The following is a 421,661-nucleotide window of genomic DNA, read 5'->3' as shown; positions in this document are numbered from 1 at the left end:
GACTCGGTGATCATTGCTCACATGGCAATTGGTGACAGAGCATTCGGCACAGGAAGATTGCTCACGTGGATTTTTATTCACACGAATATTGGTCACAAAGCAGCTTGCTCTTACAAAAATTAGTCACAAATCGATCGCTCATATCAGAGAATAAAATTTTCTTTGCAAAATCAGCATCAATTTTCTGCTGCTCTAACACGTAAATTCTTCCCTGTCCATTGTTTCTGGGTTTCAGTTCCTCTGTTATCTGAATTTTATATACGCTATATGTACAATTCCAGATGCAAAATGTGCCAAAGGGAGCTATAATAAAACCCAAAAACTGCGAATATCGACGAATCGATAAAAGCGATTTCTATAAACTTAGAGACCATTCAAGTGGTTCCGAGAAACGTCGTTATACACTTTGGGGTGACAAAACGGTCGCGACAATCAATATATGTATCTATTTAACATAATTAAATGAATTAATAGTTTTTTGATTAATTGGTTGAGATTATAACTTTGATAAATATAATACTTAGATTACTAAGAAGCTTAAAATACGCAGTTAGAGAATTTGGCGAAAACGCTGGCTCTGACGCAATCTGTTTTGATAGTCGTCGGATTAAGAACGCGAAAAATGTTCCTAAGAAATATTCTTATTTGCTAATTTTAAATAGGGATGCAGTGCAATCAATAATATTTAATAAAAAATAAAAAAATAAATTATATTATATTGTTAAAATTATTCAACTACATTTTGTAATTTTAAACTTGAATTTCAGTCGTAGAAACTCGTTTCAAACACCAAATACGTGCGGTTTGCCTATATGTGGTTTTAATTACCAACTGTTCAAAATTTTAACACCCTTCCTAATCTGGGACAGGGTAATCACTTTAAATGTATAATTTGCTATATAGGAAATTATATAAATGCAATTTATTTCATTATATGTATGAATATATTCAAAACGATTTAAATAATATTTTTTACTTTATAAAATTTAATATTTTTATCATATATATATATATATATATATCATAAATAAATAATATTTTACATGAAATGTGTTTCAGGCTTTTGCACAGCACACAAGATGAAACAATTTGTTTAAGAAACCACGCGAATGGCCTTAAGAAATTCAGACTAGACCAGAAACAGATGCTGTGGTTTACGTATGGTAGACATACCCATTTACTAAGTACAATATTGTCATTGTTCACAAACTGCATAATACAGATATATCTCACATGTCTCCGTCTGAAAACCTTTGTATATTTTGTAATATATTGTAATTTATAATTGTAGTATTAACAAATTCGACTTGTACTTATAATTAATCGGTTTTTACAGTGATTAATTTTATAAATTTTATCCACCAGAATGAATAATGTGAAAGGAAATGGGCATCATGTGGAGAATATATATTTCACCCTCGTCCCTTATCTAATCACTCTAGTTTACTACACAAGTACATATGTATATGTATGGTATATAATAGGCGTGTGTCAGATTTAGCACGCTTTTGGTAACGCAGCACCGATTCGTAATAAGTATTAATCAATAACTAATAAATCTCTTTTTATATATAATCACGATCGTATTTGATTGCACAATATTACAACTCCGAACTAACAAACAATCTACTAATGATTCTATCAATATAAAAAAAATATTCAGATATTTTTATATATCTTATAAAAAATACTAATTCTAAAATAGCTCTGTAATATTAAATTATATTTGAAATAGTTACCTTATTAGGTTTAAGAAGATTTTTACCGTAACTACAATTTATTTGTGTGTTCAGAATTGAGTTGATCTGATGAGATTATATGCGGGCCTCGGCGGACTTTGTGGAATTATCTCAGCATTCCCTTTCGACAACAAAGGGAATGGGTAAAATGTTATTAAGATACAACCAACAATCGATATGCCCTCTTTATAAAAAGAAAAATGATTATAAACTAATTAATCAATCAAGTATTTTATGTTAATCAGAATTTCACTTACAAAATGATAAATAACGCTAAATAAAAACAATAGACTTAAATGCCGTTATTTTGTGTAGGACCGTCCCCCAAGTATACCGTGTGTATTCAAAGCAAATAGCACAATTTTTTTTATTTGTTAAAGGGAAAATGTTTGAGGATGCCGAAACGAAATGTGTCATAATACTTACATTGTGAAACACTATTTTCGGACTGTTATATAAGGAGTTCCAGTCTCTTTTCGATACACCGTAATTTTGCATCTTAAAAATTGTGTGAGATATATATGTATTTCATATTGAGAAATCAAGTATTATCTTGAAATTAAAATAACCGGGTCAAAAATAACAAGGTACTTACTCGGTTTTTTGAAAACGTGCGGGTACCTGGGTATCCAGTTCCGGTTATTCCCGGGTCGGAAGCCCTACGTCTAACCAACGAAGTGTTTGTAAACTTATGTGCGAGAACATTTTTTTGATCAACCGTGAAGTTCAGTTTTGAAAGCCCACACTCGATTCAGAACATTTCCACGTGAGAGCTATATACTTCTGAATGAGAAAATAGGTCTGTATATTCAGCCTCATCATCTGCATATAATTCACGAAATAGTCGCGTGTTTAATGCATGTCCTTTGATAACATTGACAGCCTTGATAACATCATGCATGACGACTTCCTGTGAAGGTTCCAAATGATTCACAAGCAATGCATTGCCATGAATCGTACATTGATTACTTTCAATTTTCGGATTAGTCTGTGGCGACAGGTAACAATAAATTATTAATATTCCCGTTCGGTATATAAATAGATGGGACAGAAGCTCCACGGGGACAGTCGCCCGATTACATTACGAGACTCGACTACTGGCTCCGCTCACGCCCTCGCCGCTTCCGCCGACTACTTGCCGCAGCCCCGACCATGTGCCGCCATCGTCAGCCACCATCGCCGCTGACAGTCGCCGCCGCCGACCACGCGGCCCAGGAAGCATCCGGCGCCGTCACGCACCCGTAGGGCTACGCCACTGCGACACCGAGCCCCATCACGACGACCCCCAAACTGGTGACAACCCGACGTCAGCACGAGCTCCAGCACCAGACGACACGACCCCCACACTGGTGACCCCGACGTGATATGAACACGCAACCTTCTGATGCTGCGGCAAGTAGTCGGCGGAAGCGGCGAGGGCGTGAGCGGAGCCAGTAGTCGAGTATCGTAATGTAATCGGGCGACTGTCTCTGTGGAGCTTCTGTCCCGTCTATTTATATACCGAACGGGAATATTAATAATTTATTGTTACCTGTCGCCACAGTACTCCCCCTGGAGTAATTTGAATAACAATTTTGCGTTCTGATGTCTCAGACGGAAGACTATCGCAAAAATTCTGGACGGGGCCGGTACGAGCACGGACGCCGACCACGCTATCCACCTGCCGCAGACATGACCATCGCCTTCTTCGCCATCCTCTTGCCGCAGTCACGACCATCGCCTTCTTCGCCATCCTCCTGCCGCAGCCACGACCATCGCCTTCTTCGCTGACCACGCTATTCTCCTGCCGCAGCCACGATCATCGCCTTCTTCACCGACCACGCTATCCACCTGCCGCAGCCATAATCATCGCCTTCTTCACCGACCACGCCATCCTCCTGCCGCAGCCACAACCATCGCCTTCTTCGCCAACCACGCTGCATCGCAACTCAGCTGCGCAGAGCTTCCTGTAGACGCGGCCCTGGAATTAGAAATCAGTTCCTCGGCCGACCGGACATCCGGGTGCTACACAGCTCCGCAGTCACATGGAGACTCTTCTCCATCGCCACAACAACACATCTTCGCCAACCACGCTGCATCGCAACTCAGCTGCGCAGAGCTTCCTGTAGACGCGGCCCTGGAATAAGAAATCAGTTCCTCGGCCGACCGGACATCCGGGTGCTACACAGCTCCGCAGTCACATGGAGACTCTTCTCCATCGCCACAACAACACATCTTCGCCGACCGCGCTATCCTCCTGCCGCTGTCACGACCATCGCCTTCTTCGCCACAACAACACATACGAAAACATATCGTTATTTTATCCAAATTACTCCAGGGGGAGTACTGTGGCGACAGGTAACAATAAATTAATAATATTCCCGTTCGGTATATAAATAGACGGGACAGAAGCTCCACGGGGACAGTCGCCCGATTACATTACGAGACTCGACTACTGGCTCCGCTCACGCCCTCGCCGCTTCCACCGATTACTTGCCGCAACCCCGACCATGTGCCGCCATCGTCAGCCACCATCGCCGCTGACAGTCGCCGCCGCCGACCACGCGGCCCAGGAAGCACCCGGCGCCGTCACGCACCCGTAGGGCTACGCCACTGCGACACCGAGCCCCATCACGACGACCCCCAAACTGGTGACAACCCGACGTGAGCACGAGCTCCAGCACCAGACGACAAGACCCCCACAAGTCTCTCTCGCCAAAGCCGAAAATCCACTAGCTGACCCAACATAGCTGGAGCTTCATCGACAGATACAGCAATGCAGTCTATCTACTTTAAATTAACTTTATTAAAAATTCATTAACTTTATTGCGGACATCAACTCCTTGAGATCGCAACTCGAGAGGAGAACAAAACAATAACCCCTCTTCAATTGCATGTAAAGCTTTGTAGCGAACAAATACCATTAGCTGGTAATTACTACTAACGTCTTTAGTTTCATCAAGCTGAATAGCAAAATATATATTTTCTTTTATTAAAGAAATAACTTGTTCTCTCACATTTTATGCTAAAATAAAAATTCTTTTTATCACAACGTTTGCACACAAGAGCTTTGAATTTAGTTTTATAGCCTCGTTCTGACCACACATTAACTTTACCATTTTCAATGCTGCTGATTTAACTAAATCGTCACCAATAGTATATGGTTGCTTGTTTCGGGCAATCAACCAAGCTACTTCAAAGCTAGTTTTTGACGCTGAACGTTGATCAAATGTACCTCTCACGCTGTTGTCCAGTCTTTATCTTTTGACAGAAATCAGTGGCGGAACTTCAAATTTTGCCCTCCTCCCGCAACAATAATTATCAGGCCCCTTACCCATAAAAAAATATTTTTTCTGATTAGTTTTTTTTAATTATACATAAAAAATATTAAACAAATATCAAAAACATTAAAAAACCTTTCCAACGTAATATTATGTACATCCATAAACAAAATATTATATACAAACATTAGTAACACTATAATTATGGTATCTATATTTTATTTTTGGTAAATACCATATATTTATTTACTAAAACAGCAAGATAAAATTTATTTAAATGAACACATAGTGTAATATCCTATTCTTTTTTTAAAGTTTGCCTCTATATTGCACACCACGGCGAACAATTCGTAGAGTATCTTGTATATAAAGCTTATTCTTATCATGTGATTTTACTTCACAAGGATCCTGAGGCAATACAAATTTCTGGGGGCCTCTATATATAATACATATATTGTATAATATATACAAATATTCAGTAACATTACGTAATAATAATTTTAAAAAAATCCAACTGAGAGTTTATTCTTAATAAATGTGTTTAAATTATAATAAATAATTCAATATCATAGAAGACAAAGGAAATATGACAGTTATTAAAAAAAAACATTAGAGAAAATAAACAAATTATTCCACCATTTTCATATTAAAGCCGGTTTCACACGTGCCGGATGGATTCACCCGGCACCGGGCCGGCGTCGTGTATGGGGATGGTGTTGTATAGGCTAGTACCTACCATTTCAGACGTGCCAGACGAATCCATCCGGCGCCGGCCCGACGCTGCCCATACAACACCACCCCCACTACACGCCGCCGGCCCAGTGCCGGGCAAATCCATCTGGCACGTGTAAAACCGGTCTTACAGTGGTACTTTAAAAATTTAATTGCTGTGTGAGATCATTATCTATCAAAAAGATTTTATAAATTATATTGTTCAAGACTGTTTTATAAATGATTTTTAATACGCTTAAGATCGTCCACCAGTTGTATTACATATTGGTAATGTTAAAAAATTACAAAGAACAATGAATGGTACTAAGACTTACCATGGGACGTTCACTGTTCTGACCAACGTTCACTCGCTGCCGCTCCTTCGCACCTTTTTATGTAGCAAAACGTTGTTGGCCGTTTTTGTAGCCGTTAGGGCCAAACTGGCAATGAGACGCAGCGAAGGGTTCATAATCATTCATAGTTCATTTTTTGAAACGAAGCTACGATTTTTTGAATAGTCATTATTTCTTAACAGGATGATAAATCGAACTAGTTAACGAAATTATCGAGATATTCTTAAAATATTTTTTTCAAGACAGTTTTATAGTAATTATATTAAAACTACTGTTGTTACGTGGTCACTAAATATTGTTATGTCCCACAAACACATGTACGTACATACAGTAAACATAGTATTATCAAAAAAAAAGCCGAACTCAAAAACCACTGTCAATTATTTTTGTATTCATACAGAAAAAAAACAGTAGTGTCAATTATTTTTGTAATAGCATTGGTGCCACTGTTTGAATACTTTTAACATGTATGTACATTTATGTATCAGATTTTTATTTTTAAATCGAAGTTAAAGTTATTTACTATATAAACCATTATTAAATTGTGCAGCAACTTTCATGTTACTGGTGTAATTATTGATGGAAGCTACTAACGGAAGTGAATGGCGCTGAGTATACGCTTATATACGCTTGGTCGTGGTGGAGTAGTTTTTGCTCTGGATACTCTTGACGCGTGCATCAATTATGATAATTTGAGTAGCAGAAAGAGATTTGCTTATTTTTGATATGTTTTTTAGAATAATAGTTGCACAACCATTGGAGTTTAAATAAGTAGAGATTTAGTAACACTGCACTTGACCGCATTCTTCTGCTGGCAATACAATATAATTTATAAAGGCCGTTATTTATGCATTGTGGATTGCTAATTTCTATGAATCCCTGGTGGTAACCTACAAATGCATTTGTCGGCATAGCAATGCACTAGTCGTAAAAATTAATAGAATTTTTGTTTATGGCGCTTTTAACGCGTGCATGCAACAAGTGATTTCTCGCGGTCAGTAGATATATTTATCTTGCAATATTTTTAATTTTAATTTTAAACACATGCTTATGGATGGTTTAGAGATATGAGTTTTAAAGGGTGTATGTGAATTAAGAAATAAAACAGGTTAAAAACGTTCATGGCATATATTTACAGGCAGTACAACAAATCAAGTATCACAGTTACAATAAAATTATCTTCACAAGTTAATTCAACATACGTAATAAGTATTTGGTCAATTTGAATTTTCTTATATTCACTGAACATAGTTTATAAGCTACCAATTGTAATTTTACAATTGTGACAACTTAACGTTATATGTGGAAGATTTTTTTAAGAATAATTAAAAGTTAATTTACCAAACAAATGATATTCTTGTTAGATTCATTGCACAAATATAAAAATTATATTCACATACACATTTCCGTTCGTTACATTAACAAATAACTATTATTATATAATGTCAAATAAGAAGATGAACAAACACATCTTCGGATAAAAATCTTCTTTTTTATTTATTCAATAATCACTCTTCAATAAAAATCGAAAAAGTACAGTAATAACATTATTTTAATTATGACCACACGAGACTACAATATTTGATACATTATATCATTAGTTGTATTGTCAAGAGTGTTTGATTTATATTCATTGAAAATGATTTGACGATTCTTATTGATAAGAAATGGTGAGTGTGCGCAAAAGAATAATTTTACAATCTAAAAAGTATTGAGAATAAACCTTTTTAAATACCAGGTTTAGTTTTACAGTTATGCGTAAAAACATGGACGTTGTATTACTTTAGCAACAAACATTGTTTCGTTTTTCTTTAAAAAAAAATAATAACTCATAAAAATAACATTTATTGCTATATTTATTTAATGTTATTTAAATTTAGTTTTTTATATGCATGATAAATTCAGATGCAGCTTTGGTCACGCTGTATGAATGGGTTGCATAATTAGTTTAAAAAAATAATAATGAATTTTAAATCACCAAAATATAGACCGGTGATCATCTAATTTATATAAAAATCTCCATTTAGGCATTGGTCCTCACTAAGAAATGCTCTCTAATGATACGCTAGCAGCTTGATATGACCCAGTTTTACAGAATGCCTTTAAATTTTATTATTTTGCATTGTGATATTATTATATTATATATACGAAAGGTACACATATAATCATAACATTATTGCAATTCAAAGTTGCTGTAAAACAATTTTTCTGCAGTCATACATGACCATTCAAAGTATGTTGAAAATGAATTCTAATGTATTGTGTAGTTGATGTAACATAATCTTGAACTTTGGCTTGTATTTTAAGTATATTTAATTTTGATGTATATTTATTATCTATGATATTGGCTCTTTTTCATTTTTTGATGATATAAAACTTAATTCAAGGGAAATATTTAGGTAAAAATAATACTTTCAATTAAATTGTGAGCAATGTTATGTTTAAAATGAAAAATAAATTGTTAAACATATCAATAAATATCACAGAACAAATATACTTCAAATATTACAATTCAATCTGTCATTAATAAAGCATTAGTCTTAAGCATATAAATATATGCTTAATAATAATAATAAAAAATTATAAATCTAAAGTAAATCAAAATTAAATCTAATTTGCAAAGTTTCACACTACTGGATATGATTATCAATTCGTTCACTATATACCTATGTCCCGTGAAGTAAAAATATTCACACCACATTCTTAGATATCCCACAAATAGATGGAGTGCATAAATGATGTTTTATTTAGTATTTTATACGTTTTACTTTTAGTTACTTGATTTAAAAACGAAAGAATGCCTGCTTCACACATTTCAGTGGGCGATACAATACTATATTTATTCTTGTAAAAAATATGAAAATATTTATGTAACAAATAACAAAAATCTTAATCATATAATATAATTAGTACGATTTTCGTCATGCATAAATGGGATAATTTATTGTAACGCAAATACATATTATTTACAATGAACGATAATGCAATCATGCATAAATTAGATGCAGTTATAAAACGCAACCATATATCAAAATAACAATCTTATCCTCAATTTTAGGTGTGTATATATATTTATTATATATAGTCTGAGTAGATTTATTGACTATAAATATTACAAGTAAGGTTTTACAAAAAGCTAGTTATTACAAAAATGTACAATGATATATGTATAATGTAGTTTTAACCGCTACTGGATTAATCCCATTTCACTAACGACGATACTAACTAACTTTCTCTCTTTATTAACAATGTTTCAAAGGCGATATGATTCCATTTTGATGAAAATACATTGTGTCTCAAGAAGATATTGTTAGATTGTACACAAAATTAGTGTGTTAACATTGATTTAAATGAAATTGTATGTATTCATATTACAATAATTTATGACTTAATAAAAAGCATGTATGTTGGCTTGAAGTTTTGCACACTTACATTTATAGAACACATGAGCACAATGCAACATTGCGGCTGCATTCGTTTATATATTTTTTACATAAAATTTTATAGATAAATGGTATACATAAACGTTTTTATGGCAAATTTATATATGTATATGTATATGTCCATATGTGCATGTTTTACTTTCCATATCCTTAGGATAAGTATATCTATACAAATATTTAATCAATATAATATTTATGTATGTACTTAAATGCTGCTTTTTATAATAATATTTATATGTTATTATTAACTTCAGGAAAACTTTAGAAATTGATAAAGTTAATATTATTTAAAAATAAATATATTATCAAATGACTTAATTTTATTAGAAATTTATGGGTATATATATAATATATATTTAAAATGAGAATATTTTTCGCAGTTATATTATATATATAAACTTTTTTACTGTACATTCATATAATTTATGTATTATAATTAATTATATATTTATGAATTTATTTTTTAATTAATTTTCAATAATATATCAACAGTTCACATGCATGCAATCTGCATTGAAAATTGTTTAAACTATGTTGTGATTTTGTTAGTAACAGACTATTTATGATATTTTCATACTGTACAGTAGATTTCTTATAAAAACATTTTAACATATGTGTATATTTATTGAATACATCAACGAGAACAATTTTATTAAATATTTAATTTATATATTTAGATGCTGCATAACCGTTCTTTATGAAAAGAATATATGATTTTTTATAAGACATTTTTTGGCAAAATCGTTTGAATAAACAGCTTATACATCAAATTGACGGAGTCACAATACGAGCAAAGGTAAACATGCAGAAGATTAAGAGTTTAAACATAATAAGACATATTTAAATATCTGTTTTCAGTTTTTTTTGATACTATTATCATATATGCTTTAACAACCCTTATATATTTGATATACTTATTAATTAAAAATCTATGAAAAAAGTAATACCACATTTTTGTGTGAAAATTCTACATTGGTTTTTATTTCATAATTAATAAAATAAGATTATAAAAGATAAAATCACGATTACAATAATTATAGATATCGTTTTTGATAATTGCCTGTTCGGTCAATTTAAATTGCTTATAAAAAATTATTATGTAACAATATTTTATAACCTATCTAAGTATTATTTTGTTAAGTTAGCCCATATATGAATGCATATCGCATAGCATAACATTGATTCCCAATCTAAGAAATGTTAATGCGATGATAGTTGAATATTTTATAGTTGAAAGCGACGACGAAAGGGATATGATTTTTTTTTTTAATATTTCATAAACAACAGTAGAGAACAATTAACATTATTGATTATTCTGTTATAACAAAATATTAGAGAGTTTTTAATAGATAGCCTTCATTAACCATACATATTTTTTGCTTTTAATGCAATTTTTTTTTTGTTAAAAAAAAATTTGTGCATTGATGAACAAATATTTTTTTATAAAATTAGGATTAAATAACAAAATACAAATTCACTGAAGGCCCAAAAATTTTTTTTACACATTGAATATTAAATAAATAAACATTAAAATAAATTAAATATTATGCATTGTTATAAAATATTATTAAGAAACAACCTTTTATTTTGATAGATATTTGTGCTCAATATATTCTTAATATATTGATATTCATAAAAAATTAAAACTAAGTATTGTATAATTAATTAAAAATATGAAAAGATCAGAGTTATAGATATCATATTTCTTAAAAAGTATAAGAACGATATATTATAAAAATAATTCATTAAATATAAAAAAAATGAGTAAGTCAAATATTTGGTTTTAAAAATGTGTTTTGAGAAGTATGAATATGCACCATCACCATATAATATAATATATCTACATTTTTAATTTTTAAAAGGCATAGGCTGTATAATACAGAAATAAATTTGCTTAAGATTTCATCCGAAGTCAGTTCAGTGCACAGTGAAGAATCACTTTTTGTGCTAAGAAATTTTGTCTTTGGAAACATTTTTTTTTTAAATTTCTACATCGAGAAAGAGACGTAATCGATACATGTACCATTTACAATGATCATTATCCCATGTTAAGTCATCCGAATCATATGCAGCCAAGAGAAGAGTAGTCACTCAGATAAAGTAGAAACCTTTCCAATTACAAGTATAGTTATGCGTTTAAGGGTTTGGTGGTGGATTTTCTGTGCGAATATCAGATTTGAGCTTGACAAATTCTTTAGCGACTTCATCGTTGTTTCTTTGTGAAAGAATGCGTAGAATTGTCCACCCTGTTTCATCCATTTGAATACGGCTTCCAAGCGACAACCAACACGCACAAGAACCCTATAAACGTTACAAAATAAACATTATAAACCATGTGTTAAAAATAATATACTATACAATAATATTACCTGATCAACTATATCTTTTAGCTGCATGACGGCCACGCCAACTAATCTGTCTTCACGAGCGAAGCAATAATCTTTAACACAAATGTGTAACTCGAAAGGGTCCAGTTGTTCCTCTCCACCAATCATACTAAAGGAAAAATTTAAAAAGTTTATAAAAATAATGATATGGGTGGCTGAAAATATCAAAAGTAATATATAAAAAGAGCAAAAATTATGTTGACCAAAGATGACACTTGGCATAAATTTATATCATATATGGACATTAGAGTTTAGAATGACATCAAGTAACTGGCATAGATGTAGGTTTACTATTTGTGACATCCTTTCTAGTTCCTAGATTGTCCATTGGGATCGACGTGTAAATACGCCCTTGCGTAGCTATAAGATCTTACTTCGAGGTTGATGAACGGGGAATATTAGTATGCAGCGTGCTGTCGCAGGTCAATATCGGACATCAGCTGAAGGGTCAGAGCGACTACTTTTGGCATCCATTACAAGAACTACTGGCGTTACCAGTACGAGTACAACCCAATGGGCGGCATCGAACTTTTAAGGATTGGATGAGCGGGATCTACATTAATTGTAAGAGTCTCAGTAGTTTTTCTCCCGAGCGTTTTGGGAAACGCTCTCCTGACCACCTGCAAATCTGTTGCATCGCTTTTGCATAGCATAGCTTTGTATGCAATTGCATTTCTGCGCTTCATCCTTGTACATCACTATATGTGATGCCCCAGTTCCAACTTTAGCCCTCGGTCCCTAAGGGCCGAGCCCTTTTGGTCATCTAGCGTTAAAATGCATTGGTAGTCCAAAAGACGCTACCTCGGTTGGGTGTTCACAGAGTTTTGCTTCATCTTAGAAGCTTGAGAATTCAAGCTTAAAAGAGGTCCATCACTCTCCCACACTGTTAACGGTGAACTCCAGCGTGTGGTCGACTGGCGCCGAGCTGAAGGGTCAGATGATATCCGATATTGACCACTCGCCGATCACCCAGTTATAGATCCTTGTGTTTCAGAAATGCAAGAATAGACGTACTGTTTCCCAACATAATAGCTCTGCCTGCAGATGTTTTATTTGCGATCCCGAAATTTTAATATACTAAATGGTGTAATTGTGATTTATTTATAGTAAGATTCAATTTGAGTTTTGACGTGAGAATCTCGGCTCGATTTGTTTTTGTCAATAGCAAATCTGTTTTGATTAAATTTTACTTTAGAAAACATAATTATTTGATTAATCTGTTCCCATTGAACTTTGCTAATTCTGGCACAGTGTCACATTTATTAGAAGGCTTAGAACAATTATATATAAGATGGGTTGACATAGAAAGTAGAAAGCAAAATTTTTCAATGTACCCTTTTTTATCCAGTATACTAAACTAGATAGTTTTAAATTAACAGATACATACTACTTCATGTAAATAAAAATGTAGTAACTTACAAATGGAACGTTTCATTCAATTTCGGACTCCAGTTGTTCGATTTAGATTTGGTGGCAAACTTTCTCTTTTTATCAGCAAGATGTGGTCCAATTAGATTGACCTCAACAAACGGTCTGAACATTCCAGAAGCTATCTGCCATTTAAGATCATTAGCGGCGATAACTGAAATGAACAAATAAATTGCATTAAAGTAATGTTAACATTATGACTGTTTTACTATCTGTACAAAAATATAATAAAATTGTACCTTTAACTGTGACTTTATGTTCTCCAGTTGATGGATGAGTAAACAGATCAACTTGCAGGGATACTTCTCCAAAACTACCTTCTTCAGAAGTCGCAGTATCTAAAAATGTTTACAAACATGTTAGTTATTTAATAAATAAAGAATAATATTAATATAACACAATAGCTTCATTTATCACTTCATAATACCTAGCACTAAATAAAATGGATGTCTTTTGATAAATGAAAAATGATTAGAAATACTCAGATTCGAAGAAGCAATAATTGAAACAACGTGTTAAAGTATTACTATATGCCTATTTCAATAAAAAAGCAATTTTCCTAATACCTAAAAAGTAAATATACCTATGTACAATTTATATAATACGTACATTTTTTATAATAAAATAATATTTATAGGATCTATTAGCGTAATTGAAAACTACTTAAAGCTAGTATACATGAGTCGAGTAAATAAGTATTTAATGGCAAGTTATTTAGCTTTTAGTGGTTTGGACCAAAACACGCATGAACCATTAAGTACTAAATTTGTTGCAGTATAATATATGTAGATAATATTTATGAAACATATCACAAAAATTCTTAGGGTATAACAAATATTTTTTACAGTAAGTAGAAGCATAAGTTTATATGTATATGAAAAATGTACACTACAGATATCTTTTCTTTTACCATTATTATAAATAAAGTCAACCCCTAACTAATTTACTAATTGTATTTAATTAACATATTCATTCTACAGTAATATTTATATCACTTAAAAATATTATTTTACTAAACCTATAGTATAAAATGGTATTCTATATAACTAAACTATACAACAATTTTATAGTTTTGCTACAAAGATAAAATAAAATAGATTTATATGCATATTAGCGCTGACTTCAGCTAAATCATTACTTTTAAAAAAAAAATTCATTGTAAAAATGTAATGATTCATATGAAATTAGCTTAAAATTATACATATAACTCAAGTCATCCTATTTTAGTGACAAAATTTTTGTTGTACTGTGTTATTAAAAACTAGAAAAAATAATATTTAAAGGTGTAATGTTTATATAGATAATATATAAACATAAGCCAGAGCAAGATAAAGTTGTATAAAATAAATGAAGTGTAAATTAAAAACATAAAAATAAAATAAAAGTGATATTAAGTATAATTAAATAGCTCAGCATAAGTAATATAATAATTTATGAAGCATATTTTTTGAAAAAAATTGTCATTGTTCTTGCATATAAAAAAAGTAAATATCTAAAAATGAATGAACGTGATAATGTGGATTATTTAAAATATTCATTAGTCATTTATATATCATATTAAAAGCTGCAAATTGGTGTAACTGCAAATATGGTGAAAATGTTCAATATTGTTGTACGTTTTGCAAAATTGTCAAAGCGATTTCTTTGCGAGTTGTTATCGTGATTTGCATTCAACAGTTCAATGTTTGTATAAAATTACAAGTTTTATTCTATGTAAAACACTACACTATTCAATATTTTTCGCTATTTATTTATTCACAGTAAAATATTTTATATATGGTATTAAAATGATTTGATTATCTTGGATAAATGTACAATTTTAATAAAAAATATCTTACTGTGATGATAAAAGCTAAATAAAATTATCTATAAAAAAGTGTTTTTAAGATTTCATCTATGTTTTCAACCGTAACCTTGTCTACTTGGTTTTCTTTTAACAGCTCTAAGGGGTTCTTCGAGTCCTTCAAGGCCTTCTTCACCTTCGTCTCGTTCACTGACCACTGATCGTTGTCTCATTAAAGTATCTTTGTTATTTAGAGGCACTGTGTTTTTTCACAACATATGTGTTTATTTGATTTGTTTAAGAATTGGATTTTAATAAGCATTCATACAAGAGAAGTTTATAGAATGATATATAAAAAAATGTATATTTACCTTCGTTGAGTTGACTAGTAACAAACGTTTTGATTAGAGTGTCCGTCGTTTGGGTGTACAGGGATAGAGCGTAACGCAGCGATTGCAACTCTGGACTTCTTTCCAAGAATGCCTTCTTTAAGCCATTACCGCCAGCGTGGAAGTAAGTTTTAATAGTATCCAAAGCGGATTCCAGAACGGCACATTGCTTCGGAGAAAGATTGCGCTCCACGGTAGTTAAATGCTACAAAAAAAAATATTTTATACAAATATTACAGAGATAAATCTCAAGCTTGTTCAATTAATTGATATTCTTACCTCCTTAGAGATATCCATTACTCCAGACAGTGCATGTTTCACATCTTGTTTACCAGCCATATGATTCTTGAACAATCGTGACATATCTTCGATTTTAGCATTAGCAGCTATATTCTTTGCATTATCAGTCAAGTTCTTGAACATCATCTATTAAAAGGAAACAGGTTATATAGTCCGATTATATAAATTATCTGAGATACTTATAGCATTATTTAAGTTCAACTCTAATTATTAAATATTTACTTACAGTTTTGTCAGTCATTGGAGGTAAAACAACCGTCTTTTCTAATATCTTCATAACAATCTTCCACAGTTCTTTCAAGAGCCGTTTTAATACAGTCTTCTCGCATGATTCAGCGTACATTGTTAACGAACCATCCTGTTTTATAACATCAATATTAGTTTGAGTATTTGTATAATAAATCTATGATACTCCTTGATCTTTAATATACCAAGATATCCATAAGCGGTCTCAGTACTTCATCCGCTTCTGATTGAGGCGCTCTCGGAGGATTCGTACCAGTTCCACTTCCACCCTTGACCGTTTGCAATAAATCGGCTACTTCTTTAACAGCTCCGGTAATTCTAGTTTCCAAACTGAAAAGAATTTAAAGTGTAATTTTAGTTTATGAATATATAACTATTTATTTTATAGCTTCCATCAACAGATGTCTCTAGTAAAAAAATAATTATTTTTTAATTAATATCGTATTTTTAAGACGAAGGTCCATTTTGGTATTGAATATCACATTAGTATCCTAAATAAATAAGGTAGAGCATTTTATTTAATATCTGATTATATTAAAAATAGGTCAGGTACAACAGAACAAATATCAAACATGTCAAAATTAACAAATTTTGAGAAAATGTCATTTATTATTTTTTTATAAATATAGATTATATAAAAATCATGAAATAATTTTTATTTTTTATTTTTTGACACTTTATTTAAATATATTTTTTTCGAGATTTAAAATATTTTTTTAGGACTTTTCTTATTTTGGCAAAATCATAATAGATAACAATTTGAATAACTAGTAGCGTCATATAAGCAAAATACACCAATAAAAATAGGTCATCTATCAGCTGCACCATACTTTTTATCCTCAAATAATTAGAAAGATCAGCTTTGTAGACAATGTGATGTGTGTTCTTAAAAAAATATGTAGTAATAATTTTTTTAAATCATTTTTCAATACCAGTAAAATTTTCGGTTAAACTGCAGTTGGAGTAGATAAATATAATTTTCTTATGATATGTAGTCTAATTAAATAATGGTCAGGTATTCTACATTTCAGCATATATATATAAGCCATTGGTTCTTGAATATTAATAAAAATTGACTATACCTGCAAGCAAAAAGAACTGCGAGATGATCTAACGATGCATTTAGACTCAATTGTAGATCGTGGAGAATTTCAGCAGCGTCTGCTTCTAGTTTATCTCCTCCCATTTGACCGAACATCTTCTCTAATTGAACTCTTAGTTGTTGAATGTTGTTCATCAATATGCAAGCCTAAACAAATATTATAATGTATAAAATAATTCCAAATATTTACACAAATAACAATAAAAATAGTCCTACAATTCTCTCCTCTTTGAGATGTTCAGGAAATTCTTTCGTAACGATATCTGAGTACGCTACCAACACTTTCACAATAGTTTTGGCAAAGCGTTTCATGTATCTCTTCCAAATCTCAGGATCAGGACATTCAAGTTTGGATACAACATCGAAGCATTGCGATAATTGCGTGAAAACGTCCACAACAGAGTTAGAGAACAATGAATGCTCACTAGATTTTTGGAACTGTAATGAATGTTCAATAATATTAATAGATAGTCCATAGATTATATTTAAATATATATGTATATATATTTATAATATCTAACCATATCTTTTTTATCTCTGTTAAAGGCTCCGTTGAGATATTCCAGTGACACATCGTCATTCTCGTTGAGCCACTGCATCACAAATGGTTCGAACCAAGCTGGATACTCGGGTACAGCTCCACAATACGGTGGAACATCTTTTACATAATTTGTATGCAGCCATTTGACCTATTAATCACGTTTTATAATTATTTATTATAATAATCACTGTATACTGATTGTTTAATGATAATACCTTGAAATGGAGATTCATGTAAGCTGATGATTTGCATAAACGATGCTGCTCGTGTTCTTCGAGAGCATATTTCATGTCTACAGCAAATAGAGACCACATGGTAGCAGCTGACAGCTAAAAATAAAAATTATAATTAAAAACTCTAATGATGGTTTATAAAAGTATTGCTAATATATAGTTATATATAGTATAGTATTACCTGGCCAATATTCAATTCCTGAGGGAATTGGTTTAATACAGGAGCATAACTATTTCTATCTTCTTCTATCACAGATACAATCAGTGCGATAAGCTTATGCCAAAAGTCCACTGTATCCAATTGTGGTCCATGATCTGTAGGTTTAGCTTCGTTAGGATCGACCTGTGAATTTTTATTTTTATTAAAGATAGGAATTCAATATTTATAGCAAATTATAAAAATACATTATATGAGTTTATTATATATACATATATAATATAATGAATAAGTTGCAAATATTGTCATAAAAATATTTGAGAACTTATTTATATTTCCAATGTTAAACACAAAAATGTTTTCGATCTCCTTGTTCCTTAATGTAGGTTCAGCATCTTACCAAAACATGGTTCATTACTGTTTGCTGTTAGATAACCAATATTATTTTTTGAGCGTTCATTTATGCTTCACTTTTATAAACAAACATTCTAAATTTATAACGTATTTCATATCAAACAAGTTTAGTCAAGTTAACGAAGTTCCTTTTTAGTGTAGTATCAAAATTAAATTTTCGTATATATGATTATTTATTTTTGGTTTGGCAAATAGCAATTATTTCAAAAACAAGTATTAGTTTATATTTTTACTGATATACAGTACCTGAAACTCTCTGCTATACAGTTCGTAGCAATTTTCAAAGAGAAACTGGTATGTTGAACGTAGACAAGCTTTAACGCAATCCTTCACTACCGTCGAAGCTCTTGGTGGACTACTCAACTCTTGTACCTAATAAAAATGAACAAATCAGTAAATTGTATCATAAATTATTATTAAAAAAAATAAAAATCTTACTTTCATCCTAAAGAATGTAATACTAGTGAGCAAATCCACAGTGCTCTTGAGATCCATGAGTTTTTCCTGGCTAGATGCCGGGAAGTTGTTACGATACATTGAAAGATCTATTCTCAATGAGTTATGTAGTTGATCCAAAAGCTTGACAAACTTTTCTTTCTGCAATTTTAATAGATTTATGTTTAAATAAAGAATGTAAATTTTAATAATGGTAATGATGCTCATTTTAGGTTTACAATAGTAAGGTAAAAATATTATGTGACGATTATCATAATACATCAAAGGTTATAAGTTATTAATGAATACTTTATACATTTATGCAAAGTTACACAATAAGAATTAGCCCAAACACGAAATCATCAAATTTAATGAATATTTTTCCTCTATGTGCATCATAAAGTGTCAGTTTCTGAACAAGCTGCCGAAGGTTATAAAACTTACTAATTTTCTTGTCAAGCAAATTGTAATAATTTTGTATCCACGCAAGTGTTCACCCAAATATTTTTTGGAAAAAGTGCCTTAGAGGCTATCCGACGCAACAGCTAAAGAACTCCGCCGAAGGCTGAGAACAGCGCAACATTGAAGTTAAAGATTTTTCATTACCACCTAAAGGCTGATTTACATGGTGACAGTCGGCGTGCCAGTCGATGTTTTCAGTCACTGGATGCCAGCGACTGAAAACATCGTGTAAGCCCTTAACGTCAGTCACTGAAGAAGCCAATGCGTCACTGACACGCCAGCAGAACAAATTTGGGCTAATTTACACGATTCCAGTTGCTGGCATGCCAGCTGGAAGTTGACTGGCAGGTCACTGGCACGCGACGACTGGCATTCCAGTCGACTGGCACCTTACCATTTACACAGTGCCACCGACTGAAATAATTATCGATGCGAAAAAGCGCTACTCACCTTGCGCCAGTACGGTAGTGGAAGGGGGAGCTGGCGTGCCAGTAAAACAAAAATATTTGTTCTGCTGGCGCTGCTAGCTTCTGGCGTGCCAGTGACGCACTGGCTTCTTCAGTGACTGGCGTTAAGCGTTTACACTGTGCTAGTCGCTGGCATCCAGTGACTGGCAACCTTGACTGGCATCGTTAAAATCACCCTTATTTTTGTTTTACTGGCGTGCCAGCTCCTCCTTCTACTGCACTACCGTACTGGCGCAAGGTGAGTGGCACTTTTTCACAACAATAATTCTTATAGTCGCTGACACTGTGTAAACGGTAAGGTGCCAGTGGACTGGAATGCCAGTCGTCGCGTGCCAGTGACCTGCCAGTCAACTTCCAGCTGGCATGCCAGCAACTGGAAACGTGTAAATCAGCCCAAATTTGTTCTGCTGGCGTGCCAGTGACTTGCCAGTCAATTTTCAGCTGACATGCCAGCAACTGGCAGCGTGTAAATTAGCCCTTAGTCAGCTGCGATTGGTCTTAAGAAAACCGTTTCCATAACTGCTCCCTATGGTCGAGTACAGATCCTTACATACGGGCTCATTAGCAACCAGTAGTTTCAACATCACGTAGGCTTCGCATTTTAGATTGTGCGTTAACGAAGTGCTCCACCTCCATTCTCGACCTAAGCTATCACCATCGACGATTGCAGCCAGGTTCCCGGTCATTATTAGTATTGATGTTCTTCTGGTATCACTATCTATGTTGGAGGCGGAATGCAATTGGTCCTTATGAAATGAATAATATGACGGACAGAATTTCTAAATCTTTAACCCGCTAAGATAATGAAATTATTCAGAATGTCGCCATAGAGCAGTCACCATTCCTATTTCCGGCTTTGAAAAACGTTTCAATTTCATAAACTTCAAGCTCATTATCAGTGGAGCTTACATAAAATCGACATTAATGATTAATTATGACCCCAGCCCGAATTCATAAAGCAAAACTTGGGCAGCCAGGCAGCTTTATTCGTCAGACTTTGTTCAAGCCCAACTGTCACCATCAAAACGCAAGGAATTAACTATGTTTTAAGTTAATCTAGATATTCTTACGCAGAGTCACGGTACAAACGTATTATACATGTAGCTTTGCAAGGCAGGAACAATAACTTTAATAACAATTTACAATTTAAACTTCAATAAACTACGCATTTGTATCAATTGACCACCGTTGCATCCAACGCGATCGGACGCGCAATTTAAGAACAAAGACGAACATCCATACCGTCCACGGATCACTGATGATAAGCGCAAAAGCGACACATACCGCGCGCCGCGTCTAAAAGCGTTCGAATAAGCAGTGAAAGAACAAAGACAAACGTCGATACTATTTTTTTTTAAGTGTACAGACATATTGCCGGGGTTCTCGAAACGCGTTACCACGAAAAATCGGATGAAGATGAATATGACCGTCGACCTCATGGAAGGAATCCGTTGTCTAATCAAGATCGAAATAAAGGCGGAGGGGGAGGGGTAGACTCTTTGTTGACATCGGATCAGACGTAAGCGTCTACCCAGGACAGACAAATCAGAAGAAACAGTGCAAATATAGTTATACGAGTAGCGAATGCTATAAAACTGTATTTGCTAATAACGAGCACCGAACTCAAAATATCTTACATGTGTAGGTTTACGACACATTATTGAAGCTTATATTCTCGCACACTATAAAAAAATCGTCAGTGTGTGAGAAGCTACAGTCCATAAGGTCGCATATAGGCTGCTGACCCGGTCGATATCCAGGAGAGATATGCAACCTCCCTCTCCCCCCGAATGCACCCGACGCAGTTCGACTCGTCACCTCCTCCTGCCTGGGCACACGCTCCTGCGCAGAAAACTAAACGCGCACCAGTACGTCGATACAGCCCACATACCCCGATAAGCCACTACCCCGCAAAAGCAAAAGTTATTTAAAAAATAAATCATCTGGTATTCACCGATCCATTTCAAGAAAAAACGGAAAACATCGACCGTTCTAAGATCATCCTGCAATCAACGCCTAAGTATTTTCTATTTAAGAAAGGAGAAAATTCACTTCACGTTTTGGTAATAATTTTGCGACAGAAGCTGGTGTTTTGATGAGATAGTAAAATGTTTGCTAGAAGGCGCAAAAATTCGAAAGCGACACATATTGTGCGCTGCAACCCTAGCGATTGAACGACACAAAAGAACAAAGATGAAGGTCGACACTGTTTTTTACTAAACGTATGGACCGGTGACTAAAAGTGTTTAGGCTTCCTGCAGCGCAAGGCCATTGATAATCGAAAGAGGAAGATAAAAATTCCCGTCAACCTCTTGGAGAGAACGCGCCGTCTTATTGCGACCGAAATAAAAACCGAGGTGGGGGGAGAGTAAAAGAGACTCTTTGTCGACATCGGGTCCGACGTAAGCGTCTACCCAAAGCGAGAAATCGGCAAAAACGGCGCGCACCCTACATGTTTACGAATAGCGAAAGGATCGCATATCGACACATACGGATACCGAACAATGGCTTAAAACTGGATTAAAAATATCTTACAAATGTTGGTTTGCGACCCATGATTGCGCCTGATATTCTAGCACACTATAGAAAATCGACAATGTGCGAGAGACTCCGGTCCACAAGGCTCCAACGAAGTGCACCGCTGACCCGGCCGGAAATCAGTAGAGATATGCGAAACACCGCGAATGCGCCCGGTGCAGTTCGATTGAGCACCCGCTCCTGCGCAGAAAACAAAACGCGGGACAGTACGTCGATACTATCCACGGACCCTTGATAACCTCGCTCCTGCGCAGAAAACAAGACGCGCAGTAGTACGTCGATATGGTTCACGGACACCCGATAAGCCCACTACCCACTGAAATCAAAAGCCGCCTTTGATGAGATGACGCGATGTACAGTATTGCCGTTTAAGAGAAATTTTCAGTTGCTGACCCATTTCACAAAAAAAAACAGAAAATATTAACTGTGTTAAGATAATCGCGTAACTAACGTCCAAACAGTCGCATTTTTACTTTAGGGAAAATAAAAAGTGCTTATAATTATCATTATTAATTTTTCGACAAAAGATTCCCAAGACTACACACGCGGTGCTGCTCAAATTCTTTGAAAATATACTTAAACGCGCAAAAGACTTGAAAGCGAAACATACCGCGCGATGTACCAAGCAAACGAATGCACACAAAAGAACGAAGAAACGTCGACACTACTTTTTTTTTTACTTAACATATGGACAGATAACTAAAAATTTTTGCACTTTTTGCGACGCTAGGTCACGGGAAATAAGAAAAGAACGACGGAAATACATTTCAATCTTATGGATAGAACGCGCTGCTTAATCTTAAAGGACCGAGAGGAAGGACACTCTTCGCTGACATTGGGTCAGACGCAAGCGTCTACGTAAGGCGGGAAATTGTCAAAAACAGTGTGCAGGGTACAAACTTACGATTGGCGAAAGGATCAAATATTGATACATACGGATATCGAATACAGACTTATGACTATAGCTTAAAAATAACTTACAAATGTTGGTTTGCGACACATGGTTGAGCCTGATATTCTAGCACACTACAAAAAATAGCCAACGTGTTGACAAGGTTCTAATGAAATGCACTGCTGACCTCACCGAAATCTGGAAGAAATTACAAAAACTCCCGAATACGTTAGACGCAGTTAGATTGGTCACATGCTCCTGCGCAGAAAAAAACTGCGCGGCAGTCAACACGTTCCACGGATTTCCATTAACCCCGCTTCTGCGCAAAATCAAAAGCCGCACAGAGCAGAGATTCAATACGATGAACATTAATGAGACTGTCTAAGAGCGATTGGCATTTACGACTCAATTTAAAAAAAGGAAAACGTTGACCATGCTAAGATCATCGCGTAATCAACGTTTGAACAGTAGCACTTTTTACTTTGGGGAAGAAAAAATGTGCCCCCAATCATTATTATTAATTTTGTGACAGAAGATGTCCAAGGGCACCCATGCCATTACGCTGCCCTACATTTCCGCCAACGTATTGAAACGCGCGGAAAACTTTAAAGCAACACATACCGCGCAATGAACCAAGCGATCAAATGCGCACAAAATAATATAGACGAACGTCGATACTATTTTTTTACTTGGAAGACAAAAATGACCGTTGACCTCTCTGTATGAATGCGACACCTAATCGCGCCTGAAATAAGCTTCAACCCAAGCGTCAGATGTAAGCGTCAACCCAAGATGGAATATCGGCAAAAACAGCATGATACAGACGTACGAGTGGCAAACAGATCGCATATCGACACATACGAGTACCGAACACTGGCATTTGATTATGGTTAAAAAATATCCTACAAATGAAGATTTGCGACACATGGTAGAGCCTGAAATTCTAGCACATAATAGAAAATCAACAATGTATCCACAGGGCTCCAACGAAATCGCTGCCAACCCAGCTGAAATCCAGAAAAAATATGCGAAACTCCCTCGAATGCACCTAACGCAGTTTGATTAGTCAGCCACTCCTGCGCAGAAAATTGTACGCGCAGCAGTACGTCGGTATTGTAAGTGTACTTTGAGAAAAATGTCGTGAGAATGGCGAACGGATTGTAACAGATTAAACAGATTGTGTGACTCTGCACCTAAAGGCCTAAAACCTGATCGGTTATCCCCTGGCCAAAACCCATGAGTCAACCGCCAGTCGACTACACGCTGGAGTTTGCCTTGTCAAATCCTTGAGGGGAAGTAAACTCTCGGACTGGCCACCTGAGGTAGCGCGAAACGCGCTACCTATGACGAACAAAGCATAGCATATCGACGCAAGCAGGCCAAAGGGCTCGGCCCTTAGGGAACCGAGGGCCAATGCTGCGACTGCAGCAACATAGACATCCCTCGAAGATAACGGAGGGTGGTGTTGTAACAAGGATGAAACGAAACGAAGTGCTAACGCACGCAATGCAAAGCAATTCAGGCAGTCAACGAGAGAACGTCTCCTTGTGCGCTCGAAAGAAATACTAATGAAACTCTAATAAATAACGTAGAACTACGGGAAATGGATTCCGCTCATCCGGCTGTCAAAAGCTTGGTATCCGCTCATTGGGTTGGACTCGTAGGGTCCAAGTACTGGTAATGGCAGTGGTCCAAGCACAGATGTCAAAGTAGTACACTCTCTGTATATGAGAGTTTTAGGGAACATTCAATAAGCACTATGGCAAAAGCTGAACTTGTCGCCAAAAGCCTTAGGAAAATTATTCCTAACATGGGAGGAGTAAAGCCTAACCAGAAGAAGCTTCTAAACAGCGAAGTGCATTCTGTACTATTGTATGGAGCTTCGATATAGGCAGAGAGCATGAATATGGATCGCACGAGGAAATTCCTAGCCTTGGTACAACGTAGAAGTGTGCTACAAATAATATTGGGTTTCTCGACTGTGTTAGAATGCGTCATGTTGGTGATTGCCGGTGTCCCACTAGTGGATTTGCTTGTTGTTGCACTAAACATTTAGTAAGTGGAAAAAATAGTTCGCAGGGAGTTGCTGGAGAAGTGGCAAGAAAAATAGGACAGAGAGGACAAAGGAAGGCGCACACACTGATTGATAATTGCAATTTTAGCATAGCTTAAGAAAAACACCTTTTTGGAATATCATACAACATAGCTAATGACCGGACATTGATGCTTTGCTGCTTATTTACATAGGATAAGCAAATAAGCCTTGGCAAAATGCAATTGTTGCAATGGCAAATTAGATGATGCAGAGTACTCATTACTGTGGTGCCCGACGTAAAGCCGGAAGCCTGAAGCTCTCTGATTAAACCTGACATCGAGTGGCTGGGTGCAGAAATCGTTGCAGACGGACCTATATGAAAATCGCTCGTGGTGTTTGCACGGCACGGGTAGTCGTGAAGCAAGAGGAAAGGTTGTGACAACTGGAAACGGCATCTTTAAATCTAGCAGTATCGTGTACTTAAAATGCAGTAATATCCTTATCCTCTATGTTTTAAGGTAGGAGGCACATATCGGCTAAAAATGTCGCGGACAAGCGACAAATTGTCCCGAACCCCCAATATTTCATAATGAAGAATGAGTAGTGTAGGAAAATACCGTTTACGTTGAGAAAATTCAATCAGGATAATACCGGATACTTTTAAAGAAATGCACTAGCAGTATCAGAAGCAAGCTAAGAGATTCATAGAGGTTACTTTGTACAGTTTGCTGTACAAATGTTGCAAAAAAAGATACAGGCAAAGTGCACATTATGCACGCAAGATTACGAAACTACTCTAGCAGAACACTTTTCCTATCTGCCGATACATGTTGCACATTAGGACCATCCTGCACACTTACTTGCGCTGATACGCTGGGCATTAAGACCTCACTAAAAATTCTGCGAAAATTCACAGTCTATCTTTCTAGTTTAATTCCACAAATTGGATTGCTAGATAGGGAGTACTGTGGATACCATTAATTAAGAACCGCTGACTGCCCGCAAAGCCATTAAAAATCATTGCAATACACCTGAAATAAATTCACCGGTAGTGTTCCCGAAACAAGTGAATGAACGATTATTATGCTAATCAAGATTTGCGAGAAGAAACACATTACAACATCGCAATCGATGAACATAAGATAAATGAGGTACAAATTGGATTCAGCATATTTGTTGTACGACAAATAATATGCAAATCAAAGATTGGGGACTTTGAAACTTTCATCTTTGGTCAGTCGAAATAAAGATGTGTAACCAGAGAATAATAAACACCAGAAGTCAAGATACAAGCAAAATAATATGATATATAAAGCTCATCAAAAACATTTCATGTTCATTCAGTGGCGGTGCACGCCATTACATTCCGTGATCGACATTCAACTGTCCTTTCACGTACACTTGGTCGGCCAGCGAGATAATCATTACCTGTCAGCTGTTCTTCATTAGCTTTTATAGAATGTTTTATGAAATAAATATTGAAGGACTACTTTCTAGAACATACATATTTATTAAATACACTTCAAATTTATCTTTGATTATATTTTTAAAACATATAGATATAAAATTTATATTACAGGCCAATGCTATTATTTTTCATATTTTTATTATATTTAAAGAGATTTCAAATTAATGTTTATTTTGGTATCAAAAGGGATTATTATACGTACTAGTATTATAATTTAAGAGACATTAGTGCTTAATTCATTATCGGGCTTCGTTGGTAATTCTAAAATACAAATTGTTTGCTAAGACCCTGATACCGAGTAGTTAAAGCAAACTCCTAAGTGTATAGTTAAACAGTGTACAGTCAACGCGTTTTAGCAAGCAATTCATTATACAGAGCGGTTATTAAATTTGCTCTGCACACACATGGGATTTAGTATGTTGTAGCTTTAATTATATTACTTACACCAAAATTGGAAGCCGCAAAACGATCACTGGCTGAAACTGCTGATGATGCCGTAGTGTGGGCGTAATACGCGTTTATGTTAGCCAGTAATGTACTCATAACCGCCGGCACTCCAGCGCAAAGATACTTGGTGGACAGGCAGTGGAAATGCCTGAAACATAAATGATAATTATTATTATTACAATACACAACAGCATGCGGGATGTTCATGGTTACGTTCCCCCTTTCCAAATCTGAGGTTTACAAATTTATGACTCGAAACTCAAGCGTCGGTTGGAATAATTTTATAACTTAATTAAGTTAAAGTAAAAATGCTAAAAAAACATAAGTACTGCAAGTGAACGAAAACGTTTTTAATACTACAATTTACAACAACTAAAAGTGGTAAATATTATTAAATCGTTTATTTTATACATTTTTTATTTACAGAAAAATAAATATCCTAAAGAATAACATAAGAAATATTATTTTAATATTTTCAAAACATTGTTTAATGTGAAAATACATCTTTAAAATAACAACTGTTCTAGCGCTAGCACTTCTTAAAATGACCAAGTAAATCTTGAAAAATGAGTCTACGCATATTGCGTGAAATCCTTTCTGTCCGGAATTATTCTATAGTTCAAGAATAGGCAACAATTTTAACCTCGCGGGCTACATTCGACTTATTATTAAGCGGGACAAACGCATGATTAGTTAATTTAATCAAATACTGATTTTTTCAAATATTATCTGTAAACTTGTTATTATAATATCCAGGTTTAACTGTTGATTTATTTAATTAAAAATATTAAGCTGCGCAGCGGGAAGTTTTCAAAAATACGCTATTTTATATTATGATTTTTTTACGGGCATCTTTTGGCAACAATAAGCAGAGCCGATATGATATGTATCTTTAAGATAATTTTAGACTGTAGGCTACCCAGATGTTATAATGAACACTACAGTTCACTAGATGACAGAGACTCGTTTTAAGAAGTAATATTTAAAAAAAATTAAAAAAGCAATTTAAATAAAATTTTTGTTAGAAAACTCAAGGATCACTCCATTTTAATCTATATAAATAAAAGGAAATGTTCGTATGTATGTACTCTACAGACTCAAAAAGTATTTTGACTGATTTTGCTGAAAACTTCACAGTTTGTTTTTATTAGTGCCGGGAGTGTTTAGAGAGAAATTTAAATAAAATCCGACAGGTAACACTGTTGTTTTAATAGTGTTGTCGGGCTCAAACGCGATCGCGATATGACGACATTTCATGATGTCACATCGCCGTCGTTGTATTTTGCTTTATAAGGTATAAATTAACTTTTATATGCTCGCCGCCGTTCTCTATAACCTACGGTTGCCACATCAAACTCGTAAATTAAGTTTTAGATGTCACTGTCGTGTAAAATTATTAATAAAATGTATCTCAAACTCCTGGTATAATGACATCATACACATGAAATAATACATTTTTTTATATTCTGATATTGATCAAGATGAAGCAGTAAATTGTACAACTGAATTCTTGAATTTACTTGATTTAGTTGGATTGCCATTACACATCATAAATTTGAAGATTGGTGATCCTTCTCATTGTTCTAATTAACGTTAATCCGTTCCGTCTTTGCCATGGTCAATAAATTGTTAAAAAATGGATTCGAAGCAGCAATTTTAACTGGAAAATTCAAAGGAGAAGATGTGCTGCTACCAAGCACACCAATGATACTGATATACCATTCCTATTCAAATGATTGCAATTTTCAATTAAACAACTTTTTCAATAATGATAAAAAAATCACAAAGACAATCGTTGCAAATATGTGGATTAAATTTAGAGAATTCATGTTTTTCTTATGGGCATTTATATGTTGCATGTTTCCGTGTAAGAACACTAAGAGATTTTTTTTGTATATGATCACCAAAAACATCCTTTATCCTAGAACATTGAAATGATCTTGAAGGTTAATACTTCATTCATTTCAAATAAAATTAGGATTAAATTGATATTGTATATTTTACTGTTTTCGTAAAATACCTAGATATCACTAAAGAATAAAAACACTATCAATAAAAAAACAGAATTGAAACAAAAAAAAAATGAATTATTTTACACAATTCTATTCATGTCATTCTAATTCAATAATAAATAGTAATAAAAATAAATTATTAATGGGTTATACCATAGACAAAAAATGTTGACAAAAACGTGGCGCAGGGGTTGTGTCACCAAACAGCAACTGTTGGCGGAAACATGGCACACATGCTATACCATCGGCCGTGAACAATTGTTCAGATCATTGCACACATATTGTCATCAGCCTGTATAGTGTTAAAGTACACTTTATTTTTGTGATAAATATATTTACAAAAAATATATTCTGGATCTTTGCTTTCTCCACAGACGCTCTTCACATTGGCTATTTACCTCCAATCTTCAGCTAGTCCTATACTGTTTCAATATTTTAATGCTCATCGTTTTCGATTCAATACTTTATTATTTAATCATTTGATTTTATTGTCTTTATCCATTATTTAAAAGAGTTTATGTACTCTACAGAACCTGGCAATTCTATTTTTTATGCGTTAAAATATTTTTTTTCTAGAATCGTTACCCTTTTTTTTTGCGCCAAAGACAGTATAGCTGCATTATCCTTCTTTCTTCTGTTGAAGCGACTGACCACTACCCTCCGGCTCTTTAACTCTTGATATCCCTTTTCAGTGTCCTTGAATTGATCAGCAATACTGGAGACCATCAATAGTTTTGCGCTGGTTTACCTAACTACGGCTATCACTTGCGACAGCTTAAGTAGAAGGTCAGGCCAAGCCTCTGTCTTTAGAGTGCACTGAAGCAAAGCACGCTTGTTTCTATTTGGCGTAAGCTCCACTGGATGCGAGTTCGGAGTTTACCTCTCATGTATTTCAAGTAGAAGCATAGTGTGAAATTTAAGTGTTACTTAGGAAATGGTTGTTCTATAGCAGCGTTACGTCTTATACGATTGAGAAAATAGCAAAAATCATCGATACTTTTTTCCCGACTTGGACTAATCCTGTGTGATTTGGAGTGTAACTAATATCTTAGTTTTTCTTTAACAATATATTTTAGAATATTTTTCTTGTTGCTTTCGATTTGGAGTAAAACTAGAATCTCTGTTTTTTATGATAATGTATTTTAATATAATATTCTTGTTGCCTGACAGTTGCTTTCATCTTGGGTTGTATGAATCCAGCAACAATTGGACTTAAAGATTATCTACCTGCTATCGGCTTGCATAACATTAATTTTGAGAGTTTTTGTGTCTGAGTAATGGTCAGTAATTTTTAAAAGCGTGCAGATTTTTTAGTTATTTGTGTTTTTTACAATAAATCCATCTTAGCTTTTTTTAATGGATATTGACAAATTTATTATAGTTGGTATCCAAAATTGTTAAGCCATTTAATGCTAAATGTTTTCCAATATCTAGTAACACAAAAAATAATCTGGACTTCATAAATAACGTCTCACTATAGATTTTTTTTATTGTAATCATGTCTTTCGCACTGAATGTGTAAAACACAGCAGCATATAGCTTAAACCTGTGCTAGTGTAATTATTTTGCAATCATTATGAAAGTACGTGATATGATACTTGGTAAAATCATGTATTCTAGATTAATTGAAATCCTGTTAAAACCGATGCCAAACAAAATCATCTGGATATGTGAAAAAAGTTGATATCTTGTAAAAATCTACTAAATCTAGTTCAAACATATCTGATTATATGTATTATATATAGTCATAAAAAAAATAGATTTATTACGACTAAATTTTTGTGGCAGATCTCAACAAGGTGTACTATATTACAACAAATTAAATTAAGCCTGTCAATTTTTCTCCACGCTGTATGTAATGACAATTTTATATTGTTTTTTAAAAAAATATTTCGAAGAGCGACATGGCTCGAATTTTACATACATATTTTTTAACTGAAGGTTAACATATTATTTATAAATACTTATCAGCGAACCCTACATAAGCAATCATATTTTAAATATAAGAGAAAATAAATATAAAAGTAATATAATCTAAGTGACAATTTATGTGAATTATAATCATTCTTATTCTGTCATTTAAGTCATAATAGATTAAATAATCTCATATTACTAAATATAGTGTTGATAAAGCAGTACGAACACGTAATTCAATTGAAAGATCAATTATATTAAATTAAATAAAAATATATTAATTAATTAGTACATCCAATCTCTTATGAACATGAATATTTGTATTATAATTATATTCAGGGTTCACTGTGAGCAACAAGCTCTAAATAAATATTTTTTGTTGTAGATTTACTTATAATTTGATAAATAGTGAAACAGGATAAATCTTTGTCATTCGCACGTTTCACGCCATAATCTCAAATATCCGACTGCGGATTATCTGGATTTTGACGTATGACAAGCGCGACCTGCTAACCTGTCACTCCCCATTAGTCCGGATAATCGCGAGCTTCCAATAGTTCGTTAGCTAACGTGACACGTAAAAAATAAAAATCTATATGCCACGCAGCTTATTGGTATAATTTCGCAAATCACGTGATAAAAATAAATATAAATTGACTTATGTATTTATATTATAATATTATATGAACGATAATTAGCTAATTCATAATTATCCCTCGTTCGTTTCCCAGATTAAATGTAAGACTTACGTCATAGCTTGGTATATGGATTCGATGCCATATCGCATTGCGAACTCGTCAACAATTTCCTCAGGGGCCTCATCAAAATAGACCTTCCAGGCTTCGTCTCCTTTGGCTTTGGGCAGATTTACAGCACCGCTGGCTTCCTCGCAAAGATAATGAAACTGGTTCTCGTGCAAGCACGTGTACTGAAAAAGATATAAATCGAGTTAATGTGACGTTACCAATACACAATATATATTATAGACAAAGAATAGATTAGCACGTGAAAGCTGCGTGATCATGTGAAAAAAATATAAAAGCTCAGACGATGTGAGTTTTTATAGTTTTCGCGACGGGAGTGATATTATACCCTACTGGGTGTTTGATCGATTTAATTTATTTTTAAATTTATTTCTTGTGCGTCAAGAGCTTTTTTTATGTCTTATATATGAGGGTGAGTCAAACTGAAACTAATGATGTTATCTAATTTATAATTAAAGATATTCATGGTTACATGTAAACGGAATGTTTTATTTAAGGTTTAAAACTTGTTGTTTAAATATTGTATTTCAAATGCTTCGCTAACTAAATATGTATCATACCTAATAAAAAAATAAATAAGAATAATTGCTTAAATTAAAAAGAGTCAAATTCTTACTGATTGTAATATAAGGAAGTTGGCAAGAAACGTTCCTAGACTACTAATTTACAGTATAATGTCCTATCAAAGATATAAATTGATTATTTCCATCTGAGTAACCCTCATGTTTAATTGAAATTTAGAAATTAAATAGTATGTATATAAATTCATTAATTTAAATTATTTGTCAATTTTTTTACCGGCTCGCAAAATAAAAAGGAACGACGAAAGCTCTTTTGTATATGAATGGAATAACAGTTATGATATGCATATGAAAAGCTCGTTTCACCTTTCCCAGCCAGAAAACACACCTTTGCGCATTGGCCGGATGCAGCGCTCGGTTTATATCAATTTATGAATGCGAAAACGCGAATGTAAATTTTATTATTATGACTTTAATGGACGCTTCGTTATTCGTATAATTAAAATATAAAAGTGTTGTATTTTCATATAACTAAAATGTTAAACCATAATTTTAACACATATATGGTCTTTAACACATACCGAAACAAACTGGGATTATATTTAATTATTTATAAATAATATAATTTTATTCTTGGTATACCACATTAGTCATTTGAGACTGAAATATAGAGTTTTAGGAGATGGAGATAGTGGATTTAAGTATTTGATAGCCCGGCAGCGAATAAATGTGACGATTATAGGAATATATGTATATTGTATATATAAGTTTTATATCTATGTTACAATAATAGTTGCTCTATAGATTAAGTACTATAATATGGTAGCTTATGATTTATCAGTTTATCAATTATGTAATAGATAAACAATTAAGTTTAATCTTAATCTGATATTAACGCTGTATGTCACAAATGATTCAGTGCAATTCTATTAAATATTTTAAATCAAACATAGCTATATGTGTTGCAACATCCTAATTGATAATATTATATTTATAAAAATAAAATATGTTAATAAAAAGCCAAATATTTATTAACGTGAAGATATAAGTACATGTATACACATATTTATATTACACTCTGCATCTTGATTCTTTTTAATTTGAACTAAAGTTCTTTGGTGCAAGCTACGAAGAAGTATCGCGACCTAAATCAAATCACGTCTTTTTGCATTGAGCTTTCCTCCGTTACGAGATGCGCAGAAACTTTAAGCCGCACCTTAGTATTTTTATTGTCTTTTGAGTGAATATATTTATAAGGTTCTGAGCACACTGGTGTGTCTACAGGACATACACACAGTGGTGCTTATTATTTCTCAAAATTAAAAAAAATCGTTGATCTCGGTTTGGATTTTTAGAAGTTCTTAGCGCTCATTTAGGGATATGTCCATATTGTTTTAAAAAAATTGTGGCTAAAATATAATGCCAAATCATCCACAATTTAGTTTGTGTAAAAATCAATAAAGTTGTGTATTCGTGAATATGGTTATCGACAAGATAAATTTTACAGTCTGTCGGTTAAAACCAATTATCAGCTTAAAGATTTTTTAAATATCGAAATAGGCGCAATAAATCAAGTTAATTGTATAAATAATCATAAAATTGTGCAATCGACCAAAAATATTGACTGTTTTAGATTAAGAAAGAGTGATATTCTATCATGAGTGTAAAATAAATTGATTTATGTTAGTGAACTACATTCGTTGTCAACGTGGCGAAAGATACAATAAAAAAAAATTTTTGGTAACTGTGCGAAATTCAAATATGGGGGTGCTTATTTTATTCCGGAATGGAAGGCATTCGCTTCATCGATGAAACAGTGAATGCATTGGGCAAAAATCAGATGGGCTCTAATTCGGATTGCATTCATCGGGTAACAAGTCAGTAATGTTATTAATACAACCCTTACTTTAAATATTTTATAACTAATGTAGATAAAAGTTTTCAACTGGCCCTGGTTCTGCATCCAAGTTGCATGCCGCACTGGTTTCTTCCAACGATCGTCAAGATAATGTTTATAAATTTCACACGACAAATTCTCATTGATGAAAATGCGCATAATTAACTTTGATAAGTGTTGAAAGCGCCTTTATTATAATTTCCTTGTAAATTTCCGTTACCGTTTGCGCGAAGCAAAAGCAAACAATTTGAAATAAAAATCGGGAGGAGAGAGAATATTTGTGTAACAAAATTGAGAGAAAAAAATATAACGTTTAAAAAACGATACGGCATATTCGCGAAACAACGTTTTAATGTTTGCATCGCAGTTAGTACAAAGCGAATTTTATAGTTTGCACTTTACGGCGTAAATACATAAATAATTTTCATATAAAATTTAATGTTTTATGCAAGTTGGTCGGTTGCAAAAGCATTTTTCAATAATTTTATGCATTTAATGCTAAAAAAATATTTTATTGACATTTATATTTTACAATACTTATTTTTGATTATATCTATTAGAGGTGGATGCAATAATTGTTGTGTTATATTAGATCAGGGTTTCCCAAACTTTTTCAGCGACGGAACACTTGGCAAATCCGAAAATTTTGGCGGAACACTTAGCTTATTTTTTAGGCTGGGTAATTCATAATAAAATAAAACATGTTATTAAAAAAATGTTATTAAATTTATTTAATAAACATAAAAATACAAATAAATAAAACTCCTAATGACTGATGATTTTGGGTTTTTAAATAACAATTTTTTTATATCAGGCACAATTTTGGTTAGTTGTATTTTCATATCTGCCGTGGCGTGGAGTCTATTTCTGTATTTTGTTTTTGTTGCAATATACTTAAAAAATCCCACTTCGCATAAATACGTCGTGAAAAACGGAAGTAAACAAACCAGAACTTGTTTTTACACCTTGGGGAACTCTCAGACTCGCCCAGAAATTATTTAATGGCTGATATTTTTGTTTCAAATCAGAGTCATTAACTAAATTCTCATAATCCCTTAAGTCCACTGGTTTTACTGTTCCGGAAAATGGATTCCGAACCCAGGAATCATCCTTACTAGTTTTCGGAAAATATTCCGAAAGAATTATTTTCAAGTAATATAGGTGTTCTAAAAATACTTGTGAAACTTTTTTATCTACTTGAAAATTCAATTCATTTAAACATTCATATCCATGACAGGAAAACAATCAGAATTATTAGATTCAACTGATAAAATCTGAAATTGTAATTTTTTATCAAAAGATTCAATTTTATCTCTCATATTAAAAATTGTAATACTTTTTTCTTCTAATTATAAGTTAACATCATTTCACTTTGTAAAAATATCCGCCAGATATGCAGATGTATCAACCAGGAAGGATTTGTTAAAAATTTTATAAAATGATGTTGCAAATTATTTTGTGCTTTCAAGAAGACTAATAATTCATTTCGAAGTTCATAAAGTCTTAATAGTACTTTTCCTCTGGATAGCCATCTCCCTTCAGTATGTAATAAAAGTGCTTCATGTTCACTACCCATTTCATCGCACAAAATTTTAAATAATCTGGATTGAAGTGGTCTAGATTTTACATAGTTTATGCAAAATACAGTGACTGCTAGTAGCATATGTAGTCACATAAATAAAATTCGTATAACAAGCACTAATATCGTGTGATTAATTAACAAAAAAAATATTGTTTAAATAGGATCAAATTGTAAAGTTAAAAAAAACAACACCGACTTATGAAACTTTTCCCTCCAGATTTTATACACATCAATGTTGTTAACACATATTTTCAAGCTTTTTTATCAGATTTATGAACAATTTTTATGTATTAGCAAGACTAACAATTTTTTTAATCTACTCTAAATTTTTGTGAAATATGTATTTAGGCTTCGCGGAACACCTATTTTGGATCCGCGGAACATAGTTTGGGAAACCATGTATTAGATAATTTATTATAAATTTAAGAAATTAAAAGTGGAATTTCTAATTTAAAAATTATAGTTTTGGTTATTAAATTTTGTAGATAGTTTTTTGCCAGGAGGCATAAGTTATTAATTATATTTATTTGTATTTAACAACTACTTGTGACACTATAAATATTAAATATTTTGTACTATAAAATTTAAATTTAAGTAATGTGCTGATTTTTTGGCACATTTATTACTAAAGATTTTATAAACAAAACAAAAACCAATAAAAGTAGCAAAAAACTGTAATCGAGTTTAGTATCAGCGGAAAACGTAAAAAATTGACATAAAAACATAAAAATTACAATTTTATGTTACTAGAGATTAATTTTAGCAATATGTTATATTGTACATAACTACAATTTAAAAATAATAAATTTTGTTAGAAAAGTACAATACAGATCAATACTAGCACGATATACTAATGATTAATACTTAAAAGACACGAGTTCGATTCTTATATGAACCTTTTTTTTATACTAGTATTCTGTCTGAGAGATCATAATTAGGTATTCTCATATAATTATAATTCTGATCAATCATCACAGATTAGGTTTTCTTAGATTTTTCTAATCTCACGGATAAATAACTGAAATAAAATCTATCTAGAACATACATTATAGATTGTAATAATAATGTATAATTAATATAATTTATGTCACTGATTCACAGATAGTGTCTCACTACATACTTTGTAGTTTTTATATATATATATATATATATATATATATATATATATATATATATATATATATATATATATATATATATATATATATATATATATATATATATATATATATATATATATATATATATATATATATATATATATATATATATATATAAGCTTATTGTTTTTGAAAACAACTTAAATTCACTCGATATATCTATATATAATATGATCAATTAAAAAAACATTATATATTTATATAATTCCAACGTTTATATAAACTAGATTTTGATGCTGATATCGAATTATTTTTTTCATATTTTTTTCAAACACGATATAGTTATTATCTATATTTTAAGCATATACACTTTTAGAAAAAAAAATTGGACTTTTGTCACTTTCAAAAGAAATATTTTCTATGAGTTTAAATTGAAACCATCTCGTCTCTACTCAGTGATGAATAGTCAACGGCTAGTTTTAAGTGGTGAGTTGTACAGAAAAAGACCCTTCAAAGGAAAAGGTAGTGTCCAGTCAAATTACTGCGTGACAAAGTCAGGTTGCTGCGTTGACAAAGGGCACATTGTTGCGAAGGTGTTATCCCTATCCCGCGCTTTCACCGGATATGGCTCTTTCAGATTATTTCCTGTCTGACTTAATTCCGCAAAGGCGAAGAAATTATAAAATGTCAGGTAGACATCAATATTAAACTTTATTTATAAAAATATATATCACCTATACATTTATTAATACCATAAAATATAGAGGAGAATCTGTAGCAATTAATGCCTTCGGAAAAGGCGCTCCGCGTTGTATTGTTCTGCTCAATTTTCCACAGCCGATGTGTAAATAATAGTACATTGTCGGTAGAGTATTGCTGCGGATGAAACAAAAGCTTTTGCAACATCAATAAAGACCATTCATCCAAAGCTCCATTGTCATTGAAACCAGTAAAGTGATAAGTGCAGACGGCACAAAAAAATTAATTATATCGTCGGAGTTAAAACGCAAAAAACTTTTAGGCCTAGTTAGTGTATCAAATACACAAAGCAAATTGATCAGATTATCGCTGAATTAACTATGCAAATAAAGCTCGCAAGCGCATACAGAGCTTTGTTTTGCTGTTTAGATAACGTTTCCGGTATTGAAATTTGATTCATTTAAGCTCCAGTATGCGATAGCAGATAACGATTGTTCTGGTTCAGCGTGTACATTATACAGTACATAAACAAGATAACTAAATAACTTTAGATTTATGATTTGAGCATGATTATAAATTAATTTCAAAGTCTTACTTGAACGTGATAAGGAGCGACTTTTTCTTCTCCTTTTATTTCAACGTTGATGTGGAGTCTGATGGCACCAGATACGGCAGATTTGTCAGTTCTTTTCTCCAAATTGTACCAAACGTCCATTTCGCCCGAAAGAGTTCTCACCTATAAAAAACACGATAAGAAGTTTAATAAAGTTGATAGCACATTAAAAAGTATTAATTTTTCATTTTACAAAGGAACATTGTAGTATTAAATGGAAAGATTATGTAATAATAACTCACTTCAATTATGGTCTGACCGAGAAAATCGTCAGATTCTCTCGTCAGTTTCTGTCTAAGCTTTGATTTGAGGTCGTTATCTTCGTCCCACACTCTCACTTTGATGCGGTCTGAAGAATTGTGACATTCACTAAAAAATAGAATAATTTTTATTATTACAAAATACATTTATTTTATTCATTTTTATGTAGCGGTAGATTATTATTAATATAATATTTTAAATTATCTATAGCATATAGATTGGTTAACTTTGCTTCCACCTGATACTTTTCCATCTTATAAAATCAGGTAATCATAGAAAAACTTCGCAAAATATTTATCAACTCTTGAAAATATTTTCATTTGTATATATTTTAGATATTTAATTAAAAAAGTTGATCATATATTATCTACATATGTTTTTAAAGCTTAATGAAGAGTGACAGAAAAAGTTCGCTTTTTTATCACTTTTTATAAAGCTTAAAAGGTTTCGACTATAAAATAACAAAAAAACTACCTACTACAAACATTATATATTTTGGAACACACTTCAACAAAAAATAATTTAAATAACAGCGATGAAAACACATTCAGGGTCAGTTTAAATTTAACCCCCAGCGTGAGGCGTTTTACTTTATTAAATTAAACGTCCTTGATAACGTTTTTTTATTACATAAAAATGTAAAAAACGTATTTCACGACACATTGTGTTTTACTGAGAAAATCGAATAAATTAAAACACGTTTCGCTGTATTGCTATCTAGGTTTGTTTTCAAATAGATTTATGTGTAGTAAAAAATCGGGATCAGTAAAAGTGGACAAAGTAAAAAAGTAGGTCTCGGTAGAATTTAATTAATGTGTCGCCACAAAAAAATAGACGCACATGTGTATTGCAGATATTGATTAATTGAACTGAGCTTGGATTGCTTTGCGAAAAGTTATACAAACTCACATTGTTATATATACATACATATATAAAAATGCTTGAGGCAGTCTTGAGGGTGTTTATATTTTGACGGATGCGATTAATCTTCGCAGTAATTTCAGATTTGTGAGAAAATCTGTTTCGTTTCTGTTCCGTCACGGTGACAAGAAAAAGTTCGAATATGTGTTTATCTTTATATTTAAGGTGAACTATAACTAGCAAAATAACAAGGAATATATTTATATTATTTTTGTAGCAAAATTCATGCCTTGCTTTTTATGTAGTAGATATATTGTCTGATAATAATACTCACAAGTAGAATTTTTCGTTCCAGACCGGATTAAGCTCTTGAGGCATAGTCCTTGTTCGCTTCTTGATTTTGGAAACTTGAACCGTCACGTACGGATCGGATGTTCCGCTTTTATCCTTAGCTATTAGACCTTGCGCGCAAATTACTGAAAAAGAAGAGTCAACAGTGAAAATAAAGCATTGTGTTAAATAAAATAAACATCCAACGAACTAATACGTTCGTAGGCGTTAATACACTGAGATGGCTACTGTAGATTTTTTTTAATTCGGATCAAACGAAAGCTTTATAGAGAGAGGCCATATAGCAGTTGATTGGCGTTTTGAGCAAAATCGCCCCTATCGGAAATTAGGTCACTATTTTCGTTCATGAGAAAAAAAAGACAGGCGAATTAACGAACAGTCCTTGATAGATGAATGAAGTTAAAGGATGCTTCTATTCCCGTATAAAATAAATTTAACGACATTAGTTAAACGTTAAAATTAAATGTTCAGGATTTGAACATTATTTTTATAATGAAAAAAAATATTTATTAATTTCAAAGCCTATGAAATGATAAATGTGTTTTTTTTATAGAATAACAAATATATTGGTATTATATATTTGGCCTGTTTAGTTTTTTTAAGTACCTTTAAATTCACATGTATAATTACGAACTGATTTCAAATCAATTATAAATTATTTCTTAGCATATACAGTTTTATATTATTTGCTTTGAACAGATTGCAATACTTAAAGTACATAATTTGCATAAACACACTACGATACCAAACTTAAATGAAAATATAGGCACATTATGCTTTAACCCTTTAAACGCCAGCGGTTTTTTAGTGAGTTGCCTGTTATTTCTGTTCTTTATAAAAATAAATATAAAATACTTGATTTAATGATAAATGAAGCAAAAACAAAAATCATTATTAATTAAAAAAAATATAAATAATTCGTTAGCTTGTTTAAAAAAATTAATTTGTTTAAAAAAATAAACTACAAGTGACTCACCGGTGAGCCGCTGGCGTTTAAGTGGATAAAGATAGAATTACATATTTCAATGGTTCTTGGACTCTAGGTCTTTAGCCAAATATATCACAACTAGTATTTTATACTTTATATATTTTTTAATTTAATTTTTTTGTAATATATATAAATGCAAAATTTAAATATTAATTTACGATTGATAAGGAAACTTGATAAGGTGTGTATTGTAAAACTAAAAATGTTATAATTCAATGAAAATATATTGTGCTATTCTATAAAATACTTCAATAAGTTTAAAAAAAAAAAAAAAACTCTTTTATGTAATATAACAATATCTTACATTTCATAGGCTGTAAACTATCAATTCTTTAAAGCTCTTATTATTTTTTATAAATAAGAATATTGAAAAAAATCTTTTTTATTTATTTTTCTGACCCTTTTACAATCACAAAAGGAGAATCAACAAACGCGTAGGATCGTAATAGACGAATTATCTGGATGCAAGAAATACGTCAAAGCAAATACAACAAAGAGATAAATATAACAACCCTTATGTAAAAGAATCAAACGAAAGTCGGTTTATTACTGTCGTACCATTAGGCGTCGAAGGGAGAATTTTTAATGGCTTGATCAGAAATAATTACAATATTATGCATATAACGTTTGACATTATGAAGATACATTTTGCATTTTTAAATTACGTTCTGGCAGCAATTATGATTTAAAACATAATTTATAGTCATTAAAACAAATTGCATTTGATTTTCATAACCACACAAACGCTATAGCTTACACAATTTAATTCAAGTAATATGATTTCAAATAAATACTCTATCATCTACGTCAAAAGCGTTTTGGATGCATGCATTTCACAAAGCAGGTTAGTTTTGCGTTATCAATTTTGCAAAGCTACATTGCACCACAAATACAATAATACACAAAGCTATATACAACACTATACAAACCCATATCGCATCTCGTCATATAGATTTTATGAATATGGTCGTAATCGGATCATCATACATATTGTAATAGACATTAGCTACACATCTGTCGCTCATCAGTTCGAAGTAAAATAATTTTAAAATTTACTCACCAAATACAGAGTTCAAACATATAACTTGAAAAAATGCCAAACGTACGAAGTAACCGCAAAGTTTTGTCAAATTACTATGGTTTATAGATTGAAGGCCGACTATCGAGAAGAGTTTAGATTATAGTTCAAAAAACGCAGAAAAGACAGAATTGAAGATTTAGAATTTCAGTCCAAACATTTTATGTAAAAAGGATAGTCAAGAATAAGAATTTCAACAGATTATTAATTTCAATTTCAGTAATAAATCAACTAGTGTTTTGTGAATATGTGCGTGAAGTATGTGATCATTGAAGATAATAGATATTTTAAATGTGCATTTTAATTAACAAAATTTCGATTCAATATAAGGGATGTGTTGTAAATATGTGTTTTTGTTATATATTAATGAGTGATTAAATAATGTGCATATTACATATTATATAAATTTGCAAATAAATCTATTGTTATTTGAAGACTAGTGAGAAAAATACGCTATAAGTCAAATTACTAAATATAGCTATTTTTTCATTAAAAAAATATATTTTATCAATGGTTGATATGTGTTTTTTTTTATAACACAAATCAACTTCTAAGTCAAAATTTGTTTGCGTTAATGTGACTAATATATATATGTTCATATATATATATTCACGAAATATTCTTAAGAAATTTCGTATCTTTGAAAATAAAATAATAAATAATCTACGTATGAATTGAATATATTTTTAAAATCAACGTTAAACAATTAAAATAGGTATTTAAATGTAATAAAGGATGAATAATGCTACTTTTTAATGAATAGATAGAAAAGTAAGCTTTTCAAAGATCTATAAAAAGAAAATATTCAAATGATCTAAAAGTTCAACGTTCTATGAATTACAAAAGATTTTTATACTATCGTCTATAAATACGAATGTCTGATGTAATAATAAATATAAACGTAATAGGTTAGAAAGATACCGTTTTTAAGGTGTTCATTTAAAATTGTGAAATATGAGTTGTGAGAATACATAGCTTCAAAATTTATTATATTTTATTTTTATTAGATAAATTTGAAAATGTTAAAGATCTCTAATAAAATTTTGAAGCTGTATATAGTTATATTGGTTAGTTTACGAGTGAGAAGGATGAATAAGGGTAAAAAGCCTTCAACCCTGAATTAACAACTGCCTGTTTTCCCAAACTGCTCCTGCCAATCATCACCCACCTGTAATGGCAATCTTGCAAGACCACCTGGACGTGCCTTCAATATTCAATTCCTTGGCTTGCTCGAGAGAGTCTATATGAGTGTCCGGGTCCACTGTAAATGTTTTCCTAGCGAAAAATAAATACCAAAAGGCTTAAATGCCGTACATATGCGGTGTCGGTGCGAATCCACCATAATAGACTTATCATAACATATAAATTAAGAAATATATACTAAAAATATGTACGAGAATACGTAACGCCACTTTGCTCCTTAACGGCCATTTTGACCGACCCCGCATTTGCAGTGCAATCTGCCTAAGAAATAAAAACTTAACCTAAGTCACATAAAGGCGGAAAATATTAACCCCAGGCCGGCATCTAACCGAAATATATACACAGTTTCAACGATCCCAAGGAAAACCTGCACAACACTCAGAGGCTCGCTCGATTTTCGCAAACCACGTGAAATAAGGATGTGTTATCTTGTTTGTGTTTTTTCTTTCTTTCTTCTCCTTTTAAAAAATAACATATTACCTGAGACCGCAACTAGAGCGATTGCTATCTTTTCTCAGCCGAAGAGCGATGAGAATAAGTGTCAAACGAGCTTTGGAGAGAGTGACAAGATTCGAATTGGATTCAGGACGAAAAAATATAATAAATAAAGCTGAACCAAAAATTTTAACATACGTTTTGTATCCATTTAAAAACAATATTTTTTAGAATCTAGGTCTATGTAATAAAGATACATATACAAACGACCGATTCGACTAGAGGAAAGAGCTAAAGGTTAGGCCACGTCAGTTGTGTTCTTGAAGATAAATAGACATATTTTTCGTGGCATTACGCAAAGGGTCAATTCAGATAAAAATATCATATTACTGTTTAAGATGCTTGTAAAATAGAAAATGAATTCGTTCAAGATGGTACTGGTATTGATTTAGTCAATTGAAGATATTACGTAGCAAATGCATTTGGAAAACTTATTACTGAATCTCTGCATTTGGACTCGTGGGTATAAGAGAGTTCGCTAAGGTTGCATAATAGATAAGAAAGTGAAGAGGAGACCGAAATTTATGCTTCGCATTTGAGAGCAATAAATTTACGGTTTATAATGTCAAATTTGGTTGTACAAAAGAACCGACGTTTTAATAACAAGCTTATTTTAAACCATAAACACATATGCTCTTAGATTTTATGATCAAAATGGATACAAAACATTTCAATTCAATTACATTCAAGATATTAAATATAACAAAAAATACAACATTGTGAGATATGAACAGCAATGAAATTGTGCATGTTATATTATAATAGTATATACACCAATAAGCGAGTTCTATAGATGAAAGCTTAGTTTATAATAATACACACGGACAATGCGTAAATTAAAATAAAAAAAATATTTGCACACACACATCGGCTTCTTATATATTTTTTATTAGATTATCTTTAATTATGGACTTTGTAATTCTCTTTGACTGAAGCTGTGACACTAAGCTTGTGTCGCTTCAAAGAAGTTCCTTTTTTTACCTCGATCCGAATGCGATGCAAATTTTAAATTTAGAATTAATGGTAGCGGTAAAACGAAAGCACTGAAACATGCGACACCTCTCTCAGTAATAAATTTTACACGGAGGAATAAAACATTTTACATTATAAAGACAGGTGCTTCTGTAAAAATCAAAAATTCAAGGGAATAAATTATATGTTGTATACTTTTAATACGAATCGATTTGTTCTCGACAAGGTAATAAAAATGCTTGATTTTATTTTATCGTTATTAATACTATACAACAATTTTGCCACAAAAATACAATACCTAGTTTTATATTATATATAAATTTACACGTTGATTTCAAACCATAGTTTTTTTAATTTGAAATATAATTTAAATGCTAGGCGCTAGTAAAATGATATTCTGATTTAAAATTAATATATAATTTAATATGACAGTTACAAAACGTATAATTGCGTTAAAACCCAAACCTAACTTAAAACAAATTAACATAATAAAAGTTCAAAAACTTATAACTTTTATGAAGTAAAGTTAGGTTTGGGGTTAAACAACAAATGAACGCTTTGCAACTGTTACAGTGAAAGTGTATTTTTCAGTGAGATTATATTTTCACTAGTATATATATAATTTCACCAACTAAGCCAGTTAAAATGTATTAAACAATTGATTGAAAATTTCACCTGTCAATAATAGTGAAACTGAATTTATTCACTGCGCAGATGATAAAATACTTCATGTAATGTGTTGCTTTGCAAATATTTTTTTAGAACAAGAGTTGCTGGTGGCGTACATGATTTAACAAATGTCAATAACTTTCAGTTATAAACTAACACTAACGTTTCTTTTTGTACATTAGTTTAGGGCAGCTTATAACATCACTTGTATCAATCAAATAAATTATAAATTCACTAGTAGAAATATAATGTATCTACCGATAAAAATGTATTTCGATATGATTTCACCAAAATGCAGGCAAAATATATTTTTTATAGTCAATTTTATTAGATATAAAATATCAATAAATTGTAATTCCTAAAATATTTTGATATTTTTTTAATAAATAAATGTATCATTTTAAATAAATAATGCAGAAAGCTAATTTTCGAGTTGTTTAATATACATAATAAACGATAAAATTGACTCTAACATGAAACCAAATATATAAATAGATTATTTTAATCTTTTTTAATTCAATTTTTTTTCATAACATAGATCTAAATGAATTCTATATTCAATTTCTAGAAAATTATATCTTAATCAATTATAAAAATGCATGAGTATTTTTTCTAAGGCAGTGGTGGAAAACGAGGAATTCTTAAAAAAAAAAGTTGAAATAAATGAACGATATCTAAAAACAATACCTGATAAGAATAACATAAAAAAAATTGAATTCAACGTGTTCATATACGTATAAATCTAGTAAAATTATTATTTTTATGGCAAAAATCTTGCTACTGTACTGTTTATTCTTATCATGAATTATATATGTATACCGGCGCGCGTTATGCGAAACCTTACACACTGTCATTCAAAAGCCAAATAAACGATAAAAAACATAAAGATGCGATATATTGAACCTATTGTTCGTATTTACACATATTTTGTCACGACACCGAGCATTCTCCACCATTTTTAAACATACAACGAATAAAATTTAATCGATCTGAAAAAACCGTATGTGTAATAATAATAACAATATATACACGCGTTATAAACAACGTATAAAGAGACACGTAGATGTAATAATATAGTCATACAAACAAAAAACACTTAAGACAGACATAAAATGGGATATAGCGAGGCTATTCGGGCAATGGTTTTGGGCACCATGCCACAAACCTGTGATGGCGATCTTAGCACTCCATTTGGAAGTACCGTCCAGTACTGACTGCTTAACCGCTTTCATGTGACCGGCGTGACTCTTCTCCTCCACGGAAAACACCGCCCTAATGTTTTATAACATAATTTATATGATCAAAAAATATAAGGATGCAGAAAAAAATATGACATGAATTTTTTAATTTTACGCTGAAATTAAGGCGTTGAATTACGGACGTTTTCCGTTACAGCAATTTGTCTGAAAGTTAACGGTTAATTATAATAACACAGAATAATACAGTTTGAAATTATAATTTGGAGTGGCGCATACATAAATTATGGTTAAGTTAATGTGAAATTTAATTAATTTATTTAAAATGTTACGGTTTTGTATAAAATAAAATTATCATCCAAATCGTATAAGGGTGTTTGTATTGTGTGTGTCAGCAGTAAATGGAATTGGATTTTCTTTATACGATAGAAAACCCAATGTCTGGCGATGCATAAGAGAGAAGTGCATCAGATGTTATTGTTTTGCGTCAGCAATTTTCCACAACATAAAAGCTTATATTAGATTAATATTATTTCAACGTAAATTAAGTTTAACCGGTTTCTTTTATTACAGTAAATATTAAATTTGTTGGATTAAAGAAAGATTTGTTCTATTAATACACATTATATCATATTAGCTAATCCCGGAACGAATATAATTATTTTTTAATTTTAGTGCTAATAGTCAGTTATTTCTTACCCGTTGATACCTAAGCACGTGTTTTATTATATATGTATTAGTACACATCTCCACATTTCAATGCTTAAACATAATTTAGCTCCAAAATTTACGGTTGCAAAATTTTCACTAAGTCAATAATTTATACAATTTTTCATGTTAAATATTTTTTTTAAATCGGCAACTACGATCACTAAAAACATTTGTAAAATAGTAGGTAACTCATTAAATATCTGTTTATATCAAAGATGGTGTAATATAATTCAAACGTGAATTAACAATATTATGAAAAGTCCTGGATGTGGGAGTACTGCAGAAATACGTGCATAAATGGAAGCAAATCATTCGTAAACTATTCATAAGCTGGCAGAGAAACTAAATCAGTTCAAAAAAAATCTGAACCAAAAATGATTTATGTGCGTCAATGACCATTAGGAAAAATAGCTGCAACACATCAACAGGTTAGCTGCCAGATGTTCACATCGGAGGCAACATCTGTTGGCATAGTACCAAAAAATCATTTTGCACCCGTACGAATATTACGAGGTTTGGCAATGAGCCTTATTGTGAAATGCAATTTCGTTACGAGTCGTAACAGAAAGGGAAAACTTTTCAATTGCACGCTGGTCGAAATTATTGCCCGGCTAGCTAAAGAGACTTTTCCGTTAATTTCCAGACAGGAGTTTTCACACGCCATATTTGTCCGCTTCTAAAGCGGTGTAATAAAAAGAAAACTTATTAAATTCTCGACGGATCGCGGAAGAAAAAAATAATGCTCCTGCGTTGAACAGCTTAAAAACTTTGAGCGCTTCCAAATTTATCGACACTCATAAAAGACTACGATTTTTTCTGGACGCACTTTGAAAAAAGTTTCAAGTTTTTAAAAATTCATAAAAACGTATTATTTATGCTTGGCTACTAATTTTTAAATTGTCAAGCACTTTCAGGGAACTTTCAGCGCTTTCGCGTAACGACGTTGGTAAGCAGACGATTTGATGAATATTATATGCCTATATAATTTTTAATACCTAAATAAAATTAAATAACTAATAATTTAGCTATTGCTTTCTAAGATTATTTTATTAATATATTTTATTAAACTTGATTGTGCATTAATATAATATACTCTATAAGTCACTTTTATGTTATTTAATCACATTTTCATTAGTATAAATTCATTTTCATTAGTCTCTTATTGTATTATATATTCCTGAATTTCAACATCAAAGTAATTTACTTGAAAGTGCAATTAATGAACTTTTAAATGACTTTCCAGCTTTGCTCGCTATATGTGTCATTAAATAATAAACTCGAGGAAGAATATAATCTGTAAAACTAACCAAACCGTATTTTTAAACTATAAATTGAATAAAATATGTATTAAAAGTAACTGGTTTGATTTTTCATACTATAAATTGAAATCTTACACGAATAATATTAATTTTTAAACCATAGGTAACCCCAAAAAATGCAGTTTTTTAATGAAAAAAATCGTGTTTAAATTGTTATTATTATTTATTGCTGTTCCGACAATTTTACATATATTTATGCATGGCCGAATAAAAGTGTGTTATGGCCGTGCGTGGTTTTTTGTGTATAAATAACCTGAAGGCGCTTCGGCTGTCACGGCGTATGGTCGTGCGTCAGCAAGGATTCTGAGGATGTAAACTCTGATAATAAAGCATTTCTATGGTTAGAGGCGTTTAATTCCGTCGAGAGACGGTGGTCCTTCGAGAAGAAAAGACGGCCATCTCCAAAGGGGAGAGGTCGCAACATTTGGTCCTACGAGCCGGATGGACCACCAGAGCTTCGCTGAGGAAGCATTCGGAGCAACAGCAGCTGAGCAACTGCGGGGCATCACAGGGAAGCCGCCGAGTCGAGAAGCTGCGCAGGAGGACATTTAGGTTAGTGGTTAGCCGTTCCCCTCTTGTTATTTCCTATTCTCAAACTTTTCCCTTGAGTCAATATGTCGAAACGCGACATACTGAAGCGTTCTAGGCTGCAGTCGCAGCTTAAGCGATTTGCCGACGCTGTTGAAGGCTGCGTGTCGAAAGGAGACGCGTCGGGTCTTCAAGTACATCTTGATGACGTTGTGGATGTCTTAAGGACCTTCAGGCAGGTCCAGGAAGACATCGAATGCACCATAGGTGAGGTGGACGATGAAGCTACCTCGGCGTTCGAAAGGGATTATTACAAAGCCATTTACGCCGCGAAAGAGTTAATAGTGCGATATGCACGGGGGCAACCCCCCCTCCCAACAGTCGCACCGCCTACTAATGTCTCATTACCTGCCCTTCGGTTGCCTTCATTTGAAGGTAACTACAAAGATTGGCCGCATTTCTCTAGCCTTTTTCTAAATATTGTTTGCCGAAAGGCAAACATATCAGATGAAGAGAAAGTCCACTATTTGTTGACTTCGGTCAAAGGAGAAGCCGCTGAAGTCCTTCGCTGTATAGAGTCCGCAGGTCAGTCATTTGACATCGCATGGGAGTTGTTGCGATCACGGTTCGACAACCCGAAAATTTTGGCCACTGAGCACTGGAGAGCACTGCTCAGTATTTCGACGGTTAGCGCCAGCTCCCATGTGGGGTTAAGGAAGCTGATCGATGCGGCTACGTTGCACGTAAGAGCACTGGAAGGTCTTGGGCTGCCAGTGCAGCATTGGGATTTTGTCCTAGTGCAGGTCATCGTGTCAAAATTGGCAGTGGTGCTGGCCCGCGAATGGGAAGCGACAGCACTAACAATCAAATTGACAACGTTCGAAGCGTTGTTAACATTCCTAAAAACGAAGCATCAAGTGTTAGAAAACACAATTATCCCGACTCAGGTTCCTATTAAGGAGCCTAAAGTTGTTCACCAAGTGAGCCATCAGCCGTTGCGCGAGTTATGTCCTCAGTGCAAGGGGACTCACAAGTTGGGTGAGTGCCCCAGTTTCAAACAATTGCATGTCCATAAAAGGTGGGTCATCGTGAAACGAAACGCACTATGTTTTAATTGCCTGCGGAAAGGTCATAGTGCTGGTAATTGCAGGGGCAGTTGCTGCTCAGTGTGTGCAAAAAGGCATCACTTTTTGCTCCATGAAGATAGGGATCGAGCAGAAGCTCCAAAAGCGACAATGTCCGCTGTAATGGCCTGCCGGCCAGGTCAAACCGGTAAGGTAGTATCGCAAATAGCTTTACTTTCGACGGTAAAATTATCCATCCGGGGTCGAAATGATTCCACGCAAGTCTGCCGTGCCCTTCTTGACACTGGCGCTGAGACGAACCTTGTATCATGTGCACTGGTTGACAGGCTGGGTTTGAACATCCGCAAATCTAGCGCCAACATAGTGGGTGTAGCGGAGTCTGTGGCTGCTAGTCAAGGCTCTGTAAAGCTAAAAATAGCGTCGAGGAAGGAAACGCAGTGGTCGGTAATTGACGCTATGGTCATGCCGAAATTGACTGCAAAAATTCCAAGCATGGCCAACAGCAATGTACGTAGGGCCATCCCTAGATATATTCAACTGGCAGACAATGAATTTGACTTGCCGGGAGAGGTGGATGTCATCCTTAACGCAAGTTGGTTCTTTGAATCAATGCGCAATGGGCGCAAAAGAATCAAACTTGAGGATGGGTCAGTAGTAATTCTGGCAAATTCCACATTTGGGTGGATAGTGTCAGGTAGCATCTTAACACCGGCCGCTAAAGATCCTGCCTGCAATCTTAGCTTGGTGCAGATGGACAGGCAGTTAAAAAAGTTCTGGGAGCTCGAAGAGGTCAGTAATGACCTAAGAGCTAGTCACAGCGACAAGTGCGAGGAAGAATTCAAGGGTTCAACAAGTCGTACAACGGAAGGTAGATTTGTTGTACGCCTTCCATTCAAAACTGATGACCGCACTTTGGGTGTATCATACGAGCCAGCGCTTAAGCGGTTCTTTGCTTTAGAGAGAAAGCTGGCGAAGTCTGTAAAGATTCGGGATGAGTATACTGACTTTCTTAAAGAGTATATCTCTCTTGGTCACATGTCTGAGCTTCCCACCGATCCGTCTATAAGGGACGAGGGTTACTACATTCCACACCATGCTGTGATAAAGGAAAGTAGCATCACAACCAAGCTCCAAGTCCAGCAACGGTGCCTCGCTAAATGATCTACTGATGGTTGGTCCAAAACTACAGCGGGATATTTTTGTCGTGTTGGTTCGTTTTCGTCGGTTCACGTATGTCATTACGGCTGACATAGAGAAAATGTACCGGCAGGTTCAGGTTCACGCCTCCCATAGGAGATTTCAAAAAATCTTATGGCGATCTGACCCACGGGACGACGTGAAATCGTTCCAGCTGAACACAGTAACGTACGGGACAGCTCCAGCTTCATTTTTGTCGGTGCGTTGCCTGCATCAACTTGCAGCCGAGGCAGAGGTTGATTTTCCTGCAGCCTCTGCAGTCATAAAAAAATATTTTTATGTTGATGACCTGCTCACCGGAGCAGAATCCATTGTGGCCCTTAAGGCATTACGGTCTCAAATTGACGTCATATTGAGAAAGGGTTGTTTCACCCTGAGAAAATGGCTGTCAAACGAGCCGAGGGTGATAAGCGATCTCAAGAAGGACGCAAAGGGACAGATCTCTCACCATATCATTGAGACGAATGAGTCAACGACACTGGGAATGGGCTGGGAAACGAGAACAGATAGGTTCTTTTTTATGGCAGCGTTCCCGGAGACACTCCCAGTGACCAAAAGGGAGATCCTCAAGTCGATCGCACAAATTTTTGATCCACTGGGTCTCGTCGGTCTCGTTGTTGTAATATTAAAAATATACATGCAGCAGTTGTGGAAGGAGAAGCTTGGCTGGGATGATAAAATCCCCAGCTCTTTATTCAGCTCCTGGCAATTGTTGTACGGGGTTTTAAATGGCCTAAAGGCAATAGTTGCCCCGCGCCATAGGTTTGCGCAGTGTCAGTCTACCATCAAATTGGTCGGATTCTGCGATGCGTCCATCAAGGCATATCGGAACCGATCAATGGTGAAGGGCTATGTGTGCGTCTTTGTGTGCTTTGCGACAAAGGCAGTGCACCTGGAGGTTGTCACGGGACTCACTACAAATGAGTTCATGAACACCTTGAGACGATTTATCGCGAGGAGGGGCAAACCTGCCGAGTTGCACTCCGATAATGCCACGAACTTTGTGGGAGCCTCTCGTCAGCTAGGAAGGCTTCTAAGATCTGCCGACTTCAAGGAAGTTCCGGCTTCGTTAGCTGAACAAGGGATTAAATGGAGATTCATACCACCACGGTCACCGCATTTTGGTGGTCTGTGGGAAGCGGCTGTCAAATCAGCCAAGCGACATCTGGTAAGGGTAGTGGGAAACGCGTCCTTAACATACGAGGCCTTCAGTACCGTCGTTGCGCAGTTCGAGTCAGTATTAAATTCGCGTCCGCTCACTCCAAGTTCCAATGATCCAAATGACCTCGTTCCATTGACTCCTGGTCATTTCCTTATCGGCGAGCCACTAACTGCTTGTCCCCAGGAAAACGTGCACGACGTGCCGGAGTCACGGCTGTCTCAGTACAGACGTTTACAGCAGCTGGTGCAGCACTTCTGGGCCAGGTGGTCCAAGGAGTATGTGACATTGATGCAGCAGCGCAGCTTCAGATCGGGTTCCTCCAATCCTGACATTGGCGACATGGTGTTGTTGAGGGAGGACAATCTGCCTCCTCTTCAATGGCAACTTGGACGGGTGATCGGGTTGCAGCCAGGAGAAGATGGAGTTGTACGCGTTGTCTCGGTAAAAACGCCTAGCGGCATCACCAAACGTGCAGTCAGCAGGCTAGCACTTTTACCAGTGGAGCAGCAACAGGACACAGTGTAATAAAACAAATGTGCGTAAACATCGCTCAGGCGATGAAATTAGAAATAGTGAGTAAACAAGTATCTTTTCAAAATAAGATACAAAGCTACTTGAAGTGTAGGGAGGAAAAAGTATTCCAAACATAAGTTTTTGCAATGTTCATATGTTACGATGTTTGTACGTGTTATCTTTTCTGTATACTTATGTATTATAATTTTTGTTGTGTATACTTTGATATTGTTTTTCGGTTGGGAATACTCATGTGTTATAATTTCTGCGCCTATGTGGCAGAGTTTGTATTTAGTTGAGTGGCGAACCTTTTTTAATAGTTAATATAATTGCGTTCAGCCAACTGTTTTTCGATAAGTTTGTTCAACTAGTGTTTTGAAAGAACAATACTTCTCCCTTGTTCAAAGTATGTACGTTCCTTCAAGGGGGGAGAATGTTCCGACAATTTTACATATATTTATGCATGGCCGAATAAAAGTGTGTTATGGCCGTGCGTGGTTTTTTGTGTATAAATAACCTGAAGGCGCTTCGGCTGTCACGGCGTATGGTCGTGCGTCAGCAAGGATTCTGAGGATGTAAACTCTGATAATAAAGCATTTCTATGGTTAGAGGCGTTTAATTCCGTCGAGAGACGGTGGTCCTTCGAGAAGAAAAGACGGCCATCTCCAAAGGGGAGAGGTCGCAACAATTGCCATAATTTCTCCCTCCCTGTCAATTATTTAAATTATATTAACATAAAACTTTTATGCAAAATTTTCGATAGCCCCCTTTACACATCGTCTGCATTATGATTCTTTTCTGTTTAGGAAGTATTGCATCGATCGAAATAAATGGTGGTAGATAATAAGTTTAATGTTATTAAATCTTCCAGGCAAGTTCCTTGATTTTATCAAGAGTCAATTTCATCACATTATGACACGCATTGTCGTGCTGTAGAACTATTAGACTTTTGTTGACAAGTACAGGCTTGTTTAGTAATGAACAATCTCTTTGCAATCCAATCATATACACATAGTATATTTTTACAGTGAGCACAAAGTTCGATGTAGGTTCTGCTACTTAATCTTCGGATGTTCAGTATCTTTTACGACGATTGTTATGCAACACATTTCTCATCTTCGGCTATCAAATGATCGAGAAATGGCGACTCAGCATGAAACCCATAAACCTTGTTTCTAAGCTTTTCTGATCTTCCTAATGTGTCTATACACTTTCGGATAGCTTAAGTAGGATTTGTTTTCATTTATGTAGCCAGGACATCATCGCCTATCTTTGCTTTCTCCCACATCCAGGACTATTCATGATATCGTAATTTCTCGTTCAAATTTTTTTACACCATCTTTGACATTTACGGATATATAATGAATCACCTACCACTTCACAAATGTTTTTAGTGTCTGTTGTTATAATTCCGTATAAATCATTTACTTGGTAAAAAATATGTAATCGTCAATTTTATTGCCCATTTTTTTAAATAATGTAATGTAGAGTGCAGTTGTGCACCAATACAGATATATAAACGACAAACTTAAGGTTAAGGCACGATTAACTATTATAACTTAAATTATAAAAAACTACATTTATTTCGGAATCACCATTTACAATTTTATATTATGTATTATGAATAATATCCTATTAACTTGGGACAAATAATAATACACTAAAAATAATAAAAAAATATAAATCTCATCTCAACGATTTATTCAAATTGTACTTATAAAGATCCCGTATTTTTTTTTATCTGAATATAAAATTTTAGCTCTCCATACGTCGCTACGTAATCTATTCAATACACATCGTAAACTATGGGATATACGCGCTGGGTTAATATTTATTTAGGTTTATACATCATTGGACCGGAACAAAGGCCAGTTTTACTAGTAAGCTGTTCATTTAGTGGAATTCTACTTCAGTATTTGATAAAACTGACTATGTAAACAATATATATTATATGAAATGTGATTTTTTAACAAGCTAAAATAGTTTTTGTGCGAACCCAAACCCGATTATTATTCCAAACTCGCAAAGTTTAATATTCGGTTATTATTAAATTGAGGGTAAGATTTTGAAATTTGAGCAGTAATTTATTGCTGCGACTTTAGTCTCTCTTGGGCAACGCAAGATAACGAGTTTCCTGCGACTCATCCGATTGATTAACCTCCTTTGTGTGTGTGGGTGTACGTATTATATATATGTATATATATATAGCACAAAAGAGAGGCGAATAATTGAATTCAGGTAACGTAGCGAGTGCGAGTTCGGCCCTGTGTTTCCGCGATTTCGCTCCGAGCGTTTCCGGCAAAATATTTCATCTCGACATATTAAACACAGAGTCGGTTCGCGATATAATATTAACGACACGACATGTTATAAAAAATAAAAATAATTATATGTGTGTATATAAAAATAGATGTCCCTTTGGTTCACGAACGACCGACAAGACGCAGCCAGCGTACAGCTGAAAGGCAAAATTTGGTTACAAAACAAAATTAATTACCACCGCCGGCTCTGTGTATTTTTTAAATATTGTTTTTTATCTGAAAAATATGAGATTTTTTCAAAGAAAAAAACATAAAAAGTAACGAAACATTTTTTATATTAAAAATATTAATTATTCAAAGTCGTATATATAAAGAGAGTACTTGTTATTATATCTATTTAGTTTGGGTCTTTTGAAATTATTAAATATATAAATACTTTATAATGTATATAATGTATAAGCAGTAATAATCATATGATTTTTAATATATAGGATGGTTTGAAAGTTGCAGTATAATTAAATATATATAAATGAATTTTTGATTTATAATTAAATAGCAACGAAATAAAAGCTGCACTATTTTTTATAAAACCTATTCTTTTCTTAAAAATCGCTATAGAAATCTTGAGTTATAAATTATGAATTTACTTACGTCTTTAATAAGTAGAAGTTAAGTTTCTATAACTATAAAGAAATATTTAAAAAATATATATTGTCATTTTTGCTATGGCTTACCAGGCTTTCCAAATTGTGTTTTTAAAAAGAAGAATCAACAGGACAAACATGGCAAAATTTCGTGAATAAAGACAATAAGAAAACATTTCTTAACAGGCGTTTAACTGATAAAATCGAAAGCTCTGTATAAGTAAGGTGCCGAAAAAGAGAGCAGTCGCAAGAAGTAATAAGCTGATTCATAGGCTCATAAAATGCATTGAGGTCCTTGAAAATATGTGAAAAAGTTTTAAAAAGGTAGTAAGTAAATTATAAAACAGTTTATGGAATTTACGAATATCCCTGATACATTACGGATATCATAATTTAAATGCACTTTACATTAATATCAATTACTAATTAAAATCCCTTATGAAATTAATACATTTTTGATATACATTTAATAGTTTCAGATACACCGTTAACAACTACAAGATATCAAATGCATCCTGTACATATTTTTAAGTATTTTTATATAACCAAATTTACCTGATGAGCTCAAAGATTTCAGGCTTATCTCTCTCGCGTTGCTTCATTCGCTCCTTCATGGCTGTGATGATGGAATTAGCTTTATCCTCTGCTCCATGCTTGGAAGACTTCTCGGCAGCCCCTGCAAAGCACACTAAATGTCAGGGAGTAGTGAAGGTCCTAAATTATGCATGAGGGGGTGGGGTGTGGACGAGGACCTATTTGTCTAGCGCCACTATAGTGTGTTTAGAAAATCTCGATGGTGCTATATTTTTTTGTGTGTATTTTCCTAAAGTCTCACCTCGTATACTACATATGGTATATTTTATTTTAATAAATCATTCATCGCTCACGCACCAGAGAGACTTTACGAAAAATTAACCGCTTTATCAAACAATTTTATAAGCTTATTTTTTGTATATAAAAATTAAACAAAAGCGCCCATCGAGATTCCCTTTGATAAATCAACGAACGAAGTGTTCGCCGTGAAGCTGAAAAGCTCGTTTTATTTTATATTGTATTATTTTTTCAACAAGCCGCGACAAAATCATTAAATGTTCAACACATATTTGGACATTAATAATTCAATACTTACTCGATTTTTTTAAGATAATTAACCGTTAAAAGCTCATTAACCACATGGGAAGATTTACTTTTAGTTTATTTTTCATCAATCTTGTATTAATTTATATTTTAAAGATCATCTATAAGAGTTACTATTTCAAGTATTAATAATTTATAGCATGCAGCTTGCGGGCTAAAAGATGATCGATGGTTAATATAACATCTAAATTTTGTTTCATCATTTACATATATATAAATATAAATATAATACAATGCATTAAGGTTTTACTTAAACCAAAGATCATCTTGTTGCAGGCAATTTGGGCATCTAAGTGATCTGGACATGACGGACGACAGAAGAGACAAGATTTTAATATTAATGAGAAGCTTTCTATTGGTAGAAGGTTAAGTAGATAGTTAAATAATATCGATGGTAAAAATAAACATAAGCAAAGATAAAAGCGCTATTATTATAATAAACGACACATATTGTCGTGGTATTTTCAAGACAGTGTAATAATGAGAAGAATATAGGTTTTTTCTTAATAGTTAATAGACTTAATCATTTACAGAAACCAATAGAAAGCTTAAAATGAGCATGCAATTCATAATGATATATGCGACTTATAATTAGTTTATAATATATAAATAGAGCTATGAAAAATAGAAATGTAATAATAATTATAGAATACGGTCACATTCAAAGGCAAAATTGTTGCTGGAATTTAACATAGAACAGCATCAGGGTTTAGGTTTAGACAGTGAAAGTATACATACATATATACATATATAGAAGGACATTCCACACTAAAAAAACAACGGATCTTGGATGGACTTGACACATATAATATATAAGCTACATCGAAATATTTCATATTTAACGGCAAACAATTAGGGTTATTTAAAGTTTTTTTAATCAATCATCGTTAACTTTACATCGATTCAATTCCATTAACGTTTACATGCATTTATTCACATTATTTTAATATATAGTGTGGGCAAATCGATAGAAGTCTTCCCAGTGACAACATTTATTTTGCTTTGAACGATTTCCATGTTATATTTTTGGATACATTTACCTGTGTATGAGAGAGCCCCCATACACGCATGTAACAATGCACAGCGTGTATGAGTTTAAATACCATTCGCCCTACCTTTGTTACCAATTAAAGTAATTGTGTGTAATGTATAATATATTTTATTAATAGTATATATGAGAAGCTTGTGTGTAAATAGCGTTAATGTGACGGATTAAATTTTGATGTTAAATCTGTTAATTGTATTGGTTTTGATGTTATTGTTAAGATTTAACATCATTTTGTGAAGCGTTAATAATTTAATGTTTTACTTCGTGATACTGATTTAGGTATAGTGTTTCGCAATGAATCGTTGGATGTTAATGGTGTGATATTGTATTGTTGTTTATTTTTTTTTAACAAGAACATCACCTAAACCATATCAAGATTTTATATAAGAAAAATGTGTGTAATAAAGCAAACGAGCAATCGAATAGTGTGTTCAAAATAAATTGTATATTGGAGAATTACTGTTTTAAGCAGAATAAGTTAATTTGTCAAAGATAACTTAATTTAGTGTATATACTGTATAAAGTTGTATATCTACTCTAAAGTACTAATTAAAAGTTTTTTTACGAGTAAATGTTGTTCTATTCCATTAGTTGTATTACAAGACTATCTACTTTTTAAACTAACTAAATGATGTATCGTATAATATAAGTATATAAATGTTTGTATTATATATATGATCATTGTAAGTCATGTTTAACACTTAAAAGCTTAATGAATAAATGGATAGATTTAAACAATAAAAATTAAACGTTTAAGCGTTAAATGTATTACTCTGTCGATGTGTTTAAAATGTATGAAATGAACGAGTTTATATCTACGTCTATGTAAGTTCTAGTCATTTACTGTAAGTAAACCTAATAATACGGATTTTTAATTTGCTTTTTTTTTTATTGAACGTTAATCGGTTAAAGCTTTTAACTATGTAAATATATATACTGCGCCGATTGTGTGATTCGAATTTATTTTTATTACTGCATGAGTATAATATCTTTAGGCGATTCTTGAGTCGTAATTAAATACTTGCATATCCTACGCAATTTACGCTTTATACTCATTTATACTACCTACGAATAAAAATTATTTTCTTTACTCGTAATACTGAAGCTTACAAACTACGTAATGTAGCCGTGGCCGTTATACTCTGTAGCCTGCTTTATTCTATAATACTTGTAGAACTTTAGTAGAGAGCGGGTGGTGAGATGGTACGTACTCTGTCCTTGGTCTGGAGCGTGCGGAAAACATGAAAAGTGTGGAGATGGATATAGTCGACGAGAAAACACATCAGCCGAAATGGCGGAAAATATTTGAAGGTGTACGCTTAAAGATTAGAGTCGATAGTGAGGTAAGTCAAGGTATACACATACATTTTTAAAGATATATAAAAGGGATCAACGCAATGGTAACGGTGGAGAGAAGAAAAAATACGCGAGCGGAAATTTGGTTTAAAGCTATTTGGTATATATAGGGTTATATTAACATATACGTCTTACCGGGGAAGTGATTTGCTCTATAAACTACGTGGCAGTTAAATTGAAAAAGGTGAGACCATTAAGGATTTTCCCCTTCAGGACTGATTTATCGGATAGCTTAGAGATCAAAGTTCTTCTCCAGTAATCGTTTATTATTTAATATATAATATGGTATTGTAAATAAAATAAATTACATTGCTTTAATTTAAAATGTTAGATTTATAATAACACTTAGACTCGACAAAGATGAATTCATCACAATGGAAGTAAACTTTTCTTGTTTGTGAGAAAAGCTCGCGGTTGGACTGCACATTATTCATAACCGCATCCTATATAATGTTTATTATTTTATATTTCCTTTAAAATATAAACATATAGTCTTCATTTTATTTTTTTATAATTTCATTTAATTAAAATTACTTATTAAAAATTATAAACAATTAAAAATAAAGATATGGTACTTGAAACGACGTTTAGGACGAGAATTTTCATGGAAATTTAAGAAAACTTTTTATTGAATATTGCAATGTCTTTATAAAAGTTTAACTGGCAAAAATGATACGTTATCTAAAAAAATATGTTTTTGTATAGTATCAACATTTTAATTCTTAAAAATATTTTTTTTCTGTGAAGAAAGATGTGAAAGTGTTTCTCAATATACTTAGATTAAAATTCACGCTTGACAAGTTGAAAGTAACGACGTATTGAAAATAATATCAAGAAATCGAAAATTGTATTTAAAAACAATTACACATGTGTATAAATTTGCTTATCTCAAACATATGTTGAAAATATGAAAAAATATATATTTATATGTATAGAAAATCACATATGTGTGTTCATTAGTATATGGTTATTTAACGTGCGATCCACAAGTTTGTGTTAATGAATTAAATTTTTACATTTTTACTTCCTTTAAACACCGAATTGTACATTTTTTATATATTACTAAAAAATATTATGATATGTTCTATCATAAAAAAATTACCATTTTGAATCTAGAAAACATGTAACATTATTATTTCAAACCCGATATTCAAAGATTAATATTGTTCACAAACATTGTTTTTACCAAAAAACAGATCATGTAATCGTAATTTTTCATTAAATATCTTATTTTTATTTTTTTTAATAAAACTTTAAATTGTGTTTCTGACACACTATAATTGAAAAATAATCTATTATAATCACCCAATGTCTTTAAAAGATCCGGCGTGCCAATCAAATACAGTTTATATTAAACACTCAAAAATAGAAAAACTAAAGCTTTTACAGCGAGAAATGAGAACATTTAAAATCCCACCATAGAAATATTACGTAATAGTATATTTTCCGTACATAACGGCACATCTGTACAAGTATTTGCGGCTATATGTTAAAATGATTTAACTGAACATAAACTCAGCGAACAGGGGCAAAAAAAGCTCTTTGGTACACACACACATAAAGCTTCAAGATATATAACGGCAATAAAGGTATTATCGCGTAGTTTGATAAGAATATCAATAAAATAATTTAAAAAAGCATTTATTTGAAGGCAAAATTATTCAACAAGTCTGTAGACGCAAAATGTCGACACATTATACATTATTTCCTATGGGATTCATATGATGAACGGTTTGATACGTGGCTTCTAACGCACGTGAATATTAAATTATTTCAGCTCATAAAGTATCTGAAAATCGATTTTCTCATACGATGCGACGCACAGTGTGCAATTTATTTAAAAATAAACTTAAAATATAAGCCAGAAATTAATATTGATTTTCTACCACGAATTCCCCGTGCGAACGAGAACCACAATAAAATTCACGATAAATCAAATCCGCAAACGGATTTTTTTATAACCGTACTAAAAGTCACCGTGTACGAATATTGCATACAACATATACAAACATAATTCATATTGTATTGAATAACATAAAAAAAGACACATATTTCTCTTTATACGACTCTGTAGAATTGTAGATAGTAAAAAAACGGAATATTTAAAGCTCTCTTCTTTCAGATATGTATCTTACATATTTTTATACAAATAGCTGAATTTTACCACTGAACAATATACAACTTTTAATATGCTTAAAATTACTTTGAACTAGTGTTGTAATTATGTTAAGGCAGTATAAATGTAGTGGAAATGCGGGTGTTCTTAGAACTTGTTTTTACGGTCAGACATAAAATGTGATGAATATTATTACACAATTACGTCTCAAATATTAAATATACGTGATAGTTTATTTTAATTAAGTTTCATATAAACTACATTAAAATAATATTTCGTTAAAGAGAATTGGCAATCAAATATTTAGTATCAGAGGGAATTATATATTCACAATAATTAATACCGCAATTGAAATTGGTTGTAGGAAATAGTACTTCTGAGAGAAATATATTTATAATCGATTAAATTTGAATATATGTATATTTTTTGTATTATCTAATCTGACAAGCTTTATAACATAAAAAGTACCGTATTGTATTTATTCAGTATAACCGTATTGTAATATTGTGTAATGTATGTATACATCATAAAGACAAAATCACAATATAAATTAATGTATCGTTAATAGTCACTATTATACATTAATTTTAAATTAAAAAAAAGTATTCGATAAAATAAAATATTTTTTTAATGTTAAACAACAGCTGAACTATTTTATACTGCATAAGAAATATTTAGTACTTCAAGATGTTTGATATTATGCAAGCTTTTTCAGAAGCTATAAATAAAGGGAGGAAGTATTTAAATATCAATAACTACTATAATCTTTACTTTGGTAATCTAAAAACTACATTAATAATCAGATAAAAAGAAACCGCTCTGCGTGAAAATCGTCAGATTGCAAAAAATAATGGGGACTTTCCACAATGTTACGCCATAAAATTCGCCTTTTTTATTTTTATCTTATTTGAAATATTAAAAATGTGAAGGAGCCACAATTTTCTTTACAATTTAAATATTAATACAAAAGCCAGAAATTCTTTCGTAAATTGACAGCAATCAAAGTGGATCGATCCGTCCTTATAACAAATCGTCCCCTTTGAAGTCTGTCCTCTTTAACGATCATCCAGTTTTCGATTCATAAATAATATAAATATATCTTTAATAATTTATCGTAATAATATAATCATAAAATATGTATTAAATATATATTTTATTTATTAAAATTTTTCGAAAATCTTCGAGAAAATCGTGAAAATAAAATTCTCATTTTTGAAAAATAAAAAATATCGAGTAACCAGAATGCCTACGTACAATGTTTAAGGAAAGTGAAATTTGTTTGATTAAAGAGTATTAGTCTTTTAGTCAGACTAATAAAAATTATTACTACTCAAAGCTAATGAAACAAGTATATTAGCTGTACTCTCGTTTTTTAAAATATATATAAAAGCGGCATTAAGTAACGGTGCCCTTTTAGAATATGCAGGTAATGTTAAATTTCTCTAGGGATTCATCTTCTCATGTGTAATTACAACTCTCAGCATCAGATTAAATTTTATTATTTTTTATGTATACGCGTTTATGCAACACTAAAGATTCAAATCATAGAATTTAAAAAATGCATTATTTTTATACTCTATTTAGATAATTTGAATGAAGTGCATTATTCGACAACTAAATAAAGTAGTATATCTGAGGGTTCGAGATAAGCGATCATCATATTTTTGAAGCTCCATAATAAATAAAATGGCACGAACAAACCAAGAATTGTAGTTGCTAATATTTAAAAAAAATAAAACATCCAATTTTTTTTATAAATTTTGTTTTGAGATTTCCCGAGCGAAAATAATTCAGACTTTATATTTTAATAAATATATTAGAATATAACTTAAAATTGCATTTGATTGCAGTGTCAATTGATGTCTGTAAAAGTAATTATTAACTTATTATTAATAAAAAAAAACATTTAAAATATCTTGTATAAATTCAAATGATAAGATATATATGTTGTAAAAGAGCTATATAATAGAATTTTAAGGCTAGTGGAAACTATGCTGAAAAAAGAAAATTGTAGGACAAGGAAATATTTAATTTAATGATTAGGCCAACATCTACAAAAAGTAAATTTGTATTTAAAAAAAGCTTACTGCTGCACAAATACTAAAATTGAATCTTAAAAATTTACTTTATCAAAACCATATTACTATAAAATTGTATTGTAAATAAGATATAAAAATCCCAATATAAATGTACAACCAACAACATTGAACAAAAAAACAGATTTTTTCACTTTTATATAGGTGCAAAAAAATCTACGAAAAGAATTTGTTATAATGAATATGTATTAGCCGCATAAGTTATAATGAATATGTTTTAGCCGCAAATGTGTTTTAACTTTTGATGCTCTAGATTCGCGTATATTTTTATTAACCTAAAATAACTTCAGAAAAAAACTGTTATGTTTTGCAAATGTAAATTAAAATACATTAACATCTCAATCATAAGAACCATCATAAAATTATACAGGTCTATTTGCTACTGTATAAAAATCTCGGACCAATGCTTGTTTCAGTGAACAAGTTACTCTGTAAACAATATTGAAATCAGGCGTTTTTACATTACACTAACCTCGAGCTCTGGGAATTTTCTAAATTAAAGCGGGGTCATGTTTTTCTAAACTTAAATATGTACAAAGAATCAGACTTTTGCTGATGATCTGGTATATGTTATAAAAATGAATGATTATTATTTTTCTAGAAAATATACGCACTGCCATAGGAGAAAAATCAATTTTCTTCAAACGACCGTGTCGCTAGCTTTTCAGTACGTTTATAAGTGTGCTTGATTAATTTGTGTCACGGGCATCGAGCATTAGCACTAATGCACGTATAGTGTGACGAGTCATACATTTTTAATTAAATATTTCATATTCATTCGAGCGGCAGCGCATTAGCATAAAGTGTAAAACGGAACTCGGATAATAGCCGTGTACGTAGAGTGCTTTCTGGCTGTTTCTTCCTCTTTGTGAAAACAACACAACGAAGCCACTCGTTTGTCGTTGCACTCTAAGGAAGAATACGCCCTCGTAGGTACGGTGTTCGTGTCTCAATCTCAACTAAACTACGGAGAACGAACCAACTTCCACTCGGAGGGTCACATTACGAAGTATATATCTATGTTTAAATATACAAATACACAAAAGAATCGAGTTTCGCTAATCGAGGCGCAGAAAATTCGGCCGAAATCAAGCCGATGCCTAGTGAAGAAAATCGAGACGAAAAATTTCTAATTTGATTACGCTCAGAAAGCTATAGCGTAAAAGCGATATTAATTGAACATAAAAAGCCCTTTATTAGATTTGAACATGGACAAAAGGGTCGATGTTACTACTCTTGTATTTTAAATTGAATAACATTTATTCGAGGGTGTGTCAAATAAAAATTGTAAACACTGTGCTAATGTTCCGTAACTTTGCAATATTGTTACATTGTTTTTAAAAAAGTGTGCCGCTAGAAAAGATATTTAAAAAAAAATATTTTAAATTTTCGCAATATGCGTCTAACTGGGCGTCGAGTTTGTATCAAGTAAGGCGTCAGTTCATAAAAAAAATAGTAAAAAAGTATTAGTTCTGGGATTTCACCGGTTATATGGTATCCATAAAATTTAACCATGTTTTTTTTCTGGCACTACTCTATACACATGGGTGTTTTGGATGTTTTGCGTATGATATTGCAACACAAAATTGCTTCAAAAATAATTTATCTATCAAAGGTAACTCCTATTTCATTGTAAGATTTATTAGCATTGCGTATGAAAAAATAATTTAGAATTAAAGCAGGTAGTAATAAATACAATTCTAGTGAGGACTCAATCGCATTTTTATTGGGTGCAAATTTCACTACAAGATAATCGGTCTTGCAAAATATTAGATCACATGGAGATTTCCATCACCTGCACAATTTGTCACAAGTAAAAGGTCATTACAACGACCATTTCGAACAAAATAATAAGGAATATAACGATTTTCATCATTATTAATGTGAAGATAGAGACGAAATATAATCATAAATTAATCAATATTTATGTAATCCCAAGCATAATTTAATTTAATAAAAATCATAAGGGTTCATATAAAATATTTTTGTTCTGCGTTAAAACATTCTGAATAAAATATATTTATAAATTTCACGCCATACAACAAAATATACTTCTAATTTATTATCATATGTTAAAACCAAATAAACCTAGAATATTATTCAAGGGAAATAAATAATTTATATAAAATAATGCAGCAGCATACTATGGTCGGTTATTTAGGTAGTTTTTGATCAGTAAATAAGTTCTGTAACAGACTCTTTTGAAAAGGTTTTAAAACATCACTTTCGATATTTGATAAAATGAAAATCTTACTTAAATGGAATAGATTTTTTTTAAATAATCGTTTTCGTATTTAATTCTTAAACTCAATATGTATACAATAATGTATAAGTTAACTGTGTAATCACTGAAAGACCGTTAACCTTGAATTTATTTGTTAACTTAACAGTAATAGAAACACGAATGTTTTAAGATTACCAATCAGATAGATAGCCACGTTTTAGTGGAAGTAAGTTTAAACTTTTCTAAAAAAATTAACATTTTAAATATATATATCCTTTTAAAGTTAAATGTTAATTTATTCTGTACATCACCAACCCTTGCAGAAAGGTTAAACCCTCATCCATGCACGTATCCATTAACACTTTATCTTTATGTGTTCTATTTATATTGAAGTGTATATGTATATAATATTTATTGTGATATTCCGTGGTAACATATGGCATCGATTCAGCGTTCGAGCGCAACACCATAGGTGCTAACGTCAAATGGAAAAGTTTAATGGAGTTCAGCAAAATATAGTGTGTGATATAGCGGTTCTTTGGTGCAAATATTTAAACCGATCAAAGGCACGAACACAGCAATGCATCTAAACCATATAAATTTCGACCGCTTGACAATTTTCAAAGCACACTGTTGTATTCTTTTGGCATTGAAGATATGGTAAACACGAGAGGGAAGCAACCATGCGTTTATTACAAGCTTAGAAATTCCAAAGATTCTTGACGGCAAAGGGTTTGAAAGCTCGAGTATTGCGGAAGCTTTCGAAGTGTTGGTGCTCTGGTATTCCTCTGACTAATTTATCACAATTATGGTTTCGTAGCGCTATTATTACGGCAGTATAATCAGTGAATAGTTATTTATACAGGTGTTTTGATATATACACAATACACGATGAACATATTTACATATATGATATAATATTATACAAACACTTTGTTTAAAATGTTCAGTCATGGTGCTGGTAACAACAAAGCTTTTCAGGATTAGTTGTTGGAGAGAATATCTAAATTATACGAAACTTTACCGTAAAAATTGCAAAAATTTAAATTGGTAAGGGGAAAAAACTATTTTCGCTCTGTGCCTCGGAGCATCATATACGGGTTAATGGAAGCTATAGAGAGCGCAGATGTGCTCGAAGTTTAATTCACAAAATACTCATCTGCCAGATGATAAAAATATACATAGGTATACATATATAGTATGCAAGAGAAATTAAATTTGTTTCATCTTGTTAAATTTCTTTATTTCCTTCTTTCCGATTGACTAACTTCTCCCGTTCGTTGTAATCAAATAATGAAAGTTTATATGTATTCTCTTCCGGATACAAATTCAATATACGAAAACGAATTTTCATAGCTTATTGCTTTTAAATGTAATTTTAAATAAATATTTTCGTGTGCTTTACAGTTCCGAGGCTTGATTCATTATTCAAGCATTAATATTCTTTCTGTAAAAGTTCATTATAATGGTTCACTACTTTTTCAGTTGTTTGATGTTAAAATGTAAGCTGTTGAATAATAATGTTATGTCTTCGTATACTTTGTAAGCACTTTTAGTTGTTTTATTGCAAACATCGAATGTTAGATAAAATAACCAATAATGTTTACAAAGTATACGTTTATTTTGTATTACTTAAGATATTCATTATAAATTTTTTATATTTTAGCTATTCTTTTATATTGCTTAAAACATTGAACTTGTTAATGAATATGTTTAAAATATACAACGAAATGTAAATATAAAAAAATGTATTAAAATGAAAGTCATTTAACGCTTGATCAATTGTCTCGTGAAAAATGTAAATTTATTCAGATTTATAAGCGATTTATTTTTGTGCGTATTTTAAATTACAGATTCAGTACAAAAACGGATTAAAAATTTGTTAAAAAATATATAACAAAGTTGTCGACACATGTAACGAAATATTTAATTAATTGGTACTGTGGTTTTAATTTTTAGCTTTTGTGATAGCAATCGTCAAATTGTACTCTTTAATTGATAGCTATCGATTATAATTTTAATGGTTGACATTTCATTTAACAAATTGTGGAAAAACAAACGTTAAAATAATTTATTATACGTTTACGTACAAAATAATAACAAAAGTTTACGATCGACTTTGAAAATGTCTTCTCCTTACAATTTGAGAGAGGATCCTTATCAATATACTGAACTAATTGTTTGTGAATTTTGACTCGATCAATGTTATTCAAAATTTCTGATACATTTAAGGAAAATATATTTAATTGTGTATGTGTTTAAAGTCATGTTATATATATAACCTTACTCATACATTAAATAAAATTAGGTGCAATGTAAACTATTTTTTATTATCTATCTTTAAAATGTCTTAAGCTGTTTACGTTATATGTTAGAATTTTAACATTAAATCAATTACTTGAAATATTAAATTTAATTTGTGGAGATATAGAATACGATTAATTTATTTAAAACGTTTTCATTACCTAATTAACTTTTACTAACAATTTAAAACCCATGTTTCGGAAGTGAATGAGTCCTTTTTTTAGTTAACTTTTCAAATGTCCCGCAATACATTATTCAAGCGCTACGCTGTCGTAGCCCAAGAGGGGTTAGTATCGTCAATATTGTCTGTCCGTAATTAAATGGTCGTTGGGTGGTTAAAACCGGAGACCTCGTTAATTCACTCCGATTGTTAATTTCCATCAGTCATTCAACGAAAGTCCCCGTCGGACCTTAATTGAATTCAACGCTCAAAGTTTGTTTTACGACGCAACTGCGTAGTATTGCTACGACACACGGTGCTACACACCTGCCATTATGCCAGAAAGGTGAATTGTCGCCGTAGAAATTAACAAAAGTCCGACAAATGTACACGCACTAGCGCACAGAAACACACCGACAGAGTGGCTCGTAAAAACGGACACAAACTTTTGATAGTGATAGCCGTGACGTTATCAAAGTTGAAACGAAATGTAATTTTGTCGACCTAGTTCCACCAGCCGCACGTGGCTCATTTTTTTTAAATTTGTGTTATAAAGATACTTCAGAGAACTCATTTCTATGCAACTCGATTTCCATAGGTAGCTGTAAAATATTATATTAATAATACATATTAAAATATTAAATATTTTTTTTATAAGATGACAGCTAAATTAAAAATATGCCTAAAAGAAGGAGAGTTGACAACAAAAATTAAGAGTCCAGTATATCATATAATATATTTACAAAAGATAAATCTATAAATATTAAAGTGTACAAATCAATAATAATAATTATACAGACAAAAATTCAAAGCACTGATTAAATCCGTGGTAATAAAAAATTGGTTCTGATTCTAAACTTATTTAAAAAGTAAAATAATATGACATAGTTAAACGACATTTTAATATATTAAATTTATCTTTAATATCTGTATTTAAAAATTTCCTAAATTTTGCTACAATACATAACTTCATTTTTTGACTACTATTATATAAAACATTTTTGTTAAAAATAAACCTACATTACCTACAAAACGTATTTTAGAGTAAAGATTAAATATTTTTACTTATCTTAATATCATTGATTTTTTTATTAACACTTTGATTTACTAAAATATTATTAAATATACCTTAAAAAGTTTTTGGCAGTAAATAATAAAATATATAGGTAGTTTTTGGTATAAAAACGCATTAAAAATGCATATTTTTTAGAAATATTTTTTATTATATTGGTGTTGTAAATATTTCATAACTGTAGTTACTTTTACTATTTTTTTATTATATATAATCGTAGTAATATTTCTTTACAACCATGTATAAAGCGCTGTGTAATATTTTGCTAAGAATAAACCTGACTTCAATTTTCATACATTATCTTACTGTTTTAAAACCTTATACAGATATTCTATAATTAAAAGTTTTTAATAATTATATATTCACACATTTATCATAATAATAATTTCGATCTGTAGATTATAACTGGAGTTTTTCAATATACATAAAAATAAATTTCTCCAAAAAAGTATTTAAGTTACTAGAGTAAATTGTTTTATTTGATTAAATTGTTTAACTACAAAGATTTACCCTTTAAATCTTATTATTAAAAAACATGAGCAATTTTTACCGGTAAAGTTTTATGCATAAATGTGTGGCAAATCGAGATTTCTCATTAGAACATTTTTTTATTTAAAATTAAATTTACACGAATATTTTATAATGTTTTACAACCACCGATTTTTTTATACTGCTACATAAGAATCTGCCAGATATTTGAAAATATGCAAATTTTCTTGAGAGTTTTGAGAGCTCGGAAGAATTTGAATGGCAAAATATTGTTGACGATTTTCGGAACTACTCTAATCGGCCTTATTTTTGCTTTGATAATCTAGGAACTACATTGATAACCAGCTAAGAAAAAGTGGGAATCGGCAGAATACAAAATAGTATTGGGACGTTGCACAAAGTTAGGCCTTGAAATTTGTCTGTCTGTAAAGTTAAATCTTTAAAGGTTTTTTTATTTTTATCTTGTTCGATATATAAAAAATATAAAAGAACAACAACTGTAATTTACAGTTTTCTCAACGTTTTAAAGATAAAAACAGGAGCTGGAAATTATTTTGTAACTTGACCCTTTGTAATTAATCGTAGTAGTAGATTGATCCGTTATGGTGCTTGGATTATTCGCGTCAAAACAAATCATCATCCTATTTAAGGTTATTTCTCTACAACGATCATTCAGTTCTCTGTTAATTTATAGTATAAATATATATACTGTATTATTATAAGCACATACTATATATTATGTATATTATTTTATTTAGAAAAAAAATCTTGAGAAAATCGTGAAAATGAGACTTTTTAATTTTCGAAAAATGAAAATCATCTAGAAACCAGAATACCTATTTTTAATATTGGCTTCAGCGTGAATTTGATAATATATTATGTTGTTAAATCACTAAATAATGTCACAATAAAATAATATAAAGCATTTCAAAGAAAATTAGAGTTAAATTGTCACTAAAAGCAACACTGAAAACATATCTAAATATAACTTCATTAAGGAAAAGTGTGTGACAATTTATATGAAACAAACATATTGACAATCATGGAGTTAGCCGATTTGTATGATATATGTATTTACATTATTTTATTTATATAACATTTAAAAATTTTATTCTATTAATTGAATTTTAATAATAATAATTTATTTATTATGAAATTCATAGAAAACTGTTCGTAATAAGCATAAATTGATGGTGCGTGTTCATAACAAGCAAATCACTAAAATTTTGATTCTATATCGGTCATGAGATTAAACAGCTATTTCCCAAATTGTACCGCTACAACACGCATTATCTATTGCATTTCACTTTAATAATATCCATTAATAACCTATTAAGTTGTGTACATTTTTATGCGACAGTCCGTATAATATGTCGTGTACAGCACCTAGGTATCGATTTTGATACGTGCGTGACGAGCGAACAACACTCCTGCGGTTATTGTTATAATTTCACGGGGAAACGGCCTCGGGCACGTGAACTTTCTTGCTGTCCTACGTACGTTCCGTACGTAATAAATCTCTGAGCACGTGTGAAGGGAATGTATATTTCAGACATTAGATAAGTGCTTGTGGAATTTCCAAGTTGCGAGCATTAGGCCACTTATCCGCCTTTTATTATCCGCAGATAAAAAACATTTCAGTCATTTAGGATCGGTTACGTGCGAGATTTCGACCGCTGATAAGCAATCAAAGGATTTTGGATTAGTGATTTGAGCCATTATACTAATCAGTGCATATCCTTATCTAATTTACTGCACAAAAAAATCAGGCAAAAATATTAATAATTTAAAATAAACACTTTATAAAAAAGGTGCTTCCCGCGTTTTCCTCATAGAATCTTAATTAAAGAAGAATATTTGGAAAGGAAAGATTCAACTTAAATGTTTTGGAAAAATCTGTTGTTGACGTTATTCATTAACTTCGATCTAACACAAAACGCATAATAAAACGATTTTTAAATTAATTGATTTCTGTATCACGAACGTCACTTTTAATGCTTATAATTTCCAACACTACAAACGCATTTTGTCAACTTTTTGATTTATATAAAGTAGCTAATTTTTACTTTTAAACAAGACGTTTGTAGTCAAAAACCATATGTTTTTTTATCTATTTATTACAATGCAACGAAAAATATAAATTTTGAAATTGGCTATGATACTATTAGTCAGAGACCTGTTAAGAGTTGTTTCGAAAAATTTCATACTGGCGATATTAACTTTGAAAATGATCCGTGAAAAATCTCGATGATAAAGAAATATTGAGTAACATTGATAAAGCTAATCCACAGACAATTAGAGCAGAAATGGTCAATTGGAACTAGTTCACAATATCTGGATGTCATCAAAAATGCGAAAAATGGATTTAATGGGTACCGCAAGAACTGAAAAATTGATTCTATTGACGTGCAAGTCATTAATTAACAGTATGGCACAAAGGGTTTGAGTTATAATAAAAGCCAATAGTAGGCCTATACTAAATAATAAAAATAAGCCTAAAATAAACACTTTAAACAACATTGATCAGTATTTTATTCATATTTTTACTATTTTTTAAGATATAACATATTTATTGGGGTGCCCCATTATGATGGCCTAGCCTGTATATGTATAGCGAAAATAATGTAGTATATTGATTACTTTAACTGTAAATAGACTAACTCCACTTTTGGGTTAGAAATAACTGAATAACGCCACTTTGATCACACGGTTCTGTTACATACATAGGCTATTAGGATGCAGTGCAAAACCTGTCAGAATATAAATATATATTAACTTTTCATATCTCTAAAATCGCAAATAATCACATAAAAATACATTTATACTGAAAAATATTAACTTGATCATTATAAATTAAACAATTGCACATTAAAGACGATAGATATTAACTTTAACAAATCATCTGGTATTTAGTAGCCTTATTTTAAAACTAGTGTATAAATATGTTAATATATTTAATACATTTTATTTTGTTATGCATTTCAAGATATACTCGTGGATTATTAATTTTAAATTATTTTTGTTACAGCAATACAGCTATTTCAATTTCAATTGATTGAGATAATTGAAGGTTAAAAATTTAATTTCTTTAGCAAAGTAAATGCATTTCAATTAAGATATGCAGCAAGGCGTTATATTATAAACTTAAATAATTAAAATATTTTAATCGTTAGTTGAAATATTCATATTTTTATGTATGTATACATAGCTAATAAACAACTGTTTATAATAAGTGTTAATATTATAATCAAGCTGTTAAAGCGTAGGATTATTTAAATTATAATGCTCAGCATCACTGTTCGTTGTTGAATTAAAATTCGCAGAGGAAGAAGATTATACCAAAATAAAATTACTCAGAACCGGGGCGAAACAATACAGCAGAGCTTTTTTATATTTTTTCACAGAGGATTGCGGCTGCGAATGTCATACTAAAAAATAATACATTTAGTCTTATTTTTAATTTGTGAAATGTAATATAAGCACGATAACGATATTATCTTAAATAATTTATATAAATTGCATTACAATTATATTGTTTTACAACAAATAATATCTTTGATTCACTTTGATTATATATTCATTATTATTATAGATTGCAGTGTAATTAGTATCGAAGTAGATAAGGTGTAGTAAATTGGAGTTGAATTGGCGTGCCAATGATGAAGTGACGCGTACATGTCCGACATGGCGGAATTAATGGGGTTACATAACGCGAATTTGTGTCGCGACAGAAGAACGGAAGCGGGAAATGCAACGCATCACTGACCATTGCAATTCGGGGAAAGAGCAGATGAAATTAACTTGATATTGGGATGTGGTTAAAGTATAGTTTTGTTAATTACTAATAGTGAACATTATATTTTTTACAAAAACCTATTGTTTTATGATAATATTTAACTAGCATCATTGGTACCTCACAACATTGAATATTTAATTGGATTTAAAATTATACTATAATTTTTCCAGGTTTTTTTTTATTAATAAAACCACATTTAAAACAAATCGTAAAATCATTTTAAATTCAACTACACCATTCAGAATATTGCCACGATCGATGCTATTATGTTCGGTAAGCAAAAATAGGCAGTTAGCAAACGCAGTAATATCCACCGATTTACGGAACTACCAATTATATGGCGGGGCGTTCATAAACAACCTCGAAAGGGTCCTACAGAATAGGGTCTGGGAATGTAAATGGATTGCATAACTTGTCGGGAATTTGCACAGGTTAGATTGAAATCCCATTGAAGGCCGACAATGCTAATCGAAAGTTTTCTGAGAGGTGTCTGAGTATTTCCGCAACTTTTTCAATACGCATGCCTAAAACGGAAATAGATATTGAAAGTTACACACGTCACGATTTTATATAATCCGATGTTGGATCTAATCAATGTTGGCTTGCCAAACGAAATATGGAAATGACATTCATATTATACAAAGCTAGTGAATTTTCGAGTAAAAGCCCTAATCTATTCTGCGTTGCTCTTTTATTGCTTGAGGAAAAAATGAAATAGTCACCAATATATTATCCAATATAAAATATACGATTAGCTAACATATTATTTTTTATGCTTGATAAAACTGTGTTTTCAAGACTATAAAAAGAACAGTGATAGTAAATTAACCGAAAAAACTCTCTAAGTAATTTATATTACATATCTGACCATCATGACTTGACAGCTTTCCCCAATGCTTCATGATGGCCATTATACAAAAAATAGTAAACATTGAAAGAAATATTAAAAATAGTTATGGTGTAAATACATTTAAAATAGATAAGCACTATCCCACTTTAAATGAGTAAGCCTATTAGATTCTTTGACTCACTTTAAATGAGTAACAGAATCAAACAGGCTACAGAAATTGTTGCAATAGCTACATACTAGCTGTCCGTAGCGAAGCTAGCGAGTGTGCGATTACGGGACCCTTAACTTTTTGGTTTTTAAATATTATTTTTGCTTCGTTATGATTTTTTAAAAACTATTTTTAAATTTAATGGTTCAAATTAAGACATTTATATTTAGGATTTTTAATGATAGTCAAAATAGTTTAATCTATAAAAAACTACTTAACATTTTAAATTTATTTGAAAATAGGTTTACAACTTAACTAAATATTTACAGAAGAAAACATTTTATATCATTTAACGTTAGATTTGAAACTAAGATATTTTAACATAAAACTAAATATTGTATATCATTTATGATTAGGTTCAAAACTTAGCTAAATAATATTTAAATTAAACATGGTACAGTAAAATCTCAACAAAGCGAAGCTCACGAAACAAATGAATAAATTTCGGTATACTGAAAATTCGTTATATTGAATGTAAGGAAGATAATATATTTTTATTTTATTTTTAATTAAGCATCAAAATAATCTCTTATAAGATTGAACAATCGTTTTTTGTTCATTTTTAAGGATACTGTAATAAACACAATAAAATTTGTTGAAAAAATGTTTTCCAAAAAAAGTTTTAAGGGTCGGCGAAGCACCTTGAATGTCACTTGTGAACACATTCGGCACACGCCAAGTCATGGACGAACTAAACTAGGAAAAATATCAAGTTGTAATGCCATTCTCAAATTCGGATCAAAATATTTCGTTATACTAAGATTAGTCTTCGTTACAATGAAAACATTTTGTATGAAAGCTTATCAGGGACAACTTGAAGATTTGTTATACTAGGAATTTCGATATATCAGTATTTTCTACAAAGAGATTTCACTGTATTACGTTTTAAAATAGGTTTGCAACTTAACTAAATATTATTAAAACAAAAAAAAAAAAATGTTTTCAACATGAAAAATAATAATAAAACGTAACATTTTGTATCATTTAAAAGTAGGATTACAGTTAAATAAATTATAATAATAAATAGCATCGGTTGTACATCCGCTTAAAAATATGACTGATAATAAAAAATATTTTGTTACACCTTATTGACGCTACAACACAATCGATCGCCTGTAGTTGGTGCAATGTGAGTGATTATAGGTCATTGATTGTGTTTACGCGTATTTTAGTTGTTTGAGATCCCGTTTAAACGCTGCATATAACACAATTTCATCCTAATTTTAGTTACACCATAAGATACTTTATAATTAAAAAAAGTTGTTTATGTTTTTTATGTGAAAATATAAAAGCCAGTTTTTAATTACATATACTAATTAGAAAGAAACAATAAACTGAAAATATCAAGCACCTAATCTGTTCCTTTGGACCAAAAGTGGACAGTAAGCACATTTTGCGCTTTAAAAATAATAATAATTTTGAGACTTTTGTCTATTTTTATTAAAAAATATTTTGATTGACTATTTTTTAAAGTAAATGTTTTTTCTGCGTAGCATTATATATTTTATTAATTAAAGATCTTTTTAATAAAAACATACTACATAAGTTTAATGTAACTGAATATCTTAAATTTGGCTGTTCTAAAAGAGAAATGTTTGCATAGAGGAAAAATTGATAAAAAACTATGACGTAGATACAAATTTTGCTACATCGGAATTAAAAATACCCTACTCAGATATTTTGGCTATCGATTATTCCAGGTATGCAATTACATATTTATAATCATTGTAAAATGTCGTCTATTAGATAACATCCAAGAAACTACACATTTATAAGCGATCCATTGGCTGATATATATAGGGTTCCCAAAATGTACCTGGTTTATTTGCAATTCGAGTAATTATATTCGGTCAAATCTAACGAATATGCGCATTAAATCAGAAACAATGATAATTTTTATGTATTGTAAAAGGAAAAACTCACTTTTCGGCCTCGGAGCCCGTCGACGCGAATCCAAAATTTGAAGTCTTCATTACGAAGATTGTTTTATGATTGTGTATCTAGTTTAATCAATGTATTTTTATAATCCTTACACACATTATGTATATATTTAAATTTTATAGTTATAACATACCTAGTTAATTTGCAATCCGATTAATTATATTCAGTCAAATCGAACAACGAAAATGACAAATGAATGAATATTATGGTCACGTAGCAAAATTTTGTTTTAAATAATTATTATTTAAAACTGTTGTCACGTTGATGTCATCTATCTTGTTTTATATTTGAATGCTTATTTTTTATTGGTCGAAACAACAAAATGCATTACCGGTGGCTCAAAAATCGACGGAGCAAATTAAATTTTTATTTTTATTACTATAAACAAATATATTTCTTCTATTTACGTGTATTATTATATATACACCATTCATTCAAAGCGATACGATTTACATAGTAGAATATTGAGCATATAATGTTTCATTTTAACGACTTAGATCAATTATATATAAGATAGCATTATTGTCTCGGATCAGCACATAAGCTCTATAATGTTATTACTACATAATTGTGCTGAGAATAGAAAGGTGAAGTGCGTTAAAACATGTGGTGTCATGTGAAGTTTAAAGAATATTTTTTTAAGGCAAGGTTTTGTATTAGCTTATTCAAATTTACCAGATAGTTCAGATATTTGTGTGTGTCTAAAGATATATAAATAAACGAACTTGTGAATGGTGATATTTTGTTATATTTAAAGAGATACCGAATATAATATAATTTTCGACAGATAAAATACAGAATCCGATTTATTATTTGGTTCTAATATATAAATTGGGATGTTATATTTTATAATACATAAAACGACTAACGATTTATTATTATACAATCATAAAGATAGCGTTGTGTGATGTTAATTGCAACATAAAATTTAACGGCAACCCTCATAAATGGGTTACAATCTCAGTCAAACAAAAAATAGAATTAACATTGATCCTTCAAATTCAGGGAGTAAAATGTTTTAAACGATTCGTCAGAGCATTCAGGTTAAAGTATCTTAATTTATCAGCGCTAGTTACATTGAATTTAATCAAGCAATCTATATAAATCACACCATATCGTCAGCATATTGAGATTTCGCCCAAGCCACGAAAACTAATTTCAAGTTAGTGTCACTCGTTGAGGTCTTCCGTGATTTATTTTCAAATAACACTACCTTGAACAAGACATGAAGGATACGCATACAGATTGATACTGTTCTATAAAAATCACTTTTTACAAGAACGCGTGGTAAACAATCCGTAAGAAAATGTATTCCCCGAAACTCTTCCTCTAAACAATATTATTTAAGTGAGCTTCAAGCTTCTGAGAAAAACAAATCTGAATGACATTTTCTTTTATTTTCATAGGATTTAGTATTAAAATTATACCAGTAATGCTGAAGACGTGAGGTAATGTCTTTTGCAATCTGCTATGGTATGCCGGAATTTTAATTAAATACACTCGAGTATATCAGGGGTACTTTATATAATAAATTTCATCCAAAAACACTCTACCCGTTACGCTAATCTGTATATATTTAATATATTGTTATCTCTAAGCGTTAATTGCGGTTTCATTGATTTATATACGAGTTTCAATTTAAAACTTTTAACCCATCATATCCTTATCAAATCGCTCTTTGTGTCGCGCGAAAATGTTTTCAACAAATGTTTTGATATCGGCTCAGAAATCCAACTCAAGAATAGAATGTCGGAACAAAGTTAGATGGGGGTCGAAGGTCTCTGGGTTTAATTTCAAGATCCTAATTCAATATTTATTCTGATCGGCAAAAACTTTGTGAAGAGTATTTTTTTAAATTAATTCCGGGAAAATTGCCACATAAACACGTAGTCACCAGAGCAGTTTTGCGGCCCCGAATGGCAACAGCTTGGATAGCCTGGTAACCCGTTGACCCCACTCGAAGGGGTTAAGACAGTCAAAACCCCAACATAAAAATTAACGAGTTTGTACCGTTACAACGGTTCGCCTCCGATCCTCGTTAAAACTGGGAAGCATTATTCAACAGATCATTCTGGAATATGTTTAAAATATCGATTGTCATATAAAAGTATAAAATAAATTCCAATAAAATATTTTTTTAAATATATATCAGGTATTTATAAGTAAAAATACTATTTGTGCAATATTAATTGTGAACTGATTAAACATTTTGTTTCGGTTTTACTTTTCACGATGTACGAAAAGCTTATAGTAAAAAATATGACAGATTTATGATTCTACTAGTTACATATAGATATTTGAAGCAATTCTATAAAGTTGTGTTTATTGATGAGTTTTACAAAGTAATTTAATATATCATTTTTAAGAGATAAATTCTGAGCATCCATTATTAGAATGTTTATTTAAAAAATAAATACCTTTTATCTTTTTCACAGAAACTATTTTCAATTCATGATTAAATAATCAATAAGAAAATGCCGATAATATTAAAATAATTATAAAGAAAAAATGCGGATATCCACTTACAAAAACGGTATTTAAGTATGATAAAAGCTGCAACTTCCTGTCCTAGTCATTCTGCATCAATCATATCGTTCTGAAGTACATTCAAGTTGTTGTCGGTTCATAAATGCTTAATTATATAAGGCAAATCAATACAGACTGGAAATTGAACCTACACGGGAAATATATGAAAAAACTTTTATTTATTTGGCATAATATAAGAGCTTTCAATTATTTAATTAAAAATAAAGATATAATTAGCTATGAATTTTTTCTGTATAACGAACATAAAATATTTGCTCGAATTAAAATAAATTTTAAATATAAAGCTGCACATTTTATAGCTGCAACAATATTTTTCATCGTCTATCCGCATTTCTCATTCGTGGTCAATCTAGTGCAGTTGAGAATTTATCATGATAAAAGACCGAGATTGTGCTCAACGAATTGCTGGAAAAAAACAAAAGGATTCCAGCGGCATTTAAGAGAAGCACGGCACTGAAAACGGTGGCCGATTCTCATTTTCTTTCCTGAGTCAAAATTGTTCCGGACCACTTGCCACGGATGAAGGAAAAAATGGCAATTTACTCGGGCTCATCTTAAGACAAGAACACGACTTTTATTCGTCTAGTAGAAGTGATGTTTGATGGAGGGAAAAAAGCTTGTACACATCCATCTTGGTTAACCGTAAACGTTTACATTGGTAATAAATTCAGTTAGCAATAACCGCTGACGGCCAAAAACCCCTTCGGCGGAATAATGGAGACAAAAAATAAACAACATGGGACAATTTTAGCTTATGCGCACTTTATCTGCAAAAACAAGATTTAAATATAAATTTATGGGTTGGAGCTTAAAAACTCTCTATTAATCACAATCAGATCGGATGCAAATGTTTTAGTTATGAATTATGGCCGTGAAACTTTAAATCTATTTAGAACTATCGAAAAGTTAGAGTTACGAAGCGACAAAAAGGGAGTTTCGATTGTATGTATTATGTAATAGACAACTAAATATAAATTAGCACAAGTTTTAAATAATACCCACAATCGCAAGATGCGTTAATTAGAAGACGCTAAAAAGACATTAGTGATCGCAAACTTCAAACTTTGGTCCCGCATCCAGAATCTACATTTAATTAATCCCGAAAACGAAACACATGTGCGTAGGTTGGCGGAAGTTTAAAACATTAACTTTTGTAATAAATTAAAATAGCTAAAAATACAATTGTTTATTGCGTGGTTAAAATTTAACCGCATCACATATGGATGAACGTAATATATTCTTATAAAATAAATCACAGGAGTTTCAGGCACTATTAAAAACGAATTAGCTATCGAAGCAAACTGAACATCGTATGGCTTATCGACAGTTCGGAAAACACCCTCCAAGTCACATGTGAACGTATGAGTAAAAATAGAAAATTGCCCGAGGGTAAAAATATTTGATCTGAGGTAAAAATTTTCACTGGAAAGGATGAGATTTTGACGTTAGGTAGAGCTAGTAAAGTATTGCTTTTTCTATTTCTTTTTAATGTTTGTTCATAAATACACTACATATCAAAGGATGCTCTACTGAACGCTCCGTGACACGAACTTGAGTAAGTATTTAATTCGTTTCGGTCTCATACAACCAGGAACATTTTAATAAATACGTGTATATATGCGCATAATAAACATGTGAATTTAATAAAATATACTAATATAAAATATTAAATAATAAAAATATTATTTGGCTTAAATATTATTTATGAGATTAATTATTTTTTGGATACAGTAGATAATTATTTAGTAACTTATATACTATACATACGCAGTTTTGTAAGTGTTCTTAAAACCATTATACTTAATTAATTTTGGCAAAAAATTATTTTATTAGACAATCTATACAATTAAGTCAATATTTTAAATGAAAACCAGTACAATTGTTTTGATAAAGTTTAAATATAGTTAATTATTTTCTAATGTTACATGAGATCATACTATGAATCTCTAATTTGATAATTTAATTCTAAAAATATGATCATTACCAAGAGATAGTATTTACTGCAACAATACTTTGCATACGCAGTTTCGTAAGTGTTATTATAAACACTATACCTAATTAGTTTTAGCAAAAACCCATAAAACTAGACAATCTATAAAATCGAGTGAATGCTTGTGATTTAGACCAGTACAATTATTTTAGATTAGTTAAGGTTAAAGTAAATATTTTTTTATTATACATTAGATTATAGTAATTTATGGCTAAATAATTAAATTCTAAAAATATGATCGCTACCATGAAAATTTTTTACTGCAACAATTATTTCTTAATAAAATTCATACGAACGATACACAGCTAAGTGTAAAAATATCTAAAACCACTTTACCTGATTTGTTTTTGCGAAAAACCCACATTGCTAGAAAATCTATAAAATCGTATTCAACAAAAGGGTTCATTTTTTTAGATTAGGTCGGGTTAAATATAATCAGAAAATGGGCATAGTTACCTAGTTTTACTATTTATATTATATTACTACACATCTTTTTATTAAATTCGGCAATTAAAGTACTTGTCAAAGTTTATAAAAACAATGTAATCTTAAGAAAGTATATAAATTATTCTTTATTAAAATAACATTAAATTCGGCAATTATATTATTACAAAAAGTCCATAAAAACAATGTCATTTTAAGAAACTATTTAATTTATTATTTATTATTCGTATTTTTATAAAAGTATGTACTTACAATATAGCTTTAAATTAAGAACGATTTTTTTTTACTAATAGCGTAATTTAAATGGACAAATCGATTCTGTAGGTGGGAATCAGACATGATCCCTTGGGTAGCCTGGTACATTTTTGCTATTCTAGCCACAAATAAATTCCGTAGTAATGAGTTTATCGAGTACCCAAATTGTTGTTCTTTATTTATATTTAAGTAGCTTTTGTACCGAATTTCGCCTACGTTTTATTTCCATTTATATATCGTATCCTTTAGCCTTTGACAATAGTTGATATTTTAATTTGAAAGCATTCTCATAAATATTTTATTGATGCTTTATCGTGGCAATGTTACCAATAGGGATCTTATGGCGAATTTATTTTCAAAACATCACTAGTGTTATGTTCGCGAATTTTTATTGGAATAGCAACAAGTAAGAATTTTATTATATATTCTTAAAAAATACTCTTGTATAGAGATATAGAATAGTGAGCTTACATTTAATAAACACATTGCATAATTTTATATAAAAGACACGCCAACATGAACAAATATTTACAGGTGAAGAACATTAATTATAATAAATATTACCATATAGACAGTGTGACGTTATACGTTTTTTTTATAGAGCTTAAGTTACTTAAAATAAACTTTAAATACTGAGTTGAAAATAAATACTTTATTAAGACTTCGAATGAACTAATGTGAAACTCGAATGTAATTTTCATACATTTTTTGTTACTTTCTTGAATATTGTACGCATGTACAATGTGTATAGTTTAATATTTTGTAATACAGTATGTTAGTATATATATTTATTTTAAATATTAAAACTTACAGTACACCAAAGAAGCGTTCCCACAGAACACTTTTCATTGCCGTTAATTATTTCGCCCCAATGATGACACCACACGGCGCGATAGGTAAAAAAAATCAGTCGACAACAAACACGGAATGTGTCGGTAAATCTTTCCAAATTGATTTTCTGTGTGTCGTTTATTTCGCCAACATTTCCCACTCTGGAAAAACCGGGCAACGGGCTTCCCAATCTCCGGCGAGAACGAGCACTCGCCATAACGATTTTCGTACGTAGGTATATCTACCTAAAACGCCGTATACCCTGTGACGGGTATGAGGGGTGTGCACACCCCAACCTACGGGGTTGATACCCCTCGAAGCACACCCCCCGACACACACGACCCCGTACGAGCAGGTAGCGCTTACACGCGAGATAACGTATTTATCACGGGCGAACTGGTAACTGTAATATCTTCTAAGTTTTAGAAAAATCTAAGCGCCATCTGAATTTCAGCTATCTAAGATAATATCAGCATAAATAGCATTTTATTAAATTTATTTGATATAAGGAACGAAACTTGTTCTTAGTAAATTTTACTATTTCATGCCATGATCATCATGAGAGCGTTGAACTATTTAGATTGGAACCTGACTGATTAAATATTCAACCTTTTTTCCATTATGCTTATTAATTTAAAAGTTGTGGGGCAAGATCTGACGTAAACCCAAGATATTTTATAATGGCTATCGTATGGGAAAGTTCGGAATTTTGTTATTTTGTTAATTACGATTTCGATCGATCACTTCATATTAGAATATTCTAATTTTTCTTATCTAATGCAAAAAAATTAAGTCATTAAGAGTGATGGAATATTAATTATAAATATTGGTAAATAAAAATAGCATACACTACAATTTCATTGTGGTAAATATAGCATATAGTATAATTTCATTGACACAATAATTTTTTTTTGTAGAAAGCAATAAAGAAATTAAAAGTTTGTGATTTATGTTTTAGTAAGTTGCCTACAACCCAAAAAGATGACTGAACATTTTCTTAAATTCTTAACCCAATTAAAATTGTACCCAATTTGACTACCAGCACTTGATTAAATAATCAAATTTACTTTCGTACCATTGGAAATATCAGTATTAATTAAAAAATAAAACATTTTCCAATAATTTAGAAATTGTATCCATAAACACAAATAGGTCAATTGTTTTGCTTACTTTTCAATAAATATTTTTTTCCTAAACTGTAATGAATGCAGAGAACAATGCAGCTATATTTTTGATTATCTTAAAGTAGCACATTATCGATCTTTACATATATTATATATAGTATATTTTGAAAAATACAACATAAATACAGTTTGGTTAACCCTTTTATCGCGACTGGCTTCTATAGAAGTCATCAAGAAAATCGCAATTATTCACTGGGCACCTAAAGGTGCCATAAACATTTGAGCCCAATAATATGAATATTTAGAATAATTTAAGGCTGTAAATCACTTGAATTTATTGAACCATAATATTGAAAAAAATATGGTATAAATAAGTGCCCACCCACATATTAGCAAATTTCGAAATGGGGCGCAAAAATATCAGCCCGGGGGAAAGGGTTAATAAGAAAATATATCGCCCGAGATAAACTTGTTTTTGCGCCTATTAATTATATCATAACAGTTAAGTTGTACATTACCAAATAACGGGTAATTCACTCCTAGGAATTCTGATTTTCCGATGTTTTTTATTTCTCGAAATATACGAATTCTCTTTTTTATTTTTCTCACGAATTATCGAGAAATTTTAATAAACAAAAAATGTGATTTCAATAATACAGACTAATATTGTTGATATAGTTATATATTTATATAAAATATCTTCACTGTTTTTAATTTTTCAATATTTTTTGCGAATATTTTAACATTTTAATTAAATTATTTGTAGCTGTTTGTATTTATTTAAACATATTAGTGGGTACATTGCTCTCAAAATTTATTTATGAAAAACCATATAAGTTGTGAATCAATTTTTTGTTATTTTTTATAAGTAGAATAAAAACTCTATTGAAAGCTCCCATACAATTTTGCAATATGCCGATTCCTACATGAAGAAGTATTTTCTTATTTGATGAAAATTGTAGTTTTGAGATTAACAACGTAAAGATACGGCTAATTAGACTTCTTGCGAAAATCATATACAATTTTTTCTATTCAAATAATTTCGACCTCTATTTAAAGTTTCCAAAAAAGCATTCATATTTTCAAACATCTAGCACAAACCTACCCTTTCTTATGCAGCAGTTGTAAACATTTATAAATATTTGTCAAAATATAGTTTTTAACAAAATAGGCTGATTGAACTTTTTTGAGATATTAACAAATTTCTCGAGAAATAAATATTTCTTAATTTGGCATTTTTATCGAAAAATTCTCGAGTAGATACACTACTTGCTTTATATAATCGGGCCAGAGTAAACAAAAATATTTTGTTATAGTAATAATACCAAAGGATATGTAAAATATTTGAGTTTTTATTTTGCGCATCCATAGTAATATCATAGTATAATAAAAAAAAACGTTGAGATATGAAAAGTATTGTTAAATAGTGTACGAAAATAATTATAAAATCCTGAAATAATTTAAATATTTTTGTTGATAATTATGTAAGTATTTTATAAATACATTAAATTATCTGAAGATTTGTTTATCTAAGAAATTATGCTAAATATTGTTTTTAAAGCTTTAATCATAAAAGAGTGCGGTATTGAAAAGTATATGAAAAGTCACTAACATCTGAAAATGGGCATAGTAAACGTATTAGAAGAATCACATACAAAAATCAGTTTTCTTAGATTTCTTAGAAATGTTGTAATGCAGCAATATAGTCATTGCTTAATAAAAAATACGATTGCAATCAAACATTTCTAATTAAAGATTCTTATTTTTTAATCTCACCGATAACTCACAATCTTTTACTATAATACAAATAATAAATCAAAGACAATATTCTATGTTTTAAAATTATTTTAATGTTACTGATGTTATTCCAAAATCCATGAACTTTCTGCTACTGTTACATATTAAATGGCCTATCATTTATTAAAAAATAAAATCAATTAACCAATTGACGAATAACAAATGTCTACAATATTTTTTTTATATAAATCATAATCTGTAATTTTTTAATGGCAAAATAAGAATCGACTGTAAAGATTAAAATTTAATGTTGTTGTAAATTTTTATTTATTACGTGTTACAGTTGAAAAAATTCGTTAGAAGTTCAATAATAAATAACGCTCCACTTAAAATTATAAATATATATTATTTATAAATAAATAATTATAGCTCTTTAATAAGATGCTTGTTGAAATATGTTATATACGTTTTTAATTAATTAATTACAAATTATGATAATCTGAGGTGAAGAAGAACAATACAATATGGGAGTATACGCCGAGATGTCTCAAACAATCGTTCAAGAGTTGCGCGCTTTAGATAATCTCAGAATTATAATGCTCGAGTTGATTTAAATTAGTTTAGTTTTGAACAACGTATCTCATGACGAAATAAAGAATTAGAGGTTCCGCTGGCGTAGTTTATGTTTTTTCGTAGTCGCTGTTTAATTACAAAAAATATTTTCAGAAAAGTTCTTTATGGTACCGCTTTGGAAACTTTTTTAACGCCTACAAAGTTTTTCTACCGCAGAGCTTATTAATATTTCAAGTTTGCGAGCCGAGATTATACGTATCAAAGAAAATACGAAACGAAACATCTATTTAGAATAAACATTTACCGTTTACGTTTCATCGAAAAAGAGTATAATTTCGTATAGTATTTGAAAACGTGCATTCTCATGAAAAAAAATATTTCAGTAGGCGGATGGAATCACGCCATATATCGATCACAACGTAAAAACAAACCATATCAATCTTCATTATCTTCTGAACATAACAAAGGGTTGTTTTACGAATAATTTGAATAAAAAAATAAGTAAAGCATATTATGCAAAGAAAAAACACAGGATATGAATAAAATCCGTACATTAACTTTTAAAACATCCTATAAAAAACACAGGTAAAATATAATTAGATTGAGAAGATAACGATAAAAAGATCTGTTGTGCCTACTCTGCTCATTTGTTATTATATCATATATATATAAAAATACTTTAAATATTTATGTATATTTTTTCGCTTACGTGGTTCTTTACCCAAGTTGTCGACAAAGATTACGTCTTTCAACTTATGAAACCTTTGAGAAAGAATGTGAGTTGTATAAATAAAATTTATATAAACACATATTATAACGTGAATCATGCCAAAGAAGAGTTTTATATAAAGGACGTCATACAAAATGTTTGTTCGTAAACAATTTTCTTTTTAAATACTCATGTTTTATGTTTCAACGAACGCTGTTTAATGAGAACTCGTTAGACGAAAAGATAAATTACAACGATTTATATGCAACATGTTATAGTAGCATTTCCTTCCGCAAATTGCATGAGAGGCAATATTGCAACTTCTGAAATTAAGGCCAAGGATGCTAGGTTTTTGCGTTTTATACATAACCACCAAAAAAATCGTAAATAGTGTAAATATAATTTCATTTTACAGTATGTAATGAATTTTATTAATCATTAAAGTGGTTTCTAAATATGTTTTTGGTATAATTACGCAAAACCAATTAGGTTTATCGCATTTGAAATAATAGTTTTGCTTAAGAAAAGGCAATACAAGATGACATGTGAGTCGTTATAAGAACAAGTCAGTTGTATTGCATAATTTTTAAATATAATAAACATCAATTACTATAGTGTAAAAAAGAAGGAGCAACTCTAGTTATTTATTGAAATATATATATACCAACATTAATAATATTCATAGTTCAATTAAACCATTGTTTAACTACTAGATAAATAATACACAATAAGAGTTTAAAGCTACGTAATCAAAATATACAATTACGATCTCAAATAGTATAGAATTATTAATTTATGTTAATTTTCCGTATGTATGTGTATACATACATAAATACATGTAGCTATATAATTTGAATCGCGATATATAATTTCCTATAAATGCTCACGTATATCGAGCATTGTAAGATTGTAAACAGATATAGTAATATGTGATAGTTATCAGTATTCGTGATCATAGATACATGTTGTGACATTGTTTAGATATGTAAACAGATCTGCAAGAAAGTTTATTATTCATGCAATTGATCGTACAATTGATTAAATTGTATTATCAATTGTTAAAACATATATTAAATTTAATTCATTCATGATTTAATTCACAGTCTTTCTTTCACTTTCATAGTACCTTTTGCGCATAATAAATTTAGCTATAGGATGGTTCAAAGTATACTCACTTTGCAGGCAGTCGGCGTTAAGCAGATCCTTGCATTTCTCGTGACACTTGACCCCACACTCTGTACACCTGACCCCTTGCCTTGCAATACCCCACAGAAGACCTTCACACTCGTAACAGTATGTCGGTGAAGTTGCCGTCCATAAGACGAAGTTGTGTGGCGTCGTCGACGATATTGGATATATTAAAGCTTGGAGCGTTTTCTTGTACACGTGCATTTTCTATATAAATCATGACAATATTAATATCGAATTTTTAAGTTGGTTTATTAAATTAAATACACCTTAGTATAGATTTACACATTCTTACATCGCACATTTTACTAAGTTTGTAACGTAGAGTTGATATTCTCTTTTAAATGATTATTTCAAGTCCAATAAAAACATTATTAAAAACGTTGATATTAATGTTACATGAAAATAATTTATATTAATGAATCAGTATTGTTTTAAAAATTAAAGCTAATATCATGTAACGATTTTTGTTTTAATTTGTGGTACAATTTTAACTGAATCTAGCACTCCTCAAAAACCATGTAATTTATTAAAAACATTAATGAAATAACTAAAAATAAAAATGAGTTTTATGATTGTCATATTTTTCATATTCTCTTTCTAAGCTTAGGCCTTGGCTGCCTCCGGAAGGATTCTCCACTCAGCTTGTCAGGTGCCCTTCTTTTCCAAAGTCTTCACATTCACCTTTTCTTTATCCATCCACCTAAGCCGTAGTCTACCTACTCTTCGCCGACCATCTGTTTAGGTAAATGTCAGACGCTTCTGCGGTATTGAATCTTCCATGCAGATTACGTCTCCTACCTAACTCGACGATGTCTGGTTCACCATAGAGTGCTAGAAGCTCATGGCTATCCCGTCTTTTTTATAAAAAAATCATATGCAATAATTATATTCGCGTTTTTAATAGGGCGCAACGGACTTACTTCACTTTCAAAAGCAATGATTTTATGAAAATATTGCTTTCCTGTTTTCAAGAGTTTAATTGTAATAAGAAAAAATAGAATAATTTATTTCTTTGCTTATCTATTTTATTTCAACATACTTTTTTCGAATAGGTGCATCAAATTAAAGCTCAATATTATTTTATAGAAAAGTGGTAAACCACAAAAAGGAAAAACATAATAATTTTATACATAACACACAACGACAAAAATACAACATAACAAAATACCTAAAGGAATAGTAATATTTCTTAAGATATACTAAATGTGTGTAAAAAAATCTTTTGCATACTAACATTTTTGGTATCTAAATAATATTTAAAACTGCAAGTCCTTTGCGTTTCCCTTTAATTTCTTAATATTAACCTGTCTAATTTTCAATATCAACAAATAATTAATATTATCGAGCAAAATCATTTACTAGTAAAAAAATTACATTGTTTTATATTGATTATGAATTGACGAAAAACAGAAATTTTAAGATAACTTTTAATGAAAGTAATGTATTTTTTTTAACAAAATGGATTTGCCCCACTTTCAAAATCATCGGCTCATATATTAACAAAAATTATTTTTCTTTGGATTTCATTACTGACATTCTTCTGGAAATTCACTTTCTCTATGGTTTGATCATCGACTTGCAGGTCATCTTGGAGTATTTTTGTTATTGTGATGAGCATCTTCAGCATACTGACATTTAGTCATATTCGCTCAACCACCTTTTAGAGTTCATAAAATGCCTTTAGTGCGGCTTGTTTTGAGCGTCTAATTATATACAGATTATCGTCGTAAGTCAAAAGCGAAATGGATTTATTGTATATAGTCCCATCATATCAAATAAAATAAATGTGAGTGAATCGCCCTGCTTGAGGCGTTGGACAATATGAAAGAGCTCAGAGAGCTCATCCTGTATGTGAACATTACATTCGACCTTTCTCATTGCAAATTTGGCGAAGTTTATGAGTCTGATTAATACTGCCACTATCATATTCTGCTTTGAAGTCCAAAAAGACATGATAAGTGGCAATATTGTATCCTTAGGACTTTTTTAACACATATGTCGTAGTGAACGAATCTCGTCGGTTATTAGGCGGTATTTTTCGGCGTAAGGTAGGAGTCTGTCGAAAACTATATATGATTAATACAGTATTTTGTATCTTATGCTTAGGGATGTATTTATTTGGTAGTTCTCGGACATATGTATGTGAATCTCTCTTTTTTTAATATAGGGCATAAAATCAATTTGTTTCACTCTTTAGCGATCTCTTCCTTTTTCCATATTTGTATTCGTATATCATGGGTAGTGTTCAGGAAGTTATCTCTGTTATTCTCCGACACTTCTTGATGATTTATAATTCTTCAGTCTTTTTATTAAATGTTGTTTCATTAATAGCTTCTTGGGTATGACACGAGACTATTAGGGCTCTCACCTCCGCTTAACAAAAACCAAAACATCTGTAGTGTATATCCTTTTTTAATTCAAAATGTCACCGTTACTCTTGCATAAATATATTCTTGGCTTGAAGTTGCTGTGAGATTTATTTTTTTTTATTATCAAAAGCTCTACTTTGATAATAAAATTTTAATTGCTGCAACTCATTAAGCTCAAGAATATTAAATATTATTTTTTTTATATGGTGTATTCGTTTTCTTGCTAAAAAAATGTGCTGAAATAAAAATTCAAAAAACCTTGGCGTACAGAAAAATGCAAACGTAGTACCCAAGAGAAACCGAAATAAACGCAGGAAAGAAAAACGATTGTTATATTAACATGTAATAAATAAAATACATCAATGCTTTTTATCCATAACTTAATCCGATAGCTTTAGATTAAATTAGATTTAATTAATTTTAAAATATGGTAACATATTAAGCGTTATCTTTTTTTCTAGGACTTGCGCATATTGAATTTTTATCAAAAGTTTTTCTTGAGCGTCAATATTTTTTATAGCATCAATGACTCGCGAGATATCTCAAAGTCTAATTTTTCAAAAGACTGATGTGTTTATTATGATAGTTTCGCAAAAAATAACATATTTAGAAAAAAAGGGTTTGAATATATACATACGTAAGATATCAACATTTAAAATATACTACAAAATAGACGTATGAATGATTTATAAAACTTGAATTTTCACACGCTCGAACACGCCAATCAATCATATATTCTGATAAACGTTCATAAATCAAATCATGCATATTTGAAGCGTACGACATTTTTTACCCCGGTAAAAAATAAAAAAAAACTCAAATACCTACACCGTAACGCCCCATATGAATATTTATATCATGGCACGCTTTGTTTGCAAACCTGCGAAATTTATAGATATTATCTGCTGGATTTTTCATTTCAATTACAAAAAAAACACATTGAGTTATTATTGCGTATTGAACGATCGATATCGCGGTGAGTCTAAGGTTTGTTTTGATTTCCCCGTTCGAAGCTTTGAAAAGCTCCGAAAGTGAAAGGGGTTAATGCTAGAATATGAACGCCAGGTCGATTGCTTTTGAAAATAACACGAACGAATAGAAACGAAAACAATGCAGTACCATGGCCATATACTTTTATAAATCTAAAAATAGAATATTAGCATAAGAGATTATTTAGTGTATATCTGTCTATACACACCCACGGCACATCGTATATATCACCCTTATTGACATTTCGGCCATTAGCTTCGGAATAAATACCCAGGGGTGCAGTAAAACTTGATACCTCCCATGGGCGTACATATAAACACTCCAACAGGTCACAAGCACACCATAATAACACACTTTACATTCCATATTATATTTTATTAATTCGTATAGATTTTCTTACCAATTCTTCGTCGTTCAAGGTAGCACGAGGAACAGCCGATGTTAATCCAGCATTCCTTTTCGTAGCAGCCATAGTCTATACGCAAATTAAATATATATTATTTTAAAATATATTAAATAAATAAAATACTGTTTAACCAAGCAGATAAAATCGATTATTATGTAATATTATACATTGATTATTTATTTTAGGTTATTAAAAATTCATAAATCATAATAACTGCATTTTTACAATCGCTTATAAAACGTGAAATATATTGAATTAATTTTAAAATAAAGTGAACTTTTTTTTTATATTAAAATCAAGATATGTATTTATAAATTGTTATTTTGGTTTTGATTGATTAAGTATATAATTTACTGTTGCTAATATCCAAATATTTTGTATTTTTTAAAATCGTTGATGACAAAAAATATTATTGTAGGATAAGTCTTTGTAGCGAAACAATTAAGAAGGACTTTGTATAAAGTTACTATCACTTGTAGCTCTAAGTTGTGATTCTACAATACATAATTAATAATTTTCTGTATTACTAACTCTATATGTATTAGTTAAAATAAGTTTCTCTATTTTTTATTTCATGAAAAAAATATACTTTGTTTGATACTAATAATTATAAATAAAAGCTCAAAATAAGCAATAAATAATTCAATATATATTATGAAATTGAAACCTAGAATAAAAATGCAAATAAAAATTATTTTAAAGTATTTTAATATTGCAAAATAATTGACTACTAAAATCAGTGTGAAAGTATAGGTATAAATCGACAATCATATCTTTGTGACAAAAAATGCAAAAATGCTATACCGCATTTTCGTAAATAATAAAAAAAAAATCTTCAAATATAGCATTGAAAACTTAAAATTTTTCCTTTAACTGATATCGACTTTACTTCCATATTTATGAATATAACTTTTGATATTTCCCTAGTGTATAATAAATATTAAGAAAGTGTTTTTTTAACGTCATAATGAAGATAAAATTTTATGTATTATATTATAGTAAAAAAGTCAACAAGTAGCACAATGTATGTTTAGTGTCAAATTAATAATAAAACACCTGTAATGAGTGAAATATCATGTATGTAGGAAAACATTTCGTGCAACATACTGCTAATAGATTAAAAACAGGTACAAAATCAATATAACGTTGTTGTTTTCAAAACATAATATGTTAATGATAGGCTCCCGTAGAAAAAGCTATTACTTTAAAATAAAAATCATACATAAATAATATACTTTTTTAAAGCGTATTTTCAATAAAATTAATAAGTTTTAGATTTTGTACCTTGAGCACCTGTAGATCCATCCAGGACGAACATGAATAGAAGATATCGAATTAGTATGACACATAATATATAAATAGTATGATTAAAGCTGCTGATCAATGCTTGTTTTTTTAGGCTCCTTTAACCGTACTTAGTTTTAATACTATGCATGCTCCATTTACTAGATAGAGTTAGACATTAAACGGATCGTAATATTTAATTGGGGATAAAGTTTTTTTTTTGAGTAATGATACAGACAATATAACGTCAAAGCTCTAGAGCTTCCTACCTTTTTGATTTACACGTGGGCTTATAATTATAAAAAGTATCAAATGCCCCTAAGAATATAGGTAACAAGACAAAGTGGTTGTTAAAACCCCCGCATCGTGAAGTAAATAGCTAGTTTTCAGACATAAAGGAGAATTACAAGCAACTATATTTTAATTGTATTGACATTTAGAAAATAAGGGATTTAAACACACAATCAATGGGAAACATAACATATTTGTGTATATAGTATATATTGTGTATATCGCTGTGTCTTTTAATTGTATTAAATTTATTAAAACATAATCATGTATCTTACCAGCTCTGAGACCAATGGTATGGATTTTCTTCTAGGTCTGATATCAGGCATGCTGTCAATGTTACTATAGAATGGATTGTGTTCGGGATGTCTGAAAAAAAAAACAATAATATATTACAACAAAAAATAATAATGGTAATTATGAAAGTTCATTACAGCAGTTGGAAAATTTTAATGAGTTAATATTCTCGAGTTCTGGATCTCGTTCCGCCTCTATATAAAATAATTTGAAGGGTGGACGATTTAATTGATAACGTCAAAAAGGGAGGATGAAAACACGAAAATTGGGGTTAAGAGGCCGAATCGTTTAGGAATTTAATTGCTCGGTTTATTTATTACAAAGGAGCACTAACTCGTTTTTTTAAACATATATTTTTGGTACAGCTTAATCTGCGGTTTAATCGCCACCGCATCGGTAGTTCAATGTTGCCGCATAAAGGATTAACCAACAATGGATAGCCACATAGATCAGTTAATGAAGTGGAATTTAGTAGAATGTGACCGACGACCCTTTGTTGTTACAAAGTCATCCTTGAGTCCGTCTCCGTTAGACTAAATAGGCTCACAGCGTTATTCGACCGCAGGACCGATTTGAGAGACGGGAAGTTCAGAAGGAGCTTTGGATTGAGCAAAAAAAAGGGGGATGTTAGATTCAAATCTACTTAACGTCGAATATATCGGATAAATTGGATACATGGATCTTAAAAGGAGCTTTTGTCAAAATATATTTTTAGTTAAAATAATATATGTTTGTTGTCGACCAGACAACAAACAAATATTATTTCACAATAACTTTATCATTTTTGTAATAACCCATATAATATAAATTGCATGATATTTCCTTTAGATTAGTCATTTGCTTGTAAGAAATGTGCACTTTGCAAAAAAATGTGATAAATAACATTTGGCTTCGTAGATTCGTATGTGATTTTTATTATTGAAAAACACATCAACTGAAAAAAACAAATTATTGCCTTATGAATTTATTTAGATTTAATCTTAATTAAACTTACATTTGAAATTACGTCATACATGAGTTAAATAAAAATATCATTAGCTGTTAATAATAATAATGCAGTTTATCTAATTTATTTTTATCTATCACTTACACAAAAGAGATTTTTATGTTATTGATTTTAACAATTTGTTATTGAAAAAATAAATGAATAATAATAAATAATTACTAGCACTTATTTTTTTTTTGTTATAAATTTTAAGAGATTGAAAATTCGTGCATGCATATTTAAATATCAATAATCAATGAAAATCGGTAAAGTAAAAATAATAATATTAATAACAAATATTTTTTCTTATTCCTAGACGTCACAATTATATATTTTCAACGCATGGCTATTATACAATTTAAGAGAAATATGCAAGAAGAACAGTATTATTTGGGCCATTATTTATTGGGTTTGTAATTTAGCTAAGCATAGTTTTATATTTATATTTTGACTGAGATTCTATATTGATATTTAAACAGAGAGCAAAAATATACTTTATTAGACCGTTAAATTGTTTCTGAAATATTTTATTTCTTAGTAAATGTGTTGAGTCAAATAAGTTAGTTTTGCCATTGTATATATGAACAGCAAATATCAATGTCATGTTTATTAATTAAAACACTGTTAAATTTACAATTGAAAATAAAGTGCTTTATACATCCAATAAAAATTGGGTTACTTTGTTAAAATGGAACACCACCGTGAGAATACTTTTATAAGCTTAAGTCACAAACTATACAATATAACTCAGGAAAAAATTATATCTTTAGTCCTAAGAAAAAATAACGCGGTACAATGCTTTATCGGCCAATGAAAAAAAAAGATCGCCACCATTATTTAATTGGCTTCTTTACTAAAAGAAAGATAGATAACGTTTTATACCATGTATATAAATACTAGAACACGGGAAACCAAGAATTATTTTCCTGAAAGTCTTCTCAGACACTTTTACTAGCATCTAGCTCTCTAGCTTGAACTTGAACCATGAAGAGGCCAATTCAATTTTAGACTAGCGAGGCCAAAAGCCGCCGTGTCTCTCGTATCAACTGGTCCAGCTAAACGTTCGGAATCCATAGTTTGACCCGTACCGAAGGACAGCCGCAATAAAAGCTGTACTGATTATTTAATAAAATGTTACCGACAGTTTTTAACGAAGTTATTAAACATTATAATAATGAGCTAGTCGTAAGATTATTAATATTACTGATCGTTTTATTTAAAATTTTAAAAAGCTGGCTATTAAATTCTTAGCTTTTTAGCAGACTTTAGGCACTTCAGATATACCATGTTGCAAGAACAACAAATTAATCTATTATACATATAAGAAACTCAAATAAAATATAAATAATCGTGTTTAAGTTTGTTTAGCATAACTATTTAGAAAAAAAAAGTTCTTGGTAAAATCACGCATGAAACTATTTTTAAATAAAATTATTGTTTTTTATAAAAATAAAGCTGCTTTTAAAATTTTTTTAAATGTGTATTTTAAAATAAATTAGTTTCTTATAATTTTTAATCATTTTTTCTCTTCGTATCCAATTGTTTTGTGCGGATTTATATACTTTTTTATTATAGTTAAACGAATTTAAGCGTTGAACTAAACCTCGAATAGAGTTGTTTCGTAATTCTAAGGCTTCCGAAACCGTAAAGGATATTTATCGGGCCGATAAGGAGGAGTCCCGACTCTAGCTACAATTTGTTAAGATTTGTGCAGTCAAGAGTAGTACATAACTACAAACTTCGACCCTCGCACACATATTTATCTTTTAAATATTAATTCGAACGACTTTTGTGTACATATAAAGCAAACTTCTGAAGCTGGAACCACTTGAAATGAGTATTTGCATCCGCCTCGGATTATTACAAAACTTTCAGCGCGATAGGAAAATTTTTCACTAACGGAAAACTTTCATCCGGGCTCCGCAATTTTATTTCAACTTTCTAAACAACATTGATGTTTTAACATGGTGAGATATTGTTATCTATTTTGGGTTAAGACAACAATTTATGAAGCACACAATATATTGTATTTCATTTGGAAAATGCACGCTCAAAGCACGTGAAATGACGCTTTGAAAGCTGCAGCTGAGTTTATGAACATATTGGAGGATTAGTAATTAAAACGCTATGTGCACCTGGAGCTTCAAATGCAGCATTGCGACGAAGATAGATTTTGAAAAATGAATTGCTCTACATAATGACTGGCAATTAATATCTCAGTAGATTTAAATATAATATTGAATAATTAATATAATGCTCACCCTGCTGCGCGTCCACCAGCATCTCCAGCTCCAGCGGCTCCATTCTAAAAAATAAAATAAAAATAAAAATTAATAGGCTTTAAAACAATAAAAAAATAAAAAAACAAACGTGCAATAAATCTTTCACGATTCCTTTACTTGAAGCGCAAAAAAATTGACTTAAAAATTTTAACAATATAAATACAATTATTTTGATTCGTGAAAAATTTATTCGTTAAAATCATAAATGTTAAAAATTAATTAAAATAATAATCGATTTATTGTACAAAGATTGCTTACAATTGACATCGTATCACATCGAAAGCGCTAAGGATACAACCACAAATTGTGGCACAATAAAAATACGTATAGGTAATAAAATTGCCATATAAAAAGTAACAATCTCAAAAGCTGTGTTAATAATACCTAATAATTGTATATAATGATTACATAATAATAATAATAGACACACCACATTACTCATGTGTTTTATCGCTATATAATTTAACTTAATAACAATATAATAACATTAACATGGTAACATTTTCGTTAACATTACACATTATGGAGACGCAGCCGTTATGAATAATAGTTAACAATAAACCAAGTTGTATTTGCACGAGCATAAATCTCAATTTGGTTATTTACGCATATGTATAATTTATAGGAATAATTGAATCGTTGTTTATTTATTTTTATATGCTTGATTTCATTTTACGAAAAGGCTTTCAAAGCTTATATTTTTATTAAAAAAAAATAATGGAAATTATGAGATCGTACATTTATGAATCAGAATATTGTTTCAATTCCGTTACTATGTATGTACATAGTATGTATTATATTGAGCATTATAAAATGTATACATTCTAAAAGTACTTTATACAAATGTATAAAAAATTATTTAATTACTATTTCAGTATGTATATAATAGGAAAAAGTTTATTTTTTAAATGTATATATATATATATTATATTTTTTTTGAATGAAGTGATGTTTTTCAGTACTGTATGTATATATTTATATGAACATGATTATTATAAAGCTCCGTTCGGGGTCCTTAAACTTTCGTATACTTAAAGCTAATAATTAAATTAAAACGAAAACAAATTCGTCAAGATTATTGCTATACGATAATACTTCAAAGCGAAATTCGTGACTTGATTTTTTTTTTCTACGTTTCGTTAAGTTTAATAGTGCATCTTCACTAAGAACTAGTATATTTTTTATATAAAAATTTGCTACTACTTTACATATACGTTTTGAACACTTATTCATTACAATGGATAACGATGTATATTTTAGACGTAAAAAATCATAATAAATTTATTTATTATTAATAATTAAAGATTTACGCGATACTCTGTGATCAGATTGTCGTTTTACATTTTAACGTAAAGATTTTTAAAACCGCGCTGACGAGGGTAATACAAAGTCTCTAAATCCTTGCGACGTTTTAAGCTATAACTTTGTAAATACGAATGTAATACGACCGCTCTGGTGCCGAAATAAATATTTTTTACAAGGTAACATTACGGCGCGAAAATGCTGTGTAACCGTGGCAGTTAACGCAAAAGCGTTTTCGATCCCATATCTAAATTGTTCGATAAAAGCAATATCAGGAATTAAATGACCCAAAAACATTTGTCGGTTTCGTATGAAAAACGTATGAAAAGTGAGTTGTAATATCGGCGGTTCTTTGACGTATTTCCCATTGGAGCTATTTCAGTAATTCTACATGTGCAAAGCTTTAGTACTATCATATAACTAGAATTGCCTTAGGTAGCTTTGGTTACATATATGTGTTAATACTGATGGTTGATCATTTTATTGAACTAGCAACTATGTATTTTTGTAGCCATTTATTATTTTATTTTGATTTATGATTTTTTTATGTATTTGTAATGTTCGATACATAGTTACAATAAAATACAAATAAAGCAAGTCTTCGTTGAAGAAAAATCCATCTAAATGTTATATAAAACACAAAATTATTGTCTAATATATCATAAAATAACGCACTAGTATAATACACATCAAATGTAAGAAAGGAAGTCTTGGTTTATCATATTAGTCTCAAAAGCAGGCCCTTATTGTATCTATTATAGTATATTTCAAAAGAGGTAATAATTTATCTTGTTTCTTCTTTGCTTATTCAATCGGAAAATAACAAAGTCTCAATCGTTAATCTTACGAGAATGCCTTCAGTATTATTATTCCTGCAATATAATTACATCTCTTACGCAGTCTAATATTGACTAAATCAATAAGACAATAAAAAGCACCTTCTAATGTTACTAAAATCTACACAGCTTCATAAGATTTACTACGCTATCGTCTTTACATCAAAATATTTTAAATTAACATAAATAACACAATTTAACAAATTTCATCCATCTGGATATAAATAATTAATTAATATACAAGAAATACTTTTCATCTATATTTTTTAAGTTAAAGTAAAATATTGATCTGTTTAAATAATTCCACATTAGTGCTTTAGCATGATATGTCATATGGAAGTTAAATGTCAGGAAGATTTGATGGATGGAATTGATGAACGTAGAATTCGACACAAAAGTATCGCTATGGTGTATATTTTAATTTCTCTATAAATTAATAAATAGTTTCTTTTTATATATTTTTTTGTTGATTATTGATATGGGTCGTTAGTGAATTCGAACGTGATAGCAAAGTTTCGATAGTTCATAATTAACGTAAATAATTAAGATTAATTACACTTGTAAATATATAATAATATAATAACATAAATTCGTGCCATTTATTAATGTGGTGGTCTCCTCGACAATTACAATTATAAAAGCTTACAATGTTCACGTTTCGTAATTTAAAATTAACTCTTAACTTTAATTTCATATAGCTTCTGCATAATGTAGCTAACACCTGTACTAACTTTGTCTTTTTCTGCAGCAGCTTGAGCGGCCGTCTCTTGGTTGTTCTTCTCCTCGGCTTTCCGTTCCTTGAGCGTCTTCAGCAGCTTCCATTTACTTGATAACGGCCCATCCTTCGCCGGAGGTGGCGAAACAGACTCTGGAGGAGGTGGTTCTGGAACAGCAGGAACAGGATCTTCTTCCAATTCTTCGGCACTTTGCTCTCCAGGACTGTCGGGGCCTGAAGTTTCACCAGAAGATTGGTCATCGTCGTCGTCAACTTTATCATCGTCTTCTTCTATATCGCTTTCTGCTTTTGGAGGAGGAATCGGTTCGATTTCTTCATCTTCTCTCCACCCTTGATACTCAGTCACTCTAGCAAACTCCGCATATGCAGACTTGGGAGCGGTCAAAGGACTTTGATTTCTATCATGTCGGCGCTTAGGAGGCTCTCTTCTGACTTCTTCTCTCACAATCGGCTCGACTGGTTTAGCTTTCATTTTTAATTCTCTCAAAACAAACGACATCTTTTCTTTTAGATCTTCATCAGGTTCAAATAAAGGACTTTCTTCAATCTCATATTCAGGCTCTTCAGGAAGTGGTTCGCTTCTTTCAGTTTCTAAAAGAGATTGTCGCTCCATTTCTTCCAATTTTCTCAATTCATAGCAATACCATTCGTCTTCTGAATCGATGCTATCTTCAGTGCTCTGCCTTCTTGATGATACTCTCGATCCACTTCTCCACGAATGAGTGCTTCGATTATCATCGTCGTCGTGTCTAGAATATGGAACGTCTAAACTTTGTTGATGCCTAGGCATAAATCTATTCGAATGACTTCGAACACTTTGCGTAGAAGGACTACCTTCTGGAATCGGACTAGGTTGTTCAACGGATACTGATCTTATGATTTCAGGGGGGCTAATTTTTTTCTCAGTCTTTTTTTGCACCTCAACTGGAGGAGGCTCTTTAATTGTCTCCTCTCTTTCGTCAAAAGTAGATAAATCTTCAGATTTAATTGGCGGCTGCGGCGGCAGTTCTTCAAGACAGATTTGCTCATCAGAAACGGACGATGATTGTCTTAACCTATATTTACCCAAAGCTCTTGATACTGCAAATTCCATTGAACCACCGCTCATCCCGTAAGATTTTCCTTCACCACCAGATTCATCTGAACCACCGCTTCTTTTCACATCTCCTATAGTAGCAAATATTGAAGATGATCCACTTTGACTTCCGGAACTTTTGTTTCCTTCTTCTTCTCCAGGAGCATTATCGGATAAATCTGTCTCTGGTTCTGTTTTATGACCATCTGAAAGTTGGTCTTTATCTTTTGAGTGTCTCTTTTTTACTTGGGCGAATAAGGGATGAGAAGGGGGAGATGTTTCTAAAGAGCTTCGAGGCGGTGAATCACTTTTTTGCGAATGATCTGATGATTGTAATTGCTGCTGTTGTTGTGGATGTTGCTGTTGTTGTTGTTGTTGTTGTTGTTGCTGATAATGTTGTTGTTGTTGCAGTTGATGCTGTTGCTGTTGGTATATTATATCCTGCTGCTGCTGCTGATGATTATTCAAATGCTGGTTTTGATTTTGACTTGAAACCATTTCGAATTGTGCGTGTGTATTTGTTTGTGGTTGAGCTTTCGGATAATGGTGATTTTGTTGTTGTAGTTGAAGCTGCTGAACTTTTTGCTGCTGATCCATTTTTTCCTGTTGACTCAACCGTCTTTGCTTTTTATTCGTAGCTATTCGTGCGAACATTGTGTTATCTAAAGGCGTATCAGAGAAAACACCGTCGCTGTCTTCGTACTGCGCACTGGAGCGTCCGCTGGACCATTCATTTTCAGATGTTTCCGGATCGGATAATGATTGATGACTAGTGCTCGTTTTCCTTTTAGCTTTTTGTAAAATACCCGACATGGTAGCAACTAACGGATACTTTTTCTTCTTTCTGGGCAATGGACCGCTTCCGCGCCCTCTGGCAGCTTTCAATTCTCGCTGACTATCTGCTTCGTCTCTGTCGACTCCAGACGGTAAAGAGTTCGATCTATTTCGTTTAGGTAAGTGTAAATCTGGCAGCCAACTGCTCACAGAGCTCATGGCCTGTTTTAGTGACCCTCTTTTTGGCTTTTTAACTATTTTTTCTTGCGCTTTAGTAGTTTTTAAATCAGACGAAATCGATAGATACCCTGAGTGCGAAACTAATAAACCACTTGTATTGTAGTACTGATCACCTGATTGTTGACGCATTGGCGCTTGTTGCTCTCGCATGTTTCTATTTCTCATATCTTGCTCGTTAGCTTGTGGATAATCTTTTTGAGGCCAAGGTCTGTGATTCTGTTGCTCTTCTCTTCTTCTCATATCGTTATCTGAAAACATCTGCGCATTTTGATAAATCGGCTGATTGTTATTGTGATGTACATGTTGATGCTGTTGGTGTTGTTGATGTTGTTGGTGTTGTTGATGTTCCTTCTGTTGTTGATGTTGCTGATGTTGTTGTTGCTGTTGCTGCTCATATTCTCTTTGCTGCTGCCTAAAATATTCTTGTTGAAGTTGATTTTGATATTTTCTAGCTTCCATATTATTAGCATACGTTTGTGAGGTCATACTAGCAGTCGTGTCCATGGAACTGGACGTCGAGTCGTGAGGTATATGCGATGCTTCAGGCGCTAGCCACGCCGCAGGGTCGTTATAATCTGCTTTTGGCAAATGAAAAGTAGACGTATCGTACCTGGCTGATGTCGGGTAATATGATAACGCGTCTGTTATATTACCTGACGGAAACATTGTTCGATACATAGCGTTTCGGTATCCTTCATGATTTGATAACCCTTCGTTCGGCATCGATCCAACTGATACGCCTCTAGTTAAAGCTTTTCTTCCCGAAGATCCGTGTATAACCGTCTGCGCTTTATAATTCGGCTCAGGGGGATATCTGTGAGGCGATTTTTGAGGAGCGTTCACCGGATCGTTATATGATTCTACAACATCTGGATGGTTTTGAGTTAAGTTGGAACTTCCCGAAGTGTATACCGACGTATAGTTTTGCTCTCGGTTGCTACCGGCAACTGAATATATAGCCGGCTGCTCGTTGCTATAAAGAAAATCACCATAGAGATCGGGATTTAATTGTTGATCCGGTAATCCAACCGAATTTAAGTCGATTTCAGCATTATTACGTAAATTCGCCATGTATTGGCCATAAGCGTCGAATCCGACTTGAGAGGGCTGCGGAGATCTAACGGTCGTGAATGCAGATTGATGAGTCGTTGGCGCCGAAACTGGGACGGATGCCGCTCGTTTTGGGGTCACATAAGAATCAGTTTCACTCTCGATGTATTTTTTCGGTTCTGCGTATGTGACTTGTTGGACGTTTGGCGGTCGTTGTGGCGGTGTTTTGTTGATTCTCGGCGACCCCGGACTCTTCTCCATACTTGACCACCCGCTCATGGACGATAGCCCTGAATCTGATTTGTTTGCGACGATGTTGACCGGTTCTTTTTTGACGTGTCTCGGTGACGTGCGCGGTGATTTTGGAGAGCGTGGACTTAATCTACCATGATCGTGTTGTTGAGTAGTTAGAGCCGACGGTTGACTAACCGCCGCCAGGAAGACGGGCGACGGACCTCTTTGCGGTCCTGGAACTAAAGTGCTTTCAGGCATAAGGAATGTTTCGCCGCCGTCGTGAGGAGCTGGTGGCGGCGGACTAGGCGATGGAGAAGAATTCGCTCTACCCTCGGGCATCTGAACGTTTACTCTACTACCCGAGTCCACATAGCCGTCTTGTCGAGTCCTGATGCTATGCGTCGAAGGTGTTGGCGATTTAAGCTGAGATCTAGTCATTTCTTCGCCAGCTAAATTATTGGACGACGAGTAAACAAATATTTTATTATAGTTAGATGCGTCACTGTAAGCATACGACGTATCGAATCTATCTCTAGACAATGCTCCGGGAGATTTAGGAGTTTTGATGTTTGATTCTGCATTAGCTACAGCCGTACTATAAGCCAGTCTTCCAGTTACCGTTGTATAAGGTTCCGTAGCAGTCGACTTTTCTATATGGAATTTATGTCTAGGCGACGTTACGCTTGGCGATCTAAAACCGCTTGCCATCGCGTCGGCAACTTCCTTATCTGTGCTCACTGTACTATCAGCTATAGATACTCTCGATCCGGACCGATTAGTGGCAGTAGCTTGAACCGTTGTAGGTATGTTACTCGCCGCTAATAACATTAATTCTTCTAATCCTCTAGGCCCGCTACTAAAAGTCCAATTGTCTGAATCCGCATAAATTTGCCTTAATTGCTCGTCGATTATGTTACTATCTTCGGCTAGCGTTCGAGAATCTATTTCGCTCTCGACGACTTGGTCGTGTTTAGCGTGTTGCGGGCTTATCAGTCTACTTTGTAATTCTTTTAGATCTTTAGAATCTTTTTGTAATTTTGTAGTCAGCCTATCTAATTCGTGTAATTTTTCTATAGCTATTTGGTCTATTGAGCTAAGCCTAGAGAGTTGCGCTAGATCTTGTTCGCTAACGCACGGCGAGTTCCCCCTGTAATCTTTATAGTCCATGGCGCTGAAAACTTCCTGCCGTTCGTCTTCTAAAGCTTGCTCCATAAGCTCTCTGACTTCGTCTTTTACCGCGTGCGGATCCTCCGTATCTTCCGGGTCTTCCCATATCATGTCGAGCTGTGAAGGCGGACGCGAAGGATCGTTGCATACTAAATCTTCGCGGTACGCTCGATTGAGACTTTGGTAAAAAGCCTCATCGGAATCAGGTACGGGAAGTTGCAGATCAGCCGGGTCCACGTCCAGATCGACGATCATGCGCGAAGAAGTGGTCGGTTCGACGCCCTCTTCCAAGCCATCTTCGACTGTACCGTTGCCCAAAATCTCTCTGATGACCTCAAGTTGTCCCAGTCGACCGGAAGGAGCACTTCTGTCAGCGGAATAAAAATCTAATAGGTGAGCGATGACGCCTTGTTGCTCACAGAGCAACCCCTCCAATCGCTCTAGTCGCTCCCACATCTTGATGTACTCCTGGGAGAGAAGATCCAACGCCCGCCACGCGTATTTAAGCTCCGTCTCCAAAATGTTGAGCCTCGTGCCCAACCTCTCCATGTAATCGCTGATGATGTAATCAGTCTGGCCTTCGTAGCCCCCCGCGAGGGCCACGATTCCGGAACCCTCTCCATCGAGTTGCCCCGGCCCCTCCATCACATACCACAAAGGGATTTTACATAAAGTAAAAATATTTACGTACTGACCACCAGTACTTCACTACGATATATTTTATTATTTGGATTAATTCACAGAATTAAACGCAATTTTTATTTTTCACAAGTTGAAATTTAAAAAGAAAAAAACGTTATGATATGAAGCGAGCGCATTGATTATTATTTAACCACATAGTTTGATATGATTTTCGTTGCATTTTTACCAGTCACCATTTTGTCGCCAAAATGGCGCATCGCGTTTTGCAACGATGCGCCATATTTGGCATGACGCTTCAAAACGACACTACATTTTTTTATTAATCACTGATATAGTTTGTGTTATTGTTATTATTCTTGTTTAACTATTTAACATAACTGTTCGAGTCCTGTCCGTTTACCACTACGTTCGATAAAATGCCATCGACACACACATATGATTAGACAAAGATTAAATAACACATATGACGATCTGTAACAAAAAACACAACATTGTTATATAACTGTAGAATAATGTTAAATATTTCAAATTCTCTCATGCGAAACATCATCGTTCAAATATTTCAACTCAGTCGGGAGCTAAATGAAACAATTTCACTTTATAAACTTTATTAAAATATTTAAATACATACATATTTTATTTAATACCGTACATGTATACGTTTCGCGTAAAAATAATAAATGTCAGCAAAATCGTAAATAAATAACGTTAAAAATCAACATATTGAGTAAATTTCATTCACCGCTATGGAAAACACGAAAAAACGGAAAATGAAAGGATCATATAGCTTTTCAAAGTAATGTCATTCAATACGACAGTGAGGAAGATAAGTGACGGGGAAGACCACGTTCAAATATTTACGCGATCTGTAAGGATCTTCGAGGGGGAGAACGTTGCTTACACGAGAGCTCCTTCAAAATAACAGAGAAACGTTTAGAAGAATAGGATTTTGCTTTAAATTAATTATATTAAATAAATATTTACCAGTTTTTAAAATAGCAATACATTTTAATGACACAAAAAAATAATAACTATAATTATATGTAAAATTACCCAATATGGCTAGTTTCTATCTTTTATTTTATTTTTGATTATTTTGTAAATGACAAACTTATGTTTTAACCCTTTTAACGCGAAGCCCATCATATAATGGATCACCAGATATATGTTTTTTTTACCAAAACTAAAGGAAGATAATTATCAAAAATCATTAGATATAAAAAAACAGCTTTATACCGTTTGATTCCATCATAAAAATAATACTATTTAAGTAAAACAAATTTATAAAAAAATTAACTTAGACCTACGCATTTTGATGCGTGCTTGTGTGAGTTTAAATTCACAGGTGTGTTTATGCCGCTATTGTTTACACTAAGCGATTCGAAACTAGTACTTTTATTCGTGTCATATTATATTTAATATGATAAAAATATTTTGTTGGTTGAATTATTTCGATAATATAAACACTAATTATTTTTAAACAGTAAAATTGTGTATTTTACTTTAAGTGAGCATTGAAAAATCTAGTCCGATTAAATATCAACCGCGCTGGGGGAACACTCGTTAAAGAAGCATTGCGGCAAAAGAGTTTAAAAAAATTGATTCAAATTATTATAGAATTTATTATAAAGTATATATTAAATTATTTTGGTTTGATTTTTCAAAAATAAAAAGTAAAATTTTTAGCTTAAGAATAATCTCAAAGTTTTCAAAATTTTGTTTAAGATTATTAGTGTATAAAAACTATAGTTAAATAATTATTTTTTGCTTAGTTAGCCGTAAAAAATATTTAAGCGTCTTAGAAATAAACTATATATTATCTCTGCAATATATACATAGATATTAATAATAACAATAAGTGTATTGGTAATGCACAAGTTAAATAGCAATGAATTCTGTCAAATATTTAATTTAAAAAACGAGACCTAATATGGAATAACTAATTAATTAGATTCGACATGTAATTTTATCTTTGTAGAGAACATCCTGTGGTACATTGTAATTATATATTTATGTATATAGATTAGGCGTAACTTAATAACATGTATTATTTAAGCTAATTACTGATACGTGAGATTAGTTAGTTAATATCATGTTGGTGTAATAAATCAGCGAAACTTTTGGAATTTGTGCATGACAGTATTACCTAAACCTATTAAAGATATAATATAATGTTAAATTATAATATTTAAAGTTAAATATGTTTTTAAATAAATTTTCACATCAAAGTTTCTCCTGTAAAGTTAATTAAATGTAAAAAACTTTTACTCTTTCATATTTAATAAATTAAGCGTAATTTTTAATTTCGTAACGTGCTTATAACTTAACTCTTCATTAAACTTAGTGCACTAAACTGTTGAAAGATTGTTCGGGCATTACGTTTCAAAGTTCAGTGAGGTAATATATATTTTCAGTCCTAACTATGACTTCCATCCCGTATTCCGAAGCAAAGGAAGTTTTTCTTTATGAACACTATTCAATTGTAAATTTAATTCCAGCTTAGCATCTTTGCCGTTTAATCGAATAGTTTACTGAGTCAGCTTCTCCGCTTTGATGCAGATGAAAATCACATTACAATATTTATTATTTTAAATTCATTAAAAAGAAATGGCATACATGATTGAATGTATATATTGACATTATACCACGTTTTTCGTGTGCCATACAATATTTACTTGCGGTAGTGAATTTTTAAAACCTATCCGGCCGGAAAACCGCGGTTCTTTATGAGGTCCCGTCGGATGGAGCCCACGCTTCGGTACACATGTACCCCAAGACACATTCATATCAAAATGATAGTCCGTGGAAAAGGCCCTCCTCCCGCAAATAACTCACCGGCCAATTCATATATCGTCAAAAAGGGTCAAGATCCGCTTCTCTTATCGAAATAATAATTTTCATATACGCATTTCGATTCTTGTTATTTACGTTTATTTGCAAGGACCATTAGAGTTATGGTTTATTATAATTTCTGTGGCGATTCGGATAACATAGTATCATTATCTTGATTCTATTGACGTTACGATGCCCCGAATAAATTTTAAAAAGGTTAGTGATTTATTAGGTATTTGATTCAGATGATATAAATAAATTAATTTAATACCTACATCATGTTTTTTCATTTTTCTGTTTCTAAGACAAAACGCACCACAATTGTATTAATATGATATAACATTTAGAATATGTCTCACTGTGAATTTGACGTATTACACGTTTAGCTGAATTTTCAAAACGAAAAATAAATATAAATATTTTACGTGACTCGTACAATAGAAAAATTTTATTCAATACGAACGTCTAAGTTGCAGATCTATCTATTAATGTAAATATATATACATATTAAATACAAAAGTAGGATTAAATGCAATATAATATCAGTATATTGCTATACTACAGAAAGACAATGTCTTAATTAACACTATCTGTTTAATCCATGGCTGTCTAGAGTAGCAGTACTTCGTAACAATTAAGATTAAGTATATTGTATAAATCAAGTTACAGAGATAGAATTATGACTAAGCCATAGTGGCGTTTAATCATAACTATACATCATTATTGGCTTTAATAGCCCTTACATTAAATATTACAGCAAGATACTTTCCAAAAATATATATAAAACTAAATATGCTTATTTTAAACTGTTTGCCATTTGCGAAAACTGTTATTTTATGCGATAATATTGCGTTTTTATGTGTTACCCGGCATTCTTCCATTCGCCGCTTCCATATTACATAATATCGCCGTGATATAAAATCTCTTACAGCTTTGTTGATGCAACTCTCGTCTACTTTTTGTCATCTCTCATGCCCAAAGTATTTGTCATGGAGAAAAATGAAGCCCGCTATACTCGTATTTGCCTCTTGGGCGAGCATGGGTGAGATGGAAGCCTCCGTCGCCTCGGGGAGCCGAAATGAAAACGCCAGCAAAATTTCCCCACACACTTTTTCTTCCAACCCAACCGGCATTCTAGTAATTTTCTTTTCAGGGGATTTTATTTTAATTTTGCCGCCGTCTCCATTCGTCAATTTGAGTTTTTTTTTTCTAGCCAAAAAATATTATTTTCGAGGCGAAGGACGAAGAAAAATGTGTTGCTATTAAATAATACTATTTTTTCAGATGTAATATGATTAAAGTGTTAAAAACCCGATACAACTTGATTAACTTTTTGTAATAATTTAGTATTATTTTAACTAAATAAAACATATATTTTTTAGAAAATGAAATAGTTACCGTAATATTATACATATTATTAACATATATTCTAATTGTAAAACATTCGAGTTTTTTTATCGATATCATTATATCTTTATGTGTATATAAACTTTATACATTATACTAACTTGTAATGAAAGACACGACGAAATTACATGGTATCAAAAAGGCGTTCTAAGTCTAATTCAAGAGTCTTTCTGACGACCCATTTCCTTGTGGTTGTTTTATCGTTACTAAAAATCTCACCCTTAACCGCGTATCCCTATTTGTGTATACATACAAAAACGTTTCCAGTCAATGAGGCCATATTTACATTTAGCGTTTTTGGCACGCGATATTATGCGTGTACAACTTGTAAAGCGAATACGTAGAAAATAAGAGAGCTATAATGTAAAATTCCATCAAAAGGCATGTTTGTGTTATTATATGGCATATTATGGTCTTGTGATAATAATCCGCATTAAATATAAATCTGAAGTGAAAGCCGAGAAGATATGATTATTTCTATTATACTTTTTTGTTGCGTATGATAAAAGAAGGCGAGGAACGTTGGCAACAAAGGAATACAAGAAGGCGAATTGCTTGAAGAAATATAAAAATACATACTTTTTAGAGATGGAATACAATGCAAAAGAGGAAATCGATTCAATACCAACAGTGACCTATTTTTTTACCTTCTCTTTACCTGCAGAATAAAGACGATTGTCAGTACAGAATGTACCGGTTGGTATATAAATATCCGATATTCCAACATCTATAAAAAACCATGAATAACATTTCCTTTCAAAGCCTAATTAATAAGCTACGCCAAAAAACATTTTATTAAAAATAGACGTGTCAGTGGTATTTAAAAAAATATGAGTTATCTTATTAAAGTATATATAAAGTATCACCTTCATCTTTAAAATTAAAATAATTTCCTGAAGGGTAAATTCTACTAAGATCTCAACATTTTGCTTAATGATAAATTACATTTTAACTCTCAGGCATTATAAATACTGAGACCTTTGCTGCGAAATACGAGAAACCTCAAAATGTAGTTATATTTTGAATTTTAAAATATGGAACACATTCATTTTGAGTATCTAAAATATTTTAGTATTTTATTCTTATTAATTTTTCTATTACGAATCTAACCACATTAACCTGATATGATTTTTCAATGCAATAATAAGCATTAAAAAAAATCAAAATAAAAAAAAAACAGTTATGAGGCATCTCAAACACATTTTTCCAGCTCCTCATAGCTATCTCAGAAATCATCCTTGTGTTTAGCAAGATCGTTAGAAAGCTAAATAATTCGAGCAAGAGGTGCTTTCGCAAGTGTTGACGTCTTGGCCGCAACGGACAAGAATAAGGGACGCGTAGGTGTATTGAAAAATGGCGAAGAATTCCAATTAACATCATGAAAATATTAACTACATATATAACCCCACGAATAACGATAAACTAATGACAAAAAATAAAATGCAAGAATTTATTTGCTTAAATATAACGAGACTTAAACATTTCATATAAATCTATACTATAAAACAAGGACTCCTCCCAAACAGTGAACAGTAGATACGTGACATTTGCACAGGTCATTCTGGCTGCCATTTTTAGATCTACTGAGCTATTTTTAACTTGTAAATTTTATTTATACAAAACTACTAAGGCACTAAAAATATGAACAGCAGCGTGCTATTAAAATAAATTAGTGTTATAAAAATTATACAAAAAGATATTATATTTTTATACAAAATACGTGAGATAATATCAGGTGGTAGAAAGTAATTAGACACGAAATAAATAATTCAGTCATAACTATTTGTTCAAAAGGGATTTAGGTATTATTATATTGTTTAACGCTTCAACTTTTAACTTTTCTGTTGATTTTGATTGAAGAAAAACATGACTTATTTTATTTTTGATATTTTGGGTAAAGTTATTGCTGAATTTCTGGTATGCATTATTATAAGTTACATTTGTATTTGAAACCAGTTAAAAATTCATTTAGAAAATGTACAGATATTTAAAAAAATTCATTTCCCTGATAATAGAAATCATGAAAAAATTAAAAAATAGTCGTAAATATTTTATTTGATATTGTATAATTGTTAATGTATAGAATTGAACATTTATCTAATTAAGTGCTTGGAGAGGAAAACTGCATAATGATATAATTTATTATGCATTCTCATACTTAATTATTACTTTTAGATCTACCCGTATTTTAATAGTTATGACATTGACGCTCATTTAACTTATTTAACCTATTTAAAACAAAATTATTGATAGGAGGTAATATAAATTATAAAATGATGCGAACCGACACGAACTAAATGGTTTACAAGATAATTGAGGCCATAAATCGTTGTCAATGGAGACAGAGCTGACACGACGAAATTTGGAATTATAGCCCAAGGAAAAGTGTATCCATTATCACGCGGTCATCATTTGTCAGTTTTATGACAGTTAAATGTTGATTTTATGCTGCGGGAGGAGCAATTTTATGTGACGATTAAATTTGATTAAAGTATTTGTATTATAATGAGGTTAATTCCAACCGTAAAGCTCTGGGCGATTCACTGGATTTTCTCGGGTTAAAAATGAACGGAAGAGTGCAATTATTATGTGCAGTTAAGCATCCGGAAGATTTCGTTCCGTAACGGTGGATTATCTCGTATAAAATGTATACGTTAGAATTTTATTCATTTTATATTATTATTTGGTCACATATTTTTTAGTTAATCCGATTCATGTCTATTAGGAATTTTGATTAGATAACACATATCACGGTGACATCTCGCGATGCCATCTAATTGAAAACGTTTCTTCTTTTCGCTTTGGTTGGGAGTATAAAAAAATATGAACGATGGAATAAAATCTGAATGTTATCAGCGCTGAGAATGTTTCCTCGTTGTAGTAGGCGTCGGGATAGGTCTGATACAAAATGTGCCTTTCGAGTGCCTTGAGGGGGAAAGGAAAATGTGAAAAGCTGAGGAAAGGCACCGACGGAAGTGGAAATGGCTCGTCCGGTCGAAAGCGTCCCCGACACTCGAATATAGATTGGAGAGCTTTCGACGACAAAAAAATATAAACTCATTCGACGTACCCAGAAGGGGATACTGCAAATATTATTACCGTATTCGGGCAGTACGCTTAGGAATTCACAAACGGATATCCATCTTATAAGACGTACGAAGAAAATATAATATATTCTGCCAAAAAGTTCAAGTTTGAATTGGTTCCAAGAGTTATTATTAGAATAAGTAAATAGTGAGTATTAAGTTATTGTAAATATGTGCGCATCTTAATATTTGCATGAAATGTACTTTAATTGTGCGTATTCTGGTATTCCCAAGTTTATTATGTTAATATTTCAGAGCTATCTAAAGTTACTAAAAGTCAAGCTGTTAAGGTACAGTTTTATAAAATAAATTGAGTATAATTAAGCAAGTTTTGTTTGACATTTGAAAAAGTGAAAGCACTGATACTATATATTTTTTTTAGGAAAAGAAATTACCAAAATATAAATTTTTGTATGAAACTAAATTTGATCTATTTTTTTATTTGAAGTTAAATTTTCAACATTAAGTAACTTAGCTTCTGGTAAGATGAAACTATAACCAAAAAATACTTACTGATTATAAATATTCAACCAGACATATTGGGTTTGGTGACCAATGATCAAACTTCAAATTACATTTTTGCAAGACTATGATATCAGTTTATTATGTAAAAATCTAACGAGCTTGTTTTTTATTTAATAAAAGAACGACAAAGAAATAATATCTTTAAAATCGCCAGGAAAACAATTAAGCCTAAGATATGAACTCTTAAAAATATATGTAGATTAATATAAATCAATAAGATATAAATCCTAAAAAATATGGATATTATAATAAATACAAAAAAAATTAAGGCAGTAATTACTTTTTGGGAAAGCTGCAAAATCGATATAAAATAATCAAGTGTTTAAAATGGTGGACTATAATTAGAAACATAATCAATAAAATATCCAGATCAGTTGTCGTTCTCCTTGTTTATCTCATTTGGTCAATATTTAAATAATATTTTAAGACTAAAATTTTATTATGAGAAATTTTAATATGCGTGTTTTTAATTCAACTAATAAAATATATAATTTTCATATTACACCTATTCATAGAATATACAAAATGACCAAAATCTTAAGGTACGAATGCAGCATAAAGCAAATGAGGATTTAGCGCCGTAGAGAAATTTTTATTTCACAGCCGGTTATGTCTAGGATTACCATATTTTCTGGTAAAATCCACGAGAAATGCAAGAAAACTTTGCTTAAATTGAGAAAAAAATCTCGGTTTCGTAATATATTATTTTGTAGCAAAATTTTTAGCTTAACTTTACAAGAACTTATGCGCTTTGTTACTATTGTATATATTATACTTTACGTCACCAAGCAGCGTAAGTCATAAAGAACGTTTATTTCCTTAAATATTCACATACTAGGTATAAAAATAAATATATATATTTTAGCATTATTATTAAAATTTTAAATGTAATAAAGTTGGTGTTCTTTATATGAAAATATTCATTAGAGCGTGAGCGTTTAACGCCCAAGGGAAATTTCAACTCTGCATTTAACTTAAAAGTGAAGAAGTGTAACATTAATGACTGTCAAAAGGCGAAACTATGCGACAGTTCCGTTTTCACTATTATATAGTTTGACTAATTATTAAGCTTGATTTTTATACTATTTATATAATTAATTTAATTGCGTATTTAACTTGATAAAAATGGTATGATTTATGAACTTTTTATTAGAGCTTTAATTAAAAATAAAGCCATAAATTATATACTCCAGAGAATAGTTTTAATTACTTTGATTCTCACATAAATAATATTTAAAAAATACTAGACTTTTCTCTGGGATTCGGTTTGGTGAAAGTTTTAATTAGCTTTAAGATCCTTCTAATTGATATTGTGTTTGGTATTAAAACTTTCACTATATTATAGCTCTCATTCAACTGTAGACTAACTATAAGCCTTATTTTTTTAATAAGAAACACGATTTTAATATGTATATATACATTTTATTATTTAATTAAAATAAGTCTTAGAATTAACTATTAATTTTCAGATCTAAACAACCTACGTTTATTAACTAACGAAGAGAACGTGACATTTTAGCCACATTTATTACTCTTTTTAAGCAAAAAAAATGGTATAATGAATAATGTTCTCTAGAAATAAGAGCTCGGGACTTACAACGTCGACCCTCACAATGAAGGATATATTAATTGCGCAAAAAACAGTTTCAAGGACCTCTTCTTCAGGGGAATAACCTGCTATGTTAATTCAAGGATATTCTTGACTTAAGCTCAAGCTAAAAAAACTGCGATAATATTATTGGTAACTTACTAATCAGCAACTAATTAATTAAAAAATAAACCACTACCTTTATAATAACTTAGTACTCGAAGAGTATTACGGTTCACGTGAAATTTGAATATGCCCGCATCGAACATATTGCTCGAAAATGCAAATTAGTTATTAATCGAATATTAATTAATAACTCGATATCAAAGTCTCGTTCGATGTGTTCAAAGCTAGTTTACAAGTTGCACAACGCACCAATTAACCATTGCAGTACCGTTGTCGAATTCCAATAATAATTTAAATTGATCTGTTCGACCTCCTTTCACTCGGGATTAAAGCTACACAAGGCTCGTAATGAAATAGTTTACGGTCTCGTTTTATTGCGATTGTTGTTAGAATTTATGCGCGACCTACGACCTGTCTAAAAGAGTTTGCGTTTTTTGATCGCAAAACTTTTTAAGGCTTTCACGCCACAAAAACGTGATCCAAGAGGTGGGGGCGTCGGAAAAATGTTGTCAACTTTTTAAAGTTGGATAACCGGTTTTTATATTCTTTTAGACGATTTTAGTTCAGAATAATTTTATAAAACCAATAATAAAATATATATTGTCTTAAAATTTTCTTCTTTTTATACTAAGTTTGTCATTCTGTTTGTCAATCTCAGTGATACGATTAAGTGTCACATATTAAGCAATCAGCCATTGGTGGGCCCCATTCTCCTCTGTCCCTGTCAACTGTCCTTCAGTTGGGAACTCCGATTGTTCTCGCGTCCCTGTCTATGCCATCGTCATATAATATGTACATATGTAAAATATATGTAAAACGCTGAAAACTCGAGGCAAGACATTAAGATTTTTCAAAATATGAACATGTAATGGTTTTAACCATCTACACAATACACTAACTAAGATAAATTAATACTACCACGTTTGTAAAGTAGGGTCTAAGAATGAAACAGATATAAGGAATAAGCAATTGTTATTATTTACCATCCGCCCCAAGAAATTAATCATTCATAAGTACCGGAAAAACCACTCTTTGTTTGAATAGACCATGCGTCTTACTTGGCGCAAAATATAGTAATTTCTATCCCTTTGTTAACAAATTTCATGGATGTATCCAAGAAGCGATACGATTGACCCACCAACGTCCTTATCTGCAATTCACTAGAGTTGTGTCGAACCAGAAATATAAAATATGTGACTTTTGCTCACAGAGAGGCAGACGGACAGATGGAAGAAGCACTAGAGCACTAGACACATTAGCAGATCAACCGACAATAATGCTATTCGACACTCCAGCGAAGTCTCTACGACTTTCAAGACCAGTTATTTCAACTTTAACAGCCGATGGTGGCATATAAATTATAAATGATAAAATAGTAAATGATAAATGCTTATAAAATAAACTGACCAGCTTTTCTGACGTCTATTTTAGCTGCATCCACACACTTTCGGCTTTATGATTTTAAAACCGAAATTGTAGACTTGTAAATTTACCATTATTTTTTTTTAATTTTGAGCAAACGTAGTTTTTAAACCTAAAATACCTAATTTTATTAAAAGAAGCTAACGATATCAAAGATCGGTGGACGAGGCGCCGCCAGTCGTCGTCTTCCCCTCGAGTTAGACCAAATAATGCGTTACCCTATGCCGACGTCACGCCAAAAAAATTAATTTTACATAGTTCACAATAATTTCAGCTAAATTTTAAAGAAAACATACGAATAAGCACCCATAGTACTAGTATAGATGCGATAAATATAGAAGCTATACTAAAATATAGCCTAATTTCTCCTTTAAAATCATGTAACAATTTAGGCATTATCTAAAAAAAATATACAAACTAAGAAATCATTACCGCAATTATACAAATAAATGAGTATAGATTCACATTCGTAACATACTCTTAAATAAGCTAAACGAACTTAGAAATACTATTGTATATACTATATACATATATATATATTGTATCAAGGAAAACCAATAGCTTTAAAATGACTCTTAATTGCATTGCTAGCATAAATCAAAGCACCTGCTAGACAACAAAGCTGACGGGTAAAGATCGCTGGGTTGACCAAAGCTTCTTAAGCTGAATAATGTAATAAGGGATGCCAGTGAATTCAAAGTTTTCAAATAGATGAGTCTGGCCCAAGTCTTGCGCTTAAATTTTATTTTGCGATCAACCGGTTAGAATGCATAGAGGATGGGATGAAAGTTTTATCCCCATCATTCTCCGCCCCTGCATCTTCTTCCGACGGATGCTCAGGCACTTCCTATATTGACGGCAATCGGGGCTCGGTTATTGCGGCGACGTCAAGCGTGATGTATATGGAGATTGAGGGTAATTAAATGCTGATGTATGGACGCGGCCGAGACCGTAAAATATTTCATGCGGAGGGTTAACGCAGATTAAAAGCATACGTAATTTTGAACAAACCCTGCGCATGTGTGTGCGCGCGTATTTGTATGCGCGCGAGTAAAATTTATGCGCGTGTGTGTTTATTAATATACATGGATGCGTTAAAACGTATGATTTTAATTATGAATGTGTGTTTTTGATGATTAAGCATTTACATAATGCGTAGAAGGTTAACGACGATTCAAAAGGATCAAGTATGGTGAAAAGCTTTATGCGATAAAACAACTATTTCAGCAGAATATTCGTACTCGTGAAACATGATGTGTAGATATCTGTATTATAATATCTAAAACGTTTGCTGCATTGTAATAATTGTATCAGCTGTGGTGCCTCACGATAGTGAGGGACCGACCGACCGTTTGTGTGGTTTTAAAATATATAAAATAAAACATCATGCTGTAATGTTTTTTGCAAAGTAATTTTTAACAATACATATAGTATATATTATGTGTCGGAAAAAAGTATATTTTTACATGTAGGTAACTATAATAAATGGGTAGTACAATTTATTTTAATAAAATGTGAAAAATGCTACATTGTAGGCATATTCTTGATATATTCTTTAACATTATATATCTAAACTTAATAATAAATAAATTAAGTATATATTTATAAGCACTGCGAGCTATTTTTAAGAGCATACAGTTAATTTTATTCGCTGATTTATGATTAATTAATTAGTTTGATTTTATCAATAAAATACCTAAGTGATGTATTGTGATATTTGTATCAATCATATTTTTTTTAAATTTCCAAAATGGGAATGGGTTATTCAAAGAAAAAAATCAAAACATTGCTGGTCCTAATTAAAATGATATTTTTATCTAAATAATAGTCGAATTTTTGTAAGATACCCATTCATTTTAACTAAATATGTTTGGTCTGACTTTATTATATTTATTTTCTATTAGAAATCCCTTGTCAAAAATTATTTAAAAAAATAAAAATGCATGTTATAACAGGATCACGTCTTATTAACTGTTTTGTAGGTGTCTAATATATATTTAAGTATGGTTGCCGAGCTAAACAAATTTTCACAAATTTGTTCTAATATAATAAATTTAGTCACGATTAAGGAAAACACTTTAAAACAATAATTGTTTCATTCAAAATTATACCTATCGGTAACATAAGTAAATCGCTTGAGGTTTAAATCTAGTACTCGCAATTAAAAATTATATTATTTTTAGAGAGGTTAAAAATACGTTTTACGTTTAAATAATTTAATACGCATACCGGGCTAGTAAATATATTTACACAAACAGCATTGCGTACGTTTCACGTCACGTACATACGCCGCGTATTCGTTTATTCGTAAAATTTAGTGCGAAAGCTCAACCCAGATAAAGTCGTTGTTTTCTGTAATAATTGAAATTCATATATCGTCCCAATGCGAAATATCGAGAACGCATATTAAACGAGAAAGCACATAATAAACGGGGTCGAGCTTTAAGCTCAGCCTTCGGCGTCAAATGCATAGTGCGTGCATTGCATGCATTACTGAGAGTAAAATATATTTTATGACACATAAAAAAGGTTTAAAGATTTAATGGGGGGTAAGAACTTCTTGTAGTTTAATCGCCTGTGAATAAAAGCATATTTCAAGCAACCCATGATACAATGTGTACCAACTACTTAGTCATATTTTAAACAATTTAACATGTAAATTGTCTAACTTATTATTTACTAACCTTACATAAATAATAAAAAAACTGTGTGCCTCTGTATTAGATTGATTGAATTTTTTTAATAGTAGGATCTTATATATTTAACAGATTCTCCACAGTGGTGAAATTTTTATTAATTCATTTACATAAAGTGGTAACTTATTTTTAGAAAGTTTAAATTGTAATATATGTATTAAAATGGTGAGAGATAAGTGGAACTACTATTTTTTTCCTAAGAAATAACCAATTTACATTTAAAGCTGTTAAAAAAAAAATGTTCAGTGTAGATGATAATCAAAAGCTCACATTTGAAAAATAAATTTTAAACTGTGACATGTCTTGCTATAACTATAAAATAGGGATGAATTTATGAAATAATAGATACAAAGGATCTTAATAACAGAAGCAATTAAAAATAATTGCTGTATAAAATAAAATTATTATATACTTTTTCGTTCACATTATTACAAAGTGTAGTAGAATGTTCGCAAAGCTCAAAAATCAAGATATTTATAAAAGTATATTATCATAACCCAGCAATTTTATCTTCCACATTATAACCCTCATCTGACACATATTAAGTTATTTAATCCGCTATCTTGAGAAGGATCTTCGTGGAAATTTTTTATTAAGATTCAGCTTCATCCCACGAATTTTTTCCTTCCTTTTATATGTACATAAACATATCATACTTCTTTGTGCTCGAATCGAGCGAGCTTTCGCTTTAATTTTTAATGCGCCGATAAACTGTAAATAAAACATAATACGACCCGACATATGTAAATTTTGATTTTATTTGGGTTAATAGGGCGAAAGGGTCCGACGTTGAATCTTGCTTTATACAGCCGTTAAAAAAGTCATTAGCCCTTATAATTTCCACTGTATTTTTCGATAAAATTTAAGAAGCCTTTAAACTATATTTTTTAAATGGGCGTTGGGCGTGGCGATTGTGCCATTTAATTCAGGAAAATATTAATTAAAGTAATAAATTGTATAGATAAGAGTTTAATTAAACAATAGAGTTTATAAATCTTAAGCATTACCCTGCATATTGTTACAAATGGCTATTAAACTGATTTCATGTAAAACGAACATAAAATCATATCACGAGAAGCTAGAATGACCACCTACGTTCCCCACGTCCTTTCAAAGTAACTCAGTTAACCCTTATCATATTAACACTAACTTGTCGTATCCAATATGAGAGAGAGCTTTTATCCACTTTATTATTCATTCTATATTAAATATTTATGTTTACATTAATAATGAAACAAATATTCAAGATGTAATAAATTTAATATGATACCGTTATTTATTCTTAATATTAATTATTAGTCAATCAAATTTGATATATGTATATAAGTTTTAGAGATTTTTTATTTACACTAATATTTATTTTAAGAGCATAATTCCACACGACTCATTATTACTTTTAATTATCATTTCAATCAATTAGGGTTTCATAGCTTTTCTTACCTTTATAAAATAATTTAGCGATGTTATTGAATAAAGGCAATCTGGGTATGGATTTAATATGTTAATGCAAAAGTTTGGACGTAATTTTGCAATGCCAATAAAAAGTGCATTAATACATTGCTTTACTTTGTAAACCCTTAAAAGCAATCAAAACGTATATAATGTTTACGGTAGAGATAAACATAAACTTCGACAGACTTAATGGTGTATTTAAAATTCATTGACTGATAAACCAAGAAACAGGCAGCCTATGAAAGCAGACTTCATTGTAATAAATAATGCTGACCCACGTTAAAACATCATTTAAATCACGAGGGAATGTGGTTTTAAGTATGATGTTTGGATTTATCATCAATGAAATATACAGGTAACAAAAAAAATACTTAAAAGATAAGAAGTCTGACTAAATAATTTGATTTAATGTTAATTATAAATAATAGCCATCATTTAGAATTGCTTTCCAAAAGACCATTTTAATTTAAAGGGTTTGACTATTAAAACAATAAGTAACAACTCTCAACAAAATTTAAGATAAATGATTGATTTGCTGTCAAACACTCTTAGCTCATTTTAGTTATCGTTTATTCAGGTATTTACGATTCTACTTTCAATATAAAAGTATACGAATAAGAATTTAATTAACAGATAACATTACTAACATATTAATTGACTGAAATAGTTGTTTAAATCAACTATTCAATTTAAGTAATATATTTGTGTTTGATATTCTAAAATTTATTAAACTTGATATTCTTACTATAGACTAATGACTTTTGAATTAAATTAGCATATACTAAATATTGAAAATCACTATATTACACTACTATTATTTAAATCATAGAGATGTCAAATTTGAACCATTAATTTAAATTCTAAATCTTACCTAGAATCGAACATGCAACTATGGCGTGTCGTACGCTCTACTTTTCAACAATAATCACCATTATTCATACGCAAAAAATCGTAATATAATTTTACGATAGTTTCATGAAGTTGATTTTCGCATTTTTGCACAATTTTCGTCGCATTCTTATTCATAAGGGTTTTCAAAAAACAATTTGCGACATCTGTCTCGGTGGCCGCTCCCGCAATTACATAGAGGACGTCTTGCGTTTCAAAACATTCAGTCCATTTTACGCTTTCATCCACCTGCCATGTCCGAAACATACTCATAAAGCGATTTATATACAAAAGGGAAGTCCTTAGGGTCAACCGAACGCGACCTTTGCTCGGCCCTAAAAAAATACGTAAATTTGTATATAATACGCGGGACACTTCGTTTATACGTATACATATTTTAATCCTTTCATCCCTTTGCGCCAGCAGTGCATTAAGTTTAGATTTATTTTATTAGGTAGTGATATTAGCTAATGCTTTGTACACACAATGGAATTGCTCTGACCCTCAAAAATATATTGACATATATAAAAATTTTATATGTCAGATTTTTTTGAGCGCAAAGTACATTCAACAAAAGAGCCCTTTTATGCTTTGAAAAAAAAATGCAACATTGTCCTTTCGTTATTTTGCTTATACGTAACTAATGGATCTTTTATTCTGTATTTTTTCCCCGAAAAAGTGACGCTACATAGAAGAGAGAACGACAAGCGTTCTCTGACAGAATGGTACACTCGTTTTAAAAAAAGTACTGGATGCTATTGCTTTTGCTTTATATAAAATCCAGCTTTAAATAAAAGCGTTTATTATATTTTTTTTAGTATTATCATGAACTGACTATTTTGTTTAAATAAACTAACGAAGAACATATTATATTTTTTCTTTAAATACTTACGATTGTATTAGACCAAAAACTACCGAGAAGATGATTGATAAATTACCTTAGGTTAGAGGATTTTTAAAAAATAATGTCTAATAAATCTAAAAATACAATAAATAAATACTTATTTTATAGAATAGAACACTACATAATCTCAAAATAACGCACTGCGCAGACTCATTATTTTGTTCAAAGAAAATAGCAAAACATCTCTAAATTTCACGCGACAAAATGGACCTTAATGTAATTAAAATTTAATTATTCTTGCCACCCATTAGTCTAAAAAATTACCGACTTACATTCTAATACTAATATTTATATTTAAATTACTTTTGTATAATTTTATTTATATTAAATAGACCGCAGTATTTAAAAGTTAAGTCATCTATTCTATAACATGGATTAACCCAATAGCTATGTGTAATTTTCTCGATTCTACGATTTCGATTTGTTATCAAAGTAAATAGTTATGTTTACATGTACGTACGTACATATATTGGGGATTAAACGAAAATAATATGACAAACTTTGCCATTCAACTCGCATGATCAACATTACCCATCTACATAGCGACGTTTATTGAGCACACAAGCCGAGTTTGCAGCTGTGGGATTTAGAAGCAATTTCTGCGAGATTCAAAGTTAAACAGTCAGGAATATAAAAGGAAACAGGAGCGAGCTATTACAGTGTGACACGAAGTCGGGCACTGTGCAAAATATGAAATAAATCCCCCCAAGAATATTTATTATACGATATTTTGCGAGAAAAACTCTCCGCGTAATGTAAACAGTTTTTTATACATATGATATTTTGTAATATAATACATTATACACATGGCAGATATATGTGTTGCTCGACAGGAGCGTTTACGAAAATATTTATGATGATGTGTGACGTGATTAAAAACTGATAATAATATTCAAAACCAGTGATTCGGGACCTCTGTTATAATATTAAATATCTATAAAAATATTAATAATATTTATTACAATAAAAAAGCATTTTATACAACTACTATAGATAGCTATCATTTTATAATAGTTTCCATTATAAGTGCCATATTTCACATAAAACTATCCTCTAGAAACTTTTTTGGACATTACTAGATTTATTATGTTTCCGCCTCTCAGGTTATAGATTTTTTGAAAATAGAACGTATCTAATACCTTTCTTTACACTTTATGCGAAAGTTTTAAATAAGTATTATACATATACACATATAAGTATATATGTATGTTCTTTAAGTCCAGTAAATAATATATTATCTATAAACTATACTATTGAGGTGATTAAACGCAAATATTTTTTTAACCCATTGATAACACTATTATTTTTATTATATACCATAACAAGTAATACATATATATTTAATTTTTGATTTGATAATTTATTTATGTAGCAACTAACTATTTTCCAAACAATTAGATTATAGTTATTTGTCTACTAAGTACACAGTTATATATGAAATAAACTTTTATAATACTTCTATGAGCTTGTAAAAATATTATTTTGCTCTATTTAATCAACATTATAAATCCAGATTTTTAGATTTTTTTCTAAGGCACTTTTTTTTCAGATTGACTGATAATGTAATTAAAACATATTATTTATTTATTTCAATGTATTTAATGAGCCTAAGAACGAGTTTCTAGATTTCAACATTTTTTTAACCATTTCAACATTTCAGTAACGTTTTAACCACTTGTGCTTGGCAAGCTCGTTGAGAAGCTGGACAGTTCGTGCAAGAGAAAAGTACGCGCTGACATTTTGGACGCAACGGTAAGAATAAGGGAAGCGATCGCGACTATCAAGCCTAAAGCCGCCATACATGGACAAGTTGTCAACAACGAATTTAACATTTCGCACTGTAAAAACAGATTAATAAACAATCTTCATACTTGTCTGGTTAAGAATTAAGACAGCTATTTTAAACACACATTTTGTTAACACAAACTTGCTACAGTTAACTTGACATGTATCGAATATGTTTTTTATGCTGCTTATTTGTATTAATTATTTTAATTTTATATTTGTTTATAGCAACATTCTTTAAATTAAATATATATACTATTTATAAAGCATTTTCTTACAATATAGTACTTTAAAGTATGTTTATAATTTATCGGTTTAATAGTTGATACGGAAACATACGCTTCTGTTCATTGGCCGTTGGTTTTCGCTTTAAACAACTACAATGTGGCGATGACAGGTGAAAATATATTGTTTCCGTAACCTCCATTTTATATTTATACAACATATATATAAACATTCACACACAATTGGAAACAGGCGGTCCGTGGCGAAAAATCCGAAACGAGAAAAAAGTATACTCGCTGGATTGAATCAACGATGAAAATTAAACGCGTAAAGCAACTTTGTAAATTAATAATATAAAGTTTTATATAATAGTAAGCGATGCGAAATGCGCTAAATAAACTGTAGACGAAGTTTCACGGCATCTCTTGAGCAAAGATTAATCGAAGCTTTAATTACAGCCATTCATATTGTGGACGAAAGTTAAATTTTAATATTGTTATATTATAAAACTTATTAATGTTTTGTTTGGACGAACAAGATGATATTAAGCTGTGATACTTAAAGTTTTAAGGTCGTTACACGAATAAAGAAAATTTGATGACCTCTAGAAAATAATGAAAAGCAGTATAGGTCCTTTTCATATATTTAATTTCTGTTCAAAGTATTAAACAACATGCGCTTTCATAATGTCAGCTTTAAGCTTGGCAATATAGCCTCGCGGTCCAGTAATGTCTGAACATTTGCACGGTGGCCATTAAGTTCCATTTATCGCCACCTCAAAAGCTTATAAAGACAGTATCGGTTCAGTAATGTGACAGTATCTAAAGTATTGTAAATTATATACAGCAATACTTTTAAAAAAATATATAGCTTTTATTAGTATATTTCCTATTTATATATTATATAATATAATATTATACATTTTTTAGTAAAAATAAAAATCATATATAGAAGAATATTATAAAAATAACATTTTTCATATATCACGTCGTAGACGCCCCGAATGCATAAGATATTCACGATGCCTTATATATTCATATAGCTTTTTATATAGACACAATATAAATACATTACGTATACGTATACACGTAAATACGTAAGGTCTGTTGGTCTGGAAACGAGAAAATCCAAAATTTACGGTCATAGAATGTGTGGGGTCTAATAGAAAATATACGTAAGGGTTTCGCGATAGACATTGTCCCACCAGTTTTAGTGCATACTTTACCATCTAAACACACAAGTATGCTCGTACGTATGCGGGCGTGATAAAAGTGCATTTTAAGCTGGCAATTTTGGGCCGTAATGTACCACACTATATAGACTTCTAAGCCGATTTATCTTCGTGCCGAGCGGGAAATTTCAAAGACGTGTCTATATACTGTTAGAACTAAATATATCCTGTCTAAGTATGATAGCAATATGCTAAACTATTTATATCAATAAAAAATAAGTTTTCAGTCTGCATTACATACTTTAGCTGTATCCGTTAATACTCGCAACATTTTTTTTATTTTATTTGAAAAAGCACATTATAATGCCAAAATTGTTGCTGTTTTTAATAGATATCACAGTTTATGTAAAAAGTAGATCATTATCTGAATTATTTTCATTGGTTTATCATATATTTAGAGTCTTATAAGATTGATACAATATTTCTTAGCTAAACTCACTAAGATAAGACTTGCTTTTATAAATGGCGCTTCACCAAGACAATGCCATTTAACTGATACTATTTTAAACAGAATATTATATTATAATAATTAGAGGATAATTTAAATGCGCAATATACAAAATAATTGTTCCGTAAAACGAATCGTTTGTGCATTACTTTTGGACGATCAGGTGCGAGCGAGCATTGGTCAACACAGTGAACTACTTATAAATAATAATTATAATATAAAGCAACGTATCTTTTTACTTTTACATAAATGAACAAACAATTTGTTTTATGGAACAAAGTATTTATTTAAATGCACAAATCGCACCCTTATACAATACTTACAGTTCACACATTAGCTGTTTTACAATCGTACGTAATTATACGTAAAACAATAAATTATTTCTGTGCGATAAATAAATTCGCCCATTATAAGTAAAATAAATTTTTGCATTAGGATATTTTTACACCAGCTTTATAAATTTATATTGTAAGAACTATTTTTATATATCGATCATAAGGTGTAAAACTATATTTGTAAATCGATTAGTTCTCTAATCTAAGAACGTTGATTACACAACACTTATTCATATTTACACAAAGACGTTTAAATAAGGAGTAATTGGACCTTCATGTTTTTCGTTAAAATAAATTCGCTATTATATTAATATTTAATTGCATATTTCATCGTTATAAGAATTGAGAGAGTTGCTATAAACACTATTTAATCGTTATATGACTATCGTAGTTCTAAATTAGGGTTTTATGAAACAATATGGTTCTGAAATAAAAAAAAATTGTGGGGGTTCCAAGTACTTGAACAATTAACTAGGAGGTCAATTTAACTACTATTTTTAGCAAATAAAAATAAATACTAACTCGTCTCGAAAGTAGGGCTTTAACAATGAAAAAGAATTTGGAACGTTAACAATGAAAAATAACTTATTAACTATAAACATTTTACGAACCATATATTATTACATCCGTCTTGAGACATTACTTACTCCTAATCACTCAAACGTACCAAAAAACGTTTTTGTGTGAAAATAATGCGCGATAGACAATACGTTACGTAAACAAATTTCGTGGGTGTTTTCAAAAAGCGATGCAATTGGCCAACGAACATCCCCATCTGCGAATCGCAAAGCTGTCTCATACAAGAAATATAAATAAATGACCCTTGGTCACAGAGGGACAGATGAGCAGGCAAAGAGAGAGAGAGAAATGTAGGTGGGGTAAGATGACCGAGACTCAACCCAAGGAGTCCTGGCACGAGGCACATTAGCGGATAGTTCAGCATCATCACGAGATCATGACAGATATATCGCCAACACTTCAGCGAAGACTCTCCGATTTTCAAGACTAGCTACAATAAATATTCCGAGTTATTAATTGCCGCATGTATATCGTTAATAAAGATCAAAAGAGCAGAGGACTCAGATTGGATCTGTGTGGTACTCCAGAATGAGCGAAATATCCATCGTGTCTCACATATTGGTGGCGGTGACTTAAGTATCTCGAAATAAAGATCACAAGACCATTCGAAAAACTATATATCATAGGTATAGACTACATCGACCTGGATTTTAGAATCAAGGGATTTTGCCACCGTCTTCGAAATGCACAAGAGGTTAGTGACTGAACGTGGAACGACGCGGATGAAATCCGTGTTATTGGTCTACTAGCGCTTCCGACTTTTATTGTGGAGATATATTTGTTAAGAATAATATCAAACAAATCATCATGACACACATTTAATTTAATGACTGACTTGAAAAAATATTTAAATTACCTTTAGACCTTTTCACCATTTTAATGAAAAAATGTTTAATAGTTATGTTAGTTATCTTAAAAATCTTCTGTTTTTTTTTCTCTGCAAGGAAAAAAATTAAAATAATATTTTACAATATTTATTGCGAGAAAAACAATATTAGATTATAGCTGTTAAAATAATTATGTGCATACCTTTCAAAACTAAAATAATTTTCTATAGGTTAATATTTTTATCGTACTGTAAATTTTAAGGAAATTCAAAACTTCCTTAAATTTCTCATTACCAATTAATAAATATGGTAACACATTAACTATTTTATTGTCTTAGTGATACATTTTTTTGTATTTAATTTAAATTCCTGATATGAAAATTGTATTCTGGATAACGAGTCTACATGTGACGAATAATAGGGTAATATATTCGACGTTGTATTTAATAGACATTATTTGATGAATTAGAGAGATTTACCAATATGCAGGAGATCGTTACTAATATAATACAAAAAATTATGTAATCGTGTTAGTCAGCAATATTATGTAAATGTTGGCTAATAAGGATTTTTAAAGCGAAAAAATGTTTTTTTCATTCAGTAATAGGTTAAGTCATTAGCGCTTTGAGCGTTTTTAAAACGCCTCTCTGGGTGCGTATACTTAAAAAAGGGAAAATATGAGAGGGAAGTATATAAAGAGAAAAATCGACCGTCAACATTTTTGCGGTAAACCAGTATACTGAATAAATTGCATTAAACAGTCAGCATGTGAACCCACAGACCAGTTTCCACTAACTTGGAATAGTAAAACTCAAGCGGCCTATTTAAATTTCCTGCATGTCAACTATCATAATTGATTTCGGTGTAAATTGGCTGAGTGATTCACGCAAATATATTTGTCGATGTAGTATAGGGTATAATTGATAATGCACAGAGAGAAACGTTGTTTATTTATTCAACCTTTGCTTTCGGTATTACACGCAAACTATTTTGCTTATACCACAACAAATTATAATGATTTAAATAAATATAAGGTCGACAAACATAGCAGAAAGAAATAAGACATGCTAATAAATTAGTTAAGTTATTATATAATTAAGTTTTACTAATCCTCTATTTAAGACTGTCTTCGTTTCTGTAAGTATTCATTGTTTCTTTTGCGCCTTGTGAATTATTATACTTGTTTGCAGTTTCACAGAAAATTTATTTGTCTCTCACAAAACAAGAAAGCACAATTCATATCGCACATATAATGAAACACAAAAGCTCCTAACTAGATCGAGTCTATTATTTTCCGTCGAATGTTTAAAAGTTTACAACTTCAATTTAAGCTAATTAAGGGGTTTAAACTCTACTTTAGAAATTAAATCTAATCAATAAAGCTTTCCTGTATTACACAAAATTAATAAACAGAGGGATATTCAGTAATCGAACGAGCGTGTGAAGTGGTTTTGGCATTTTAAGATTCGCAGGAAATTGGATTTGATTGCCTCGTCTTGGGATTTAATCAGAGCAAAATTGATTAGGCATGATATACACGAAGGGCGCAATGATAAATTTCCGGGAGCTGGTGATCTATTTTAGGATATACTAAATTAAATTTGGGAAAAATACCGAGATATGTGGATTAAGACAATGAGAACATAACATATCCATAGTAAACTTTTAATTGGGATTTTGTGAAAATTATTAATTATATCATACCTGTTTAAACAGGTAATAAATAATTATTTAAAATTAACCGAAAATTTTTCATTTGTGTTACACAAGCAAAATGTAATTTATTTATATTACATAATTAAAATAAATAACTTCTTTAGGATATAAAACGTTAAAATAATGTTAGTATGTACAATAAAATTTAATTACTTAAAAAAAGACTATCATGAAAAACAATGATAAGCTTTAATCGAACTTTTTTTTCAGATGTTTGGTTAATCGAATTTAAATATTATGCTACTTAAATGTGTACGCTATACGACATTTTATGTTAGGTTATCATTTTTAGATATTGTACGAAAAGCAATTTTCTTCGATTTGCTTTGGACTCGATTCAGTGACAGGAATTTAACAAACCAATTGTATGTAAGTCTCACCCGAAGTCCGACCATTTTTAACAGGGTAATAAAAGAAGGCAGGGTTTTATTTCCCTGTTAAGCTGTTAAGCAAGGTTGTAAATGTTTTCGTCGTGTAATGAGGGTTGCGACTCAAACGCCTCAGCATATAAGTTTTCTTGTAAAATTATTTACGTGTAGTGGTTTCCAGTTGACAGTATTTGTTAAAAAAATAAAAAATAAGTTTTACTTAATTATTGTTAGAATTAATATAAATAATCTTTATGACAAGAGCTGGATTAACCCTAAAATTATCACAGTGAAATTTCTTAAAATCAATGCCAACGCACGCAAGTGGTTACGTTTTAAAAAAATAACCAGTTTAAAATTAGAATCTACAAATATTATTGACGTAGTTTAGAAAACTGTAATATTATGATGTATATAATATATAAACGCTAATCTGTTTGGTATGCATGAAATGTAGTTAAGTGAGTTTATCTATGAGACAGCTAAGAAGCCATTTATCAGATTTATATCATGTTTTCATATAAGATATATCTAGTGATAATTTATTTCATTATTATCTTAACGGCCTGAGAATATAATGAAAATTCTAATTAGAGTGGCTTCAGACAACCATAGAGTCATTCCGAGACACATTAATTGTTCTTTCTCACACCATTTGAAGTGTAAGCGATACATTTCCGTCGCTGTGAAAAAGCGTCATTTCCGGTTCCGGTCTATATAAGCGACAACGCCAACTACACATAAAGAACGTACATAAAGGCTTTCAACGTAGAAACAACATAAAGACGCGCACAAAAGATAAAGGTGGAGATATTTTCGTTATACTGTTTTTTCGCACGATCCATTACGGCAAAGTTACACTTTAAATTATTATTATACGCTATCGAAACTTTGGGTCGTTTGGCATCGTAAAGGCGAATCTTCCGCCTCATGTGTGTGTAATGGTTTTCGAATACGAGCACCTGTGTTTCGGTAGACCGAGGAAAATTTTGGATTTACCAAGACCTTTAAAAGACCAATCAGCTTTGCTTTGGAGACATTAAGGATTAGACCTGGCGTCTAATGATGGAGGCTAAATCGTATCCTTGGGAGCTTTGACTCCCAGAGCTTTTACGGTGACATCGAGACACGCCACAGGTAACGCCAGCCGCTACGCGTTATTTTCGTTGAACGAGTGTCGTGACACCTACAAGGGCGTGCGTTTAGAGCACCAACGACGTAGACATTATTGAACAAATGGAACCATACACACAGGCAAATAAGGCAACTTTGTCCGCTTCATCCTTTGTTTGTACGTGCTGGAAATAACAAAAGTACACATGGGCATTGAATGGGCCTCGATACCACGATTATTTGCCGTTTTCGTGAAAAAATAAAGCTTTATTTGAAACACAATAGGGAAAAACGTAATTGGAAATTAATCGATTACGTAAAGGTGAGCCAGCTATTATGATAATTTGCCAAAATAATTAATTTTGACGCAAAACATTAATTAAATATAATGTCAACGTACGTTATCTATATAAATAAGTTTTACTTAAAATAAAAAAAACTGTAGTAAGATTTAAATTCAAATAAAATTTAACGTTGAATAAACACACTGGTAACTCCATTCCAAACTTTTTATAGTAGAAACATGATTTGGTCTTTCGGGACATACAAAGTTTATTGTATCCAAAGTGTTAAAAACTACTTTTATCTATAGCAGTGCTTTTGAATGGTATGCCGTGAACGATCAAGATTGTATGGCTATTATAAAAGTGCCCCTTCTATACGCAGATGACAAAGATATTGTAGCAAAGTCAAAACAGACACCTTCAAAAAAATTAAAAATTAACGAGCAGAAAGCAAAATTCATGCTAGTTATGATTCAACGGATACAGTATCATGCAAATGTACGAATAAGCAAGTAGTCAATTGTTTAAAATACATTGAAAGCTTAGTATTAGCTAACAAGTACATCAACGAGGAGATCAAAAAAGAAATAGTGTCAGAAAATAAATTTTATTTTGCTCTAATAAATCAGATCGAATCGCGGACGCTATCTCGTCGCACGAAGATACTCATGTTAAAAACATTAATTTGACCTGTGCTGACATATGGCTCGGAGTTTGACATTTACTAGAGCCGACAAACGACTGCTGTCAACATTATTTAGAAAAGTGTTTTGAAGATTATACGGTGTGGTGAGAGAGGGCAATGAGTGGCGCATCATGACCAACAACGAATTCTAGTATGTTTCAATCTGTCTTTACTTTTTGGACAGGCCGCATTACACAAATGGACTTTACCTAATCGCCGAGAAAATTACTGAATAACAAGGGCAAAAAAAATCAGTCAGCAGAGCAATGAATCGATGGTTGGACAATGTGACAAAATATGACAATATAGTCAAAGTCTGGCTGCTCTGGCCAGGTTCTTTCAACTGAAGGAAGACTCTGTGACTTCCACGACCTACCATTTTTCCATCTTTATTTATAAATATATGTTAATAAAATAAACTAGAACCATATTTTCCGGCGTCTTTTTTTGCTGTAAAGTCATACTTTCAGCCTCAAAACCCGAAAGTAAAATATTCGGTTAAACGAAAACCCGCATTATATAATTAATTAGAGTCGCTGAATTACAAAAATTAAGTAAACCTTTAAAACGCTTATTCATATGCCCTCAGAAAAGACCTTTAAAATAGTTAAAGGCATAAAAAAGATAGGTGTCTGATTAGTTGAAGATAAAAGTAAATGTGTAGTAGAGCGTCATTTGGCAGAGCAAGCCTTATAACAAAAACAACTGAGCTGTGTGTATAATGATGTACTTATAAATATGTTTTTATACGCAGTATGATTTCGCAAAAAAGTTACGATTATAAAAAAGTAAGACAAGCTCGGGTGCTTTAGAAAAAGTTTTTTCAAACACTCGTCGAATGACGGGGGTCTGAAAAGCTTGCGAAAGATTCTCAAATAAAAAATATTTGCAATAACGATATTTCTTGTTCCCTGTGTTTGTTCTGAATTTAGCATTTCTCGAGGCGGAGCCATAAAGGGAAAGACGAGTTACGAAGTTTCTTGGAAAACTCGGACGACAACAATTAATTAATGCATAAAGAGATTATTACAGAGCGACAAAGAGTAATTTGCTTTTATATTCCTGTAATTCTAGCACACGTAGACACGTTTCTGTGCTTAGCTTATATACAGTACACAATATAATTGTGAACATTATCCCACGTGAGCAAATAGTGGAAATGTGTGGAAAAGCGATGTAACGAGTACACTCGTTGCATGACCCCTTGAATGGCAACTCGTTAACGAGAAACGTCGTTATTTCGGCATTGCACAGGATTCATTAAGTTTTGTGACAGTGGAGTTCAAATTGCAAGTTATGAAACTGATCCTGTGCAGTTTAATTGAGTGCACGCACTGACAAAAGGTGTCTAGTTGTCCAGGAGAAATGAAGCATTTGATAAATAGTAAAATATTCACTCATTTATGCTATGATGGTATTAAAAGAAATACAGAAAAAATAGGCTTTGAAACATGAGATATAGTAAACTTATTATTAAAACCTCAAACCTATAAAATAAAACAAACAGGGTTATTTCATTGTTGAATGGAATACAATTCTTAAATTTTTGGATAGTGTTAAAATAAATAAACGGTAGGATGCCCTTTATTTAGAAAAAAACGACATTAGATTAGTTTTTTTTTAAGGTAACGCTCTTTTAGAGCTACGGTCATTTGATGATAAAAAGTTTCATCAATTAGGAATTAGTAACAATACCTTAATGCAAAGTTAAATTACTAAAATTAAATTTAAGCTTCAAATTTTGTTATGAAAATACCTAAAAGTCAATATAGTGTTTTGGTTATAAAAATTTTAATTATATAAAAAGTATACTGAGATTATTTTTTTAGAATGATAATGAAATACAATATTTTCATGATATTAACTAGCGTGAAATTAATTTACCTGGATGCCACTCGAGAATTATATTCACATTTTTCTATTTCTATTTACGAAGACTGAATATTTGGCAACAACAAATTAAATTGTACAGGCATTGTAATTTGCCACATGATATTTTTTTTGGAACGTAATAAAAGTAATGATATAAATACATACAAAGAATGGTCGTAAAAGCAATGCTAATTAATGTAAAAGTCTATGAAAAAAATATTTAATGTGATAAAGCCATAAATATCAACATAATTCTGAGATTAAATATCAGAATCATATTAATTTTTAGCAATTTTAGCACTACAAATATTTTCTTTAACACTAAATCTAGTGGTGTCAAAACATTACTTAATTAAAAGTAAGTATTTCATTATTTTTTTGCTTTTTATATAAAAAAGTTTATTTCAGTACAATAATTAATTATAAAAAGATTAGAAACATATATTAATATTAGTACAATACATCTAACTTGTTTTGTTGGTTACAATATAAAGGTGACAAATAAAAATCATTTTGTTTTTAAGAGCATCTTTGAAACGTGTTCTTTATTCTCTTAACTTTAGAGTCTAAAGCAATATGTGCTTCAGCATTTGTGCTTTTATCTAAATATCTGTTTATTTTTATCGTTGTCTCCTAAACAATAATAGTAAGCTAGTTTGGATACGCAAAGTATTTTATAGTATGTAAATAACAATGTTCTTTATTATTGGTATATGTTGGATATTATAAAAATGTGCATTATGCATTATTTTATAGCTTTACTTTGGATGACCTGCAATTTAGAAAAAATAATGTTACTACTGTTACTCCACACCAAGCAAGCATGTATACAAATAGATTTGATCAATTGTTGCAATATTAAGATTGAACTTTTTGTAGTAAGCGTGCTCCTTCTATACAATATTAATATGAGAGACGCAATGGCAGTAAGCCGGTAAGAGGAAAGTTCAGAAACGTTTTAATACATTTGAGCTTAGAATTAAGATGTAAGCCCATGCATTTACTTTTAAGAAGCGGTGGAAAATTTTGCCCAAGTTTCGTTAATTTATTTGCTTATGTTTAATTTTAGTTAATTTAATTTTTTACTTATAAACGTATTTAATTAAGTTTTAAAAATATTTTTGTAAATTATTTGCGATTGATGACCATTAACAGCTGTATTTTTAGCGTTTATAAATAATTAAATATTTTTGTGAACCAGAAAAACTTTCCTTAACTTATAATTGATTGATTGCTTAATATACTGATATATTTATCTAATATTAATTGTAATTAACTAACTCTAAAGTTTTGGTTTAAAATAATATCGATGATATATGAAACCAAGCTTTTACATTTTATATGTGATTTTTATTTGTTTATTAAAGTGTCACAAAAAACACGATTGTAGCAAATATATCCCATTAAAATGTTCTAACGTCATAACTGAATTTTGCATTTACATTCACAAAACATTCCCAATGGCGCAATTTATAAATAGGAACCGACATAAGCATACAATTTAAATAGTCACCGACAATATTTGCAATAATATCGCACTGTTTGTGAATAATGGCGCGTCATAAATTCTGTTGTTGCCACTATACACAAACACACTGCGGAAGACAAACAAAGCCGACAAATTCGTGACGAATCACGCACACATAGGCTGTCCTAAAATATGAATATGGTATGCTGCGCGGGGTAATCAGGTGAGCGCGAGATAAAGCGGATTTGGGCTGGGATGAGAAGGGACCTGGGAAAAGTCTCAACCAACTCCCTCAGGTAGGGGACGTTAACGACCCCTTTTACGAACAATGCCCCCTTATTGTACAATGTCGTGACTCGGAATGACAGATTGTAATGTCGTAGTTGTACTACCCTGCTTATTTGTTTAATAAAATTGCTAGGGTCGGACAAATCTTCAAAGTCTTATTTTAAGACAGTGTGGCAAATGCGCGATGAAATTTTCATTATGACTATATATAATTACAAAATTACAGTATACGTTTGCGTGAAAGTTAGGAAATATTGTGAGTAATTCTTCTTAGATTTTTTATTCCAAGCCAGATTCACAACTATAGATTACGAATAAGTGCAAGTTTCAACATTTTTTTATGATTTGTTAAGCTCCCCTGTGGAATCGACCAGATTCTATATATTTTTAAAGTGAATAGGAAATATTATTCTATATGCTTCAGTAGATTATCTGGATTAAAACTATACAATTCATTGCTTAAAATAAAAAAAGCGAAGATTAAAAACTATATCATGTAAATGTAATATGTAAAACATTTATGTAAGCCTGTGGCAAGAACATGATATCGGTATTAATAATTATGAATTTGTTCCTTTAACTACAATCTTCAAATATTGAACAAGGAATATTGCTTAGTAAGAGCATACATTTTATAATATTATTATTGCGATAAAACACGTACAATAGTAAAAAGAGCTTCTTATAAAATCACTATACCGTTGTTACTAAAATGAACATGTACAATGTAAAATGTAAAGTGATATTTAAGACGTTAACTAATTTATAATGAAAGTCAATAATGTATATATTATGTTATGTTGTATTTTACACACGAAAGTATAATGTATAATTTATATTAAAAAACGTATTTAATAACAATTTATTAATTGAAATTAAGTAGTTAATATTTAATTCTAACCCATTTAAAAAAAATAATTAAAAACCATAAACTAATATATTTTAATAGCGACAATATAATCAACTTTATTTTATCGATAATGTTCATATGATAATGTGTTTTGCGGTTAATGAATTATAAATTACGAACTCGTAGAAAAAAAATGTTAATTTATAAAACTAGAAATAGATTCTCTTAAATAACATACTGAGTACTCTTATTAAATAGTAAACAATATAATTTCACACACACGAAAAAACTGTAATACCGTAGAAATATTACACAGCTTATTTGTTAAAATGAAATATCACTAGGTTTAGTAGAAAGTCGTATTTTGGGGCAATGTGGAAAACGCACGATGACATTTACAATTTATTCATAAAGAAATAGACATATGTGTGTGTGCTATACCATTAATATGCACGAGTAATGTATACAGTTATATAAAATTAAAATTAGTTCTGCAAAAACATATGTACATTAAGCACTATCATATAATTGTAATGAGTTCTGTTATAAATTATAAGTGATAAAGCTACAAAAAGTACTTCTAAAAGTATGTACTATTTATATTTTAGGCTTTTTATTAAAGCTATAATTAATCATATTTTTTGTTGTTGATTATATTTAATATTACAATAGTAATTAAAAGACTAGATTTTAGGGCATACAAAAATAACATTTCTAATGATATAATCATACTCATCATCTCTCTAGATATTATAGTTGTATAAGTAATTAAAATAAATATATTTAGATTAAAATGGAATATGTATAATTGAGTTCTTTTAACACATTTAAATAAATAAATTAATGATATTACTCAAATGGGTGAGGCTTGATTAGAAAAGCATCAGAATATTACCTCAGTATAATAATTTGTTTTAATACTAAATAAGCAAATGTAAAGTACGCCTCAAGGTCCACTATATTACTAATTAATAAATTCAAAGGTAAATTGTTGGTATGTGTAAAAATTATATTTTTCACACATACGAACAGCTTGGTTTAACAAATTCATTAAATTAGTAATATAAACGAACTAAAATATTAATTTATTTTCTTTTCATTGCCTTGGTTTTATTTATTAAATATTATTTTTTTGAATAAAATATATAAATGTAGTTTATGAAAAGAAGTAGAAACTATATTATATAATATTATATTCTTCATACACAAGTGGGTGGAACGAAAAGTAATCAATCTTTATCAAATGTCACGTTAGGAGTTGATAAGTCATAGTTCATAAATGGATGGAATATAAACACGCCAATTTTTAATTTCAGTAAAGCTATGTATTGCTTACAATATTAAAAAATTTTATATGGCCTTGAAATAATAATAAAATATAAGCGGCAAAGACTTTTAATCTGTTAAATGTCTTACTTAGGATTCCTCTATAAATGTACTGAATTCTAAAGCTGCAGTTTTGCTCTACGAATTACAATCGTGAGACTCGAGGCCTTTAAATTATGGCGTTAAGCCAAGTGTCTAAATACATGTGTTAATAAATAGACAGATTAAGCTTTAGATATTTTAAACATAATAAAAGCAAAATCAGATTAAAAATCATCATTATGTTAATTAATTAAATAAATATATATTATTTAAGATTCAGTTGGAAACAACTGCAACCATTGCTCATTCATCGACCGCCCAAGAGCTGGAAAGTAATCACCCGAAGTCAGCTCTCAGCTATTTGCTTCCGGGCGGACAATTGCACAATTACTTCTGTTTGAACAGCGATGGCCAACTATTTGTCGATCGACAAAGTTCAATTGACCAGGGCTCCGGGGCGGACGACCAAAATTTTCCGAAACCGAATTCCGATAGGAGAAAAAATGAAAATATTTTCTTTTTTTCTAGAGACTTAGGTATTTCGGGACGAAATCCGATACGAGATAGCTCGTGAATACGTGCGAAGATATCCGCATAGGACAAGTTGACAAATTACGCGTGCATGACTATCATTTTGGATTTGAGACACACGTGTCTCTGTGTTTATCGACACAAACGATGAATGATTTAAGAGAGGGGTGGATTTTTTTGGGGCGGGAGAGTGGGTGTAAACCTCGGCCGGTCAGCGAGTTTTTTTTTTAGAATTTCTTCCATTCCCGTTGTGCAAGTCACGTAATGGAAGTTCTTAATAAATTCATCGCCACGTTCGGATCGATTCATGGCTAAAAATAAAATTAGACATTAGAAGTTTTGATTTCTTTATGGTAAAAAAAATCGTTGACCGCTTTGAGGCAGCTTTACGATTCTGGTTCGTGGATTCCACATGGACACGAATGGCCAGAGGTGGAAGGGCAGTATACCTCATCGTTTCGCTGGAAAAAAGGTATTAAGGGATTAGAAAAATCATACAAGGATGTATATTATTATTAGATATTGCTTAATCACAGAATTTAAAAAAAAGTACCAAATGTGAGTTAATAGTAGACTCATATTAAAATATTATTTTACTTAAATACGAATTTATTTACCATTTTCAAACTACTTTATTATAAAAATATTTGTAGTAAAATATTATAAATAAATATTTCGCTCACAAATGGTTTCAATTTATTCTGGTTTCAAGATGTTTTTCATTTCTTAAGAAATGAGAATTTTCACTTTCACTACTTAATTTTCTCGGAAATTTATGTGATTATAATAATACAGTATTTAATTGTAGATATTTTTATGTCTGTAAAATATCTTCACTGTTTTTATTTTTGCAATGATAATTTTTTTAAAAAACTTGAAAGATAGTAAAACAATAATCATTTAATATAACATATAAATAAGTACATTATAACACAATATACTTAAAATAAAGTTTTTAAAAACACATTTTATCTAAATTAAAATCAGTCATTCTTGCTTTTCTTAATGTTAGGAAATTTTTGGTAGTAAAAACCCTACTAGAAAGTCCTCAAACATTTGTGCATTCTGTCGATTTACTCGCGAAGGGATTTTTTATCAGATTAAAATTATAGTTTTCAGATTACCAAAGAAAAAATAAGGCCGATAAGAGTAGTCAATCAAATATAAAACTCATAAACATTTTTTGCATTAAAATATTTCCGACCTCTTTATGCAGCGATGTAAAAACTACATCGGTTGTAAAAGATCTAGAAATATTCGTACAAATATAATTTTCAAGAAAAAAAGCCACAAATTCGATGAAAACAGCAAGTTTTTCGATAAATCAGAAATCCCAATTTTCCGTTTTTCGTGATATTAATAATTAAGAAAATAAAATTAAAACAGGTAAAGATAATGTTATTATTGTAAGGACGATAACTTTTATTTGTAAAATAAACGTTATCACTAAATCAGTAATATTTGTACCATAAAAATATGTATCATAAGTAAAAAAATTATGATAAAATATATAATGCATTATTAATTATTTAAAATTCAATAATTTCTGCAAAAATGTATGTACATATAAACACTATAATAAAAATGAGTTAAATTGTGCTGAAGGATAGGGTTTTTACAATAAATATGTACGTTATTTAAAACAGTGACAATCTAAATTTTCAGGCTTCTTTTGAAAGTTAAACTAAAATTCCATTTTTCTATTGAGTTGCCATTGTAAAACTATTGTTAATGAAAAATAGTAAAGTAAAAAAAAGTATATTGTAAATTCTGTTAAAATATTATTTAAAAAAATATTTTATTATTATAATTACATTAATTACAATCGAATTAAATTATTTTTAAGTTAAATTTTGCTTTTTAGTTTATAAGATACCATCACATGAGCCACCCTGTAGTATTTAACTTATCAAAAATAGTATTATAATATTCCCATTGTCACATGGGCAAAGCTCGCGTATTACCACGCAAGGCGCATAATTGAAATTACTTTCAATTAAAATTTCCAATATGCCCCTAAGGAAATTGGGCCAATTTTCACGCCCCACGTTTACTTTCGAATTTGAATTGCACACGAATTTGTTGCTAATTAACAAAATGAGTTGGAAATTTTCGTTATTTTGCACAAGAAACTCGGCCACTCAATGTGTTCGTTTAAAGTTCGTCCAATTTGGAGCTTGTACAAGTTACTTCTATTGACATTGCGAAAACGTGTCTGCTTTCGCCAAACCCACCCTCTTCTTTTACGTACCCGTTTTTTTCATTCGAATTATTGTTTTTCCCCTTCGCGCTCATTAAGAAAATGCAAATAAAACTTTTATTATTTGTACGAAAATAAAAACGATATAATTAAACAAATAAACACTAGCAAAAACGGACGTTTCATAATGAAACGGGACCGTTGTGTATTATTATAATATACATGGCTAATGTAATCCGTAAACAATGTGCAAATTTACGGAATGCTTAATTGGGATGTGTTAAAATATGAATTTGCAAACTGTTATAGCGCACAATTTTCTGTTATTTATATGTTTGTTAAGTAAATGAACATGATAATATATGTAATATTATTTATTGCAGTTGCTAATTTAGTATGGTATATGTATCAGTTATTATTTATACAATTATGAATATAATAAAGTAAAGCGAATGATGTATTTTGATTGAGAACTACTTCATAGCAAAACCACAAACGTTTGAAACTCCATTCGTATATTTTGCGTAAAATATTTGTTACTGTGAGTACAATGTAGTTCATAAACATATAACATTACTAATTTTAATAAAATATTTCCTGGTAATAAATTGAATGAGAAGATTCCTAATATTTAAATATATATAAAATATTTTTAAATAGTCTTACTTAAAGTAAAAATATACTATTTACATTTCGAAATTAAATTATCTCTATTATTTATTTTTGCACAAATGTAGACATATTTTTAATAGTTATTTATTATAATATATTATATATAACAAATTGTGAAAAAATATTTTTTAGTTTTATTTATAAAAAAAAATATATTTTGCCTTAACAGATAATTACAAAAAAAAATTGCATTATATTTGTTTATAACAATACTTAATTTATATCGTTAAGAGTATTTTAATACTTCAAGATATTTAAATTCTTACTTAGCACATCGCCTAATGAATTTAAAAGGTAAATATAGTTAGGAAGCAAGTAAAAAGATAGGGCCTATCTTTTTACTTGGTTCCTGAAAAGTTTGCAAAATAAAAAAAATTACCCGAGGCCGCAGATAAGTTGGATAGCGCTGCTATATACATACGTACAATCCTATACTTGTTATCTACCAATACAATTTTTGCGAAGCTACTCTATATGACCTTGATAATGTGGAGTTGAAATAATTTTTGTATCGCAAATTATGTATTTTTTATTATATAAACAAATATAACACATAATCGTGGACATAGTGCAAATTAATTTCATTAATCCATTGATTATCTTGTTTTACGTTATTTGCGAAAGAGGGTCGTTGAGAGCTTTTGTTGCGCCGTAAAAGCCCATTAACTCAAAGCTTTATTCGGTACCACAAAAAACTGTAAAAAGCTAAAGCTCAATTGTAGTAAAATGTATATATGTATATTAAAGCAAAAATATTATGTTGTGTGAATAAAGTCGAAATGCGAAGCCATACGACGTGCATAAAAGTAACACGAGCAGATAAGGTCACACACAGCAGGTTCAAAAAGCACTTTGCCGAGCGAATGCATTATACGACGTTGTTGTATGATAATCCGTGGAAATGTCTAGCAGTGGCACTCGAAAGAAAGAAACCAACAAAAGGGACAGGATTCGAGAGCGTACTAAAGTTTTTAAAAGTTTTGCCCAAAGCGACATTTTGTCATAATCTAGACACGGTTCATGCGAAACGTTACGCTTTTACAGCTGTGTCTAGGGACGATAGCGTTCCTACTATATGCTGTTGCTAGACATTAATATTAAAATTATCGTGTAATTTTCCGCTCGCATAGTCAGAAAATTTTTCATGGCTGTGTGTGCAAAGGGGGTAAACTTCAAAGGCAAAAACGAGGACACAAGAGGAACAAAGCGGGAAAATTAAAAATTCACTCTCGTTTGATGTCGTTGTCGTCGTGTTCCCTATACGTATGTAATTGCTCGAGAACAGTTAATTATACATCTCGGTAAAGGTTGAAGATTACAGATGTTTTATTTACCGCGGCTTCTGAACCAAACAACTTTTTGTATAAGAGCGCATCCTTTAGTTTAAGCCTTATTAATAAGTATAATAGTTATATTCTTTGTTAAATTGTATATTACCGCTTTAAATTTAGATAAATATATAATTAATAAAAGGATCATACATAGATGAAGTAAATCCGACATTTCAAATATCTAAAAGCATATGTATATGCATACATCAAAGTGTAACTTGCGAATCAAATATGAAATGGCCTGAAGCGAATTTATCTAGATCAAAAATACACTATGTTGCATCTCTCGCTTCTTTTCCAATACATAACGTTGCACTTTTTAGTATAATCAGTATTGCTATACATATGTGAGACCTGAACTATATATATAGTTAGCACAAGCTACCTATAAAATGTATTTAATAACAGGCCTTTAGATAAGAGACAAATACATATAAAATTATATATATATAAATTACATTACCTAAACATTGAAGGCAAATCATACAAGAACACTACTTATTAGGCGAAGTATATATCATTATTTATGTTTTTAAATATTGCAACTTAAAAAATTTCAAAACGTGACATTTACTTTTTTGAGTTATTATATTAAAATATAATACAAGATTTTTATTATTTCGAATCAGAATAGTTATTATTGTTTATTTTATTTATTTTATTAATTTATTTAGCTTAATAGCTAATCTTTGCATCTAACAAATTTAGTAAAAATATATTAAAATATATAAAAAATACATAACAGAAAGAAAGAATAAAAATATACAATAATAAAGTCTTAATATTATAATTTATTTCTATATGTACGAAGGTGTTTTTTATTCCATTTATGAAACCCGTTATATTTTTGCTGTTTCGGATTTCTCTTGGAAGACTATTATATAAATCAAAACCTCTGTACATAATTCCCCTAGCCGTACTCGTTTTCTTATACTTAATTATCTTTAAATTTTCTTTATTTCTAGTATTATATTTATGTACATCTTTATTTCTTATTAAATACTTATTAAAATATTTTGGTACCATATTATTTTCTAACTTATATATAAATACTAAAACATTCATACTCAATATTTCTTGAACATTCAACCATTCTAATCTATCAATCATACTTTTACAATTAGTTAATCTATTTTTATTTAAGATTACTCTCATTGCCCTATTTTGTAATTTTTGCAACATTTGTTTGTCTAATTTATTTAACATATTTAATAGTGTTGCACAATAATTAAAATGGGGCAATATTATACTATTGTAAATTATCTTTTTTGTATTTATACTTAATATATTTCTTAATCTAGATAATAAACCTATTTTTCTACTAATTTTTTTTAATATGTAATTACAATGTTCTTTAAAATTTAATTTTGTATCAACAATTACTCGTAAATATTTTATATTATCCACTATTTCTATACTAGAGTTATTTATTACTATTTTGGTACTATTATCTAACACATTTTTATAATTAATAAACATACATTTAGTTTTATTCTCATTTAATTTAAGTACATTATTCTTTAACCATATTTCTAATATACTTAATTCATTATTTAAATTATTTACAATTTCTTTAATGTTATCACCTATGCAATACATTAATGTGTCATCCGCAAATAGATGAATTTTACATTTTTTCACGTTATTAACTATATCATGAAGAAACTAATCTATTAAATTATCCTAAAACACATAAACACATATTTTTAGACCACCTTGAAGCAAGTCATCTACACTTAGTATTTTGTTTTACGTAATTTATTAAAGTTATTAAATTTGATTGATGCAGAAATGGCAAGAAAGTTGCAATTGATATTTTTGTGAAAAATGTGTTTCCTATGCTCTTTCAGATAATCAAATTTTTATTGCTTAAAATCGGCAAGACTATGTAATAAACCCGGAAAGTTTTACTACATCCATATATTATTTTTATATATCTCAAAAAAATAGGTCAAATTTAAAATGTTTAAGTGAATCAGTTACTATTTAGTCTTCATACGTATTTGTCACGAATTAATGTTTTTAAAAAGACTTGATTTGAATGTTCCACACTGGTATCTATCTCAGAAATTTATCAACAGTTGAGAGTGCGCTTGGGGTCAATTTTTCATGTTTTTCATTTGCAGCATAGAACGTTGGCAATATCTGAAGGCTCCACGTGTTTATCGCGGCAATAAAGAGCGCGCCCGAGAACAAAGGGCTCGGATATTGCTGTAAAATCGGGCATTTCTTTGTGCAAGTAAAAACAGCAGAGATAGCTGGAAATATGGTATCTTCTGGCCGACGGAGATCGTAAACTTCAACCTTGGTGAATTGAGATTGCCGTCCTCAAAAGGAGACTTCTGAGGATCGCGGATAAAATGCGTCTTTATATTTATGTCCTGGCCGTAAATGCAAATCGGCACCTTCAAAGATCGTTTAGGCGACAAGGTTTATTGATGCATTTTATATACATTAGGGGTGATATAAAATAAGAATGGATAATAATTAAATTAGATAAAAAATATTTTTTTTAATAGCAAATGAAAAAATTATAAATTATTATATCAAAAAATCGAATGTGTTACTGACTATGACTAGAGACATTTTATTGTACTTTATACAAAGGAAAAAAAATGTGTGGTTACTTGTAGATTTATCCGGATTTTTTCTAGTTGCGTTTAGTGACAATATATTTTAATTAATAACCAGCACGATATACGAGTGGTATATGTCGCTAACTATTGATCTAAAAGACCTGAGCTCGAATCCTATATGGACCGTAGTGTTTTTCAATTTATATTGTGTCTGGGGGATCGAAATCTGCCGATTCCCAAGCGAAGCGGTTTTTTTTATCTGATTATTAATGTAGTGTTCGTATTACTAAACAAAGTTTATGTTAGTTAGAGAAGTTAAGCAAATCGTACCTATTTTTTTGAAATATAAATATTTTTATTCTAATTCCGATCGATCATCGCAAATTAAGTTAACTTAGATTTTTCTGATATCACGAAGATTAAAGAAAATCGTAAATATTAGGTACTAAAAATTTTCTTTTAATCAGCTCATATGCATAAAAAAATTGAGACGCTTTTTTACGATCTAATTCAAATTGCTTGCACCAAAATACATATGTATAAGAAAATAAAGAGAAAAATACAATATTGTTACTCAATGTTAAATAAAAGCTTTTAAATAAATCTAGGTATAGATTGTGTAGTATATAAATATATTTAATTAATTTTGTTTTCAATAAATCTTTCTCAAGTTTGTGTTGTATAAAAATATTTATAGATATATTAAATCTTTATATGATAATTAATTTTGTTAGATACGAGTGAAAATCTTTTCATTACACTAATTGTTAATTCAAGAGAAATACTATTGAAACGATTTTCATGTAATTCATGCCGTAACGATAATAAATTAAATAAAATTCGCAAGCTAACCAATCTTGGAACCCTTTTATTGGCGAAGACTTATAATTAAAACAAAATTACTTTTTATAATTAAAAGAGGATTGTAATATAATTATGTAGCAGCTTATATTTGTATATCATCAAAATGTAAATCTACAAACGCATAATTAAGAAGTATTTGGCGAATTACATTATTTACCTCAAAGACCAAACATTATATAACAATAAAAAAATATATGAATTAACATTAATTTTCTTATAAACTTGAAAGTAATTTACCTATTTTAAATATCTATATAAACAGTTTGATATTCTGGATTATCGATATTTTTCATTTCTCGATTAATGCATATTTTCATACCAAAGTTTTGATAAATAAAAATTACATGTAATATATAATATGTGATTATAATAATAGTGTATTATTGTAGATATCTTTGTATTATTGCTGAACAAAAATGATGATCGTTTAAAAGAACAAACTTCAAAAGGATGAATATTTGTTATAATAGACGCGAATAATCGAAGGACGAGAACAGATTGATTTCTTCATATTTTATATAAGAAAAGATAAAAAAACTCTTTGGATTATTAAAACACGAGATTAAAGTTTGCCAATAGGAAAGTTTTATGTAAATTTTTCATCACCAAAGTAAAGATTTAGCCGATTAGAGTAGCTAAGAAAATCATTAACAATTTTCGCCATTCAAATACGACTTCTATTAAAAGCTTCCAAAAACATCTGTCATGGACCCACTCTTTCTTAAGCAGCGAAAAAATTGCGATTGTAAAACATTTAAAAATATTAAAATAAATTTATTTTTTAGCAGAAAAAGCTCAATAAAAATTCTTGAAAAATCAGGAAATTTCTCGAAAAATGGCAATTTTCGATTTAACATTTTTTTGAGAAGAAATAATGGTGTATATTATATTAATAAGTTTGTAACTATTTTTTATTCCAAACACTTATAAATAGTTTAAAATACAACTACAGCATCTATTGATTTTGGCCATTGCGACCAAAGAACCTTATTACCACTGTATTACTAAATGATTTACAACACTGGCAAGGCTTAGCTTTGAAACGTACTATCTCCTTTACTACTTTCATTGTAGTTAGGGGAGCAATAGATATGCTCTTGTCTCGCATGTCTCGCAAAACTTTTTGAAAGAATGGAAGTGCTCCTTGGTATCGATTAAAAGTTTTTGTGGGCGCATGAGTTATTTTTATAAAATGTATGTCATCCATCTTATCCCAACCTCTAAAATCAACTAAACCTAATACTGAAGAGTATGCTCTATATATTTAAATCGATCCCAAGTGAACTTAGCGAACGCTCCTCGACGCCACGCACACGCATACACTCGACTTTCACGGCGTCTAACTCGATTAATGCCGGCGGGGGCCCACACACGTTCGACACGCATTTTCTTACTATGTGTGCGTCGAACGTGTCACCCCAAACAAGACGAACGTCGTCTAATAGCCATAGCGTAGTCTACACGGACTACAAACCGAGGTCGGCGTGCAGAGCACGTTGCGCGGTTGTAATTGTCAAAATATTTCCGTCGGGTCAGAGGGGGTGTGTATCGATCGAAGGGCGGAGTTGCTCTCCCTCAACCCTCACCGTCACCCGGAAAGCCTTAAAAGCTCCCGGGTCCCACGAACACTGAACCTCTCCCGAAAAGCTCCCTGGCATGTACGTACGGAGCGAGCTTCGTATACCAGTATCTATGGAGCTTTTCTCGGTTATCCGAAGAGGACACGTGACGTGCACCGAAATAAACACCAACTCTTTAATGAGTATCTACGGTTAACCTAAGGTTTTGTGTCGAGTTGGAAGTGGAGAGAACCGGAAACGATCGGAGTGCTAATTGGACGAAATTCACTAAAGGAGCGTTTCTTAAAGTATGGTTCGGAAAACATAAATATTGGTCCTTATGTTATATAGTTAATAAGGTTTGTCGCTGATAAGAATTCAACATTCAATAAATGTCTATATTAATTTAATTAAGATGTTAGCTCAGTTATTCTATAAATGTTTAAATTCATAGATCAGACGCTAATTTATAAATTATGCGGTAACTTAAAGCCATTAACTTGAATAAAAACAGTATAAATATTAAATGATATTCTTGCGTTTTACCGAAAATATTTTTTTATTAATATTGAATTATTTTTCATAATGGTTTCAGATATACAAATATAAGTTAATATTTTTTTTTTATTAAAATGCATTTTAAAAAATATTAGAGAATACATTTTATTAGCAAAGTAAGCTGCATATAATAAAAATCAAATGTTTACTATAAAACCATATGTTTACAATTATATTGACTCAATTCAGATAAAGTTAAATACGTTAAATAATTTTAGTTTATTACTAAAAAAAAAATTTATAAACACTATAAAATATTAGGAATTGGGATTTTTTAAAAAGTATATGTATATCTTAAGTAAATATTAGGCAAGAACTGATTCTGGGCGCCATGTTTATCAGGGAGAGGATAATCTGATAATTTTGTTTATTTAGGATGCCTCTCTTTAATCATACAAACATATAATAAAAACCAATCAATCTCACAGACAGGACTAATCAATAATTTATAATAAAATAAATTTTCCGCATATTAAGACATTAAATATTCGCTTAGAGTTTAGAGCATTGTTTGCTGGAAAATTATACCAGTTTTGTGTCACGCGATACGTATAAATTCACTAACTGAATCGAACTATCGATGGTAAACGTTCACGCTCGACTCTTTTTACAGCGTTTTTTTAAATGGTCGTGTAGTGTAACTCAACTGCTAGTTAAAATCGATTTCAAAGTTAACTCTACAATACAAAGAGAAATGCTTTTGTGTGTGTTTGTGTAATACAGTAGTAACGAGAAACGGGGAACAAAGTTTAGAGCAGTTATAAGCGCGCGTCGGGTTCAAACAGTGATAATCTACAAAGATTTGTCTCGCAACTTGGTGTTTCTGGAAAATCGGGGAAGATGACAAGCTAAGATAAATTTATAATTGTTCCCGTTTGGTATAAAAGTCGGCTGCGGCGAAAATATTACTCCCACAAAAAAATAAAAGAAGCAAATAAGAAAACCGTATCGCTCCAATTTATTTAACGAAAAAATATCCTGCCTACTATGTATAACCTTTATCTAGTTCAAATGTACATTTTTAAAAGCAGAATTCTTAAGTTGGAAAAAAGAGAAATAAAAGCAAACGCTGGGTTTTAAGTTAAAACATGTCCTGGCTTAAGAATATTTGCAATTTGATTAATCAAAAGGCAAAGGTATTTCTCAAGTTTGTTTTTTATTAAATAAGCAAAGTAATAAAATATATTTTGCGTATTCTATGCCCCTTTCAGTTATTAGATGACTAATATTATACTTTGATAATAAATACTGGTAATACAACTAATAAACAGACATAATTAAAAAAAATCAATCAGCTTTAATTTAAATTTTGATTAAAATGAACTTCCTCGTAAGATAACAATGAAGCTCACTTTCTCAATTAACACCGCTTTCAGAATTCCATTTGTACCGAAACAATAGACAAATTCTAAAGGATCTACATTTCTTAGTGTAATTGCTTTACAATACTACTTAAAAATCAGTCACATAAAAACATATACAGGATAATCGATCATAATTTTATCGATGTAGTGTGAGCTTTTAATAAATTTGCAAATATTAAGACATGTCAAAATCCTTTGATATGAATCAATAATTCTTTGAATTATTTAAATATACGTAAAATAATAAATAAGAATATATTTATCTTATCTCTTCAAAAATATATATCACTATGAACACATATTTAATAAAAAGTAGTTATCAAAGCTAGTTTAAAGCTCAACATAATGGATAACATGACAATGTTATATGCTAAATATTTTACATAGACAGATAGTTCACATTCCAGTGCTTGTAGTGCGACATGAAATGAGAATTGAAAAGTGTAGGAATCTATGTGAATGTTGGGGGAGTTACGTTTCATGTCTTGAGGGGGTGGAAAATCTCTTCTGAGGCTGACGTTTTAGATATATACGGCAATAAGCTCTCCGTGGTATATATGTACATATACGTAGAGACATTTTCTGTCTAATGTGCAAGAGGTGTAGCGTCATCATTGTGGAAATTCTAAAGGAGCGACAGATTGGATTATAATTATTACAAATTAAGTCTAACATTTGCTATCTATGATATTTACGCCATTTGAGCATAATTCGTTTAGGGGTTCAAGCGACAGTTGGTATGCTACTTGTCTATCCAGCACGTGTATATTGTGTAGTTACCTGTGAGGTATCTGGCTAAATGTTAAAGTTATACATTACGCACGGGTCTTGCATTGAAAGCGGTGCACTCAAGAGTTTCTCTTGAAATATTATCACTACGTGTGACATACAGGGTGCGACTGGTGTCGAATATGTAATTAACGTGTCATTTTCACAAAGCGTCACTTTAATTAAGACTTACATTTACGCTCGTCAAAACTAGAGCTCGTTAAAGAAATATTTGTTTCATTAATTTTTTTTATACATTTATACTCTGGCCTTTAAGGGGAGACTGAGGCACTAACTAAAAGTAGACCCACGAATTCATTATCGTTTTTAAATTAATTTTTTTTTAGCATTAAATCTCGTCTAGGAACAAATTAATATTAAACCATTTAATCTTCATTAATATAACAGGTTAAACGACGGTTTTTCATTCACATCGAAGCAGAGCATCGATAATGGATGAAAATGGTTCCATTTTCGCTTTTTATTATTGTTCTCGACTCCCGTTTTAATACAATGGGCGTTTCCATTAGGGATGTTCATAAAAACGAGGAGAAAGAGAGAAGAAAATTATATTAAAAAGCAATATCGAATATCTTGCAAATGTACATTGAATATATGAAGAGTTATTATTATATAGTTAAATATTTCAAGCTTTCTAAATTGATGGAAATAATATATCTATTTAAATAATAAATAGTTCAGTAACACGTCAAATAAATCTATAAAAAGCTATAAAAGGATCCTAACGTCATATGAATTTTTAATTATTTTAATAAACTACTTATACTGCTTTTTTAAAAAAAATCGTATACTACGTCACATTAAAATTATTTATTTTATGATTTTAATAAAATATATTATTATCCTATTACATATATACTACACTATATATATCATAAACACTGTTTAAGTGCTTATTTTGAACATAAAATATGAAGTTTAACGATGATTAAAAGTACATAGATGCTTTTCTAAAATCAGTAAGCATTGATACATATCTTAAATACATAAAATATATTTTTATGATGCACATTGACCTGCATATAGTAGATCAAACTTCACTGTTTAATTTATAGAGTAATAACTAATGTCTTTAAAAAGGATTTTTAATATAAAATACCGTTAAGTATATAAACACATATTAAATCTAACGCCAAAACAAATATTTACTTGGAATATATTATCAAATATGTGATATATTAAACCAAATAACGACTTTATAATAAATACACCTTACAGTCAATCAAGCTAATTTACTTACACTTGAGCATATTAAATCACTTAAAGCGCAAATTAATACTTTTACAAGTTATTTAAGTATATATAAATTTAAATAAGGGTTTTAAATTATAGAAATACTATCAAAAATCAATAAGTAATAACCATTTTATATATTAAATTTATTACTAATTCTAAACATTTAATAAACACATTCTTATACATTGCGTTTTTCACAAATAATGAATAAAATCAATATGTTCAAAACAGTTACATGTTCATGATGCTGATAATCAGAATATTGATAATATTTGTCAATAAAAATATGTTCCAAATAAATGTTCAAAATCAACAATTTTATTTTGATCCAAGATTGCGTATTATTAGATTAATAATATATTTTTTACTGGAAAATAAACGAAAAGCACATATTTGTTAAACCTCGACTCGTAATTCTAAAAAAAATTGGGCCTCAAAATTTACGATGCCGATGTGAACAATTTATACAAAATTACTTATTAAAGTAATTCATTTATTAAAAAACGGCAACCACGTCCACTAATAACATTATTAATGTTATAGTAGGAAAATTACGATATCAATAACGGTCCTGGATGTGAGAGATCAGAAAAAATATGCAGAAATGAAAGCAAATCCTACTCAAACTATTTATCAGCCGACATAAAAACTAAGCCAGTCCGATTCAACAGTGTATCAAAATTGATGATTATCATATAAATATATTTTCGATCGAACATCACGTTTTTAACAGCTTATGCTGAAACAATATAATTATTGATAACTGTTGCATATAACAATTTAAAGTTTTTTTATATAAGTATAATAATCATTGGTTTTTATTGATTATTATTATAATCTCTTATTCTAAAGTGCATATATTCTCCTTTATAGTTCAAACTGTGTCACACGAGATTCAGCTAATATATTATTTCCAACCTAGTAGAGTGAAGGAACTCTGTAGGGATGAAAATAAGAATATCATTGCTCATGGCACTTTAAAAAAATAGACAATTTTTTTATATTCGTTATAAGATAAAACATCCCTAGAGTATTTTTTATACAGGCCGATTTCCAAATGATAACGTCTATCCCGCAGACGAGCTGTGCGTGAGCATACTTGTGGCGTTCCATATATCCACAGGTTTTGAAATGCACGAATGCCTCTTGACTCACGCTCTACTGGACCATTATTAAACGCGCTTGGCAACATCTGCCGCACTTTTGTCTCTTTCCGCGCTTTTACCCCTCTCTTTCGTTCCACTCTCACGCCTGCGACGAAATTTGTCCAATTTCAGTACCACCAGAGCCTTCTTCCCCTTTCCCTAGGCGCTGCTGCCCGGGCGCTTGCCAACTTTTTTCATCGTTTCAATTTGCAAAACCGAGACGAAACTTTTGTTCGCGCTTTCGAATGCATAAATAAATTTGTTTAATTTTACACATTGCAACCGGGGATGCTTTGCGCGTCTGCGAAATTTTGCACTTTCCTCTCGTTGTGTATTGTGCGTTATCGCGTTATGGCGTAATTCAATTTTGTCAAGCGTAAAGTCATTAATATATTTGAAAACGCAAAAAGCGAAAGGAAACCTATACATACAAAACAAACTAGATTACGCAATATTACAATTTACGAGGCAATTTAAAAAATCAACATAAAAAAATCTGCTTTCAAAATAAAATCTGAAGTGTGCTTGGGGCAATTTTATATTTGATAAACAAAAAAACTGTCCTATAATGAATATAATTATAATTACGACGTTTACTAATGGCACCGTTAAAATCCAACTGTAAGTTTTTTTTAATAACATAGCAATTCTACAAGCAGATAGTTTAAATTATAGGTTGCACAGCGATAGAATATTAAAAAAGATACATATATAAAATAAAAAGGTATTGGTGTGATTTTGCAACCAAATAGACGACAGAAAAGCTAGTAACAGTGTATTTTTTAAACATATGTAAATTATCGCATATATGTAAACAGGCATCATGCTTTTAAGTAATGTTAGCATGTAAAATATTGTGGCGACCACACATATAGGCACATATAAAAGGGCGATTGTCTCATTGTTAATGACAGTGACCAAAAACGTTCATTCAAACATCATGGCACAAGTGGAATTTCTTTTGACCACACACAACACGGGTCAGTAAGAGAATCCTTTTTGTGACAAAACGGTACGGACGCAATCAATCACTACAATTCAAACCCTTTCTGAAGAATTCGAATGTCTGGAGCCAAGCAAAAAACTAGCTTTCGAAAACGCAACATCCGATTTCTCGAATTCTAAGAAGCCACTGCAGCGATTAGTTAGGAGATCGATGCACAATCGCGATTGGTCAGCTAGCGTGCATCCCCTTAAAGATATAAGCCCGGAATCCGACGAGGAGAGGACAGACGGTCCGAGATACAAGACGGCTGAGGCACGAGACAAGTGACGGCCCAGACAGCAGAGCCAGTGATGTAGACGACCAAAGAGCCAAGATCTACCAGCAGCCAATCGGAGGAACCAGCCACGCGCCCTCACCGACAGACCTGAAGATCACACCTGACACTCGCCGCACGCACCCTAAGAAACCGGCCATCACTACCTGCGCCACCTACACCTTCGTCGCGAGAAACGTCACGCTGTAATCGTCCATAATCAAAATTGTAATTTAACCTAAAAAATAGGATTCACCGAAGAGTTTCATTGGCCGCTAGGTCAACCACCCCTAGGGCTCTGCTCCTTAAAATATTTTTTTAAATTTTATGACTAGTTTAATTTAACAATATTTATACAGAGACTGTATGAACTGCATATTGTGAGTCGCAGGTTGAACACAAAAAGTTATTCATTATTCTTTAAGAGAAATTATCATAATGAAAGAATTAGATATAAAACAAATCTGTAGGCTTAAAAATAATGGTTTATGATACATAGTAAATAAAAATATACAAAAGGGATATTAAAGACGTAAAGACACACCCGCTAAACCTCTTAAGAATAAAACACAGACTAGGCGTCCAAACGTAATAAATAGTGGCTAAGCAATTCCATCCCATTGTCAAGCTAAAACGATTATTTATACCCACTAAGTCATTATGGCGGACCACCCTCAAGGATACCAAGCAATGCGCGCACTGGGAACATAAAAATGTGGATTCCTCCTTCGGCCTAATTAATCAATATAAACATGAGCTGTAGGGAATTATTTATATATAAAAAAAATCCTTTGCGTACACGACATATGTATAAGTCTACTTCACGATTTCAGACTACCCATTTTGACTTCAAGCGGCATATAGAACATTATCAGTGTATTCGCCATTCAAATAGTTTTATGGAGTTGCTTTGATAGACTATATTCATTAACGTGGTGATAATGACATATCATTTGCACCTTTTACTTCGCATATGACACGCTACTTTTTTTCATTCAAATTGTGATCGATAATGATAGTATGCAGGTCACATACTAAATATTATTGTTTATTTTGATAATACAGAAAATTGTCTAATTATAATATATATTTTTTTTAAATGTGTCTATAATGAAAAAAATACCGACTGACCTTTAAAATATAAGCAGATTAATTAAATGTCAATAAAATGAAAATAAATTCTCATGAAACATAAAGATCAACACCCACCACATTCACCTGACTGACACTAGCAGATATTTTCTCCTCTTTAAAGTGAAAACTGTTTTCAAAGAGAAACGACTTTGGGATGTAAGTATATTAAGAAAAATGTAACCACTGAATTGAAAGTAGTTTCTTTAGACGCTTTTGCCGACTGTTTTTCAAAGCTTTCAGAACTTTGCGATAAGTGTATCTACTTTCAATAAATATTTTTGTAATACATAAATTATGATGTTTTGTATCGAAAATATATTTGCCAGACGTTATGTATATTAGTAACTATATATAATAATTAAATTTCACAACGTTGTCTATCAATTGTAAATTATATTTACAAAGTAAATGCGCCGTATTTCCCACACAATTACCTAGAGCTGTTATTGACATCGATATTATATTAACAACAGTGTAAGCTATTAGATTCCTCATCATACCGCGCTTGTTTGTGTTTGATAGTTGTAATTGTAGAGCATTTCAAATAAACGATATTAATAACTGCTGTTGTGATTGTGTTCGTGTCATATGTCATATTATAAACATGTAGCTGTAAGTAGCGCAAACATTTAACGACACGCATTGCGTTATATGCCTATAGATTTCAAGATTACGTGCACACGTAAATTATGAACAATTACCGAATGCATAAACCATATGCGTGCTTGAGCTTTTCCCATTTATTCACTATCAGTTGCTGGCGAACACGCAAAACCAATAGGTTCAAACGCATTCTCGTGCAATTCGCATTGTTGGATGAAATACGGTCTATGCCATAATACACTACTTGACTGTCAATACTGTTGAAGGCTAGGCAAACAGTGCAGTGCTATTGATAAACACATACACAGAATCGTCCTCTTGCATTCTCTGCAATATTCGCCTTCCATGCAAATGTTCCCATCGGACCCGGTCGAAAGCAATCAGTTTTCCAATGGAAAAGGGCGTGTGAAATTTTCCACTTGGCTACGTTAACATCGGCCTCAATTACGATGACGTGTTCATATTGTGGTGTTTTATGTCATTTTATATATTGGCTGTGATGGGAGAAAGGGTTGGTGTTTCGATGGTATCGCCCGTTTTAACGTTGTATAAATACAAATATGCATACGACTTTTATGAGGATTAATATAAATGTAACTGATAAATGCATATTTAAAAAAATATACATATGCAAATTCACGTTAAAAGGCTTACAATGAATCTAGTTAAAAAAATATCTATCGTTCAAAGCTGTATTCATATTTTTTACGAATATATTTCAACAACTTTTATTTAAAGATTTTGGCCTACATACGATTGTTTTATATATGCTGTGAAATTCAAAGAAAATTAGTTTGTAACACTGAATCAATATATACTTTAAAATTACATTTTAATGATTGCATATAATTGATTATATTACTATGTAGAGTTAAAAACATTTAATGCTAAATTGTGCTATTTATTTGTTATTAAAATCATATTTTCACAAAAGGGTAATTATTTATCTGTATTATTTAATATATAAATTATCATTTTACATATATTTTTAATTTTTGATTTTCTGTTTAAACCTAACCTAACCTAACATAACGTAAATAAAATAACCAAACATAACTTGACCTAAAGAAAGTTTAAGAACTATGGTTTGTATTGTAAGTTACATATGGTCGTGGTCAATAGTTAGTTTTAAAGCGCATTAGGAGAATTCTATGGTCTATATTTTGATTAAGTAAAATATAAAACATTTTCTTTTATCAAAAATATTCGTATTTATTAACTTGAACTAAATAATGTTTTTATATGTTAATCGGTGTAAATAATTATTTAAAAAAAAATACGCAAATGGATGTTCTCAAATTTTAAACGATAGAGCGGCAAATGGTTAGTAAAAATATATTTTTACTAGTGAAAATATATATCTACCAGTGAAAATGAATTTTAGTATAATTTCATTGAAATGTCAGTAAAAATATATTTTCACTGGTAATACACATTCAATGTAACATATGTATTTATATATAATATAACAGGCAGCTGTGAAATTTATATGTTTATATATTTAACTTTAATAAATGAAAATATACTATTAAATCAAAAGTCTAAACTCGATAAAATCAATTATTTATGTATTATGAACCGCAATTAATATCATTTGGCAAAAATGGATTTACCAGATTTTAAAAAAAACAATAATTAACTTATGTAAAGCGATTAATATATTTAACACAAAAGGTTTTTCGCTTACAGCATGAATCCATAACGATGACACAACTTAATTTTAAATATAAATTTAATATGAATCAAAGTTGAATATAAGCATAAAATTCCGAACCATACAAATTAATGTTACCATAGCATGGATTTAGATACATAAATGACAAAAACATCAATGCCAATTATTGTATACATCTGCTAGCTACTAATAAAACTATTATAATGGCAATTTAGATTATATTCAATAATTGTATTTTTATTGTTTCCTGCACAGAGCCCTAGCGTGACTTTAGTTAATCAACCTCGACATTTATTAGGAGATTACGAAAATATAGGACAATATAATTTGAGATAAACGATTGGAACCGTAATTATACTGCTTTTTAAATTGAATGATCGATATACCTTTACGTGTAATGATAATCAAAAAGTATCCGATTCTACTTTGTTGTGGCAATCAGATATCAGAATACAACATTAGACTGTGTGATTTTTTTCTAGAACGTGGGGATCTTCGATCGTTGCCAAACAGTCTCTATGGTATATCATGTTTCATTCCATAATGATCAAAAGCATAACATTGTGCCAAAAGCTTTGTGAGATGCAATTAGAAACTCTAAACAAAAATGTTTTCAGATGAAACGTAAATAAAAATAAGATATTTTTATTTTAAAAATGCGCGAACATTAGAGTGATGTATTATTTAAGTTTATTTTGAGTCCAGCAAACTTCACGACATAATATCAGTTTTCGTTCCTAATAAATTTCGAAACACATTAAATTATTAACCATATCCTACCGAACTAAATGATAATATTGATTTGTTTTTTCAAAAGAATCGACACGCTAATCGTGAATAATTTATTATATAACCATAATCGAAAGCTGATTGGTATCGGTGCTTGCGTGGTCGGCACTTTGTTATACTTCGTGATTGCAACTTTGTGTTATACACTAGGTATGCATACACACATCCACACTCTTTGGCTCTCAGAGTCGAGGGAATCAGAAGAGACAGACACGGCAAAATCAGATTCTGGGAATCTGAAAAATTGAAACTCAGCTGAAACGTGACACTGTATGCGAATCTTATCTTATCGTATACCTGTTTTATATAGGTACTTTTAAATATTATATTACTTAATTTCAGTGTTTTACGTGAATGTAAAGCAATTTTAATAATAAAATTCAAGTAATGAAACCATTTAGCAAATTGTAGACATAATATTGAATTAGTATTCAAAGTAGCTTCTAGCATTACAGGCGCTTTCGCACTTTAAATAATAAAGTTTTAGCTTGGAAATATAGCTTCATGGTCCGGTAATGCTGGAACATTTTTACGGTGGCCGTTTACCTTAACTATCTCGGCGCTTAAAAACCGTATTAACTAACTGAATAGAAAATAACGACGAAGTGGCTCATCGCTTTTGACACGACATAACACAAGCTCGATTGAACAATTGTGTTTTCATATAAAAAATCTCTGTGCTAAGATATATTATTTTATAAATAATACAATTAAAAGTCTCTTTTTATTTAAACCCATTTTAATATGGCTTTAATATAGTCATGTATCATTATACAGTAATCAAAATCTACACCGTCTAAAGGTTATTTACAGCCTGCTCTAAATTACAATTTCAATAAAATATTCAACGTTTGCGACATACAATAATGGAGTCTGTAATAGACTGGAAAATAAACGTTGTTTAGATGCATTATATTAGTTTAAGAATATTAAAAATATTTTTTTTTAATTTTTTTTATACTAGACCACCTCCTAAATATGTACACAAATTTACACGATGCTGTTTTCGTATTCAAGAAATAATTTAAGATCCCAATTTGTGCTAGATAGTTATATTAAGTTCTTCGTGTAAGTTATTGAAAAATATTGCTTATTATGAAATATAAAATATAGTTGATCTATTACATAAACGTTGATTACTAACATTTACGTTATTCTTAAGACTATTATATCCGCGTAAAAAGTCGATATAAGAAATTGGGGCAATTATTAATACTTAATAAATATTTTTTCACTAATAACAAGTTAAATCAGGTGTTATAAAAAAATAAAAAAAGTTATTTATTGTTTGTAGAATATTTTTTGTTGTATTAGTCTAAAGGCCGCAATCGTAGTAAGCCCGTAAAAGTCAAGTTACAAAATGTGTTTATTTAATTTAAGCTTTGAGCACAGGTGTAATTTCCTGTATTTAACATTAAATTTCCATTCTATATTACTGCTCTGTTTACTTAAGATAGGCGGTGGAAAAGTTTGTTTACGTTTCGTAAATATAATTGAATCTGTTTTATTTTTGTTTATTAAATTTTTACAACTCTCTAAATAATATTAAAATTTATAAAAAAAATATTGTAATTTTCTCAGTGTTTTTTTTTATTCTAAATAGAAAGTAATACTTAAAATACAATATAAATATTTTATATTTATACTACTTGAAACACAATATTAATATTTTTGTTGATTTGAAATTTATAATTTTTTATAACGCATATTTTATTTAATAATATATTTTATTCACATTTCCTTTTTTTTCTAATGGTTTTTAAATGGTACTTTTGTATCATCATTTTGATGATTTGAATTTAATATTTTATTCAGTAATAGTGAAAAAATTTTGCCACCATAACGAACACTTGAACAACGAAAATATAAATCTCCTACACCACATATACCCGTCTTGAAAGTTTAGACCATACATCACACATAAGGTGAATGATTTTATTACTATAAAATAAGAGTGAATAATTGAAAATATTGCACAGACCACCTAATAGCATAATCCGTCATGTCAATCACCGCCAAGAAAAAATACAATTTGTCTCAAACTATTAATTTAAGACACATCAGGGTAGACTGCAGCGACACATGCAAGCACAGGCAGAAAGCTAATCGATACGAGAGATATTAATGAATCGTCCAGAGAATATTACGACGACAATTCCTAGTACTCTACTAGCAATCTAAATATAGCCAACACACCAGCAAAGATACAAAACTATTTTTGATACCACGATTAATTGTGCCGAATAAATAACATGTTTTTGTGGCGTATATTTGAATGCGAAATATATTTATCTATATTTACCTATTTAAATCATTATGTTTATTTCATTTGTTTTTAAGCGATAACGACTTTTTATTTTAAAAAAAAAGTTTTTTTGGCTAATTCTCCATATTGAGTAGCGACCATTTATATTTTTGCTGACGCAATTTATTGGTCCAGATATGACGTAAACACTAAAAATAAGAGAAAAAAAAAATTTACTAAATGTATCATTTATTATATAAAAAATGGTTATTTTATGCTTAAACTTGAAAGTCAGGCTGAATAATAGTTTTGAGCCTACTCATATATAACGGAGAAAAAGCGATAACATGAAAAGTTCAATAAAAACATCTATTAAATAAAAGAGAAAACATTTGAGAAGAATCATCAAGAAATCTATCCAAGCGGTGTGTGGTTAACGATACTCACTAATGAAGCAACGATAAAAAATATCCGACGTTTCATATGCGCCAACCATTCATAATCATTTGCGTGATTCCCAAAAGTGTACATATGATGTATGGATTGAGCCAAACCCCAAAACAATCTGTTCGAATATGCCAGGGCCGTATCCCGCCCTATTAGTTTATATCCGCACACGTCAACCCCGCACGGGATACGTATTTTTCGAGCGTCAATAAAAAAAGAATAGGCCTATATATATATACATAAGCACAGTGTCGGCCTTTGTGTATCGGCATAATACAACTCTCAATATTCTGGTCACACCAATCATCAATTTCTCCGTGTGCGGTATCAACAAGGTGTAAAGCGGATCCGACACGACAAAATTCATCGGTCGAGTCGCGTGTCTAGAATCGTAGCGATTCACAAAGCCTTTATATTATGCAAATTTTACTTGTGCGTGCGTGTATAATATGTACGTACAGGGTGACGCAAAGTCGGCGTGTATACACGTTTGTGCATGCGATATTTATATTTTTTTACAACGGCGACAGAAAGATGAAGTGAATGAAAATTTACTACCACAAACAGCTACTTTATGGTAAACATAACAAAAAAAGTGAATTGTGCTTCAAATTTACTAAATTATATAATAAAAATAAATTGTTTAAATTAAAAGATTAGATAAATTGATATTTTAAGAGAAAAAGCTATTAAAAAAATATATGTATATATAGTTAATACAGATTAGATTAATTATAAATTTATTAACAAAGGTGGAAAGATGTCTAAAATCTCATACATTATCGTTAGTGGCAAATTTGCCTTCTTTCCATAGAAAATTCTCTATACCAAGGTAGAGTAACAAAGACGTAAGGATTAACTAGAAACGTATAACTTTTGAAAATGACTATATACATTTTGGCATAAAAGGGATAAATAGTATTGTTTAAGTTGTGGCTTATGGCATTATACTTCTGTAATATACTTATAAATAAATACGTTTCAAGGTAATGCATATATTATATTACAAATTAAAACAGGGTTTCACATACAGGGTATTAATGTAATAATCTGAAAAGTTATACCGTTATAAATTTTAATTTTGTAATACGAGAAAATTGATATTTTTCTATTTTAAGGCAGAGAATTTTTTTACGGATTTATGCAAAAATAAAAAATTAACTATATCACGAGAACCTAAAAGTAAATTATTTTGCACAAAAATATGTTTATCAAATGCTAAGATAATCCGATTTAAATGCATAATTAAGGGATGATTATAAATCATTTTTTTAAATACATGATAAAATAAATGCATTTTTAGGATTAATTATGATTAAATAAGATACCCAGTTTCACTAAATGCATTTAAAAATCAATTTTAGCCTTAAGATTTATTAAAAAAAATATATATATGAGTAAAGATCTGATTTTCTTTATATAATATAAAAATGTGCTAAATAGTGAATCATGTAAAATATAATCTGATTTATATAAAAAAATATGCACTTACAATTTTGTTATTACACAAAAAGACGAAAAATCACCAGATTTATTAAGAAATAAAAATTTTCGATTTAGCATTTTTGTTGAGAAATTCTCAAAAAAAAAACTAAGATTGAAACAACTAAATCAGATGTTTTAACTATTTGCACCTGCTTTCTGATCTTTGTAGTTAAGAGGCATGATTTATTGTTCGATGATTTATTTATTTAATAAATAAAATTTTAAGACTTATCTCAAATACCATTGATTTAGCTAGACTGTTTTTAATTTACAGAACGTAAAGTCTGATATAATTCAAGACATAGTTGTATCTGAGAATTTTGTCATTTTAAATAACAAAAATAATATAAATAGAGTTGCTAATTTTGTAATAAATAATACTTTACTTAAAACGCAATATTTTAAAATAGAAACTTGAGATAAAACAGTGATATGATTATTTCTGTAACATATTTCAGAAACAAATACATAAATAAGAATAATAATTACGGGTAATTATTACTAAGCTATTAATCAGTACTGCTTTAAACCATCTGTATAATTCACAAGATTTAAGGAGAAACAGTAAAATAATATGTTTATAAAAATGGTAATTATCTAAGCAGATAAATAAGATAATAATTTTACACAAATTATGTACGCGTTATGTACAAGTTTTAGTAATTAAAAACATCAAAATTTTATTTAATTTTAATTTTATTTGATAAAGTATATCAAATATAAAACAGAAGCTTAATTTTATATTTTTAATAAATATCGTCGTAAATCTAGCGCAATTTCAAAAAAGTATTTTTATTACTTTTTATGCTTTATCCAACCCTTTATTAATAATATACCGGATTTAATTTAACATTTGTATTGTTTGAAGTAAATGCATAAATATTTCGTAGAATTTACCAAAAACCTCCGGGCATCCATTAAAAATTAATTAAAACATCGTCCCTTGTTTGTACCATACGTATATCATAAATAAATTAAAGCTTTATTAATGTGAAGCTCCCAAATATATATGTATATATTATTTTTATTACAGCTTAAAAACATCGTTGCAACCAAATATTTTAAAATCTGGGTAACCCCTTTAAATATATTTTTTATTTAAATATTATTATTATATTATATTTTTCCACGTATGTGCATACGCTCTTGCCCTCGGTCGTGTCTAATGGGCGTTAAGGACGTTAAGTGTGTTAAACGTGTCCGGGCCAGGGGTTATTATGACTCACGTAAAAGCTGTACATATACGTGCACACATGCGTAAATTAAATATTCAATTCGACACGAAAGAGCGTCCTCAGAAAACAACATCTAATAACGTCTTCTCGAAATAAGGACCCTTGTCGGGTCACGTGGCTTGGGTCATATTTCGTAGCAGTGGATGTCACGAGAGGGTGGGATCAGGGGTGGTGCGGTTTGGGGATCTTGGTGGTGAGATATCGAGATGATCTTGGGATTAAGCGCTATATTAAATTATATTAATAAAAGCCAATAATTGTCGTTCCGTCGAGGCGAGGGTTTGTTTGTCTAGTTGGTTTATAAGGTGTAACGCGAGGGTTTTGTTAAGGGTTATTTGAGGTTACTTTTGATTAAGACAATGATTTGAATACATTGTTAGGAATAATTCGAAACCCAAAGACTGAAATGTCCTGATTAATTCACTATATATTGAGCGTTAAATCCTACTATTTACGGCCTTATTAATGAAGCAAATGTCTTGATGGATAATATTGCGTGCGCTTTATTCATGCCATTTCTGGAAGAATTAAATAATGTGTTTAACTAAAGGATGATACAGAAAAAAATAGGTAGTGCAAATAAAAGCAAGCGATGATTTTAGAACTGTTTTGTGGATTACAGCATTGTTCCTTAAGATTAAATAAGACGTATATCTAATATATTATTTAGAAGAATTCGATCGTAAACTTAAGATAACCCACTGCATCATTCATTGTTACCTAAATAATATTACGTGGGGAATGGAGGACAATAGATGCCACTCAAAATATTTTTCATCAGGATAACGACTATGTAAAGTTGATATAAAATAAGCTAAAAGAGTTTATTTTATAAATTTGTTGATATCTTTGAAATTCTTTACACATTGCCCCATCAGATTACTATTGGAAACTCATATAGTCGAAAAGTAGAAAGCATTGAAAAGATTGGTCCGCTTAAAGCCATAAGAGTTTTTCAAGAAGGGAATTGAAAGTTTCAAACAAAGATGGAAAGTGAAGTTAAATATATTCTTGGATGAAATATCTTTAACTTTAGTTTTTATGGTAAAATACTCAAGGGGTTGAATTTATAATACATATATATGTATGTTTTTTTTTTAAATATTATAACATTTATTTAAAAAATGCTTAATGAGTAGTAACACTTTTAGAAACATAGATTGAATGTTTATTTCGGTGTATTAATTAATGCCTAAAATACAAAATCTTATCTGGACATAATATGATTTCATTAAAATCTGATTTCTTATCAAATTTTCTAATAATATTTTAAAAACTACTGCTAGCAAAGTAACCTTATAACAATCAACAAATTCTAAACCTCAATACACAATAGGGTTGCCTAGCAGCTTCCAGGATTGACCGAGATTTTCCCGTGCAATCTGGGAAGGACAGGAAGTCCCTTAACATGATCTTGGATGGATCATTTCCGGAGTACATTATGTCCCGGATTTTGGGAAAATACTACATATATGCATGGAAAACCTTTTTTGCCCCAAAGCCAACATAAACATATATATTAAAAATACTACTTTATCTTTCTATTTTTTTAACTATTAGTCTTATTTTAACCTTTAAATTAAAAACAGTAATTTTGTATGTATTATCTGTATTTTAAATCTTGATTAAAAAATAACCTTTTTAATTTTCGTAGATATTTATACTATTGTAATTCACTAATATCTATATAATATTTTGACTTGCTATCTTGCAACACGCTATCTGCAATAAGGTCTAAAATTTAATATCGCTCACTGAACAGTTCGGTAATATCGTTTCATAAAATATGAAACGTTCAGTTAGCTAATTGCCTCTTAAATTAACAGTTATGATTCTCTTGACTTATTTATTCACTAGTATATAAAATATATAATTTATTGATTACTATGAAATCAAATATTTGGCGAATAATTTGTACGCAAAGATTTGTTTTGGGCTTTCAATATTGTAATATCGGTATAAAAACCATTAATACATCAGTATTTTAAAGAAAAATAATATATATTTTTTGTTAAATGTTTTACAACCGTTTTATACCGCTGCATAATATAAAGTGGGTCCGTGCTAGCTATTAAAAAATATGAATGCTTTCTTGGAAGCTATTTAAATAACATAAAAGTGTTAACGATTTTATGAACTAGTTTAATCAACCTTATCTTTGATCTGATAATCTAAGAACTACATTAATAATAAAAGAGAAAAATACTGTCCGCGTGGGAATCCGCAAATTGCAAAAATATATGGGAGCTTTCTATTGAGTGACGCCATAAAATTTTACTGTCGGCGAACATAAATCTCGTTTTCTATTAATCCAAAGAGGTGTTTTATCTTTATCTTGTTTAAAATATAAAAAATTATAGTAGCAAGAGCTATGATTCAAAATTTTGTTTACGATTCGTGCATAAATATGCGACTCTTTAACCATTATATCAAATTTTGTGGTTATTTTAAAAATAATGGGTGATAATGTTTTAATTACTATGAATAATATGATTTACATGGTTAAATATTTATAATTTTTTTTACAAATATAAAGATAACTACAATAATATACTGTATATTATATACAAATACGAACATATTTTTATTTATAATTTTTTTAAGAAAATCGAGTAGCGAAAATGAGAATTATCATTTTTCGAGAAATGAAAAAAAGAAAGAAGGCAGAATGCCTAGTTGTGAATATATGAACTGTACTTTTAGCATATCTTATACAATACAATATAAAAAAGTATCGAGAAGTATACTATATATATACAAAATAAAGAGGTATTGTTTTATGATATTTTTTTTACTAGTACATAATGAGCAATATTTTATTTCGTTTTTTTAATTATATGTATACGTTATATATTTATTATTTCTGTTCAGATAAACATATACTAACATCAGCCGCGTACGGTGAGATACGTTCTCTTTTGCTCGCCCGCGTGTTAAGTGACGAGAGTGAGAGATAAGGGCGTGCATTACATGCGTTCCGCACGCCCACTTCTTCTCACTCACTCCCGTCACTTAACACGCGAGCGAGCGAAAGGGAATGTATCCACTGCACGCGCCTGACTAACATACAAGTATAGATCAGCATTAGTGGCTAAAGGTTCTTAAGTATTTATTTGAATTGTAAACATATTAAGGCAAATATATAATACGCGCAAAAATAATAGCGAACATTTATTTATGTATATCTGCGTTTTATTTTAAATAGCTAGCAGTTTTGGAAAATAATCGTTTCTAGAGAAGTATAAATATTATTTTTTTTATTCGCAAACAAGTAATGAAAATATTTACCTAGGTATTATTATGAAGATACGCATCTATGTACATAAATGATACGATGTTCAACGCGTGATTATCACGTGCTTGTAATTTATTGCTCGATGCTTTGTGATTGGTTGCTCTATGAAAGGGATACAAATACGCAGTGAATCATTACTTTGTTTGATGTTATTTGCGTGTATTTGTAAATGTTCAATGGTTAGTATTATGTTAAATGCAATTGAACTTATTTATGACTTTGAAATCCAGTCCTAATTCTTATTGATCATAGATCTTATTATAAAAATGTAAAAAACGGCAAACCGCTACACCTAACAATTTATTTTTTAATAAAGCTAATATGTCTAAGCATTGCAAATATTTCAAGAATTACTTATACTATAATATAAATAATATTTAGGTAATAAATAACGAGTAGTAATACAAATCATACGATAAAACGCGTCCACTAAACACTTCTTACTTATATAATAAATCATATAAAAATACTCCTTCACTTTATAGAAAAAATATATATAAAATATTGCCTGGGTTAACGCTACATTGCGATAAGCAAGGAAAACATGTCGGAGCAAATAAATTGATAACCTTTGGCAAAAGCCATACCCTTATTGATCACGTTTGAAATATACTATTATATACCTTTCATTCTATGTGTTCTATACATACGAACTAACTTCATTATCATTTAATAACATTTAGTAATTTAAATTTCACGTGTTTTCCACTCTTCGTCGAAAAACAAAACCACCCCCGTCAAAAGCTGTAATCCTTGATGTTTTCATTACATCGTCGCCCACCGACCACCCCCGCTTCAAATTTCGGGGTCAAGTGTATTCCGCTCATCATTAATAGATGAGATTCGCATGCCTGGGCCCGCAAATAGGCCATATTTTATGTATCCGGTGTATCCGTGGGGTTGCCTTCCTGACACCTACATCCACCCACCCCGACCTTACGACCAACCCTTCAGCGAGATTCTCTCACAACTATTTATTTGCGGAATCGTCGCTCTAGTGATGGTTTCGTGTCGGAATAATAAATTGGCGTTTACTTTGGTTTGTAATTTGCCTAACAAGTATACACGAGCAAATTAATTAAGGGTGTGTTGCGATAAGCAAACAAATACTAGTAAATCAAGTTAAAAACGTACTTTGCGCAGTAGATATATACAAAATAAATTAATGGCAATTATTATTACCATCACTTACATATTATCTTAATTCTCAAAGTACTTTTTCTCAATTAATACTGATATGATTTTTGACAGTCTTTAGCGACTTTTAGAGCAATAAGGTGTAGGTAGGTCCTTACAAATTTTTAAATTCAAGAAGCGATACTAGCTGCAGCAAATTGATTTTATTCAATACCCTAGGTAATTGACAAAGTAGAAGCTAATAGTAAAATTTCTGGAATTCAAATGGATACGAAATCACACATATGTGATTGAGCTAAAGGCGAGAATGTGTTTATTCTCAGAATCCCATTGATATATCGATTTGCCTTTGCGATTGAAGCGACTTCAATTCCCAATGCACCTTCCTTCGACATGACGAGTAATAAGTCACAAATACAGTCACTCAATGTGATTGAAATTTACTCTAGGGTCTAGAGGTGCTTTCCCCATAATAAATTTTATGTTCCAGAGTTACTAGCCGAGCATTCAAAATTATTCAATAAAAAACAATATTACATGAGTAAATACAGGCATAAAAGCTTGTATGATATAATTTTAAACCAGACAATATTTTTGTATGAAAATGCGAATATTTTACATATCAGCAAATAAAAGTCTTTTCATATATTGTTTTAATCGAGATTGTAAATATTAACAATATAAACTGCAACATAAAAATGATCATCTATTTATGTCAATTGTTCGATACATTTTAACTGGCCTATTAAGTAAAATAATATTTATACTAGTGAAAATACTGTTACAGTTGCGAAACGCCTATTTGTAATTTAAAATGTATATAAAAAATATATTGCTAAAATGTAACAAGCAAAACCCAACATTAAGGTAATTAACATAAAATTAACAACTTTTAAAACTAACTATAGTTTTCAAAATTGTATTTAGTCAAGTTGGGTTTGCTTAATTCGCTTAGGTTAGGTTTGAATATGTATTTTTTTTAAGCGCTTATAAGCTCAGTTATATTTTCGTTATTAGAAAAATATATCTACCGGTGAAAATATGTTCGGGAATGACTTTACTGTAATAAAAGAATTATATTTATACTAGTGAAAATTGATCATTTGTAGAAAATACACATTCACTGTAACATACATACGTAAAGCTTGCAATATATATATTTAAAGTATAGTACTTAAAAATTTTAATTGGACAATTGATTATTTTAGATATATTATTTTTTATTTATAGACTGTTTCGCTGTTTAATAAATTACATCAAAAGCATGTAAACGGATATCGTAGTCCAAAATAATTTATTTGTGCTCTTTTAAATTAAAGAACGTAAATGCTACTTTTTTTATAAAAAAAAACTTTAAGAAAATAAATGAAAATGAAAGATTTGATATATTATCAAAAAATATTTTTATTTCTTAAAGTTCTTTATAAAAATATATATGTACATAAGAGTACAAATTCCTTTTATAAAACACAATTATTCAGCTTTATTATTTGCTTAAATAAAAACATATGTTTTATAAGAAAATACTTAAATCTTTCTATTCCTAACATTTCATAAATAATAAAAATACCAAGAAATTCGAAATGATCATATGCTCTTTCTTTGAGACATGTTAGTGTGTTCTTTTTTTGATTTAATATTAATATTTAACATTAATAAGCAATCTAGTGGTTTCGAATTGTATTATAAAAGTTCACATAATAGAGAAACCTATATAATATATAGATACATGTTGCTGTTTAAATAGACAAGCGTATTATATAACAACTCGGAATTATAGTATTTGAACAAGTGGTACTTATTCAATTTGGATATTATATCAAATAACTAAACAATAGCTAATCCATTGACAATGGCTTCCTAAGCATGTTTTTTTATAATAAATCCAATATACATACATATGTATATACCATATGTCTGCGCCTATGAAAACTATGTTAATTGGAATTTAATAAGAAAGTTCATATTTTATTAAGTAAAATATTGTATAGCCTAAGTTAATAGTTTTTTTTTGACGAACCCAAATTGTTACAACATTAAGCACATTTTTCTATTGTAAATGTATAAATTAATCTTGAACAATTAATTAGGATTATTTTCAATATTGATGTGGATAATAAAACACTTCTATTGTATGTCTATTGTTTCTGATTATTATATTCTATGACAATATTGATTTTCATTTACATTATACTGATATGTATTATATTACTATAATATTTTATTTATATTATACACAGTGCGTTAAAATAATATTTTTTTATGATATTTGTAGTAATCAAAAGATGATAATGAAAATCCTCTTTTATTAACGAAAATCTCGTATAATTTACATATCCCAAGTTCAAATATAAAACCGGTCTTGGGGGATGTAACAAAAACTTGCAACTTCATAAAACATTACAGCGTCTAATATCCCGGTTTTACGATTGCGGGACTGCAAACTCGGGGCTTTAAAGATTTAGGATTGAATCAGTGAAAATGGAATGGAATGCAAGAGAATACCATTATATTCATACATAGTGTGCAAAATACGTTTTTCGATCGATATTCAAACAATTTTAACCGAGTTTATAGAGCTACTTGAACGGAAGGCGGGCTTCTATTACAAATTATAGGAAGTGTTGTGTAATTTATTTTATTATAATAATCAAGTAAAACGCTTCGCTTGAATTACTGTAATTTGAGGCAAGCAATAGTATAACAATTTCATCAGAGACGATGGCGTGCAACGCAAACGGTGATTTGTTCGAGCAATTGCAATTTGTATGTAAATTGCATATGTAACGTGGCGTACACGTATGCAAAAGAACGATTCGGGTCATGCCACAAATTTAGATAATAAACACGGTGTCACTTGTGATGGCACTTTACGAGCAATACGTGCAAACAATTTACAGGCACCCTGTGTTGCAAAGTTAAACGCGTCTAAAATAATTAGAGAGCGATGCTGGATCAGAACGGTCATACAAAATTTGAATACATTTAAATTTTATAACCCTAAAAACAGACTTCATGGACTCTATATGTGAACGTAAAATAAATATAATAATTGCTATGGCGAATAATCCTATTTTCTCGACACTTTAAAAAAGTGCTTATGCTACAAAAATAAATAAATAGATTCATATGCAAATTTACACGCTTACTTATTTAAATAGTGTTTTACAAAAGAATTTTTGTTGACTAAAATTAAATTTTAAGCTGTAAGTATTATTATTTTTTAAATTATTTTTTATGAACTACTATTCTTATATTTCAATAGTTTTATCTGGGTTTAGTTAATTATATGTTAGAATTAGAGTAAAATGTAAACACAATATAGTCGATAAGAAGGTAGTAATGATAATAAATATTAAATTTATATTTGAGAAGAAGCTTTAAAACAATTAAAAATATCAAAAAATGTCAACATCATATATAATGAATTTTAATCCAGAGAAAGAGTATTCAAGAAAATAAATGCGACGAGTTATGCAAATTTCAAGCGACAGTAAAGATAATAATCACCCTGATTCAACTATAACTTTATTTCATTTCCCCACTATGGGTAGATGTAATAAAGAATGACAATTATCAACATACTTTAATTTTTTAAACTGTCACACTGTCATAGACCAATTATTTTCACAGTAGCGCTGTTAAAAAATCTGAGGAACACATTTGTAGGCATGAAAAAGCTCGAAAACTTTTATCATACATATAAATTTTTAACTATTATATTTGGCATACATGCATTTTTAGTAAAATATTTTATTCTCAGTAAAGCTTTTGAGTACTTAACTTGGAATAGATATTCAATAATAGATCCCAATCAGAATTTAAGGTGAACCACAAAATCCACGGAGAAAGATCAGAAGCGACGTATTATTGCGAAACTTTTTTCTAGGGAATTGTTTCAAAAAGTATCATACTTGACTTGAATATAAATTTCCAATGTACACATTGAAGAGTCATCCTAATTCAAAACCCCTTCTTTTTAAAAAACAAACTTTATTTTTACTTTGTATTACTTAAAACATTTTTATTGGCTGGGAGTTTTTGGAATACTTTTGAAAAAAGCTTTGGAGCGCGAAGGGTTCTTATATTTGTGTTAAAAATTAAAAACACGAATGTTTAAAATAATTTATGTTTTAATTCAAAATTTTATGTAACACATACTAATTATATTTTGCTTATTATTCATGATTAATTTTTAATCAATCTATTACATATTTTAATTTTTTTAAGTAGCGGGAAAAATAGTTTTATTTTTCATTTTTGCAAAAAAATATAGAGTAATTAAAACTTCTTTAATACAAACAGTTTTCTTAATTAATATTTTAAATAGATATACAAATCCTGGGAAATTATATTAATGTAAAAGTAATGTAATATAAATTGAGCATTATTTTAATTTTATATTAATATTAAATGACTACATAATAAAACCGTAATGTTTCATTAATTAATTATTATCCTAGTAATAATTCTGAAATAAAAATTTGTCCGCATAATTTAGATATTCTTTGTAACATTCTGTTTCATTTCAAAACTTAATGTTCATGAATAATAAACGAATTAAGTTTGAAGCTTGAAATAGCGAAAAAGTATAATTACATAATTGATGTAAAGTTAATTGTCACATAAATTATTTTAAGCTACTGCTACGCGCAAATACATAACAATGGCAAGGTAATAATTACCATGTAAAAAACTTAAATTCGATGTCATGCATAATATGAATTTTTATTAATTAGAACAATTTTTCACCTCGCGAAACACGACGCGACATAAATAAAATCGAATATATTAATTATCAGGTAAGAAGTTTAAATTAAAATTTACATATCTGACATATGATTGTGAAAAAACGATATTAATATTCCTCGGGGGGTTTCACGCAAATAATTTCGGTCTCGGGTCCATATCGTTCGAACAAAAAAGATATAAATTTCCCAATGTTCAGAGTAAGCTTTTACTAAGCTCCGATCCAAATTTTGCGATTTTAATCAGCAATTTTGCCCGATAATATCCGCCCCAGTAAATTTTTGGTAATTACTAAAAGCGCTTTTTATCGCCATTTAACATTGTCATATATAGGGTACGTATTATGCGATATTTTGTCAAATATGGGTTGAAACAAGTTCTTGACGCCCCAACAATAACGATGTTGATCCTCCAACGCTAAAGAGGGTCGAGTGTACTCAATTAAAAGCCCTTATCTTGGAATATCTGAGATATGGCGTGTTTCACCTTGCCTTTGACATGATTTTATTTTATTTTTTAATATATCAGAGCAACGTACCAAGGAATAAAAATATGTTAAAGTCACTGTCGAAACTGACAGACACGATAACGTTTTGAGGTCTGACAATATCGGGAAGGAAATGTGAAAATATTATTTTAATATCTTCCAGCGCTTGAGTGCCGGTGACTCGAGATTGTCAGATGCAGTTCGTTCCTATCTTTAACAATGACTCTTAACGTTCAAGTTTCTGTTTGTGAAGCGTCTTAGAGACGTTCCAAATGAGTTTTATTTGTGAATCGTAAAAGTATGAGAGTCAGGCTTTAAAAATGATGTAATAGCGTTACATTTATGTTTGAAAATGAACATTCAATGCTAAAATATCAAGTATATATGTGGCAGTTTAATCCAATTTGGCTTTCAATTCATGAATTCGACGCACACGTACTGTAATTTTCGATTACAATTTAAAGCTCCTAAAGAGCGCAATCGATCCTCCGCAACGAGCTGCATTTTAAGGAGACTTAAAAATGCAAATTAGTCAATTCGACAAGAACGAAAATTTGTTTTGTCGGAGCTTAGTAAAATTGTGGGGTGGCAAAGTGTGTTGTTGTTGCCGCGCAGATGGGAAGTGGGTCAATGTAAGTAAATTGCTTTATTGAACGGAATTAGTGAGAATTATTGTCACACTATGTAGTCAATACTGGCGTCGTTCGTCTTGCTCTACATTTCTAACTTTGTAATGAAAAATGGGAAAATAAATAGAGAAGCAACGAGTAAAGTTTCGCGGTTGAGCCTGAGGAGTATCCATTAAGAGAAATAGACTCGGAAAGACTGTTCCTAGTAGTTGCTAAGTGATTCGATTCACATTTCTCTTGTTCTTTTGTCTTTGATGTGTTACATTTGAAGACTTTTAAAAAGAGAATTTTTATCCATTAAAAGACACTTGATGACGATGGCATATATTGCTAATGTAATAATTTAACGTCATTGTATAGAAGAATATTATTCAAATTTTAAAAGGGAATTTTCATACTATAAATTTTATCAAAGTCACTGTTTTAATAAAAATGTAATGAGTAGAACAGCTTTAAATAATCCTCATTGCTTAAAATATTGTATAGCTTTTATGCCATCAAAGAGTTGAGGACTAATTTATTTGTACTATATTTATTTGTTTGATTTAAATAGGAAGCTTTTATGTATTAGCATAAAATACAGACATGTTTATAAATCCATATACTAAAATCCTCCACATGCACTATATGCTAATAATTGCCACCGAATTTTCCGGCTTAGAGTGATTAGCACGCACGTGCTTTTCGAGTAATAATTTTTAAAATCGGATAAGATGGTAATTTATCACTTTTAGTGGTTGTAAAAACTTCCTGTTCCAATACATCAAGTTGATCACGTGTTGCTTTAATGCGATTTCACAAAGCCCACGATAAGCTCTTTGTCCCAATGCCACGTATTTAAACTGTGTTGATTTTCTGAAAATATTTTTAATTAAGGTACGAACATTTTAACTGACATTTTTTGTCTAAACTCAGATATAATAAATATAAGCTAGAAGTGATATTTTAAATTAACACATTTATGTTAAAAATATGTAAGGCAGACAAGTATAGCTGGCAAATGGATTCTGGTCCCAAATTATTAATATACAATAAAATCTAGATTTGCACTAACACAAATATAACAAAATATGTACTTAGGTTTCAATGGCCAAGGCACGACTATCTGTTAAATATAAATAGACGACATTGATTTTGGAATACTCTAATATTTTTTTAAAAACTGTTTTGCTATAAATATGTATTTTTTTCTGTTTTTAAAAAAAATAATTTAAAGTAAAAATGTTACTTCTTTATCGAATAAACCAAAGAATTAGATAAGACTCAAATTTATTAATATTACATCTTAATTTATCAAAAAAATATTTATGGTAATATTGTATCTTTGATGCCATTCCTAAGCTATTTTTATAAAATATTTTGTCTCAATTTAAGAAAATATTTTAATGCTTTCACGTAAAATTAAACGTAGATCGTTACCAAATAATTCTAAATATAGTTTTCACGTGTATTAAAAAATAAATTTCCACGTGATTTTTAACATTATTCTCATGACAATACTTTGTATTTTTGTCATAAATTAGGAAAATATGTTAATTTGTAAATATTGTTTTCGAATCTTTATTTTTCATTAACAATTTTTTTACTGTGAAAAACTATTTTAAAATTGATGTGTTAAATGTATATTTAATTGCGAGACACTATGCTTCAACTGAATTTAAAGATCACGCAAGTGCTTAGACTACAAATAGTAGCAAAAAGTAAATCACAGTATCTTAAAATAATTAGCATTTAATTTTATATATGCCAATGAAACCAAAAATCTACATTTACATTATTAACATATATTTGTAGTACATACAAAATATTTTTATATAATGCAACGACGCAATAAAGCTTTCAAAATATCATAGATATTGAACTCGCAATATATGTATCGTTATATTAGCTGCAATTTTTTCAATCCACAGTGCCACCAAGGAGTTGAAAATCCAATTATGGACGAATAGAATTTTCCATTCCGCGTGTGTCATAAAGCAGTCGCTTTTGTAAAAAATGGGAATGAAACTCAACCACCATCTTTGCTCTTTGCCGTGATCTTTCAGTATAATAAAATTGTATGATAGTGTGTGTGTGTGAAACGGATGCCCCCTTTTCTACGGTAACGAAATAAATTTTCCGTAGCATAAATAAAACCCTATTTTTTTAACTAAAATATATGGGTATACTATATATTAAAGAAGTCTATTTGATATTTTATTAAATTATGTAAGTGAAACTAGTTTAAAATGTACAAATTTTACTTGCCATGCTATACATATTTATTCATATTGATTACAAATTTAAAAATATCTAGGTTATATTTCTATATGTATGTTCCTTTTAGAACCATATGATTTATTTCAAGAGTAGGTCCAAAAAATCTAAGTAAAATGATCAAAAATTTATTTGCGTATATGGTTCAATTTTATATTGTATAGTTAAAAAACAGCATTGTCTTTGGTTCACTTGCTTATTTAAATATATAGATTTTCATAGCATATGTGTTATATATTAATTTCTAAAGAAATTAATATATAACACACACTTAAGATTGTAGTAATGTATAATTATAAATAAATATTTCTTAAATAAATTTAAATTAATAAGTAATGACACATTGCTGATCCATTTAAGGTTAGTTTTATTTCTTAACGGTAAATCGTATAATAATTAAAACTTATTTTATATTGCTTTTACTTTTTTATTAATAATTTAAATTCTCACTAACTCGAAAAAGAACCGTAAAAAGATTCCCAATCTCGCCGGGCTCATAAAGATTTACGCCTCCATTACTGCGAAACACTTAAACGCTGTTTCGTCATAAATTAACTTATATCGTAACGCTACCATCTACTTCAAAATTTCTCTTAATTCAGCAATTCTAAAAATAAATCTAAATTTATACCCCGCGTATTACATATTACATTTGTATCGCGTATCCCTCGGCAATTGGATACAACTCTCTCGCAGCTTTCCAACAACATTTATGAACGTATTCGGTTAACAATCTTAGTTTAATCTTCAAACGGACATTGAAGGGAGCATAACGGAGCAAATTGAAACTCGGGCTAACGTTGAATTTTAGTGCTACACAAATGAAACGACAACTTAAAGGGGCGGTCTACGTTATTTGTTATATTACATATATGAAGAGCATGCGTTTATTGTCGGGGCTTTGCCCTCGAGCCGAGGGTGGATTGTTCCGACAGTTTATACCTACCGATGCAGGGTGTTAAAATAATAAAGGCACTGAGTTTCCGGTACTGCCTTTACGGCTTGGTAGTTATTAAATATGCCACTTGAACAAGTATGACTAGAGACCTTTGCACTACGATACCTATGCTGTAATACTTACATATGATATATACACTTTCATATACTGTGTAAATCAGTGTCCATATATTATTATACATGGATACTGATTTACACAGTATATGAAGGTGTATATATCATATGTATGCATTACAGTATAGGTATCGTAGTGCAAGATAACCCAACTAATCCTTACATTAATTATTCTGCTAATTTTTCAGTCAAATAAATATAAAATTCAGTCGAATTAAATTTTTCACCTTTCACTAAATTAGACATGAAACTAAAATATATTTTTTTTAATATAAATTTAAAATAATATTCCGATAAACAATTTAAAGATTCAGTTTCAATATTGATACGCGAAAGATATTCGAAAAGTACAGATAATAGGAATAGTGAAACACTAAATTTTCGTATGACGTTTAAAAAATTTAAGTTTCAATTGCAGATTTATGTTTAAAATTGCAATGGCAATTTTTAATTCCATCGAGAAAGAGGTGAAAAAAGTAAAAACTTTTACTGAAATTTTTCCAGTTTATTTCTGATTAAGAATAAAAAAATATGTAAAAATTGTTACATAAATTTAAGCAGAAAAAAATCCGTTGACACTGATAAACCCTTATGAAAATGACCGATGAACTTTATAAGTATGTCGTGAATTAGCTTTAAATGTTTTTAATAATAAAATAAATATTAAACTGTTAGGCTATTGAAAAATCTACACATGTTGGGTGTCAATAAAAAAGGATTGTATAAACGTATTTTCAGATCTAAAGAAAATTTTATATGGACTAAATATAACGTTTCTCATTATAAATTGTATATCCTTAATCTGTTTAATATAATCATCAATATTTATTGCTATATATGCATCACCTTGAGACGTATTATTGTATATTATAAATATAAATGAAGCATTCTGCCGCAACACAAACAATATTATGTATTCGCTTTAAGTCCTCATAAAGACAAGATTAATACAGGCAATTATAATATCGTATTATGGATGGCAAATGTAGCCTGACTTTATAAAGGCCTATTTGAAATTTGACGAAGTTAAGGAGTTAAAATCATTAATTAATTGTGTAAATATATTCAAGATGTTGAAAATTAACATTTCTAATGGTCTCTTAAAGGGCTAACCCTCCATTTCGCTCTAACGAACCACGACTCATGTTAACAAAATGAATTATTGTATATTTTTCTCATAAAATACTTTTGGTGAGTTGAGTTTTTTATGAAAAATAAATTAAAAAGGGAACTCTTATCTCATTCTGAGCGTCTGAAGGACAAATACGTGACGAAGCATAAAATGTCTTCATCTCCAAAGTTCCATAGCTTCAGATATTTTCAACGTCTTTCGGATAATGTATTATTGAAGCAACCCAAAATATAGTGCAAACACGTATAACATTTTATATTGAATTACAAAAATATTAGTTCGTGATAAGCATGCACGAATCTTTTGGATTTCAAAAAATGATTTTATGAGGTGAAAAGGGGATAGATTTTTTTTTGTGCAAATGGCTACTACTTCGAGTGCTACAGCTGAGTTACACATGCCCGAAAAAGGTAATAAGTATCTATACATTCAAAAGCAAGGGTTGAGCTTTTGCGTCACAAGCTTGAGTTGAACTATACGTCGAAGTGCTACGATATAATATAAAAATTGAAACCGTCGTGTTACGTAAAAACACGTTAAGGGATTATACGGAAAAGCGCTTACTACTATTCGCAAATTTTCTGTTTGAGCTTCGTTTCAATTTCACAAAACTATGGAAACTCGTTATTTCGAGATTTATGACTGTCATTTAATGGATTACATTTTTTTATATAAAATAATTTTTCAATGCGATCAAATATATAAATCATAACCTACGCAATGAAACACTGATGATAGTCATTGCTTATAAATTTGAAAAGTGGGTTTGAATCTTACGCAAATCCATATTATATTAATTTTTTATGTGTATGAAAAATCAGAGCTAATTTTTTATAATTAAATAGAAATCTAATTGATCTCTTTAATCAGGTTTTGATAGCTTTTCCTAATCTTATAGATACTGAAATGAATAATTGAAATCGAAATTGATCATAACTTATTTATTATAAATTAATAATAGCTTATATAATATTATATAAATCTTGCACATAATATTATACAAACATATTTGATATAAAAATACGCCATTTTGTGTATCATATATACCATATCTCTATCTAACACTTTCCGCAACCATTTGTTACGTTCCATGCTAATCTAAAGTTTCCATCATTCATTCGCTCTTTATTTTGCGTATATTTTTGTTGTTTACCTTACATAAAGTTATTTTATAATATGAAATATATATTATCAAGTTATATATGAAGCCAATATTATTTTCTAAAGTGCCCATAAATATATAAAAATATTTTTTTTGTTAAAAATAACAAAAGGCAATGGATAAAGTGCTAATTCAAGTACGTTTATAATAAGATCTGGAATTAGTGATTGTGTTTCAGTCTCTAAACCAAGATGTGCTTGTATTTCAATTTAATCTGTTTTTTATCGTACGTGATATTAATGTGTTATTTTTGATTTTTTGGCATAAAACAAAAATATTCTTTGATTAATGGTGTTTCAGGCTATTGTGATTTTTTTAAAGAATAGTATGAACAGTTGTTTTGTATATTATTGTAAAATTTTAATTTTTAATTTCTTGAAATTCAGAAAAAAATAGTATAACTTGTGAATATAGGTCTGATTAATCCTTTAAGCGGTATTGCCGTACATGTACGGCGGTCGATATCTCATTGTTTTGAGATTGTATATACATCACAAGATTAATTAATTTTATAAAAAAATATTAAGTGCCTCTAAATTGATATAAAAAAAATCCACATAAGCCGAAAAATATATAAAAAATATGAAAAATAAATTATTAAGACACACTAATACAAAAAAAGTAATTCAATCAAAGCAATTTTTTCAATAATTGACTAAAAATGAAATATAAACAATAATAAATCAATTATAAAAATATAATTACGAAAAAATACGTAAAATTAGGTTACTCCCAGATCTATACTAACAAATTAACGAATGTGTTTAAATTAATTCTATACTCAAATAGTTAATTGTTTGTGTAGTAAAATTTTTGTGGTAAGCGCGTTTTTTCTATTAAATATCAATCTAAGGGCCGCAATAGCGGCAAGTCTATAAGAGCGATATTCTAAAATGTGTTTTTAAAATTTAAATTTAGTGTTTAGGTGTAAGGCTAGGTAATTAACGCTAAATTTACATTTTACTGCCATGTTACTTTGGAGAGACAGTGACAAAATTTATCTACGTTTCATAAATATATTTGATTCTGATTTATTTTTGTAGATTTGAATTTTACACCTCACGAAATACTAATTTTAGACTACAAAAGATGTTTGTGTTTATTAAATATAGCTGTATCTTCGTACATAGATAAACGTTTGTTCTTAATATTTAGAATTTTGATCTATACAAAAGAAAAAGAAACTGCCTAAGCAAACTTCCCTGAGAAACTCCGGCTAGAATTTTACGCGGTATCAAATGTGCGGTATCTTAGTGAAACAACATAGATTGTTCTTCCTATGTATAAGTGTATCAAGCATAACAGATTATTGTTTGTGAAGCAAACCATCGTGAAATATCATGTCGAAAGCTTTTTCAATACCTTACATTAAAATACCGTCAAACTATTGAGTTAATATGTTGTCGAGTGACTGTTCGTAAATAATATAATTCCCAACGGTTTTTTTAAAGCATAAGGATTTTTTCATTTTAGTAAATGTCGGCAATAAGCTAATGAGGCGAAAACTAATAGGAATTGTAGGATTCTTATCGGATGAATTTTAGCAGTTTTACAAATGGTTGGGAAAACTCAAAAGATAAACAAGTGTTAAAGATGTTTGTAAGCAATTATTGCTAATTCCAGGAAGGTGTTTAATCTATGTGTTAATTAATTGCTCTGTCAATTCCAGGAAGTTTTCAATAAAATTGAATATTTACCCCAAGTATGCAAATTAAATAGTTATTTACCGCAGATATTTTTATATTAACTACATGCTAAGTTATAAGCCTAATTGTAGGAAGAAAGGATTATGTATAGGTAAATTAAGAAATTTGTAATCCACGGGACTACAATATTACCACAGTAGAATCTAAATTTAGCAATAGAAAAATAATCAACTTAACTTAAAAAATTTCTCTTTTCAGATTTTGATAATTTGCTTGGAGTAATATTATACAGCGCTAGATTAGCGGAAATTAATAAGAAAAGTATACATTTTACTTAAAAAATGTTTTACTATATTTACTGAATATTTCATTTCATATATTTCTTTTCTTGTCGTGCCTTATCCGTTAACGGATATTGGCGTTTATGTCGACTATTAATATTTTATTCACTGCTGCCTTGAATGAGGATTCAAAGGGTTGTCCGATTCAATGTCATCGGCTTTTGAGTTACGGGATCTTCTTTTGCCAGGAACTCTTTCTCAACAATTTTGTCCCAAATAATAATAAATATAATATCACGTTATATAGTTGAAATATGTGAACTTTATTTTATTTAGGAATCCAAAATGCTTTTACAATCATATAATCTAAAAATAATTAATAATTATGATGTATAGCTTTTAGTTTTAAAAGAAAGCCGCAGTACATTTCTGCAAAGATTGATTGCAAAATGTATATCGCTTGACGAGAGTCATTGAATATTATAATTCAACGTCGTCTTTAATCAAAACATAAAAGCGAAGCTCGAAAACGAAGGTCGCTTTGATAAAATGGCGTCTGGCTTCCTGACAAAGGTCAAACGTTTCCAACAAACACAAAGCAACACCTAACCACATCTGACGAACGGATTATAAATAACAAAAAAAAAATACCAAGCGGTGGTTTTCAAAATTTGTGAAAATTTTCCCAAGCCGCATTCGGCATTTGCATTAATTTGCAAATCTCGACCAAGTTGCCAGCTGCAGATGCCGTTCGTTTCTAACTCTGCGACGCTTACAATTTAGAATTGAATTACGCTAACGTGGTGAGTAGAGATGTTCACTTCACCTGCTATTCTCCCAGTATCTAAGTTTTCCACCTTCTCTAGCTATTTTATTTTATGAACATAGCACGTAGAGGCACGTAGCACTGTGTGGTTACGTCCGATGTTTGGCAATTATTCGCTACCTGTATATGGATATGTATGTACAATGTACGTGTATGGATATACATTATGTTACATTGATGTAAATACGCTTTTCGGGCGTGTCTTCAATACACGTGATCGGCAACAAACACATATACATAGCTTGTGAAGTATTTTCACGTCAACGTGACTCGGTTTTAAAAGTGTGAATAAAATTGGATGTACAAATGTACATGAAGGGAAAAAACCGTTAATGATGATGGATTGTATAGTTATGTATATTTCAATGTAAAAAAGTAATAATTTTAATATATTCGTAACTCGCAAAACTTTTATTTATCAATGAGGCCATCAAAGTAAAACGTAGATAGTAAATTAATAAGTACGTTAAAAAAACACATAAAAATATTTTGAAGCAAGCGGCTGATAAGATACTTTGGCAATAAAAACCCACGTATTAATTAGTATTCCGTAATTCTTTAGGAAATATATAAAAAAATAAAACCAATAAAAACACATCTAAGTAAAAAATATTCAACATTAAAAAAACGCCCCTGATTTGACGTCATGCGCTTCACGTTGACAATATGATTGACTTATAATTAAAATATAATAAGTTAGTAAAATTCTTAAGCTTTTCTTGATATATTTAAATTTAAAGTTTTTCGTTAATTTCTAATCTATATATTTTGCTAAAAGTATATATACTACAACATAATTCAAAGATACTCTCAATATGTTATTTATTTTAAAAATTATATACCTATTTATTTCATCTAGTATTTTTTCGCCACCGTGTATATTACAGCTCAATTATGAATATTATTTAGCGTTAAAAAATTTCTGACATATTCGTATATAACAAAAATGACACTCCATCAATCCGCTTAGCGCGAATCGTTAATCTTCCAGCAGTGCTGACCTTACACTCGACATGAAAAAAATCGAGTGAAAAAAAAGCGCGACGTCTTTACAAAAATCCACAACACAAAAGAGCATCCCTCTTTTCGGGTGCAAACTTTTCGAAGCTTTCTTTCGGGGATACAACAGCAAAAAGGGATAGAAAGGGCCGCGAAGGGCGGCGTAGAATAATCGTAAATTTCGACTCGTTTACATTTCGCGTTCGGTTCCGGTTCGGTCACAACACAAATGAACGGCCATTAATGTGGTCTCTGGTAAATAGGCTGTCGAGGAGGATTTACTGCGACCGCGTAAGGATTCTGAACCGACCCCGACGGCCGGCCGTTGTAATCCTCGACATGGATGTTGGGGTTAAGCCCGAGTCCTAGGACTGGAAAACTATCATAATCCCCCCCTTAGCGCGACACTCTATTCGAAGATGTTTTATCTGTGTTTTGCGGATGTTCGCGTATTTCTTTTCGTTCAATGGCTGGTGATAAAAGGATAGGGGCTGATCGGAGGATGTGTGGATTGTTTACAGAAACAAATTGTCGGATTACAGTTGTCTATGTCATCTTTGATAATAAACTATAATAAAAAGGGTACATTTAACTTTATAACATACTTAATTTAACAATGTTTTTTAATTGGATACACACAATACATAGATTTAACTTGAAGGGTGTGTGTGTCTCAAGACCAATCATACCAGGATGCTAGCGGCACAACAAAGATCGAGCTTAAAATAATGAACTCCATAGAACTAAAGTATGAATATGATATAATATATACTATTACAATAGGAAAAATTATCCGTTAAAATTAATTTATCAGACAATGCTTCCAAATATATTATTCAAAAAATAATAGCAATACGAAAACTAATTATTAATAAATAAAAAAATATATAATTACCACTAGATATTTTAATTATACAATTAAATATTTTGATTAAACATAACAGACGTAAGCCAAATGCGTTACAACAGGGTAATCATTCAATACATTTAAGTAAGTACAGACACCAGACTGAAATCTGAGAATCAGTCTATTTTATTAAGTTGCAATCAATTTATGTTACCTGCAGTTAAAGCAGTTGTTACATTATAACATATGTTTATAATTAAAAAAATAAGTTTCCTGCGGTACTCAACCCCTAAGCCTCTGGATTATTTGTCTAGCGTTTTATGGACTACGCCATTCCGGCCTTGATTATATATCATCTATAAGAGTAACAGTGTAATATTTTTAAAATATCACTCGGATTTGTTAAAACACGGATGGTAGAGGTGGATAGGGACATCTCTAACTAACGTTGCCATTAAATAACTTTAAATAATGCATTTAAAATAAATGTTTTACCACAAAAATTCACTGGTACACACCGATTATAGAATCCAGAACGATCAAAAATAACCTTTTTTAAAAGTTTGGGTTTGAATAGCAAATAGACGTTTTGCAACTTTTAAATTGATTTTTCGCGACAATTAAGAGCAGTTTATAATTAATCAGCACATATCATAAAATTATATTCTTGAAAATAAAAAATAAATATGTACAAGTAAAAACTTATTTAAGCGAAAATATAACAATATTAAAGAGTCGTTTTTTGGTGAAAAAAAATTGTAAGATTATTTTAAAATGTTTTAGAACCGCTGATTTTTTTTATACCGCTGCGTAAGAAAGAATGAATCCGTGCCAAATGCTTTAAAATATGTATTTAAATGGCAATTTTTTACGATTTTTGAATTACTCAAATGAGCCTCATCTTTGCTTTGGTAATCTAAGAACTACATTAACCGTTTGAGGAATATATCGCCGTTCATTCGTTTTAAGGTACCCCAGATAATACCCTATATATAATTGATAATAAATAAAAAACATTAAATTTATTCTATAACATTTTTTAGAATTTAATTTAGTTTATATTATTTATATAGGAAATAATAACAATAAATTAAAGAGTACGAAATAAATTAAAACATCAAAAATATTTTGTATGGATTTTATTTTAAGTCTTTTTGTTGATATTAATAAAAACATAAAAGCCAAATAATATGGAATAAATAACGTTATTTAGTATTAGAAAAGTGTGAGAACAAAGCATTAAAAATTACTAATACAAAAAAGTAGTAAAATAAATCAAAGTTGAGAATCAGTGATTTTTTTATAATTTACTATAAATCCAATATAAAATATTATAATAATAAATAAATAACAACAAAATAGATTCTGAAAAAAACGTAAAATTAACTCACTACTTAAAGGGTAAATATATAGATAAAAATAAATGCTCGGCGTGGGAATCAGCAGATTGCAAAAATTTATGAACACCATAAAATTTGCCTGTAAGCGAACTTAAATTTAATATTTAAATTAGGTTTTTTATCTTTATATTGTTCACAATATAGAGAAACAGCTGTAATTGACAATTTTTGCTACGACTCAGATATAAATAAGATGCCATGAATTTTTTTCGTAATATAATAAATTATTAAAATCATATACTATATATTACAGTTTTTTACTTATTAAAATTTTTAGAAAATTCTTATGAATATCATGAAAATGAGAATTTTTTTTTATCAAGAAATAAAAAAACTATAAGATAAACAACAAATATAGGATATTGTAAAATTTATTAATAACTTTTTTCAGCTATTACTAAAAACTTTGACCCTAAAACAAATAATAATTACTACAACCCTCAAAATAATGCCCTCTTCCGTAGAGTTAAGGCTTTGGCCATATGGGAATAGAGTAATTTTGGCATAGTAATTTTGTAAACATTGTGAAATATCTTTGAATATAGATTAATCGATGCTTAAAAGGTAATATATATGTTTTTAAATGTGTATATCCCTTTTTTGTAAAAATCACCTCATATCCATAATTATTTTTTTTTAATTATTTTAACAAAATCCACATCTAATATATTTAAAACAGGTGTTTTTTTGTAAATAAATAATATTAGATAAATCGAATTTCTTTATCAACCTATAAATAATATATAAATATACACATTAAATTGTGAATTAGGGATAGGGACACTTTTTTTCAAACATAATATTAAACAGTCATCGCGTACAAAAAACACCTACACTTTTTCAATCTGCTTTCTGTCCAAATCATTCTATAGCGCAGGGTTTCCCAAACTTTTTCAGCGACGGAACACTTGGCAAATCCGAAAATTTTGGCGGAACACTTAGCTTATTTTTAGGCTGGGTAATTCATAATAAAATAAAACATGTTATTAAAGAAATGTTATTAAATTTATTTAATAAACATAAAAATACAAATAAATAAAACTCCTAATGACTGATGATTTTGGGTTCTTAAATAACATTTTTTTTATATCAGGCACAATTTTGGTTAGTTGTATTTTCATATCTGCCGTGGCGTGGAGTCTATTTCTGTATTTTGTTTTTGTTGCAATCCCACTTCGCATAAATACGTCGTGGAAAACGGCAGTAAACAAACCAGAGCTTGTTTTGACACCTTGGGAAACTCTTCAGTCAGACTCGCCCAGAAATCATTTAATGGCTGATATTTTTGTTTCAAATCAGAGTCATTAACTAAATTTTCATAATCCCTTAAGCCCACTGGTTTTACTGTCACGGAAAATGGATTCCGAACCCAGGAATCGTCCTTACTAGTTTTCGAAAAATATTCCGAAAGAGTTATTTTCAAGTAATATAGGTGTTCTAAAAATACTTGTGAAACTTTTTTATCTACTTGAAAATTCAATTCATTTAAACATTCATATCCATGACAGGAATACAATCAAAGTTATTAGATTCAACCGATAAAATCTGAAATTGTAATTTTTTATCAAAAGATTCAATTTTATCTCTCATATTAAAAATTGTAATACTTTTTTCTTGTAATTATAAGTTAACATCATTTCACTTTGTAAAAATATCCGCCAGATATGCAGATGTATCAACCAGGAAGGATTTGTTAAAAAAAGTATAAAATGATGTTGTAAATTATTTTGTGCTTTCAAGAAGACTAATAATTCATTTCGAAGTTCATAAAGTCTTAATAGTACTTTTCCTCTGGATAGCCATCTCACTTCAGTATGTAATAAAAGTGCTTCATGTTCACTACCCATTTCATCGCACAAAATTTTAAATAATCTGGATTGAAGTGGTCTAGATTTTACATAGTTTATCATTTTCACGGCTACTTCATAACATTTTTTAAATTTGTGGAAATTTTTTTAGTCAACAGTGCATGCCTATGCAAAATACAGTGACTGCTAGTAGCATATCTAGTCACATAAATAAAATTCGTATAACAAGCACTAATATCGTGTGATTAATTAACAAAAAAAATATTGTTTAAATAGGATCAAATTTTAAAGCTAAAAAAAACAACACCGACTTATAAAACTTTTCCCTCCAGATTTTATACACATCAATGTTGAATATTTAACACATATTTTCAAGCTTTTTTATCAGATTCATGAACAATTTTTATGTATTAGCAAGACTAACAATTTTTTTAATCTACTCTAAATTTTTGTGAAATATCTATTTAGGCTCCGCGGAACACCTATTTTGGATCCGCGGAACACCAGTGTTCCGCGGAACATAGTTTGGGAAACCATGCTATAGCGAATCAAATTGTCACTTCGTGCCTATAATTGATTAAGACAATGCAATTTGGAATTAAAACCCACCATATGTTTGTTTATTTTAAGCAGCATATTATATTAGAAAAGCCATGAAAAATATCGAAGAATATCCCAATAAAAACATTAGCACAATACCTATAGATAAGAGATAAAATTTCTGTGATTGTTTCGATGTAAATAAGCTTTCAAAACATGTCCTTATATATTTTGATATTGCGACAAAAATCACCATAATCCAAAGCTTAAGGTGCTCAGATCATGAAGTTCCAAAGCTTTTTAAAGATTAGGATAGCAGCAAACCAGATAAACTACAGTTTAGACTTTACACTGGTATGAAGACTGGAATTTACATCTTATAGTATGTTATTCAAAATAGCAAGCATAATCCAAAATATAACATTATAGCACCCTAATGATTGGAATGTTGGACCATAACTAAAATAAACGAAAATATATTACTGCGACTTGAAAAGTAAATTATTTGACACGGTATAAAGATAATTCAACATCTAGACTTTATCACCCGTTTAAGAGTTCATATATCATTCATAATATAAAAATTAGTCGATAAAATAGCTAGTTATGTGAAAAGTATGAAAATGGATAAAGTAGTCTGAAAAATTTTCATAGATAAGTTCACATGAGTCTCAAAAGAAAGCTTTATTGCCAATGATAATGCTGTAATCTAAATATTGGTATCAATAAGTTATTTTTAAAATGATCCAATTTTTTAATATCTCTGTCTTTGAGCCAATTGAACTTTTTTCAATTTTTCATTATTTTCTTTGAAGCGAAAGCTCGTTTTCGCGCAGCAGTGCGTTGACTTCGTCGTAATAAAAAGCTGGGAACTTTCGTGTAAGTGCTCCTGCTATAAAAATGGCGAGAAACCTAAGCTCCTTACGTCCTGGTGCTGGAATCACCGTTTACCTCTCGACCCAACCCCCAGTCCCAGCCCTAAACCCCTTCGGATGTCGTCCGAGCTTAAGGGTACGAATATACCGTCATGTTGCTTGCTCTCGACTCGTAAACTCCACCGAGATATTTTTCCAAAAAGCGAAACGCTTTTTGCCGACATTTATCTTTTATAAGCCGATTCGATGTATTTTTCAAAATCGTAAACATCACTAGATAGATTTCCTTTGAAATCTTCTCGCACCGATAAATCAAAACGAAAGAAAAAAACGCAAGCTCTCCCGGCGACGTTTTCGAAAATATGACCCTGCCGATAAACGGTATAGATATAAAATGTATTTTTTTATTGGACCGACTCGGAACGACTAATATATGGGTTGGGATGTTTTTATTTAATTCTACGATATTTTATGGCTTGTCAAATTTCCTACCGTTTAACATCACTACTTTACAATGACTTGACAATCGAATAGAAAAATGTCAAGTAAGATGGAAATAAAAATTGAACACTACAATACATTTCTGTCCATGTATAATATCAGAGCGACATTACAACTAATATATAAAAAGTTTTATATATCGTTATCTTATGCACATTATATTTTACATTAATAGAAGGATTAGAATTTAGTAAGAAGTACACTCGACTGAATGGAACTTAACGATCAATGGTTCCACTTTCCTTTCAATTATACATTCGTTAATGGCAGGAGATTTTTTTGAAAACCTAAAATAACTCGCTTCCCCTTTATGCATCTCGAAAAATAAAATAAAATCCATACTCCCCTCTAACGATTTTCTGCATGAAATAGCGATTTATTCGGTCCGTTGAAACGCATTACGAAATCGATACTTTTCTATATAAATATGTATATTTATAGATTAGGTCAAAGTTTATACCGCTTAAAATAACAAGCGATTTATTGGATGAAAATATATATATGTATATGTATCTACTATATCTGCTTAAGAATTGTGAAAAAATAAGATGATTCATCAGTTTTTTAGGTAGATAGGTAAACTTGATTTATTTTTATAATTTATTTAGTACTCCTAACTTTTAACATATAGCAAGATAGCACGATATACCAGTTGTATAGTTAGTGAGTAATACATAAAATACATGAGTTTGAAACTAATGTGAACCCTAGTGATATTAAATTTCTATTGGGTCTGTGAAATCATAAATAGTTATTTTTATTTAATTTAAATTCTAATTGATTATAACTACACAAACTAATGGCCTTAAGCGTAGATTGTCTAACTTTTAAATTGTCAAGTTTATAAAAAAAAATAAGTAATGTTAAGATCTAGGTTTATCTGGCTTTTTTCTATCTCCGTCCTTTTCACATGCAAAATTTTCCCCATTCTTATCTGACACATCCGCGAACAAAATTGTGAAGTTATTTTTTGACATTTTTCAGTGTTGCTTTCAGTGACAATGGAATTGTAAAACTTGAAAGACGCTTTTTATGATTAATTGCTATTTTTGGATGTGAGATATTCATAGCATATGTATCAAGATCGTTTAAGCAAAGCGGCTTTATTAAGTAACTTTTATTCAAAAGCCATCGATTAAGGAATAAAAAATATCGTTATTTTATAACATCAACTTTAAACATTACGCCACTTATTTAAAGTATCAAATAAACTAAGTAGATTACGGGTCAACGCTTTTGAAAACCACTGTTTGATAACAAATCTATTTTATCTATATTATACCTACTAAATTTGCCCTTTACTTTGAGATCTTCGCTTCCGAATCACGATCTACGTCGAAAGAAATAGACGCGGGAAAAAAATTCTCCAATTTCCTCACAAACACACACAAAAATATATTTTTTTTCACCCTCACAAATGACACATGGGCCACATTTGTAACCGTCCATCCCGTTAAAATAGCGTCCCGCGAGGTTCCACTATTGATCCGTGACATCGCCGCGACGGTTTTCTCTTTTCAAAATATAAATATTGTGAAACTCCCCAAAGGCGAAACCTGGGCCTGCCCTATGGGGCCCACCCCTAATGGATTATATCACCGGCTAGGGGAAAAATTCCATTTAAAAGTTTAATTATGTCTAGGACGCGTATAATTTATTCGACCGGTGCGACACGACGTGCACCTGATGCCAGATTTAATGTTGAAAAAAATGCATATTATGCAATTAACACAGTTTAATAGAAAAAGTTTTAGAACCGACAATCAGCAGCGTTAGTCGCAGAACGAGGTGGTGTGTTTATTATAAGGATGAGTGGATGGGGCATTAATAGTTTCGTATTCGGCGAAACTTCGCTGAGTATATTATATACAATATTGTTTAAGAGGGATTGATGGGATAATTCGGGGTCCCTAAACTACTGTACTTTGCGAAATTGTCACGGCATATGGTTTATTAGGTAGTCAAGAAAACTAAGATATTATATTATGGCTTATCAAGTACTGTCATATTATTAGATGGTATATTTTTATATGTAATAAATAATCTAATACTCATACTCGAGTGTCGTCACACACCATAGGGTGATAAAACTTTTTAGGACAGTTTATATAATAACTTAATATAATAGAGCTATTGTATACATGTGTATGAGATCATGCAATAATATTTAATACAAGAATATTCTCATGACTAATTCAATGGGTGCTTAAATTATAAATAACAGTCATCAATATAGCTTTGATGATGTAATACATATGACTGTAATATCGCAATATATATTTATTATAACCAATCTCTGCTAATTTACGGGAAAATCCAAAAATTATTTCGCGATTTCAAACTCGATAGAGTAATTGAATTTTAATATGGAATAGTGTGCGTTATTAAATTTCAGTCTCTATCAAAGAGAAATTATATACATGATTGTTAAACATTTTTCAGTAATTATAAATGTGATAAAATCGGTTTCACATGGAGACCATGTTGTAAAAAAATCCTACCAATAATTTTGGATAATACAACTTGCAACATTAATTATAATAAGCCTAACACATCCTTATTAATAATAACCAGCACTGTAGAACAGTGGTATAAGTCAATAGCAAAGACCGGGTTCAAATATTATTCTAACCCTTGTCATAGTTTTGGTTTTGAACAAATACTTTAAATTATTGAACTGCTTTTGCTTGTCGCTTTTTGCAATAATACCTGCGAGTCGATAGGTACATTACTTTCAAGTATCGCAATATCTTGCACAATAAACCAGTGATATAGTCGGAGACTAATATCTGAAACACTTGAATCTGAATCCCATATATACTTTTGTGTTTTATTTGTATTGCGTCTGGAAGATGGGAATAAGTGCTTATTTTAAAATTATAAATCTAATGAATCAACAAATAATTATAATGAAATCGATCTGGTTCGTGCACAGTGACTTATAAATATTCAATAATTAGTCAAATATATATCACTGATTTAAGTCTAAAGTGTTACTACCTACTTAGTAATTATTAATTATGATTACTTTGTTGTAAAAAGTGTATTTTCTCAAAAATAGATTTTTTAGTAAGTCTAAAAAATTGATAAATTTAGAATTTTTATTTCTCTAAAAATTTGTTAAATTCTCGAGAATTTTCATAGAACCATTTTCATGTTCAAAATAAGATTTGTACGATTATTATGTTGTAAAATCGCTGCATTTTTTATACCACTGCATAAGAAAAAAAAAGGGTGAGTCCGTGCCAGATGCTTGAAATTATGCATGCTTTCTTGAAAGCTTTTTATAGAGGTCAGAAATATTTTAATGACAACAATTGTTAAACTACTCTAATAGGGCCTAAGCTCTGCTCTGGTAATCCAAGAAATACAATATTATTCGAATAAGACTTGACTCACTAACATTCACATCTGTGAATCGCCTGAGCTGTTCAAAAGATGTGATATTTTGTCACATTGGTAGATAGATAAAATTTCTTATTTCTCAAGAAATGAAAAACATAAAAAAATCAGAATGCTTTCGGCGGAAGATTTTAAATAAATAAATAAATTAAATTTTATCTTGACATGTTTTTTATTTGCTAGTTTTACAAGCTAGCCGTTTTAGATGTAAACAAAAATGTTCATTTGAAAGTGTAAATAAAACTTATTTCTAAAAAAATCTCAGATAACTTGTTATTTTATTGTTTTTTTTCTACAACGTATGCAAACTAACTTTATAAAACAATGTTTGTTTAATTAGGAATGTTTCGCTTTCTTACATGTTTGCTAAGATTTTAGCAACTTCAGCGAAGCAGTTAAATTAACAATTAAAAAACCACATCGTCTGGCAAAAAGCAAAACTTGACCCCTGCAGCTAATTAAATTAAGCATCTGCACCGACTAATTAAACCAATGTCCCAGTTTTTTTAGGAACTGTGCTAAATTAAATTAAGAAACGCCCGCGCGTGTAAATTCACGTAGAGCTCGTGAAAATGCATCCTCTGTAGGCTAATTTTGTTTAAATTTATTTTTCGCCGTACGTAAATTATGTGGAAAAAAACGTATAGGACACGTAATGAATATAAAGCGGAAATAGTAAACGAGGCGGTATGGTAATATAACGTACTGTTTGCGCAAGCGAAAAAAGAGTGTGCAGAGCGAAAAAGGGCGCCGATATTTTGTTGTGTCTGCCCTAACACGTAGTGGCCGTAAAGCCTTCTGAAAGTTCGCAGCTACCTATTAAGTTAATTTCCGGACCTACCGTAGCGAGATGACGTTACTGAGTCCCTTTGTTTCAGATTTGAAACGAATAAGGGCGATATTCGCTTACTAACCGGAGATTGTAAAATTTAAAGTAAAAAAATGCGTTAAAGTATATAGTAGGAACATACTTTGTCAAAAAATTTAAATGCTTCAAAATAGCTATTGAACAAATATTAAAACGCAAAAATATCATTCATTATGAAAAAGCTATATTTTTTTAAATATTAAGCTTTTACCATATATAAACTACTTATTTGTAGCATATATTTATTAAGTAATCGCAAAACAAATAACTTTTTTTTATAAATTTTGTTATATCTGTGTTGGTGTACATCTGGACTCCATATTTAATATTTAAAAATAAATTGGGTGTCAAAATTTACGATGGCAGAATTTTTGTAAGTGAGCAATTTATACGAAATTGCATGTTTTATGAATTTCTTTAAAAAAAAATGGCAGCAACAACCACTAAAAATAATTGGGAAGTAGTTAGTGATTCATTACATATAAATGAATGTCAAAGATGGTTTAAAAAATATAGAACAGGAAATCACAATACCAAGAATAATCCTAGATGTGGAAGGCCAGCTATTGAACACTTATTGATTAAAAGTATTCGCAATTAATAAAACGCAAAAATATCATTCTTAATATAAAAAGTAAATTTTTAAATAAAAAAGCTTTTACCACATGTTACTAGTATACTTTTATATAGTAGTAGTAAGGTTTTAATGAAAGTAACTGATAAGTTACTTCCATTTTTTTTAATAATATGTTAAAACACAATTAAATATTTACATTAAAATATTATTAGTAATGAATTTTTAATTAATTATTATCTGTTGCTGTACACAACTCACTAATCATGAATAGTGCTTAAAAGTTTGCAAAGGTAATTTAGTAACTCAAATACGTTTCTAAAGGTGTATAAACACTGACAAACAAGTTGCTGCTGCTTTAAAGCGAATTGTTTCCACAAAGGGCTAACTGCGATGTACCATAATTAAATTAAACATATGCAACAATAGCACCAACTGAGTTGAAATAAATCATACATCCACACACATATAATTTTATAATAAAAAGAACAGTCTGACCTGATATCCAAGCTCTTCATTTATATATAATTATAAAATACACACAAAAATATTTCACTTTTTTGCATAAATACACTTTTTTTATTTTTGTCGCACTTACACTGTTATATAAATTTTTGATATAATGATCTTCACACACGTATATATTATAGATATTTTCACTCTTATATTATATAATAATTTATTTTTGGAACATCGAAACGATTATTATACATTTATTTTATTTTTAATTTGACACATAAGAATCACTTTCACATATCGAGTCAAGAAATATTTGTTCGAAGCCTCTTCGGTCAAGCCGAAACTGTTTATTTAAACGAGTCTGTTGAAAAAAATATAGAGTTATGTATATGTTGTTTTGTCGCAGGCTCAGTGCTTTTATTTCTCGGACAAAATTGGCGCTAACGTTACTGTTTAAATATTTATTCGATTTTCGATCGTCCTATGGCATGAAAATGTACATATATAATACATATGAATGAGTATTATATTTGACAGAGAAGAATGAAAAATTTGTGCAGAAAACGCGCGCCCAAGTTTGTCATATTAAATTTAATGTTTAATGACTGAGCTTTGCGCGAGCTTAAAGCTCCGTGCCGAAATGCGACGTTACGTGCGATCGTTCGGGAAAATTTGGAGTCGTTGCCTGGTGGATATTTTATATAAATAATTGCGTAATAACGATCAAAATTGCTTCTTTTTGTTATTAAAAAATATATATATATCTTATACATATGCGCTACAAAATAAATTCGAAGCACATTTTATGAATTTTCACCACAATATTTAAAATTACGTATTTAAACATATAACTATAGAGCTATACAATAATTGCCACAAATATGTTATAAAACTATGTATCAGTTTCATGTTCAATATAAAATAAATTTTAGTCGACTCATATTTTATACGGTTAGTGTGAGATGATATAAATTTTACAATAATATTTATATTTACCTATTAATATGGGGTAATAAATTCGTGTGCTAAACATTGTACATATATTTATTCTAAAAAGCACACACAAATTGTCAGTTCAGCGTTTATTACACTGTACAAAAAGATTTTTGCAACAAAGATAATAATAAGCAATTTATATATTATATAAATAAAATCAAGTGTTTTATTATTTATTTTTTTCTTTGTAGAATATTTATATTTAATAATTCATACAGAAAATAATGATAAATTGATATTTATAGCAATTCTTAATGAATGTACTAATATATTAAAATTCATAATGATAATCTAGAATCGAAACACGATACTAAAAATTTATATGAATAGACCACATCTTCACAATACAATAATAAAAATATAAATTTTTATGTATGTTAATTGATTAATCATATTTGCATTAATAAATCTTTAATAGTGAAAAATATGTAAATGTGTTTCGTAATATCGTATAAAGAAGAAATTAATGTTGGGAGATCAGGACTTAGCCACGAACTCTTCAAATTATTAGTTAGACTCTAGACCTTAATAATTAGCCGATTAAAGTGAGCTTAACGCAATAAATAGTCCAAATAAGACCAAAATAGCTTTTTAGTCGAGATAAATGGATGAAGAAAAGTAAGTAGAAACAAATTTAAGTGAAAGTACTACTAAACAGAATTGTATTAAGAACTTTGCTTTAAAAAGTATATATAGTAAACAAAACATTTTTTATATGTTAAAATTCGGTGTGTGTATTACACAATTAAAATTTAATAGATTTAGTATCTAATGTGATTTAAATTTTCTAGTAATGTTTGTACTGACAAAAATCACCTTTGCCCTAACCTAAATATAAAATAAACAGTAAGAGAACAATTATGTCTATTTACCAATGACGATGCTTAATAACATTATATCTAATAATTCAGAACTTTTCAGAAAATATAGTATGTTAACAGCATTAAATACCCTATTATATAAACTAATAAACTTTATTATTTACTTACAATTATATGCCTCTATAAATATTATAGTGGTGTAAATATTTAAGTAACAATCTGAAAACAATTTTAATTTGCGTCTGTACACTCATCTCTCACTAGAGTATATTCCCTTATAAATTCCAAAGTTATAATGTGGTTAGCGTCAACAAAAAGTTACCGACCTCTAGTCTAGCGCAGACATTCTATAACTCGCATTCTCATCTATTTTATACAGCGCATTTTATTAATTATGCAGATATGTCTCAATTTTTAAAATTGAAAATTTTACACTTAAATTAGAACGCCTATCACCATTGTGCAGAAGAGTTAGTTAGTAGAAATTTACATATATTCAAATTTAACTCATTCGCAGTTATGCAAACCACAGAATTAAAGAGCATTGTTAAATGTGATATTTTTATTTAATATATATTGAAATAATTCGAGCGCCAATCTTGGCACGTTTGTATAAAAATAAAGCTTTCAAAAATATATATCACGTAGTGTACTTTTTTTAAAAAGCTCTCTAGAGAAAAATATGTAGTAAACATTCTCATAACACAATGTAGCTTTTGTGTGTTTGTTTTGAAAACGTACGTGCTCGTATTAATAACTATTCGAATCTTATACTAGATTTAAATTAATCAAATTACGATTTTCAGTTTCCGCCCTGAATGTCTGCCTTGAAATTAAACACAGAGGGTGGTCGGTTTCCATCCCCTGAAACCCGGCAGCTTTCTACCGAAATGAATGATTAGCAACAGCGAAATTTACTCTGGGAATTAATGAGTTAAATGGGTTGAAAAATTAAAAAAATAGTAAAAAGGAAAATGTTTAATTCTACAATAAAAGAATTACCTCGGCTTGCATATTTTAAGCGGATAAGTTTGGTTTGTGGTAAAGTTGGTGGATTCTTCTCAAACACGATAGGAAATTGTTAGAGAAAATGGTACTAAGCGAACAGTTTAGATATTAAGGCACGTTCCTTGCATACGAACGGTGATAATATTAAAATTCCACATAATATTGTACATTAAGATAAGCATCTCATATGTGTACAGCGTTTTAAACGATAACGCCAAGTTTAAATTAAAAATTGACCTTAAGGGAGTACGATTTTGCCGTCGCGAGAAAAAGCTTCGAAAGCTCCCAAATGTCAAACTTTTCTCTTTTGTTAACTTGATAAGTCAGTTATCAAACTATTACCGCTTTTTTCGTTGAAATTATTTTTCGTTTATTTTGGGAATTCGTTTATATCGGTAAATTCAATATCACTAATGTGCGAAAGGAAAACTTTTATGAAAACATGAATTGATTGAAGTAAAAAATATATTTTTAATCTAATTGATATTGTTTTTTTAATAGCATAAGTAATTAGACATATCATTATTATTTCAAACGTTTTTATCTAAAAAGGGCTGTACTTATAGTACTGATGATTATGTAAGAAAAACAAATAACGACTACAGGAATTACAGCAAGATATTATATATTTTTAAATTTAGTTCCAGTCATACTTATAATGACGTTTATATAAATTAGGTCATTTTAAAACAAGAGCAAAACTTTTTCCTTAAATGAAAAACCAGGAACGTAAAAAATTGCTTAATTAGTTCTTAAAACTATCGTCAAGATAAGACAGTTCTATAATATAAACTTACGTTTAAAGGATATTTTTTCTATAAATGAGAAGATCGACAATACGTTATTCTTACTAAATTGTTTGATAATTATTCACACGATGCCATTTATTTGCAGCACAAGAATCACGAAGTGTATTTTTAGCAGAGGCTTCTTGAAAATATATAAATAATTTACTTTGGGGGGGAAGCTCTATTTTAATTTAAATATATTACATTTTTATCATGCCCACGTTTTCATAAAAAAATATCTTAATAAATATATAAAAAATGTGCGCATCTAAAACGTCCCTCGCGCCGTTGCCTTCAACTCCGATTCATAACATCCCACAAGCCATTGACTCGACGTCTTTCCTTCAGAAATTTCTTGCCGAAGGCAAAAACAAGACGGTGATTTTTCTCTGACAAGAAAAAAACGCAGGAAAAATAAACCATGAAACGAGCAAATAAGTAAACGATACGTGTGCTCAGTCGGCACAACGTTATACATTTAAAAATTTTCTTTGTTTCCTATCGGTCGAATGAAGCGTGCGCTCGGAATGCAAATTGTAACTATAAAAAAAACTTGACCCGACGACCACTCTATATATGTACGAACAAGCTAAAATGCAATAAAAACGTCGACCGGTCCCTAATCGCGGTTAACCCTGATAAACCATTTTGTACCGGTGCGTGTTCCGAATCAACGAAAATTTACCTCATAAAACTGTTGTCGGTTCTGTGTATATATCAGAGGTGATTTAGCATATAATTGAAATGTTCACAATAAGCAAATGGGACTAATGGATATTGTACGGAAACTATCAATGTTAACCACAATATAAATATTTTTGTGCTTGGATTTCGTATAAGTAATATGCTGCAAGGCATAGTATTACATGTACATCGCTAAGCACAAAATAGGTAGTAAAATTCCAAAGGGGAAAATCCACGACACTGCCAAGACATCGTGAGAAATGCTTAAATAAAATATGGTACAGTGTTACGTGATTCACGTTACTATTATAAATGACAGATGTTCTGGGACTGCATTATTCTATTTTAGAAATATTATAAAGCAGAAATTTACTTAATTTAAATGATCATAAAAACAACCAAACGGTATTATATATTTTTCTATACATATTAATTTATTATTTTGTAAATTTTAAATATATTTCCTCAATAGAGTCTGGGAATCGGTGATATCTATTTTATTAAATTTTATTTTACTATGTTTAATTTTGCGCGAATGTTTTGAATTACATATCAGAAAGAGCATTTAATGCCATGATTTTCAAGTATTATTTTATATAGCCCTGTTTTATAGATGCACATGTTTGAAAAAAAGTAAAGTGCTATTAAAAAATTGGGTTTAAGAATTTGGTTTTATGAGAGTCTAGTGTGCTCTCATTAAAAAAACATATGTAAGTAACTGTAGTTTAAAGATTTTAAAATTGCTGCTTGTAAAATATGATGTTAATTAAATGTTACAATCTTGAGGGTGACAGAATTATTGGGCAAACGAAATTTGCGGACACGAAAATTCCGCACAGCGAAAATTTTTAATATAGATGATTGTTTGATTGTCAAACATATTTTACTTTTAATTTCAATTGCCTAATACTTTTCGATATTTTTAAGTAAAAAATTGTATAATTATAAGAAGTGTATTTTAACTAAATATAACTTTAAAATATTTTAAAAACATGATATTCTGAAATTAATATCATATTAACATATGATATACGTACAGACATTTTTTTATATATATTTACGTATGTATGTGATCAGAATATGATTCGTTGTGCTCAATTTTTGTTTGCGCAATAATCACCGAACCAAGTAGTAAAATTTTTTTCCACAGTTTAAAAATTAGAAGCATAAAAACTATACACTAACACATAATTTTAATAAAATACAGAGATATTAATTTATGAAAAGTGTAGTATATACTAAACGCCTTTTTTTAATACATCTAACAACACACTTGTTCTATAATTCTTGTCTAAACATTAATATGACGTTTATTCATACACTATAAAATAGTATAAATACTGATATAAAACATGTTTATGTTTTTTGAATAATATTTTTTTTTCAGTAAGACGCTTTTGTTTAATGCTGAAAGTTAAGAATCTGTAACGAGGAGTTTAAAATTCAGAATTGTAGAGATAAAGCTTAACCAGCTTATCTCATTCATTTAAGTGCACAAAGACTTTGATTAAAGAACTTTTGTATGGGTAAGACTTTGCTTTGAAACTTAGTAAGTACTTATTCATAACAGTCGAAATTGAATGTGAAAGTATTACCAATTTTTCTATCAATATTTTATTTTGGAACATTTTTTATAGTTATCTTTAAAAATATAAATAAAAACATTTTTTTCAATCGTTTTAAAAGTTTAAAGATATGGCAATGTTAATTTAATTAAAAAATACGTAATTTCATAACGTGAGTTATAACATATGCAGTTTAATGAAGGCAACTCACTTTAGAAAGATTTTTTCGATAGGTTAAAAGCCCTTGAAAACGGTGCCGATAGGGGAAAATAATCAATGTTTTTTTTTGTTGTCATTACTAGAACCCTTTCGAGCCCATTCAATGTAGAGCAACCCTCGTACATTGTTATTAGTTTTCGACCCTGTACTGTTTTCATCCTATATTTTCGCCTAATGTTGCTGCACAGTCAATCGGATATTCTCGCCAGATTGAAGTGTGTTGTTTATAAATTCCGTTTTATTCGTTTGACCGCCATTCTCGTGCTCGGAAAGCTTGTGCCGGGATTCGCCTCTCGCAGGTCGACTCGGGAATAAACACGGCGTGACTGGCGGCCGCGACGTAGATCAATATCAAGGCTATAAAAGCGCCTTACGTGTGTATACGGAAGTTACGTGGTACGTTCCGGTATATTTACGCACAGGTGGGGAGAGAGAAAATGCAGGAGACGCTCGTTTCCGGCCGCCTGAGAGCCGGAAGCAAACACTACCTGCGCCACGGCTGGGAAAACAATGGATGCTGAGAACCGAGAATGTCCTTATGACTCTCCCGGAGGGATTTGAGCACGGGTTTGTTTCTCGAGAGGCGTGGCAGGTCAAATTTCAGTGAAGCTATTTTGCAGAGGCAACAGGCGTTAAAAAGTTTGTTTAGATTTTTCGGGGATTTCTGAAAATCAATACGGGCGAGAAGCTGCGTGCTTTGAGCTCTAGTGCCACGTAATACGCTTGGAAATTTAGAAAATCTATTGCTGTACGTGATGCCATTTATTATTGAAATAGGACACTATTGTATTTTATTCACTATTTTGTACTTTTTTGTACAACTCTTTCGTACAACCCCAAACACATTTATGGAATGATTACTTGATTTTTATGATATTAAATACGAAAGAATATAATTCATTATTCAGGTAAAAACCACTTTCAAAGTGTAATTAGGAATATTAATTATAGTCGCTATTTTATTTTCTGATCAATAAATACATTCAGAGTTGAAAACATGTTTCTTAGTATTTTAAAAAAAACGTATAAATACTGATTGGACAATATACATAAAAATCTAGCAAACAGCCAGAGACTTTTATGTTTACTTTCTAATCAATATTTTATTACTCACATCGTAAAAAACTTTAATTTCATTTGACTTAGTAACTAAAATGGTACAAGAACATGCTATTATCCACAAATCACAACATAGATAACGCATGAAAAGGTATTAAAAGTCAGCATTTTTGTTAACATTCACTAAAATAAGATGTCAGCATCGCTGAGAAGGGTTAGCTTTAGTATTCAATATAGAAGGAGGGGATATTTCCAATATCTATGTATTGTTAATATCAATTCGTTTTATTTTATAGAGGCAATGTTACACACGCTTTAATGGCATGAAAAGACAATTTTATTAACACAATAAGCTGTTGGTCAATCGAGAAATTATTAAATTACGATATCATCAGATAAATGCTGATATCATTTCATCGCCCATCAAAAGTCGAATAGTTTGATATCACACGACGACCAATAATGTCATAAAATCAAACGACTTTTAATGGAGCAATTTTTCTATAATACGTATTTGATCATATGTTCATATTGTTTGTGTTAATATGTGAAGTATCATATAAAAAGTTTGTTAATTGAATAAGTTTAATAAAGAAACAGTTTAGAGCGAAAAAAAGCAAATTATTCCTTAACTCGAGAAAGAAAAATGTATTGTTAATTTACTTTTAAAAATATTTTTTACTAAGAATTCCTTTGAAAAGAAAAACTTTTATTAAATAAAAAAGTTTAAAATGAAGTAATAAAAATCAGTTCCTGAATTAAAATATAAAATTAATGATACACAAAATTAATTAGATACTTTACATTTATTTAAGGATATCTAAAATGGTATTTTAACTAAATATGTTATACAAAAAAACATGTCTATAATTACTGTCATGTAAATATCAAATATATATAACAGCGAGTAAAATTATACGTTTCACGAGTATACGAAGAAAATGGAAATAACATAATGTTTGCAAGCGGTCGGTTGCAAGAATCCCGGGACGTCCCTATTAATTTAATGACAGGGATGAATATAAATTACAGTCTTTTTTATTATTGACATTTTCATTACACAACCCGGTCGCAACGTTTGCACGACCCTTGCTAACAATATATAATAACGTTAATTAAAACCAGCGTGTGATGAGCGTTTAACGAGTGGATCGATATTGACGGTAATTACGTAACGCGTGTTTGGCATGATCAAATGAGTTTCAACATTTTAATATCACGGTCAGTTAAATGCATTGTTCAAGTTAGGAGTGAAATGAATAGTTAATTTTTAACTATATAGAACTTGTTTCATTACACGAAGAATAGCTGTTTTTTTTTAAAATAAGTAATCACGCTATTTTTAATTTTTGTCATCATAGAAATCTATGCGCAAAGTTTCCGTTAGCCTAATATATCTAAAACTGTTTCATAAAGAAAAGTTCTAGACACTTATTTATATTATGTATAAAGTTCACTAGTAGTTAAGGACTTTTTTGACTTACTAGCGTCACAATTTGTAACATTTTCCTGTCCCTAAAGCCATTGCTATAAATTGGTAATGAATTTCAGCAGCACTCTCTTTTTGTATAGATAAAACAGATCACTGTATGTACCTCGGACTAAAGGATTTAAGAGTAGACATTTTGCTTCGGTTAAGACTTGATTACTCTGCAGACACTACAAAATGTGTTTCCAACCGAGTATAAAATAATATTTTCAGTGATTTAAAAAAAATATTATATTTTTTTATTTATACCAAAGATTTTTAAACTCTGCTTAAATGACATTAATGAGTAATGAGATAGCCAAAAGTACATTATTTATATAAAAAGCTTTACATATACTCTATGGGTGCGAGATTTGTTCTTTATTAAGCTCTAAACCTCAAAAGTTTATAGTTTATAATTATGCTAAAAAAATACATAATTTAAAATATCCCTATAATTTAATAAGAGCGACAAAGAAAGACAAATTCTAGTATTACAAGACCTTTAAAACTGCAGCGACGAGGTTTATTGGTCGCAATGACTAGCGAATTGCCAGCAGAGGTGAGTGTGACGTCACAGTGTGTATGAAAAATACATTCTAAGAAGTACTAATAAAGTTTATGGCTACCCAGTCCTAATATACATACTTCCAAATATTAGCGTTTCCCGTTTTATTTGTTAAAAGTTTATAAACAGTAGTTTTATTACTCGTTTATAAGATTTTAACAGCGACTGTATTTACAAATAAAAATAGGTCATGTTTTTACTATTAAGCAAACCGTCTTTGGCATTTACCGATAAATTTCGCCGTTGAGCTTTTGCCAACTTGTCAAATTAGCGTGACCTTTCGTCTATGATGTAAACGGAAATGTTTGATCAAATAACCATAAAAACTTTATAGAGTTTGATGAAAAGTAGGAAAACATTTGTAATTATATAATAAAACAAGAGTTGTATTTCTCCAATAAAATATACTGATATATGTTATGTTAATAAGTATCAATATACTTATACTACATAGTAAATATAAAAGTTAATGTTTTACAAGTTTACTTGAAAAAATATTTAAAATGAATTAACCTAGAATTTTTCGAAAAAATGTCAAATCTTAGATTCTAATTTCACGATAAATTCGCTGATTTCTCAAGAATTTTCAGAGCCTGCTTTGGATAAAAAATTAATTTGTTCGAACAATTTTAAATGTTTTACAACCACTGTATATGAAATGATATATCCATGCTAGGCTTTCAAAATTATGTATGCTTTCTTGAAAAATTTGAATTAAGATAAAAAGTATTAGAATGGAAGAAATATATGTACGATTTTCTCAACTACTCGAATTGGCTTTGTCTTTGCTTTGATAATCTTAAAACTACATAAATAATCACACTGGGAAAAACTGATCTGCGTGGGAATCGGCAGATTTCAAAAATGTTTGGGGGCTTTTCATAGTTTTATGTCATAAAATTTGTCCGTCGGCGAGCTCAAATCTTACTTTTTAATAATCAAAAAAAATGTATCTTCATCTATATATTCAAAATATGAAAAATTTTAAGTGACAACAACTGTTATTGACAACTGTCGCTACGATTCGAGTATAAATATGGTAGCCAAAAATTCCTTTGTAACTTAACGCTCTATACTCAGTCAAAATAAATCTATCGGATTTGATTATATTAATACAATAATACATTATTAATACAATAATACATTGTATTAATATTATATTAATACAATAATACATTGTATTAATATAATTAAATGTGATATATTACATACACGTTTTTATTTAACAAGATTTCTCGAAAATTCTTGAAAAAATTCATTGTAACTTGATGACATTTGGTTGGAAGTCTTATTGTTTCAAATATCGCTACACTAAATAAGTAGTCGTAAGAAATATTCAGGGACTTGAATATGAAATAAAGTAAAGGATAGCAATGTAATTAAAAAAAAACATTAACTTTTTCTTTAATAAAACCCTGCAATAATACTTGGTTTAAAAAAAATAGAACAACGTTTTACACATAAACTAAAAGATTTCTTAAGAAATCTGTAAACGGTGTCTAGAACCTATCTTAAAAATATAATTCTTGAGATTTACGTGTTTTTTAAATTATATATCATGGTAAAAAATGTGCTTATATTTAACGTTTATTATTATTAGTAAAAAATCATTAAATGGGTCATCCTATAAAAAAAAGTTTAAGCAATAAACTATTTCCATTACTCTCGCAAATCCCATCTTAGAGCTTTAAGCTCTCGCCAGCGTCTTGGACGAATTTACGTCTCTAAATTATACAATGCTCAACCTAGCAGTCATCGTGGCGTAATTTAACACCGTTGCGTCACAAAACCGTTAATTATTCTTCGGCGTATTGTTTACCCCCGAGGGATTAAACGAATCCGTTATAGGCGATCGCTTTCACGGAAGCCTTAGATGGCGATCTCTGTTGGCCTTAGGGGTGCCTCTTTTTTATTCAGCTTTTTTTATTTATTTCGCCATCCCGCCGCCAACTTGTTGACATATCGGAACGGTTTATCGTCTATATAAGAATCGACAGTAGCACATTTCGTGGGATTTTACTATATAGTTACGTCAAAAACACCCTGAGTGTTACGCTTTGATCAGAGAGTGAAATAATTATATTTAGTGTGTTATATTCTAACTTAGTCTTTAACCGAAAGGTTAGCGACTGGAATAGGCGTTTACGAGAGGATAAAGCGCCGTCAGGGGAGTCTTTAATAGCGATTCATTGCGGCGATACATCTTGTTGAAATATTTGCGCGATAATTATTTTAATTAATTATTTCAAGGGCTACTTTCGAATGAGCCACATTTTATCGACATGCGCACTTGCCGGCGTTAAGCGTTAAAACACGTAATTGCACAACGACAAGGATATTGTATTACATTCGCGATGGAATGATGCACGCCAGTTAAAATATGAGGTTAAATTTAACAATAAAAAAGGTTCATTGAAATTTATGAATGTCTATAAAATGTAAATGGATGATGCACTAAAAATAGCCTGGGAGATTATATAACACTTAAAATATGACATATAAATTATATAAAAAGATATAATCATTTTGAAAAATGTAATTTTCAAGTAGCAAACCATTTATATTCAAAGTTCCCCTTATGAAAATCAATTATTTATTAATTATTAGGCGCTAAGGCTTGACTTGGTAGCAATTTTTTTTATGAAACAATAAAATTTACTGCGCTTTCATACATTTTCTACTGATTAAATAATAGTAGTTAAAACATATTAAGAGTGTGAGTTGTTTTGGCTATTAATGCATTTTTAATAACAGTATATATATTATAAACGAGTATTTGAAAACCTTGTTCTATAAAATTGTTTTTAATATTTGAGTTTATAGAATATCGATTTCTTGGCAAATATTGTTTTCACGCTCTCTTCAAATCCGTGTCTTGTTAACATAGATATTTTCCGGCAATAGTCGTAATACTAAGGCATATTTAACTTTTGTGTGAAAATAGAGAAAACTCTTTTATATATTTTACAAAAAATGTTTTCTATTAAAAAAAACATACTTAGAATTTAAACACACAATTTTTAAATATTTTACGGTTTTTTTACGACCTCCTAATTTTTTAATTATCACCAAACCAAAACGAGTCAGAGTGGCTAACAAACATAGCTGAGATATTTATGCCATTTTAGTATTTTGTTGAAAAAATAGTAGATAAACTATTTAACTGGTGGTACTTTTGCGGTCTTTTTTACCTATGTAGTATTTTTATCAATATTTATCAAGAATATATAGTTTTAATTTAAGAAAAGTTAAAACTTTATATTTGATCAACATGAGATTAAAACAATCTAAATAATATTTTCACCTCATGTTTTAAATAAAATTTCTCTTCCTATTTTTTTTATTTAAAATTATTATATAATTACATAAGATCTCCTGTCGCAATTTGATCTAAATGTAACGGATTTCTAGAGCTAATAATTCTAGCAGATCAAAAATATTTGAAATAATAATCTTTTAAGTATCGCGGGGTACCTTGGCTCGTTAGCCAGCCTAATTCGTTAGATTCGTCAATTATATAAGTAAACTATCAAAAAATCACAATTATTGCTCCCAAAAATATGTAAAGATATACATATAAATTATAGTACTAATCATTTTTTTAACATAGCAGATTATTGTAGTCAGTGACGAAAGGTTTTTTTTTACGTTTTTGAAGTATTAAATAAAAAAAATATTTTATAAATTAGAATAACATGACAATCAATGTGGCGTTATTGAAAGTTGCCATAAAAGTTTTTTTAAAGCATTTTTAAATATTACGTGAAAATTCATGTAGCTAAATATATATATTTTTTATTCACTATTTTTATAAGAGCACGCGTATGGGTATGAAAAATGACTCGTAACGTAAATTTGAAAGCGCTCCATTGAACCGTTCACGTTCACGTTTGGCGACCGACACATCATACGTTAATCGGCCGACACACCTGTTATACTATAGCGCGCGACGCGCGCGTACGTAACTACGTATACCGCACGTATGGATAATTGAAATGATATTACGCCGCGTTTATTTATTTATCAACCGAGCAATCGATCAAACGTCGCCGCTCCCGTTCCGGCGGGATTCGAACCCTGGAGCAAAGTGTGAGAAGTCGCGTCTGCGGCGATGGTCACCGTGTCCGGGTGTGTTTGACACTGGCGCGTCGCGGTGCGGTGTTTGTTGTGTGCGCGGTGGCCGCGCCGGCATGGGGGGTTGCATGTGCGGGGGCGCAGCCGCGGGCGCTCCGGCCGACACGGACGCTCGGCGGCGACTGGCCGCGCGCGCACCCCGCCGCCATGTTGCCCCGTGCGCCCCCGCGAGCCCCGCACCGCCCGCCGACGCCCCGCGAAAGTCAGGCGAGGGAGATTGTGCGTCGGCGTCGGCGTCGCCGAAGTGCGTGCTGTCACATTGACGGCGAATGGTGCGTAAACATGCATGAGAGACTTGTTGTTTTGACGACTACATTATTCATAAACATCAAAAACTAGTTTGCATTTATTAAAACTTCCTTGAATGATTTAATTTAAGACATCGCTCGGCCGGTGCACAAAGTAATTATCCGCCGGCCGACAGGATGACCTGCTGACATTTTTAATGAAACAGTAACGCCGATGCTGATTGACACTTTTAGGCACAAAGCAATCCCATATACATAAATTAGGGGAATTTAAATTTATTTATTTTGTAAAAAGAAAATTCATATTTTTTTAAATTATTTTTAATAACAAAATAACATCTACTTTTTATGAAGTTTTATTAAAAAATATGTCTAAGTTGATTTTTAAAGTGCAATTATATTTATTATAAAAAAATATATATATTGTTATTAAGATCACATACATCGTCTAAGAGAGCGATACTCAACCTGTGCCAAGCTTTTATGTACGGCTCAACACTATAACATTTTCGCTACCAAATATTTTTAAACATCTGGAATTGTTTTCAAAACTTTGCGTTGCACTAGAACAATTAATTAGCACAACAACGCCGAGTAGGGTAGTGGCTTTGCTTTTATTTGCAGCAAGTGAACACGTCAAATATGTATTGCGTATTGTTTCAAAGACATTTTTAAACTATAAATTAAATACACACAATGGCAGGATTTTCTTGATAACACATACGAAAATAGTGATTCAAGACAATTGGAAAAAACAATAGTTTGTTGTGTCAACTTGCTTGATTTGCGTGGAAAATATTATTTTAAAAAAATATACCATTTTTCGTCACCGTACCACGAAACACAAATCATTTAATGGCACTTTTAAGATGTGAAAAGTTAACTTTCTTTAAGAAGTAAAGCAACTACAAAAAAAGTATTATGTATAGGTTTTACTAATTCATAATGAATAACACTGGCAATTTTCAATGTTAGAAAGTAGAGAGTTGTCATCAAGCCATTTCCACAAGCAATCGTTTAGCTTTTCACGAGTCAAGTGAAACTGCAAAGACGAATCAGAAACCGAACACTATCGAGTAATCGGCTTACAATAATAAGTTTTTGGCGCTTAATAAATATTTTTACAATTGCAAAGACATTAGATTTTCTAAATATAAAAGATAAAAATCACTGACTCCATACCAGAAACCAAATGAATTGGATTATAGGACGCTTTATCGTTTAATAATTAAATTACTTTATCAAAGCTAAATATTTTCTTTTAGATTCTAAAAATAAAAGTATGAGAAACAAATAACAAAACAACAAGTAAAACTTATTGAATTTTATTTTGTACATCAGCCCTTCATTATTCTTACCCAGAAACCATACATGCGTTATTTCATCAAATAAGTTTGCGAACGATATTGGCATTGGTTCGACGTTTCTGGGAACGAGGGTGAATACATGATTTTTTTACGAACTTAACGACCCTGTTTAAGTCATATTTAGAATAATATTTAAACAGTAGAGCATATCGTAAATAGATAATCAGAGACATCCATATTTTATGCTTTTTGCCGTCATCATTTAGCCATAAAGGCAAATTTTTGAAGAATGAAAGCTACAGAAATATTTTTGGGAAGAGTTTTGTCAAGAAGCGATAATTTTATGCTCTAATGAACATTATTTGTGAAAAAGTCTGAGAAAGATATCATTGAAAGAACTGGAATTTATAAAGATTAAAGAATATTCATTTCTAAAATATTATTTTAAGTAACCATAGATATTGAACTTCAATGATAAATAAAAATGCAAAATAGTATTTAATTTTAAATAGTGAAGTGACTTTTGATCCACTCTACCTAAATTAAAGGCGAACTAACATGAGCAACACACTTTATTATTGATAGTAACATAAAAAAAAACAAAATTGTATATTAGAAGACATTCAGGACCTTGGATGATAAATAAAACTGGATGAGACATTAAATTTAAACACTAAACAAGTATGAATTCAACCACAAGAAATAAAGAAAATCTGCAGTAGAAAACAACACGTGCAACTAAAAAAACGCATGATAGTTTTGTAGAAATTATGTTTATAAAAAAATTCACGGTACTTATATGCATATTATATGTATAAAATACTAATTACAGAGTACCAAAGTCATATGAAATTATATACAACTCTTCGCTATACGCGAGCTTCAACCGCCTGGAGGATTCTGAAAATATATCCTCCATCAAACAATATTGTCATACTCAAACACAAAACTAATACAAAGCAATACCTCGCACCCACCACATCAAACGAATATCAAGTATAAGAGATTACAATAAAACAACACTAAAATACAAATACAAAGACAGTATAGCAAAATATATCAATCAAATCAAGTTTTATTTTATCCTAGCAAAGTTAAACTTTTTTGCGGCTTATTTTTCCAATTTTAAATTACCAAGAAATATATATTGTTAGAAAAGCCTTGTTACAGCTTTTAGAAGCCAAGTATATTTAAGCAATTTGTATGGAAATATATTATTTATATTCGAGCAATTTGTATGGAAAATGTTATCTTGAGCTCCCTTTCTGTTTATTTTATATATGTATTTAACTTCAGATAATTATGTCGCATATGTATTTTCTTGAAAAAATATAATTAATAAAATAAATAGACATAAATAAAACACAATATTTAGAGATAAAGAGTATTAAAAGTAAGCTTGCAGTAGAAGACCAGCAAGTGCAACTAAGGAAAATATCGATTTAATTCAAAGCAAAGCACATTGACAGATCTGCGAAGACACTTGAGCCAATTAGACACGTAAAAAATAAATTAACATATTTTTCATGCAATATGTTGTAAAAATACAGCTACGAAACACTGTACTATAATCCAAGGTGAATGGACGTAGAACGATGAATGAAAAGTCGAAGTTTAACACATGTAATATCAAGATTGTACACCGAACAACTTGATAGAATTGTCTTAGGATCCGCTATAGAGAATACGGTAAACAAGAACGTATTAATTAAAAGATAAGCTGGTGTGGATACTATAGTTTAATAGTAGTAGATAATCAAATGTTTTACATCTAAATTAAGATTACAATTCAACGGTTTAATTCAATCACTAAATTTGATATTGCTGTCTTTATTATGAAATATATAATTAAACTCTTTTCGCTTAAAACTTTGTGAATAAACGAAATATATATTCATGCAAAAATGGTAAAACAAACTGAAAATGTGGGTCTGAAGCTCTTTTCCCGCGGGTCCGATGTTAAGTATTGCTGTAAAATTTACCGCGAAAATATCCAGTCTGCTGTGAATGAACGAAAAAGGAAAACATCTGAAAATCCTCTATTTATACACTTTGTATACATATTGGAATGCTGTATACCTATAGGAATAGTACCAACGAGAGACTTGAATGTTTGTTGTTTATTATATGCAGATGATGCGGTTGCGGCACCTCTGGGCTTAATTAAATTACACATTATGATTGATACGTAAAACGAGAGTTGTAAATAAAACTATAGAGATATACTCTGTAGTAAATGGTAAAATATTTAATTAACAACTGCACTCTTATAGTGTTATAAAACTACTTGATGGTATAATCTACTGGTCCTTTAATTAATATAAATAATCTAATAGCTTTCTATTCATTAGTTCTTTAAAACATTGTGTATGTTTACAAATAAAGACAGGCATGAATGAATAAAACCTTACTTCCATTTGACCTATATTGTCATTTCAGAATAGAGAGTGCGGACAAAAATATACACAGTAGATCGATATATCAAAGTAAATTTATGTCAAAGCGCTGTATTTATAAAAAAATACATAGTTATTATGTGTGCACAAATATAAAATACACAGTTTATCAGGAAAAAAATTATAAATTGCGAATGAATTGTGTGTCAACTAAACTGCGGTTAAGGAAATGGAGTATGTTCTTATATTAAAATCGTTTTGAGGATATGAAGTACGTGTGCTGAATACATCTATGATTTTGAGACCACTTTGAAATTATTGGTGTGACCTAATGTTAAATAAAGATATTTAATATATTGTATATAATATTGCCTATATAAATTATTTTAATAGCAATAGCACATTATATTTTTAAAAACACATTAAGATTTTATATTATTTTTTTTTAAGTATATTTAAAAAAATATTTTTTTGAATTAAATTGAGACCATTGTGACATAACATACCACCCCAATGCGTCACGATGGTCATACACTAATATATAAAAAATATACAATACAGGGAAGATAAAAAATAATAAATCAATCGTATTAAAGAGGTGAGTGGTGACAGCCATAGGCGAGTCCTGACTCTAAAAGGCATCAAAGAAGGACGTGATCATGATTCTTGGAGATGTTCTGTGACCCAAAACTAAAATTTCTTGATAATAGTATGATTGTTGACATTACCCTACAGTAGTAGAATCCCCGAATCGAAATCCTAATTTTAATAACTTGAGAATTACCGAGCTAAATAATGCGAGCAACCGAGGTCCGGTATTTTTTTTTTAAATATCCCATGACAAACTTTGTAGAAGGCCTTCCCAAATTTAGTAGAGATTTTTTATCTGTGGTGAAAAACTGAAGCATGCTGGACGAGATCCATGCTCTTGGTCGTATAAAATTTATCGAAAGCAATTGAAGACGCTAATTATTTCAAACAATTTACCAGGAGCTTTTATGCAACATCGATTACTTTTTCTTGAATAGGTGTGACTTTTGTGCATTTCCAAAAATCAGTAATGATGACGTAATGAAAATCAAGTTAAAAATACGTTTTTGAAAAGCAGCTAGATTAACTTCGCAACGCTTCCAAATTAAATCAGGCTCTTTAATAACTCCTAAAAGCTGCATTTAAATTTACTTTTATTGATAAAATACAAGAAGAAAGCGACTGTGCGAAAGGTGAAAAAGATTTTTAGAAAAAATTACGGAAATATTGCTCAAAACCATCAGCAATATTTTGTGAACCATCGAAGGTTATCACTATGGCACAAGATAATACAAACAACTTCATACAATACAAACATTAATAGGCATACTACTCCAAACCGCTATTGTTTTAAGTAATCTAATTTGCTAACATCTTCCGTGTAATTTGTATAATTTAATCATCGTTTAATTTTAAAAGAAATACATCTCGAATAAAACATAATTTGGCGTAACATCAAACGTAAATCTCATTCACATACACATATATACTTTTCCGTATCAAGAGCAAACTCGACGTGCTCAGATTGCTTTTTGGTCAATTAATATACGCGAATGATGAAATTGGTCACGAGTTGCCACAGACAGATATCCTACTAAAGGCAATACGTAAAAAAACATACACGTGAATTTTATTCGTCGAAGCAACTATAGCATTTTATTGATACGCGAATTTGATAGATTGAATAATAATAGAACGAACACGTATAATACGTACAATGTATCTATCAATCAGTACAAAAATATATTCATACTAATCTGCCGCTGAATAATGAAATCCAGTTAAGCCGATAAAGCCCTACAAATTTGTGGAATTAATATTAATTCATTTACCCCTAAATGCGACGCAAACAAAGCGCAAATAAATTATTCATTTCGTATGAAATTATATTGATATCATTATGTGTTAAAATTATAAAAAAAAATACAAGGAATTAGGTCACATATATTTGTATTGACAATAAACACATTTATTCGATAAATCAATTGACGATGCAATACTCTCAGTAGTTTAATAATTCAATTCCCAATACCAAATATTTGTCACAAGGAAAATTTATTATCTTTACATGACGTTTTAGGGTTAATGTAGTAAACAATTTGCGATAGTATAATATTTCACATTTAAATATCAAGTGTATAAGCAATCTAATAGATCTAATCCAAGGTCAAGTATATATTATTCAAACCCTTTGTTTTCCTGATTGCGCACAACAAAAGCTGAAATTATCTCACGAAGTCTTTCGAACCTCATAAATAACTCCATCCCGAAAAAGGTTACGCAACAACCTGAAAAGACGCTAATGATAAATTAATCATTCAAGGTGTTAAACTAGTTAGTAATAGGGGTTGTATCAAAACACCATTAGTAAACATTAAAAGTGTGAAGTTTACAAGAGCGATAGATTAAGCGAAGCGATACAGTGACTTCAGTCCTTATCCCTCCTTGTTTTGGGAAATAATTAGTGTACAGGTTTACTGCCAAGGCTTCACAGTTAATACTTTCTGCTTACAACGCCTTGGTTACTTCCTTTTTGGTTGACGGCTCGACACCGTTAAACGGCACGGCACGAATGCAATATAATTAATGAGGAAAGGGAGGTTTTATCAGAATACGATACGAAATTTAATAATAGTAAAATATAAATTTATATCATATATTTAATTATTTAAAAAAATATTAAATGCCACCAATAAGAGTTACTTCATTGCCTTCTCATAATTTCCTTTAATAATAAATTTTATTTTCATAATACATAATAAATTGAAGATAGCGCTAGATTAAAATTGTTACTGTTGATAATAAAAGGGCGCTATTTCAAAAAGCTCGCTCTGAGATAATCGCATTCAAAGTTTGCAGAAGATTACATCTTGATTAATACTTGCGTAAAATGATTAAAAACAATTACGAAATAAATATAATATATCTATAATTACAATTATTTTAAACATGGATAATAAAACAAGTTTACTTCCCCTTTTTCCATCTAACGATCAAAATTTAAATACAAATTTAAAAGTCCAGTATTTTTTTTTACTAATCTTCAAGTTTCTGTTAACGTTAAAAATATCATTAAACTGTTTTTTTTGTGACAAAAATAATAAAAAATATGTACTGTTCTAAATGTTAAAAAGATTCACCTTCTTAGCTACAAAATATTAAAAAATCTAAACATGTTTAAAAAAATCTAAACGTCTATTAAATATATTGTTGGTGTAATTATCGTTGTATTTATTTACATATATCTATGTGCTTCTAAATAAATTGGTTACCATAAATTATAAAATTAATGAAGGAAACGTTACGCTTAACTTTATTGTTTGATACTTTTATTTTTTCGAGGCATAGTATATAAATTTAATTACAGTACATAAATCGCCCGACAATTAAAACCTCATCACGCTATTACAATTCGTTTATAAGAGTCTTTAATGACGACGAAAAAAAAATTGGCACTCACCCAAATCGTTACGTACCACTAGTTGAACACTGCTCTATTGTGCGAGCCGAAAAAATAATTATTTATTTAACCATCCAATATCGCTCCGTACTATGGCCTTAATAATATAATAAAGCGTGGGAGAAAATATGCGTATAAAGAGGAGATCCAAGACACAAAAGCTTCGCATAAAATGCGTATAAATATTTACGATTTTTAATATGGCGTCTTAATGAAACGATAATCAGGATTTAATACGCGCGGCGTCCCGGATAGCACAAAGGATAGCTATTAAAGAGGCTCGCTTGTTATGGACGAGCGAGAAAATAGTGGGGTTTTGTCATTTCTCAGACCGTTTCTGACAATTACTGTCAGGAATGTTTTTCCTTTTCGAACTCGAGCCGGAACAGAAGATATTATAGTCACGCGTGCGTGAATAGAGGATTGCGTCTGAATATCAACTAAAAGGACCGTGAATTGGGTGATATTTTTTTTTCAATGAAAAAATCGATTTTATTTTATGTCTTAAACATTCTAATAAATATGATTGTATTTTTGAGTCTGTATCATTATTGGGTTGTGTTAGGTTCCATTTTCATCAGACGTGACACTGATTTTAAAGAGCGACACTTATTTATATTATCTGATTGTTGATAGTAAAAATTTCACATGTTATAATAAATTAATAAAATGCTAAGGACATTCGAAAAGTAAAATATAATATAAAAGAGATGTGCTCTGATAATTTATATCACTTCAATTATGGGATCATATTTTTTTTCTCAAAATATTCAGTAAGTATAGATTCAAGATTAGTAAAACAGGATGCAATTTTTTTTATTGGGTTGACAACACTGTCATTTCTATTCAATTCACTTAATGTGACAAAGTTTAGCAGCGACGCTTTGCCTAAAATTTGTGTTAAAAATGCCTGTATGAATTATTATTTACGTAAAGTCATTCAGTGATCCGCCAAATTTTGCGAAAAAGAAGAAACTGCTGCTAAAATTGTGTACATTTTATAACAGAAAGAAGTTGTGTTTATGACTAAAAATAAAATTCTATGTCATCCCTGCTCTATATATTTTTTAATGTTGTTCAGAACTGTGAAAAATTATTTTTAATTATAACCATAAAATTAAGATATAGAAAACTTCGCGCGTTGGGTGTCGTAAAATATACTTTTATAAAGTTAAAACCAAAAAAACTTATTTTTATAATTTGTGCGGTTAATGATGACTGTATTTGAAAATTAATAAAGTGGTTTGTTTTAAGTATAAATCAATCAAAAAATATTATTTTTTAATGCATCAGTATTTTTTACTATTAAGCCAGTTGTTCTCAACCCGAGGTCCAATAATCTGTGAATAATTTTAGGTGGTTTGCGATTAGTAATTTAAAAAACTTACTGTCTTGATTTCGACTAACTAATATGAAAGAAAGTATTTGACAAAGATAGAGTTTTGTTTTAAAGAGGTTTTCGATGCTTTCATCTGCCTAACAAAGGATTCCATATAGCAAAAAAGGATCGAAAACTTTGCTTTAAGCAAATGATTTCTTGAAATACACTTTGATTTATGAAGTTTCTTACTTATTATTGTGTGATACTCACAAAAGCGGGTATATGATAATAAATCAAACAGATTTTGTTATCTCAAGGTTAATTTTCAGAATAAATAATATGCTTGGATGCCAATTATTTTAAGAAGCGGGACTTTTGGGGCGAAACTGGCAGGTGTACAAGGAAGTCATATACTTTTATTCAAATTTAAATTTACTTATATAATTATTATTGTGAATATAAAAATATTACTAAGAATATCTGATTTGTTTTGCTTTTTTATTCTAATATATAAAAACAATTTCATTAATAAAAAGCGTTTGAAGGCTCAAAATATTTTTATTGACTAATGTTTTTAAAAAACGTATATGAAATATCTTGATTTAATCATTTATTTAAAAATAAATATACGATTTTATAAATAATACGTAGCGTACAATAAAAATATGTAATAAAATATTTCCCATATGGGTACTTTATATTTTTTTTACTAAATAATGCCATCAATTGTATTTAGGCATTTATATATAATATAAAATAAGGACCTCATGCGGCGTAAATTTTATTATCTTTATACGAGAATTCATTACGCCACTATTTATGTGATGTAGGATATAAATTAGGTTTATAAAATACCTAATGAAAATATCTTGAATTACTGCCAATAATAATAATGAAAATATAGTATTGACATTTTTTTATAATAAAACTTCACCATAAAACTTTTAAAATATAAAAATTTTAACGAGTTTATAAAGCATGTAAAAAATCATAGCATATTATGATTTTATTTAGGTATACCCGAAATTATTAAAATTGCACACGATATTATTTTTAGATATGTAGTAACTTTATTTATAACATAAACGAATCGTTTCCGCTATGATGTGAAATATTATACCAGTTTTTAATCGTAGAAATATTGTGCTTACAGTGTTTTTTTGCGAAAAGAGAAACTACCGCAAAAATTCATTGCCAAATTGTGGCCAAATAAATAAAAGTGCGGATGTGTTATATAAAATAGTGTTTTATTTTGCTATGATTGATTAAGTATCAAGATATGTTATTTATTAGAAATAGTTTTCAATCTGTTTTTAAGCTCATTTTATAATAAAATTTTAAAACAAATAATGAATATTTTAAAGATAGTATAAATTTAATGCCTTAGAAATATTTCCTAAAATTATTTTTTGCTTTCTGTGATACAAAGTTATGCAACTAAAGTATTCTAAAGCTATTACATTTGAGTACATTGATCAAATGCCTTTAAAATATTTCTAAAATTCGTTTCTTTGCTTTCTAAATCCTTTATGCATGAAAAAACTGTTAAGCTAAATGTAATACATAATTTCAAACACAAATTTATTTGCCATTACAAACAAAGGGAAATGCCCGTATGCGGCATACAATCAACACACAATAGTAGCATAAAAGGTCCCTGCAAATAAATAATAAACGACGAACGTTTGAAAAGGTAAAGTATTCTAAAAATAATCCACGTAATGTAATATTTAAATACATATATATAAAAAAAATCGTTAATACAAATTCAACGACAGTACGTGCAAGTGATATCGGGTTTAACGATCTCATCAATTAGGCGTTACAGGTGACGGTTTTACATAAATTACGCGTACATAGTGTCTATATAATATAATTATATTACATTAAATATAGAGAATGGGGGTGAGTTAACTGTAATATGAATTTAATGCGTGGCATAATCAATGGAGCGACTTCGTTCTTAGGCAAATAGAACCTTTTGGCGGTTGCCCAAAGAAAAACTCTATAATATTAAATATCAACAGGTTCAAGGTCGACGAGGCGTAACAACATTCAGAAGGGAACTTTTTATAACCAATTTAACAATGGTATTTTTTTTAATAATGTTTATTAAAACAATGAGATAAACTTGTGATAACACAGCACACGACAAAGCGATTTTAATTTCTAAATTAGTAATATGCATAAAGACAAAAAGACAAACTATTTTTAATAGTGGTTATCTGATAATGCTTGTTTATTTATATATTTGGTCAGCTTATTCAAATAATATTATGAAGATATTTTTAGTCATCTACTATCTAAAAATATCATTCTAAATAAAAAACTCAATGCGTAGCTTCTATCCAAGATATATACGTTCTTCGCATACTCTCGCGTGTGTATATTTTATTACATTGATAATGTTAGCCGCCCTGTAACTGAGCATACAGTAAATATAACTGGGACTCCCTTCGCATCCCTTGGACGCTCGGCGCCGGGAGAGCAGCGCGAGAGAAGCTACGGCTACGGCCGTAGACTCCACGGCGTAGACCCTTTTTGTGTCCCCTACGAGGCCACGAGGGTTTATTGATTTTCAAAACGCCTCTTGCCCCACTACCCTCGTATTGTGTACGGCTCTGGCCTCATCCCCGCGCATAGCTTCATCCCTATCGCGGGGCGGTTCGCTCACTTACGCCAGATGCTGCCAAGCATCCGGACGCGGTCCTCGTCCGGGGAATTATTTAAAAGTGGACCGCAAGGGCCCCGAGACTCGGGCTGTAGCGCGCGATACGTCTTTGTTAAGAACACAATAAATCTTTTGGGTCGTTCAAAAAAAATACATATAACGAGAAGGGAACTTAATTATACCCTAGAAAAAGACACAGTGTTTATATTGAATTACAATTTAACGCTGGTTTATCAAAGCATTAAAGAGAAAAATTATATACAAATGTTTTATTTTGATATTTATCGTTGATGAATATTGTATATAAAGAAAAATTAATAACTTACTTAAAGACCAGTTTCGGTCTATCAAATCCTATTATCAACTTTGAATAATGGGATGCGATAGCTTTGAAATCAATACTTTCAATGGGCTAACAATTTGTCTTCAAAGCAAATACAAAGTTTTGTGCTTCATATCGAATATCTATATTGAAAATAAAAACATAATAGTTTTATTCAATTTATTGATGATAAAGCATGAATTTTCTATTGCTATATTAGCGGTTTGGTATCCATTTATTATTTGTATATTTTTAACAAAATGTTTCTAATTAAGATTTTAACAGTTAAACCTGTTTTGTCCGTTGACACATGAGTACGTCTTTTATAATAAGCGTATTTGTGCCCATCTAATATTTAAAAAAAATAAGCATGGCAGAATTTGTACCAAGTAAACAATTTATAGAAAGTTACCTACTACGGCCACTAAAAAAATTTTAAGTAATAAGTGATTCATTAGAGATCCATTTATGTCAAAAAAGGCTTTAAAAATTTTCAACGAAAATTTGGATATAAAGAATAGTCCTGGATGTGAAGAACTGCGTAAATGCAGGGTGCAGAAATAAAAGCAAGTCCCACTCAAACGATACTTTAGCTGGCTGAAATACCTAATCTGTCCGATTCAAAAGTGCATAGATACATCAAGAAGATTGGAAGGCTTGGAGACAAGGCGAATGGGTTCCATACGAATTTCGTGAAGAAAAACAAGGAGGCGCGTATTCGCATATCGCAAGAACTTCGTTTTAAAGCTGGTCTTGTATGACAACAATTGTAGAATAAAATGGTTATCCAAAAGTCAAGCTAATTTAAGTTACTTGTTCTATTCTCATATTTACAATTTGTTATTAGCTACAATTTTATGAAAAATAATGATATAAAATACTACTTTGGTCGCTACAATTTAGGGAAAAAACTTAAAAAACATATTACAATTTAATAAAAAAAAAAATATAGGAAAATATAATTATAAATTAGGTGATAATTTGGGTACATTTCACTAAAGGTCTGAAACCATTGATATGTTGTCTTTAGTCTCTAAAGCAAAATGTGCTTTTTTTTAAATTTAAGATTGTATTTATCGTGATCACCGATACACATGATTAATGGGTTAGTGTGACAAACAAACTCCTGGATTACTCCAGATTAGAGTCTCCAATTCGAGTAATTGAGTACTCGATACTCGAGTATTTTTGTCTATTTTTCAAGTACTTGATAATCGAGTATTTTGAAAATTACTCGATTAATACTCGAAATTAAAAAATTTTGAAATATTTCAGAAACAAAAATAACTTTAACTCGGTCCGGTAAAGGTTAACGTCTTGCTTTTATTTGGCGTTTATGCCCGAAGTCCCGAGCTAGAGCGGTTACTATCAGGTATAATTTTTTCATAGTTCCATAGTTGCATAGTTGGTCGTCGGCTATGTTAGTGGGTACGACGGAGAAATTTCTTTTGTGTTTTCTGTTCGACAGTCCCGACTTATCTAATTTATGGCAATGAACAATATGAAATATCAACAAAAATTTTTTTTAGGTTTTATGACTATGCAGTTGTAGCGTAAAGTGTTGTAAATTGTTTATACTGATCCCTCAGATTAAAATATAAATCAAAACAATTGTGTGTTTTAAAGGCATTTAAAGTAAAGTCAGTTCTTTGCGAACCGTTTAGCTCTAGAGTGAAAGGGATTCACCCAAATACATCTTCGAAGGATATAGATTTAAATTTTTCGCATTAATCAGAAGGAGTAGAATATTGTATATTGTTAAGAAAAAAAATCTATTCAAGAAGAATTACAAAATGTTATTTTGTCAATAGTCGAAGGAAATAAGAGAAAAGCAGAGAAGGGAATGAAAGAAGAGAACATAAAAAGAGAGTTCAAAAAATCTTATATCTATAAAAAGCGAACAGATATAAATTAGAAGCCTTATCCAACGCGTAAATGACAATAAGACCAACATCAACAGCAACGGAAAGGGTTTTTTCCATAACGGGAATAATAAAACCAAAGGTTAGCAGTAATATTAAATTCGAGACACTTTTTGCATTATTGTTTTTAAAAAGTATGTTCGTGAAGTTAAAATAATTGTAAAAAGTAACATACTAAGTATTTTATTTATTTATTTATATGTGCACGAATTTGAATAATAGCTATTTTGGTACATTTGGTAAATACTCGAAAGTACTCGAGTACTCGAGTATTTTAAAATTTTAATATTCGATACTCGAGTAGTTGATGGTTCGAGTAATTGGAGACTCTACTCCAGATGGAATTTTACGCGGTATCGAGTGTTCATTATTTAGTGAAACAACATAGCAGTTATATGCGTATTAGTAAATAGTAAGGGGTTTTGTATTTGTATATTTTATGAATCAAACCATTAATCCATACTTTTTCTATAAAAAATTTTAAATGACCCTCTTTTTCATAATAAAATCAGCGCCTACATGCTCTGACAACTGATTTTTGTGGAATCCAAACTGTGTGTTAATAATTTTATGCACCAAAGATTTTTTAAATGGATACTATTTTTTTAAATATTTTTTTTAATAAACTGATGGGGGAATAATTAATCGGAATTATAGGATCCTTATCGGGGTTTTTTATCAGATGAATTTTAGTGGTTTTCCAAATACTTGGGAAATACTCAAAAGATAAACAAACGTTATAGATTGTTAAGTAATAAATGTAAATTCCAGGAACGTGTTTAGGTAACGCGTTAATAATCTGTCAGTTCCATGACGCTGTTTATTTTTCAAGTTTATATTTAAAATTGACAGTGAGCTTATTTTGTGAATTGAATATTTTTTATCAAGGTTGCTAATATTTTTCTTATCGATTTAAAATTTGTAGTAAGTTTGTTCAATACGGAAAAGACTCACACATATACCTTGCCTTGATTCGTATCAGTTATGAAATTATTTTGAAGCGATTTAGATACTTTCATTGCAAAAATTTAACTTTTTGTCACATTTTTTTTTAATTTTTAATTAATTTATTAATTAAAATTAAAATGTTTAGCTTGTTCAATTACAATTAAGTAACACAACCTATTTCGAAGCCCAAGTTATTTTGTGTGCATGGTAGGACTGCTAAAGGATTATGCATTATGAAACTTTTAAACCTGGCCAATGACAAAAAGCTTATTTTGTGATCAGCTGGACGGTTGTGCATAATGAAGTAAAAAAGACCTGCATTTATCAAGAGAAGTCTAATAGTTATACAGCACGACAATATGCGTCCCAAATTGACTCTTAAAATATCGAGCAACTAGGCTGGAAGGTTTTATCTTATCTAGACCTTGCTCCTTCCGGCTACCATTTTTTTGACCGAATCAACACAAAATGCAGACAATATAAAAAAAAGGCTATAGGAATATTTATGATATCAAAATTAAAAAAATAATGTAATTTTTTGCTTCAATAAAAAAAGACATTCATTTCAGGATGACTTAATACTTATATAATTCAACCTAATATATATTTCGCCTAAATATAATAAAATCTAACAAACATGTTTTTCGCCATTTTTACAAGACAATACCATTGATTATTGTCATATTATGAATATGTATGAAAGCACAATTGTTTATTCATACAGATTGAACGTGATTTGAATTCAAGAAATATATTAGGTCTAGTTTTGTAACCGTTACATCAAATATTTATCACCACCATAGCAAAGGATCCAAATGCGTGAGCATTAATGTATTATATAATATCATAAAGTTCTGAATTTCGCATTGAATACTAATCGGTTTATATATAATAAAATATACCTTTATAAAGTCGATAGCGTTCTGTAATAAATTTCAAAGCCTCGGTTAACAAACGCTTCTTTAACTTGCATTAATATATCAAAGACACTTTTCATCGTATAATAGCTAATTTATTTATTAACTTTTTTTAATAAATCAACGCTGTAAATATAAATGCGCTCGCTATAATTTTTCGCCCCTTTATGGTACATAAAGTAATTTTTGTATACGCGGGGTAAAATTTCATGTTTCGTATAAGTACGAATGTAAAAATACGCGAGGGGTCATTGTGTCATATTTTAATTTTCGCCAAAAAAATATACGATACACATACGAATTAGTGGGTCGACATATTCAGATAGTCATTTTAAAATGACTACACAGTCAAACATAATTTATCTGCAAACGTGAATAATTAAATTACTGAAGGTTAAATAAAATATCAGTTTAAATTATTGACTATGCATTATTTTTTATGTACATTCATATAAAAAAATATCTATTTAATATCATAAGCTTAAGTTTTTAATACTCGTGTAACATTTACAACAAAATGTAATGAAGTAAACTACAGATAGTTGAAATAAATTTCAACAAGATTTACATTATTATTAGTCAAGATTTTAATAAGGCACACGATTTTACAAATATAACTTTTAAAGACACTTTTTCTATAATAACATCTACTTTATAAGTTAAAACTATATGTGTAGTTAATATAACATGGGGTGTGCCTAAGGGCGATACGCATGGTTAAGCTTATTGCTTCATATATAGAGCACACTTTTAATGGCGTTTCTTAAAATTAAATAATAGCTGTATATCTAAAAAATTATGAAATTTATTCATATAACATTTACCATGAAAAATATTTTGTTCTAAATTATCGTTAGATTTACAAATATATAAATATAGAAAGCACATATGGACTAAACGCAAATAGATTGCCTAGTAGGTAAAAAAAAAACAGTTTATCAATAACCAATTAAGTGCTCGTATATGAATCCATATTAAATCTGAAATTAATTCGATAAGCATGTATATAGAGACTTTAGGATAAAATCATAAAAACTACAATATAAAAACCCACATGAAATATGAAATAATAATACACAACTATAGATAAAAAGAACCCAAATATATTGGCAAACAAATTATCTAAGATCCAAAGCACAAAACGCCTCGAGATATAGGTTATACTTATAAAATATAGATAGCAAATCGCTGAGAAGCGATTGACCCATACAAAAAAGAGAAAAAATCAAAGTTAAATAAATATATATTTAGCAATGTATATTTATATATTTATTTTTTGTAGCAATATTTGTACAAAATATTATATAATAGCCGCTTATTAAATTAGAAACTAATTCGCCATTCGATTGTAATCGAATAACACAAAGTTTTCACCATTGGCAAAGCATGTGAAACACCTGTTGCCTTCTGGCAAGAATGCCAAGAAGTGGCAAATCACCATAAAAAGCGCACTAACATTCAATCTTCGAGTCAAATTAGCCATCGTTGGCGCGGCCCCTGTAGTAAATTAAATTTTCTCTAGGCCCAATAAATTTTCATAATGTCTTAATCTGTGCGATCGATTTTTGGCTAAAACCTCAAGCTCGTTTAGACGAGGAGATTAGATATGAACGTACACAGGGGAGCCACGCTTCAAATATTGATCAGAGCAAATTGGCGCGGACAGAACAATCCCTAACGTTCAATTTGCAATATACCTGATCCTCGAATTTAGAGTAATCCATTAAATCACCGTACGTTGTATATTACTAAAATTAATACACGACCCTTACATTGTTAATATAAATATCGCGATGTGATACGATTGTACAATATAAATCAATAAACAAAAACATTAACGTAAAACTTACGAAAAGAAGATCAATTCAACTCATCGATATAAAATATGTAGAAGTCTGACTCACCTGCAAGAAAAAAATACAAAATATTAATATTATATAATCTGTAAACTTTAAGTTTTAAGACGTGTGTTATAAGGCTTAGTAAATGCTAAATTAACGCGGGCTAAATTTCGCATATAAAAATGTTTTTAGCGTGTCACGTAACGGTGTTAATTACTTTTTACAAAGAGCGTTTCAAAGTAAAGCCTCCGACGAGTAAGCGGCGCGCAACCATCGGTCTCGCTAATTGGATAAAATTTATATAATTAAAGTATCATGGGATGTTTTAAGAATATGTTTGAGTGAAAAAACTATGTATCAAGTGACGTACTGAATTGAAAATTGCATAAAAACATACATGTTTAAAAAGTACCTACTTTATTTAAAAAATATGTTTATGTTTTTTCAGCACGATATGGCAATTATGTAAATGATATTGCTTGGCAATTCAAAAACCATGAGTTTAAATCTCACATAAAGCATGGTTTTTTATTTATTTCTGTCGTATCTTGGAGAATAGTAGTCAATATTTAAATCTGGTCCATGTATATTGCATACATTTTTATACTAATTAGGTGTCAAATCACATGTCGCTATTTACAGACAGACAGACACATGTTACCTATCCCTATCTACTATGGCGACTGAAGAGTATGTAGGAACATACCACTTGTCCTATCTATTGATAGATAGGATTTTTTATTTTAATAACACTACAAGAGTTTTTTAAATTAAAATAGTACGATATATATGTAGTATTAAACAATGATTTAAAATATATGATTAGTGTTTTTAATCTCGTTTTGATTCCACAAAACTAATAGTATTTTAATATTGATAGATTACATATAATGTATATAGAAACAAAGTATATATTTATATAATTCTTTAGACATTTTTACTAGCACAACCAATTAGTGGTATAAGTCAATGACTAATTCCCGGTAGACCTGGGTTTTAATCCAAAAGGAACCCTAGTGATTTTCAATTTATATTGTGTCTAGATGTTTGGAATTCCTGATTTTTATATAATTATATTTCACATAGTAGGTTTCCTTGAATTTTTCTTATCTTACGGTTAAATATATCAATGAATAATTAACACATAATCAAACAATTATAAATCGTACATAGTGACTTTTATTATAGTTTAAAAATATATGTCACTAATTTACAGACTTTGATTTCAGTCATTTGTCTCACTATGTTCCACTGTAACGCATTGGGTTAAAGTCAAATGTGTTACAAAGAAAGATTTGCAATTTTCGCTATTAAAAAATATTTTTAATTAAACTTTCCTCAAAAATACATATGAAATCGATTATTTTCAATCAACATTTTGTTGGGAAAATACTGAAAACTATCCTAATCAATATACAAGATGGTCCATTAATAATTGTTGATAATGAGATATTTAAATGTTTGGTACTTGGTTTTCAAACGATTACCTTGCCATTTAATGTGCTGCTATCTATGCCCTTTCTTACATTAATTTACCATACATCGACAAACGGTGATATGGTCTTATACATATTAAGCCCTCAATAAAGCTTTGTACATAGCATAAATATTAGAGCTTATAGTATATCAGCATTTAAAAAACATTCTATGTATAAATAATAATAAATGTATTATTTAACTTTATCAGTTAAAAAATTGTTTTCAATGTTTGACAAAATAAATCTAATCTTGTTATATATTCTCTTTAACTATTTAATGACATACATATACATACTATATGTATGTATATGTATCAAAATGTTCAAAATTGTGGTTAAAAGTCAGTTCCTTATAAATATATACATATTATAGCTTAACTCTGAGGTACACGCCAGTTAATCCTTTAAGAGTTTTACCTTTCCGCGTTTCGGGTCTAAGAACAAAGTAGCGCAAGTTAAAACACTTTGATCTTAATGACCCCATGGAAAGCATTAGGGGTTGATGCGAAGGTTGAGAGGGGACGAGGGATGCAACAAATATTTTCCTACAAAACGCACACTCATACACAAAAAATAAATACATACATTAATATCTACACAGCTTAGAGTTTTATAAACTCGCACGGACAATATTTACACAAATACTTAAACGCGGAAGAAATTTTCAAGAGGTTTTTTGATGTTCCCGGCGAAAATTCTGACGAGAAAGCTCATTAGATTTTATCTCGTTTGCGGCTGAGAAAATTGCGAATTTTGATCCGTATATCAAATTAATATTTCCATAGAAGTGGCTTCTTGTTTCTTTGCTCGGATACAATCTAATTACAAAGATAAAAATATTTACGTACTATTCCAATTATTATAAGAGTAACATTTTACGATTAGTGATCAATGCTTGAGCTAATTTTCCTGATGGGTCTCTCGCAACAACGAATTAATCTTTAGTAGACCATCTGTTTTTTGTATGGACTTGTTTCGCTTTGGAATAAAAATTTATTTCCGTATCGGAGGGGAAAAAGAATCGCTCTCTTAAGTAAGATTTATGCGCCCTTCCTTAAAAAAATATGTAAAATTCATCAAACAATAAATTAAGTCAAACAATATGCGATAAAAAGTACTTTATTTAAATGGATACCATTGAGCGGATATAAAATATAATTTAACACCATATTTTATATTATATTGTATTATTTAACAATCTTTTGTATATATATTATAGACACCGAGAAAATTTTTATCATAGTAACCTAATTTTCGCCCTTACTCCTTTGAAAAGATTTTGCATCTTCCAAGAACGTCGGTGGGTATACTTTGAATAGGATGTTATAAAATATATAAAATTTAGTATACGCGCTTAATTCTATCGCTGAGAAAATTGCCTCGTATAAATAACAAACGCAAAGTAACAGTTTTCCCTTTAAGGAAATATTGTTAAGAATAACCCAAGCTATAATGCATCAAAAATATTTATTAAGTAGATTTAATTTTCCAATTAATACCATGAAATTTTTATTCAACGTTTATAATAATCTATACGCTTATTTTAAAATAAGGGCATGATTTCATCACATTAAAATAACAGAATCGATAAATTTAATCATTTAATCCGGTAAATTTAGATGAGTTTGCAACTCCCTCAGAAAATCTCCATCGATGAAGGTGAACTAACTCGATTAACACACGAGACTACAGAGTTGACTCTAATTTATTCGCTTGATTATCCATTGATTAATCTATCCCATAAACTTCTGCCGAGCTTAACTAAATCGATTATAACATACTCTATTTACCACAATAAGATACCAATTTAAAATATATGTATTATATAAATACATTCCTGTATATACTTTGCTGAAAACTCAGATTATTTTAGCTAAATGTGTATGTATCACTTTAAATGACTATTCATACAAAAATCAAGCAAATAAGCATTATTTGTAACAAATAGAATAACAATTATTTATACCCTTAGGATTTTTTATAAAAATGTTCTTTTGAAGATACTTTATTCGGAAATAAGATTAATTTGGATCACTCTAGTTTTGAATTTTCGACGATTTTCTAAACAATATTTGTAAGTTCATCAGAAAACTCGAGATCGATCAATTTTTAGCTTAGGATTAAATGGTTAGCTCAATAAAAAATTCCCTCAAAATTAACAGCTATTTGAGAATTTAGTTCTAGAATTTTTATCATCTTTTTCATCAAAATTCATAATCAGTGTGTCATTAATAATATGTACAAATATGTAAAATAATTTATCTGATGCTGATAATAAAATATGTATGTGTTTAGAATATTATATTTTCTCTTGTGCATTTCCAAAAATCTAGTAATATATAAATTGGCGAAAAAATAATATGCGCAAAAGGTTTAATAAAAAAAATAAAAATGGGTTTATCAGCTTTTGAATTACTTAACCCATAATTAATATTTTTTCTAATGCACTATGGTGAATTGATAGTAAATATTTAATACAAATTTATTTAATAAATATTTAAAAACATATTTTTTATACACCACACTTGAACCATAAAAAATAAGCAATCTTTGATGATAAAAAAATTTTAGTTAAAGTATAGTTTTAAAAAATAATTAAACGTGATTATATATTATACAAATCAAGGAGATAAGCAACTTTTTCTGTCAAAAATGAAATTGCAAAAAATAGGAATTTGAGTTTGTTTTATGTTTAATGACATAAACAAGCCACCTGAATCCAAAAGCCACATATATTTGATTTATATTATGTGGTAAGAAATCTAAGCCAATCATTCATTAGAGTCGTTTCTAAAACAATACAATACAATGATAAAAATGGCAATGATCGACGTTTTGCACGAATTTTCCATTAGTGCCTCAATAAAAGGATAAAGTACAATTCGGCCCTTCGTATCATATTTTTACTAAACATAAGGCTGTGTAATATATTTTATTTTTATTAAAGCATATTTCTTGTAATTTACAGGTTTAACCTAACCAAGCGTTTTTATCTGTATAAGCCATCGTTGTGGCGAATAATGAGGTTCACGGGGCTGAATTGATGGGGCTCGTTACGCATTCAAAGAAGACTGCCTCATGGCCATTTCATTTCATTTCAAGAACCAATTTGGCTGACATTCCTTTATCATTGTCACTTGACGTTCCAAGGATCAAATTGTTCCGTAAAGTCATGGCTCAAATTTTCCAATGTCCGAACAAAAACGCATACCAAAGCGAACGAGGCCGCAATAAAACTCGAGCAAAAATTAATCACTATAAAGTACTGTTTGTATTAATTTTCGAATTGATTTGTTTCTGCCAAATTTATGTGCGTACCCGACCCTCCGATCCTTAATTACCCAATTCATGTAATCTTTGAAACAATCTGCTAATCTATTTGCCAATATCGTTTTGGATGTATTTAATGTAAGTGACACGAGACATTAACCGCTTCATAAACAAAATAAATTGCCAACATTTCTACGGTCCTATACAAAATGGTTTACAATAATTGAAGCAATCGGAAATAGTTTATTACACAAAACATTTAATTATTTGTTAATTAATAAACAAAATTTTGTAAATATATTTTATAAAGGCGGAAAAATTATGCCAAACATTCATAACATAATTCGACCTAATTGGAATATAAATTTAATCAAAGTTAAGACAACCGCTCTTCGGGGAAATTTATTAAGGATTTGATCGTATTTATCGTCTAATATTACGATAATATTAAATAAATGTGATTTAAAAGTACTTTGAAGAGATTTTTATAATATATAATAAATACTGCATGAGACACCTAATTATATAAATAATATTATTTATTATTTTTTATATATAATAGTAATACCGATAAAATAACTTCGTGTCTATATTAATTTATTTTCATTTTTATTAAATTTAACCATACTTTAAAAATTCATAATAATATGAAAAACTTGAAAAAGTATTTAATTAAATTATTTTACAAATATTATTTTTTCAAGTAGAAAACTATTTGTAATTTACAATTTAATAAAACAGGATTTAAATGAAATACAATGTAAGTCTGTGATTCTGAATACGGTTGATTTAAATCTCACTTGAGGCTTTTTTATTTATTTTGTGACTGGGAGATTAGATTTTTTAAAGATATACAATCAAATGGATGAATATTGCAGCCTCCAGTTAATTTTGCACTATGTCAGAATTTACGTTTATGTTTTACAACAAGCTTTTATATTATATATTAGTACCACATATGTATAATATTAAAGTATGAACAAAAAATATTACGTAAAATATAACACAATATTTTAGGATTATCCGGCAATAAGATTAATGCTGAATAATTGCATATTGTATCCTTCAGGTGACTTTTTTCGGTTCCATTTAGCATTAAATAAATTCAATCGTGTTTACAGAGAGATTCGAAAAAACTTTTATAACAGTATCAATTTAACTCCCAAGGCATATCCTATGGTATGTATCATTCGAAAGCTTTTCAACAGAATTCAGAAGCCGAATATCGCCTACTTCAATTCCGAAGCGTTTTATCGTGCAAGCGAAATGCTTTCGCTAACAATTTCGGTAGTCCGGAATTATTGTCTTTGAAGGGCGGACCTCCGAAAAGGCAAACTGTTGCTCGCGCATTTGGGCTCTTGACTCACGAAACGCTGAAAATTCGCCTTAGGGATACGACAAACAAACCTTTGCCTGAATACATTAAAGAGAGACGAACAAAAAAATACAAGGAAAACACACAGCCAAGGCAGCGAAAGGAGGCGGAGCAACGATGTAAAGTCGGGAAATCAATATTTCTCCCGGGCCACATAAATATTGAGTGACTTTTTGTCCCTTTTCGGGAATACATGCAGTGATACCTTGAATTTGAGATTGATAAGGATATCGTGTCGCGCACCATGGTAATTTGTATAGTGAACGTGTAAGACGCACGTGTTTTCATTTACGGAACCCTTTTTTATAAAATATTGTTTAGTGGTACAGTTCATTAACATTTTGTATTTCAATCATTATTCTATGTTTATTATTTGTAATCCTCATTTAAATTAAAATATAAGCAGCAAAGCATTTAAAATAATGGACATAAAATAGCCAAACTTTTGATATTAATAATAATCGATAAGTTCTTCAAGCGTTTAATAATATTAAGGGCAAACTAATATTAAACCATAACCAGCTAGGCATCTATACATTTTTAACTTTTCTTAAGATTATCTGCACCATCATTGTCAAGTTTGTTCTTAGTGGTAAGTTTGTCAAATATAATGCAATGCAAGTTTAATTCGTTTTTAACACTTAACCGACGGATCAGCTAGTTTCTACGCGTTACATTCGATGACGGTAATCCACGAGACGGGTAGAATCTACCTTTAGTTGCCATTGATGTTTAACGACGGGTATACACCTAGACACCCAAGAATGCCGATTGCATTAGTACTAGTGTATCTGTGAATCTGTCAACTTATTGGTTCCTGTAAAAGAATTAGTAAATGCATTGAGCTCTGATTGGTCAGCTCTAGCACAGGATTGGTTAAAATGACATCATCGGGGATAAATGGGCAAAGTCAGTAGTTGATTTGGTAAGGAGCGGAACGGTTGTTTGTTTAGTTTGTGAAATACACGGTGTTCACCAACTAACGAGATGTCGGAGTATAGTAAATTAGGAAGAGGAAGACCATTATCGGGGCAAACAAAAGAAGTTGTTTTAAATGTGTATACATATTTAAAAAAGCTGTATGAAAGCAACGATTCGGTAATTATTTTTAAAATAATACTCTAGTCAAAATATTTGTAAATAAAGCAATATGTGTATTTTTAGGTTGTACCTATTATGGACCAGGTAGCCGAAGCGACAAAGTTGTCGGTCAGAAGGATACAAGCAATTGTTCGGGAATTTAAAAATAACGGAACACGTGCGTCTTTAGGTTCTCCGAAAAAAACTAGGATTTGTAAAAAAATACTAAAAAATTTGTAAATAATAATACTAAAAAAACAAACACAAAATTAATTAAAAACAAAAAATGTAAACATTTTGTAATCACCCGGTGACGCACACTAATGCAATCGGCATTCTTGGGTGTCTAGCACTATACTGTAGTATTAATATATTATACTAAAAATACTAGTAAAAATTATCTGTTTTCACATGCAACAGCCAGCATAAAAACGACTCGTTGGTTTAGTGTTAATATAACCAACAGAATAGATTAGTCGATGACTAATAGAATCCCAAATGAACCATAGTGTTTCTTTACTTATATTGTGTCTATGAGACCGGAATTATTATATAATAATAATTTTTGATTGATCACAAATTATGTTTTCTTAGATTTATATAATCTCACGGATTTATTCGTTAATAAAAATTAAAAATCATGCTAGGTTGTACAAAATGATCTTAAATGTAAGCTATATAAGATTAAAATTAATAAAAGTTACTGAATTCCATTTTTTATTTTTCTATTTAATCAGTGTTATATGTGCTTATACCGTTAAAATGCATTGGACTAATGCCTATCATTATTAAACAAATTATTTTGAATGGTCCATAAACATGAACTAATATATAAAAAACTTACAATTAGTATTTAAACATAAAAATATTTCCCTTAACTATATTTTCAATTCGAGATTTTTTATACTTATCGGGAAGCGACTACAATAGTTTCGTTTATTATGGGCCACCCAGAATACTCATACACATTATATTTGAGATTTGACAAAATGGCTTATTAGTGTGAGAGTACTTATTATGCGGTTTGTTTTTTCTCACAGATCAGCGAGATCACTAGAGAACCTGCGACAACATTTTTTCACAACCTGGATACTGACATCTTTATTTAAATTTAAAAACCAATAAACATATATATCAGAGAGCCACATAGGTCACAACACTTGGCATCAAAACTCAAAAATGATGTAAAGAAAATGTCATTTAAAAACAAGCTGATTAAGACCGGATATTTTAGTAACAATCAGCTCAAAACATCAGTCGAAAACCTTTTTAAACTCAACAAAGACTGCAATTTTAGATAAACTAACATAAAATAACAGATTTATTTTTTCATGCATTGCAATTTTTTAATCTTATATTTGCTCTGATGTTTATGTAGCAATGTATAATAGTTAGAAAATTTGATTTGTTTAACAATAAATACTAACTTTGTTAGAAAAAATACAGTGATTTATTTTACAAAAAGTTTTTTTCGTATGAATATTTTTTTTATTGTTGAAACTTGCTTTAAAAAATGACATGGTACTAATAAAGTAATTGTTAACTTGTTTATACATTGTAAAATTGATAAGTATCTCACTCATAAACATTTTTTTAATAATAATAAAAAACTTGAGTCATATAGCTGCAGAGCTATAAAAAAATAATGACAAATTTATATATAGGAGGACCGAAAAGTAATCAAATTTTTTTAAAACATTTTTTTCAAATCTGTTTATTTCAATACGCGGTCTAGTAATCACATAAGTTTTTATCATTATGTTTAATTAAAAACCGTAAATTTATGGTTTCTTTGAAAAAAAAAAAATTTACCCTTAGGTAAAGGGATGTCGAGGTCAACAATTGATGAGATGCATTTTCGCCATTATATGCTGTTTTTGTTCGATCAATGAAAGAAAGATAACGAAGCAACAGAAGTTAACAAAAATACTTATGGCGATGTTTTAAAACTTCACAAGTGTCATCATTATTAAAAAAAAATGGAAATAAGGACCTCAAAGACATTGCTCGATGATGTCCTGAAATCAATGGTGGAGTCAGATCCTCGTCAGACCATAAAAAAGTTATCAACAATGAATGGTTGTTCATGGTCTACAGCCCAGGATCATCTACGCCGTTTGAGAAAGGACCATAAACAAGGAATTTGGGTCCCGCATGAATTATCGGCAACAGCGCGCGACCAGCGCCGTACCATCTGTGCATTCCTTATCCCGTTTTGAAGTTGACCCATTTTTACTACGTATTTGTAACTGGAGATGAGAAGTGGGTGCTATACAATAATCCTGTATGAAAAAAAAATGGCTCGACCACCTCTATCAATAAAGAAGGTCTTTTTTTGTGTATGATATGCTTTGGATTTTTTTTGTACTTCTCGAAAAGTTAATACGGTATTATCGTATTTATATTTTAAAATCTGGATAAAGTAAAATGCAGACCATTATTTAAGAACTGTGACCATTCAACTAAATAACTTTTAATTAATACTAATTAGTCACTGTTTATCCAGACGGCATTAACGTTGACTAATGTATACCAACTGACTATTAGACGTTGGACGTGGAGTAAACATCGATACTTGAGCTCTGCTCTTCAGACTATTGAAAAGTAATTACTCCATAGTAATGATCAAATTAATAAAAGCCTATGTTAATTTATATCATTGTAATAGCTTTTGTAAGTTAACAAATATGTTATCAAGAATAACTAATACGATTATAAAAGTTTGTATCTTAAACTTTATTTTATCGAAACAGATTATTTAGTTACGGATAAAAGCTTTGTTAAATATTGATACGTTTCATATATGTTTTATAGTATAATGAAAACAAAAGTTGTTTTCAATATTCAAGTAGATCATAAATTAACAATGTAAGCCTACATAATTAACTAGTATAACACAGAACCAATTAACCACTTAACATTTTGCTACATACTTTCATTAACAAAGTCTACCTTAGTCAAGTCTGATCGTGTCTGGCCATTTTGTCAGAGATTATTAAATTTTTAGTTGGTTGGAAGCGTGCCAATATAAAATATACTACCTTACATTATGTAATTTTATTCATATTAACATGACGCTTTTTAAAGCATACTGAGAATATCCCATACATTTATATTATATAATAATACAATATTTAATCTAGTGAATAAATAATCTTACCATGAACAAAAGTATATTGCTATATTAAATTTTCTTAGAATCGCGCTTACAATCGGCTCCGAAGCCAATCAAAGACTTCTCACAAAATCTATATTTAATTATCGATCGGCCAATTATACGCCCTCGAACATATTGTAATCACTTTAACGCACAGCCCTCTTGTTCTGAATAGTTAAGATATTAAAGTGGTAGGCTTGAAGTTAAAATGCTTCGGCGCAACCGCATAATTATAATATTTTATTAACGATAAGCAGAGTGGCGAGGGAATGAAGAGAGAGGGAGAAAGAGAGAGAGACAACCGAAGAGATATGTGTATAATTTATAAGCTATTATGCCCAAAAAGCTTAAAGCGGAAGAAATCGATTCGCAAGAACGCTCGTCGGATTTAAACACGAGGTTCAAATGAAAAATTCACGGACCCCCTTCGTTTTCTGACCCCGGTGCCGTTTGTCCCGGAATTTCAATATCCTTCTATTTTCCAGACGTTGCCAGCCCGTATAAGAATGTGGCTCCGATGGCCCGCAGAACAACTCTCGCTACTTAATATTGCCATGGGCTTATAATGTGATCCTGAACCCTGACCCAAAAGTAGTATTGTAAATAAATCACCGAGAATTTTTTTCCCAAGAAAAATCAATTAAATGACAAGATGCTATGAAAAAATACTTAATTTATTATTACATATTAAACGACAAGGTTATGATTTGAGTTTTGTAAGCGTAACAGGGCCTTAACCCGAGTACTCGAAATATGAATGGTTTTGTAATTAAATCTTAATCTCTGATCAATATTCATTTTTTATGTATAAAGTTTCATCACAATATAATTTTCTCAAGTTAAGGTTTCCGTTTATTTTTTACCTAACAAGAATTTAAGCATTTTGATTTTCATTCTGTCTTGTCGATTTTTTTATAATTGTAGAAAAAATTAACTATAATATATGTCATATATAGTATGTGATTATTATAATAAAGTATATTATTGTAGATATATTTATATTATTGATTAACAGAGAACTGGATGATTGTTAAAAACAACAAACTTCAATAGGATGACGATTTATTATAATGGACGCAAACGAATCGATCTACTTAGAACTATGGAAAAGAACTAACATAGCACACTTTGCAATTTTTATTAAAATTATTTTATTTTGAGTGCACTTGCCTCACTTTCAAAATCAACAAACAATTATTATCGTTGACCAAAATAAATTACTAGTATAAAAATCACAATGTTAAATATACATATGATTATGAATTAATTAAAAACAGAAATTTTAAGTTTTTTTAATAAAACTCTTTTTTTAACAAAATGGACTTGCCCCACTAAGTGTAAATAGTGAATACCACAATAATTTAAATATTTTAAGATCAGTTGTACGAATTCTTTACATATAGTTTTAAAACGGTATCTAATTTAATTTATTACATAAGTTAAAGATCGATGATATAATTGTATTTAACTTAGTTAAATAAATCTTGTTTAAAAAGATTTAAGTTTAAGAAGTCTTTGTAAATTAGGAAAAATATTTTATAAAAAAGTTGTCAAAGTATTTAAAAACTCACAGAGCTACAAAATTTTTCGGCTACTAATGATTTTATCGAATGTTTTAAAGTAAAAGTTTAATGCAAGTAAATACCTATTTTTTTAAATTAAGTCATCGTACTACATTATTTTACATGTTTTTTAAAATAAATTAGTATTTAAAGAAGATTAAATTAGCAATATTGACTATTTGAAAAATATTCGTAAAAGCAGCTTTAAGTTTATACAAATAAAAACATCCAAAGCTCAGTGTTTGAACAAGTAATCGATTATTATGTTTTTAAGCTACAATTGACTTTTAATTTTTTTTATTGAAATTAATCAAATTGGGATTTTTCTTTTAAATGTATAAATAAAACTAATCAAAAATGCCATTTTATATTTTAAAAAATTCATCTAATAAAAAACGTTAATCTGAATCAGAGGTCGACAAACTACGGTCCGCTTCCTATTTTAATCCGGCCCATGAGCGAAGGTTTATTTTTACATTTTCAAACTCAGTGTTTATATATAAAACTTACGCTGCGATTTTAAATTATTTACCCCTTACAAAAAAAGTTAGCCTTACCCTGATCTAGATTAATAATACATGACTAAAAGCGAATATTTGTGATTTTACTTTTACTCAAAAGTAATAATCTATTTAACGTTTTATTTACTAGTAAGAATAATTCTTGTATTTTTATAAACTTAAAGCAAATATAAGTATTTAAAGATAAGTAATTTTAATACAACCATGGACCTACAAATAATGCAAACAAGTCATATAAAGACTATTGAAATTTAACCAATATATGACACCAGAAATATTTTCTTAATTTTAAGAATATGACATTCGAGTAAATATCGGTAGAAGAAATTATATGAAAATATATTTTTCGTTGAAATTATTTGATTTACCGAAAATTTAATTACATATGTACATTCTTTAATTATACTCGAAATAATTAAAAAGTTTGTATCATAACGTATTAATAAATAAAATAAAGCACGTCCATTTAAATTAAATTAATTTATAAATATAGTTTGAGTTTATTCTGATCTCAGATATCAAAATTAGTTTACCCCAAATATCAAAATTCACGTAATGTAAATATTTTAAGCTTTAAATATTATAATAATAATTAATGTTGAGCATTTTACGAAAAATTGAGACACAAAGTCGTCTAATTTGAGTTAATTGTTACTTTATTCACTTTGATAAATAAATTTTGCTTGATAAAAGAGAATTAATTAACCTTTATAAACAACAGGCAACAGGTCTGCATAACATATTAGGGAGACCGAAGTCAATTGTGCCAATTTGACGAATGCTTTTTTGTGCTACTTAGTATAACAAGTTTTTGTATACATAAATTTATTTCTATATGCACTATGCAAATTTTGCTTATTTTTTTACACAAGAAATGTATGTCAATATTAAATTGCACTTTATTGACATCCTATTTATTCATTATATTATAGCATAATAATTATTATCTTTAACAATATTAAATTAAATATATATATTTGTTATTGAATTGAACTAAATAGATAATGCCTTTTTCATACGAGAAGAATCATAAATATTCGAAGAACAACATCGATATTCAGATATGACTCAAGTAATCCAAAGTCATGAAAAACCTATAGAATATCAAACAGACTTTTAATGTTTTGTATTAGCGTTGAAGCTTTAAACTTTAGACTTTGATTTTCATATTTAAGCTCATACATATTGTATTTTTACCTATATTTTTTATTAAAATGCAATCTACTTAAACAGTGAGTAACTCTTAAAATATTATATTTCCTCATTTTTTTTTCTAAGCAATCAGGAACTTGGCAAGAAAAAATAAAAATGCCATGTAGGAAGCTAACTACTTGAGACTTTTTTTTAATAATTAACATAAACTTATAGTGTGTATAATTAAATTTAATTATAGCCATATCTCAATCTTAATATAGGTTAATTTATAGTACTTTTGTTAATGATGATAATATTGCTAATGGTAATTAATTCTATTGGTTGGTTGTAACTTATTAACATATTTAAAGCCCTACAAGTTATAAAATTGTCGTTTAGCAGTTTAGTGATTGTTCACTTATCCTTTAATTGTTTATTTTACACTGATAAAATTGTTAGGCACAAAGCCGAGGAATTTATTCTGGAATCTCTCAAGAACATTACTATAACATATATAGGTCACACACTCAATCTAGAGTTCCATAAGACCACGCCGGTTTTATGATAGAGATATATGCTATCATTTTGTATTCCAATGATAAGCCTGAATTTGGTCCTGTAAGCCAATACAGCTTGCAAAGTTGAAGTTTAAGAAGTTTCCTTCTGTTCCAAATATGAGTTTTCTGTCGAGATGAATTTCAAGACAAGTATCTTTGTTCAGCGTAAATTTAACAAGGATTGATTTAGTTTTATCAATCAGAGAGCCAAGTTTGGACTAATTTTAATATATGATCTTGCAAGCTCATCGATTTGACTTTTGGGTCAGTATCATGAGCTATTATTGTAGTGTCGTTGGCAAATGTAGCGATTATTTTTGAGTTAGTCTGAGAAAAATCTATCGTGTATAATAAATACAGCTTTGAAACAGTATTGTGTTTACTTATGCGATCTTAATTTATGACTGGGTTATTAAAAAGATATTGTATGCAAATAGTCCCTTAATTATATATTATAGTCTAGGGTGCCACACTTTGGCAAAAGCTCGGATTATATTTAAGAATACGGCTGAGATATATTTTATATTTTTAAAGTCTTTATAAATATATTTTTCTCTATTATAGAATTTTATTTTTTAAACCCATATTAATAATTGGGTAAGAGATAAAGTTATTTTATTACCGGTTTAAAAAATCATAGTATTTTTTAATATTATTTTGCATAACTAATGCACGAGGAAATATCGTTTGGTTATTTTCCTGGTTTCAGTAAAATTACACTTTGCGAAAATTTTCATTGGGTTGGAAAGTAGCTTATCCTTATAACTGAGTTGAATATAATGGTTAAATATCTGATTTATTTTAAATATTTTATTTTTATTAATTTACTTCGATCTATAGCTAATTTTTAATAACTAAATATTTTAATTTAGTTCCTAGTATTTCCCAAATTTATTTAACTACATTCACGTCTAATTCATCTATACCGGTTAATTTTTTTAATTAAAATATTTTGTTATGAGTTTATTCTAATGATACTGAATAAAATTTACTAAATTTTATATTTAATGCTTCATTATTATATTGTAATAAATTATTAAACTTAGATATTGAAATCACAATCTCTTCTATACTTTCAATGTAATATGTATTCATTTTTTCTGCTATTATATGAAGATCTTTATATATATTTCCATCAATCTCTATATTTATTATGTTTCTCTGAGTTGGGTTAATTATTTTTTTTATCATTTTCCACGTCTTATTTGGATCATCTTTTATTTCATATATCGACTTTTCATACCATTTATTTTTAGCTATTCTTAATGCTTTGACTGCCATATTTCTATATTGTTGGCATGTTTTTTATTTTTCATTTAATACTTTATATTCTACTCTTTTTGCTTTTATTATTAAAAATCTCTTTTCTTTAAAGCATTTTTTACATCATCATTAAACCATGGTTTTGGGTTATAACGATATTCCGCTTTAAAATTAAATACTTTTTATTTTACAATATTAACATTTATGTTATCTACATTCTAATAACATTTTTGTAATTCTAGTCTTGATTTGTTAAAAAAAAATTTCAATTATATCAATATTATTTTTTTAACCCTTATATTATATTTTTCTATATAAATATATACAATAAAATAATCAGTTATTCTTAGAGTTGATTTTACATTACAATAAATTCTTTTGCAATTGGTGAACACTAAATCTATTAATGTGCTCGATCTATTATTTGTCCTTGTATTTTCTTTGACACATTGTCTTAAACCAAATATATTTGTTCATTTTTCTATTTTTAATAAATCCTCACATTAGTTTCAATTAAAGTTCCAATCTCCAATTAAAACAGTATCCAAAATTTGATCAGAACTCCATTCTGTAATATTATTTATGAATTCTATGAATAAGTTTGGATCACTGTTTGGAGATCTATATGCTATACATAATAATATGTTTTTTTTTCAAAGAATATTTTTACTGTGCTGGAACAGTATGTCTTATCTATATTATTTTTAAATATTGTATTATAATTTATATATTTTCTAATATACAATACAACACCTTCTGTATGTCTGGAATTAGAATCATATTTAATCATATTATAATTGTCAATTTATGATTCGTATTCCTTAATATCATTTGTGATATGTGTTTCTGTTAATCTTAAAAAAAGCGGATATTTCTTTTCAACAAGTAATTTTATCTCTTCTTTATGTGTTAAATATCTTTGTGTATTAATCATTATCCCAGATACAGATTCGCGTTTCTCATGTGAAATTAATTTATTTGGTTGCTTTGTATTGTATTGTATTTTTTTATATTAATTTTGCACATATCTCTTATATAAAGAACAAATTCGATCTATTGAATTATGTTCAACATTTAAATTTAAGTTTTTATTTGCTCTGCAACAATTTACACAATTATCTTTTTAATCGCATTGTACTACCTACTAAATGCTCTTCTGATCCACATTAAATACATTTTTTTCTGTTTTTACATTCACTAGCTTTATGATTATATCCATAGCAATTATAACAACGTTTTAAAACAATGTCTTTTTGGCATTTATGTATATTACTTATTTTATTGATAATTTAAAAAAATTGCTTATCTAATGAGGTGCATTAAAATAATCATCAATTTTATTGTTACTATTCTGATTATTTTCTATGTAAGTGCCTTCCTTGCAAAATGATTTAAATGTATTAAGCAAGTCATCGGCAGAAGCTTTTTCTTTTTTGTCTCTGATCCATTTTTTGTAATAAGTCTGAACGAAGGAAAGAATTGTTAAAGGCTTCTTATTGTCTTTGTTACCTTTCAAAGCGATTATTATGTGAACTCTATAACAGTAAAGCTTTTAAGATATTAGTGGCTTTCCATGTTCCTTTTTTTCTGATAAGTTATTTCAGTTATTTTGCAACATTTATATGCTTAATAACTAGTATTCAACTTAATGTTCATATGCTTCAAATATGTGTAACAGAAAATTGTAAAAGTTCTTTTTATCTTGAGTATTGGGCCTACGCAGTTGTTGCACAGTTGTCTAGTTGCAACACTATTCATATCGAGCCCTGAATCTAAAATATATTAATCATTAATCAAAAATTTTCAGATACAACTATCACTATTAACGATGCTGTTCTATCGTACAATTGCTCGTTTTTTAACTGATTTTACTTTTTGACTTACGTATGCACGCTTACGCAGCAAACATATATAATCCTTATCATATTCGTCACAGATAATTCGCGAGCCGTACGTTGGCCGCATTTGTAAATTCCACGTTAACAATAAAACATTAATATAACGATTAACGTAAACACGACCGAGGATTACCGCTGATCCAAGCGACCTTCGTCAAAAATTGTATCCTACTGCTAGTCAGCTTCGTAAATTATTTGGTCTATATAAACATTCAAACATAATATAAACATATACGGATGTATGTATGTATACACATACATACACCCACGTCGCTGTTTGTTTCATAACGGATAATCCTCGAGCCGTTAAATTCACGGTTCGGGTAAACGATTTTCCTTCAGAAACGCCTTTGAAGTTGTTTATAATGTATATATTTTTCGTCGAAAAAAGACGCCGATGGGCAATTTTTAACGCAATCTAAATCGTGGGTAGACATCCGGAAAAATCATAAAAAGAATGGAAGTACTAATTATTTTACTAATTACTTAATTTACGGTTAATTGGTAATTAAAGTAACATGAACACATAATTTCACATTCAATAAATTATAATTGAATATCAAGAAATTATTGAAATCGAGTTTTATTTGTTTAATAAATTTCTGAAGAGACTACAGTTTTGTTAAATAAATTTAATTATCCCTGGTAATCAAGATTCTCACTGATTTAAGTTATTCAGCTTTATTCATTAAAAAATAAACTATTGTGATTGTATGTTATATATACATATATATAATATTAGTAAATAAATTTATTTGTAATGCATATTTTTTTAACACATGCAAAATTTATTATGTAGTTATTTCATCCTCGTATTCTTTCAAGTTATATCATAAATCATTCCAACAATAAAGAATGATTTATGACATAAAATATAAAAATAATACTCCCAGACTTAACACCATATTACAATTTTTTACCTACACTGCATATAACACAAAGTTTGTCGCGAGAATAATATTAAATATTTTATTAGTGGTTTTGACCTCTGTCTAATTTATACGCCATTCAATTATATATTCGTCATCTCATAATTAGTTTGATTAGAAATAAAGCCAAAATAATTCATACTTTTGTAAGATAGGTAAGAGTTTATGTAACACAGTAAATTGAGTTGTTCCCTAAGTATCATAGTACAGTTTAAACTATTTAAATGTCAATATATTAAAATATGTAAGTTTCGGCATAAAACTAATGAAAATTCTACTAATATATTGTGCAAGATTTATGATTTTGGCGTTAAGAGAGAGAGAGAGAGTAAGTTACACATATGCTTTCAACGTTTTCCGTATTAGGGATGAGATAAAGTCAACGTATTGGCTATGAAAAAAAATATTCGTTAAGTGTCTAAACTGAATCAAAGAATTTTCGAAGACCAATTAAGTTTTTAGATCGAATTGTTACCGGTGATGGAAAATGGATTCTGTACAATATTATTAACGGTGGCAAAAGTGGCTTACACATCTCATGAGCCGTAAAGATAACTACATTTTGTAAAATATGAAAGCTACTTCATTGTAATGCTTCCTCCACACTCTCTGGAAGTAGGCCATGGTTGGGCAAGGACGGAAAATATAATGTGTTAATTCGGGGCTACTTCGGTCGAGCTCGGGTCTGCCCGCTCTAATGTCTCGGCAACCTCGACCATATTCGGTAGACCTTTGGTTCGGTAACTTCCAGAGAGTGTAGAGGAAGCATAATATTTATTAAGAGCTTCTTCCAATCAACCAAACCATCACGTTTAAAATATGTTGTTCTTTGTTGCAATTTAAATGACAGATCATGACACATTCATTGCTAGATTTCCGTCGGAATTTCATTTAAGTTTGAGTGCCAGTTTTTTAAATAAAAATACTTTCACCGAGGACTTCACACGGATATAGATTTATTATCCACGTGGCCAAGACTAGCAATGAGGCGTCGATGATGCTCAATTTCGTACATTTTTAATTTTATATAATAATAAACGCTTTATAAAATTTCTTAAGAAATGAGAATTCTCGATTTAGATTATTTCTCGAGAAATTCTTGAGAAGACACATTTATCTTTAATTCGTCGTTATTCGAATTCGCAGTGAAATGTAGCAAGAACGAAAATACAACAAGTTTGACCATGCGAATAAAAGGCTTAGGAATTCCTTTTAGGGCATTGAACCCGACGACATGTCATCAATAAAAACCAAAAATCTCCAACTTCGACTCGTTGAGTTTGTACAAGGTCGAGACCAAGAAAAGTCGCCGATCATCTACAAACAGAAAAGATTATAGAAGCAACCGCTTCTCTCATCACGGTAAACTCTGGTCCAGATTGACGTCCGGAATCCAGATTTAACCTTCTTTGAAGACAACTGGATCTTTCCTTTTTTTGGAAAGAATATAATAATTAAATTTGCCGCACAATAATTATTTATTAATAAATCTAATTCACTTAAATAAAAAAATAATCAACCCTAACACAAAAAACTTCATTATAAGTCAGATTTATAATGAATAAATATTCGTCTGATCTAACACCATCAGATTATCATAATTTTTAGCGTTTTTCAAAATCACGTTAATTAAAAGCGATTTAATATATACATGATAGTAAAAAGTTCGAAGAGAGCTTGATTTATTAATTAGTTTAAAACCGAATGAATTCTATCGCCATGAAATCTAAAATTTAAATACAAGATTGAAAAAACTTATTTTTTTGTTTTATTTTAAATATATATATTTTAAATTATACATTATACATGAATTGACTTAATTTAATATTATGCACTCTGGTATTATAAAACACAACAATATTTCTATGCGTCATCATTAATTTAGTATAGATTTGAACATTGCGTTATGCATCGTAAATAAATTATATTTTTAATCAATAATCTTATAAAATAATATAGTACTTAGAATCACGAAATTTTGATATTATTTTTTTTTTATAATTTCCCAGGAAATCTTAAAATGTTAACGAAATTTTTCACTTGAATTTATAACGATTTTTTATTATTTAGTTAATATCTTGAATCATTTTTATTAACCAATATTTTACTTTTATCTAATTTTTCAGAGACACCTATGTTCAAGTTTGTAAACTAAAATTATTTTTCTTTGTTTGAATTTCAGCTGAAAATGGTTTGAAACATAGCTAAATTATTTTATTATTATAAAATACCTTTCTCTTTGGAGGTGTAGGTGGTGGCCTTACAGCTTTTAGCAAATGAGACAACCTTTGTGTTCTTTGAGCTGCTGTCATCCCAGAAGTGTTGATCATGGGTCTCGGTTTTAATATTATAGGTGGCGTTGGTGGCGATGGTGGCGGAGTAGGACTCCCTGGCGATACTCTATGTGTGACTGTCGATAATGGAACAGTTTTAGCGACCAAAGTCTCGCTGCGTACAGACCAGGAGGAGCCTCCGAACTTTTTCAGATTCATCAAGTCTCCGATGCTGTCTTGGGTGCTGGAAGTTCTCCCGATTAAGTTTCTGTTCAATGCAGGACTATGTGGGACCGATCCGTATCCTTTCAACTGTAACGTTGATTGTGCACTGCCTAGATGACTTTGGTTAGTAGTAGATCGTACTAAATCGAGCGCTGCTTTGTTGTTCGCTTGAAATTTATCCAATTCTGACATACTCGACCCTCTTCTCATTCTTGCTCTCTGTCCGGTGGGAGGCTCAGGTTCCACTTCTTCGGACTTTTTTCTTGCCACCTTTTTATGAACAAGGCCTGACAGGTGATGTCGAGCCTTTCGGGACTCGCAACGTGTCATCGAAGAGGATTTCACAGCAAATAAACCAGCTTTTAGTGGGAACAATAGAGCCCATTCCGTCGTTTTGTCTTGGTCTTCCATCTCGCACTATATCTAAATTATTCAATGTCACTTTCGAGAGCACACTGATTTATTATTCTTATTAACACTCTGAATATTTCAATAAAATACTGCAAAAACGGTTTGTAACATAATTGAGATTCTGATACAGCGAAAATCGAATTAAATCAAACAATAACTAGAAGAGCTTATGCAAATATGTAGGATTAACAAGAACACAATTTCGCGATATCGCACTATTGATAATAATCACTGTTAATGTTTCAATCTCATTGATATGCTTTTGGACATGTGCAATTATATTATTTTATCAAATCGTTATTGCAACATTAAACCGATCGTATCAATAGATATTCGCGAATAAACTTAGAACGCATGCGTTTACGGGCTCATTTAACTGGATCCGTATTGAAGTGACTTAAACGCTTTCGTTTAATGTTTCATCACCACTAAAATAATATGAAAAATATTTAATTACTGTTTCAAGGCAAAAACACTAAACCGACATTTTACAGATATAAGCTACATAATACTACACATTTTTAATTAAAAAGCATTGCTTGAAAACGATTAAAATTAAAGAACTTAATTAATGATACATAGTTTAAAACAAATATGTTTTTAAGATCATTAGGTTTTTATTATCAGAAATGTTGTTTTTATTGATAAATATAATTAGAATATTTTAAGTATACCTTTGTATTTTTATTAAAGTACTTTGACTTTTATTTAGAGACATAACAACAGTTTGTAATTTAAGGATGAAAATACATACAACATTCATACACAGGCCAATTTGAAAATCTCTAAATATCTAGCTTGAATCTTAGTTAATTGCAGATAACATATTTGGTAATTAATATGTAAAATCTCCTTATTTAATATTGAGTGAAATTCGTTTAAGTCGTAAATATTTTTTTTAATTTGCGCAATTATTAGTCATTAAATATTTAGATTACTTTTAATTTCAAAGTTCCATATAATTTTAATGAATCACAAAATTGTTTTCATCAGTAAATATGCTTCATATTTAATTGGGATTTAATCATTTGGGTTTGACAAATATTTCTGCGAAATATATTATTTTATATTTAATTAACATAAAAGTCACTGTAAATAGGAAATAGTAATAATGTGCTTTTGAATTGCGTATTTGTTAAGTATATTGAAAACTGATCATTGATACGTAATATTGTGATATTTATAAAAAAAAATTAAGCACCAAAGTTTACGATGGCAGATTTTATACCACGTTAACAATTCATACAAAATAAAATGCCATACAAATCACTAAAGCTTGAAGCAGTATGTGATTTATTAGATATCGGTATATGTCAAAAATAGTTTAAATAATCGAACGGGAGATTACGATATCAGGAATAGCCTGGTTGTGGAAGACCAGCAAAGATAGACGATGATGTCTTGGCTAAAGAAATATAAGCAAATCCTACTCAAACTTTCCACAGGCTAGACGAGAAACTAAACCATTCTGATTCAACAGTGCATAAATATATTAAAAAGATTCCAAAATTAAAATATGTTCCACATGAATTAAACTAAAAAAAAAGCTTCCACACGTATCCATTTATCCCAAGAACTTCTTGATCTTATAACTGGTCGCATTTTGTCGATAATTTTATAACCAAAGATTGAATAACAATAATCGTCGTAGAAGACGGTGGTTTTCCAGAAGCCCAGGTTTATTGTAAAAAATGTTATTTTGTGTGTGATGGAATTGCAAAAGAATTGTGCATTAAGAAACTCCTAAGCCTGGACAAACAATAACAGCAAGCTCATATTGTGAACAACTGAATCGTTCATACAAAGAAGTAAAAAAAACCTGCAGTTGTCAACATAAATCGAAAAGTTTTACAAGGCGACAATGCACGTGCCCATATTGCAAAATTGAGTTTTTTTATCTCATCCACATTATTCTCCAAACCTTGCTTCTTTTGAATTTTATTTATTTTGATCAATGCATAAAAAATGCAGACGATGTGAAAAGAAGGCTATCGAAATATCTTGCACCAAAACCTCCACTATATAATGTTATTGTAATTACAAATTTGAGTGAAAGGTTAAAAAAGCTTATATCTTTAAAATTAAATTATATTTTGAATCATTAAAATAAAAATAAATGTTTCAAGGTGTTTTTTTTTGTTTCATGATTACCTATATAATATTTTATGTATGTATGTTTTCATATTTTTAGTATTTAGTGAGCAATGTTTATACTTGCTCACTAAATACTAGAAATATGAAAACAACTTTACATTTTCAACCACTTGATAAACATATTTTTTACAATCCTGTAATCCGTAAATAGCACTTTATATTGCTACAATAATATTTTTTTCTGTCTGAACTTCTTATATAAAATATATATGCGAAAACAAATATTTTTCATTATAAAATATCCTTTCATAAACGTTCAGTCAACAAGTGCTACGTGAGCGTAAATGCCTTATTTTTCACCTTTGATGTACTAAATTATAAAGGACTTGTTTAAACATTAAAATCCTAATTTTTGATCTACTAATTATCACACGAACAACCAGTCACCAACAAGAGATAACGAACGTTGATTAAAAAATAACAAAAACAATACTGAGAACATCATCATAAATTATGAAAACACTTTTTATGTTAAGGTCAATCTTTGGAGTCAAGGTCTAAGCCATTTGACCCTAAGTGTAATATCCTTTACCATGGCAACTGTATCACAATCCGAGTTAATGAAAGCTATAAAACGATACCGGCCAGAGAGGCTCCAGCAAAAGCTCAGTATGCCACTGTGCATTATTTTTATATATAATATTTTATATTTACTCAGAGCATTGAACTGAAAACCTATCCGATCTAGATTATTGATTTAGTTTTAATGTAAAATGTCTACGGGAAACTTAACAACCAAAAAGCTTTCAGATGCCCGCCGAGCACAGCTTGAAACCTTAGTCCACTGATCTTATAGGTTTAATGGTATATTTATATTATATTAGGAAAACAAGCATTAAACGTGTAATGTATTATTATTTATTGCAATTTAAATACTAAAACAATAGTTGCAGTATATTTATAAGATGTCGTAAAATATATTAATAATTTATATTAATTACTGTAAAATTATCAGTACGTTCATTAATCAATTAAACGCAGCGATAATCAAATGACTCTGTTTAATAAACACATTTAATAAGTTTGCGGTAAGAATTTTTATTAAACAAGAAATGTAAAGTATTTTTTTTATAAATTAATCTAATTACATTTCCATATAAAATATATCACGATAATTACAATATCGTTGAAATATCCTGTTTAAATTGTTAATTTTACTCTAATATTTATTAAATTAAATTTTTTAAAGTATATTGTTACTTAATGAAATTACAATATCTTTTATATATTATTTGAGATGTTTTTATTTTTATAATTTAAGAAACCTTCAATTTTATTAATATTAAATTACAAATTCGTCGTAAGAAAATATCACAAAAAATCCTGTTTTTTATTTAATAATGTGGTTTTTCAAGGTTTATAGATAAGCGACATATCAAAGTATTCATAGTTAACATTTTTTGCGTTATGGTTTCGTGGTTAAAAAATATTTATAAGAATGTCAGACATTATAAACATTCGTCTTATTATTTATAGATTTGCTTTAAATAATATTTGCTACTGAGATTTGAATTACATGGGAAATATAAATGCTTATTTTTAAAAAATAATTGCAATTTTTTCATTGCAATGCAATGAGTTACAACAGAGTAAACTACTATATAAGTAGTGAGACACGAGACTAAAATCAAAGTCTGTAAATCAGTGACATCAATTTAATTAGTTATGAGCTATTATTACAACTTAAAATTACTATGCATGACCTCGCTCAATTTTATTTTAATTATTAATTCGTCACATTAGAAAAATCTAGGCAAATCTAATCAGTAATGGTAGGTCAAAATAATAATTAAAAATGTCGATCTTCTAGACACGATAGAAATGTAAAAAAACACTATGGTCTATATGTAATTTGTGCCGGAGTTTTTAAGAATTAGTCAGCAGCTCACCCTGATAATATTAAATATTAATACCTTATTAACGAGTATTTTTTATATTATGTTAAGCTTTTTGTTTATATTAATTTCAATAGTTTTATCGTGGTAGTCTTTAACTAATTTATTCATTATATCATGCATAGTTAATTTCATTAATTACTAGATATTTAATTGTCCAGTTAAATCATTGATATAAAATAAAAACTACACGTAATAGACTTTGAAATCAAATACATTGAAGTAAAAAATATATGTATAACTTGAAAAAAATATTTACATTGTAGAAATTAATGTATTTTTTAGCAATCTTTATATCAATTTTTATTTTATTAATTTTAAAACAGTATGATTTTTCTAATAATTGGGAAAAAATAATAAATATATCAAAATAACAAGACTATAGGGAAATATTACTGCTTTTACTATAAAAACTAACAAATTTAAATCAGTAGTTTTAGGTATTTGTATATATTATTTTAATAATTATATTTAAGTAAGTCAAGCAGGTATATTTTAATAAAAAGGCGGTTAAATGCACCGAACCACGAAATTAAAAGCTTGGTTAAAACATAATCTATGACAATATCAAAAATTTATACTACAAAATAAAATATTAATTTTAATTTATTAATAAAATTGGTTTCAACTCAATAACAAACATTTTTAAAATATTTTTATTATTACCTTTTATTATTGCAAAATAAATATTTATTTTTCTTTTACAAATCTGATCATCATGACAGATTTCCCTAATGTGTCATAATTGACGTAATACAAAATAGTTCAAACATACATACATACACACATACACAAACATAAAATATAAGTCAGTTTTTGAGGAATTTGTCTGAACTTTTACACACGACTTCACCTAGGACAGTTCGTCTGAGGACCACTCAGAATTTTTTTCTAACACTACTGAAATATACACTTACACATCTACATCGGAGTTTAAAGCATTAGATCTACGAGAGTCATATATATTGAACTCAATCCGATAGAAGGCTGAACATCCATTGGTACAATTTAACGTGCGGAATCCAGAGCGACCCACTTCGGAGACGCCTGCAGTCTACGGATGCACCCACGGACAATACGTCTCAACCGTTGCGCAACAAAAAATCTTTGTCTTAAAAAGCACAATCGAGATTTCTATTGAAAAAGAGCAAAATTCCAGTGGTACTAGCATAATGACAGCGGCTACTTGAGTAACTTGATAAAATCTAAGAAGACCATTTTAGAATGCAAATGCTGTTTAAAAGTCGGTATAAATTACATAGATCTGAATTTTTAAATAAAAGTGTTTTGTCACCGATTTCGAGATGCATAAAATGCGAAAACCATGTCGCTGGTTCACTAACGCCTGTCGACAGTAATTTTAAAAATATAATTTATAAATTATATTAAACAACATAGCAGATGCCGAAGGAACGGCAATTAATCAAAAAATTATTTTATATCTTTTATACACATTTTTTATATAAAAAATAAACGGTTATTTAGGAGCTGTAATAATGATTAATAATATCATTTGATGATTGGCAATCTGTTGGTCACGTCAATAAAAGCAATGTCTGATTTAAATAGTTAATCATCTGGAAAAGTTCAAATCGCCAAGATACCATAAAACGCTGAGAGAATGAAATAACAAGCTGCATCATCAAATAAATATGAAAATACTTTTGCACGTCAAAATAGTTAAAGAAAAATAATGATTGAACATAGTTATTGTTCATAATTGAGATAGTTTTAATTTCAATTAAAGATGTACAGCCTAATAAATATTAATAAAATTAAAAGCACTCGGTTTGATAAATAAATAAACATCGTTAAAATTATTATTAATAAATAAATTTGCAATTTTTGAATAAAACTATCAAAATATTTCTTATCTACTCAAAAAAATATATTATAGTTTGAGTTATGCCCTGCTTTGTAAAAATAAAAATATATAATACTGCTTGATAATAAATAAATATTTAGAGAAATAATTTAGGATAAATTGTAAAGCTAGGTATTTAATAATAAAAACGGAACAAAGCACATTATTTGTGATAAAAATTCGCCCCGACTTTAATATTCGTGATAAAAAATCAAAATATCCCCTATATACCCTTCAAAAGGCACGGAAAATATAACTACACACATGAAAGATAACAACTTCAACTCATTTTGCCGTGATGCTGTTTGGAATTACCAAACTTCTCTAATATCTGATTGCCTAACTTCGTTGTTATAAACCCACAATGCAGTTATTTTATGCGGGCTTATCGAACTTATAAGCAGAAAGGCTTGTTCCGAAACGAAATTATCACGCACATAAAAACAAAAATTCACTCCTAAAAGCCTTCATATCAAAACGTGTCTGCATTGACAAAATTAGCAGATCTTCAATGAAACATTTTCCGATTGAGTTATGCCCGTCGGACGAATATATCTTTTCATAGAATTTCGATTTTGGCTCCTCGTTGGAGCACCTGAGTGTAAAGGATAACCTAACGTACGATTAGGTTCAGTTTACACTTCATTAATTATTAACTTGGCTATAAAAAAAATTGTCCTTCACCTGCGCTCGCTTGTCGCGTTAATGAGTTATCAGCTCTAATTATTCCATCGAATTTGCTATATATATAAACCATGGTAAAATGTTTATGAGCATATCCAAAACTATTTTAATATGTAGATTAAAGGGGATATTTGTATTATTAATATATAAGGATCTGGTAACTTGTTTATTACAAAATATATTTATTATAACTTTTTCTATAACAACTTAAAGGATATTAAGATCGATCTATCAAACATCAACTTGAAGTTAGGGGAAATATTATTTTTGTGTATTTTTAGGTATATGTATCCAGTGTTTATTTTTCTTTTGGTATAGAAAACGTAATCAATGCGTAAACACGATAATATAACCAATACATTTAGGTTTCTCAGAATTGCTACTTTAGTAAATAAAAATTGAATAACCTATCAAGCAAAAATATCATCGTCAATAAATATAAATACACATCTTATTAAATTCGATTCGTGCGGATGGTTATATTAAAGCAATTAACAAAAGTATTTTTGTAAGCATTGTACAAAATGGTCCATTAGGCTGTGTGGCGTATTTAATCTACTTCAAATAACAAGAAATAAAATTCTACAAAGCTGGATCAATGCGTGATCAAAGGGTTTTGTATTATTCTGTTAATATAAATCATTTCAACTGAATTAATAAAGTTATACATTCGAATATATTATTTTATGCAAAGCTTGTTAATTGTCCAATACGTATTGTAATATAATACAAAATGAAACACGAGTCCTTATTAATGTGTATTTAATTCGAGACATGATATGCAATAAATTTATTTCAATTAAATAAATCATTGAAAGCAATTTATTAATGGTAATGAACATATTTGCTTTATAAGCCAAATTAACTTTCTAAATCATGTAATAATAAATCCATTCAATATAAAAAGGTTAAATAACTTTGTATATAGCATTTTTTTTATTTTCATTTAAGTGTAAATAAATTAGCTTTTATTATATTCAACACAAATTAAATAATATGTTAACACAAAAACATATATAATATTTCATAAGTTAATGTCATAGCAAAACAATTTATAATTAAAATAAAATTTTAAAAACCAGACTTAAATATATTAAAATTTAACACGCAATTAAAAAAATCTATAACTCATTAACTAGTTTTTATTTAATTAATTAAAAATTAAAATAAGACATATTTTTAAATTACAAAAATATATTTTTGATCGTGAAAACTCACAAGAAAATCAATTAAATTATGTATTGAAATTAATAGCAAATGAGATTTGACTGAACCCCGAAGTGAATAATAATTACGAACTCTTTTTCTCACGCAATAATGGCAGCAAAAACCAAATAAAATATTTCCTCTTGCAAATAATAATTAAAGAATGTTGGTTTTTATTTTTTAATTAAAAATTTAATATTGTGCAGTAATTCTGACAATGTAGCTTGATCTCGATTTGTTTTATTAAATAATGGCGGGGGAGATTAGACCACACACAAAGAGAAACATTTTCGCTTGCACTGCATTTTTGAGGTACTTGACTAAATATATTCAAGGGGTTCAGTTATGTTGTTAGAAATAAAAAAGTGTTCCGTGACCAAATTTAATTGGGAAACGCTACTTTAGGGCGTACTGGAGAAGAAATATCGAGCACAATATTTTGAAGGTAGTAACGCACGCGATAGGGTAAAGAAGGGGAAGGTGTAAATTCTGAATTCCATGTCAGAAGCTAAACTTTAATATAACAAAGAAAAAAATCGGTTAATTAATTACAAGGAATAAGTATTCGTTGAATGGGCTAGACTCTTTAACGAACTTAATAATTCATTCGAATAACAACAATAAGCAAATCACAGAAACTGTAGCCTATGATCCAGTGATACGTATTATGGACCAATAAAAAAATATATACTCAACTCTTTAAAATAAACACATTACATTGCGCACAAAAGATGTTCTGTGCGAATGTCTTGAGCCACGTGATTCTTAAACGTTATTTTCACGGATAAAATAAGCTGAAACGTATGCTACAAAAAGAATGTATAATGCTTGGTTACAGACTAACGGTTTTTATTGGATTTACGAATAAAAAAAATAAAAAAATTTAAAAAAAAATTAGGATTGGTTGCCAGAAGATTGTAAGCAGTAAACAATTAAATTTGATAGTGGGCTCAATTATAGTTTAGATTTATTAATCGGCATTTAACTTAAATGAAATGTATTTAATTTATTTTAAATATTACATAAACCAATCTAAAAAAAAATTAGGACGATAATTTATGTTCTAAACAATATAAAGCCCTGTTCTGTATGTGTCATTAAAATAAATTCAGCTAGATACCAAACGAAAAAAATATATTGCTCATCATAAAGCGTGAGCTCTGTAAAATTAAGACAAACGTCGCCAAAGAGAATAATGTTATAAATACACGGTACAAACTATTGATAGAAAAAATTCTAAAAATACGATTGCTACATATCCAAAAACTATTTATAAATGAGTTTCAAGTAATACGTGCAATGTGGACATTGCGATTTTAAAGTTTATTTTCAAAATACATAAATGCGTTTGTTGAATTTTAAAGTATATGGAAAGTTTAACAAACGCATATAGGATTTACACAGCAAATACGTGTTAACTACGCTTTTCATTTTAAGCAGAACATTATTTACAGTAAAAATGTGTTGAAATTCCTATTGTAGTTAACATATACAGTGAGCCGGATTATCCGTGCTTGAAAAAAACTCAATTTTTTTTAATTAATTACACTTTTTAATGTAATTATGTATGCACGTCTATTGTGACATGAAACAAACGGTGTGGTAAGGTAAGAGGACTCAAAACATATGTTGATTAATATAACCAAAAAATATTGTGAATGAATAGAAAAATTTTCAAAAATTGGTTCAAACAAAATGGGTTCATAAAGTGAGAGATTTTGTAAAAAGTACAGATTTGTCACAGAAATCAGTTTGTTAATAGATATTGCTGCTTCTCATCTGAATGACAGCATATTAAAAACGAGCAAGGGTCTTATGATTGCAAAATTTGTAGTGTCTATTGTTACAAGTTTAATTCAACTCATGGACCAACGTGTTAAATTATTAATTAAATGACTTTATCATGCGGGTCTTATTAATACTGAGAAAAATGATAGGTTATTAAAATTCTAAAAAATAATGACAAAATTGGATGCAATACATGGAATACACAATTTTGATCAAAAGTAGAGCCAGTAACACTGTCTAATGTGAAAATATGTGTCTAAAGAAACTGCGGAGATTATATATGCAGATTATTGTAGAATTCAAAATGTGTTGAAAATGTCGATCGGGAAAACTTCAAAGAGTGGTTTTCTCGCGGTTTAAATGTACTGGGTTTTCAATGTTTTTTGATTTAAATATCATTTGTATTGTCACTTATACAGAAGAGAAAAGAAGTGATACTAACAATTAAGCTATAATGATCAAAGGAATATAACCATATAAAGAGATTCTCAAAAGAAAACAAGAATCACATATTTTCTTTAACACCAGTAATACTATATTTTTTTAATTACAAGTCAATCAAAATATAGCTATAAAAATATAATATAATACACATTTTCATACTAAGCCTTCAAACAGCAGTAATTAGAAAACGCTGTCATTTTCAGACCAGAAAACATAATAAAAATATTTTTCAAGACCAAACTAACCCACTAATCTCGTAGTTAGGCGACTACAATATAAACAACCTTAAAAGCAGTGTCTGCCAAACTGTGTGCCTCAGAGAAATTCCAGGTGTGCTAATATGAACAATATCATGTCGTAAATAATTGTATTAAAAAAAAATAAAGAATAGAAAGTACACCTAAATAAAAATTCCACATCATCAAAGCAAAAATATGACGAAAAAATCTATGAATATGGTTTTATATTAACATACAAAAAGATAACTCAGTTACTTTTTGTATCACTCAAATAAAGCGATGGTTCCCAGTAAACTTCAACGTAATTTAATAACAAATCATCTGCAACATAAAGACAAACCAAAAGAATACTTTGAGATGTTAAATTATAATTTAAAAATTTAATCAAAAAGACTGAAAAGAAATTTCACATGACTTCCGAGAAAGCTTAAATCGCTAGTTAAATGATTGCCCAGCTTTTGACAAAGTATAAAAAAATACATTCCCATGCCAAAAATATTATTTTACTAGCATTAAAGATGCGTAAAATATATTAACATATCCGACTGTTTATTGAACATGTCATGCCTATATTATTTTTTTATCCCTACAAGCTACCAGATTACAGTTTAAATATCTTCAAACTACGCATATGTCAGTATAAATGTTTTTGCCTTGAAGTCTTTAATTATAAACCGTATTATTTTTAATCAACAACGATATTTTATTTAAAATTAAAATAATTCTGCATAAATAAAAACCCATAGCTATGGATTGACATATCAATTAAACTACTTTCGCAAAAAATAATACTTTTTGCTAAGCACTGATTTTATTTATTTAAACGCACTATTTTCATTGTTTTTCACCGTATTAAATTAAGCTCGAATGCTCTTCTATTTATTAAATTCATATGGTACTTTACATATTGATTTTAAAGCATTAAGCATTAATCCTATAAACCTTATTTATACATTCACGCACCAATTCATAAGGTTCGTTTCGAAAATCGCGCACTCGAGCGATATCAAATATTTGCAAACGCGATGTATTAAATTTTCACGCATATCACACCTCGAGATCAAGCCTTAACCGAGCCGCTAACAATAAATCGCAAAACGTAATCGCAATGAGTTGGTGATAAGGCTTTGTTTTGGGGCAGCGATCGCTCGCCACGACCACCTGTGGCACGCTGCGCGGGCAAACTGAAGTGACTAGACCTAGGTGGCGGTCACCGGAAGTCTGGCACGTGTGCTGATAAAGTGCCACATTATGTCGACAGTACTGTGGTATAGTGCTATACTCATGCATGCTGAGCAATCTCGGTGCGTATTAATCCAGATAGAGTATAAATGGCTTTAAGCTATGTTCCAACCATACTGATAATATATATTTTTTTAATATAATCGAGATATTTTGACAGTTGGAAAATATGGTAACAATGTTGTTGACAGCACAGTAGCTTTTGCTAAAGATGAGTTTATCATGTCACAGTGATTAAGGCCTTCAAAAGATCAGAACATTAGCTTCAAGAAGCAGTCAATCCAATAATTTATACGCAGGGCCACCGAGAGCGAATCTAAGCCATAGGAAAACTATAATTCCGGGCCTCATGACAGAAACAGCATTTTATATATGTTTTAACATAATAATATATTTACAAAATAAATAATAATAAAAACGATTTAGCACTTTATATGCTACAAATAAATATAAAAACTAGTTACCGTTGCGACATATTTTAATTTGGCGGTAAAAATTAATAAACACACAATAATAACTTGATAATTAGTCGTGTTTTTTTATTGCTGCTTAGTGTTGCCATATAGTGAATTAACAATCTAGGTTAAAAACAATAAAATCGTACCATCGCAGCGAAAACGCTCGATTATCAATTATTTTTATAACAATATTAAAAGTGAGAATCGAATAAAGTACAACTAAACCAAATTTTGCCCAATAGAAGAGCGCAAAAAACAATTATCCCTTCTCAGAAGTCAAAAATCCACGTCAAAAGCAATAAAATCGTGCCGTCGCCGTCGCAGTGGGAACGCTCGTTACCGAGCGTTCCCACTGCGACGGCGCCGACACGATTTTATTGCTTTTGACGTGAATTTTTGCCTTCTGAGAAGTGATAATTGTTTTTGCGCTCTCCTATTGACCAAAATTCGGTTTAAATATACTTTAATCAGCCCTCTTATATTGAAGTCCAATACTAAACAATAAAAATAAGGTTCATATTTTTAAAAACAAAATTCAGACCATCGTAATCTAATAGGTTACCCCAAAGAGTCACGATGGTCAAAAACAATTCATTGTATTATTTCAATACACAAAAATATATAATTTAAATGATACATAGAAGCCTACAAAAATAATATTATTATATGACACAAACCGGACCAGCTCCTAATAGCTGACATTAAACAGATCAATGTGCAATTCCAGCGTATTAAGTAATCGGAAAGTGCGAACGTCTTAGCCACAACGGCCATCAAAAGAGGACGCGATCGTGATTCTCAAAGACGTTTTAGAACCCAAAATTGAATAGTTGTATTTTTTGACAGCATCCTTCAGTAGTTTAAAGAAGCTCTGGGATATAATAAATATGGATTAAGATCCAAGTATCACCATATCTGGAAGTAATATACCCATCGATTCGCAGGTATCATTGCGAGACGAAGCGACTAACAATAATAGTTCATAATCATGTAAAACTATTATTTTAGTATTAATTTTAAGTCAAATTAGTAAGCACAAGCATCACACGTATACACAAAAATAATGATGAAAAAAAGTAAAAATTAATGAAACATAATAAATAAATATGTTCAGAAGTAATTCTTGCTTTTTTATTAAAAAAAATATTTTCGCATATTTTTATAGAAAACTTGATTATTAATAATGATTCTATTAAGCAAAGCAAAACATATTTTGCGGTGACTTTGTAAGATCTTAAAAACACCGCAGGATCTTTTTGCCTGCAAACTTTGAAAACTTATACCTTAAAGCCGAAATTAAGTATAGCTTTTAAAGTATACATTTCTATTTGTATTATTGTTTGTTAATTCCTTTGAATTCATTCGTGGGTTGAAATGTCGCAATGCATAGTGCATTAGGTTTAATTTACATTTTTCAAGGTTTTTAAAGTTGAATATTTTTTGTACTTTTAGCGTATTAGTATAAAATACAGAGCTGTACAATTTAAAAAATCAGCAGAAATATATCAATAGTTTATTAATAAATTAATGATTCCAGAATATCCTTTTTTTCGTTAGGTCATAAATAAATATTAAAAACTATATAACTCTTTTGCATGAATAATTTTTAAAGATATATAATATATTTTAATATATAATAACAATGGTTAAAACAACTTTTTAAACTTAAAATAACGGCATTTTTAATATTTTATTTTTTCATTAACCATTTATCCAAACATATAATAACTAACGGTAATCATTATTTTAAGCAGTCTCAGACTACACCAAAAGTACTAGTAAATTCTCCTCTGACTCGGACCAATTAGCTAACAGACTCAAAAATACAATATTCAACTAATATAGTTCATATAAGATTAAACCTATATTTTTAAGTGTATATATAAATTGTATGGATGGACTTGAATCGTTTAGCGTTTTGTATTTTAGAACACTAGAAAAACCCTAAGAACTATTTTTTAAAAGGCAACATTTTTTAGAGGCATATTACGTTATATTTATTAAAAATTAAAATTGGATTTAAAAGCATAGGAATTAATAATATAGTTTGATTTTGTATGCTATATAGTATAATACAATATACAATAAATAATATTAATTTACATTACGATTTAATATGTATTAAGAAAAATGCGAAAATATTTCCAAATATTTGTATCTGAAGATAAATGGATATTTGCATCTGAAGAAATATTCAGGTTAGTATATCTTAAAATCACTTGGTATATGTAATAAAAAAACAAATATACAAACTTCTTAAATGCATCACGCATTTTATGTTTTGCACACTGTTTCAATTTATCTAACTTAAAATAATTCTTAAAATATCCTTGAGCAAAAGACATCCAACTGAAATATTCTACTTATTATAAAATATATCGAAGTCGGAGCATAGATAGAAAGAGGGTTGAAAAAAATTATAAAAGAATGTCGATTTGCAATTAAAAATGTAATTAAAATAGATTTTTTTTATTTCTAGTTTTATAATAATTTTATTACAATTAAACGGAAATTAAAATTAAATAGTCGTATTATAAGTATATAACTTATTAACATATCTATTTTACTGCAACTTGTTAATTTACTTATTAAAAGTAATATTTAGATGAATGTAACAACATACATATAATATTCACGATGTTAGACGGCTGCGAAAATTCGGTATTCGAAAACTTGATATCTCTCGGGAATAAAGCGGAGACCTTATAAATTTGGATATAACGGCTAATAATAATATATTACAAATTTGATCCATGCCATCGAGTGTTTTATCAAAATTATGGGTTCAAATTTACAACATTTTAGGGATATGACTATTAAAAAACTGCTGGCTCTATTTCAAAGGTGCAAACATGAAACTATATATTTTTAAAATAAAAATGATCTATAAGAACCTATATATATTTTAGTGTATAATTCATTATATAAGTGTATATATAAATGTATATGTATGTATATGATATTTAAGATTTTTTTTAATAATTCAAAATAAATTTGTTAAAATATATTTATTTTATTTTGATAATTAAAAAAATAATTCTAACCTTTTATTATTACTATATGAGAAATAAAAAATTCAATTCTAATTCCTATTTTAAATATTCATGATCCTTAAATATTTTTGTGAAAGGATTTTAATAACGTTTGCTTTTTTAAATTATACTACAATTTAGTAAAAGTATTACGAATCAATATTTCGTTAGTAGTATAATTGTTTGACATAAATGCTTATTATTATTTTTTTTGTATTTACGCCTACATTCTTTATTCACAATTAGATCTTACTTAAATAAGAGTATAATGTGAATTAGCAAGTACCTTTTTGCTATATTATTTAAGTATATACTTGATAAAATACAAAATATTTAGTAGCACAAATGCTTAGCAAAAAATATTTTTTCAATTAAAAATACATCCTTATAATTTTATATGTATTTAGAATTCTACAAAAAAAAACGTTTTCCAGACTTTCACTATTTTTTTAAAAATACTTTTATATTGAACTTTAATGTTTTTTACTACTTTTTAATTGTGAAAAATAAACCTATGATCCTTCACGAGTTATAAAAAATATAAACGTACACTCAATTCAAAGCAAATTAAATAATCGCGTGTGATAACCATCTTTGCCGCTTTCATAAAAATATACATATTATTATGGTTCCTATTATGACATATGATATATAAAGCGTATATTTTTATCGTCCCTTTTATGTTTCGTTCCACACGTTTTTGCATAAATAGAACGAGTTTTTTTTTTTTAATAAAATAACAACATTTCAAAGTATCGAAACCATAAACAGATCGTTCGGTTTTTCTAAATACTGTATGATTTTTGTCAAGTGCGTGATTCATCAACGAGCAGTGTTGAGCACTGTGTAAAAATTTTACTTATGCGGGTTAAATTAATTGCTTACATTTTAAAACCTTGTAACAGCTAAAAGTCAAACACCTTGTAATTGGGCCAATGTCGAGCGAATGGTTGAGGTGAGATAATACTATATGCAAAATAATCAGCATGAACGCTTATCAAGTTGAAAATATGGCACATTAATTAGACTCAATTATTATGGGGAGATTATATGGCAATTAGAATTCACGTGAATTTTTTTTACATATAAAATATAAATTGAAGTACTTTTATAATTTATATTATATAAACACAAAAGTAAAGAACAAAAATTTACAATAACAATCCTTTGATTATTAATAAATATATATAATCAGTGTAAGAGCTTTTTAATAAAATATTAATAACATTGCCATATGATTTGCAGACGTCAGAAACAATATCTTGTATTGACTGCGTGACAGTGATAATGGTGATAAAACAGTTAATTGTTTACAGTTTATTTTGTATACAAATTTAACATGAAATGCCCTTCAATTATTTTTTTTATTAAACCATGAAAAATGCGTGCAAGTGCGATTGCACGTATCCATATTTTCATTGTTTATCATATTGTTAAAGTTCTAGGTTAAAATTGACTGAGGTCAGTTAAAACTAACTTCCTATGATGCCGGTTTGACATTCGACTCTCGCGCGTTGTTAACATTGATGAGTTCATGAACAAATCGGTTCATCAATAAGGTCACTTTAGTTCTGTTTTTTTTTTAATACATAAACACGTAATTTCGTCACGTTGAACTCAATTAAACTTTGGCTTTATCTTTGTAACAATTTGAAACCGGCCAACCTTCGCACGGTTAGTAACGTTTTTATCGCGATATTTATTTCCAGTCGGTCCTGTTTGAACGCGTTCCACTTTTTAGTGAAAATTTCGAAATATGTAATAATAAAAAAGTAACTCACGTTTATCTTTCTGAAGGCCCATAACCAGCGCTCTCTAGGATTCACAGGACATCGGTCGGCTTCTTCGTCTTCGAAGGATACACTCTTCGCCTTTCCCTCAGAACCTGAACCCATAATACTTCCAGTTTCATGTTCACCTATTAGATAACACATATTCACATATATCTGATGATTTATTGGCTTTTGTTCTACGTTTTATACCGCAATCTACAACAACATCTAACTGTTCGGAAAATAATAACTGTTTTATTTTTTTATTTAAAATCTAGTCTACTCCTATATTCCATAGTTTTAATAAAAAAATGTGTCCCTAAGTTGAGCGAAATACACAAGTAGATTCTAGCTTGAAAGATAAATAGAGTCGATCGACTTGTGGAACCTTTGATATTGAGCAATTAAATGTATAAATAAAACACACTTGATTAAAGAAATAGTATAAGAATTAATTATAAAAGTAATGCACGAATTGTTTGATAGTGTATTGCTTAATTGAAAGGTCTGGTTTAATATAGGTGAATATCTAATATCTTAAATAAACTGCTAAGATATTTTTATAACGATAAAATCACGATTTTAATATTATATGCTTTAGTTTTATAGATATTTTTCTGCAATTAAATATATTTTAATACTTTATTATATAATATATAGATCATTTTGATTGCATTAAAAAACCGTTTCAAGTTTTACAATATAAATATGATTTTTTAATAAAAAAAGTAGAATATTCGGAATTAAATTGGTTTGAAATTTTTGATATTGTAATGATGTGTTAAATCTACTTTTGCAGTTCATTTTTTTACTAACACGTGAATTTTTTTCTTATGGTCTCTTTACGTTTATATGTAACAAGCAGCATTTTTAAGCTTGCTTGTTATTTCTTTACAAATATTAAATTACAAACAAATAATTTAAGCTGTGTGGCACTGATTAAAGTAAAATTGATTGTATCAAAATCAGCTATAAACAAAAATTTGTGCATAATAGCAAAAGACCTAATATAGCAGTATATTTAATTCACTATTACAATACCAAAGCTAATAATATTTGTGAAAAAAACTAAGCACATTTTCATGTAGCGATTTTACCACAAAGGAAATATAATCACAATCAAGAACCTAAATCTTTAGTATGAACCTGTATATGTTAAAATCAAGCATTAAACAATATATTAGTATATTTTTATAAGTCAATGCAGATAAATTAAATTAAATTTAAATATATAATATATGATTATATAAAAAACTAATGATGCAGCTAAAATTTTCACTCAATTTTACATTATAATAACCTAGTTATTTAATTATTTTAGAAAAATAAATGATATATTTCAGGTTAATATTAACTTTCAATACAATATTCGTGCATCACCTTTATAGATTTTAATAAAATAGTAAATTAGCATGTTTTATAAAATAAAATAAAATCTCTACATAAATATGTTCGCATAAAGTAATAATTTTATCACATAGGTTCAATCTCACTTCATAAGCTTCCGATACAAGTTTCGAATTTGCACTTCAAAAGCTCAACGAATTAGGTAGTGAAACTTTAAACCCGTCTATACACCCGCCTGCCCCAATGCTAAATGATTACCATCTTGTGGTAAGTCTGATTAGTTTTTAACCCTCCTAAACTTGAAAATGACGTAAGATCCGAGATACTATATGGCTTTAAAGTTTTTATTAGATTGACCCATATTCAACTAGCTTTATTTTAATTAATACGATCGTTATTTTCCAAACTGTCTACATTCTAAAACAAGCACTAATAATATCATCACATTATGTACTTCTTCTTCAAATTTTTACCTCTGTGATCTTGCGGAGCTCTCGTGTCTGGCGGTGGACTTCCAGTCGGCTCTGGTAAGAGGTCTTGTAAGCTCGTTTGTGCTGCCGCTCGAGCATCGCCTTCTATGGAATCTCTGTATGGGACGTCCATAGAGGTTTTCCTAGATCCAGGTGGCGATGGCTTTGGTCTGTACGGTTCGACTAGCGAATTTTCCAAACCTCTGCCTCTGCCTCGCGGTTCTTCTTCGTCGATAGAGCCAGGCATCGGTTCTAGCCTATCGACGTGAATCACTGACACTGGTGAATCTTGACTGTGCCCTTTACTATAGTCTGAACTGACACCGTTAAGTTGATCTAGATCGTCTGGTGCGTAACTATCTAACGAATTTTGATTTTGTAAATAACCCCTATCATTAACCGATTCTTGATCTCTAAGGTAGTCCCTACCGGACGGGTCCTCCTCTGGTATACTATAATCTAACGAGTCTTGCTTAACTAGGTCTCTGTCCATGGAGACATTTTGATTATTATACATATAGTCATCGTTCGCTTCACTCACTGAAACTTCTTGTTTATGCACATAGTTGTTCATCGTAGGCACTGAGTCAACTGTCGTTTGAGGATAATGGTAAGTATCACTTTCTGTCACTGACGTCTGTCGCAACACTTGTCTGGTGATGGATGTCTGAGTGGTGAAGGGTGACTGGGAAGATGTTGTCATCGGAGTTGGCGCTGGTTGTTGAGCCGGAAGTGGCTGTGGTTGAGTTGGTTGTACTTTTGGCGCTGCTCCGGACAGAAAACTACCTAGTTTTGCAGCACCGCTTTTGAGCAGGCCAAAAGTTTGGGCTGCCGCCGCCGCCGCTACTATCGGAGCGCTGCCAATGCCTGAAAGTCAACATTTGATGTATAAGAGAAGCTTTGCAAATATATCAAAATTAATACCCAAATTGGTTGTTGTTGTTGATGATGCTGGTTGTGATGTTGGAATACTTTTTGGTACATCATATGCGTACGGGCTTGATGTTACAGGAACATGTTGAGAAGAAGCTTCGGGAGGTATCCATTGTGCTGTACTATACGGAATATAACTACAAAAATACATTTAATTAAAATCATGCCATTGATTAAAATATATAAATTTAATTAAAAATAATGGCATATTCATAAAAATTGATATTTATAAAATAAAGTAAATCTTATTGAGTAGATATTGCATTATTTATTATATTTATTAAATCTTTCGTTGTAAGCCCAATGCGTTATAACAGGCAAATCTGTACCAACTAAGTAAGTCAATCAGACATAATGAATACCTACAAAATAAGTGAAAGTCTGGGAATCGATGAAATAAATATTAATAATTATAAATTACTATTTTTGGAATAATAACGCATTTTTATAAATTACAATTTAAATATTTTATCACAAAATAATGTATTTTGCTACTAAGTTTAAAAATAAAGATTAATTTGCAAATGTCTAAAAATCATGAAACATTAATAAAAAAAAAATATAGTTTTACGAAATATATTGCTTATATATAGTTTTACTTTCAACAATCTAGTGTTTTTATTTAATTCTAGCCATAATTTAATAAATAAAAAAATAAGTCTTATTTTTTTTTTAAATATATAAATCTTACTTAATAATTTTAACGAAATTAGGCCGTTATTTTCTGGTTATCCAAAATTAAAATACTAACTTAGAATCCTGGTAACTTGTCGTAACTGGAGTTTGTTTGATTTGATTATATTGTTGTGCGTCTTGCTGATATGATTGATCTTGTTGATATGGAGGTAAGTCTTTGTGATAAGGCTCTTGGTCATCGTAATAAGGCTGAGTTTCATCATAGTAAGGCGTCTCCTCGTGATTGTACGAAACGTCGTTCTGGTATACAGTCGTCTTGTTGTATTCGTACAACGTTTCGTCTTGCTGCTGTTGTTGCTGCTGTTGATACGATGGCTGTTCTTCCTGGGTGTAATTCTGATTATCTAAATACGTTTGATCTTGATCCATGTATGTCTTGTCCTCCGCTACGTACGTTTGAGCGTCTTCGTAAAAGCTATCGTTCATATATTGCTGATCGTCTATACTGTAGGGTTGCTGCTCATCTAAATACGGCTGTGACTTATCTGCCGCGAACAAGTCATCTTGAGTACTCGTATAAGTCGTCAGGGTTGTGTCTAAGTATGACTGGTCTTCTATGTAAGGGGTTTTATCTAATGAATACGATTGCTGCGTGTCTGCGGTGTATGATTGCAGATTTTGATTATACGATTGCTTATCAATTAAAAACGAGTCTTGGTCCTGTGCACTTGACGTTTGGTCCTGGATTATGTCTGAACGAAATATGTGATTGCTTTGGACTTTTGGCGGGGCCGGTAACTTTCGAGGAGTTTCCGTAACAGAAGGTAGCCTGAAATGCATATTAAAAATATTTATTAGCTCTTTTATTATTCATGTTTAAAAATAAAACATTGTTTAACTACCTTTTTCTTGGCCAAGCGTAATCTGTTGTTTCAGCACCATCATAATTTATTATTTGATTATCTTCTAAGCTATCATATCCATAATTGTAATCTTCATTGTACGTTTTGGGATAATATTTTGAGCTATCTGTAATTCATAATTTAAATATTAGTGATTATTATTACCTAGACATTAACATAAAAGCGATACACGAATATTACTACAATTATAATTAATATAAATAATTATTATCATTTCAAATAATTTTCCCACTGAGTTCTTTAAAATACATAAATACAAAGTCTTAACATTTAAATATTTTCTAAGCCTAGAAATAACTTTGTTAACTTCAACTTCATAAAAGTCTGACGCCTGCACACTTTTTCTGCACCCAACGTACGCAAAGCTTCCGAGTGTAATTTATTTCAGATAAAACTTTCTTTATTTCGGTAAAAATATATCATATTATAACAGATATATTTTAATATTAGTGTCAGATTGTTTATTTTTATAAAGGATAAATTATTTATTTGTTATAAATAAGTATGGTGAGTTACGTTCACATACAGTTTATGTTATATTATAGTGGTAAAAAGCAAGTTTTCGAAGCATTGTTCCGGTCTAAAAAATCTCTTAAAATTGGGTTGAACTTAAGATTTTGAACGTCATATCTGGACTTAAGTCGACGTCGTGAAGAGAGAAGCAACCGGATATCAGGTAGAAAACCTCAATTAAATGTCGTCTATGCGCTATGCATCAGCTTTTTTTTCGTTAAATCAGCCTGGGAAAAGTTTTGTTCTAGTCCACTTTTTAAATTTTAAACAGGTTGTCAATTTGTCAATTTAGCAACGTGGCATTTCGCATTCCAATGTGCTGCAATGTTCTTAAGGGATGCTTCAGGTAGATCTCTCGGAATTTATGAGCGAAACGTATAAGATGCACAAGATTTCAGCGGGTCGTTAAGACTAATGGCTTTTGTTTTTTTAGCGCTTTTAACGTGTAAGATGCGACAATTTTTTTTCTCACAGTTTTTGCTTTGGACCTGCTTAGTACTTGCCGGTGATTGTTTGCTGGTTTCCACAGTTCTTAAAATATATTTTTCGTAAACAAAGTAGCGTCTATCAAAATGTTTTTTTCTTAAATGCCGGTATTTTTGAGGCAGTAATAGTATTACATACTCTCTCATGTTTGTTTTTGTTTGTTCTCGGTCTCGGTCTGGTTGTCTACCGTCTCGAATCGTATGATAGTCTGCTCTCGATGCATGTGACTGTCTCTGATTTTCTCGTCTTGAGTCGCTTTATCTTCCGATGTGACAAAGTGTCAGATATTTTGTACTCTTGAGAATCAGAGATCAAATATTGGTCGACCAATTGCATCGCTTGCATATTTGAGCAACAATTTTTTTTACGCCTTGAATAAATGAAGCTGCAATATAAACACATTTGTTAATTTAAAGGATAGATTACAATAGCAGTTTTACGCCGAATAGACGCATTGCCTATTGCATTCTTTACGCACAAAAGGCTTGTTTTTATGGTCATTATGAGCGGTTAACGGGCGTGTAAAAAGGGTCTGTTTATTTACACAATTGTTGTATTGAATATTATCTTATTGTTATTTATCCTTTTGTTAAAACGCGTTGCTATTTTCTTTTCATAAGTTCGAAGTTATTTGAATGACCTTAGCGTTAGCTGCACAGCTGGAAGGACTTCCCACACCTTCTACACATAATTTATTTTTAATATTCTTTGTTGTAAAATGTTTAAAATTTTTCTTAATACAAGTAATTAAATAAATTTCAATTTTGGATTTAAATTACGTGTGAGTAGAATTTTATATTTTTTAAAATTAGTTTTTTAAAAAAAAAATTAATTAGACTGAAAGTTGTTTAATTAGGAAGGGGTTTTTGTTGTTCATACAATTGAATCTATTATTCATTATTTGTTTTTTTTTAATTCCTAATCAGACAAATTTAGAGACTGGATTGCTAAAATTATTATATACTAAATTTGTGTTAAAATCCAAAAAACCATTAAAAAATATATTATTGTAAATAAATTAATCTATTTAAATTTTTTTGTAGCAACACTCGTGATCACTCTTAACTTCACCAAATTTACCGTAGATTTGTGACGTTGCAGTCGGTGGTCTTGGCAGCATTCGGGGAGTGGTAGGAGCAGGAGGTAAACTTGAAGGAGCCGGAGGTCTTGGTAGTTGTCGGTGTATCTTGGGTGTTCCAGGAGGTGTAGCTGAAAATTTAAAATAGAATAAAAATATAGTTTATTTCATAACACTTATATTAAATTAAATAAAATCATACCTGGTAAGCTAGCACCTCTTGACGTAACATCCGGAGTATACCTCCCATGAGCCCTACTTAATGTTCTTCTTAAAGGTTTTCTTGAAACGCCATACGGATCAGATATCACAGATTGAGGACGCACCTGAAAAATGAAATTAAAATATACATTTCACTAGTTTTAACTTGATAATTTTATTTGTATATATTATAAATTACTTTTGTAGGAATTTGCGGTAGTTGTATCACAGATGATCTTCTTTTATTAACCGTGTTCTCATACTCCACCGTTGTTGTCACCGATGACCTGTCAGCGTTTGGATAGTCTTGACCAAAATAATACCCCCCGCCAGCCCACTGTCTATCTTCTTCGTTGGTTGTAAAATCCTCTTCAGTTTGAAGAGGATAACTGGACGTGTCGAAGTATTCTTCATAGCTAGGCTGCTGAGAAAACTGAGATGCATCTCTGAAAAGCAAAAATATTTTCATATAGTTTAAAATAATACGCTTATTGTGTTTTTAAATAACAACAAAAACCTTGGTTTATTAAACGTTGGTGTTGCATCACAAGGATCGTCATACAACGTACTCTGCCTTTCCAAACTAGGCCTTCTAGAGGAAGTGCCTAAAAAATATGATTTTGGTTGTATTTATACTGTAATGTTTTACTAATTGTATGATATATATATTTATTAATATTGTATAAACCTCTAGCTCTCCTTGAAGGAGGACCGATGGCGGAATGATAAGAAGCATCTGATTCCATGCTAAGTTGACCACACAGTTGATTTTGTCGCCACGTATCCAACCTAAAATTCAGTTATTTTATTATATTTTTATAGAATACAATATAAACTTATTCATTAAATACAAAAAATCGATTTGCAGCCAGAAATTGTGATTTGTATATTCTTTAATTAAACCAGAACTGTCGAGTGTTGTTATAATGATGTAGCGAAAAATACTATAAATATATCTCATGCATCTAATCAAAACCATGCCTTTTTATAAATACGCTTTTTTCAAATTTATAAAAAAAGTTTTTCCTTTTTCGTGTACTATTTTCAATCTCAAAAGCGTATGATGAAAGCAGCGTAAGCATTAGCATTTACCCAATGCTTTTTTATCAACGAACTGATTCTTATAAAATGTAAGTTATGCAGTGTGGCTCATGTATTTTTTTTCTTATATATAAAAATGTATTTATGTCGGTACGAATGTGTACATAATAATGTAATTTAATGCAAATGAGTTTTGCGAATATCAAAAAGTGATCATGTTTCTTTTTAGAAAATTCACCTGTCGTCATCATCCCAATCATGTTTCCGCCGTCTGCAATTTGATAATTTTCATCATAAATAATACAATAAAAAATAAAATAAATAATAAAACGCAAACTATATAATTTTCATTAAATCAACAAACCAATATAAAATTCAAATTATAATACAGACATGCTACAGTCAATGTATACAAATACAAAAATATTTTTGTGGTGTCATGTTGATTGTGTAATAATTTAAATTCATTGATTCAATAAAATTTTGATCAGATATTTGATTTAATGTTTGAAAACATGTTTTTTTATATACCTTCCATGCTCTTGGTGGTATCTAGGTCTACTATTATAATATAAAGGTTCGGGATCGTGATCCCAGCGTTGTCCGCCGACTCCTCCAACTCCTCCTCCTCCATACCCATCGTCGTGGTTTACTCTAGATCCTCCAGCACCTACTCCTCCGTACATTACTTCATCTCGCTCGTACGAATTTTCTCGCGAAGTTTCCAGCGATCGCTGAAAAGTTAAATTAAATTGTTCAAATGGTTTGAAACTTTGCTAAATGGTTTAGTTTGTGGAAATTTAAAAATATTAAAATCGCTCACCTGAGGTGTGTGAAGCTGATGTGCCGCAGCCCTGAATTGGGAAGCACTAGAATTTGCGTGTTGACCAACAGGATAGTTAAGATCCGACGTATAATCAGAGTCTTCTGAATAACCCGCTGAAATATTTATATTATCATTAGGATAGTTACAAATATAATAAGAATAAGCTAATAATAAATCGACCCTCTTTTTTTTCAGAAGTTTCGCTGAAGGGTCACTTATTCTTTTCTGTTGCCTATAAAATTACTTTCATTGTGCTTCAAGAGGATAAACAACTTTTATTGTTTTCTCTGAAAAAGTTTATATAATTTTGAGATAATAAAATATATGTTATATACTCCATAATTATATAAAAAATACAAAAAAATATTAATTTCTTCAAATTAGTAGCATTTACTAATCAAATTACTCTTAATAAAATACCAGAATTAATAAAATTTAAATTACAGTGATGCTAATATATTTTTAATTAAATTTATAATAACGAAAGAATTTTCATTAAAAGGTAAAGTGAAGACTATATTTAAAGGATATTTAATTTACTAAATACACGTATATATGGTATTATTTATACCTTTCTCGTAATGATCTTAATTAAAAATTTATTTGTAAATATGTAAATTAAACAATCATGAAAATAGCATATTCTAAAATATATGTAAAAAATTACATTAAATCAAGTCGTATTTTTTTTTGTAATGTTATAAATTTGTGATCAGTTCTTAATTTTTTTTGAGAAATAATAGTAAAGCTTAGAGCTATTTCACATATCAACTTTACAGTTTAATGACGAGTCTGATTCAATATAGATTAATTTTATAAAATGTGAAATATTTTTTTTTTACTAAATGTTCATTAGCTTGGCAAAAAAATATTTATTGTGATCTTGTGATTTACAAACATAATAATTTAAAAAGAGCTCCCAAAAATATTGAATATTAATCTAACTATAAATGTTGCAAACTATTATAGACCTGATTTGTATTTAAATGCAATAGGTTAATAAGTACATTACTATTAGAAAGATTATATTTTTAATAATACGTACATATAAGATATTCTCTATGAGCTAAAGTAGATTATTATTAGATCATTTTAAATATCTCATATGTACGTCCTAGCTTGATTTTAATTATTCAGTACGATATTTATTCGTGAGATTCGAAAAATCTAAGTAAGCCCTATATAATGATTGATCGAAATAATAAATATTAATAATAACCTTTCAAACACAATAGAAATATATAAAAATACATGAGATTTGTTAATTAATAGTCAACATCTTATACTACTTTTTTATATTATGTTTAGCGATGCATATTTATGTTTTCTGTTAAAATATAATATAAACAACAATTTATTTTAAAAAAACATATCAATTATTGATAAAAAAAGCAAATCGTTAAATAGTTACTATCGATTTATTAAAACTTAATTACTAACTTTCAAACAAATTAAAAACATATAAAATCATATTAAAACGATTTATATATAAGACTCATAATACAATATGACAAAAAAACGAACTTAGTTTAAACGCTGATATCTCGCAAAATATTTTAATAGACAGCAAGCAGTTTAACTTTTAAATTAACCCTAAAAATTATTAAGTGGCGCATGACCACATTATTATTTTAGTCTAATATATAGCAACTCGAAATTGTACTCTGTTGATTCTAGAGGTATCAGAATCAGTTTTTTAGTATAAAATAAGTTGTTTAATTATTTTTATAATTATTTAAAAGACTTAAATTTTTTTAAATATAAGTCTATCTTAGTTATTTGTTAATAATTTTATGTTTTATTATTATTATACTCTTTGCGGACCAATACTAAGCCGCGAAACGTTTGAAAAGCTTCGCTTTACTTACAGTGTGCCGTATATTGCAATTGTCTTCTGGCTTGATCAGCTCTCTCTTGACCCGCGAGACAATTCAGAAGATCCAGCTTCCGTTGGAGTTCGGCTGCTTCCGTACCCTCAGCGTCTGGAAACAACATGAGTAAGCTTCAATATAAACGCACAACAAAATTACAGCTGCTCCTAAACGAAAAACTCATTTAATCCAACGTACGAAAGCTCTATATCACATTACAGTATATAATAACAATAAAAATGGCACACTGTTCTAGATATTCAACATCGCTAGATGCAATTTCATTACCACTTTAACACAATGCATTAGGCGCTGATGCTTTCTTGATGTTTTCCATCGTTTAGTATCCAGCAAAATTTCATACATTACGTGTGTGTGATTAAACATAAGCGTGTCGTGAACGTGATGACGTCAGTGAGTTACTCGACCTATCAGTAGTGAGCCAATAAGTAAGAGTTAACCTCAATAATTACCGTGCCTAGCTTCAAAATTGAGTTCAGTGGGTGAAAAGTGAAGAAAATGAGCTAAGCTAGTATAAGAAACCGTAGAGGGTGTTTCAAATTGAAGAATATCCATTTTTAACGTAAGACGTATGGATTATTTTATATATTACGGTTATAAAACAAACGTTGCTACAAAACAAATGAATAAATTTTATAAGCATTCAAAATGAATCATAGCAACGTAAATATTATTATTTAATTTATATATGATTTTTATTTTATATAAAAAAAAGCTGCATTTTAAATAATTGAAATTAAATTTTATCCCAGTCCTAATTATTTTTTTACATTAAATAATTTATGTAATAATTAATATTACATCAATATGATTTAACAAATCTAAATGTTTCGACGCATTTACTTAATTTTTTCTCAGTTTCGTTCCAGCAACAAAGAAAAATGCGTGTTGAATTAATTGAGTTTTGTCGAGCAAAAAAGTGCCCGAAGAAAAATTTCTCTTTGAAAAATTAGTTGAGCAATTTATATTAAAAATAAATTTTCATATGAAACCCGAAGGCATGCGTTCACGTGTATTGAGCATACACGTAATGTGTTATGTTTACTACTACGTCTAAAAAAACCAACAAGCTTTTGTGCTTAGAACGACTATTGTGATTTTATTAAGACACTTAAAGATGCATTTAATTTTATTAATATAAACTAATTTTACGAGACTCCAATTCTGCAGCATCGATCTGGGTATTAAATATATACATATATGTATATACATATATATTTGAAACCTTCATACATAATCTCTTTTCACTATTAAATGAGCGAAATTTATGCATAAACGCGTCGATAAACAATAAATGTCAATCATATCAATTGTTGCTAAATTGGATTATTAATAGGACAAAACATAATTTACTGTTATGTTTATGGCTAGCTATATGCGTTCTACATTATCTAGTATTTTTAATGTTTTGCTATTATATTGATAATGTTTACTGACATTTATAGCTTAATTCATATTTTTTATTAAAGCTATAAACTTGTTATTTAACTGGTAAATAAAATAAAACGTTTTTTTCTATAGTAAAGATTACCTTGTTAATTACTTTTTGACTGCATATAATCTGTTTTATTTGCGTCTTAATCAAGAATCGATGTTCACACTTTTGTAAATATTTTTTTTTAAAAACAAGGAGTTGATAAATCTATTTACTTCCAGCTCAATGATTAGATAAGCATATTCGGTTTGTCTGATTTATTGATGGAATATTTTAGATGTTGTTGTTTTCAGAACTTTTTCTATTACTGCATGATTTATGTATTGGTTTCACAAATAATTTTCATTTTATATGGTAAAATATTAGTAGACAATATAAAAAAATCAATATTAAGATTTTTTCAGTTGCAAGAATAGTAAAACATTTATTTCAAATGCTTTGTAAAATCGATCTCAAAATAAATCTAGCTAATCACAATAGGAGCTTGGTATTGTGTTTGTTCACCATACGAACAAAATATATTTTTTTCAGAGAGTCTAGGCCCTGAGGAAGGTTTTGCTCTTGCCCTTCTGATAACGATTGTTGTCGTACAGCATAAATTTATTATCTCTGGCTATCAAATGTTCGAGAAAAGGTAACTCAGCTTCAAGATCCAAAAGTTTTTGAGATACACGGATATGCACCTAATTGTTTTCTTTGCTTAATTGTCTCCAAGCATTTCCAACCTTTTTAATTGTGCCCATAGTTGCCGATTTATTTTAATAAATTCATGTATCAAGGAATTTCATATAAATTTTTCACTTCGTAAATTTTCGGGTCCATTTTTTTTAAATATCGAAACGTGGAGTCTAGATGTGTTAACTAGCAAAGCACGACTGTTGAAACATATTTTCAAAATGTGTCATTAGTTATTACATCAAATCATAGTTTTAACTTAGACATAACATACCGAGTAAATTAGTTAAATATTCAACACATTAAAATGAAATAAAAATACGAAAGTGCTAAAAAGTTTATCTGCGGCCCGTAAACAGAAAACATATTCGCTGTGTCGAACAAAAAAAACAGTTAAGCTCGGACAACGTTAGCCGCAAATAACCGCGCCATTTAACTGCTCGTTTAAACCTTTGACACGCGCGATTAATGCTCTGAATTATTGATTTTTTCGTAACGCGCTGTTTTTTCGACTTTAATATTTTTGTTTACTCACAAACGGACAATATTTATACGCTCTTTCTGGTATTTTTATTGTTTGCTTTATTGCTATTAAGGGCGGCAGTTGGTACGATGTAAACACAAATCGTTCCACGGCAATATTTTTATATAATCGATAACAAAAAGTATTTCTTTTGAATTAAAAGTTGTAGAATTTTTCCCGCATAACAATATTTCACTTTAAAACTGTATTGTATAAATCTGAAAGTTTTATACGAATGCATCGGATCGTGCTTTGAATCCACTATAAAGCGTAACAAAATGGTTATATAATGTTTTAAAACAAGTTGCGTTATAAATTTATATGTATTGAAATGCTTTACAATCCAATTATTTAATCCTGTCAAAGTTGACAACTTTACCAGCTGATTTAGAAAGCTTAATGCAAATGACCGTTCCGCCTTTACGGTGTCGACACGCACAGACAAACGAGCATTGTCGAATTTCTTGTTACCTCTGTGAAACATTGTGACAAAGTTTACCTAATCATAGTACCGATAAATAGAAAAAAAGGACTGTGACATATGGTTTTTCAATTTTTAACTAATATAATAATATTTAGCTAGCAATATCTTAGACGATAATATCAATGTAAGATATTTTTGTGTTACAATTTTTAAGCAATGATAAAATAGTTTACTTGTTTTAATATTAATTAAATTCTTCTGTATGTTACTAGCCTTAGAATCCAATATGGATCTTCACCTCATCCAAGAATGTTCTCCTGCTGTACTGCCATATTTCGTCACATCGTCCAACCAGCGAAACTATGATATTCGGCCATCATGCTTGTTATCCAGCAATTTCTTCGACGGTTGGGAAGAGTCCATTCGTGCAAAGTGGCCTGTCCACCGAAGTCCTCTTATTTAAATAAAGGTACAGCCTCTCCTTGAAAATTACTGTAGGTCCTGATGCATCACAAATTGCTTCTTTTACAGCGCCATATATCCTTCATAGCAATTTTCTCTTGAAGTTGGCAAACAATCATTCGTTTTTTTTATCTAATTCATTAGATCGAAATAACGTTTATTTGCTGACACTATTCGTTTTTTATCTCTACGCTCATGTCGTTTTTGTCGACTTTCTAGGTAAATATTAATATATTCATACATATATGTGCAGGATGCTGTGCCTGTTAAGACATAACCGGGATTTATTTTGTTATCTTCTCGTTAATTCTTATGCCTATTTTCTTAGCTGATGACTCAATTGCGCTGAAGACTTTGATATAATATGTCATATGAATAGGTAAAGATTTATACAGATTTATTATAATTTCTGCTTATTATGTTGATCTCTGGTTTCGTTTTCCAGTGCAATGTTAAACAGAGTGCATGCCAATGCATTACTCTATCGCAGATCATTAATTACGTGCATTTGACACTTTTCATTGCGAGTTTTTCTATAGATATAACCTTCCTTGGGACGCCCATTTCCTCCATGGCTGCATATAATCTATCTCTATTTATCAAGTTAAATGCAACTTTAAAATAAAAATAAATAGACAATACATCTCTTTCCTAGTCTTTTATAGAATTTTTAAAATTGAGAAAATTTATTCTCTACATTAGTATTTCACTATTTTTTATCCATAGATTTGCATGCTGCTCGCAATTATATTTTATAAGCTGTATTTAGTAATAACCTCTGTAGTTCGAACATTTCAATGTATTGGACATTTAATTTATTTATTCCGTTCAGGTGGTATGTTTTCAGATTGCCAAATATTTTATGTGTTGTAGAAGATTTAGCATCCATGCTGAAAGATTGTCTATACCAGGTGCTTTTTATTTTAAGACGCATTAACGCTTTGTTTACTTTCTCTAAAGATGGTTTATCACCAACAGGGATTGCAATATCAGTAGTATCGATACCGGTAATACCGGTATTGGGACAAAATTGACTTTCAGTACTACCAGTATTTAAAATTTTAGTACTGGTTGTATCAAAAATATATATATTTATTTATAGCCGATATTTTGGCGCAAAATTTAATTTAACATGTACGATATTTTTGTATATGCGCGACGTGGCAACTACATAAAACGAATACATTAGCTTTATTTTAGGCAAATCTAATGGTACCAAGTAGTTTCCAGTAATTTTGTTAAGTTACAGAAAAATAACCGCAACCTGTTTATAATAAGGATGGCTGGCGAAGAGAAAATAAAAACATATATTGCACACGCGAAATTCTTTCTACTATTTGTATTTTTTTATCATAATGCTGACATATTTTTTTTACCTAAATAGTCCACGGAATATGCTTCATTAAACATATTAGCAATAATAATAATATTTAAATAAATAACGTACTTAAAAAAATTGCGCTAAATGTTTGTTTTATTTTAAATGTTGAAATGCTATTTTTTCCGTTTCCAACTAAAGATAAATTTTTAGACGGGTGTTTTTTAAGTTAAATAAATATTAAAAATACATTTTTTTTATTATTTTTGTAACAACTAAATATAATTGCTTTTTATTACCTTACATAATTGAGAGTACAAAAAAAGTTTCAAATTTTTAAAAAACTTGAAAATGAAAAAATGTTATTTTATTGATCTTTCAATGATAAAAAAGCCCTAAGATTTTTTTATTGTTATAATTTTTTTATTAGAATGACACCTACAAGTATTTATTACAATAGCCTAATAACGCTATTAAAGATTCAAATTAGCTTCGCATGTTAACTATAAGCCTTAACGTTATTACAAGTTTTTCATATGCAAATGTAATATAATCATCTGATATTTTAACCTCAATTTTTCTCCATATTAAGATGATACTGTGTAAATAAATTACGCGGTTGAATTTTCACAAAATGTATACAGCGCTCTCGAAATTAACAAATTCTAATTTTAGCGCATAAATATGTATGCAAAAACAGGTCGGATTTTCCGATGTTTTCCTCTGCTTGACATTAAAATTTTCCATTCCAATGGCTCATACTAAGATTATGTATAGTGTTAATAAATAATAGCCATAATATACTCACGGTACTTGTGTACAAATATTCCGCTTAAATACATGGCTCTAGTCGCTTAGATAAATAACAGCGTTCCGTTTATGTGCCCAGGTCAACGCTCAGATTCCGGCCGAGAATCTCTCGAGAAAATGGACCATTTTCAGTTGGGGACATAAAGTTATTTATTAACGACGCTGCACGTGGTTTAAGTCGATAAGCTTTTGTGAAAATATTTATAAACAGAGCGGAATATTTTTTTTTGTTTACTCTAAAGCAACTATAATACATTTCACTGGGAGGTTGATGATTTTTTTAAATATATATTAAATAGATTTGTGTAATATTTAATTATTATTAAATATAAATGAATATCTACATTTAAAATAAATGTGAATATTTTTATTATAAACTTTCGCCTAGCAAGAGCAATATATTTGATTGAATATACATTTTTTGCAAATAGCTCAATATAAAGTAACTCATAAAAATATTTTAACTACTAAAAAAAATCATAAATATATTATATACATTTTTTAGTAGTTAATATTAGTTATGTATTATACAAATACACTTAATATCTAAATAATTACATAATCTAATTGAAAATAATCGTTTTTGAAATATAAAATAATAACTGGACTAATATGGCAGTCTCTTGTGATTACATGGTACAATTATTAAATGATCGATGAAATATAATTTATAAAGGAAAACATATTAAATTAAATTATTATAGAAAAATAAAAAAATACTTATAACCTGTATTTTACAGATAAAATTATGCAATATAAATATATTATAATAAAATATTTTATAATTTCTACGTATTATGCTATATTACACATCTTGAATAGTTCTTTATTAATTGCAGAATCATTAGAAGGTTAAGTTAAATCGTAAGAAGGTTATTAAAATACATTTTAGTTATATTTCTCAGATTTTGAAAACGGTGGTTGAATATCTGATTACACGACCTGATATATGTCTAAAAAAAAAACATAAAAAATGCTAAAATGCTTTTTATAGAAAGCTGTCTTAGTACGTTCTTAATATAGATAAAAGTGCACATCGTGCTCTAGCGAAGTTTGTTTTAAAAGTCTAACGCCAACGGGAATTTTTAACGAAAAGTTATAGTTATTGGGTGAAAGTTCACCTTTATTTAAAAAAACTTAAAATTTAAACTTGAAATTTAAATGTGACTGTACAAGCTTGAAATGTAGCCCCAAAATTACCTAGATACAAGAAATCATTAATAATATGCACAATATTATTTTAAAGCTTTTCATATATAAGATAAAAAAAACCCTAAACAAATAATAAAATATGAGTAGCTGTCGGATAAATAACACTTCATTACAAACGCTATTTAATTTTATTTTTTAAATATATTTAAACCGTTTTAAATAAAATGCTTTTAATATATAAAACGAAAATGGCTAGAAACCCAAGTAAAATTTTATTAGTTTAATTTTCTAAGATGCAAACTTGCTATTTTTCATATTGTTTTGAACCACTTAAATCAGACATCGTGAAAAATATTCAGATTTAAATAAAACATCATCATGATTATAGATATACTTATAGTAAGCATTTTATTGTAAAAAAAATATCCAATTGAAGCATTACTTAATACTTAATCGGTTTAATTTAGCTGATTTAAGTATGATTGACCATCTGTCGCAAAACTTAAAAAATCTTTAATTGTATAATAAACGGTTTTCATATAATTATAAACTAAAAGTAGATGTTACCATATAAGCGTATCAGAGGGAACATAATAAAAATAATTATAATTTCATTAATTATTAATATTTTTTTATAATTTATATTATGAAATATTTTTAATTTATTTCATTATAGGTTCATATTTTTGTTTAATATATATTTATATAAGGTAGAAGCAATTATTTTTTAATGTTATACTTTTAATGAAAGGTCACTAAAAGTGAATTTATCAAGACAAAAAACTCAAATAAACATACCGCCTCCACGCTTAGACAATTTCTAAAGGTTAATTATATATCAAGTCAAATTATATCATAAAATATTTATAAAGAGTTTAAGAAAGTATATGTACATATTAGTCTACTTGTTAAGCTTATTGAATTAGTAAATATATGTAATAAAAATCCTAGCATCGTACAATATATAAATACCCTCACGTAGAAGCTAAATTTAAATGTGAAAGCAATTAAATTTCCGAGAGCCCAGATGTGATTAGGAAACTCGACGGTGTAGGATTTGTTTCACATCACAAACGATAGCAAATTTGAATAATTTTATAACAACTAACCCTTTCGGTATTATAGGTATATACATATATATGTACATATATTATAATATAATATCATTATTGCTAAGTGTTGTTTTGTTCGCAATTTATCGACCTAATATTTTTTAGTTCTCTATATTCAGGTCAACACCGCTATATTTATAATTCAATGACACGTCTCTTATGAAAATTATCGCACACGCATATATTAAACTGTTATATATAAACATTTTTTTGCGTGAAAGCTACATGAAAATGGGTTGTTCATAAAGTGAAGTATGAAGTTGTCGCGTGACTCGAATACTCACACTCTCACTCCTCACCTGATGTTATTTGCCCAAAAATTCACTAAAACTAACGAAAACCAAATTTGATATTGACTGATATATCAAAAGTAGACCTTGGTTCGATCATAATTGTTGTATCGAATGATTTATTGAAGTACATCGATGGCGTCGCGTGATTCATACTGTTTACCACACTTTTGCACGGAATAGGTCATATGGGTAAACCTCACTCAAAAAATAACAAAGTCATTTTTTAAAGTGTCACAATATGTGCGTTTAAGTATACAATGTTTTGTACATACATATAAACTCGACGATACCGCTTTCGGACACATTGTTACGTAAGAGAGTTCTTATGTAACGCCCAAAGTTTCCGCGACGAGATGGTTAAAATAGACAGTTAGATCTGAACCGAAAAAATACCGTCATATAGAATGTTAATAATAAATAAAAATCAGCCATTTGTTTAACGTAAATGCTTTGTACACACGTGACCTGTACGTAAAACATGAGCTACTCGTAAAAATAAATATGATAGATTACAAAGGAGCAATAGCCTGTGCTCATGAAACCTTGACGTCTCGAGTTCAATCTTATTTCGTGTAGATTTTACTACCCGAACTAATCGCTAAGTATTTTGACTAGGTTAGCGCGCATACATTTCAAGTTTCAACCCGTTGACATGCGATAGTTTATGTATGGTAAAATTACTGTATTTTTGTATTATTAATATTAGAGTTGTATGTGTTGTGATACATATTAAATTAGTATATTATGCTAAGGTAATAACACGATTATTATATTATTAATAAATAATATTTTTTAATTAACATTTAAAAATAAAGTTAAGTTATCATTGATACATATAAAAATAAAATAAGTTTTTTTAATTATTTTACTCAATAAAAATGATACAAAAATAAATTTTATTTAGGTTTCAGTTTTGAAATAAAAATCCAACCGAAAGTTTTTTATATGATTTTACCAATATTGTTTGATTATTAAAAAAAAGTCAGACATTAATCAATAGCCAAATTATCTGTAAAATTCCGATCAGCTTAAGCAAGGCTTTGTCTTGTGAAAAGCTTTTATGAGTGTCACCATTCGCAAAAAAATCATCTCTCTCAAATCTTAACATAATTCAATATAAAGCAGAGAAGTTTGTAAGATTGATATAATCTTTAAGATTCGCCTAACAATCGAAGACAAAGATGCTAACATGAATAAAACAACCAACATAAGTAAAAACTTCACGGTGGCACATATTCTATAGCTAGCGATACGTAATTTTATTCAAGAAAATTACATGTTGATAATAAAAAAGTGGTGATAAATTATATTTATATACGTTCCTATATATCTACACTTTATTAAGCCATTTTCTAATGGTAAAAATAAGTAGGATTTAACAGATTTATTTAAAAACATTAAATGTTTTGATTAAGCAATATAAAGTTGAAATAGGTAAAAATTAATTGTAAATGCCAGCAACTGCAACTTTACATCTTGTATCAACATTAATTTCAGTCTTTAATCACTGTTTATGATGCCCAATTGTCAGCCATATTAGACACGAAAAATATAATTCGCATTATCTTAAATGCTTAAAATGGATAAAAGTATAATAAAAAAAGAGTTTTAAATGTTACTGTGGCAACCGTATGCCACCCTTTTTGCCAGGGACGATGTTTCTCAGAAGCACAAAATATGTTATATACCTTTCTAAAAATATATTATATACATACATATATAAAGCGTATGTTTAATAATTTTAATTTTAATTGATAAGTCTAGAATAGCTCCCAAGATTCTTATAATAGAAACGTGAAGAATTTAAAAATTATAAAAGAAATGTGTGACCTAGTACACTACCCACTGATAAAAATCTGAGAAACATCAGCGACATTGTTCTCTAATATTATAGAGATTTATAAAAAAGTTTTTATCTTTTAAGATAGATGCAAACCAATTTCGTTTAAAATGTTGAGCAGAAAACAGGAAGCAGACAAATTTTTTCAACTAAATTGCAGAGCAATTGTAAAATAAATTCGCTGCCGACCATATTTGATCCAACGCGTCCTAAAAAGTGACAAATAGTGGATGTTTAAATCACGTCGGAATTCACCGCTTTTCGGTTTTGAAACAAAATCAAATTTGCAGCCAAACACGTACAAAAAAAATTAAATGTCACAAATGTTAAAATGTCAGACGGTGGAGTTGAATTGCTGGCATGTTGAATTGTATTATTGTCGACTGTGATCTGTCATGATGTGTTTCGTGACGTATTTTGTGTCCATGGCTCATCTCTGCTCCATCTGCTGATGTGACTCCGTGGTGTCTCTCACCATGACCCAGCCGCGTTTCTCCTCTGTGACCAAATCACATATTTTAAAATGCTGGTTCAAGACAGCTTGTTCAAGCAAAGAGTAGTTTTTAGCAAAAATGATGTGTGATTAAGGTCTCAGTACGGATTATTATTATTGGTCAATGAAATATTTTTAATTATTCACATTGCAGTGAAAAATTATGTATGTGGCCTAAATTTTGAGTTAACATATATTCGAAATTCTTACAAATTTTTACTACTATGTCGTAAGGAATATTTATTGAAAAAAAATTATTTCAAAAAATTAAAAATAAAATGTTTTTTTGACCAACGCAAAAACAGACTAAATAGTGAATTACTCAAATGTTTTGCAAATTCAAGGAAACGCTAGCATAAATATGTATTATTAATAATCATATATCTGACATAGGACTATTTTGGATAAGGTTATATTATTATTAATATTTAATACAAATTAAACCTGTAGAAAGTTAACAATTCGTATATGTGACATTTAAGTGACATTTATTAAGCTCAGCTGAACAAATCTTTGCAGACAGGCGATGAAAACTGTCCATAGAGAATGCGGATAACTTTTAAAAAACTATTTATTATCAAGTATTTATTTGATATTAAAAGTTAAATGAAAGAATAATTACAATTTTAAACTCATCTCAAAAAGAAACACATTATTTGATTCAGTTTTGGCCTTGTCTAAAAACATAAGGCGACAATCTTTATTTTATATGTATATAAAAACTATCAATTCAGGTAGTTTCGTTACTTTTCCAAGGGGCGTAATTACAGAATAAAAACTGGCTTTCTACAGCGGCAAACATAAATTCTAATTTCACCGTCGTTCCGCAACATTTCCGGTGAATTTCAAAGCGGCAATAGCCTGTCGGCTTTATCTACATGGCCATTTAGAAGTATTAATCTTTGGCAATAATCGCGGACCCGCCAAACGTTTGCATGAGTGATTCACCGTCAGATATAATACAAGCGAAAATGTCGTTACGCGGACTTGTAATGGCTTATAGTGTTTGACAGCAACGAAAAGTTGTGGAAAAACAACGTGTGTACATGTTATAGAGCAAACAAAGCGCGCGGGAGCTTCCAAAGCTCGCGAATGCTCTGTCGAAGCGCGAACAATACGTGTGATTGCGATTTAACAAACAACCGCGAGCTTTCAAACACACACACATACAAGAGCACACATTATGTTATTATATCGTATACACAGTTGATGTCAAACATGTTTATGCCACCGTAACTCCGTATAAAATTACGGCAAGTTAACGTATACGTGAATATATTATAGGGTTATAAATAAAACTTATTTGTTTACCCTCTTCCGATTCACTATTATGCTGTTAACTTACAGCGACGTTTAATCAACAACATTTTTCAGTCACTCATGAATGATCAGATATTAAATCTTAAAATTATGGCGTTTTGATAATTAATTATTTAAATAAGAAAATGTCAGATTCCTGAGAAATGTGCTTATTGATATTTTCATAAATTTAACTCGATGTAAATTTACAATTTATATATAAATAAACTCATGATTGTGATGTAAAATATCACACTTAAAATAGATGAGCACCATCTTACATATTTTTTTTAGCTCCTCGTAACTATCGCCGAAAATATCATTGTGTTTGGCGATAGTTACGGTGAGCTGAAAAAAAATATGTGAGATGGTAAATAACACAATCATGAGTTAACACACCTAAAATAGATGAGCACCATCTCACATTTTTTTTTCTGCTCCACATAAATATCGCCGAAAACATCATTGTGTTTGGCAAACTTATTCAGAAGCTGTATATGCAAGAGGAGCGTTCTTAAGCGCTGACGTCCTAGTCACCACGGGTAAGATCGTAACTTTAAAAAGTGCGCAAATCAAAAAGGGACAAGAATACGAATACGAGCTGTACTCTTTCTTGTTGAAATATCTAATAAATTTTCTTTGAATTCCCTTCAACAGCAAGGAGTAATTTGCTTCTCTCAAATTCAACACATTGGAGCCATATTATCGACGTCTTATTGCTTACTTTGGTCATGTGCATTGAAAATGTTTATACCTGCTCGAATGTTACTTTCAAGTCATCGAAATAAGAATTTTTGCCTTAAATACCAACGCTCAAATTGTAAAAGAATTCAGCCAGGCAAAGAGATCTGGAATAAGTGACAACGTGACACTTGGCGTAACACTACACCAGAAGGTAGACAATTGTCAAATGAGTGAATCCGAATTTATTCAAATACCCTCTAATATTTTCAAGTCATCAGCAAATAATAAATATTCTGAATTACATATTGCCGCATATATATCATTAATAAAGAGCAGAAAAAGTATAAGACCCATATTGGATCACTGTGGTACTCCAGAATGAGCTAAATACTCATCGGAGCGACGGCAATAGCGGCAAATTAAGTAGCCCGTAAAAAATATAACAAGACCGAAAAACCGCAGTTTTAGATCATAACAAACTTTGTCAAAAGTCGGTATAGACTACATCAATCTGGATTTTAGAATTTGCCATCAAAAGGCACAAGAGTTTATAAACCCAAGTTGTTGGTATACTAGTGCTTTAAAAATGCGATAAAATAAATAGTAATATCATATCACAAACGTTGTTATACAAATATATTTATTTTAGTTTCTTTTTATGTATAAAAAAAAATTGACAGTATAGTTTAGATAAAATTATTAAAAAACAAACTGAAAAGTTATTTGTAAATATGGTAAATGAAATTGTAATTTAAAAACCACATAACAGCGAAGTTAATAAGTTATTTAATGTAAATTAAAAAGTAGAATATATGTCGGTAAAATGTTTTCTTATTTTTTTTTATTTTTTATTTTATAGATTTAATTAAGACCATTGTGGCCTAACAGGTTACTCCAATGCGCCACGATGGTCGAAAACAAATTTTAAATTTATAAAACATAAAAAAACGTATATATACATAAATATAACAATACTTAAACATAACAAAAAATTATAAAATATTAAAATAAAATGATATAAACTGGATCAGATCCTCGTAGCTGACATTAAATAAGTCAATATGTAATGCCAGCGTATTAAGAAGCCGGATGGCCACAGCTATAGGCGAGTCGGCAAGTGCGGATGTCCTAGCCCTAACGGCCATCAAAAGAGGTCTCGATCGTGATTCTCGAAAATGTTCAGGAACCCAAAGAGAATAGCTGGATTGTCGACAATCCTCGAGAATAGCTGGATTGTCGACAGCATCTTTTAGTAATTTAAAAAAAATGCTTAGCGACATACAGCTTTCTGCGAGAACTCAGCGAATCATATCCCAACGCTCCTAAAAGAAAGGCGCTGGGATATAAGTACGGATAATAACCAAATGTTCTTTTGTAAAGGTATCTTAAATACCTTTTTTGAATTTTTTCCACTAAAAGGGAATATTTGGCTATTCGGGGATTCCAAATTATAGATCCCGATTCAAGAATGCTACGAACTAAGGTGTCATAGAGGATGCGAATAACTGACGGATCGTCAAAGTGAAAGGCATTCCTCATAACAAAGCCGAGTATCTTGGAAGATTTATCACAGACGTCGTGTATGTGTAGAGAGAACCTCCATTCGCTCTCGAAAGGGATTCCGAGATCTTTAGTGGAAGTTTCTCTAGTAAAAATGTTACCACCGAGATGGTAGAAATAAGCTGATGGCGAACGGGATCGAGAAAATGACACAGTATGGCACTTTTCGACACTAAAGGGCAAACGGGTAATGGAAGCCCATCTCCACAGAGAGTCTAAATCACTTTGTAGAGAGAAGGAGTCCACAACAGATCGAATGCATTTATATAATTTTAAATCATCTGCGTACAGAATAAAACTTGAATTTTTAATTGCTGTATTTATGTCATTAATAAATAACACAAAAAGCAGAGGTCTCAGATTGGATCCTTGAGGAACCCTCGAAGGGGTAAAATATTCTTTTGACAATTGTCCACCATAGGTTACAAACTGTCTACGATTGCTTAAATAACTCGAGAATAACTGAGTTAAATTATCTGAGCAACCGAGGTTCGACAATTTATTTAATAATAACCTATGACAAACTTTGTCAAAGGCTTTCTCAAAATCTGTATACACGACGTCTACTTGAATTCTCGCATCGAGAGAAGTTGTCACCGTTTTGGTGAACGACAGAAGGTTAGTAACAGTGGAACGGGCAGGACGTTTTATATATGTTTTTAATTAAACACAACTTATGCTGTACCTTTGCAATTGCTAGACCAGAAATAGAAAATTGTTTAACAATTTACTAAAAATCTAATTATAATAAAATAATCAAGAAAGCTTTGTATTAACTAAAAAAAATACATATGTTGATAAAATTACTTCAAAGAATAATTATGTAACTAACATTTACTTTAAGTTAAACTTTTTTTTAATATAGCTAATATGTCTGATCTGATCGATTATTGCACAAAGTCTAAAAATAAAAATTGAATATATACTGTTATTATTTTGCCTACACGTGTATAAACATATTAACGTGACGATACACATTCATTTTGTTAAGTATATTATTACTTAAAACGCTTCTCTAAACGAATATATAAATAATTAGTTGTTGGAAATATATACATATTACATATGTATGTGTCTGTTTCTATTAAATATATATACATACTTTCAATATGTTTATATTAAAATTTGTATAAATATATGTATGCATTTTTTTATATGCCTAAAATATTTCAAGGTTTAGAAAACAGATTTTTTTTTTCTGGAAATTACTATTAAAATATATGCACAAGTTTCTTTAGCTTAACACGTCTTTATAATTATATAATCCGTTCTTATTTTCAAACTATTTTTTTCAACACTACTAATACTTTAATATATTAAATTAAAACATCACAATTTTGTCACTATCATTGTATGTTTTATTTATTCATCAAATATGCTTTATATTTCAGACAAGTTGTGATTTGATTTTTTTATTATAACACCTTGATGACACAAGTATATCTTGAATATAGATTGAACTTCGTCACATTAAAGGCAGACTGTCCATTAGCTTATTAATGTTCCTTAACATGCCCACTTGTTTGTACTTAATTTAATTAAGTAATTTGCCTGAAGTGCTTATTCGACATCAAATAATAATTAAAAGAATTATTTCAACGCGATTCTTGGTTTGGTGGCGTTCGCGTAAGATTAAAACAACAACTAGCAACAACTAAGTAACTTGAAGAAGAGATGCTGGACTAAATTAATTATCTTAGTTGTGTATTCAGAGGTTAAACGATGCACTGGGGAGAACAATCGAATTTACAACAAGGAAATTGTAATTTCTCCGAGGTGTTTCTAATTCCTTGCTATTGTAGCGTATATTTCGTAAAATTAAAATAATTTTGATTAATTTAAATGCTTAATTATTAGAAAATTAATAAAAATAAAAAATAAAGATTAAATCTTAATTGTTATAATTTTATATTGACCATTTTTAAATAAGTTTATCACTGACATCTAATAAATTTATATTTCTTTCTTCATAATTAAGATTATATTTATCCTGTCTATTACGCCATTGCTTACATTTAATTTATTAGACTAACATTTCTGTATATCTCTCGTAAATTTTAAATTGTATTATCATCGAAAAATGTTTGTTTTCTAAATTAAAATATAAATGAAATAAAATAAGTAACTTTTTTAAGCGTGATAAATTTTATTTGCTTATTTTATATAAAATATTTATTATATTCTCAATATAACAATATGATAATATAAAACAATCAAAAGGTTTAATTATTCGGTTACAGTGACGTCTCTATTACAATAATAGCTTTCAATAAGTAACCTTGAAAGCTCCTACATTAAGACGAATGGTAACGCTCCGGAAATCCTTGAATAACTTATCCGATTTTCCGGATCGAAAATCTTTTTTCCCGTCCTAACATCGTTAACTTGAAAGCCAAATCGCTAAAGCGTCCACTCTAAATGTCATTCAAACTGACAGATCGGCAATTTTATACCATCAACTTAATTTATCTGCACTAACGACTATCCTGTTCGCAATAACATTTTTTGGAACTGTTGATTTGGCCGAATATACGAGAGGCTTTTACGCCACGAATGCATTTTATGCACTCCCGTTACACAATTTCCAGGCTATAAAGTATTAAATAGATCACAGTTAAAATATAAAGAGACACAAACACACAGAAAGACAACGAAACAACATAAAAATATTTTAAAACGATAATAATAGAAAAAAACACCCATCATGCAAAATCAACACAGGATATATATTCGATTTTATAAAACTTATCATAAAAATGTCACACCTAAAGCAAATTTTGCCATAAATTTCGACATGCATAACACAAATGAGTCGTCTATATGTGCATGCAAAATGATGTACTCTAATAATATATAAGAATGATTAACGGTTATTGAGTGTAAGGACAAAATCAGACAGGCTTATCTTCGCAGGAAAGATTGATAGTGTAATTACTCTTGAAGGGTCTTATCATTGATATATGAATATAACCATTAGATAATTACAATTTAATTTATCCAACTTCTATATGATGTTTTAATTAACCTAAAATAACAATTCGAGTAATTATTTTTAAAAGTCTGCCCTTGGAATTATGGGATAATAACCATATGATTTATACCATATTGTTAAATTAAGCCAAAGTCCACAATAAACGCTTAATATTGTGATATTTTGAACATAAATATCTTCGAAAACCCTCTTGCTATAGAAAAAATAAAAACGTAAATTGTCCATTACAAGCTTTTATTTTTTTTATAGAATTAAACATTTAAAATTATTTCCATCTTTGCTACCTTTCACATGTATATTATTACCAGATATTTTTAACAACACAATCTAAAAACAATAAATCTATTGAAATATCACACCTAAAGTCTGAGATTTCCTCTTAAAATATATAATTTTCTTCGATGTACTGTAATACTTCAGTCAATCAAAGATCATGTTTAATATCCTAATATAATATACGCATGTGTGTGTGTTACGCTGTTTTGCATGCTACACACGAGATATTAAATACACCTATCTCTATCACTATCGTGATTGACGTGACGTAATGATGGTAATTATGATTGTGGCATGTGTGTCTTATGGCGTTCAATCGAGCATACTAATGATTCGTGTTTTGTGATGTTGCTCATTCAGCAGTTTGACATACACAGTTCCGATGTCTGCGCTATGTGAAACCGAAACGTCCTATGCGACAGTGTTCAAGACTTGATCGACGGCATGAAGGCTAAAAGCACATCGTGCACCGTGGACAATATAGAGACAAATAATTTTGGAAAAATACTGAAACATTCGTGCGGCGGTGTTACGAGCTTTGGGCTTTGTGGCTGGTGGGCGTTTTGGGTGGCAGTGGATTTTTTTAAGGAAGGCTTTGGGAATACAGGCGGTGTGAGGTTACCGTGGATTGCCAGGGCTCGCAGACCACCCGTCCTGTAGGGCTCGTAGGGCTTGTAGGGCCTGTAGGACTCGTAGGGCTCGAAGGGCCTGTAGGGCTCGTATGGCGATAAGCTGGAGAGGCGCAGGGAGGACGCAAGGGACCAGCTCCTCCAGACACCATAGCGCCCATCTCCTGCACCATTTTATACAACACTAAATTCCAATCGGTTCGCCTTTTTTAGAAAAACAATTTGTTGAATTCGTGTTGTTGAATGGTGATGACTTTCCTGACGGTTTTTTTATATCAATCACAACATAATCCTTGGTATTCCACCCACGACTATTCGAGAAATTGCGCTTGATGTATAGATAATAGGTGTGTTTATAAGTTAGGGCAAAAATATGTTTCGAAAAATGTTTTCGCTTATGAATCTAAGAAGAAGTATTAAGTTTAAGAATAATAAACTTGACGGCTTTTGAGAAGCAATCTAATATTAATGCTTTGCATAATTAAACGTTTTCTTTGAAAATTTATTAATTCAAGTTACAAATTTAATCTTTAAATTACATTAATGCAGTAATAAACAAGTTATAAGATAGACCTGCGATATTATTACTTTCAACAATTATAATTTTTTATAGTGATTTCCAGATGATTGAGGTAATGATTTTTTTTTACTTAAAACCAATTGATAATATTTTAATTAATTAAAAAATATTATTAGTTCGATCTGTATTATATAGGCAATTCGATTTTTTTTTTTACCACAAAGATAAGATTTATAAGTAAAAATATATGCTGATTTAAAATTTGATATGAGTTTTTAGATATCCTCTTTTTTATTTTCGTCGAATATTTTTTTTATCTTTTTCTTCAATAAATATATAAAAAAATATTATGATACATATATCAAAATTTAATCCATAGTTCATATTAAATTTATTTATTATTGTTTTTTGGATTTTCAATATATTGACAGCAGCTATATGCATTATAGTGCTTAAATTTGACTTTTTTACATTTTATTTTGCCATTTGTTATACCTAATATGTACGACCTATCTCGATTTTAATTAATCAACATAATATTTATCCGTGAGATTAGAAAAATCTAGGCAAATATAATTTGCGATTATCAATCGAAATTAAAAACAACTAAAGTCCATTTGTAATTATAACCTAAGCTATTTTTAAATAGTCAGTGACTTATACCACTCGTTTAGAGTGCTGGTTAAAAATTGTAGATTTTCAACAGTGTGTGGTATATATTTTTTTGTTATAGGCATTAAAATAAAATCATCAATATATTTAATATGTAATATGGATCATCATTTATCATAATAAAAATATCTTAGCATTTATATTAAATGGTCAGAAACTATTATATTTAAGGTTTTTTTTATTCGAATAAATATTTTAAATTAAAGTTATTCAAATCGACTTTTGTTATTTCAAAAGAGAACAATAATATGCGTTACTATATATAAAACTAAATTGCTACGTAAAAATTAAATACAAAATATTTTTATACTGCAAATTGTAAATATATATTGTAGTTAAATGTAGTTAAAAGCTTTAATCACCGTTGGGCGAAACGTTACCTACATTTATAAGACTTAACTAGCCATATATAAAATACTTTTTTAAAGTTATTGACCATTTAATTTCTTGCCTTAATATATTATGTAATACCGAAATGAATGTCGTTTTTTACAAATAATAATTTAAACAATCAATAACGCTTTATCCGTTGATACCTGACTACTTTATAATTTTACCTTTACATTATAAGATTTAAAAAAAAAATATTTACAAAATTTACTATGGCAGAATTTTTATCATAATTACAAAACTTAATTTTTTATGAATTTATTACAAAAAAAAACACAGCTACTAAAAACATTTTTGTATGTTATTTTTCATATACCCGTCAATGTCAAAGAAAGTTAAAAAAATCTAACAAAAAACCAGAAAAGGAAATTCTACTCGAACTTTCCATCAGTAGTCTGATTCAACAGTGCATAGACACATTCAAAAGATTGGGAAGGATTGGAGACAATAAAGCGAAGAAAACAAGTCGGCGCATATCTGCATATAGCAAGAGCTTGTTACCTATTATTGATATTTAAATATTTTGTGATAAAAAAATCGTGAGCTTAACGTGAGTTATACAAAAATAAGGTAGCAGAACTCCGTAGCTCGGGCTCACTGTAAAAATGTTATTTTGTGTATATGATAGAATTGAATAGGAACTGTGCATTACAAAATCGTTTGTAATGCACAATAGCAGCAAGCTGGTTTTCAAGAGTGAGTATAAAAAGACCTACACTTGGCAACATATGTCAAATAGTTCAACAGCTCGACAATGTGCATCCTCAAGTGGCAAAATAAACTTGATAATATCAAATAACTTGGCTAGAAAGTTTTATCTCATCCACCAATATTATTCACACCTTGTTCCTTCCGACAACCGCATATTTTGATACATGCAACATTTCCTAGATGGAAAAAAATCAAAATGCAGAGCATGTAAAATATTATGAATTAAAGCCTCCAACATTTTATGCTAATGAAATTTGGAATATAATTTTTTGTTCTTGAATACATATAAAATATTCTCTATACGCTGAAGTAGCTCATTATTAGAAAATTCTCAATACCTACAATGTTCAACTTAGCTATAGTTTAATTAATCATCACGATATTCAACCGTGAGATCAGGAAAACCTAGGTAAACCAAAAAAAGTTCGATCATTCAGATACGACAGAAATTAAGAATCCATATGGGATTTGGGAAACACTTTTAAAACTGATTTTTATCTTCACTTAAAAATGACATTCATTTCAATATTACATAACTACATAATTTTTAATATTATTTTTGTATATTGCCAAGACAAATATTTTAATAAAAAATATATTTAAAAAAACAATACCTTATGAAACAACCCAGTCAGCAACAAGTTTTACAAATAAATTTTTATATGTATAAAAATAATTAAATTAAATATGTTAAGACAACTGGAAACTATTTTTTGAAAATATAAATTCGCAGATCTATGTATTTTAAAGTAAAATTTGTCACAAAGATATTAATATCTTTTTTTAAATTAAAACACACGTAATAATGTGTTAATAATTAAATAATATTTAGGAACTAAATAGTATTATTTAATTTAAAAAAATATAGATATTAAAAATAAATACATAAAAAGTTTAATTAGGTAACCATTTTTTACAAATAGCTAAGAGTTTTAAAAAAAATATCAAAATACATATAGGTTAATTAATAAACATTAAGATCCTATGTAAAATTAAATTATCCATATATGCATTTATAATTGTATCAGAAAACTTTCGTTTTTATTTTAATTAATATTTTCTATAATTAGTGTTTAAAATAAAGTGAACCTTTCATACATATATAACTGATAAAAAGCGTCTAAATGTTGGCAATCAACATTTGACATGACGTCCTTTATTTTTAACTATGACATACATTCTGTTCCCCTTGAATTTTATTAAATTTCCATATTTTTAGTCAGATTTGTGTACATGTTGTTAATATATACGTGTGTGTATATAATGCGAATATGATTTATTACCTTAACCAACTTTCACAATAAATGTTCACCTAATGAACGAACTCAAAAGCAATCTAATTCATCCGATGTCGAACATGCTTGATGAAATGTATATTTTTTAATTAATTTATCATATATCGATAGTTTCAATCGATGATGGCAACATATGCATGGATGATCAAAAAAATTATTTTGCGGACATAACTAGCATTCGCAAGTCGGACAGACCTTTCAGACGTTTCCATGCATACGCCATGTAAGGTCACTAAAGCGGCTTCTGACATCCGGTAGTCCTGGTGGAAATACACGCAATGATCAACAGTACCAAAACAGTGTACAGTATAATTAAATTTCAAATCATTTTCAAAACAGTCCTATTATGATTAACAATATTTTTTTCATATATTCATAGCGAATGGAGGAATGGTACGCGATGATTGCGAAAACTCACCAAACGGTAATTCGAAACGGCAGTCTAGTAGTAAAGCGTGTCCTGTTGCTCCGGCTGTTCCTACGACTTCTGAACCTCTGACGACCAACTCACCAGCCAGGGGTACCCAGCGACCACAACCTTCCTGCGAATTAAAAATAAATAATGTTTTAAGAAAGCATATGATTTTCGGGGGCTTTTTTAAGCTCTGCGCGCGTTTGTCTTCGTTAAATTAATTAAAAGCGGAAACAACCTCGTCGTGTGTAATGTTGAAATATAACCGTAAAATTAATTACTGAAGTAAGCAATTATGAGCTGAATAGTTTTATTAAATTTCCTAAAAATAATTAAATAAAATTTTAATTAATTTAATATATGTTACTTACAACCCCTATGGAATTTAATCTACTTATACCATTCAAAACGCAATAAAAGCACACGCAACGATATTTTATTAGCATCAATATTTAAATAAAACATATTTCTAACTCAACATCGGTAAACTTTTTGATCAAATTAAACTTTCGGCGAAACGGTTATATTATTGCGACAATTGTCGAGCAAATCTTCAAGCCTTCCCCCAAGCGATATGGATGATCCGTCTCGAGTCGTAAAAGTCACGTTTATGTTTCCTAATTTAAGTTATGTATTTTTTATTATTATTGTCTTCACATACTTTACGTAAAATAATATAAAGGAATTCGTGCAAAACTATACTCCACCAATTTCAATATCATTTTTTATTCCTTCTTAGAGAAAATGTAAGAACATGAGCTTTCTAGCAATTTTCATTACATACACAAATAAAATTTAAAACAAACAATTATTATACCTCAAAAATTTAATAAAATATACCGAATTCCTGATAATATGACTACTGGGAAGTTCACCAATTGAGCTTTAACAAAATATTTTATTAAACCATGTATGTATATAGTATATATACGTCACAATGAATGGCTTAAGCATAAAAACATTGTAGACTTAAATCCTGTATTGTTTAAAATACACAATAAAAATAATTATAATTATACATCCATTCGATAGCTTTTCCTGGATTTGCTTACAATAAAGGAATATCCTTTAATAATCCTATGCTTCAATAAAAACAATGTTTTCAATCCGGTATATACATATTTTCTGGAATAAAACTATACGTTTTTATATATTTTTTAAAACACTGTAATGTTATTTTTAAAAAGTAAATCAGCTATTGCCTTAAAAAAAAGCAAATCATTTAAAAAACTTTTTATGCTAATTAAGCGAGAGGTATAAAACGAATATATTCTTAGAATAAAAATAAACTTTTTAAAATGGTTTTTTTGCTTCATTAAAAAACGTTTTTTTTCTCGAAATTACCTAGTATTTAATATTATATTTATTAAAAATATCTAATTAAATATATTTGCAATGTATCATTATATTTACTACCAGATTTTTTATCGAACTTTGATGGAGATTGATTTAAAGGTATTATTTATTCATTACTATAAGTTCATTTAAATACTTTACTTTATACAATATTCTATGTCTATTATCTTCGTGTATTTCAATAGCATGTAATCGTAACTTTCAACTTTAAAATTAAAAACGTGAAAGTTTAAGATAGCACTTTGTCATAGAAATGGCAGTCAGAATGACATGTGCAAATGTCACTTCGCTACTGTTTATCTTTTGAAAAGAGTTTTTGTGACTGCACATGTGAGGCATATGTATCTGTTTATAGTATAGATTTGTATTTAACTTAAAATATAATAACTACTAGATTAAAGTAAACTGATATTCCAAATCAAGCGAAATTGACATGGATCCAATGATGCTGACCTAAATTAATTTTTGCCTTGTTAAATATTGGATTAGTGAAATGATCTATATACTATGTAGGTTTTTTTTTAAATAATATACAAATATTTAAGCACTCACATATGAACTCTTCTATGGGTGTGACTCAATAAAAAAACACATTAATCGTCCTTTCAAGAAAATATTGCCATTATATTATAGTATTTTGTAGATATGGAAATATTATATATCATGCCCCAATCTACCCTTAAAAATATACAATTACGTATTTTTATATGCCTGATGTATTAGTATATATTGTATCTATATAAATATGTGCAACTATGGGGAAAAGATTTTACAGATAAATAAGGATACATCACTTGCTTCTATTTGTACCGATATATAAATACAATATTATGAGCTTTAGGAACAAATATCGCTGCAACTAAAAACGTTTCAAGCTTAAGCTTTGTAAATCTAGTAACTAAGATTGAAAAAAATTCGTTAATGTAACTCCTCACCTGTTTGTTAAAAAATAAATGATAATGACAAATAAATTTCAGGAAAGATAAATAGTCGATATAAAATACATTTAGCTATGAATGGTATTGAAATAAAATATTTTTTTAATAAAATTTAAATTAAATATATACTTTTTTGGGCCTTTACTAATTAAGTCAATAATTTAATTAATAGGTTAGAGATTATTAAAAATCGTTCGTAACTAATACATATATCGTAATGCTTTTCTATTAAGTTGGTAATTATATCATAACATAAAATGAAATTTCATGAATATCATGAATATCAAATTATATTTATTTTTATGAACAATATACAATTCTTTGAAATACATATATTTATTATTAAATAAGTTAGGTTTAGCAGTGTTGCTATAACAGGTAGATAATATAAACTTTATTATTGATATGTCAAAAATCTGATTATTTTTCCCTGAAAAACTGACCATTTAATGTATTATCGTTTATATACATACATACAGAATAGGCCATAATAATGTGGCACCCCAATAAATAAATCGTGAAAATTTAAATAAAAAACTAAAAAAAGTGTTTATTTTACGCTTATTTTTAATATTTAAAAGGTCCACCCTTAGCTTTAATTACAGTTGTAACCCTTTTTTTGCATACTATCAACTAATGACTTGCAAGAGAACGGAGACAATTTTCTCAAATCCATCGGCAATTTGGATTTACAATTGTGTCGAGCAACCTTTCTTTTTAATTTTGCCCGTAAATCCCTAATAAAATTTGGTTCTGGTGTCTGGCAATTCTAAAAGCATCAAACTCTTTGACGCAAACCAACCCCTGCTTTTAGCGAAGTATGGCACGGAGCGTTGTCTTGCTGGAATCGAATGGTATATGGAATTTTAGGAATTCATTAGAGTGGATTCTAACATTAAAATATAAATATCACTATTCACACTGCCCTCGCAAGTGTATAGGTTTCCTAACTCTGCTGCTGTCATGAAACTCCAGACAATTCCGCTTCCGCCAAAATGTTTGACTTTGGGTACTTCGCTATTAGCTAGATATTTTTCTTCCCAACGGGTCCCAAAAATTCAAAAAAATGATTTTTTAACAAAAAATTTTAGACAGTGTGTCGTAAACAATTAACGTGTTTACTAATTTCCGATTTATTGCGAATGCAATAAAATTATGTTCTAGCTTCACTTAAACCGCGGTTTCTTGACATTTTTTTATGTTTATTGAATATTCAAAATAAATTATTATACCAGCATCGACGCGCCACGTTCAGTCATAAGAACTACAAATCCAGAACTGAAACAGTTTTCATCCGAAGATGGCTTGTGTGATTCAGCCGAAATATCACGATAAAAAATCGACACGCGAGACATCTGATAACGCCACAATAACAATAACAGAACCAACACCAGAACATGTATATACATATATATGTGAATATTGAATATATTCTATTTAAATAAGTCAAAGTTAAAATAACTTTTTTTCACACTTTAAAGCCGTATTTCAATTAATTCTATTCAAACGCAAAGGCAGACTGAAACAACGATTGAATTCACATTTTAAAAACTTTTAAAAAAAATGACAGTTTTAAAAATTACTTTATCAAACTAATTCTGAATTTAAAAGTATTATTTTCAAAACTTAAATTGATATTAAATATCTCGCAAAAAGTTGTCTTCATGCAAAACTTTGTACTTTTTAAATATAAGTTTACAACTTTTTAATATTACTAAAATTGCAATATTTGTTTTAATACATATTGCAAAAAAAGTAACGATCCGATAAATGATAGCGATTAATCGTTTGGCAAAGTTTACGCCTTTGACTGTAATATATGTTTCTTCAGAGAAAGCCCAATAATTTGTGCGACTGCGTGACAAACTGTGAACGAGCGACCGTTTAATTCATACAGAACACTTAAGCAGACACGGAAATTTAAATTGTCCTTTGTTTAGGAATGCCTATCATGATTACGCCATAAATCACGCAAATCCTGGCGAAAATTTACGCACAAACACACAATACTTGTTATATCCGGTACAGAACAAAGAGAATACACGGTGATCGATTTTACGCGAGCCTCTGCGTGCAAAATGAGTTTGTTTATTTTTTTATTCTTTTATATATGGCATTAATAAAACAATGAGTATAATGGGAAAATCCTGTCAGATCGACTGGATTGCCTAATATCAATAAGTCGTCCCCTAGGGCAAAATCGACACGCCTCACGTCCAAATCCCATCAAACGCTCTCACCTAGTATCCTTGCCTTTATCCTTCTATATAAGCAAGGAGATTTATAAGCAAAAGATAAAAGAGCAAAAATATTACTATTAAGACTATCATTTACCGATATACCTTGTATTATCCAATCATAACAAAATTAGGTTCTTTATAAAATTTTAAAAAATTATACAGAAAAATATATTTTCTATTTATTATAACGTCAAATAAAGAGAATTAAAATTGATAATTAATTTTAATTCTCTTTACTCTAAATATTTTTTTAGAATTTTAATCTTAAATGTTAATAGATCATGTATTATTTTAGGCTCAAAGATCAATTTTAGCAAACGAATATTTATGGCTCAATTAGCTTTAATGTTGTTTAACCAATTTATATTCCATTTAATTATTATTAATCGATTCCGTTCTGATGTTATCCTGAATTTTGTTACTTAATATAAAACATTTTAATGGAAGGGCCGATTTTAATTAGGGTTTGCTAGTTTATCCATAACTATTAGCATATGTTTTATAAAACACGTTGATTTAGAATTTGATTTGTAAAATATATATGTATATGTACAATATGTATATCAAATTATATTTATTCGCATTTTTTTGTAAGTTCATTGAAAATTTGCTATAACAATGACTGTTAGTTAATGACTTTAAAAATGTAATAATTAAACATACCGTATGCATAATAGTTACTTTAATATAGTATGTGTAATAAAAAAACATATTATATTTTTCAGATAATTGTAGCGATTAAATTCCATAAATTGTATTCCATTTGATAATATTTATTAAATAAATTAATTTTAATATATATTATTCAAATTAGGTTAAAAAATATATTTAAATTATGGCAAAGAATATTGTTAAAATTATTTATAACAAATAATTGATTTATCTATACATTAACATAATATAATATATCAAAAAAATAGTATTATATAATATATGCATATAAATATTGCTAAAATATTAGGTTGTTCCAAAATAATTGTTTTGTAAATTAAATAAAAATTTACTTTTAAATGTTAATATTGATTTTATTGATTTAAAGTATAGTTTTATTCTAAAAAATATAGCATTTCACTACCTTTCAGTCATTTTTTTAAGTTCGTTGGCTTAAAACGTTTAAAGCTTTTACTTAAAATATTCTGATAGCCCACTTTACACATTACTTGTATTTTGTTTATTTTTTTGCTAGTAGCATCGATCGTAATAAATGGTAGTTGTGAGGAGCAAGGTCTGTAGAATATAGTGGATGAGATAAAACCTTCTAGTCAAGTTCCTTGATTTTATCGAGAGCCAATTTCGTCACATGGGAACGTATCGTGTTGTAAATTTATTTAACTTCAATTGATAAATCCAGGCTTTTTTTACTTTTTTGTGCAAACTACCAGCTGACCACAATCGAATTTTCATAAGTAATTATATCATGTAATTTGATAAAAATTTTGCAAGACATTTTTTTTAAATCTTGGAATGTATAATCCAGACTTAACAAAAAACGTACTCATGTATCAACGGTTAAAGAATGACTGACTAACTTGAATTTAAAAAAATGACATTTATTTTGAGATTATCTAATACAAGATTATAGTAGCATATTTTGATAATAAAATTCAGTACTTATGTATTTCTCTATTTTACTGTCACAGAAAGAATTATAGGCTTATCAACTGCACTATTAGGGCATCCAAAGAAATAATTAAAAAAAGCGATTAATTTAATTATATTTTTAAAAAAACAGTTTTTGCCCTAATTATGAACATGAATAAAACAGTTTAATTGAATATACAGAATGGGTTATTATTTAGTTCACCACATTTGATATATTTTCATATAAATAGTTTCTATACGTGAGTGAAAATATAAATATTGCTACTTATCAGTATAAAAAATGTAGTATATCTACGTATACCATATATGTTTACGTATTACGTGAATATGTGCATGTTGTCACGTTGCCAATACGTTGTCGTGTGAAACAATATCTGGGAGAAAATGTTGGTTCCGTATACGTAAACGTAGAATTGAAAAAGTTTTTCAGCACAGAAAATCTAAGATGCATCTGATGCCATAAAATTATATTTTTGTTTCAGATTTAATAAAAATTTCCCAAAATAATAAGCAGGTGTTTTGGATAAATGAAATATAAAAAAGTCTGTGATTAAGCCGTTTCCAAAACGTGAAAAATTTACATCACATACGTGTACCGCGTATAATCGTATGAAGAACACGCTTCAAGCGTAAAGTTTAACCGAGCTATAAGTTAGCATTAGTGCCTAATTATAATTTTCCGTAACGCAACGTAGAAGGTTTAAATTAATTCTTGGTTTGGCGCTCAGTTTATCGTGAAATTCTACAGAGAAAACTTTCAGCATGTACCGTGCTATCAGCGTTTGATTGTTTCACGTGAATTGACTGGTTGATTGTCGTCGGTTCACACAAATGGTTTAAAAATTGAGACAAATCACCGCCAGTCGTAAACGGGTTACCAGCCCGCGGCTCACATTTATTTCGATGGTCTTTTTTACGACAAGTCCATGGGAAGTGAAACAATATGGTACGCCCTTAATGTAACAACAACGTCTCGTCTGTTTTATTTAACTTTGCCAATATTGGTTGGGAATCGTTGCCATGGGGGAAAATGCGAGCTTTGAAAGCTCGACGTTGAGAGAAAAAGTTTTCTGCGGATATTCATAGCGATATGCGTTGGAGTAATGTGCTCTATATTTTTATGTATTATATTAATCCAGAATCACAATACTTATATTTAGATAATTTGTAAATCAATTCTTCACCGTTATGATTTAAATGATATAATTATAAGTTGAATAATAAAATAACAATTAAATTTAACTGATTATAAAATAATAAAATAAGATTAAAAATATTGCTACGGTCAATTTAAACATAGTAATAAATAAAATAGGTGTGTGAATTTATAAAAGAAAAAAATACAAATTAAGAAGTAAATAAATTACTACTTAATAAAAATTCTAGTATCCTAAAGATTGCTATTAAAATACTTATACCGTTTATATACAACATTAAAAAAAAGTATATATAAAAATAAAATAGTCAAGTATTTAATTAATAATTAAAAATATTAGGTCATAATATTACTCTTAATAAATATTATTTATATTATATAGAATAAGATTGTACATGGTTATTAATCAATAATATTTGTTGGATATAAACTGTCTAGTGGTTGCATATAATTAAAAAAAATAATTAAGATATAATAATAAGAAAAAATAAAATTACGAAACAAAACAGTCTAGGATGAAAATTAGCTTGTTTTATAATAAATGGTAGATTTTTTAGTCTAAAAACGACTGCGATTGTAAGATATCATTTCTAGTAAATAACTATATTTTTTTCTTTGTTCTACGAGAAATATTGTATTCTTTATTTTTACATTTATATTTAATAGGCTGCAATTTGGTGCAAATTACAAGAATTATCAATTTATGATTTAGTGAAGATGCTTTTAGTCAAAGAACTGTAGGGCACTATTTCAAGTGCTTTCGTAGAAGTGATATCTCAGTCCATAACTCACTCGCTAATAAATACAAATTATTTAAGAGTAGCTAGATAGGAAGACAATACTATAAAGTATAAAATTTATCAAAATTTTAATTATATACTTATATTTTGTGTACAGTTTGCTATGTTTTATTATTTTTCTACAGCTTTACTAAATTGTATTATTTATTTTTACTGAGCTACTGCTATAAGCAAGGGTATTTTTTATTAAAATAATATTATATTTCACTAAACGCAAGAAATATCTCACACAGAGGATTGAGCGGTGGGCAATACAAAAATATAATGACATAAATGCGGATTATCCACTGAAAACCCCGTTAGTCATAAAACGGTCCCCAAACGACATTCAAAATGACGTGTGGCTTGTAAAGATATGAAATACATAAAAGTATATAGTTTTATAAAAATTATTATAAATTTCAACCCTAAAAAAATTAGGTTAATACTTATCTAAATTGTCCTCAATATACGTTCTTATATTAAATTACATTTTATCTTATAAATTAACTTTATATAAGTTTCGCACAAATATAAATGTAGTGCTGTGCGTATAAACGGCACAAAGTAAACGACTAAAATCATAATTCATAAGTTTCGGGAAATCATGCGAATTTTGCGGTGAAGCGTTAATAATATTTCTATTATGACTTAATTTAAGTTTGAACCAAATATTATGTAATACGCTATGGAGCGCCATAACTTGTAATGTTTCAAAAATCATAAGGTTCCACCCAATTACTTTATAAAATTTATATAATTATATTTATTTATAATAACAATAATAACTTTAAGCATGGTATTTTACTGATACATACATTTATTAGGAATGCATTTAATACGTTTTTGTCAAGCGGATTTTTAAGCAATATAGTTCTTATACTTTGAAATATGGTTCATTAATAAAAAAAAATTTCATGAGTATAATTTTAACCGCTGCAGCATGTATTTTTATCGCCACAGATAGAACACTGGATATAAATAAATAAATTAAAAAATCAATAAAAATAAATAATATAATATAATATAGTAACTATTTAAATATTTTAATTTTATTATATATAAAATAAAATAATAATTTTTAAAGCAAATTTATGTGCAATAAAAATATTATTTATTTATGGAACAGACAAATTTAGTTTTGTCTCAAAAAGAGTGAAGTAGCATAAAATAATCGTATATTTTTCCCCAAAATAACTAATAGTTGTGAAAATAACTCTGACAGAAAAAATAAACTTTTTTGATTTGGGTTGTATCTGCGAAAAACTAGATTGATTGCTGTTGAAATGAAGTTAAGTTACTTGTCATATATTGTAGTAGTATATTTTTATATTAAATTAAATTATATATAATAAAATAATTAATAGTTAGTATATATATATATTATTATAAACAACTTTACAAATATTACATTAAACATGTAAAAAATTAAACCTTGACTAGAAAACTTGGCAACTATCCAAAATATATGTAACAAAATAATAATATATCCTTTTATATCATTGTATTATAAAACCTTGAAATGAAAGAATATAAAGATAAACATGCAAATGTATAAAATATAGTTTTAGTTAATAAATCGCATTTATTGAACTATTGCTTAGCAGTTAAAATTGAAAGGTTTAAATTTATCTTAAATTCTTTACGCTAATATATCATATATGAAAGATAAGGCATCACTAATTTAACCAAAAAAATATCTGACCAAAAATTACATCAAATTTTTGGTTAACTACATAAAAGGCACGCGTGCAGTAAAACTTCTCCAAGGCGTGTAATAATAAGTTCTTGGTACTTTAAAGGATGATTTACTGGAAATTCCTTCGCCTGCTGTATGCAGATGTTGGCGTTTAATTACCACCGGAAACGGAAGTGGGCCACCGTCTCGGCAGGTTTCGCTCGAAAAAATAAAATAAATCAGGGAAAACGTTTTCCGATAATCAGATGAATAATCTACAAAGGAGAGAAAGATCCGAATGACAGAGCCGTGGGTCACAATGTTTTGCGAGGTCAAGAAGCCGACTGCAAATGGGACAAATTGAGACTTCTTTCCGATAGCTCCTTTGAACTCATACCACTTATGCGATTTTATACATCTTTTCAGAATCAAACAGACATAAGCCTCATGCGACGTTAAATTATTAAAGAAAAATAAAACTTGACTTTCTATGACTATTTATTTATATCGAATCACACACACGTATAGGTTCATTCTATAAAATAATAATAATTCACTTAGAGTCTGAAATATACTTTTAACTCCCATGTATTGCAATATTTGGCGTCTATTGCCTCACGTTTAAGTTGAACTTTGTCCAATTTTGAGCACAAAGTCTTTATGAAAAAGAAAAAATGAATTATAGTATATAATTCACATCGCAACCAATAATTTCATTGAAATACAGACTGAGCCAATATTTTTATTTTTGAAATAAAACATAAAGCTATAAGTCCCTAACCTTTGCTATTCCCCACACTCTTATAAAACGCTTAATAAATTTTCTCACCCTCTGCGAAAAAATATAGATGAATAAGTCAATATTCTGTTTTTAAATCACATATTGAGCCACATATATCAGTAAAAATATTAAATAAAGACTTTTATCTATAAAATGCAAATATAAATTTGACAATTATATAAAAAATACAAACAATAAAAGCAATGCCAATAATAAACTTCTCAGAATAAAAATTATTATTATGGAACTTATTTGTTGATCACCAATCATAGATTTTGTATTATTTACCAAAATAAGTAATTGAGTAAAAAATGAGTCTTTACTCTAAATTTATTACTAAACATAAAATATGTATTATTTAACATTAAAACTTCTATAATGTATTGTTTTTAAATTGCATATTAAAAGATTGTTTTGTATGATAATTGTAAATTATGGATTTATAATGCATTATTCTATAATATTACAAAATATTCAATTACCGATTCTCATTTATAAATAGTTCAAAATTTCTTGACTGACATTTTAAAAATCGTTATTTCAGACAAAATAAATAAAGTATAAATCTGAGATCTATATTAAGTACTAAACATAAAATAAATAATACTAAAATGTATTGTTCTTGAATTGCGATTTAGGATTTTGATTTGTATGTTAAATTGTAATACTATGAATTGAAGATTTATTACTCCAAAATATTCAAGTCTTTAAGGGCAAAATATCAATGAAACAACTCTCAGAGAATATCCAAATAAATCTAACAGTATCACTCATTATAAGTAAATAAAATGTTTAGCGAAAAATGGTATTTTAGCGATTTAAATGTAATTTAACACTAACAAGATTTATTATACTTTTCCAGATTTAAGTCTCTTAAAAATAATTGCTATCTCTGCAGTTATATAAGAATTTGACAGTTAGTCAATAAGCTCAATATTCATTTAAGTTTACATATAGAGAAAGATACAGAGTAAATTTTAAGACTAATGCAATAGTTCTCTTACTAGTATTCACACCAATTGCTTTATTTTACTATGAATTTGTGATTTTATTAAATAAATCTGATAACATGAAATGTCTTACGGATTACGATTAAAAACAGTAGGTACAGAGAAAATGTTGTCAAAATATCGAAAAAATGCATAACTACTAATAAAAACTTTTTATTGGTACTTAAGCTTTTTATTTAACATAACTTTACAAAATAATCATAATATTAAATCCTTGCGGCAAAAAAATGTATTTTTGTCGCTCATAAAAGTAAAATTATGTTACGATAAAGTACAAAAATATTTTTTGTGCTTTATCGTAACATAAATGCTTTAAAATAAAAATTGTATTTTATATAGAATATCGACAATATATAATACAAAACCCTTATAGTATTATTATAGAAAAAAATAATATCATATTTCTAATTAGCATATAAAAGTAATTAATCTTTGAAGCAATTCTAATGTAATTTTTAATAATATTAGTTATTATATTGAAATAAAATAATAAGCAGAAAATATTATTTTACAAAAAAAATTAGTATTATTTAAAAAAAAGCTCATTATACTATAAACAAATTTCAAGCCTATAAAGCTTACGAAAAATGCTTATTATTATGTAAACCGATTAATTTACATAGGTTTACTCCGAAAATACTTTTGTTGTTTACATTATATTACACAATACAACAATAATTCTCAACCACGTAGGATAATTGGTACTTGTATTCCAAGAGTTGAAAAAATAAAAAGAGATCAAGTAAAGCCTCTTTAAGTAATGTAATTACTTCTTAGAAGGGAATTCTGTCTGTAAAATAACGTTTGTGCCTTTTAATAAATCATGTTTGGTGTTGCTGTATTATTTCCATTCAAATTTAAGGAATTTTCTTATATACTTTGTATAGATGATTCGTTTTCACCATAAATTATAATTAGCTTTATGCGTGACACAATTAAGCGGATTGCGTTTAATGAGCTGCGTAATTGTCGTGAAAATTTCTCGCGGATCGTTTCGTAATTAATTTTTCAATGTCGTTTTCCCAAATGCGAATTCAAGTTCACATAATTAGAACGTGATGCCTTTTGAGGCTTTATTCCCAGTTCGAACACGCGAAGGCACGTCAAGTAATAATACTAGGAAGCTTGTGGTTTGAAAGCTTGCTGCGAATTTCGTCAGCGGACAGAAAAGCTCCGAGAGATTTTACAGGAGAGCTTGCGTACAATTACGGAGCTCTTAAGCAATGGATAGGTTTTTTTTCTTAATAAATTAAATATACTAACATAATAAGATTTCGCTTTACGTTCAAGAAAATGACAAATCAATAAATCAAAATATAAATCAAGTATACACATAACATTTCTGCATTTTATTATTAATACAAGATTTATTTTGTATTATGTTATAAATGTACATGTCGTCCCTCATATGCAACATATGTTATATAATCATATCGATTTGTAGTTGTTACGTACATTTTGATTGCACAAAACTTCTATAGTATAATAGATATATCCAAGCGATTACGTCTATTTGACTAACAACTTAAAATTAAATTTAACAAAAATGTTATTAAAAAATATAATATTTATTTGAGCACCGTATGTTTTTAATGAATATTTTATAAATAACCTTATTAATAAAATATATTATAAGAAGTTACTGAAATACCATTACTTTCGAATGCACGAGTAAAAAGTGTGTACGGTTCAAACTTGTCGAGAAGCTTAAAAGGTCCTTTGGGAAAATTTTGAAATGGAACAAAAACACAGTTACTAAGAAGTCAGAAATTTCCATTTCAGAGATTCGTACTTAAACACAACAGGAGTTCGAAAATTAGCATTTTAAAGCAGGTGTATTTTCGCTCGTGCGGCAAAATTATATTTTTTACACTTGGCTTCTATTTTCGGTCCAGAGGATAATTTGATAATGAAGTTAAAAAAAGGGATACACATCGAGGGTAATATATTCGTTACGGTAACGACGTGACGGCGCTTTCCGATTGCAGTTAACGCTTTTTTGAACACGTGTAAACATAATTTGGCCTCCGGGGTCGTAACATTATGAAGAGACGACCTTATGGGGTCATTAAATACATATTACACAAACTGAGGCAATAAATATCGATTGATATCCCTTATTCTGGGCTTGGATGCTGAGAGGGAGGCAGTAAATCTTGACGCTTTCTTTTCACGCCTACCACTACTGCTTAAAGCTCTTGCGTCTAGAGCTTCGAAGTTTAATTTGAAAACACTTTCACCTTTCTTATTAAAGTTATTTTTGTTAGAGGAGCGTAAATTTAGGTTTCATTAGGATAATTTAATTTACTAGTATAAGTATGTATTTATTTTAGTTAAAATATAAAGGACGAAATATTTCAAGTATTATATAATGTACTTTGTATGTCGTTTTTGTACTTCGGTAGTGGTTTTCAAGCTAATGTTAACTATGAGCCGGAACATGTATGAGAAACCACGATAAAGTCGTATCAAGTACCTGATATATGTATGTATACGTATTAAGCTAATTATAATCTAACAATAGCTTTAACGATAAAATTTATATGTATAAATCTTAATTATTTTAAAATTGTAATATATTAATTATCACATAGTAAATAAAATTACTTCATAGAATAATATGATATTAAATCTAGCTACAGTGGTATTTTGATTGCTTACTCTTTTTTCGCACAGCTCATCTAAATATATATAACGCGATTAATGTTTGCGATAAAACATATTTAAAAAAATCTAATGTATCGCCAAATCAATGCTACAATCAACGCTACAATAGCAATCAAAAATTAAATTAAACTCTATAAAAAAAAGCAAATTACACCGTGGCCTTAGCCATCTCAGTTCTCTCTAAAATAAACAACTTTTTACTATGAATATATGATTTAATTAAATGAAAATGTCAGTCATTTATAAAGATGAACATAAAATATATATTAAAATGTAGTCTACCAATTAATATTAATTGTTCTTGAAAATATTGCCGACCGACGTATATTTTTCATTATTAATTATTATCAACGATGATGGAAAATTATTATATTCGTTGATAATTCTTAATATAATAGATCTCAATTTAAATGTCAAAAAATAGAAAAATAGTTTAAAACAATTCTTATTTTTATTTTGTGTGAGTAAATTAACAACTAATATTACATATATGTATGTCACATAGTATATATTATTATAACTGCACCTAACAAACACCTAACGTAATCTAACGAACACATTAAAGAAATTAATGGCTAGATCCAGAGCTAAGTTAATGAGCACTACTTTTAAAAGAGATTATAAGAAACACTAGTCGTAATCTATGCTCTTTTGAGTATTTCACATTCTAAATCTAAAAATGCTTTTCTTTAATTATAGTTTTTTGTAAGTAGCTGTGTAGACAATATTTTGCCACAAAGATAAAATATCTTAATTATTACTCAAAATATTTCAGCTGTTATTTTTAATTTCTCTCTATAAAACATTGGTAATTTTACTTTACCGAAATATTTAATACATTTTATTTTTTGTATGTATGTTAATGTAGCTCATTATTGAAAAAAAATACTTAATGTGTAAGAGTTAGCTTCCAATGCCTAACAATTAAGTAAACTTAATCAATAACCACTAAGTAAGTAGTGAGACCCTAGACTTCATTGACATATATTTTTATAATTATAATCCGTATTTTAAACTTAAAATCAATATATGTTACTATTTACGACCTAACTCATTTATTGTGTAATAACTCACCACGATATTTATCTGTGAGAATAATAAAATCTAGATAGACCTTTTTAGTGATGATCGACCAGAATTATAATTACTTATTATGATCTTCCAGATACGATTAAATTCAAAACCTCTAGAGTCCATATAGGATTAAAATCAAGGCATGTTAAGTATTATTCACCAACTTATACCACTGGTTGATCATAATACAATAAACATTATTATAAAAATGCAATAAAAAATAAAAATGTCTAAAAAGTATCAACAAGGTATTGTGCAAAAAATGTATGAAGACTATGTCAGATAAATTAACGCTTTATTTTAGAACTATAGCACGAGCGAGTGACCTCGCTCCATTGCTAGGAGCAGAGTTTTCGATGAGTGGTTTAGCCTAACTTTACTGCAGCATTACGCGACAAATATATTTTTTTTAAATATAGAAATGTGTTTATGATTTTACCATGATAGGTGAAGGCTGCACATTTTAAATTCAACACAACAGTAGTTTGAATTTTTGTCTCATTCTTTATCTGCATATTTTTGCACGCTACTTCGCACTTTGATAATATGTGATTGGAACCTTTTCCTGCTACAAATTATTTTAATATAAATTATAGTTTAATAAATAAAATATTTTTTTGCCTTAAATAATATAAAATAACTATACTATAACACTAAGTGTTAATTAATGCATACTTTTGATTTTATTGATGACATTTATAAATGCCACCCGTGGTGAAAGAGTCAATATGTTTGTTAGATTTGCAGCAATAATATTGTTGTACATCGTAAAAAATGAGTGTGAAACATAATATTTTTAATCAAAACTTGCATAGGAAAATATGTTTTAAAGAAGAGTACCAAACTATTAAATTTGATAAACCGCAATCCGCGTTCGGTAATCGCATGCGGTCGCATTAGGGTTTACCCTAATCGCGCGTTATACCCGTTTGACGAAAACTTACGTAGAGACAATGGAAAAATATTCGTTTTCCACCGAACATTTGCATATGTGCCATTGTTCGAAAGCCAGCTCGTTCGCATAGCTGGCATAGCGCTTTTGGTATTATGGACCCCCAGCTCTATTGTGCGCCGCGAGCGGGTTAAGCTACGCCCCTTCATTGTGAGAAAAGCGGGTCAATTGCGCCCGGCGTAAATACGCTTTTCTTACGAAATAATTCACGGAAGCAAAAGAAGCAGCTGAAGAAGATGAAGAAATGCCCAGCTAACAATTCATTAAATATTTTCACACTTTTGTCGAGGCGGTAATTACTCGCACTCTTGAGTCGCGTTTGTAGAGTATGAGCTTCCGGCATAAACATCGCCACGAGTTTATAACATTTGTGTAATATAATAATTTTACATTTATTTTATATATTTGACTAATTTAATAGTTATTTGCAAAATGTGTTTTTAAATAATACTAGTAAAGATGTTTATGGCTAAATTTTTAAATATTTTAATAATGGAAATCTTAGGATATTTAACATAGGGTGAATGTAACGCACCTAAAAAACGGGAATAAAACCACAAATAAAGTTGCATACTTAATTAATTTACAAATTATTTTATTTTTATATATTTTTTGCTGTTTATTACAACTGCAACCATTTCGACTCTAAATTTTATTCACCACTCTAATTTTGTGATTAAAAACCGCATTATATTTATACCAACTAAACTTAAAACCAATAAATTACATTTTTTTTACTAAATAAATGATAAATAAAATAATAGGTCTAATTACTTATTATAGGAAAGACTTAAGTTTGATTTATTCGTAGGTTTTGGGTTTTTTATATTCCAGTATTCAATTTTATATTATTAAAATATTATAAATATTAAAGAAGCATTGTTTGAATGCTGTTTTAGCAGCATTTCAAGAACTCAGTATATATAGCAATATTAAACAACCCAGTATATATAATATAACAAGAGCAAGAATACGGTTAAATCGCAGTTCATTAGAAACCGCTAAAAGCTAGTTGGTGCAATATCTGAAAGTGTAGAGTATTCCATTTTATTAAAAACGGTGAATAAAAAAATAATTTCAGTGTAACTCAAAATTTACAAGACATAAACAGTGACATTTAATAATAAAAACTATACACTTTAAAACTAATTTTATCGACTTTTATATTAGTTTAAATAAACATTTGCTTTTTACGACTCACAAACTATGCTTTAAAAATTAGTAGACAATATTATACTGCTTCTGAATAATATACAGTCAAACATGAGAGTTAAAGTGTTTGAGGTTGCTAAGCAGCAAGACACACAAATAAAACAACTTAAATTTTATTCTAAAATTAAAAAACAAAATTATCAGACCACCCTGTAAAGCTACAGCATAAATTTTAAAAGCTTTTAGTGAAATTGACTCATTGAGTTTAAGAGACAAAGAGACAAAGCCTTAAGTACTAATAACGCATAAGGTCTTTATCATTAACCGCTCGATATAGCTTGAAATAACTATGGATTAGCGCTTAGTGCAGACCGTACGTGACAATAGATAGTATAATCACAATATCCACTTAGGATCTTTTTAAATTGTCATTTCTATTATAAATACAAGTGTTATTGAGTATTGAGTATCAATATCAAGGAGTTTGCATCCCATAATTCATCACAATAGCATTCCTAACCAGCATAAATAACAATTAAGGCAACAGTGAGATGCGTAACTACATCTCCAGTTCGTAGTAATTGACCGTTGCTCAAAAAGTGGATAAACACATAATCTACCTAGTTTAGCCTTGTGTATAGAAAGCAGAACAGTACCTAAATAATAACTTCAAGCCCAAAAACAGCATACAAAACTTCAACCAAAGCTCTCCGACTTATACCATCTGAGTTTGTACAAACTTGAAAGCAACACGAGTCGCTGTCCAAAGACAGACAAATAATATCAAAGAAACAACCGCTTCCTTTTTAAGGTCAAACCCTGGTCCAGCTCTGAAGTCCATACTTCAACCTGCTTCAGAGATGACTGTATTTTTTGGACGCAGACACAGAAAAAAGAGTTTCATGTGTACAAAAAATATACAAACTGTACGTGCACGAGACTTAAACCCTTACATAATTATAATTATTAATAAAATACTTTTTCTAATATCAAAATAAACACCCCACTCAATAGCCAGCACACGGTTAATATTAATATTAAATTATACGTCTTTACGATGTCAAATACTTAGATTTCACTACGCTTAATTTAATTTAGCATCTGGAATATACTTTTAAGAAAACAAATAAGCGATGAAACTGTGAATTGTATACATTATACAATTTACTGCAAGTTCTTAAAAATAAAATTATGTATTAAAAATAGTTAATTAAGTGTGAGGTAATATGACTTCACACTGCATATTTTTTCAATTATTTTTTATTAAGTAGAGACAATAGTTATAAGACCGTATTAACTAATTAAAATATCTTCAAACATTATTTATTTTATATTAAAATGTTTTATTGACAATAAGTCGAGTTGCTGAATCGTTAAAGTTTACACTACTTATATGCAAAATAATAATACATTTTTTCAAATATTGCAGAAAATAATGGTGCAATAAAATATCAAAATGATAACTTATATCGTTCAAGTTGCCATTTAACTTAATTGGATATACAGGTTGTATTTGTAACTATATTTACATATTTTGTGTCTCAAAAAGTTCAAGATCCCTGTATCGGAAACGTATAGCAGCGTTGAGAAGGCAAAAACGCTGTCTAAGGGTTTAGGGAAGTTTTTGGCTTTATCCCTCAGGTACACACAGTAAGCTGAATATCAAATAGTTTGTCTGTAAGAAAATTCCATTATGCTTGCACCATAATGTTTTGTTTTTTAAATGTCAACGTGTGCTATAAATATTTGTCTTTTATTTCACACATTCTGTTGAACAATTAAAAAAATTAATTTATTTACGTTATTTTATTGCATCATAAATATACAAGTATTTAAGTTTAAAAATATGTACAATAATAGTATTATTAAAACTATTTAATAGTAGTGATGCTTTTAAGTAGTAATAGTTAAAACATAAATATTCCAAGTAATTTGTATAACATTAAATAAATTCGAAATGAAAGATATAGCGAAATGCTAAAAAAGTTTACCTAATTTAATTTTTATTAGTATAAAACACGTATAAGAGGGAATAGACGTACAATTAAAATACAAATATTACAACTAAAACCATTTTTAAAAAAGCAGACAAGAATGAAAAATATTTAAATGTGTAAATACAATTAAATACAATAGTAATATATTGCCAAATTGGAAAAAATATGCAACTTTATGCTCAAATAAAAATTAAATTAAAATTTTCATAATATGGTCAGAGTACTTACTAATGAAGGTAGATTTATTTATTGCAATCGATAGTTAAAATATTAGAAATTAATAATATATAGTATTCAATATAAAATATAAATTATTTAGAAGTTTCTGAGTATAAACTCAATATTTTAAAAAAGTCGATAAAATCACTGATGAGCTGAGATAATAAAAAATTAAACTACAATATGTCTTAGTTATCAGGAAAAAATATTATGAAAAATATTTTAATTAAAACATAAAAATTATTTATTTTCTACCTAGTGTTAATTGTAAAACAATTATAAAAATTAACCAACTTTTTTTCTTAAAAGAGAAATTTAACAAATATAAAACATTATTTTAAATGGACTTTTATTCCAAAAGCTGTTAAAAAATAAAAAAAAAACATATATAGAGTTGAATCAAATGACTTAAAAAAGTGATACCAGTGGAACCAATATTGAAATAATAATAGTGATAAAATGTGGTATCGTCGTTAAACCCTACACAGCAAGATCGAGAACTAGATCTCAAAAAAAGATCGCGAATAAATTCCATGTTCATAACAGTAATATAAAAGCTAGCGATAAAAGTGAATATATACATTTCCAATAAACCCAAAGAGCGTAAATTTCTTGTTAGGTGATCTTCTGACGCATCAGAAATCATAATTTCTCAGTTGCTCACAGTATCGATTATAACAATTTCATGCATCCGAGATAACGTTCCAACGCATATCACAAGATATAGTACATTACCGTTGCGAAACATTTCCTTAGAAACAAGAAACCGTTTTGATATGAAAAATGGCTACTCGACTGTGCACAAAACAAATTATTCTCGCGGGCGACACAAAGAAAATAGCAAATGAATTTTTAAGCGAAGGAAATCCCCAAAGAGCAATTATTCATTTCGATATTACGAAAAAAATCGTAAAGAGAGAGGGCATAAAAACGGAACGTTCTACTTATACAAATATATATTTAGCCTCGTTCAATATTGACTCGAAACTCAATTTATTTTCAATCAATCACCAATTGTCTTCGAATTAATACGGATGTGTGTGTGACGAGTGGCCAGCAAACGTTCAAAGCACCCACTTAGCAACAGGCTTTTTGAGGTCGGATTTTTGTGGAGCTTTCGAATTCCTTGAACTAGAGCGAGCTTTCCGGATTCGGCGCCAACGTCCTCGAGACGACGTCTCTGAGTCACTGAAACGTTGAACCAAAAAACTCGTATTTGTTACGCACACATAAGAAAAATCTTTTGACTCATCTCGGACGAAATCGTAAAATCGTTATGTTGCCTGTGTACTCATAATTGAGCTATAGCACAATCAAAGCGTTCGCAAAACGTTAACCAATGGCAGTAGCTAGTTAAAATGACTCAAATGGAAAATACCCAATTACTAATATTGATATATTGTACGTTGTTATTAAGTACATACACATCAATTTTCCAATTTGCAGTTTATACTGTGATGCTTTCTTGGGCTAACCAAAGACATAATTAAAGGTTCTTTGGTGTATCCATTGCAACTGTTCTCCAATTAGAAACGTCGATTGTCTTGGCGTCGCAATCCAAGCAGACCAATTACCTCAATTTGAGTTTACCCGTAATTAAAGAAATTGGCTCTCCTTTGTTTACAAAAGACATAGAGCATCCTTTTTCAAGACTACATTTACAAAACTATTACCCTTATAATTTAGAACCATAAATCATATATGAATATCAGGACAATTACAAATATAATTAACACCACTTCTTTAACATATTTAAACTAAAATCTTTTGATATATTAAATTAATTGTTAATGCATTTTTTATGTAAGTAGGTACTTAAATAATAATAATACAGAACTTTTAACAAACATAAATTGAGCACGTTATTGAAATTACTATTTATTTATATATACCTATAACAAAGAGCTTTAGAAACGAGCAATACTTGCGCAAAATAATATTAAATATACAATTTCTAGATTCAATATTACTCAATTAGCAAGATACTGAACGAAGAAGAATCTCCTACTAGTTTGCTATTTTTTTAATCAATTAACTATTTTATTTTTAATTGACTGTTATATATTATTGTTATGCTATTATTTTAGTCTTTTTTTTTCTCAACATCACAGATTTAGTTTACCAAGATTTTTCTAATCTCACAGATAAATATTGTGATATTAAAATAAATCGAGCTACGTCGTACATTTAAAAATGAGGTGTTTCAGAATATATTAAATATAATAATTATTAAAAACTAATAAAATTAATCTGGAATAAAGGAAAAAATGCGTTTATTTCTACAATATTGTTTTTACGTTTTAGTTTAAAGCATATTTAATAACCACATTGTAGTGCCTTTGAGATGGCAATTAATAAGTTACAAAGACAGTCGCTCAGTATAGCAAAAATTGTCTAAGGATATAAATAAAAAAATAATTCAAAACACCTACTTACATATATGTGCTGGCAAATGTCAATAATTTAACAAGGATACCATATAACCATGAACAAAATGCGGACAAAATCTGGTAAGAAAGTTAGTATGTAAATAACCCAGAAATATGTCGTGTATCTCACTTTTGACTTATTATATTTGTGTGCTCAGTTAATTTTTTTTAAACCAAAGAAAAATCTTAAAAAATCATACAATACAAAGGCTCATTTAAAGCTTGTAGTTGAAACAAATCAAAACTATTTATTTAAAGGATATATAACTACAAAAAAACGGGCAAACTAACAATTATTTTAACATAGATTTATTATAATAAAATACTATCTCTAAAAATAGGCAAGGTAAGCATCGCCTTTTGATTGCAACTGCTTTGTTAAGCCTAACTCTTCGATTCGCGATCGTTATATCCTCTTGCCCTTACAAATTTATGCTTACGTGATTTTTTTTAAATCCTGATAAATGGACACTTCACGCTGCGGATTCTGGCGCATAAAGGAGTTTCTATCGGTTTTATGGTCTACGGAGATCCCGCTCTAAAATTTTCCATAGCCAAATATCGCTTTGACCCCGAGACCAGAATTGGACAAGTTCCAACCGCTACAATGAACCATATCTTATATCGGCCATGCGTAGACAATATGGGGAAAAAAGTTTCCCGGATCGATCCTGTTCCTTCTGCCAACCTAACCCGTTCACGAGCGCAATTTAGATAATGGCCGCGGTGAAATATTCGATTTCCGATCTGTAACACCGAGCCTATATATCACGGGGACGAGTAGTCTGGGCACGCTACGGTGTAGCTTGTTTTCGTAGCCACCGTAGTCGTGGGGTCGTTGATGGTTTTGTTTATGTCGGAGCCTTTGGATAGATCCCCACTTGACGACGCGGTAGACATCATAAACGGTCAGAGGGTGGATAAAAGTTCGTAAACAAATTTATCACAATGGAATTTTTGTACCCTTTACCCATAGAAACATGAAAGTAATATAAATAAATTTGTGGTGTTTTTTTTTATTTTTGTTTCTATTGCTCATAAATAACAATGAACTTTTTTACACCGCATGCCAAAAAAATTATCTTGTACTTAAGACAATTCAAACTTATATTTTAACAATAAACATTGGAACGGTTCATATATTCGTATTTTTTCATCATAAAGAAGAGGGAATTAAAAGAGCGTAATATACATATAATTGAACACACCGAAGAATGAGCATGTAATAAACTACATCTAAAATATTTAGTTTGATGCCTATACAATGTAGTTTTATGTCTAGTTAGTGTTTAGCTGCAGATTTTTATAAGCGTTGAAAATATTATTTATGATAAAAATGTCATGACATTGATTGCCCAAAAATCTTAAAAGAAATGCTCTGAATACAAGTGGTATTTAAAAATATTTTGCTATCTAATTAATACAGCAACAACTTCATTCTACGAACAAACGATTAAATGAAACAGAGAAAAATCTAGAAAAACTTTATGGGAATTCATGTTAGAGATTTCTAAACATCTGTGCCACATAAACATTGATAGTAAATAAGTATGTAGCTAAACCTACACAAATAATACAATAAAAAACTTGTTGCTCATATTTCACCAATATATATGAGATAAATAACATCAGTCATTGTATGTAAATAAAATATTTGCTACAATGCTATGCTTTTAAAAAATATATATTATTTTTATAACGATTTTTTATCTATGTATATAGATTTTTTAATATTTTTCAAATCATGTAATAAAGGCCTATTTACTTAGGTAACATGTGTCTTGTCATTTCTATGAAACGTGTTTTTTTATTATCTCAAGTAAAAAATTTACTTGGAGAAAAAATGTCATGAATATGTACTAAATAAAATTTAATTGTAATTAAATCTTATCTTACAAAGAAATTATGCTATTAATTTATAAGATATTTTAATATTTTTCCTTAAAAAATATTTTTTAGGCTATACAATCATTTATTTATCGAGCATATAACATACCAAAAATAATAATTTAGTTTTAAAATTAATAAAAGTTTATTGCATAACGAAATATATTGTCATTTTTTTAACATATTATTAAACATCTCCACATTTCTATTTTTGCTAATATACAAATGTGGTCTGTCTAGGTCTGTCTGCAAGATGTCGATATGAAGTGATGTTAGATTTGTATCATAAATATTTATTATTTAATACTATAATAATAATTATAATAAGTAAAATTATTAAATATACTGTTTTAATATTTTTTTTTGTTATAATCATTTCATTACAGCCAATTCCCAATAGAGTTCCATATATTATCAATTGAAAAAAAAATCATGAACATAAAAAATGATTTAAAATATCAGTTAACTTTAATTTTATTAATGTCTATAGGATCTTAATTCAACGCATCTCGAAATTATATGATATTGGTTCAACGGTCAATTATTTAGTAGTAAATTTTTCGTTAGATTATTACCTTCAGTTATTCAGCAAATTTATTTTCATGAGTCAAAATGTCAATATAAAGAGTGGTTAGATTCGTATTATAAATATTTATTATTTAATACTCAAAGTAAAGGAATGAAACTATGGAGTAGCACTATTGAAAAAATAACTTTTTATTTTGATCCATTTTTATTGATACCTATTCAAGTATTCATTTTGTGAAACGTTATGTATATATTACAAATTAAATATGTAAAAAAGAATGAGATTTTACAATAATTAGATTTATCGAAATTATTATACATTAATGACAGTGGGATTTTGATTTAACGTTCGATTATTTCTATGAATATTAGTAGTAAAATTTATTGTTAAATACTCTAAGAAGAATTATAATAAGTAAAAATATTAAGTTGCACTATTAGGAAAACAACTTAATCATTTTTCATATTTTTTATAAAATAATAGTTAAAATTAAAACAAATAAAATATTGCTCAACCGTATTTCTAGATATAACCTAGGCTTTTGACAAAGTGTGGCATTCTGGACTACTCTAAAAAATTAGGAGATTGCTATTACACATATTATTAATCGAATCCTATCTGAAAGGTAGACATTTTTAAAATAATCATCAAATATGAATGAGTATGCCTCAGGGCAGCGTTTTTAGACTGATGGTGTATTTTTAATACGCGATAGATATTCTTTAGAGAAATTCAATAAGAATCGCTACATTTTCCGACGACATTACAATAAAAGCATCGAAGAGACTGAAAGATCATCTCTCAAAAGTCCAAGCTTGACTCTCTAAATGGCAAATCAGAGCTAATAAAACTAAACCAATCTTCACATGTCACATTTACGCTGAACAAAAATACTTGTGCTTTGGTATCCTTTAATTGTAAATAGAAACCACAAACTTTAATAATTTCATATCTTGGAAATTATTTCGAGGGATGAAACTCATATTTATAACAAAATAAAATATCATGAGAAACATTTCTTAAGCGGTATAGGCTCACAAGAGCAAATTCTGGCTTATCATTGGAAAACATTGCTAATATAAAGCATTGTTATTAAAATACCATGGTCTTTTGGAGCTCATATTTGAGGTGTGACATCAATATTCTTGAGAGATTCCAGAATAAATTCCTCAGTACTACCTATAAATTATATATTATGTGGCTTCAACCTCTCAGTTTAGAGAATATTGAACAGATTAAAAACTCACCCTAACATATTGGTAAGTATTCAGCTAAAATAGAAAGTCAAAACTAAACGTTGACCCTAGGATGTACATATGTTAAAACTAAAAAATAGATATAATTAACATAAACAGTATAATGACCATTAACAAAAGTACTACTAACCAACTACAATAAAATATGAGATAAGACTTTAATTTAACAAAATAAAACGTACTATAATTTTTAAAGAAAGTCCTTAGTCAGTGAGAAGCTTCTTACATGTTGTTTTTACTTTTTTCCTAGGTGCTTAGCTGTTTAGAAAAAGGGGAAAAAAGGAAATATAATAAGAAATATTAATTGTTCAAATAGATTGCATTATAATAAAAAAATATTTAAATATATAAGCCTCTAGTGACAGTGAAAGACTTGGAAAAACACCATGTGTTGATAGAAAGGAGAAAGAAAAAAATATATAAATTAATAATAGCTTATTGCCCATATAAACAGATTGCATTTTAATAAGAAAAATAAACAAATTACTCATGAAAGCAAGAAGTGTCCTTTTCACACAAGAATCGTTTTCTTAAATTATAAGAAATTGGGAAATTTGTCTCGCAAAAATATTTTTATCAAAATATAACATGAATATTAATTATAAAATAAAAAATTAAAAAGTTTCTAGCAATCCTAAATCTTAAAGAAAACTGTACAATTATATATGTCGCCGTACAGCTTTCCGAGACGTTGTGTTGATGTTTGGGAAGTTAATGCGAAAAGTAGTAGGTAGTGCCCGCTCTCTCGCTCGGTTTGAAAAACTTTCCAACGAAAGTTGAACGAAAGACTTTTTACTCCTCGTAAAGGAGATGGTATTTCGGTGGCTCTTTATGAACACCTCACGTTCGTAAGTATAGCAATACCGAGTTCGTTAACTGAATACCAAATCGCAACATACTCGTCTGCACGGCGGCGCATGTTTCAAAGCAGTGACGTACAAATGTCGGTCGTAATTTCGTTCGTTACTATCGATTTTATTATCATTCAACGAAATGTGTATATAATGGTGCGATTTACATCCATTTTATATGTAATGATGTGATATCAAAGTCAAAATTGGGAGTTTCTGAGAGTGATACCTTTGAACAAACATGTAAATTGGTAATTGTAATATCGATGACTAAATTAAATAGCCACAAATAACTAATAATTTTTCTATCACTAAGATTTTATTAAAAATATATTAAGGTATAAATAAAATACTTTAATTGATATGTATAGCTTTCTATTAAAAAAATACATTTTTTTTATTTAAAAATGTTTATATGAAATATATTTTTTTATTAACAAGAATTATTCTTCTAAATATATAATACATATTTATGTAATTTTAATTTATATGTAAAAAGTTGAGTGTCATCAAAGTGGACATTTAAAATAATTCACTGATTTGTAAATGTTAGAGGAGTCGAGTTTATCAATTGAACTATTCCTCTTTTTACGATTGAATTAAATTATAATATATATAATATAGTGATAAAGCGTTTTATCCGTATAAAAATATATATTTTTATTTAAATGAAAATCCAGAGCAAGCACACTTCAAAAGACGCATGTAGCCTACAAATGCTAACAGTAACAGTACTTTTAAATTTTTGCACATAATATTAAATTAAATAACTACAATTTTTGTCTTAACTAAAAAAAACACCCCTGACAGGAGTAAGTAATATGAATTATTAATATATCTTTAGCAACGCATAATTTTCTATCTATAATGTATTCAACCACACATAGCATAGCTAGCAGATTTTTACATCGCCATGACCCATTAAAAAAATCTCTATTTAAAATTGAATGGCAGAAAGTTATCAAATCAAAAAACAAATAAGGCCTTTAAATACTTATTTGCCATAATTAATCATTTAACATGTCGAAGTAAACAGTCATTTTTTTATTTTAATAATTAACTAATAAAATTCTAATCGAATTATATATGTTAAATTTATAAGAAATACTTATTTGTAAAAAAGCTGTAATTTTGTTGTAACTCTTTATAAATAAAAATACATTTATTTATCATCAATAAATCAAAACGAGAGTACCTCACTATATATAAAATAATTAACCCCATACTTAATTTTTATTTATTATTTTCATAATAGTCAAACTTATCCTTATTTAAATTTTGGCTTTTTAAAAAATGAGAAATATTTATCTGATAAAAATAAACATATCATGGATGAATAATATGGGATACGATTAGATTAGAAAAAAATAATGTTGGCACTATCTCTTTTCGACTCGACGATCGATAAATGAAAATGGTACAACAGTACAACACTAATCGCGCAATTCTTTAAATGAGGGTGTATTAAAAGCATAATTTTTTTTTTAAATATATAGAAACTCTTAAGTGACCATTTTTAACCATTTAGGTTGTATTCAATAATCCTGAAATGAACGTCGTTTTTTAATAATGCGCATTTAAATGTTAATTTATATTTTAATGATTTAAAATATAATTTTATTCCTAATATCCAGATTATTAGAGGCTTTGATGCAAAATATTTCTATAGCCCCCTTTCTATTCATATCGCCTGTATTTTGATTTTTTTTTCAAATGTTGCATCGATCCAATTAAATAGATCGAATCAAAAAAAAGCAATGTCTGGAAAATAAATAAGATAATAGAAAACCTTCCAGCTAAGTATCTTAATTTATTGAGAGTAAATTTTTTCAAATGGAGACATTGTAATGTTGTAGAACTATTCGAGTTTTTTATTTTTTTACTTCCTCGTGTACAATAATTAAGCTTATACCAATAGAAGCTTCCTTATTTTATTTTTTTTCTAAAGTTAAGAGTTTAAAATGTATAATCCCTTTATACACAAAATAAGTTTTAACAGTGAGCCCGGCCTTTGAAATAGATTTAATACCAGACTTTATTACCACTATTTTCTACTATGATTATTGTAGTACTCCGATTATTATATAATCGAGAAAAGGAGACCACCTTCAAAACCAAAATCTTGGAATTTTAAATAAATAATATAAATAAGAAAAGGGGGAGGGGTTTCTAAAATTTAACCGTCAAATTAAAATTAATTACAACGGCGGTTAAATTTAGTGTTTGTTACAAAACTATTATCGTTGATAAATTTATTATTTTTAAAATATTCGTAGAATAACTGATAAACAATATGATAACTTATATGACACCACAGATAAAACTAATGTAATTTTTATGGTTTGTTTCTAAAAGAGATTTAATTTTAGACAGAATAAATTATTTTTAAAAAATAAATTTTGTCATTTTACCAAATTAAGATAAATGGCAAAAAAATATTTCCGGGCCATTTTTGTTTTGGCTTTTGTCCTTGAGCGTAGGACAATTTGAATTTATGAATTTGCTTATTGTAAAAACACGTGAAATGTCTCACCCGTCCCAATCTAGTATTGACAGCAAAAATATGTTTTTATGATTAAAAAAATATAGAAAATACACAATAATCATGGAATATGATATCGTAATTTCTCGTTCAAATTTTTTAACCCATTTTTGCCATTTACAAATATCTAATGAATCATCAACTACTACAAATGTTTTTAATGGCCGTAATAAATCATGCAATATTGTAAGTATCAACGGCCAAAGTTAGAATATTTTGAAATTACCTAATATTTACATCTTTTGATGAATATTATGTTTGAAAATGTGGCATAAATAATGAAACCCGATGATAAGTCAATGTAAAAATATGTATATCAATATTTAAAATGTCATATTAAGCTCAATTAAGATTTTATAAAAAGTAAATAATAATGAATTGTAAATAAATCAATCGTAATGATATTTTTTTAAGTGCTAGATTGATGTTTTTTGGGTAAATAATTGCTTTTTAAAGATGTTTTTTGGGTAAAAAATTGCTATAATCTGTTTTAGAATAGTAAATTATATTCGCTAATTTTGCCTTGTATCTTAAAATTATAATAATAATTTATACATTTTTGCGTAAAAGCATAAAAAGCTTACGATTGATTTGCATTCAAGCCAAGCTAATGCAATTTTTACAAATTGAAAAATTAAACCTCATTAACTACGTATTTTATGAGAGCAAAATTTAATTAACCCTATCGCACGTCTGGTATTAGTGAGCTCGGCCTAAACAATGATAATTATTTCGAGCCGAGTTAAGACAAATTTTACGTGAACTTCATACCGAGCAGTCAAAATATACAGCAGTTAAGGTAAAATTTTATACCCGGTATATTATTGCAACGCTGTTCCAGAAATAACACGTGATTCCATCACAGTATGTGACTTGCATGTTTGAACTTACAGTTCTATTACATTTTAAAATCCACTGAGTTATACGTACTGTCGAAAGCATTATTTATTTATAGACACTCCACGTGAACACAGATGACCAAACAGCGAATCCAATATTGACGGCCCCGTAAGAGTGACCACGTAAAGTTGTCCTATAACCTACATATGTATTATACATACATAGGTCATTTGATTTATCACAACATCACAACACTATAAATATATTATTATTTTGAATCATGGTGTCCAAAATATATAATAGAGTAACTGCCTGTTACTATGAAACGGATACATTATCATAATTTATTCGCAATTAGTAGACCGGACGGAAAATGGTATGAATTAACAGAGGCAGATGAATTTAGTCGGTTTATAGCGAGAAACAGAATTTCAGATAATCACATAATGCGTATAAAGCAAACCACAACATTCGGTACTATTATTGAACGATAAACAAACATACGAGCCTACGCTAAATTGAATGTTGACGATGTACAGTTCCAACAACGTGGATCTCTTCTGGTTTTCTGATCAAACAAACCACGGTTTAATTAAATAAAGGCTTCTGGGTATCTTTATTATTCAGAAGGTCGCGTATGAGAAATGCGAATCACTTTTGTGTGTTTAACGTTACGAAGTAATGAAAAGACAAACAAGAGAGACATAATTATTATTGCATACATGAATACCGAATTTGTTACTACGAAATAAAATATTTTTCTAGCTTAAATATACATACAATATATTGTAATTATACATATAAATAACAAATATATATTTTTATTAATTAAAAAAACTTTCAGAAAATATAAACCAGGCTAACTTTTTACAAATATTAATACTATAAATACAGTTTGCAAATCTCGTCAATTAAAAAAAAATTCACATTAAAATAAAGGTATTTTTCCTTAATTAGAATAAAAAAACAATAATTAAATAAAATTATACGACTTTAAAGAAACTGGCTGAATTATATTATTAATAAAAAAAATTTAAATATCAAAATGTAGAGTCCGGACATACACCAACGCATATATAACATAAAACGTACTCAGATATCAACGGCCAAAGCACGACTGACTGCTAAAACTTTAATTAAAAAAACGACATTCATTTCGGAATTACCTAATTTATTGCTCTCTTAAGAATTTAATCTATAGACTTACTAAATGTAATAATATGTATCTATATACTTTATAAAAAATATATATTAATCAAGTAATAACCAATTGTGTACATTTCCTAATATTTATATTTTTAAACATATTGCGAAAAATTTCATTACACTAAATGAACCCAAAATAATATTAAAGACGTACCATACAAATATTATGCTTTATGTTACGTTGAATAATGTACCCATGTCATTTTTTTTTACATTGAATTAAATTCGCGTTTGTGATTTATTACAAAGTTTAGTTACTGTGTGACTAATCAAAAATGTTTAAATAAACAATTAATCAAAATAATAAAAGCGAAAAACACTTGTAATTTTATATAAAATTGCAGTTGATAATCATGTGTAGTAAACGAGCAATACATAATGATATTATTTAAATACAAAATCATTATCATAGCTAGCAAATATATTAATTAGAGTCTATCTACTAATCTGAAAGAGAAAACTTCTAGCGATACAAAACGTAATCGCTCGTTATTAATTCATAAAAGCCATTAAAGCAATTGATTATCGTGAAGCACACAAAAACATAATATATGTATGTATTAATTATTTCAATATATACACATACAACTCAGATATATGATTATTTGACGTATTACCCGTCGAATGGGTGGGTATTATAAAGCAGTATATAACTTCCGTCATTTGTTTTAATTTCGTATATTTGATATAAAGCTAACGATGTAAACGGAACAATAAGTCCGTTTAGAATATACATAACTTGAAAAGGTTAAACCGCATTTGACTTATAATTTGACATGTCAACAGAGTAAAATAAAATTTCCTGGAATTATTAACTATTGTCAATAATATAGTATAATTATTAAGCCAATATTTTGTTACAAAAAGGACATCAATCACAATGTTTTATCTTTCCCTATTTTTTTTATATGAAATAAAGACAATATAAAATTGACAATACAAGCTTACAGAATATCTCCTACAAATATATTCAAATGAATTTAAGTGAAGCTATTTTTAATTCTATAGTAAAAGCATAAAAATGCTTTAATAAAAGCTCATTAAAATAAAATTATCATATATCAAATTTTTTAATATTTTTCAAATCAATATTATATTATACAATATTCATAATGATTTTAATCTGTTAAAATCTGTAATGTTACACTATCGTTTTAAACTTTTTTTATGTATTGTCTGCTTTTATGTGTTATATTTTATTAACTCTTTTTTTTATGTGTTATATTTTATTAACTCTTATAGCTTCAATACGCTATATATTACAACTAATATAGACTTTCAATGAAAATTAATTAAAAAAATATTATATATCATTACAATCTTATGTGTACGAAAAAAAATATTAAAAAAAAAAGAAAATTAAAAATTTGTTCGTTTAACAAAAGTAAATATGAAATACTATTTTTAAATGTGCAAATAAAAAAACAATACTTTTTGTATTTTTACACACATGTTTTTAAAATGTCAGTTTCAAGTGTTAGATTAAGAAAAAAAAAGCAGTTTAACTAAGCTTTGAGAATTGATTAAAAATATCTGAATAAAAAAATATATTTTTCATAATATGAATACTTAAAAAAAGATACACTATTTACAATGACAATCGAGCGCAATAACAAAAAAGGTCCAGAATTTCACAATATACTACAAAAATTATCGTAAAATAAATTTGTAGTATGGTATTTAACTATTGTATTCATTACATTTTAAATAATCATATAGTAGCTATGCTCAAATTTAAATATTTCTTTTTTCAATACATTTGAGAACTGCGTGTATTTTTTTCTAAAAATACCAATTACTATTCTTAAAAAAAAGACACAAAATATTTTTTACGGTATTTTTTAAGATATATGTTATTTTATATAATAAAAAATATTGCAAATGACACCATTTTATTTTAATTAATATAATATTTTGTTGTCAATTAGGCAAGTCAAAATATATAGATCATATAAACACTACTTGTTGAAGTCGGATAATTGAATCTAATTTGATAGTATATTTCACATAACATTTTATAAAATTGGGAGATATTACCAAGTCGCAGTAAAAATCATGATATTAGCATTTATATCGAAAATCTTAGCTTTATACAAGATATCATATATATTATGACACCTTACCTTTACAAATCAAAAATAAAAAAAGCAATAGACATTTTCAAAGCAAATTTACTTTTATATTCAATGCATTTTAATAGCAATACTTTCATGTATTACTTTTGAGAACAAACAAGAACTTTAAAGTATAAAATTTCCATAAATTGTCTATATAAAGAGTAGCTTTTTATCTTTTGCGAAATTTTGATTTTTTTATAAGTTTATTACCAAAAATCTCAGTCATAATCTGAATATATTTGCTATAATTTACTCTAAATAGCACATTCCAATATGCCTGTAATAATATTGTTTTTTCAAATTTTAGTTGCTGATTGCGTGAGTGGCCGTCTGAACCATTTCGGTTTTAAGGCGTAAACACATGTTGTGGGTGTGTCTAAGAAGCATTACATTTTTATCTGCAATTCGCTAGAGCTATCTAAAACCCACATATTAAATATTTGACACTTGCTCACATACCAATAAAATATAAGAGATGCACCAAGTAAGGTTCAAGAAATCACAGCCGACAATAATACAACTCGACACGCCAGCAAAACCTCTCTAACTTTCAATATCTATCAATTTAACTTTACCGCCACATAGCGGCATTTACGTTTATTTAAATATGTGCTAATTTATATATGTTTATAAAATAAACTGTTACAGCTTTTCCGACGTCTATTTGACTGGAAAGTTCGGCCTCAAAACCCGAAAGTGATTAAATACTTTTAAATTTCATTCTCACTAGAAAACACCGTCAAAGATATGATATAATCATACTTAAAAACTGATTAAGGCTTTTATTATAAATTATTTAAGAATCAAAAATAGCATATTTGATCAAAAACGTAAGAATTATTACGATTGCCAAATATAGCCAATTGGTAAGCATCCAGTCAAATATTTTTTGCGTATTTTTAATAGAATGTGAATTTGTTTTTCTAAGATGATTAACTTATAAGCTACATAAATCATAATAAATCTACCAATTTAACTCGAGCTCTACCAATATTTGTTTTAATAAAAATGATGTTTAAAGATAATTATATTATACAAAACACCATAAACCTTTGACATCTAAATTTGCACAATCTATCATTAATGGATATATTGTAAGCTAGATTTTTTTAAAGAAATGACTATATAAAATAGCTTATTGCACTAATGATGCTTAAGATTTTTTTTAAATACTTGCAAATAAAATAAATATAATAAAATATTAAGCTCATCCTGTATTTCAAAAGGTTACTGTATTAAATTTTTCAATTGGCAGACAAACATATCACTATATTTATTGCCGATTTTCATTAAAATGTTCCGCACATTTCCGCCAATTTAACAAATACAAGCCCGCGTAGACTTGATCGCCTTCTCATAATTTACATATAAATTGTCCTCGAAAAACGTTAGCTATATATTCTGTTAGAATAGCTTCGATCCGTTCCAAATGACGGTATTTTTTTATTATTGAACTCTTATACCATGTCCGCCTCCGTTGGCATTTTTTACGACCTTTACCAAAGCCCTACAATCTAGTTAGAACAACTTAGCTAAGCTCCTTTTAAGGTCAATAATGGTAATGAGATCTCGGCGGCTGATTATTATACGGTAACCCTTCTCAAGTAATACTCTGGTTGAAAAATACTCTTAACAAGATTCAATTAGAAGAAGGGAGAAGCTTTTGCCCGTTAAAGCTCTCGAAGAATTCTTCTCTCCCCGAGAATCAATCCCTTATTAATACCTTTTCTCAAGTGGCACACTTTAATAATGATATTATATTTTCAAGTGTTGTATTATAATGTACCTTTTGCAGAAAATTATTGCGATTCGTTTGTGCGCGCGCGAGCTTATGGAAAAGGTCAAAATCATATTTTTTACGTCGGTAAAACTGTACGCACGACAAGCCTAAAAATATATATAGCCTATCGTAGCTTTTAATACTACCGTGTACCATGCTCAAAAGCGATTTTTAGTATCAGTATTTAATCGCGGCACAACCTGTGTTGTGTCGAAAACGCGAACGAAATATTGCCAAAGTCGCAAGTAGGGTTTATAAACGCGCGATCCCTTTAATTTACATTTTTTCAGAATTGATTGTATATATTTAAAAATCTTACTTCTTAATAACATTTATAGTTTATTATATAACTCAGTTAGCTATTAAACCAAAGAAGTTACAATAATTTAGTTTCATGTGTGTATTATTAAAATTAAAATAAATGTAACCACATTAATAACACCACAAATATATTTTTACTACAAAGAAACGATCGAATAATTTATAATGTCAAATTACAATTACAAACGTGTCATTATTTTAATGGTTAATTTAAATTTGATTACACCAATGGTATAATATAGTACAATATGTCAATTGTGACAACATTTTAGGTATCCTGCGGAATAATCAGTGTTTATTTCTTCACTGCTGAGGATCGTGACCAGAGTGCTTTGACCATTAAAAACACATGTGTATTTATTTAGCACATCGAGGATTTTCCTCTGCCTCTTTTTCCTTCCATGCTGCCGACTACCACTAGTCTCTACAGGCTGTTGTCTCCTCCACAAGCGACATGTCCAAAAAAACCTGAGAATTCGCTTCATACGCGTTATTGAAAGTCATATTCAATTTCGCTAGAATTAAGGCATTCGTGCCAGAGTATTTTTCAGAATATGTTACCATACGTCTCTAACACCACATTTCAAACGCACCTAATCTTCTTCTATCTGCTTTTATGGTCCATGTATCATATGCATAATAGTATATGGAGAATACTAGCGATCTTACTAAACTAAATGTCGTTTTTGCTGAAATACCTCTGTCTTTTTAATTTTTTTCAAAACTATACATCGCACTTTTAGCCATTGCTGTTCGCTTTTTAATTTCAAATTTACAACTTCCATCTTTACTTATTAAAGATCCAAGATACGTAAAGTTATTCACTATCTCCCCTGCTTGTACTTATTTTATTTTTGCATAAGACACTTTTATTAATAACCATGACTTTGTTCTTTGATATGTTAATTTGAAAGCCTAGGAGATTGCTCTCTCTCTCTCTCTCTCTCTCTCTCTTTGGACGCAGTTTAATAACTCAGTCATTTCGTCGGTAGTTTTTGTTATTAATGTGGTGTCGTCAGCGTATCTCAAGTTAAACAGTTTTTCTCGTTAAATTGATATGCCATTATTCCATTTATTTATTGCCAATTTCATTATATTATATATTCTCTGTAGATAATTAATAGATCAGGTGAAAAATGCACACTTAAAAATTCAATTAAACTTAATTGAATTTTCATTTCACACAATCAAATGCATTTGTATTGTTTATAAAGCAAAAAACTGCTGGATTATTGTTTAAGGTTTGAGAACCCTCGGGGGTGATGACTTCGTAGCCAGTGAGATGCTTGGTGGAATCTAATAGTTAGAGTTAGAGTCAGGCGATAAATGGCGAAATGTTTTCTCCGAGCGGTGGGGGAAAAGTTGGCGTAGGGATGATGTCCATTTGAGGTCCTCAAAGGTCTTGCATGTGTCTGAAAGCAGTTCTTCTTGCTGCGACAATTGTGTTCGAGAGTATCAGGTCAGTTTTCACGTCTGTGAATTTGCTGGTCTCTTCGAGTGTCTGCTTGAGCCTTCGAGTGGTTGCTTGTGACTACCTTCTCCTCATCGGAGACCAGGCTTAAGTATCTAGGGTTGCAAATCTTGCTGACCAATCACAATTATGCAGCCAATCGCTGCAGTCGCTTCTTAGAACGGCGAAATAGGTATATGCCTTTAGTAAGCAACATTTGCTTGATGGGCATTGTCCAAGGTCGTATTGTATTGCAACGGGAATTATTATATCTGTGACCGTTTTGCAACAAAGAAATATTCTTTTAATGACGGAGAATATTTACTGAAAGAACAAAACTCTTGTTGTTTATGTGATTTTCTGGTCGTAACGAGGGGTTTTTGCGTATTCCATCCTTTTACGGATTATCTTGTTTTCTTGTTGATGGATGATCATTTTGGTCGCAATCAATTAACACAAGTTTTTAAAAACTGAGACACATTATCTCCAATAATCTTGCTAAGCTATTTATGGCGGGATCAATTTAACTAAATTATTTTTTGAGCTTTAACTTTAGGTTTGCGACAAATATATTGTGGATCGAGTCTAAATATAATCTATTTGATATCAATATCTATTTCTATGTATATAATCTATATATAATCTATTTGATTTTAATATCTATCTCTATGTATATAAACATGTTATACATTGTTTAAATTAACAATATTGCTATATAAAACATTACACTCTGATCGGCCAATGAAAAATGTACTTGAGTTTTCAAACAAACATTTTAATAGTAAAATTTTAAATAAATTTCACGCTCTTTAGGAAACTCTGTTTTGAGTGTTCTCTACGAAAATTTACAATTAAAAGTAAAATACTTTTAAAAAAGACTATGCAGCAATAATGTCTTGCTTGTTTTCTAGCAATAAAGTTGAACTACATTTGCATTTCATGAGTATAAAAGCTACTGATTTTATCATTTATATTTATTATTAATATTAACATAGTACACTTTTTTATATTGGGAAATAAAGAGAACTGACATAATAACTGCGATGAAAATTTCGCTACTTGACTTATGACAAACGTATTTTTCTATATTTTCTGTTGAAGAAAATTTGATATATAATAATTATTATATTGATACTTATCTTAAAATAAATACTGAAATTATGTTTAACCTGCATTTTTAATAGTTTATACATAAACAATTAAAATTAACTATGTAATTCAACACATTTGTTTGACAAATAACTTGTTGGTAAATATAATAAAAAAGCAAATGGATTAACTAAGATTAAAGTCACATATGTAATTAAATTAGGTAATAAAAAATGCTTGATAAAGCCGCTAGTTGTTTTAGTTAAACTTGCAGAACTAATTTGGCAGCGGAACCTACGCAGGGAAAATTATGCATATGTCGTGCGAAAAGCTAAGAAAGCTCACAATTATATTTTTTTCATTAGCCGTGACATTTAAAACGGTAAAATTTAATTATTTGTGTGAACTACGTAAAGAAAAAAACAATAAAGATAAGTGTTCGTCTTTTTTCATAGTTATAATTAGATGAGAAATACTAATAGTTAATATTTAAAGCTTAGGTGTTAAATTTAATAGTATTACTGTTTATAATTAGTAAAACCCTAAAAAACTTATTCAGAGAAAAACACCTCATTTTTTAATTTAAATCGCTAATTTTGATCTTTAATGATAAAAATTGTAATTTGCCAATAAATCTGCATATGAAAACATTTTTCACTAAAATACATATTTTGCACAAAGATTATATTGTGCTTTTGTAATACATATATTGATTTTATAAGCTTTGTATTTAAAATTGTAATAAAAGGATTTGCTTATGGAAACCTTGCACCTTTGGCTCCTATTGTCGCTAGACCTTTTCATTCCTGATTTTTATTTGAATGGATATTGAAAGCTAAAGGCGTATACATTTAAAGTATAATATTTATAAGGAACCAATTTTATATGTAATTTTTCATCAATAACTATTAACGATTGGTTAAATGCAGAGCTTATATCATTACCAAAATATTTTTTTTTAATGATATAATAATAGAATAATAGCATTTATTAAAAATGAAATAGAATATAAATATACGGAACCACAGTTCAGCAAACAATCAACAATGACACCCAACTTCCTGACGTATCACCGAGTTAATTACAACTTTTTTTTGTGTCAACGTCACTCAACAAAACAAATTAGACCCACGGGCTCAGCGCACAGAGTCAAAAGTCTTGAATATTTTTAATCAACCCAATACTTCTCGCATTCCGCTTGTTTTTCCATTTTATTTCCTTTCAAGGGTCTAAATCACGCCTCTTTTGGAAGGGTATCTAGCGCACTATACAGTACGGTCGATAATATTACAACGCGCCGGGACTTTCGACACTAAAACTTACCGGTCCCGGCTTTTATTTCCGAGGTCCGATTTTTCTCAAAATTGATTCGACCCATTGGACAAATGATAAATCTCGAAACACAGCAAAGAGAGCGCGTGCCGAGATTAAAGCTCCGAAGGCTTCTGGGGTCGTTTAACCCAACCGTGGAGAGGTCACCAAAAAACGATCGATTTTTGGCCGCGGAACAAGGCATAAAAATTCCCGACTGAAACGAATTTGGTTATTGTTTTTTTACGTCTCATTATTTACGCATTCATGGTTCTAAAATATGATTTTATATGTATCATTTAACTTAAACCTAATATATGTATATCAGTTAATAAATGGATAATCCAAATATAAATACGAATATCTCATATAATTATTATCACACAGATCAATTTGTATTGATTGAAATAAATATAGTATTTAAAAATACTTTTTTATTCAAACTGTAGTTCAATATTTGCGAAGTATATCCGATACTTACGCGCTCATAATAACGTGCTAGTGGCTCGTAAAAAGCAAACGATAATAACCATATATTAAATATAATAATAACTTTAAAAACGCTCACCCTTAAATCCATGCGTGACTAATTCTCTTAAAATTTATATATTGCGTCATACGTGCGAATATCAGCATCCCATTTTCTTACAGTCATAAAATGTAACTGTAATTTTTAATACAATACAATAAAGAACTAGAGGTGGCGTAAAAACCAGAAAATACATATATGGATATGATTGAAGATGTATAGACCCAAAATACCTTATATAATAGTACCTACAAAGATATACAATTAGACGGGATATAACCTAAATATTTTGTATATTCCTGCGTATTTTCTATGGCATTATTTATCTCTAAATATAAGATTTAATCTAAATTATTTGACTATGTAACAATATATATATTAAGAAATAGCTTACAGCGTATTTGTAATTGATTTAAAAAATAAAATATAAAACATAGTCTCGAAGCTTAACCTAATAAAAATTAAATTATGTACTATAACCATAAAAGTTTAATCAAAAATAAATGATCTTACAATGCGGTTGCGTTATTTCAGATAAATAAGAAGGGTTCTTCAAAGTCCTCTGGGCAACAAAATGGCAAACTAAATACTAAATGTATGATTTTTCATAACCAAAACTCAATAATCAGAATTTTAAGAATGTGACTTATGATTTTAGTTGGTCACTCTAAAATATTGGCCTTAGAAAATTATAACAATTAAATTTAACAAAAAGCTTTTACATTTCATTTTAAAAAATACCATATTTTTTTTGTGGTAAAACACAGAAGTCCACCATTTACAAAACAGAGATAGAACTATTTAAAATAAGTATTTGCTCTTAAAATAAATACTTTAATATATAATATATATAATTACTAAGTATTGGTATAGCAAAAGGAACATTGTGAAAGTCGTAGAAAAAGTAGGAGCAAACAAAGCTTATTTATGAAAATAAGCTGCTTAATTTATTATAAATTATACAAAAATATGAACAGCTACTGTTCAGATGAATTTAAACCATGTATACACTACCGCTGATGTAATGATGGAACCATTTTAAATAACAGCTGATACATACTTAGATATTTTTATGACTTCCAGGAGCAGTTAATTGACTAAAAAGATAATGTAGAATATTAGAATGAAATGTAAAAAAATAGTATAACCTCGAATGTATTGTCTTGATGAACCATCAATGGAAAAAGCTTTACGTTTTATTAAATGACTCACAGATTAAAAACCTCATCATAACTACGGGATTTTAGCACAACTTTATGATATATTATAGCTGAACTTTTTTAATGCTTGGATAGGATAATTAAAGACTTATGAAAATAATATATATAGTATTCCATAGGACAGGATATAGAGAGTGATAGGCCTTATACATAAAATGTTTATGTATAAGACCTATCACTATTTTCCACGTGTAATAAAGCATTTTTGAAACATTTAGAAAAATTTAGGTTTTTCATTGAAATACAACATCACCATGAGAAATCTTGTACAGGCTAATTCACGAGATATACGGTGTAAATCAGAAAGGATAAAAATATCCGTCGCCTTGATAAAATATAACCCGTACATTTGGGTTTATATTGTTGCACAATATATTAAATTAAATAACCACAATCATTATCTTAACAAAAATAAACACTCTGACCCAAGTACAGGACAGGGATAAGTAATAATAATTATTATCTGTGTTATTTTTTTAAGCGCATTGTGCCACAGCACACCTAATTTCCTATATATGGTACACTCAACCAAACAGAAAATTCTATCTTAGTTTCTTTAACGGTTTTTAACCTCCAAATTATATTAATTCTGTACAGCATATTAAATTAAATAACAACAATAAACTCCCAGATGCAAAAGAATTTATTTCTTAATTATCTAAAGATGCTGCAAAAGAATTTATTTCTTAATTATCCAAAATTATTAAAGATGAAAAATATTCCTCTAGCCAAATGTTAAATGTAGATGTGACAGGTTTATTTTGGAAAACTCTTTAACAATGAAAAATATGAATAAAGCCTTGACGCATCTTGACAAATTTTTTAATATTATTGAAGATTGTGATCCCAATGGAGAACACATATCTCAAGTGCGTAGGGCGATCAATAAAGACATAGCATGTTATAAAATACTATATGAAGAAAAGTAAAAGAATAGTGGAAAACAGTTAACTCTTGATAACTTTTCAAAGGAAACACCCGCAAACCCCACTTAAACATGCCTCTTAAACATCTTATATTTACTTGATAAATAAATATTTTAAAATACACACAATTTAAAATTATTTTTACTTCCCTCTACTTTCGTACATTCAACATTCGCACACATTTTCAGAAACCAATTATGTGCGAAATTCGAGGGCCGTCTGTATAGGCTTACATGTAAACATAATTAAATTGACCTTAAGCAAGATAAATTTAAATGCTCTAAATAAAATATCCGAAGAGTTATTATATTTCATATATTGTAAAAGTAGTTGTTAAGCTTACTAATATAACGTTTCTATGTTAATTTCACTTCATAATTAATAATTAATACTATATATCTATCTTGTTGTATATACAACCATGCAATAGTAATAAATTATGGTTTATATAGTATTTATTTACTAAATAAATCAATAGTCACAATACTAAATTACAAGTAAACCTACCACTACGTTTTCAATAACAAAAATCAATTAATTTGTGCATATGTGATAAATATAGTATATTAGTTACCTTAAGATTTTTATGATGCTACTAACAAAATTAGATATGTATTAACAAATCATAATTTCAAAGGTTACATTTGTAACAAATATAAAGTCTCACCCTACTTTTGAGGAACATAAGTATTTGCAAAATGTATATTGTATATTACAAATAAAAAAAATACATATACCATTCTGCAAATTTTTCATCATTTCTCATTTCCAAGTGTGGTGACACATATCTATATATGTTCTCATGGGAAATAATAAAAGTGTAGCTTTTACGTCAGATTTCTATGGCACACTCAAGCAATGGAATTATTAACGTGAAACTTATAGACATGTATACATATAGCTATTATAGATAAGCTAAACGCATTCGTAGAAAAATCGTCATAGTAATATATTTTTATGTGAAGCGATACAGTTTAAAAGCGGTTATTACAAATTTACGATCGAATCCATAAATAGAGCGTCGGGGTTATTTATCTCTGCATAGTCTGTGGGTCAAACGAGAATCAATGCTACGGTCGGGCACCGTCGCACTCGGTGTTTGCAAAGCAACATATCCTATAACTCAATTATAATATTAGTTACCCAGTAAATACAACCACGATGGGGTAATTAATGCAGCGAAGCATTATTAAATCAAAACCACACTTGTCATATAAATATTATTACTACAACAAAGAGGTTTTTAATTACAAAATGATTTGAGACTATACGACTAATTATTTTAGACCGATAGTTCAACCCACATACAATCGCCCACAAATTATCCTAATAAACATACATCATCTACGCCTGTGATGAAACGATACTTTGTAAAGTTACGTGGGCAAACCGTTGTAGGTATAATTAAACCCAAACAAAACAACCACCCACTCGCCCCTTACATAACAAAGCTCAGAGATTCGTTTAGTATTTTGTTTAACCCTTTATGTTGGATTTACAGTGAGACCACATTTCAATCGAATTGTTGCATGATTTTAAAATAAATCATATTTTTATGGGGTTTTATATATAAGGAGTTAAATATTTTATGGCTATCATGTAGCAGGTCGACGGCCGTAGCAACCCTCTGGCTCCCGTCGGCCCACTTTCCCGCTTTAGCTGCTATTTCTTCCCTTTAGAAATATAAATATATATATATACATACATATACTAATATATACAAATGCATATACATGTGAAATATTTATTAAAAAGCAACTGCCTTATTGTGTTACTATGCAGCTTAATTGAATTCGCGCATTAATTGTATACTTATCATTTTGCTTGACGAATCATTTAAAATCAAATTTTAAGCCCTGTATGATTTTTTAATTTACAAAAATTAATTTAAAAAATAGCTACAAAATAATCACAGTCGTGTAAAAATACATTATTTAAATGAGTTTTTCACCAACATATATCTGGATTTAGTTTTCTATTTTTTATGTCTATACTAATAACTTTGCTTAGTCAAATGTAATTACAATATATAATAACAAAATATATATTAAAAATGATACATATTTTAATTTTCAGTTTCATAGTTTCATAATTAAAATAACTAAAGTCAAACTATATGTATTAAAAAAAATTCAAAGCAAAACTTTAATAAATTTTTATAAATCGAAAACCCAGATATAATTAACTTATTGCTACAATTATTCAAAAGCTAACTTGTGTAACTTATATTGTAAAGCTAAATGATAATCTCATTACATTAAAAGCATATTTATTCAAAATGCCTTTACTTTTTGACTTTCCTTAAAGTAAATAAGCATATAATGATACAATAGACTACAATACAAATCAAGCAAATATTGATAATATATTACAAAAAAAACAATCAGTATTAAAATTATACAAAAGATTAACGCTATTCGGCAATATCTGTAATATACCTGTATAACACATACATAAAAGCTTTTCTCGAGGACATTACAAAGTTTAATTTAATATACAAAAAGCGTGGAATATATACATATTTCAATATTGGAATAATAAATATATCAAATGAAAAACACGTTACAGTTAATATTATTTTTCAGGCTTTGCGTAATAATATACAATATTTTTTAATGGATTCAATTTCATATTTTATTTACATTGTAGAAACAATATATTTATATTTCAATAGCGATAAAGTAAAGTTGTATTGCGTCTAATAAATTTTATATAAATATTTATTAGCAAGTATTATTAAAAATACATACAGGCATGCTCTTCTAACAAATTTTATTATCTACAATCAGACAAAACTCGGCCCAAGTGACTGTTTCGTGATTGCATCGGATAAGCTTTATTATGCGAACAACATTTCGACACGAATTTAAATGGCTATTACGTGCCGTTTACCCTCAATACGTACACGTTGTCTTCCAAACATTATCTTGTGTAGAAATCTGAGCTTTTTTCACACAAACAAACTGCCCAAAAATCTCAATGAGACACGAGGCAATTTAGCCTTATGTACTTATACAAAAGACCCACACACTCGACAGGAAAATAAGCTTGTAACATTATAGCATTGAAGGTTAGCGAAATGTCAGTTACACTTCATCCCACATTGTGTATGTAAATATAAAGCTTAGCTCATAATAGAGATCACTCTTTTCAGGCTACGTTTTAAATTTCGAAAACACACAATAGTTCAGCATTTGAAATACATGCATCATCGTTTATAATTAGATAATAATTTTAACGAAAATGTTTAACAATAAATAATAATATTTAAAATAAAAACTATTATTTAATGCCATTTTAATCTATTATCTTGATCAGAGTTGGATTTATCTATAAACTAACTAGAGCCTCAAAATCCAGGGGTCTCCAAAAAAAGTATATGATTACAATTTTGATCTATTTTAGTAGCAACTTTGATTTATTTTTAATGGCTCACATTAATCAGTATGGAAATTTCTGGTCAGAAAAATTTTCTTAATAGTCAAAAACAGTATGTAAAGAAATTATTAAACTAATGGCAAAGAAAGCTAATGACATAATTGTGGTTTACATGAAAAAGGCTAAATATTCCACCTTTTCAGTAGATCCTACTTTTGACATTTCACATACTAATCAGTCGTCTTTAATATAATAAAATAGCTAAAATAGTTACAAGATTACTTAGGGAAATACGTGATTAATTTAGTGTTTAACTAACTATTACACTACTGAGCTTCACATTTACTTAAGAAAATGCCAAAGGCAGTCTTACGACAATGCAACCAATATGGCAGAAAGATACAATAGTATGTAGCAAAAAAATTTGGAAGATTAATTTAATTCGTTAGACATTATATATTTGATAGGCCGTTCAGCTGTTAATGTAAAAATCATTTCACATGTCTAAAATCTCAAATTGAAAGTTAATCATTTTTTGTCAGACACCAAGTAAAAGGTCTTCTTAGCTGCACAGTTAACGCTAAAGTCATTTAAACGGCAATTTTAAACTTAAAAAAAGGAAACAATGACGCGATTTGACATAAGACCTACTAACAATAACAAAATACGTAACTTTCAATTGCAACAATTGTACTAATAGATACAATATCTCCCGGATACTATCCGCCATTAACCGCTCGATAAGCACCATAAAAAATAACCCTTTTGTGTATAATGGATGCAGCAGACAATGCGTATACCAGCTTAAAAACCGCCACTGTAATCTACCCCTTTGCATCAACGATTAAGAAAGTTCGCCTTGTAGTTATACTTCAAACGGTCGAATGTGCAAGCAATCCAATTTCTCAAATCAAGAGTATAAAAGATCTGACAGCAATTCAAGACGTCTTAGCTTATAAACCAATTTTATTATTAAATAACTACAATAAATACGCAATATTTCACACCGCAATTTTAAAACAATATCTCAAGAAAGTGATTCGAATAGTCGTCGTTTCAGACACCGTTGCAGATATAAATTTAAAAAAGTGGCATGAAAAAAAACAACGACAGCAAAATACAACCGCGAGTGAGAGGGGGAGAAAAGGCTTATGCAAAAAAATATATCAGTTAAGAAAACACGTATGAGGGATAAAGAAACGCCGAAAAGGAATAACAAATGTGCTCTGCGGCACGAGGAAAGGCAAAAAGAATCATCTCGTGATATAATAGCCGGGAAAACTCAATAAGAAATCCTTTCCTTTTTTTTGTAATAATATACATACGAGCCAGAGCTTAATTTCTGACCTTGAATAAACACACACATACAGAAACTTTAGATTAGCCTTGCGTGTAATATATTATAAGGAAGCGGTTTTGGTAAGATTAATGTAAATTATTATATATACATACATGATCCTTTAGTATAACATCTCCACAATGAAATGTAATTTATTCAATAATTTGAATGTAAAATAATTTATTTTTTATATTAGAAAAAGCTATATGGGTCAGTCCATAAATTCACACATATTTATGGCATGCTTATGATAATAATGACATGTTTTGTAGAATAGTGCATGTCATAGATTAGATATACTATACAACCAGTGGTGAACAATCAATAAGCTTAAAAAAATTCATTGTACATTTATTTACTTATAATTATATGTATTATACATAATTATATAAAATATTATCTTTTAACTTTACAATTTATTTTGGCAAGGTGTGAATATATTCAATTGTTATAATTGTTCATTACTTTTTTGGAGATATTTTTTTCTAAATTAGGATTTAGCATGAGAAACTTTGAACCATTCATTAAACTATATAAAACTTTTCTCATCAAATGAATTGTTTTAAAATGACTTTTCTCTTTAAGTATAGCATTTCTTTTAACATTAATCATGGTTTTAAATGTATTTAACCCTTTTTCAGCCTCACGAAATTAAAAGCAATAACATTCAAAGTTATTTTAGCTTGCAAAATACCATTTAGAAACTTTTTAAATTTTATATCTCTGCCATCAACAACATCTAGAAAGTCGTTTACTAAAACGTTGTATTTTATGATTTTTTCAAAGTTGTATAAGTTAATTTTTATTTTAAGTACATGATGCTACACAAAAAATAAATTTAATAATAATTGTCAAACAATAACGCATTTTTGTTTAGAATATGAAAATACTAATATATGTTTAGAATATGAAAATGCAATGTACATATACCTAAAATTAATTATTCAATTTTTGCTAAAACTCCATAACATTATCTAAAACCTATACAAATATTTTTCCATAATATTATATATAATTTGAACCAGTGGTATTACGATCAAATTTATTAATAAACGCATTTTACAAGCGATTTATTATTTTTTAATATATTTCATACAACAAAGTTGCACTTTTTTGCTATAAAGATAATTATTATGTATAGATACATGTTTATAAAATCTGGCATTAGTTTGTAATAAGCTTCAAAAAAACCGTGGGGTTTCTAGTTATGTTTTTTATTTCTCTAAAAATAATAATTATTATTTCCATGGTTTTCTGGAAAAGTCTTAAAATATTTTGATAATTTAAAATATATTTGTAATAAATTGTATGTGATCAAAAAAATATAGAAAATAATTGTATTTATTCTCATAAATAATATTTAATGAACAGAAAACTGGATGATTGTTAAAAAGGACTAACTTCAATCGCATGATGGTTTGTTATAATGAACACGAATAATAACCAAAGGACAGGAACAGGTTGACCTACTAGATTGATTACAAAGCGCCGTGTTACTAAGGAATTGCATGCATTGAAAAGAAAACAAACAATCTCTTTGATATATTTAAAAACGAGATTAAGGTTAATCGACAAGCAAATTTTTTTGAGTAGCTATGTAGACAGCCCACATACATTTTTGCAATCTGTCAATTCCCACGCGATATAATTTTTATTTATTTGATTATTAAGGTAGAATATGGATTACCAAAGCAAAGATAGCGTCGATTAGAGAAGTTAAAAAATGTAAACAATTATATTCCTTTCAAATACTTTCGACATTCAAGAAAGCTTCAAATAAATCATGCATATATTCAGACATCTGGCACGGACCAACCTTTTTTATGCAGCAATACAAAAAATTAGCTGTTAATAAACATTTAAAAAATCAAAGGTAAATGAAAATTGAATGAGAATTTAAAGAAAAAAATAATTAAATTATACGAAAAACATTACTTTGCAAAAACGCAAATAGTACATGTTTTGAGCAAAACTATTTTATTAATTTTTTATTTAAACATTATGTTTAAAAAGATTTTTTAACAAAATATTTATATTTAATTATTGCATTATAATATTTTTTTTATGATACAGTTTTTTAAAGTAGAAAAATTCTAATTTACAGAATTGCCATAAAAATGGCTACCAAAAAATTAAATAATTTTCAGTGCGATAAAATGTTCATTTTTTGCTTTTATTGCTAAAAAAAGTTTACTAAAGTATAGTTTTATTTTATAGTATGTATAATATACACAAAACCAGTACAAATAATTAAATTTACTATAACAAAAAATATGTATGTCTTATAAAAATAAACTGTTTTAAATGTTAAATAAATAAAATACCAATTAAAAATATCTGATTGGCATATAGTTTGTATAGATTTTTATTTTAAACGATATAAGTATTTTTTTAATATTACGTGTGATGCGTAGTTATTTATATATTATACATATGTATATTATATGCAACCATAGAATTATTACACAATGAGCCGTGTTTTTTTTTATTCTTATGATAAATGCAATAAATTATTTGGTTATAGTTAATTTCATTAAAATATTTAACATATAAATCTGTAAATTGAATTTCAGAGATAAAAAAATAATATAAATTCAATTCTCATCAAACGTGCAAACTTAACCGCAAAAAAAATAAAAATTTACCATAACAAAAAGAGACAGTAATGCTAGCGCAAAAATATGTTTATCAATGGATTTGTTACATCACTGCAATAAAAAAATACTTAAATTATGAAAATAGTATATCTGAACAATAGTGCAGCAATTTTTATTATCGCGTACATTTCTAATCAGCGTACAAATTTTTAATCTTAAATTTGTTGCAAAAACCAGTCTTAAAAGTTCCAACAGTCAGGTGTGCTTTGGCGATTGATAAGTGGCGAAGTTGCTGCCCGATAAAATCAACGAATTTTATATACCTTATTCTCTATACTTTAATCCTTTCAACTATCATTTATTTCGGTTTATTTAACTTTTTCTAGACAAAAAAATTAAAGTCAATGTGAAAAAGTGCTAGCGGAATATTTTATATCAAAAAGATATGATGATGAAAAAAATACCGAAAGGTTATATCTTTGACATTAAATTATATTTCAAATCATTCAAATCAAAAAACACATTTAAAATTGTTTTTTCCACTTCATCAAGAAAACGATATTTTAAGAGCACCTAATAGAAAGATATATGTATTTTTATAATCACATACTATATATTAAATATACTTTATTTATCAAAATTTCTCGGAAGTTCTCGAAAAAAATGAAAAGTGAAAATGAGAATTTTAATTTTTTGAGAAAAAAAAACAGAATGCTGAGTTGTGACAGGTGATAAAAATTACCTACCGCGAGATCTCAGTAAAAAATGTATATTTTTATATTCTAAGAAAATAAATTTATATTGATAACATTATCAGTGTACGAACTATTCGCAAATTGTAGTAAAGAAAAGTAAAATTATGAACATTCTGTTGATTTTTTTATCAGAATAGAGCCACATATATAAATAGGTGTCATCAAGCTATAGATAGTCAATCAGCAACTTTTTTTAACAGTACACATACAAATAATTACAATAAATAATAAATTTTACAAACAAAATTAACTCTTATTTATAATAATTTAAACTTACTAAAGCATATTTAAACTATACATGCAGGTATTATATATTTTAGAATTAAACTTGAATAGCAATAACTATTAATTTTATAAATATATTAAATATATATGGCTCAGCTCATGTAATGAAATGCAATGCCTTAATTGATTAAGCAAATAAAAACCTACACACAGTTACCATCGGATTAAATATTAACCTTTACAACGTTCCAATTTGAAACTACAAAATTATTTTTATTACTAAAATAAAAATCGAATTGCATCCTCATCTGTATGTTAAAAATAAAATGTATTAAGGGCGTTGAAAGCGTGAGAACCTTTAGATTTTTACACGTAATTTAACGTTAAAGTAGTATTAAGGCATTAACATATGTTATTGCTGTTTCACAAAGCACTAAAATAAATAGGATTACGTTGTAAAAATAGGAAGCGTGGTAGGCTCGTACCACGAGCGGTTTGCAAGCCCATATCGATTTTACGGTGACTCTGGTGTATCCGGAACTGCACACTACTCGCCCGGTATGATTGCATCCTCCGACAGGGATAAAAAATATTTTTAATTATAATAAATAAAAAAATATATAAATAAATAAGTGCAGTGCTCAGATACTCAATAGAAACAGGCTTCAAAAGTATAAATTCCTATGTAAATAATTCGTCTATTTAGAGTATTTTTTATTCTTATTATTTGTGACATATACAGTATTACAAGAACTACTTAAAAAGGATAAACACAAGGGAAATAACAACATAGAGCAATGTAAAAGAGTGCAACTTGGTATTGTGTATACAATGAAATATTTAAATACGGAATGTAAAATTATATTATTTAATTATAAACTTAAACTGTATTATTTGTTAATATATGTATATCATAATTAGCTGGAATTGCCGAATGATTAGAAATTGTATCATTTTGATTAATTAAAATCGATAAAAAAATATTTTTAAAACCCTGGAACACAACGTGATCGTTCACGCTACGCCGTAGAGCGCAGAGCCTACGGACGTATTACGTCAGATAGTAATGAATGGGGCACTACTACATATGTACAAATTTTACGGTACAACCGTTCTACAACTGCACTACACGTCTATATGTAATCGCATATCTGTTTTTTTTTGTAAAGCAATACAGACTGCATCTCAAATTGCTAGCGCCACTGTATATAATTGAAGCTTAATAGATATAAGCAATTTATGAAATAGGATTGAAAATTAATAATGTACGAAAATCGTAAATTATGCTTACAATGGGTTGTTCGTAAAGTGAATCTGTAGCTGTTATTATCTATTGTAGTATAATGGATAATAATAGTGGCAGGTTACTTTAGACGATAATAATAGTTGCAGCGTAGCTTAGGTTTGCTGAATCATAACAATATAATTAGAGCTACAAGCTACGCTTGCAACAACTATACAATGCACTTATATACTGATATTTATTAAATCAGTAATTGATATTAATAAAAGTATTTTTTAATGATTCATTACTATGTATAGTGTATTTTATTCTGATACAGATTTTTTTAGAATTGCTGCATTATTCTTCAAAGAAGCCACAAAAAAACACATAATTAATCCGTGGTTAATGAAAAGCGATTTAATTGAACGATAGGACAGGCGGAGTTAAATAATTTGGTTAGGCGCCGATCAAAGGGCGCGAGGGTTTTTTCACCAAAGGAGGGTCGAAAGTGCCCCGGGTAAAAAAATCTTACGCCCTTTTTCCTCAGCCGTTTTACTTTATATGCGTACATTTTCCGCCCCCACTTGTGTTGGAACACTTAATGATCCCAGAAGCGAAAATAAAATCGGCGAGAAACGGACATCTACTGTTGTCCGCAGTATATAAATTGAATCTAACATTATTAGTACTAATATAATTTTCGATCATACATAGTGTCGCTTACTTTCAATTTTCTTCTCGTATACATTGCAAATGGAATTAGGCCTCGCCTTGAGAGATCTAGGTTCCGCGTAACAAAAAGCTTATAAATTAACCGAGTTGCATGTATCACAAGGACCAAGACGGAATATAGTCGCTAAAGAAGATATTTATAAAACGAACGTGGTTTATTAAAATTGATCTGATTATAATTAAGATTGAATACTACCCAAATGTCATGTTGCATGATTATGATCGAAAGCTCATGCATGATAAATTATGTATATACATATAGGTAAATATTACTTCGAACTAGCACGATACATATGTAAATGTTTTTAGACATTAATTAAAATTAAAATTATGATATTGTAGAAAAGTTTTGAAAACGAATGCCTTAGCTAACGGCGAACAACTCCAGCGTTTCTTCAAAATTGAACATCTGACGCTCCCATTTTCTCCGGAGACAAACAGATGTCACAACAGTAATTGCCTGGGTACAGATCATTAAACTTCTTGGACGAGTCGCCGTTTAAGATGTGTTACGGTAACTTACGTTGTCTCTTAACGGTATATTAAGCTTATATTGCCAAGATCAATGAGACAGTTTTTATGTTATTTTTCTATTCCATTTATATGTCTATAAAAGTTAAACGATTTTTCTATGTCAAAAAATAATTTCTGTTTCTAAATTTTTAATTTTCAAAAAGAGTTGGTTATTCCGCAAACTCTATTTTTCTAAGTGAACTATCGAATATGTTAATATTAAGAATTTACTATTTAGTCGACTTATCTTTTAGTTTATTAGAGCTAAAGTTAAAATAACCTAAAGAGCCATACAAATATATTTATTAATATTAAACTTTTTTAAAACTAATTTAGCAACTCGATCAAGCGTGCCGTCAAATGGCCATTATTAAAATCAAATCTAACACAGAAACGTTTTAATAATTGTTAAAAGTAGTTTTTCAAAATAGCTAGTCTAGAATGGAATATTTTTTGGCTTGTTAAATAAAAAAAGTGAGACAATTTTCCATGCCACGAAAAAATAAACGATGATTCAATCATATTCGTGCTTTTTTGGGTAATATTCTAAGCACATTTTTATCTACTTAAGGGACTTTTATAATTTACATCTACGACAAGTTTACCAGATATCATAAGGTCTAATCAGAAAATCCAAAAAAAAATCTCTTAAAAAACATCTCATGCGCGAAAATCTTTAACGGCCTACGCTACGCAACGATCTGTTTCAAAAAAATGAAATAAAAAATACGTAAGTTAATTATTAAAACTATCTTTTTATGATTATTTACTTAGCTAAGAAACTGAAGCTTCAAAAAAATAAATGGTAATAAAATTTTAAATAAATAAAGCTACAAAAAAATAAATAATTAAGTTTTATCTTGACGTTATTACTAATTTAAGAGAATCGTAAAATTTTATTTAATCATAAAAATTATATTAAATATAAGTCTAGTCCTTCAGACATGTTTAGTAAATTTAAGCTTAAAGTCCAGGAGTATTTTTTCTGTTAAATAAATATCGAGTCTTTTGGACATGTTTAATATATTTAAGCTGAGTCTAAATGTATCTAGGTATTTTTCGTATCTAAGTATTTGACGCTTATTGCTTCAGCTGGTAATTAATATATTTTTCATTTAATATTATAGGTATTTAATATTGTAAAGATTTACTTAAGTGCAATTGCTTTAAGACCATAAAAACTACTGTGACGGCTGTGCTTTTTAAATAGAAAGTCATTAGTATGTAAAATAAAAAAGAACGGCCCGTTTGAACTACCCTGTGGAACTCTAGTTGCTATTTTACTAAACTCTAGTTGCTTTTTCTATGTCTAGCATTAATAATCCTGTACCTTTTTTCACGTTAAAAAAAAGTTTATTTAGCTTAACAAGTTGGCTAGTCGTTAAGTTTATTCGTCAAAAAATTATTATTTATGATTTTACAATTAAAAGATTCTTTGAGAAACAATAAGATAATGAAACGATAATTGCTCGGAATGCTACCTTTTTTCTGGGTTTTTAAATTGAATTAATTTTGACTGTTTTCCAGATAGTGTAGAAATACCAATGTGAGAAACACGCATTTAATATTTGAGATAATTCATGAAAGACATTAAAAGGAAGGCTCTGTATTAAGATGATGTGTCTAGCTCAGGGGTTTTTAATTTTTTTATTTTTCTACTCAACTGAAAATTTTTAGTTATTTTTTACGTTAAATGCCTGCTCACTAAGTTGACGATTTTGTTTGCGAGTAGAAATAATTTTGACGTCAAAAAATCACTGGCTAGCATCTCATATTTCCGAAGGTGCGTAATAGTATTGCATATAACAGATAATACAATGCAAAGAGAGTTATTTTAATAAATTAAACCATTTCTGGAAGACTCCACCCGTCTTTTATTATTTTAACACAAAACCGCACAACCTTTTTTGATTACATGACATAATAAGAAGATTACTAAAGAAATAGCAATTCTTGCTGGCCTAATTGCGTTCAAGCTCAAGTTTATTTCCTCCTCGATCATTGAAATATTAACTAAGTGTATAATTTATACATTTGCCCCAACGAAGATCTCCGTTTTGGGTTTCAATTCGTGGCCCGCGGATGATAAATAATTTAATGTAACCGTAATGCCGGCTTTGCGTGTTAAAATTTTCATTGTGTAACAGTCGTAAAGATATTAATATGCGATATAGCGACGGATATAGCTAAAAACAAAATCAGTCATATTTGACCGAAAATGAATATGTGTACACCAAAGTGATCGTTTTGGCGTGTAACGACCTTTAACAATCCCTTCCGTGTTGTTCAATTGATTCAATTGAACAGCACGGAAGGGATTGTTAAAAATAAACCAATATTATAAGAGCCACTTTAGTGTATAACAAATAACATTCAAATCATACATGAATAAAATATAAGATATATAAATAAAAAATAAATATAATAAATAAATATAAATACGTACAAACTATTAATTTTTAATAGTCCATTAATCTATTATATTTCACTTACATATTAACGAACTCAGAGTATAATGTATAAATTTGTTATATTGTACCTTTATTCGGTAAATATTAAATTTAGATAAGATTAGTATATCTACGTGTATAATTTATTATTATTCAACTAAAATTCCCAACATTTTCAATGCCTCACACACTTATTTTTTAAACACAGTTTTAACTTTTATGATTATTTAAGTTTTAATATTTATATTTACCGATGTCACAGTTGTGCCAAAAATGCGTATAACATCAGCTGGTAATGAATCTCCGTGTGATTTATTTTGATCAGCTGATGAATCCGAGCACGTTTTCGCGCATAAGCCTGCGGAAAAGCCTGCGAAATTATTCACGGGTGGCCGTCGCTGAAGTGGTCCCGACGTGGACATGATTGATCAGCTCCCATCGAAGTGACCCCCGTCGGGTCAGAGTGACGGTAAATTAACGCCCTGCCCATGGGGTTATTAACTTGATTGAGGCCCTAGGTCAAGGGCAGGGCGGGACGGTTAAAAACGCATTATTGGTGAGTCTATTTTGAGAATAAATATCCAGAGCTGATTAAAAGCTCTCGAAAGGGGTCTTGTAATCGTTTACTTACAATACAATATAAGCCAATCGATCAGCTGAGAGTTGCTTAATAAATAAGGGCTTAGTTTTTGTTTTAGTAATGAGCGTGTCTTGCAATAGTTTTTGCCGACTTTTGATTTAGTTCGCGTCAAAAATAATCAGATTGGACTTGTGTGTGCGTTTGGTATGTGTAATAAATGTGAAGTAGTAAGCGTGTTTGTTAAATCAAGGCTTTAATTTATTTTGCATAATAGCAATAACATACTTGAAGTGTGCTCAAAGGGAACGCCTTGATGTATTTTATTACATTATTACTATTGTAAATACTGTTGTTATCAACTTATTTATTAAATGTGCTTGCACGTGAAACATAAATTAATTTTATACATCAACACGCGTTTTGATGAAATAGACTATAATTAAATAACAACGCTCTTTCGAAAAACCATTGATTAAAAAATTGTTATATTAGTTTAAAAATAGAGTGAATTAAATTTAAGTTTCATGTATGAAAAATGTAATTTATTAATAGAACATAATTTAATCTAATATTAATCTTATGCCTGCATTACACTCTCTAGAAGTTGTCCGAACCGAAGTTACAACTGAAATCGGCCGATACCACACTGTCGCAAATTTTATATGCCGTCCGGACGGCGGCCGTGAATGACATTCGGACGGCGGTTTCTGTCACGTACAGCCGGCATATTTGCGCGCGATCAAAAAATGTGCCAAGTAATCGCAATTTTTAAATTGTCATATTAATAAAATTATGCTACTGATAATTATAAAAGTTTGTGTAGGCAATATCAGTAAAAACTTTTCGGTCGTAAATATTAAATTTACGCAAACTCTTTGTCGGCTTTTACAAAATGCCGTAAGGCATAAAAATGATACTTCAGAATACGAACACCACATCTGTAACTATCCTTAAATTTGTTGCCATCGATTCTAAATAAGAATTCGTTATGGTGTGATATTTATATAAACCGATCTAAGAAAATACATAAGGATATGTGAAACGATTTTTTTTAACAAAATCAAGTACCACTTATTATTTTTTAATTATTTAATTCTATATGAAAAAAAAATATTAACGATACCTGCTAGAAGAATATACTATCAAAAATAAAATTAAGACCTTTTGGTGCCCTAAAATATTCAAAGATGTCAGTAAGAGTCTGTTGAAGTTCCCGATAAACATGTGGTATTATAACTTGACCATGTGACCACAATGCAGCGCTCGACATGCGTGTTAACCATAGGACGCCTACGCGCATACTGAAATTGAACGGAGTTACTCGTTTTATCTCAGTTTGCGAAAGACCATATAATTATCTCTCTCACTCTCGTCACTTCACACGCGAGAGAGCGTAAGGGGAAGTATCTCACCGCTCGCGCTCGAAAGAGCAGCTCCAACTTTGGTTCATTTGACTCCGGTCCTTTTGCCGAATGTTCGACTGAATTACCCCCACTTTACCTCCCGTTTTTGATAACCTCGAACAACTTCCGAGAGATTTTAGAGCGGGCAGAACCGAACTCGACCGAAGTAATCCTGAAGTAACCCACTATATTCTCCGTCCTTGGACAACCTTGGCCAACTTCCAGAGAGTGTAGTGCGGACATTACGACTACTAAAAGTAGTATCGTTATATATTATAAAAAACTGTTATATTTAATTTATTTAAAAATATTTACAACCAAATATGTATCAAAATTTTATAAACATGCAATAATTTTGTAATTAGTAAGTAAATTTAAGATACCTATTTTTTTAAACAATTAAAAATACATTTACTTGCAGTTAATTTTTTTATTTGGTCAAATTGGGTTCAGTTAATTCACTTAGATTAGGTTTGGGTTTGAACAGCAAATGTCTTGCAATTATCAAATTAAATTTATCAGACATTTTAAAGCAGCATATAATTCGTTAGCGCCTTGCTAAGTTATATTTTCTCTGGTATAAATATACATATCTATTGATAAAAATGTATTCGTATATGATTTTCTAGCCAAGCCAGTTATATTATAACCTTACTGGTAATACATATTTACTGTAACATAGATTTTGTAATTGAGGTATCAATTCAGGCTCGTAAAATATATTTACAAGCGAAAATGTATTTGGATAAGATTTTACTGAGAGCCTCATGAAAATATAGCTTCACTGATAATGCACATTTACTTTAACATACATATATATTGTAATTGAGATAACAATTCAGACTGGCAAAATATATATCTTCCAGTAAAATTGTATTCGGATATGATTTCACTGAAACACCAGTAAAAATATAACAGTAGTAAAACATTCACAGTACATACTTCTAAATAGTTCACTATATTGGTAATATATAATTAATATCAATATAAATAAATAGATAAAAATACATTTTAATTAGTTATTTCTTCTAATTTAATAATTTGTTTTGTTATTAAGAAAACGGTACATGATTTTCATTGATTTGACGCCAGATCTATTATATCCAAAAAAATTGGTAATTACACCAAATTTAAAACCAATATCCGCTACTGAAAGACAATATCGGTATTATAATCTAACAACGAGATTGTCATTAAATCACCTATATTTATTTGTGAATAATTACAATTATATTTGATTTTTTATTTTATGTTTTTATACGATAAGAAAGTAAAATAAACGGTCTTAAATAAAAAAAACAGGATATGCTAATTTATATTCAATATTAAAACGATCGCACAATTTATTATTAAAATATGAAACTATTTGATCTTATGTTGTAACCCGACAGGCGTAAGCCCAATGCGTTATAGCGCAACAAATATCTACCAGCTGGGTAAGTCAATCAAACATAATGAATACTTTCAAGTAAGTATGAACCACCAGACACCTATATAATTAATTATAAATTAATACTTATTATGTGTAATATAATTAATAATCAATAGATGTCACTTTTCAGCTGGAACCGCTTTTTAATAATAGCGCATTTTTATAAAGAAAAATTTGAGTCCGCTGCCGTGGCTTATACTTACAGACTACGCTATTCCCATTTTATTATATATTAAATAATAAAATATATTCACACAAAAATTCGTCAACAACACTTAATATATTTTTATGCAATGGCTTTATTTTCTGATCTAAAATATGACTGTAAATATTTTCGACTAGCGAAGCGTAATAATTTTTAATCTATCTATAATAAAATTATAATATATATGTAGATATTTTTTATCTTATAACTAGCTATTGCCTATAGATCGATACCTATTATTATTTTTACCAATAAACTCAAATCGACACCTGATTCTAATTAACGTAATGAAAACCGAACGATTAAGTCTGAATGCGTGACATCACGTGAATTGTCGTGACAAGTGGCTCTGGTGTTTGGAATTCGGTCGAACACGTAAGCGTTTACAACTTTTTTCCACGTGATCAATTCACAATACGCAAAGCATGCATTTCTAATTATTTGCCATAAGAAAATAAACATTTACATACATTTACGGTAAGCAAAATCGCCACGTTTCCAGGTGAGCGTACAATTTTTTGTCGGTTAAAAAGGGTTGAAGGGAAGCAATAACGATTACGGCCGCCCGTGAGAATATTAAGATTGCGATCTTTTTTCTCTCGAAAATCTAAAATATAACATATTCGTGAAAATTTGAAAGGCTTGCGTTTTTGTGTGGAATTTAATTTTTTTTCACGTTTTTTTACATGCATCTAGATAAATAGGGCCGAGGAAAAGGCTTTCGATCGTCAAACGATAAGACAAAGGCTCAGAATGTGCCTATATAATTTTATATATTTTCTGCATAATATATAATGTTAGGATAAAATTAACAAGTAAAAAACATGATTGTTAAAAAATATACTATTAAATAAATTAAAAACAAACGTTAAAGTGAAATTAAAACGTTCCAAATTTATTTTAGCAATAATTTATTCAAAATTTAATCACGAAGGTTGTTTGCCATAAATACCTTTTAAGAATAATAACGAGTGCCTTTTGCGCTAATAAAAAATAAAATATGAGTCTTATAATCGATCCCATAATTTCCTACCATCCCAAGACTTTCACAATTTGACCTAGAAGCTTGCTCTCATAATCGTTTTTTTATATCCTGCGCCTAACATTTATTAAGAACGTATAAAAAATTTGAAATTCAGTGAAGCGTTGCAAATATTTCAATGGCTCTTAGAATATAAAAGTTAATACGATTAAAATTTGATTTGCAGGATGGTAAAGAATAACAAAACGTTTAAGCAATACGTAGCTCAACTTTTCTTAAAAAATAAATTTCCATATTAACGGGACGCGCGAAAAAGTCTTAATAATTTACTTTAAATAAAATTTATTTTATCTTACCTCGTTAGATATATGTACAGAAGGTAACGGCAACCAATGATATCCGATAGCACGATCCCAGATCATACCCTTATTCCATACTTCTACAAGAAGACCGGCAGTTACGTCGTTGGTTTCGCTGTAAACACAAAAGTGGGAAAAAACATTACATAACAAGTCAATAAATATCTTTTTTATCATTACATAACGAAACGTCGCGTTTGCTTTCTGAGCAATATTTCCCGAGGAGCTTAAAGCTTCTTGTTTTCGTTCCCACGATAAACAAAACAAAATTCGTAGAGTTTTTATAATAGATCGATATTCTACGCTCGTTCTGAATATTTTGCTATGTAATAATAATCAAAAAAAATATTATACAATATATCTTAATATTAAAAATATATTAATAAACAACTAGATGTTTCATACAAAAATCTATAAAATAAATTAATACTTTTATCAGCGTATTGCATAATTAAAAATATAATATTTATAATCTTACATTATAAATACTTTAATGACAAACGAACATTTTTAATCCCTTAATAATACAGCATCTTTAAAAAATGGCAGCTGTTTTTTCGAAAAATGTTTAAGGAGCTAATAATTCAAAGCTTAAGGCATTTAAAATTATTTCCAGGATACACTTTGCTTAATAAATTTGAGCAAAGAAAATATCTCGCGGGAAATAGCATTGTAGCGGCTCTACGGAATTTAAACCGCAAAAAATTCATAACGCACATAATATTACATAAAAAATATGTTTTATTATTATTTTCGACGCTAGAATAATTTACATCACATTTTTAACTAATTTAACGTTAAAAATAAAACATTCGCTCGGACACGTAACAATGACCCTTTCACGCGTGGGAGCTTTTATGTTATTTTTGAGTTATAGTGCAACATACAATGGTCTTTGCCACGCAACGATATTTTTTTTATATTTAGTGAGCGTTAAAAGAGATCAAAAGCAGCTTTACTTTGACGTTAAATTTCAAAGATACTCTGCGCATGCAAAATAAATAAACACGTTGCATTGAAAAGAAGTAGAGAGAGCTTATATTTTATTTTAGAATACAAAGCTCAAATAATAGTATCATATATTTACACGAGTCGAATCTTTAATTAATAAGCAAATGTATTGAGGTTTAGTTAGTTTAGATAATCACTTAGTTACCTTAAACAGTAAATAATACTACATATTTTTTACATACAGAAATAAAATTTCCATTTAAAAATATTTTTTTTTATAAAATATAATATATAAAATAAAAAAATATATAGTCTTAAGAATGCTACAGCTTATTAATTTATAACCATTAAGTTAATGGTTCAGTGACCTTATAAATTAAATAAAATTATATTTATTTAGTACATAAACAGATGGAATTTTGATTTATACAAAATTAATATTTATAATAAAATATGTTTAAAAAAATATATATTTATAAATATAGATAGGCACATTTTATTTAACAAATTAAGATAAAGCCTTGTACATAAATAATAATAATGAATCTTATATACAATGATTATAACAAAGTTTGGAAGTAATAACATCTCATCAAAAACAATACCGATCCATGATTGTTCAGCCTCAGGCAAGATTTCATTTTAATAAATTTGTTTAATAAAAATAATATTATTTTTAATATTAAAACAATTTATCCAGCTTAAAAAATCATAATTAATACATAAAGTAAAAGAGAAAGAATTGGGGAAATTAAAATCAGTTCTTGTTGCATGGGGGAATATATATTTTTAATATAATACGGCCATGTTGATATTTGAGTTGCTTATCTATAAAATTATTCGCAATATAAAAATATTTGAGATATTGGATATTTAAATAAAAATAACCACAGAAGCAATTTTTTTCAGATGGCTTTACTGGCTGACAAAAAATATTTTTTGCACGCTCCAATATACTTCAGTAAAATCAAGTTACAATTTTTTTGTATTCTTATTTGGCCATATCTTAAACTATAAATATGTTTATCTAAAATGATTTTGAATGATAAAGGCTTAAAAACACGTATTTTTCATTAAATAGTAAATGGCTAAAAAAGCAACGTAATAAAAACGCCACTTCTATATGTTATCTTTCCTTATTTTGATAAAGAAAGATAACTTTTATTTGGACTTGATTTCACATACTTTTCTCTCTTTTACGTTAAAAAAGCTCTATAGCTTTATTTTAATAATCTTAATTTTTTTTAAATTTCACTGAACTGCTTTTCTACTAAAATTTATTATTTTGCCTAATATGTCTTCGCGATGTAGTAAATAATATATATTATTAGCTTTCAAAATAAAGTATAATTAGCCCAACCAAACTATAATTGTCATTAAAACAATATATCTTTTTTTTATTTTTAATACATATAAGATATTCTCCATGAGCTGAATTAACCTATTATTTGAGAATTTTCAATACCAAATATATACGACCAAGCTCGAATTTAGTTAATCATCACAATATTCATCCGTGTGATTAAGAAAATCTAGGTAAACATAATCTGTGATGATCGATCGAAAATATAATTATATAATAATCACTAATTCCAATCTCCGTAACGGAATCGAACCCAGGTATTTTAGGTCAATTGCCAGATACTTATACCACTCGTCTATCGTGCTGGTGCAAATGTATTTATAATTATTTAAATAAAATGATTTTATACAAAAAATCTCTCGAAAATTTTAATTTTATATATTTATTGGTATTGTTTCTATTAATAAGTATACATTTTTAAAATAATGATCTATTAATTGCTTAATTATTTATTACATAAACAAGTAATTTACTATTCACAGTGCAATCTTAGCATTCACATACATATAAAATTCATTTCCCACGAAACAGTTTCTCTGTCATACTTTAAAATTCACCATTTACAATAAATGATCGCTCAACCCAATTTGTGTAAATTTAAGGCGATTTCAACACGCGAATTTGTATTATTTACATTTTAAAGTAGTCCAACTGAAAGTATTGATTGAAAACCTTTTTAATTAATTAGTTGGCAATCTAAATAATTACACTTTTTAAAAACAGTGACTCTTACATATAAATATACCGATCAGTAAAAAAATGATAAATAATGTTAATGATTAATAGTATAGTTTTGAATGTAAATGTAAACTATACAGCAACTACTAAGTTCAGGTTTCAACCATTTCAAGCATATAATAAATCTTTGGCCATATATATATACTATATATGTTAATTTTTTATAACCATAATATTCATTATAAGATTTTTTATCCCTTGTAATTTCAAAGAAACGGTGTTTATTGACGTGCCCAAAAGAAATTAAAAACAATAAGACACCAGCGATGCTCAAAGCAATAAACGCAAAAATGTGATCTCTTGTAAACGGCGCAAATACTAAAAGAACGTTCTCAAAGATAACCTTTACGCAAGTCTTAAATTACTATCAGGTAATGTGATTTACTTGCCAAAATCACAAAAGCTCAGTAGCTAGGAAATATTTTATGGTATTTAGAAATCTAATCATCCAGAACCTAGATTTTATTTTGATTTTTAGATCAATCTAGATTCTAGATTGATCTAAAAACTATGTAAGCCATAAAGCCTAAAAATATATAAGCCATAATGCTGCCAAAAAATGGAATTTTACACCTAATGCCATTACCTTAAAAGCGGTATCCATTGTAAACGGCACAATTAATTAATTTCTTTAAAGATAACAGATCTTTTTGCAAACAGATAAAAAATTTCAGCACAACGTTGTCAAATTTTCGTTTCATTGTTGTCAGATGTATGCAACCAATGACGCACTGTACTTGTTAACAAGTAGAAAATTAGTATCATATGATAAAAACAGATATCTAATTTTACCTTGAGTCACCCAGATTGGTCAAAAAGTCTAGGATAAATAAGATAGTCCTCTCCTTCATTCTTTGATCGTAATAAAGCCATTAAAAAATCTGTTCGTCAACTTTTCATTTGCAACTTTTACTAAAACTTACTACTTTGCTTTCGAATTAAGTCTAAGCTCAAATCAGGTGAGTTAACATCAAAACGAAATAAACCACACTTAAAATCTTAAGCTACTTCTTTTTTTATATTCAGATTTAGTCAAACCAAGGATTCATATTGAATGTATAAAAGTAAAACTCGATCTTAAGATTTTACAATACAGTACGTATTTATTAAAAATAATTTATGAACTATTGTAAACTAAATTTAAAATTAGAGCGTGGGTTGAATACAGCTACCGCACAAAACTTTACGAATTTGTGCTGTTACTATGGAAAGCCAATGAAAAGAAGGAACGGCTGACAGCTGCCTTTTCTCTTATAAATAAAACATAGCAATACTATTTGTCAAAATTTCAAACAGGCAAGGCCGCGTCTTGTAAGAAAATTTTTAACAGACCCAAACACGATAACATATATTACGCCTGCTTATGTAAGTGAAACTCGTCGACCAGTCTCATATCGATCGACTGTTTTATATTTATGAAGATCACCATAGCATTTATTTGGCAAAAAATATTGTAAAGCTGATGCATAAATTTAATTTTAAAAATATGGGTATAGCTACACAATAATGACATCACCACCATAGGTTGTGTGGCAGTTTAACAAAATATATTGTCGATAATAAAATAAATTTAGAAAAGGAATGACAAATTATTAAGTACAGGGAAAAAAAGCTTTTGCCATAAAAACTATGTTATATTTTACCACGTAAAATTGATTTAATACAATTAAAACTAAAAAGTATTTTTTCTCTGCATTATTATCAACGGTTATTTTTGTACAACTGTTGATAATATGAGAAGATTATTTTTTTGTAGCGACTCATACATATTAATACAAGGCAAGAGACAAGGCACACGCGCGTCCGAAGTCCCGCGAGCAGTGCCCGCATACTTAGCAGTCGTCGAGAAGTACGCCCGAATTCTTACGATCCCCTTTAACGTATAGGGTGAAAATACGGCATACTCACACGATGGTGCATATAACACAGCATAAAACCAGATTAGTCACACTCGATTTCACTACGCCTCAACGCTCATACTACTACTTCGCTTCAAGGACTACTTTTCTCTACGGGCTTACGCCTCCTGTTTGAGTATTAGCTTCAGGATACGTGCTCAAGAACCAGCAGAAACGGCTTCAAGAAAGACTTACAAAAAAACGCAACCAAAGACTACTATCGAAGCGGCTACGTACGACCTGTACACTTCACTTTGTTTAATAAAACCTGGATCGCAACATATTATCTTCTACGTTCAGCAATAGATGTTTATCTAATACTATTCTTATGCTAGGTATGAATGGCTTCAATGTATTTAATTGATTTTTAAAAAATTGACACTAAAATAATGTTACCGTTATATAATTCAGCATTTTAGTTGCTAATTGAATGGAATAGAGATCAAAAAATAATAAAAATATACAAAGCATATACGTTAATATAGTATTTAAAGGGCAAACTATCTGTACAGAGTATATAACAAAAAGCTCATGAAAGAAGTATTGTAAACGATTGTATACAGATTCGACCAGCCACAAAAAGGAATATATTAAAATGAAAAAGTCTAAACTCTTCTAACGCAACGTTATGAAAAACGTGACTCTGTTTTTATAGTCCTGAAAAAATCAAAGGTCATCTTGTTCACTCTTATTAAATTCTCAAGTGGCATATTAAGTCTGATAGAGCGGTTTATCATTGCGTTAATCATCTCTCAGATATTCTGAAGTGTGAAACTCGTCACCGAGCATAATATATTTTATATTAAACGTCTAGAATATGACGCGCTACAATAAATATCAAACTTGTACATCTCGAGCGTAATTTCGCAAAATAAAAATGTACGTACAAGTTTCTCGTTGAAAATTATTAAGAGTCGGTTTCTCAACCTCGACCAACTCAACGCAAAAAAGGGCAAAACAAAAACACTGCATTAAACTTTCGCAGAGTGGAGCGTTCGGCTGTGTGAGTTACGTCAGAGGCGGGAGAAATATTAATCTCGACAAGTTCCTGCCCGAGATAAATAACCCAATCATAATAATGAATTGTGAAATTCGCCCCTAATTTATTTAAGTCCAGACGGTTTAGTGGTTGTTTTCGCAGACGAAACTTTCGACCTGTCTAGGTGACCAAGTTTCGCAGAGCGAATAGCGGTGTTAGAATAAACACCGCCGCCGTTTGTTGCTGGTTAATGTCTGGTTAAATTAAACAGAATGGTAAAATTATAGATTTAGCCCTTGGGCGGCATTAACGTGTAAATGCTCGGTTAAAGTTTTCGATGTACGCTCGAATCGTTTGAAGGCACGCACGCAGAATTACAGTAAATGTTTTCGTCTAAAGCTCTTGCAATCAGTATTTTTTTTATTAAATATAAAGTCTAGCACACAATTAAGAAATCAATGGTTTTAATGACAACGATTTCATTTACTATCACATATTAACTTAAGAGCAATAAGTGATATTTTAATATGTATATTTTAATTAGAAAATATGCTTATACATATAAAATATAGATACAAATACTGCAGAAGAGCTTGCTATTTTTTTAATTAAACATAAATATATAGATAGTACAATACCGAGCATTTTTAAATCATAATGATTTAGGTGGAAGAATGTTATTTGTTTAATAATAATATATGTACACACATATTAAATGCGATTCGCCAGAAAAAGTAGATAAATAGTATATAACCTCAATAGATAGCAGTAGTAAAAGTATGTTCCAACTACAAATATTTATTTTATTTATTGATGAGTAAAAATTTGAATGAAAGTCATGATCAACAAGTCCGACTGAGCAATTGAAATAAAAGCGTCTAATATAAGGCTTTAAAAATATTAGGGCAGATTACATTATGTGTATTTTTGCTTTTATAAAAATATTACCTAAGCTTCGAAGAGTCAATTTCTGAATACGTGCTTTTGAAATAATACATAAGCATGCATTGTGGTTATACTTTACTGGATGCAATAAAAAATTGACCTAAATTATATTAATATTAAAGGCAAACTTAACACGCAACACGAGATATCTCATAGGTACTTTTAAGGGATGGTTCTTATAAATTTAGCTTATTGTAAACATCAAACACTAACTAACTATAATTTTAATTATTCTAAAAATGCATTTGTTGAGCTAGCGATTATTATACTGAACATCCTATAAAGAAACTATGCAAAAGTATTTGGATCAGTCAAAGGGTTTAGAATTGTATAGAGATAGAAATACATACAATATATACAAACATAAAATTTTATGCACAAATGTATATCGATCTATAGAATATTAATCGTTGTATTATATATTTATTTATTAAATAATTTAAATATAGGTTTAGCGATGGTCAAAAAATACACAGTAGCAAAGAAAGGAAAATATCATAATATAATAAAATAAAATGCTATTAATCAGACCAGCTCCACGTATACGACATTAAATAAATTAATGTGTAATGCTGAAATTAAAGAGTTGTAAAAAATAGCGAAATATACCTTTTTATATTAAAAAATCTCAATTTATTAAGAATATGTGTATTGTGATGCGTCATTGCTTTATCTTTTATAACGTTATAACTAAAATAAAAAGTAAAGTATCTACCTTTCGTTTGTTATCTATATAAACAGCAATTTGATAATGGACCGAGTTTAAAACTGAGCCTAACAACGGGAATATATATTTTATCATTAACATAAAATAATAATCTGAAATAAGAAGCTCAAGGTTGATTAAAAAGGACTGAAAAACATTTTACGGTATAATGGAAATAAAGTGAAACCTTTCGTTGTATTTAATTATATTTTAGGAATCCGTCGCTTTTTCTCCCATGTGATCTGTTTTCATTTTAGAAAATATTTTTAGAGATTCGCCACTTAAATTTGTAATATGTTACAGAGCAAGTATACATAACTTTCATTTTTTATGAACATAGTAGTTTTATCATATACGTACCAATCTGGTCATTTATATTATACACAAAATAAATAGTGGATAAACGAACTAGTTTGTTCATTCACAAACAATTCGACTTTAGAATCAGTATTATTGTAGTACGTTAGATATTAAACGATCATATATTGTTCATCAATAAGGTAAAAAATATGGGGAAACAATACACGAGAACACGTTATGCTAGTTGTTTTACAAATATCATATACATATGTATATGTTACAGTTTTAAAAATAGTTAAATTTCGATAAAGTATACAATGACTAGACAAAGTATGCACTAACTATGAGTTTACTTAAAGCTTACAATGCTATATTTAATATACACTTTTAATATATAAGGTATGCTTTAACTAGTGAGTGTATGAACTCTCCGACGTGAGCTAGTTACATCGTCAATGAACAAGATTTGACAGATGAGCGTGTTACCAACCTGCATGAAATATACAAAATAAGTGATTTATTAAAAACGTTATTTTGTATATTTCATGCAGGTTGCCTATTTTGGTCTATGAATTCGAGGTGGATTTTATAATCGATCTTAAATTTTTTAAAGATATTGTACAGTGATTCAGACACAGGATCTGAGACAATGATGGTGATTTTACAAAACAGCTTTTTCAGTTGTTGATTGCATTACTTTGTTAAAATAAAAATTTTGTAGAGTCTAAACAATCAGGTAATATTGCATATATTTTAAAAATACATATGTTTTATTTATTTGTGGAGAGATTTTTAGCATCCATCTAAGGGTTTTTTGTTAGTAGGATTGAAAAAATAAATAAATATGCAAGATATGCTAGTGCAAACCAGACAAAGTATGCTAGTGCATACTTTGCCTAGTCACTGTATACTTTATCAAAATTCAGCATTTTAAATGTAACATATACATCATACTATGTAAGTTTTGAATTTAAGCTTAAAGCCAAAAAAACATAAAAGGCTATAGATTTGTGGAGAGGAAAATTTATATAGATTTTTAAGGTCTTTAACCATTATTTTGAGACTCAAAACTCGTATAAAAGATTAAAAAATTAAAAACTTCTAAATACTTCTTAGAGTTTTTACAATAAGTTTTTTTGTTTGAATACTAATATAAAAGGTTATAAATTAGGGGATTGAGAAAGAGTTTTGAGGGCTTTGTGTTAAATATTAAGATTAATATTACTTCTAACATCAAAGAAAACCAAATCTATTGAGAAAACATGACATTTATTTAAAAAGTACTAAATAATATGCAACTTCAATATAATATATAAACAAAAATTAGTTTGATGTTTATATGTGTTTGTTTTTAATCCTATTGTTTTGCAAAAGTCACTCCAGAAACAATATGTACATACGTATGTAGGGGTATTTTTTACTATTCAAAAATATATTTTTACCTTTCGAGCTTCCTAGTATCTGCGTATTGTTTATAAAAATGTCACGGTATCATCTGGGAGCTTTCCGCAAAGCTTATTAAAAGATAATCCTTGGATTTACAGCCACTTAGCCCGGCGACGACCTTCGCTCGGTCTCGACAACGAAGGCTGGCTCTCCCTCGGCGCTTCTTCCCCGTTAAAAAAATAAACTTTAGAACAACAGTGTGCGCTGTTAGTCAGTAGTAGCAGTAGGAAATTGCTGAAATGCCTCCTTAGTCCGCTGACAAAGCAAATTGGCCGAGATTAGCCGGTGCACGACACGGGGGCAATTTATTGCAGCACGAAAGCGCCGCGAAAACGGCGCGACCTGCACGTGACGAAATGTAAACATGGAAACTTTGCATAATACCAAGATTGGTTACTAGATCGACCGAGAGAGGTGTCTTCGAAGGTTTGTGCTCTCACTGTGTGCGAAAATTTATTTGATACCCGGTGGGAGTTTCTTTAAAATTTGTTTGAGAAGGAGCATCCTCGCAATTAAAAGTTTTAAAGTGTTTGTCTGTGTACATTTGGCACCGTGATAGATTAAACGTGGCGCTATTATGCAAGATCTTTGTTCATTATCTTATACGGCAGGGATGACCAAAGTTTTGAACACTGCGGTCTACTCAATATTTAAAATACCATGAGCGGTTTTTTAGTAACCGAAGTAATTTTACATATTAATCTAATGTATATAATATTATTAAAATATGTTAAAATAAATATTACAACCCTTAATGAACATCTTCAAAATAATATTTGTTTTTTATAATACCGTTACAAATATTCTTTAAATTTTTACCAGCGTTCCGCTAGTTTTTACTTCAATGCCGATAAAACAAACTATTTTTAAGCCATTAAATATCCATCGTCATCATTAATGTAATACTACTTAAATCATTTAAAACGGGAAAAAAATAAATGATTAAAGGAACCTAATATTTTTAGTCTTCTGGACTACATAGAGGAACTGCTCATAGAATTTAATATTTATTTTTTCCTAGAGTCCATTACCAATAAACATTTTTTTTCACACAAGGAACAATAATATGTTATTTCTTATGTGGACACTGAGCTATTTTATTTAATACCAGCACATCAATATCTAGTCTTATAACGGAAGTAACGATTTTAAGTATATATTAATTTTACTTTTTATATATGGAAAAAAATAACATTCATGAACAGGGCACATTCATATCCATTCATCGTGTGTTCATATGCAACCACCAGTGACTATACCAAAAATGTGTTGACTAAGTAATATCTTACTAATGTTTTTTACTACTTCATACAAATATTCAAAGAAAACATGCCTTTTAGTATAACTTGGGATATCAGTTACTAAATATATTACAAATCTCGAAAGCAGTCAAGTCGTATTTGTAACATCAATGCTTTCATTCAAAACTATGGAATAAGATATCTAAGGTTTTAGAACAAATAATTTCTGGTACGCTTTTAAGACAATCGTTTATCAATTTATTGCCAGTAAATAAATTTGATTTGTTCAAAAATTAAATTTGTAATCATATAACTTTCCTTGACTAATAAATTGGAAATAGTTGTCGTAAAGAAGAAATATTTCTCCAGATCTATAATTTTTTATATATGAAACTTTACTTGCAATATATTAAATTTTAAAAGCAATTAAACATATTGCCATAAAAAATAAAATAAAGCAAGATCTAAACATCTTATAAGATTCGATCGATACGAGTTTTTAGCAGTACAACCTTTCCTTTCAAGAGGATCTCATCCTCACTGCTTACATATCTTTTCAAATTTCTAGTTGATTGCAAATATTATTTTTGTATTTTATTCATAATTTAAATAAGCAGTAAAAATAAAGTTCTTAAATTTCTCTTTACGTTAAAGTTATAATTCAATGGTTGCCGAATATTTTCTACAGATATTTTCAATTAATATTATGCTAAATTCGGCAATGAAAAAAATAAAAGTAATTAATAATATTATTCGGTAGTAGTCTTTACTGTGATTAAAATATGCTAATAAATATAAATGTCATCAAAATAATATTCATATTTTTTTACCTCCCTTTAAATCTCAGCTAGATATTTTACTTTGATGTTATCAACATTCTTAAATAAACATTATACAAGAGAAATTACTATTCCACCCCTAATTGTTTATTTATTTATTAAGCTATTTAGAAGTTTAAAATCCACGAAATGCATTTTCTTAGCTTTTTCAAAAGCCATTACAGAATTTGGATGGTCTATTCTCGTATAATTTATATACTTATAGTTAAGAATGTGTTTATTGTTTATAATTAATAATTGTCGAATAATGGTCGCTACAATTCCTAAGCCATTTTTATGAAATTTCTAAACTATTGTAATCATAAAATCTATATATTTTACAATAATGTTTATTATAATAAAATCATAGATGACTTATTTTAGATTAATGCTAAGTTTAGTGCAATATCTTATGTAAATTAAATTGTTTTTTTATTAAAAAAACAGATTTTCTATATAAATATAGATCGACTTACATAGCCCAGATTATAAAAAATTAAACTAAATTTAAATATTGTACAGAATTGGCCATTAACAATACTAGCAGTTTTACAAAATAAATACAAAAAATATAATTATAACAGCTGGTAAAATTAAAACATATATTTCATTTAAATTAAAAAAATAGAGATTAATTGTGTTTTCAAGATAAAAAAAACGTTCGATAAAAACAGTAATAAAATATAAATATATATTGAATTGTGCAGACTTTAAATTATACCCGCAAACTAAACAAGATTAACTTTTTTAATCACCGTTAATCAAAAATCATAATATAATTCTACAATTAAATAAAATCATCATATACAACGTTTCAATTAAAAAAAATTAAATATACCTTACAGTATGAGTACGTATGTGCTTTTAAGAATATTTTCCAAGTTTTTATTACTCCTTTTGTGTAATATATTTAACTTTTATTATAACCCAAGAAAATAACAATTCAATCTAAAAGACGGTTAAATATTTATTTCAGGTTACTACATGATTTTATCTGCAGATAAAATCAAATACATATTTATAGTATATAGATGTTATATACAATTTCTTTAGATACATAAATAAGACTTGTTAAACTTGAACGCAATAAATGTATTGTAGAACTTCACAGTACTGTGGAAAATCACTACCTCAATGCAAAACAAGTTGAAAGTTTACCTGTTTATTTTCAGGTAAAGAAAGCTTTTCAGATTTAAAAATACTAGAGCATTTTAAAACTTGGTAGCTACTAAAAAATATATTAAAGTTAATATAAATACTCAGGTTAGCTTTATTTAATTACATGAATAATACCGAGACTACATATTACATACAGTATACACAATTTTACCAAATATACATATATGTATATTGAACGATTTAAATTTAGTTTGAATTTAAATTAAGCGTACAGCAACCAGTTTTCTCATAAATTTCATATCACCGCCTAGCGATAATATATTAAGTTATAATAACAGTGAGTTATATCTTTCAATATAAAAAAGCACGAGCGTGTGTTCTCTCTCATGAAAAGAAAATCTAATAAAATCGTCTCGTCGCGGCTTTTTCGCTCACAACATCTCACACAAGAGTGCCAGAGTGGTGTGAGATTGAAACGAGATTCCCTCAGAATGTCATATCGAGACCGTTTTTGGTAAATCACAGCGCCGAACAATTTGCCCGACAAGACAACACACCGAGCCACATATTAAATTCGACACAGCCATGCAAATTCGTTGACGAGTAGCAGATGTTCGTGTTCATTATCCGGGAGAGGGCGCGAGCTTCGAAAGCTCTGCACAAAGCTCCTTAACGCTATTATCGTTGGATAGTGAAGGAAAAAAGGGCTGTTCATAAATCATAATATACTTGGGTGTGAGGGTATATACGTATTTCTCAACGCAGTGCGGCCTTTGCCTTCTCTCACCCTTTTGTTAAGACGTTATAAATGGACGAAGACACGTCTGGACCTGGACTGCCCTTTTTCGCACCCTTTTGACGAAACCGGAACACCGCCCAATCAACATGCGAATATTTTAATAAAAAATATCGATAAAAATGTATTCTTTTGCTCCAATTGAACACATTACGCAATCTGAGAGGAAAGTCGTGTTAATAGTACAAAAGGATTTAGGCTTATAAATTAAATGCATGCAAACGATATTTGAAAAGTGTTTTTATACTTTTTTATTAAAACCCTTTGATTCTTAGTCAGTATTTGTTTCAAATGTACCTGTCTATTTATCATCCTAACAAAGGCAAGGTACGCTTAGTGATAAATCAATCGCAAACATGTTTTAAATAACAAAAATTAGACTTTCACAATGAAAAAAAGTGACAGGGTATCTGTTTATATTGATTAACCTTGAAGCGAATTTAAGATTAAGAACCTCTATTAAAATGCATATTAATCTGTAAAAATTCACAAAAATAAATTAAAAACCTATAGAAGAAATGTGTAGATTCCAACCACTTGCATAATTAACTAAATTAACTTTTCTTTCGACTGTATTAAAATTTTTAAAATTATTTTTATACAGTACCGAATAATTATTTACTTGCTTTTATTTAGGCATATGTTAAATAGTGTTTGATTATCACATACTGGTACACTCAAATTATGAATCGAAACCATGTGAGTATAAGACCCGCAACTTCACCGCAACAATGCATCGGCTCACACCGCAGCAAGCGCAAACAATTATTGAATATAAACTATGCTATTTCCTTATTCACCTCTTTGTTAGTCAGTAAAGAGGCAATTTTATTGCACATCATAGATATTCCGTATTATCTAAACGTATAAAACTGTCAACAGATAGTTATTTGGCTTTACGGTTTTATACGTTTAAATAATACTGAATACTTTAGTAATAGATTGGAAAATATAAAATAAACAATATATATAAATTAGGAATATACTATAAATAATCCATATATTTATGTTTTTTAAAACTGACACTATGTCACCATTAACAGTGGATCCTCGACTTGACTTGACATATTTTTTTGAGATATGATGAAATTATTTTATTAAATTTGACTCAACATACGAGAAAAAAAACGTTTACGCTACTTAAATTATTTAGATAGTATATATTTACCATTTTAATTTTAATTTTTTCCATTTAAATTGATTATTGACATTTCAATTCCTTTCAATGGGTAAAATGAATTTGCCATACGAGTAATTTGATTTACGAGCTCCGTTCCGGAACGAAGTACACTCGTAAGTCAAGGCACATATTTTATTATGGCATCCATTAAAATATTACAAATATTAAATAAGTCAACTTCAAAACCAATATTGAAACATGTATTATTTCACTAAAAATTTTAAAACTTTACACGCAAATTTTGGTGAATAAATAATTTATTAATATTTTTAGCACATACATACATACGTATTTCTGTCTAGTTTACTTAAAGATGCTCGTATTCAAAATTAATAAAATTTGTTTTCAGGAAATTTAATTACCAAGCAGCTACAAGCTAATTAATTAAAATTTAATCACTTCATTTTGTTCAAAACTGGTTTAATGTTTTGTTGAAGCGTATTTTAAAAGTAACTACTTTATAAGCAGACTATCGCTTTATATAATAATTGCTTTAAACTAATACCGTGATATATACATACATTTTTTTATTTTAGTCAGTAAAACAGGACTTTAAAGCTTTAACCTAAGTAGTCGATAAGTCGCAAAAAATCCATCTAAGAACCATTTGTATAGAATAGTGTTGTTTTCGGCTGAATCGTGTGCGTGCTCATAAAATATTCGCGAGAAGTTTGCAAGAAAATTGCGTCCTCGGGAAAAATACGTTTCGCCTAAGTGATATCGCCTCTCACACTAATAGTTGGCTCAAAATAAAAGGGAATATTTCATACGCGTTGAATAAATATTTTTCATGGCTGACTTACGTGAATACACACAACATAAATTTTACAGAAGGAGCGAAATAATATACACAAACTATAACAGATGCTATCTTCAGACAATATCGAAATTGAGTCGAAATTTTATTACAATACTTTCAAATGTTCCTATATGATAATATCAAATATTCAATTTATATTCAAACTACTATTGCTGTTCTTTTACACAACACTTAACTTTACAGGTTCGATGACACGCGCGAATCGTTAATATTTAAGGGGAAAAATCATGATTTATAAAGGGGAAAAGCTGCATTTTTTATGTGGGGTAACTTCGTGTCAATTGTTATCTGCGAACACGATAGAGTTATTTTCTTATATTTTTCGAAATAAGTATATGATAAATAATTCAGAGACGGCTTAATTTAATCAATAATGACTAGAAATGAATTTAAAGATTTGATACGAAAATCATTTAGTAGTCGTTACAGAAACAGTTAAAATGAAATAGTAACTCTTTATTTTAAAACAATCTTAATTTTCTTTCAAAGAGCCTTAAAATAATTTTAAAATATTTAATACGCATTGCGATTAGCAAAATCTTAGAAGCTCGAATGGGCATCATGTATAAAGCTATAATAAAGTATAATAATTTATCTAAGATACTACTAAAGTAAAAACCACATTTAAATAAATATAAATGCTTAAGTGTCATACTTTAAAAAATAGTTAACTTCTTGTTATGCAGTCTGATTGATATCGGCTGTTATAATCTAGATCGCAAAATTATTTCTGTGCGATTAAACAAATAACTATTTATTCTAATAAATTGCAGTTTTTTATATTTTTATATTATACATCAACCTCTTGCTTAACTGTATAGCAAAATACATTTTTTTTCCGATGGAAATACCAAACACAAAAAAAAAATTCTTGCTACGTGCTAAAAATTACATTAATAATTTCCTCAATTATAATTTTTTATATTTAACAAGTGGTTGTTTGCCTAATTAAATTAACCCTGTAGCCAATAATTTTTATTTCATAAGCCTCAAGAGATTTGTATATTCATAATTCGTGTGGAATATCATTATAAAATAATAATAATAATATAACTCCATTGAGTTTACCCGTAATATCTCAAACCAGGATTTGGTAAAATACGGCCCACGGGCCAAATTCGGCTCACTGTTTATTTGAATCGGGTCAGTGAGCTAAGAACACATTTTACATTTTCAAATTCTTTAAAACTTCGATTAACGATGCGGTAACCATCCAGTTAGAAAGTTGCAAGATATGAACGTATGTGGTGCTCCTATTGCTTTACATTCTTCGGTGCCTCGTGTAACGCTTTTTGCTATATTATTTTTGTCTTGTCATTGTCAAAGCCATAAATGAAGGAACTAGTGAACTTCGAATGGCGTGCTTTGTTACTGAATCAGATGACAAAGCATTTATTTAATGTGCAATGATATAATGTCTGCAGTTAAATAATATAATATACGTCGTCATTACCAGACAAATCAAAGACACGATATTCACACTTGTAGAAAAGATTGAAAATTCGGATTTTATTATGACAACGCAATTTTATCGCACAAATTAAATAATGAAAATAGGGTCAGTTTACAAGTAGCTCATTTATTAACTAATAAAATAAAGCTATTTACTGATCGTGTATGATTGCTATAGCCTTATTTCAATCTATCAAGCTTTTACTACGAACAGATGCTGAAAGTGCTGAGCACATTGTAAGTAACATCAATAGCCAATTAAATAGCAGCGCAAATTATTTTTAAAAAATATTTAGTTTCATATCGAGGTTTTCAAACTTTTTCGACATTTAATGCCTTTGCTTAATCCAAGCGTGCTATTTCAAATAATAACAAGTGCACTTCACAAATATTTTGTATAAATAAACTGTCAGGTAAAAATAGTAACAGTAAGTAGAGTTTAGAGACCTATGAAAACAGTTAGATATCAAGTGAGTTACTGGTTTGAACTGCATAGAATTAAAAACGAAAATAATATGCTTATGAAAATTCGTGAAAGCAGCTTTACATATATTGTTTAGTTGATGTCGTTTATTCAAGAAGTCAATGCTTAGTTTAAAGTAACTGAATAATAAGCTTTTACAAATAAACTACAAGTGAAAATACTTTTAATGAACTTGAGAAAACGTTAACATTGCGAAGTCGACTAAAATGTGTTACATCCGATAGTCGTACAAATATATGCAGAACGGGTTAAAGCTTAGTTATAATATAAGCTTCGTGAAAATGCAAGGTTTTCAATGCTATGAAAATGTATTGTATTATATATGTTATTCGTTAGTTCCGTGACTTTTTGTATTAAAAATATAAAACAAATATCCAGATTTGCTCTACCATACAGTAGTTCGATAGTTTAGTCATAGTAATGTTTTAAAGCTTTTTTAAAGAAATCCAAATTTTTCTCAATGAAAAAACTAAATGGCTTTGTAAATTAGCCTTTGCTGCAAATATGCTGGAAATTCCTACCGAATTTAACTTTAAACTACAATAAAAAAACTGTGCTTATTTATAAAATTTACATTGTAGTAAAGTCATCGACTATAACTAGCAAATAACCTGCTCTATGTATTTCATATGGTATCAAAACTTTAAAAACAAATAAAATCCCACAAAAATTTGTGGCGGATAAAAAAAATCTGAGCTCTAACTGCAGTACCAGCAGCGTTTATCGAATCTTACTGCAAGTGCAGAATACATTTTGATTGTAAAGAATTCATTTGAATGTAAAATTGAGAAACTTTTACTTCATCCTTAATTGAGAGTTCAAATTAATGACATGGGAAGCAAATTCCAAGAAAATAAACAAACAGAATTCTCTCAATTCAGGTGACGAATACGATTAATTAGGATCATTCAATTCTATTTGGCAGCACCTATGTATGTGAAAGTTATTTTCTTAGATGTAGGATTGTAAATCATAATTTCAAGGTCAGCATTAAAAGATGTAATAAATTTTGACGATAGCAAGTAGCGAACTTCGCACCCCAGTTTGATAAAATGTTATCTCAACAAAAGCAATTACATTATTTTCATAAGTCAAACTTATTACGAGATACACGTATCTTGAGAAATTTTCGATATATGTCATAATTTATAATATATTCTAATAGATAAAATTTTAAAATAAAGAAAATTGTGTTTTTTTGCTATTTTTTGAAGCTTATTTAAATTCTGCTTTCTGGCCCACCGAGTCTAAAATATATCCAATCAAGCTCATTACAAAAATGTTTGCCAACTCTTATTCTAGTAACGATATATCAAGTTTGTTATATGTTTAATTATCAATAACTTGAACCAATCGTGAAATATGCAATGAAAGTAATTAAATATTTTTTTGTATGGGGTTTATTTTTTTATCAACGATTCTTAAGATATTAATATTAAAAGCGTCGTTCATTTTCATTATAAAACAAATTATTAAAAACTGATTCATGTCACTATAAAAATATGCTATTAAATAAATTCAATAAAAACTCACTAAGATTAATAAAACATTGTTGAGTTTGCATATATTTAAATAAAACATTTTAGTCCTCACTTGTATGTTAAAATACGAGTTTACGTACTTTAACGCTTGGAGATTTATTTAATATTTCAATTTCTCTTGCCCTATTTTAAAATTCATCGTATGCTCAAGAACACGCAATGAATAATAATCTGGTAGAAGGTATCAACATTTTCCGGTAATTAAAAAGCATGCATAAATAAATTTATAATATATTACCCATGATAATTTTGCTTAACTGTAACAAATTTTTACGTCAATAATTTATTTCGCATAATTGAAAGTCAGTATTATTTTTTGTCTCATAATACGCGAAACTCGCACGAAGTTTATTGCATAACTTTGGTTATAAAAGTCGCGTATAGCACGTGCACACACGTGTCACCGCTAGCTGGGACAAATCTAACCACACAGGAAACTTTTTCACTTTTTCTCATATACTTAAGCGCCACTCGGCCATCAAAGCGTTAGGCAACGAGCAAAGCACAGTTTACGGTGCAAGTTTAGGGTTGAGAAAATTAACTATAAATAAGTTATAACGGCGGTCAGAATGCTAAACAGTGAATGAGATATGGAGAGAACAGTGTGCCATTCGGTCATGGGGGAAATACCATAAATCACCCGAGGGTTTGTATTAAAATTGGCGTCGAGTAACCGAAACTATAAAAATGTAAATACACATCCAGACGGTTAACGGCGGTTCGTCACGCAAAAATCGCTATTGTACTGGCAACTTCCAGAAAAAGTTAATAATATATAATAGAATCAATTGGTCCGTCGGTTGTCACGTCCGCGTCGAGGCTCAAAATCAATAAAAACGAGCTAATAAAACGTTAATTGGTGATAGTGCCACAAACACAAAAGGCTACTAAACAAATAGTTGATATTAAGCTCAATACATTGCGTGGTTCTTAATGTACACAACCGTGATTATTAATGGTAATGTATATTTTAGTAATTGTATATTTAAAGAGTAGTTTATATTAGTATAACTCTACATAATTTTAATTATTCTTCTTATTTTTTTAGTGAGAACGAGAACAGTAAAAATAGGGGGTTTACTTAACAACGGCAATAAAAAATCGTTTTTAATGTAAAATTATCTATAACTATAAATTTTAAGTATAGCAGAATGCGAATGACCACTTAGTGTTCTGAAAAACTTAAAAACATTATTCTGGAAAAGTAACTGAATTTTTTAATGAAAAACGCGCAAATCATCTGTGAAATAATTAAATATCAAAGTTAAATAAATATTTAATATCATTGATTTTTGTCATGTCCAATTTTTTTTATTTGTAAAGAGCCTCTAAAATATTAGTTTCTCACATTTTCTCTGAAAGGCTCTGACAAAAAGTATTTTGCTTCGCTGAAATTTCATAAAATTGAGCAATATTTTAGGATGCTATAAGCTAGTGTATCGTACATAACGCGTATCAATAATAAATTGATAAAGTGACACGCACTCTGCATAACGAAGCTGAGCATCTTCGACGCCTTATCGCAAACTTTGGTGATGTGCATACTAAATCTTTATCCTTGCTTGTCATTGATGGAAGCATTTCTGCTTACCTAAACTGTGTGGGAATCCCATTGGGCGAGGGGATCTATAAAATATAAAAATATGATACTTGACAATGCTAAAGAGTAGTAGGTTAAAAATCAATAGCCTCCACAGCGACTCCAGATTTTTTTTTGAAAATACGTCGAATCCGCATCACTGTTTTATTAATATCGTAAATTCAAAATTACAGCATGCATGTCATTGATAAAAGTAAGAAAAGCAGAAGATTTAAATTGGATCCCAGGGGTACTCCAGATTATTATAACTGACATATTTCCAGCGGCCACTTAAAAAACTTACAAGTTTCCTAACTTTTAAAGAATAATTTTATTTTATAAACTAGAACGAATGATTTTTTAATGTCTGTATAGGCTATATCAACCTGAATTTTGGAATCAAATGATGTTTTCACTGCCTTCGAAAGGTATTAATGCTTAAGGTCGAAAAAGGCGTTGTTGGCGTAGTGCCGAATGCCGACAGTGATTGTAGATATACTTTCATAAATAGCGACTGATCTAAAGTTTTTGATATACTGTGCATCATAGATCCTTTTTATGGATCAGGGTAATTTTCTCTAAAAATCAGAAAACATGCAAGGAGATTAACCTGACAGCGCTTTAATTTGAAGTCGGAAAAAAAGTTCGATCCTGTGAAGGTACTCAACATAAGCTTTAAAACAACTTTTTTTTTTTTAATCCATGGACTTACTAGATCGTAAGTTCGATTAAAAGCTAAGGAAGATTTGACATAGACAAGGTAAAAATACTAAATAAAATGGTTAACGATATTCCTGCATTAAATATTTTTAATTCATGTACTGTTTTGAATTATTAGAAATAGTGTTACAAATAGAAACATAAGTATAATATATGACTTTGCCCATAAAAAATATTATTTTAAATTCAGTATAACATTATTTATTAAAAAAGCATATGACAAAATAAAAAAAGAGTAATGACAATAGATTATTTTTGTGAAGAACCATACAATAATAGTTTAACTGGATTGCGAACATGACAATGATTTTTATAATTGGTTTTACAAATGATATACATATGTAACATTGGCTTATCAGAATTAAAAGTATTTTCTTAAGTAAGTTATTTTTCTGATTACAATTTCTTTGTATTTTTTTTCCTTTCAATTTAATGTTTGTTTTTTTATTTGACTTAAGCACTGATTAATATTTTTTAAACGTTCCTAGGACGGGAACAATTAAAGTAGTAATGCAATCTACAGTATTTATTCAATATCTCTATAGCTTTATAAAAAAAATGAAACTATTTTTGAAAACTAAAAAATTAACACTCAAAAATTATTTATTATTTTAGAATAGTAGTATACTTCTTAAAAAAAATATGTTTATAATTTTTGGTCTCTCTCACTTATGTCAACAAAATATTTCGTTACATATAAAGTAGCCGAAAAAGAGAAAACGACATTTTAATAGTTGATATCTCATATATAATTTATGACAAAGTAAAATAAAAAAACACGCGAAGAAAAAATATTTCAGGCATTTTATCGATATACATTTTATACATACGATTTATGAAAATCGTATGACGATTCCAATGAGCAAGAAAATGTTATAAAAAATATCCTATAAACCGTTGATACTGCAGCAAACACAGCTAGATTCAAGCAATATTTTAAAATCTACAGAGCCTTATCGAGAATAGTGGCAGCGTATTTACTGATTTTTTTTATATTTATTAATATTACAAATCTGACCATTATACAAAAAAAATAAACATTAAAAAAAAAAGAATAATAAATCAGGTAAATGTTTCAAATTCTTCAAAGCTATCGCGGAAAACATCTTCGTGTTTGGCAAGCACGTTAAGAAGATGGATGGCTCGTGCAAGAGGAGCGTTCTCAAGCGCTGACGTCCTGACCGCATCGGATAAGAATAAAGAACGCGATCGTGACTCTCTAGGGCACTCTACAGCCTCAACCGAAAATCACTGACCATTGACGGGTTGTCGACACCGCCCCTTAACAACTTTAGAAAGTGTCTTTTTGAGTAGATTTTACACCGAGAATGCAGCGAATTGTATTTCAACGATCCTTACAAAAAGTAACACATAAATTTTGCGCAAGCTCTAAAACGGTTTCTCCTTATTTTGATTTAATTAAAGTTTTCGTATATCACTCAAGGAAACACAATATTTTTTTTTTAAATTCATGTTTAGTTTACGAGCAGATTATATTGCTTTATCACTCGTTTTTGATTATTCGAAAAAAGATGCAATTATTTGCCCTCTCCGCGTTTTAAATTCAATTTATTGAATGTAAAATTAATACAAACACCAAATTTGATGATACCTAGATACAAAACGTATAATGCAAATGGATCTTACTTTAAAAAACTGAGAGAGAAAAAGATTAATATTTTTTAGTATAGTTATATGCTACAATTCAGTGAGATTACATTGTATTTAATTTTCTACAAAGACACAATAATGTGATTTAAGAAAAAAATATATGTTCCTTTTTATTGTGATTTATGTATATGGCTTAGGTATTGAAATATCTTTACAATAAATTAAAACATTTAAATTAAAATAATACACTCCATTCAAAAACTACCATTGCAAATTTAGTGCATAATTATACAATAATGTTTCGCAAAATTACCCAATTTATTTTTCAATCAAAAAACTTAATACAATTTTTGCTACAAATCATAAGTCTCGCAATTTATACAAAAGCTTATTTTTAATATTTTATTTAACAATTTTATATTCTATTGCTGTTATAAAATTTATCAAAAGACAAAAATAACGACACTCTAACTTACTAAATAAATAATAGTTTATCATTTATCGTAATATCATCAAATAGTGCGATTTTTGTTTGAGTTTTGAATAACACCACTGAATTCTCATGATCAAAATGTAGAAAACCATTTTTTATAAACTTGCCAACATGAAAACAAATACAACCGATTTTAGAAATTTATAGATTCGTGTTGTCATGAATAGCTGTAAACGTTATTATTGCTGCTGCTGGTAGAAATGTTACACAGCTTTAAAGAACTATATGTTTAAGTGCAATCCAGACAAATTTTTAATGTACTATTAGCAAGAACCAGAGTGCTTAAGGCATTCTCTTATAATCACAAGTATCTGAGGTTCTCATTTAAGTGATCACAATTAGTGGATGCATTAAGTTTTAGCCAAATTAAATAAGGAAATTTATTTTTACTATTTCTAAAATCAATAAATATGATGAATCTAAATATATATTACACTTAAACCAAGAACGTTCTTTTAATAATTAATAATATAAATTAAACTATGCTTTTGAGTCTATATAAATGTTCTAGTTTACGTTGAAGCGCATTATATCATTTTAGAAACAACGTGACAGGAAACAAAGCCAGTGATGGAACATTGTTGCATGTGTACAAACGTTCAACTAAAGGATAAAAGTGTACAAGTTATATATATATATACACACATTTAAAACGTGTATACCAACAATAAACTGTCTACTTGATCTACTTGTTAAATATTTCAAAGAAAAAAAAACGTTTAGAGTGTTTCGATTGCATTTAATATGAAAGAATTAGGAACATGACGCTCGGGGCCATATCTCTGAGGGGCTTTTTTATATACAATTTTAATTCCACTCTCTTCGTTTACGTTTTGGAGGGTTTATGAACGTTAGCGTATTAGTGTAAATTTAGTAGCTATTACTTACGGTATTCTAAATTTGCAGAGGGGAGACGTTTAAGCTGATTTTTAAATACAAAAAATACAGAACATAAATAAATTAATAATAATTTTAATGTATTCTTTTTCTATAGCTCATTACATAATACAATTTTGATTCAATATGTGCGTTTATCAACAGGTATAATAATTATTTTATGTTAATAAATAAAATAATTACGTTTAGTTTTATAATGTGATAATTTTCATGAGTAAACCTCAATATATAACTAAAGCTCAAAAAGTTTAAATGCAATAATAATAATCATATTAATTAATAATATTAGATGAAGTATTCTAACAATCCAAAAGTTAAAATTTAATTTCACTGTGATACTGACAAAATATTAAAATTTAAATATTTCGTATTAAAGCGTAGTAAAACTTTATACGTATACGTTGCTTTAATATATTTTTGTCTAACATATTGAAATATTTGCTTGGTGTATTGATTGATACCAAAGAGGTACATTGTTATCGAAAGGCCACAGTCTAAATATTTAAACATCCCTCAAATCTCTTCATTCAATAACGAGCATAATAAGGGTAATCTTACCCCGCAAGAAAATTATGGGTTTAGTCCGAGCAAATTCCCTGCGAAACAAAATCGTTCTCTCTCTCTCTCTCTCTCTCTTTCATTGCCTATAATCTAATACTGTTTCATTGTCTCAAACATCAAAGCTTTTAAAGAGATTGTTCTGACTTTGAGTTCCCAAAATAAATAACGTCAACCATAGGCTTCTAAGCAAACAAAACATTGTAATAATAAGGTAGAAACTTACTGTGAGTATTATTAAAATTAGTTATTCATCAATCGAATATGAACAACATATTTTATCAATTAAAAAGCACATTTAATCTATATATTAAATAATCAGAAATTATGTTATATGATACGAAAAATAAGAGTGTACGTGAAATATCAAAAGGAGCGGGGTGTAAATGGGGTGATTTGTTTTCCCTCATCCAAAACGATTGGCACAATCAGTCATCTTTCCAAAAATAAGAAAATGCTTATATAAAAATAAAGATAATACAAATAAAACTTTGACGCCTATTCATTTACATAGTTTAAAAAACTTTCTTCATAAATTAAACAGTGTTGCATTCATAAAGATCCAATCTCAAAGTTTAGGCCATTACCGACCGCAAATTATCCGTAAATCGTATCTTTTATGAAGCTTTTTGAAGGAAGCTCCCTAGTGGAATTTACAAATTGCGGAATTAAAAATAAATTGTCCTTTGCTCTTTCTCCCTAATTCCGTCTTTAAACTCTTGCGTACTTTAAAATTGAATGGTAATGGAAGCTATACTTACAAAAGAAAGTCCTGTTCCCAGCACGGATCCGCTCCTTTTACAGTTACAGTTGTAGATTTGACGTTCTGAAGTTTCAATGTTACGTATGTATTGAATTGGGCCGCTGCAAAAATTATTACAATTTTAGTTTGTTATATATTTTGTTATAAACTTCGATGTGTAGCTGAAATTTATTCTTAAAAGTCTGATTTAACGGATTTAAAAATATTTAAATTTAATTTAATGGTTGTGACAAATGTAATCAGTAGCAGATATTACCAATTATCGTATTTTTTTTATATATATATAAGCCGTTATTTTTCTTCTTTCGAGATATATAAGTTTTAGCACTTTACAATATTTAAAAATAATTTTACCATGTAATACATTATTTCGCTTTTCTGAAATTTTTGCAACTCACGCCAATTTAATTTACATCAAAACTTAAAAAACACACACGACAATTAAAATGTATATATTCAGTAAACTGTTTTTTTTCAACTGTAGTTTTAGTATGTAACAGATGAATAATAATAGAAAAACATATGAAAAAATATTTTTTTATTTAAACCCACTTTAACGATTGTATATTAATCGAATTTATTATATTGTTATTTTAATCTTTGTTTTTATCTAATGTCTTAAAATATTTTTGCTATACAAATGGTATGTATATATGACAATAAAATATGAATATCATTGTTATTATTATATATACTTAAAACAGATATTACATATAGTTTTTTCAAAATTATTTGCACTTTCGATTTCCACGGTAATCCAATACTTTTAATTTTCCTCCATTGATGTCTTGTAAAACATTTTCTAATGCTTTTTTTTTAATATCATCCAGACAATCTTTATCCAATTTATAATTTTTCCATTAGAATTTATTTTTCTATTGATTATTACGGTTTTCAATGATTTTAATAAAACAAACTTTTAAGTCTAATTTTATATAGAAGAAATTAATTTATTTGTCTACAATTCCTAATTATTTTGTAATATATTGAGGACGATACGATGTACTTTTTATAGCCCTGAAATTGTCATTTGATAAAAATGAATAACTTAAGAGTAAAAGTTATAATCAATTATATTTATATTATCGTCAGAGAATTAGACAATTTTAGTCACATCAATGTCATTTTCATATTTCTATTTTTTCCGGTACACATGTCACTAAGCTATAACATGATTTTAAGTTGTTATTTTCAATATGCTTTAAGCAACAAGATGTTATTTCTTCGGAATCAATATACTCCACAATCACTTCACATGTATACATATAAAAAAATGTGAAAGCTTCGTTCAAAATGTACATATTTCGCTTATTTTATATATGGCAATGTCTTTTATAAATAAAAAACGCAATATGTTTATCTGGATTCTTTGACACTAAATCTTGGTATATTTTTAAATATTGTCTAGACTCTAGACAGTCTAGCATTTCTTAAGTAAATGTCATTTTCTTTCATTAGCGTCATTTTTTCTCTGATGTTATAAGAAAATTTTATCTTTACATACTTTTGGCAAATGTATCTGCATATTTGCTTGCTGACAGATGCATATTTGTTTTTACAAATTACATTTTTCTTATAGGCAATTTAAGTACTTCGCTCCTGAATTATGAGAACGCGTTTAATGCCATTTATACTGTGGAAAACTTTGTATATGATTTTTCATGCCTGTTATTATTTAGTTTTTCATCGGTTTTTACACGCGAGTCTTTTTCGATTATCTTTGCTTTTGTAGCCCAATACAATATATTAAATAAAAAGTAAAATATTTTTTTATTGTGAAATTACCATTTGAGCTGATCCTTGGATATTTAGTATTAAAAATACATTCCTTATAGTACTTACAACCATTATTCTGATTATTTTTCATGGATATTTTTTTTCACCTTTTGTGATACATGTTGCTTCATTCTTTTTTTTCAATTCATGAGAATATTATATTAGAGTGAATATGTTTTTTATAAATTTACAAAAAATACATATTTGTTCACTAAAATCTGGCTTGAACCCATTTTTCTCAGTACAAACTATTTTTTTCTACTTTCAAATATAACAGCTTATTTACAAAAATTAAAATATAGTATATTTTCTAGTTTCTCTTTTAAGAAAATATTTTTATCGTTTAACGTCCCTATAAAAGTTACATATAACTCATAGCCAAACAGAGAACTGCTTTGACTTTGTGCTGCTTTATGGTTTTCATGAAGTTCAATTAGTTTTATTCATAAAAAACAAATATGGTAAAAATAATCAAGTAAATATATATAGCGTAGGTTTTTGAATAAAGGCGTATATTCAAATTAAATAAAAATTGATCTTAAATGCTATACTTATATTCTAAATAAATAAATAACCAATGATGTACGCTACTGTCATTTTTTTCAAGTATATTATGTTTTATAGTAATAATAAATTAAATATAATAATACATATGCTAATAAAATTTACTACGTCAAGTATAGGTTTTAACATATTTAAAAGACGCTGAATTCTAAAAATATATATACAGCTTGTTTTTGTATAAAAATAATTTATTTTTACTACTTGGTTTTGGGCTAAAAATATTATTCCAAAAAAACGTAATTGGCAAACAAAAATATTTGTGATACCTGACATGATTAAAAAAATATTGTGCAATTTTTAAAAATTATAATTAATGCTTTTCTAATATACATTTAAATATAAAAGAGATAAAAGTTTACTAATCGCTTATTGTAAAGCAATATTGTATCACAAAGTGTGATTTTAATGTTTTAAGCGTTTCTTGGGTATAAGAAAAACATTTTAACAATAATTGTTAGCCCTAAATATAAAATTGCTAATCTAGAATAAATTTGTATGTTCAATAAAGTGCTTCGGTAGATAAAACTTCCAAAAAACTTTATGTTTGCTGGAATATGAAGGGTATCGTGTATATAATCTTCTGAGGTCTAACTTTTTTGGTTTAATACGTTAAGATATTCTTTATAAGCTTAAGTAGTTTTTATATGATTTTATATGTACGACCTAGTAAAATTTTATTTAATTATAACGATATTTATTCGTGATATTACGAAAATCTAAATTATAATTACATCATTTTTAATAATTTCGATCTCCCAGATACAATAGAAATTAAATCTTTAGAGTCAATAGTCAGCCACTTTTACAAATAAATATTATATAATATTATATGATAATTACTTTTTAATCTTTGTATATCTAAACACCCTTAAATAAATAAACTAGCAAAATTCTGAAACACTTTTATAACAACGTATTATTTTATTCTTAATTATTATTATTAATTAATTATTATTATTAATAATAATTCTTATTATTAATAATAAATCTTCATGACAATAATTTAAATTAAATAAATACATCAAAATTTTACCATTAACTCACTATATTAAAAGATATTTATATATCATTAAAGTAAAACAAATTTCTATGTACCTTTCACCGTTAAAACATTACATCTTATTTGCTTTATATAATTAAAAGTCTGATTAAAATTCGTTTGTATTATATAGACATATATATTATGTTTGAAAAACATTAATTATTTTGTCAAAAATTAAGTAAGGTTCATTTACAATTTTTATTTACTTTTCAAGCTAAATAAATAAACATAAAATATAAAATACGCCTCGCTCATTGCTTGCAATAAATTAAAACGAACTAATTAACTTTTACTCGTATAATAATAATAAAACATTTTCCTAGGGGGGTTAATACCCAGATGTGAAATAAATTTAATCAACTTGTCAACAGATGACCTTAACATGAATCAACTAGATTATCTATGATGCGTATAATGTGTTTCGTAATAAACGTAATATATCTTACCTTGTGGTCCAACATAATGCGCCTTTTTTACTGCAAACAAAAAAGAGAAAAATATGTTAATACACATGATATAAACAAGTAAAATATTTGGCTATTTGAGATAATTTTTGTAACGGCGTTAAAAGTGTGTAACGGCTGCAAAAAATCAGGAAACTGCCACTCCGAGTAATTTCCTACTTCCCCTGTTATGATTTATTATCTGGTGGAAAAGGACAGCTTCCTGTTGTGCCACTGGCTTAGCAGAGTGCCGCTTTAAAAGGGTAACAATAACAGCAAAAGTTTTACACGGAAAATAGCAATCGAGGGACAGCTCTTGTGCGTGGGACGACTTTTCTTCCCTTCCCAAGAGCGCAGTCCAGTTCTAATAATAATAATAAATCCAATTCGACTCTGGCCAATTTATATAATCTAGCTTTGTTTGAGATGATTGATGTGTGTTTGTGCGTATGTACAATGATATGATATTCCTTAACATCTAAATTAATTATTTTTATTATATTACAATGAAAAATAAACCACTTGATGACATCGACCCATTTCGGTTTAACGTGCGTAGTTCCGCTTATCAATCATACTGATAAGTATTCATATATTTTATTGATATAGTGATTAGATATCAAATATAATTGCATTAGGGTGATTCAGTCATTGATAGACATATAAATTTTATCACTACCTAGTAGTTATAAAATATACAGGTTGCCATAAAATAAACATTGCCAATAAATAATCATACTGTATAGACCGTTAATGCAAAAAATATAAATCTTAAAGGAAAAATTTTTTGCTTATAATATTACCATTCAAAATAAATACCACCATGTTTAATTAATATCAAAGAACGCTAGACTTTAGAAATATATATTATAAAGTACTGTTAATTAAAAGAAAAAAAAACATTAAAGCTCTTTTTAATCACCTCAACAATTATTAATACAGAAAATACTATATAAAATCTCTTTGAAACCATTAAAAATTAAATCTTGTTAGATAAAGAACTATTCTCATCCCTGATTTTAATTGTTTATTCATACGATTATAAATTTTATAAATACTTGTAAATATATAGACAAAGTATACATATTAATAACTATATAATTTTCTAAGTAACTAAAAGTAAATGATAAGTACAATATGAAGGTAAATTAAGTCAATATTTTTTTTAAAAATCTTTTTGATTGTTTGAACTTTTACAAAGCAAGAAGAATAATTAAAGCTAAGTCAAAATATTTTTTAAGCATAAAAATAATTTCGTTACTAACATAGCGTAAAATAATTGGTTGTAATTTTAAATTGAAATATGATAAATGAAAAATAAAACTGTACCTATTAAAAAATAGTTTTTATAAACAATAAATATTAATGTATTTTATAAAAAAAAATAGTCTTTTTATATTAGAAATTTAATAAAATAATTATATATCTACTCTCAAAAAATAATTAGACACTCAAATTTTTAAATTAACGTTAGTCTATTAATAACACTTAAGGCTTGATTGAGCAAATAGTTAAAAACATACAAATATATAATCGTTAATTTTAAAATAAAATTAATAAAAAACTGTCGATTTAGACAAAAATCAATTCTTAAAATATACACACATATGTATTATATAAATATTTTACTTCTTTTTTTTCTAAACATCTAGGTCCATGGAAAAGGAAAAAGTGTAGAAAGTGTCCTCACTAAGGGCTCCCTTTAATATAAATAATTAACATAATAATATTTATTTTATTATATGTGAGTTAGTAGCACTTCTGCTTGTGGTTATAATTTTGCTTGTGTAAATTTTAACTTATTTACATGCTAGTCTACGTTTAGTTGTATTATTTTCCTTTAGCAAATTACTTGCGAGTATGTTAAATAAAGTGAGGTTTTTAATATGTTTAAATATTGTTCACATATATTTTTAATTGTTTTTTTTTACACTGACACAGTAACAGTCACTTAATATACAATTGTTATGCACAAATCAAGGAACGTTAACCTGAAGACATTTTTCTGGGATCTCTTATGAATATTGACATTAGCAATAAAATTATTTAAAATATAATTTAAAGCAGTTGCACAGATTAAGCATTACAAAAAAATATTAATGTATTAATTTTGATATAGTTCTTCGCAATTTTATTTAAATTCGCATACACCTCAAAATAAAATACGCAATTTAAATATTGTATTAAAAACTTAACAGTGAGGTTGATATTTACCCATTTATAGTTCATTTGTAAAGAGCGATTTTTCACGTCGCCCTTCATAAAATAACAGTAAATTATGTCAACCCGAGCCCAATTTATATTTCAAGGCTAAAATATTACCATTAAAGCGCATTTTAATATCAAACACTAGCGATTGTTCAAACGCAATATTGTTATTGTAAAAATAATAAAACAGATTATTTTCACACGTTATTGTTCGTGACCATCGCAATCTGAGCTATAATTCGCTATGTGTCAGATGAAATAAAAAGATTGGTAGAGTTTCTGCGACTCGAATGAGCTTATCTTGCTCTTCGATATAAAAGTTTCGCGCAAGCTCAATTTGTATATCGAAATTAATGAAAGCTGGTTTTTGCACACTGTAGTATGAATAATACAATAAAATATGTATATAATATAAACATAGACTGCGCTGTACAATGACCTTTAATAAACTTTTGTATAAAATGTCTACATAAACAATAAAGCTCGAGTCTAAGAACTCTTAAGGTTTCACTTAAGAAACTTAGATAGCATGATAGAGAAATACTTTTACTTTAAACAAGATGATATAAAATAAATAAGAAACTTACACGTTCACTTTTTCATTATTGATTAGTAATTTATTAGGTTAAATGTTTTTATTTACATGAGCAATTTAAATCTTATTACTTAAGTAAATAGATATTACATATTTGTATCATAGATAAATTTTATATTTCACTGAATAAAAAGCGTATTAAAAAATATCTACGTTTATTTGAATTGAAATATTTAGCTTATGTCATAACAATATTTTTATTATAATAATAATATATTTTACAAATTTCTTTATGTCTTAATTATTTTCAAAAAAATAGTTAAACAAGTATAAGTGAAAAAGATAGGAAATGAGATTGTAAACGTAATGAGTTTCAAAAACATTGCATTACAGTTGAATCTTTAATCAGATAAGCTTAGTTTTTTTTAATATTTTTTTAATAGACCTCATGAGAAAAATTCTAAACGCATTAAAGAAAGCTGTCAAATCAGATTTGTAATAAAAAATAAATTAAATCATGCTCAAAATAAATATTTTTATTTTTATTCATAAGCGTAAAATGCCGTAAATCTCCTAGATAATAGACACACTTACTGATTGTCACACTGTAGAAATATACAATACAATGCGAGATTTTTTATCATGTGGTCTAATTGGTAGAAATAAACTAATTCACCATTTGTTAAAGCCACTAGCAAGAATAATAAAAATGTTTCGCAATAACTAAACTTCAATTTTGTTCAATTTTGAATCCTGATTTATATGTATATCTATATATAGTATATATATATTTATTTTTCAATTAAAATATACACCAGACTGGCTAACAAATCATACCACTCGAATATGATACTAATTTAAACATTGATGTGTCTGTTCTATTATTTGCGCATATATTTGCATGATAAATATATAAATAATATTAGTATTCTTAAACAAATATAGAGAGCTATAAACTACTGATATTTAAGTATTACCTTTAAACTTGAATTTGCTTGTTTAAAGCAAAAAGTAATTAAAAAACAATAATAATAAAGATAAGCGCCCAAAAACACAGTATCTACCCAAGAGTTCCGAATACAAATTTTCACGATTAAAAAGCGAAAATATCATAATCGTTATTTTTATCAGCAATTGCGAGGTTAGTATAAGTGCAGCACGTACACGTTCACGTAGATCGATCGTTAAAACTTTTTGTTTAGTGAATCGATAAGAGACCTACACAACGCAGCATCGCCGCAGATATCTCTTGGGCGAAAATTTGATTTTCCATTATGTGCGCTCTTCTTCTTCCTCTGCATTCGCAATGATAAAGCAATTACCGTCGACGTACTTAAAGATGGTTTGTTCGCTTTTATGTTCTGCCCTCGAAAAGCGAATGTCCTCCTTCTCGGCCGTGTGAACGTGACAATGCGAAGCGATAGGAAATTTATGATGTCCGTATTTGTGCCAAGAATCATTAACACCACACACACAACGATTGAATGGGGGAAAAGATCAAGAAGAGGGAGACAGAGAGGTAGGGATAAATATTGGATTTTTCGTGGAGGAAATTCCATATTTTATTCAATGCGGACTGCGAATCGTGTCGTGTAATAATGGAGGATTCAAAATCGAATTCTTGAATTTTCCGGTCGGAAAATGTGGTATATTTAGATTTACAAATGGAATATTGGTACGTGAGATTTATATAATGTATACTTATAATTAAGAGGTGTTTTTTAAAAACACTTTTTTTAATAAAAAATATCACTAACATACAATAAACAAGTGTTGTAGGAACTTTAACTATTAAAAGTAATCGATAGTTTGGTTATAGTTTTATCGGATTTATTATTAATCTATTATTGCAACATGACAGGCATTGGACCAGTGCGTTATAACTTGGTAAACAAAATTAACAACTACTAAGTAAATAGTGAGACACCACACAGAAATTAAAACCAATTACTTGCCATGTCTTTTAGAACAGATATGCTAACAATCGGATATTCTAGTATGCAGTTTTGCAATGGTTAAGTAATGGTCCGATTTGACCTGTCGTCCATTAAATTGAAAATATGTCTTGCATAAATGAGGACGTGGTAAATTTGGTTAACAGATTTAATCAATATTTGTTACTTTGCATGACCCCGCACGATTTAACTCTATTTTTATCACGATCAGTGGATTTATTAAAATATATAAAAATGATGGTCGATCAAAATTACAATAATAAATTAATAACTAATTCTGATCTTTCAGACACAATGAAGCACTAGATAAAATAATCTAATGATATTCAATCCGACTTTTTTCTAGTTTCGGTCGACAATGTTAGGTTTCAAATTCGAATCTTTATTTTCTACAACTAAAGTTAATGATATTTTTTACAAATTTATTTATCTACAGAAAGTCAATATAAAACAACTCTCATTCATTGCTATTAATGATGAAATTGTAGATTATAAAAAGCTAGCAAATATATGTTTAATAAAATGACAGGATACCTGCACTTTATCCTAAAAATTTCACAATTAAGAAATATTCTAGGCGTCTGTTTTATCAAATTACACTATAAATTGAGTTATAAAAATATAAAAAAGTCATTAAATTTTGTAAGAGTATAATTTATTATATAAAAAATATTTCTCATCTCTATTACATTATATCAACTATTTTTTAGAAATATTTTTTAATGTAAAGTTTATGAACGATAATACTTTTATACAAATTTATTTCTCGTGATACATAAAAAACAGTGATTTAACATAAAAGTACATAGATGGTTAAGAAAAAGCTTGAATTGAACTTTTACATTACTTGTACATTGTTAAAATAATTAGTAATATATAATTTAACATTTTTATTTCTTAGTTAACTTATTCATTATTAAATATGTATATAAAAAAATTACTAACAAGCTTTTTTTACAGCATAAGCTATTAAAAACAAATTTTATTTTATCTATTATCATATTTCTACTTTAGCAGCCAATTTAAATTTAAAACCTTGCTATCAATTAAATAGTAATTATTTAATTTATTAAATGCGCTCTCACCTTTCTGTAATTAGAGAGCTGTAATATAATATGTCAATGCTTTTAATTTATACTCAGAGCAAATACTTCTCATCTGAAAATCACGCTCGTGTAAAAGAGCTATCATATGCTAATTTGGTGCCTGACGAGAATTTTTACTGTCAATGCGAAATTTATTTTTGACAGTTGTAGCATACGAGATGAAGCCAGCTTCGAGATGCTTGAAGCTGCGTTCTTCTTTTTGTATATTTTTTCTCACACGTATTTGCCATACCTACATATACTATGTTGAAACTTTCCCTGACCCTTTTCTTTCCTCTTGCCCGGACGTAGAGCGGAGGCGTTCGCATTTAAATTTGCATCTCTCGGGAGCTGAAGTGACGTTAAATTATTACTTTTTTTTCGTCGATGTATACTTTTAAAGTCGTTTTTTTTCCTAATGGTTGTGTTAGTAAATAATGCCAAGTTTTCAACTTTACGCTGGTTATCGATCAAATCGCGCCAGAAGCGCTAAATAAAATTCGGTCGTTACGAGCCACAGCTATTCACAATGGGTTATCATATTTACACATAAAATTGACGAATAAATGTGTCACGTAAACACCTTACAAACTGGAATTGTAATATAATTTTATGATATCTAATAGAATAAATTTATATTCATTGATACTACCGACAAGGACATACACATATCGATGATTTGTAAAGATATATCAAAAATTGGGCAATACAATTGAAAATAATCAATATCTTACATATAATGCAGAAATTTGCAAGCTATAACACATACATATATAGTAGAACGTGTTATTACTCGTTTGCGAGATTTCTTGTTAGCTATTTCATGACTGTTATTTTAACAGTAATGCTTTTTCTTTGTGTTACTCATTATTTGATATTTTAACTCAAGAAAGGATCGAGGTAATATTTGTCTTACGTTTGTAAATGCAACTAAAAACAAGATAAAAATTTTAGCTACATGAAAAATATGATTACCATCTCAAAGAAAAATAACTTTTACGAATGGAGTGAAAGATAAACCAACCTTTAACAGAGTAGTTGCTTTAATGGTTTAAGAGAAGTATTGATATATCCAACGTAAAAGTCTGTCTCTTTCTGTAAAGTATCAACATTAAGGATGTTTAATTTGACTGGAAAATAAATAATTCTTAACTGATTGATATTTTGATTAAAGAGCTCTTGAAGTTCGGCTGTTTATTTAAGTGTAAATTTCAGTAGAAGTCTCTGAGAAAGTTTCAAAAAACTTCTCAGACGAAGTGTCTGAGAGAAAGTCTTCAGACGAAGAGTGTAAGAAGATTGCCAGTATTCATATCCTTATTTCCTCCTTGGAAAATGTTGTGAGACGACCAATTATAGAAGAGTGGCGATTTTTTTAATTGTGAACAAATTATCATTGCCCGCTAGAGCAGATTAAAAATGAACGTTAGAAATGGCAAACCCGAATGTACGCATTATATCAATCCTTAGTGATTATAGCAGATACTTTGTGACTTTAGCTGCTAAAAAGTTTTTACGGTGGTGTCTCATTTTTACAAATAAACGATTTTTTTCTTAGACCGTTAAAACGCTTTATCACAAGCCGCACTAGCCTTTTTGTAATTAAATAACACCCCTCAATCCCTCAAATTCTGAATTAATTGATGTACTCGACAAAAAATCATTCGTTATGTACTTTGACGGTAATAAACAACCAAAGCTATGCATCACTTGACGTTGCATATTTAAACTTTATAAAGCGCATCTAAAGAGCTTAATCTGTAAAGATGTAAATAATGTGTCTTGCACATTAATCACACCAATATATTTTTTAGTTCTCATACAATTATTAAACTATAATACATATAAGCGGAACAGAGAGATTCAAACATTTTCCTCACATTCTAACTAATATAATATTAATTTCATTAAGTTATTAAACCATGGATTGAGTCTGGTTGAATCTGTGTGTTTGAGTATTACACAAGTCTTCCCGGGTATGTATGGTTCCGAGTTTAAGCATAACGCACTAGACGTTGGACAATATCCAAGATAAGCCTGTTTACAAACAGGCTTTCATTATAAAGCCTTCAGATATGAAATGTGGCTTTGAATAAGTTCCATAGACAGTAAAGTCTAGGATCAAGTTGACTTGTATGAAGCACCGTAAGACGTCGGACTTAATCATGCGATTTCAATGTCTATAAATAAAGCATACCTCTACCCTACATCACATATTTTAAAAGCTAATAAATTTAAGTTTATTGACCACTTGAAAATATTATTTAACGCATTAATGCCTAAAAATATATAAATATCGTTCTTATCAATTATTTTTAACAATAAAAAATAAGAACGCAATTGATAATTAACGGCACAAAATTAATAAATTTTTCCTATTCATTTTGATAAGCAAATTTAAAAAATAAGATTTTTTTTTTTTATAAAAAATAATATAAATAATGGTTATGGTTTCAACGCTACAAAAAAAATTAACAAACGTTCATTGTACAGTCTTTCACCTGCTATTTTTCTAGACACCCAGCTTGCATAAATATTTTAATAGCCTAATGTTAAGATAAACGTTTTATAAAAAAAACATAAATAAATTAATCACTGTCAATAAACAGCCTTTCACTCCATAATTTATTTTTTAACGTTACTCTTGCCTGCCTTGATAATTAATTAAAAACAGCCATTTTAAACACACACTACAAGCACAACATTGCAGCGACTGAAGCTTTGTTGCATGTTACTCGAACTGTAGCGCAAATAAAACTAAGTGAAACTTTGCTTTAATTTTTTTTCTACTTGCTTTGCTGTTAAAAATTACTTCTTATAAGTAAAGAATGACAATGTATTTTTATATATCATTAAAAACATATAATTACAACATAAGATTTATTTTACAAATAATTATCGACAATTTAATGAGAAGTATAAATTGCTATCAATATCGAATTACAAAGCTTTGCGGTATTTTCTTAAGATAAATTGAAAGTGGTATAATTTATCTTGCTACTCTGCAGTGAATAAGTATATATTACAAGTATACATACAAGGTGACATAAATACACGATATATTTAATGTTATACTACATCTTAACTGTAAATATACTCAGATAATAACACAAAACTAAAAAAAAACTGCATCTCTAATAATATGTTCATGGAAACTTTTAACAATATAAGTCAATAAGTAACACCTAAATTTCATATATTTTTTTAATTTTTATCATATCAATTGCGTATTATATCAATAAAAATACGATTGATCATGACAGATGATGGTTTTCCTAGATTTTCCTAGTCTCAAGAATAAATAGAATTATTATCAAGTTATATTGTGTATCCTACAGTTTTGATTATAATAATAAAGTAAAAAGGTATGTCTGAATAAAAGCATTAAAATACAAGACTGCTTTGACAAACTAATAATTTCAATAAAAAGACATTTTAAAAACTGTTAGATTTCTTAGCTCACAAAATATAAGCATACATATATGCTAAAATATAAAATATTATAATAACCAATTTTCTAGAAGTAGCAGTACTATAAATTAAAAGAATCACATTTTTTTCTGTAAAATATCGCAAATAAAATTTTAAATTAAACGTTAATTGCAAATGGTATTAAAAACCCTTTGAGCGATATCGCCGTACATGTACGGCGGTTGATATTTTACTGTTTTCAGGTACCTCATATAGTTGTTTATTAACATTTATAACTGAATAAATAATAAATTTCAAAAACATTATATTTCTATAATATTTTTTTTAATTTAATTTTATGTTAATGATTTTTATGGAAAATAATATTAATAAATTAACAAAAAATATGTTTTATTAATTTTTTTAATATCGTGAACCTCTCAATTGATATAAAAAAAATACAAAAGCCGGAAAATATATAAAATCGATGTAAAATAAATTAACAAAATTTAATATAAGAAAAGTGTTAAATTAAATAATTATTTTGCCTATAATTTACTATAAATGCAGTACAAATAAAAATAGATAAATAACAACAAAACTTTTTTTTTTTAATACGTAAAATTAACTCACTCCTAGGTGTTTACTAACAAATTTAAATATGTGCTTAAATGAACTCACTACTCAAAGGGTTAATGTTATGAAAATTTTGACAAATAATTTAAAATAGATACATTTTGACCTATTATATACAAATCACTAAATAAAAATATTAATTTTAATGAAAAAAATATCGTTTGTGCTATATTATTTCATATAAATAATACACAGAAATTTAGGTTAGTACAATAAAATGTAATTTATAATTTAAGGACTAAATAATTTGTGTAGCTAATAATTTTAATTTTTAACAAAAAATTAAGCATTTATTATATTACATATTAGGTTGTCTCATACATAATAACCGATTTTTACAAGTATTAAAACAAGACCTTTGTAGTAAATACTATTTTTTATATTTATTTCACGAAAGGAGTTGTGCTTTTTATTTATTTATTTTTTGGTTCTCCACATTATGTTATCCGACATACATACTCTTTTTTATACAAATTCAAACTAAAACACAATGACGCGCGAGTATAGATAAATAACGATTTCGGGTTTGGAATGGCAATATTGCGTTGGTTCGAAAAATTTCGTACTAGTAAAACTTAAAAAAATTCCAAACTGAAGACCTTCATCTGCTTTTGATGAAGAAAGATTAGGGAACATTGTTCAAGCTAATCCACAAACAATGGACACTCGCAAGAGTCTATGAGTTTATTTCTGCAACAAAGGAAACCTGAAAAAATGGCATATGGGTACCGCACGAACTGATTTAAAGGCAAAAACAGCATATTTAAAAGTCTGTTTCTCATTAGAGATCAGAAACAATAGGAAACTACTATTCAAGTGACGAGTAATACATTCTCTATGATAGCCTGGATAGACCAGTTAAACAGTAAATTTGCAATTAAAAAAATTATTCCGATAATGTGGATATTTTGGGGGAATAATTTATCGACTGTATCAAATCAAATCAGAATCAAATCGTTAGGAAATTAAAACCATACATAGAAAATTATGTTGGTAGTCAAACGTAGAGCGATATTGCTACACGATAATAAGAGACCTCATGCTTCATTAATTAATATTCCCTAACAGTTCCTCTACATATCAGCACCTTGGTATTTAGTATGTAATTAAAATGATAATTTCTTGAATTCCATAAAATGTTTTACCAACATATAATAACCATCAATCTCTACATTTTAATACAGTTATCTTAGGAACGCCACAACCTAATTTGTATTATGTTATATAACTATATATATTACGTATAATACATTGTAACACGAACAAGATATGGTTCTTACTGTTCTTTTCTTTAATAAGTGTAACCATTGACTCGTGGTCTGATCCTTAATGCTACGTGGGACCTTAGGGACACGTGACGTAACCCATGGCTTGTGTTTCTCCACATATACCTTGCGACAAAATATTTAATTCAGCTTGATATCGAACACAGACCTATCGTTTAACTTTATTTAAGAAATAATCAATATTATACATGACATCATATATTACATAAATCTTCATGTATGTACTATATTAAAATAAAAATATATAATATATAGACATATAAAAATAACTGGTGCCATGAAATACATTGTTATTTATGACTTATTTATAATATTAAATCATAAAAATAATAATATAACACGGCTACAACTCTCTATTAAAATAAACATTATATACATAAAAATAACGGTTTATCATATTAATATTTTTACAACCATAAACTTGTTGTTGCGATATAATCATAAACGTTTAACGATCAAATTAATAAACTAGTACCGTAAAATTGTTGCCTTCCCATGGCATAAAAGTTTGCACATATGTAGTTTTAATATCATTTTCGTTGAAAACGATTTTATCGTTATAGGAAACTGTTAAAAGCCTAAGTGCACTTGTGATACACATTTTGATTGCTAGGGCGTACTGAATATGAGCACTATATTCACATATAATACATGCATGCATTTAAAATATAATGTATTCATATCTATTGTTATATTATCATGGAAATGCACACTTCATAAACTTTGTTCCAACGAGACACTTGGCAAAACTACAAGTCATATGTTATTCATAAAACGTTTGTAACAAACAGCGAAGACATTAGGGATTGTCGCAAAATTTATAATATGATAAGACTCAAATTAAACATAGTTTATATTGCTATATAAAGTTAGTATAGTGTTTTGTTTAAATATAAATTAGCATGTCTAAATATAACATTGCAATCGTCAATGGAAATTTTAAATATTATATTTTATAACATATTTTTAATAAAAGCAAAATAAACAGATACCATTGTTTTTTATTACATTATTATTCAGTCAAATAATTATATTTTGATGTTTGTCTTTTCGCTTATCATCAACTGCTCACTGTTTACGAGATATCTCAAAAGTTGTTTAACGACTACTTTACCAGTTTGAATAACACCATAACTTAAAATAAAGGTATGGGTTGAAGTCTGTTTAATTCTGTTATTTTTTATATACAGTGAATTTGTATATACGAGATTTAAAAAAAAACATGTTTTTGCATTTTTTGCTACGCTATGTTTTGTAACGAATTTACTTACATAAAATTATATATAGAGTTCCTTACACAAGTCAAAGAAAAAATGCCTATTTCCTAATACATATTCTAACTAGCAAATGATTCGCTAGCTTCAGAGTATCTATAGATAGCAACCTAGAAATACATTTATCTAATAGGGATTGCTTAATTAAACTACTTTTTATTTACTACAGCGAAATCCCAATGGCTTAAAAAAATAATTACAAAACATTGCAATTTGTTATATATAAATGTAATCTAAATGCATGAACGACTGAAAACATTTTAAAATCTGATTTTTTTCCATTAAATGCAAGAGCTAGAAAAATATTTCAAACATAATAACCTATCATTCAAAATGCTATTGTTTGGTCATCCGCCATATGATTATAATGAATACATGAAACTAATGTTTCTTCCTCGGAACAACAATATTTAACCAGTGGGTCAAGGTACAATGTATATTAAAAAAGTATTATCAACGGACCACATTTATGCAGATAGCGTTACTGATAAAACGTCAAATCATTTACGCAATGTTAAAAAAAATATGACATTAAAAAAACTGTTAAAAATATTGGATATCTACAATAAGTAACGCATAAAATATCAGTATAATATTATTGAACAAGTTTAAATTACTAAGAAACTGTGTTTAAATTGATGGAAGAAGAGAAGTTAATTTCAATGAAAGCAAGCATTAAAGTTGAAAGATGCAATTTAAGGACTAGATAAAAAAGTTTTTCAGAAGAACAACAAGAAAATGATTAACCAAAACAGTTTAAACTAAGAAGTTAGCTAAAATTTTAAATACGATATAAAAATCTATTACTTACTACGAAGCTAACTACGAACAATAACCATATTACTTGAAAGTAGAAGAGAAGAATAAAATGATGCAAACTCTAGTGGGAGTAATAAGTTTTATCAGGTTAAAATAGCAAAGAAGAATAATATTATCTCTTTTAGTCCCAGACCCAGAGGGCCGAAATATCGGCCCACCTTATACATATATTCAAAAAATTCGCACCGGCCGATATTTCGACGAAATTTTTTTTAATGAATTTGATATTTTTGTACGATATGTGCGAAATATCAACATATAATAAATAAATTTTCATTATCTCAGACAAGTCTAACATTAGCAGTTTCCAATAATTATTTTATGTCAGCGCAATTTTTAAGATAGGGATGGCTGGCGAAGTGAAAACAAAAGCGGGTATTACATACACGAAATACCTAAATTTTCCACGAAATATACTTCATTAAACATATGTGTTAAATATTAGATTTAAATAAATCTTAATAATTATATTTAGATGAAAAATGTACTTAAAAAATTCGCGCGAAATGATTGAAACGGCAAGAAAATGCTAAACCGAAACAGTTTAAACCAAGAAGTTGGCTTAAATTTAGAATACAATATAAAAGGATTTGTGAAAGTTTTGAAAACAGTAATTGATGCAATATATTATTTCACAATGAAAACACTACATACATTTTAGTACAAACTACATATGCTCATTTCAGGAAGTTTGTACTTATATCTGTGTACATCCATATTTCCATATGATATACGTATTTTAATTTAAAAGGAATTAAGTGTAAGTTTGTAAGCCTATTTTATTTTCAGCTATCTTAACTAACCATAGTACATTAAAAATCCTTGAATTATAGTTTAGTTTGATTTTTTGCGAGTTTTTATTGTATACAAAATCTTGGAAGCTCTTTAAAGTATATTTAAGCTATCACAGTTCATAATTTTATAATGCATATTTATGCGTAAAATATGTTTTAAAATGATAAACTGTATAAATAAATTATGTGACCTACCTAGGCACAAAATATGACCTTAAAAGAAAGCTCATTCAAACGAATCGATTCTAAGCAGTTTAAAAACGAAAATTTTGTCAATATAAAAATATATTAGGTTCATATATAACTTTAGCGATAATTATTATTATTACATAAAATTTCCTTTTTCACAAAATATGTTTTTTTTATTATTTAAAATACTACGATTTATACAAATTAAAATATATGTTGTTTAAATTATCGTTTGTACATTCAATAAAATTAATTTGAATAATAGACATAACCAAAGTATGAAGAGTAATTGACCTGATACAACTTTCAATTAAAATGTATTAATTTAATAACATATAAATCATAAAAAAATATTATTGATACTAATTTTCCACTCAAAATCTCATTTTTAATAATCACTGATTGGCAACAATTATTTAATTCAATATTTCAGATATATTTTGAGAGATTTACATTATTTCTGAAGTTTTACAAAACGATATAGATTAAGAGGTTTTGCCTCGTAAAACCATAATATTTTTAACACATATATGCATCATTAGCTATTTAAAACTTTACCTGCTTGAAAACTATAATTTAATTGTGCCTTTTTACAGTATATAAATAAACACAATACCTATTACAACTATCTGTCGCAAAATGATATGAATTAAATAATGAATATTATTTTGTTGAATAGCTATAAGATTTTTATTCCGTGAGATTATGGAAATCTGTGATGATCGATCGGAATTTTAATAACATAATAATTACTAATTCCAATCTCTCATATACGATAGAAAATAAAAAAAAACACTAAGATCCACATTGGTTCAAACCCAGGTCTTTCAAGTCAATTGTCAGCTACTTATACCACTCGTGCTGGTTAAATAAAAAAAAAAGGAGTCACCTCAAAATTAGTTTTTCAACGTTTTTACTAATTTTAAAGTTATGAGTATTTTAAAAAAATATCAATGAGAATGGGTAAGGTTTAGTTATGTTTGTGCACCTATATATAAAAGAGGGAAACTGTATAACGAAGTAGTCCACTCCATTATTTTGTATGGAGCTTCTATGGAGGTAGACTCGACAAAGGTGGAAAGTATAAGGCTCAGCATGGCTTGAGTACAAAGGAGTGCCCTATTAGTAGTCTTAGCATATCGCATGGAGTCAGGGGATGCCACCCTATAACCACCATTCAGCCAGTTGATCTGTTAGCTCTGCAGATGCAAATGATATACAACGAGCAACAACAAAGGAAGTTGAACCTCAAAATTTGGTGACTTTTGTGAGTTCAACTTGATCTCGTGCGTCCTGGCTGACCTTGGAGCTACTTTGGAGCATATCTATAAAATATATATAAAAAACTGACTGGCTGCTTTTAAGCATGTTTCAATAAAATAGGTAGAAAACCGATCCCTTAATTTCACAGACAATAACATTCTTTATACGGCAGTGAGTTAGCAAGTAAAAATAAGATATTCATGAGTCAAAAAATATTATTTTACAAACAAGTGTCGCCATAAAGCATAGCATTCACACTGAAAGACGCCAAAGCGTGATTTGCTTGGTTAAAAAGAAAAATTAAAAAGTGCTGGCGTATAAAAGCTAACTCAAACTCTAGATAGGGGTTTATAGGAAGCCCTGAAACGACTTGCGTTAAAAAACGCAAGGCTGGCTACCTTGTCGAAAAAATGCGTAAAAGCATATACCAGGGGAAGCAGGACCAGAGGGAATTATATCAGGTTTATCAACATTATCATAGTTGTGTTTTTTAATATATCACTCCTTCTTATTATTAATTAAGTTAAATTTCTCGCTTTTAAATTATCGTTGAATATTTACATTTCTTTGCAGTCAAAAAAAATTAAAAACATAATCAAGTATAGTAAATTGACCACTGTTGATTTTAAAATCAATGTAATTTAAAATTTTGGTCCCAAATAATAATTTTGCAACACAATTAGACTATAACTCTAAATCGGAAAATCAAGTTGAAACGAAGATAAAATACATTTAAATCACAGTAGTCTTTTAATATCTTAATGACATTAAAAACCATACAAAATTTCCATTCGTTACTACCGGTATTACAAAAAGAAATACCGGTAGTATGGAAAATATTTTTTTCTATTTTTATCCAAACATATTATTTGCTGAAAACTATATGCGAAAAATACGAAGCCATATTGCTTGAAAGCAGAAGTGAAGAATAAAATTATGCTCATTATAGGAGAATTAATCCAAGTAGTTTTATAGGGTTAGAAATTCAAGGTAGAATTTTTTATCCTTTTTGTTTTTAACCTACCTATTCAAAAAAATACAATTTTTTAATTTAAATTAATATGTTCAATATTTTTGTGCGAAATGCTCGATTTGTCAACATATAAAAAATACATCTGCTTTATCTCATGCAACGAAGTGTATCTAGCAGTTTTCAATAATTCTGTAATTTTATGATAGGGATGGCTGGCGAAGTAAAAACAAAAGCAGGTATTACATACATGAATTTCTTTCTACTGTTTGTATATTTTTATCTTAATTTAGACATATTTTTGTCTAAATACTCAATGGAATTTGCTTTAAAAAACATATGTGGCAAATATTTGATTTAAGAAAGTCTTGATAATCATATTTAAATAAAAAACGTATTTGGAAAATCTGAGCAAAATAAAAATCTGCTGAAAAAATGCAATAATATTTTACCAACTAAATATATAATTAAGATAAATTATAATTAAAATGTGTTGATGGGTGTTTTTCACATCAAACTTGATATATCTTGAATTTTTTCAAATAAATAAATATTAAAATTATTATTTATTTTTAATTGTTGTAAAAACTTAATATTATTGCATTTTATTACCTTACATCGTTATGAGTACTTTTTATCAAAAAAAAATTTAAAAAAATCGCATATTTTAGGTAAAATTGTCTAGGACTAATATGGTTATGTAGTATTTACTTATTTTTTTATTCTATAATATTAAATTGACACAAGCATTTATAACTCAAATTTAATTATTGGAACTTTTGACATTAATTAAATTTGAAGTATACGAGAGATAAATCTTATATAAAAATAAATTTAATTGCGATATTTTAAAATAAATATTTAAGCTCCAATAATTAAAATAAAATAATATAAATAAATCACACCGCAATCACAACCATCAATCATATAAATCTTTTTTTTTTAAAAATATGTCGCATTTTGAACAAACAGATTTACAATTGTTCACGCACTTTTTTATCATAAGGTTCTTTTTGATAATCCTAAATTTTGCTAATAAATTTAAGAGGTCCTCAGAACCGAATATTTCTAAATTAAGAAAGATTGGGCACCATTTTGAGGGAAAAAATCATAATTAATTAAAGCGTTTTAAATAAAATAATTTGTAATTAAAATATTTATTATATCTAAACAATATTTGCCAAGGTATTCGAAATCTTTGGTTTTGCTAATCAATAAACATGGTATATCATGCGAGCGGTACTTTGATTATTTTTTTCTGTCAATTAATTAAAATAATAATAATAATGTCAATATTAATAATACCAGTAATATCGGTATTGATTGTTTTTATCGGTAATACCGGTATTAAAACTTCCGCTATTATTGCAATCCATAGATATGATTGAGCAGCTGAAAGTATCGCACTTAACCATTTTATCGTGGCTGTTTTGTCTGGTCAAAGCTATTTTATAAACATAGTGCACGCTGTGCAAACTTTTTGGAACTTTGTCAATTTGACGCAAACAACGAAACACAGATTTTATGTCTTGAATCTGAATGAATGCGATTATGAAGGTGACGATAAAATGGCAAGCTACATTTAAACCGTCTTCAACGCAACTCCGACAAGGTTAGATTTAGAGACAACTACTCGAAAATATATACACCGAGATGTCCATCGATCGATAGCTACACAATTTTTGAAAAATTAAAAAAAAAATGCGAAAAAATCATAATTTTATTTTAGCTAATATTCTTAAAGAAATGCAGTACTTTATAGTACATCAGCTGTTGTTTTTCTCAACCTTTCTTTAAAAACAAATATTTTCTTGATGTATCGAATATTATGAAAGTGACATTCATATGATAAGGAATTATACTCCAGTTTATGAGTCAATTTAGTTTGAGAATCTATGGTTTAGGTAGACGTAAAAGTTGTATTCTAATCCGAAAAGTCATAGAGGTAGGTCGACGGTTTCGCGACGTCCTCTCGTAAGCTAATGCCAACTGTCCGCATCGACATCAGGGAGAGGCAGTATCAAAAGAAGCATCAATCGTGCTTAACTTAAATGTCAGAGAGTGGCGTTTTGCAGCTGTCCATCGTAGCAGGGTAGTGGTCTATGGGAAAAGGCAGAATCAACTGATGAATATGGTCGGCCGACGAGAATCCTCTCGCCGACCGTCTAGTTAAAGCTTTTTGAATATGTCAGGATTCAATAGTTGAGTGCTTTTAGTCCGTTAATTAATTAAAAGCACCTCTCTGTATTTGTATACCTACGTATATAAAAAAAAACCAACCCTTTATATAGTAGGCTTCCCTCAATAATATTGTGCTATTTTATATTTTATAAATTCATCAAAAATATATATTAAAACATAAGCGAATAATGTGTTGTTGCTTAAATTGTATTATACTTTAAATTCATAAAAAAAAACAATGTTACGCTTGCATACATTTTGCAATTTGTAATTTAAAATATTTCGCTCTCCCGAGGTTTCACTGTAATAGCAACAGAAAATCAAATTATCTTCAACGTTTATTTACAATCATTATTGCGCTTTGAGCCTTAATTGCGTAGGGTATAAAATGTCTATACATGTATCATATAAAAATACATTAATAATAAATGTATATGTTAAATTTTCAATTCAATTTTTGTATTAAATAGCGTTTATATTTTCACTCAAATCTAAAGTTGAAATCTTGAATGAAAATGAGCAATTCGCATAATGTCAAGCAATAATTTATTGCGGCGCATGAATTATATCCGCACAGCTGAAAACTGCACGCGATGTCATTTCAGGCTGTATCCCATATCAAAGTCTGTCATGTCTCGGCTGAAATCCCACGGTCGACTGGCCACGCTGAAGGTCCCCTTTTAGGGTCACATCGGACCGCAGAAGCCTGGCCGAGGCTTATTTGATCCTCAGCTCATTTAACGTGTTTTCTGTTCGACGGAACACAAATGATTCATGCCGAAACTTATCTACCATGTCCGCAAACACCGAGAGTAATTCCTACATTTTTTCACCGTAAAGCTATAAGCACTTTATTAGGTCAGGTCGTAGCCTTGTGCGTATGTGTATAAATAGTAAATATGGAAATATAGCTGATATAAAATAATGCAAGTATGAAAATAAAATTTTCAGTGAATCGGATAAAATAGCTCGATATTGAGATATAGATCATATGCATATGTGAAGGAGTATTTCGTCACACGGAGAGTATCGGAAAAGCATATATGTAGTATCAAGAGCGAGTTTTACATAAGCTATCACAATCTGATCGATCTAACAATATACATATTTTACGTTAAATATAAAGATAGTGAAAATATAGAATTGAAAGCGAAATGTAAGATCAATATCAATGACATAATGATATCTGATATGTAACTTAAGAAGCAAAACATTATCTATAATTCTACATAGAGAAAAAAAATATAAATAAAAATAGTGTTATAGTAACATCAAGTTAATGGCGAATAAAAAAATAGGTTTTCAAGTTATTTTTTTATACATACAAATTCTATGAACTGTAATACTTTATGGGTGTTCTAACCACCTGTACGATAAACTAATAGGTCATTTTAATGATCATTTTAATGAAAACCAAATATATGGGTTATTTTCTTACGAAACACATATTAGAACATTCGTCTTGAGACGTTTTTTTATTCGTAATCATCCATAAGTACCAAAAAACTACCATTTTGTGTGAAAATAATGCGCGATAGACATTGAATTGTACCTTGCACTAAAGGTTTTTGTTATTTTTACCACTTTGGTAACGATCACCACTGGCAGTTTTAATTTTAACGCATAAAAATATCATGTGAGTGTTTTCCAAAAGCAATGCAATTGACACACCAAAATCCTGATCTGCGATTCGCCAGAGCTGTCTCAAATTAGCAATACAAAAAATGTGACACTTGGTCACAGAGGGGCAGACGGGTAAGCAGATAGAGAGAGGGCACATCAATCTAAGCTCAATCCTAAAGAGCACGAGGCAGTATCATCACAAGTCCAGTGAAGACTATCCTACTTTCAAGACTAGTTATTTTTATTCTATTGCCTGATAAAAGCAGCCAAATTTCCATATATATGTGATATTTTATATATGCTGAATAAAATAAATGTTACTAATTTTTCTAGCGTCCATTTTCTCTACAAAGTCATACCCCTTCTAATTTTTTAAGTTTCTTATACTTCATTGCTTTATTTGAATTAATCTTCACTATGGAAATTATTGAAAACTAGTCTGTATTTATTGATCAGAATTACAATTATATAATAATCACTGTTTAATTATTCGAACCCAGGTATTTCAAACATAAGACATTGACTATTATTCTAGTAAAAAAATTTGCTTGGCAATAATCTGCAACTAAAAGTGCTTAATATTATTATTTTATATATTGATAAAAAATCATAATAATAAGATTTTTCTAAATTAACATCGATCCTTAAGCCAGGATTGTGCATTGGAGTTGACGTACCAACACGTCTTCAGTTAAAGTCTATCTGGTAGAGACCGGATCAGCTGACTCTCGAGGTCGGTCGACGAGAAGATTTTTCTATCGTCGGCCGACTTTTCTATTGTCAGTATCCAATAGTAAATGTATAGCTTATATTCCAAGAATCTAAGAATGAGTAAACCACACAGTTCGTGAGCATAAAAAATGCGTGTTTTTGTACGGGAAATCCAAGCTTTTATCAATATTATTTCGCAAAATAATATAAAAAAAATTTATAGTGTGTTCACAAGTTTGGCTACTATGTATGGTAAAATATTTTGGATCCCGAATTATATATTATTGTAAATAATGGAATTTTTCATTTATTTATTCGCTTGACAACTTTGGTTCAGATTAGTTAAGTCAATAATTTTAATATTAATATTTCTAAAGACTTCCCTGGTATGCAGATAGAGTGAAGGTCGTTTTTTATGGGAGAATATCCTTAATAATATCACTACGGTGGTTGTCAATCGTTAACCCATACAGTAATTAGATGGCATGTCAGTAAATTCAATCATGTTAGAGAAATAATTATATCAAGAAACTCATTACTGGAATGGGCATAAATAATCTATATAAAAATCTAAAATAATTAATATCATATACACCAAAATTTTGTTAGTGTAGAAAGGCCAAATGGAATATATTTTATTATAAAATATATTAAGATCAAAGGCAACTTTTTGCTGTAAAATTTGTATTTTTGAAACATCTAAAAATCGATTATGATTCATTACAATTAAATAGAGCCTATATAAACAAATACATAAGCCAATTATATAATAGCATAAAAGAATATACTATGTTGTCTCTATGCATTACTTTTTAACTGTCAGAACTTACAGATGAAATCCAACAAATGTAATATTAATCATTTTAAATATTACATGAAAAAATTGCATATTATTACTTCCGTGCGTCATTAACAAGCTCATAATTTAATCGCTCATATTAGCGAGCAATTATCAGAAAAAAAACCTGTCGGTGGTAAATTTTTTGTAATTTAATTTTTTCATTAGCGTCATCATCGATTGGAACGATAAATATATATTGTATAAAGGTACTTGTGTAAGAGAAAACGGCGGTTAAATTTAACCTGATTAAGTATCGGCCTCAGGCGCTTATTAGCCATAATAAACGTACTTATGTTGTGAAAATTTTATATAATTTCCTTATCTCAATTGTCGTGTTCAACGCTAACATACACACATAAAGAGAACTCATGTACATAATATGAGGCGCATACACCCTGTACATGATCAATCATCGAGAAATCGTGTTTAGCTTTTGTGGGTTCAGATTGCGCCACGTTCGACTAATGATAAACGTCGTTATGGCAACACCGGTGAATTGCTCGATATATGATGGTTTCCAATGAACTTTGATAGTGTGTAATAACTCCTAAAGAGTATAAATTATGATCGCAAAATTGATCATGTAGCTTCATAACAATCAACGATAATAATACAAATTGTCAATGCAGTTGTTATATGGCGTGAATGAGCATTGCTTAATAAAAACGTAAAAGTAACACCATAAATAAAACGGTTGTAGCTCACGTGTTTTTGCATTGTGTCTTTATGGTTTCGCGTCAACGTGTTTATGCGAGGTATGAAAAGTGTGGCTGGGATACTTTTACCTGCACCGTTTGTTGTGCAAACTTTCCAGACTCTTTACAAAAACACATTGTGATTTTCTATTGTGACATAAACTTGCGAAAACCAGACCGTAAAATGTTAACAACTTGTTTATCACCAATTGAATTTTCCCATAAAACACCTATTTCATCATCTGAGAAAATATTGTTTTATTATATTTTAATTTGAAAAACCACCTGAAAGCATTTCTAATTGTGAAATAATTCAAATCTACACTTATTAAGAAAACTTTGTTTTATACTACGTTAAAAAATAAACAATATTTTATTGGAAATGTAAAAAATCATGTTTTTACCAATATAAAAGATATTTTAAATAAAAGATATCAAGATATAGATATAAATAGAATATTAAAAAAATATAAATACCCAACTATTTTTTTTATTTATATATAGTTGTGCATTTATAAGTACCTCTCCACCGTCACGTGAGTAATTTGGTATATTATTATGATAGTACACTTCACCTATTCATTAAAACATAAATAAATATAGCAATCACGAATGTAACGTGCAATAACTAATTTAGTGGAATATATAATTACGTCATTTACGTGACAATTAGTATTTTATTAAAAAAATATTTTATTTAAATAATAAAAATAAATTAGTTACAATAATATATTTTAACCAAAAATTAAGATTCTTAAGCAAATAATATAATAGTTCAAAATAAAATATTTCAACTTATGGTTTATTAAAACTAAGCTATATTTGTGGCAGATTTATTATTATATCAAGTTTAGCCTAAGTCTAACATAATTAATAACTAACCTAACATAACAAATACACCTAAGCCTGACCTACAACCACAAAAAATGTTTAATTCAACAAGCTGTTAAAAATTTTCGAAATAAATACAAAAATAATCTATATTATTTAATTTAAATTATAATATATCTTTTTACTCTTATTTATTCAGCCTTAGAATTTTTCATATAAGAAAATATTTTAAAAAGAAAAAGAAAATCATGTTACATGGTAATAATATAAGATTTTTAGGTAAATTTTAAATAAATAACTTTTGAAGAAGTGCACTAACGAGCAATAAACATATTCATAAGTGTAATTGAATTTAAAAAATATATTATTGACAATTTTTATTGAAATATAATTATAAATTACATTATTGTTACTATACATCAATCGTTTTAGCACTGCCACTCTTAAAATTAATTACTTCAATAAGATGAATAATTTTAATTTTTGGGTTAATACTATTTTATTTGTATATTAATACACACTTATTTTATATATATTCTTCAGAGTTTTCTATCAAAAAAAAATTGAGAGTTAATTATTTAAAATGTGTCCAAAATGTTCATTTTTTTAACAAATTAGAAATCAGTTATAAAATTTTTACATATTCATAAATGTAATAAAATTTGTAAAAAAAAAATTAGACCCAAAAAATAATCAAATTACAATAATAACAAATTTATAAACATACAAATATTTTTCACCTGTATGTTGTTTTTATTAATATATTATTGTAAACTTAATTTTATTAATATTCCAAAAAGTTTTTCATCAAAAAAAATTGTTTTACCTACAAAATCTAAAAATACGTGTTAGTAATTGAAGATATTTCGTTTAAGCAAATTTGGAGTCAATAATCTTTAAAGACGTGCACTAACGATAAATTTAGAAACATTTAGAAATATTCACTGATTTATTTATTTAATTAAATTATTTACCTAATTTAGCAATTTATTAGTTGAAAGAATGTTTTAAAAAATAAAAAATCTGTTCCTCAAAAATTAGTTATGAAATAATGCTTTTTTTAATGAATTTTATAAGCAATTAATAATTTCTGCGCTACTTTTATTCTTAAAATAACTCAGTTACTTCAATAGAAATGTTTCAACTTCATTGGCTAATCATGATATACTTTATTTTAAAGAGAGTACTAGAAAAATATAAAGAGTTTTTCATTTGAGAAAATAATTTTTTTTACAAAACCGCAAAAAAATAACGTAATAATCTTTAATAATTCCCAGATATAAATTAAATGCAAATAAAAAATATAAAAAAAAAAATTTTGACATATAATAAAAAAATATTTTGTTGATATTATAAATCAATTATTCCGGCACTGACACATTAATAACCAATTTCGTAAATTTAAGATAGTCGTCATAATTTCTACGTTAATTTTTTTTTATTAGTATATTTTTGTTCACTTAATTTTATAAATATTTCCAAACATTTTTCCATCTAAGAAATTTATTTTACATTCGAAAGCTTTGAGAGACATTACTTTAAGCAAAAAATAGTTAATAATCTGTAAAGACGTGCACTAACGGTTAATAAAAACACGTTCAAAAATATTGACTAATTTATAAAATGTATGAAAATCATTGGCAATTGATATTTTGTTTCAGCGTTTTTTTACTCTTTAACCCAACTAAGTTTATTTAGAAAAACTGTTTTAACTTTTAAATCAATATTTTTTTTTTCTTTATTTATAATGGTACAATTTTTTCAAATACTTTTTTTTATCTATGAAAATAACTTTTCTTACGAAACATTAAAATACGTTTCAATTGTGTTAGATTTTATTTTACAGCAAATTAAAAGTTAATAAACTTTATTGAAGTGAACTAACAATTATTTTAAAATTGCTCAGAAATGTTGATTAATTAAAAGCGAATTCAGAACAAATAAGACGATTACAGATTTAATGTGTTATCTTTTTTATTCAAATAAGGATGTTATCCTTAATTTGGTATAATTATAAAAAAAAAATATATTACGATGTTATAGATATACGAAAATATTTTTTATAGAATTATTTTAATGAGTAAGTTTAAGATGTTGCTTTTAAGTTGATGAGGAGTCGATAATATTTAAAGACGTGCACTAACGGCCACATTTACAAAATCTAAGTTGCTGAAGCCTAAATTTACAGCTAATTTAAGCAATATTTTTATAATATTTAGATATTGAATCTTAACGCAAGATTTGCATTTTTTTAACTCAAAATTTACGTTATATACATATATACAACGTAAATTTAAAAAGTAGATACATTTAGAATTGCTATAAATATTTATTAAATGTTTAGTAATGAAAGTAATACAAAATATTTCAATTGCCATTTTAAGTACTTTTGTGAAAAAAATACTTCCTTGAAAATTCAATCTCCTTAAAACGACCACGTAAATTTTGCACGTCGACACATATCATCTGTAATCGTCTCCATTTCTTTACGGACGTTTTCCATCGTTAGTTTATTCTGTTACCTTTTTTCCTTTTAAGAAAATGAAATTCTTTAAAGACATTTGAGGTGAAAATGTGGGATATTGAAAAAATAATACGTACACTAACGGTCAATTTACGTCCTCAATAAATATTTTTAGACTGATTGTTTATTAAATAATTTAAATAAATAACAATAATTTTTAATGTAAAAGTGCTATATTAGCAATTTTTTAAATCAAAATCTTAGGTCAAGTGATATAAATGTGAACTTCCCAATGAACTAGCTTGTATTTATAAACAATATTATTCTAGCGCAACTGTCAGATTATGAGAGTACGCTATGTGAGATGACACACACAAACATTCACACACACACACAGTTATATTTTTATTATTTATTTTCATTGGAAGGGTGGCTCCGGCGCATTGTTGTCGCGGCGCGCGGTCGATCGCGCTCGGCGTTTGGCGCGTTTTTCCGCGGTCACGTGACACGCACCGTAACCTTAATCGGCGCGATCCTCACCTGTGACGCTGAGCAGGGACATGGCGGCCCCGGCGAGACCGGCCCGGTTGGTGTCACGCGGCGGTGGTATCGACCTCGGCGACCGGCCGAAAACTCACGGCGGAAACTCGCGGGCCGCGCACGCATGCGGCACGGACGCGGCCCGTACGCGCGGCGCAACGGTCAGGGTCAGGGGCTGCGGTCGGGCGAGCCCCCGGTGGGCCCCGGGCCGCGAATCAGAGCGGCCCCATCGCTCACGGCACCGCCGCTGCCCGCTGACTGAGCCCAACTTTGCCCGCCCTGCACGACGCCATCTTGGTCGTGCGCACTGGAAGCACCCCCGGGGCTTGCGCACACCTAACAACGCACACGCGGTTCGACCGCCGTTCAAAAGTGTGTACTCGATGGTGGGCAGGCCGGAGGCGCGGACGTGGGCCGCAAGCCTATGCGGAAAATCGTGCCAAACTTGGCCGGAAAACTCCGAATCTCCAATGACTTCATCTTACTGTGCTCTGTGTTCTCCAAGAAATGCTCCACGCCACTAAATAAATCATCCTTTAAGCAATATCGACCATAAACATAAGCGCAACTTTTGCAATCGTAATGAAAACGATAAACGAATGCAACCCTCAAGTCACGATTACGTCACTCTATGTTTTCCCGATGCGTCACAATACCACATATACATAAAATATACAAACATATTCGATTTACATATATTTTTATACATAGCACATAAATTGCACTAGCTCCTCATACCTATCACCGAAAACATCTTAACGTTTGGCGTGTTCATTGTGATGCTCGGTGTCTCGCGTCAGTGAGGCGTACTCAAGCCGCGGCGGTCAGACAAAAGATATCACTAGAACTCATCTCTACGGCATGGATGAATAAAAATATTTTAATTTAATACTCGTAAATTCAATAATACAATAAATACATATATACATAAAAAATAACCTATACTTAGATTCATAAATAAAACTAAATGAGCAAAATTAATAAACATTCATCGCAATAAAAGCAAAATTTAATCTCTATTATCGACATACCTAATTATATGTATCTAGCAATAAAATACTGTTATACCAACTTTTTTTTAGACTAATCTATAATGAAGTCTTAGAATCACTAGTTGTTTTTGTACAAAACTAAACACCATAATCAACTAAACTGTACTACTATATTTTGTTTATATTTATATCGTATTATTACTTCACTAAAAAATAATTCGTTCGTGATAATCACATATTAGGTTTTCCTAGGTTTTCTTTATCTCACAGATGAATATCATGATAGCTTATACAGTTATATAATAAAATTCTCTAATAATGAGCTAATTTAGCTCAGAGAGAATATTATTCATGAATAAAAATTAAAAAAATATATTTTTTTTTGGTAAATACATACAAGATATTATTATCTAAAGCGCCACATTTTTAAAAAAAATAGTGAGCTAATTATATTAGGGAATTTTTTCGTGAGATTAATATTTTAGTCGATCGGAATTTTAATTATATAATAATTACTAATTCTGATCTCTCAGGCACGATAAAAATTAAAAAAACACTTAGACCCATACTGTATTCGAACTAAGGTCTTTCAGGTCAATAGTTAGCTACTATTACCACCCATCTATCTAAAATTAAAACCTTAAATAACCGTTTTGATGACTTTGTATTGTCATGCGCGTATACATTTATTTAGTTAATTTAATTTTAAATGTTTTTTTTCACATTGATGAGAATTCGTTTATAGATTTACAACAAACACAAAAGCTTTCCATATATACGTATATGTATTTAGTGTTGAAATTTGTTAGATATCTTTTGCGCATGCGCATACGTGATATTCTATTATTATTTAAATGTTATCAGTGCCTATTGCCTAATTTCACCAAAATATAATGGTGTAATTTTTATTACTGAAAATTTAGCGTCCCAAATCCATATATGCTAGATTTCTGTGGAAGCTCGCTACAGTGAGACGACAGCTAACTATTTAAATAAAACCAAAACTAATTTGATTTATAATTTAAAGACTTTTTATGTAATCAATAAAAATTATATTTGTATTACGCAATAAACTATAGTATCTATATGATTTGCGCTCCATTGTATTAACTCTTTACATTCATTCAACTCGCACCGATCCATACAACCCCATCTGAAAACTTACCTTTCCTAGTTCCTGATACCAAAAAGGCAGTAGGTTGGGTGATGACGTCACACCCCCTTGAAGCCTACCGAAAATACGCATGCGTTCTTAACTCGACTGTGACCAAGAAGGAATTGTTGAACGACAATACTACCTTAAACTGAACCCTCAGGTATAACTATATATGTGTCCGTACATAAATCACGTTGAGTGTATATCTCACTATACATATACAGTGTGTCATTTTCAGCGTGGCGTACGTAAAATCACATTAAACTAGTATTGCCGGAAGCTTTGCCCGAGTAATTGCATTCATTAAAGGATACCGCCTTTTCAAAGCAGCCGTATAATCAAAGTAACTAAATTCATAAACTAGCATTTCGACAAACTGAAATATTACGAAACACGTATACTCAGAAATAATAAAGAACAAAATAATAACGGTATAAAATTACACAATGTAAATTACCATAACAATATATTTTTGAGTTGAGCGTTAAAAAGCGATGTAATAGAGATTTTTTTAATAACCTTTTGCACGTGAAGCTTTTGTTGAAAAATAAAGCTCGCAAAAGGAGAAAGAGCGGAACAAAACGTAAAAGCTTGATAGCGTAAAAGATAACGCGATAAGAATTTTATTATCTGAACGTATCCTCGAAAATTGTAATTATTATAATACGTTGGAAAAAATAATGAAATCAAAGAGAAAAAAAAATAAAAACGAAACTAACAAATAATTTAAAATTACAAGTCACTACTAATTTTATAAATCACTAATGATCTCAAAATGTGAATTTCATATATTTAATAAATTAATTACACAACCTATTTTCTTAAAAAGCCATCTATGAACATCAGCAGGTAGCATTAAAAGGGAAGCTTAAGAAGGTTTATGTTAGTTATCGTTGGCAGATGCCGCGATAAAGAAAATTTTAGGAAAAATGATTCATAACTTCGCTAAATACTAACTTTGGTGAAAAATTTCAGCAATGCTAAATAAAATTTTGCAAATATTATAATTATTTGTATTAATGATATAGATTTTTTTCTTCACAGCAAATAAAATTTTTATTTTTTTAAATAATGTTTTAAACCCCCTTTTTTTAACAACAATAATAAAATATATAATTACATGAAAATTTTCACCACATTTATAAAGATGTCCTTTTTATTTTTTTACTTGATATTTATATTAAGAGCTCGTATTTCTTTGATTCTACTGGTACATGCTGCCACTTAATAATTAAATTCATAAGTCACGAAATAATTTCGTTTAAATGTATTAACTTGAAACTATAATTCAAATTCACTATAATCTACAATCTGCATTATCTATTTTTTGCCTAAGGGCCAAAAATTTTCGCCGTTTTTTCAGTACTTGCTAAATTGTTTGCTTTAATTTTTCATATATATCACTGTAGAAATTAAATTTTATTAAAAAAAATTATTAACAAAATGTGTATACATTTTTCGTGCCGTTGCTCTGTGTTTTATTGGTGACGGTGAAGGCTGGGTTAGACCAAAATCATATAATTGGCGTGGAAAGGCTACTTGACTGTTTTATTTTTTATTTCCATAGTCAGCTTTAATATCGATTTTTTGTATGATGTACTGGTTGCAAGCTCAAGATCTAAAATTAGGTATTCGAACAAAAGTGACTGCGCTGAAATGGCGTTTTAATAATATATACGATTTTTCTCGAAAAAGCATATTAAATAGCACAATCAGTTGTTTTCCCTTTTTTTTGCAAAGTAAAAGTCTCTGTATTTTTCATTACCAATAATACTTTTTCATTTGAACATTTTTATCATACCAAAACATTTTCTACTTAAACAAACGTTTTACGCATAAATGTTGTGGCGTTTTTTCAAAACTATGCATGTTTTTGTTTTTGTTTATCGACTTATACAATGGTTTTTAGCAATTTGCATCAGATTTCTTTAACCACATTTTTTTCTTTTTTGCGTCGGATTCTTATAATATCAAACGTATCTTTGTTGCATGTGTGATAAAAAAAATTAACTTAAAAGTATTATTTTAAATTCTTATAATAAGTTGACAGCCTAATTTTTGTCGCATAACTTTTTATATTTGTATCAGTAAATATTTGTAAATAATAAATCTATTGCCTTATAGAGTCCGCTACAATTAAAATTTTATCTCATCAACTATTATATTTTAATTTGTGTCGATCATTAACCAAACAATATGTTTTTTTCCAAACGATTTGCCAAAAGAGATTAAAAAAATCGTTTGCTTATCACACGCTTCTTTATAACAATTCCTGCTTCTTTTGCCAAGCGTCAGGGATAGCAACAGTTTTGAGTCACAAGTCAATTGATTTAAGATCGGCAACTAGAATCGAGTGCACATTTTTTTTATTCTTAGCCTAACGCCAGAGTTTCTTTAAGCTTTTGGCTTGTCAGGCCACTATTGCAGGCCTCATCTGCTGCACCTTTCCTTGGCCAGACGCCCACTTGAAGCACCATTTAAAGCATCTTCTCTAGAGGGGCCTTGAATGTGCACCTTAATGCTGCATCCACGGGTAGAGGCACTCTTAATAGGGTTATGCTTAAGCACTGGTGAGCCTCCGCCAGAATGTGAGCTGCGTCATCATCCTCCTGATGACAACGACATCATCTAAATAACGATTTTTTAATAAGCTTAAATTAAAAATAAAACATCTGTTTTATTTTAAATTTAATATATCTATATTATTTTAAATTACTTGAATGCTTCATTCTAAATAAATTGAATACAGTAAAAACTAATTATATTTATTAAAATAACCGTTTAATTTTAATATGTACTATTAATTTAAATTAAAAGATCCACTGTCTTTTTGTTTGCGATCCGCGTGTTTGACTTGTCCAACGTACTTTATTCACGTTTTTTAAACAAAGGATGCGAGCTAATTGTCCAAGTTGCTCTATGCATACCTAAATAATTAATAAAACCTGCCTAATATTTTGTGTCCACCCGCTTTGCGTGACGTTCATAATATAGATCTTATCGCACCGATATTATTTATTCAATCAGCTAAATTGTAATATTTATTTGCTCACGACGTATTCAAAAGGGGAAAAGCCCTTGAATTTCAGCTATTATTTATTTAAACGATTCGTAATTTGTAGGATTGCAGGCGGTTCTTTGGAAAAAAGGAGGCCTTACATAAGAGTCAATTAGTAAGTGTGGGGCATCGAATGACGCAGTCGTCGGGAGAGGAGAGAGAAAATTCAGGATTGGAGTATGAGAGAGCCTGTTGCTGCGTCGCGGACAGAGCCGCAAGAGCCTGAAATATTTGGTGGGAGGCGACACGGGAGGGGACGAATCGGGAGATACAGGTCGTGGCCGAAGAATACAAGGTAACGCACAGTAAAGGGCCGCAGTTAGATTTTTATATTGAAATTAAAAAACGTTTTATAGGTAACAATAGTGCATGGTAGATACACATATAAAACCTGTGATTTAATAAATAATTTATAAGGTACGTTGTAAAATACTATGCTAAATGAAACACGAAGAAAATATCACTTATTTTTTTTTATGGATGAACTTTCATTGGTTTCTAATTTACAGTTAGTTTCTAGAGTGTTAGCAATTTCATTTTCAAGATATTAATATTCATTATCCCTTATGTTTTTAAAATGCAAAATTACTGACATAGTACTGAGTTAATCACATATATGATTTTCCTAATAATTAAAAGCAAACGTCTGTTTATGAGTTTTAGAGCTACTATTATCAATAAATTACTGAAAAATCTTAATCATAATATTTTATATTAATTTAGTTTATAAACAAATAAAAATATAGCCTAGTACAGATTAATAAACACTTGCATTATTAGTCACAATTTGTAAGTCACGTTAACAACTACTTGAACAACGAAAAGAGAAATCATTTTTGCTACTAAATAAACCCATTTACGAAAGATCACATCACACATCAAAATAGAGATCTAAGTATCACAAAAGACCAGCGTCAATAGTAAATGCACGGACCATAAAATAGAACAATCCGTTCAAATACGGTAACCACCCATCGTCATGGCCAATTAAAACAAAATTTTGCATAAAAAGACGCGTATCAGACTTAAAATTTGACCCTGTGTCTACTACCATTGTTTTTTGAACTCACTAGTTACCGATCTAAGTATCCATCTAAACTTAAAAAAGCTCGAATTTTCCCACCTGCTAATAAAAATGATCATAAGCCCTTACTCATCTGAATTTTCTCTCTCCTCTCCCAACGACTGCGTCGTTCCCTACTTTCATTACACTTACTAATTGACTCATTCGTAAGGTTATTAGCAACCAGTAGCTTTATTGGCTTTACATAATCAGCTGTGCGTCAAAGAAGCGCTTCACCTTTGTTTTCGACATAAACTGTCACTATGTTGAATGCTGAAGATGGACTAGATAAAAAGTAAAAATTGGGCTAAGTCGCTCTCCGTTTACTCGGGATCTTTTAAAGAAAGTTAAACAATGCAAGGGTAATAATGAAATATCTCGTTTTCGCGGGTAGTCATTTAGACTTCTAGACCGTGTTTTATTTTAGGTTGAAAACACATTTTAAATCTTTGTTCAAGAAGCAGTTCAATAAATTTGTACACAACCTTATTTCTGTTTTTCTAGACCTGTGTCAAAAAAGAAATATAAAAAATTTGACAGTTAATCTTGTCAGAGCAGACTCTAGAGAGACATCGAGGCAGAGAAAAACTTTGACTGACATCTAAATAGCATCGCGAAAACACAAAATCACCATGACAATTCCATATACTTCACCAGCACTCAGCCGAAAAATTCTGACTTCCAAATATCTCATTCTTATACAATATTTCGATTTTATGGTAAATTTTAAAATCTTTTTTAGTGTGTCCTAAGCTGCAAATTGACACGCTGTCGGCCTCAAGTCCAGAAAAAAAATATCTTTTGCAACACTAATTATGTTATTAAACAATTTTAGGCAAAAATTTGCTATCCATATGGTTGAAATTGAAAATTGTTCATTTTTTATATTTCATTTTTAGGACCCTTTGCATAAGCCCAGGTCTGGGTACCTTGCACCTATTACACTGTCCATACATATGTAAACCTAATTTATAAAATTACTTTAAATATTTTTTCTACATAATTATATTAAAAAATATTTTGAGTTAGGCTAGGTTAGGGTACATTATACCGTTGCCTAACTCAGCCTAACTTCCCCTAGCTCAAATTTTATATGAAAACTTTTTTTCTTAAGAACAATATATTTGTATGAATAATTATAAAATAAAAAAAAATAATACTAAATTAGTCTTACATTATTTGTTTATGAGCAATATTTTTTTCTTAGATTAATACAATTTTTTTTTTAATTATTGAAATTATTTATTTATAAACTAACTATAAACTAGATATTGTAATAAAAAGTATTAAAATTTATTTTTAATTTAACACACTTAAGAGTTAAATATAATAATTTTAATTATTTTTCATTAGTATTATATAATATTTTATTTTATTTTTTATTTTTTAGATTAAATTAAGACCATCGTGGCCTAACATGTTACCCCAATGCGCCACGATGGTCGAAAACAAATTTTAAATTTATAAAACAAAAAAAAAAACGTATATATACATAAATAGAACAATACTTAAAAATAATAAACATAACAAAAAATTATAAAATATCAAAATTAAATGAGACAAACTGGATCAGCTCCTTGTAGCTAACATTAAACAGGTCAATATGTAATGCAAGCGTATTAAGGAGCCGTATGGCCACAGCCATAGGCGAGTCGGCAAGTGCGGATGTCCTAGCCCTAACTGCCATCAAAAGAGGTCTCGATCGTGATTCTCGAAAATGTTCCGGAACCCAAAACTGGAATTCCTCGAGAATAGCTGAATTGTCGACAACACCTTTTAGTAGTTTGAAAAAATGCTTAGCGACATACAGCTTTCTGCGAGTATTCAGCGAATCATATCCCAACGCTCCTAAAAGAAAGGCGCTGGGATATAAGTACGGATAATAACCAAATGTCCTTTTGTAAAGGTATCTTAAATACCTTTTTTGAATTTTTTCCACTAAAAGGGAATATTTGGCTATTCGGGGATTCCAAATTATAGATCCCGATTCAAGAATGCTACGAACTAAGGTGTCATAGAGGATGCGAATAACTGACGGATCGTCAAAGTGAAAGGCATTCCTCATAACAAAGCCGAGCATCTTGGAAGATTTATCACAGACGTCGTGTATGTGTAGAGAGAACTTCCATTTGCTCTCGAAAGTGATTCCGAGATCTTTAATGGAAGTTTCTCTAGTCAAAATGTTACCACCGAGATGGTAGAAATAAGCTGATGGCGAACGGGATCGAGAAAATGACACAGTATGGCACTTTCCGACACTAAAGGGCAGACGGTTAACGGAAGCCCATCTCCACAGAGAGTCTAAATCACTTTGTAGAGAGAATAATATAAACAATTATTGTATAATTTTATCATCATTACTTTTTATTATGTATGAAAAACGGATGTTAATGACAACTATTGATTTTTATGTTTTCATTAAACTGACAAAATGTTAGGTAATATTTTAATGAATAAAAATTATAACAATACTTAAATATTTTCTTTAAATAAGAAAAAAGTTTGTAATATTAATATAAAACAAAAAAAAAAATTTTTTAATTGAAAAATAATATTTTATCGAGTTACCTAGAAAAAGTCTAAAAAAAGGAAGAAAATTATTAAAAAAAAATTATTGTGTTTTTAAACACTTACTTGTGTAAAATCTGTTTTTAAATAAAATTGATAACTATCTAAAAATTGTTTTTAGATATTTATCAGTTTTATTTTATATTATTTAATACTAATTACTTATATTTTATTTTTTAAGATTAAAATATTTTTAGTTTAAAATAAATAGTAAATGTAATTTTTTTACAATTAACAGCTTAACGCCCGAGGACTCGCATACGAGTCTTGAAAAAACATTGTTTAGTGACTGTGAACACAGGCATGAAGCCTGCGTCATGCGTTTTCTTTTATTAAAAAATACTAAAATATCATTAAGTTTGCCTCTATATAATAATAAGAAATGTTAGAACACTATTGCTAAGTACTACCAAATGAAAAATAAATAATATTTTAACGACAATTTTTTGTAAAAATAATCGTCTTATCTCATTGCAACGCAATGTAATAAGACGTCGCTTTATTGGAGAACGTGATTTTTTTTATGAAATGTATGAACCATGATTATTTATTTAATATTAAAAAAAAATATTTTATGGTACACTTCTTGAACAGAAATAAATTGCAGAGGTAAACTGTCTAGCTAGATAAACATAAAATAATCCAATCATCTCAGTTAATAGAACTTCAATTAACAAAGTTTTTCAACCTAAGATTCTGTAAGTTATTAAAAAAATAAAAAGTAAAATCGTTACGGTATATGTAGATAAATTAGATAACACAGTAATCAAAGAACTTCTAAAAAGATCATCTATTAACTTACAAACATTTTTTCCGTCTATTTGTTATTTTGAAATTTTCTCGCCATTTGGAAAACCGCAATAATTCACAGATTATGAAACCAGAGGAAAAAAGCTACCATTTGGATAAATTATCGCCGTATTAGTTTATTGTAAAATAATTGATAAAAAAAAAAAAAAAAACATTATTGCACTAAAAAGAATCTCCGAGGAATAAAATCATGAACGAATACATATGTATTTTTCATTCCTAATATTTTGTGTAAATTTAAAATAGTTGCAATTGTCACAAACCAGATATTAATTATTTAATAATATGTATGTTTAAATGCTATTATAAATTTTTTATATACGATTTACAAAAAATATCCGTTTTTAATATAATATAATTTGCACTCACCAAATTTTTCGGCGTCCTTTTTCCGCTTACAACTGTCGCAGACACATTTATTTTCACTGCACTATATCACTATATCACTAATTATTTTTATTATTTACACTTTTTTATCTATTTTAATATTTTTTGATACGTATAAAAACATTTGTCAATATGAAGAAAAATTTCACTACTTCTGCACATGTGTGCTATATCTTTCATTATTCCATGTGCAGAACACACACAACATTTTCTTCTCACATATTTCTCACCACTCTTTAATTTTATTGGCTAATGGTTTTTCAGCTTATCCGAAAGCCTTTCTGATGAATCGACAGCACGGGCACGGCAAAATGTGCTAGAAACCGGTGAAATGTCTTCAGAATCGATAAATTTCACTGAATTCTGCATCCATCCTTTAGCCTTACTCAAAATATAATCTTTAAATTTAATTTTGCTGTTACAATTCAAATTTTGATAGACACTGACAACGAATAAAACAATGCGCATTGAAATAAATAAAAACAACGTTTTTGTTTATTCCATTGTTTTTCAAAATATTAGTATTGATCGGTGCGATCAACAACTGAAATATACAATACATTCAGGCTTATAATATAAGAATCCCGTTTTGAAACATTGTTTTTTTTTTTTGAAAGTCGGGCGATTTCTATTTTATTTTTTTAAAGTTTACTTAGCTTTCGCTTCATTGTAAATTTTTTTATATTTTGTAATTTCTGTTAATTTAATGCTATGCACATAATGTCGGAATAGCGTAGTCTGTAAGGTCTAGATTGGCAACTCAGACGCCATGGGTTCAAATTATGGCTCAATTTTTTTATATAAAATTTATTTAAAACCGGCTCACTTGCAAAGTTACATCTATTGATTATTAATTATAATACACATAATAATTTATTTTTAACTATATACATAGCTGTCATAGATTTCCAAACTTTCAGTCGGGCTGTTTATAGAAACCATTGGTATTTATTTCCACGTTGTAACGCATTGCTAACGGTTATAAAGATAATTTAATTTTGATAATACTAAAGGTAATTTAATTCTTCTAAAATATTTGCATTTTTGATAGTTTTTAATCAACAACATTTTTGTATATTAAACTCAAAAATAGTTTTTTATTATCATAATAATATAAAAC

The 421,661-nt window shown here is 29.5% G+C and overlaps 1 protein-coding gene across 12 annotated transcripts; it reads right to left on the bottom strand.

Moving 5' to 3' along the window:
• Nucleotides 1-7,177: 7,177 nt before the first annotated feature.
• Nucleotides 7,178-410,968, bottom strand: unc-13 (protein unc13 homolog). 12 transcript variants are annotated; one of them, XM_088194185.1, is made up of 46 exons: nucleotides 410,508-410,968; nucleotides 384,203-384,232; nucleotides 380,373-380,475; nucleotides 354,974-355,091; nucleotides 294,924-295,047; nucleotides 272,917-273,030; nucleotides 271,046-271,161; nucleotides 270,754-270,956; nucleotides 270,461-270,493; nucleotides 269,870-269,970; nucleotides 269,699-269,786; nucleotides 269,381-269,627; nucleotides 269,183-269,306; nucleotides 268,983-269,111; nucleotides 266,883-267,009; nucleotides 266,096-266,809; nucleotides 265,336-265,481; nucleotides 264,415-265,278; nucleotides 262,604-262,740; nucleotides 96,905-96,948; nucleotides 93,640-93,730; nucleotides 91,784-91,858; nucleotides 88,009-88,228; nucleotides 56,382-56,514; nucleotides 46,376-46,482; nucleotides 39,789-39,930; nucleotides 38,575-38,701; nucleotides 38,315-38,455; nucleotides 31,906-32,084; nucleotides 27,228-27,378; nucleotides 18,925-19,083; nucleotides 18,733-18,858; nucleotides 18,097-18,258; nucleotides 17,898-18,011; nucleotides 17,663-17,830; nucleotides 17,358-17,579; nucleotides 17,122-17,288; nucleotides 16,225-16,369; nucleotides 16,020-16,151; nucleotides 15,773-15,919; nucleotides 15,476-15,698; nucleotides 15,235-15,363; nucleotides 13,561-13,659; nucleotides 13,313-13,475; nucleotides 11,876-12,002; nucleotides 7,178-11,807 (listed from the first exon to the last, which is right to left on the bottom strand). In XM_088194185.1, exons 1-46 carry the CDS (start codon nucleotides 410,527-410,529, stop codon nucleotides 11,643-11,645), a joined length of 7,398 nt encoding a protein of 2,465 aa, XP_088050311.1. In that variant the 5' UTR covers nucleotides 410,530-410,968; the 3' UTR covers nucleotides 7,178-11,642. The 12 variants fall into 12 exon arrangements, with proteins under 12 accessions (XP_088050311.1, XP_088050312.1, XP_088050315.1 ...); XM_088194186.1 differs by lacking the exons at nucleotides 262,604-262,740; nucleotides 264,415-265,278; nucleotides 265,336-265,481; ... (14 more) ...; nucleotides 384,203-384,232; nucleotides 410,508-410,968 and adding exons at nucleotides 245,139-245,905; nucleotides 257,144-257,276; XM_088194189.1 differs by lacking the exons at nucleotides 262,604-262,740; nucleotides 264,415-265,278; nucleotides 265,336-265,481; ... (14 more) ...; nucleotides 384,203-384,232; nucleotides 410,508-410,968 and adding exons at nucleotides 245,139-245,905; nucleotides 257,144-257,276 and having other exon boundaries at nucleotides 56,382-56,502.
• Between the last annotated feature and the right edge of the window lie 10,693 nt (nucleotides 410,969-421,661).

This window comes from Plectrocnemia conspersa, unplaced genomic scaffold (assembly GCF_051122295.1).
Source record: "Plectrocnemia conspersa isolate PC_06_02 unplaced genomic scaffold, ASM5112229v1 ptg000010l, whole genome shotgun sequence".
NCBI classification, from domain to species: Eukaryota; Metazoa; Arthropoda; class Insecta; order Trichoptera; family Polycentropodidae; genus Plectrocnemia; species Plectrocnemia conspersa.
Note: the sequence above shows the minus strand (reverse complement) of the source record. Positions and strands in the feature narration are given on the sequence as shown.

Excerpts from the sequence above, each read along its gene's own strand:
- unc-13 (XM_088194177.1), bottom strand. The coding sequence starts at position 104,984 with ATGGAGGGGCCGGGGCAACTCGATGGAGAGGGTTCCGGAATCGTGGCC. Across the intron at positions 46,483-56,381 it reads GAAATCTTTGAGCTCATCAG|GGCGGTGTTTTCCGTGGAGG; the intron begins GTAAATTTGGTT and ends ATAAAACATTAG. Across the intron at positions 39,931-46,375 it reads TGCTAAGATCGCCATCACAG|TAATTTGCGCGCAAGGTCTA; the intron begins GTTTGTGGCATG and ends CTTCTTTTTCAG.